Below are 418,499 nucleotides of genomic sequence, written 5' to 3'. Positions count from 1 at the left end.
CCGTCCCACTTTCCTCCTTCCACTAAGAAAATAACAAGGATAGGAGCAGCTGCCTTGAATCTACCCCACCAACTCTGGAGCACTTAAGTTTGAGAAAAAATCATTTATAAGACAGAAAATATATTAAGTAAATTCTGTCTGTGAGATCTGTGTTAAATAGTATAGGTATGCTAGGGAGCCACACAGAGAATATACCTGCCCTAATGGTTTACTAGGCTTAAATATTATTGCCATGGACTCATTTGTCTTTCCTTCTGGCTTTCCTTTCATCCATTGATCTATCCACTGATCCATCCTTTCGTCTGTCCTCCACTCATCTATCTTTCCATCCTTTCCTTCATCTATTCATCCATCTATTTATTTGTTCATCCATCCCACCATTGACATATTCATGAAAACATCTATCCACTGACCCATCTGTCCATTCATCCATCTACCTACGCATCGCCCCAGTTGTCTCCATATCAGTGACACCAAATCACTGGCACATCAGGATGAGGGGGCCCAGGGAAAGGGAGTAGGAAAAGGAGTTGTTACTTTTTTCTGAACGTAGGTTGGGAGTTGAGAGAAGAATCTCTGAAATGCTCCCCATTTGATTCTGATTCAACTAGCTTAGTCCATGTGTATGAATGTTTATTTGGGAGTCGCTGTGCAAGATTAGAACCCCTGAAAATGAGCTGTATTTGTTTAGCTTTCCCTAAAAGAAGACCCTGAGACAAAGTCTCAGGTGCAGTTAATTTGTTTGGGAGACAATCACAGGAAGTACAGTCATCCTATCAGATGACAGGAATCAGGCATTTATTAGTTGGATGTTGAGGAATAACTCCTCAACTCTGAGTTGTGCCCCCAAGGCATCCCAGAAAGCCTTCATAAGAGAGTCAGATGGCACTGATTCAGCACTGTGAGGGTTCTAAGTATCCAAAGCTTCAGGTGAACCAGGTGCATCTAGGGAACATAGGACATTGACAACCGTCTCATTTACTACATCTTCAGAGCCTAAAACAGTCTTTAGCTCCGTGTGTGGCCTATAGTGGGTGATCAACAAATATTTGCTAATTCCATGTCCCTGCCAGCCCTTGAACCTGGTAGTGGGTAGCACTAATCATTCCTTTCACTGTGTTCTCCCCCGGTTGTTCTTCCTTCCCCCGTCAAGACCCTAGATTTCATCCCTTCTACATCCTCAGTCTCTTCATCTGGTGTCCACCCCACCCCCAGAGGACTGCTGGGAACTGCTAGGCTCCCACATCTCTGGGCTCCCAGCACAGCTGATCATCCTTCTGGGTATCCCTGAACACAGACCCTACCCTTGAGTGCCCTCTCTTGGATCCACAGCTGGGAGAGGTGCCCACAGCATCACTATGGAATCACTTTTAGCCAGACTCTTGAAAAGACTCAATCCAAATCTCTAGGGGACAGAGCTCATCTCTGAAGCACTGCTGCATATGCAGAGCTGGGACCACCATGAAGAAAAAAAAAGTATTTTGCCCTGGGAGCAAACTTCAAGAAGGTGCAAAAGAAGATTTGGTAAGCAAGATAAAAAGTATTTTAATGTAATACTTTTTAAAATAAAAATTAATGCAAAAATGAACCATGATGTTACAAATAATATAACAAACAAAATAGCAGAATTTTAAATAAAGACAGGATGAATGTTGCTGAAATTTCCTTTGGTCTGGTTCTAGTATGGTTCAGCTTAGTGCTGTTCCTGAACCTGTGTTATCTGAACATCACAATTACTGATCCAGCATACTTAAGAATTTGGGATGGAACTATACAGATGCCTATAATCTTGGAGTACATTTTTAGAGGTGTACTGTTGAATGGATAGATGTGGGATAGATACAGTATTGTGAAATGATGATCGTTAGTCTAGGTGTGGTAATATGTGTGTCCAGTATAGAACCCTTTCACCTTTCTGTATGTTAGAAATTCTGCATAATATTGAAAAAAATGAGTATGGGAAAGACACCCAATATTGCCTCCCTGATATCAAATCAGCCTCATACTGAGGCTGGAAGTCTGCCCCCTCCTTGATCAAAGCCTGTCTATGACTTTTGTCTCCCTGCCCCCAATAGCAAGGCCTGGATCCTCTTCATATTTTAAATGTCCTTATGGTCCTTTTTGGCTCCCTTCCTTCCTCTCTCCAAGGCCCCTAAGTGGGGAACATACCATTCCCTGGGATAGAACATATCACATAACAAAACATGTTCCATACTGTAGCATCCTTCTGAGTTTAGGGAAACAATAGCCAAAGGTTCACTTTTGAAATGTTATGTTGAAATAAAGCATAGAAATAAGCAATAATTAACCAGGCAGGACATGGTGGGGGGCAGGAAGCATTTAGAGCTCCAGGGTGTGCTAGAATTTACCCAAATTATGAAGGCAGAGACCCTTCTTTAAGGGTCAGTTAGCTTGTGCTACTGGGACCCTGTGGCTGGGTCTTCTAGGTTCCTTTGGCTGGCAAGAGTCTTGGTAGTTCCGGGCCATGGTCCCAGGGTACCAGGTCAGTATGCCAGCACATCTTTGCTGCAGATAAGACCCTAAAAGATTTCTTAGGGTCTGCAGCAAGTGAAGCCAGGATGAAAGAACTGATGGGAACTCTGGATGGGAAGACCGGGGCAGAGCAGAAGTCTCTGCATCTCAGGTGGCCCTGGACTGAAACTTGCCAGGTCTATCTGCTTCCTGGGACTTCGAGTCCTTCAAGAAGCACATTGAAGCTAAGTCAGGACTTCTTCCTTTCCACTTCCACTTGTACTTTAGGAGGGGTGAGTGGGTGCAGAGGTGGGTCCCATCTACTTCTGCTCCCCATTTCTCCAGTGGCCTGGATGTCAATTTGAGGGTTGATGTCCTATTGGCTACAGTGCAGAGTTCCCTTTGGGGCATCTAGGGAACTGGTTCTCCAGCTTTTCCCACCACCAGGATTCACCCTTTCAGGACCTGGGCTCCTAAAAACTGAGCCCAAAGATGGGAGCCAAGACCCAGTGGGACAGGTCCAGAATAAGCCCCAGAGATAGCAGCTGCTGTCTGGAGCATGCATGGTGCTCCATTCATCCTTTAAAGGATGGGAAGCATGGAGCTGGTACAGCGTAATGCTCCCACCTTCTCTTCGCTGTAGAAGTCCTGCCTTTTTCTGAAGGGAACAGAATGAACTCCAACTCAGAGCACAGCTCAGGGTCCATAGACCTGCTGAAAAGCAGAAACACAAGGTAGAGAGGTGAATAGTCAGAACCATCCTCCCTTGGTCTGGGAGATGTTGGTGGTCCTGGGAGATGGGAAACTAAGAACTCTTTGGCTTGTCCCAGAACCTGAATGTGGAACACTAGTGACAAAGGGGAATTAGATAATAAGGGCACTGGACCCCATCCCCTTTTCCCTTCTACTCCCATTCTGTATCAGTAGAACCCAATATGAGGTCACCTCAGTTATAAGAATATGGCAGAGCACAGCCACATGGATTCGCTGCACACATGCAGACACATTTACCAAGACAGATACAGCCTCCCCATGTGACAGATACGCACTCTGCCACCCCATTCTGTCCTCTCCTCTCTTCTCTCTCTCTCCCTCTCCTCCCACCCTTCTCCCTCTCTCTTTTTCCCTCCTTCCCTCCTCCTGATAAAGGGAGAATGGAACACCCTATTTGACATTCTCTCGGTTCTTTCTGACACCAATGGCATCTGAAGAAATCATTCTAAGAGGGCTGTGCCTCTGTGGTGGTCTCTTGTGGTGAGTGAGGACCCACCACCACCAGCAGCAACCTCAGCCATCCTGGGTTTCCAACCCTCATTTAGAAAGTCTACCCCTGACACTCCTCAACAGTCCTGAGACAGGAATAGGAACTCCTGGAGGAAGCAAAGGTACTGCCCTTAAAGTCTGGAATCACACAAAAAAGCATTGCGATTTTTGAGCAATTCAGACAAATTTGGACAGACTGCACAAGGTAAAGGGAAACAGACTCAAATAGTACAGGGCTGTTGATGATAAATGACCGGATCTCTGTAAACCCCCGCTTGGACTTGAGGCAGATCGCACTTGGTTGAGAGATGCCTGCCTGCAAGGTTCATTTGGCACCTGGCCCTGGGGGGTCTGGGAAATATACAACCTGTTCCTTTGTAATTTTCTTCACAATCTACAGTCAGCTTGTGAATGTCTGCCTGACTCCCATCTGCCAGACTGAAAGCTCCATGAGGGCAGGGAGAGTTTGTTTTTTCATAGCTCCAGCCCTAAAGTGCTGTCTATATTTGCTGCAGGGTGTCCTGGTGCCCACCTGTAATCCTAGCACCGGGGAGGCTGAGGCAGGAGGATCTCGAGTTCCACTCCAGCCTGGGCTACACAGTGAGACTCAGCCTCAAAAAAAAAAAGTATCTGTTCAATAAACGTTAGGATTTTTGTCCTATAAAAATGTTATGTCCTACAAGCACACACAACTCCCCTACCGCCTTTTTTTTTTTTTTTTTGATTGGAGGTTGAGAGCATCCACCGAATTGTCAGATGGATCGCCTCTGAGGATTGGGACCAAATCTTGTCTTGATGGCTGAGGCCAGCAGTGGCTACTGAACACTCCTTTTATGGTGTCCTCTCACCCCTACTCCACTCTCCCTCTCTCTCTCTCTCTCTCTCTCTCTCTCTCTCTCTCTCTCTCTCTCTCTCTCTCACACACACACACACACACACACACACACACACCCCTGACAACACACACACCTGACAGAGCTTCCTCTAGTTGACACCCAACCTCTGTGCTTTCCCGGGACCCTTTAATCAGAGCGACACCTCCACTCCCTCCCTGCTTCAGCTTGCTCAGCCACCCATGGGGATCCGGCTCGGCTCAAGCGAACAGGCAGCACTGACACGAGGCGCGCACACCTTTGTTTCTTCTTTATTTGCGGATATAATTATGCACCGCACTCTAAATTAGATAGATTTTTTTCTGATATACATTTCATCTTATTCACCACGAGCACACCACACGCACAGAACAGTTCCACAACCTGATAAATTGCACAAGATGAGTTTGGATTCCTGAAAACCGGCAGGCAAATCGCACCCGCCGCGGCTTCTCCCGGCTTCGCTGAAGGAAATCGCCCACCAGAAATGGACTTCCCGGTCAGCCTTTCTGGCTGCAAGGTTGAAATGTCTCGGGAATGGGAAGCGCTCTTGCTGGAAATGGCTGGACGCTATAGATTCCGAGCACTGGATGACTGTGAAATGTCCCCCCAAGGTCAAATTTCCGCGCCTGCGAGCTGCGCCCCTTCTCCCTCCCTTCCACCCCACTTGGTGACTGGAGTCAAAGTGCCGGGGCGGGAGGGGGCCCTCCTGTAAGGACAAAAAAATCCTGCCCACAAACGCGCCCCACCTCCCCCCAAAACCAGGGTGTTGTGGAAAAGAAAGAACAACAGAAACGCAGACGGGAAGGGTCATGGATCCCTATCCCCTCCCACCCCCATCCCCGAATAATCAGAAACTAGGAACCAGAGATGTTTAAAGCTTGGTTTCCCAAGCGCGGCGGCCGGGCGCACGGGGCTGGTGGTGGGTGGTGGGTTGTGGGGCAGGAGGGAGGCGCGGGTGCGGCCGTGGCTCGCACTTGCGCCCTAGTCCTCCGCGTTGGTTCGGTAGGCCTCAATGAGGCCCTCCAGGGAATGCACGAAGCCGGACACGCTGCAGATGCCGCCAATGACGAAGATGGCGACGTCGAAGAAGACTTGGTGCCACAGCAGCTTGCGCCAGAGCAGGCGCAGGTGAAAGAGGCTCGGCAGGAGGAAGCAGAGGCCGGCGCCGGTGAGGCTACCAGTGAGGCCCATGAGCAGCGCGAAGTGCGGCACGTAGATGGCCATGAGCAGCGTGAAGACCACCAGCGCGCAGCGCAGCGTCAGCCCCCACGACTTGAGGCGCCCGTCGCCACCATAGCAGGCGGGGAAGAAGGCACGGCTGCCTTCCTGGAAGAGCGACTTCTCCAGCACCTCAACAGCAGCGAAGAAGGGCAGCGGGTAGGATAACAGCGCCTTAGCCACCAGAAAGATGTTGACCACAGCGCGGATGGAGCCGGGCAGGTTATCCGTAATGACCTCCTTGGTCTCGTCGGCCCAGGTGAGATAGGCGACCAGAGCGAAGAGGCCCTTGAGCACGCAGGCGGCGATGTGCGTCCAGTTCATCATGCAGTGGAACTCGCTAGGCTGCTGCATGTTGCCCTCCAGGGAAGGCAGGAAGATCTGCGACGTATAGCTGAACACGATGATGCCAATGGAGATGGGGAACTTCTTGACATCGATATAGAACTTGACCTTCTCCCAAGCCCAATCACGCGCCCGTGATAGACAGTAAGCTATGACCAGGATATTGATGACGAAGTGAGCCAACGTGCACAGCAGACTGAACTTGGACACCGCCTTGAGGTTCTTCAGGAAAGCGCAGGGCAGCAGCACCGCTGTGGCGATGATGGACCAGGACTTCTGCGACACGGGCAGCCCCGGAAAGCTGTTGTACATGAGGTTGCCGCTCACCACCACATACAGGATGCAAGTCATCACCAGCTCGATGATCTGCGCCACGTTGACTACGCGGCCGCCCAGCGTGGGAAAGCGTGGCGCGCAGCACGCATTGGCTATGGCCACGTATGAGTCCCGCACCCTCACCACTTCGCCGTCCTCGTTCTCCTCGTACAGGCACGCGATAAGGATCTTGCCAGTGTAGCAGCACACCACCGCGGCGAAGATGATGAGAAACAACCCCAGGTAGCCACCGTGCAGGATGGCGTAGGGTAAGCCCAGCACGAACATGCCCTGTGGAGCAGAGAGGCAACAAGGCAAGGGCGCTCAGTGGACTGAGCCTGGGAAAGAGGGCTCAGGGGCGTGACTTAAAACTATCACGAGGGGGCGCTGAGGAGAGTAAGAATTGTGCCTAAACCACCTGCAGGGAGAGTTTAAGGGTAGGCTGGAATGAGGGTGAAAAAGAACCTAATGGGGAGCCTGGGTGTTCAGTCATAGATGAAGAGGAAGGTGTTCAAAGATGGACCTGAGAAAGAAAGGTGAGCTCATGGCTGGGAAGTAGTGAGGAGGCTGAGGGTAGGGGGCATGTGAAGATAACTGGGGGGGTGGGAGGATGATTCTAGGGTATAGAACCAGAAGTGGGGACCAGAGAGGAGAAGAAGGGGGTTGGAAGGATCGGGATTGGAAAGCGGCGCTTAAAAAGAGAGCTGAGCCTGAGCTACTGGGAAGAGTGGGCACCGGATTTAAGGTGTGCTGGAATGGGACTTAAGGTGGGCTGGAATGGGTGCGTAAGGGCCTCGCGGGAGAAGTACGTGGTAGAGGCGGCACTGGAAGTAATAGGGTAGAGAGGAAAAGGGGCTGAAAGTGGGGCAAAGCCAGAAGGGAGGGAATGTGTTTTGGGGGTGGCAAGGGCTTTGGGGACTGGGGCACAAAGAGGAAGGAGGCAGGGTTGGAAATATGGAGACTAGGAACAAGGCTGGTGTGCGTTGGGGCGAGGGCAAGACCTAAGGAAGGATACTAAGTGGTATCTACCCGGGAAGCTTGAGCTCTGCGGGAAACCCAAATCAAACTGTGGGATTGACAGGGCCAACTGTGAAAGGATGGTTTAGAAACCAAATAGGGAAGCGAAGCTAACGAAATCCAGGGTCCTGGAGGCTTTCGCGCCTCCAGCCTACTGCCTGGCCTTCTTTCCAGGTCTATGGAACGGGACCTTGAAAGATGTGCTAGGAAAAACCGCCTACGAAAACGAAAGTGGGTGCACCTTCCTCCCCACCCCCCAACCCTGCCTCTAGTCTGTAAAGGTTATCTAGCCCAGTCCTGGAGCGGGAAATGTCTCGGGTTGGACAACCTAGGAGTCCCGCTGAGTCAGTGACGCGCAGCAATCCCGAGGCGCCTTCAACTGCCAGGAAACCTATGTTCTGTGCCTCAACGACCTGGCGCTCGTGGGACGCCACAGGACCAAGCCAGAGAGCCCAGGGATTCCCGGAGTTGAGGCCTCCTCTGTCCCTGAAACTGCGAGCTGTCATCCCTTGTCAGCGCTTGGGGTCGTTGTGAGGACTTCAAACACGTTTGCTAGGAGTACGGCGCCGCCTGGTGGGGAACAGGGCTGGGGGTGGGGGGTTGGAAGTAGGGGGAGAGATGGCGGGCCAAGATACCAGGGACTGTTGTAAGCCTATGGAGGGGGCTTCAGCCAGGGTGACAAGGAAGTGCTGCCAGCCACTGCGGTGTAGCCGGGATTTCCGAGGAGAGGGGCTAGTCTGTGCGCAGCTCCATAGCTCGGAGTCCCTTGGACCATAGGTATTCGAGTACGTCCGTATGTCTCAACAAAGCTGCACCTGAGGGTCCTGAGCCCATCGGGTCCTGTCACGCATGAGTGTGTGCCTGCGTGTGCACGTGTTATGTGCGAATGAATACGTGTGTGCTTGCTATGTAAAGATAATGTGCTTTCTGATGTACGGGTGTATGCAGGTGTATTTGGGGGATAATCCTGTGATCTATAAATAGGTGTATGTCGTGTGTGCATTTGCTGAAGGGGAAGGGGGCTGTGGACATGTGGACCTGCCTTTGTACTCTGCACTCTTTATGCATGTGAGTCGGGGCAGGAGTTCCAACTCAGCTGTTTCCCCTTCTCCTTTCCTCCCGAAAATGCAGCTGCGAATCCATTCCGAAGTCCAAGGCAATACTCTGCTTTCCGATCCTGATTTTCATTCTTCCTCATCCCTCCCCTCTCCCCCTCCCCCACCATACCCCTATTTCCCTAGCTTTTTTGCAGGGTCTCTGCACTTGTGTCTCCCACAGAAAGTCAGCCACGCCATCCTGAAGCTGGGGCAGTGGGAGAGGGTGCGAATGGGGCGGTAGACACCACCTGGGGCCGTAGATCCTCGCGCCCCTCTAGGAAGGTTTTGGGGAGGGAGAGATGATGGATTCTCAGGTACTGGAGAGGGCATCAAAGCCGAACTCTCCGAGGGATTTGTGTGGGGGCAGGACCTGTCACTCAGAGCTGGGGTGAGGGTGGGGGTAGGCAGAGCTGGGAATCCCGCGCTCACCTGAATGGCGTTGGTCACGTTCCAGCCTGCCTCCCACGCCGTGATCTTGGGCTTGTCGTGGCCCCCAAACTCGCCACCTGCCCCCACGGCCTGGTCCTTGGAGCCCGAGGGCGGCAGCGGAGCGCCGCCGCCGCGCTGGTAATGGATGTCTCCCTCGACGGGCGGTTCGGCGCCCTCATCCCCACAGGGCTCGCCCTCGGCTTTCAGGATGTCCATCTGCAGGCCTTGACGGTGCTCAAAGTCGAGGTCGTCGCAGTGCGCGAAGCCCACCGCCTCCTCGTCCGTGGCCGCCTGAAAACCCATCCTGGCAAACATGCCGCTCACCTTGGCCTGGGACTTGTTGGACACGGACGTGGCCACATTGGACAGCTTGCTGCGGAGCAGGGTGGCCATGGCAGTAGTGGGGGCCGGAGGAAAGGACAGAAGGAGCTGGGGACGCGGAGGACGGGCGTCAAGACAGCGAGGGCCGAGGGGCGCGAGGCCGCTATCTCCGTTCGCTCTCCGCACGGAGCTCCGGGGCGCTCTGGCTCATGACCCTCTCGGCTGTCGTTGGAGGCTCGTTCCGGGAGTGACCCGGCAGGCTAGCGGCCGTATTGGCGGAGCGGCGGCGGCGGCGGTGGCTAGTGCACTGCGGAGCTGCCGCGGGGCGCGGGCTGGGCTGCGGAGGGAGGTGGTGGCGGCAGCGGCGTCAGAGCAGCTACGCGAGGCTGGCGCGGCGCCCCCACCCGTGCGCAGCCCGGTGCGCTCCCGCCCCTCGGAGTCAGGCGGCGCGGGGGTGGAGGTTGGAGAGGGGAAACACTTGGAGCCAGGGGGCTTGAGGAGGGGCGAGGGCAAGAGAAAGGTGGCACGAAGGGATTTAGAAGTGAGATAGGGGCAAGAGAAGGGCGCCCTTGGGAAGGCGGCGGGAGGGAAGCGCGGAGGGCGGGGCGGGGGCCTGAAGTGCTGCATTTCTGGAGGAGGTGCTTCACTCCATCCTGGCCCTTCCCACCTCGCCGCCGCTGCAGTGAGGGAGGGGTTCGAGGTGGGCTGATTAGCGCGGTCCCCCGCACCTGACCAACCATTCACAGTCCCGGAGCATGGGGCCCCAGATCCTGTTGCTAAGGACTGATCTGGACGCCCAGAAGGCCTTCGGAACACAGTTGCCGGGTTTGGTGGAGCGGGCCGTCTAGGCGTCGGTTGGTCTCCCAGGCACTCATCGCTCGCCCTTAAACCTGGCCGCAAGTTCACCTTGAAGGCAGAAGTGGCGGGCATGGATCACTGTCAAGGATTCTCAGCTCCGGGTTCACTTATCTGGGTTGTCTTCCCCTGTCCTGGGACATCGTGATGGAAGCCATTCAGCGGGTTGCTGGTCATCAACCTCTCTCCAAATGCGCGGAGAAAGGAGGCGAAAGGTTAGCTTTTCGCTCTTTTTTCGTTTGGGGGACCTGGAAGGAAGCAGCACTCTGAGGATACCTCTAGGTGCCTGGTGGCTGTTTGGCGAATGCCCACACCGAGAGAGGCGCAGCCGGTGTCGCGCGCGAAGTAAAGAAGGGCTCACAGCGCTGCAGGCCCAGGACGCATTGCCTCCTCCCACCCAGCCGCCCCTCCCCCCGGACCGCAGCCACTGGGGCACTGAGAGCCTGAATGTTTCTGTTGAGTGAGGTGCGTGTGTGTGCTGGCACGAATAAGGAGACCCAGAGACAAAGACAAAATACTGCATCAGACATTGCCAGGGACTGGATCTGTGTGAACTCTGAGGGTGAGATTCGGTAAGCGTGTATATTCCGTATGTATGTTTTTGAGCGCATTGGGGTCTGGGGTCTGTGATCCTGAGAGGCTGGTGTGCTGGATTGCGTTTGCATAAGTGTTCCGAATGGAGTTGCCTGCGTTTGTGCTCGTGTGAGGCCCTTTGTAGTTGTCTCGAGCGGGAGCGGGTCGCTGCTCTCTGTGGGTCCCTACCTAGGTCCCCACCTGGGCTCTGGCTTGGACTCCTCCTACCCAGTAAATCACAGGGGTAGACCTGGCAGTCCCAGAGTAGATAGATAAGTAGCGCTGTGATAGGGGGCAGGGAGGGAAAGCTGAAGGAAAGGAAAAAAGAGCGGCCCCCAAGTCTCCTCTCTTTCTCCCTGGGAACCCCAGTCTCTTCCTCCCAGGCAGTATTTCTGGATTAGCTCACGTCAGCGCACAAGTAGGGCGGCCTGAGGGCTTTGACCAGCGAGTTGGAGCTGCCAGGACAAGACAGGCTCCTCAGTCACTTCCTCCCCCTCCATCCCAAGCACCTCACAGTCTCCCGAGGAGGCATCTCTCCAGACATGGGTCCTTCACCAGAGGAACAGAGATGTTCCTCATCCGTCCACAGGTGACGCTTTAATTTTCCCTAAGAGCTCTGCAAATCTCCTGCCTCCACCGCACAGAACACCTCCCCCAAGAATCCTCCCCCAATTCTAGTCATCTGATCAAAACACCTCTCCATAGAGCCCTCCCCCAAAGAAGGCTCCAGGCCATGCTGGGATTCAAAGCCAAGACAGGACAGAGATTCATCCTTCTCAGACACAGAGGTCTCCTCCAAAGAGACTTGAAATAGAATGGATCCCCACAGTCAGAGAATTGCCCAATAGAGAGACCCCAGTCCCCAACTGCAGGAGAGCCTTTGCCCTCCAGATTCCTCTAGAGGAAGATCTCCTTCCCTGCCCTCTGTTCCTGGTAGAATTATTTGGCCCACATGACACAATCTGGGCCACCTCTGAGTGTCTTTGTAGGATTCCCTATGCCACCCCCACCCCCAGATCTCAAGATGGCCACCAATGTTTTCTTTGACCACTGAATCTAAAATGAGTACCTCTTCTTCCTCTCCCTTACTATGTTCATTGCTATAGGACCCAGGGGCTGTGACAGTCTTCCCTTAGGGAAATGGGGTTGTTTACTTATTCATTCGATGCACCTTTCACCATCCTTCCTATGCACGTGGCAATTGCCAAACCCATGAAATCATGATCCCTTCCTACATCCCCACCCCAACTCTCCCCAAGAACTGGGTCTCAGAGGAACACACAGATCCATCGTCCTTCCTTCCACACTTAAAACATTTCAACAGAGCCTCATGCTCAGCCTAATTTTATAGATAAGCAAATTCACACCCAAGCAGTGAAGTGTCCTGCTCAAGGTCACAAAGAATACAAGGGAAACCTAGGTTAGAACCAAGCTATCCTGACACTCCCTCCAGTGTGCCTTCCCATTCGTGACCTCATCTTACCTTTCCATCCCCTTTCCCTGGTTGTTTGGTATTTGGCCACTTCACTGTCCAAACAAATGAAATTCAAAATCAGATCTCAGTCCCCTGTTGCCAACAGTTGGAGAAGGAAGTCCTCTGTTTTCCCCCTTTCCTGCTGTTTGCAATAAATATCTTTTCCAAGGCTGAAGATGGCTGTGGCAAACTCACTAGCAGCCTTCCTCCCTATGGAAAATCCTGTTCCTTCATGTTCTGGTTTGGACTTGGGCTACTTGCTTAACTTCTCTTACCCTCATTTTCTTATCCCTGAATGGTGAGAAAAACAACAGCTTTGTAGAGTTATTGAGAGAATAAGATCAGATGTTGCATATGAAATGCTCAGCAGGTGCTGAGTGTCTAACATGGTAACAGTTGTTTTGTGATTGCTGTTGTAACCCATCGAGTGTCATTTCTCATTGTTGGGATGGGGAGTGGATGAGCCTACAAGAAAAAACATGTGATTGGGTCTAGAGTCTGAAGAAGTTAGAATGTAACACTCTTTGTTTTTGTCCCACTTTTCTCTGTCCTTACCCTGAGCTGATGGGGGGGGAAAAAGGAAATGAAGGACAGGAGGAGGGCAGAGGGCAGGGGACCTGGCAGGTGGCCTCAGGAGACAAACCTGATGACTTACCTAGCTGGTAATGTGCTGGACTGTGCTCTAGTGAAGCCATCAGCCTTCAAATTCTCCAATATAGCTCCTCCCAGGGCATCCCCTCCCTGTGGAAGGAATCTGCACAGCTTGCCTTTCTGAGTCGAAAGAGCACACGTGTACAGTCACACACAGACAATGACAAGCCGACTGACAGATGCACAAAGAAATGAGGACCAACACACAGATTCAAGCAATTGGTAGTTTTGTACAGATTGACAGTAATACACACAGGTTCAAGGGCAGGCTGGCACACAGACACATGCAAGATTTGTACTGGCCACCACACAAAGAAACCAGGACAGACACCCATGGATCCCTCCAAGTGGGCAGAGCCACCCAGATAATAGTCTTAGACACACAGCAATATAAGAAGACTTACACACATGGAAAATCATACACTGACAGATTCCCAGACACAAGAACACACACACACACACACACACACACACACACACACACACAGATTCATTCACACTGAGACCAATAGTTAGGAATGACCCTATCTGATCACTGAAGGGAGAGAGAACAAAGGAAGAAAGTGGCAGGGAACAAGCAAGAAGCGGGCAGGAGGGAGCTGGAGCAAATGGTGCCAAGCAGAGGCACCAGCCACTGGGACACAAAAGAGGCAAAGGTACCACTGCCGTCCCTTTACTGACACCAGACTCCAGACCCTGGGAGTAAGAAACTGGGAGGGGAGAGTGTTTAGGGGAGAGCAGGAGCTGCTGCTGCCCAGTCTGGGAGAGGTGTCTCCTCCCAGGACCATGCAGGATCCCACTGTCTTGGAAGGACATAAGTTTCCTTGGAGAAAGTGGGTGAGAGGTTCCCAGGACTCCTTCCAAGCCCATGGAGCAGGGACTTCTGGCTCAGGAATCTGGATCAGTATCCTGGAGCCAGGTTTCAGGTGAAATGCACACCCCCTGTGACACATGAGCTCACCCTCAGCCTTCAATGTTTTCAGTACCCAGGGGGTTAAATGCCTGCTAACAGCGATGGAGGCCACTCTGGGGGGAATGATTAGGGTTAAATAGAACAGGGCTTATCTCCCAGAGCAGGCAGCAACATGAGGGGTGGGGGGGCGGGGCAGGAACGGTTGAATTAATGGCCTGGAAAGCCAACATCACCAGCATCATTTCGGGGCTGAATGATCACAAAGAGACCCCTCTCCCCCTCCCCATCTGTAGCTCAGAGCTCTCCTTTTCCAGAGCAAGGTCTATCTGTGAGCCTTCCTGCTAAGGGAACAGGCACTGGCTCCACAGATCATCCTACTCCCAGGCCTCCTGGGGCTGGAATGTTGGTAAGGTTTCCCTCCAGCTGGAGGGAGCTATGCTCTTCTCATCCACACCAGAGCCCAATTTCTTGATGCTGTGTACAGGGGCACAAGGGAGGAGAAAGGGCAGCTAGGTTGAAGGCTCTAAGTTCTTGCCCACACATGGAACAAAGAGTCTGATTCCTCTGCCTTCAGTGGGACAAACCAGGTGAGACCAGGATGGGGAAGTGCTGTTTGTGCATATATTAAACACATCAATGACTGTAAATATTAGCAGGTTTCCTTGCTGAGGCAGGAGCCTAACCTTTCAGGGTAAGGCTGAATGGCCAATCAGAAACAATACCCAGGGAAGTCCTGCCTCAGCAAGGGAGACTGGATTTCATGATCTCTGGGCTTCTGGTCCATGCCTTCTATGCTGAGAACTCTGAGAAGGGGCCAGGGAGCAGGGGACATGTGGGCCCAGACCTTGCCCTTGGCAGCCCTTAAAACCACAAGAAGCTGCCCAGAACTGAAGGAGGTGTCCTGTACCTGATTGGTGGGTTAGACCAACTGTTCCTATCCTTTTCTGAGTGCATGGCCTCCTATTGGTTGGGAGGCAGGGAGTGGGTCAGCCTTATTCCCACAGGGTCTCCAGCACAGAGTAGACATTCAATAAACACCCAGCTAGGGTTGAATTAAGTTAATATCAGGAAATCATTTTCCACCATGATCTCATAGCATAATTAGTTGAGGAAACAATTGGCCAAAGTCCAGCCCTGAATTCTGAGTCCTATAACTCTTCTAAGTGGATATCCTTTATATTCACATCATCTTCTGTGTAGTTGAAAGCTAGTCATACATACACAGATCAGATGTGATTTTTGTTCAGAAAAGGCTTGGGTATATACCCACCCTGTAGGAATCTGTGGGTCACCAGTTATAACAACTGAGAGAGACAGAGTGGTGGAGGTCCTTGGACTCCAGGAGGACAAGGATTGTGTGTCTGATTATTTGTACCCTGGAGCCTATTGGTATAGAGCTGAACTTCAGAGAGTGCTCTTGGTGTGCCTGACACTATCTTTATTTATTTATTTATTGGCAGCACTGGGGTTTGAACTCAGGACCTCACACTTGCTAGGCAGGCGCTCTATCACTTGAGCCACTCCACTAGTCCTTTTTGTGTTGGTTATTTTCAAGATAGGGTCTCATGAATTATTTGCCCAGGATGACTTCACACAGCAATCCTCCTGATCTCTGCCTCCTGAGTAGCTAGGATTACAGGCATGAACCACCAAACCACCGGCCGCCTGACACTATTAAAAGCTCTCTCTGGGGACTGTTCCCTCACAGTCCTCACTTTAGTCCTGTCATCTCAGGAGACTTCAGGCAGGGCCTACAAGACTGGACATGGGGAGATGGTCTTAAATGATTGGATGGCACGAGAAGGGGAAAGGGGAGGATGGGAGGGACAATGACGGAGGGTGGGGTGGGTTGTGTTGACCACTGGGGCTTCAGTTAGAAGCCTCAAGAGCCAGTCTTTGCTGGTCAAAACCTACCCTCTCCCAGATCTAGAATAACCTACCTCACTGAGTGCTGTGGATCAAATTGTGTCTCTCCAAATTCATATGTTGAAGTCCAATGTGACTCTATTTGGAGAGTCACATTGTGCTTCTAAAGAAGTAACTAAGGTTCTCGAGACCAAAAGGGTAGGGGACTGATCTGATAGGATTAGTGTCCTTATAAGAAGAGACATCAAAGAGCTCCCTCCCCTCCCACCACCTTGTGAGAATGCAGAGGGAGGCAGTTGTTTGCAAGCCAGGAGGAGAGCCCTCATCAGAACCAGACCTGACCTTGGACTTCCAGCCTCCAGAATTTTGAGAAACATCTGCTGTGTGAGCCTCCCTATCTAGGGTCTTTGTTATGACCGAGTGCTCTGCTGGCCCCTGACCAGCATTAGTTCAGGAACCAAAGGTTTGTCCAGGTCACAGCCCCTGTGACATCTAATGAGGAGGCAGAGCCCTTCTTCAGAAACAGATACAAGTGTTTCATGTCCCTTAGAACTCACCCTTGCTGAGTCCATAGCCTCCAGCCTGAGATTCCAATCTAGAAGCTTCTTCCTCTTCTCCTTCTCTTGAGATCTGGAGTCAGGTGAGATATCAATGTTAACATTTAACAAATGCTTATTTTCTACCAGGATCTAGGCTAATTGTTTGACCTGGGTTACATCATTGTGCACAATCCTCCCAACATTCCCTTGGGCATGGCTTGGTTTCATGAAAATTTTACAGATGGGGACCCTAGAGATTAAGCAGCTTGCCCAAGGTCTCACAGCTAAGTAGTGATGGATCCAGGATTCAAACCAGAATCAGAGCTGTTCTTATAACCTTGGCACTCCAGATGAGTCTGCCAAAAAGGGCATGGGTGTGTGGGCTCCAGGAGGGGTAGCAATCCAGATGTGGCTCCCTCTGGCCAAACATGTCAGCTCCTGGGCATTCTCCCTGCATGGACTATTGTATATGTCTACTCTGACCTCCCTGTCTCCTTCCTGACTACATAGACAACTCTTGAGACAGGGAAGAGGGAGTTGATCTAGGGACCCTACACACAGAAGGTGCTCAGAAGAGCTTGGGGATTTCACTAAAGTCTAGGTGAGGTGACTGGGCTTTGTGATCCAGCCTTTGCAGCTACAAGAACACATGGCTGTTCCCCATAGGGGACCTGCATGGCTGATAAACACTCCTGGGACATTTATTGTTTCCTAATCTGGGATGTGTGAATCTTGGGTGTGTGAGCACATTCTCAGAATTGGCTAATTCTATATTACATTATTTTATATCTAGAAAATCTACAGCAGATTCTAGGTTTTTTGGTTGACCAAATACTGCTTTAATTGTCATGGGCTTTATGACAAAAGAACAGTTGGGGGTGGGGGTGAGGCTAAATGCTGAAGCTTACAGACCATATTCACTGGATAAGTGCAATTTAATTTCAGTTACACATCATCCATCACATTAGATTAATCGGGCTATTTTGAAATTTCTGATTTTGTAGCTCTGTACTGCAGTATATTGTCTTTGCTTGTCCAGTCGTATATTGCTAAAAGGATAAGGAATTTGCAACCTGCCTTTATGTTTGTGCATAGTTCAGTAATGTAATAAAGATAATCTGTCAATTGCTGGGAGGGAGCTGTGATCTCCCCACCCCCTAAAAAAAGGGACTTGTGTGCTACTCAAAGTGTAAGAAGCCTGCCTTTAATTTATTCTGACCAAGAAGAAAATAAGCTTCACACATTGGTGCCCTCCACACAGCCCCTGCCACCTGGACGGGTCTCCATCCTCAGTTTGGCTCCCCCACTGCTGCCTTCGAGGGGAAATATGTCAGCGTAATGAACAGTTGTACGATGTGCTATAAAAAGGCAATTAAGGGAACTATTGGACTGGGACAAGCCAGCGTGACCTGGTTAATAGCTCTGAGTGTAGCTGGCCAGGGTGGGGGGGGGGAAGGACATGAAGAAGGAGGGGGAGGGGCTTGATGTTCACAGTGAGGGGCTGAGGTTGTTCCAGCAACTCCCTGCCAGTAGTGAGGGACATCTGGCTGCCCTCATGACCGCTGGGTCCAGGGCCAGCCTGAGGGGCATGTTGGACTCTGCCACTGCTGGTGGAGTGACCCTGGGCGGTGACTCTCAGTATCTTAGCTTCAGCTTACCCATCTGGTAAACGGGGACAGGATGCTCACCCCAAAACCATGCCCCAGCTGTGAGAGGAAGAGTGGGCATTCATTGTCAAATGGGTCTGTGTGTGGAGCTACAGATTTGAAGGAAAATTGGGCTTGGTGTCTCATGCTTATAATCCTAGCTACTCAGGAGGCAGAGACTGGGAGGATCACGATTCAGTTAGAGGCCAGCTTGGGCAAAAAGTTTGCAAGACCCCATCTCAGCCAATAAAAGCTGGGCATGGTCACAGATGCCTGTCAACCCAGCTATATAGGAAACATAATGAAGAGGATCTCAGTCCAGGCTGGCCCTAGCATAAATGTGAGACACTATCCCAGAAGAACTAAATCAAAAAGGGCTGGAGGTGTGGCTCAATGGTAGAGCACCTTCCTAATAATCAAAAAAGAGGAGAGGAGAAAGAGAGAGGAGAGAGACAGAGAGAGAGAGGATCCCAAGGAATGGGGGGGGGCTTTTTTTAAAACTTTGTGTTGGAGTAGGGTCTTTCAGTACAACACCATCCATGACTGTGATGTGTCAGGGGCTCCTCTGCTCACCTGGGCACTTTCTGTAGGATGTGAGTTCTCTGATCAGATCTCCTGTGGTCCTCCATGGGTCCAGCTTGAGACCACTCCTCTCCTGTGGATCCTCTCATCACTTCAGCCCCTCAGCCCCTTCCCCACAAATGCTCTTATTTGTTAACTGACTTTGACATATGGCAGCCTTCAGAATGGAGTCAGAGAGATCCACTTCTGCCCATCCAGTGCCTGCCTTAGTTTGCTTCAAGATGCTGGTGGGGAGGAGGGATGAGCCTTCACTTCAAAGATAGGTAGTGGATGTGAGGGCAATCTGGCTGCGACATCTGTCACCCCATTGATCGCCAGGGTTGATTCGGCTGATCTGGCTGTCTAGGCGGGTGTCCCCTTCCTCCCTCACCGCTCCATGTGCGTCCCTCCTGAAGCTGCGCACTCGGTCAAAGAGGACGACCATCCCCAATAGAGGAGGACCGTTCTTCGGTCAAGGGTATACGAGTAGCTGCGCTCCCCTGCTAGAACCTCCAAACAAGCTCTCAAAGATAGGTAGTGATCACCTGGTGCTTGGTAAATTCTTAGTGAGTGCTAGTTGTAGTTGTCACAATTAGGGTTCCTATTTAACGCCTGTCACATAGTAGGTGTTTGGTAAATGTTTGTTGAACAAATTAGTGAACCCTCTCTTGGTTTTTATCTGTGATCTCTCAGCCCCAGTTATTCCTTAGTCATATAGGAATATGATCCTGTCCCAGTGCGCAAAGAAGTGCATCCTCAACTGTAAAGTCCTGCCCACGGTGGGACTGGTTCTGTTCACCCCACCAAGCTAAGCTGTGTCTGCCTATTGGACTCTGAGAACTCAGGGGGCATTCAGCCCCCACCACAGCTATTCAACCTAAAATAGAAAACCAGTGGTATACTGGGGTCCGCATGGTTCCCTACAGCCCCCTCCTCACTGCCTCAGATGGAAGTGGCTGGGAGAGTCAGCCCACAACAAAGGAGCAATCAGGAGTCATTATGGCTCATTTAAGGACAGCTTGGTGATTGGCTGAGAATCCCAGAGCACTCCCCACTCCAGATGAAGAGGCTCTGAGTCCCTGGGCTCCTCTCCAGAGCCCAGCCTTGAGGGGGGCTGTGTCAGGCAGGGTGGAAGGGGGGCAGGAGGCGGCCTTGACACCAGAGAGGCTGTGGCCCTTCAGGCTTGGGCACTACCCCCCTCACTGCAGGCCGTCTCAGTGGGCATCATGGAGTTCCAAAGCCACATGTGGTCTCCATCACCCAGTTACCCTCGGTTAAAGTACAAACACCCTCTTCCTCCTCCCTGCTTCAGTGCCTTCCCTCCAGTGACTCAACTAGACTTCTTAGTTCTAGCTACTGAGCTACCGGCTTCCATCCTGCCTCCTACTGACATTCATTTACATGGTTCAGAAGACATTTCAACAGCAGGCAGAGCTGAGGCCAAGTTCACTCTCCACCACTCTGTAGCTGCGTGGCCAGGAGACTCCTCCACTCACAGCTCAGTTTCTTCATCTGTTTGATGGGTATAATCAGACCTCCTTTTCAAGGTGGCAGAGAGGATTAAAGGAAGTAAAGCATATAAAATACCTCACATCTAATACATCCTTCACAAATATTCATTAGTATTATTACTCATTCTTAGGACACTGCTTAGATGTCACCTCCTCCAGGAAGCCCTTTTTGTTTGTTTGTTTGGTGGTACTGGGGTTTGAACTCAGGACTTTGCTCTTGCTAAGCAAGAGCTTTGCTCTTTTGTAGGGTTTTGCTCTTGAGTCATGCCCCCAGTCCAGGAAGCCCTCTTTGATTCCTCAAGTTTAGGATATGCCCCCGCTAAGGATTCCTGCCACCCTCTGTGCTTTGCCTATGTGTGTCTCACATATGTGTAGACGTGGCCTTGTATCCTGATGTTCAGCACCGAGCCTGCCACTGAGGAGGCTCTCCACAAACCTGTGGGCAAACCACAGATCGGACAGCCAGAGAAGGGAATGCCAAGCACCACTTGAAGGCATAGCCCCCGAGAGCTTGGGCCAGGGGAAGTGGAAGAGAGTCCCCAAGCCACCCAGCTCTATACTTCAACAAGCCCTCTGCATCATAGTCCCTGCTGGGATGTCCTCTGCCCCCTCTGAGCGTCTCAAGCCTGTCTTATCCGAGCAGTGAGAAGCCCCAGCTTGCAGTGGTCTGTAGAAAACAGAATTTGTCTGCTCTTCTGTCATAGACTGCCTCTCAGGGAAGAATTTGAGCTGAGCCTGTGCTCTTTTATTAATAGTCATCGTAGTAACTAGTGACCACTCGTTCAGGGCTTATTTTTCCATCTAGTGTACTAAGTGTTTCTTTTTTTTTTTTTTTTTTCATTTTTCTTTTATTATTCATGTGTGCATACAAGGCTTGGTTCATTTCTCCCCCCTGCCCCCACCCCCTCCCTTACCACCCACTCCGCCCCCTCCCGCTCCCCCCCTCAATACCCAGCAGAAACTATTTTGCCCTTATCTCTAATTTTGTTGTAGAGAGAGTATAAGCAATAATAGGAAGGAACAAGGGGTTTTGCTGGTTGAGATAAGGATAGCTATACAGGGCATTGACTCACATTGATTTCCTGTGTGTGGGTGTTACCTTCTAGGTTAATTCTTTTTGATCTAACCTTTTCTCTAGTTCCTGGTCCCCTTTTCCTATTGGCCTCAGTTGCTTTAAGGTATCTGCTTTAGTTTCTCTGCGTTAAGGGCAACAAATGCTAGCTAGTTTTTTAGGTGTCTTACCTATCCTCACCCCTCCCTTGTGTGCTCTCGCTTTTAGCATGTGCTCATAGTCCAATCCCCTTGTTGTGTTTGCCCTTGATCTAATGTCCACATATGAGGGAGAACATACGATTTTTGGTCTTTTGAGCCAGGCTAACCTCACTCAGAATGATGTTCTCCAATTCCATCCATTTACCAGCGAATGATAACATTTCGTTCTTCTTCATGGCTGCATAAAATTCCATTGTGTATAGATACCACATTTTCTTAATCCATTCGTCAGTGCTGGGACATCTTGGCTGTTTCCATAACTTGGCTATTGTGAATAGTGCCGCAATAAACATGGATGTGCAGGTGCCTCTGGAGTACTAAGTGTTTCTTGTGTCTTCCTCTTACCCTCCACCACTAGCATAGATCCAAAGGAGCACTCCTGTTAGGATGCTGGGATCTTAGGTAAATATAGGAGTGGCAGCCTCAGAAAAGCTGGGACCAGCACCTACCCCTGTTTCTCACTTCTGCTTCTTTAAACATGATACTAAGTCTCTGAGCCTCCCATCTCTAAGCTGACTGACTCTTTGTCTTAAGGACTTTGGCCAGCTGGAGTCTAGCATGCACCCCTGATCCAATCAATTATAGACAGAAAGTCAATGTCATGTAATACTGACAACTCAACTATCGCCCTGTAAATCGGGGTTGGGGAGAGTCCTTAGAGAAAGAAGAGGCACTGACTGGACACAGGCACAGATGCCCACCACACATTGCTAGATCATTTCGCATACCTGGAGACCAAGAGAAAGAAAGTGTGGACACCTGGCCCAAGGCCACACAGCTACAGCAGCGGAATGAGACTCAATCCCATATCTATTTGTCTGTCATCAAAGCCAAACTATTTCTCAGAGATGATTCAGAGATCCCAAAGCCAAGGACAGTAGCCGTATCTGATGCAGTGAGTTTGGGGGAATGGACAGCTGAGAAGAAAAGCCAACAGACGCTCCACATAGCATTGCTGTTAAGAGAAGCCATGCTGGAGTCAGGCTGCTTGATTGAAGCTCTGCACTATCGCTAGTGGCTGTGTGACCCAGGGGAAATGACTCAACCTCTCTGTGCCCTTTTCCTAATCTCTAAAATGGGTCAATGACTACCAAACAAGAGAATGTGCATAAAGTCCTGTGCCTTTTAGTAAACATCAGTAAGTGGCAGCTGTGATCAACATCGTTATTGTTACGGCTGTTATTACTATTGCCATTTTGTCAATATCAGCCTCAGGAGATAGTGGTACCCACAGGTATCAGAGCCCAGAAGAGAAACCAAAAATGACGGTCTGTTCCAAGGATGAACAAACCCTGTTATAAAAAAAGGGAATTTAAGGCCAGGCATTGGTGGCTTAATCTTAGCTACTCAGGAGGCAGAGATCAGGATTGTGGTTTGAAGCCAACCCGGGCAAATAGTTCTTGAGACTGTATCGAAAAAACCCTTCACAAAAAAGGGCTGGTGGAGTGGCTCGAGGTGTAGACCTTGAGTTCAAGCCCCAGTACGGAAAAAAAAAAACGGGGGGTATTTACTTACGAAGAAGGGTATGCCCCCAACTAGCCTGTGGCCTGAACAGGAGGACAGCCAACTCAGGGCAGTGCTCACGGAACGGGGCTTCGTGCAGCCTTCCAGGGGCTTTCCTGTGCCCTTGTGTGGACCAGGCCTGCAGTTTCTTCTAAAGACCTCCTGGGCTGCCTCACCTGTCAACACAAAGATCAGCAAAGGTTTAGGAGGCCCCGTGCATGCTAAGGTGTGAAGATCAAGCCACTGTGCTCACCATAGCCCCTGGGTAGAGGGGATCCTTTTTGGGCAGGAATACAGGGGCCCCAGGCCAACTCTGCAGGGTCTCAGTCGGTGTCCCAAAGACAGGGAGAGAGGTCCTTGTGTCTGGACAGCACCCATACACTCTTCTAGCCAGACCCAGCCGCTGCAGTCAGACTGCTTGATGTGAGTCCCAGCTGGTGACCATGAGACCCAAGGGGTTCGCGGGCCCCTCCCCAGGCTCTCGCCTCTGGTGTGGTGCTGCAGACCATTCCCTCCACCCCGTTCTCACAGCTCATGGTTCTGGGGCTCAGCCCTGGAGCCCGCAGTGCTCAGTGCCCCTCAGGAACATTTGAGCCACTTCCACACCTGCTGTCACAGGATCATGCTGAGGTCAGAGCAGATCACCCTGCTCCATTCTGATTCCCAAGGCTGCTGGGATTCTCTCCACAAGATGCTGGATGTGTGCAATGAAGGTGGGAACAAAGTATCATCTTTTTGGCCTCCTTGGTCTGTTCAGGCCTTTAAGCTTCTGCTCTTTTACGTTCCTCTCCAGGACAGCCTCTGATCCTCCAAGAAGGCTTTGCTCATGTCCCTGTCCCCAGCAGCCACCACTAGCTCTACCTTTTGGCCATCATGGAGAGCATGGAGACCACAGGCTACCAATGAGAGAGATGTGGAGTTTAGGGAAATGATTGCTTTCCAGTGCAAGATCAATAGGTGAGGAGATCCCCAGGCCCATAATTACACCAAGTCCTTGAGGAGATGAGCTGTAACTAGCATTAACTCACTGTCCCAGGCATCAGAAGCGGGGAGACTTGTGTGTAGCATTTTTTCAGAGCAAAAGTTTTCTATTTTTTTTTCCTTTTCTTGATTTATTTTTTATTTCACTTGATTCCCCCATAACCACTGGTTTTCTTAGGAGCCCCCCATTGGCCTATATAAAAAGACAACTGCATAAACACACAGAGATATATGTTCTTATTATTCTCTTCCTTTCTGGGGATTTGAACCCAGGGCCTTGCACATGCTAGGCAACTGCTCTACCACTTGAGACACATTCCCAGCCTTATTTATTTATTTCAGTTTTTGGTGGTACTGTAGCTTGAACTCAGGGGCCTCACCCTTGCTAAGCAGGTGCTCTACCACCTGAGGCACTTCACCAGCCCTGTTTTTATGTTGAGTTTTTCCAAGATAGGGTCTCACAAACTAGGCCCAGGATTGCTTCAAACTGCAACCATCCTGATCTCTGCCTCCAAGGTAGCTAGGATTACAAATGTGAGCCACTGGCACCCAGCTATATTTTGGTTTTGAGCTAGAGTCTCCCTAACTTTCCCTGGGGTAGCCTTGAGCTCCCAGTCCTCCTGTCTCCACTTCCTGAGTAGCTGGGATTATAGGTGTGTACCACCACATTTGTCTCTTCTTCCTTTTTTTAATACACAAAAGAAAAAAAATTCCATACCCTTTGTGCCCTTTGTTTTTTTAAACTTAACTTTTGAGTTCTGTCACAAAAAATATAGAAATTTTGCATCATTTTTAAGGAGCTGAAAACAGACAGCAGTCTCTATTTCTCCTTCCCTCTTTTCTCTCTAAACTTCATACTTCCTACAGTTTCCCAAGTAGACATGTCATTTATTCAGTCATTTGATCACTCATGCTTTCCTTCAGCATTCTCTGGTCCCTGTGCCTGGTTCTGTGGCTGCAGAAGTGAGTTAGCCCAGGCCCTTCCTCAGGTCCCCAGGGAGGGACAGAGGAAGCACACCTAGTAAGCGTGGATGAGGAAGGGGCGATCCCTGGCTCACTGAAGAGTCTGTACCTTGCCTTTTGTATACCACTGATCTGAACAGAATTTTCTTTCTTTCCCTTCGCTACCCCATGACCCCACTCGCCAATCTGCCCATCTGGATGTCAAGGGGATCGGTTCCCCCCATTTGGAGGCGGTAGTTTTTCAGCTAGGTTAGAAGACTTCTGAGGATATCTAACAGAGCAGTGTGTCTAAGTTTTCTAAAAACAGATTTATCATCAGAATTTAAATGGGCCTTCTGAGAACAAACAAGAAATTTCCATTATGTTCTTAATACACAGAACAGAAAACAATACCCAACTGAGTTTCTTGGCCAGTGAGGGCTGTCAAAGGCAGAGTGGGAGAATTCACAATTTTTTTTTTTTGAGGTACTGGGGTTTGAACTCAGGGCTTTTTGCTAGGCAGGCACTCTACCACTTAAGCCACACTCCGAAAACCATGTCTGAAATTTTGTGAAGGAAAAGTTTCTTAGTTACTTGTGATGTTTATCACGTGTGTAAGAAGATTATGCACCCATTTTGTATGCACCTAAAACATTTACTCTGTTAATCTTACTTTAGAGCAAGGGTATAATACCGTCCACCCTCGATTTTTTTTCTTTTTTTGGGGGTGGCAGAACTGGGTTTTGAATTCAGGGCCTCTGCTTGCTACCACTTGAGTAACTCCACCAGCCCTCCACCCACTCTCTAAAGATACACACTTTTTTTTTTTGTGGTGGGACTGGGATTTGAACTTAGGGCTTTGAGCTTGCAAAGCAGGCACTCTACCACTTGAGCCACACCTCCAGTCCATTTTGCTCTGGTTATTTTTTGGAGATGGGACTTCATGAACTATTTGCCCTAGCTAGCCTTGAATCACCATCCTCCCGATCTCAGCCTCCCAAGTAGCTAGGATTACAGGCCTGAGCCTCTGGTGCCCAGCTCAACTTATTACTGATTGATGCTTCATATCAAACAGTTTTCTAGCAACTCTAAGTAGATAAGGAAACTGAAGCACAAAGAAGTTAAATAACTGGTCGAGGCCAAATGATGCAAATAGTCTGTCTGGGGCTGAAGGCATGGCTCAAGCAGCAGAATCCTGCCTAGCAAGTACAAAGCCCTGAGTTCAAATCCCAGTATTGCCAAAACAGAAAAAGTCTGTGTGATTCCAGAGTCTGTCCTCCAACTCTACAAAGTACCATCCCCTTAGAGCTTATTCCACCTCTCTGGGTTTCAACATTTCTCATCAGTAAAATAGGCTTAAAAATTACATCAAAGGACTGCTTGGAGGATTAAAAGAGACAACGTTTGTAAATCATGTAGGATTCCACTTCATTCACTGCTGTTCCTGTGATTGTTATGAACAACGCTCCTATGCTCAGGCTGTTTAGGAGCAGGGCTCTGAAAAGATGGTGTCCTGCAGCACAAAGGCAGGGAAAGGTGAGGGATGAGGGGGTGGGGGTGCAGGGAAAGCCCCCTGTCTGAATAAACCCACCTCTGTGTCTCCCCCACCCCTTAGAGCTGACCCTCTGCTGGCATGCCAGGTTCCCTTTGGGCAGGGGAGTCTGTTTTGGTCCCATTTCCATTACACACTTGGCTGAGCAGAGAAGAAGGGGAGCCGAGGCCAGCAGGCAGTAATTAATTGCCTATTTTGACTCCTGCTGTCGCCTGAAAGGGAGGATGCTGGACAGCTCCCACCTGGGTCTGGGAGGGGACGGCCCTCCACCCCCTCCCCAACTTGTCCTGCCCCCCCCCGCCCCAACCATTTGTCCTGCCACCACTGTCCTCTTTGAATCCATGATCAGTCTGGAGGAACCCAGGCAGGCGTCCAGGCCACATCTACTGCTTTGATAAGAAGACACAGAAGTTCTCACCAGCATTGCTGAAGCAGGACCTCTGCAGAGGTTCTTCCCTGGGCCTCTCTCAAAGGTGGGGAGGATGGCTCTGCCTTAGCCTCAGAGAAGCAGCTCTCCTGCTGAGAAAAGCATCCTGAGCTCAGAGTTTAGAAACCTGGATTTAAGCCCTGGTTCTCCCACACACTGGCTGTGTGACTTTGGGTCAACATTGGCCCTCTCTGGGCAACCACTCTCCTCTGTGAAGTAGAGGAGGCAATGGCCCCTTAGCTGAGGTTTCACTTTCTGGGGTTTCATTTACCTGTTTCATCTGTGGTCTGAAAATACTATTTGTTTTGACTCTTTCAAAAGATGGAGGCCACATTGCATAATCTTTATTATAGTACATTCTTATCCTTTTTCTATTTTATTAGCTGTTATAATCAGTTTCTTACCCTACCTAATTTATAAGTTAAACCTTATCGTATGTATAGAAAAAATAGCACATGTGTGTATGTGCAGTGTTCAATACTACCCACCATTTTAGACATCCACTAAGGTCTTGGGACACGATAAGGGGAGATGTCTACTTTTGTGGACTTGTGCTGTGTGCACCTCCAGAATCATTTGCCCCCTCCCACTTCATACTAACTCTCTCAGTCCATGTGGTATGAGTGGGATCAGCTCTGTAGATCCCAGAGACAGTTATGTGACCCCAGTTTAAACATCAATGGGAGTCAGATACCAATGACTGAAGCCTGTAATCCTAGCTACTCAATTCTAGCTACTTGGGTGGCAGAGATCAGGAGGATTGTGGTTTGAGACCAGTCAGACAAATATTTTGTAAAACCCTATCTTAAAAATATCCAGCAGAAACAAAGGGCTGGCAGAGTGACTCAAGTGGTAGAGCACCTGCCTAGCAAGTGTGAGGCCCTGAGTTCAACCTAGTACTACCAAAAAAAAGAAAACCCCAAAAACAAATACACAAAAAAATGGGACTTTTTTTCCTTTTTCCTACATGAATGAGAAAAAAAAATACTGTATTCCTTTCAATGATGGAGGTAGGGTAGTGATGGCTGTGGAGAGACATAGCTGCTGACAGAACTTTGCAAGCCTCAAACCACAAGCATATCTACAAATACCACCACCATTATTGCCACCATCACTGTCACCATCATCGTAAGTATCAACACTGTCACCCAGATCCAAAGGCATTTGCTGAAATATGAGTGGATTTCCCAGTCTTTCGGCAGCAGCTTGCAGGAGGCTGGACTCTGAGGGCAAGTGGATCCTCTGTGGGAAGGATGCTCATGATGAATTAGTCGTGTCTGTTCCAGGTGCAGGAAGGGAGGGAGCCATGCACCAGTCATGCCATATTCACCTCTCCTAGATTGGAGATGACTGCTCAAGGCTAAGAGACACTTCTGGTATTACGAGCAAATGTGGGACCTCAAACGAGAGGCCAACAGAGGCTCACTGGATACAGGTGTGAATTTACTCAGCCAAAGCAAGAGTTTATGAGTCCTTTCTGCACCAGAATTTTGTGGGGTTGGGCCTGGACTTATTCAAGGGCTCCAAGAAACTGATAGATTCTTACCTTCTGGAGTGACCCTGGGCAGAGGAGCTGGCTGGATGCTCAGAGGGGATAATCAGAGACATCTGGAGACTGGGGGATCTGGGATTGAGCTATCCCCTGGACCTGGGTGATACCCCATTCATCCTGCCACTGATGGTTGATGGCTGTCTGGACTCGGCCTCCATCCTCACCTTGGAGTTTAGGATTTCAGTTAAGCATCTGATTCAGTACTTGGGCCCCCATGTTGCTATCACCCCATTCATGTTACTAACACCTGCTTTCTCGATGGATTCTTTCATTTTCTTTTTGCCATGCTGGGGATTAATCCTCTTATATGCTAAAAAAAAGCACTCTTCCACTCAGCTGTACCCCCAGCTCTCAGCTGCATTCTTGCCAAAGCCTCCCAGTCTGTGCTCCCTACTTTGGCCCTTGCTCTCCTGCAGTCTCCACCCTGCACGGAAGTTCTCCTCTCGTTCACAGCAGTAGATAGAGATCTTCCAGTGGTTCTCAGGCCCTGTGTGATGTCCCTTTTCTACTCTTATGTCACCTCCTATCTCCCTCTACTCAACTTTTGGCTATTTGTCACTCCAGTTCTCTCCCATTCCAGGAAATTGGCACCTGCTGTTCCCCTGCCTGCAAGGTCTTCTCCTTCAGTGTCCACATGGTTCACCCCCTCAGCTCCTTCAGTCTTTACTCAAATGCCAGCCCCTGGACCTGGACCAGCTCTCAGTGCACTAGAGAAAACCTATGGCTGAAAAGAAGAGTAGCTCAAGATGAGCTCAGAGGTAGCTGAGGGTATGTGAGGTGGGACCTCAAAAGTCTGCTACCATCTCCCCACCCCAGGCTCCAGGACATCACTGAACCACTACACGGTTTACCTTCTGAGTCTAGACATCTTCACCTAGACTCAGATCTAGATGAAGCCTGGGGCAGCCATCCATTCATGGGGGGACTTGGAATGAAGCATATTTGCTGTTCTGTGAAGATCCATGGACTCTCAGAGGAGGCCCAGGACACTGGGAGAAAGCCTGTCATAGAAACAACCCCAGGACAAAGCCTGAATGCTCTACTCACAGGGGCTGACCTCAAGCAGCTGGGTCCCATTGAAGAGGGGTCTTTTTCCACGCAGTCCATTCCTGGAGGAATCTGCCAAAGCAGATGGCAGGGCTGCCCGAGGGAGGTAGGCTGGGTTTGCCAGAGAGCAGCAACATCTGATGTGTCCATGCTGCTTGCAAACAGTCTGAGCAGAGGAATTCTGTCCAGATGGAACCAGGAGGAGGAAGGCCTCGAGGACTGGAGGTTTGGGCAGAGCCTGCCAGGCCTGGTGCTGCCTCCCCAGGCCAGAGGCTATAAGGGTGGCTCTGGGAGGGACCTTTGGGAGGAACTGCTGGCTGCCAGGCAGGGGGTGGGGGAGTTAACAGCCCATGGCCTCAAAAACAATGTTTTGGGAATGGAGGCTTCCAAGGATGCATCAGATTGCTCAGGCACCTCAAAGACCAGCACACTGTGCTGAGAGAACCATCACTATTGTTCAGGAGGTCTGTTGCCCTCCCACAGAGTGGGAAAGTTTCAAATACCCAGTGGGGGAGGAGCCTGGCACTCCTCCCTCCCTTGCCCCACCATTCTTCCTGCTGGGCAGCTTCTTGATTCTTCATACTGGAGATTCTTACCATTTTCATCTCTCACTTGCCTTAGGTTGGGTACCTGAGAAATCAACCCTGAGACCAATGATGTAGATGCCAATATTTTGTTTGGAAGGTGATTCCAAAAATCACCAATAGGAGAGGAAGCAAATGAAGGAGGGAAGAGAAGCGAGCCACAGAACATGTGACAGGCGTGTTATTGGGCAGACTTCTGCTGTGGGCAACTGGGGCTGAGTTCCACTGGGGACTCCAGGGAGACAGTCTGACACACACCTCAGAGTTATACTGCCAGAGGCAAGAGGGGACTGAAGCTGGTTCTCTTCTCTCCTCCATCATTGGCTGAGGGCTGCTCCCACGGAATTAATTCCCAGGTTCTTCTGTCCACCTCATAGGCTGAGAAAGAGTCCTCAGGTGAAGAGCCCTGCAGATTCAGTACATTCTGGAATGGTGAGTGCTCAGGTGATATAGACGGGACTTATTATACCTGCTCTATTGCCCTTCTCATCTTTTCTCCCTTCTCCTTTCTTTTCTCTTTTGCTCTTCTCCTCTCCACATCTAGCTTCTTGTGGTGCTTCCTGTTCCCAGAGTCACTTCCTAAAGGTTCTTGGAGTGGAATGTTTCTTAAAGTATGGTCCTTCAAGTACCTGGGATTCTTGTTAGAAATGACACCAGAGCTTCCCCAGTCCCTACTGAATCTGCAATTAAGCAAACATCCCAAGCCTCCTGCTGCATGTGCAAGTTGCAAGTCTAATCTGCTGCACTGTGGTGGCAGCAGGTGTTTACTGGTCAGTTCTGGAACTTCCAGGCCCTACCATGGGCTTGGCTGCTACTGATGCACACTGTGCTTCCTTCCAGGCTCTTTCTTTCCTCCAGCTACCGGGTCAGCTGCCTGATGGGTGTCACCTTGGCTCTGGATGGATCCTAGGACTTAGGACTGGCTCTTCATCCAGCATTGAGAAGTGGCGCTTTACCCCCACCAATATCCGTTCACATCCCCAGGGTGGCCCTGGTCCTCTGAGAAGGAAAACAAGGATTTAGATCCTTTGTTCACAGGAGCAGTGACAACAGGTGTACTACCAAAACACATAGCATCCCCTGACCTCACTACGTGGATCAATACCTGACTTACAGAGCAACAAGAGTCATATTGGTGTACAGGGACCTTTGTACATGACCAGACAGCACATTGTAGACATGCACAAATTCAGTGACAATTTTACAGTGTGTGTACACACGGACATGCACACACAGAGGAGGTGTCTCACAGTGAACCTCCAAGTCATCCACGGCAATGTACCATCTCGTAATAACACACAGGCACACAAATTGTCACAGCATGGAAAGAAAGATTACTAGAACAACATATGGTCCTAGACAAGTGGTCTCATGGTCACAGTGTCACACACCACACACTGTAGTTGCACAGCAGGACAGTGTTGCAAACACTGTCACACAGCGTTAACTAAGTCCACAGCGGAGTGCCTGGACTTCTCCACACTGGCAAAAAGAAACTCACACAGATCATAACTCCAATGTAGCACAAGGTCATGGTCACAACATAACAACACACCCTCTTAAAATAGCACCCAGCCTTATGGCCTGGAGTACAGAGAGGCAATAACACACAACCCCAATTCTGATTCAGCCACAATCAGATAGAGCAGAGCAGGCATGGGCAGTGTAATGGAGTCTGCTGTGAGGAGAAAGGTTGGCTTTGTTTGAACAGATGTCTCATAAAGAAGCCGGGTATTATTTAGCTGCTTTGCTAAGCTAATGGATTCCTGTAGCTCAGGAGTCTGGGGGATTCATTAGTGGGCCCAAGAGCAATTGCTCCTCTTTCCCACTCTTCCACCCTTGCTGATTTCTTACTTCCTGACTGCAGCAGGCAAGCTCCATCCCCAAAGCTGGTGTCCTGTTTGCACAAGAAGGGCAGAAGCCGAACAAATATTTGTGTCTTTGGGCCTCCCTTGGCACTCACTGGGTTGGGGTTTCCTGCTGGGAGTGAGAACAAGTCTTTGCCAGCAGATTCTGCTCAGCTTAGCTTGTGGGGGAGGGGGCGCAGGGCTCAGGCTGGGATCTGACCTATACTGCATGTACTGCTGGAATGGTCCTTCTCCACATCTCCCTTCCCTCTCCTACTGTCTTCCCTTCACTCACAGTCAGCTTCTCCTTAGAGTGGTCTACACCTATGGCCACACCTCCTGTCCCCCCTCTAGCCCTCTGTGATCTGGCTGCCGCACACTACCCCATACTGCTTCATCTGGGCCTCTAACTTCATCCTTATTCTCCTCAACCACTTTGTGGCCTGTGCTGGGTTCTCTCTCGCTTTCTCTTGGTGGTACTCTCTTGGGGTTTGAACTCAGGGCTTCATCCTTGCTAGGCAGGCGCTCTACCACTTGAACCACTTCGCCAGCCCCTGTGCTGCTCTTTAACCAAGATCCTCTCATGCCTGACTTTCAGCACACACCTATCTCCTGCAGACTTTTCTACCTTGTGCTTTTCCTCTTCCCATTTCCTCCCAAGCTCTTCCTTTGCTGCCACCTGGTATGTTGGTACTCTCTAGCCTTTAGTCACTGACCCTCTTCAAATGCCCCTGTCACTATGTAGGTACTCACATCCCACCTACCTACTATCCCTTCTGCTGACACACACAGATCAGGTGTGGTGATGAAGAGCACATTCTCAGCCAAGCATGTGACACACTGCTGTGCTGTGATCCCAGCACTATTAGACTGAGGCAAGAAGATCATGAGTTTGAGGCTAGCCTGGACTACATAGTGAGAGCCTGTCTCGAAATAAAAGCACATGCTACCTTGTTAAAACTCTTGCTGGCTGGGTGGCCTTGGGGAAGTTATTTTTCTTTTGTTTTCATCTGTAACATGATCATCATGTCTATCCCATATGTTTTTTAAATGGTTAAATCTGTCATCTGTCTGTCTGTCTGTCTGTCTATCTATGGTGTTTATAACATATGTGGCATATTGTAACTGTTTTATCGTTGCCCTCATTTACACATCTGACTTTGTGATAAAAGAGAAATACACATTGCTAGCTGGCCTCATGGAGTTGGGATGCAAAGAGAAACAAACAATTGAAGACTAACAAATGTCCTCCAAAGCACAAGCAGATATGACTGAGAAACTCTCAACTTGTGAACAACTTATGTATAAGTATAGTGGTTTCACTGCTGGGAACATCTCCTATCCTGCCTGCCTCCACGATGGTCCCTAGTGATTCTTGCCTCCTAGTGTCCATGCGTCTGTCTACTCCCTTTTCACATTGCATAGGACTGACCTGTGCACCAATGGGACATTGAGGAGGTGATGACAAAGGACTCCCAAGTCTATGTCATTAAAACCATTGTGGTTTCTACCTCATTCCCTCTGGATCACTTACTCTGGGGAAAGCCAGTTGCTATGCTGTGAGGACACCTGGGCAGCCTTAGGGCAAGATCAATGTGGGGAGGGATTGAATCCTTTTGCTAACAGTCAAACCAATTTGCTATCCAAGTGACTAAGTCATTTTGGAAATGGATCCTCAGTCCCAGTCAAGCTTTCTGATGACAGCTAACATCTTGACCAACACCTCATGAGAGACATAACCAGAACCACTCAATGAACTAATCCTGAACTCTTAACTCACAGAAACAAGGATGATACTATTTATTGTTGTTTTAAGCTGCTGTTCGGGGGGTAATTGTTTTACCTAGTCATGAATAATACACCCACGTTTTCCAATTCAGCATTCTGGAGAAGTGGCTCAGGAAGAAAGATTCTTTTATGCTATTACACACATTCGAGAGAAGGAACAAGACCCTCATTTTCATTCATATCTTTGCACCTTCAATCATGCCCTTGAACTCTGCCCTTTATGTCTTACCCTGCATAAGTAAGGGTTGAAGACTGAATTTGGGGGCTGGGGTGTAGTTTAGTGGTGGAGTACTTGCCTGGCATGAGTGAGGCCCTGAGTTTGATCATCAGTACATACACACAAAAAAATAAGAGTGAATAAATGAGGGAAGCAGACCGACAAAGATGCTACTGTCAGGAAAATGTTTGATGGGATGGATCAGGGGATCTTGACTGGGTATAAATGGAACAGAGCAAGCAGAGGGCAGTAGGTAGGAAATGTACATAATATCATCCATGAGGGTAGCAAAATATTGACAAGATAATCCTTTACATATGTTCTTCATCAGTGAGGATATAGGATATGGCTTATAGGGTATGTGAAAGGAGTTCAGAAATGAAAGGAAAGAAAACAAAGGCTGGGTGCTGGTGGCTCATACCTGTAATCCTTCCTACTTGGGAGGCAGGGGTCAGGAGGATCACAGTTTGAGGCCAGCCCAGGCAAATAGTTCAAGAGACCCTATCTTGAAAGTAGCCAACACAAAAAAAAGAACTGGTGGAGTGGCTCAAGTGGTAGAGTGTTGCCTAGCAAGCATGAGGCCCTGAGTTCAAACCTCAGTACTGAGAAAAAACAAAGAAAGAAAAACAGAAGGGTATGAAATGTGAAGAGCCCAGAGGCCAAACCAATGAGAAATCAAGTCTACAGTCTAAAGAGGAGGGAAATGGAAGAGCGAAATTACTGTCTGGGATGTCAGGCAGCGCCAAGCCTGGGGTGTGGGAGCCAGCTGTACTCCATGTTCTCTTCAGTGGGCCTGGATGGTGGAGGGTAAACTCAGACTCCCTCCCTTCACACATTTAGTTATCTCACTGGAACTTCATACCTAACCTGTCTGGTTTGATGGACATTTGTAGCTCTGATTTAAGCTGAAGAGATTGAGGTAAGATAGTAAAGTGACTTGTTTATGATCCCTAAATCACTCATCCAGCTTGGACCAGAGAAAGCACTAGAATCCAGGCATTCTGAATTCCCACTTTATGACTATTAGGACCACAGAATGGAGAAGAGTGTACAGCCGTGGGGGATGGGGGATGGGGATGGACCAAGCAGAACTGGGAAGCAGCATAACTCAGCCCCAAGCTAGGACCCAAGTGTGGGGTCAACAACCTTGTTTGTGGAGGTGTGATGAGAAGACCCCAGAAAATGCTGGTTGCATCTCCTCCCTTCTCACCCTCCTAATTCCTCAAGAGCCAGATCCTGGAAAGAGATTGTTAAGGCGGAGTTATCCACGGCCTGGATAAGCCATCTGGAGGAAGCTCTGACTACCACACTCCACTTTCAGCAGCCTCTCTGGGGCAGGAGGGTCATCATCCATTAACACCTGTGCCATAGAGATAACAGGATTAATTTCAGAAAACAGAGGTCAGAAAATTAACTGCATAATGGGGACCAGGGGCCCCTGGGTGACAGGTGGAAGCTCTGCAGGCCTCTAGAGGAGGGGGTCCTGGTGAGGTTTAAGGGGTCAGAGACCAGCTTTAGCTCCTGCTTTGGAGGCTCTGTGCAGGTGCTTCCCTGGGTAGAAAGGTTGCTCATTGTTCCCTTATCTCCTGGAGCCAGTGACAGCCTGTCCTCTAAGGCTACTGATCACATGGCATTGTTATCACCTTGTGCCTGTCATCAGCCAGGGCTGTGGGGCTGCTGATTTCTGATGAACAGCACCTGAGCGCCAAAGGGAATCTGTTCTTGGCCTTATCTCCAGCCTGTGTATCCTGCTTGGGTTCCACATTCTGATCCCTGTGGGGCCATCATTGAGCCCACAGCAATCCCTGGGGCACCTAGATAAGGCACTTGCTGTCTGTGCTCTGGGGCTCCAAAGTCAATGGCCGGGGTGTGTGTGTGTGTGTGTGTGTGTGTGTGCAGTGACTATCCAGGTCAGCATCTGTGATCTGTGGGGCTGTGGGATTGCCCTGGTCACATCAAAGTCACAGAGGAATGTCCTTAGATTCAACACCCAACTGTGTGTCATTAGGGATCCTTCATTTGCATACAGTATTTTCTCCTGGATGAACAAGAAAGAAAAATAATTCAGCACTGTGGATAGCGCTGTGAAGCTTCCCCTGTCTCCAAAAGGATTGGAGAGAGAAAGAGGGGAAAAGACAGAAAGGGGAAAATGGAGGTGGAAAGGGTATGATGGGGGAAGGGAATGGAGATGCTCTTTGTATTTCTGAGTCTCTACTTTTCAGCTTGCCCAGTGATTGAAGAAAAGACTAACTACTCAGCTAAGACATTGAGTGAGACCAAAAGTCCTTTTGACCTTAGATAAAGAAGGACTGGGTAGCAATTATACTTTCCACAACAATTGAGGCCAAAGAAAGTGAAACCAAATATAGTGAGTTCACATCTTTGGCTCACAAAGCCAAAAGAAGCACAGCCAAAAAATAAGTGGAAAAAAAAAAAAGGTATTACCTGCAGCAGGTAAGGAAAACCTGGAAGTAATTTCCAAAGCCAGGCTTCTCCTGAAGAGAGGAAGAATGGGATATTTTATTTGAGGAGCCTATACGTATGTCTATTGGAAAGCACTTTAGGAGTGGACACATTTCTGAGCATGCTTTGTTTAAAGCCATAGTTCAAGAAGGACAGATGGCAGACACATTCTAGAACTAAGCATGTATACCTCAAAATAATGTAGCACATGCTTGAATTAAGACACTTTTGGCCATGTTCACCTTGCATTATAAAGTTTTAGCTGAAAAAAGAAGAAAGGACACTTAAGGTACATTAAGATAGGACTATGTCCATAAAGGTGCCTGCCTTGCTTTGCAGCTAACAAAGGGACTTGGAGGAAATGACAAAAACAAAGTGGGCACTTATTGTGCTATGCCCTGTGATAGGTTCTTTATATGCCTCACCTCATTTGGCCCACCCACAAACTTGTGAAGCAGGTGCTGCCTTGTCCCTCCTATTACAAATGAAGAAACAAGTAGAAGGGAGGTTTCATAAGTAGCCTGAAGTCACACTACCAGCCAATGGCAGTGACTATGACCATGGGAGGAAGGAGATCCCTGTTTAGTCTCCCCTCCATCCTGCTGCTTCTCTGCCTTCTCCATCCACTTTGACTGTACAGTATCTTTTTGAACTTTTAATAGAGAGCTGACCTCTTCTTAAACTTACCACCTCATATATCCCTATGTTTCTGAAAAGAGAGTCCTGGTTTTCATCTTTTAACTTAAAATGATCTTTTGAATTTCCCTGGGCTGGAATCAGCTAGGGCATGGTTTGATTCCTTCCCTATTTAGGAAGGTCCCAAGGCTCATAGTCACACTGTGACTGATTCCAAGGAGAGGGCAAGACTTGGTCCATGTAAATAGACCTTTGAAGTTTTCAAATACAGGGTCATCTCAGGAAAGCTTCACATGCATTTGGCTGTTCCAAAGTGAAGAGAATAAGTCAGAAAGTAGTGTACAGTCAAGATCAAGCTCCACCTTTGCTATTTTTCTTAATCACCCTGGTGATGGAGATAGAATTCCCTTTTCCTCTAGGCCAAAGAGTGAAATAATGACAGCTCTACAATCTCAAACAGACAGAGAACTGGCACATGCTATTGTAAAGTTATAAGTTTTCCCCATCTAGTTTTCTTTGAAAATTCAAGAAAGCTTCTACTATTTTGTAGCCCAGCCCCATCTGGATGCCCAAGCCTGGGTTCAAACCTGAGGATGATACTGGAGAAGGAAATGGCAGAGCATCTGCTATTGAGTAGCTTAACATAGGGTAAGAAGAGGGGAGGTGAATGGAAGATTGAGGGAGATTTGGGCAGCCTTGATAAATGAGAGTTGACACACACACTAACTCCTTGGTGGAAATTCAGAAATCCCCCCTAATACCTCTTCTACTAGAATACTCAAGGGTATTAAATCCTGAGTCCACAGAATGGGTAGAGGTAACTCTTTGTGTGTGTGTGTATGTGTTAGTGGGGATTTGACCCAGGGTCTCATGCATGCTAGGCAAGCACTCTACTGCTTGAGCTACACCCCCAGACCTTTTGTTTTGTTTTTGAGATGGGGTTTTGCTAACTTTGCCAGAGCTGACCTCAAACTCAATATCCTCCTGCTTCTGCCTCCAGAGTAGCTGAATTACAGGCATGCACCACCATGCCCAGCTCAGGGTTTTAACTTTTGATGGAAGGAGAAAAGGTGCTCTTACGTCTTTCTCTGATGAGCCTCTGGGGCTTTCCTCTTCCCTATGGATTGCTTCTCTTTTTTTGGCATATTTTGAGAGTGGTGGCCAGGGACTCTTTAGATTGAGAGAGAGAAAACAGTAAGTATAGCTTAGAAAGTATCACATAGTGGTTCAGAAATTTTTTTTGACAGCTCTGGGATTTGAACTCAGGGCCTCACACTTCCTAGGCAGACACTGTGCCTGAGCCACTTCAACAGTTTTTTTTTTGTGTTAGGTATTTTCTTTCTTTCTTTTTTTTTTTTTGGCGGCACTGGGGTTTGAACTCAGGACCTCATGTTTGCAAGTCAGGCACTCTTACCACTTGAGCCACTCCATCAGCCCTTTTTTGTACTATTTTCAAGATAGGGTCTTGCGAACTATTTGCCCAGGCTGGCTTCAAACTACAGTTCTCCTGATCTCTGCCTCCTGAGTAGCTAGGATTACAGATGTGAGTCACTGGCACCTGGCTTGGACAAGAATATTTTGAAGGAAGAACCAATTCGTAAATAGACAGTGTGTGCCTCAGAGTACAGGCTTTGTAGATAGAGAGGCTCAGGTTCAAACTCAGGTTCAGTGACTCCCAAGTTGTTTGGCCTTGGGTAAGTTGCTTCACTGTCTTCATATGTTTGTGAGAGACAAGTTTGAGAAGTCTCTTTAACTCAAACTTAAGTAGGCTATGGGATATACAAGGCTGGACCTCAGAAAAAGAAGACGGGGTTGAGAAATAAATGTAGGAGCCATTTTCTGTAGATGATATTGTAAGCCCTGGGAATGGGTAAGTTTCCTTCCTGGAGAGGTGAGGAGGTTGGGAGAGAGATGTGTTACTTTGGACAAGTTGCTTAACTTTTGTCTCGGTTCCTTCATCCACAAAATGGGGATGATAGTAATGTCTATCTACCTTGTTGTTCTGAGTATTGGGTTGAGATAACTGTGTCTAAGCACTAAGATCTGGAAAATGTTCAATAAAGGAGAGTCCTATTGATTCCCAAAAGGCATTTCAAGGTGAAGTCATCCCCATTTTAAAAACTGTCTGCAACTTTATTTACTTTACTTTTTTTTTTTGCCATGCTGAGAATCAAAGCAAGGGCCTTACAGGTGCCAGGCAAGTGCTTCACAACATGTACTATGTCCACATCTCCGTTTTAGAGACAAGAAGAATGAGGCTCAGAGAGGATAAGGTCTCATGGCTAGTAAGCAGTTCACCACTCTCTAAAAGCTAAGTTCATGCCACCTTGTCCCTGCTCTTGTGAGCAACCTCATGTAGACACAATTTTTTAAATGCAGAGGGTGAGCTGTATGAGTCTGACTACAAAGGACAAAGGCTGATCCTTCCGATGGCAGTGGTCGGAGACTCTGGGCTCAGAAGTCACAGTTGGGGGGAAACTACCATGATCCTTTGAGGTGTGTTTGCAGGACAGAGCCTGTGTTACAAGCACACCTACCTCCCCATCTCACATGCCTGAATGACTTCTGGACAGTCAATGTTTCCAGTGAGTCCAGCTCCTCCCAGTTCCAAAAGCCAATGAAGAAAAGTCTGTGCCAGGCATGACTTAAAGCCAGTACCATTTGCCTCTTCAGATGAACCAGTGAGGCAGAAAATGTAGATAATAAAGAGAGTTAATGACAGGCTTCCCCAGCTGGCCCAGCTGGCCCCTGGGGAGAAGGAATCAATGAGCTCTTGTGCTAGATTCTCGATTTCTTCATCTTCTCACTCCTGCACAGCCCCCTTCCCTGCCTGCTTGCTGCCTGGGACACTGATCACAGAAGCTCTCGCAGTGAAATGAGACCACACAGGCTGTGGGGTATCTTAGGGTCCATGGTGGGAGGTAGAGGGAGGAGAGAAAGGCAACTTGGTTCTCTTGACAAAGATTGCACAAGTTTACCAGCTTTTCCATGAAGACAGCATATATCAAGGAGGACCCCACTGTGAATCCCATGGTTAATAGCACCAGTAATAATAACTAACATTGAAGGAGTGGTTAAGTATTACAGTAACATACAGTACCTCACTCAGCCCCTACAACAGTCTTTCAATGATGGTACTATTAGCATTCCTGTTTTACAGACGAGAAGACTGAACACAGAAGTGATTCTGTTTTCTTAAGGTCATATGACAAGGACTTGGTAGATTTGGGATTCAAAGCCAGGCCAATATTACTCCAAGGTCTAGGCTGGATTGCCTTCTCCTGCCTTTAAGCTTTGTCATGTAAGACAATCAGTCTGTTCTTTATTTAAAAAAAAATTACTTCCATTGTTGGGGGAGCCGTACTTTTACCAATGAAATCTCAGTCTATCATTTTTTCATACTAACTAGTCACATGGGTGATATTTTGTTCTTGTCTTTCTAAAAAATTGTTTCTAAACTTTGAAAACACTTTTTCCTTCTGAGATTTGATAGCTATCCACGTTTCTGTTTTATGGTCTTTTCTTTCTATGTTTAAAAAATATTCTGTGTAGCTGGGTATGATGGCATTCATCTATAATCCAAGCACTCAGAAGGCAGAGGCAAGACGATCACCAGTTTGAGGGCTTAGTGATAATCCCTATCTCAAAACAAAAACAAACAAACAAAAAACAAACCAGCAACATAAACCGTTGTGCATAGGAGATGGCCAGTAACTTTTGTGGAATGGATGAATAAATGACATGGTAGTGTAAAGCCTAGTGGTGTTTGTCATTGGCCTGAAATAAACCCATAGAGAGACCAAACATGATTGGACTGAAGACTGCAAACCAGACATTTACCTCACCTCCAGGCACTGCAGATACAGTCAAGAGAGCCTCTCACCCAGCCGTCAGCACCTTGGACAGCTCAACTGCAATTATATGAATCTCCCAGGAAAATTAACTAAACAGAGAGACATTTTTACATTATCTTTTCTCCACTTCATTATTTAAACAAGCACTCCCTGTTCATACACAAGCTTTCCTCTTTGCACTCTCAAACCTCACAGTCTGCAATTCCCCAGCAAAACGGCTAGCTACAATCCAAGCACCAGAAATGCCAATTTTAATTAAAAGTGCAATTTTCAAATCCACCCAAAGCTCGGATAGGATATGGCAGACTTGATGCCCTGTGATCTTTCTGGCTGCTTTGTTGATTAAAATGGGTGCTGCTCTAAGTGCTTTGTCAAATCTTCACAAAAAAAGGGAAGAGAAATTGACATTTACACCTTTATACCAGCAAGAAGTGATATATTAGATTCACCCCATTGCTACAAAAGCTTGATTGTGGCTTAAGGGAGGCATTAGGCCAAAAGGTCCCCAGTGACATCTCCGTTTCAGTGCTTCAGCCTTTAGGGCTCTTTCTCTGGCTGGTGGTGATGATGGTGATGGTGTGGGAGTCACTGTGTTCTTTTTCTATTGACTTCTCTACCCCCATCTTCCCAAGCAGTGCCCTTGTGCATTTGCGAGTTTCTAGGGTAATAGTTCTCTACTTGAGTGGATATAAAGAACAAATTTAAAAAGCTCTCCTAAAATGCAAATTCCCTTAACCACTTCTAGAGATCTTAACCCAATAGTTTAAGATGTGGCCCCAGCGTTTGAATTTTAATAAGCACCAGATGATTCTGATGAAGCTTTTAGACAGTATTCTGAGAAATTTTGATTTAGTAATTCCCAGAAAATTGACCACAAGGATCCGAGCTATGGAGTGAGCCAGGATGAAACCTGTGCAGGGTATTTAGAGGCGTAACCCTGTCTAGTTCAGACATGTGAATTCTAATGCCCTCAGCCTGTGGGCTACTCACTTCCTCTCTGTGTGACCACTGCTCTATCATTGTAAATGGAAGATCATGCAACAGACAATGGTTAATGCTCTAAATATGCAAAGATCTTCTGCAAACCAATAATAAAAAAGGAAGCCACCAGATACAAACATTTGGGATGATAATCAACTTTACTAATGACCAGATATATGCAAATTAAAATAACAATAAAATTTTGATGTTGTTTTAGTTTTGTTGTCTTTATTTCTGTTTTTTTTTCTTCTTTGATCATTTGCTTATCATACTGGTGCAAGGGGAAGGGAATTTTGTGAATTGATAATACCCAGGGCTGAAAAGGTGTGGATAAACAAGAAATCCCTATATCATTGTTGAAAGTGTGAATGACTGCAACATTTTGAGAGAGTTATCTGTCAGGATGTATTAAGATTAAAAAGTGAATTCTTTCACTCAGAAATTTGGCTTTGGGAATCTTTTCTACAGAAGGAAAGGCATTGGATTATGTGGATAAAAGACACAAGCATTTATTGAACATTGTAATGGCAAAAATTAGAAATTATTTAAGAAGGGACTGATTGAGTCAATTCTGCTATATCCAAACTAAGGAATATACTGCAGCTATTGAAAAATTATTAGGCTTAGAAGAGTTGATCTCAAACAAGTTCCATTCTCATACTATAATGTGAAAATGTCAAATAGCAGCGCAATGAGTATAATGGGATCCCATTTTTGGAAAAGAAAAAGAAGAAAGCTCCAGGCGGTTTGAATGTGTGTGTATGAGCTTGGCATGATGTGTGGAAGAAACATACCAGACTATTAACTTTGGTTCTCTTGCAAGATGAGATTATAACAGGGTGGGAAATGATGCTACCTTCTTTATTTGCTTCCATCATGTATGGCTTGTTCTCAAAGAATATATTGGCCTTGTAGGTAGACAGTTCTAAGGTTGACATGAGCCCTAATCAAGAGTCAAAAGCAATAAGGTCTGGATTCAAAGGATCACTTGGGTCCCTTGCAGCCCCAACCACATTAGGACACTTATCTCCTTCCTTCACCCTGCATCAAGGAGGATTCACGGCAAAGAGTCAGGGCCATCAGAACCAGGCCAGATCTTCATGCAATGTCCATTATAGTGTAGCCACTGCCAATCCCGGGTGTGAGAATCTCAGGCGCTTGACTTGGATTTTGAGACTAGATTGCACCTGCAGGCGCTAACCCATCCTACAGACTTGCAGATGAAGAGACAAGGCAGTGCCCCATCTCTCCTCAGAGTCTCCCTGAGCATCCACTGACTCCTTTCCAACCCTGTGAAACTGGCACTCAGACCCACCTGGGATTATCTGGGGACTAAGCCATGTCATAGCTCATGGAGATGACTTAAGGGAAGTCCTCAAAGACTTCAGGTACCAGACAGACTCTGTCGTTGTGAGATTTGCTTCCCCGCCCCACAACTGCACAGGCTATTGGCTCTAGAAGGTTCTTTCTGTGAGAGTCACTTCCAGCCCTCCCATTGCTGTCATGTACAGAGTAGTGACCCAGGGTCTGAGGGCTACAGTGATGCTTTCTTTTTTACACCTCTCTTTAAAAATAAGTATATCACACATCTAGAAAAGTTTAAAGGACATAGATGTACACAGTTCACCTAATAATCCTAACCACCTGAATATCTTCAACCCAAGTCAATAAATAGGACATTTCCTGGAACTCCCCATGCGACTCTTACCCTAGATGAAATGTCCTCTTCCTTCCCCTAGAAGAAGTCACAACTCTGCCTTCTGTGGCCAACCATTTCTTCACTTTTCTTGATAGCTGTACCATCTTTTTATACATCCCCAAACAGTATTTAATTTTGTTTTTGTAGTGCTGGGGATTGAACCTATGGCCTTGTGTAAGTTATGCAAGTGCTTTGCCACTGAGCTACACAGCCCTACAAACAATATTTCATTTTTTCCTGCCTTGAATTTTCTATAAATGGCCTCATGTTGTATGCATTTGTTAGTGTCAACATAAGGAAGATTTACCATGCTGCTTGTAGAGACTGGCTCATTCATTTTCACTGCTCTATAACACTCTGCACAGCATTCTACCTTTCATAGGTATTTGGGTTGTTTCCAGGTATTGGCTATGACAAATCGTGCTGCTGTGATCAATGTGTATATGACTCCGAATGTTGTATACACACCATGTCTAGAAGGAAATGGCTTGCATATCTCCAACAGTACTAGATAATTGCTTTCCAAAAAGGCTAGAGTGATTTACAGTCCCACTAGCAGTGAAAGAGAGTTCTTAGCACCCCAATGTTCCAGCATAATTTTATGGATGATTTTTCTTTCTTAGAGTCTTTGAAAATGCTAGTCCCTCTTCCCAGGGCATTCCCTTTCCCTGTTCTTTTCTTTATCTTGCTGGTTCTAGACCATCATTAAGGACCCTTCCTCCTGGATGCCTTTTGTGACTCCTTTAATCTGGGTTATTTGCCACCTCCTGGCTTCCTTGGCCCCTCCACAGCAGGTGTCACACTGTAGTGTCACTGCCTGCTCACTTCCAGATCCTGCCCCTCTCCACCAAACAACAGGCTTCCTGAAGGCAGGGGCTGTAAACAGTTTAATATCTGGCACAGAGTAGCTGCTCAATCCATAACTTGAATAAACAGATTAGATCCATTTCTTCCCTCAACCCAGGGCTCTTTTCAACCATTGGGAGGCCAGGTGAGTATTAAGGGTTTTCAGAGAATTGTTGCCAAAACAACAAATAATAACCCTGGGGAAATTAATTGTCAGACCTGGCTCTTTCATTAATAGCTCATCAAAGGACTGTGGGCCCCCAGGGGGACTCTTAAAAACAAGTAACTGATGAGCATGAAAGGAAGGGCATCTTCTTCCCAGCACCCCACCACCAAACACACACAGATGCACCTCCCGCAAATTGCTGGGCCTGGCCATTTAACACAGTTATTACCAACTCCCACTTAGTGAATTATGAGCAAGAGCCTCCAGAGAGCTTTCAAAGATCTTCAAATGATGTTTAAAAGCCTGCAGTTGCTCAGGCAGGCTCAGCTAATGGCATTTATTACTTGGAGGATAGGGTATTTACATAAAGCTGGATTTTTATTATAATGGCCAGATAGTTCCTGAGAGGGAGGGTAGAAGGAGAAGGAAGGGTGAAGGTGCAAGCATTCTACTTCAATTTGATTTCAGCAATGTTGTCAAACCCTTGATTCCTCCCAAAGGGCTGGTTCTCTCAGATGGCAGCATAGAAAACAAGGCTAGGTTAGGGTCTCAGTAGGGCAGTCTTGGGCAGGAGGATCCTGTATAGAGGCCCTGGGTTTCACTACAACCAAACAAGCAGCACCGTGGACAGGTCACAGTGCCCATTGATCTCTTGGTAGGCAGTTTCAAGGATTCTTACCAGGTTCTGCCCATTGAAGATTTAGGGGCAGTCCCTCATTTATCTCAGCTATAGTCTGGAATGGAGATAACAAGGGTATTCACTCTCTTCTGGCTTCACCAATGGTTGGTGGGGGTGGAAGGGGATTCTCCATGTACTCCTCTGTGTGACAGGGCAAGATGAAGATGAATTGAGGCCTGCATAGCAAACAATCTTTGAAACTTAGGGGATCAAACAATAATAGCTTCTTCTTTCTCATGGTTCTGTACATGAACTGGATGGTTTTCCCACTGGTTTTGCCCAAATAACTCATGCATCTGCAACCAGCTGGTGGATCAGTTGGGGCAGAAGGGTCAGGTGGTGAGTGGATTTAATGGAGAAAATGAGGAGAGGTGAGTCTGGAAGATGAATGGGCATTTTCCAGGTGGGAAGTACTGGAAGACGAAGCAGCATGAGAGTGAAGGTATAAAACAACGAGTGATGTTTGGGAGCCAGGGGGATTGGCAAGTGGTTCTGACGACCAAATCATAAGAGAAGGTTTGGGAAGAATGGTTCCAGATGACTCTGGGGGAGGTAAGCAGAGCAGTGATACCAAGTACCACTTGGTAAGTGTTAGAGAGAACTGGAGTGACAAATGTTTAAGTGAACAACTACTTCTACGACAAGCAGGCACAATGCTGAGTGCTGCAGTGCAGTGTTATCTCATTTCATTCTTACCTCATCCCATTTTACACATGAGAAAAAAAAATAACCCTGAGGCTTACATAGAGCATTCAGCTAGCAAGTGACAGATGTGATTCAGAACCCAGTCATCTGGCTTAGAACTAGCTATTTGTTTGTTTTGGTTTTTTAAGACAGAGTTTTACCATGTAGCTCTGGATCTCTAGCCATCCTCCTACCCCAGCCTCCCAAGTGTGTGATTACAGGTGTGTAAGTGAGGGTCACGATGCCTGGCTGTAGTAATTGTATTTGCTTTTATTTTTTGAGGGTGCTGGGGTTTGAACTCAGGTCTTTATGCTTGCTGACAGGTTTTCTATTGCTTGAGCCATGCCCCCAGCATAATAGTGTCTTGCTTTTACCCAGGAAGGCCTGGACCTCAATCCTCCTTTTTTAAGCTTCCTGTTATAGTTGGGATGACAGATAAGCACCACCATACCCAGCTCCTTCCCCATTGAGATGGGGTCTTGCAAACTTTTTTTTTTTTTGCCCAGTCTGGCCTGGAACTATGACCCTGCTGATCTCAGCCTCCCAAGTAGCTGGGATAAGAAGAGTGAGCCACCAGTCCCCAGCTTTGTAGTCATTTTAATTACCACATTCTATAGCCCTTTGTGTGTGCGGTGGGGGGTTACACACACATATCTGTGTGCAGAGACACACACACACAAACATGTACCCAAAGCCTAAACTTCACATTCACAGAGACACATCCATAATAGGACACACAAATACACGCACACACATATTCTCACACCCAGACTGCACATACACACATGCACAGAGCATAAGTGGGCTTGGACACACATACATATGTGTAACCCATACCTGCTAGCCGTTGCTCACCTGGACACTCTAAGCTGAACTCTCTCCCTGGAAAGAAAGGATATGAGGAAGAATACCAACACAGAATGGTTCGACTGGAGGTGGTGACATGCCTTCCTGAGCCATGGCCAGCTGCTTTAGCAGTCTCTCCCTCAGCCCCTGTTGTCCACCACACCATGGGTTGGGAGGTTTCATCAACTCGGCCTCTCAGAGATTCTAGCTCTTAAAACAGTCAGCCTCACAGGTGGAGAAAATTTAAGGCGGTTCTCTTAGAACTAGGAGCACTTGTGCAAACCCATTTAATACCTCCAAAATAAATTGAATTTACAAAACTTGGGAGTCCGAATCATGACATCACTTATTTCCTCGAATCAAACATGATCAATTTCTTTTTTGGTGGTACTGGGGTTTGAACTCAGGGCCTTGCACTCTACCACTTGAACCACTGCACCAGCCCTGTCTGTGGTCAGTTTCAAATCCCATCCATCCAACCGAGGAAATTCACGCAGTCATAATGGAGTTACTTCACCTCCATCTCCACCTCTGCTGTAGAAGGTAGGTCATGAGGATTTACTCAGAGAAGTTCCCATGGGGAGCTCTGATATGTTTGTGTTCAAACTCATGTCATCCCTGAAGTTGGGTGCTTCTGAGTCAAATGCCAAGCATAGTCACAGAGACCCTTGCTAGGGGGCCTTTGCTGGGTCTGCCCTCCCAGGGGCACACTCTTTACCTTGCCCAGGTAGAAGGCAAGTGTTGATGCCTACCCCTTCTCACTCTGCCCATTCTTTTGTCCACCAAATATCTCTTAAGCACCTGGCACACAGTGACTGGTACACTTTCCAGAAAGGGTGCTCACACAGTAACTCTCAGATTGGCATCATCTCCCTCCTCTCTTCTCTGAGATGGACAGCTGGAGGTGTTGAAGCCAGTTTTGTTCTTGTACCCTGTTAGGCATGAGCTGATGGCCTTGAGCCTGACTCAGGTCTTTCAGCACCCTCTGTCTTACTGGGGCACCACTCTCCAGAGGACAGGCAGCCCACCATCTGATGGGGATAGCAGCAGAGTCCCCTTCATCATTCCCTAAGGGAGAGATCCAGATCCTTCCTACAGACAGCCATCTAGGTGGCTTCTTAGTACCCCAGAGGTCTAAAATTGGGCACACAGACTGTCTCACACACACATGAATGAGACTCTTCTGATAGCATCCCAGAGAACAATCAGTTAAAAGGGACCACTGAAATATATCTTCCTTTATCAGCCTGATTCTCCAACACAAACTGATCAACTCCAGAAGGCTTAATTCAAATGAAATGCACGTTCTCCGTGCTATAAAAATGACTTTATCACTGTTGCGAAGAGTAAGATTAGAAGAAATGAATATGTGGGTGATTGAATACAGGAAGTCCAGTGACAGGGGATGGAGGAGGCAGATCGCTGTCTTGGTTCAGCCTCTGCCAGGCTGATGATGCTTGCTGACTTTGCTGCAAGATGGAGTGTTTGACACACATGACCTAGGAATGATGTTCCCACTGCCAAGGCCAGCAAAGGCTGACTTAGTGACAGCATCTCCATTCACTTTGGCCTCTGCTGCCTTTCTGGGCCTGGCTGGGGCTCCAGGGGGCCTCTGTCTGTTTGGGAAGGAATCATCTTAGCTAGGAGGAACCATGGGTGTGAGCTTCACCTTCTCCAATAAGCCATAGCATTCATGCACTGCGCCGTGACTTGTAATAGTACAGCTTGTGGGGCCAATTCTTGGGTTCAGATACTGATCTTGGCACTTAGTTATCTGTTGGATTTGGGCAATTATTCTACCTCTCTGGGCCTCAGTTTCCAATAATCCTTATATTATAGGATTTATTGTGAGGACTAAATGAAATAACCCATTCACAGAACATGGCTCAGCCCTGGGAAGAAGAAAGCACTCAACAAACCCTGGTTACTAGTGATTTATTATCTTGATGGTATCTCTTCTCACATTCAGACTCTAGATTTTATCTACTAGATTTCAAAACAACCATTCATTCAGGTATGAGTTGAATAAGGTGCTGGTGAGTGCTGAGGCCAGGATGCAGTGCTAAACCAGCAAGGCCTAGTCTGCCACTGCCTCATTCATTCATTCATTGGATAGACATCAGGTGCTGAGGATACTGGAGAGAACAGAACGAAGTCCTTGTCCTCAGGAGCTCAAAGTCTAGTGAGGGAGACAGTAGAGAAATCAACAGATGAGTCCAAATTCAGCTACGGGTGGCCAGTGCTGTGAAGAAGGGCAGGGTCAGGAATGGGGGGTGTGATCTTACAAAAGGTGGTCAGCCCAGGCCTCTCGAAGGAGACAAGGGAGCAGGGCATGCAGGAAAGGAGGGCTTACACGTGTAGAACGTGAACCGGGGAGGGGAGACTGCTCCCAGGGAGCATCTGCCCAATCCAGCAAACCCCCACAACCTCACTCCTTCCCTGCCACCATCCACCAGGTAATGGAAGCCACAATCCTGGGTGTGCCCTCAACTCATTTTCCCTTCATCCCTAAACCTAACCAGCCACTGTTCTAAATAGCTGAGTCCCATCCACCTACTTCACTGTCCTCTCCCACCTGGACTACTAACCTCCTCCTGATGTCCAGCCCTCCAGTCTAACCTTCACACACACACACACACACACACACACACACACACACACAGAGGGTATTTCTAAAATGCAAATGTGACCAAGTACCATACTGAGAAGGGGTAGGGGGCGGGGACCAGCGATGCAGAACAAAAGCGCGGAAATGCACGAAATGCAGCAGCTGCAAGCTCGGTGTCCGCCGGGTGCCGCAACCTCTCTCGGCCGCCTCCCGCGCACTGCGCCTGCGCAGCCGGGGTCCGTGGTTCCGGGGCTCGGCGACCCGGCTGTGCGCTGCTGGCCCGCGGGACACGTGGGCGGGCGGCTGCAGACCGGCTGCGGGGGCGCTGCCCGTAGCAGGCGCGCGAAGCCGAAGCCCGCAGCCTTGGTTACCAGCTGCGTGGCGCTCGCTCAGCAGTGATCCGGCCGACGAGGAAAAGCCCTGCGTGGAGCCGAGCAGAAAATTGTTGATTGTCGAGAAGATGAAAGCAGCGTGATTAAACAATGGCGAGACGTTGCTGGACGCTGTTAGCGCCCCCTCGCTGCCCCCACTGGAAGGGGGGAGGTTGGGGAAGGATGTGCTAAGCCTCCCCCCACCCACGCACACACTCCGCCCCGAGAAGGAAAAGCACAGCCGTACCCGGGCTGGAGCTCTAGAACGTGCTGCCCCTCTCGGCCCCCAAAGACTCAAGGCTTCTGCCCAACCAGGCCCAACTTGGAATTTTTCCAGACATAGACAGCGTCCATTAGGGTTCTGGGTTGAGCCCTCCTTTCTGATGACTTCGCCCAGGTTAATAAGACCCTGTGTGAACCCCTCGGCCCACCGAAGCACCATCCCTACCACAGTAACCCTTCAAGTGCCCCACACATTCAATGTCCTCCTTTCTGTTCCCCTCTGTTTGGAAAACGACTGGTTCCTTCAGATCTCAGCCTAAATATCTCCGGGGAGGCCCTGACCAGCCTATCAAAGGGGGTCGCCCACCCTTTTGGGGTTCTCTATGATATCCTGCTGATTTCCTCCTCTCCCAAATATCAGCTCCTCCTGTGGGGCGGGGGGGGGGGCATGCTGTTTCATTTCCTGGCGATGGAACCCAGGGCCTTGTGCATGCTGGGTAAGCTCTATCACCGCCTCACTGATTTCTTCCCCAAATTCCCCGCTGAGTGCCTGGCAAGTCTTAGGTTCTTCTCCCCTCCACTCCCTCTCTCCCTCTGGGGGGAATGTCCTCTTGCAACAGGATTTACGTTTTGGAAGAAAGCCAGCACTAAACTGTACAGGGAATTCAAACTCCTAGCCTGGAAGGGGTGTATCAGGTGACGTCAGGAAGGGCTGATTTTCCAAGCTAAGCGTCAGGAAGGGCTGGTTTTCCAAGCTAAGCAATCGCAGCAGTAAGTCATAAATATGACGATTGTATATTGAGCTGCCCTGTGCACTGGGCTGGTCACTGTAAACCTTACTTCATTTAATCCTCATATCACCCTCAGTTTGCTTGTCCTTTCGCCCATTGCTAGATACTGTGATACTGTGCCTTGCACCGGTAGGGAAGGCTAAGGCTGTTAGCGTCCAATGGAGAGACGCTAGGAACTGGGGCTGTGGGGAGGGGAGGGTGGAGAAGGTGTGGGGCTGGCTGAGGGATGTGGTATGGCACTTAGCCCACCAGCATTGGAAACCTGACTGAATGTAAGGCCAGGGGCTCCTCTTTAACACCGGTGCAAGATTGGGTTAACCTTCCTGAGCCTCAGTTCTCCTATCTGTGAATGGAAACTGCCTGTGGCTCTCCCCTCCTAGCCTCACTCAGACTCAAGCAACAGCAAATGCAAGAAAGCACTTTGTCCCTGGTCCTTGGGACAGTGACTGGTGATGATCATTGCAGAAACTCCTCCTTGTGTTGAGTTGCAGTTTAGAGGCCACGAAAACAAGTAAACAAAGGCGCTTGATAAGTCAGAAGAGCCAGCACCTGCCTAGGGCTTCTTGTATCTGAGCGCTTTTCACATATGTTGCCTGGTGTGCACCTCACAACTACCCTAGAGGAATGAATTGTTATCATCCCCTCCTTTTGTAGAGTGAGAAACTGAAGCACAGAGAGGTCAAGTAACTGGAGTAAGGCCACACTGGGGCATGGCAGAACTGGATTTAAATCCAGACAGCAAGGCTTCGTCTCTCTTCCCCTTAAGCACTGCTCTGCTGTGTCGCAAATGTTAGCATTCACATTTATAAGAGACAAACTAGGTGACCCAGTAGGTGTGGCCCTGTTGGATAAATTCCCTCTCTTAATTAAGGCCTGGTTGTTTTATAGTAAAAATCTAATTATGATGAGAAAGTTGAGTGTCTTCAGGCAAGGTCTTGTTTCCGGTCTGCTCACGTGATTACAAATGATCAAGTGGTTCCCAGCAGGGAAAGGTAAGTATAGAATTGATGTGCAGGAACAAGAAGAGCCCTGAGCTCAGCGTTCACAGGGTTGAGCCTTACCCTGGCCAAGCCACTGGCTTGCATGTCCTTGCCTTCCCAGGGTCTCCAAACAAAACAAGGTCATCCTAAAGTGCTACCATTACTCAACAGTGTGCCAGGAACTGTGCAGGAGGAAGAAGCATTTTGCATGCATCACATAAGCCTCTAAAGCTTACATTATCGCCTTCTCCAAGGGGTTGGAGAAACTGAGGCTCAGAAATGTGCAGTTCCTTATCAGAGGGTGGGCAGGGGTGGTCCAGGGGGAGGAGGGAAGACCAAAGCAGCTGGCTAGGCAGAGAAAAGGAGGGGGGAAGGAGGGGCCAGCCTGGTCTCCTTTACAGCTATGAATAGTTTAAAGGCAATTAGGATGCTAATTTGCAATGCTAATGACTACAGCAGCAGGGCAGAGGGGAACTGATAGGCACTGCCAACCCCAGGCTTGCAGGGACAGTTCCCTCTCCTGGTCCTCTCTCCTGAGTCTTGGCTGAGTCAAAGCAGAGATCCTGGCTCTTTGTGCCCAAAATGAAGAAGCCCCTGGTCTTGCACAAGACTCAGTCTTCCACTCATCCACCCTTCTTTTTTGTTGTTGTTGTTGTGTGTGTGTGTGTGTGTGTGTGTGTGTGTGTGTCTGGAGTTTGAACTCAGGGTTTGGTGCTTGCAAAGCAGGCAGTCTAACCCTTGAACTACACCTTCAGTCCATTTTGCTCTGGTTATTTTGGAGATGGGGTTTTGCAAATTATTTGTCTGGGCTGGTCTTAAACCTTGATCCTCCTGCTCTCAGCCTGTAGGACTACAGGCATGAGCCACCAGCTCCCAGCCCACACCTCTCTTTTGGTGGTACTAGGGATTGGCCCAGGGCCTCATGCGTGCTCTCCCACTTGGACCACACCCCCAGCTTCCAGGACCTTTCCTCATGAGAAGGCTGCAAAACCAGAGGTGAAGAAGATGCTCAGAAGCATGTCTCATTTTTCCTTTCTCCCTAGAAAAACCTAAACAACAGCAAAATGTGCTTCCTTGTTGGAGGCGGGCTGTCCCTGGCTCCCCAGCCATGTGGCTTTGGACATTTTTTTTGCTTCCTGTGCCTCAGTCTCTTCATCTGTAAAATGAAATGAAACAGTACCCACTTCACAGAGCAGTTGTCAGGATTAAATGATTCAGTAATGATAAAGTCCTTGGGATGATGCTTGGCACACAGGAAGCGCTCAGACTGAGTTGGCTACAGGGTGTCACACTAGAATGTGCAAGGTCTCAGCCTTGTGATGGAGGAGGAGACAGGTAAGCAATTAGAAAACAGCCTGAGTTGTGCTATTAGGAGGAAAGTCGAGAGGGGCTGAGGGTCATGGTAACTGAGAAGTGGCTGAGTGGAGAGGGGCTTTAGGGAAGGAGCCCAGGAGTGAGTATGAGTTCTCCAGACAAAGGCTGGGGTCTAAGGGCAGGGGATGTTACAAGGGCATTCATCTTGTAACCTGCATCTCCTGGTCACATCCGTGGGTGCTGGGCAGAGTCCACTCATCAGTCACACATATGCAATTAGCTGTGTGTCTCAGAAAACAGGAGTCAGGGCTGAACCCATAAGAATGGTTATGTGACACTTTTATGCAACATGGACACATAAATGAGAGAATTGGTCTCACTACCAGAGTGTCTGATTCAGTACAGTTCCTGTTTAGGATAGGGTCCAAGAATTTGCATTTCTAAGTCACTGGTTGTGGATGTTACTGGTCTGATGACCACACTTTGAGAACCAGCTTCCCAGCTCCTCTTCTGTTCCTTCTTCACACCATGCCTTTACCCTGGTCTATCCATGCTGATCCCTCTGCCTACAAGTCTCTCCCACATTTGTTACCAATCAGGGGGTGGGCTCCTTTTGTTCTACTCATATGGAAAGTGAGAATAGGCTGGAGTAGCTCTTCTAGTGGGCCAGGCTGGCAGGCTCAGAGGCTTACAGCCCCAAATCCTGAGAACCAGAAGCTTACTGCAGCATGTGTTCAGGGCAGAGGCTTATCGCTTTGGGCGTTAATTGTGGTCCAGCACCCAGAAACTAGTTTAATCCTTGGCTTTTAGCAGCAGCTAGTGGCAGCCACAGTCATCACCAGTTAGTGTTCTAGTTCCCAACACTTGGGTGTCATAGATCTAGAACCTTGTCTGTTGGGGCCCTTGACCCTTCGGGTGTGGCAGCTCCCTGAATTCTTCCAGTTACTGGGGTCTGCAGTATCTCATATTTGGCTCTTCATAGCCTTCTCTATGCTTCCACTGTCTTCTGTCACCTCCAATCAGCTCTGCGTCCCCCTGTCTCTGCCCCTGGCTGCTCTCTGGAATTCTTCATGTGCCCTCTTGCCACTACTATCATTGCTGGTCCACTGTCTTCTCTTTGTGCTACCAGCTCAACTCTCACTACTTATGATAAAAATCAAAAGGCAAAGCAAAAAATCATTCAGGCCTAACATCGCAACACCAGGGGGCAGCATAGGAGGATGCCTCCCAGCTGACTCAAAAAGTGAGTTTGAAGGCCAGGCATGGTGGTTCATAACCTGTAATCCTAGCTACCTGGGAGGCAGAGATCAGGAAGGTTGCAGTTCGAGGACAGCCCAGGCAAAAAGTTCATGAGATCCCATCTCAACCAATGATGGTGCAGTGACATGTACCTGTCATCCCAGCTATGCGGGAAGCACAATAGAAGGATTGCATCCAGGACAGCCATAAAGTGAGAGCCTACCTTAGAAAAAGCCAACATGAAAAGAGCTGGCAAAGTGACTCAAATGGTACAGCACCTGCCTAGCAAGCACAAGGCCCTGAGTTCAGTCCCCAATACTACCAAAAAAAAAAAAAAAGTTAAACAGCCTGGTGGATAGGCAAGAGTGGGGTGTGGCAGGGTGTTGGTACCAATCACTGCACAGTCCATCATGCAAATGAAGGACTGTATTTGCACCAATTACAATCCTTCTTCAGGTCCCGAGGGAAAGGGCTTCTCCTCTGGCTTGGGTGAAAATGGTTGCTAGAGTTCACTAAGACTTGTGATGTGTGACGCTTTGAAACAGTTGAGGCTGGAGCTGTGCAGCAGCAGCAAGCAGCTGTGGTTGTGTGTAGCTTCCTCTAGGTGTCCATGGATGTTCGAAGCAGCCAGGCTGCTGGACTGACAGTATTCTGCTCAAGGCAGCCAGGCACCAGGGAAGAGTCTAAAAATTGTCAATTAGAGAGTCAAATCTCCCCAACCCTTAACATCTTAGCTTATTTAAAGGAAACGTAAACATAAAGGCTTCCGGTGAGCATTAACAGTGCTTTGATAGTATTTAACAGTGCTTACCTCCTCCCTACCCCAGGCCCTTGGGTCCTCTAATCAGTCCCATATCCTTACTTCTTACCTGCCTATAAAACTCTTACTAATTCTTTGTAGCCCAATTCTTTTTTTTTTTCAGAATATTTACTCATATTGTCTGTATTCTGTACTATATTGTCAGCATAAGTTTATTTAAAAATGGAATTGAAAATACACAAGTATGCTCTGAAATGGATAACAAACTAGAAAACCCCAACAGAAGTGATTCCGGCATGTCGACATTTACTATCATAAATCTACATATTAACTAGGTGGTGATTATGACATCCAGCAATGAGCAATACTGGTTTGTTTCTATTTCTTTTAAATTATTCATTTATTCACATGTGCATACATTGTTTGGGTCATTTCTACCCCCTACCACCCTATCCCATCCTCTTCCTCCCTACCCCCCTCAGTTCCAGGCAGGTCCTGTTCTGCCCTTATCACTAATTTTGTTGAAGAGAAGACATAAGCATAATAAGGAAGACAAAGCATTTTTGCTAGTTGAGTTAAGGATAGCTATATAGAGAGATTCCTACCATTGCTTTCATGTACACATGTGTTACAACCCATGTGGATTCACCTCTAACTGATCTTTACACTGGTTCCTGATGCCCTTCTCATGATAACCTCTGTTGCTTTAAGGTTTCTGTATTAGTTCCACTGGAGTGGGGACATCAGACGCTTTCATGTTTTGGGATTCCTACCTATCCCCATACCTCCTGTATGTGCTCTCCTTTTGTCATGTGACCCAAGTCCAACCACATTGCTGTATTTGCCCTAAATCTAAAGTCTGCATATGAGGGAGAACATATGATTTTTGATCTTCTGAGCCTGTCTGACCTCGCTCAGAATGATGTTCTCTAGTTCCATCCATTTACCTGCAAATGATAACATTTCATTCTTCTTCATGGCTGAGTAAAATTCCACTGTGTATAAATACCACATTTTCTTAATCCATTCATCAGTAGTGGGACATTTTGGTTGTTTCCATAACTTGGCTATTGTGAATAGTGCCGCAATAAACATGGGTGTGCAGGTGCCTCTGGAGTAACCTGTGTTGCATTCCTTTGGGTATATCCCCAGGAGTGGGATTGTTGGATCATATGGCAGATCTATGTTTAGATTTTTAAGAAGTCTCCAAATTTTTTTCCAGAGTGGTTGCACCAGCTTGCATTCCCACCAGCAGTGGACTAGCATTCCTTTTTCCCCATATCCTCGCCAACACAAGTTGTTGGTGGCATTTTTTTTCTTTTATTTATATGTGCATACAATGTTTGGGTTGTTTCTCCCCCCTTCCCCCCACTCCCTCCCTCCCCCCACCCCCTCTCTCTACCCCCCTACTCCCTCACTCCCAGGCAGAAACTATTTTGCCCTTATCTCTAGTTTTGTTGTAGAGAGAGTATAAGCAACAATAGGAAGGACCAAGGGTTTTTGCTAGTTGAGATAAGGATAGCTATACAGGGAATTGACTCTCATTGCTTTCCTGTACATGTGTGTTACCTTTTAAATTAATTCTTCTCTAACTAACCTGTTCTCTAGTTCCTGGTCCCCTTCTCCTATTGGCCTCTATCGCTTTAAAGTATCTGCATTAGTTTCTCTGCATTGAGGGCAACAAATGCTATCTAGTTTTTTAGGTGTCTTACCTATCCTCTTACCTCCCAAGTGTGCTCTTGCTTTTATCATGTGCTCAAAGTCCAATCCCCTTGTTGTGTTTGCCCTTGATCTAATGCCCGCATATGAGGGAGAACATACGATTTTTGGTCTTTTGGGCCAGGCTAACCTCACTCAGAATGATGTTCTCCAGTTCCATCCATTAACCTGTGAATGATAAAATTTCACTCTTCTGGAGTAACCTGTGTCACAGTCTTTTGGGTATATCCCCAAGAGTGGTATTGCTGGATCATATGGCAGATATATGTTTAGATTTTTAAGAAGCCTCCAAATTTTTTTCCAGAGTGGTTGTACTAGTTTACATTCCCACCAGCAGTGTAAAATGGTTCCTTTTCCCCCGAATCCTCACCAACACCTGTTGGTGGTGGTGTTGCTAATGATGGCTATTCTAACAGGGGTGAGGTGGAATCTTAGTGTGGTTTTAATTTGCATTTCCTTTAGGGCTAGAGATGGTGAGCATTTTTTCATGTGTTTTTTGGCCATTTGAATTTCTTCTTTTGAGAAAGCTCTGTTTAGTTCAGTTGCCCGTTTCTTAATTGGTTCGTTGATTTTAGGAGCTTTTAGTTTCTTAAGTTCCCTGTATATTCTGGTTATCAGTCCCTTGTCTGATGTGTAGCTGGCAAATATTTTCTCCCACTCTGTGGGTGGTCTCTTCAGTTTAGAGACCATTTCTTTTGTTGAGCAGAAGCTTTTTAATGTTATGAAGTCCCATTTGTCCATCCTTTCTCTTAGTTTCTGGATTGCTGGGGTTTATTGAGGAAATCTTTGCCTATACCTATTAGTTCCAGAGTGTTTCCTGCTCCTTCCTGTAGTAATGTCAGAGTTTCAGGTCTGATATTTAGGTCCTTGATCCATTTTGAGTTGATATTAGTACAGGGTGATAGACTTGGATCTAGTTTCAGTTTTTTGCAGATGGGTAACCATTTTTCCCAGCAACATTTGTTGAGGAGGCTGTCTTTTCTCCATTGTATGTTTTTGGCACCTTTGTCAAAAATGAGGTGAGTATAGTTGTGTGGATTCATATCTGGGTCCTCTATTCTGTTCCACTGGTCTTCATGTCTGTTTTTGTGCCAGTACCATGCTGTTTTTATTGCTATTGCTTTGTAGTATAATTTGAAGTCGGGTATTGTGATATTTCCAGCATTGTTCTTTTTGCTGAGTATTGCCTTGGCTATTCACGGTCTCTCGTGTTTCCAAATGAACTTTAGGGTAGATTTTTCAATCTCTTTGATGAAAGTCATTGGGATGTTGATGGGAATTGCATTAAACATGTAGATTGCTTTTGGTAGTGTAGCCATTTTTACTATGTTTAGTCTACCGATCCGTGAGCACGGGAGATTTTTCCATCTTCTGTAGTCTTCCTCAATCTCTTTCTTCAGGGGTTTGTAATTCTCCTTGTAGAGGTCATTCACATCCTTTGTTAAATTTACTCCTAGGTATTTGATTTTTTTTTTGAGGCTATTGTGAATGGAATTGTTTCCATATATTCCTTCTCAGTTTTTTCGTTGTTGGTGTATAGAAAAGTTAATGATTTTTGTAAGTTGATTTTGTATCCTGCCACCTTGCTATAGCTGTTTATGGTATCTAGGAGTTTTGGGGTAGAGTTTTTTGGGTCTTTAAGGTATAGGATCATGTCATCTGCAAATAAGGATATTTTGACAGCTTCTTTACCTATTTGTATTCCTTTTATTTCTTCTTCTTGCCTAATTGCTCTGGCTAGAAATTCCAGGACTATGTTGAATAGGAGTGAAGATAGTGGGCACCCTTGTCTCGTTCCTGATTTTAGGGGAAATGGTTTCAGTTTTTCACCATTAAGTATGATGTTAGCTGTAGTTTGTCATATATAGCTTTTATAATGTTGAGGTACATTCCTTCTATTCCTAGTTTTCTTAGAGCTTTTATCATGAAGTGGTGTTGGATCTTATTGAAGGCTTTTTCTGCATCTATTGAGATGATCAAGTGGTTTTTGTCTTTGCTTCTATTAATGTGCTGTATTACATTTATAGATTTGCATATGTTGAACAACCGCTGCATCCCTGGGATGAAGCCGACTTGGTCGTGGTAAATGATCTTTCTGATGTGTTGTTGGATTCAGTTTGCCATTATTTTATTGAGGATTTTTGCATTGATATTCATTAAGAAAATTGGCCTGTAGTTCTCCTTTTTGGAGGTGTCTTTGTCTGGTTTTGGGATAAGTGTAATACACAGTTTAAGGAGGGTTGGTATCAGTTCTTCTTTAAAGGTCTGATAGAATTCATCAGAGAATCCATCAGGTCCTGGACTTTTCTTTTTGGGGAGACTCTTGATTGCTGCTTCAATTTCATTTTGTGTTATGGATCTATTCAGGTGATTAATATTCTCTTGGTTCAGTTTTGGGTGGTTGTAAGTTTCTAGAAATCTGTCCATTTCTTCAAGATTTTCAAATTTGTTGGAGTTCAGGCTCTCAAAGTAGTCTCTGATGATTTTCTGGATTTCCATGGTGTTTGTTGTTATCTCCCTTTTGCATTTCTGATTTTAATGATTTGGGTTTTTTCTCTCCTCATTTTAGTTAGGTTTGCCAGGGGTCTGTCAATCTTATTTATTTTTTCAAAGAACCAGCTTTTTGTTTCATTGATTCTTTGTATAGTTTTTGTTTGTTTGTTTGTTTCTATTTCATTGATTTCAGCTCTTATTTTAATTATTTCTTTTTTTCTGCTTGTTTGGGGATTTGCTTGTTCTTGTTTTTCTAGGAGTTTGAGCTGTAGTATTAGGTCATTGATTTGAGATCTTTTTGTCCTTTTACTATATGCACTCATGGCTATAGACTTTCCTCTTAGGACTGCCTTTGCTGTGTCCCATAGGTTCTGGTAGGTCATGTTTTCATTTTCATTAACTTTCAGGAAACTTTTAATTTCCTCTTTTATTTCATCAGTGACCCATTCATCATTGAGCAATGTGTTGTTCAGCTTCCAATTGTTTGCATGTTTTTTACTGCTGTTTTTGTAGCCCAATTCTGATGCCACTCCTCTTTGGAAGTCCTCTCTGACCCTCTAGGCATGGTAATTTCTGTCTCTATTCCCAGAAAAGTTCATGTGAAGCCCTCTTTTTTGGAGCTGTGCTTCTCAGACTTGAATGTGCTGAAGAGTCACTGCAGATGGGGTTAAAGGTCCCGGTGAGCCTGAGATCCTGCATTTCTAACCAAGAGCACTTCTCACCCAGTCTGTCATTAGCTGAGGGTGTGCCTGCGCTGGGTGGGGTGGGGTGCTGGAGCCCCCCTGACTGGTTGGAGAGAGCCAACTGTGCCTCTTGTGACAATACTGCATTCAGTAATAGTAGTTTGGTGACCTGAAACTGGCCACAAGGGAAGTATGGACATCACAGAAATCAGCAAATGCCACAAATCAGACCTCTTTCCCCAGGAAAACAGACCAATGTTTACCAGACTAAGACTCCTCCCGACTCTCTCAGCCACCCAGCCACCCAGCCAACCTAGACTCTTTCCTGAGGACTCAGTGCTGGTTTTCTCAACTGTGCTTCTCCAAGGCTTGGCCAGCTGATCTCTCAGCACCGGGTGCTTTTTAGAATCACCTGGAGAGTTGTAAAATACTGATGCCCAGCTTCATCCTAGACCAATTAGATCAGAAAATAGGGGTGGAGGGCAAGAGCCCAAACATCAGCATTAAAACAAAGTCAGGTAGGAAGTCTCATTCTGGGACACAGTGAGACAATGGAATTCTGAGCTGGTTTGACTTGAAAACGAAAAGAAAAAAGTAAGATAAGACTAAAGGAAAGTAAAAGTTGAACCTGGTTTTGCTGTAATTCCAGGTCACAAAGTAGGAATGCGCCCCTGGGGTCCTCTGTGCCCCAGCCCCATGAAGCCCTCCTGAGAAAACCACCTTCCAGCACTCTCCACATCCAGTAAGGCCCAGGCAGGTGGGTCACAGAGGCCAGGAGACAGTGGGCTGGGGAGGCACATGCACGACAAGGTGCCCCAGTCCCCCCTTGCCTCATCCCTGGCAAACACCATTAATCAATCAATCACCTCTTCACCCAGGAGCTCAAAATCTTCCCCACTATGGTCTAGGCACCCACTTGTAAATATGCAGAGTTGGGACCTGAATTCAAAACCATGTGGTCAGGAGCTGAGGTTGCCTCTTGCTCCTGGATCCCTTTAATAGCAAATTGCTTATATGTAAATGTCTGCCCTGTCTTTCAACCCTTGGCTTCATTCTCTTGACTCTGTGCCATCTTCAGACACTCCCAGCAATGCAGCAGTTTGGACTTCAGCTGTCTGGAGTTGTATTTTGTTTTGGAGCTTAGCACAGGGTCTGGTATACATCAGGCACTTAAACCTGGTTGATGATATTTAAGAGCCCATGATGAAGAGGAAGCTGTCTTGGATTCTTGCTTACCTACTGTTGTCTAACAAGCTGCTCTATACCTTACCACCATAAAGACAGAATAGCCTTGGATTGGAGTATTTAGGGGTCCCAGAGTAGAGTGTTTACCTGGGGGAGGGGTGGGAGAGAACTTTGATTTGCTCATGATTCTGTGAGTGCTCAATAACTGCATCTTAAGGAACAAATAAATCAATTCTATTGTCTGGCTGGCTGAGCTTTCCCAGCTGATGTCCTGCCACCCAGCTCTTAGGGCTGTCCAGCCTTCCCTTGAACATACTCCTCACCCAGTGGCACACTGCACCAGTAGAGTGATGGGTGACTCCTACTCCAGCCTGCCATGAGGGAGGTGAGAAGGATGTGAAAGCTCTAGGAACTGGGACCTCACCGAGGGGTGTGGGTGGGGGCCTCCCACACAAGACTCACACTTGAGGGGCAGGGAGCCTGGGTTGCCCCAGGCCCATTTCCATCTCACTGATGAAGAGTTGGAGAAAATGCTGATTTTTTTTTTTTTTTTGAGCACTGGAGACCGAGAGCAATCTGGGTTGCTATGCAACCAGCGCCTGTGCCCAGCTGATAACACCAGAGGAATTAACTGTCCTTGTCCTGCTCAGGCTCTGGAGGAGGGGCTGATGCCACTTCCCAGAGCCTGGACCACAGACCCCCACCTACCAACTTCTAGTCCAATTATGGAGGGGGAGCCTGGAGCCAGGTCCCAGCCCGCTCCCCTTGCTTCATAAGGAATATCCAAGGGAGACCCCTTGCCTGTTGCCAAAGAGGGCACCTTGTTACAGGGTGAGGAAGGGACTGCCTGAGGTCCCTTGGACTCAGGGTGTCTCTGTCCTATGTGATCTGCAAATGAGCTGTGAATTAAAAACAAACCTGAACAGGAGGGAGGCTGGTGAGGCACTGGCCTGGGCTGGGGACAAGATGGGCAGAATGAGGCCAGCTCCTGGGATGACAGAAAAACACATGTACATCCCTGGCCAGGGCCCCAGCCAGCACTGTCCCTTGCAGCAGGCTCCCAAGGTCCAAGTAGGGCAAGATGTCCTCGTGAGCAAGGAGCCATGGCATCCTGGGAAGGCCAAGGACTGTGAGATCCAGTGTCTAAAAACTGACTAGGACTCAGGGGATGAGTGGGTGACACCCAGGGGGACGTATTTGTTGTGTTCATCCCTCCCACCCAACTGGGACTCCTTAAAAACAGGTATGTCTCAGATATGAGTTTCAGAGTCAGACTGTAATGGGGCCCTAGGCTTTAGGATCCTGCAGGAAATAAAATGCTGTGCATGAAAATGGCCGGTCCCAAGACCCCTGGCTCTGGGCAAAAGGCTCATCTCCCAGTCCCGGGAACTGGGGCCACAGCTACACCCACTTAAATACATTTCCTGGCTTTGTGTCATCTTTCCCATAAGTTGTAACACTGTGATTGGCAAGGCAGAGATTGACAATTTCTCTCTCCCCAGTTTGATCAAAACTAAATAAATTCATTTTTCCATTTGTATATGTCACTTTCTCTTAATCCAGTCCTGAGTTTCCTGCATAGGACTCAGATGTCAAGCCTTAGGCACAGTGTCTGGCATACACAGATTCTACCAGTAAGTAGAAGCAATGATTGCTACCTTCTAAAGTGCTGGCCAGCAATCCCTTACATATGTTCCGTGAACAGATGAATGAAAGAAATAAGGAGCAGGGTCTATGTGACAAGTGGTCCAGAAGATGCTGACAGTCAGTGGGGGAATGGGCGGGGGTCCTCATGTAGGTCAGGAGAGAACTGTCCATGACTGCAGAGGCCAAGTCCACAGCCCCTGCCTGTTTGCTGCGGGTCAGAAGAAGCAGCTCCCATCCTAACGTGCCCTCTGTGTTTATTTTCCTTTCTTGTCCCACTTACTGAGCAAGTCTTGTTTTCGGGTTACCATGGTTACCACTTCCTTGCACACTTACACTGTGCTAGGCTCCCAGCTCAGCACTTAGCATCCATTAACTCATTTACTCCTAACAATGACCCAACTTGGGCCTTACTCTTAACCCTTTAAGGTAGGGTTGTTATTTTGTGGAGTATAATTTCCAAATAAAGTGCACCTGTTTTCAGTGTATACTTCCATGAGGTTTTTTTTTTTTTTTTTTTTTGGCACTGGGGTTTGAACTCAGGACCTGCACCTTGAGCCACTCCACCAGCCCTTTTTTTGTGTGTGTGTGTGAAGGGTGTTTTCAAGATAGGGTCTCGGGAACTTTTTGCCTGGGCTGGCTTCAAACTATGATCCTCCAGATCTCTGCTTCCTGAGTAGCTAGGAATACAGTTGTGAGCAACCGGCAACTGGCTAAGTTCCATGAGTTTTGACAACTGTACACGTACATGTAACCACTGTTACAATCAAGACACATTTTCATCACCTCCACAATGTTCCCTTGCATCCCTTTCTATCAGCCCTCCCACCGAATGTCCCATAGGCTTCCCCTCCCCCAGCCCCAAAGAACCACAGATGCACTTTCTGTCTTGCAGACTCGTTCTGACTTTTCTAGCACTCTTATGAATAGAATTATACAGTATCTACGTTTCTGTCTGGTTTCTCTTGCTCAACACTGGCTTGTTCCCTTTAATTTCTGAGTAGTTTTTATGGACTGAATTGTGTCCTCTACCTTTCCGCAAATTTGTAGGTTGATGCTCTATTCCCCAAGTGACTATATTTGAACACAGAGCCTTCAAAGAAATAATTAAGGTTAAATGAGGTCATAAGGGTGGGGCCCTAGTCTACAGGACTGGAGTCCTTATAAGAAGAGGGAAACATCAGGGATGCTTGGGCACAGAGGTAAATCAATGTCGAGAAGAACACTTGCCTAGAATGCACAAGACCCTGGGTTAAACCCCCAGCACTGTGAGACTCTGTGTGTGTGTGTGTGTGTGTGTGTGTGTGTGTGTGTGTGTTTATGAGAGTGGGGGGGGGAGAGAGAAAAGAAAGGAAGACACGGGAGAAGGTGGATATTTGTAAGCTAGAGAAGCCTCAAGAGAGGGCTGGCAGAGTGGCTCAAGTAGTAAAAATGCCTGCTTAGCAAGTGTGTGGCCCTGAGTTAAAAAAAAAAAAGAAAAGAAAAGAAAAGAAAAAAAGAGGCCTCAGGAAAAATCAAGCCCATTGTCACCTTGACCTTGGACAGACTTCCAGCCTCCAGAATGGTGAAGAAAGAAGTTTCTGTTGCTTAAACCCCAAGCCTATGGTGTTCCATTATCAGTCCTAGCTGATGAATACAGTACAAGTGAGCACAATTTCTTCACTTCTTAGAGATTTTTATCTGTGAGGAAACTAATTAACCAACACCCAACAACTTGCCTAAGACTCTGGATCTGCTAAGAACCATCCCCAGTCTGTGGGCCTGCAGGCCTGAGCCCACAACTGGATGAGCAGGAAAGTAGCACAGACCAGGCACTTGCTTGAGAGCCAGCAAAGCAGGGCTGGTGACCTGGGAGTCCCACTGGCCACAGCCTCCTAGGAGGAAGCAGGGCAAGCTAAGCACATTGGCCAGGATGAGTTAGGAAACTATTTGGCCTAGGCCCCAAAGTCTTTATAGGTTTGAACAGCACTGATGAGGTCTGCAAATTCACACTGGAGACACAGGCACTGAGGACAAGCCAGGCGAAGGATCAGTCTTAGAATTCTTTAGCCCAATGACCTCTGTAGAAACCCATACTTGCCTCCGTACTCTGGCTCAGTCTACCAGGTCCTGAAGGTATCATTCCTTCTGGGGATGGAGTACAGAGGGCCTTATAGCCTAGACTTCTCCTCAAGGTTAAGGTATGAAGCCTACTAAATACATAGCCTTATGATAAGGCTTTTCCCTAACTATCGATTATTTCCTTAGGCTAGAAGTCCAGACCAGCTGGGTGGAAGAATATGAATGTTTTTACTGTTCTTCAAATGTGGAGAGAATCTAATAAAAATGAAGAGTGAGGAAAACTGCCAAATTATCTGGCAAAATAGCAAAGATATTCTTGGCAAAGCCAAGTCTCACTTTGCTGGACTTACTGAGAAATGGCCAGGAGCAGGCTGGAATGAGTGGACCAGTTCCCAAACCCACAGCACTGAAGTCCTTCTCAGGATGGACCAGAGCTATGCTGTCTCAGCAGGGTGGCCACAGCAGTCTTCTTTGCTGGGCGAGTCCCATTGGGAGCTCAGGGAGCCAGTGTCTGGCTGGAGGTTGGACACAGAAGGCGTGGGAGGGACAGCCAGGGTGATTTAAGCGACCACATACTGTGAGGTGCTTTTCCTGTTAACCTTCCTTCCCCCAAAACATTGCTGTTCTGCAGGGCTAGGAAGGGCTCACTGCCTGACACGCAGGCATGCATGGAGACCAATACAAAGAACCTCAGTTTTTGCAAAACCCAGCAAGAATGGCAGGAAGTATCAGATGCGCTCCCTGATCTGGTGGTAGGAGAATTTATGGGGAGAGAGGAGAAGCTGCTTGTTGATTGGGTGGCATGCCTCTTCACAGGTGTGTATTTTGGGAGGTGTTATGTTCTGCACAGGGGATTTTGAGCTTATGACATTGAACAGTCAAACTGGCTTCTGCTGCTCATACCTGTTCTTGAAAGTCTGGTTCCAAAGTCAGGGAATCAGTTCTGGAAGGACTGGAGGCTTTTCCTGGAAGACAACTTAAGAACTTTGTCACTTAAGGAATTACGTGCAGGTGTGTCAGGGCCTTACCCAATGCCAACATCTTTTTGTGCACCAAGTGGAGCTGGGGTGTATGGTGCCCATATCTCTGAGACCAGCCTAAGCTGGCAAAGCAAGCAGATCTCTGTTACAGGGCCAGACTCAGCGAGGATGCAGGTGTTGGCCATCAGCCTTGACTTTCACTTTGAGTTCTCACAAGGGTTAAAGCAAGGTCTGAGTCAGGTGGCCAGGGTATGGAGTGCTCCTTTCAGGAGAAGCCAGAGAAATGAGGTTTTTTGGTTTTCTTTCCAATATAAAAGAAAAAAATCTCACTGAGATGAAAGTGGGTCTCAGCTAGTCATTATTTCTGTGCATTTACCCATCCACCGCCAAGAACCTGGTTTAACATCAACTTCCCCCACCCTCCTCACACTCTGTACCCACTGCCTGCCCCCACTCAGTGGATCACACTCCTCAAATCCATCAGAGCTGATTATTCCTGGGTCTCCTTGGTCCAAAGCTCTTGATGGATTTGGTAATTGGGGTAATTACGGTAATTTTACCTTAAAAGACAGGCAGCTGCAGATTCCCTATTGGGGAGACCCTCCCTGGGCCTCTTGCCAGCCAGGGACAATGGCAAGTGGCTGCCATTCCCCTCCCCCAGAATGCAAAGTAGTTGGGCGGGGGTGGGGAGTTGTTAATAGAAGGCCCCCCTCGGCTGACCGGGGTGGGGGCCAGGATGACAGGGTGGGTTTACCAGGAATCATTTTCCTTTCCACCACCAGTCTTGCTTCTGAGGATTTACAAAGCACAGCAGTGACATTCACCCCTTCCCCATTCAGGCCTGAAACCAAGACAGGGGTCCTCCACTGCCCCAACTCTATAAAGTTCCTTACAGATCACAAAGAGCCCCAACTGCCCATGTCCCGTGTCTCCAGGTGTGAAGGGCAGGCAAGAATAACGAACCACTGAGAGATTCACCTGCCCACAGTCAGGTACCAGGCTGCACCCACCACCCTCACCGAAACCAAAGTCTGGGCTGCCCTGCCCCTAGCGGCAGCCTGAGGAACTTCACCCTTGTCCCAAGGACAAGTGCTGGGAAGGACTGATTTTCAGTTTAGAAGGCCTCTCAGAGAGGAGTGTTGTCCATGAAGACCTCGAAGAATGAACGAGACCCCTTTGGAGTGGCTGGGGCAGTGAAAACCCCACTCAGCACCTCAGAGCAGAGCAGTCTCATGCAGGGACATTGGGGCTGTATTTAGGGGGAGTTGAGGCAAACCTGGGGTGGAGCTCAGAATTCAAGGTTGGTGGACTTCCAGTCTTGCTAGACCGTCTGGGATCCATTTCCTGCCCCTCCCCAGTCGGCCCACTGCCCTCTCCCCCACTTGGGATACACCAGCCCCGCAGCATCCCTGCCATGAGAACGCCCTCCCCTTATCCCCTAATGCACACTGTTCCCTCTGCCTGCAGTGCCCTTCACTTTTGAAGCCTCTGCTTCGACACCCCTGGCTTTAACTGCCACTGCCCCCAAAGCTCCCCCATTGCTTCCACTCCTCCCAGAGGGAAGCCCCAGACCTGCTCCAGTTGACCTGCCCTGTGTATTTGGGGTTCTCATTCCTCCTCCATCTCGTTTACCACAATTATAACCAAAAAGCAAATTGTGGGATGACATTTTAAGTCTCTTCCTCCACTGAGGTGCAAACTGCAAAAGGAAGGTCTTCCTTGATTCAGTGTCAAATTCCTACTACCATGGCTTGGCTCAAAATAGAAAATTTGTTGACTGCATGTTTGAAAGTCACATCACTGAATGACCAAACGAGTCGTCCCTATCTCCTCCAGCGCTAGGGAAGTGAGGGTGGTAATGGCTCTGAAATGTGTCTACTTGTCTTGTGTCTCTTCTCCCTCCAGTGGCCAGGCAGCATCTCTCCCCTTCTCCCGCCTCCTACAGGAGCCAATGAATGGCCCAGGCTTCCTGGGATTGGGCCTCAAAGGCCCCACTCCCATCCTGGCCAGCCAATCACGGACTCCATTGAAGGTGCGTGCAAAGGGAAGATTCTGGCTGGAAGTGGTGTGGAAAGATAGGATAGGAAAGCTCCAGCAGGGGCCTGAGCCATCACTCAGCCTGGGCCCCCCAGACAACCTCTGGGATCTTCGTGTGATCGTGCAACAGCTCGTTCTGGTTTTCTGCACCTTTCATCTCTGCTGCCAGCTTTCCCCATGGCTGGCCCCTTCACATCATTTTGGTGTCAGTTTAGATGCCACTCCCTCAGTGAGGACACATCTGTCCCACCCATGTCCCTTGGGCACACACTGTTCAAGTCCATGACAGTGGACTTTTTATTGCCAGCACCTGGGACATTCTGCCAAAGGTCTTCTCTGTCACAGGAGTGCTCAGCATGCCTGCACAGGAACCAGGCTGGAAGTGCCCAGTAGTTAACACCCCTGGGAGCAGCCCTTAACTGGTACTGAGGGAGGCACTCTATTATCCTTACTCCTCAGTGGGCATGTGTGGGAAGCCGATTATCGCAGCAGGATTGAGCCCCAGGAGCCCACAGCCCTAATCTCATCAGCTTCCCCTTCCCTGGCTCTTCTCCTTTCCATTCTCACTTCTTCACTCCTTGTCTGGGTCTTCTTGGGACCACCTCCCAAATAAGCTACTCGTTTTCTAGTGCTTGGTGCAGTCCTGCTTTGAAAGGCAGCCAATCTAAAATTTCTCTGACCACTCTGAACCTTCTTCCATGTTCCCTGCATCCCTCTCCTCTCTGTCTGCCTTCCTAACAAGGCTACTAAAAGAAACGTCCCACCCCAGGCCAGCTGAGCCTGCAAAAGGCCCAGAAAAGTGGGCACCTGCTGTGAGCTGTGCTAACCCAGTAGTAGGGCGGCTTCCAGATCATCAATCACCAGGATGCCACAGGGTGCAGAAAGATGAGCCTTCCGATTGCTCCGAAGATGGATGGGAAAACTGACATGTGATTAAACTGGGTTTCTCTGAAGATGGCTGGGGGACCACTCTCAGTGCAAAGTTAGCACAGCCAGCCGGGGCTTCCAGAACCCTCCAGGGCACCTGCCCCTCCTCCTGCCAAGATCAGGGGACTTTCCACTCCAAGCACACAGTGTCTTGTCATCCTGGCCCTGGGAAGGAGGGAAACTGACTTATAATGGGAGTGGCACAGATGCTAGAAATGGTACCAGGACAATGTCGTTAGTCACCATTTCAGGCTGGCTGGCTCTGGTTAACAATTAATAATGAAGAGAGCACTACTGAGCACTTGCTGTAGGTACTTCTGATGCGTTTCCCCTTTACCTCTATCAAACAGGGAGGTCAGAGTTAGAACAGGTGCTGAGGGCAACAATCTCTGGAGCAAAAAGACAAAGGACAAGAGGGACTCACACGTTCACTCACTCACTCACCCACTCAACTTGTACTGAGCGTCTACGGTACCGTGATACCCACAAAGGTGTAGCCTTCATGGGGTTACACCCTAATCAGGACCATAAAACTCCTTAAATAAGGAAATTTCATGTAGTGTCAAATGCTAGGAAGAAAATTTAAGAGGACGAGAGAGAGAACTTCAAATGGGTGGTTATAGGTGGCCTTTGGGACAAAGTTTGTGAGCCAGAGATGAAAGGGGTTGGCTGTGGGTGCAGTTTTCTAAGCTTCTGCTACGGCAGGTGCAAAAGCCTCAAAGCAGGGATGAACTTGGGAGTACAGGAAGTGGCATCAGGGACCTTAGATGGCCTCAGAGGCAGGGAGAGGACAGGGATATTATTTTAAGTGTAGTGGGAGTCTTCTGGAAGGTTTTCAGTTGGAGGGCTTTCAGCACGATTTGCTTTATATTTGAAAGGGCCCCTGGTAGCTGCTGTATGGACTGCAGATAGGAGGGCCAGAAGGGAGAACAAAGAAATGGCGTCTGAGCCATGGAATCTTTGCAGCACCACCATCATCACTGCCACCATTGCTAACTGCTAAACTAAATGAACTTAGGCCTATGATACCTTTTCCGATGGGCTTCAGTCCTTAACTTAACTTCATATGCAATTAACTGAGAACCTAACTTAGGCATGTAATTTTGTGACAGAGTCTAAGTCTTAGACTGTCACAGCAGCTGACAGTCCATCAGTCATCAATAGCCAGCTAATTCGAATAAGGCAAAATGCCAAATTGTAGCCATTTAGGCTGTCCATAAATGTTGTCTGACCACATTGCAGCTCCTGAGATCTTTGAACCTGTTCTGGCTTGGAGGACTGCTCCATTCTAGAATCAAGAATAAATGCCAGGTAAGGTCTGTGAGCTAAATTTGTTGAAATTTTGTCTTTTCATAGTTTTGGTGTCCAACCTGGCACTATCATCATCAGTGTTACCATCACTGCCACTACCATCATCACTGTCACCACCAGCAGCAGCACTGACACCATCATCATTGCTGTCACCACCACCACCATCACCATCATTGTCACTACTACCAGCATAATCCTCACCATCATCAAAGACATGGGACAATGGTGACTCGGACTAGGATGATGTATGAGCAAAGCAGTGAAGGCGGGCATAACTGAGGTGTATTTTGGAGGGAGGTCCAACAGGGGCTATATACAGATTGTGGGGGGCAGGGGTAGAAGTGGAGAACAGAAGCAGCAACCCAAGGTGAATCCCATGGGATCTCCTCCCCTTGGATTATCTGTCCAGTTTTTCTCCTTCTGTTCTTGACTGTCTTCTCTCAGCAGTGTCTTCTAGGTTTAGGTTCCTCTTCGGACAATTGTCTGAAGACAATTTCAGTCGAAACTGAAAGGGCACTGAACTTGGAATTGGACTCCCAAGCTTCTCACTCTCTGTTGACTTTGAACCCATGGTTTAACTGCACTGAGCCTCGGTTTCCTCATCTGTAAAGTGGAACCATGGTTACAGCCACCTCATGGGATCGTGGAGCTAGTACTGGGCTAAGCTCATGCTTCATCCAGTCTTGGCTCTTTGGATAGGGCTGATAGGGAAACCAAGGCTCGTACAGACTCTTAAGCTGCTCCAAGCTTCAAATGCCCTACCAAGGAATCCCAGGATGAATGCCAATCCCTCCCTACGAGGGCCGCTCGGTAGAGGAGAAATGTGCTCTTTCTGGTTCTGAGGCTATTGGTATTGTGCGAAGGGAAGGGGGGAGGGAGACAGAGGAAGTGACCATCACAAACTTTAAATCTGGATACTTAAAGCCAAATAGTTCAGATGTCTGATCTAAAATCTTTAGGTGCTCCCATTTGACCCCCTGCTATCCTGTATTGAACTCGGATCCTGTTGCTTATGGCACGTGGACAAGTTCTGCTAATTTTCTTTGCCTTGGCTCTCCTCTTTGTTAAAAGGGAAAGACGATGGTGTTTCATCTGGTTGTGGTGAGGACTAAAGGTGCTAATATACAATGTACGTTAAATGTCTGCGTAGTGAGCTAGCTGCTGTCATCACCCAAACGAAGGCACTGGATGAATGTGAAGATTACATTTATAAGACTCTTGGCAACACCATCACCATCATACCACCACCACCATTAGCAGCAGCCCTGCCCTTACGACGATCACCATTGCCACGTCACAGGGGGAAGCAAGTGCTATCAGTTGACCCATATCTATCCCTCCAGCACTTTCCATGTTGGTGTACAGTGGCCAACTGCTCCTTTCATCTGTATTTCTTTACTCAAGGGCTTTCTCTGGCCACAAGAGCCTACTCTGCTCAGGCAGGCTGGGCATGCAGGGAATGAGTGCACCCCCTCCTCAGGAGCAGTCCTCATCCAGTGACTCACAGGAATTGAGTAAGTCCCCAGGCTCCTGTGCCGTTTGGGTGGGAATAACGCTGATGCATAGCTTCTACGTTGTTTCCCAGAGTTCCCCAGTAGAACTAAGCCTTAGTTGCCCACAATGGTGACTTGTTTGATAACTGCATCCTCTCATGGGGACCTTCCCTTCTTTCTCATACCCCTACTCTTTGGTGGACCCTGGGATCACTATTTGCACTTGAATCTTTACCTTGGGGTCTGCTTCTAGGGAGAAGGAAACCTTGGATTATGGTGAACTTGTAAAGCTCTTAGTTTGTATTCAATGCTCACTCAATACATTCATTATTAAAGGAATAAATGAATGAATGTGATCTCACCTGCCCTGAGGAGACAGAGCGAGGACAGAGCTGGGACTAGAGACAAGAGAGGTGGGGGCAATCCCAGAGTGCTGTCCCTCCCTCCTTCAGCAACTGTTGTGATTATCCTGTCCCTTCCTGCTCTGAACAGACTTCCTGGCTCCACTGGGTGGCAGGTTCAAGGTGTGACTGGGCCCCATACCATAGCCCAGGAGAAGCGCACCTAGGTGAGCTCATCACTGAGCTCCACATTGATTCCCTGGATGGACAACACCCTCTGGTGTCAGACTGGGGAGAAAAACCTTGAAGTAAAAATGACATTTAACTTGTGCTTTTGGTATTTGAGCAATTTAAATATATTATAAAGTGGCAAGATGGTACAAACCAGCATTTAAAACCTGAGAGGTGAGGGAAGTTTTTCATGCGTCCGTTTCTCCTAAGGCTGTTCATGGCCACAGTCTTTGCTCCCATTGTTCAAGTTCTCAGAAAGGTCAAGGGCTTTGCCCAAGGTCTTAGTGCTGTTCCCACTTCACATTGTGGGCCATCTCCACAGCAGTTTTTTTCTGAAAAGCCTCAACTGTTCTTGAGAGAGGTGCTGCAGTTTTTATTCTCCTCAGGTGTGAGCAAATTCCCCATGAAGATCCAGGTGCCCCAAGTGGTGGGGTCACACAGCAAGCTCCGTGCAGGATGGCAGGAGTGAGAAAACCGCCCAGCCCTGAGTCCTTTTTGGAATCTGAGAGACATTTCAGAGGAAGGATGATGTGGACGAAGATGCAGCCCTTCTCCTTAAATAGCTTGGTTCCCATCCAGTGTATAGGGCTCAGAGCTGGTAGGAGAGGGGCTGTGGCACCTAGGTCTGGTTCCTTGTGTCCCAGGGCTCAGGTGGGGCTCTGTTTAATGACCCACTCACCATGGGGGTTGGCGCGATGCAGGTCTAAGAGGTAGGTATCTGAGTCCAGGCAATGCTCACCTGTGGGAAGAAGGGACCAAGTAGGTGGAGGAGGTAACTATGGAAGATGTCACTGTCCTACCCAGAGCCCCAGGAGAGCAGGTAGTGTGCCATCCTCCCCGTTGTGTGAGCCTTGGCTCCTGTGGCTCACATCTACCTCTAGAGAAGTGACTGCCTGCATGGAAAATGCCTAAGACCAGCCTCCTAGGCTCCAAGGGAACAACTCTGATGCAACCTGTAATCCAGAGCCCCCTTGTGGATCATCAAGTCAGGCTTCAGGAAGTGGTCATTCTGGCTCCTCCCATTTTCCTTCCCATCCTCCTCAGCTACTTCCTGTCTAAGAATTTTCTCAAGGAGCACTCCCTCCATGCTTTGCAAACTCCTTCCATGCATGGCAAGGTCATGAGGACTTGGCTTCGCTTCTTGACCAGTGGCTCTCAGAGGGTGGCCTGGCACAAGCAGGAGCAGCTATTGGAAATGTGCGTTCTCTGGGCCCAGCTGTCCCAGCTGTCCTGGTGATTTGGATGGACCACTAAAGTTTGAGGATCACTGCTGTACAGAATATAACTAAAAACAGCTGCTTGGCCTTGGCTCCCACAAAGTCAAGGACCTCTCAGAGCTCCAAAAAGAATTCATGGCTATGGGCCTGGGCAGAGATCTGCTTTCGCTAGGGAGTCAAGAGGCATTGGTTTCACCAGTGACAATGACAACCAGAGGCCAGTGCCAGGAAAACTACACAGTGCATGCTGGATTCCTAAGGCAGCCACAGCTGATCTAGAGCCTCATGGCAGGGCTCCAACTGGTGTCATGGGAGACAGAGACCTGAGGGAAACTCATCCTGAGGTGGACTCTGACCTCCCCCAAAGGGGCTTAGTGAGCCTTCAACATCAAGGAGCATCCAGGGACCTTGGCTCTGGACCCATTTCCCACAGGGGAACTTACTGATATTTCCTCCAACTTCATAGAGGATGAAGTTGGCTGACTCCATGGACCTGTTGCTGCAAAACAGAAAGAAAAAAACTGCTGACCTCTTCTGGAGACAGCAAGACCAGCTGTTACTTACAGACCCCAGGCCTGGACGGGGCTGGCTTCACTGGCTTGTGGTCAAGTGGGGGGCAGGGGTGGGGGAGAAGAGCATAAGGGCCATCCTGAGAGATCTGGGGTCAACAAAGGAGTCCAGCACCCAGGGGCAGCTGGACGGTATGCAGTGAGGCCAGCCACAGCATTCCTGCTACATGGCCCCTTCCTGCTGTGCATCAGGAATGGAGGCTTCAAAGGTTTAGGGACAAGGGAAGACAGGTGGGAACAAGGGTCTGCTGTGAGGGTCAGATTCTGAGTCAAGATGGACTAGGGATATGTACAATTATTATAACTATAATGGCTATGTAAGTATCGTATAATTATTGGATGGTAATCACGGGGATCCTGAGTTCAGTTCCAGGGTCTATCCTTGATCTGTTTTATGGCTCTGGACAAAAACTCTTTCCCCTCCCTGGGCCTTAGTTTTTATATCTGTAAAAGAAGGGACTGGACCCACTTGCTAAAAGCTGGTGGTCTGAAAGTCTGTGCCAACCCCACAAAGAGGGTTCCCGAGGGCCCAGGCTGCTCCTTGAATCTGGGAATGATGGCCCTCCATCAGCCCCGTTGACTTTCTTTCAGCATGTGCCTTGCTACCGCAGGACCTTTGCACTTGCAGTTTTCTGTGCTTGGAAGCCTTACCTCACTCCCCACACTATACCAAGTAACTTAGTGTACATTCACATTGTTTCCTATATTTCTTATAAAATCTAATACAGTTTTTAACTTGATATTTATTGTGGCTATTTGATTTATGTCTATCTTTTCCACATAGCTATGAACGTGTAAGGCCAGAGCCTCTGTGGGTTCTTTCCCTTGCTATTCTAGCATCTGGAATGCATTTATGATGGGAGGAGGAACAAGAAGGATGGACAGGTGAATGGATGGATGGGCAGACCTACAATAGGCATTTGCTTAAATACCTACTACAAATGAAGGGATGGATTCACTGTCATTATTATTTTGATCCAAGAAGCTTCTAAAAAGGCTGGAGAAAACCCACTGTGACCACCACAGGAAGGAAAAGGCTAAGAGGGTAGGCCAAGGACATGTGTCACTCCCTGGCCTTCAGCTATGAGGTACTGACACCTCCATCTGGCTTCCTGCTCCCTGCAGGGATGGCTCCCACCTCAGGAAGGTACCCCTTACTCTGGGAGGAGGCTGTCCTGGTCCTCACAGCCCTCTTCATTCTGTGACCCAGGGCTGATGTCCTCGGAAAACTGCTTCAGGACATGGGCCACTTGGGTGCTGGGGGTCAGAGGCACTTGGAACGGGTTCTTGCTAGGCCAGGCCGCCTGGATCTTTGCTACTTTGGGAGTCTGGAGAGAGGGGGAGGGGGAAGGGGAGGGGGAGAGAGAGAGAGGAAAAAAGGTACACAGGCACTTAGTGCAAGCCTGGAATTCAGTATGTGCGCATAAACACGCACACACGTGCCTCGCACCAGTACTCATGCTAAAAAAGTCACCCAATGTTTATACACACAGCTATCAAACATGCCCAATCCCAGAGGTGTGCACACACAACACAGGCATGAAAACGACTCTATCATACACACACAGGCATACATGCATCGCACCTACAAACGCACATACGCAAGTTTGTGCAAGCGCAACACCGCACACACATGCGCAGTGTACACGCAGACTCCTCCCAGCGTTCTTAGAAGGTCCTTCCCTTCTCCACCTGCCCACACAGCCCCAAAAGCAGCCCCTATTTTCCTAACCCTCTCCCAGGCACACAAGGGACTGCCTAAAAAGGGACAGATGGCTTCCAGGAGCATCCCCGCCTCAGCCCCAAGTCATCTCATTGCTGAGACGCCACCTCCTCGCTCGCTGAGACGGGGCCGGTGCGCCCCCTGGTGGCCACAAGCGGTCATTTACGGCAGCCTGGTGGTGAGAACCTGGAGGGTGGGTTGTGCCTCGCGCGGCCATAGGGTCCCTCCCAGTCTTTATCCGCCGGGAATGAGAGGTACTCACCGCCTCAAGGAGGTCCCTCGTCTTGTCCCTATCCACGTGTGTCCTCCGAAGCCAAGTCTCGAGGCCTCCATCGCAGGGCTGGGGGCGCCGGCTGCTACTGTCATTCAGTTTTCGCACCTGGGCCACCAAGAAAGAGGCCACCTAAGCAGAAAGAATTTTGTCTTAGCTGGGGGTTGGGGCTGTTGAGGGTGAGAGGCAGGGCCCCTTTCAGGGTCACTGTGGCCTTTCCTTGTCCTTGGATCCTCCCATACAGAGCTTGAAAATAGTTAATTTGCTGAACTTGGACTAGTTTGTGGGAAGAAGGGGGTGCATTTAGCCCCCAAAGAGGGCCTTGGAGTAGGAAATTCTGGGAGTGGAGCCCACCCTGAGGCTCCGGAAGTCCTACACTTGCTGTGCAACAGCTTCTGTTTGGCACACCAGGCAGGGGTGTCCCTAAGCACACAGAGTTGCCTCCTGCTCTGAGACCATGGGGAAATGCTGAGACCTGCAGGTCAGTCCATTCTCTGTGCAGTCAGAACCCTGCAGACAGACAGAGACTCCAGACTCCAGGACCCTGGAGACAATCAGCTGTTACCTGGGTCTGACAGAACTATGAGATCATATGTGTGTTTGTAGGTGTCATAAGCAAGATGACACATGTGGGTAGGGAAGGCAATGGGAACATCTCCATCTTACTGTCTGTCTTCAGACATCTCTGCTGTCTGAAGCTTTTATAAAAAAAAATAAAGGTGGAATTTAGGAAATTTTTAATTAAAAATTCCTTACAATAAAAAATTATAAATCCACTGTTTTTTAGTCACAGCATTACTTCAGAGGGCCAAGTGCAAAAAAGTTGTGGGAGTGTAAGGGGAAGAGGGGAGAGGAGTAGGAGGCTTTCAACAGAGAAGCTGATGTCTAAACCAGGTCTGAAAGAATGAGCAGAGGGCACTGGCTCTGATTTTCAAAAAGAGAAAGGGGAATTGCAATCAGAGTGAAGCCCGTGAGTGAGAACTCAGCAGTGTGAAGCACCTGAAGAACCAGCTGGCCTTTGGTTTGTTTAGAACACAGACGAGTGCCTGGTGGGGTGGGAGGAACTGGGAACCACTCAGCCAGGCCTTCATTTGCTGGTGTCTGGAATAAGAGATCTAACCTAATGACCTTATGGTTGCAGAGAGGAAGAAGGAAAGATGGATAGGTAGGTGAGTGGGTGGGTGGGTGAATGGGTGGGTATTTAGATGGATGAGTGAGTGGGTGGATGATGGATGGATGGGTGGATGAGTGAGTGAATGAGTAGGGTAATGGATGGATGATGGATGGATGGTGGATAGGTGTGTGGACAGGTGGAGTGGATGGATGGATGGTGGATGGATGGGTTGGTGGATGAATGGATAGTAGGGGTCTGGGTGGGTGAATGGGCGGGTAAAGATTGGTGGATGAGTGGATGGATAGAAGGGTGCCAGCAGCTGCAGCCAGAGGGGGCAGACCATCCCTCTGCTGGATGAACACCAGCCCTCCTCTCTATGTGGCCCAGCACTCACCGTCCAGAGCAGGTCCTGGTAGTGTACCATTATGCACAGCACCTCAGCTGCACCCTCTGCCAGCTGCTTTTCACCCTTATGGAGCTTGGGGGGATGCCCTTGGTGCAGGAAGAGATTAGGGGCCATCACCATGGAAACGTTCCAAAGAGTCATCTTGTTGTGCTGTTCCTGGGCCACCACCTTCCTGAGGAATTCCAGGAGTGCCTAGGGAAGAAAACAGAACTTGCCTTAAAGCCCAGCACATCCCTGGTGCCCCCCACCTTCCCAGAACATCCTCACGGATCACGTAGGTACTAGAAAGGAACCAGGGGTTGGAGGGCAAGGGGAGAGTCTCAGTTCCAGCTTTGCCACAAGCCCACTAGGTGACCTCTCTGTGTCCCAGTTTCCTGCTCTGCAAAATGTGACCCAAACTCTCTCCCTTCCTGTGTTCTCTGAGATTAAAAGACATCAGGGTCAGGTGGCAACTTCTAGTCAAAAAGAGCCACAGGTCTGGAAAGGGGGCCTTTTCTTGGTGAGCCCCAGGACAGCTCCTTCTTTCTGGAGTCTGGACCAAACCAAAATACAAAGGAAAGAGGAGGGAAGCAGAGATGCTGGGAGGAAGGGTATAGGATGACAGCTACTGTTATGCCTTGTGTTCCTGCCCTGCAGTTACACCATTTGCTATACTTGGTTACCATCTCACTGAGTCCTCACAGCAGCTCTTAAGGCAGATTTGACTACTGTGCCTGTTTTACAGAGAAGGACACTGGCTTGGAGAATGTGCCGAGGACCACATGGCCAGTAAGGATGAACAGAGGGACAGAGAGATGGAAGGATGGGAAGATGGATGGAGGAGGGAGGGAGGAAGAATGGTGGATAGGAAGGAAGGAAGATAAGGAGGGAGGGATGGAGGGATGGAGGGAGGGAGGGAGGGAGGGAGGCCAGGCATATATTGAGCACCCATAAAGAACTTCATCTTATACTCCATAATTTCTCATGTGTTAGCTTTTGCAGCTCCCAAAACAATCATTCAGGAAGCTTCTTTATCCTTAGTTACTGAAAAGGAAGTGTGGAGCTGTGAGTGGTGGCATGAGCCAACTACGCAGGAGGCAGAATTAGGAGGATTGTAGTTTGAGGCTAGCTCAAGCATGTGTTAGCTTTTGCAGCTCCCAAAACAATCATTCAGGAAGCTTCTTTATCCTTAGTTACTGAAAAGGAAGTGTGGAGCTGTGAGTGGTGGCATGAGCCAACTACGCAGGAGGCAGAATTAGGAGGATTGTAGTTTGAGGCTAGCTCAAGCAAAGATAGTGAGACCTTATCTCAGAAACAAACAAAAAAAGAGGTCTGGTGGTGTGGTGAATGGTGCAAGTGGCAGAGCCCTTGACTCGTTCCATCTACAGTACTAGAAAACAAGAACAAAGAAGCAAACAAAACCACCCCCAACACCAACAACCCCCCCTCCCAAAAACTCCACTTGGAACTGGTGCTCTCTGGTGCCCAGGCCTCCTCAAATGCTCACCCTTGCAGGCACATTTTGAGTCTGACCCAAGGACGGCCAGGATCGTGGGCACAGAGAGCTAAGCCAAGGCTGTTCCCAGCCCCTACCCCCAGTCACCCACTCCCAGAAGACACAGTGGGAAGCCCTTAGGGGACTGTTTCCTAATCCAGCTCCCCACAGAATCCCAGGGCCATGCAACGCCTCACACAACAAAAGGGTATGAGCTCAACTGAGTTTGGAAGGTGCCACAGGCCCCCTGGGAGATTCTCCAGGCCTCCATGTATGGACAGCTCCAAGAAGCCCACAGGAAAGAGTTATCCTGGGCCTCATTCCACAGCTTCTGTGTCTCCCTGGCACACAGAGCACTTTCCCTGCAACACCTGTTAGCACCACACAGAGCTGCTATTCTGTGCAGACCACTCCAGAGGCTCTTTCCCTTGCAGGACCTCTTTGCTTTTTTAGGAAAAAAATCTGGAAAGACCTACACTGATGACCACCTCACCACACACACACACGCACAAAAAAACACCTGGCATGGTTGTTGAATGAGTAACTAAACCAGCACATTTGGAGTCATTACTGTGGTTGTGGCTGAGGTGAGAGAATGGAGGCAACCTTACCTTTAAGGTGTTTCGGTTGGGCTCCGGGAGGAGGAGAATGAGCAGGTGAAGAGCCTGCAGGCGCTGTTTCAGGTCAGGGAGGTCTGGAAGAGAGAGGGTCTCAGGTCAATCCCTCCCTCTCAGACAGAGCCCCCACCAGGGCTGGTTTAGGGGCTGTCATCCTTTGTGACTAAAAAGCAAACACACTCACGCATGCGTGCATGCACAGCACCCTCACATCTACACACACCCCGATGTGCAGCGTGAGAACTGAAGCAAGTCGTCCCTGGGAGGGAGAATGCCGAGCTCACCTGTCCTGGTGGAAGGTTTAAGAAAATCCTTTGCGATTGGAGGGTTGGAAAGGAAAACCTGACCCACACCTGGAGTGAGTGGGGGTCTCTGGGGAGGAGAGGGGTTGTAGTTGCAGAACTCAAAGAAAGAACTGCAGGGCCAGACCAGACCCGTCCTGCAGAGGGGACAGAGGGGACTGCATGGCCTTCATTCACTTGCTGCTCAGAAAATACTCATCAGGTTCCTATCAGGTGCCCACCAGGCTCTGGTCCAGGACCTAGGACCCAGTTACAAAAGAAGCAAAGTCATAAGGCAGTGGAGCGCACATCGTGGGGAAAACCAGACAACAAACAAGCAAAGACACATCCGAGTATTTCCAGCCAGGGTTCCTGCTTAGAGAGAGGAAAGCAGGGTAACACAGGCACCGTTGCATCTGTCATTATGTCATTACAGAGGCCGGGTGGGCTTGTGGCAGGGCACGTCAGGGCTGCTTGAGGTGCTGACATTGACATGACGTCAGAATAGCAGGAGGCAGAGGACGGCGGGAAGGGAGTACCTTCCAGGCAGAGAGCGCAGGCGCAGGGGCCTGAAGAGGAACAGCAAAGGGGTGGCCGGGCTGTGGGAGGGAGGGGGCTCAGGAGGAGGGGGTCAGAGACAGGCAGGGCCTGGTAGGCTGGGAAGGAAGAGGGAGTCTCTTTCCAAGTGTGTTGGGTGAGCAGGAAGCAGCATGTGATCTGATGTATGTTTAGGTGAAAAACGAGGTTGTGAGACGCAAAAGCTAGAGAGGACTGTTAGGGTCCCACTATGGAGGGGTGGAGTTCTGGTGGCAGGAGCCCTAAAGCTTTTGATGAGAGAGAGAGAGAGAGAGAGAGAGAGAGAGAGAGAGAGAGAGAGAGAGAGAGAGACACCAGGTTTCCCTCAAGTTTGCAGGTGCATTATTCTTTGGAGAAAAATACAAGTGACTGTTGCATGCTGGGGATTATAAAGAAGTCCAGAGAGGAACATACATCAATGCAGAATAGAGAGAGACGGGTTCTTGTGACACATGCCAACCTGTAGGCGTGCGTACGGACAGATGGACATGCACACTGTGTGCCATAGACACACAGTTAGACACCTGATAAGTTCAACTCCATGATTTGGAGGAGTGTGGGTCCCCATGAAGACTGGTGGGGACTGTGGCTCCTTGCCACACTGCACACCCGTGTGAGTGATGACAAATACAGGAAGACATGCACATTGATACACAACACACACATGCTCACACACGCTCACACATGCATGTGCAAGCGCACACTTCCTGCCCCATCAGTTAGAGATCTGAGGAAACAGAATTCCTAGAAACAGGTGTCCTGCCTTCCCACCACTAAATCTATAACCAAGACCAGGGCATGACCCCCCACCCCGGGCAAAGGGCTGGCACCACGCACTGGGCACAGCAGCAAAGGCTGGGAGATACTCGGCAGTGAGCAGAGGCACCGGCAGCTTCCTCAGGAATCTTTTGAGCAAATCGGAGGCATCATTGGGGTGAACCCCATCCCAGCTGAAAAGGCCAGCATAGAAGTCTCTCTCCAGCTTTTGTTCCAGCCCCTAAAGGAAGAGGGCATTAGGGACAAGTTGGCCCAATGCTCCAGTTTCAGCTGTTCTTCCACCTGTCGTGGGCCTCAATGCCCTCATTTGCACAGTGGGGCAATGACAGCCCTTCCCTGCCATAGTTGCTATGGGGGTTAGAGGCCTACTGTGAAACCGCTGAGCACAGCGTCCACTTAGTAGGTGTTGGCAGTGTGACCCACGGCTGGTGCTCTTAACTCCCGGCTCGATTGGGTTACCTCTTCTCTTTCCAGTCCTCTTAGAATCCCACGGCCCACAGAGACCAAGTCAACCAGGACAGATAACCAGGACCTGGATCTTTTCCCAGTTAACATAGTAACCAAGATGCAGTGGGGGAGCCAGACGTTACCTTGACCCTGGCCTGGGACCCAGGCACCCTGAGAATGCCTTTTGCATCCAGCCCTCTCTTCTCCAAACAGGCCAGCAGCTGTCAAGGAAGAAAGCAACATTTAAACCAGCCACCACTGAGAAGAGAGAGTCTAACGGCTGTGTTTGCCTCCCATGCACACCAGGAAGAAGAGAGGGTGAGAAGGTTTTCCTCCTAATGAGAGCCTTGCTTTTTTTTTTTTTTTAAATTATTTCCTTCTTTTTTTCACCGTGTTGGGGATGAACTCAGAGTCTTGCACATGCCAGGCAAGCCCTCCACCACTGAGCTACATCCTCAACCTAAAGGGCATTTTTGACCCCATCCATGAGCCGGGCACTGTGGTGAAGGCTTTATGTTACTTTCTCTCATCTCATCATCAGTAAAAGGAGGATACAGTTATTGTAACTCTAAAGGATAGGGAGACTCATGGAGATTTCAAACTGGGGGCAACTTACGGCTTGCAGGAGCAGTGGGATCTGGATGCTGGGGAGGACTTTGTGGTCAACTTCCAGCAGGCTGTCAAGGGGCACACCAACAAGGCAAGTGTCTGCGGGAAGTCACAAGAGTGGGAGATGCAGCTTGCGGCCTGCAGTGACCACTGGGCTCCAGCTCACAAGATGGGTGGGTGACTACAATCAGACACCTCCCCCGAGGAAGAACTGAGCTCTCGAGAGAATGGTTGAGCCTGAAGGTCTCCATACCAGGTGGAGCACCTAGCCTTGGCAATGAGGAGCCCTCAGGTGTGTCATAGAGCAGACAATCTCAGCTGGATACCGAGGGCTTGAAAGGAAATGTGCTGTGGCTCCAAGGAGCACTGGGGACAACAAGGGACAGCAGTCTAGGGCAGAGGGTCTAGCTTTGCAGGGATGGGCCCAGGTCCTAAGAAATGCATTCCCCAGGTCTTCTCAACCATCCTGGCTTGAGACCTCCTTCCATGTTTTCTTTACAATTTCCTTCCTTCTGCCTTCACCAGCCTACTCCCCTCTGCCAGACCCCTCTCTGGTCTTCCTCATCCACCTTCCTGTTCTTGAAGAAATCAACAAAAAAGCAACAGTGCATCATGCTGGTAATGATGCAGTGAGGTGAGCATTTCCATACACTATTGAAGAACTATATATTAAGAACTTAATAAAAGCCAGTGTGGATGTGCACGTCTGTAATCCCAGCACTCAGGAGGTAAGGGCAGGAAGATTGTGAGTTCCAGGCCAGCCAGGGCTATGTAACACAAAACCCTGTACCAAAAACACAATGACAACAACAAAAAAATTCCCAAAGAACTTCAGTATTTTCTAAAATAATAGAAGATGCAGACAAAGTTCTAGTTTTAACAATAGTGACTGTTTTATAATAGGGAAAAACTTGGAAATAACAGCGTTTCACTAAAAGGGAAGTGCTAAGTATATTAGGATACATCCTACTATATTCATGATGTATCCAGAGGAAGGAAGACAGTGCAGTGATTAAAAACTATTTCTCAAAGAATATTTAATATTTGTGGCAAACGACACTATTGCTCCAAGTTCATTATCCCTCCTTGTGTTCAGACCCTTTGCCACGTGAGCTGGAAATTCTTCTCATTACAGAAGCAGAGCTGGGCTAGGGGTATAGCTCAGTGGTAGAGCACTTGCCTAGCATTCCTGAGGTCCTAGGTTCAATTCCCAGCACTGGAGGGAGGGAGGATGGGAAGGAAGTAGTTTGGGCTTGGCCGTGGGAACCATTGGGTCCAATGGCACAGGAACCTACATATCCAACAGAGGCTTCAAATGCATTGGGGTCAGCATTTGCCCCCTATGCTTCTGCACTGCCAGGAAAAAATGCTTCAAACAGCCTGTGGCTCCTAGAAGAGCAGAGATCCCTGAGCAGATCTAGGCCCAGCCCAGCTTGGAGAGAAGCCAGCCTTGATCCTCCAAGCAACCCAAGCTCACCACACAAGGGAGTGAGAGTCAGAAGACGCAAGCCTGGGAGCTGGGAGGTTGTTTGTTATATAGCATCACTGTGCCGATAGTTGAGTGATACAACAACCACTAGTAAGTAAAAAAAAAGATATTCATACACAAATGCAAGATGGAACACTAAAGGCTAGCAGCATTCATATCCAAATTGTAGTCCCCCTTTCTGTATTTTACTCTATTTCCCCAATAGGAATAAATAAAGTCTGCAGGATAATTTTTTTGGGGTGGTACTGAGGCTTGAACTCAGGACCTGGTGCTTTCTAGGCAAATGCTCTATCACTTGAGCCACACCCTCAGCCCTTTTTACATTGGTTATTTTTAGGATAGGGTCTCTCTTTACCAGGGCTTGCCTGGACTGTGATCCTCCTATTTGTGCTTCCCATGTAGCTGGGATGACCGGTGTATTCCACAGTGCCCAGCCATTGGGTAAGATGGAGTCCCACTAACTTTTTGCCTGGGTTGGCCTTGAACTGCAGTCCTCCCCATCTACACCTCCTTAGTAGCTAGGATTGAGCCACTGCACCTGCGAATTGGTGTAGTGTGTGGAAAACCTATAGCCGGCAGACCTCCTGTAGAAACTGAGCGTGTGTGGGTGGCAGCGCACCAGCATCCCCAAGGTTCCTGCGCAGGGGCTGACCTGGGGCTTTCCACTTCCCCGCCTTGCTCAGCTTCAAGTCCAGGCCAAGGATGTCACAGAGCGCCGTCAGCTCTATGAGGGCCAAAGGAGGGACCTTCTTCATATCCTGCGAGGACAAGTCTCCTATCCTCGTCACGCCGAGCCTGCCGAGTCTGCCTTTGGCGACTCTGAACTTCTAAGGAAGGGAGCAAGGACAGTTTGTCCGACTGAGTGCCATGTGTGATGTGTGTGCCGAGGCCCCACCACCCATCCCTGCAAGCATTTGGGTTGGAGGGGGGCGGAGGGCGAGCAGTGGGCTGAGAGCCAGGTACAGGAGACTCGAGGCCGAGCTCTGCCTCACACCAGCTGGTGACATTCTGAACCTGATTCTCAGGCTGGAATCACAAGTACTTTCCACCTCAGAAGGCTGTTGTCTGTGTAAAATGAGCTTGAGGTTAGCACAGTGCCAAATGCCAGGTTAGCAAGCCTCCAATAAATGTGAGTTGTTTGCATGGCCTACAATACAACCAGAGGGCCTGGGGGAGCGGGATCACCCCAGGTGCCTCTTATCCCTGTCCAGACCCTAGCCTGCCATGCATGGCTCAGTGCTCCTCTCCTCTCCTCTCCTCTCTGCATGATAAAGTAAATGGTGCTCAACTGTGACCTCTAGAGGCCATCTTGGGGCTCTGCAGGCATCTCTAAGCATTCTGCAGTTCAAGGTCAAACAGCAAGCAAGAGGGGCCAATCTGTTCAGCCTTGCCTGAAGGACTTGGTCAGCCTATCCCCCCAGTGCCCTGCTGGAGCTCTCAAGGGAAAGGAAGTGTTCCATTGTTGTACTTGATATTGTTATGGTTAAAATCCAGCCCAGTGCATGGGCTGAGTTGTACTTCCCGAATTCAAATCCTGACTTAATCTTGCGTTCAGGCAGATATTATTACCCATTTGGTGTCAATTTTCTCATCTGCACAGGGGAACGAATATCAGTGCAATGTCTGGATGTTGAATGGTCCCCAAAGGTCTGTGTGTTAAAGGCTTGGTCTCCAGGGTGGCTCTAGTGAGAGGGAGTGGGACCTAGTGGGAGGTCCTTAGGTCACTGGGCATATCTTTGAAGGAAGTTATGAGATCCTGGTCCCTTCCTGTCTCTCTTGTTTCCTGGCTCATATGGTGAATGGTTTACTGTGCCACAGCAAAGCACAGACTTCCTAATTGGAGTGGATTCTCCAGGACCATGAGTCAAAACAAACCTTTTATAAGTTTACTGCCTTAGGTATTTTGTTATAGTGATGGAAAACAGACAATACAACATCACAGTACTATTGAAGAGCTAGAGTATACACAGCACAGTGCCTGACACACAGTGTATACTTGATAATTATTAGCTGTTACTATTTTTGCTTATGCAAATGATTACCACTAACACTACAGTGAAATGAAATCACAAATGTAAAGTACTTGGGAGAGTGCCTGGTCTGTGGTCAAAAGTCAATATGTAGCTAGATGCTGGTGGCTCATGTCTGTAATCCTAGCTATTTGGGAGGCTGGGATTCAGAGGATCAAGGTCAGCCCAGACAAACAGTTTGCAAGATCCCCATCTCCAAAATAACCAGAGCAAAATGGACTGGAGGTGGGCTCAAGTGGTAGAGTGCCTGCTCTGCCAGCAAGAAGCCCTGAGTTCAAAACCCCAGTTCTACAAAAATGTCAACATGTGACATCCTTAGTACTATTACCATCATTCACTGTTTAGTGGGAAAAATCGTCAAGAAAGAGGTCAAGAGTGTGCAGAGCATTAATTATCTCTGATTTTTTACATAAGTATTTAGGTGAGCAGGCTTAGTGATGCATGCCCGTAATCGCAGCTACGTTGGGGGTAGATTCAGGAGACTTGTGAGTTTGAGGCCAGCCTGTGCAAGTTAGAGAGACCCTAGCTCAAAAATAAAATTAAAAAAAAAAAACAACAGGCTATTAGGTGTGGCTCAAGCAGTAGAGCACCTGACTAGCTGAGTTAAAACTACAGTACTGCCTAAATCAATGAATAGATAAATAAACAAAGGGACCAGGGAATGGCTCAAGTGCAAAGCACTTGCCTAGCATCCCTAGTACTGAAAAACAAGGAAGACAGGAAGGAAGGCGACTGTATCTGCTGAACTATGACTATGGAAGACATTGTCACTGGAAGAAACTAAGTGAAGAGGACACGGGGACTCTGCTATTTTTGCAGCTTCTTGTGAGTCTAAGATTATTGCAAAATGAAAAGCTTGAAGTGAAATTCCATTTGGATGTAGAGAATAGTGGCCAGTGGGAAGGCTCTGGGGTCCAGCAGCTGTGGGCTCCAGTTCTCATTTCCATGTCAGCCAGCTCTGTCACTTCACCTCTCTGAGCCTCACTTATCCTTTTTCTATCATAAAGTGGGGGTGCAATGAAGTGCTCATCTCCCAGGGAAGGGAAAGGCTACAAGCAGGAGCATGGAAAGACTGGGGGCCAGGGCCAGGGCAGCCCTCAGGGAAAATGTACCCAGGACTACCCAACCGGTCCAAAACGTGGTCAGTGAAGGAATTTCCTTTAGTAGCAGCAGAGCCTGGGAAAGACCAAACCCCATGAGAGAAGCCAGGGAAGCCTGCCTGGGGTGGGGGGACTGCCTGGGAAGGGAATGAGGAAGCTTTTTGGGGGGTGTGGGGAGTGGAAGGTTCTAGACCTTGATCTGGATGATAGCTACCTAGGTATGCAGTAGCCAGGGACTAGGGAGCAGGGAGCCCATATCTGGTAGCACTATTGGTATTTTCACTGCTAGTTTTCTTTGCTTTTTTTTTTTTTTTTTCTTTCTTTTTAAAAAATTTATTTTGGCAGCACTGAGGTATGAAGTTTTCTTTGCTTTTGTTCCTAGAAAGTTCTCCCTTGTCCAGCAAACTATCCAACTATAGCTTTGGCAGAGTGGCTTAAATGGGAGAGTACCTGCTTTGCAAGCATGAATCCCTGAGTTCAAACCCCCACAAAAAGAAAAAAAAAAAAAAGTCAGTTGAGTTTACTGGACTGTGGGCATGGCTCAAGTGGTAAAGAGACTGCCTAGCAAGAACAAGGCCTTAAGTTCAAACCCCAGTACTACCACAACCAAAAAAAAAAAAAACAAAAAACCCACCATCAATAGCTTCTCTAGTTATTTCCAAATTAATTTTGGGGCTTGATGTGTGAGAGCCACACGGTGGTTTTTTTGTTTGTGTGCTGTGTGTGTTTTTCAATTGTTCAGTTATTCTAGTGCATTAGGTATCTAACTTATAGTAAAATGCCCAGAGTAAATGATTCAATGACATCTCTGCTGTGTGCCTGGCAGTAATGGAGGTGTGAGGAGGGTGGGCCAGGATGTACTGGTGCCTAAAGACCTTTGGGCAATGTCCTTACCGGTAGGGGACCCTTGCCCCAGGCACAGGTGCCTCCTTGAGATGGCCTGGCCCTCTGAAGGAGGGAAGCAGCTTGTTCTGAGTAGGCAGCGTCCATGTTGAAGACTTCCTCCCTCCCAGCCTGCTCCTGTGGCCTGTCAGGCTCAGCTGTTCCTGGGGAATCAAAACAGAGAGACAGTTAGGACTGGCTACCAGGGAGCAAGTTCCTAGGCTTTGGACTCAGGCCCACTGCCCTAGGAAGTGATTTCCTCACTAGGGGCTTTCTGGACTGATGCCCATGAGCCTGATAAGAATAGTCCATTTAAGGGTCCACCTTGTCTCCGCAGCGCCCCTTCCTCTGCCCTCAAGCAGGGAAGGGAAGAAACCAGCAGGAAAGAGGAAATGCTTAGAGATACGCAAGCTCTCAGTTCACAGAGTGCACTTGTGCAGCCTGGAGACCACTTACCTGGAGGAGACTTAGAAGCCCTGGAACTGAGCTGGGTCCGTTTCATTCCTGAGTCCCCATTCTCTAAAGACACTTCCTATGCAAATTAGAGGTGGTGCTCAATTAGTCCTGTGGGAAGCAAGTGATACTCACATAGTCCTGGAGATAGGAACCATCACAAATGGAGCAGCTGAAGCTCAGAGAGGCTAAGTTACCTGCCTAAGACCCCACAGCAGCTAAGTACATGGGGAGGCACGGTGGGACCCAGGGCTGTCTGGATCCAGTGCCTGTCATTTTAATCACTGAGCTATGCTCCTTCAGATTTTCTCCAAGGAGGAAAATGCCCACAGCCTGTCAGACTTCAGGTGCCAGCAGACACACCAGTGACAACAGAGTGTTGTAACTGTGCTGATACTTAGGCAGAGAACCTAAGCTTTCAGGTCCACCCGAGCACGGGTAGCAGCAGGCACAGGTACACTGGCATGCACAGCAGAGAAAGATCTGCATTCAACATGGTGACACAGTGGCCTGAGGGAGCACGTGTGCAAACACGCACCCACAGGCCTCAGCAGAGACACCGTACCTCTTGGGCTGTGGTGGCATCACGGAGGCCCCCAGGCAGAGAGGGCTTGCAGTGATGTTTTTGCCACTTACTCACCCCTGAACTGAAGACCCCAAAGATGTTCCTGACATCTCTGATGGGTGCCTTGTGTCGTCTTCGGGCTGAACGGGCATAGACGTCCAGCCGGCGGCACACAGCAGTCACCTGGGTCTGTGTCAGTGTAGACAGGAGCCCTTGGTGATCACCATCCAAGCCTGGGCCACCAACGAGGCTTGACAGGCCTGTGTCCTGCAGCCACTGGGCTTCAGCTTCCCCTTTGGCCAACAAAGGGAGAACAGCAGATGAACACACAGCTCCACACTCAGCCACACACACTGTCCTAAGCCCCACAGAGATTGCCCCCACTCCAGTGGACGCAAGGGGTATCCACAGCTCATTGCCAGATCATTGACACCCACCTGGCTCTCCCTCCCTATGAGCAAGAGCTAATGCATCCTCTGAGAATTGGCACTGTGCCACTTGAGCCACACACCAAGTCCTTTTGCTTTGTTTTTCATATAGGGTCTTTTGCTTTTGCCCAGGTCTCAACCTCAGAGGGAGCTCCTCCTATCTCTGCCTCCCAAGTAGCTCAAACCACAGTTGTGCCTCACCACACTTGGCCCATTGTTTAACTTATTGAAAAAAGTCCCTGTGTCTATTCACTTCTCCGAAGGCCTCCCCCTTCAACACTTTCACTCCAGGGTTTGGTTTGAAATTAGATTACTGGCCATACCACAATGCAGACAGACTTCCCTTCCTGAAGCCACTCCAGGCATTTCTTGAAGTCACTACACGTGACTATCAGCCCTCGGGAGGTCTGAGTGCCATACGGTCTGCTTTGTCAACTGTGGGTCAGCACAGCTGAAGCATTTGCCAAACCAAGAAGGTCTCCGTGTGGATGGCCTTGTCTTTCCCTCATCTGCTGGCCAAGGAAGGCTGGGGTCTGGGACGGTGCCAGGCTCTGCTGCAGACACTAAACCCATGGCAGAGGGAAGGACTGCCCATGCCACAGCCTGACCCAAAGGTGCATTCTGTGGGGACACGGGCAGTGCACAAATAATACACTAAGCAACATCAGGGTGCAAGGACTGCTATATTAAGGAGTAAAGTTGGGCAAGGGACAGGAGAGTGTCACAGGTAGGGTGCTGTCTCACAGAGGTGGTTGTGAGGTGCTTTCTGAGGGGTGACGTGTGCCCAGAGATGGACAAGCATAAGCCGTGCAGTTCCTCAATGCAGAGCATTCCAGGCCTAGGGGACAGTAAGGATAAAAGATCTGAGGTCACGGATTGCTTTTATGGTTCGGTAACAGCAAGGACATTCAAGGGCAGATATGAGGGTCAGAAAGACAGGCTGGAAGGGGATGAGGCAGAGAGGGGATACAGGCCAATTGTGGAGAGCCTTGTGGGCAATGAAGTAGTGGACTTACCACTTGTCTCCGAATTCTTTTTATGTATTTTTTTTTTGTACTGGAAATTGAACCCAGGGCCTCACAACTGTGGGGCAAACATTCTACCACTTGAATCACACTCTCAGTCTTTATGTTTGTGTTTTTTTGTCTTTCTGAGGTAGGGTCTTGCTAATTTTGTCCAGGATGGCCTTGAATTCATGATCCTCCTGCCTCCACCTCCTAAATAGCTGGGATTACAGGTGTGTACCACCATGCCTGGATCTCATCCCTAAATTCTTTGATGCTCACTCCATGGAGAGGTAGAGTCTGGTTTCCCTTCCTTGGAATTTGGGGTGCACAGAGGGCAATAAAATGCAGCAGAAGTGATGCTGACTCTCTTCCAAAGCTGGTCAGGAGCAGTGACCCTGGTTCTTTCTCAGGGCTCTTATTCTTGAAACCCAGCTGCCATGTGTGAGGAAGCCCAGTCTACATGCAGAGGCCAGGGAGAGGAACTCCTGACCTTGAGCAAGAGCTGCCTGACTGCCGAACCCAATCAATCCCCAGAACAGTGAGCTGTATTAATAATAATTGCTCGGTGTTGCTTTACACTGCTAAGTTTAAGGTGGTTTGTGATGTGGTTACAGGGACACGTGGCCATCTGTTACTCTGAGAAAGATGGGGAGACATTTGAGAGATGTGTGTAAGGGCTGGGGCGTGGCTCAACTGGTAGAGCACCTGCCTAGCAAGCATGAGGCCCTGAGTTCAAACCCCCAGTACCGTCATTAAAAAAAAAATGTTGAGAGTTGTGTGCAGAACCCTTAGAATCCACTAGAATGTTAGCTCCTCAGAGAGGAGGCTGTTTTGTATCCCCAGTGACTAAATAGTGCCCAGCAAATAAGAGATGCTAAATAAATGTTTCCTAAATGACTTACTCTAAAGGGGAGAACTCTATCTAATTCACATTATCAAAGGGTCGTTTTGACAGTGGTGCGGGGAGCAAATGGCAGAGTAAGGGTGAAGCAGAGCAATCAGTGAAAAGCATACTGCAACCCTTTCAGTCTTGGTTCAGTCTTGGTGACAGGTCTGGACCCTGTCACATCTCTTCCCCTGGAATAAGGCCCTTCCATCCATCCTCACCCTCAGGGAGCTGGGCTTCACCCCTTCCATCCTCCTCTTTCTGCTCATCCCTCTGTTGAATCCGCTGCATTTCCATCCAGAAGCCATTCACAAACAAGCTCTTCTCCCATGCTGAGCACAGCACAGAGCAGCGGGCAGGTGGCCGCTCCTGCAGAGGCAGATTCCCAGGTCCTGCAGAGGGGCCAGAGCTGTGGCAAGAGGGAGGGAGGAGGGAAGTTAGGGCAGGCTCTGCTCTTGCTGGGTCTGCCCTAAGGTTTGGGCCTCTCTAGAAATCAGTCTGTAGCCTCTGGAGGCTAGACATCCCGTTGTTCATCTTGTCTCTCAGCAGTGAAAGACACATGACAATCTCAGCAAATTGATCAGGGACCCATGGCCCGGTCAGAATCTTTGGTAGGAAGCCAAGGTACTGCTGCAGAGGACAAAGGGCCAGTTTGGTGCTTCCTCTGCTCCTACAAGGATGACAGTCTTCACTATGCCTGGGGGTTGGGGGGTGGAGGGGACACTAGAGAGAGGGCATGAAGCATGGGCCAGCGGAGCAAGGAAATCCCAATGGGTTTTACCCAAAAATCTACCTTCTCCGTCCCCACTTTCTCTGTGAAGCTCACAGCTCCAGCCCTGGTTTCCCCATTTATGACTTCAGGGAAAGCACCAGACCACAGAGGTGCAGGACTGAGTGTGAGGGGTGGATGTCAGAGTTGACGTCAAGTATGTGAGGAGACGGTGGGGCTAGAGGGCCAGTCTTCCTAGGGAAGCAGAGGGGACCCTCCCTCTGCAGCCAGAGGTGTGGGGTGGTGATCACAGCTTGATTTTTCGGGTACAAGTCGCAGCCTCTCATGACTTGGACTGTGGTTTATCCTCAGACCTGACTCCTGCATCCTATGCGTCAGTCCCCCTTTTCCTCACAAGCCGCGCTGAATGAATTTCCACTTTGTGATATCAAATAATCCCAGGATAATACAGAGCAAACTCCAGGTCCAGATAAGTAACAGTCCAGGGCTTCAAATGAGCTTGGGGTGATATTTCTATGCTGCCAGTCAGAGCCAGATTCTTTGGGAAATGTCGGAGTTGGTAATAATCCCAAAAGCACCGGAGTGGAATCCACACTGACCACAACATACAGCAGCCACCAGACCACGAACTGCCCCTTCCAGACGAGAAGGAGAGAGAGGAAATGCATCCCCTCGTTCCTCAAGTGGAGAAAAGGTACATGATGCAAAGTCTATAGATGTTTGCGCTCAATATTGATCCAAGCCAAAGTTCTTTATCTCAGGATGGAGATTTAGCTCAAGCTCAAGTGGTAGAATGTCTGCCTAGCAAGCACACGGCACTGAGTTCAAACCCCAGTACTACCAAAAAAAAAAAAAAAGATTTTTCTGTCTCTTTTCCAGATAAACAATAAGCACAGATGGTTTGAACTGCTCTGCTGAAAAGGAACTCAATTTGGTTAAACACAAAAGTCATCCAAATGCTGCTTTTTAAAGTTATATAATACAAAATGGCAGCTGTCAGAAGTAGGAGGGTGACGGTCTGAGGGTGTAGCTCAGCGGTGGAGCACTTGCCTAACAGGCATGAGGCTCAATACCAATCACACAAAAGCACAAAGATGGCAAAATGTTGGCCTGCCTTCCCTCCTCCCTCCCCTGCACAACAGGGACAAAGGCACCAATATTACTTTCAGATTAAGATGCCTTCTTGGGAGCAGGGGACATCCACAAAGAACCCATGGTACTTAGGAATGTTCACACACCTAAGAGCACAGCAAAAAATATGAACAAGAAGTGTTCGAAGCATGAAGTGGGCGGCAATAGGTCCATCTCCTCACCGGTCTTCTCCCCACGGGAGCCCGGCTTCCCAGTTCTCCAACTCATCTCTTTCTCACCTCCCTGTCTTTGTAGAATTTGTCCCCTCTGCTGAGGACAGGTTTCCCTGATCCGGGACACTGTGTCCCTCTTACATGTGCTCTGGCCCATTCTTGCTGCTCTAGAAATCACCTGGACACAAGAACTTAGAGACAGGGGGTCCCCATGTCCAGGACTCTGCAGGAGGCTGTTGGCCCATGAGACGAGGGGTGGGGGTAAGGGGCACAACATCATATGTGAGTGGAGCGCAGAGTGGACACTCTCCGTTGTGTAGCAGCTGTGACCTCATCCCTAAACCCTGCCACATGTTCTGTGAGTGACTATGATGGGTACAGCGTTTCTGACTGGGTGATGAAAATGTCCTTAGGTAGATTATGACGGTAGCTGTGCAACTGAGAACACAGGAAAGCCCGTGGACTTGTACTGTGTCAAGGGTCAACCCTGTTGACTCGCCCCTTTGTGCAGAGGTAGCCATAGAAGAGTTAGGAGTGAGGCAGGCTAGAAGTAGGAAAAGGTTTGGGGATCATGTAGATTGCCCGGGGATGGCCCAGACCCCCGCCTTCCCCACTCATTCCTTATTGAGTGGGAGTCTCCTGGGCCTGACCTCCCATGGGGTCGTGTAGGTTTAAAGGCACCTGAAAAGGATAAGCTTTCTGTCTACCAGTGGACTCCACCTGCACCCTCTGTGCAGGTCCTGCTCCTTCCCTTTTCCCACCTGGCAGAGCGGGTGACTCCTTTCCCTCAATAAAGCTATCCTACCTCACCCCATCCACGTGCTCTGCTTGGATTTTCCATTTGGAGCACGAAAACCAGGATCTTCTGATCACAGACTGCACCAGTGCTGTTAACTGAAGGACAATTGCTGAGTCAAAGGCTCTGGAAATTCGATACTTCTGACCAAATTGCCCTTGAAGAAGGATTGTTCTAGTGGATTTAGTTTGTTGTGTGCTGACTTTGTTCCTGCTGTATACCTGGCCTCCCTCTGTAGTCTCCTGTGTCTCAGTCCCTGAAACTGTATTTTGCCCGCAGGCTGAGACCCCTCTCATTAGAGTCTCCCCAGCGCCACATGTGTGACTTCCTGCTCTGCTGTCACCATCTTAGAATTCTTAATTTTTTTTTTCAGTGTTGCTATTCAAACTCAGGGCCTTATTCATGTTAGGCAAGTGCTCTACCACCAAGCTACATCCCATCCCAGCCCTTTTTTGTTTTGATTTTGAGAAACGGTACTACTCTGTAGCCCAGGCTGGCCTGAACTCACAAGCCTCTTGCCTCAGTTTCCTGAGTGCTGGGATTATAGTCATGCACCACCATGCATGGTAATAATCTTTTGATTCAGGCCCCTGTGCTCTTTTTTGCACATGGCCTGTCTTGCCAGTTCCTTGCCTAGGGTCCCTGGCTATGCCTTCCCCGGTGTCCACCCACCCACTGAGCTCCACAGTGAGGTGTAAATAATTCCATCCTGAAACACACTCCAATGTGGTAAAGTGCAGAAATCTCCGACGTGCCCCAGCCCAAGGAAGAGACAAGGCACGAGGCCTTTCTCCTGGCAACAGCTTGGCCATTTTCCCCAAGCAGAAGCTTAACTGGAGACCAGTCCCCAGTTAATTATAAAATTGGCTGTTCTGCTCTGTTTATGCTTGCGGAGAAAAGTGCGAGCCAGCGCCTCCTGTGCATCTGTGTGCGCCCCATGCTGGCGCTCGGCTCTGTTTCTTCAGCAGCTCTCCCCTGCGCTTGGAAATTACCAGCATCTGTGTGTTTTCGTGACATTTTGAAAACTGTGGCAACTAAACCAAAACAAAAGTCGTCAACGGTGTCACCATTTGATAGCTTAGCAGCGAGGGGGAGAGCAATGATTTCTGGAGAGGTCACAGAGAGGCAGGGAAAATACAGGAAGAAATCAAACACCTGCAGCTCGAAAGCGGTAATTGGTCCAACGTCACATTTTGCACCATGGCCGTGAGACTCCCTGTTAGCAGGACAACAGGACACGTGTTTAGCACATCCACAGAATTCGTTCAGAGCCTCACAGACAGACAATCTTTTGGATCGTTTTGTTGGTAACACTCGGGTGATGTCTAGGACAGGCAGAAAAGCATGTGAATGGCTGACTTCAATTTGGATTTAGATTTTAAACTTACTGAGCACTTACTGATCAAGTACTGATCATTTACTGTGTCTAGCAGCAGACACAACCAAGCTTCAGTTTAATGTATCAGCCCCATGTTGATGGAAACAGGAGGACAAGGGAGCCACCTAGACTTATCCAGTTAGCATGTGGCAGAGCCAAGATTAGAACACAGGTTGTGAGTTCCAGAGTCAATGCTCTTAAAGGCTGCACCCATGGCCTAGGGAGGCCCCAAGGTGACCTGAATGGGTTGACTTCCCTGCTGTACACCTGCTCCCCTATCTGAGTCTCCTGTCTCAGAAGTTACCAACTGAGCACCCCAAGAGCCACTCCTGACAAGCCCGTAACACTCCACATCCCAATAACCATGAACGAATTCTGCTCTTTGTATATCTTGTATACCTAGCAGCCTCTCCCATTCTCATGGCAACTGTCCTGGTCCAAGCCACTATTGCCTCTTGCCTGGACCACCCTCATCACAGTCTTTCTACATGACCTCTAAGTGTCATTGATTCCCAGAGATAATCCAAGCTCACAGAGGTGGCCTATCAGTCCTTTCTTAGAATCCTTGGTGGAGTGACAGGACCCCAAGGGTAAGATCCAAGTGCTTTCTTCTGACCTGCCTACCTTTCCAGCCTCCTCTTCCATCCTCTCATCTCCCCTCTGCCTGGAATGTCCTTTCCTTGTCTGGCCAGCTGCCCATCAGGCCTCAGACTCTTTGCTCCCTAACCTGGATCAGGATTCTGTATTTGCTTTTGCTGAACCCTCATTCATTTCTACTGGAAAAGCATGTCTTGACCCCATCACTCACTGCAGTCTCCCCAGAGCTAGAAACACTGCCTGGCACACAGTAGATTTAGCAGATGTAATAAAAGGCCCTCAAACTCCTTGACACTCCTCCTGGGGAAGGTGTCCCCTCCCTTTGAATCTGGAAGGCTGTGATTGTTTCAACCAAGAGAAGATAGCAAAAGTCAAGCCGTGGGGCTCCTGAGTCCAGGTGGTTTGTGATCGCGTGGCTCTTCTGATCTCAGCTTGCTCTTTCTTGGAACCTGTTGCTATGCCGAGAAGCCCAGGCCATGTGCAAGGCCGCAGGCAGGTACTCTAATCAACAGCCCTATCTGAACCTAACCCTTGCTCGTTTCACACAGGTGTCAGATGGCTCCAGTCCCCAGTGTGACGTCATTCCCCACCCATTTAGTCCATCTAGCTGAGATCCCAGGTGTCACAGAGCAGAAATAAGCCATCCTGCTGACCTGTCCGAATGCCTGACCCACAGAATCCCTGAGCAGAACACAGTAGTGATTATCATACGTCACTCAGCAATGAGACAACCAGATCTGTAAGTTTAGAAGTCGGGAAGTTTGGCTCTGGTGTCACATAGGCCTGGCTTTGAACCCTAGATCTGTGCTTTCTTGGTAAAATTGCCCTGGGGAGTATGTAGATGAGCCTTGGCTTCCTCGTCCTAACATGAAGCTAACAGAGATGACCCAGGGCAGTGGGGTTTAAGAGGCAGGTTGTTCATCCACGGCCAGGGACTAGAGACATGATGAGCACAAGGGGCTCAGGACAGGACATCCTCCACAAGTGCCAGCTTGACAAATGTGCACTGCTCCTGTGCTCTTCCCACCCAAGATTCAGGCACCACAGTGACTTGCCCAAGGCTGCCCACCTGGCACGTGGTTCTCCAATCTCATCCTGCAGAAAGTGGCCCGAGGCTCATAAGCCCAGCCCGTGGAGGTGTCTGTGGCCCTCGTAGCTGAGCATTCGCTTTCCAAATGCAAAACCTTTCTCTCCATACGCATAGATCCAACCTCCCCTATGGGTACTTTTTGTGATGTGGGTTTATATCTTTCTCTCTCTGGGCCTCAGTTTCCACAACCATAAAATGGGAAGACTAGGACAGAGATGTGAGCTTTGGAAGAAGCAGGAAGTCTGTAGCCCTCTTGTAAGGTCCCAGGCTCTCCAGTGTCCTAGCACTGCCCAGCCCCTACACTAATGCCTGTTTGCTTTCTCCTTTAGACTGGGATATCTTTGAGGCCAGAAACATGCTGACGTGTCACTGTATGGGCACAGTTCCCCAAGAAGCGGAAAGATGAATGAATGAATGAGTGAATGCTCTAACTCAGTGGTCCTCAAAGTCTGGTCCCACACCTGCAGTTTTAGCATCACCCAGGAACCTGCCCAAATGCAAATTCTCAGGCCTGGCCCCAGAACTGCAGACTCAGAGCCCCTGGGGGTGGGCTGCAGCAGCTGGGTCTGAACAAGCCCTCAGGAGGTTAGGATGCATTCACCTCACCCACAGGTTTGGGGGTGAAGGCAGGGTTGAAGTTTGAAAAGCATCATGGAAGAGTGGCTGTGGAAGGCAGAACCACCTCCAGCCCCACAACCCACCCAACCCCTCACCCCAAAAGGTGCAAAACTCCTAATCCTGCGAACCTGCGAATATGTTTCATGGCACGAAAACCCATCCTGCCACTTCGATTGTACTGCGTTCGGGATTTCTGATCTCCCAGTCTCTAAGGTAACGAATGAGTGTTGTCTAAGCCACTGGATTTGTGGCATCATGTGTCCTCAGCAGTAGGAAACATTCAATGCAGTGCTGCAGACTGAGACCCTAGGGTCGTGCTGTCTGCTGGTCTACGCTCTTGACGTGTGGCCCACAACATGGAGGAGATGAGGATAAAAGTCTGCACAAGGCCATGAGCTGAAAGCAAGGAATGCCCACAAAACAGATCCCTTAGCAAGTGCTTCAGAAACATGTGCTCCCAGAACCATTCCACACACTGGACAGCCTACAAATCACTTAAACCAGGGCAAACAGCCCCAAGGCACAGAGCAATAAGCAGAGCTGGAGTGGGGCAGAGGAGGGAAGGCTTCCTGGAGGAGACCATGTTGGGTCCCAATTTTAAAGGAACAGCTACTGAACCTCAGGGAAGAGAGGAGATAGGCAAAGCCCACAAGAAGAGGAGCAGGTCATTAAGTGCCAGGTGGATAGACGTCCTCATGAGGATTTAATGAGAACAAAGTTAGGAAGAAGAAAAGGTGGTGGGAAGCATCTCTCCAAGCAAATCAAAACCTGGAACTTAAGGTTTCATTTCATTAAAATTTAAAACTTATAGAAGCTTGGTGCCAGTGGCTTATTCCTACAATCCTAGCTACTCAGGAGGCAGATATCAGAAGGATCAAAGTTTGAGGCTAGCCCAGGGAAATAGTTTGTGGGCCCCTATTTCAAAAATACCCAACCAAAAAAAGGGCTGGTGGAGTGGCTCAAGTGGTAGAGCACCTGCCTACCTTTTGCCAGGTGTGGGTGATACACACCTATAATGCCAGCACTAAGGAGGCTGAGGCAGAAGGATCATGAATTGGAGGCAAACCTGGGCTACACAGCAAGACCCTGTCTCAAAACAAACACACAAACAAAAAAACCAAAGCAAAACAAAAAACCCTAAACTTTTGTGTTAAAAAGGCACCATAAACAAAGTCATAAAACCAGTGATCAGCTGAGAGAAAATGTTTGCAACAAATGCTGTCTAGTCTATATAAAGAGTTCCTAGAAATCAATAAGAAAAAATTCCTTCAAAAAATCCACCAAGAAAGTTGACAGTAGGTACAAATCAATAGGCCCATGGAGGCAGCAGCTCTATGAGAAAGATGTCCAACCTCATAATAAGGAAAATGCAAATTAGAACAGCAATGAAATGTTTCTCACCCATCGGGTTGACAGACAACAAAAGGATTGCTAACACCGCGCACAGGAATGTGTCCAAGAAAAGACATGCTCGAACTCTGAGCATGAGCTGGAGGACCAGTGAGGCCCAGGATACCTGACAGAGGAGAGGTAGGCAGGGGAAGTCCACCTTGCAGACAAGGTGAGCAGCCCAGGGTAGTGAAATCCAGGAGGCAGAGAGGACTACAGACCTAGGACAAGGCTCCAAACCACAGTGGAGATCCCAGAGAGCATGTGCGTGGACAGCGCTCTCAGAATGACATGGATTCCACCCACAAAGGGACATCTCAGAGAGGAAGGGGTCTTTCCCAAGGAGAAGTGAGGATTCAGGGCTCAAAGGCAAATCTGTCTACCTCTCCAGGGAGCTAGGATGCCTGGATCTGCTGGGCCTGTGACAACTCTGGAGCCAGGTTCAAGCACTTACCCTGACCACTGATGGCTGACCCACGTTCTTCACTTCTATCACTGCTCCACTGTGCTGAACTGACTTTCACACAAATTAGTTTCATTTTATCCTTGCAGTCAGCTGATGAGGCAGGAGCTGTTGTCTATAGCCAAGGAAAGTGAAGTCCAGAAAGGTTAAGTCACCTACCAGTGGCCCCCCAGCTGATAAGTGGTGAAGCTGGGCTTTGAAATTTAGGCTGTCCTTGTCATCTGAATTGTGTGTGTATGATTCATTCCGAGGTTGCATTCACACACAGAGGGCTATGCCTGGAGGTTGAAAGGTACGTGATATCTGGAGAGATCAACTGGCATTGACCTCAGTGGCAGAGTGACACATGAACAAAGCATGAGTGAAGGAGGACATTGCAAAGGTGATTTAGCCCCGGATTGCTCAAGTGCAATCAGCCAAATCACTCATGAAGGGAATCTGACAGTCGCTCCAGAGTCAAAATGGGTCTGCCTGCCTCCCCAAGCCGCCTGGATGTGCCAAACATCGAGTGTGTGAAAATTTGCTCAACTCCGCTAATAATGATTAAAAAGACAAATTGAAACAAGATTCAAGTTTCTCCCAATCTGATTAGCAAAGACTGAAGAGAACAATAATGTCCCACTAGCAATGTCAAGAATACAAGGAAATAAGTTCCCACCCACTTAGTGAGTCTGTAAGGGGAAGTAGAAAACCACTTCCCAGGACACGGGCCAACATTGTAAATGTCCACATCTTTGGACTCAATGATTCCTATTCTGGAAACTCATCATAAGGACAAGTACACAAAATATACGTCAAAGAATACGCATGCAGTATACTTTATAATAGCAGCCAAACTAAACCCAAAACCAAAACAAAAAGGAACAACCTAAAATTCCATCAATAAGAGACTAGTTAACACAAGTACCAGCTGGCACACTATAATCCTAGTACTCAGGAGGTTGGGGCAGGAGGATCTCAAGTTCAAGACCAACTTGGGTTGCATAGTGAGACCCAGTCTTAAAAAACCAAAACCAAAGTACCATTCAGTCCCAACAGGAAATAACACGCAGCCATCAGAGAAGATAGTGTGGATCTCTGTGTATTCCCAAGAAAAGATGCTGTGGAATGAGAAAGGTCATTTACAGACTAGGACACATGGTATAAACCAATTGACATATATAAGTATTCATGTACATGAATGAATGTACAATTATAGCATGAATTAGATCATATTTTTACATATTCATACATACACATATGTACTTATGAGGCAAACCATCCTAGAGGATGTGCACTGACTCACGGTGACTATTCTTCTGGGTTGGTGGGGGGAGGGACAGGTGAATTTTAAATTATTAAAAATTTAAAATTATTAAATTATTAAAGCAATCATAAATTAGCAGAAAATACATTTCTCCTGGTGATCAGGGATGAGTAGAATCCTAACAGAGCCATCTTGCTTGGATTGGGTCCTTAAGGCTCCTCCCCAGGCCGAGTTTTTAGATGTAGCCTCTGGTGGGTGCAGTGGTACACAACTGTAATCCCAGTTACTTGGGAGGCAGAGATTGGGAGAATCACCATTTGAGGCCAGTCTGGGCTATAAAGTTGGTGAGACTCCATCTCAACCAATAAGCTGGGCTTGGTGGTGGGCACTTTATCCCAGCTACTTGGGAGGCATAAATAAGAGGATGAAGGTCCAGTCTGGCCTGGGCAAAAATATCGAAAAATAACTAAAGCCAAAAGGGCTAGGGGGCATGGTCCAAGTGGGAGAGCACCTGCCTAGCAAGTGCAAGACCCTGAGTTCAAAACGCTCAGTTCTGTGCACTTCACGGGAAGTTCTGCCGGATGGAACGCTGCATGGGAAGGCCCTGGCTCAGAACTCTTGTCAGCATTTAGTGTGAACCACTGTAGAACACCAGTCCTGCGTCTTCCTCCCAGACTGGCCTGTGGACACCACTGAGAAAGCATCATCTTTGTCCTCCCACCTCTCTGCCCATCTTGGGGCCTCACACAGAGGCAATGAGCATTTCACGCATGGAGCGAGTATTTCATGAGCCCCTATGAAAGACCAGCCCTGGGCTGGTGCTGTGGATACACAGGTGACCACAGCAGGCCAGAGCCTTGCATCCAAGGTCTTCCAGCCTCACTGGAATTTACTGAATAAATAAATGACTCATATGTGAGTGATCGACCCATGAAATGAACATTCAGTGGGTGGGAGACTTGACCTAGTGACTGTGAACGTGAGGTGCTGGCCTGGAGTGGACGCACCAACCTTGTCCCATGGGAGCAGACAACTCTGTTCTCAATAAACAACAACAACAACAAAAACAGAACAGTGATAGCTTTCTAAACTCATTTTGTGGGTTCAGTTTAAAGCATTCTCTGATCATATGGCCAATATCATTTTAATGGACAAAAGTATTTGGGATAGGGCAGGAGATGTGGCTCAAGCCGTAGAGCGCCTGCTTTACAAAGCGTGAAGTCCTGAGTTCAAACCCCAGTCCTCCCCTCATCAAAAAAATACTTGGGATACAACACACTTATGTAAATAAAAACTTGGGATATAACAGCATATATGTGTCTTACATGTGTGTGAAGTGAGTTTTTTAATACATTAAAAATATCATAAAGCCAGTCACGGTGGTGTACCCCTATAACACCAGCACTCAAGAGACTGAGGTACGAAGTTTTTGAGTTCCAGGACAGCCTGAGCTACACAGTAAGACACTCTCAAAATAAATAAATAAATAAAAATTAAATTAAAATACAATATTTACAAAACCCTCAAGTTTGGAAAAGCACAGCTCTGGAAGTAAGCTTGCTGTTTTTGTTCATTTTGTTTTGCTCTAAGAAACAAAGAGATTGCTAGGAAATTTCAGACTCTTCAGTATCACTCACTCGTTCATTCAGCCAGTAAGTACTAAGCACATCAGTGAGGCAGGCACTTTTATAGTGAATTCAGTATTCATGACCTTAGGATCCCAAGGAACTAAGAGATTGAGGGAGGGTGGGGGCAGAGTCAGAGGAACAGCCATAATAGGTGAGAAGACAGACAAGACAGACAGACAGTGGTACCCCAAAGACATTCATATCCAAATCCTCGGGATGTGTGAATGTGCTAGGATATGTGTGCCATGACCCCTTCCTAAGAACCTGAAAACAGTGGCTGCTGTGGCAGGTGGCCTGGGTTTGAAGCCCTGTTGACCACGGTTTGAAGAATACCTCCATGCCCTTGGCAACCAGGTGTCTCTCTACCTGCCGGCATCTCAGCGCTTCTGTGCCTGCATCCATATACCATGGGAAGGAAATTCTTGCCCCACAGAGCTGTTGTGAAGATTCAAGTGACACCAGCCCCTGGCACACAGCAGGTCCAAACCTCCGTCCCCCCTCCATAACACCTGTACCTGATGCCCAGATGGACCCAGCAACCCGGTTGCTTGGTTATGCGGGCCCGTGGGATCCGGGGACAGGGCAAGGCCAGGGGGACCAGGGCCAGTCTCTCCATCCAGGCAGCAGGGAGAAAGGCAGACTGTGTCATGGCTGCCACACTGCTGCTCTGGGGCTGACAGAATCACAATGTGAGCAGGAGGAAGGAGGCGGGGCCCAGAGGCACACCTGTTCTCAGACACCCCCACACCTGGATAAATGCCCAGCTTCCCTGGGGTGGAGCTGGCTCAGACAGGGCTATGTAAGGTAGGTACACACACACACACCCTGGGTCCTGCCCACTTGTACCGGATCTGTGAATAGAAATGGCACCTCTAATGACAGTCATGAGCTGGGCATGGTGGTTCACACCTGTAATCCCAGCATTTGAGCGGGTGAAGCAAGAGGATCATGAGTTCCAGAGCCTGAGTTACATAGCAAGACCTTGTCTTAAAAACTAAACAAAAACAAAATTGAACTGAATGAACAAATTACCCAGTTAATGTGAGAAAAGCACTGTGACCCAGGGCTTTGCCCTGGCTGCACCTCCCTCTGAGCTCCTCTGTGGAATGGGAATAGTGACATTTGCCAGAGCTAGGAAACAAGCAGGCAGGACAGTGCTAAGGGTGAGCAATGGATAGGCTTTGGGGACAGGGTTATGGATCCTAGGGAGCAGCCCCCAAGAGTGGCAGAGTGGGGACCTGCAGAAGGGCCTCCTGGGAACTGGCATTTGGGCTGGTGCTGGCTGGGGAGGGGAAGCTGGGGACCTTAACTACCTGGTCTTTGAAAGGGAAACTCATCCATCATTCAGCAAGAATTTATGAGGCCCTGCTGAGGACAGCTGCGGAAAGGCTTCCTGGTGGAGCTGGCATCTCAGCCAAGATGAGAACTGAAGCCTGAAGGCCAGGGAAGGCAGGAGAGGGGAGGGCCTCCCGCAGAAGTCACAGAAGGGGACTCGGATGTGTAGGGAACATTCATCCCAGCTTCCCTGGCATGCTTCCTATTTCTGCACCTGCTGTGGACCACAGTCCCTCTTCCCAAACCGAGACAGAATGCCATGACTTCTCCAGGTTGTCCTGGCCCTCCTTGCCCTCCTCGAAGGCTCTGGGTGTCAGTGGCCTTCCCAGCAGCCTATGTGCCTGTAAGCAGAGCAGTCCCAGGGTGCTCCTCAAGGAGGGGCCTCTGGTCCATAGGGATGCAAGCACTGAGGGATGCACAGTCCTGGATCAGTCCATGGGAAAGGCCCTACAGGATAAAGGGCCCTCAGGAAACTCAAGTCGGGGTAGCCATCACTGGCTTGGACAGGCTGTACCGATAAGGGCTGTCTTACTTTTCTTGGTCTCCTCCTTAGGAAGAGACAATAGAACCACTCTGCTAGAAGGCCAAAGAGCTGGCGGTCCCTCTGAGGCTGAACTGCCCCCACAAGTGTGTAAGTTGAATCAGCAGCAAAAATGAGTGCAGAATTACAATGGAAAATGCTTGGGACTTTTTGTGTGGAACGTGGTAGGAACTTAATAAAGGATGGATGGATGGGTGGGTGGGTGGGTGGTTGAATGAGTGGATGGGTGTGTGGATGGATGAGGAGGATGGATGGGTGGGGGATGATGGGTGGGTTGGTGGAAGAATGTGAGGCAGGATGGAGAAATGGGTGGGTAAGAGGAGAGATGTGTAGAATGCCAACTGAATGGGAGATGGCTAGTTGATGGACAGGGAGATGGGTTGGTGGAAGAGCGAGTGGCTGTGTACATGAAAATGAGAAAGCACAAGTGAGTGAATGAGTGAATCTGAACCATTAGGCAAGTCAGGTGTGTGAATGAATGATTGAATGAATACTGGAGTGAGCGAACAAGTTAGTGCCTGCGTAAATGAACATCTAGTCTGGAACTGCAAATCTACCTCATTGTCACCTCCCTTTGTTCCAGGGAAGAAGGCAAGAAAGAGAGCAAGCAGCCTGGATCCTGGCAGGCTGCACTGTGGAGCCTGTGACAGGAAGTGCTGCCTCCTGGCTCCTGGAGAGCCATATGCCCTCAGAGTGAAGCCTGGAGGAGTGAGTGTGCCATGCCTCTGCACCCCAGCAGCATTCCTGAGCCCCACTGACCCTGTCATTGCCCTGGAGTATCGGCCAGGCCGGTTAGGTCACAGAGTGACTCAGATCCATTGGCCCTGCACCTGGCAGCCCACCAGCACCTCCCTGGGCAGCCTGCCATTGAGCCAACCCTCTCCCTTTTGCAGAGGCTTGCTTCATGCCCCAGACCCAGAAGGGCCCCTAGGGTGTGCATGTGCTTGCCCAGCACCTACTCTCTGCCTGTGGGTCCCTCCACATGTTCCTACTCCCCATGACAGTGCTGTCCCACTCAAGCCAATGTAATGGACCTCATCAGCCTGGGGTTCATCTTCAGTTTTGCCACTTAGGCTGGGAGACTTCCGGCAAATGCCTTAACCTGAGTCACAGCTTCCTCAACATTGAAATAAAAATCTTGCCTGTCTCAGGGGTGGTTGTGAGGCATCAGGGGAGTCACGACAAGCACTTAGATGGCGCCTGGCACACAGGTATCCAGAGCGCCTCATTGCCACAGGCACAACTTTGTCTTCCACAGCAATGTCAAAGTTTGCTCGCCAAGCATTGTGCTCAAAGCTCCCATGCTTAAACTGTGTCCCCCAAACAGATGTTCAAGTCCTAACTCTAGATCGGAGCTGGATGAGGCTGGCAGAGACCAGGTCCTCCTCCAGGCCTAAGAAGGAGCGCAGCAGCCCACAGTGGTCTTGGACTTCCAGGTTCCACACATCTACACATCCACACTGGGTGTTGCTGCTGTTCAAAACACCAGGCTTGTGCCTTGTGTTACAGCACCATGAGAAATGAATGCACAGGGGAATGTCCCCATTGTGCAGATGGTGACTGAAGGCTCAAACAGATGGCAGTGGAAGGCTGAGGGCATGCACACAGGATTCCAGGCCCTGGGCTCCCAGGGCTGAGGGGGAAGGCAAGGGAATGCCAGGGCTGGATGAAAGATCCAAGACCATCAAATGGACCTTGCTGATGTCCTGCAGTGTCCCCACACTATGCTGGTGGACTGTCCTCACGGCCTCCTGGCTCCTCAGGCTTGGCAGACATCCCTTGTTCTGAGTTTGCATGTATTTCCTGCAGACATCAATGGCACAAACTAAAGCAGCCTCAGAGTCTAGGTTCAGCTGAGGTTCACTGTGTATCCTGGGAAACATTTCAGTCAGACTCCCCCAAAATGGACTACTTCCTGTCTGTGTGACTTTTGTCCAGTTACTTAACTTCTCTGAACCTCAGCTTCCTTAGCTGAAAACTGAACTATGCCCCCAAATGATAGGGTTGTTTTGAGAACACATTGGGGCTTTTCCAAGGCCCAGAACCTTATACCACCCACCATCCATCCTCGACCCCCCAGCCTGGAGTGGGATTGGCACTGTGGACCAGGTCCTGGCTCTGGAGTCTCTGGGCCTGTGTTCAAATTCCCACTCTCCCAGTGTGACTCTGAGCAAGTTACTTTTCTGCTCTGTGCCTCAGTTTCTCCTTCTGTAAAACAGGGATAACCAAAGATCCTACTTCATAGGATTTTTGTCAACCACACTCATGCATGTGAAGCACATAGAAAAATGCCTAGCACACACAGTAAGTGCTCACCAAACACGGCACTTCCTATTACAATGAGGAACATGGTAGGCAAGCTGTAGACATTATTGGATGAGCACTGGCTATTCAAATCCACCTGAAGTCTAATCAGGGAGTTCACAATCAGATAATGGACACTCAGAACAAATCCCACCCTTTGAATAGATGGGGTCAGGGGGAGCCTGACTGAATGGACTTGAGCAGGCCCAACAGGTTTGTCAGGAGTCTCTTGGACACAGGATTCCCCTCATTTTTTTTAATATGGACCCGCAGCCTCTGGTGCAGGCCTGCCCCAGCACTGCTCTGAGTTCAGTGGGCCAGCCACTCCCAGCATGCCTGCTCACGCTGGGCTCCTTCCCGCAGGGCTGGTGGTCACTTGTGATGATGGACAACAGCTGGTTCCACTTGGTGATTTCCCTGAGGAGGAGATGGATTGGGGGCCCAATGGAAGATCCTCAGTCACCAAAGTCCTCTTCCCTCCCTGGAGTGCTTCGCTCATCCACTTCTGCCCTGGTCCTGCTGAGCAAGCCAGAAACAAGTGGGTGGTTAGGTCTAGGGTTGTTGGAGTGAAGGAGTGAGACACAGATCAGTGATGGGGAGGACAGGGCTCTGGATAGACGGGCAAGGGTCTTTTTGTTGTTGTTGTAAAGTACAAAGCAAGTGCTCTACCACTTGAGCTATGCCCCCAGCCCTAGACAGAGTTCTTTTGTAGGGTCTGAACATCACTTTTTCTTGCCCCACTCATTGTACAGACAGGAAAGGCTACATATGGGGACCCATTAAAAAGTGAACATGTGAGGCCTCTTATTCAAAGATTAAGAATTTGGGGCTGAGGGTTTGGCTCAGTGGTAGAGTGCTTGGTTAGCATGTACAAGGCCCTAGCTTTAATTTCTGGCAGTGAAAAGAAAAGAAAAAAGGAAAGGGAAGGGAAGGAATGGAAAGGAAAGAAATCCAAGACAAAAACAGCAGAGCATTAACCAAGCATGGAGCCCTCTGAGCCTGGGATCTTGTGTGACTTTACTGTTATGAAGCCAGCCTTGTGTGCATATGTGTGAATTTTTCAGGGGACAGGTCCTCCACTGTCAAGGTTGTGACCTGTAAAGATTAAGTAAGACTTTTTGTCCTTTTTTTTCCCCAGAAAAATTGAACAGGTTTATTTATAATGGTTATGAAGTTGAACTGTTGAAACTTGTTCACTGAGTTTGTAAGACTTTTTGTCACTGAAATTCAATGAGGGTTCCTGCTTCTTAGCCAACCTCCTCCTCCACTCAGACAGCATAGAGAATGTGGTGCCTGGACAGGGTTCAGAATGGGCAGGCTATGGTGGCAGTGGGGACAGAGAGAAGTGGACGCAGGAAAGGTGACAGTGAGAATCATTAGGACTTGCTCCTGGCTAGACGTGGACCAGGAAGGTCAGGCTGGAGTCTACTCCCAAGGGTGGTGCTTTGAGCAGCTGGATCAGCTGTTGGTAGAGGAAGGAAAGCCAGCAGAAGGACTGGTTGTTGTGTTTTGCTTTATTGGGTGGCAGTGGAAATCAAGAATCCCATTCTAGACATGGGAAGATGTGAAGCAGGCAGGTAACAGAGCCCAGGAGGATCAGAGTGATATATGCATGTCTAGGGGTCACAGGACTAGAGATGGCACCAACTCCATTGGAATGGGTGAGGCTTGGTGGGTGCAAGAGCTCTGTTACTTTGGGAAAATTATTTAATTACCCTGGTACCCCAAGTTCCTATTTGTAAATGGAGAGTTTCATAATAAAAGTGTGAAAAGGAAAACACTCAGCCCAGGCCCTAGTAGCTTTCAGCCCATCATTAATATTAATATTATGTCATTCTTTCTACAAATATGTATTGAGCACCCATGTGTGTCAGGCAGTGCTTGGGGTGCTCAGTCAGATACCTCAATTACCTGGTGTGCTAGAAGGTGACAAGTGACATGACAAAGGAAAAGTAGAGCAGGGTAAGGAATGGGGAGGGTACATTGCAATATCAAATGGGGTGGGGTTGAGGAGCCCTCTGGAAAAAGTGACATTTGAGCAAGACCTTGGAGGTGAGAAAGAGCACCAAGCAGTTGTACAAGGGAGTAGGGTTCCAAGCAGAAAGAAAGCCAGTACGAAGGGCCTGAGGAGAGGGGTGGGGCGAGGTCATGGGGTACATGTAGGGGGCCTTTGAAAGGGAACTGCATGGCAGACAGCAACCTCTCCACAACAGTGGAGAGACTGTCCCCAGAGTGGCAAGGGGGCAGACCTTCAGTTCAGTGAGGCAGCTTGCCCCAACATGGCAGCTGCCCAGGCTTCAGGCAGACCCAGGGACTTCCCCCGTGAAGCCCCCATCCCCTAGAAAGGCCTTACCTGGCAGAACAGCCTCACAAGCAGAGCTATTCCTCCTCTTGGCTGTGGAGTGTCCCCTCCTGGCAAGACTCGGCCAGGCCTTTGCTCCAGGGTTCCCAAGTGAAGCATAAATCCGAGTCATTTTCCTGTGAATCTGTGGAGATCCGAGACATGGCTTCTGGAGTGCTCACGTCCTGTCTCCCACCTCAGCCCACAAGAAGTCTCCTGCTGCAGGCACAACTGTGAGTTATGGGTCAGCCCCAAGACCTCACAAAGACTTCAGGGCCTTGGATGGCAAATGGGGACCTAGAAAGAAAGTCGTCCTGTGGCCCAGAAAGTGGCCAGATCCATCTACTAGAAAAGACCCTAGAGGCGGGCAAATGACCTTTGTATTGAGTGTGGTCCAGGGAGAGACATGAAGCAGGACACACACCCAGTCATTGACCTGTTCATTCATTTACCTACTAGGTTGTTCATGAATGAATATCCGTGCAATGATTTCCACTGCAGCACCCACACGTGAGCAAAAGAATCCCTGAAAGCATGTGCAAGTCCACCATGAGAGATATGGGTGATCTCACCCTGAGGCATGCTTCATTCACCCAATGGCATCACCTTTCAACTTGCAGGATGACCACAGTATGTTACAAGCAAGTTGCAGAGAAGTGTATCTGGTAGAACCTCTCTCGTTTTATGAATATCACTCCCTCCATCCATCTGGTTTTCAAAACCTACATGTTAAGCATGTGCGTGAGTTTGCGAACCTGACTTACCCTGGGAAGGCCAGTTAAAAAGAGAGGGAATGGGAATTTTCTTCCTGTAGTCTTGTTTTACTGGTTGCAGATAAATAAAGGAGGCTGAATAGAACCTTCAGATTATAACCAAGAGCAAGAAATAGGAAAAGCTGAGCCTCGACTTCCTCGTATATATAGTGGGCATAATAATAGCATCTTTTATGGTGAGCATTATCAGAGGTAAAGCATGTAAATAAAACTCAGCACAGGTCTACATCAGTATTTTGCAACATCATCCTGACTTAAAAGTCAGGGGCTGGCAGCATGGCTCAAGTGGTAGAATACTGCTAGCAAACATGAGGCCCTGAGTTCAAACTCCACTACTGCCAAAAAAAACAAAAAAAGGAAAGAAAAAAAACCATGATGGCTTGAGTAGGGACTTCACTAGAGATAGGAACTCGTTTTTGCATCTATGCTACGTGTGGAGTGTGTAAACATGTGTTTTCACAATTAATCCTTTTACCAACTTCTTGAAGGCAGTTACTACAGGCTGAATATCCCTTATCTGAAATGCTGAGGACTAGAAATATTTCAGATTTTGTGGCTTTTTTTTCTTCAGATTTCAGAATATTTGCATAGATTTTACTGGTTATGCATCCTTGATCTGAAAATCTGAAATTCTTCAAAATCCAAATCTTTTTGTGTCATTTTGGATTTTAGTATTAGGAATGCTCGATCTGCAGTATTTTTGTGTTTTACAGTGGGGAAGACTCAGAGAAGTGAGATGACTTGTCCAGGCTCACAAGCAGGACACAATAGGACTGAACTCAAATTCAGCCTCCCGGCTCCACAGCTTCAAGGAGTTCCACAGATGTATTCATCTCAGTCAGGGAATTCAGAGGCAGCTTTGGACACTTTGCGTCAGGAACCACTGCACAGGTGGGCAGGACCCTCCTTAGGCACAGCCTGTTGTTCCCCTTCTGCCATCTCAGCCCAAAGCTGTCTCTGGAGGTTTCCCTTCTTCGCTCTACAAGTTCTTTTCAGACTACAAGGGAGGACCTCCATAGCAAGCTCTTCTCCTCTCCTGAGTCATGGCCAGAGGTGAGCAGTATCTCCCTGGGCAGCTTCCTCAAGAGTTGAGATGCCCATTTTGTTTTTTCTTGTCTTTTCAGACCAGGCAGCTCCATGCCCCCACTCTTCTCTTAGCTTGGGAAAGTGCACCCTCTTGCATACCCATGGCATTTACTGTTATCTTCAGGTTTTGAAACTGCCCTGCTGAGCCAGATAGGACTGGGGGGCAGGAAGTACATGTTGGGGAGATGTCTGCTTTTCATATGGGATTCTAGGCCATGCCGATTCCAGTGAAGAATTCAGAACAAAACAGAAAACTACAGGCTTGGGTATCCTAAGCCTGTGGGCAACCCCCCCAACTCTGGCAGGCCCAGATTCTGTGGGCCAGTCCCCTACATGAGGAGAAAACACACACAATAGTACTGAGAGTTCAAGAGTTCTCAGGGGACCATGGGAGAGGATCACCTACCTTACTTTAAGGTGACTCTTCATGGCAGAATGAGCAAAGGATTTGTTTCAACAGGTCATGTGGTGGTAAACCTATCCCCTCTGTCTGGAAAAGCCATCTCAAGCCATTCCTCCACTCTCTCCCACAGTAACAAAACCAACATTGACTGAACCATAGAAAGCAACCCATTTACTGGATCATTTCCTCAGCCCACAAGCTCCTACTATGTGCCCTAAGTGTACATACACTAAATGCCCTGCGCTGTAAGCTTGTGACATGCCTTTACCCAGTGAAGCCTTCCCACAGCCCCATAGGGCAATTGCCGTTATCTTCTCCATTTTGAAGGTGAGAAAACTGCGGTTCAGACAGGGCTGGCTTTGTACTCTCAAACACCTTACAGGTGTGTTCCCCTGGGCAGGTGGCTTCTCCTCTCTGGGCCACAGTTTCCTCAACAGTGTAAGAATCACAGGGTTATTCTGAAGAGACTATTAGGTGAAATAATGCATGTGAAGTGTTTAGCACAAGGCTAAGCACAGTATTCAAAAAGGTTAGCTGTATTAAGGGAGACTGAAATTAGAGATCAAGACTTCCAGAACTCAGAGATAGCTTTTCTAGCCAGTTCACAAACAAGCCAATGTCCCAACTGTGACCTTCAGAGAGGGCTCTGGTCTATCCTGGGAGTATGAGAATAAACTTTAACATTTTCCAAAAGCAAGAGGACTTCCTAGGCTTTTGGCAGGAAATCTTAATAATTATACAATTACCAGGCCCTGAAGATGAGAACATGGGGCAATGGGGGTGGGTAAACTGTTCACCTCGTCTCAGTAACATGTGGCCAGACTTGGCAGCAGACTCAGCATTCCTGCCTTGCTGACCAAAGGTCATGGAGCTGAGGAGCAGAAGGCTGGGAGGCCTCTGGGTGAAGGGGATGCTCAGAGCAGGAGTATCAGCCCTGCCATAGGCCAGGCCACATCCCAGCCCATCTGCCTTCAGCTTGCCTTGTGGCCATCTCTGCCCTGCCTCTTTCTGCTGTTGGTGGGATGCTGAGGTCAGGACCAATGGCAGTCAGCTTCCATAATTCTGTGTTCCAGAGAAGCCGAGATCTTCTCTAAGGTATGGTCTGAGCAGAAAATTGTGAATGATCTGTGGGCATCTGAAAAGTACCAAAAGTCACTATATCCCATTTGGTGAGTTTTTCACTGCACAAAAGCACCCAGCTGAGGGGTGAATGGGGCTGAGATGCCGTCCATGCTCTACTCTAGAACCTCTGTGCGGGAAGGGACGCCTTTCTCTAATTCATTGACCCAGAGGGGTCACCTCTTTGTAATTTGCACCAAAGCTCTTATGCCCTAGTGCCGGCCCCGAGGTTGACATGTACACAAACATTGCTTCACAAAGTGAGGGCTATACCCCTGGACCCTAGGTTAGGAAACTGAAACTATCAAGCCATCTTCTCTTACAGTTGATTGCTTCTGAGCCACACTTAAAAGTGCCTGAGTAAAACCCCCTTTCTGTGATTGTTTCAGGACACCTTGTCTTATTTGGGCCCCTGCCCAGCTCCAAGATTATAGCCCAGTCTGGGCACTGCAGCTCACCTTGGCTAAGTAAGACGTGTAACCAGACGATCACCAAGAACAACAGCACACTCACGGGCAGGCAAAGCCAGAAAAACAGGAATGAAAATGTGAGGTCGTTTACCAGCGGCACTATAGGGTACTTCATGGCACACATGTGGCTAGGCAGGCAAGGTACCCTGGGGACCTTGCCGGCTGGGCCTTCCTCTGCTCTCAACCTCTCAACCCTTAATTGTGATTGAGCAGTGACTGTGACAGTGACACTGACGTAACAAGGAAGTTACAGTGTCCTCAGGCAGAGCCTACAGAGGAAGGAACTGAGGGAGAGCTGGCACTAGTGTGCACTGCTGCTGGTGTGGCTGGAGCTGGATCTGTGAGGCCATTTGGCTAAGGATGAGAGCCTAGGTTTCTCAGCGACTGGCCTGGAGTCCATTCCCAGTCCACCTGCCACCAGGTCACCTGCCACCTCGCCTTCCTAAAATGAGTAATTCTAAAATAATAATAATCAATATAAAATATATTGATATATATATATTGACAGGCTCCTGCTGGGAGCCTGTCAGGTCCTCATGCTGTCTTCCAGCTGCATGTGCATACATCCTCACATCCCCACTTGTGGGAGTTGGTATGTGGAGGGGACGACTGTGGCCAACCAGGGAGCTAGTTCCTGAAAGGCTAGCAGCAGGGTAGTTCCAGGAATATCCAGGTCAAGTATTGCTAGGGCTACCACCTTCTCTAAGAAAGCCAAATATCTGGGCTTTATGTGAAATCTGCCAAATTAAAAATGTTGCCTCAAACCTTGCTAGAACATTGCTGGTTAGCTGCCAGGCTGCATTAGGTCTCTGGGCTGCCATTTAAAAACTTTCTAACACACAGTGGGCCCTGAATAAATGGTTAATCTAGAAGCTTCTGCACTGTCCTTATTAGGGGATCCAGTGAGTGATTTCTAAAGGATATCCCAAGTGAGCAAGACACTGTCAAATGCCATAATCTTCTCACACCTCCCCTATCATTTATCTATTTATGAAGCATTTAGTAACCTGCCTGTGGCTAGAACCTCCTGCTCTCCCTAAACTGGAGGGACTGTGGCCAGCTTGGAATCTGGGGTAAGGGGTGGTGCACTGTCTTCTCTAAGAAGGTCTTTGGACCTCCTATCTCCGTCACTGCCAGCAGGTGGACGGACTGGGAAGTACTTATCAAACATGCTGATTCCAGGCTCGCCCTCATGCTGAGTTCAAATCTCTGGGAAGTGAGGTGCACACTCCATACACTGAATACCTAGTGAGGCTTAGGCAGACTTGGGTGTGCAGACCACTGCATCTTGCGGTTGAAGAGCACAAGCTGAAGTCAGGCAGAGTCATTCCAGGCCAGAAAAGAGCTGCAAGAAGTAGGTGGTAGGCCTAGGGAACAACACGGGGTAGACATGGGGGAAGACACACCAGTCCTGAGATAGAGCAGACCAGCCACAGGAAAGAGTGGGCTAGGGAAGTGGAGTGCTGGTGCCTGGAGGTTTATAGGGGATTTCCAACCCCATAGTGGGATAGCGAGTCCCCAGGACATCTGGGGAAATGATATTCAAAAGCGCATCCAAGCTTAGTGTGGTGGCTCATACCTTATAATCCTAGCTACTCAGGAAGCAGAGATCAGGGGGGATAGTGGTTTGAGGTCAGTCCAGAAAAAAGGCTGCAATTCCCCCAATCTCAACCAATATAAGCTGGACATAATGGGGTGTGCTTGTCTACTTGTCATTCTAGCTATGTGGGAAGTATAACTAGGAGGACTGTAGCCCAGGCTGGCCTAGGCATAAACCTGAAACCCTATCTCAAAAATATCCAAAATAGAAAGGGCTAGGGGCATGGCTCAAGTGGTACAGCACCTGCGTAGCAAGCTCAAGGTCCTGAGTTCAAACCCTGACACTGTCAAAACCCCCTCCAAAAGCAAAAGCATCAAGAGTCACCCTGGCCCGGAGGCCAACTCTAGGAGCAGGGCAGTTGGGGCTGGTTTGATTTCTAGGTATTGGTTAGAGCTGAGCAGCAGAGATGGGAAAGAATTGAACACATATTGTGTGGTTATAAAACCTTCCCAGCCACCAAAACAGGGATACTGCACAGTCAGCTTCCCTAGCCACCAGACCCAGCTGGAGGTTCTGGCTCTGGTGGGCAGAACAGGTGTGGGTACACATGCAGGGGACAGCTCTGGCTCCAAGCAGTTCCAGGGTAGCTCTTGCAGAGGCATGCACCACTGGGGTTCTTCTCACTATTTTACATGGCCTACCACATGGGATCTAGGCATCGAGGCACTAATCTGGCCCCTTAGAACCCTGTGCAAAGGGGCAGTGGGGCAGAGGATGACCTCCTCTGCATCTCCTGCTTTCAGACTGTGCAGCTCTGCCATAGCTCATGTTCTCTACAGGTAGAAAACCCCAGGCTCAGGGTCACCCACCCTCCAGCACTTGCCAGCCTCTGTCAACAGTGTGTTAACCACACAATCTCCCTCTGCCACAGAAGGCCATGTGCTTTCTTTTTAAAATGAACTTACTGTTGAGTACTTCATGAAGCTACAAGCCAGGGTGAAAATCCACAGATCTAAATCAGGAAGGGTAGTCATGACTGAACAGTAAATCCCCAGTCTATAACCAAAAGCATACACAAGCTTATTAGATAAGAATCTCCTTAAAATTTAATTGACTAAATGTATTACATTCAATATTCCATGGGTTTCTTCTTGACAAAAGATCGGCATAAATACAAACAAACCTCTGAACCTTCTTCCCTAGAAGACAAAGATCAAACACAGGAGGTGAGGGACACAGGTACACCTTCATATTTACATCTTGCCTATACTTTACAGTTCAGTGCCAGAAATATTTACAGAAAATACAATAAGAAAAAGATCATGTCTTGGCAACATACCGAAATTCATACAAACTGTATATATGGTTTTAAGCAAATAATGATACTGCTTAGTTTTTAGCCACAATTGCCAAGCCCTTCAGAGGAGAAAGATGTCTTGGTCACTGCGGGAGACGAGGACTTAGGAAACTTGATTTGCTTCAACAAATAGTTATTGGGCGCCTACTATATGCAAGGCACTGTGGAATCCCAAATTATACCTTTTCCCTCACCACTAAAAAACAGAGGGCCTGGGGGTATAGCTTAGTGGTAGAGCACATGCTTTATAGGCATGAGGCCCTGGGTTCAATCTCCAGCACTGCAAAAAAAAAAAAAAAAAGAAAAAAGTAAAAGCCAGAAAGCATCTGAAGAACAAGGATTGATATTCTGAGAAAACACTACACAGTGCATGGCTGTGTCTGACTCTATACTGTCCAGGTAGATTCCCCACTCCCCTAAACCCCCAATGTCTCCACCACAGGCAGAGAGGCTGTCAGGGAATGCTGAAAACAGATGTGCTGACTCCTAGGATCACTTCATGTAAACATACACCTCTGCTTTCAGGAAGATCCCACTTGCTACTAGGTTTTAAGTACTAATGGAGAACCACCACCATCAGGAGCCCAGTGACCTCCAGGACATGTTTCACCATTTACCACAAAACACACTTTGTGCAAGGTTGCTCTCACTCTGAGTGAGGCTCCACTCTTCAGAGAAATCAGTCCAAAGAGACTGACAAATGCTTCTCCGGCACACATAGGAAGGAACCATTTGTGGAGACCTCATACTCTACCTGTGGGCAACTGACACCGCCAGACAAAGATGTGGGTATTTTGTATTTGTAAATGAGTCCAGAGTACAGGCTGTGCTAAAATAGAGGATCTGAAGAAGGAAAATGCTCACGTGCATGTGTGTGCATACATGTGTATGTGGCTGGGGAGGCCTGTCTCACCATGTAACTATTCCCAAAGGACAGTGGTGGAAGCTCTGGACAAAAGGGTGGTGGCTAACAATGAAAAGGATTTAAAAGGTAAGAGCACTTCCCTCTGTCCTTAGTACTCCCTACAACTTCAGAAGGGAGCAAGAGGGACAACCCGATTGCCTCCTGGGTAATGCCTTCCTCTTCCAAGAAGGCCACACTCACTTTACCTTCTGGCACCCAACACATGTAGCAAATGAACTGTCTAAGCCACAGCCCAGAGTGGTCCTAGCTCCTCCCACGATTTTGAACATGTGCTGGGAAATTTCTCAAGTGGACTACTAAAGACTATTGTTAGGTATTAAATATGCTCCTCTAGCATTCTACTCAAGTGACTTTTAACAAAACAGTTGAGTAAAGTTAGTGACCATGAACTCCAATACGAGTGAAAGGGTTCTTACAACACTTGCTTCCCAGGCAGATGGAATTCTGTGCAAAAGAAACTAGCACCTGGAGAGGCTTGTACATCCCAAGGAACTACCTAGCCTCCCAGATCCCAACAAAGTCAACAGAATTGCCAGAAATTGGAGCCAACTTGTAGGACCAGCAAGTCCATTCCCAATACACACACACTGTACATTTTTCTGATATTTCATTCAAACTATGGCCAAAGTAAAAGACTTATCTTGAAGAGTCATAATGAGGAAGTACATCATGACCAATTATTTTTAACTTCTGGAATGTTAAGTTGCACAGTCATTTATAGCCTTTCTTGTTCAACTCAACTAGAACAAGGGTCCATTTTCCCTCTGAAGTGTTAATCTGGAATTTTCTTGAAAGTTGTTAATCTTTACCTAGTCTTACTGAGCTTCTAAAACATTCTTAGGGTAGAACTCGTTAATCTTGACCACACATACCCCCTTTCCGTACTACCATCTGGAAATACCTCAAAAACAAAACAAAACAAAACCCCAAATTAGTGATTGAATACTACTATTCCCTGACTGGAACTGAACACTAGAGTCACAGGGGGGAGGATGAGGTGGAGGAGGGTATCTGTACCTGAGCTGAAAACAAATATGAAGAAGAGGGGATGTGCAGACTAAGAACTGCTATGCCCACATTTCTTGCTCGGAGATGGCAAAACACATACATCTGGAACAGAGATATCTGCACAGGGAATGAGGTCCAACACTATCCCCAACCCTGTAAGAAAATCACCAAAACGTCAAACTGAAGAGACTAGTGTGGTCTTGACCTACAGACCTGCTGGCACCAGAGTGCCAGTGGGAAACACTCCTGCACAACTCTCATCATTCTTTGGACTTCAAATGTCAGTTGCTTTTTAGACAAAATAACCTTACTAAAGAAGAAAGCACATAAAAATAGGAGAGAGGAGTGGTGTACACAGAGCAGTATAACAGGAATCCTTATAAGGATGGTCTGGGTCTGGCCACCTTCAAAGTTTTGTCCCTGGCAGAAGAGTAGCAGCGAGGTAACAGAAATATTTCCAAAGCCCTGGCAGAGATTTGTCATGCCTTTACATGGCCAAGGCCAGAAAACATGACAACAGCAGCCATCCAAGGAGATGGCTGCAGATATCTGTCAACTGATGCAATCCAGGAGCTCTCTGGGGGAAAGCTGGAGTGAGGCTGCTTCCAGAAACACAAAGTAGAATCCTTCAGCAACTACTGCAGTTTGCTGCTTGGCCCTGAAATAAGAGGTAATGGATGAAACCAGTAATTGTCAGCCCCTACTGTGAATTTACATCTTTTAATATTTAATCAGGGAATCACAAAGTTTTAACCTATCATTACGTCACCAAGCTGGACAATAATGGAAGGAGTGGAGGAATCACTGCCATCTTACAGCTTTTAGTCTCACAAATTGCATTAGTATCTTCCCTAGGGGACAAGGCTGTGCCTCCACCTCAGATCTGTTTCGTCAGAAGCTGAGGCTCTCAGACAGATCTGCGCAGTGATGAGAATGATGACTTTTTAAATATGGAGAGAAAATATGAAATATTTTAATGTCAGACTTCTTATCTGAGCAAAAAACATTTTGTTTTCTTGTCATTTTGACAGTTGGATGACAAATGGACCTACAAGTGAGCAGAAGGCTGAGACTTCTTTCCTTCTCCTCCATACTGTCAAGTGGAGTCTTTAAATGTCCTGGAAGATTCTGAAACAGATTTTAATTTTGAATACAACCTCCTAAAAAGTGAGGTATAAAACTATCTTCAACTTCTAATTTGCAAATTTGTCAATACTATCAATGCATGTGTTTAACTGAGGTGCTATAAAAGCCTTTCTCCTCAAAAGGCTTGTATTTAACTAAAATTGTCACTTTTAAAATAAAGTTTATGGCTAAAATGTTTATCATCATTACCAGCAGGAATATGATTGTGTCTGGGAGCCCATTTCACTAGAAAGCTGAAAGTCTTCTATCCAATGGGTTTACAATGTGTTTCTTCTATTCTGGTGATTAAACAGCAAGCTCTTGGGGGAGTGATTTGTTTTTATTTTTACAGTGATCACCTATCAAACTCTCTTGCTTTGATAGTACAGTCCCACAATGGAGTTCAGATAGTGGTCTAAGAACTGCAGCTCTTGAGTCCAACCTCCTGGAAAAGTGAAGTATAAAACTCTGGCTCCAGCTGCTTGTTCCGGTACTTGTTGACAATGTCGGTAATTTTCTGTTTCCGGCGGACATGTGGTGGACTATAGGAGTCACTCTCAAGTCTCTTTCTTCTACAAATGTTGATTACAGTCTGCCTCACCAGAAAGCCTTGAAAACAAGGGTTAAAATAACTGTCAATAACCAGTTAAGTGAACTCTTGGTGTTCAGGTGAACTAGTCTCTGAAAACTCAAGCTATTTCATTTCAATTGAATAATTTCCCATCCCCAGTGAGACAGACACAACTCTAGGAAAAACTGTCAAAACAAAGACATACTAACATGGAAAATTAGAACAAAATTTGTTCTGACAACCCACGTCGTGTGCTGGATTACAAACAGCTCTCTTCCTTTTCTAATCCTAGAACTCTGTGACCTCCCACTGTATTTGCTAGATTAAACACAGTTTAAAGGCTGAGGGTGGAGCTCAGCAGTAGAGTATTTGCCCAGCATCCCAACATGCACAAGGCCCTGGGTTCCATCCCTAGCACAGCAAAACAAACAAACAAAAAGACAGTTTAAAACAGACCAAAACACACTCCCCTTTCAACAAGGGCCATAACATTTTATACACATGGAACCTATTAAGTAATAGCACTGTTTCCTTATTTTTACTTCTTTTTGGTTTATAAAAGAAGGAAAGAGACCTCCTTGTGTTTACCACAGGCTGTGTCTAGAAAGAGGAGGCAAAGGAAACCTACCCCATATATGCCTCAACTCTGCCCTGTACCTGGTCTGTATTGTGAATGGGGACACATGGGGTGAGAGGAAAAAAAAAAAAGAAGAAAAGAAACCTTAGCGCTTCTGCACATGTAAAAAAGACCTTACCGAGTGCTCGCCGGCTGACTATCATCCCATCCATAAGAGGGATAACCATGTTAAATTTTCCTGTGGCTCCTTGAATTTTTATTCGGAACAATCCAGTGTTTAAAGGGTGGATGAAGATGACTGGAACTTCTTTTTCAAGAGTTGTGGATCTTAAGAAAAGAAAGGTCTTTTTAGTCCAGATACCTGAGAGTCGATGTCCCTCATATGCAGTGTGAGAACACCAAGGGGACCTGTTGCCAGAAGTGGTTGAGAAGAACCAATGTGTCAGTCTGCTCAGAATCTTCTTTCTGGAACCTGTGCTGCTGGTGCCTAACAACACTTGGTCCAGTTACAATACTTACATTACTGGGGCCAGGCTTTTTTAAGTTAACAAAGACAGGCTCAAAAAAATATGCTTAGGAAAAAACCACAGGGGAAATGGAGTAGAAAGGCCATCTGAGAATCTACCAGCCAGCTATGGAACTTTCACTTAGTCTCCCTTTTATAAGGAACAGAAATGTAGCTGTCAGAGGCTGGGGAATCCTAGCACAGTGGAAACTATACTGGGGCAGGAGTAGAAACAGGAAGGAACACAAACAGTGCAAACAGGAATCATGTACGCCCAGTATGGAAATTCCAGGCATAACTTTTTTTCAGAAGTCAGGACTGGAGGTGTGGAAGTTATTAGTCTGGAAGTGTCCCCCTCAATTGAGGTAATGCAGATCTACACCTTGGCAGAACCAAAGCCCTCCAGCTGTGACCAGGCAGTAGGTGCTAAAGTCAGTAGCCACTCTTCTGGAAGAGTGAGGTACACAAGCCAAGCCATCCAAAAGTACTCATATTATTCTGTGATGCTGCAAGCTGGGGGCTATTTAATATCACACGTTTTTTATTTAGCAAAAGCAGCAGAGTTAATCTTTCAAGACATTAAAAATAAACTCCAGAGTAATTCGGTCTCCAAGACAATTCTAAACTGTGCTAATCTACCAAACTTTTATAGCCAGACAGTATTTTACAACTTTTGCGCAAAAAAGATTAAAACCACAACAAAAACATTTTCAGATAGTTAAAAATCTCTTCCAAACGAGTGCTAGAAAAATTTACCTCTTCAACAAGTGTCATAAAGAAAAGAAAAAGGAATGTTCTGGATTAAAAGAGACCAAAGGAGGTAATACCAGATATATGGTCCTAGAGCGAACTCTGCTTTGGGGAAAAAAAACAAAACAAAACAAAAAAATAAAAACTGTGAAGGATTTTAGGGAAAATGCAGAAATCTGAATATGCACTGAGATTACTAACTTTACTACTGTGATACTCCCTTGAGCTATCTGAAAAGTGTTCTTACTTTTCAGAGATGCATACTGATATATTTGGAATGTTATTATATCTGTCTTAAAATACTTCCACATAAGAAGCATAGAAGCTGAGCCAGGCATGGTGGTGCACTACCGTGGTGATACCAGCACTCAGGAGGTGGAGGCAGAAAGATTCAGAATTTGAGGTCAGCCTGGCTACGTAAAGAAATCTGTCTCAAAAAATAAACAACAAGACAGTTTTATAGAATGCTTTAAGGATGACTTGTCCTCTCCTCAAACAAAAAAAAAAAATTAAAATTTCAAGTGGTGAGTACCTGCCTGGCAAGTGTGAAGCACCGAGTTCAAACCCCAGTACCATCAAAACAAACTAATGTTAAAATAAACTATCTCTACTAACTTTGTTTCAACAATAATCTAACGATGTCAGAAGAAATTAATCCTACATGCAATTAGAATCACAACATGTCAACAGAAGGAACTGAAAGGTAAAATATGAAGTTTGAAGGCAGCTCTGTGACAGAAGAAATGAAGTTAGCATTTGTATGCACAGGCCTGCATTCAGATTGCTTTCTCCTGCATTTACTGGATGTGTGAGGCTGAAGAACTACCTGTGTGGGCCTATTTTATTTCACTGGTCAAACAAGGATGATTAATTTAACTCTTGGAATTATAAACCAAACCCAGCAAGGAAAAAGCCTGGAAAATTATAAAGCCTCTACAAATACATCATTACTATTCTTGTAATCAGCTTATTTTCTTTTTATCCTTTTTGTGTACAGCAGGTAAAATAGGAATTTTATTGTAAGAATAAAGTTGGTATCACATTTTACTTAGAAATATTTCCCCATTAAATAGCTCATTAGATTAGGATATTTTAATTACTATTTACTTACAATTTTTTTTCCAATTTAACTCATTATTTCTATTTAATATTGCTATTAGCACAGTCTTCTTTAATACTTAATTTCTTCCATTTCTCTATTTTTTTATATAAAGTAGCAATTAATTATACCATTAAAAATCCTTGCTAAGGTGCTCAATATTGCTAATCATTAGGAAAATGCAAATTAAAAACACAGTGACCTATCCACTTTATACCTGTGAGGATGACCATTTAAAAAAACAAAAAAAACCAAAGGTGAGTGTTGGCAAGAACATAGAGAACAAAGAACCACTGTACACTGTTGGTGGAGATATAATTGGTGCAGCCACTATGGAAATTAGTAAGGCAGTTCTCAAAGAAGTAAAGAGAACAACCACACAACCCAGCAATCCAAAGGAATGAAATCAGGATCTGAAAGAGTTATGTGTACCCCATGTTCACTGAAGCACTATTTACAATAGCCAAGACACAGAAGCAACCCACAGGTTCATCAGTGAATGAGCATATAAAGATATTATGAAACATACATACAACACAGTATTATTCAGCCTCAAAAAAAGAAAATCCTGCTATTTACAACAATATAGATGAACCTGGGGGACATTATGCGAAGCGAAATAAACCAGGCACAAAAAGGCAAATTCCACATGATACTGTTTATATGATGAGCCTAAACAATCAAATTCACAGAGGCAGAGAGTACAATGGGGCTGGAGAGAGAAGGGAAATGGGTAGGTATTAATGAAAGGGTACAAAGTCCTGGAGATCATATGGCCAAAGCTAGTAATACTGTGCTGTATACTTTGCTAAGAGAATAGATCTTATGTTTAGTGTTCTTATCAAAAAACAGTAATAATAGTACATAAAGTAGGTGGGAGAAAACTTTTGGAGGTTACGGATGTTTATGGCTTCAACTGTAGTGAGGATGGTTTCATCAATGAATACCTCCAAACTCATCAAGTTGAATACATTAAATATATACAACTTTTTGTATATCAGTCATATAATAGCAATTCATAAAGTGATTTTTATTTTTGAGACAGGGTCTTGCTGTGTAGATCAGGCTACCTCGAACTCAATCCTCATCCCTTACCAAACGCTGGGGTTACAGTTACGTGACACCGTATCAAGCAGCAAAGTAGTTTTAAAAAAAATCCTAATTTGATAACCTCATACATTTTATACAAAATTTTTTTTTGATTTTTGATTTTTATTTTTTGCCTTCAATCTTTACATTTCATTATCACTTTTATTTATTAAGCTGTAATTTACCTATAAAAATAGACATGCTGATAAACTTCCAGCAAATAAAAAAGAATGTACCTCAGAGACGTGCTGCTATTTGCAGTAGTTTCCACACCAGTACTGATCTCTGTCATCAGATCTGAGAGGGGAAAGTTTTCTGAAAGAAAACAATAGCATTACAGTTAATATCTCCCTAATTTTTCCCAAACAAATAGTAAATTTAGTTTCCTAACCTTTTTATATAGGCAGGCAACAAATCTATAGATAGTGCTATACTAAAATATGCAAACCTAATGATTCCCCAAATAAACAAAGATTCTCCCTGAAGACATATTTCAGCTAAGTTCATCTAAAGCAGAGGTTTTAGAGAGCACAATCTGTGCTGTAAGAGAAAGCACTATCACACTTCCCCAATCTCCAATCTGGACAGGATTCTAGGGTAAGCATCCATTTCTAACACTCTTGTGCTGCAGATACAGAAATCTTAAGAAAGTTATTCCTGCCAGGCACCGGTGGCTCACGCCTGTAATCCTAGATACTTGGAATCAGAGATCAGGAGGATCATGGATCATAGCTAGCCTGGGCACACAGTGGTGAGACCCTATCTCAAAAATACCCAACACAAAACAGTGCTGCTAAAGGGCCTCAAGTGGTAGAGCACCTGCCTAGCAAGCATTAAGTCCTGAGTTCAAGCCCCAGTGCCCTAGTTCCTCCAGGAACTTGAACTCAGGGACAACTCTTTTAAGGACAAATTAACCTTTATACTCAAAGTAGACAGGGCATATGGAAAGGTGGTGAATAAAGGGTTTTCCTCTCCTCCTGAGGTCCTGGGATGACACAAATAGTAACTGTGATGCCAAGATGAGTAACTAAAAGCTTTCTATCTCAAATCCTCATTTGAGATAGTCTCACTACTTCTTCACAACTATGAAACAGGTGCTATGAGTATTTCCAGTTAAGGATGAGCAATAAGGGCTTCATGGCACTGAGAGGGAAGTTGGGGTACAAATCTAGGCTTGCTGAATTTTAGTGCCTGCTCTTGGTTACCACCCCTTGCTTCTACTCCCTCCTTTCAGACATCTGGCAGTTCAATGTCACTCTACCATTATTTTATTTATGGATGACACCCTTATGCAGTACCTATATCATCAAAACGTTCCACCCAGACAACAGACACTCTTGTCTCAGGTCCAAGGGGAGGCACAGGGCGACCCTGAGGCAGCTTCTTCATTCTGGAACTGGGACTGAGCTATATGAAAGAGAGGAGAGTTAAAGGAACTGATGTGGTAACACTACCCAGCCATACATTTACCAAGATGCCCAGTGATGTAAGTAACAGATCATGAAAATGACTTCAGGAAAAAAATGAGAAATATATTTGACAAAAGCTCATTTTTCTGTTTATCAGTTTTAACCTAGAAAGAAGAAATAAAGGCCTAAAATTCTCAAAGCAAAAAAGGTAAGAAATAGTGAATGAATATAATTTTCATTAATAGTGATAAAATTTGTAATGTAATGTTTTAATGAAGGCTTAAAGGGATTGAGTCTGTACATATTATGGCCAGAAAGTGGGCATTTTTTCCCAATCAAAGCAACACTGCTATTTCAAGCAGAGTACCCTAATCTCGAAAATTCCCCACAACAAATCATTCCTAGTTCCCAGACCAAATGTTTCCTATTGCAATCTGTGCCTAATTCCCTGTCCTTGTCAGCAGAAAGAAGAGTTTTGGGGGCCTTTACTAATAAGCACAAGGTGCTTCTGGCTTCCCTGCCACCCTATTGGCTTTAGGTTTCTTTGCAAAGCTAATAGGTCTACGTGGCTCCCTTTAGCAAACTGGTACTCTGAACTGTATCACTTTTAGGGCATGCAGCAGAGTTAAGTTTGTGTTAAAGCCCTGAACTAAGCTCATGTATACAGAAAGGAGAATCCTATACTTAGGTCGAATTTTAAAATTAAAACTGCTCTGTTAGTACAGAAAAACATATGCCTTTATTAAATGACTAGAGTCCACGGCGCCATTCTTGTTTCTTCTCTATAAATGACGAAGAGATTTCTCCCAAATGAATCCAGCCACATTCAGAGACTTAGCAGCATGTTTCTAACCTGGTTTGACTCGCTGACTTCCTCCATCTCTAACCTGTAGCCCTAGATAAAAGGACTCCTAGGTTTACATTAGGTTTGTGTGGATAATCTTTTTTATTAACTCAAAGCAACTTTAATTATACCCACAAAATTCCATTGCCATATAATACAATATAATCATGGGCTATCCCATTATATTCATAGGTTCCACCACATGCCAGGAAGAACATTATACAGGGGCAATAGTCACGGGACGTCATCTTAAACTCTTACCCAACACATTGGCCTTTTTCCCTGCAATCTTGATAAGCTCACTCAACAGTTTTAATGGATTTAAAAAATAGATTGCTCAGGGCTTTCTACATACACAATCATGTCATCTGCAAATACATGTAGTTTTACTTCTTGTTTTCTGATCTGTGCATCTTATTTTTCTTGCCTCTCTATGTATTTCTCTACTATCATACTGAATAGAAGTGGTAAGGGAAGACAGCCTGGCTTTGTCCTCTATCTCAGGAAGGAGCACTCAAGAACAATGCACAGTACATAAGTGTAGTGTTAGCTGTATGTTTTTAGTTGATGCTCTGTATCAGGTTAAGGAGGTTTACTTCCATTCATGTTGGCTCAGAATTTTTCTCATGAATGACTATTACATTTTGTCAACTGCTCTTTCTGCATTGAAATAATCACATGATTTTTAGTTTGTTAGTGGCATGCAATGTATAAGTAATTAAAACATGGTGCTTTAAGAGTCAACATCTCTGGGTATGAAGTTAACTATGCTGGCATTCAGAATGTGAGGACCAGAGCAGCAGCCACAAATGTCTGCTCTGCCTGACATCCTGAATCCACTTATTCCTTTCCAAACTGTGTTCTGTGAGACCTCATAACGCCTCATGTTCAAAATCAGCCTTCAGATGCTTTTTCCTAAATCAATTTTAGAGGTAGAAACTTCTCCCATGTTCTTTATTAAGCACATACATATGTTAAAAATTATTTTCTCTGTAGAAGGAACCAATCTAAAACCCCGGACAACAGAGGAATAACTTTAATCGAGTTCATGCTTCTTTTGTCTTTTTTTATCATTTGTTCTAAACCAATCTTCTTTTCTTTTTTTCGGTACTGGAGTTTAAACAAAGGACCTACACCCTGAACCACTCCACCAGCCCTTTTATTTGTGAAGAGTTTTTTCGAGATAGGGTCTCTCAGACTGTTTGCCTGGGCTGGCTTCAAACAGCGACCCTCCTGATCTCTGCCTCCAGAGTAGCTAGGATTACAGGCGTGAGCTAAACCAATCTTTTTATACTCTTTGTGGCCTGATCCTGTTCCTGCTACTACTTACTTGGTCACTTTTCAGTAAAGATTAGGAGATAACATGAGGGGAAAACACAGATAAAGAAATAACATCTGCTGATAAGAAAAAAGTGTAAGAGCAAGAGGCTCTCTTCTTATATATAGTAGGGACTGTGTACCATACTCAGTATATTTAGTTGGACACAGTAGTCTCCCCTTATCCATGAGGTGTATGTTCAAAGATTTCCTAGTGGATGCCTACTGGATAACTGTTTGGTACAGTTAGTACCAAATCCTACATATACTGTGATTTTTTATTATACATACCTATGATAAAGTTTAATTTATAAATTAGGAAAGATATTGACAATAACTAATAATAAAACAATTATTACAACATACTGTAATAAAAGCTACATGAATGTGGTATTTCTCTCAAGGTATCTTATTAGATTATATTCATCCTTCTTCCTGTGATGCTGTGAGATGATATAAGGTCTACACAATGATAAGTGAAGCATGTGACCTACTAATAGGCTCCTCATAAGAGTTTCCTGAACACAAAGATTGTAATACCACAATACAACAGTGCCACACTGAGACAATGAATTGACTAAGAGGTGGGTTGCATATATAGTGTACATATGCTGGACAAAAGGATAAGTTACATACAGAGTGGGATGAAGCAAGACTGTATGAGAGTTCATCAAGTTATACAGAATAGTATATAATTTAAAACTTATGAACTGCTTATTTCTGGAACTTACCATTTATATTTTTGGATCATGATTGAACAAGGGTAACAAAATGGCAGAAAGTGAAAGTGCAGATAAGGACAACTACTGCATTGAACTACTCACCAAAACACTGCCATACAGTCACACTTGTTTAACTTGAATCTTGCATTATAAGATATAGAATGTATAGCTACTACTGTACCTTTACTGGATATTATAGGGAACAAATAAAAACCATGGCTTAAAAGGATAGGTGAGAGAACCAAACATAATCAAAGAATGGCAAAATCAAGGACAATAACTAAAGTTATTTTAGAATGAATTATCTATCAGTTACAGATTGGAAAAAAGAAAATCATGAGAATCTGATTTAAAAGATTTGTTACTAATCAATCAGTCCTCTGCTACAATTTCTCTTTGGATTTAAGCTAACAGCTTTTCAGACATGATTCTATAATTATCCCCACTTCATTACAAATTTCTGAAGTATATCAAGAAAGCAACTTACCCTCTGTGAGGAATTAAGATTGTCTGTGTGATTGGGGAAAAGCTCAAGTTTCAGAGATGGCTGTTTCAGAATTCCTGGCATGAGATCCATGTTTGAGTCACTATCTTGGTCAGAGATATTACTTTCCAATGAATCAGCTATGGGGTAAAGAAAAAAATCAATTACAATTATTGCTACTTCTTTGGAATAAAAAATTATGCTAACTAGTATAACCAAAGTCACTTAAATAAAGCACTGTTTCTAGCACCAAGGGCTGACGGAAGTTTTCTGTAAAGGATCAGATAATATTTTAGGCTTTGCTGGCCAGACAGGCCTCTGTTGCATATTCTTCTTTGTATTTTATTTATAAGCCTTTAAAAATGTAAAACCAAACACATAAATAAATATTAGAATCCATTCCTGGCTGAATTTGGCAGGTTCCATACAGTTTGCCAGCTCTTACTCTACAAGATAACTGAGGTAAGAATAGAGAACATTTAATAAAAGCCATCTGTGATTCTCTGAATTATTCTTATTATCAATTCAATCATGGAGTACCATGCCAAGGAGACAGTGGTGCATTCAAAAACTACAGAAGACCTTGTCTCAAAGATTAAGAAACAATCTTGTGGGAGACAAATACATAGATAGTTAAAAGCAAAACAGAAAAAAAATCTACACTCTTCCTCCCCTACCCACTGGGACACAAATATCAAGAAACAGGAGGAGCTGAATTGGAGTGGACATATGGCATGTTTCATGACAGGAGGCCAAGACCCAACTGCAGGAGCTGTAGTGTGAGGACAACGTTCTGGTAGGACTTGCTGGTGCAAGTAAGCTCAGTCAGAGAAACAGGCAGGAGTTCAGCCCGTAACAGACAGACAGGCCCAGCCTCTGGAATTAGAAGGCAGACTATAGCCTTGACAGGAAGGCAAAGAGCTGCTATGATACTGACCTACACCATGGAAAGCCCATCCTGCCAGAGACACAAATGACCACAGGGTATGAGATAGGGAAGGCCCTACAGTGGCAAATCAAGGATCCAAGTACAAAGCTTAGGAATCTGCCAAGCTAGGAGACAAAAATTATTAGCGTGGGAATGAGACTGTGAAAGTGTGAGACACAGTATCTCATCCTACAGATGGTCTCAACGAAGAAGGAGGTGACATTTTCCATCTATTGCCTGGTCAGGCATTAAAAACTGGGCTTAATGTGCAAAAAACCAAGGTTCTAGGCAAAATAAGACTGTGAGATTAATTACTCCCAATCCTTAAGAATAGCCTCAAGTACCATCTTTTCTAGGTTGCTCAGGGACAGCCTGATATCACCCAAAGATCCTTCCAGTAGTAGGATTCTATGGGGTTTCATGTGAAGGCTCTCACATGGGAATAGGGAAACAGGTGGGGCCTCACTCAAAATTTGCCAAAGAAAAGAACAACCAGAAACTAAAGTTTCTACATATTGTTTAAATTAGATGAAAGAAATACAAAAATAGAGTTGAAGTGAGACTCTACTATTTAAAGATTATTAGAGGATCTGTCTGCTTGTTTTTAACTATTTTCCATCAGAAAGTTAAAAGAAGATAGTATCTTATACCTTTGCATAATCTAATAGCTTTGGAAGCTGAAGAATGCCTTACATGACTTAAAAATCTCTTGCAATGCAGTAATACAGCACAAACCAGTGAATTTAAAAACAGATCCTACAATAGCACTATGCAAAAAATGCTCTTACTTAAGGACTCCACAGGAGAAGGAACCACAAATGCTATTTCAGTCAGGGCATCGGCATAATACAGCACCTTCTTCTGTCCATTGAAAATGCTAGCTCCAACATCTTCAGAGGAAATTACTTCATCTAGGAACAAGAAACATTGCATTACTGCTTCTGAAAATGGGAAAAACCAATCTTCGCACTTCACAAAATGTTAACCAACTGGTTAAATGTTTCAAACAAAAACCAACCGCTATACAAGAAAAAACTACAAATGCTCATTAAATGTCTTTATACTAACATTAAATCATGAAATCTTAACTTCATAGTTTCTGATAATACTCTGTAGCAGGCCGCTTCTGATTAGCAGGGAGGGGCTCTGACTGACCTGTATAAGGTAAAAAAATATGGAGGCAGTCCTTTTGGTCGAGAGATAGAGAGAGAGAGAGAGAGAGAGAGAGAGAGAGAGAGAGAGAGAGAGTGTGTGTGTGTGTGTGTGTGTGTGTGTGTGTGTGTGTGTGTGTGTGTACATGCTTTCAAGGCATTTCTGTCCTTTCTCTACTGCTCCTCTGTTCTACCTTTCCTGATGCCCAATGATATAATATAAAAATGTATAGACATGTTAGTAATAATATCTGCTTTAAACCAACAAGAATGAATTTAAAGAAATACTCCTGAGAGCCAGTACAGTTCTCAATCAAAATGAACACAATGCCTACCAACACTACATAAAACATGAACAACTTGACAAAAAGTTGAGGGAGGAAATGAACAAGTTCTCAGGAAAGAAAGAAAAATATGAAAAGACTGGGCTGGAGAAATAGTTCAAGTGATAGAGTACCTGCCTAGCAAGTGTGAAACCCTAAGTTCAAACCCTAGTACCACCAAAAACAAAACAAAACCAAAAAATATGAAAAGATGTTTAGTCTCAACTATCATTAATAATAAAACTCTCTCTCCTAACAGATGCTAGTGGAGATGTGGCAAACAAGAAATTTAGATTAGAAGTTAGTAAATGTCTCATAAGGGACCAGACAGTAAATATTTTATGCTTTACAGGGAATATGGTCTCTGCTACAACTACTTAATTCTGCCATTGTAGTATGAAAGCAACCACAGACAATACAAAAAGAGAGTGGCTGAGTTCCAATAATATTCTAACTTAAAAACCAGGCAGGGGCTATAATGTACTCTGAAAGCACTCTGAATCTACTGCAGTGGACACTGTGGTTATTGATCCAACATCCACTCCACCTGACCCTACTCTGTAGCAGGCCTAAAGTGTGGGTGGGACTGACCCCAAATACCAGCTCTGCCTTGTCTCTATCTCTACCAGGGTCATTCCATCTTTCTTCTCATTGGATCAGGATCCAGATAGTCTAATCACTATGTAGTTTAGGACGTGGGCAACAGAGGAACTTTGAGACCCAGCTTACCTTTCCTCTTTTGGCTAGTGTGGCATGTGCATGCAAAGCCAGAACCTGTCTTTCTTTACTATGAGGAAAGCTATGGAGAACAGAGCTAAAGGAAAATTACAAAGAAATAAAACAGGAGTACTGACAAGATAATACCAAAACTTAACCAATCTCTGGAATTTTCAGTTACGTGAGCTAACAAATAACTTGAAAAACTAAGCCAGATGGGAACAGTTTTCTATTACCTTCAACCATAAGCACCCAAATGATCTATCTATAAAATAAAAAATGTGCATATCCTTTGATATAAATCAATTCTACTTATGGAAATCTGATGTACAGATATACACAAGCATATATCGTAAGGGTATAGAGAAATTAAAATTACAGTTCATCTCCAAATACTTTGCTTCAACTTTGGTGAAAATTAGAAGAAACTAGAGGTCAAGTCACAACAGTTGGTATTTGATGAAAATCTTGATAGAGTTTAATCTTGCTGACACCAGAACTCTGAGGATTCAAAGCACTGGACACAGGCATTACTCACTCCAGTGACCTCAGGAGCTCAGGAACAAAATGCATTAGCCAGGTGGGGCAGGGGTCTTAAGTTTAAATTTATACTGTGCTGGTCCGTGTTATCCCGATTATAGTTCCTCAGAAGGATTTGTAGAGATGGGCAAGAATCTCTGACAGTTGTTTACTACAAAGGTTTTGATATAATGCCTTAAGAATGTAACCTTTAATTGACTTTTTTGACAGCCACAAAATCTATAAAACATATGTTAATCGAAAACTGTATTTATTAGACAAAACTTATTTGTTAAGAAACTATTGATTATACATAACCTAGACTTATTACAGCATTTTTATAAAAAATTAATTTGTGTGTTCACATTGTAAAAAAAGGAACCTTCTTGCATTGTAATAATTCACTAATTTTGTATTAATTCATCCTACTGTTAGGATGAATGTCTAGAAGAATATACAAACTATTGAGTGACCGCTGTGAGGACTGGGACTGAGGGAAGACTTTTCCTTTATTATGACTTTATTTTTTTAAACAAGACTACAAATTTATACTAAAGGGAGAGAAGTCAAGGGTAACAAAACAAGAAACAACAAATGCATTTTGAGTTTTACCTTGTTCAGACCCTTCACTGTCATCACAACTGTTAATTGACCAACTGGTAGAAACATGTCCTGTCCAACCAGGGTGTCTGCCCACATCAACTGACCAGCCAAGGGACAGCAAAAATTCTAGGAAATGTGGCTGAACATTTCTGGAGGACTCCACATTCTTTAAAATCTGAAATATATACCAATAATCAGCTATCAGGAAGGAAACACAAGAACATATTAAATTCATAAATACTGGTAAGCTGAAGCTTCTGATAAATCAAGCCCCAGTTCAGAATAAATTGGAGAATACAGCACTGTAGTGAAAAAAGCATACTCTGGAGCTAGACAAACTTGAATTCGCTGGGCAAGATTCTTAATCTGTCTCACTTTTTTGATCTGTGAAGTGGGGATAACAACAATGGTCATGAAGGTTAAATGAGATAATATAAGTACTGGCCTGAGCTCACTTCCTGGTGAAACGATTACTGAGCAGACACATTTACCAAAAACAAACAAAAGACACAATGTCCTTGCCTTCACAGAGTTAACAGACTGGTCAATGAGAAACACAATAATCACACAGGTGTAGGAAAAAGGGAGCAAACAGAAGGTTCTCTTCTCTTTTCTTCACTAAGTACCAAGTGTAATGCTTGGGCTTTCTACCAGTCTCACAAAGGTGAGTTCCTTGTTCCAAAACAGTAGTTCTCATTGGGGGATGATTTTGACCTCCAGTTGACATTTGGCAGTTTAGAGACATTTTTGGTTGTCACAACTGGTGGAACAAAGCTGATATCTAGTGGTAGAAGCCAAAGATGCTGTTAAATGTTCTAAAATACACAGGACCATCCCTACAACAAAAAATTATCTGGCTCAAGACTATAAAAGTGCTACTGCTGAATAAATTCTAAGGTAGGAAAATAAGAAACCCCTCTCCAAATTAAAAATGAAAAGGGGAACAGGACGAAGAGGATATCAAAATCATCTGGGAAATGTCCTAAAACTAAGGTTCCCTTAGCTTCTTCCAGACCTACATCAAAATTAACAAAAGCAAGATCCTGGAATCACTACATTTTTAAAAGATCCCCCCAAATGACTGTAATGCAGTCGAATCATTGACGTCATTCATACAATGCTAATCTATGTCAAGACCACACAGAGGCCCGTGCAAGTAAAAATATGAGAAGTTACACAGAATCTTCTGCACAGAATCAGTCTCTACAAATTTACTTGTTTAGTTTATCCACATCCATTCATATTCTTAGCAAGTGTCAGGAAACTGATTTGATAGCCAGTTTCAATTTGTAAATTTGTTTGTTTTTGAGATAGGGTTTCATTATGTGGCCCAGGCTGGTCTCGAACTCAAGATCCTCCTGCCTTGCTGGCAGAGTAACTCAAGTGATAGAGCACCTGCCTAGCAAGCCTGAGGCCCTGAGTTCAAACCCGAGTGCCACCAAAAAAAAAAGAAAAAAAACCAGTAGATGTTTAACAATAGTCAACTTCCCTCTGGTTTTAAGAGCTGGCAGAATGGCTCAAGCAGTAGAGCATTTGCCTAGCAAACATGAAGCTCTGAATTCAAACCCCAGAATCACAAAGATTAAAAAACAAAAAAAAGCCTTCCAAGCTCCTGCCTCAGCCTCCTGAGATCCTGCTGGGATTACAGATGTGCACCATTATACATGCCTGGCTAGAAGAGAATTTTTTAAAATAAACAGTTGGCTGGTGGAGTGGCTCAAGTGGTAGAGCACCTGCCTAGCAAGTGTGAGGACCTGAATTTAAAGCCTAGTACCTAAAAAAAAAAAAAAAAAAAGCTAAATAAACAGTCAAGAAGCAGTGAGTGAGTCAAATTCAATTGGCAGACAATTTGCTGACAGTCAAAAATTAATCTCCTGTGACTTAGACATTTCCAAGGAAGTCTCTGGGAATCTTCCTGGTCACCTTCAGCCCCTGGAAACCTAAGGAAACTGAACTGGTTTTGGAGTTGCCTCAAGGGCTTGTGTCTTCTTTTACAGGCAGGAGAAAAATGGCCCCATTATTTTCAAGTGAGTAATGTGCTAGTCTTCCTTCAAAACAGAGTCCCAGCCCCTGTAAATAATCCAATTTGACTCAGCTCACCAGTCTCATCCCTGGCTGCTGCTAGCCTACCATCTTTGAAACTCCAAGCACTTTGTCCCCCATGAATTTCAAGAATATGCAATGCTTTCTTACCTCTTGAGAATTCATACATGTCATTACTTTGTCAGAAACAATCTACTTCTGCTTTTTAATCTATTGTCAATGTACACCTCAGATACTGCTGAAATGTCTTCTCTTTTAGGACCTGTTATAACTCCTAAGACAAGCTTTAATGCCCTTATTAACATACTTTACTGTGGGACCATATGTAATGTTGGTTGTCTCCTCTAGACAATAGTCCTAGGGGACCAGGACCTTACAGATCTTGTGTGCCAGTGTAACCCTGGGACTTAACAGAAAGCAGATACTTTTAGATATTTACTGAATCAATAACAAGAAATGAGAATTCTCTTGTGAACTTCTTTTCTAATAGTTCACCAATATATAATATGAAAAGTGCTTCTTATGGAAACATTTTGTAATTTTGGTAAATTTCCAAAGGTTTGTTAATTTGACTTGCCAATGGTCTTAAGATAATTATAGGAAAATTCCAAGATCATATAGTCGTGGTGTTGGGGTACTTTAACTTGCAGCCCACCTAGCCTAGAAATCAGCTGTAACTGGCATGACCCTTGGGTAACCTTGTGAAGAGGAAGATAGCCTTGAAACAGGGTTGTAAACCATGGTAAACTGTCAATTAAAAGCTGTAACCTCAGACAGAGCTGTGAGGAATTGCTCATTAGAGCCATGCAAAAGTTTGGGACCAAGATGAAAGGCACCATGCAGAGATAAGCACCCATTCCTGCCTTTCTTTGTCTCCACTTGTAAATAAACTTTCCAAAGCAGGATTCCTCTGCTGTTCTTATCTAAACCTTAGGTTTCTATTCCACTACTAGCCCCTAATTTATGGGAGAACACATTCCTTGTAACCTGATAAGTAAGCCTCTGGTGTTTCCCCAGTTCCCAATAAATAATATTACCCCACCACCAGGATGTGGGCAAGATCAGGATGTGGGCAAGATCAGGAAAATGTGACCTCAGGGGCGTGAGGAATTCCTATGTGACGATGATTGATGCTTTAAAGAGTATAAGACCTGCTTAAACTTTCCTCTCAGGGTCCTTGTTGAAACCTGCTGCGTCAGGCGGATGCTCGGACCCTAGCCGGCTAGAAATAAACCTCGCCTTGTGTGTCCTTTGTCCTCTCAGAAGGTGGTCAGCCTCGTACCCTAACAGCGGTACCCTAACACATCTGAATACTTTATTTCACACATCTTCGTTTGGCCCTTTCCTAGTCACCAGTAGTAACTGTCTGTGTATTCCATGTTTCAACTCTTTATTTTCAACAGAAATGTCAAGTCTCCTGCCACTTGCTTTCAGTTTTCCATTCTTACCTATCTTAGACTTTTCCTCATCTTTCTGGCTCTTCTGTTCCATATACACAATTGTGTCTTGTTTTTGTTCCTTACTCTTATCTCAGTTGTCATTTTCCTCTGAGTGCACTATGCATGCCTCAAATGAAATGATGTGCTTATGTGGTTAGGAAGGAGAGCTCGGTCCTCATGGGGAAAGCCTATGGCTCACTTCTGTACCATGGCCTCAGGGAAGCCTCAGGGAAGAAGGTCAGTAAATATTCACTACTGTTGTTCTATTCTTCTTGAGCAACCAAGCCTAGCTTTAGCTTTTGTGACTAACCTTCCATAAGTTAGCTTATTTAACTTATGAATAGGAATTCCTTAAAGCAGAAGAAAGATATGCTACAGCTCTACTTACTCTAAACCACACTTCTTGAAAGACTCAGGACAGTAAGCATCAGTTTTAATTCATTCAGTTTGGACTGGGACACAAGTCTTTAAGCATCAATTATAAAATTCTCATTTCAAGGGCAAGTATAAACGTTTTATGTAAAATCTCATATAATTATAGAACAAAAAGTTACCCCTTTCTCCTTCCCTCCAAAAATTCAGAAGTCTTACCTCTTGGTTTGTTTTCTGACCTGGCTTCATATAGAAAATAAAAACTGTATCAAAAGGACGACATGGCAAGAGATCCAGATATCCAATATCATCAAAAAACCCAGGTATCGTAGAATCAAGTGCAATAAGATGAGGAGGTAGACGACTATTTGCAGGTTCCTATCACCAAAGGGAAAAAGGAGCTATTATTATCTCTTATCATTATTCTAAAGCCGTACTTGTTTTGTAATCTATCTATCTATCTATCTATCTATCTATCTATCTATCTATCTATCTATCCATCTATGACAGGGTCCAAATGGGACTAGAACTCTTATGTAGCCCAGGCTGGTCTTGAACTCATGATTCTCCTGCCTTACCCTCCCAAGTGCTGGGATTACAGGTGGGCACTACCATACCGAGCTTTGCTCACAGTTTAATAAAAATTAAAAATTAGATAGTGGAAGGAATGAACACAAACATAATCTAAAGAAATTAGTTAACATTTTTCATATTTCCTTTCAGTTCTTTTACTTGCCTTTTTTTTTTTTGTTACAACTGACATCACAATATGTATACAATTTTGGATCTGGTTTTCTTTGGAATATTATGCTTTCTAGAACTAATTTGGAAGTTTGGCAATTTCTTTCTCTCTCTCTTTCTCTCTCTCTCTCTCTCTCTCTCTCTGGCAGTACTGGAGATTGAATTCACAGCTTCGCACTTGATAGGCAGGCACTCTACCACTTGAGTCACAACCCCAGCCCTTTTTCTTTTTGCTTTAATTATTTTTCAGACAGTCTCATACTTTTTGCCCAGGGTCAGCCTTGGACTGTTATAACCCTACCTCTGCCTCTCACATAGGTACAATTACAGATGTGTGTCACCATACCTAGCTTGTTTGGTGACGTGGGGTTTTCACTAACTTTTTGCCTGGGCTGGCCTCAAATTGTGATCCTCCTGATCTCTGCCTTCCCAGTACCTGGGATTACAGGTGTGTACTACCATTCTCAGTCCTCAGTTTGGTAATTTCTTTCTTCTCTCTTTTAAAAATTTCTTGGCAGTACTGGAGTTTGAAACCAGGGCTTTGCTCTTGTTAAGCAGGTGCTCTATTCCTTGAGCCGTGCCCCCAGCCCTCAGTTTGGCAGTTTCTTCCCAAGACAACCATAGACTTAAATACAATGCAGCAATTGTATGCCTTGCTATTTCCTCAAATGACTCAAAAACATATATCTACACAAAATCCTACACATGAATGTTTATAGCAGCTGTATTCATAATTTCCAACCCTTGGAAGCAACCAAGATGTCCTTCAATAGGTGAATAAACTGTAATGTGTTTGTACAATTAAATATCTTCAGCAATAAAAATAAATTAGCTATCAAGTTACAAAAAGACATGGAGGAACCTTGAATGCATATTGCTAACTGAACTATATAGTGTGAGAGATTACATACTATATGATTCCAACTCTATGACATTATGGAAAAGACACAACTATAGAAAAATAGTACAAAGATCAGTGTTTGCCAGGGATCTATGTGAGTCTAGGGGTGGTGGTGAAATAGGTGGACCACAGTAGATTTTTAAAGCAGTGAAACTATCCATAGAATACTGTAGTGGTAGATACATGGCATTCTACATTTCTCAAAACTCACAGACCTATATAACTGTGAACTCTGCTATGATTTATAGACTTTGGTTAATAATGCATCAATATAATTCATCAACTGTAACAAATTTAATACACCAGCGCAGAATGGTAATAGGGGAAGCTATGGGATTATCTTCAACTGTTCTATAAACCTAAAACTTCTCTAACAAATAAAAATCTATTAAATTTTAAAATGCATTTTTCCTTTTGCTCTCCTCTTAATCCCTTACCTTCTTTGAGCTCTTGATCTTGCCAAACAAGGATTTGCCAACACAGTGTTTTTCAGGAAAGCATCCCTCATGGGTGGCAAGGATTACTCTTTTTCGCACTGGCAAAGACTGTGAGCCTGGTCTGCTAATCTTGCATAACACTCCTAACAAGGGCTGGGGCAACACTCTATAATCACAGACATTCATTTTTCGGTAGTAAAAAAAAAAAGAAAAAAAGAGTAATTCACACTAAGTGAAGTAAGTGAAGACTACAAACAGCTCCATGTCAATTCAGGGCAGACTTTACCACTCAATGAATTTGCTACAAGCGTACAGAAAACTCCTGACTTTCCACTTTGAATTTGGAATCAGGGATAAGGAACTGTGGCCTTGGCACGCTGCAATATACCTGTGGGCAGCGTTCTTATACTTTTTTTTTCTCACTTCTTCAGGATGACATTTTAATCCAGAAACATTAACATAGATGTATCTTATACCTCTTAACTCACTGAAGTTTCTTCCTCTAAGTCTTATACTCACTTTGTTAAGGTAACTTCTGTCAGCATCAAATGGGGTGTTTTTACATTGTTTTTCTAACTGGACATTATAGGAAGTCACTGACTTCCACACCTTTTTATGTGATAATCATAACTCATTTAAAGATATTTTCTTGACTCCCTTAGGTTAGCTTTTTTTTTTTGGTAGTAGTGAGGTTTGAACTTAAGTCCTCGCACTTGCTAGGCAGGTGCTCTACCCTTTAAGCCATGCCCTAGCCTTTTTTGGGTTTTAGTTATTTTTTTGGATAGGGTCCTTTGCTTTTGTCTGTGGCTAGCCATGGACCATGATCCTCCTACCTGTGCCTCTGTGTAGCTTGGGTCACAACCAGCATGCCCAGCTTATCTGTTGATATGTGGTCTTGCTAACTTTTTGTTCAGGCTGGCCTGGAACCACAGGCCTCCCAATCTCTGCCTCCCAGATAGTTGGGATTACAGACATGTATCACCATGCCCAGCTTTCTTTTACGGTTGTCTAATTAAGAATCATATTACCTGCAAACTGTCTTCTTGTTACCAATGATTTTTACTTTTTTTTTTTACAGCAGGGGTATGAGCTCAGGGCTTCATACTTGCTAGGCAGGCGCTCTACCACTTGAGCCACTTTGTCAATCCTTTTTCTTGATGGGGTTTTGTAAGATAAGATCTCAGGAACTATTTGCCTGGGGCTGGCTTCAAAGTGTGATCCTCCTGATCTCTGCCTCCTAAGTATCTAGGATTACACATGAGCCACCAGTGCCCTTTTATTTAGTTTCTTTTAATATTTTATTGACTTTATCTTCATATTGTACTATAGCTATGTAAGATGTCATCATAGGAAGAAATCTCCCTGGACTTTTAATGTACAACTTCTATTAATTTATAATTATTTACGACCAAAAAGTTAAAAAAAATTCATTGTGTAAGAAATTCTCATTGCTAAATAGTGGTCAAGTTTGATACTATCTTTGCTTTTCACAAAAAGGTGCCTCTAGTTTGCTCATGGGCTGCATTTAGAGAGATCTTTAAGGATTATACTGTAAGTCCTAAATTTTGCTTTTTTCAAAGTCAGAGTTAATATTGGTCTATTATATTAATTTATCATTTTATTAATATTTTAATACAATCAAAAATTATCTTCTTAGTAGTTTTATTAATATTTCCCAACAATTAATTCTCCCTGAATTCCTGGGATAAATTTTACTTGGGTGTGTAAGATAATTCATTGAAAATGCTATTAATTTAGAATTCAATTAGCATTTCTTTAATACTTTCACACATAATTCATGAGTAAGATCAGTTTGTAGTTGTTTTGTATACATGTGCTGTCATGTTTAAGTTATTAGAGATATGCTAAAATTCATAAAATGAAACATGTAGGCCTGGTGGAGTGGCTCAAGCTGTAAGAGCACCTGCCTAGAAAGCATGAGGCCCTGAGTTCAAACTGCAGTGCCACATACACACACACAAATCCCATAACTTTCTGATTTTTTTCTGTATTCTAATACAAACAAAAACACAAGAATATTGTTCTTTTTCTTGATGGCTTAAAATTTTCAACTAAAATTAAATCTATTAGGGTTCCTCTTGTTTCCCTGCAGTCCACAGGATGTGATCCTTTTGATATATATATTGTGGTCCTGGGGATGGAACCCAGGGCCTTGCATGTCCTAGGCAAATGCTCCACCGCTGAGATATATTACCTCTTTTATTTTTATTTGTTCCTTCTCCTCGGTCCATTTTTCTCTATTAGGAGTAAGTATCATTAATCATCTGTAGGCTGGACCTCTGTCCTCTGCTTTCATATTTACCACTGTATGTCTTGTTATTTTCTCCTTCGCTCTTTTACTCTGCACTTAAGAGTTTTTATGCTCATACTCCCATCACACACTCAGCTTTCCACAGTGTAAAACATTTTCTCTACCTATGCCAAAATTAAAATTTGAACAACAATGTCTTCCTCCTTGCCTAAAAAGGTAAATGACCTACAGCCAGGTAGGAAGAGTAAGGGCAGGGGACAACTTGGCCAATAAGCAACTCCTCACTGGACCCCCAATACTGGAGACTGAACTCAGAGCCTTCACTCTATCACTTAAATCATGGCCCATGGCCCCCTTTCCTTTTGTTTGTTTGTGGTTTTGTTTTGTTTTGTTTTGTTTTTTTTGGTGTTGGGTTTTCAGACAGGCTCTCCTGCTAACTTGGCCCAGGCTGGTTTCAAATAAACCATGATCCTTGTGTCTCTATCTCCCAAGTAGTTGGGATTACAGGTGTTCACCACTACACACGGCTAATAAGCAACTTCTTGTCCCAGTCTTCAGTTGTACTTTTAAAAACAAACAGGCTTTAGAAGAAACCCTGAATTCCTTTTGGGCAAGTTATTTCATATTTTTTAGCTTGCTTCTGTATCCGTAAAACAAGGAAAACATCATTTGACTTGTAAAATTCTTTTAAAAATAATGGAATTAAAAATAATGGCAATATTTACCTTATAGGCTGGCTTCCTTTTGTGTTTTGTACCGCATGAAGAATCTTAATGTGTTAACTCAATCTTCACACAACTAATGAGATGAATACTTTTACCATCTCTACCTTACAGGTAAGGAACTAAGATTCAGAAAAGCTGGGTACTTGTCCACAACACAGCAGGGAAGCAGTGATGCCAGCACATAAATCTAGACAGTTTGATCTTACCAACTGCACAACATAGAAGGGCTTGGCTTACAAATACTATGGAATTAAAGCTGGGGATATATCTAACTAGGAGACTGCTTGCCTTGCATGCATAATGCCCCAGGTTCAATACCCAATACCACAAGACAAACACAAAAAACCTAAGAATTAACTTCAGTCTTTTTAAAAGTAACATCAAAGAGCTGAGTCAACTGTAGCACATACTTTCAGTAGGAAAGTTTACTAGGAGAAGATTTTAATACTCCTTTTCTAATTATCTGTAGATTTCATTATATGAGTAATACAGGTCCTACATCACCATGACAATTCAGAGTTTGGGGGCTGGTGGAATGGCTTAAGTGGTAGAGCGTTTCCTGGCAAGTGTAAGGCCCTGAGTTCAAACCTCAGTACTGCAAATAAATAAATTAATCAAATAAAAAAAAAAATCAGAGTTTGGTGCATTCTCAAAGCAGTCTCCTCAGATAGAACTCTGAATGATTCATGGCGTCAACTGTACTTGAGCTCATACCTAACCTGTATCAGCACAGAACTTCATCTACTATGTGCAAGATACATGAAATCTGGAAGTAGTTTTTGTTTTTTTTTTTTTAAATCTTTCTTCTGGGCTGGCAGAGTGGCTCAAGTGCTAAGAGTGCCTGCCTAGCAAGCATGAGGCCCTGTGTTCAAACCTCAGTGCTGCCAAAAAAAAAAAAAAAATCTTTCTTCTGTCCCTATAAAAATTATAGCCATCATCAGCTGAATATTAATTCATGAATACATTATGATTATGTATTTATTTACCCATAAAAGTTCACAAAAATTACCTTCAATGCCTCTAAGGACAAAAATCCAAAGTGAGAGAGGAAAAGGCGGGCTGTTTGGAATTCCTGGGCAGGAGGTGGTGGCTTGCAATCCGTAATGGGGTCAGGGAAGCTTCTCTTCTGCAACTCCCCCTCACTCTGCTGTTCAAGGTGTATTTCATAAGCAATCTGCTGGGCCATGCCACTTCTCAATTTTTCATGTCTCTCTTCTAACTGAAATAAATTAGATACTTCATTTGGGGGAACTATTTTAAAAATAATAGTTATTCTTAATTTAAAAACAAAAATAAACCAAAAAGTGACAAAGAAAATGAAAATTTTCAGTGATCCACACTATATTTCAGTTCAGTACATAATTTATTCATAAAATTAAGCAAACATGTTTCAAGGTTAAAACCATACCCAAAAAAAAAAAAAAATCCTGATAGCCTAACCTTGCTCTTCCCTCTCCTGGCTGGAAAGGACACCACTCCATCTCTGTTCCCTTCAGCTAGGCAGGAAAGGAGGCAGAGCTGTTCTTCCACCCTCACCTCCAGAGCACTGTCTATCTTCACTCTGCAGTACTCACTCATGTTTTAAAGTCTTTACCTAGATGGATTCTTGACTGCATTCTTCCTTCCCTTCTGATCAATCCTACTTAATTCTGCAACCTCTTCCATCTTCATGACTCTGACCACCCATGAGCACATCTTGAACCGAAGATGTGACCTACTTTTGAGGCCATAATTCCCTCTCCAAGACTAAGCCCTCTTCCTGTACTACCCAGATATCCTTTACTTACAGAGTTGGACCATGTCACCACACTACTGAAATCTACAGTGGACCAGCCCAGTCAGTTGGTGACTCTCTAAGAGATGTCCAGTTCCTGTCAATCAGACTGGACACCTGGCCTGCTACATGGTAACCTCCAGAATGACAAAGACTTAGGTCATCTTATGAATCCCCTCCCATAACACTAAAAGCAATGCCTTCACCACAGAAATCATTTAAGAATTTTATATTCATCCCCTTTTTAACAAGTAAAAATAATTTATCTTACTTCTTCAGTGACAATTTCGTGCAAATCTGGAATGCTCAGATCTGCTTTCACAAAAGGAATCTTGTCCACCTCTTCTGGAAATGGCCGATGTTTCACAGAGTATTTAAATCCAACATCATTTTTAGGAACTGGACGAGGTTCAGGCACAAAAAGCTGTTAAAATAATACAAATAACATTATGTCTACTATCTATGGTTCAATACTCATCTGTAATGACATGCATTTTTCTGATCTGCTTTGATACCTGTATTTCCCTAGCCTTTCAAGTCAAAAAAACTCACTAAGAATCTGCAAATGATAACAGTAAAGGCAGGAAACCTATACTCCCATGTACTCAATTTTGTTTTATTTTCTAAAAATGTACATGAACTTATTATCTGTTTTATGACTGATAAATGGTTTGTGGACCTGTACTGACTCAGGTCTGAAAAACCTCCTCCCACAGTCAGTGCTACCCAATGGGTGAGGTATTTCAGAGCTTTAAAACTCAAACTTCCTTGCCTATCATGTGCAAGGACTCTGGGTTTGATCATTAGTGCAGCAATTAAAAAACAAAAGGAACAAAAAAAGAACCTACCATGCCTTCAATAAATTTCAGTTCCTGTCCTGCTCACCTTCCCTTCAGTTTCAACACTAATTTAGAGGCTTCAAGAGCTGCTTACTGAATGTCATGTGCATCCTGATATCAAGAGAAAATAGGGGTGTGTGCCCCACAGCTAACAAACAGCTCATCTAACTATTTAAATGATTTTAGGCCCATACTCCAATTTTTGGGATATCTCAAATGAAGGTAAAACTTATTGCCATATTTTATAACAATTTTTAGTAACATAAGTAAACTGTTAAAATGTAGTAAGTTAAAAAAACAGTATACCAAATGATTCAAATTTTATGTGTTACTGTGTACAGAAAAAGACTGGACGGAAACCCACTGAAGGATTCACTCTGCAGACTAAGCATAGGTCATTTAAAGTCTCTTCTTTATTATCTGAATTTCCAACTTTCTCCCATTGTAATTATGGGAAAGTCTTTTATCACAAGATAAAAGACTGTGTTAAATCATATTGCATGTTAAAACTATCTAGCATATTAGCAATTGTACAGGAATGAAACATACAAGACAATTTCAAAGTGTGGCCTATTGCTAGACATATTAAAGGTTTGGCCAAAATTTCCCCATGTATGTGTGTATCTGACTTGTTTGGTGATGGTTTTTCTTGAGGCAGGACCTTATTTATAGCCCAGGCTGGCCTCATACTTGCTATATAGTCCAGGCTAGCTCCAAACTTGTGATCCTCCTGACTCTGCCTCCCAAGTGCTAGGATTGTAAGTGTGACCACCATGCCCAGAGTATATCTGACTTTCATTATAGTTAAAATTGCAAAGAAAAATTCTGAGACCACTGTTCAGAATAGCAGTCCTCATTCCTAAAAGGATGTTGGAATCACCTGGAAAGCTTTTAGAAAATGTCCCTGCCTTAAAGATGCCTTTAAAGAGTAATTCAGCATGACGACAATACAAGTCTACAGAATAATCATAAAATAAATAAATAAAGCAAAATAAAGAGCAATTGAGTAGACCTGCAATTCCAGGTTCCTAAGATGATTCTGACTAACCCCACTGAGGACCTGGCTAAGGATCAGAAATATTCTGTGATTTTTGTTGGAATGTTACTTAACCTTTAAGTCAGCACATGTGCCCGTACTGCCCATACAGTTCCCTGACACTTCTTGATAGATACCTTCTGATTTGCTTTTGCTCCTCTGGGTAAAAGGCAAAGCTGTTGTGCCCAAGCAAGTCTCCCAGACATTCCCCGAACCAGCACAGTGACAGAGGGGAAAAAATCATCTGGAATAAAATGTTTGTGCAAAAGTTTTTATTTCAAACAACAACCATCAACTGCAGAGCATCTCATAATTAAAACTCTAGCACTGTGCTTCCTAAATTTCAATTTCTGTGTACGTTCTTTATGGTTTCTGCCATATCCAAGTACTGAGTACTATTATCTCACTCTGAGCCATTCTATTTTTAACTAAAATTCATTTAAAAAGGAAATTGTGAATTACTTTAAACAAAAAACCATGAATTTTAGTGTGAATTATTTACTTTAAAAAATGTTTAAAAACACATAAAATCATGCTCAGTAATGTTTCCACTCTCATCATCTCACACACCTCCAGTGGTACCCATGTTTTCTGGAAAATGCTGTCTTGGCAAGCATTCTTAATCCTCAGTGTTGGGACTCCTTATTGCAGGAAGATGGACTGGCTGTCCGTAGTGTCATGGCTTTATGCACCACTGCCCACTCCAAGCAGGCACTGCTTTCTCCCAGCACAAGTTCAGGAGCACGGAGTATAAGAACTCAGGACAGACTTCCTTAGGGACCCAGATCCTTTTTATTCTCTTCTTTTGTCTTAGGTGTGGGAGTCAGACTTGTCTCCTTAGTTCTCTCATTTATTCTGTTACTAGCTATTATAATGAATTATTAAAATATCCTTGTTATCCTTGTATGGAATTCAAATTATTTATATTTTGGTAGTGTTCTCATGCAATGAAATTACTTAGAGTAAGAGTAGGAAAATCCTAAAAAACCTGGAAAAGAGTCAGGAAGCAGGAAGGGGACACTGGGACTTTGCAGATTCCTCAGCAGATGACTTGGGAATAGAAGACTAGAGGAATCATGAATAATGGGCCAAGAGAGAGAAGGCCAGGCAAGCCCTAGGTCTAGAGTAGAAAAGGAAGAGGTAGCTACAGAAGACAGAGGACCTGTACTTGTTGAAGTGGGCAATGATAAGTAGCTCCATTCTATTTCATATTAAAATCACTAAGTCTCACTAAAACCTAATAGAAATCTTTGATTGTATTCTTTTATCCCAAACTACAGGGCAATGTTTCACTTTCATTTTATGCATTTATGAGATCCTACTCACACGTCAACAAAATTTGCATGGGACTTTGTTCACCTTTGCAAAGGCAAGAAGGTACCTTTCCTCACTGAGAAAATCCTATTATGGTAAGACAAAAACAACAGAAAAGGGACAGTATTGTGCTTAGAAAATCTGACTTCTAGCCATATCATATACTTCTCAAGTTATCCTTGGCAAGTCACATACCTTCTCTAAGTCTCTCTGAATTTCTTCACCTGTAAATGAGGGAACTATACACCAGGTGATTTCCTGGGACCTTTTATGCCCTCAGATTCTATAACCCTTATTTTCCTTCAACTTTCCAGCTATGTACTTCTCTTTGAGAAAATGCTGTCTTAGCATACTGGTTGATGCCAGCTGCCATTAGGAAAAAATGTTCTTGGAGTAGTTTGAGTTGCACTGGTAATTGTACTTTGAAATGGTTTATTACTGGGAGGAGGGAAGAGAGGAAAACAATGCATGTTTTGTCAGTGGTAAATCACTGAAAAGTTTTCAAGTAGGCCAGGTCTGTATTTGAGGATGAACACTAAGGTACAACAAATAGGGCAGAGGTAAGTATAAACAAGTTTTGGAATTGGCAAGGAGAAAATCAGACCAGATGGTAAGCATCTGCAATAATCTAGGTAAGAAAAGATAAGGCCCTGCATTTGGATATATTGTGAGGCATACAGAGGAAAGGAAAGAGCAGTGGGGAGGTAGAAACTTGGAACCTAATTATATAAGGAAGTAACACAAGAAAGTAAAGATGACTCCTCAAATTTCTAGCCTCTGTGGTGGCAATAACTAAAATAGGACAATGAGGGGCAAGGGCCAAGAGAGTAGAGGGGCAGGATCCAAACCTCACAAGGAAGAAAGAAAGACCAATTTTTATACACAACAAACATAAACTAGCCCATTAAGATAAACTTTTTACAAAACAAAGCACCTTTCTGATATTTCAGAGACACATAAAGAGCCATTAAATAATTCTATTTAATATGTATATTCTGTTTTCTAAGCCTCTATTTCTTAGGTGCTATTATCTCACAGCTCAAAGTCTTTCTGACAAATGCATAAATACTTAGAATTCAGTCTTTCCTTCCCTGATAGCACTGATGAACACACTGATTTAGCAGTACAGAGGCTTGACGTGCTGCAACTTACTCTGCTCATTTCCAAGGGGTTGCTCCAGCATTGCCAGGATGACACTGTTATCCAAGACAAAGTACCGGAAACTATGCTTGTTTATGGTTGGCAGCCTGGAGTATTTGATCAAAGTGGTCTCATTCACCAGACTACAGGGAGAGGCAGGACCACTGGGTGAAGGAAACGCACCAAGCAACTGCATAATACTATGGAGAACAGAATAAAGAGCAGTTAATTCCCAAAGCAAAATCTTAAGTTTACCCATGCATTCATGTTCCCCTAAATTTTAATTACCTACTGCCATGCCTCCTTCTTTACCAGTCATATTCACTTCCTGTAGTGGACACCATAGCATACTATGCAGACTCAGTCCTTCAAGAGGCCCATTCCCCAAGATGTAAGCAGATGGTGGCCATGGCTTTCAACTGAGTGTCTCTCAAGGACCTCCCTCAGCCAAGGAGAAATAACTTACTTAGGGGCACAGCTTCTTTCTGGGGTTTGTTTTGACAAGTCTGGATAGCCCTACATTGTACATTGGTTAGATAGCCCCGTCTATCTCCCTCCCAGACCCCTCTTCCCCATCCCACTTAAAGTAATAACAAGAGGTTTCATCACTCTCTTTTCCTTTATGTGTATGAAGACCATCAACCCTATTCCTTGATCATCATCTTCTCCATTCACCACCCCCTTGCCACAAGTATCCCCTCCACACACTGTACCTATTTACAGTCTTCCCTTTCATTATTAATTCCAAAGTCAACATTCAAAGGGGTTTCTCAATGTATCCAGGCTGTGAATATGCTTTACTCTGGTCAGTTTAACCCCCTCTGTTCTCTCCCTTACTCCTTCCCTTCCACACCCCAATTATTCGGCAGCTTTCAGTATATATCGTTATGGCCTCTACCTGAGCAAATGAGAAGTATTTTGTATTGTTAACTATCATTCTCTTTTCCTTCACCTCCTCCCCCAAGTTCCACTATTGCCCACATATTCTACCTGTAGATGTGTATATGATGTTTCAAATCACATTCTCACATTCTCTCTCTCTGCAATACTGAGGTTTGAACTTGAGTACGCTACCGCTTTATAGCCATACTCATCTCTCACATTTTCTATTCTCGATAGTGACCAGCCTGGAAAGGCAGGCATCTCTGACCTCAAGACAAGCATCTGACAGTAGATAAACTCATAGATAAGATTCAAAAGTCCCCTGTGAACCTGAAGGAAATTCTCTGATGATTAGCTTTGTGAGTTTACCTATGTTTAGTATTATTAATCAATGTATTTGATTATGGCACACAGGACAGGCTCACTAAATCTGCAGTTGATCAGAAGTTGAGCCTCAGAAATAATAAGAGTAAGAGCTAAGATTTTAAAGACTAAATAATGAGGTAAATCTTACATAAAGAAATATCAGGTTTAGGGCTGCTGGAATGGCTCAGGTAAGTGGTTAGAGTACCTGCTTAGCAAGTGTGAAGCCCTGAGTTCAAACCCCAGTACTGCCAAAAAAAAAAAAAAAAAGAAGAAATATTAGGCTTAAATGCAAAGTTCTGTGCATTATATTCAAACTAACACGTAAGTACAGGATGAGACCAACAGGTGAAAAGTAAACATATGAAAAAGGCTCAAGATTTTAATTGACTTGGTGCAAATCACCAAGTTCTCAAAAACCTAATGCAGTCTCTGAGTACATTTTAATGAAAATATATTATTCAACAGAGTTTAAAGGTCATCAGCTCCCATCTAGATAGAGTACTGTACTCAATAATCTACTTGTAAGAAGTGCACAGTCAACCTATACCAGTTGAGAATGACCAGGATAATAAAGGTACTCGAATCCTTGTAATATGCAAAAAATCTGGAGGAACGATCAGAAATGAATTAGAAACACCATAAATTGGACTGGTAGAGCACCTAACTAGTAAATACAAGGCCCAGACTTCAAATTCCAGTAGGGCCAAAAGAAAAAAGAAAAAGAAAAATGATGACTAGAAGCATTATCTTTGGATAGTACCTGGAAAAAAGAATTTCACTACTAAAAGTCTGAATGAAAACCAATGGGTAGAGATTAAAGTGTGAGAGTTTTAGCTCAATGTTTTTAGCCTTTAATTATTAAAATGAAATAGGTAATCTTAGGGGTGACTGTAATGTCCAGTTAGAGACTAAATAACTTGGTAAATATGTCTTAAAGGTGACACAAGCAGAGGGGACACTGAAATGATTTCTAACAGTCTTAATTCTGAATTTGTATTAGTATACCAAGGGGAAAAACCCAACCAGCTAATCTGTACTCTGAAACTGTCTATTAGGTGCTCAGCACTGTGAGGGTTATTAAAGATGAAAATGAGGTCTCTCTTCAGTCTAGGGAGGACAATACTAGCATGTACCAGATAACCAGGGATGATCACAACAATATAGAAATACATGCTGTGTGGCAGGGTCAGACACAATGAGTGCAGAGGTGCAAAAAGGAGTCATCTTCAAAGCAGAATAACCAAAAGGGTTCACTGGAGGTAGTGAGATTTGATATCAGCACTGAACACTAGAAGATGTGGCCAAGGGAAGAGAGAGGCCCTGAAATGCAGGCAGTAGCATAAGCTGGTATGAACATGCCCAGTTCGGTGCCACAAATGACCTGACTATAGCATGGGGTACTAGGGAGACTGATTTTCTTCTAGCCAAAGCTGCATGGGGAGTGGAAGCCTTGATAGGCTGCCATAGTGGATCTTTGGTTAGAGAATTGATTGAGGGTCGCTAGGCTGAGAAAGAAGCAATCTGTTATGCAGGAGGTAGAGACAGGAATTTTGGATGCCTTCTGAATCATGTCCTATGCTTTGTGCAAGTGGACAGCAGATCCTGTGAGTTCAGTGTACAGGTTCTTCAAGTATATGGTTGTGCCTAAATGCAAACAAAGTCTCTTAGTGAACTGGACTAGTGGAGAAATGATGTTCTAAATTCAGGGGATGACACAGGATTCTACACTGGCCAGAAAGGCCTACTAAATCTCAGGCAGCAGGTCTGCTTATCCCCTTGGCTAAAAACAAATGTGTTGGAACTTGCCACACTTTGTTATAAAATTAATGGCTGCAGGTATAGTTCAGTGGTAGAGCACTTGCTACCATGTGCAAGGTCCTGGGTTTGGTCCCAAGCACCAAAACAAGGAGAGGGCACCCCAGCTCACATGTGATCTGTCTCTCATTTTAGCACTCATCATTTGCATAGCACAGTAGCTACACCCACATCTTTCTGGCTTTCCAGCCTTTAGCTAAAGCTCCACAAAGTCACTGAAAGACTAGCATTAAACATAATGAACAGGACTAAACTAAAGCAAGCATCTTACTAAAAATTTACCAAATGACCAATCTAAGCCAGTGAAGAACAGAAACACGTGAGCCTTCATACCTCAAGTAAGCAACAGGCACTGTATTTGCAAAAGATGCTGGGATCTTACAAAGGGTTGAGTTACATAATCTTCAAATGGTCTGGCCTGCTAATTTACTAAGACTAACATGAGCCAAACCAGACTAACTTGACATTCCTCCTTTCTGCTGTTATTTTCCTGGGTCTTCACTCACACTTCTTCTTTCATGAGCCTCATCTTTCTATCATTCCTTTGAATCCATGTAATCTCCACTGAATTGTTCCTTTTGGTCTATGGATGTGCTTAAACTGTCTTCCAGTCCTCTTTCCAGTATACTTACCTACAAGCCAGAAACAAACTTCTCAACTCTCTCTGCCTATCTTTCAAGGAACCAACCTCCCTGTTTCCATCCCTTTACTACCAAAAGGCTTGATACAGGAAGTCCTGGTGCCTTCTTAACTGCCCTGTAATCTGGCTTATAGCTCAGACTTAACCCATCCTCTCAGAGTCAAGTCCAATGTAATTGTACAAAGAGATGTTACTTTGATTTCCTTTTATCTAAAAGTATTCAGGGGAGATTCCAAGATGACGGCTAGAGGGAGGAAGCAGAAAGCATGCTTCCTAAAGTAAAATCTTGGAGAGATGGTAGAGATACACCTTACAGGAAAAACCACCGAGAAAAGGCAAAACTTTGACTTCTCCACACCTCCAGCCTGCGCATAGCATCCCCACGTTAAACGGAGAAACCAGGCGGGCTCCCATGCTGCCAGACACCAGCTCCCAGACGGCTTGGGAAGACGCAGACCACAAGGTGAGCTAAGCGGCATGCGGTACTCCCACAGACAACCTTGGGCCAGATCAGCATAGCCCCCTGGACAGACCGACCCCCCACCCAGGGAAAAAAGAAAAAAAAAAACTGAATAGCAAGCAATAACAACAAAAAAAGACACACATAGCAAAGAGGGCGGGGTGCCCTGAGTGCTGAGGGTGGGTGGGGAAACCCCTCACAACAAGCCAGCTGGAGAAGGCAGGAGTGGTGGCACACGCCCAGCAAACAGGAGCAGGAAAGCTTGTAAAAGTGGCGGTGGGAGGAAAACTCCACAGGAGACGGGGGAAGGCCCACTTCCCACGTGAGCTGTAAATAAACAAGCCGGCTGAAGAAGGCAGGAGTGGCGGCACATGCCCAGCAACGAGGAGCGGGAAAGCTTGTAAAAGTGGTAGGAGAACTCCACAGGAGAGGGGGTACTCCAAGTGTGCTTGGAAAGAGGAAAGCTTGGAGCAGTGGCCAGGAGAACTCTAAGTAAACGAAGCCTGATGGGCCAGTGAGTATTAAGCTCACTCCTGAGATCTGCATGAATAAAGCCTCCAGCAACAGCAGGCTGACAGCAGCAGGCAGGTGAGCCACAGCCGCAGATAGCCATTCACAGAACTGTCTCCAGACTCCTCTCTTCCTTTGATGAGACAACAACCGAAATACACCTGCATGCTGAAAAACTTACTGAAACTGTATTGCATTTGAACTTGGGACACTTTGTGGTATTTTGCTTTGTTTTGTTTGGTTTGGTTGAGACGACAGAACTACTTCTGAGACACCATCTCCAGGATTGGAGGCTGAGGGACTAACACCAAAATTATTAAGACTGAAACTTTATTTCATTTGAACTTGGAGATTTTTTTTCATTTATTTATTTATTTATCAATCCTCTGTCTCTCTAATGCCTGTTCAGCTTACTGTTGATTAGTACACTATCTCTCCCTGTTTGTATCTTTGAAACTTTTGTTTCTTTGTTTTGATTGTTTTCTACTTGCTTATTTGTTTTTCCCTTTTCCTTTAACTTCTTTGCTTTCCATCTCCTCTCACCCTTCCATTCTAAATATCACCATTGTTATTTTTACAAGCTAGAAAATACTTAATTGCACACAGTACAGGGACAATAACAACACCAACGGCAATGACGGGAAGAAAGAAAAAACAGGGAAACCAGTTCCCCTACAGCAAAAAATTAGTACAGGAACCAGAGGAAATGAAGAAAACAGATACTCAGATCCAGACTCCAACAAAATGAAGATAAACTATGCCAAAGAACCCAATGAAGTCCACTAGAATAATCTAAAAGAAGAAATGCTACAGGTAATCATTGAGAATTTTATAGAGATGATACTGGACATGGTCAACAAAATGTACAGGAGACACTCAAGAAATTCCAAGACAACAAAAATAGAGAATTTGAAAAAGCACAGGAAGAAATAAAAGAAACCATAGAAGCACTGTATAAACACCAAAGTGAAACAAAGAACACAATTAATAAAGAGATAAATGAACTCAGGATGAAAATAGACAACATTAAAGAGGAAACAACTCAGGATAAGGAAAACCTCAGAAAAAAGAATGAAACAGAACTGCAAAACAAAATGAAAGGCCAATCCAGCAGAATAGAACAAACAGAAGAAAGAATCTCGGAATTTGAAGAGGAAATGGTAATTAAAGGAAAAACTAAAGAACTATTAGTTAAACAACTCAAGACCTGTGAAAAGAAAATGCAAGAACTCACTGACTCCATCAAAAGACCAAACTTGAGAATCATGAGCATTGAAAAAGGAGAAGAGGTGCAAGCAAAGGGAATGCGTAATATATTCAACAAAATAATAACAGAAAATTTCCCAAATCTAGAGAAATCTATTCCCATACAGATGCAAAAGGCCTCCAGAACACCAAACAGACCAGACCAAAATAGATCTACCCCACGGCATATTATCATTAAAACAACAAATACAGAGACCTCAGAAAGAATACTGAAGGCTGTAAGAGAGAAAAAACCAATAACATACAAAGGTAAACCCATCAAAATCAAAGAATACTTCTCAACAGAAACATTAAAAGCAAGAAGAGCTTGGGGTGAGATCTTCCAGGCACTGAATGAAAATAACTTCAACCCCAGGATACTCTACCCAGCAAAACTATCATTCAAAATAGATGGAGCAATAAAAGTCTTCCATGATAAGCAGAAACTAAAACAATATGTGACCACAAAGACACCACTACAAAAGATTCTTCAAGGGATTCTGCATACAGAAAGTGAAACCCAACATAAGCATGAAAGGGCAGGCAGCACCAAACTACAGGAAAAGAAAAAGCAAGAAAGTAGAGAGTAACCTCAACTTAGGTACACACAATCAAACCTTCATACAACTAAGACAACTAAATGACAGGAATCACCACATACCTATCAGTACTAACTAACACTTAATGTTAATGGACTTAATTCCCCCATCAAAAAGCACCATTTGACGAAATGGATTAAAAGGAAGAGCCAACAATTTGAAGCTTACAGGAGACCCATCTCACTGATAGAAATAAGCATAAGCTTAGGATGAAAGGCTAGAAGATTTACCAAGCCAATGGCCACCAAAAACAGGCAGGAGTAGCAATATTTATCTTTGACAAAGTAGACTTTAAACCTACATTGATCAAACGAGATAAAGAAGGACATTCCATACTAATAAAAGGGGAAATAGACCAAAAGGAAATAACAATTATCAACCTGTATGCACCCAATGTCAATGCACCCAATTTCATCAAACATACCCTGAAGGACCTAAAAGCATATATTAACTCCAACACAGTGGTCGTGGGAGACTTTAACACCCCATTATCACCAATAGATAGGTCATCCAAACAAAAAAATCAATAAAGAAATCCTAGATCTAAAATATACAATAGATCAAATGGACCTACTTGATGTCTACAGAACAGTTCATCCAACTTCTACACAATATACATTCTTCTCAGCAGCCCATGGAACCTTCTCCAAAATAGATCCTATCTTAGGGCACAAAGCAAGCCTCAGCAAATATAAGAAAACAGAAATTATACCATGCATTCTATCTGATTACAATGCAGTAAAACTAGAACTCAACAACAAAAGTAAAGACAAAAAACATGCAAACAGCTGGAAACTGAATAACTCGTTGCTTAATGAACAATGGGTCATTGATGAAATAAAAGAGAAAATTAAAAAGTTTCTGGAAGTCAATGAAAATGAAAACACAACCTACTGGAACCTATGGGACACAGCAAAGGCAGTCCTGAGAGGAAAGTTTGTAGCCATGAGTGTATATATTAAAAAGACTGAAAGATCCCAAATCAATGACCTAATGATACATCTCAAACTCCTAGAAAAACAAGAACAAGCAAATCCCAAAACAAATAGAAGGAGAGAAATAATAAAAATAAGAGCTGAAATCAACGAAATAGAAACCAAAAAACCATACAAAGAATTAATGAAACAAAAAGTTGGTTCTTTGAAAAAATAAACAAGATCGCAGACTCCAGGCAAACCTGACTAAAATGAGGAGAGAAAAAACCCAAATTAGTAGAATCAGGAATGCAAAAGGGGAGATAACAACAAACACCATCGAAGTCCAGGAAATTATCAGAGACTACTTCGAGAAACTATATTCAAATAAATTCGAAATGGACAGATTTCTAGATACATATGATCATCTAAAACCGAACCAAGAGGATATTAATCATCACCTGAATAGATCTATAACACAAAATGAAATAGAAGCAGCAATCAAGAGTCTCCCCAAAAAGAAAAGTCCAGGACCTGACGGATTCTCCGCTGAATCCTACCAGACCTTTAAAGAAGAACTGATACCAACCCTCCTTAAACTGTTCCACAAAACAGAAAGGGAAGGAAAACTGCCTAACACATTTTATGAAGCCAGTATTACACTTTTCCCAAAACCAGGCAAAGACACCTCCAGAAAGGAGAACTATAGCCCAATCTCTTACTGAACATTGACACAAAAATCCTCAATAAAATAATGGCAAACCGAATTCAACAACACATCAAAAAGATCATTCACCATGACCAAGTTGGCTTCATCCCAGGAATGCAGGGGTGGCTCAACATACGAAAATCAATAAACATAATAAACCACATTAACAGAAGCAAAGACAAAAACCACTTGATCATCTCAATAGATGCAGAAAAAGCCTTTGATAAGATCCAACACCATTTCATGATAAAAGGTCTAAGAACACTAGGAATAGAAGGAAAGTACCTCAACATTATAAAGCTATATATGCCAAACCTACAGCCAGCATTATACTTAAACGGAGAAAAACTGAAACCATTCCCTCTAAAATGAGGAACGAGACAAGGATGCCCACTATCTCCACTCCTATTCAACATAGTACTGGAATTCCTAGCCAGAGCAATTAGACAAGAAGAAGGAATAAAAGGAATACAAATAGGTAAAGAAACTGTCAAAATATCCCTATTTGCAGATGATATGATCCTATACCTTAAAGACCAAAAAAACTCTACTCAAAAGCTACTACACACCATCAATAGCTATAGCAAGGTATCAGGATATAAAATCAACATAGAAAAATCATTAGCATTTCTATACACTAATAATGAACAAACTGAGAAAGAATATATGAAAACAATTCCATTTACAATAGCCTCAAAAAAAATCAAATACCTAGGTGTAAACCTAACAAAGGATGTGAACAACCTCTACAAGGAAAACTATAAACTTCTGAAAAAGGAGACTGAGGAAGACTGTAGAAAGTGGAGAGATCACCCATGCTCATGGATTGGTAGAATCAACATAGTAAAAATGTCTATACTCCCAAACGTAATCTGTATGTTTAATGCAATTCCCCTCATAATTCCAATGACATTCATTAAAGAGATTGAAAAATCCACCGTTTAATTTATATGGAAACACAAGAGGCCACGAATAGCCAAGGCAATACTCAGTCAAAAGAACAATGCTGGAGGTATCATGATACCTGACTTTAAACTATATTACAAAGCAGTAACAATAAAAACAGCATGGTACTGGCATAAAAACAGACCTGAAGACCAGTGGAACAGAAGAGAGGACCCAGATATGAAGCTACACAACTATAACCAACTTGTCTTTGACAAAGGCGCTAAAAATATATGATGGAGAAAAGACAGGCTCTTCAACAAAAACTGCTGGGAAAACTGGTTAGCAGTCTGCAAAAAACTGAAACTAGATCTATGTATATCACCCTATACCAAGATTAACTCAAAATGGATCAAGGATCTTAATATCAGACCCCAAACTCTGAAGTAGGTACAGGAAAGCGTAGGAAATACTCTAGAATTAATAGATATAGGCAAGAACCTTCTCAATGGAACCCCAGCAGCACAGCAACTAAGAGATAGCATAGATAAATGGGACTTCATAAAACTAAAAAGCTGTTCAACAAAAGAAATGGTCTCTAAACTGAAGAGAACACCCACAGAGTGGGAGAAAATATTTGTCAGCTACACATCAGACAAAGGACTGATAACCAGAATATGTACAGAACTTAAAAAACTAAATTCTCCCAAAATTAATGAACCAATAAAGAAATGGACACGTGAACTAAATAGAACTTTCTCAAAAGAAGAAATTCAAATGGCCAAAAATCACATAAAAAAATGCTCACCATCTCTAGCCCTAAAGGAAATGCAAATTAAAACCATACTAAGATTCCACCTCACCACTGTTAGAATAGCCATCAATAGCAATACCACTAACAACAGGTGTTGGCCAGGATTCGGGGGAAAAAGGAACCCTCTTACACTGCTGGTGGGAGTGTAAACTAGTACAACCACTCTGGAAAACAATTTGGAGGCTACTTAAAAAGCTAAACATTGATCTACCATATGATCCAGCAAATACCACTCTTGGGGATATACCCAAAAGAATGTGACACAGGTTACTCCAGAGGCACCTACACACCCATGTTTATTGCAGCACTATTCACAATAGCCAAGTTATGGAAACAGCCAAGATGCCTCACTACTGACGAATGGATTAAGAAAATGTGGTATTTATACACAATGGAATTTCATGCAGCCATGAAGAAGAACGAAATGTTATCATTCGCTGGTAAATGGATGGAATTGGAGAACATCATTCTGAGTGAGGTTAGCCTGGCCCAAAAGACCAAAAATCGTATGTTCTCCCTTATATGCAGACATTAGATCAAGGGCAAACACAACAAGGGGATTGGATTTTGAGCACATGATAAAAGCGAGAGCACACAAGGGAGGTATGAGGATAGGTAAGACACCTAAAAAACTAGATAGCATGTGTTGCCCTCAACGCAGAGAAACTAAAGCAGATACCTTAAAAGCAACTGAGGCCAATAGGAGAAGGCGACCAGGAACTAGAGAAAAGGTTAGTTCAAGAAGAATTAAGTTAGAAGGTAACATAAATTCTAAGTTAAAAGAATTAAGTTAGAAGGTAACAGGAAATTAATGGGAGGCAACTCCCTGTATAGCTATCCTTATCTCAACCAGCAAAAACCCTTGTTCCTTCCTATTATTGCTTATACTCTCTCTTCAACAAAATTAGAGATAAGGGCAAAATAGTTTCTGCTGGGTAGCGAGCGGGTAGGGGGGTAGAGGGAGGGGGCGAGTGGAAAGGGAGGGGATGGGGGAAGTGGAAAGAAATGACCCAAACATTGTATGCGCATATGAATAAAATAAAAATTTAAAAAAAAATAGAAGTATTCATTTCCACCTCCAGTTCTCCAGCATTTTATTTGCATCTCTTTGCTTGGAATGGTTATTATCCACCTATTATTATAGAAGTTTGTACTTATATTTTATCTTCATACTGAACAAGATGGTGGTGTTTGTAGTGACTGAATCTGATTTGTCTTTACGATCCTATTACCAGTTCTAAAGAGGGAGTTCATAAATCTTAGCTGAATGAACCTGTAACATGTAATATAAAAGGTGTAGCAGAGATCACAACTACCAAGCTAGGAAGCAAGAGATTCAATGACGTGACACAGACACATCTTGCCCCTGGACTCAGCCATTAAAGTAAGTGGGGGTGGAGTAAGTCTTTCTAAGATCCTTTACAGCTTGAACATAATCTGGCTTGAATCAGTATGGAAACACAAGGACCCAAACTCTCAGCCCCAAGTTCCTGGTTTCTTTTGGTCTAAAAAACAGGTACAAAGAAGGGAGTATTTCCTTTTCATTTTACTTCCGGAGACAAAATATCCTCAAGGGGTTCAGTCACTTAATACTGAACAATCAGGGAAGAGACAAAACAGCACAGATCACTGCTAACCCATCTTATTCCTAGGCGCAATCCTTTACAGTCACATTCATACCATGTTAGGGTGGCTTCAGCAGCATCCTTCACCCTCATTGATGCAGGGTTTGGCTCTTTATCTCCTTTGTACTTAACCTCTTGCTCACTGTTTTTGGATTTACTTCCTGAGATACCCAGTTCCACAATCTCTAGTACTTCCTTAAGGCAGTCCTAGAAGCAGGAAAGGTAGATCAATTTTTGTAATACATCTTTTTTTATGAGAACACAAGGAATCCATCAATGTTATGATGGTAAGGCTTCAGTTTCTAATTTTCTTTAATAAATGTATGCTAATATCATAGCAATATAACAAAACTTAAACACCCCTTCTCTTTAATAAACTAAATTTGCATGTTCAGAGATAAAGTTTAATTTTATCAGTCACAATTCTTATAAAATTAACACAGACCATAAATCATGAAAGGCCAAGTGAAAGAGCAATAACACTAATATAGTTAAAATGGCTTAAGACATATTAGATTGGAGTAGGGGTATGGCTCAGTGGTAGAGCCTACCTAACAAGTGTGAGGCCAAGTTCAATCCCTAGTACACCTCTACCCTTTCCCACCCCCCAAAAAAGGCCTGGCACCAATGGTGCTACTTGGTAGGAGGTTGAGATTGTAAGGATTAAGGTTTGAAGACAGTCATGGCAGTTTGAGAAATCTCATCTCCAAAATAACCAGAGCAAAATGAACTGGAGGTGTGGTATAAGCAGAAGAGCGTCTGCTTTATGAGCATGAAGCCTTGAGTTCAAGCCTCGATTCCATTCAAAAATTTTTAAAAGGACATATTAGATTGTCTAATATACAAAAGAGAAGCTCTTCAGTTACTGACATTTTTAAGCAATTTCTGGTATCAAAACTTTAGAAGGTACAATGACTGTGACTAAGATAAACACTATTTTGTAAATTGCATAGAGTTCTTTATAAGCAGCCAATGACCCTGCTATCCCTTCTTTTCCTTTCACGGTGAACTCTATACAATGCCTGCTTCCCATGAATAATGGTAGAGAAAGCAGGCTAGATATGTGCATCCACTTTAAAGAGGACAAATGTGTGTAAAATAAAATTTTTAGATAGAAGTAACTTTTACAGACAAGCTGTGCTCTAGCTTTGTAGGCTAGCAATCAACTGCCCTTCTTGTTTATGTTACAGACTATGTAACACTATAGGGAGCTATAGTGCTCAGTAGCTATCTCCAGGCTACTGTTTCAAAAGAACAGTCTCAATAGTTCAGACAAATCAGGCAAGGTCTAAAACTTCTCTGTAGGTTAATTTGCAAACAAATGTAAGTATGAAAACAGTTTTCAAACTGTGTTCAAAAGAATAAGTGTTATTGAAATCTAACAAGTATATTAAAAAAATGTGATACTGTATTTAAATTTAGATATTCTATTTTAAGAGTATTTTCCCCATCTACATTTTTGTTTCTATTTAACATATTACAGCTGAATAAACTCACCTTTTCATCGAGCATATCAGGGTGCTCTGTCAGCCAGACACAAAGACACTGAAAAGCAGCTACTATCATGGAGTGTAAATCTCGGGAGTGCAGAGGAGCTGGCCGACTGCACTGGTACACGATATAGCTGCACACAGAACTGATGGCTCGTTTACGGTCTCCTGAGTCCACCATCACCTTCACCTGAGCAGGTTCATTTGGAAAAGGAAAAACAATTAGCCAGGAACCACTGCACCAACTTCAAAGCATTAGCACTGAGGCTGACCCTATTTGAGAATCTGATATGCCACTGAAGGCCTTGCTTTTTAAGTATTATTTATATAGGGGAGCAGAATGTTTCAGGTGTACTATCATACACTAGAAAAACTTAGTGGCATTTTTCAAATCCTAAAATAGTATTTTACTTTGGCTTGGTTCTTCTTGCCCTGAAATCCAACCCCTTAGGTGCACTACTCACCACTGCAGAGACTAAAGGAAAGCTGGCAATGAAACATGCACATTTATAAACCCCCTACTCCATCTCACAAGCTCTATGTTCTACACAAAGTTCTGTATAGCTGAACAGAGGTATAATTACCACAGTAAACTGCACATACTTAAACTATGCAATCTGATCAATTTTGACCTAAATACACACCTGTGAACTGTTAACAGATACTGAACCTTTTCATCATCTCCAAAATCTCATGTACCTTTGTAACCCACCCCCACTCCTCTTTGCCCCTCTCGCAAAGCAACTGATGATGTGCTATATCATTATAGGAAGGCTTATATTTCCTAGAGTTTATAAAATCATACAGTATTACTTTTTAAAGTCTTCTTTCACTCAGTATAATTTTTTCAAATTTATCTACATCTTTGTGTGTATCAATTGTTTGTTCTTTTTTATTGCTGAAAGTATTCCATCACATGGATATACCACAATTTGTCTATTCAGACACCTGTTAACAGACATTTGGGTTGACACCAGCTTCTGGATATCACAAATAAAACTGTTGTGAACACTCCTATACAAATCTTTTTATTTTTGAGACAGGGTCTTGTTATTAGCCCAGGCTGGCCTCAGTCTCTTGAGTATTATAATTAAGACATGTGCCACTACCCCTAACATGTACAAGTCTTTGAACGGATATATATGCTCTTATATCCCGGAAGCAGAATGACTATGACATATGACAGGTGCATGTTTAACTTTTTAAGAAATTGTCAAAGGTGTTTTCCAACCTGTTAATTCCATTTTGCATTCCCAATAGTTCTCCCACATCCTTACTAACAGCTGGTAGGATCAGTCTTTTTTTAATTTTAGCCATTCTAATAGATATGGAAGCCAGGAGCCAGTGGCTCACATCTGTTATCCTAGCTTCAGGAGGTCATCCCATTCCAGGCCAGCCTGGGCAAAAAAAGTATACAAGACCCCCCATCACAATGGAAAAAAGTTGGGCATGGTGGTGTGCCTATAATCCCACTGATGGCCAGAGGCATAAAATAGGAGGATCAAGGTTCAGGCTGGTCTCAAAAAAAAAAAGTGAGACCCTATATCCAAAATAATCAGAGCAAAAAGGGCTAGAGGTATGGTTCGAGAAGTGGAGCACCTGCTTTGCAAGCATTCAAACCCCAATACCATTAAAAAAATAAATAAGTGAAAAATAAGAGCTGGGAACTTATATCAAGTGGCAGAGTGCCTGCCTAGCAAGCACAAGGCCTGAGTTCAAACCCCAGTGCCACCAAAAACAAACAACCACTAACAACAACAACAACAACAATAGGTATACAATGATACCACTCTGTGGCATTAATTACATGTCCCTAATGATACTGAGCATCTATTCATGTGCTTATTTGCCACCATGTATATCTTTTTTCTTTTTTTATTGTTGTGCTGATTATCTAATTATCAATTTGTTCTTCTATAATGCAATATCTGAGAAATCTTTGTATAACCCAAGGTTACAAAGATTTTTCTCTTATTTTCTTCTAGAAGTTAGTGTTTAGGTTTGACATTTAGATCTATAATGTGTTTTTAGTTAATTTTTGTACATGGTATAAAGTTTTTGGCTTTTCTGTTGATAAATATCCAATTATTCCAATACCACTGATTGAAAAAGACTATTTTTTCTCCTTTGAATTCCACTGTACCTTTGTCAAAAACCAAATGACCACATGTCTGTGGATCTACTTCCTAACTCTCAATTCTATTTCATTGATCTATTTGTCCAGCCATGTTCCAAACCAGACTGCTTTGATTATTGTAGCTGCATAGTAAGTCACAAAATCACTATTAGCCCTTATAATTCATTACAAAGATACAAATCAGATCTAAGGCTAATTCCTTACTATGAAAGAGTGTGCTAAAGGTCACAGGAAACAGTACCTGCTGCCAGACTGTACAGCCCTACATGTTCTAACTTTTTTGTATCACAAATGCCTCCTCGTAATACTATTATGTTCATTTCCTAGAGCTCTCTGAAGTAAGATCTAAGTGGTGGTGAGAACATACTAGGTTTTCTTGCCTATTTTGTCTCTCGTGGGTTGTAAGTCACAGCCTCTGATCAGCTGTTCCCACCCACATCTATAAAACAAAGATTTGAACTACCTTGTCCCAGACAGTACCACCTTGTGTGTATATGTCACCTTCTGCTTACAATGTAACATATATTTCATCTCATTTGATACTCAGACACTAGGGTTAGAGGAAAGATAATCCTGCCCACTTTAATGACTAAACAACACTTAGCAACTAGTGAGCATGTGAAGAAATTAGAACCCTTGTACACTGCTGGTGGGAATGTAAAATGACTCAGTAGCTGTGGAAAACAATTTGGCAATTATTCAAAAAGTTAAATATCAAATTACCATGGCTGGTGGGGTGGCTCAAGTCTTAGAATTACCATATACCCAGCAATTCCATTCCTTAGTAGATACCCCAAAGAATCAAAAACTGGTATTCAAACAAATACATGTTCACAGAAGCACTACTGACAATGGTCTAAAGAAGGAAACAACCCAAATATCCATCAAATAAATTGTGATTTATACATTCGATGAAGTATTATTCAACCATAAAAGGGAATTTCAACAAACTGTGCAAGAGGAATGGAAGTCAACAAATTATCTTAAGTGAAAAATCAGGCACAAAAGGCACATATTAGATGATTCCATTTATATGAAATATCCATAATATGTATACCCATGGGGAAATGAAGATGAGCGGCTGCCCAGGTTGAAGGGATGGGGAACAAGGAAGCAACTATTTAATGGGTACAGGGTTTCTTTCCAGGGTGATAAAAACATTTTGGAACTATAAGCAGTGGTTGCAAAACACTGTGAGTGTAATAATAAGCACTAAATTGCTTACTTTAAGATTGTCAGTTTTACATTATTTGAATTTCACCTTATAAAAACACTTAAGAGAAGTTCGAATAGCTATCCAGCTATAACAACTGAATTAACAGCTGTGAAAGAAATGTAAATGTACAGTGAGTTTTCACTCATCTATAGATAATACAATTGGCATACTTCAGCATAACTACTTTTTATAAAACCAGTAGGTATCCTATTGTTAAATGCAAATAAATAAATAACAAGAATTCAAACGTCTGTAATTTAACAGCCAAAACATTCATACTCTTTGAATCTATATTTAACACAGTCTATTTTAAAATTTCACTCAATGGCTCAATTTTGGATATAAATTATGTTTGAGTATGGCCGACATTTCAATACCCTCACCAAAGGGTCAAGAGATACAGAAGGAGCCATAGCTCAGGGCTGCTGTGTTAAAATAAAGGACTATCCTCCTCACCTTGGCCAGACCAGAGAGGAGCTCTAGAGCTGCCAGTGATATGCTCATGTCTTGCCGCCACTGAGAGTTGAGTCTTTGAGTGACGAGATGAATGCTGCGAATCAGGAGCCCAGCAGCTGAATCTGTATTAAGAGCTAGGATATAACCCAATGCCACATCCCACAGGGAGGGAAAACAACTAAGCATTAGTAACAAGAAGCACAGCATTCCACTAGGCACAGACCACAGCAGCCACAGTGAGCACACGAGCACCCACACCGCGCTATGTTCCCCGCCCCACTGGCCTGAGCACCAGGCCTGACTGACAGTGCATGGGCACACATGGCTGGCCAGGGTGGCTGCTAGCTCCCAGCCCACATACTTTCCACATAGACCACCATGGGACTTGGCAGTTTCAGTACCATTCTTACGATGATTAAGTCTGAAAATTTCTAAATTAATAACTCAGTTACATTTTCAAAAAAGACGAAGAAGAGGCTATCAAGTATTTCTGTGGAACTTTACAGAGGAATGAATTTAACTTTTACAACCTCCTCAGATGCTGGGAATTACCCTAAAGCATCTGTTCAAATTACTTGCAGAGTTTAACCCATTAAAAATCACATGCAATGCCTTTTCAATCCCAATATTTTAACTTTACAAGACTAATACTTCTAAGCCACTATGTCTTTACTTGGCCTCCAATTTTATCTTTAAAAGTAACTATTATTAGCTAATAGTGAATTAGGAAAAGTTAAATTAGGACAAATAAAAATGAATTTACAAAGGAAGCTTTAGGGACATTATACCTGTCGATCCTATCAGAAAGAGGGCAGTGACAACAGAAAAAGGAATGATCATTAAAGAGAGACATTCACATGACACTAACACAAGTCTGGATTTCTTAGTAAAAATATTTTACAACATTACAAGCAGAGCTCACTAACACCAGTTCAAAATGTTGAAACAAACAATGATCACTCCACACACTTATATTAGAACACATGCAACAATGCAAAATTTTCTTTAGTTTAAAAATGTTTTTTAGAAAGCATGAAAAATAAAATTTTCATCCTAGAGTACACCCACATTTACATATATAATATTAACTTAACAGTTATTAAATAACTTCATTTTAAGTGTGATATTTAAATGCACTGAGTATCCACACATAATGACTTTATGTATCTGACATGCTAAGGATACTTACTGCAAACTTAAACCACAAAAACATGCCTCATGAACATGGCTCATAGATTCTCCAGACAACTAAAAACTTAAAACTCACATCTAAAGAACTAGGTGACATTCCAACGTAGTTGGATAAACATCTATAGATTCAATACAACACTGTTAGCATTTGTATATAAAAAAAAACTACCAAGATCTCACTGAATCCATGAAATAACTGCCCAATGTAAAGGACATCAGTGAATAGGATGCTTTGCTGGCGAATGTTTTATTTGTCAAGGCAGAAAATAAAAATGTTTCCTTATTCTTGCTGAAAATTTGTGATTGAAGAATCTAACAAGGTATAGTAGGGTACGTAGTTTTAACACAGAGACAGATACACCCCTGGGTTCCCATGTAATACATACTCCATCATTCCCCTCAGTACAATGCAACAGATTCACTGGACATCTCTGCCACTAGACAAAGAGCTCTGAGACAGAGCCCACATCTAATTTGACTTTGTATTACCAGCTCCTGGTACAGAATCCAGAAAAGTCTCCTGACTATTCACTATAATCATCTACAAAATCAAATAAACTACCAAAATCAAAAAATACTTGATGTTTTCTTAGTTTTTTAAACTAATATCCTACTATGCCTTAGTACATAATTTTTTAGCTTTGTTTTAAAATTTTATTATTCAGTCATACTTGTATTTAAAAAACAAACAAACAAAAAAATCATAGCTTACCATAGTCCCTTAGAAGAGCTTGAGCAGGCCTCTCGCTGTCAGGTGTTGTGGGCTCTGTGCTCCCACCACTTGCTGAACTAATACCACTATTAGTGCGACTGTGACTCTTCAGGTTATTTTCTCCACCACCCTAGTCAAGTGAAAATGAATCAAGTATTTGGATGATAGATTATAAGTATAAATAGAGATTAATCAGTAAAAACTAGATAAAATGGAATGTGCCAACTAAACAGCACAAAGTGATTCACAGATGAAAAACTGACAAGGGATTAAAACTGCTGTGGTACTTATGCTAAGACACCATCTTCTGAAGGGTATGAAAGGTTTGATGACTATAAGTGTCTACACTGGAATGTTCTTTGCTGCTGTCTACAAAGGGCTGGGCCAAGATCTTTTTTACCCTCTATCGAATGACATTATATCCTCAGGAGAAAAAACACCCTAGGTGCTTCCCAAGGAAAACTTCATAAGGAGAATACAATCTTAAAAAAAAAAAAAAAGAAGAAGAAGAAATGGCAGCAACTTTCAAATCTACTTATTTCATAAAACACATATAATACAATTCTATGACTAGTATAAATTCCTGTAAGGGTTAATAAATCTATCTGTTAAAAAATTCTCTGGCTTTTCCCATATAAATGTAACTTATTATATCCATATCAGTGAATTATCAGCCATCTCCTGGGATATGGTAAATGCTAAGCTGATTTCCCATCCTACATCCACCTGGCACATCCAGTATAACCTATTAATCCCCCCATTTCCCAGCCTCTACTCCATATATAAGGAACATCCTGAAGACAGAAGCAAGGAACACTGCCAAGTCTCTAGGAAGTTCTGACTTAGAAGCATGAGTGCTTTGCAAACTTTGTTCTACAGGGTCTAGAAAGAGATCATAGATCTCACAGGGATGACAGAAATTATGGAATAGGAGATTTAGATTATTCAAGGCAATTCAACAGCACAGCAAAACAAGTAAGAGCTTTAGGCAAACACTGCCCTGTTGGAGTTTCTGACATGAAGAATCTCTCAGTCACCTGAGGCATAGCTGATGATGTACTAAAAGGTCAGAAACCCCAAAATACAGACTAATGCCTGTAATCCTAGCTATTCGAGAGGTGGAGATCAAGAGTATTGTGTTTTGAGGATAGCTGGGGCAAAAAGTTCAAGAGACCCCCATCCCAGCCAATAAAAACTGGCTGTAGTAGCTTGCTCTTACCTGTCATCCCAACTATGCAAGAAGCATAAATAGGAGGATCGTAGTCTAGGCCAGCCAGAGCATAAATACAAGACCCTATATGAAAAATACCTAATGAAAAAAGGTTTGGGAATATGGCTCAAGCAGCAGAGCGCCTGCATAGCAAGCACAAGGTTCTGAGCTTAAAACCCCAGTACAGCAGAAAAAAAAAGGTAATATTTTTAAATAGGATCCTTCAGTCAATGAAGTGGATTTACAAACAAATTGCCTTTTAAAACCACTAGACAGACTTTTGAAACTTGATTTTCTATGACAGATTGCATGTCGTATGCTTCTTACCATCTCCATTTGGCAACCGATGGCTTCTAAAAGTGCAGAATCTTGAACAATATTTAACATTGCCCCTGCAACAGCAAAACAAACAAAGTATTTAATATAAAATACATAAGAACACTAAAATATCTCACACTAAAATAATTAAGAGCAGAGATAAGAATATGATTTTGACTAAGCTTATCTGAAATTCTCTAAAAATTCCTAATAAATCCATTGATTGGTCAGAAAAGATACTTTTTAGAAATTCCCAAATTCCAATCTGCTTCCAAAGTTTTAAAATCATATTTATCTAAAGTAAGTTTGAAAGTCAAACATGCCCATTATCAGATACTTTTTAATTGGGTGAAAGGCCACATGTAATCTGAGCACAGTGGCACACACCAATTATCCTAGCAACTGGGAAGCTGAGGCAGGAGGATATCTAGTTCAAGGACAATCTGTGCTACATAGTGAAACCCTTTGCAAAAAAATGAAGCAAAACAAAAAAAGGCTAGGTGTAACCATTTGATTTCAAAGGTAATACAAACTAAGAAAAATATTACAGAATGCTTTTAAACCACATTCCGATCTTTCAGAAATAAAGCAAATTAAAACAAAACCCACAGTTATACATTTCTGACCATACAAGGTGATATGGGTGAGATGTTTGAATATAGGGTCTCCATAGGTCAGGGTAAGGAATATGGATTTTATTCAAAGTGTTAACAGTCAGGCAATAGCTGACCATTGGAAACTGTCATTATCAACCTCATCCTTTAGAACAATGATTCCAGCTTACATGGGGAGGTTAAATCTTAGGAGCCAAGAAAGGAAGCAGGGAGACCAGGTCTCTCACTCTCAATCCTATTTTTGTGGCACTGGGTATTAAATTCTAAGCTTTCTATCACAAAGCTATAATCCTATCTCAGTAAAGTTTTCCTGTACTTAGTTTACACTTTGTATTAGTCTATGTCACAACTGTCACTTTGTGTTAGTCTCTGTTCAATTCTCCTAATGTAGCACAAAAGCAGCAGACTGAAAGCCTTGCTCATTAGCAGCAGACAATACACAAATAGTCATGACTGTGTTCCAATAAAACTCTATTGCAAAAATAGCAGGCCACATTTGGCTCCTAAGCTATAGTTTGCTTATTCCTAGATTAGAAAATTGCTGGAGAAAGAGTAAATTCAAAGAAATGACAGGGTGGATGGTAATGGGAAATAGAACAGCTGAAATCAAGATAGTAGACACTTCAGTTTTCAGTGATGTTAAGATTTAGAACAGGATCATGTGAAGGCTATGGCTGGAGTGGGGAACAAGAGGATCACTAAGGACAAGGAACTGAGATGGGTGCTGGTAGAAAGTGACCAAGGTGTGTTTTTAGTCAGAAAGGAATGATGGTATCAGAATAAGATGAGACTGTGTGCTAGGCAGCCTATTCAGTGTACTCCTAACAGATCTAAGACATCCTGTGCTTCCTAAGCCCAAGGGACCACAGCTCAATGAGCCACAAAAATAGCTGTTTTCACACTAGAGTCGGCATTTTACAAATTCTTTTATTTCTGACAACTCCCTGCATGGTGAGCACTGTATTTCCCACTTCCTGGCTTAAAATGTTTTTCTATCAGGGGAAATTTATGAGTAATTCCAAAATGCATAATTTAACTAGCTGGATCCTCTTGCTTCCGATTTTTCTCTTTTTATCTTTTTTTAAAGTATGTTTCTAAAACCTTGTCAAACAATAAAATGAAGAGGTTATGTATAACCTCTGTTCCTTCAAATTTTTTCTAAATGGAGGGATTTACTCTTCCTTCCTCATTCTGCTTTCTCACTGCCCAACACAGCAGACCAAGCACTCACTCCAACCACTACTGCCATCACTAACTTTTGGCCATGTCACATCCTCTCCTGGAATGAAATTCTAACCCCATTTCTGCCTATGCAAGAAAAGTTCCTATTGGATCTTCAAGATATAATTTAACTCCTACTTTCCCCTACCGTTCTGGTTTCTTCACTCCCAACCTGTGCCCTTATGAGATTGTTCTGTGAGGACATATCAGTCTTTGCAATTAGACTGCACCTAGGACCATGCCCTTCCTTGGCTTTGATGAAGAGCTGAGGGATAATAAGAAATGGGTACAGCAATCAAGTAAAGAAGTGATAAGGACCTAGAATATGTCAGTGGCCATGCTGCAGAGACATTTAAGACAGAATCATTATGATTAGGAGACAGTAAGATACAGTAAGGATCGAGGAAGAAGCACAGTAGCTACTCTACAATTTCTTCTTGGCGGGGTGCTGACTTGGCTTCCAGAATTACCCAGCCACCCCAAGTTTTTCACATTAAGTAATGGGCAGGAAGAGGAAAATGAGAAAGAGAAAGAGGCAGAAGGGAAGGAAGTGAGGAGAAAAGAAGAGAAAGGAGAAGTGAAGGGAGAAAAAGAACAGCAGAAGGGAGAAAGGAAGAGAGGGAGGCAGAGAGAAAGATAAACAAAAAGCACAAATAAAATGATGAACCAAGACACTGAAATGCTTTCCTTCTCTTATACCATCCCTTTATATATTTTTTTTTCATTAAAAAGCAAATAAATTCTGCCTCTGATTCAGAATAATAAGAGCAAATGCACTAGGATTAGGTTCTTCTCACTGACCTGAGTCTCCATACACAGGGTCAACAGTACTTGGGTTTTAACTTATATAAAAAGTGAACACAAACCTAGTATCATTTGAGTGTTGTTGGGGTCCGTTTCCGTTTGCAAGGCACCTATTAGTATATTCACAAGTCTCAACTTCAGGGACAGAAAAGTTATTGGTTTATCATAAGAAGCACTGTCGTCATTACTAAACTTTCCTTCCAGGACTACCTGTGGAAAAAAAGAAATAAAATTTCACCTCTGCTGTCATGGTGCATAATGTCTACGCAGGAACAGCTAGAAGGAACAAAGAAAAGATCAGACGAAAAGCTTCCAGTCTAATACTTGCCACTGTGCTGTCTGTCACTAATTCATTCAACATCTGTTGTAAGATGTCACTAAAACTAGATGTCACAACAACCACATGAAAAGGAGACAAAGGAATGCTGGCAGTCCAAGAGAAGAAATATCAGCACAGAACAACTTCATTAATTCACTTGAAAAAACTTAGGTTTTTTTTTTTTTTTAAAGCCACTGGTCCATTTATTTAAATACAGTTTGACTTAAATTAGCATACAGAATTGGAACATAGAATATAAAAAACATTAATAATGGCTAGGTACAATGGTGCACAATTGCAAACTCAGAGCTTGGGAGGCTGAAGCAGGAGGAATATGAATTTGAGGCCACCTGGGCTACCTACTGAGACCCTATCTCCAAAACAAAATAAAACCACCACAACAACAAAAGACAAAAACAAATGTTTAATGAAACATTACCTCAGATTTGACTGTGCCAAAATGATGAGGGAGGGGTAATAAAGAAAGCAGGATATTAATGGAAGATCTTCTCAATTCTGTTGGATTTACATAGCTTTTGAATTTTGAGAGTTCTCTGCCAAGAAATAAAAAGCTATTAGTATTTTTGAGCTAAAGTACATTTTTAGCTATTGCCAAATATTTACCACATCAATTTTTCACAATCTAAGCACTGTGTGTGTGAACTTCAATGTTAAACTGTTACGGAACCAAACTAGAATTTGGATGATTTATTTCTTCATTTAAAATGTCAACTCTACTAAAGAAGAACCCTGGGCTGGGTTTGCTCTGACCTCTCTAGACCAAGCCAAAAAGGATTCAAGAAGCCCACAGACAATCAGAACTGAAAGCATCCAGGGATGAGATGGGTTTGGATGGCCCGTACTCAATTTAATGTCCCCTTGGACTATAAAGACAATTGAACAGGATAACTTAGAAAACAGGAGGAAACGCCAAACCAGACAACTGATATAGTAGTAGAGAATGACAGCTTACCTGTCAGGCAAAATGGTTTCAAGAGCTGAAATAAAGTAAGGAACCACAACATCAACCCCTTTCAAGTCACAGCAGAACAAAGGAGGGGAGTTTAGAATAACGCTGGCCAAGACAGGATGGCACACATAATCATTTATCTGCAAACCTTGAATTAAAAGCATGTAAAATCTAGGAAAGCAAAAAAAAAAATTTAAACAAACTTCTAATCAAAAGTTTCCACAATCATTAATATTTTCTACATAGTCATCTGAAAGTCTTTTCCACTCTTCACTCTTTCTTTTAAAGGATATTACTAGAATTTGAACAATTCAGAATCATATATACCAAGACCAAATTATTTTTTTCCTTTGGAAACAACTTCCTCACCTACTGGTGACAGCTCAACCGATGTCAATCTATCTTTTCTCCCTAGAATTCAAATGACCAACAGCTTCTCAAGTGCCAGTCCAGAAGACACGTGTAAGTCTTCAGTTACTGTGCCTTTTTGAAAGCATCCCTTTGATCCCTTTGATCACTCCACATCTCTCCTTATTCTCTTCTGACCTCTAAGGCTACTTCCTTTATTAGATTCTCTAGTTCTATTGCCCTTAAGAGTGGCATTTCTCAGGACATCAACCTCAGTTCTCTAAGTTCCCTTCTACCAGCCTGATTTTAAACACTTCTTAAGCCACTGAATATAATCAAATCAGTTCTAGTCCACACCTCCAACTGAGCTCCAGATTTCTTAGCCAAACCTTCCTGGTTATCGGAGGGCAGGATATGTCTATTGATTCCTATAGTACTACTCATGAGTACAGTATCTGGTACAAAGTAGGCACATAAGATATTATTTGGTGTTGTTTTGTTTTGGCTTTTGGTAACACTAGGGTTTCAACTCAGGGCCTTATGCTTGCCAGGCTGGTGCTCTACCACTTGAGCCACACCTGCAGTGTTGATAAATATCCCACAAGCACTTCAAATTCAATATATTTAAAACTAAACTCATAATTTCTCCTCTCACAAATATGTTTTTTAAGTTTGTCATACTACCACCCATCTAGTCTTATGTACCAGACAGAAAGCTCAAGGTCATAGCCTTCTCCCTTACTGCTGTTGAACCACTGGGATCTCTTTCCAGCTCATGATCTCCCTCCTGAGAAATGGACCCCCACAGTAGGTTGTAAACTCTAACACCCTATGTGACTCACTCTCACAGATAACACTGATTAAATCAGATACAGACACCTAATTGATCAGATCCTCTTTCCTAAGAATCTGAAATTAGGATTCAGAGATGCTAATTGATCCTGCTGGTCATCTAGACTAAGACTATGAAACTGGGAGCTTAGAAGCATACTGTGATGTAAGAAAAATGATCTGCTGAGAGAAGAAGAATGAAGTAGGTCTGGAAGACTATGAAGATAGAGAAACAGAAAGGAAGAAAGTTGTTTGAATCCTTGAACACATTCCAGTCCCTGGTTCCTGTTCTTTCTAAGGCCCTCTGTGTTTCCTAACCTTAGAGTTTATTAAATACCACTAGCTTCTCAAAATTCATTCTCCTTTGCCTAAATTAAATTGAGAGGGCTTCTATTACTTGAAAGCCAAGAGTCCATGGTTAAGATACCCCTGACTAGTTCCCTGTATATACCATGTTTTTTCATAGACTCTTGTACTTAGTTTCCTCTGACAGTCAGTTTATTCCTCTCTTCTGAGAACCTAGCAAATGCACAAATATCTAAATGCTCTGGTTGATATTAACCTTATTTCAGCAGTTATACAAATAGTTGAGGAGAACAAAGCAGAATTAAGGATATAGGAGGCCAATATAAATTCACTTACAAGAAAAGTGACAAGCCAGGTTCTGGTAGCTCACTCTTATAATCCTAGCTACTCAGGAGGCAGAGACTAGTAGGATCAAATTCAAAGCTAGCCCAGGCAAATAGTATGAGAGACTCTATCTTGAAAAATCACATCACAAAAAAGGGCTGGTGGAGTGGCTCAAAGTGTAGGCCCTGAGTTCAAACCCCAATAAGGCAAAAAGAAAAAGTAAAGTGACAGAGTCCAAAGTATCATGGTGGGAACAGAATGGAGACAGCAATCAGAAAGAGGATTAAGTAGCAGACAGGCAAGAGTTAGTTGATCAACTAAAGCTACAGAGAGAAAAAGTCTAACATGACTCCTGGGTTCTGGCTAGGTTCTGAACTAAGCAGCTGAATGAATGGCAGAGCCATTCACAGAGATGGCTAAAGCCAGAGATTTGGATAAGATGATCCTACCCAACCTCCTAACACAGTCTAAACCCTGTCCACCCTTCCCCAATCCAGCACAATCATCCCATCTACCGTAACTCTTTCCTGAGCCAGTCTAGAAGGTAAATGCATGCTGCTTCTTCTTCCAATTCCCATAGCCCTGTACCTGGGCCTCTCTCCTGTCACCTTCTTATTACTATTGGATCATGGTTACTTCTTTACATGGCTTTGCTCACTCCAGAAAACAAGCCCTTTGGAAGCAGGATTTACAGGTTATTTCTTGACAGTCTACAGAATCTAATATTATGCTAAAAATTTATTACCAAATTATTGTGGTCCTTCCAAGCTCTCCAGAATTAATAGGATTCAATTAAGATGGAATAAATAACACTTCTGAAATTAAAAGAATCTTAGAAATCTTTACCAAATCTGATGAGGCAGGTGAAATCGAAGAATTCATGCAAATACAGATATTTGGCAGATATTTCAGATCAACATTTACTTATCAATTCACATTTACTGATTAATTCAGTCTTCCAAGCCATGCTGCAATAGTATTTCACTATGAAAACTATATAAATGGAAAAACAAACAAACAAAAAATTCTAAGACCTGGATAAATAAGCTGGCAGAATCTCTTCTCCAGTCTTCTTGCTACAAAAAATCCTACACAGTGTCCCACAAGCCTCAGCTCTTCCTGCTTCATAGTTATCAGGAAATTCACTTGCATCAAACATAGGATTGGAAACCATGGTGTCTGTGGACATTTGTGACCCTTTCCGTCGAAACTCCATGCTAGCTTGTGTTGTAATGGCTGGGGAGAGAAAAGGAGGATTTTATTATACTTGTCATTATGCCATATCGGCTCATGGGACCCTGGACACAAAGATCAAATATTGGTGTCATTAAATAGATACTTGAGTAGAATTGCAACTATGTCTTAATTTTTTTTTAAGGGCTCTCTGAAGTCTTCTTTGAAAATGGATAACAATTAATTTACAGTGGCATTATTAGTTTAACAGATTCTACAAGAAACATTTTTTCAACTGAATTTTTTTATCAGAAGAGTTCATTTGTATATATCTGTACTTATATATACAGATATATAACACAGAATTTGGCTTTTCTATTCTTTATTTTCTGCTTTTTCCTCCCCCTGTACAATGCTTAAACATTAAGAAAAACAGCTACTACAATGTGCACCTTAACCCATATGGACATCGTATTTAAATGGGCAACCCCATGCCAGTTTGTATACTTTAGGGAGAGGGTAAGGTAAGGATGTAAAATGGGTAAGGAGGAAGAGAGAGCATTCCCACTCCACCACCACCCACCCAACTCCAAAACACACACCAAAGAATTGCCCAACCAAGCAAAATGAGAATGAATTTTAACAACCACAGACAGCAGCTAACTTGAGGTTGATAAATCAGGAAATTAGATTGGTTAAGGAAGACTATCGTGGTCATTCATTGTCACCAAAACAGAAGCCCTTCGAAAGTTGCTTTTAACAAAAGATTTCATAGTGTATTGAAAATCACTCTGAAATCTTTTATTACTCTACATAAGTGCTTAAATTGTTTTATAATAATAGGCTTAATAGAGCGCAGTCACGCGTAAATCTTTATGCAACTTCCCATGAGCCATTTTTAGTCCTGAATAAGCTATCCAGCAATAATACATTTGAGAAACACTACATGCAGAATGCATACAAATCAAACACTAAATCTGTATAAAAATAAGCTGAAAGCTTAAAAAAAAAAAAAAAGCCAAAACACAGTTAGTGCAAAGTCCTGGAATTCATGACATGGCCAGACTAGTATACAGAAACAATGGGACTGACTCAGGCAGATTAATTTGCTTTGCCAACAATCTTCCCCATTCAAAACACAGAAATATATTTTTCTTCCCAAGTGCAAAAACTACAAGAGACAATGACAATCAAATTTTTTAATGGAATTATGAAAAAATAAAAACATGACTGCAATTAAGGAGAAGCTTCTGGTTCCTACTTACAAGATTTATAAGAAAGAAGAATTTGGATAAAAGATGCTGCAAGATAATAGAAATAAATGGAAACAAATCAAAGGACAGCAGTAATTATAAAATACTTTAAAGATGGTGAAATTTTACATTAAGTTAAGAAGCTCTGTAGCTTTTCAAGAGTTAAGATTTAAAGTTTTACGATATCACAAGCTAGTTCAAAAACATAGAAAATTGTGCATTTGGGTTCAAAATTATGATTTTTGTATCATGCAAAACAATGAACGAAGAAAATTACACAACTACAAAGATTTGAGGTTTTGAACTGCCCATAACGTGCATTAAAATTTTTAGATCATTAACCCTTCCCAGCTCAATGTTACTTTTACGTATTACAGTATACTGTCAGGTAAATCGATAGCTAACCAGTTCAAAGAAGTAAACACTTTAAACTACAGGTGAACTACATGGTAGAATTCCTTGATGGCAGCCAGTAATCAGAGAAGTTAATACACCCAAACCTCCCATCATCCCCTGCCACCCAACCTGGAGACTGGCACCCAAGAGCATGCTATAACCCCTTCAACTATTTGGATACCTCCTATCTCCTGGGTGATGTAACAGCCTTTAGCATCTCTGAACACACTGAGAAGAGAAGCTTCTACCTTTCCCCATGAGGGAGAATGTTAAGAGTGAAAAGATGTTGCGTGCATATGATTTGAATTCTGGTTCCTAACTTCTGGTGCAAGAGGGCAAGCAAAGCTGTTACAAACTCCCTAGAGATGGAAAGCTCTACATTCCCGTTGAGCAAACCCACCAATAAAACAGCAGGCTGAGCCCTGCCAGATTCAGGGATTTCAGGGTCAACAGCTCCATCCCAAGTTACATTATAAGAATTACATCTTGACAAAAATCGAAAATACAAAGTATGACTAACTCACTCTAAAGCATAACATACAAATTAATAAACATGGTTCAGAAAATTCAAAATATAACATACATGAATATAAAGAAAAAATAACTCAAAAGTGTTTTTTTTTCACTCAGTTATCACAAGTAAGCATACTGACTTATTCATAAGTAAGCACTTGTAAGCCCATGAATAAACTTATAATATGGAAATGGTAAATATAAAGTGTCTGAATTTGGGCAAATAAAGCAAAGGAATCCCTAATCTCACCCAATCTCAAATTATATTCCTGAAAGTCTTTATATTTGTAACTTTTCTGCAGTATTGAAGAGATCTGTAAGAAGATCCAAAATAATTATAAGGACGTAATATTCTTAAACATCAACCCTCATCCTGAGATGATACACAATAGCTATGACTGCACTTCTAAGGGATGCAGAGACCCTTATCATCATTATTTTAGTTTTATCCTGGAGTTAACATTCTCTCTAGAGATGCAAAATCTAATGTAATCAGACAGCTGATTTCCAAGCCCAGTGGAAAAGTGTTTTCTTACCAAATGACCTATATACTCATTAATGTGTAATCATAGTACCTGGCACATAGTATCAGCAGCTCAATAAATGCCAGCCACTACTATTATTCTACTGTACAAGACCTATCATAAATATTCAAAACATTCTGTACTATCCCACTCATCCATCCTGAACCCTCTGCCTCCTTCTCATAGAATAATGGTAAGACGACAAAGTAAATCCAATTTTATTTAGACAGTTCTATTTCTATGATAAATCTAGATATCGAGGTTGAGTTAATTCTCTACCAGTCTTATTAAGTTACAGAGCAAATGATATTTTTTAAAGTATGCCCTTGAAAGAAAGTTCTCTAGACTAAAACCTAGAGGTTAGAATATATTGAGAAGCAGAAAGTTTCTGGTATTCATATAAACTAATGATTGAGTGAATATCAAAAATCTAAGAAAACACTTCTTTGGATAAATTTCCAGACAAAATCTTTAATTCTTCATGCAAATATTATTATCCTGGCTGACATGAAGGGAACTTCCAGCTCACCTACTGAAAGGAATTTGATACAATAAGAAGTGTCTAATCTGAAGTGTGTCTAATAAAATCAGACAAAAAGGCCAAACCTCATAGAACATACATTAAAAAGTACAGGTGGGAAAACTTCAAAAGTTTCTGTCACTTCAGCTGGAAGGGGTTAAGCACAAGACAGTGCTTGATCAGAAACAAGAGAGCTTTTCAAGATACATATTAATCTTGCAGGTAGGAAAGATTAAAAAAAAAAAAGAAAAGGAAAAAAATGACAACATATTTCTTGAGCAATATTTACCAGTCATGCTGCTGTCTCTGTTTATCCCATTATGAAGTTTACAGTGAACAAATGCTGCATCAAATAACCATGATCCAAAGAGATTCAAGATGCTGTTAACCTTTGGTCTTCGAGGGGCAGGCAGTGGCCGGGGTTCTGAACTAGTCTGATTTGGGCTTGACAAAGGAGAGGTGGAGGAAGTCTGGTGCTGGACTTTTGAGGCATGAGCAGTACTAACCTATCAGAAGAACACAACAACAGATCCATACCAATGAAAAGTTTGAGAAAATGGCAGATTAAGAAGTGAACTTTATAAAGCCTAATAAGAATGATGAAAAAGTTCTTACTGTGCTTGTCTTCATGGTGGCCTTATTTACAGTAACAGCCCGGTGCCTTCGGTTATGGGGTGGAGTGGTATTGACCGAAGTGCTTTGAGGCATACTTAATCTATTCACAGGTGTAGGGGGAGCGCTGTCTGATCGGGGTCTAGAAATGCCTTAAAAAAATAAAAAGACAAATGGAATTATTCTTCACAGTTCAAAATATATGCTCAGAAAATCTTCTGCAAACAAAACTTGTGAAGGCTTGGGACACATAGGCTATAGCAGAGACCACTTGCTTCCAAATATCCATTCACCCTTTCTTCCTGAGTAATAAATTTTAATTGGATGGGACTGTCCAGAATAAATGACTAATTAATTTTCAAGCTTCCCTTGCAGGTAGATATGGCCATGTTCTAACATTGAGAAGCAGGCAACTGCTGGACAAGTCTTCCAAAAGAACTCCTTAAGAGGACAATGAGGTATAGACAATCCTTCCTAAGTCCTGAACAGGATAGTTAGAACTCACTCAACCATCATGGCTCACCAGGCAGTGCACAAAGGATGGAGAGACAACAGACGGAAGGGCCTCTCCAATTCCCAACAGTGAAGGTACTACTATAGCAGCCCTTGATTTCATGTATGTGAAAAGAAACTATATTGTGTAAGCCATGGGGATTTTTGGTTACTATGTGATAGCCAAACTTAATTAGAACTAATATATTAACAATATTAACTGTGCAATATATTGACAAGAACACATAATAAATATCTTATAAAATGGTAACTATAGCCAGGCGCCAATGGCTCATACCTATAATCCTAGCTACTTAGGAGGCTAAGAACAGGAGGATGGCAGTTTGAGGCCAGTCAAGAAAATAGTTCTGGAGACCCCCATCTCCAAAATAACCAGAGCAAAAACGTACCAGAGGTGTGACGCAAGTGGTAGAGTGCTTGCTTTCCAAGCATAAAGCCCTGAGTTCAAAACCCAGTCTCACCAAAAAAAAGAAAATGGTAACTATTAAATATCACTGCTTTTCTACAGGCTAAAAATTCTGACTTATCACATATATCTAAATTATGAAAAACAGTTTAAAACAGTAGTTCATAAAAGGTATAAATTTGGCTGGCAAAGTGGCTCAAGTGATAGAGCACCCACCTAACAAGTATGAGGCCCTGAGTTCAAACCCCAGGACCAGAAAATTAATTAATTAATTAATTAATTAAAAGGTACAATTTGCTTTCTAATGCTGTACATAAGAATGGTCCCTAGTGCATTTTAGACTGGATAGCTATTAAGAATGAACACTCTGTTTTGCTAACCATTTATTTGCACTCTTTGCCCATTTATCTACTAAGTTATTATTCTTTTTCTTAGTATTTTTGTTTGATCTATTTATATAAAGTTAATAATAAAAACCCTCCAGCTACTATATTTACTGCAAATGATTTTTCTCAGTTTATTATTTGTCATTGAATTTGTTCATCTTTTCCTTCGGGCTATCCATGACAGCTTCTAGCATTTGACTCTAGAGTTACCTAAACATTATCTTCAAACATCTAGCAACATACACAAAATTCACCTAAGAATGCATCCACCAGGCAGCTGATTCCACGCATGGCACGAAAAAATATTTGAGGCAGATGTTTAAGGCAGGGATACTGATTCAATTCTTGCGGCATTCCACTCACATTCAAGAACTGTTCCTGAAATTTGGGAGTAGAGCTTATAATGGCTGGGTTACTCAAATCCACAGGATTACTACCAAAAAAGAGAGAAGAATCAATTACACATTTAGAAATTTCTATAGCAATAAAATGCAGGCAATACAATTTAAGACAGGCTATCTGTGCCTAGTTGATTCAGATAGGGACTGATCTGTATTTCTTGGGCTAGGGATTCAACATGTATGCTTCTCTACAGAAGATGTGCAATTTTTACAAGAGCTTATTCTAGTCACAGAATGAGGTTTTAATATTTTAAGAATACATATGACTGGGTGCCAATGGCTCATGCTTGTAATCCTAGCTGCTCAGGCAGCAGAGATCAGGAGGATGGCAGTTTGAAGTAAGCCTGGGCAAATAATTCTCGAGACCTTATCTCGAAATAACCCTTCCCAAAAATGGCTGGTGGAGTGGCTCAAGGTATAGGCTCCTAGTTCAAACCCCAGAACTGCCAAAAAAAAAAAAAAAGAATGCTAAGGAGGAAATTTATTAACATATCTGATTTTTTAAAACTATATGAATATCAAGATCAGTTTTTCAATGTTTTATTGTTCATGTATATAAAGTAAAGCCACACATTTCAAAACAATGTGATTTGATTTATTTTTTAGGTACAAATAATTTTAAGTATTTCCATTTTAAAAGTGTGAGATTTCCATTCAAAATGGTCTGCTTAGCTGTTGATTAAACAGCCTCTCTACTCAAACTGGTATCAATAACCTATAGCTGGTAGACCACTAGCTAACAAAGCAAACAAACTAGGCTAAAAATAAAAAACCAGTGATTTAGACATTCTCTATTCTTTGAAACCTTTGTCCACCCATCAAAAAAATCTCAATTTTAAGTAACTGAGGGTGGGAAAGGGAAGCATGTGTGCGTATATAGCAAGTGGGCTTCTAGTGGCAGCACATGAACAGAACTGGAGACCACTATAGAGAACAGAGGAGGTAAGGAATCGCTAGCAGCACTGCCTGCTAGGGGCTGCAGTTTGTCTGTTCAGAAATTAGAAAATACGCAGTCAGGTTGGAATGATTATACCCCAGTCCAGCAGAGGAAATGCAGACCTAACAGATACTGAAAACTGGGAAGAGAAAGGCTTATACCCCCTCCTCCATACGTAAACCAAAAAAGGATTTTATTGACCACCAAATATTCAAAGAACAGATTCAAGAAAATAAAAATTATAAATGAGAATAGGTAGCAAAGGCTATGGGGCATTCTTATAGTTCCTGATCCCCTGGCTACATTTAAGGAGCCTGTTTAAAAAAAAAAAAAAAAAATGCCGGATGCCCATGGCTCACACCTGTAATCCTCTACTCAGGCAGTAGAGACCAGGAGGGTCTCAGTTTGAAGCCAGCCTGGGAAAACAGTTTGGGAGACCCTATCTTGAAAAAGCCCATCACAAAACAGGGCTGGTAGAGTGGCTCAAGTGGTACACAACACCTACCTAGCAAACATGAGGTCCTGAGTTCAAACCCCAGTACTGCCAACAAACAACAATAACAACAAAACCAGATATTACCTAAATTTACTGAAATAGAATCTTTAGGTGGAGTCTGAAGGCCAGGTGGTACACAAAAACAAATCCAAGGACAAGCATTCAAAAACAGTACTAGTAAAATCAATGAGAAACACTTTTTTTGTTTGTTTTTCCTGGAAAAAGATAAAATACTAACACAGTTGGCAAAATTCCAGTGCCTATCTCCCCATTAAAATCAGCCCTCTTCCCAGGAAATTTGCCAAATGACATAGCAGACCCATCTGATCCTGCTTCCCACTCATCCATAGCTCACTTAAGCAAAGGGGTAAAACTTATCCAAAAGGAGTCCTTTCAGGTGTCTATGAGAGACCTACAACCAGTGTAGCCTAATTAACAAAAATAATTTGACCCCATTTATCTCTTTCGAGAATTGAGCAAAGGGAAAAAGCCCCAGTAAGCTGCAAGGGTCAGAGATGAAGTCACATAAAATCACAGCTCTTTATACCAGTGGGCTGTTAACATGGGGCTGGATATACCTCTAAAGGAAGAGGGAAATAGGGACTGAAGGGGAAGCCTGTCAGAGAAAGAGAATATGTGCATGCATAAGAGAAGCAAAAAAGCTATGAGAGAAAGATGACTCAGTGGCTTGTTCCAAGGCTGCATTGATCCTTGCCCAATGTGAGGACTGGTCAATTAGCTCTTCTTAGAGCCTAATGTGAACTTTCTATGAACAGATAATAACCTGGATTTTTTTAAACCGGCATTTCCTTAAGCAGGTTCCTACTCTTTATAACCAAAAAGAACCCTGACTAAATATCAAAGTCAGCTCAAGAAGAAAGAAAAAGGCTGAGAGATCAATTAAGAATGAAGAAATGAGAAAATATTATAGAAGAACTACATCTAAAAAGATTCCAGGACTAAAGTTGTACTGGTCATTTGTTTAAAACTCTTATGGGACATTTAACTTTAATACAATAGAGCATAAAAGAGAATAGGAAGTTTTCCTATTCTTTTTTTTTTAAGTTACCAAAAAGCAGATTAGTTAAAAATAGAACTAGAAACAATTCAGAATACATTTACACAATAGCATTCCAGCCAAGTTCAGTGGTGCACTTGGCAGGCCAAGGCAGGAAAATCGTGAGTTCATGCCTGGGTTACACAGCAAAACCCTCTCTCAAAAAGAAACAAAATTAAAAAAAGAGCATTCTATAACCAAGGAGACCTATTCTCTCGTAAGTGAGAATAGGAACTGTGAGGCCCTGAGTTCAAACCCCAGTACTGCAAAAAAAAAAAAAAAAAAAAAAAAAAAAAGTGAATGATAGGAGATGGGATATAGCTCCATCACAGAAGCCTTGCCTAGCATGCACAAGGCTCTGGAATCAATCCCTGGTACCTAAAAAGAGTGGATGATAACTGAACATTGAGAAATTAATTAATATGATATAGCATTTCAATAGGTCAAAAGAGAAAACCATTTAATTGCTTAAATGGATCCCACAGGATGATTTCTTTTTAAATTCAGTATTATACTTGAATATACTTGTATTTTGAAAACATTTTAATTACTTGGGAAACTAGAGCCATAAAGAAGAGTATCTAAGTTGGATGTAGGGGAATACATCTGTATTCTCAACATTCAGAAAGCTAAGGCAGAAGGATAGAGACTTGAAGCCAACCTAGGCTACCTAGCAAGACTTTGTCTCAAAAAAAACCCACAAAATCTATTATCAACAACCAAATCCTATTCAGAATTCCACACATTAGAGGCATTCCAATGAAAATCAGAACAAAAGAAGTACCAAAACAGAATTATTTTACCTCAACAATTTTCTAGAAGTTCTAACAAGCATAGTAAAATATACAGAAATAATTATATCAACATTTCAAGCACCTACCATGTACTAGGCACTGAACGATTGAACTACATGCTCTTCCTTCTTCAGTTCCTATTACAATATGGATATAAACATTACCCCCACTTTACTGATTAAAAAGGCCCAGAGAGATTAAAATGTTCAATCAAATTCACAGAAAAGCAGTAGAGCTTGAATTCAAATCAGGTCTTACTGCATCCAAAGCACTTTTCACCAATCAGCATAAGTATGATTTTCTACAAAAGGACACTTATTTGCAGATACACATCTGCTAATACCTAGAAATCTCAGAAGAACCACTGAAACACCCAGCACACTTTTAAATGCCCATAAATACAAAAATAAAGTAAAAAAAAAAAACAACAAAAAAACTCCTTTACAGTAGCAATGGCCATCTAGAAGATATAACAGCATTAAAAAGGCAAGCTTTTTATAACATTAGCAACAAATAGCTAAGAATAATTATAAAGGAAATACAAGAATCTTTGTGAAAAAAACTGCAAAACACTTCTGTAAGATAAAATTCTTAAAAAGGAGCTGAGATGTATCTCAGTGGTAGAGTTCAATCTTCAGTACATAGAATAAAGGAATCTTAAAAAAAAAAAAAGCAAGCATGCTCTTAGAACGGCAAACTAAATATAGTAAGACATTGATTTTTTTAAAGTATATATAAAGGCTTAATACAATATAGCAAGAATTGACTTTTTAAAAGTATATATAAAGGCTTAATACAATTCTCATCTTTAGCAGTCAGCTAGCTCTTCATTACTTTCCCCTTTTCTCCTATGTTCTCTTGCAAGTAAGTGTGGCATGTGTCTGAGTTCTGGCCAATGAAATATTGTGAATTAGTAGCAGTGATTTACATTATTTCAAGCCTAGCCCATAAAACCCTCCCACACAATCTTTCTTGCTCTCTCTTTCCTATGTGCTAGCCAGATACAAAAGTTCATACTTAAAATGCTGAGGCCCTAGGTAGCCACATGTTGAAGATGGTAGAGCCTCTGCCAGCCCTGGTCCCTGAACAAGTATGTGAGCAAAGTCACATACTGCAGGGTAAAGCCCAGACTCTGTGAAACATTTTTAAGGTTTGTTTGTTTGTTTTTTGCTAAAACAGAATGATTTCCTTAACCTAATTAATACACAGTCCAAATTCCAAAACGCTGTCATCTGTTTGTACAGTCATCCCTTGGTATCATGGGGGAACTCTTTCCAGGACCCCTGAGGATACTAAAATTTGTGGATGCTCAAGTCTCATATAAAATGGCATAGTAATTGCATATAATCTATGTGTATCTTTTTATATACTACAAATTATTCTAGATTACTTATAATACCTAACACAATGTAAATGCTATGTGTTACACAGTATTGTTAGGGAATAATGCAAGAAAAAAGTCTTAAAGATGATCAGTACAAGTGCATTTTTTTTTTGTCCAAATAATTTTGATGCCTGGATAGTTAAATCCATAGCTAAAGTACTCATGGGTAGAGAAGGCCAACTGTATTTTGTAATTTGATAAACTGATTCCAAAATTCATCAGAAATGTTCAATAGGCCAGATACAAAAAAATAATTATAATAATCTAAGAGAAAGAAAAAGAAAGAGATTAATGGAACAAATGCAATCAAATGATGGATTCTGATGATATAAAAGAACTTACTATCACAAAGAGAACAAGATAAGAAAAACCACAGTTGATTATCTGTCTGATCAAAGAACACAGAAAGACTTTCTAATTTTTTTTTAAGGTACTGGGATTTGAACTCAGGGCCTCATGCTTGCTAGGCAGGCATTGTACCACTTGAGCCATTATGCCAGCCCCAAGACTTTCTAATTTTAACGGAGATTAAAAAAATGATCAAAGGAAAGACATTCAAAACCAAAAATTACTTGGGGAAAGGGATGTAGCTCCTTGCTTAAGTGCAAGGCCCTGGGTTAGATCCGCAGCACCTCAAGGAAACAAAACAAAAACATCTTCTTTAAGGCAAGAGATGGCACATCCCTATAATCCCAGCTACTTGAGGCAGAGGCAAGAGGATTTTGAGTTTGAGGCCAGTCCACCCAGTCACAGAAACAAAATAAAAAGAAAAGGGCTGTGGCATAGCTCAAGTAGTAGAGAAATTGTATAGAAATACCAAGGCCCTGGGTTCAATCCCCAATACCACAAAAACAAAATGAAACAACACAAAACAAAAAACCTGAAAGCTAAAAACACAAGCTAAACTGCAAACTAGAAAGAACTAAAGAAAATGATTCATTTGTAATTTACTTAAAAAAAAAAAAAGTTCCTAGTCAAACTAGAAAGATATATGAGGAAAGTTTAAAAGCAAGACAGTTTATAAGAGAATAAAAGTTCCAGAGCACAAAGATAAGGCTAAGAGGGATAGACAGGGAGAGATGGAATTATTCCAACAAAATTGGATAGGAGAAAGGAGAGGTATACACCTCTGGAAAATTTTGAGGTACATTTCTCAATGAAAATTTAAGCAAAACCCTAAAAACTACACTGACTAGTCAATGCTGGACAGAGGAGCAAAGCAGTCTCCAGACCCCACAGAATGTGACAAAGTCTTGAGAGATTCATCATCAGAGAGGCTGCAGCACCAGACAAGTGTACAGTGCTGCACACCCACCCTAGGGAAGAAGTTCCTAGAGAGAGTAACCGAGAGCAGCAATGGCAGCCCAACCCAGCTGGCATGGGGAAAGCAGGAGAGAAGGCATATGGTGTGGATGTGCCTGCTGTCTGGCTCAACTCCATCTGATGCACTGTGCTCAACATCCATTCGGAATCCAACAAGAAAAGTACAGGGAACACACAAAATAACAATACCTTAACATATGTAAAAATCGAAACCATGTCTGTGCAACGCACTCGTTATCCATTTCTGGAGGGATGAGACTGGCATCTTCATCCGGAACTTTAAATGGAGGAAACGAAGGACCATAAGTAAAGCGTAGCAGTCTGGGAATAAAAAAGCACACATCACTAAGTCCATTTCTTCACAAAACAAAAAATACAACAAAAGAAATAGATGAAACATACGTACCTTACTTATGTGAACAAAATGTATGAAAACCCTCACTTAGAAAACTGACAGCTGGTGGAGTGGCTCAAGTGGTAAGAGCGTCCCCAAAAAAAAAAAAACAAGGTTTGGCTGTTATATTCCTTGCCAGGTGCCGGTGGCTCATGCCTATAATCCTAGTTACTCAGGAGGCATCCATCAGGACGATCGTGGTTCGAAGCTAGCACAGACAGGCAAATGGTTCCATGAGACCCAATCTTGAAAAATCCTTCACAAAAATAGAGCTGGTAGAGTGGTTCAAGATGAAGGCCATGAGTTCAAGCCCCAGTACCACACACAAAAGAAAGAAAAAGAAAACTGACAAAATGGAAGGGATTTCTAGGTTTTATATGTCTGTTTGTTTTTTGGGCAGGACTAGCATTTGAACTCAAGGCTTTGTACTTGCAAAGCAGTCTACCACTTGAGCCACACTTCCAGACCATTTTACTCTGGTTATTTTTGAGATGGGGGTCTCAAGAACTATTTCCCTGGGCTGGCCTTGAACCTTGATCCTCCAATCTCAGCCTTCCAAGTAACTGCTCAATTATAGGCATGAGCTACCATGCCCTGCAGGGATTTCCAATTTTTTAAAAGATTTTTGAGTTTTAGTTGAAATATTCAAATTATTTATTTAGTTTATTATCTCTATAGTACAGGAAATAAATTATGCATTTTTTGATATATATAATCATACACTCACAATTATAAAATTAATCGCATAATTAAATTATAAATTATTTGTATTACTTTTAAAAGTCACCCTACTGCAAGTCCTTTTACACAACTAAGTTATATAAATTTATATCAATTTATATAAAGTTCAAAATTTTTTATTTAAAGGTTTAAAATGTGGTATACTTTTATAATGGCATCACAAAAGCAACTGAATTCAACAATTCAATTGCTTTATTTATTTGTTTTCTTGTTTGTTTATTTGTGTGTGCATGTTGCTGGTGATTGAACACAGCATGTTAGATAAGCATTCTGCCACTGAGCCACACACTCCAAGCACCTCAAGTACTTAATGGTAATATTCTAACTATGTTAAAACTGTCCAAAGCCCTCTGACTCAATTTTCCTATATCTAGAAATGATATCTTAATAATCAGAATATATACAAAAACTTTTAGTTTTTTTATTTTTATCGACAATATTTCTAAAGTAAAACACAGGGAACAAATGTACAAGAAATCCATAAATTAATTATAATTCCAATATAATGGAAACTACAAAGTCATTAAAATCACAATCTCAAGAATTATTTAAAAATTTAGCCGGGCACCGGTGGCTCATGCACATAATTCTAGCTATTCAGGAGGCAGAGATCAGGAAGATTGTGGTTCAAAGCCAGCCCGGGCAAATAGTTCATGTAGACCCTATCCTGCAAAACCCATCACAAAAGGGCTGGTGGAGTGCCTCAAAGTGTAGACCCTGAGTTCAAGCCCCAGAACAGAAAAAGAGAAGAGGAGAGAAGTACCAAACCTGGCTGTGATCCTTGCTCTGCTAAGGAGTTGGTGACATGGCTCAAGTGGCAGAGCATCTGCCTTACAACTGAGTTCAAACCCCAGTTCCACCAAAAAAAAAAAAAAAAAAAAAAAAAGCACATGAAAAGTAACAAGAATGAGGCATCAAAGGAGAAAAAACGGCCAGGTACTGGTGGCTCACATCACTCAGGAAGATCACAGTTTGAAGCAAGTATGGGCAAACAGTTTGTGAGATCCCAGTAGAGTAGCTCAAGGTATGGGCCCTGAGTTTAAGCCCCAGTACCAAAAAAAAAAAAAAAAAAGTATCTCAAATTTTGTTAAAAAGAGAATTAAATGGAAAACATACACTAAAATATTAATATTATCTTTAAACGACAGATATTTCCTCCTGTATTTTCCAAACTTTCTATTATAAGTATACATTGTTTTTGGTGGTGGGGGGGGGTTTGGTTTGTTTGGTTTGGTTGAGTCTCTGTTCAGTTCTCACAATCCTCCTACCTTGGCCTCCCAGGTGTAGGCTACCACACCTGGCTCACACTTGCTTATCTCAACCAGCAAAAACCCTTGTTCCTTCCTATTATGGCTTATACTCTCTCTACAACAAAATTAGAAATAAGGGCAAAATAGTTTCTGCTGGGTATTGGAGGGGGGGGAGAGGGAGGGGGCGGAGTGGGTGGTAAGGGAGGGGGTGGGGGCAGGGGGGAGAAATGAACCAAGCCTTGTATGCACATATGAATAATAAAAGAAAAATTAAAAAATAAATAAATAAATAAAATAAAATAAAAATAGAATTGCCAGAAAATCCACCTCTGGTTATATATCCAAAAAAAAAAAAACAATCAAGACCAAACTATTATTTAAAAGCACATTCACAATACTGACATTGGCCATGATAAAGCAGAATATTCCACTGATTCTGGTCAACAGACTAGGGGGAAACATCTACCTTTTAAAGGTAATCAATATTTAAATATCCATCATTTTAAAATAACCATTTTATTAACTCAGATAAAGACCAATCTATCTTCTGATACATACTACCACCTACAAAGTATTTGCTCCTGACTCCCTTGCCCCCAATCAAACCTAAATCAGGTCAAGTCTCTAGAGCTATGAGATTAAAAAAACAAAAATACAGGAAACATACAAATATGACAACATCATTGGAAAAAATCCACAATGTGAAACACTCAATAAGACAAGTGACCCAGTTTCTTCAATAATAAAACTGCTAAGGGATGAAAATGACAGTAAGAACCTGTACTTTAAAACTGTTTTATGATTCAATAGATCAACTATGTAAAAAGAAAAAAATGAGGTGTACAAGTATGGGAAAATTTAAACACTGGCTAGCTGATATTAAAAACTGTTAACTTTTAAGGTAAGATAATAGTATTATACTTATCTTTTGCAGTTACATGTTAAAAAGTAGGCCAGACACTGTGGCTCATTCTTTTAATCCCAGCTACTCTGGAGGAAGTGATCAGGAGGATCGTGGGTTGAGGCCAACCATGGGCAAAAACATGAGACTACCTAAAAAATAACTAAAGCAAAAAAAGGGCAGGCATCGGTGACTCATGCCTGTAATCCTACTCAGCTACTCAGGACACAGAGATCAGGAGGATGGCAGTTTGAAGGCAGCCTGGGCAAATAGTCCATGAGAACCTATTTCGAAAAAACCCATCACAAAACACAGGGCTGGTGAAGTGGCTCAAAGTGTAGGCCCTGAGCTCAAGCCCCAATACCACAAGACAAAAAAAAGGGTTGGGAATGTGGCTCAAGTGGTAGAGTATCTGCCTAGTAAGCATGAGGCCCTGAGTTCGAACCTCAATACCACCAAAACATATATGTATATACACAAATATATGTGTATGTATGGCTGAAATGAAAAAATAAGTTTAAAAAAAGTAAAACCTAACAGCTTACTCATAGAATCACAAAAAGTATTATATGTAAATGGTAAAAAGATAAAATTGTTATTACAAAAACTGTCTACTTTGGTTATAAAGTTGTATGTTTAGACTAGACTCATTTTTGTAAAATCACACATAAATGGACATAGTAGAATTTCTGGTAACCCCTTCTCTTATCCCTTTCTATGGCTCTTTTCTTTACAATAATGCATATCCTAATAATCAGAATTAAGAATGAATTTGAGGCAGAAGATGGGGTGAAGAATTTATCTGGACCTCAAAATACTTCATTAACCCAAAAGGTTACAAAACATGCCTATAAACCACTTCTCTGTCTCTCTCTCCCTCCCTCCCTCCCTAAGTGGCTCAATTCTTTATCTAAGTACACCACTAACAGATCCAGGCGTTTTACAACATATTCCATGAATCCCAGAAAGGTACGGAACCAGGGAAGAGCTGCCGAAGGTCAAACAGATGAAGAAAGACAATGACATACCTGGATGTGAGCGCACATATGACCTTGCTCCACTGCTCCACCACTGCTGGGTGGTGCCTCCAGTTAGCCACCATCTCCTTGGCTGTCTTCCAGTAAGGAGGTGTTGGGAAGCACCGAGTACAAGCTAGTAACCAAACCTCAAAAAGAACACCAATCAACTTCTCTGCTAGATTCTCAGCAATGCCACCTGACCAACGAAAAGAAAATATATCTTTGGCACACTTTTTAATTTTTAAAGCAGAATCTTTAATTCACTCATTTAGGAAAACTGATCAAAAGAAGTAATTGCAATATTACATACTGACTTTCAAATAAGTTTAATGTGAAGCAATTTTTAAGAGCTATGAGGGAAATCATGGATAACATGAAGAAATTACTTTGGGAGTTTTCAAGCTGCCCTGCTAGTTCTTAAGACGTTACTCTTTCAGCCAGGGGGACAGAAGCCTCTAGGGGAGAAAAGAAAGGATGAGTGGCTACAATAAGTGAATTACTAGAAGTCATTTTCTGTGCCAAGTAGTTCATACATATTCCTCGCATAATCCTCACACTATTTCTGCAGAATTGGTATTTATAATACCTATTACCAATAGGTATGGAAAGTTAAGTTCAGGAAGTCTGTGCAGCCAATGTGGAAAGGAATTAGAACAGGACTTCCTAACTTCAGAGTTTGTCATAAATATTCCAAGTGTCTGAAAGCTACACTTCAAGGGAAAAAAAGAGACAAACAAAGAGCAAAAAAGGACTGGCTGGGTAGGACAGAAACTTAACCATGAAAACAACTGTTCCTCTGTTCTGAGCTCTGGAACCAGAAAGACTAACTACAGTGGACTTTGCGAAGCATAGCTCAAGAAAGCAAACTTAGGACTAGAAGGAAAAGTAATCAGGATGCAAACTTCAAATGAGCAAACCAAAGTTCTAACAACCAAGAACCCAAGAAGCAGATGAACTGTCTTCCTCGTGAGCTCTCTGGCATGGAGAGTGAGTAGCAGAGAACCGATGAATCAGTGAATGGCAAGCAATCGCCAGTACTAGACAGTATTCCTATCCTGGGGTCCCTTCTAACACTAAACTTCCATAATTCCTTCTAGACATTTCCCTGGACACTGCATTGGTGAGTCAACACAGGCACATTTATGTGTGTTAGTAAAAAGAGTACACAGATGAGTAAGCAACAAAGGAACCTGGAACCTGAATACCAACTTACAATTTGTGTATGTTGTGTTTTAACATACAAAGCAGGGCTTCTGATATACACTGTAAAGTTTTATAAAGCTGGCAGCTTTTTTAATAGCTAACTAATGAATGCATACTCTCATAATTCCAAATAGGACAGGTTAAAGACTGGAGATTTCATTGAGTGAACAAAGTGCCTTCTGTGGCCATTAAGTTTTCAGAATGTATTTTTGGTAACTACTTTGCCATCACATATATTATCTATAGGCTCGGATTTAGTGTGCTGTTTCCTATACATATGCTCTATTCTAAACACTAAACAAGCTACTGTTCCTTTTCTAATCAAACATACAGAATTCACTGACTCCTTCCCTTCATTCACAAAATTATCACTGAAAGTAAAATAACTTCATTAGCCTTTGAGAGTCTACATTCTATGAACTGTTAACCTTGGCTTGTTAACTGTCTTGACAAAATTTAAATCCCCAATGAGTATCACTCATTGAATTTAAATGTGAACTGTATTTAGAGCTCATAAATATATAAGAAAAAAATAAATACACAAACCTTGAATGGTTGGCGGGGCCAGAAGTATGTCATTAATCTGTAGAAGAAACAATAGTAAGACTTCCCATGTCTCTCGGGCCATGATAGATGACTCTCGGGCCAGTTTCTGAATGGCTCTCAGGACCTGTAGGCATAGTCGGATCTGACTGGAGCCCTGTTCCTGTCTGAAGAAGACAGACAGACATCACTGACCAGCCTGGAAGAGAGATAGCAACAGCCGAAAAAAGGCAACTTATGGATGCAACACAGTGGGGTGATAACACTTCCTAAGGGAATCAGCAGACAGGGTGGGGCGCTACTTCCTCCTTGTAACACACTTTAGCACCCTGGGATCTCCACTACCACTTCTGTAAGAACTTAGCTTCTGGGAGGAACGGGGACTACTAGAATGTAAACTTCACCTCTTGATTTTCTGTCTGAAATGTGGCTGTCACATAACACGCATTCAGTAGGTTTCTGAGTGAATAACCAATAGAAGCCCCTGCTACTCACAATGAAACATAAAAGTCCTCATATTCTTTTTTATTTATTTTTATTTTTTTAAAGGTACTAGGGTTTCAACTCAGGGCCTTGCTTTTGCTAGGCAAGTGCTCTACCACTGGAGTCATGCCACCAGCCCTCTAAAAGTTTTTAACATACAGTCACAAGAATTTTGCATGTGATTTCACAGTGCTCACAGTCCTTCCAAAAGCTAATATCTGCTGAAGAAAACCCCAAAGGAATATACAAAATTGATAAAACACTGTCTTGGAAATGAGCACCTGCTATTGTTGCACTGAAAAAAACGATGCAAGCTCCAAAGGTTCCCAAGGTAACTTAAAACAATAGTTTTTAATTTTTTTTTTTTTTTTGTGGTTCTGAGGTTTGAACTAAGGGCCTTGCACTTGCTAGCTCCTACCACTTGGGCCACTCTGCCAGCCCCAACAGTTTTTAAATTCTGCAGGACATTTCTTCTTTAAGGAAGGAAGTCCAATCTATGAAATAGGGATGAAGAGAAAGTAAGAGTCTAAGCCCCAGCCTTTATTCCACTTCCCAAGGTGGACCACCTGAGAGTTTTGAGGACTGAACCTACTACATTAGCAAATGGTAAACTGGCCTCCAAATCTCCCATGTGAAACCCAAGACAGTATCTCTACTATTACTAAAGCAAACCTTGAAGCAAGGTTACTTGCCACAAAGAACTGGTAGCATCCTTGAGAAATACCAGAAAATGAAGCATGTGGCACCAGAAGTTCCACTCCAGCCTTTAGAACACAGATTCCCAGATTGTAGGCCAAGACCAAGAAGACTGGCCACTTAACCATGAGTTACAACCAAAGGACACCACTAGCCAGGCACCAATGGCTCACATCTGTAATCCTAGCTACTTGGGAGGCTGGGATTGGGAGGACTGCATTTCAAGGCCAGCTAGAGTTCACGAGACCCCTTCTCTAAAATAACCACAGCAAAAAGGACTTGATACAAGGCTCAAGCAGTACAGCGTCTGCTTCACAAATGTGAAGCCTGAATTCAGAACCTAGTTCCACCAAAAAAAAAAAAAAAAAAAGATACCACTATGTTTTCCCTAAAGAAGTCTGACCTACACCTGGGGATGCAGTTCCATGGTAGAATGTATGACTAGCATGCCCAAGGCCCTGGGTTCAATCCTTACCAACGACTTCACATACACACCAAAAACGACAAATCTCAAGCAAAATGAGACAATTGTTTAGGAAAAGCCAAGCATTCCCAAGAGCAGAGATGTTCCACATTCATGTGGACATAATCCAGTCTACCAACGCCAGGAGGCTCAAGCACGTTTGTTACTCTGGCTTACTTGAAGAATAAAAATGGCAACAAATCTTCCCTAGCCATAGAAAAGGAAGCCCAGATATGCAACAAAAACACTACTAGTCGTCTTGGAGCCGACACTCTATCAAGCTAGAAATAACATCACATGTCCCCAATAGTAAGCAAAGTTTATCCACTATTTTCAGGCACCTACCAGGCAAAGGAAACAAATGTTCCCCTGCTACTTTTCCTTTACTCAAAAGGCCTACAGTCTGGAACAGAATCCAAGTTTCTAAAGCTAGGAGAAACAGAGTAACCTTTAATAAAAATGAAAAGAAGGTCTCAACACCAGAGATTTTTCTTTCCCTCCTCAATTCTTAAACACAATGTATACTCTTCAGAAAAACATTTTTAAGAAGAGAAGCCAGTGAACTATGGCCAGTAGGTCAACTCTGGCCTCTTTTGTAGGTAAAGTTCTACTGGAAGATAGCCATGCCCCTGCACTTATGTAGTTTGTGGCTGCTTTGCTGCTACATCAGGAGAGTTGAGTGGCTGCAATACCACATGGCCTGAATGCTGAAAACATTTACTATCTGGCTCTTTATAAAATGCTATCCAATACTTTAAAAGAACATTATGATTCTTCTTCTTCTTCTTTTTTTCTTTTCTTTTTTTTTTGTGGTAGTGGTACCAGGGTTTGAACTCAGGGCCTCATGCTTGCTAGGAAGTTACTCTGCCACTTGAGCCACACCTCCAGCCCAACATAGCATTTCTTAAAGTACAGTATATTTCAGCAATTAAAACTAACCAATTTTTAAAGATGGTTCATTCTTCCTCAGCTATACAAAAAAAGAAAAAAGAAAAAAACTGTCAACCTGATGAGCAAAAGAGAAAGACTGCATCCTCTCTAACAAGATAGAAGGCCATTTTCTCTATTGTGAGTCAGTTTATATAAAAACAACTAATTAAGAAAATTTGTAAAATTTTGTAAACTACTGAATCAAAAAAACTGAAACTTCTAATAATGGTCAGATTAGATGATGACTCGCAATATTTAGCAATGAAAATATTTAGTTAATCCATATAACATCATTAATCTGGAGAACCCCAACACTCAGTTTAGTGCGCTTCAGAATTCACTAACCCTCCTGCACACACACTTTTAAGAAAACAAGCTGACTGGGCTGGAGGTGTGGCTCAAGTGTTAGAGAACCTGCCCAGCAAGTGCAAAGCCCAGAGTTCAAAGCATAGTACCACCAAAAAATAAGTAAGAAAAAAAGAAAACAAGCTAATTAATAACAATAAAACAATTCATAAGGTAGTTGCTTCTCAAGAGGAAAGTAAAAACAAAAGCCTAAATAACTCAAATGCCATTACAGTTTTTCAGCAATACAAACTCACTAAGCAATGGGGGATGACAGAGGTACAAAGAAGAAAAATATACAGTGACAACACTACTCATGAGACCATCCCATGCACAACGAAAAGTCCCATAAATTAGTCTCCTAAATGGGATGACAAAAAAGATTAAAGCTGTACCATTTTAGAAGAACCTGTTTACCTGCAAACAATTTGCCAATTACTTCCAAACATTTCCTGTTATTATTTCCATTTGAAGTCAGTAAGTACAAGTAACAAGCATTTAACTTATACCTAAAATAATACCAGTACTGCACCAAGAATGTGGAAGTCGTAAAATATAAACAGCCCAGTTCCTGCTCTCAAGTTAGTTAGATGGTAAAAGGAAACATATATTTTAAATGATAAGCAACAACAGAGAAAGTACAAGAGTGATACAGAAAGTAATACAGGTTCAGAGAGGGTATGACCACTGTGGGCCTAACTGATCAGTAAGACAAATTCTGTCTTGTAAGACAGAATTTAAGATACACCAATAAGAGTGAGGTGTACATAATGGGCAATGGAGAGGAAAAGGAAGAAAAGAAAAAAGCAGATGATGATGTGAAAGATCTTTAAGAAGTCTTATGGGGATGATGAGTCTGATATCCAACTAAAGAGCGGGGTTCACACAGCATTAGCAGCAACTAGCCTAGTTAGAGGCCACATTACAGTTGATACTTGGTGCGAGATAGGGAATTTACACCTTATTCTACAGACCAGAGTTCTAAATGAAGAGTTCTCTTTTACAATTCAGATTTTCCAAACAAGCTTCCTTCTAAATTCAGAAAATTAAGATTTAGAGAGATGGTTTTTGAGTGAGTCAAAGTCTTTCACCAAAAGCTCTAACCAGAACTTTTTCAAAAGGAGACAAGCCCCCTGCCATTCTCATAAACATAAAACATCTAAAACCAGATCGTTATGAATAGGCAGGGAACTAATGCTTTCTGTATTTCTCAAAATCAATTATAAGTTTTTTGCTTGTTTTTGTGCTGGGGATGCAACCCCACAACCTCATGTATCAGAGGAAGATTAGAAAAAGAAATATTAAGCAGATAGCCTACATTATATTTAAGGCATTTATCTCAGAACATAGAAAAAAATAGCATCAAACTTTCAAGAGTACTTTGGCCTACCATAAATTTACCCATAATAATTTCAAGCTTGCTTATATCTATGCCTTCACTTTCTTATAGGAAAGATTCATTTTAAGGTAGAAGGATTAGTTGCCTTTAGCTTAAGTCAAGACAAAGATTATGGTAGTCAAAAAGTATGTTTCTCTAAGCAGAAGGAAAAGATGCCACCATATTTTAACATCTAAAAGCTATCAGATCTTAGTACAGACAAAAACCTTTAAAATGGACATGTAAACATTATATAAGCTCACCTCTCTTATTCATATTACTATACTGTTTAATTAAATGAGTAAAGTCACTCTCCAAAAGACTTAGCAATAAAATCCTATATATAAGAAAGTAGCACGTATGAGTATTTTATTTTCCTGATAATAGGCCAAATAGACAGTTATAACTTACCTTGGTACAAAGAGATTTTGCAGATGTTTTAGTATACTTTGAATATATAGATTAGGCTCTTTAATAACTGGCAATGGAATAGAATCTTTCGGCAACACTAAAGCCATAATCCATTCTGTATACACATCAACACAATATTTTACAGTCTCTCCATCCAATGGAAGGGTCAATCCATAGCAAATTACTTCCATGGTCCATTTGACCTAAACAAAAAAAAAAATCCATATGGAATTATTATATATCCCTATCTATATATCACTAGAGTAATTTAAAATGTAATATATGTAACATTTTTCTATTGCCAAAAACCTCTAAATTGACAGTATATTCATCTCAACATATACATTTATTCTAGAGAATGTACTTTTCATTTATCATATTCATATAACATGTTCCCCCAAAAGCAGGTTTCAGAAGAAAGTAACATTTTTAAATATGAAGCCTATGCTTGCTTTTATCCTTTAGATATCATCACTGTTCACACTCTGAAATAAAATTATTTCAAATTTCCATAGATATTACAGGTACAAAAACCAAATATTTTAGATTTTTTTTAATCTACTTAATTTGTTTATGGGAATACATGTCACTTAGGAAATCAAGTACATAAATTCAATCACATTCCATCTCCAGTTTATGCAACAGGAACAAATGACAGGAAGGAAGATGAATTGTTCTGTTTTACAACTGTTTTCTCTGCCAAAAAAAAAAACAATACTTGAAATGCATAAGACGAACACACGGATGAGAAGAGATAGAGATTAGGAAAGAATTTAACAAGGCATTTGGCTGCACCGAACCAGTTCTTGTCTCTTGACTCGCCTGAATCCCATACTAAGGTATGTCAGAAATTGCCCAGGAGATTGTTAAATCTCTGCCTATAGTCATAAAGAATGGATAAGGTGCTATAAGAAAGGAGAAATACCCCAATTTGGGGGGTGGGGGGGTAGATGAAATTATAATCAAGACACTGGAGCCTAGAAAGTTTAAGTGATTCCACACAAAACTTTAGGACAAATTACTAAACAGATGATCAGTGGACACTTATAAAAGGGAAATGTGGCTGCAGAGAACTAGCCTGCTCAAAAAGATCAAGTCATGCCAGACAAGTTTAATTCCTTTACTAATGGGGTACTATGCCAAAGGCTGGCAAACATATAGTGTTTGCAGTTCACAAAACACCTTCATAAATATCACCTAACCAACACAATAACCCTGTGTGAGAGGGTCAACTATCCTCACTTTACTCAAAACAAAGCAGAAGTTTAAAACCTAAGCAATTTGGCCTATCACTGGTTTGTAAATAGTGGAGCTAAAAACTTGAACCCTGATCTTCCAACTAGGAGTTTGAAGCTATTCTCAACCACGTCATTAACAGTATTCTCTGGCAGAAGACTACCTTAGCTTTAGCAAGAAATTTGGTCAGATGCTGGATATCCTCTGGATGGAGACATAAGTGAAAACATACAGTCCACAGCTTGGTAGACTGGCTGGATTGATCACTAGTCAAATCACCACATAAGAGTAACAGTGGAGCACAGCACCGAGATCGTTTCAAAAAGAGGTGCCTCATAACATGCCAAAGACCCTGCCAAGATCTTTCTTTTTTTTCAGTGCTAGGGATTTTTGTGGCATGCACAGGACCTTGTGCATGCTAACTAAGGTACTCTACCACTGGATCTATACCCCCAAACCCCCCTGCCAGAAGTTTAATTTAGGAACAATTTATATGCTGATTATTTATAGATATATCACAAAGATAAAAGGGATGGCAAGCTTGTCAGGATTCAAAGACTTCAAAAGCTTTAAACTAACTTGAATTGAACAAGATAAATATATGTATTGAATTTTTATGCTCAAACACAACTACAAAGACTAAGAGTAGGAAATGCATGGTTTAAAAGCAAAAAAAAAATAATTAAAATCTGTAACAAATAGTGAAGCTGTGAAAAATTACGAGCGGGAGCTGTCAAGTTTTTGCTGCAGAAGAAAAGGGATTTTTAAAAAGGTTGCAGGTTCCTAATTATCAGATAAAAGAAAAAGGAGAAGATATCTTTGGGGATATCTTCACATGGTAGGTGAAGTAGAGGACACTGAATTCTAGGACTGCTCTTTCAACCCCTTTTCAGGATGGAAAGGAGAACAAACATGGGCTACACTAGAGTTCCTCTATCTGTTCACATGCCATCTTATCCCTGAAGAAGGTAGAAAGGATCACAACCACACCCAGAGGGGAGTGTCAGGGTTCTTGCTGGTCCTGTGGTATAAATTAGGGTCCTCTAATGAGAGAAAACTGCTTCTCAGACTAAGGGACTTCTTTATCTTTGATGACCCATGACCAAGAGAGGATAACAAATTGCCTCTAGAGCTGCAAGCTTTAGTCTTGTATCTAAGTCTAATCTCTCCTTCATCAAAGATCAAAGATCTGAGAAATAGGTATAAATTTTGGTACACCTGGAGCCTAAAAGCTGCATGAGCTTCTTCCTTAAAGGAGAGGGGTCAAAATTCTAATCTTGCATCTTAGCCAAATCTCATACTAGTAAGCTCCCATAGAATCACTCCATTCTCAGGGTCTCTTCATGACTTCACACTAAAGTTAACTTCAGCTCAGTCCCCTAAACCCAAGAACAGAAGACCAGCTCCAAGGCAAGCTACTCCAAGAGCCTCTGATTTTTAGAACAGCAAACACAACCATAATTCTGACTACCTGTGGTGGCAACCAGAACAGCTTATTTATTCTGTAGTACTCTTAAACCTGGAAGACAGGCAGACGTGGAAAGAGATGAGGACCTAGGAGAGCTTGAGCTCAGCAGATATGCATAGCCTGAAAACCTGACATAAAATGAACTCTTAGTCAGGAGCTACACAGACATAGGAATGAGGCCCTCTGAAGAAACCTCTAAATGGAAGATTGAGCCTAGAGCTTAGGGGTTAGGGTCTGACACTCAAGCTCTGTCTTGGACACGTAGCTCAAGTGGAGAACTGGGACATGGCTATTAAGAAGTCCAAGCAGCAAAAAAACATACAACCCATTCATTATAACTCCAACCCTTAACCCAAATGAGATCAAAACTGACAATTCACACCAAAATGGGCAAAAAAACATTAAAAAGCCAACATTAAATAAATTCTTCTGTAAACAACTATTTTCACATAACAGAATAAAATAAAGAAACACTTACTTCTTTGTCAGTTTTTAACAAACTCTCACTACCAGACACTGAAGGGGTACCTAATGCCTGCCCAAGAGGACGGACTACTGCATTCGCCACCTCTCGCCCAACACTCTCTGGATAGCTGTGCAGCACACTGGTATGACCCTGATCATTCTGAATCACCAAATGCAGTGACCTCCACTCCGAGTACATTGTGCCACTAAAGTACTATCCAAATGGCACCTGAAAAGACAAAACAGAAATTCATGTCAAATTATACCACTGCAAATTAATAAAAATAAGTACAGATTATCCTAGGCAGCATGATCTAAAAAAAAAAAAAAAGGCTGTGAACATGTGAATTCTAAAAAATGAGGAGGAAAAAACATATCTAAACTTTTCTGGGAATGTTTTATCATGGTGAGATTAGGTTAAAAAGGCAGGCCCTGAGAATCAGCTGAGACCCTCCCCACAAGTGCTGGAGAAATGCTGGGGAAGATGGCACTGTGCAGGAAATAAACATATCAGATTTGGGAGCCTCATGGCATAAGGAACCCTCTTTCTTCCAAGACAGATAACAAATGGGAGCATGGAGTGCCCTAAGGAGGAAAGGGAGACCAAGAATGACAAAGAATTTACTCTAAGACCTAGATTTATTAGTCAATAGTTTCTGTGTAAGGCAACCCCAACCCCCCCCTTAATCTGCAGTTTCACTTTCCATAGTTTTAATTCCTTATTGTGAACTGTGGTCTGAAAATATTAAATGGAAAATTCCAGAAATAAACAACTCCTAAGTTTTAAATTATGCATCATCCTGATAAAATATTGAAACACTACCACCCAAACTATTCTGCCTGCACCATGAATCATTTTTTTGGCGTATCCATGCTGTGTACACTATGCATCCACTGGTCAATGAGAAGCCATCTTAACTATCAGACTGACTGTCATGGCACTGCAGTGCTTATGCTCAAATTATTTATCCTTTATTTTACTTAATAATGGTTCCAAAGTGCAAGAGTAGCAGTTTAGATACACCGAAGAGAAGTCATAAAATGCTTTTGATGAAAGTTTTTAAGTAAATAAATAACATATACTGAGCTTACTAAGCTCCACAGGAAGAACAAATCTCCTATTTTCATGCTAGTTTTACTGTCATACCTCAAACTGCAAAAGATATGGCCAAAGTGAGTGACAAGTGCTTAGTTAAGGGCTGGTGGAGTGGCCTAGCAAGTGTGAAGCCTTGAGTTCAAACCCCAGTGCCGCCAGAATAAAAAATTTTTTAAAAAAAGAGAAAGAAGTGCTTAGCTAAGATGGAAAAGGCAAGTGGGGCACTGTGACACAGGCCTATCATTCTACCAGTCAGCAGAGGAGGCTGAGGCAGGACAATCAGAAGTTTGAAGCCAGCCTGGTCTACACAATGAGACACTATCTCGAAGAAAAAAACAAGGCGGAAAAGGGATTAAATTTGTGAGTGGAAGACATGAACAGGAAATGTGTTCAGACTGACAGCAACATGTTGAGCTAGAAAATATGAAGCCCAGGCTAGCCTGTAGGGTTTGGTACCACTGAGTACTCAGGCAAACATTGGGGAAGGGGGGTGGGTGTCTAGGAACATACCTTCATGGATAAGGGGAGAATACTGAACTTACTATGTGCTAGAAACATCTCCCTGAGATTTCCCACTAATGTCCTCAAATTAGACTCACAAAATTCTAAGAATATTTTGAACAGTGGAGCTCAAATTTCCAGTAATGGAATACAGTGTTCTTTAGAAAACATGTAATTTATATTGGAATCTATTCTGTTCAACTATGTCAATGACAAGATTTAATTTCAGTGTCTTTACAGAATGTTTTAATAACTATTCTTTTTTAAAAACTTTGTTGGATATTTTAGGCATTTGTTTTTCTGCATAAAATTTATGATTTTTATGTAATCTAAAAAAAAATCAATAAATAAAACCTTGCTAGAAATCTAACTGAAATTGTTTTCTCTCTCTCTCTCTCTCTCCTTTTTTTACAGTGCTGGCAATCAAACCCAGGGCAAGCACTCTACCACTGAGCCATACCTCCAGCCCTTGAAATTGCCAGCCTAATCTTCTACTACCACTTTCCTCAAACACTCCAGCTATGACCACGAAGAACTACTGACTACTCAAACCCAAAAATATTCTTTCATACTCCACACTGCCATTCCCCACCTTGATCCACCTTATGAAGTACTTATCCTTTAAGGCTCAGCCCACATACTTTCCCTTTCCTAATCTTTTCTTCAACCCTTAAACCAGCTCCTCCCAGTTCTGAGTGCCTATTATAGGCTGTTATATAAGCTTTACATTAGATTATTCAATAGCTGTGTATAGTGGCTTCACAATAAGAACATCAACCTTTCTTGAGTGAGAACTCCACTGAAGTATGTTCAAAATTTTGTATCATATACAAATAAAAATTGAAAACATTTATTTGTTTTAAGCTAATGACCAGTTTCCAAACACTAAAGGATTATTTTCCTAATATTAAATGTCTACTCTAACAATGTATTATTGAAGAAAACAAAAGTTTTAAGAAGGCAAAAAAAATTTTAATTAAAAAAGACAAACTAGCTCTCAAACTCCACTGTATACATAAGAATCATCTAAAGGGACTCTGTTTGAAAATACAAGTTCCCATGCCCCAACTTTAGAACCTCATTCTGCAGGTTGGGACTGTAGCATGAGAACATGCATTTTTAAGAGACAGCTAATACCCCTCTCAATTCTGAAGACAGTCATAGTGGCACACACCTATAATCCCAGTACTCAAGACATGGAGGCAAAATGATAGGGAGTTTAAGGCTGACCTGGGCTTCAAACAGAGTTCCAGGCCAAGATTCTGTCTTAGAAACAAAATAAACCCAGGGATGATGATACACACCTGTAATCCCATCCCTCGGAAGCCAAGGCAGGAAGATCACAATTCAAGGCCACCCTGGGCTGCTTAGTGAGATCCTGTATCAAAAAACAAAAAATAAAAACAAAGAAAGAAAGAAACACTGTGAAAGACCAATCAGGATAGATACAATAGCTCCCAAATTCTTCCACAAAAATTCATAAGTTTTTAAATCTAAGAAATTTTCATTTTCTAAGCATATTGTTTAAATGATTAAATGTTAATAAAATAAAATAAACGCTTTCAAAAAACACATAAAGTGGAAAAGTATACAAAGAATACAATGAGGGACTAGCAGAGTGGCTCAAGTGGTAGCACATCTGCCTAACAAGCATGAGGCCTTGAGTTCAAACCCCAGTATCACAAAAAAAGAGGATACAGTGAAAAAGTTGGACTAAAATATCAAAATGATCAGAGATGGTGGTGCACATCTATAATCCCATCACTCAGGAGACAGAGGCAGAAGGATGCATCGAGTTTCAGATCAACCTGGGCTATACAGGTTTTCTGAGACTGTCTCAAAAAAAAGTTAAAAGATGAACTATATCAGAAAAAATTCCTGCTAAATTTTAACAAAATAGATAGACAAAAAAATTAAGATAAAGAAGTATATTATAATCATAGGCCTACTAAGCAAAACAATTAAGAGAAAATAATCATTAGAAACAAAAATTAATTAGCTAAAGTAAAGCAACTATAAGTATTATCTTGGAGTTATTAAACACAAGCAAAACAAGTGATAAAACTCAATTGTAAGGAGCAAGCACAAAATTATAAGCACAAAAGCTTAGGAAAGTGGTCTACAGTAGGAAAAAAAAAAAAAACCCTGCCCTCCAGGGGGTACTGAAGAAATACTATGTATGCTTTGGTTAACACATGATTTGGGCGGGGTGTTGGTATTTATGGGCAGTCAGGAAATCTAGATATCCTGCAATGCATGAAACAGTCCTGCACAATGAACGATCATGCTACATCTCACAGGACTTGAACATCTACCAGAAAACCATTTTGTTCTGAATGGTCTAAACCTAAAAATGTAAGTTTATTTGACATACCAGTACAAAATATATTTTGATACGTTAAATTTTCTAGTAATGCAATCTTATTAGTCATGTAAATTGAAGCAAGGCTAAACTCTACAATGTTTAGAGCCTTATTATCTTACCAAGATTGTTCACCAGCTCTACAAAAATCATAGCACCAATGGCCTGACAACCTCATACACACTGTTGTCAGGAGCACAATCACAAGAACTGCATATATACTTACTTAGCCCATACTTCAAAATGTCAAGTCTAAGTGTGACAGTATTGTTCTTCTTCTAACTTATCCTCACTAGCATCTGACTGCTTCATTATGCCTTTGTAAAGTTGTGCCTAAGTATTTTTACTGAAATACTAATTTTATTGGAAGGGCAGTAATTTATGTTTTAGTGTGTTAGAGATTCACTGATTTCTTTTTGTAAATTCTTGTGCTAGTAGAGTATAATTATGTATTAATTTCAGGATAAAAAAGTAGTCATGACCAAATATTAGCTCTTAGAAGACTGAAAACCAGCAGGGTAAGAATCAAATGTAAGCAGTGACATGGGAGGAGTGGGCACTATGGCACACTACAGACTGCACAGGCTCTGTTTAAAGAGCACAGCTACTACTCAGCCCTTGCTGACTATCACCTTCAAGGAACACAGAGCCAACATTACCAGATAATCTAAGACTTGTCCAGAATTTGGACATTTTTGTGAAGTCTTCTACTCTTCAATATTAGCAACTAAATTCAAGTTTTAAAAAAATTCACACTAGCTGAGTGCCAGTGGCTCACGCCTGTAATCCTAGCTACTCAGGAAGTAGATCAGGAGGATCATGGTTCGAAGCCAGCCTGAGCAAACAGTTCTCGAGACCCTATCTTGAAAAAAAAAGAAAAAAAATCACACACACAAAAAAAGACTAGTGGAGTGGCTCGAGGTGTAAGCCCCGAGTTCAAACCCCAGTGCCTCAAAAAAAAAAAAAATTCACACTGTGGACTTAAAAGGAACTCATCTATGCCTATGTTTAGTTTTGCCTCTGATCAGAGAAAAAGGCATACAGTTTTTGGTAACTGAATTAACATGATCCTTACAGAGCGTGGGGCAGGGTACCTGAAATATGGATGAACTACTACTACACTAAAAAAAAAATTCACCTTAAAAATTAACAAAAACTTAGGCACAACTACACTAGAGGGTATAATGGGGGCTCTGGAAGTTATCCCAAACCACCTTTGTTATAGAGGCTGGGTTTATAACCTAACTGTGGAGGTCCTGAAACTCTATTATGCTTTGGTTTTAGGAGGGAAAAGAATGTGGGTAGCATGTGGCATGACATATTTAGGAGGGCAAGTTCTATTGAGAACATTTTTGCTGGTGGCCAGCCTATTCTTCAGTACACAAATGACAACTTCCTCTGCTGTTGCAGCTCAGGTTGTGTGAAGACATAAATCTGTTTTAAAGTAGCAGCTAGAATGCTACACAACCCAGCCCCTTCCTGGGCGAGGACATATGTATCTGCATCAACCTCTCAGGATCATGGCAGAACTCTATATGCCTTGATCCATTTACCACAGGGTGTTGGCAGCTCCATCCTATCAATAAATGTGCTTACTATTTGTAAGGCAGCTAAGAAGAATATGCTATTTTTCTAACTAGATAAACACATGTGACTCAAGATTAGAAAAATCACAGAGAAATGGAAGTAGTTTTAACAGAGTGGTAGAACTGTTGGTACAATTTGATGTGGTAAGTTATTACTAATACAATGTAGCCCAGCTGTCATAGAATCTTCAAGTCACAAAATTAATAAGTATATGTCAGAGAGGTGGCTCAAGCAGTAGAGGGCCTACCTGTGAGTGCCTGTTACACAAGCCAGAAGCCCTGAGTTCAAACCCCAGTCCCACATAAAAAGGTCAAAAGAAAAGAAAAATGGAAAGAATTCAAAAGAAAATAAGAGAGAAACTGGAGACAAATCATGAAAAGAATAAAGTATATGTCAACATCCTGACTATACATGAACATTCACTCACTGGCAAAAACCACCAAGTTGACTCATTCAATTAACAGTTATTAACCATACGCTTAAGCATAAACTTTTGCTATCATCAGGCAACTTGAACCAGTAATACCACCTGCATTTATCGTTATGAAACAACTTGACAGAAAAATACACAAGATGTTCACTGTAGAATTATATATAAGATGGGTAAGTGGGTCTATTTTAACTATCAATAATGAGATAACTTCATAATTACTGCATATTAACACTATATAATATAGCCATTAAACATTAAGATTACATAGAAGAATGAACACATACACTAGAGTAGTTAAGATCCAGGACTTTGAAACTAGTCTTCTTAGAGTCAAATCCCAGTTCCACCACCTGCAAGCTGAGTAAAATAAAAAAAAAAAGTTATAGCCAAGCACGGTGGTACACATCTGTAATCCCAGCATTTGGGAGGCAGAGAAGGAGGATCATGGATTGGAGGCCAGCCTGGGCTACATAGTCAGTTTCAGGTCAGCTAGGGCTATAAGACCCTGTCTCAAAAACAAAACAAAATTAAAAAATTAAATTAATAAGTTACTGTACTACTGTGTTTGAGGATCCTCATCTATCAAAAGGTATAATGGTAAGCCAATAGCCTACTGGTGTGGTAAGGATTAAAGAATCACATATGAGGGCTGGCAGAGTGGCTCAAGTTGTAGAGCATCTACCCAGCAAGTATGAGACCTTGAATTCAAATCCCAGTGCTGCCAAACTGAAAAAAAAAAATCACATATGTAAGATAGTTGGAACATACCTAGATCATAGTAAACTATCAGTGAATGATAGCTATTAAATGGATTACAACTAGATAAACATATCTGATTCAAGAGTAGAAGGAGCACAGAGAAATGCTGAGTGGTAGAATGTTGATATAATTTGATGCATCTTCATGTCACAGAATTGGTAAGTATTTGTCAGCATCCTGACTACATGTGAGCATTCAATTAATGGAAGGAAGCTCCAAGTTGACTCATTCAATAAATACTTACTAACCATCTACTATGTACAATGAACAGTGTTAAGACCATGAGGGAGATGACTAAGGGATGTGGTTCCTTTTTTTCAGTTTATAGTTTAATTGAGGAGCTTAAGACTTATACATAAATAACTGTAACATAAGTTAGAATGTTAAGTACAATTTAAAAAGAAACTGTAGGCAACTGTAGAAAATCAGAGGAAAAAGACTACTTTTGAAAAGAATACTTTTTGAAAGACTGTACAAACTGGTGAAGAGTATGATGGGTTCAGGGAAGACCAAAGATTACAAGGCATATGTATTAGACACTGGCTACAATTACAACAAAGGTAAGAAAAACTGAGTAGATAAGAGTCAAAATATGAAGGGGAAGATAGAAAAAAAAAATACATAAAATGCAGTGTAATCCCAGCACTCAGGATTACTTGAGACAGGAGGATCTCAAGTTAAGTTCCAGGCCAGCCTGGGTTTAGCAAGACCCTGTCTAAAAAAATAAAAACAAAAAACAAAAAAAACCCACCAGAGAGCAGATACTCAGAATGGCAGAAAAGAAGACTATACGTAAAAAGCTATATAAAGTAAGCAATGACCAATTGTGAAGAACTTCAAATACTAGGACTGAAGCTTTGTAATTATTTGGTAAAAACTCTCTCTCAGGTGAACCAGGACTCTGCAATGAGGGAAAGCAAGAGGAGGTACATCAACTTGCAGACATGGAATGCAATAAATCAAAACAAGCTGCTCACTAAGTAAACAAGACACCCTAGAGACCTACCTTACCTGCCTCTTCTGCCACCACAAGTCTTGTAATGTTAAAATGGACCATGCCCACAGCACCCGTCATTTCTAATACAATATGCCTAGGGGAATTCTGGATACCCATCATGTATCTATCAGAACCACTGGACGTGGACAGCAATTGGATAGTTGTCTGCAAGGTGACCAATGAGCAGCAATACAGACAACTTTCCCCAGTGGCAGTCTTACCTGCTGTGGACTACCTGCTGCACAGCAATCCAGAGATATTCCAGAGATCCAGGTATGGGTTCAGGGCTATCACAGCCCTCTGTGCTATGGAGTGGGTGTGAGTGTGTATGGCTATAAATGTGGCTGTGTGGGTGTAATGGTAGACATGGGGTAGAGTTGAGGGTTGCTGGACCTGAAGAACCTGAACTAGCCTCATTTGTCTCCAAAAGCCTCAGGCTTGCTCTCTTTTCCAGCTCCCCACTCCCTGCCCCCAGTTGTGAGGCCCTGGCTCCTGACACTCTAGACCAAGGAAGCCCAGTAGAAGTTGGAGTGGTGCCTCCTCATTTTCCTCACTGGCACCTTGCCCATTTGACCTGCACTTCCTGCTCTCCTTCCCTTTCTTCCAATGCCCATGGCTTAAGATTCAAAGCCACTCTTGCCTTGGTTCCTTGGCTGGGCCCTGGCATGGAACTGGCTCTCCCATGACAACTGGGAAGCCCTGTTTCACATTCATTTGCTTTTGCAGAGGAGGCAGGGACTGGGTCAGGAACAGCTGTCAATCACAAGCACGAAATAAAGCAGTCAATGCATAAAGGAAAAAAAAAAACTGGAGGCAGAGAACAAAAGTTTGACTTTATCATAGGAGTAATACAACAGGCTCTGAATTTCCATTAAAGTAATTTGATGGAAGTATCCAAGATAGATTAAAAGGCAAGCAGAAAGCAAACTCCAAAATTGCTAATATATTGGGGGAAAGGACATGGTTGGTCACTGTAAAGAGCTATGAAGACATAATTGAAGTCAGATGATAAATTCCCGTCTCTGCTATCAACCTGAACTGCTAGCAAAGACATCTCCACCTTGAATGCTCCAGAAGTAAATGATGGGAAGAAAAAAACAGTGCACCTCTGCCGATCCCTAATTTCCTTCCCAAGTCCACATGTACCCATTTTCTAGGTATTATCTCTGCAGGTTTCTGTCATCAGGTGACCGTGTGCTGGGTAATGGCTTATATCTTATAAGTACCACCGCAGAGTAGCATACAAGTTTCGTCTAAATAACAAATCACCAAAATAATCAATACAGTGGTGGACACACTAAAACCACAGCTTGACATTAATCACATCAATTGATTCAACCAATATTTATTACCTGCCTTCTATGCACCAAGCACAGAGAATGTAATAGTAAATAAACATCCTGTTTCCAAGGAGCTACAAGATACAGAGAACTATTTTTTTTAAGTCTGTGAAGTAAATCCAGATATGCTAGATCATTAAACACTTATTAAAGACCGGCTACGTTTTAGGTTTGTCCTAGGATTTAAGCATGTAGACATAAACAGGATACAATGGCTGCTCAAGAGAGGCCTTCATAGAAAGGAAGAGAGAGAAATCAGTAAGACTTCATCATAAAATAATACTTAATATGATAACTGATGTGATAAGCTATAAGGCTGCATAATATAAGAGAACAACTACTAGAGATTCTAACTTGGTAATAACATACCTTTGTATTATGGACCATTTCAAAGAACTTTCACATGTTACTTCATTTTATTCTAATAACTAGTCTGAAAGGCTAAATAAGACAGACATCACTAGCTATAAGGTAAGAATACAAAGTAAGGCTATGATTTGCTCAGGGTCACATCAAACAGTACAGTTGGGACAAGAAACTCCACCTCTTGCCTTGAAGTCCCATGCTTCTTCCTTTTGTCTGACTCCATACCTCACCATATGACCTTGGACAAGTCACTGAGCATTTCTTTCTCATTGTTTCCTCATCTGTAAAACAGAGAGAACACCTAACTTGGGATGGGCTGGCGGAGTGACTCAAGTGGTAGAGTGCCTGCCTACCAAGCATAAGACCCTGAATTCAAACACCAGTCCCACAAAAAAATTAATTAAGTAAATTAAAATAACTTAGGAGAAGGATCAAATAAAGCAACCTAAGTCAACACACTTCAGGATATACAAGTGCATGGGAAAAAGAGGATATGGAATGCCAATACGTCAAGCAAATAAATGAACTGTACTGGATTTTAAGGCCCAGGTGCACTCAAGTTCATTTATATAACAAGTTCACTTATATAATACAGGCAAAAGAATTACAGTTCGTATTTCTGCTATATCCCACTGACCCCCACAAGGCAAGCATCAATCATGTTGGCATTCTAAAAAAGGAATGTATTCACCCATGCACCAGATTCTAATTGTTACAGACCCTATCAAACAGGAGAAAAGGATAGATTCTGTCTGCATTTCTCCTTAAAGATGGAAACAAATGGCTTTGCTAGTCTACTCAAAGAATATTTGAATATCCTACTTGTCCTCTACCAGCACCACCACAATTGTCATCCTTTATGCCTCAGACTTGCTGTATCCAATGTAGTGTCAATTGGCACAGAAAGCTATGTAAATTTAAGGTATATTTAAACTTGGTTCCCTAGTTGCACTAGTCACATTTCATGTGCTCCATAGTCACACGTGGCTAGTGACTACGGTACTCAACAGGCCAAATATATAGTTCCACAACTACAGAAAATTCTATTTCACAGAACTGCTTTAGATATTATACTTTCATTTTCATTACAACTCTGACTAGAGTATAGATTTCTTATGGACAAAAAGGAGCCATGTCTTACTTATCTTTATATGCCCAGTTTATATAGCAAAGTGCATGTTACACAGGAAGCATTCACTATCCATCTAATTGCATATCTCAAATATAGCAGACTACTCTGTCCACTTTCCCCATCTCCAACACACACACACACACACACACACACACAAGCTCTCTCTCATAACCAACAAGACATCCTCTTACACTGGAGGCAGGGGCAATGGTATGGAAGGGGGTGCTGAATGCAGAGGAAGAAGCCTGCCTTCTAGTCCTAGATGTACTAAAAGCTAACCATGTAGCCTTGGTCAAAACACTTAATTTCTCCACCTATAAAAAGTTAGAATTAAACTCCATAGGGCTAATTCTAAAACTTCAATTATCTTGCAACAAAGGAAATCATGTGTTCTGATAGGCACCTCAAATTAAACAAGCATTCATCCCAAGGTCACAGGCTATCATGTTTCAAGTCACTTTTGGTCATTAACTAAACACGTGAAAACGTTCACCCTTATGTTGAGATCAGCTAGAGACTTAAACCTCAGGCTTAAAGATTGAGTTTCTTCCATGTGCGTAGGCTTGAATTGGATACTCTGTCCATATCTGATCAGAGAAACAAGAGCAATATTCTTGAGTATCTAAATTTAACATGAATTATCCCATCAGTCTACATTACCCTTAGACAAAAAAATTGAGCCGAGTATATAAGTGAACCAAGAAAACCTTCCCATTACAATCTTCATGCTGTAAAACATTATATTGTGTATATTTTTATTCAGCCTACATACTTCACTGTATTTAACTGGTATAGTAAATATTTCCTATCTAAAAACCTCTTCATAATGACCTTCTTACAGTATTTACCTACTTCCTTTTATAAATCTCATGTGGCTTTAAGACTAACCAAGAACAAATGCCATTTGAATGACTGGCTTGTAAATAAAAATTGTAAGTACGTGCAGTGATGTCAGTTCGGACACTCTGCAATGAAGTTATACTGAGTTTTTCAACTCCTCTGACATCAGGGCTTTACTCTTCATGAAGTACTTTGTATTACCTCTCCTAGAGACCGAGGACCTACAACCAAAAGCAACCCTGTCCACTTGTATTTACCAACACCAACAAGGCAGTAGCATTTAATAGATGCCAACTAAACATTTCTTTTGGACAGTGACAGAGAACACATGTAAAGGCCTAAGGGCAACAGAAAGGCTTCCACGACAGAATTGATCACCCGAGGTAATAAGATCAGACATTAAAAATCAACATTGTTGACTGCACATGGTTAGTCTACATTGTACCTTGACATTGGTAAGAACTCAGTGTTTGCTCAGCTGCTGGATAAATAAATGAACCTTACCATAGAGTATTCCCAAGGAAAATAAAGAACAAAACTCCATATGCTAAGAACTATCAGAAATCTTTTGCAAAAACGAGAATAGAGAAGAATCTCCTTGCAGCATGAGGTCTATTTATGACATAAAAGGGACTCAAACACTGCATTTAGTAAAAGCATTCAGAGTCTCTATGTCAAAGCACTGGGAGGAATAAAGATCAAGAAAACATGGTCTCCACCCTCAATTTGCTTCTAATCTCAAAGAAGAAAGGGAACAACAACACAGAAAAACAACTGGTAAGTTACATTATGAAGGTGCTAAAGAGCAGACAGGAAAAAAAAATGAAGGTGGGTGGGGGTCAGAAACAAAGACATCTTGAAGGGAATGTTAAGAGTTATACAGCCAGAGACAAGAAGGATGCACATGTTATGTGCATAAGAGAAAGAAGAAGTATGTGCATTTTGGTAGAGTGATAAGAGTGTGGAAGACTGTCTTAGCTGGAAGAACAGCATATGCAAAGGCCCAGAGGCTGGAGACACCATAACCAGGAAAATTGCAAATCCACAGTTTTGCATGAGATGTATGCATCTTAAAAGGTCCAGGTGACTCAGAATTCTTACAGAGAAAGTTACTTCCCACTCCCAACAACCTATCAAAAGAGGGAATAGTAACCTGGAGGTGGTGGCTGGCTCACTCCTGTAATCCTAGCTACTCAGGAGGCAGAAATCAGGAGGATCGTGGTTCGAAGCCAGCCCAGGCAAACAGTTCCGTGAGACCCTATCTCGAAAAACCCCTCACAAAAATAGGGCTGGTGGAGTGGCTCAAGGTGAAGGCCATGAGTTCAAGCCCCAGTGCCGCAAAAAAAAAAAAAAAAAAAAAAAAAGAGGTAATAGTAGTCAGTAGGCCTAATGTAAAGATCTCTCCGGATGAAACCTGAATTTTAACAAGCACTCAGACATTTCTCCTGCACACTTAAGGCAGAGGCCTTTGAGTTGCAGAATTACCTACTGCCACAGTTTCCAAACTTTGCTGCGTCCTGAAATCACTGGGGGAATCTCCAGAAAATAATGGTGTCTGGTTCCTATCCTCTAGACATTCTGATTTAATTGACTTGGGGTGCTATGTGGGCATGAGCAATCTTTAGAAGCTCCCCAGGTGACTTCTACAGTGCAGCAGAGTGGGAGAGCGACTGACCTAATTGTTAAGAACTTGGACTAGGCTGTCAGACTGCTTGGGTGCAAATTCCCGGCTGGGTGACCTTGGGCACGTAAGTCACCTAAACCGCTCTGGGCCTCAGTTGCCTCGTCAGTAAAATGGGGGTGGTGATCGTACCTCCTCCCAGTGCTGCTGTGAAGTTAGATGAGTTGGACGTGTGGCCGGGCACCACGTCTGGCGGGTGGCAAGCGCTAAATGAGGGTTGGCTGTTTACTCTCACCGCCAACTCTCCCCTTCCGAGCGTCACCCGGCCATGGCAGCATCATCCGCACTGGGCTGCAGCCACCCGCCAACCCCGCCGCTAGTCCCAGTTCCTCGCGGGGACCTCAGTTCCAGACCCGCCCCCTCCGCCAGGCTGCCGGCCAGGACCGCGCAGCCCAGCCCGCGCGGCGTCCCGGGGCCGGAATGGGTTTGTACCGACCGGGCAGCAGCCGCCCACCCTGGAGCCGGGCTCCCCTCGCCCCTGTGGGTCCCCTCCCGACCCCGAGATGCCAAGCCTCCGGAGCACTCGCGCCGAGAAACCAGCCGCGACCGCCCGAGGGGAGCAGAGCGCGAGAGGGGAGGGTCCGGCCGCGGCGGGGCCGGCCGCCCGGTTACCTGAGGCGACGGGCGGGGCCCGCATCGCTGGGGCGGGCGCCACCGCCGGCCGCACTCGGCCTTTCGCCTCACGCGACCCGCGCCATAGGGCCTGCGCCTTCACTGCCCTGGCCAGCCGTCCTCAGGCGGTCAGTCTGTCCACCCGTCGGCGACTTTCCCAGGGCGCCCGGGGAGGACGAAGGCCAGTCAGGCCGGCCGGCTAGGCTCTGCACAGGCAACTTCCGACTGCCAGGGGCGGCGGCGTCAAATAACTCCCCAGTCGAGTGGGCCACTGCGCGTGCGCGGTGCGCCTGATCAACGACTTCTGCGAGGCCGAACTGGTGGCGTCAAATAATTCCCGAGACAGGGACCCGGAAGCTGCGCGTGCGCAGCCATCCCAGAGGGCCGCGCGAGATGCGTTCTCTCCTCCCTTTCCGGCTCCAGGGAGGAGGGAGGAGTGAAGTGACAGATGCTATAATGCCGGAGAGGCGCTCCACTTGTGTCTTAAGAGTCTTGGGACGATCCAGACTCTGTCATCAGGGCGGGAGAGTGAGGGGCTTCTCTGCAAGAGTCAGGGTGCCACTCAGGCTGTAGGAATTTCTCACATACAGCACCGTTCCGTTGAAATGATGATGCTTTGCCCGGCCTCTTATTAAATGGGAGGGCATTAATAATTATGAGCAATGCCCTAGCCGGGCCTGATGTGGGCTAAAGACATGAATCAGACATCGGATTCAAACCTCTCATTGAAGATCTGAGTCTGATATAGGGGATAAGGCATCAATAACAAGAAATACAAGTTTGAGCGCCTGCAACCACCAGACGTTTTGCAAACTACCACTCCCAGTCATTTAGCTTCAACGAAGAAAATAGCACCATGAGAAGGGGGTACTGCTCCAGAGTCTTGGGAGTGTAAAGAGGAAACTTGGACTGAGAGGGGACAAGGGGAAGGAATAGAATTCTTCAGGGCCTAGCCTTGAAACTGACCTTGGCTATTCAGAGGGGGAGGGATCAGGATTTGAGAAGAGCTGAAGGCACGGTTGTGTGAAAAGAGCAAAGGGAGCAAAGAAAACGAGACTCCTCACACTCGGAAAGAACCCTGGCAGGAGTGGCAAAAGAACCTGGTACCCTCATGGAAGAGCTAAAACAGGAGATTCCTCAAGACCACTCCTGACCTCCAGGAAATTAACACAGGAAGGAAGGGGAAAAAAGTGCCAGGACACTTTGTCTGTTCACTTAAACACAGTGTGTCAAATATTTTAGTAAGCTCACTCAATAGCTATTCTAACAACCTCTCCTTTCTCTTTCTACACTACAGAAACTAAAAAGCAAAGCACACCATTCCCAAGGCCCCTTGCAAAGGTGGCAATTAGACAAAGTCCTGGCCAATAAGACATAGACCAAAGTCCCAAGGGAGACATAAAAATGAAGTCATTGGCAAAGTTTGCATCCTTCACGTTCCCTACTTCACAGCTGGAACTAAGATGCAACATTTGGAGATGTAGCTGCCATCTTGAGACCATGAGGAGGATTGTACTAAGAAAGGTAGAGCAGAAAAGACAAAAGGAGCCTGCTTCTTTAGGGCATATTAAGCAACTGCACAAACCCTGTACTACTGTCCTATTTTATGGGGAGACAGCATGAATCTTACTCATACCACAGTTTGTTGAGTTTTCTGTTACTTTCAACCAGTCACATTCCTAACACAATGAATTTTGAACAGCCATAATATATCAGATGATGATGACAAATTGGAAGAGTAACAGGTGATGGGAATTGGAAAAGTGCAGGCACAGAGGACCGGGAAGCTGTTGAAAAGCATTTGATTACTTTTTTTTTCTTTTGTCAGGACTGAGGTTTGAACTCAGGGCTTCCCGCTTACAAGGAAGGTGCTCTACCATTTGAGCCATGCCTCTAGCCCTAAAAAGCATTTGAGATGGAGAAAATACTTCTATCCCCCACTTTGTTGCTTTTACTCAGTCCTGAAATTGTGCCTTGAAGAGGAGTTATCAATGAAAAAAATGTGCATTTCCATTCATTTAAATGGCTAAAGTTGTGTTCGAGTCCAACCTAAGGCACCCAGATTTTCTGGTTGAATTATCATTTTTATTTCACAAATAGTAACATAAAAGAGAGTGGAAATAAATAGAAACAAAAGTTCCACACATTATCACCTTGCTTACACATAACCTAGTCTTTTCCCCCACAGTTGTTTTATAACTATACCTGTCACAATAGATACAATTTTGAATTTTTTTCACTTAATAGCACTTGATATATTTTTCTTTTTAATTTTTACAGTACTTGTATATAGTTATGGGGTACAGTGTGAAATTTTGATACTGTTGTATACCATATGTGATGATCACATCAGGGTAACTAGCAAATTTATCACCTCAGGAATTTATCACTTCTTTGTGTTAGGAACATTCAAAATCCTCTCTACTAGATACTTGGACATATTCAGTTGATTATTGTCAGCCATAATTATTGTGCTGTGCTATAGAGTGTTCGAAGTTATTCCTCTAATTCCACTGCACCTGCGCACCAATGGCCTTCCTCTCCCCATCTCCATCCCTCTCTTCCCCAGACCTTTCTCTACTCTAAGAACAACTTAGCTTGCACATCGATGTGAATATATGCTGTATTTGTCTCTGTGTGTCTGCCTTATTTCAGTTAACATGTAACCTCCAATACCACCCAAGTTGCCGTAATGACAGAATTTCATTCTTTTCACAACTGAATAATATTTCACTGGATTTGCATACCATGATTTCATAATTCGTTCATCCATCTGTGGACACCCAGGCCGATTCCATCCCTTGGCCACTGTGAATAGTGCTGCAATAAACATGTGAGGTCAGATGTCTCTTCAACTACAGATTGCAATTCCTTTGTATATTTACCCAGAAATGGAATTTCTGGATCCTAGGGTAGCTCTACTTCTAGTTTCTGGAGAAACTGAGATACTGTTTTCATAATAGCTGTATTATTTTACATTCCCACAAACAGAGTGTACAAGCTCCCCTCTCTCCAGGTCTCACCAGCACTTGCTGTCTTTGGTCTTTTTGACAATGGCCCTTCTGATTGCAGAGAGGCAATACCTCACTATGGTTTGATATGTCCTCCCCTCATGATTAGTGACATGAAGCATTTCTCATATACTTCTTGGCTATTTGTATAACCTCTTTTGAGAAATGTCATGCCCATTTTAAAATCAGATTAATTGGCTTTTTAAATTTTTTTTAATTTTTATTTTATTCATATGTGCATACAATGTTTGGATCATTTCTCCCCCCTTCCCCCTGCCTCCTCCTTTACCCCCCCTTACCCCCCCCTTACCCCTCGCTACCTGGCAGAAACTATTTTGCCCTTATCTCTAATTTTGTTGAAGAGAGAGTATAAGCAATAATAGGAAGGACCAAGGGTTTTTGCTAGTTGAGATAAGGATAGCTATACAGGGAGTTGACTTGCATTGATTTCCTGTGCATGTTTGTTAACTTCTAGGTTAATTCTTCTTGATCTAACCTTTTCTCTAGTTCCTGGTCCCCTTCTCCCATTGGCCTCAGTTGCTTTAAAGTATCTGCTTTAGTTTCTCTGCTTTGCGGGCAACAAATGCTATCTAGTTTTTTAGGTGTCTTACCTATCCTCATACCTCCCTTAGGCTTTTTTTTAAACTATTGAGTTATTTTAGAAATCAATCCCTTATTGGATGAGAGGTTTGCACATATTTTCTCCCTTCCCAGAGGCTGTCTCTTCAGTGTTTGATTGTCCCCATGCTGTGCAGAATCTTTTCAGTTTGACGCAATCCCATTTATTGTTGCCTGAGCTGCTGCGGTCATATCCAAAACTCCTTGCCCAAACCCATGTCTTGAATCATTTGCCCTGGATTTTCTTCGAGTAATCTCATGTTTCCGGTACTACATTTAGCCTTTGGCCCATTTTGACTTCTTTTTGTGTATGTGAGAGATATGGGTCTAGTTTCTTTCTTTTGCATTTGAATATCCAGTTTTCCTGCACCATTTTTTTTGGGGGGGCAGTCCCTGGGTTTGAACTCAGGACCTTATGCTTGCTAGGCAGGTGCTCTACCATATAAGCCACTCTGCCAGCTCTTTTGTGTGTGTGTGTGTGTGTGTGTGTGTGTGTGTGTGTGTGTGTGTGTGTAGGGTTTTTTCAAGACAGGGTCGCTAGAACTATTTGCCTGGGCTGGCTTCAAACCACAATCCTCCTGATCTCTGCCTCCTGAGTAGCTGGGATTACAGGCGTGAGCCACCAGCAGCCAGCTACTGCTTTCTTTTTCTTTTCTTTATTTTTTTTTTGAATTCCTGAAGGCTTTACTGAACCAACTTAAAAATAAAACAATAAAACACACACACACACCTAGAGAGAAAATTAAACACTAAATGTCTGAACACTGAAACATAGAAAAGCAAACACATCTAATAAACTAAGAGAAATATGAGATGCTGAACAGAGTAAAACTTTTTATTTTCTCCAAGCACTGTGCAGTGTTAACTTGTTCTCTATAAGATCACTGACTAGAACTGCAGAATAAATTGGGGAGTCTGTGTGGGGAACTATGGTGTCAAAACACCACTTTGTGTAGTGGGTTTAGAACACTGCATGGGTGAGGGGAAACAGGGAGGTAAGCTTTTTTTTTTATGGCATATAAGCTTGCTTTTATTGGTTCTTTGTAAATCCATAGTTTTATGTTTCCATCCTACCATTGTTTTTAGCAATGTGGACAGAAGAATTCTCTATTGTAGAAGTGAAAGTTAATAATATAAAGGAAAATTATGGCTGGTGGTGTGGCTCAAGTGGTAGAGTGCCTGCCTAGCAAGCCTGACGCCCTGAGTTCAAACCCCAATTCACCAGGATTTGGTCCCACTCAGCATGAGGTTGCCTTTGTTTTCTGCTTCAGCTAGACCTAGATTCCTAGAACTGTCCTGGAACATCCCCTCTCACCTGCTCCATCTCAAGCCCTTTTTCTTTTCTTTTCCCCCAATGGCACTGGTGTTTGAACTCTTATTGCTTAAGCCACTCTACCAGCCCTCAAGCCCTTTTTTTGATTTTACAAAAAAAGGGGTCTCATTATGACATTTTCACACATGTATACAATGTACTTCTATCACTTTACCCCCATCACCCTCTCTTGTCCCCCTCCCCACTCCTGCTTGTTCCCCTGCTTCCCCCAAGAGTCGCCTTTACAACTTCCTGTCTTTCTGTTTGTTTGTTTGTTTGTTTAGGTCTAGAATATACATATGAGAGAAAACACGAGTGGTATAAGCTTTTGTGACCGACTGTTTTCCAAAGATGGCCACATGGATCCATACAACCCAAACCACAGGTCTTCTTACAGTGTAAATGACAGTCCTCTGCTGAGAGGTGGGAGCCATGTTTCCTTCCCTTGAGTCTGGTTGAATCTGTGACCGTTCTGATCAATAGGACAGGAGAGGTGCTATGTGACCACTGGAACTGGGTCGTAAATGTGATACAGGAGTAGTACAGGTGAAACAGTTGGGCAAACCCACTGCTGTTTCTCCTGAGCCTCATACAAAACTGGCACAGTATGGGTGCTCTATGAATATCTGTTGGGTAGATGGATGGATGGATGGATGCATGGACGCATGGATGGATGGAAGTTTCATTGGTTCAGGATTAAACTCACCTTCTAACTGCTACTGTTAAGTCTTAGTGAGTAATATCCAGTGGGTAGTAGCAGTGGCACCATTAGACCCAGGCAGGTGGGGTCCCTTGCCCTGCACCTTAGGAGGGGTCTGCGTTTTGGACTGCAGTCCTCAAAAACATGGTGAGATTTTTTTTTCCCATTGCTCGGGTTGGAACCCAGGGCCTTGTGCATGCTAAGCAAGCACTGTACCACTGAGCTACATGCCCATCCCCCACACAAATAAATAAATAAATAAAAAGCACCTTTCTGGGATCAGCAAAATCATCTAGGAAGGAAGCCCTAAGTCTAGACTAGGTGCCATGTGGGTCTTTTGGGCCATAATTTATATCTTGAAAATTTTAGAATCTCACTGCAATAGTTAGGGCCAGCAGGGCCCGTCCAGCCAGGGAAACCCAATCCCAGACTATTTCCATCCCCCATGGGTCCTAGCGGCCATTTCTCCTCCTCAGAGCACTGGTATGCCAAGTGAATTAATTGGTCTTGACTGATGGTGAGTGACTTTCACTCATGTTGGAAGCAGGGTAAGTTCAAGGATCTAAGCCACCAAATGGTCACTGCATTTCTTAGTCTGACACTGTATGGGGTCCCAACTGTGGCTTTCAGCCCTTTGTTCAGGGTGCATTTCCCATCTAGCCCACGGCAGCCAGGGTGGTGCTGGGGCAGGCATCTTTTGCTGGTGCACCCTTCCCTAGCTGGTCCCAGAAGGGTCACCTCAGTCCCTTTGGCTAACCCCAAACCACGTGTCACCCTGTCTTCAGAGCAGCATTACCTGTCTCCTCTATCCTAATCACCTCTGAGTGGTATGACAAAATGCCACTGGCTGTGGAGCTTAAACCACAGACATTCATTTCCCACAGTTCTGGAGACTAGAAGTCCAACTTCAAGGTGTCAACCAAATCAGTTCCTGGTGAGGGCCCAGCTTCTGTCTTGCCTCCTCGCTGTGTCCTCACATGGAAGAGCAAGGAAGCTCTGGGGTCTCTTTTTCTTCTTCTTTTGATTGTACTGGGGTCTGAACTCAGGGCCTACACTTGCTGGGAAGGTTTTTTGCCATTTGAGCCATGCCCCCACCCTTTTTAGTTAGTTTTAGTTTTAGTTAGTTTAGTTAGTTTAGTTCAGGTAGAGACTTGCTTTTATTTGGGGCTAGCTTTGGCTGTGATCCTCCTACCTATGTCTCCTGTGTAACTGGGATGGCAGGCATATACCGCCATGCCCAGCTTGTTTATTGAGTTAGAGTCTCTCAAACTTTTGACTCAGGCTGGCCTTGAACTGCAGTCCTCTAGATCTCTGCATCCTAAGTCGCTGGGATTACAGGTACGAGTCACCACACCTGGCTCTCTTTTTCTTCTTAAAAAGTCACTAAATCCATCACTGGGGGCCCCACCTTTATGATTTCATCCAAATCTAATCACTTCCCAAAGCCCCAACCTCCTCATACCATCTCATTGGGGTGTAGGACTTCATATGAATTTGGGGAGAGACACACATTCAGTCCATAATACCCTTGGAAGCCTTTGGTGATGTCATGAAATTCCCACGGCAGTATTAACACATGTCTGACTGATGTGATGATGTCATCTCCCATTGTTCTTGAGCCATGGAGAACAAGGGACAGGGGTACCTTGCATGAATCAGCTTGTCTTCCCATGAGGCTGCCAGGCCCCTTGCTGGGCTCTCTGCTGAGGTGGCAGATGGAAAGCAGAGGTGAGCCAACAGAGGAGAAAGCAATCATGGTGTAGGAACGCAGCCGTTTTGGCCTGAGGAGTTCACGACATGGCTGGAAAGCGGTTGTTCTACGTCTGTGAGACAAATTTCCAAACGGTAAATCTAGCATGAGCATAAAATAAGTTGTTCACAGTTTTCCACGTACTCTGGGCAAGACAGATGTGTGTAGGTCTCACCAGTGAGGCATGGCGACAATCTGAGAACAAGGCTTCCACCCTGGGTGACCAAGCATCAGGAGTGTTGCTATATCAGGCATTGAAGAAATGTCAGGGAGCTACAAAAGAAGAACAGCTGTGCAGCTTCTGTGACGAGTTCCAAATAACGTACTTTGTATGGTGAGATATATGAAAGTAAGTGGGAACGGAATATTTTGCAAGAAAAAAACCAAAGGTATGGCTACTGGGCTTTATGCGAAAAACACTGGCTCTGGGCTTGCACATCTCGGACTGCCTTGGCTGGTGTCCTCCCTGTGCCCACAGCTGGGCTGAGCTCCCCAAGGCCACGTCTTCTACTCGCCAGGGCACCATTTCCCACGAAGTCCTAATTGCTGACATGAGCCCTCACTCATGCCCCAGAGCAACTGGAGCATTGCCCTTCTGGGTAAAAAAGGGCATCTGGCCAAATGCTCATTTTATTGTAACAGTAGGGCTTGCACTTGGGAATGGGTGAGGAGTGTGAGCGCTGCAGCAAAGGCTGCCGTGTATGCAGTGTGAGACCCAGCACACTGCTTGGGCTTTGCTGGGATCTCTGTCAAGATAGGCAGGGCACAGGTGGGAGATGGACCTGGGCAACTAAAGTGGCACAGTGTGTCATGCCACCCCTCAGGGGAATTCCTCAATGGCTATCCTTTCTGGGAAATTTTAGGGAAATTCTCAGGGTTTTAGCCAGGAGTCAGGAGAGAGAGATTGGAAAGTTTGCTACCAAATGAATGGGAGGGCAAAGGTTGAGATGGACCTGTGACTTAATATCACAAACGAATTCTATCCTGTGTTACTGCCTCTCCTCTCCCCATGTGTGAACTTCTGAGTTCACACTCAATCTGTTTGTTTGTTTGTTTGTTTTTGTGGTACTAGGGTTTGAACTCAGGGCCTCATGCTTGCTAGGCTGGCGCTCTACCACTTGTGCCACTCCACCAGTCCTGTTTTGTGTTGAGTTTTTTTGAGATAGAGTCTCATGAACTATTTGCCTGGGCTGGCTTCCAATCACCAGCTCCTCCTGATCTCTGCCTCCCAAGTAGCTAGGATTACAGGTGTGAACTACCAGCACCCAGCTCACTCTGGTTTCTTGCATATGTGAGAGATGTGTATTGGGGTTTCCCCAGGGTACATCTCCACCCTTCTTCCACTGAGGATTGGAAAGACTGCCCCATGTGGTTGTACAGGTTGTGCACTGCACAACTCATGGGAGCACCATTCACACTATAGTCTCTGATTGAGTTATAGAGATGCTGGAAATGTTTGGCTGAGCCAATGCCATAGAAAATGCTTCACTTAAAACAAAGAAAGGAATGGGTTTCTCCTAGCATATGCTTCGTGGGTGGAGGATTGTGGCCCTTTGTGAGCAGGTTCCCTGAGAGTTCAAGGAATTCTGCCCTATCCCTTAATGACTGGCTTCCCTAACGCATCTTCAGGGAAGCTCAAAGGCATTTTTATCCTCATAGGCTTCATATCAAACAGAAGACAGCTAAACCTGAGACGGCAGAACCGCACAGGGCCTTCCGGAAATGGAGAATTACCAGGAGTGTAGGGCCTTCTGGAAAAGCCAGCGCTAATGGCAACATCTAGGACCCTGGAGCAGACAAACTTCACAGTCACCCACATGTATGGGGGAGGTGTGACAGGTGTCATTAGAGACAAGCTGTCTGTTTTGGACTTAGAAAGGACAGGATTTTTATTCATTTTTAATTTTTTGACAGCGCTGCGAATCAAACCCAGGTCCTCACACCTGCTAGATAAGCGCTCTACCACTCAGCTATATCCAGATCCTAGCGTTTTTTAAAAAATGCAAAACTCTTACCCAAAGCAAAACAGTATCTGGCAGGAGTGGTTTTTTTGTGGGGGCTGGGGGCAGCGGGGGTGGCAGTACTGGTTTTGAACTCAGGGTCTGGAACTTGCTAGGCAGATGCTGTACTGCTTGAGCCACACCTCAGCCCTGTCTCCAGCAGACCTGAAGAATTGGTTGCTCTCAGCACCACCAATGGGAACACCACATCTCTCACAGAGCTGGCTAAGGAGAACAGCTCAGTCCTCTTCTCTGCACAATCAAAATCTCTTCTGGGTCCCTATTTTTCTGAATTGCTGGGCTATTCGGGTTCCATGGTTACCAGGCTCTGATTCCCTCACTGTGTTGCAGAAGTCCTGGAGACATGCCAAAGACCTCACTCTGGGGAGACCCTCTGGGCTCCCATCTCCCCTGCATGAAGAACCACGTGGCCTCTCACCAGTGCAGGACTCTTTCCTGATGAAAGCACTGGAGGCCAGGCATTCCTCCTGTGAACGATTCAGCTACGGCCCACCAGTTTTCAAGTGAAGTGCAGTGTTTCCATTGTCACTGAAGTCCCAGTACCCTGTCCTTCTCCCCTCACCCTGCTGATTCTACCCCCAGACTGTTCTCATTCTACACTTGTGTCCTATGTTGTCATCATTTTAGGTCTAGGTTCTGCACACGAGCAAAAGCATGTATTTGGCTTTTTGAGCTTGGCATATCTCAGCATGGTGGTCACCAGTTCTACCCATTTTCCTGCAAATGACATAATTTTGTTGTTCTTTGCTTCTTTATTTAATAGTTGCAAAGGAGAATTAAGTATATTTATACAAGGAGATATGATATTGTATCAAGAATAAGTCTGAATGTTGAACTAAAGAAGCTAACTGCAAAGTTTAAAAGAAAACTATAGCTGTAGAAGTTAGGAAGGAGCTAATTTGAGAAAACGGTAAGGAGAAAGGGGTTTTAAAAAGGCTTCATTTGCTTTTGCACTTCCGGCTCTCATAATTCATTGAGCTTCTTTTTTTTTTTTTTAAGTTTGCTTTATTATTTGGAACTTACAGTATAGTCACATGACATAGTCTATAGGAAATGGTATCTTAGTATTTTTGACTTTGTAAATAAAAATACACAAATAGCATTAGCAAATGCTCCAAGTGTGCTTAAGGAAAACATGCATTCTTTCACAGTTAAGATTTCTAAACATTTTAAAAAATGCACAAAAGTCAAGCCTATATTCCAAAGATCTGCATATGAATGGGGGAAATAGTAACTTTTCTGTGAGGTTTGGCAGTCAGTCAGTACCTTAACCAAGAGATCAAGGTTAATGTCACTGGTGGAGTCCCACTGATACCATGTACCCACTGTGTGATAATATTGGGGTACTTCGCCTCTGGGGCATTCTTCTACCAAATCCAAAACTCTTTAAAACTGTCAAGGCAAGGTTAAGTCAGGCATGGTGGTACACACCTGTAATCCCAGTACTCAGAAGGCTGAGGCAGAAAGATCTCAAGTTTGAGTCCAGCCTCAAACTTTCTTTCTTTCTTTTTCTATTCTTTCTTTCTTTCTTTCTTTTTTTTTGTTTTTGCAGAACTGGGGTTTGATCTCAGGAACTCATGGTTGCTAGGCAGGCACTCTTACTGCTTGAGTCAGTCCACCAGCCATTTCTTTGTGATGGGTGTTTTTGAGATAGGGTCTCATGAACTATTTGCCCAGGTTGGCTTTGAACCTTGATCCTCCTGATCCCTGCTTACTGAGTAGCTAGGTTTACAAGTGTGAGCCACCGGTGACTGGCTAGTTCACATCTTCTAATAAAAATAAAATAAGTGGGGGGAGGTAGCACAAACAATTTATACACATTGTAAATGTAAAAATGATAAAATAAAAGAAGAAAAGAAAAAAATTAAAACAAAATAAGGGGTCAGTTAGAGATGAATCAATTTGGGTTGTAACACATTTGTGCATGGAAGCAATGCTAGGAATCTCTCTGTGTAGCTATCCTTATCTCAACTAGCAAAAATGCTTTGTCTTTCTTATTATGCTTATGTCTTCTCTTCAACAAAATTAGAGATAAGGGCAGAACAGGTTCTGCCTGGAAGTGAGGGAGGGTGGGGGGAAGAGGGTAGGGGCAGGGGGCAGTGGGGAGAAATGACCCAAACAATGTACGCACATGTGAATAAATGAATAATAAATATATAAATAATGAATTATCCAGACTTTTAAAAAAATAAAAAATAGATGACAAACATTAAGAAAAAATAAGGGGAGATGAAGGAGGTAGCCTGTCTCTGCTTCTTCAGAAACTTCTGCCTTGGGGCCTTTAGCCCTAAGTCCTCAAGACACAGAAACAAGCACAAAACTTGGCTGTCTTCTTGGTAAGGAGCAGAACAGTCAATAAATAATAGAGCAGGTCAATAATTTAGCAGTGGATCGGGCTGTCTGCCACACCAAGAGCTTTCACACAGCAGTCTGTGTGAAAGGCGGTAACTGAGAGGCAGAGAGGATGACACTGCACCCAGGTCACTCTGCTAGGGAGGGCACACCTGTGTGTGTGTGTGTGTGTGTGTGTGTGTGTGTGTGTGTGGCTCATGCCCCACATACAGGTCTTTGAGCTCCTCCCTGCATCCTCGTCCTCCAGGGCCCTTCTTTTGTTTAGTGAACCCCCCCCATCCCTGATCCCAGAGGCCAGGTGTCCCTTCTCCATTGGACTTCTCATGTTTTTCAGCGACTTCTTCTTTGGTAGGTAACTTTACCTTAGCGACACTGCAGGTGGCCATTCCTAGCCATGGGCTCTGCATCTGCAGATTCAACCAATTTCAGATGGAAAATATTTGGAAAACAGATTCCAGGGGAGGGATAGGTATCATAAGTAATAGAGTGGTGACAAAAAGCACATGGAAAACTGCCCATGGGTGATACATAAATATTACATTTACTATAAGGGATGTGAGTGTCCATGGGCCTCAGTATCCCGAGGGGGGCCTGGAGCCAATCCCCTGTGGGTATTGAGGGTGACAATGAGCTAGCACACACCTGTTGACAGGCATGTGCTCCCCTCCCTGTGCTCAGCACACAGATGGGCACACAGTCCCCATTGATGGGCTCAATGGGGAGTGACTGGCTGCACAGACAAACTCAGCTCACTAAGGTTAGCTATGGTAGGGGGGCTGGTGCTAGAGAAGCCCACTTATGACTGGGCATTTTGCCTCCAGAAGGTTCTGGAACATGATGCTGGATTCCATCAGGCACACCTGAAAACAGCCCTGGCCCTGCTCTGGCAAGACAGGAGAGAAGGATGCAGAAAGTTGGGGACCCAGTTTGGAGCTGCCTCTTTAAGCACCTAAGCAGCCCTCCTGTCTAGGAGGCATCCTTAAAACACTCTTAAATGTCCTTGAACTACTTATCATCTAAATCTGTGATGTCTGATACAGTGACTAAAGTGGCAACTGAACATTCTAAATGTGGCTAGTCTAAATTGAGATGTTCTGTGAATAGAAAATAGGTACCAGATTTCAAAGACTTGGTTTGGGGGAACATCTTATTAATAATGCCAGGCATGGTGGTATAGGACTATAATCCCAGAACTCTGGAGGTGGAGGCAGGAGAATCTCGAGCTCAAGGTCAGCCTGGGCTACATAGCAGAGACTCTGCCTCAAAAAAAAAAAAAAAAACCACGAAGTTGTTAATATTAATTTCATGTTGGAACGACAATATTTATATAGTAGGCTAATAAAAATACATTACTAAAATTTATTTTCCTTGCTTCTTTATCTTTCTTTAATGTGGCTACTAGGGAAAAAAATCATTACACCCTGCCCTGATATCCACGCTGCTGGCTCAATTCTGCCAGGAGGTTCTGCTGCTTCACAAGGGTCTCTTGCCAATAATTTCCTGGTAGGAGCGTGGCTCTTCTTGACACTAATCCAGGTCCTTAGCCACCTCAGTAATGCGCCAGGCTCTGATGACTCCTGCTGTAGACAATAGCATCGGAGGGACACAAGATATTTGGGGACTGCCTGAAACATACACCCCCTATATGTCAGGGTTATAGTTCACTCTGTAAGCCTGTTGATTTAGATGGGGACTATTTTAGGAAGACTGGATATCATGGCAGTAATTTGAAACAGATGGAGGGACTGGTAAAGGATCCTGAGTTCCAGGATCCCGGTGCACACAGAGTCTGACAGCCTGTGCACTCCCACTGTCTATGAAATCAGCCTGTAACAGTGCTCATACCTCATGCACCAGGAAGCAGAGCCCTGTTGGAGCCTCTCACTTGGTGCGAACCCAGTCCCTTCATTTCTCTTAATTATTCCCTTATTTGTAAACTAGGGAATAATTAAATCTACCCTATTGGGTTGTTGTGAAGATTCAAGGTGGTAGTTATATATGTGCTTAATACAGTGTGGCATTTAATCAAAGTTCAATCAAGGACAGTGATGATAAACACCAGCCCTCATTGGAAGACCTGCAAATTAGCAAACAAGAAAATAGTGTTGTTGTCTTAACAGATGACTCTGTCATAGTGACATTTCGTCTTTGTTCTTCATTGTAACTGTCAATCTATATATGCTCATCAGATAAAAATATCTGACTACTGAGCATGAGGCACAAAGCAGGTGCTGTGTCGTGCACTTAATGTGCATCATCTTATTTAATCTTTGCTATTTGGGGTGAATGCTATTCTGTGGTCAGATTATAGAGCTAAAAATTGTTCATGTCCAGCGAGGTCCAGGGAGGCAGAAGAGCATGGTCCAGGCCCCATGGCAAATAAGTGGCCAGATCAGAATTTGACAGGTTCTTATGTCTTCTTTAGGTGACTTCCAGATGCAGGCTGGGAAGGGTGTGTGGTGCTAGGGCAGCTGTAGCCATGGAGGCAGATGGGCTATTCCCAGTATGCACCATCAAAGCCACCCCCAGCCTTGTTCCTCATCCCTAAATGATATGGGCACCTTCCAGGTGTCAGGCACCATGCTGGTGTGTCTTTTGGTTATAACAAGCAGAAACCCACTGTTCTCCCCCTAGTAATGGGCACGCTGGTTGGTCATTTAAAAAAAAAGACAGTTATCTTAGTCTTGACCATGCTTTATAAAAATCTGGAGAAGTCTAAACCCCTAGCCCTGTGGTGAGTGTGAGTTCTGCCCACGGCCAGGCCTGTGGAGCATGCATGTGGTCTAGACACAGGAAAATCCACCTTTAAGACTTTTGGAAATGGTTCTCCTGAGCGCAACAGAGCTCATCGTCCTGCACGCCTGGGTATAGCTCTTAAGACTCAGATACTGTGTCTCCCGTTTCTGTTCCTTCAGTAGTTACTCAGGTTCTCAACATGTGCAGAGCTCCCCACAAAGGAATCTGCTTGACTTGCTCATCACTGAGTTGTCACTTGGGTGAGGGGGCAGCAGAGCTGACAGGTATGGAGCCTGGCCTGCCTACATGCATAGCCTGGTGCTGACTTAATCATGGCCTGATCTGATTGGCCCCTCCCATAACCTGTCAGACATTCATAATCAGAGCAGCACAACATTGGCCTCAGGCAACTGTTGTGTCCATGGTTCACTGGATGTGGTATCCAGGACTTCCCTTTACCCTTTCCTTCCATCCTTAGTGCTGGTGGCTTGCAAAGGCTGCTGTGAATGTCCAGAGGAGAGAGAGCCCACAAACTCAAAGCACACCTTGCAGGTGAGATCTTCCTGTCCACCCGTGCAAAATGCCATGCCCCTGCCCCCCTCCCCAGACTTCCTTGTTTCCCTCCTTTATGATTTTTGTCCTTGGCTCTTCTTCAGCATATCACATATTTTAGTAAGTACTTTGTTCTGCTTATGGGATGTCTCTGTCCTCTACATTAGGGAAGCAGGATTTGCTTTTTGCTTGTTTCACCTACCAGTTCCTGGGACAGGGCCTGTGTAATCGGTACATGATATGAATGAGGTGGGGCAGAGGCTGCAGTCTGGGTGGAGAGGTAGCCAAAGATGGCTTCCTGAAGGAAGTGGCAGAACTGAGTCAGCTGTAGTGGAGGATGTGTCCTGGCACAAAGCAGAAAAGAGAATGTGCTCAGGACCTTTAAGTAGTAGAGTGGCTGGGGCCTGGGCATTGTGAGGGGAGGGTGCACAGGTAGGTGATGGGCAGAGCGGGGAGGACTTTGCTTGGGTTTTTCTGAAGCTGAGGGGCAGGGGGTGGGGGTGAGATTTGCTGAGGGCAGAAAGAGGAAGAGCTAAGAGGCTGGGCCAGTGAGGAGGACCACTGTGAGTCTGAAAGTGAGCAAGTTAACGATGGAGAGGTGTCCTTTATCAAGTGCTTACTGTTCACCAAGTGCTGGACTAAGTATTCTCACACATTCCTTCACTGCCCTTCACATCTGTCCCTTATACTAGAATGTAGGATGCACAGAAACAGAACAAGGAACACGGGGACCCTCCACAAATCAACTAGTCTGGTTTGTTAGGAAGGAGTTTTGGAGGACTGTGGGGCAAGCTACCTTAGTAATCACACCTCCACAGGCTTGAGGCTCCCTCCCCCCACTCAGCAACCCCCCTCTTCCTGTCCCTTCTGGTGTGCCTGCCACCATCCCTTCCTACAGAGCATGGGCTAACGGGGACATAGGGAGGATTGAGACTGTGGACCGGTGAGAAGGAGAGATGCTAAAGGGGAGGGAAACAGACACTGCTGTCCATAGCTGATGGGAAACTACCTGGTCATGAGAGGGGACAGTCATCTGTTCGGGAAAGAGAGGGTGACCAATGTCAGAGCACCAATCCACAGTAAAACTTCACTATATGTGGGGCTGGGTGTGGTGGCAGTACCACACACCTATAATCCTGGCACTTGATCCCACATTTAAAGCCAGCCTGGGCTACAAAATAAGACCCTGTCCCCCCCAAAAATGGGGGAACTGGTCACACCGGGGGAACCATGTTCATTCCACACTGAAGTACAAGGGGTGTGGTACTTTGAAATTGCTAGAGAGGGCTGGGGGATCTTCTAGAAAGCAAATGGCAGATGTCAGAAATAAAGGCTGGCAGAGTGGACTCTTCAGCCCCCAAGAATGCCCCCCCCCATGCTTGCCTTCAGGGGTCTGACAGCCTGACTCCATACTTTGGAGCTGCAGGTGGACGCAGGTCAGGTGGAGAGCCACACATATGCTGAGCACACCACTGCGATCACTGCTTCAGGACATAATCCCCAAAGGCCAAACATACTTCCCGGTAACCAAAACCCCATGCCTGCCATCTGCCTACCACACATGGGATTGTTCCACCTCTAGTCCAAAATCCACATCCCACACCCTATTCCCTAGGTCAAGCCTTAGGAGTGTGCCTGGTGGGGATTCTGAGCTGAGCAAGAACCAGATCTGCCCAGACCCACCTTCTGTATACTCAGCCTCGCTGATGCAGAAGCATCAGTAAACAAGCAAACCAATGAAAACCAAAGAACAAGCAGCAGGACACATTTCCAAATTTACTGACGTGGGTAATAATATAACAGTGTGTGGCATAACAAACTACACAACACCAGGTGTGCTGACACACACCTGTAAGCCTAGCACTTGGGAGGCTGAGGCGGGAGGACCACTTGAGATCAGGAGTTCGAGTCCAGCCTGGGAAACATACGGAGATTCTCTTTCAAAAAACAAAACAACAAACAAAAAAACACCACCACCAACTACAAAACAGCTGGGTGTGGTGGTACAGACCTGTAATCCCAGCACTTGGGAGGCAGACACAGGAAGATAATGAGTTCAAAGCCAGCCTGGACTACCCAGTGAGTTCAGGGTCATCTCGGGCTGCATAGTGAGACCCTGACTCAAAAACAACAACAAACAAACAAACAAAAAACCCATGAAAACATCACCAGGATGTCTTGGATCTACAGTTACCCCAGGAGTAGGCAAGATGACTCGGAGTCTGGCCATGTATGACCTGGCAGAAATGAAGAAAAACGAGTCTTCATGTTCATGGTATCCTGGGGCACTGCTGGGGCAGGGCAGAACAGCTGGAGTGTGTCCACCACTGAACCCAAATCCCTCTGTCCCGCCTGACCACAGTGCAAAGGTGCTGTGCTAGGCTGGAGCAGCTGTGGACAGTCTGCTTCCTTCTGTGCTATGCCAGTTTCCATGACCGTCACCATAGCCTCAGGAAGGAAGGGAGACAAGGGCTAGTGGCTTGGAATTCCCCTCCCACAGTAACTCACCATGAGGAGACCCCTGCAGGGAGCAGGGACCCAGATGGTCATACCGAGCGTGTTAGGGCCTCCATCCCTGGGGCTTCGTTCCTTTGGGTCTCCATTAATTATCTCATGCTTCCCACTGACATCACGAGAATGCTTCAGTTAACGAGGTACAAGTTGCAGGGTTTTTCTGCAGCATGCTCATCTCAAAAAGGAATCTCAATACTCCTAGAGAATAGTGAAATGAAAACTGTCTTAAAAGTCAAAAGCAGCTCCTGGAGGGGAACTGGCAGAGGGACAGCTCTAGGGCTTGCTCTCAGGGATTCTCCCACTGAGGTCCCACCACACCTTGTTGGGAGAGAAGGATCCCCAGTAGCCCTCCTCCATGTTGCCATTACTGACTGGCACACCTACCTCCACAGCGGAACTGGGAGCTCTCGCTCACCTCAACCTCAGAGATCATCATACTCCTTCAAAGCCCTGCTCAGGCCCACCTCCTCCAAAAGGTGAAAATCCTGTGGCAGTGACCAAGTAGCACCTGTCTCTGCACTTGTTCATTATACACAATTCATCCTGGCCCCTTCCACCACCAACATTCTCTAGTCTTTCTAACAGGAGGCCAAACTGAGGAAGGCTAAACCAAAATGTCTCTCATCACTGTCTCTCCCACAGCAGCTCCAATGCCTGAGAATGTGTCGGCAGGAGAGGAAGTGTGTGAAAGCGCCAGCATTTGAAAGGGACAGGTATGGACCCTCCAAACACGGGAAATGGCTTTCAGCGATTCCTCTCCCTGCATTACAGATGATCAGAGCACAGGCAGCCCATGATCATTTTTGAATGCAGGTACACACACAGGTGTGGGGGGCTCCAGGGAGAGGAGCAGATGTCAGTGGCATAGCCTAAGTCCAGGAAAACAGCCCAGCCAACATAAGACCCCAATAATAACCCTTCTTTCCTGCAAAAGTCTCATAGTACCTTCTGCCAAGGGAGCCAAAAAGAAACGGTGGACAAATATTAAGATTGGTAACAGTAAGAACCAGATGTGATCAACGTTGGCAGGATGGGCAGTGGATCTGGGAACCCAAGGTGCCACCTCTATCTCACCTGCCTCATCATCGAAGCCCCTGGGAACATGCAAGGACTCTGTGCCTTTCAGATGCAAGGGACCAACACTCCAGAGAATGGACCAGAGCTCTTACCTCAGGGTACATGGGTCTAGAATTTTTCTGACTCGACAGCTCCCATGGCACCTCTGCTCACAATGGACTTGCCTGCAAGAGACAGGAAGGCCTGGTGGTGACCACACGGCTTGTCACTGCTCACGGCACCAGGAAAGGGCTCTGCACAGTAGTTAGCAGACAGGAAGCATTCCCAAACTGCTAGCTCTTGTTTCCTGAGCAAACTCACAACTTCCTCAGGAAAAAGAGTTAACTCTAAAGAGGGCGATGATGGACGGTCTAGGGCATGGTGCCAAGGCTGATCAGTATGCAATCAGCACTACAGTTATAGAGCCAATGCCAAGATCAGTGTGTGGGATGCCATGTCTCACTGGCAGTGACAGCTGGCCATCAAGGGGAACTTAAACAACATGCATAACCTGGTTCCCAAAAGCAGAGGACAGGAAGTGAAAGCTCCAATAATGAAGGTACTGCACACATGGCAGCCCCAATATCCTGGGTGTCCAAGGCGTGTGCAGAGTTGAGGGGCACGAGAATGGAAAAGCTCCCCAAACTGGCGAGGATGTGGACCTTCCAAACGCAAGATGATTCTTTCTACATTTTCTCTGCCTGCACTACCAATGACCAGGATATGGGCACCCCCTGGTCACTTATGAGTACAGAGGCAGAAAGGACAGAACAGAGGGCATTCCTTCATCGCTAATAAGCGGGACAAAGGAAAGACAGCACTAGAAAAAAGTGTTGGATTTCTGAGGTCATGGAAGACAGGGACTCATTGTCTTCTCATTCCTGCTTTCTGGAGGAAGGTCCCAGCGCTGTGAGGAGGTGACTGAGACCTGGGTGCCGGAGGATACAATGCCAAAATTCTTGCTGGTTTTGATTTGGGTGTTCTGCTGCCAACACCAAAGTAAGGGTGGTAATTCCTGAAGACTCAGGACTGAAGCAGGCACACCAAGAGGAGTCAGGTGCATCTCAAAGCCCCCTGGGAGGGCAAAAGTGGGATCAGAAAGAACCCACCTTCACCTCACCTCCAGACTACATCACTCCCAAGGAACCTGTGTGCATCCTTATGGGATGCAAAGCCCCTAACTCTACAGTTCAGACCTCACCTTGGGAGCACCATGGTTGAGCTGCTTCCTGGAAGGGTGAAGACACCTCTCATGAACTCCTTTGCACCAAGTGGACACCTCTGCAATAAACAAGAAATCCAGAGAAGCCACCTAAATGTCACCTGGTCAAGCCCATCTTGATAAGCACATGGAGAGTTTCTCTCACAGTAGCTCGCTGCTTCACAAATGTGGGCTGTTATTCCTAACCCGTGAGCCCTGTCCTTTCCTCGTGTACAAAAAGAAGAGTTGACAGCACCACAGGAGACAACAAATCGTCTATGGCAAGTGAACTTTTCAGGCCTTTTGTGCAAACTCTGATGAAACAGTAGAGGTTCCAGAAAGTTCCCTTGTTGACGGAGATCCATTTCCTGCCAAAGAACCTCCAATGGAAAATACTTGTTGACTGTCCACGCGTCAAGCGCAAAGGATTCTGGGCCCTATATGATCATGACTTCAGATAAAGACTTTATCTGCTACCATCAAGAGTCCACAAGAAGACCAGCTTCTGTTCAAATACTCACATATAATGAGTACCTACTTGCAGCCAGACACTAGGGCTCAAAAACAAAACAAAATGGGCTAGAGGGGTGGCTCAAGCCGAAGAATACCTGTTTTGCAAACACAAAGCAATGAGTTCGAATCCCAGTCCTATTAAAAAAAAAAGGATCCAAGGTCTCTGCCCTCACAGAAACTTTGCAGTTTCCGTACCTTACAGGAAAAAAATGAAGAAACTCAGCCATGATTTGACTTCCAGATTTGGGGGTCTTTCTGGCTTTCAGACCCAGGCCCTCATGTGCTCCCACCAGGCTTCACTCTACACAGGGGATTTTCCACATTCTCTGTATCCCGCTGAGCTTACCATCCCTTCTGCAGGTGCCCTGGGAAGGTGATCCCAGATCACCAAGCTTCAAGGTTTTCATAAGCAGCAGCCCTTACCCCAGGGAAATTCTCTCTGGGGACAGTGGAGCCACTCCAGCAGGAGTGCGGAGAGGAGAGGCACTGGCTGCTGCAGAGCCAACATCTCCATCGCAAGGACAGTTTCCATCAGTCTTCAGGACAGCAGCAGGCCCAGGCAGGGAGAAGCAGGGGACCCAGCTTCAGTGTAGAGCAGGCGCGTAGGAGTCGGGTCGCTGTCCCCTGGGGCCCTGGAGCGTCAACTTAAATCGTAGCCAAGTCGTCTGCAAAATGGAGGCTTTAGTGCTCGCCTTGGAAGGGAGCAGTAGTCAATGGCCTAGGACCTGCACAACGACTGACCTTGCGTAGGAACTCACAACGGGCTGAGGATGCACGAGGACTCGGGTCCCCGACCGTGGGTGCTCCGCGCCCTGAGCCCGCTGGGGCCACTCAGCCCGGGTCGCCGCCCACCCCGTGTCTCTTCGTGAGGACACGCGAGTCCTGGGAGGCCACGGCCCGTGGGAGGCGGGGCTCGCCTGGTGCTGACCCTGGCCCCTCGGCCTCAGTTTCCCCTGGTTGAGGGTGACGCAGCACCAGCTTTGGAGGCCTTCCGTGTACCCGTGCAGAGGACGCCCGAGCACAGACCCGCAGTGACTCACCCAGGGAGCGAGGAGGGAAGGCGGCGGTGGCGGGCGTGGGGCGTTGCAGCCGTGCAGGAGCGCGCGGGAGACCGCAGCGCAGGAGCGCTCCGCGCGGGGCTGAGCCCTGTGGCTCGCTGGCCGCGCGTCCCCCTCGCCCGCGCCGCCTGCGGGAGGGGCGCCGCAGCGCCCCCTGGCGGAGCTGAGCTGAAAATCGAACACGCAACTGAGACGCTGTTTTTTTGTTTTTGGTTTTTTTTGAGGTGCTGGGGTTTGAACTCAGGGCCTACACCTCGAGCCACTCCACCAGCTCTATTTTTGTGATGGGTTTTCCGAGAGAGAGTCTCGTGAACTTTTGCCCGGACTGGCTTTGGACCAAGATCCTTCTGATCTCTACCTCTTGAGTAGCTAGGATTACAGGCGTGAGCCACCTGCGCCCGGCAGGGGCGCTATTTTCAAACTTCCATCCAACCAAGCATCTCTTCTTCAGCCCATCACTCCAACCACCCATCCATGGATCCACTTACCAAGAAGATATTTCTCAAGTGTGGGCTCCTCCATCCATCCAGTTATTCATCATTGGGCCATTTGTCCTCCTATTTATTAAAATATATGTCCATCCATCATTCCACCCATCCATCCAGGTACCTTTATATCGATCTATTCATCTTTTCATCAATCGACTTATCTAGATTTCCATTCATCCAAAAAATCTTCTAAGCAACTACTTCATGTCAAGGATTGAACTAAGCATTGGAAATATAATGAAGAAAACAGACATGATTGCTGACTTTATGTTGGTTACACTTGAGTAGGAATAATAGGCAAGTAAGCCAAAAATGTAATAATTAAAAATAGCTGGCCATCGGGTGGCTCACACCTGTAATCCTAGCTACTCAGGAGGCAGAGATCAGGAGGATCACGGTTTGAAGCCAGTCTGGGCAAATAGTTTGTGAGACTCTATCTCAAAAAACCCATCACAAAAATAAAAACAAAACAAAACAAAACAAAAAACCACCACCACCACCAACAACAAAACCATCACAGAAAAGGGCTGGTGGAGTGGCTCAAGGTGTAGACCCTCAATTCAAACCCCAGGACTGCAAAAAAAAAAGTAATAATAAGTGCTACAAAGGAAATAGGCAGGATGATTTGCAGACAGTAACAGTGGTGGCCTGTTTAGTTAGCAGGGACTCCTCTGAAGAAAAGGCATTTAACCTAAAGCCTGATGGAAGCCAGCAGGTATGGGGGCACAAGCCTGTAATCCCGGGGCTCAGGAGGTGGAGGCAGGAGGATCATAGCTTGGGGCCAGTCTAGGAAGACCCTGTCTCCAAACAAAAAAGCAACAATAACAAAAAATTAAAATAAAACCTAATGGAAAAGAAGGAGCTAACTAGGAAGCAGTTAGTACATTCTATTCAGGAGTATATGCAAAAGGGGAACTAATGTGGAGATAGAAAGTTCGTGAAGTGTGTGAGCAATGCATCATACTTTGAGATATGTTGCTGCCTTTTGTCAACACCACAGACAGCATAACTACAATGTCAACTAATGACTAACATTTTTGAGTCTGCAAACTACTATTTTGATCTATTAAGTCACCATATGAATTGTTATGGAGTGAATGCTGTATCCATCCCAAATTCATATGTTGAAACCCTACCCCTAATATGGCGGGATTAGGATCTGATCAAATCCTGAGGGTAGAAGCCTTGAGGACAAGGAGAAGACAGCCATAATCTATAAACCCAGAAGTGGGCCCTCATTAGGAACAGAATCTCCTGGTTCCTGGTCTCTGGTACCCACTACGTTAATCAGTTTTCTCTTGCTGTGACAAAATACCTGAGAAAATCGAAAGAGAAAAGGTTTATTTTAGCTCCTGGTCTCAGACATTTCAGTCCATGGTCACTTGGCTCTGTAGTGGTGAGGCAGACACATTCATCCGCAGACCTATACCTGCTGAAGGACACTGTGAACCTTCCACTCAGGAGAGGGAGGGGCCCCAGGCATCTGTGCTCCCAAGCTGTAGGTGACAACGACCAAGCTCCAAGTGACCCACCGAAGCTCTCCTTACTGAGCTGGGGTGAGATGTAGAGGTTTCCGCCCCCCTCCTTCCCCCTCAGAGGGTGAGACAAATAGCCTGCTGCATCCTAAGAAATAGAATTCCTAATCCCCCGCCCCCTTAATCTCTCCAAGAGGAGGAGGGGGTTCACAGGCAATCACTTTTTAGTCATTTCTGCCCTTATGTGGTCCAACTCTGCATTTGGAAGGCAGCTGCCCTTATCAGGTGCTATACTCAAAAATGCCAACGTGCAAAATTTTTTTTGGTGGTTCTGGAGTTTGAACTCATGTCTCGCATTTGTTAGGTAAGCACTCTACCACTTGAGCCACACCCCCAGTCCTTACTTTGCTTTTTTTAAGGTTATTTTTCAGGTAGTGTCTCACATTTTGGCCCGGGGTTGGCCTGGGACTGCTATCTTCCTACTTATGGCTGTCTCCATAGCTGGATCACAGGCATGATCCACTATGTCTTATTCATTGAGATGGGGGGGGGTCTCACTAACTTTTTCCCCAGGCTGGCCTTGAACCCTAGTCCTCTCAATTCCACCTCCTGAGTAGCTGGGATTATAGCTGTGTATCACCATGCTTGGCTCCAACCATTTTTAACCTACCAAATAATAATTACATATGGTTCATCAGCTGAAACATCCATTCTAACTGATGTACCAATGATTAAAAGCATCAACTACTCTTCTTAGATAGCCCACCTCCTCTATGTACTGGGAATCAGAAATGGACCAGCCAAGATGCCCTCCCTGATGTTATAAGATGCAAAAGAAAATAAAGATTGTAACAGTGGCTCTGACCCTTCCCAGCCTTCTGAACACACCTGTACCTTAATCTCCAGCTGAGTCTAAGGCCCACCTCCTCTGATGGTGTTCCAGGCTCACAGGTAGAGGCTATGGGAGGCACACACTCTCAGCCTCCTGCTGCTGCTTTTCTCCCTAATTCCAAAGGCTGATCAAAGACAGATTGCTGCAGACTTGCCCTGATGAGCACTTCTGCCACCAGCCAAGTGTGGCTCCTTAGCCCTAGAAATGTGGCCACTCTGAATTGTAATGTACTGTAAATGTAAAACACAAATCAGATTCCAAGGACTTTGTACAAGAAAAAGAATAGTAAAGTCCCCGTTAGTGATTTTAAAATACTGGTTAAATGCTGACACAATATTTTGTTTACAGTACTGGGTTGAATAAAATACGTTATTAAAAACAATTGCTCTTTTTAATGTGACTCTTAGGCGATATGGAATTGCAGGCATGGCTTGCATTGCATTTTGGCTGGACAGTGCTACCTTAGACATCAATACGGCCACTTCCTCTGTCCTGGAGAGAACCCCACAGGGACATCACAGTGACAGAGGCCTTGGCTTTCTCAGAAACAATACAGCAACTAACAGGTCTCAAATATATACTTTGAGTTACACTCACTCTTGGTATAAGTCAATGCACTTAAATCTTATAGCAGAGTTATGAAGGGAAAACGTAACTGTCTGGAAACTAAATCTGGGTAAAGTTAGGTCACTTAGCCAGGGTCACATGGAATGACAGCAAGGGCAGAAGGCAGGCAAGGACTATATGGACACTATGGTGCACATCTGAGTCTCCTGCCAACATCTACTCAACCACAGCATCCCATGATTCCTCCCTATCACCAAGACTCCCCACATTCTCACAGTCTCAATCCCATGGGCTTCTCCCAGGGATGGATAGAAGAAAGGAAGAAAGGACAGACAAAGTTTTTTTTCTTTTAAAATTTTTTATAGGGTTGAATTCAGGGTCACTGGCTTGCAGGGCCAGTGCTCTACCACTTGAACCACTCCACCAGCCCTAGAAGTACAAACCAAATACATTCCATAGAGCTCATCCTAGTACCAGTCCCTACCACAGAAAACTTATTCTTACAGTTTAAAGACAAATCAATGGCCAAGAGACACCTTTCGAACAAACAAAATGCAAAGCAAGTGCAGGAAGGTTTCTTCCCAAATTACAGAGAATTGTCTTTAAGTCCTCCTTGGCAGATGTTGGCCTCCTCACCGCCAGGGGCGCTGCAGGCGACTAGCACAGGTTCCGCTCGGCGGATGCGCCGCTCTAGGCCGCAGCCCGTGCTCTCAGCGGCATTTCCGCCCGCGCTGAGCGATCAGAGGAAGTTCCTCACCTTGTGGCCTCAGTTCCTGTCTATCCATGCGGTCTGCCTCTTGCTCCTGAAATCTCTAGACATCTCGCATCTTACCGAGCTGTTTTCTCTGTCTTAGCCACCGCCCAGCGCCAGGGCGCCAGGGTGAGTCCATTGCGGGGCGCGTGGTCTGCTCTCCTCTCCCTCTATTAGGGGAAAGAGGCCAGAGGGGACAGAGGGGCTCGGTTCCGCCGTGGGCCTCCTGGGGTTCTTTTGTTCCGGAGAACGGCATTGACTCCTGGGTCCACCACTCTCGAGTCAAGCCTTTGCACCAGGAGGACGCGGAACCGGAATCTGAGCCAATTCCTTATTCCTCCTCCCGTGAACCTCTGAAAGATCTCGAACTGCTCTGCCAAAGGGCCTCGACTCCTCTGGGCTTTCGTTGTTTTTTGGAACTGCTGTAATTATTTTTGGAATAGGACTATATTCTGTAACGCCCCCACCCCACCCCACTGGACTGTCCCAGAGAGACTCAGTCACTGCTGGCAGTAAGCTTCTTGTAGACCCTCATCAGGCTAAGATGAACTACTTCACAATTCTCGTGCTCTTCCTGTTAACTCAGGATGCTGTTTTTTCTCCTTATCCCCATCCCTGGCGCCTGCTCTATCAAAACTCTCCCAAGTAACAAATAAGCAGATTGCTGGGTGTGTCCCAGATTGGGGAGGGAAGCTGAGAACATACCATTGGTGACTTTGCTCGCCTCCATTGAAACCCACCTGACTCTCCAGGCTAAATACCATGGATTTAACATCTTACCCTATACCACCGGGGGAACATCTCAGTACCCTTATGCCGTTTGCACGAGCATGGAGGCTAGAGGGCTTACCTTGTTTATGTTTTTCTAATCAAGGGAGAATTTTTTGGAAGGACTCTGTGTTTCCTCAACATGTCTTTCTGCAACTATACTTTGGTTTAAAAAACAACAACAACAACAAAATGGACCCTCAAAAATACCAGCCCAAAAGAAAATGTCTTTTACTCCAAGATAGACCTTTTCTGGGGAGGGAATACATGAAATACCTCTAAAACCTAACCCAATGAGACCTTTTTCCCCATCAGCTTTTCTCCGGGAGGGAGATTTGTTGAAATTGGCCAATCCACTGGATCACTTTTCAACCTCACACATCAAAATCAGTAACCCCAGGCACCTAAAAATAACGTTATTCAACTAATTTTTAGAAACATGTTATGCCACAGTCAGCATTTGGATCACCACGCGTAAGAATTTCTCCCCCTTTTGTATAGACGATTATTATGGGTTGGGGAAAAAAAGTATCGCCTGACTGGGAGCATATAGAAGATACTGAAGATTTATTCATTAACCCAGGTTAACACAAGCTTGGGTAATTGGAGCAACCACTGAGGTGGATCTGAGAGGAACGGGATTCTGTTTTCTCTGTAGGAAACACATGTATTTCATCCTTCTTAAATTCTGGAGAGACACCTGTGCAGTAGTAGCCACTCTCCCAGACATTGTCTGTTATGGGGTTCGCGAAATGGCAGTCTCAGGGTCAATTCCTAATTCTGGCTCCTTCTTAGAACAATTACTTACTCTGCATAGAATTAATTAAGTCCAGAAAGCACAGAGGCCTTCTGGAAACTAACCTTAATGTTAAGGACCGAGGAGGCCATGGCCATAAATAATCCTATCCTGGAAAACCCCAGTAGAGGACATGCTCTTTATGGGGGCATCTTCTGGTTCATTGGAATCCCCATGTTAGAGAAATCTGTGTTAAACTTGAGTATAATGGTCTGTGAAACCTGGAAGGTAACCGCACTTGAGGCTCAATAACAGGGTCTAAGTTTTCTGGCTGAAACAATACTAGGACTAGATAACCTCATTATAGCTGCAGGAGGTCTATGTACTGCACTAGATGAAACATGTTGCCTGTATATCAACACATCCAGAGTAGTAGAGGAGAACTTGGAACAAATCAGGGCTAACATATGCATATTAGATAAACTTAAGGAACAAGCTGGAAACGTCCAAGGCAGCTGGCTCCATCCATAGTCAGTATTTTTGCCTGTAAGCAAAGAAGCAGATAATACTTCTTGGGTCTCATTATAGTTATTTTGCTCCTTATTTTTGGTCCTTGTTTACTAAATCTAATTGTAGAATTTGGCTCTTTACCTAGAATCAATGAAACTCCGAATGGTGGTGGAATCAGCCATGACTCCTTCCACCACGTTTCTGTGGAGGTCTCTTAGACCAACCCTTGGAGGAGGAACCCTAGACTAGAAGCATAGTGTTCTAGCATAGAAGCAGCTAGAATGGTCATGGCCCCTTTTCCATAACAGCAGTCAGGGGTTAATCTGAATTCAGACAGGGGGATGATAGCTAGCTTGGTTTTTAGGCAATCAGGCCAGTGACCCAAAAATGGCAGTAATGTGCCTTAGGCAGTCATGCAGTCAGCAAGAAAACCTAAAGATCGCACAAACGCCTCTGGATGTGGGCCCAACATGGGGAAGGAGGAAGGAGTCAAAGGAGGAACCTTTAGCCCAACCTATCAGAAAGCCTTGGGCCTTTGTGCCAAAGCTGTATAGGGGACCTTTTTAAATCCACCTATCAGAAAGCTTCCCAGGAACCTACATGCCCCACTTCCTCAAAGCCTGCCCAAAGCTGCATAAATATCCCTGGACAACAGCTGTGGCTCGGACTGCTTTCCTCTAGCCCTTGCTACTCGGGAGTATCTGCATTCCTTTCCTAATAAAAACTACGTTGTTTTGCACATCACCATAGAGTCCGAGCTGGTCATTCTTGGCTGACTTTCAGACATGACCCCGGCTCACTCACCCACTTCCACATCACTTGGGCAGCAATTGGCAGCACTGTGCCCGTGGGGCTGTATTTGGGTAGAGGGTGCTGAGCCCATGTGGTTTTCTTACCCTGGACACCAGCCTCCCACTGTTGCATCCCAAGCCCCAAACTTTAAGGTCACCTACAGAGAATCAGTTATGCACATCTAGGACCACTGACTCCCTTCCATCAGCTCCCCTCCAAGGCAAGCACTAAAACTCCATTTTTCAGACTGCGTGGCTGAGGTCCGGGGCCCAGGGGCAGTGTCATGATTCCTGCACACATGCTATGGACTGAAGTTGAGTCTCCTCTTCCTGCCTAGGCCTGCAACTGGCCTGAAGACTGATGGAACTGTCCTTGTGATGGAGTTGCTGGTTCTGCAGCAGCTACTGCCCTTCTTCTCTTGCAAGCCCAGGTCCAGGACCCTCACTCCCTCGTGGGCTTCTGTTCAGGGAGAGGATGTCCCTGGTAAGTGTTGCCTGGTCATGAGCACCTTGAGGCTGAGATTCCTCCTGGATTGTCAACAGAGGGGCTGGTGGTGGAGCTCAGCCTGGTTATGAGAAACTTTGTGTCCTAGACGGAAAGACCCGAGGTCAAGTACCCTTCATTTTCCTGAGCTTTACTTTCTATGAAGTAGGGAAGCCACAAAAGCTCCAGAAGGGCAGAACTTAATTGATTCTCTTGGTTTGTACTCAGTGTTTGTGGGGTGAGTGAACAATTCAGATTTTTTTTTTACTGTACTGGGGTTGAACTCAGCCTACACTTTGACCCACTCTTCTAGCCCTTTTTTTGTGATGGATTTTTTTGAGATAGGGTCTCTTGAATTATTTGCCCAGGCTGTCTTCGAACTGTGATCCTCCTGATCTCTTTCCTGATAGCTAGGATTACACCAGTGCTGGCCAATTTATAGACATTTTTGCCAGAGTGATGGTTTTCTATATTCTCTTGATGGAGACTGATGGAATCTTTTGAAGCTATCAGGATGCTGGGTTTGGTGGGGCAGCTTTCCCTTCCCTGGACTATGAACGGTGGGCTAAGGTGGCCTTCTTGGCTAACCTGCTTTTTCTACCCCTGCATTCGAAAGTGATCATGGGCTCTCTGTGCCCTGGTCATCGATAGTGCAGGGAGAGGAATGCGAAAGCCTTTCCCCGTGTTTGGAAGGTCTGCTTCTATCCTTACCAAACCCTGCAGCTTTCCCACATCTCCTACTTCCAACCTGTGAGATGTCTCCAACTGCCAGGCATCTTCCAGTTTAGTGAACCTCACCTCCTGGAATAGGTGGGCTGGGGTGTAGCCCCAACAGTGGCCACCTTCTTCCTCCTGGAAGCTTACTTTACCTCCCACCTTTAGCCACTCCCACCTCAGCACTAATTGGACTTGTGGAAGTTGTTGTTGCTTTGCTGTCTGCCAGAGGTCTGAGTTCTGGGTGGGACAAATGAAAAAAAAGAAAGGAGAGTGCTTTTGTGAGGTGGTAGAGTTTCTTCCCTTGTGGGAAATACTGAGTAAACAGCCTGTGCAGGAAGTTGAAGGCAAGAGCAGCTCTGCTGTTTTCTCCCCTTGAAGAACTTTGCAACAAGTGGCCCACTTCTATCAGGCATATCTTTGTATGGCCTCTGGTGGTGGTGGGGGTGTGGAGGTGACATGGACTAGGACTGGGCATAGTAGAGTATGATTGAGGGATTTGTAGAACAGCCCTTACAGAGCCTCCTTATGCCCCATTACCTTCCCTAGGCCTGTGTTTGACACTGCTAAAGAAACAGCACACTCAAGACTGTCACGGCCTCAGCATCCTATTGAATGAAGCACTTCGTAACGGTTGGCATAGCCGGTAGAACAAACATGTCACCCCTGCCTTGGAAGACCTCCAGTCCCTCTCCTAGAGGTAAGCTGCTTTTTTTTGTTCTTAAAAAATATCATGGCTGGGCAGGCACTGGTGGGTCACACCTGTAATTCTAGCTACTCAGAAGGTAGAGATCAGGAAGATCATGGTTTGAAGCCAGCCCGGGCAAATAGTTCATGAGTCCTATCTTGAAAAAGCCCTCCCAGTAAAAGGACTGGTGGAGTGACTCAAGGTGTAGGCCCTGAGTGCAAACTCCAGTACCACCTTCCCCCGCAAATATACGTAATGGCTGTTTAAATGATAATAATATGCAAGTCAACATTTATGCACCACTGTGTACATATAAGTGCTGTCAAACCACTGGCCTTGAGGTAAGGTCTCTAGTCCAGTCTTTGGAGTTAAGGACTTTTGCACTCATAAGGTAACGTTCCTTTTTCTTGGTGCTTTGGGTAGTGATCTAGGGAAAGGTGAGGGTGGAAAGAGGGATGATTTGACGTGTGGATACTCTTGCCTGGGACATGGCCTCTGGGATCTGTAGGGAGGCTGTATATCTAGCAACCTGCTGGAGAACTCTGGGGCTGGGGCTGTGTCACAGCAGCAATGCAGTGAGTGGGATGGATTCAGGCTTCAGATCATACCTGACTCTTACTGCTCCTCTGCCACCATCCAGCTTTGCAACCATTTTCTTTCTAGTTGTATTTGGTGGGCAAGATTTACCATAGCAACATAATTAATAAAAGACACACAGCCAATAAGGAAAACACAAAGGTTTAGTTGGGAGGATCTGTCTGTAGGCTTCCTAAGGCCCTGTCCTTTCAGCATCAAATGGAACCCATTCCTCCCCTAGCATTGAAAGTGCAGCCACATTTGTGCCCTGCTTCTGCCCAGGGAAGCCCGTTAAAGACTGTGCCCAGGGCTTTTAGTGAGTTGTGGTCATGTGTACTGAAAGTCCAGACTCCCAGGAGAAAACCAGGCATTTAGCCTAAACCACATTGTTTGCAGAGTCTAAGCCATATGAGCCCCTCAGTGAGTTAACTCCTGCTTGTAACCTGCTGAGAGCTAAATTCTCAGGCACCAGCCAAGGGCCAGTCTGACCTGCTTTGAACCTTTGTTTCTTTAGAAAACAAAGCTGGGCCAGATGATTTTTATAGCCATGACCAGATGATACTGATCTCCAGCCCCCAGGCTTTTCCGGTGTTTTTTCCAGAAGCATGTCTGCTTTGATTCCCCTTGGCAGTTTTATGGGCTTTGCATGATAGACTTCAGCAGCAAGATCCTTGAGCTCTCTCTTACTTGGGCTAGGTCCCTGGCACCAGCCTCTTTACCTTCCAGGCTCTCCCTCTGTCCTTTTCTGCTCCTGCATTCGAAAGTGATTGTGGGCTGCTGTGCCCCAGTCATTGGTAGTGCAGGGAGACGAATGGCTGAAAGAAATTTTCCCCGTGTTTGGAGGGTCCACTCTGTCCCTTCCAAACCCTGTAGTTTTCACACACTCCTGTTTTCCTTCTGCCAGCCCTCGTAGCAATGTGGTACTTTCTGGGCTCCCACCTGAGAGTCAGTGCCAAGGGACATCATGCTTTGGTCTTTCTCAGCTTGGCATCCTGTTACCAGCATACCTATATGTTGAGGGGTTGTTGCCCAGTAAGAACTCAATCCTGTGAGAGGTGGCTCAGGATTACAGGGCATTGACTGCAGTGAACAGCACAGTGATGAGGGTGCAGCATTGGCATATGCAGTGATTTCCAAAGAGTGGCTTCCCTGGGCAGGTGTTTAAAACACTCATATAAGAGTGACAGTGGGGACAAGAGGAGGGAGACCTTGAGGCTGGAGTTAGCAGGGGAAGGGTGTAAGGTTGGTTAAGGTGGCATCTTTACATGTCATTGTAAATCTAGAGTCTTTTAAGTGTGTATTGATGAGAGAAGAAGGGGAGAATGGGTATGGTTGTATGCTCAGTTCTGACAGAAAGCACCTCATTTCCCAGCCTGCAGGCCTCTGCAGAGTTTACCAGCTCTCATGGCCCTTGGAGTTGTACATTGCCATCACTCACTGGCCACTGTTCCTAGCCATTCACTCCTCTGCCATTGGTCCTGGCCTTTGAGACACCCTTAGAATGCCTGGTTGTTAGGCTGTCCTGGGAGGAACAGGTAAAGTTGGAGGGTCAAGTGGTGGGGAGGTAGCTCAGTGGTAAAGCACTTGCCTGACCTGTGGGCTAGAGGCATCCGGAAGAATGGAAGGAAACCAGAGAGTGGATCAAAGGGAAGCCTTTGTTGCAGCCACCTTCCAGCCTCCCACCCTCAGTCGAGAGGTTGGTTTTTAATTCCTGTTGAACGTCTTGGGTGGTTGAATATGTTTGTTTAAGAGATGATGTATGTAGCTTATTGTCTCTGCAGGATTGTCAGCTGGTGGGTCCAGTGGCCCTATGTCTTCAAGAAGAAGCTGGGCCAGGACACATGTAAGGTACGAACCCTGGAACTTCTCTAGAGAGCAGCGATGTTTAGGCTCAGGGCTAAGGTCTCAAGGTCATGAGAGGAAGGGCATAGTCTGCTTCTCTTGCCCACTCCCCCCTTGAGCCAGCAAGGTCCCCTTTCTTTCCTCTGCAACCTCCTGTGGGGCTTCCAGAGTCCCCTTGGGTTCCAGGTGCCCTGGGGACCCCAAACATCTCTCATCCTCCTTTGGATCTGCAGAGTTAGTTGAAATGGGAAGAAGGCCACATTTGGAGTCTGGTAAATGAGCAGTTTTCTCTGTAATCCCAGGCTTCCTGACCTTCTGAATCCTCAACATCTCCCCTCATTTACCCTTCCCTTCTTTCTCTTATCAGGAAGCGTTAAAGCAAAAGCTCTCAAATTGTGGTTTCTGAGCCACCCATTGTCAGTGTCACCTGGATACTTGTAAGAAGTGCAGGTTCTCAGGCCCTGCCCTGGGTGTGCCGAATGAGAGACTTTGTGACTTAAGCCAGCAGTGTGCTTTCACGTGCTTTTGGATGATTCTTAATCCATGCTGAAGTTTGCAAAGCCCCATGTGAGAGGAACTTTGGGGACCAGGCAGCTGCTGCAGCTATAAGCTACCAATCTGTTCCCTGTGTGTCCTAGTCTCTGATCTGACCATGGCCCTTTACTAAGCTGCTGGCAGTGGCCTCCCTTCTCAGCTCAGTCATCACTCTTTTGCCCCTGCATTCGAAAGTGATTGTGGGCTGCCTGTGCCCTGGTCATCGATAGTGCAGGGAGAGGAAATGCTGAAAGCGTTTCCCCGTGTTTGGAGGGTTCTCTCTTGTCCTTTCCAAACTCTGGAGCTTTCACACATGTCTTTCTTTTCTCTGGCCTCATTGCTTCCTGGTACCTGGCTCTCTTAGGCTTTTGAAGGGAGGTAGAAGCAGTGTTCTTGGCACCCGCCCCTGGAAGCTTCTCTGCCTCCCTGTCAATCCCCCTTGTCTCCCAGCCTATGTGCTGTGAGCTTCTCAGGGGCAGTGCTTGTGTTGTATTTCACTTGGCTTGGTGTGGTTCCAGATGACTGTTGTCATAGGTGATTGCTTGTCCCATCGAGCACTGTCAGTGAGTGCCCATGAGTAGGGCAGCCTGGGCATTTTCTTCTCCGCTGAAAGTATTACTCTGATGATAAAGCTTATTACAGTCTACTGTAGTCCTGGCCATGGGAGGGCTGTAGTGCACAGGGATGATTTTGTTCACTGGCTTCCATTAAGGTGACAGAGACTGCGGCAGTACAACTTATTCCTGTTACCCCATCTGTTCTGTGCTGGTCACTGGTCACTGACGGCCATGGCACATTCCCCTCAAACCTGACTCAGTACCTTTTTTTTTTTTTTTTTGCTTTTTTGATGGAAGGTTTGAACTTAGGGCTTGGCTTTTGCAAAGCAGGCACTCTGCTGCATGGGCCACACCTCCAGTTCATTTTACTCTGTTTAATTTGGAGATGTGGTTAGGAGAACTGTTTGCCCATGGCTGACCATGAATCACAATCCTCTTGATCTCAGGTCCCAATTATCTAGTGCATATTTTAAGTTTACAGTGTGGGGTTGAGGGTATATAGGTGTGAAATGGTTACTACTGCAAAGCAGATATACATCTCTATCATACATGTATGTGGCAGGAAGAACTATATATGATATTTTATTAACTGTAGTCCTCGTGCTGTACATTACATGAGGGCTCTGGGCTTACTCATCCTACATCGCTGCTGTTTTATGCCCTTTGACCTTCCCCTTTTCTCTGTATTCCATATACAAATGAGACCATGTGATATTTCTTCTATTTCTCTTTCTATGTCTGGCTTAATGTCCTTCAGGTCCATCCATTTGGCAAATAGGACACATGCAACTCCCTGCCTCCCAACACTTTTTGGCAGTAATGGGGTTTGAACTTGGGGCCTTGTACTTGCTAGGCAGGCTCTAATCTTTGAGCCATACCTCCAGCTCCTTTTTAGCTTTGGTTATTTTATTTATTTATTTGGTGGCACTGGAGTTTTAACTCAGGGCCTCACACTTGCTGGGCAGGTATTCTTACCTCTTGAGGTACTCTGCCAGCCTTTTTTTAGTGATGGGTTTTTCTGAGATAGGGTCTTGCAGACTGTTGCCCAGGGTTGGCTTTGAACCGTGATCCTCCTGATTTCTGCCTCTTGAGCTGTGAGCCATAGGCACTCAGCTTAGCTTTGGTTATTTTTGAGACAGGGTCTTGTGTTTATGCCTGGGACAGCCTGGACTCCATTCCTCCTATTTACGCTTCCCTGAGTAGCTGGGATAACATTTTTACCCAGGGTGATCTTAAACTGAGGTCCATTCTCTATCTCCTGAGTAGCCAGGGTTATAAACATGGGTCACCACACTGAGCCCATCTTGTTTTTTGAGATAGGGTCTCAATAACTTTTGCCCATGTTGGTCTCAAACTGTGATCTGATCTCTTCCTCCTACCTAGCTGGCATGATGCTACATACCTGGCCCAGTATCTTTTTTTTTTTTTTAAGGCTGAATATTTGTGTGAGTGTGTGTTGTAATATTTTCTTTCTTCCTCTTTTGGTGGCCACTTAGACTGCTCTCATGTTTTGGATATGGTAAACAATGCTATAGTGAGCATAGGACTGTTTATGAGCGGTGATTCATCTCTTTTTTTTTTCGTCACTAGTAAGGTTTCAACTCAGGGCCTTGTGCTTGCTAGGCAGACACTCTACCACTTGAGCCATGCGTCACCTCATAATTTGCTTTAGTTATTTTTGTTTGGTTGGTTGGTTATTTTTCATATAGAGTCTTGTTTATGTCTTGAGCTGGCATTGAACCACTATCCTACTTAGGCCTCCCGCCTAGCTGGAATCATAGGCATAAACCACCTTGCCCAGCTTATGACTAAGATGGGGTCTCATTAACTTTTTGCCTTAGCTAACCTCAAACCAAGATCCTCCTGATTTCAGCCTTCCAACTAGCTGGGATTATAGGTGTGAGCCACCATGCCAGCATCACATAAACTTAACAAGTTCCAATTGGCACTTGATATCGTGGATGTTACTTGTGTCTCAGATGGTCTGCAGATCCCTTCCTTGGTTCTGATTTTCTTGCTTCTAAGGGAATAGTGTGGCTGTGAAGTGCTGGTGGTGACAGCCAGCATTTGTAGGATATAATATGCTAGACCCTGTGCCAAGTCTCTCTGTCTGTTGCAGGTGGGGCTGCTGTGTGCAGAGGCTCCACAGGACTTAGTATCTTTATAGCAACAGGACAGTGAGTCATGGGGCCTGGAGGTAAGCTCTTTGGGCTGTTCTGTGGAATATTGTGTGTGTGTGTGTGTGTGTATGTATGTATGTATGTGTGTGTATTCTGTAATGGCATGTGTGTGTTCCATGGAGCTTGGATGGTGGAGTAAGGGGAGTGAAGTGAAGTGACAAATCTTACTCATGTCTTGCCTGCAGTGGCTGCTAGGGGAGAGGAGTCTTTAGAACAGACCCCTTTGGAGTCAGAAGAACTCCCAGGCCCTCATCCTCCCTCCCAGGCACTGGCTGGGTAGCAGTGTGCTGTGGACTGTTCTGTGATCTGCTTCTGCCCTCCATTTGGTCTGACAAGCTAAGCTGGGCAGCTGCAAGTGGCTGGACTCCCGTGGGGTCTTTGTGGAGTTCAGTGGCAGCTGCTGGTGCTCTGCACAGCTAGGCTACCCTCATATGTGGGGCCATTCCTGGCTCTCCTCTGTCCCTGCATCTGAAAGTGATTGTGGCTGTCTGTACCATGGTCATTGAGCAACTAAGAGCCAGCATAGATAAATGGGACTTCATAAAACTAAAAAGCTTCTGCCCAACAAAAGAAGTGGTCTCTAAACTGAAGAGAACACCCACAGAGTGGGAGAAAACATTTGCCAGCTACACATCAGACAAAGGACTGATAAACAGAATATACAGGGAACTTAAAAAACTAAATGCACCCAAAATTAATGAACCAATAAGTAAATGGGTAAGTGAACTAAACAGAACTTTCTCAAAAGAAGAAATTCAAATGGCAAAAAACACATGAAAAAATGCTCACCATCTCTAGCAATAAAGGAAATGCAAATTAAACCACACTAAATGCAAATTAAACCTCACCCCTGTTAGAATAGCCATCATTAGCAACACCACTAACTAAAGGTGTTGGCAAGGATTCGGGGGGAAAAAGGAACCCTCTTACACTGCTGGTGGGAATGTAAACTAGTACAACCACTCTGGAAAAAAATTTGGAGGCTATTTAAAAATCTAAACATTGATCTACCATATGATCCAGCAATACCACTCTTGGGGATATACCCAAAAGACTGTGACACAGGTTACTCCAGAGGCACCTGCACACCCATGTTTATTGCAGCACTGTTCACCATAACCAAGTTATGGAAATAGACAAGATGCCCCACCACTAACGAATGGATTAAGAAAATGTGGTATATTCTTCGGGGTATACCCAAAAGACTGTGACACAGGTTACTCCAGAGGCACCTGCACACCCATGTTTATTGTGGCACTATTCACAATAGCCAAGTTATGGAAACAGCCAAGATGCCCCACCACTGACGAATGGATTAAGAAAATGTGGTATCTATACACAATGGAATTTTATGCAGCCATGAAGAAGGACGAAATGTTATCATTCGCTGGTAAATGGATGGAATTGGAGAACATCATTCTGAGTGAGGTTAGCCTGACCCAAAAGACCAAAAATCGTATGTTCTTCCTCATATGCGGACATTAGATCAAGGGCAAACACAACAAGGGGATTAAACTTTGATCACATGATAAAAGCGAGAGCACACAAGGGAGGGGTGAGGATAGGTAAGACATCTAAAAAATTAGCTAGCATTTGTTGCCCTTAACACAGAGAAACTAAAGCAGATACCTTAAATGCAACTGAGGCCAATAGGAAAAGGGGAACAGGTACTAGAGAAAAGGTTAGATCAAAAAGAATTAACCTAGAAGGTAACACCCATGCACAGGAAATCAATGTGAGTCAATACCCTGTATAGCTATCCTTATCTCAACCAGCAAAAACCCTTGTCCCTTCCTGTTATTGCTTATACTCTCTCTACAACAAAATTAGAAATAAGGGCAAAATAGTTTCTGCTGGGTATTGAGAGGGAGGGAGGGGGTGGGGCAGGGGGGAGAAATGCCTCAAGCCTTGTATGCACATATGAATAATAAAAGAAAAAAATGTATTTATGCACAATGGAATTTTATGCAGCCATGAAGAAGAACGAAATGTTATCATTCGCTGGTAAATGGATAGAATTGGAGAACATCATTCTGAGTGAGGTTAGCCTGGCCCAAAAGACCAAAAATCGTATGTTCCTCATATGCGGACATTAGATCAAGAGCAAACACAACAAGGGGATTGGACTTTGATCACGTGTTAAAGTGAGAACACACAAGGAAGGTATGAGGATAGGTAAGACACCTAAAAAACTAGATAGCATTTGTTGCCCTCAATGCAGAGAAACTAAAGCAGATACTTAAAAGCAACTGAGGCCAATTGGAGAAGGTGACCAGAAACTAGAGAAAAGGTTAGTTCAAGAAGAATTAATTTAGAAGGTAACACACATGTACAGGAAATCATTGTGAGTCAACTCCCTGTATAGCTATCCTTATCTCAACCAGCAAAAACCCTTGGTCCTTCCTATTATTGCTTATACTCTCTTCAACAAAATTAGAGATAAGGGCAAAATAGTTTCTGCCGGGTAGGGAGGGGTAAGGGGGGGATAAGGGAGCGAGTGGGGGGTGGGGAGAGGGGGGAGAAATGACCCAAACATTGTATGCACATAGGAATTAAATAAAAATTTTTTTATAAGTGTCCACTTTTGGTCTGAGGACTCCTGTGTACTTCCTTGAGTCCTTGTACTTACAGGTCTCTCATTTGGAGGATGGGATCCTATCTATTTCCATGTCATAATGATAAGGAAACATGAATAGTAGATGTGAAGCACTTAGTGCTAAGTAGTGCTAGTAGCCATCTAGTAAGCCAGAACTTACATGCTGACTTTCAAGCCTATCCTCAGGTCCCTTCTGCATCAGAGATTTTGTGCTCCTGGGGCTGATCAGTTCAGTCAGTTGGATGATTAGAGGACAATAGTGGCTGTTTCTTGGAAAAACAGCTTATTTTCTCCTTTGCTCAGACATGGTCATTGAGAGCTCTGAATATAGAGTCCTGTGGACCATGTGTCTTTACTTGCTGTGCAGGGACCTGAAGCACTGACCATGTTTTCATGGTTTGCCTTCAAATGGATTCTGTAGTCTTGGTCTGCAGAGACGTAGGTACCCATCAATCTTTTGGGAAGTTTGGCTTCCACATGCTTGTCTTTCTTGGTGGGTCAGATTGCTTCTTGGCAAAAGAGCCTTGTGATAGGCTAGGTGGACAAATAATTACTGCGTGGTAGGAGAGCTGCTGGGAATGGTGGTCTGTTTCTTTGATCAAGGTGCAGTGGAGCCTGTCACCACCCCTTACAGTGAACCACTGGAAAGAAAAACGACTGGTGCTAAAAACTGAGTTTTTAGATGTTTTTCCTTTTTACCTTTTCTGTTCTTGGATTTTTAATTTACTTTGCCTAAACTAGGAGTCAGACCTGCTTATTGGGACCCTCTCATGTCAGGCTGGGCAGGAGATGATGGTGTTAACAGCCCAATACTTGTCTGCTTCCTCACCTTCCCAGGTCTCTCATGATCCAGAGGCTGTCAAAGGAGCCAAGCCTGCGGAGTCCAAGACCTTCAGGAAGGCTTGGAAACCAAGTGTGCTGACATTTCTTAGTTGGTGAGTTAATGCCAAGGGCCTGGGGTCCACAGCCAGAAGCTAAGCGGCTTTGCATTTATGCAGATGGAACCCAAAGTCAGTCTCACTGTCCTTTCTTTCAGATTCTCAGCATTGATCATGGATGCTGCGGGGGACAGAGAATGGAGAGTGGGGTCACCCCTCCCACCTGCTCAGAGCACCATGGAACTGCTCTTCATCTCAGAAGAAGTGAGATTCAGCAGTGGAAACCTCCAAGCCTGAGTCTTGATTGAAGTGCCCCGGAGGACTATGGACAGGGAAGGCCACTCTGTGCCCACTACCTGTGCCTGGAATGACTTTTTTAATAACGGATATTTCCTTTGAATTTGTAACTGCCATTCACTTTCTGCGTGCAGATGTGCACTCCCTCCACCCCAATAAACCTTATAGACTTGCTCTATCTGCTTTTGAGATCAGGAAAATTAGTAACAGGGCCAAGGGCCAGAGCTTCTTATCACTCTTTGAACCTTTCCTGTTCTTGCACACTCGGGAGGTTTGGCATGCAAGGAATTGCCAGGTGTACATTAGGACTAGGAGTTGTCCTAGTACAAATGCTGGTAGTTGACTAACAGTTTGGACCCGTTAAGAGTTGAGGTATTGTGGAATAATCAGGCCATGGTTTTACAGAATGGAGTTTTACCAATGGAGTGAGATGGGTCTGATGTCATTAAGGAAGACTGGAGTGCCTGGAGCTCTTCCCCAGGAAGTGACATTTCATTGCTAAAACCTGGAAGTCGGGCAAGCTGGGACTAACTGGCCAGCCTACTTGGGATGTAGAGCAGTGTCAACTTGAGAGAGAGGACATGGTATCTGGTACAGGAGGAGTAAGTGGACCTGGAGCTGAACGGTATCTTTGGGTTCAGGCTTAAAGATCTGCTTGGGGATCCAGGCAGTTTCACCGGGCACCCCAATCATCACGCCTGCTGCATGTCTTCATGGAGACTCCATGGCAGCAGACAGGTTCATTCACTCAAATACTGTGTTTACCAAGCATGAATAATACAGCTCGTGTCCTAAAGGTGACCCTAGATACGCACATAGGTAAAAAGCACTGTGCATCCACCACAGGTTGGTGATGCATTCAGGATGTTAGTGTGAGGGCTGGGGACCATTTATATCTGCTGGCTGGCTGTCATAAGAAGGCACCAGCTACATCTGGCTGTTTAACTTGATGTGAGTAAAACCTAAAAATTCGAGTCCTGAGCCAGCCATACATGTTCAAAGTACCTGTGCTCAGTGTTGAACAGTGCAGATAGAGAACTTTTGCACCACTGCAGGAAGCTCAGGCTGCTCTGTCTTGGAAGACCAGGAGTCAGGGTAACCCCAGCAGGAGGCTTGGGGTGGCAGTGTGCCTGGTATGGCATGCTCCCACGTACATGGGATGAAGCGAGGGAGCAACCCAGAGGGGCTAAGCGCATGGGCATTGGGGTCCCATGCAGCCAGGTGACAAGGCAAGGGTCTTCCATTCTGGACCCATTTCTTGGGTGTAGTGGTGCACACCAGTAGTCCCAGCTACTCAGAATGCTGAGGCAGCAGGATTGCTTGAGTCCAGAAGTTAAGTCTGGACAGCATAGCAAGACCATCTCAAAAAAAAAGTGAAACCAGTTCTAAAGGCTTAAATACCACATGGACAGATCAGATTTAGTCACAGCAACAACCCCGCTCTTGGTACCAGTTTTTTGTGTTTTATCATCACTGTGACCAAATACCTGATAGAATTTAACGTAAGGGAGGAAAGACTTATTTTAGCTCCTGGTCTCGTGTTAGTCCATCATGGCAGTCCTAAATACAGGAGACTGATGGAGGTGTTCCCCTGGGATGAACCTGAGGAAAGAGGAGCAGGTCTGAGAGAAGGAAGTACATGCAAACAGGCAGGCGGATTTGTAAAGCAGTAGTAGCATTAATCCCTGCTCTTAGTGTCTTGGAGGCACTGCTCTTCCCGTTTCTTGACCAGTTTGCGAACATGAGCTTTCTGATGGTGCCTATTTTTTAAAACATTTTTTACATTTATTAGTTCTTTTTTAGGTTTAACATTTTTAATAGGGCTGGCAGAGTGGCTCAGGTGGTAGAGTGCCTGCCTAGCAAGCATGAGGCCCTGAGTTCAAACCCCAGCACTGCCAAAAAAAAAAAAAAAACCATCTAACATTTTTAATATTTATTAGGTGGCTGTCACCTACAACCTAAAGCATCATGGGTAAAAGGCTGAGTCTTTGTAAGCTTGCCAACCACAACCACTTACTAGCATGTGTTGGGTTTTTTCTTATTTTTTGGCTGCACCGGAGCTTAAACTCAGGTCCTCACGCTTGCTAGGCAGATACTCTTACCGCTTGAGCCACTCCGCCAGCCCTATTAGTGTGTCTTATTATGGACCCAGGTTTTCATGAGGCTCAGCAGATGCTAAGTTGCCCTTATTTATTTATTTTTTGAGACAGGGTCTTCCAGTCCTTCTGCCTTGGCCTCCTAAATGCTGGGATTGCAAGCATGCACCATGATACCCATCTTGGTGTTGAGCATCTTTAGGAAGACTTGCTCATCAGTGACAGGCCCAGCTAAGCAGGATTCAGTGCTGAGGGCGACATGTTGAGCTCTCTAATGAATGTGTTGGCTGTGGGTGCTGCTCAGTGATAGAGCACTTGCCAAGCATGTGTAAAGGCCCTGGGTTTGATTTCCAGAATCTCAAAACAAAAAAATAAGGAGAAAGTAACAGTTTCACACAGCTTACAGACCATGGGCTGTTCTCAGCTCTTAGCTGCAAGTCTGTATACATGCACACAAACACACATGTACATAAACATGGGCACATGCACACACAAAGATGTGCACAAACCTACACATAAACATGTACACATGTACTGCCCATGTATTCATACATGCACACTCCTTCAGACCTACACGCACACACATAACACGTGCACACAGGCTCATGCATGCACACACGTACAAACAATACAGATGCGTGCACACACACACGTGCACCCATACCCATGTGGGCACAACATTCTTACTTGCACATGCACACACACACATTGGCAGAGAAGAAGACAGGCAGTTTTTATTCTAAATTATTTTCTCAGATAGTCCACAGCCAGGGCACTAGCATGGCTGTAATAATCTTCAGGGAAGAATTGGCATGTTCCTCACGAGCGTTCCAGGCATTCTTTCACCCTCTCACTTCCTCACAAGGAACACTTTGGATTTCCTGGCCAAAGGCATTTTACCTTGAGATAAAAGCTAAAGAATACTTCAGTGGTTTCACCATTAAGTGAGATACAGCTTGGTGGTTTAGGGAAGATTTCTTTTAGGACTGGATGTGTGGCTCAAGTGGTAAGAGTACTTGCCTACAAGTGCAAGGCCCCGACTTCAATCTCTAGTATCCTCTCCCCTATGTATATATGTATACATACACATGCACACATATGTGTATGTATCATTCTACTTTTAGTATATTGATAAATTGCTAATAATTGGGAATGGGTGATTATAATTTATTCATTTAGCTTAGCAGGAGGCAAGAATTATTATTCTGAGCATTTTACATATTTTATTTCCATCTATAGTTTTCCTGTGTCATGATACAAAGTGACATGTACAACAAAGGCATTTGACATGTTTAATGTTGAGCACAGTGTTCTGGGTGGTGTGCTGACTAGTGACCACTCATGCTTTTTTACAACAGGAGTCGGCGGAAATCAGAATAGTGAGAGTGAAAAGGTGGCAGAGCCACAGTTCTAAGGCAAACCAGGCTCAGCTCAAGTCAGTACAGTATTAATCCATGACCTGGCATGTTATGTTTTTTAATGAATTTCCTAAGAATAAACCAGGCTTGTATTCTCTTGTAAACTCTGTTCTTTCTTGGTGAATTGTTCTTTTAGATGAGGGCTGGGACAACTATGGTCCACAGGTCAAATCTGGTCTACCACTTGTTTTTGTAAATAAAGTTTTATTGGAACATAGCCACACTCACTCCTGTTTGTGGCTATTTTCTGTTGCAATGACAGCATAACTTGCAACAAAGGTGATGTGGGCTTAAAATATTATTACCTGGCTCTTAGAGGACAGTGTTCTGGGCTCCTGCTTCTGACTGTAAGCTTGAGGGCACACACCATGTGCTTTTCTCATTCACTCTTTGACCCTCCACAACTTCTCCAGAACGAAGCACAGAGGCAGAGGCCAATGTAGGAAAAGCATCAGAATATTGAAATCAGGGTGGAACAAATGTGCGTCCCATGGATGGTCCTGTGGTGGTCAGTATTATTGACCGAATATTACCAGCCCAGGAAGTGGCTTTGAGCCCATCTGTCTCTACTCTTGTGTCCTTAGCCATGACGTTGAATGACTTGTGCAGCTAAGTGGATCTCCATGTTTACTGTTGAGGAGGCTTCTCTGGGCTCCCTAGTTCCTGGGCACTGTTCACACTTCTCCTTTACAGAAATTATTGGAATTATACTGCAGACTAGTATAGAGTTGGGTTGCATTCCCTGGGTAAGGCCAAGGACTGTGTGAAGAGAACATGTAAGAACACAGGAAGGGTAGAAAGGAGGAGAAAAGTTGGGAAGGTCAGGTGTGTCTTCAGATGTCATAGGTTCCTTGCTGTCTAGTGTCCATGGGGCAGAGGGAGATGGGAGAGAAGGCAGAATGGCTGCAGCTTTTGAGCCTCTGCAAGGTCAAGAGCAGGTCCAGCTGTGATATTGTCCACTCGTCCACTCACAGATGCTCCCCCTCCTTCAGTCTAATTGATGTCAGCCCCTAAAAGCAAGAAGTTCTAGACAGAAGACAGAAATGACAGTCAAGAAAGGTCATTTGCTGAGCCATGGGGGCACTTCCTGCAAGGGAAGACTGCTGGCAGAGGCCAAGTTCTTCCTTGAGCCCAGAGCCAGGCCAGTGCAGAAAACAAGCCTTTAGGCCTTAGGGGCCTTGATAATACACTGTCCCTCTCAGCTGCCTGCCCCCCAGGAACTTATCGGCATTTCCTATGCTACTAATGTCTAGAAGACATTCACAAATGTCACCTTCCTCCTCCAAAATTTTGTTCCTCCAACAAACAAGGTGCACCTGGGTGCTGCCTGAGTTATTCAACTTATGAGACCTCTGTTTGGGATTTCCATGGAGTAAGACCACATTACAGTGAGGATGTTGGCAAACTGGTGTCTCTGGTTGGGCATCATGCAGAGTACACCCACATACAGTTGTTTTTGGCTCGGCCCCATCTAGAAGGCATGATTCATTTTTTATTCAAGGTCATCTTTTACTGCTGAGGGTGGGAGGGCCGGTGACCCAAGGGGACCCTAACACCACCAGTGAACCTCCAGGCTTGTTCAGGTGGCTTCTCATCCACCCAGAACTGGGGCATCTGGTCTGACCTTTGCCCACTCTCCTCGTGCAGCCCTTGAATGTGGCAGGTGCTCAGTATATGTGTTTCTACTGGATTGCTGAGAGCTGAGTTATTCTACATAAAGCCAAGATCCTATATCATAACCACTTGCCTTTTATATTCCAAAACTTAAAACAAAGATTTGTTTGTTTTTAGAAATTAGGTCCAGGATGTGTATGGGAATCAGGGCTCCCTCCTCCCCAGGCTCCTCTGAGGTCTTAGCACTGCCCCCATACCCAGACCCAGACCCAGAACCCAGCTCTCACTGACCTTGTGGATTTGGAGTTCCACGTTGTTGAGGAAGGTCTCCCTCGGGAGAGGGAGTGGGAAGCCCTCCTCAAGCTTTGCTGAAAGGTGAATAACAGAGAGGTGAGCTGGACAGAGAAGACCAGGACTGGTTTAGGGTGGGGACAAGGAGGCAAAGACCTGGGAAATTCAGCATCTTCAGAACTGGACTGACTTGGATAGCCCCCTGGACCTCTGTCAGCATATTGGAGAGCCTACACCACCACCACCTGAAGTGGCCAGGGCTAGCACATGAAAGGTCTATAGGCAGGGACTCATCCCTGAGGACTCCCACATGCCCCACTGTCTCTTTCCCAGGCTAGTCTTTCTCTCTTATCTCTTTGTTGTAAAAGGCAGTGGTGAAGAGGCTGCTGATTCTCCTACAGCCACTGCCCAAGTACTACTTCTAGCAAGGCTACCCAACGAGGTCACCTGAACTGACCCAGCACCTGGGAATTCTAACTCCAAGGGCTCCAGCACCCTTTGGCATGGTCCTCTTCCCTTGCCCTACATCCTTATCTTTTGAGACTCAGCTTGGTGCTCATGTCTTGGAAGCCTTCCCTGAACTAAGTTCATGTTCAGTGTCTCCTCCCAGCTTCTTTAACTTCTCATGCTTCCTTCTATCCTGTCAATGAATTACACTGCATTGCCTTTGCCTGTTACACCTCTGCCTTCCCAACAAGGTGGTAGCTCCATCAGGGCAAGGACCATAGATTACCAGTGCCCTTGGTTGCACAGAGGAGAGCCTCAACTTGTTGAATGAATGGGGGAACCATGAACTCGATGAAAGGGTGGAACTCAGGTTTTGCAACTATTCTTACCATTCAGAGATGGGTATATGGTGTTGAATGCATAGTAGTTGAAGATGGTGTCCATCAACTCTACCTGGAGCACAGGAGGGGCCAGAGCAAAGAGATCAAACAGACATGAATGAAGACAATGGAGGAACAGCTGACCCCACCTCTGGAAACGCCCATATATCATGACCACCACCATTACAGATACAGCAGTGCCTTACTCCCAATGCCAGATCCCCACATCCCTGAGCTCATTCTCCATTAGTGCAGGCAAGTTCATTTGGTGGTGTGCTATGATCTGAACTGCCATGAGGTTGTTTACTATTCCTTGATTCCACTTTATGGGAATATTTTAAAGTTTTATTGCAGAAATATTGTGTTTGATTATAGAGTACTTTCCCAGGTCCTGTTGAAAGTATTATTTAATATATAGTGGATGCATTGTATTATCTCTCAAAAATTTAATTCCTAAACCCATTAGTCTTCCAGAAGTTTGGATAAAGGATTGTGACCCTGGGCCACTTTTATTCCAATAGTGAACAAAACTGAGAGCTTATTATGTGTGAGACATTTTGTCATGGTGTCTTACTTAACTTCTGCCTCACCCTCACTTCACATTACAGCCTCCATTTGAGGTAGATGCTATTTTTAATTATTATTATTCTCTTTTTTTTTTGTTGGTTTTCGGGTTTGAACTCAGGGCTTTCTGCTTGCTAGGCAGGTGTTCTACCACTTGAGCCATACCTCCAGCCCTGTTTTCCCTATTTTGTAGTAAAAGAGGTGATGCTTAGAAAGGTTAAGTGACTCGTTCATGGTCACAGTGCCAGCAGGTGGCAGGGCTGGTATCTTACTACAAAGCTTATGCTCTTGAAATATGATCACCTCAAACAGAACTTGTCATGCATAGTTAGCTTTCAAATATGGTGTCCTATTTTCTGGGAGCCTGCAGGGCATCTGTGTCTAGGACCTTGTTGTGTCTCCTGAAGTCCCGTGAATCCTGCTTGGTGAAGTAATTCAAGAGATGCTGAGAGGCAGGAGCTGTTGGTCACATCTGTAATCCTAGCTACTTGGGAGGCTGAGATTGGGAGGATCACAGTTTGAAGTCAGCCCAGGCAAATAATTCTTAAGATCCCATCTCCAAAATAACCAGAGAAAAATGGACTGGAGGTGTGGCTTAACAACAGAGCACTTGCTTTGCAAGCTCAGAGTCCTGAGGTCAAACCACAATCCCACCAATAAATAATAAATAAATAAAGAGATGCTGAGAGAAAATAACTCACATTGACGAAACTGAAGTTGGAGTGTTTCAGTTTGAGATTCAGCTTACTGTGTGGAGAAAGACAGAAGCATAGGTCACTTTCTCGCTGTTACCCCAGTGGTTTTCAGTGTGCTTGGTGACAAAGGCATTTTGTTTGGGGCTTGGGCATCCAGCGATGTGCTGCTTGTGGGTTTGAAGCTTTAAGTTTAGATCATACTTTGAGAGGAAGTGCCATTGTCAAAATTAAAGGTTGCCAAGCATTTTAATATCTCAGAGAAATTATGGGGGTACAAACAAATAGTGGAATACAGAAATGTATACACTATGTTTCCAATGACATAAAAAAATATTTTTTAAGGACTGGAAGGGCCAGGTGCCAGTGCCTCACCTAGCTACTCAGGAGGCAGAGATCAGGAGGATCACAGTTTGAAGCCAGCTCAAGCAAATAGTTTGCGAGACCATATCTTGAAAAAAACCCTTCACAAAAAAGGGCTGGTGAAGTGGCTCAAGATGTAGGCTCTGAGTTCAAACCCCAGTACCACAAGAAAACAAAAAACAACTGCAAGAAAACAAACTATTAGCAGAGTTAGTCTCTATGTGGCAAGGTTATGGGTGGTGGTGTTTGTTTTTATTTACTTTTTTAATTTTCAATTTTTTTCTTGCAATAAGTATGCGTTACTTTTATAATGAACCCGCATTATTTCTGTAATGTACAAATATGTAATAAACATGCATTATTTTTATAATGTGGAAATAGACGGTGAGCAATATAGAAATAGACAATATATGTGGAGAAGGAGGCAGCATAAGTGATGCCAGCCTGCAGATGGCACCTACTGGAGTGAAGGAAGGCAGAATGACACAGGGTACCTGGATGGAACCCCAGGTTCCTCCATGGATCCCCTTCCTGTAGACTTTTCTCTGGGCTGCTGACCTGGTTCCCTTGTTCAGGAACTGTGATTGCCCTGGGCAGATCTCTTTGCTCTCTTCTCCCGGGCAGAGTAGTCTGAACAAGCCCTCGGTGCAGCCCTCATCACTTTGCTGTGTCCTCACAGTCTACGTCTTTGGCTGACCTGACACTGCAGAGACTCCCCAAGCCAGGAGGTCAATGTATGGATGCAAACTCTAGGCACCTTCAAAAGACCATCTGCCCCACCAGCCTGCCACACCAGCCAAATCCTCAACACTAGTTTCTCTTTCTAATGCCCTGTAAAGGAGCCACACATTTTAATAGGGTCAGAGCATTTTATCAGCCATGAGCATTGTACCCTGAGGTCAGGAAATGGTACATCTGATGAACCAATCCCATCCTCAGCAGGAAGAAGCACCTGGAGTGGGTGGATGGGGGGATCGGTATAGAGGACAGTATGGACAGAGGACAAGTGCCAGTCCCCAGGAAGCAGGATAGTCCTGCTGCCCAAAGCCCAAACTTTCCCCACTGAGTGGCCAGTTAGACACACATTTCCTTACTGGATGGGTATCTGGGCAGTGGAGCCATGGGCAGTGGCTTGGGCACATTGACCTCCACCCCAAATCTTCCCCACTCTGTGATGTGTGCCCTCAACAGTTTTTATCTGTTAGGTGTAAAGTACTTGCAAACACAGCTACACGCCAATGTTCTCCCCCATCCTGAACTAGACTGCCCTGCCTAGGCTCCTGCCTTTGCCAAAATTCTAGCTCTCCTACTGAAGCCTCAGAAAGAGAAGGGAGGAGCCCAGAATGACAGAGGACCCAAAGGCAACCTCTGCTGCCTGGCAACTTTTCTCAGCTTCTGCCTTTTTCCTAGAGGCATTCTCACCATGCCTTTTCCAGAGGGACATTTAGCGAATCAGACTAGATGCTCTGGCCACTTTCACAATCTCTTTATCCTCCCCTCCTTCCTCCCTCGCTCATGGTCTCCTACCTTCCTAAAGTCACTGAGCCAACGATCCTGCTGGAGTTCACACCGATGGTGACAGAGATGTTGGTTTTCTGGAAAAGCAAAGCCCACTTAGATGTCTATTTGGCTCCTGATCCTGGAGCCAAATCTCCAGACATAGAACTCCCAGGCCATATGGTCATATGAGACACATGAGCCAAAAGCAAGTGCAGGGAGAGAGGGGCTCACAGTCTACGTCGAGTAGACTCGAGAGGGGTGAGTTAGGCTCGGGGGATGGCTCAAGTGATAGTAAGCTCAAGACCTTGAGTTCAAATCACAGTACAGAAAAAAAAAAGTAAGCTGAGGTTTTCCAGTTCTCTGTTTTAATGGAAGAATTAAGGATACCCCACACTAAGAACAGAGTATTTGAACAGGAACACTTTCAGTTTGTGAGCATGACTAAGACTTTGGAGATGCTATCAAGTGACATTCAGGGAACCCTGACAGTCCTGGAAAAATTAAAAGACTCCAACAACTGACACCTTTCTTTGAGGGAGAGGACTGCCCTGCCAAAAGGTAGCTTTAAGCCAAGCCCCCAGTCCCAGCTGACTTTCTTTTTAACCAGCTGATTGGCTGATCCTAAAATTCATATGGAGATTTGAGGGATCCAGAATAGCAAACACAAGCTTGAAAAAGAAAAATAAAGCTGGAGGACTCACAGTTCCCTGTTTTAAAACTTACTAAAAAACTTACTTAGGGCAAAGACCCTGAGTTCAAACTCCAGTATTGCCCCACCCCCCAAAAAAAGTCAGGTGGGATTTTGATAAGGATTGTGTTGAATTTGTAAGTCACTTTAGAGAGGATTGTCAAATCCGTATCTCTTAAATGATAATTTGATTATTTTTATTTATAATAATTTAAATAGTATGATGTTTTAAATTTTCAAAAATGTATAGTAAACAACTGTGAGAAAATTTAAACTCAGCTGCAGTGAATGGCTAAGGGTTTCTTGCAATTCAGACAGTGCATGACTTGATGAACTCTGCCTGGCTATGCAGATCAGGGAGATAGAATCCACTGAAGCAGAAACAGCCTTCTGCACCTGTCAGCTGTGACCTCACCTCTCAGTCAAGGGAGGGCCTTCCACCCATGGCACCCATGCCCCTTTGCTCCCTGGTCAGGACCAGACTTACCACCCTGATCTGGAAGAGTGGCTTGCGGTCCGAGGAGTTAGGCAGGAGGGCAAAGGCCTGGATATCTATCACTGGCAGGAGGGTCACATTCCCAGGGGTGAACATCAGGAGTGGCTCTGATTCTGGAGATGCCTCAAGCTCCATCTCCATGTTGGGGTATGACCTGGACAGCTGGGGAGAGGGGCAGACACTTAGGATAGTCTGGGAGACAAACGTATTGGAGAAGGCCAGAAGGGCAGAGCCCTACCCAGGGTGCAGGGAATTTTCTTTTCCAGAGCTACTTTTCAAGGTTGGAAGAGGCACCTTGATAAACTGTCTGGGTGGACAAGACACCCCAGTGGATATGTTTGGGTGGCCACCATACTGCCTCCCATTGCCTGCTCACCTTGTCTGGAGGGCAAATTTGGGACTGGAGCTGGACTCACACACTGGCTGTGTGAGGATTAAATGAGACGATACACGAAGCTGCTCTTCGCCCCTCTGCCCCCACCACTTTCCAGCTAGGCCTCTAAATAAACTTCAAACAAGTATTAGTGATGATTGGTTTAGCTCCAAATTACTAGCCTGGCCAAAGCACCCATGCATGTACCTGGAAGGGCCTCTGTGCATTTGTGTTGGTTAGTGCTTTTATCTCTCATCTGAGTAACCCAGTGAGGTTTTTACCACCATTTTTTATTTTTGGTGGTATTGGCATTTGAACTCAGGGCCTCATGCTTTCTAGGCAGGCGCTCTACCACTTGAGCCACTCTGCCAGCTCTTCATCTGCACTTGACAGATGAGGAAACTGAGGCTCAGCAAGGTTAAGTTCCAAATCTGGAAAACAGCAGACATGAGCAATCTAAATCCAGATGCTGCATCTTAGTGCCACAAGGAGTCAGAGGATGATTGTTTATTCTTCCCCATGGTTCTAATATATAAGCTGTCTGTCTACACACAGTTCATCCAAGTCAGAATACAATCTTGGGATCTGGCCCAGGTGAGGGGCCTGCCTTGTCCGCTGGGGTGAGTGAACCAGGGTCTCACCTGAGGAACCAGGGCCCGGAATGCGTTGGTGTGCAGTTGGATCGGAGACTTTAGGGGCATCTGCAGCGGGATGAGCAGGAGGTTGCTGGAGAAGCAGGACATCATTGTCGTAAGAGGGGTGGACCTGGAGATAAGACAGCTTGGCTTCCAGTTCTGCTTCCGCCATTTCTTAGCTGACTCATTGGCAGCAAGATTTATTAGGTTCTTCAACTGTAAAAGAGGGACAGTAATTGCACTTATCTTACTGGCTGTGTGAGGATTAAATGAGACGATACACGAGTTAAGTGCAGGCATGCTATGTGCTCAATAAACGCCTCTTGGGGCTGGCAGAATGGCTCAAGTGGTAGAGTGCCTGTCTAGTAAGCATGAGGCCCTGAGTTTAAACCCCAGTGCCACCAAAAAAATAAAGTCTATGAGAGGATGTGCTCAGGTTCTATGTAAATACTTAAAAAAAAGTCTCTTAGTGTCACTATGATTTCTCAGGATGGTGACCAGAGCTGATCACCCTCACCACCTGGCATTTAATGTACTTCTCAGTCCTCTTGCTTCTTTGCAGGTGGCTCAAGGCTCAGGGCTCGCCCACCTGGACCTTCCGCTTCTCTCCTGTATCCCAGGCATTTCCCTGATGAGTCTCTTACAAGCCTAATGCTATCTTGTCATCTGCTTCTTGGAGGACCTGGTATTATACACCACAGCCTAATTTTTAGCAGCGATGCCGATGTGTATCAGACACCAAGCCTCCCTCCTTGTTATCTTACTTATTTATCTTCTGTATTGGAGATTGAACCCAGCCACTCAGACATGCTAGGCCAGATCTGTACCACTTTTGGGGGTGGGTGGGACTGGAGTTTGAACTCAGGGCTTTGTGCTTGCAAAGCAGACACTCTACCACTGAGCCACATCTCCAGTACAGAGGACTGTACCACTTGAGCTATGCAACCCCCTCATCACTTCTGTTTGTGTTTTGTTTTTGAGACAGGGTTTCATTAACTGCCTGGGCTGACCTTGAACTCTTGATCTTTCTGTCTCCACCTCCTGAATATCCACATCAAACTTTGATAGACAATAGCTCATAAGATCCCCAGGGGAATAAGCACTGTTAGGATCCAGCTGCACAGATAGTGAAACTGAGGCACGGTTTAAATTTGAGTCCATGTTTGGCAGGCTGCAAATTATACCTTCTTCCCTGGGACTCCTTTCAGTACCCACAGAGGGTACAGTCCCATCTAAGCTCTCCCCAGGGAACTACAACCTCCTTCCCCCCAACTCACGTGCTCATTTTGGATGACAATGTTCATGTGCCCAGCCTGGTGATACACCCGGCTTGCCGTATTGAAGACATAGTCGGACGCTGCCAAGTAAACCATGTGTTCATGTTGCCAGGTCAGTGGCAGGGCCGGGGCACTGAAGGGGACTGGGGAGCGCTGGCTTTGGCTGAAGAATTCACCCTGGAGAAAGGGTTTCTCAATCATCCACAGTTCCTACCAGTGAGGGTGACAGGTAGAAGCAACCAGAGCCTGCCTGTGGGAGGCCTACTGTGGCCAACCTCCTCTCTGCCCCTGTTATATGACCGGTCTCATCCTTTGGACTGCTGCTTCTGAACACACCTACAATTTTACATTTATTTGCTCAAGTATTTGATTGTCAGTTTCTTTTCTGGACTCTGTGAGGACGGAGACTTTGACTGTCTTACTCACAGCTGTTTCTTCAGTTTGTATTGTGCCTGGCATATAGCAGGTACTAAATAAAATATTAAATTAATTAACTGATTAATTCTCTCTCTGAAAGTACTACGGATCAGCCCCAGCCCCATTTCCATCCTCCAGAGACTATGGGTCATGTGAATGGAACTCCCTGGAGTTGTATAGTACACAATTTACACACGTGTGTTTGGCTGCTTTGTCATAAGGCTGCCTCTTTCCTGTCTTACAGTCACCATGATGATTGATGAGGTTGCTGGCATTGACTACAGTTTGGTAGGAGCTCCCCAGGTGACCTCAAAAGGCCTGGACGTGTTCTTCAGGGTAAGAGGCTAGGAGAAAGGGGTCTTGGAACTGAAGACTGGTAGGAAATCAGAATCAGCTCCTCCCCTCCCTTTCCAGGCATCTACTTGTTAGTCTCCATCCCTGCCCAGACCTGTAAGGGAACAAGTTCTTATTGATTTAAGCCACTGAGACTGTGGTCAGTCTTAGAGCAGCAATAGGAAATGAACACACCCTCTCTAGCTCCTGTTCATTCTGCAGCTTCCTGTGGGTTGAGCCAGGCTTTGGTGTGCTAACAGTTTGACCAAAATGGGTTTATTCTATTTAACTGACATACACTTTCACCATGTGTCAGTCCTTAGAGGCTGTGCAAATAAATTAATGAAATTCCATACCCTCATCACCATTTTACAGGTGAGAGGTTGAGACACAAGGAATTTTGTGCCTTGCTCAAGGTCCCAGAGGTGGTGACATGCAGGATGCAAACTGAGCAGTAGACCTCCACCGTCCGCGCTTCTCTTTGTCCTGGACTGTGAGGTCACAAGACAGAGATTTCAGGCAGCTGTCAGGACCTCAATGTTGCAGGGCCAAAGGGGATCTTTGCACACCCTTGACCCCACATTCTGAGGGGATCCACCACCTAGTTGGATCTGAGGAGGTGTGGGGGAGCTGGGATCTGAAAGGGGTTGACGCTAATGGACTGGGGGTGGGAGATGAGGAAGGGCAGGACCAAAGACTATGCAGCAGTGTGGGGCCTGGTATCCCAGGGGAACTAATGGGGCCCTGTGTGGTGGGACAAGAGTTGAGGAGGGAGCAAGAGGAAGCTGGAGACCAGGTGTGTAAAGCTTTGTCACCTGAGGTTGGGCTTGGTATTCCGAGAGTCAGAGGAGTCTACCATGGATCTCAGGAGGAGGAGGTGACTTGTGTGGTCATTGAAGGCCCCTGTGGCTTGAAGACCCTGATCTGCTAAAGCAGCAGGCCCATAGCCAACGCCTGATTGTCCCATGTATTTGTAATCCTCTGCCCACCACATGCTCCCAGCAGCTTTTGGAGTCCTTCCTCAACATACCCATCTCCAAACAACAGACCCCAGGAGAGATGGCAACCCCATCTCTAACTCTGTAGCATGAAGATACTTGATGGGAAAAACTCCAGGTTTGCTCCAGGGGGTAATGGTTCCAGGGTACCCGGTGCCATGGAATCTAGTGGCACCCAGAGAAGTGGCGGGGGGGTGTGCTCCAAACCTGGCAGAGTCTGGAGGTATGGCTTCAGATGTGAGGCTGTTGTCTTCCTGACCATTTTGCAGATCTGCCAAAATGGATGAGAAAGCCAGGTGAATCCTTCTTCCTCCCTGTCTACAGCAATGCCTACCTTCCCAGTACACCTGCTCTGTAGGTGCCTTTGTGTGTGTGCTGGGTGGTGATGCCACCACCATGCTCTTCCCTGGCCCCTTTGATTCCTTTTTCTACTCAAGTCCTGGTTCTCTGGGAGTAAGAGGGAGCCAGAGAGGAGCATGGCACTTGTTGTGCACACACTGCTGGCTGGGTCACCAGAGGCCCAAAGCAAAGGCAGAGAGGGTTCAGCCCCTGAGTTCCATTCCTCATTGGCCACCAGCTCACAGCTGAGCAAGTCATGGAACTCCAGAAGTCCCTAGGCTTGTCATTTCCAGCTTCAGCAATTCCTATACTTCCTCCAGGATTTTGCCTTTCTCACCTTTCAACTGTCATTTACTTAGTATTTTCTTTTTACCAAGTGACTTTTAAAAATGAAATACTTTTTTGTTTGTTTGTTTTATTTTGAGGCAGGGTCTCACTAGGTAGCCCAAGGAGGCCTGGAATTCATTCTGTAGCCCAGGTGTCTTCCTGCCTCTGCTTCCTGAGCACTGGGATTACAGACGTGTGCCACCACATGCCTCCACCCATAAAGCTCCCCAGAAACTTCACAGCACTCTTGTCAATGCAAAGCTGGCATCCCTTGGTACGAACAGGAGTAACTGGGAAGATGAATATGAGAAATTAAAGAGAGCCTTCCTGGAAGTCTGGCTAGATACTGCTTCCCAGCTTGATAATGCCTCTTTTCTATTTAAAAAACAAAGCAGAACAAAACAGCTCAGGATACATTAGCCCCCGGTTGAGACTGGAAAGAGAAAAAGGACTGTGAAGGGAATTATTCATTCTGTCATTTTGCATGGTTTAATGACAAGGCTTTCCATCACTTAAGACCAACTCTTGGTTTTTTTGTGTTTTTAAACACTGAGAAGCATTGTTCTATTGCAAATGCCACGTCTGTCAGGTGGACCTGACCTGCCCCTCCTGGGGCATCAAGCCAGGGCAGCCCTACCCAAGAAGCCAGGCCTCCCAGGACTTGGAATATGTATCCATCCCCTGTCCCGGTCCTTTGGCAGAGATCCTCTTTCTGCAGAGCACCTGGAACTCTGCACTCACAGACCCATGGGGACTGAAGTCAGTGACCTCATCCGAAATGTCCATTCCTTGGGCTTGGCTTCTCTGGCACTCGCCCCATTCCCCTGGGACATGTGATACCCAGATTTTTCTAGCTATGTATTCTGTGTTGTGTGGCAGAGACAACAACCCACACAGGACTTCTGGGGAGGTTAAATGCCTATGGAAATAACCTCACTCCGTTTACCCAGCTCTTTCCTGGATCAGGCGCTAACTTGTAAGTATACCACATCGTGGTCCTCACAACAGCCTGGCAAGGTAGCTGTTATGGTTATTCCTATTTCATAGACAAGGATTTTAAGGCTCAGAGAGGTTAGGACAGTTATCTCAGACCTCACAGCCAGAAAAGTGGCAGAGATGGGATTTAAACCCGGATATCCAATTGCAGAGCTCATGGGCTCCACAGTGAGGAGTGATTCCAGTTGAGCTTTGACTCTGAAATGGTAATAATGGTGAGTGCTGTGAACACAATGTGTGTGCCATATACTCTGTGGGGTGAATCCTTACCAACCCTCTTCAAGTAGGGGGCCATTGTCCCCACTTTACAAGTGAGGAGAATGAGGTGCCAGTGGGTTTATTGAGGTCCCCCAAGATATTCAGAGGATAAATCAAAGATGCACCTGTCTGCCTCCCTGGACCAACACTTTCTCCAGAGGTGAGAGGTGCTGAGAGCTATCCCATTGCTATTCTCCATATGGTGTGTTTTTTGAGGGGGTCTTATTTAGGAAATGTTTCTAAGGTGAGAAAGAAACTCAGTTTTCTCCTCTAAAAAGTTTTAAAATTTATTTCCTGGACTTGACTTTTTTTTTGGTGTGGTGTGCGGAAGGGACCCAAAATCATTTCTAACCAATATTTCCCTAATATTACCTGCAATTAGATAATCAAATAACACACTGGCAGTTTCAAATACTAATTAAGCATACATGGTCACACAAATTTAGGAAAGTCTTGACACTTGTCTTTGTACCATGAATGAGGAAGTTTTGATAAACAAATTCAAGTAACGACATACTTAAGAGAAAAGGCTGTTTCCAAATATCTGACTGGGGGTGTGGCTCAAGTGGTAGAGCACCTGCCTAGTAAATGTGAGGCCCCGAGTTCAAACCCCAGCACTGCCAAATATCAAATACGCAGATGCCAGTGATTCACGTGCTACTAATCTGCTTATCCTTCTGTTTACCTTTTCTTCCAAGATATTTTTGATGTTATTTTCAATTCTTTCAAGGAAGAGGTTCAGGATCCAACTGGAGAAAAGAGGAAAGAGGGTGAGATGTATTATTATTATTATTATTATTATTATTATTATTACTATTATTGCAGTACTAGGGTTTCAACTCAGAGCCTACACCTTGAGCCACTCCACCAGCCCATTTTTTGTGATGGTATTTTTTCAAGATAGGGTCCTTTGAACTATTTGCTTGGGGCTGGCTTTCAACCGTGATCCTTCTGATCTCTGCCTCCTAAGTAGCCAGGATTACAGGCGCCCAGCAAAGAGCTAAATCTTTGATAGCAGGCCATGTTGGTGGTAGTGTGGGCTATCAGTCTTCCACACATTTACTAGTGGGAATGGAGACTAGCAACTTCCACAGAGGGCAATTTGTTAGTAGATATTAAAGTGACCAAAAGTACATATAAGAATTTACCTTTAATTTATTGGACCAGGTGCAACATGGTCACAAGGTCATCCTTTGTATCATTGTTTGTAATAGCAAAATATTATTAGAAAATCCCCCAAACTAAGTCTATCAATACAGGACCAATAATACACTGACGTGTCATCATCCAAGGGAGTATTCAGAAAGGAAGCTCTTGTGTTCTGATGTGGAGTGACTTCCAAATATACGTCAAGTAATAAAAGCAAAGGACCTAGCACTGCATACAGCATGCTCCTATCTGTGTACAAAACACAAAAGACTAAATATCCAGAAAGGCAGGCACAGAATCTCTCGGGAACAATACACAGGACACTCGTGGCTGCTATTGCAAGAACTGGTTGGCAGGGGAACCAAAGTGAGAGATTCTGTTCGCTCTGCACCTTTTCGTACATCTTGAATTTTGAAGTATGTGGAAAAATTACCCACTCAAAAACATCTGAAAAATTTTAAGGTATAAGGAGCAAGGTAAGACCTAGTCTTTATATGCCCCTCTCCCACCCTGCCTCTCTTCACCCACCCAAATAGGCCCAGCAATGCAGCAGATTAGCACCTCACTAATCTCAGGGAATTCTAGATCACTTCAGATAGAGCTGCCTGTAGAGTTCCTTCCAACTACACACCCACTCTGTGAGAACCGAGGCCTGGAACAGGGCTTCTCACCCTATGTGCTTGTGAAGACTTGATGGGAAGGGTGAGAAGTTGTGCAAAATAAGTAGACAAAGAAGAATTACTTCTGGCATTTTTTTCCCCTCCCATAAAGTTTTCTTTACCATTTCGATGTTTGCTAACTGAATGACTGTGATGGGTATGCAGATGTATGAATATTATCTATGTATATGTATAATAGACTTGTGGGGTAAAATCAGATACATTTGGTTTTTAGGGCTCCTCAAGAAAGCATCCTGAACTTTCCAGGACTCTGTCCTCTGAGCAAGCCTGGGACCCACAGCCTGGCTGGACCTCAGTCCCTGGATGGGCCTGAACTCTCTGGCTGCTGCCTTAGAGACCACAATGGGGACCCTGATAGCCATGGTTGCAGTGTTGCTTCCAGAAAGATCTGCCCCCTTCTACACTCATGGGTATCCTTACAACTTGAGTCAAAGTTCAAAATACTGAAGTGGTAAGAGATTTTCCATGGATCACAGAGCACATAAGTTATCCTGGATTCCTTCTTCTTGTTTCCCATATGCAAATCAACTTCCTTCCCACCCCCACTACCATCCCCTGCCTGGCACCATTGTTTCTTATCTGGACACTGCCTCTGCCTCCTCTCTAGTCCTCTCCATCCATCCTGCTCTAATGTCTTCTAAAGATGCAATCTTTAAAAACAAACAAACAAAAAAGATGATTACATCATTCCCTTTTTTTGTTGTTATTGATACTGAGGATAGAACTCAGGACATTGTGCAATCGCTCTACCACTTGATCCACACCACCAGCCCTTTTGTTTATATTTTTGTTTTTGAGATAGTGTCTCACTAACTTTGCCTAGGCTGGCTTCAAAGTTGCAATCTTCCTACCTTCACCTCCCGAGTAGCTGGGATTTCCGGCATGTACCAAGGTACAGGCATCACCCAACCTCTTAAAATCCTCCAAGGGCTCGCACCACCGTCTGTGATAAAAACTAAGGTCTGGCTCCTGCCTGCTCCCTAAAATTATTCTGATTAGTCACTCCCACTCCTTCCAGATATACTGATCTCTTTTTACTTCCTGGAAAGCTTTTGCGTGCATACACTTCTACCTCTGCCAGTAAAGCTCTCCCCTCCTCCTCTTTTGGCAGAGTTCAAGGCTCATTTCAGATGTCCTTTCCTTGAGGAAACAGTCCCTTCTGCAAAGGCTAGATGAGTCCTATGCTCAGAGCACCTGGATCCCCTCCTTCTGTGTACATGGTCAGAATTGCATGTGAGCAGTTCATCACACATCAACACAGTTAACACTCTTGCCACCACTAAAAAATGGCTAAGACCATTTTTCTATGTCTGTATCTATAAAGCATCCACCACCATCTGAAAACATTTTGCTGTCCCCACTGTGTCTGTGTGCATGTGTATGAACGGTATAGACTCTCCTGGCTTTGCTCCTGAGACGTGGGCATATCTCCACCTAGTTAAAACAGTAAGTTTGTAGGCTCAACTGATAATCTCCTCTTCCCGTCGGCAGTCTTCAGTTCAAGGCTCCTGCAGTTTGTGCAGAAAACATTTGTCAGCAGCTGAGTGAGTGAACAACTAACGGTCTCTGGGCTTCCCCAAATATAAATTCCCTAGCAACTGCAGGATTAGGCTCTGTGTTTCTGTGGACACTGTGTCCCTTTTCACTCTCACCCCACATACTAACTAGAGCAAAGCGATCTGGAGGGCTGGTAGAGCCCTTGCTTAGGGGTAGACTGCTTGCCTAGTAAATGGGAAGCTCTAAATTCAATCTTAAGTATCACAAACAAAACAGAAAAAAACTTTGCTGAGGTGTGATGGTGCCCATCTGTAATCCCAGCTACTCAGGAGGTGGAGGTAGGAGGATCTTGGTCCAAGACTGGCCTAGGCATAAACACAAGACCCTCACAGAAATACAAACTAAAAAATTCAAAAGGCTGGGTGGAGCATGGCTCAAGTAGTAGAGCACCTGCCTAGCAAGCTCAAGGTCCTGAGTTCAATTCCCAATGCCACACACACACAAAAAAAGCCTTTGACTGTTGGTTCTGTGTGGCCTGCCACTGGCAGCTCCATCTGCTGCCCTCCTTGTGTCTATAGACTCATATGTCCATCGCTCTTGTTCTCTGCCTTTGGGTTGTTTGGGTAAAGAGAGGCACAGGCTGGCAGGAAGGAGGAGTGGGACATTCATGTTGAGGCCACTCCCTCCCTCACCATTGTTCTGGCGGTGGCTGTGTTCCTCTATGGCAATAGACTTGTCTGTTCCTTGCCCAACGTTCCAGCTCTTTCCAGGCTTCTCATTCTCAACCTTAAAGGTGGTAATAGCTCCCTGCTGTTGCTAGTCTCTGGATACAACACTCCATGTGTTTTCCTTAAGTCTGTTCACACCTCCATTAATATTCCCCCCACCATTAGATTTTTGCCAGTGAAACCTGTTCAGTGCCCAGTGAGGGGCTTGAGGGATGCAATGAAAACAAAAGCAGAGTAAAGGCAGCCCCTCGAAGATTGCAGTCACCCTTCCAAACTCCCTGAGCAGCTACCACAGGCAAATCACTGCTGTATGCTGAGCCTTAAAGAATCCTGCCCAGGACTCCACATTCCTGTTCTTTTCTTTCTTTTTCTTTTTCTTTTGGTGGGACTGGGGTTTGGACTCAGGGTTTGAACTGCAAAGCAGGCACTCTACCACTTGAGCTGCACGTCCAGTCCTATACACTTTCCCTTATAGAGCCATGTAGTACATATTTGGGGCACTGCATGCTTTGTAGCAACTACTCAACTCTGCCATTACAGTGCTAAAGCAGCCATAGTCAAAAGGAATGAATGGGGCTATGTTTCAATAAAACTTTATTCACAAAAATGGATGGTAGCTGGATTTAGTTTATAGGCTATAGTTTGCTGAGCCTTGATTTTTAAAAAAAAATGTTTTGAAATATAATTTCCCTATGTAGCTCAGGCCTGGAATTCACAATCTCCCTGCCTCCGCCTCTTAACTGCTGGGATTATAGTTGTGCATCACTATGCTTGACTTTGCATCCTGATCTTGCTAAGTCTTAACATCTTGCTCTTGTGCCCCGTTAGATGAGCTGGATTAGAAGCAAGCTGGATGCCCAAGCAGTGGTAACTGTCCCCAGTGAGTATATGGGGTCACTTACCTCAAGGTTCCAGAAATCTTAATGCTGACATAGCCAATAGAATTGCTGCAGTGGGCCACAGAGGCTGTGGGTCTCCCAGACTGGTCCTTGCCCAAGTTCAGAGAAACCAAGATGGAAATGCCATTTATCTTCAGATCAAAGGTGCCCTGGAGGGTGCTGGTTGTGAGAAAAGAAAAGTGAAATTGCTGTGTAATCAGGCTAATCTCCAAGAACAGGAATCAGAAAATCAGAGAGCCAGACCTGTCTCCCAGGCTCCCACAGACTCACTGGGTCTCTGTCTGGGCCTCTCCATATCATTAAGTGAAGTAGCCGTGCTTACTGAGTGTTTGCTACAGGCCAGGCACACTGTTCAATGCCTGATCTCTGTTGTGTATTTAATCCATGACTGCACCTGTTGTTAATCCCACATCATAGATAATGGGACGGAAGCTCAGGAATTTGAATCCTTTGGAAAGTGGTCGTTCATGAACCCAGAACTGGAATCCAGGGTGGGAGGGCGACCCTTGCTCAAAGCCAAGCCTCATTCTCACCAGAGTCCTACTCACATGAAAGCCTTTTTCACCTTCCAGTTTCCTCCCATGAACATGTAGTTATTGGACAGAGAAGCTCTTATTCCCCTCGGTGGAAGCAGACTCAGAGCTGAGTTCTGGAGCACAAAGTCATGGATTTGTAGGCTGCGAGAGGAACACAGACCATGGAACCCATCCATCTCTGAATGAGCCCCGAATGAGTCCTGAGAGCCCCCTCCCCCTGTTCTCTCTTTTAAATGTGTTGGTGTAAACTGCAAAGGACCAGCAGTCAGTTCAGGAGAGACTTTCAGTCTGCTCAGACCTTCCTTCCTCCGGGATCTTCCCCCAGTTCTCCAAGACCAAAGCCTTTCTCTCTCCTTTGACAGCCATCTGCACCGTGGCCCCTGTCCTTGCTGCTGACTTGACCCTTGCTACCTCAAGGACCCTATGAGCTGGGGTGTCCAGGAAGCATCTCTCTCCCATATTCTCCACTCATGACTTCAAATAGAAGCAGGGGCTCAGGGATAGGGGTGTAGCGCAGTGGCAGATGTCATTCTTAGCAAGTGTGAGGCCCTGGGTTCCATCCCCAATACCACAGAAAGAAAAAAAAGCAAGGGATCACAATTCAGATTGGAGCTCTTGTAACCTGCAGGCCATGTGGGGCCTACGGATATACCTTTCTTTTAACATATAGCATTTATGTTTATAAATATTGCCAACATTTTAAAATTGGGAAATTTCACACTAAAAATGTGAAAAAAAAAAAAAAACCAAACTGGATTTCTGGCTTCTCTTGAAAACAAAAATCATTAGAGCATCACTCAACTCCAGGCAAGGACCACATTCTCCATTCACCTATTTGCCCTTAGATCAATTCTCTTGGATGGGATGGACCTTTGCCAACTACATTTCCCAGGCTTCTTTGCAACTGGCCTCTGGTTCAGATTGCCCAATGGGAAGGAAGCACTTGAGAGGAATGTAGCAGATGGGAAGAGGGAGAAGCCAGGATATGTTTCCTCTTTCTGCCTGTCTTTGGCAGGGATTACATGTGCACAGACAATGCCTCGAAGGCCTTGAGTCTCTCTGGACTGACGTAGGGCTGGGGAATGATCCCTAAGTGTCTCCCTTTCATCCTGATGATTCACAGCCCCTTCTAAAAGCCTCACAAAAGCTGGCATCACCCCTCTGCCTTTAGTCCACTGACAGCTCCATGAGTCTCAGCTTCCATCCTTCCTCCCTTGCTGCCCCTGTGGTGGAGAAAGGAGACCTCACCTGTGAAAATCATGGTTCACCCATCCAACCCAACTCACCGTGTAGCTTCCTGAGAAGTCAGGCAAGGGGATGGCGGCCAGCTCCTTCTTCAGGGTGGCAATTGCATACTGGCGGGCTGGGGAAGTGGAAGAGTCTTTGATTAGTCAGTCCCTTCTGTGTGGGAGGCAGCTTGGATGGCTGGGCCTTGGAATCATATACACTGGGCCTGAATGCAAGATGTGCCGTTTACTTGATGCAATCCCAAGTAAGTCTCTTACACTCCTGGAGCCTCAGTTTCCCCACCAGCAAAATGGTAATAATGCTACTGACCTGAGCCTGAGAATTACATTATCTCAGGCACTCGAATTGTCAGGAAAGGCAATGATTCTTTTTTATTTTTTTATTTATTGAACAGGGTCTTGAGGAGGATGGGATGCAGGGGGCTCTTGGGGACTCATTTTCTGCAGGGTGGTCCAACTTTCAGCTTTTGCACTGTTGCCTGGGCCGTTGTTAGCAATGTAGACTCCCAGGCTCAATCTTGGTCAATCTTGGGTGGACCCCCAGAATCTGCACTTGAACATTTGTCCCAGCAATTTTAATTGTGGGAAAATGCTGGTCTGTTCCATCCTTACCCTCCAATATTCAAGATGGGGAAACAAGCTGAGAAGGTAACATATCCAAGGTGTCTAAACCAGGTAGTTACAGAGTCCCAGCCTGTGATTCACTGTCTTTGTTATCATGCCACAATAGTAGGCAATAGTGGGCATCAGAGGAAACAACCCAACCCTCTTACCATATTCCAGGCCTTTTCTGGTGATCCGGACCATGAACCCAGGATTAGAATCCCCTTCTCCAAACCTGGAGCTCCCCACCAGCAGCAGTAGGACCACTACCACACAGTACAGTCTGGCCATTATCCTTGTCCTCGGTCTTTCCTGGGCAGAAGTTGATTAGAGCCTCTTTGTAGGAGCCTCCCTCACTGAAGGTGACACAGATGCTGAGGTGCTTATAAAGCTAGGGGCTGGTTGAGGAACTGAGCCAGCTAAGGGGAGGGGTGGAGGGAGTTCAGGACTTTGGGGCAGCCCATTTCCAGCAACTTAAGATAAGGAGAAGGTTCCTTATGAAATCATTTGAGATTTATTTTTTGGCCTGAAGTAGCGGAAGGGGTGCCACACCTCCAAATTCTTCCTCTTCCAAGCTTTCCTGCTCAATGCTATTTCTCCAATGAGCCTCCCACAATGCCTCTCTCCAAATGAATACCATCCATTCATCCCCCTATTATCTATGGCTTGAAGTCTAAATACCCAGTTTGGCAGTGAAGGTCACCACGGTGTAGCTGTGTGCCACTGGCCCAGCCTGCGGGAGCCAGGCACTCTCCCTCTACTGGAATCTGCTGTAATCTTCTGTTCCCTACTTCATCATGTAAGGCCATCTCAAGTCACTCACAAATACGACAGGTGCTCCACAACTCTGAGCTTCAAACGCTTCTGGATTTGCTTTTGCCTGTGTTATTTTCTGATAGGTTTTATTGTAATTTACCTGTAATAAAATGCACATGTTTGAAGAGTCTTGACACATATATGCACCTGTGTGGCTTCTCCATAATTCAGACACAGAACATTCCGTCACCCCAAGAAATTCTCTGGTGCCTGTTCTCAATCTCCCTCCTTACCTCAGATCCCAGAAATCACAGATTAATCTTGCAGGTTCTAGAATTTCACGTAAATAGAATCATGGAATGTATGTCCTTTTCTGACTGGCTTCTTCCATGCAACATTAGGCTATAAAGATTAGTCCATATTTTTCTGTGTATCAGTAATTTCTTTTTAATATCTAAGAAGTACTCCATACAATAGCTAGGAGTGATCTTCTTATTGCGTTGTATTTTTACTTTTCTTCAAATAGGAAACACATTCACCTGGTTCAAAAACCAGTCAATATAAACAAGATGCTTAGTTAAAAAAAAACCTCACACTTACATCTCTTTTTAAAAAAAGATTATTTATTAGCTTGTTTATTTCTTTTTATGAGACAGGAATCTTACTATGTAGCCCAGGCTGGTCTCAAACTTGAGATATTCCTGCTTCTGCCTCCTGAGTAGCTGAATTACAGGCACACAAAACTACCATGCCTGGCTTTAAAATAGGTTTTTTTATTTTTTAATTGTAAGTGCTGGAGATTGAACCCAGGGCTTCACACATGCTAGGCAAGCACTCTACCATTTGAGCCAAGTCCGCAGGCATTTTGTTTGTATTCTGCTCTGTTTTGTTAGTATTGGGGTTTGAACTCAGTGCCTCCCCCGCTTGCTAGATGAGTACGCTACTACTTGGGCTGTGCTCCCAGCTTATCTCTCTTTTGTATCTTCCTGGTTCCTATCTACTTTCCACCCAAACCAAGATACAAATTCTAATAAGTACCAAGAGACATAGAAAGTGCTTTGAGCGTACACATTAAAACCCATGTGAACACAGAAAGTAATCAAGACAGTAGAGGTAATTGCACTTGGTTTTGAAGTATGAGTTAGGAGTTTGACAAGCAGACAGAGAGAGGTATCTTAGGCATAGAGAACAGCACAAGCTGACCCAGGGAGGTGCAATATGGCCACCTTTGGAAGAAGTGAGGAAACATGGGAAGGTGAGAGTGAGGGTGGGAGAGGAGCACAAGCAGGGGCAGGGATCTCATTGAAGGGCCTCCATTAGCCTGTCCTTGCTGAAGAAAGAACATGAGTTGGCTCCAGTTTCTCAGGAGTTGACAGCCCAATGTTCTGTGAAGTCTCCTTTGCCCTGGGCAGCAAGGATCCTTCACGACCTCTCAGCTCAGATTCCATCACTTTTGGTCACAAATTGGTTTAATTTAAGACTTGGTCCTGTTCATATTAAAATTGCAGTTTTATATTCTAAAGTCCCCATCTTCCATTCAGGCTTCCCGTGGCTCTTGTAGTGCAAAGCATGCAAGCAAGTGTGTGTGTGGGTGGGTGTGTGTGCACATGCATATGTGGATGTATGTGTGGTACACTTTGTGGGACTGGTCTTTCTGTCTGAATTTCTCTTCATCCCCTCCTCTTCTGTGCTCTTTCCTATAAGGAAGAGGGAGGGGAGGCCGCCTGGGGTGAGTTGGGTGTGGAGGTCCCCGGTGGTCTTTGTGGTAGCAATCTTGCTGTAAACCTGCTGAGGGCCCTGGCTACTGGCCAAGCTTGATGTCTCTCAGCTCAGGCTGTGTAAGCAATCCATGAGGACCTCCACCAAGCAGAAGCAAGTATCAGTCCCTGGGAGAACCATCCTCTACCTCCCTCCCTACCCCAACCCCAGGCCTGTGGCCAGAAGTGACTTGAGTTTTATTGTTGGGAAACAGGATCTCAGGGAGGCCCTTGATTCTTTTCTGCCCAAGCTGTTGCTTGAGTCCTAGGAAGTCAGGGGGCCTGATTTGGGGAGCCCTGACATATCAGGTCTGGCCACCTGCCCCAAAAGTAACATGTGAAAAGTAGTGGTGAATGGCAGGAAAGGAATTTAGTGTTCAGTACAGCCATACTGAGATGACAAGGGGACCTGTGACCTCAGCCTATCTTTAGGGGCACTGACATGAGCTATAGGTTTGACAATGAGAAAAACCAAAGCAGGGGACAGGGACAGTGCACAATTAAGTAGTCCTGGTCACTCTGTGGTCTGGCTGATTGTTAGCTCGGGTCTGGCTCTGAGAGGCCCTGAGAAGTCATACCTCTGGAGGGGACAATTCTGGGCAGTTTGGTGAGGGTTCCTGTTATGGGGTGATTGCTCCCAGTTAGGGGTGCAGTCTCATCATGGGGCCATCTGTTGGGAAGGCTCCCTGTGACTGCAGGAGAGAATGACTTAGTGGAGGAGACAGGCAGGAAGGCTGGATGGAGTCCATTGCTTCAGGTTGGGGGCAATGGCTGCTCTGGGGGTCTGGAACAGGATGCTGGTGCTGACAATCCATTGATGTTGGAGTCTCTGCAATCTTGACAGTGCCTACTACTTACTCTTGGTACCATTAGCCTTTGAGAGGGTTGACCAGCTTTAGATGAACACCCCTCAGGTGATCAACATGTCTGGGTGCAGAGCTGAGCGGAAAGCTGACCCAGGGTTAAAGGTAGTAAAGGAGATAGATGCAAAGTGAAGGCAGAAATGCCAGCTTTTTCCTGCTTTTTCCTGAGTTCCTTACCCGTCAAGTACCTGCAGACCTACGATGTCAGTGCATTTAGCCAAGGTGGCCCCTAAGTCCCGGTTACACTGCCATTCTGCCCCTTGCCGGTGTTCTTTTCCTCAACTCTGGACTGGGGACAGCTCAGTGGGTCTTCTCCCCTGGCCTTGTTTAGGGAACTGGTGGGGCATACCTTCCCCTCTCTCATAGCCTGGCATGGAGGAAGGGAGAGCTGAGGGTCTTTCTTTACAACCCTTTGGGGATGGTTTTCATGGGAAGGTGGCTTTGGGGTCCACCCAGATGAAAGATGGAGGATGGAGAAGAAGCAGCCATGGGATTGAACTGCAGAGTCGTTTAGGGGAAGCACACAGGACCCCACTAGTTTGCTGGGGCTGCTGTGATAAGACACAAGCTCGGTGACATAAACAACAGAAAGTTGTTTTCTCACTGCTCTGGAGGCCTGGAATCTGAGAGCAAAGGGTTGGCAGGGCTGGTCCCTCTGGAGGGTCGTGAGGAAGACTCTATTCCACACCTCTACCACCCTCTGGTGACCTGTGGGCAGTGTTTGGTGCTCCTGGGGCATAAGAGCGTCACTTTGCTCTCTGCCTGTGCCCTAGACAGGGAGAATACATGAACATTGAGCAGAGAGCAGGGAGATGCGTTTACACAAGTCCTATTGGATTTGACACCCAAATCACCCCATCTTCACCTAAGTAATTACATCTGCAATGACCCCATTTCCACATAAAGTGACACTGAGACACTGAGGGGTTAGGACTTACCATATCTACGAATGGAGGATATAATTCAGCCCCTAACATTTTCCCGTCTGCTGTAGTGAGTGAGGGTGCAGCCATGTTGATGCTGAAATTCGGGCCTGGATCCTGCCCTACTGCTCCTCTCTGAGTCTGTGTCCAGTCACCAATATGGGCACAGTGGACTTGCTTAGCAGGGTTCTTGTGGGGATTAAGGAAGGTGAGATTGGGGAATGCCCTGAGCTCCTGCCCGCACTGACCTGAACAGTGACTTTACTTGAGCTGGGGACAATCTCCTGAGCTGGCCTTCTGGGAAGCCAACGATCCCCGAAAATGCAGACCCAGCAGTTGAAACTCCTCACCTCTCTCACTTCTGCTTTAGCTGGACCGTGAGGTCAAGGGCAGGAACTTGGACGCTCTGGCCTTTCTGCAAGCGTTGCTCAAAAGCTTGGGGCTGAGCACTTGCTTCTCTGAGGGGTCTGACAACACTGCTTCTTCCTTGGACTTTCTAGGGTGTCTGACACAAGTCCCTTTCCACCTCACTCTCATCCTGGGATTCTCACCAGTCTCCACCCAGACCCCTCTGCTCCCAAGGAAAAGGGAGGCTATGCAACCTACTACAAACACCATGGCTGACGCATCCGTGGCAGATTTTCTTCTCCCCCTAAGTAAGACCACTTGGCCTTCAAGTTGGGTTCACTCCAGTGGTGCACACCACCTTGACCTGCCACCTGGGCTTTGTAATTTTCCATAGGTCCTTTGTTCTATTGACCCAGGATGGGCTAAGGCCATATCGTACCTGATTAAAAGCATATCTTAATAGATAACCTCTGACCATGAAAAATGGTGTTGGTACAAATGCTACAACAGGGTGAAAATAACTTCCTTCCACCCCTGGTCCCTATCCTGCAGCTCCCTTCCCAGAGGCAGTGACTGCCTTACTCTCCCAGAAGGACTTTGTGACCACAGATGCACACGTAGCAACCCGTCCGCTGCATCTCGCCATCTGCACATCTCCATGACGTTTGGCATGTCTTCCCATGTGGACACGCAGGCCCGGCTCCTCGATTTCAGTGACCAGAGTATTCCATGTGCGGGTATTCACAACCTACTCAGTTAGTCTCCTTTTTGGTGGCCATTAGGATCCGTTCCATTTTTTGTTATGACAAAGTATACTTCAGATGTTATCCCAGTGCAAGTGTACTTGTGTGCATGTGACCACAGGAGTAACAAGCAAACACTTGGGGTGACAGGATATTTGCATTTACTGGTTTTGCTAGAGTTTTGATAGATTGCCTTTAAACAAATTGAACACATATACCTCTGTCAGTTTCATCTGGTGAAGGGGGAGCACTTTGCAGGACTTTGGCCAGTTGCTGAAACACACTTTGAATCTAGCCTGCAAAGTAAATCCTGTTTACTTCTTGCCCACGTAGACCACCTTTTCTATAACTTATGTTTTTCCCTTTTGAATTGTTTTGTGTTCTAATGTCAAAAATATGTGCTAACGTCTGTCTATAACATGAGAAATCTTTATCTTATTTATAACTGTATCTCTCCCTCGCACACAGTAGGCGCTCAATAACTACTTGATCAATGAAGAGTGAGCTAGTGAAGGAAAACTGATAAATTTAAGAACTTGATTTTTTCCTTTGAGAAATAGTGTTTTTCCTTTTTTTTTGAGGTACTGGGATTTGAACTCAGAGCCTCACACTTGCACTTGAGCCACACCCCCAGTTCTTTTTGCTTTAGTTATTTTTCAGATGGGATTTCATACTTTTTGCCTCAGCTGGCCTTGGACTGCCACCTACACCTCAGGGTAATGTGATTACAGAAGTACACCACCATGCCCATGCTTGGGGTCTCATTAACTTTTTGCACAGGCTGGCCTTCAACCGTGATCCTCCCAATCTCTCCCTCCCAAGTAGATAGGATTACAGGTGTGAGCACAGCCCAGGATTTCGTTCTTTTTTATGGCTGAAAATGATTCCGTTGTAGCCAGGTGTGGTGTTCATGCCTATAATTCCTGTACTTGGGAGGCTGAGGCAGAAGGATCACAAGTTTGAGGCCAGCCTGGACTACTTGATGAGATGCAGTCTCAAAAAGAAAAAGCCATTGTGTATCTAGACCACATTTTTTTTTATCCATTCACCCCCTGAAGGGCCCCTGGGATGAGTCCACATCTTAGCTTCTGTGATTAGGGCTACAATTTAACAGGGGGAGTGAGCATTTTTTGGTGTAATGGTTTCATTTTCTTCAGATATGCACTCTGGAATGGCGTTACTGGATCGCACACTATTCTATTTTTGGTTTTTTGAGAAATCTCCACACTGTTTTCCATTGTGGCTGCACTAATTTATATCCTCACCAACAATGTGGAAGAATTTCCTTGCCTCTATGTCCAGGCCAGCAGCTCTTATTCGTGTCTTTTAAAAATTATTGTTATAAATTTTTTATTAGGATATATTCATGATACGGAGGGATTTGTAGTGGTAATTCTGTACATTATCTACATTGCCCCATGGTCTCATCCCCTCAGCCCCCTCCCCACCCCACTTCAAGCAATTGCAAGAGGTTTTTTACTTCTGTTTCATATAGGTATATGAAGTCCATCTATCATATACCGGCACCTTAATCTCCTTCATTCCCCTCCCCCTCCCACTGGTTCCCTCCCTCACCCCCTCCCCACACTGTGCCTATTTTACAGTCCTGATTTTCATTATTAATATTTGAGTTGGTGTTCGAAGGGGCGTCTCAGTTCACGCCCACTGCGGGTACGCTTTACTTTATCCAATCCCTTCCCTTGCTCCCTTACCCCTTCGCCTCCCTGTTCCGTGTCTTTTTGATGAGTGCCTTTAACTGCCGTGAGATGAAGTCTGGTGTGGTGTGATGTGTTTCCCGGGTGAGGGGTGGAATTGAACGCTTTCCATGTACTTGTTGGCCTTTCATATTTCTTCTTTTGAGAAATGTCTGTTTAGTTCTTTAACCCATTTCAACTGGATTTAATTGGTCAATAAGAATAATTAATTAATTTTGTTCAGCTTAATTTTGTTTTCAGTACTGGACTTGAATTCAGGGCTTTGCACTTGCTAGGCAGGTGCTCTAACACTTGAGCCACTCCCCCAGCCCTTTCTGCTCTGGTTATTTTGGGGATGGGGTCTCAGTTTTTGCCCAGGGCAGCCTGGACTGCAACTTCATATTTTATGCTTCCTGCCCTCAGGAGGATGCCAGGCGTGACAGCTTTTCTCCGTTGAGACGGAGGCTCACAATCTTTTTCCCCCGGGCTGGTCTGGAACCTTGATCCTCCCAATCTCAGCCTCCCACATAGCAGAGAAAGGAACTTAGAGAATTAAGAGACAGCGTACAGAATGGGGAAAATACCTATAAATTACTCACCTGGCAAGGGATTGATATTCAGAATATAAATGCACTCAAAAAGCTGAATGTGGGGGCTAGAGGCGTGGCTCAAGTGGTAGAGCACCTGCCTCGCAAACGCAAAGCCCTGGGTTCAAACCACAGCACCAGCCAGGCACTGGTGGCTCCTGCCTATAATCCTAGCTACTTGGGAGACTGAGAGCAGGAAGATGGTGGTCCGAGGCCAGCCTGGGCAGGGATTTTGCTAGACCCCATCTCAATAGTTGGGTGTGGTGGTGCCATGCCTGTCGTCCCAAGCAAATCAGTTGGCTGGATGAACATGGATATGGTTCTGGTTTCTCTATTCTCTTCCATTGGTCAGTGTGTCTGCTTTTATGCCAGTACCATGCTGTTTTGGTTACTGTAGCTTTGTAATATGTTTTGAAGTCAGGTATTAGGATGCTTTCAGCATTGGTATGTGGGCTCCCCCCCACCACACCCCCTCACCACTGAGAATCATTTTGGATATTCTGGCTCTTTTGGCCCATGAATGTAGGATGTCTTTCCATTTTTTGTGTCTTCATATTTTCTTTCATCAGTGTTTTATAATTTCCTTTACAGAAATTTGTCTATTAGTTAAACTTAATTAAACTTATTTCTAAATATTTTACTTTTTTGGAGTTGTGAATACAATTGCTTTCGTAATTTCTTTTTCAGCATGTTCATTATTGGTGTACAAAAATTGCCCCTAAATTTTTTTCTGTTGATTTTATATCTCCAAGTTTATTGGATTCATTAATAAGTTCTAAGAACTTTTTGGTGGAGGTTTTTCTATGTATAAAATCATGTTGTCAGTATGCATGACTAATTTAACTTCTTCCTTTCTACTTGAAGTCCCTTTTAAAAAAATTCAGCAAAAAATTCTTTTTTAAAAAAAAGTTTTATCATTTTTACATTCACTTACATGTGTGCACATTATTTGGGCCACCCCACCCCCACCCCAATGCCTTTTATTTCCTTCTTTTACCTCATTGCTGTGATCAGACCCATACTATTTTAAGCAAGGGTGGTGGAGGTGGATATTCTTGTTTTGTTCCTGATCTTAAAGGACACACTTCAGCTTTCCCCATTCCATGTGATATCAGCTTTTGGTTTTTCATAGATAACCTTTAACATTTTGAGGTAACATTCATTCTATACTTAATTTATTGAGAGGTTTTATCAAGAAAGAATGTTGAATCTTTTTGTTCCTATTATTTTGTTTATTTATTTTTGGTGATACTGGGATATGAACTCAGGGGCTTGCACTTGCCAGGCAGAAGCTCTACCACTTGAGCCACTCCACCGGCCCAGGGATGTTGAATCCTATTGAAGACTTCTTCTGCATTTACTGAACTGATCATATGACTTTTGCCCTTAATTCTGGTGATGTGTTGTATTGTGTTTAATTGTTTGTGGATGTTGAACCATCCTTGCATTCCTGGGATGAATCCCACTTCATTACAGAGGAATGATCTTTTTGGTGTGCTATGGAATTCAGCTTGCTAGTATCTTATTGAGAATCTGTGTTCTACAAGGGGATTGGACTTTGAGCACATGATAAAAGCAAGAGCACACAAGGGAGGGGTGAGGATAGGTAAGACACCTAAAAAATTAGCTAGCATTTGTTGCCCTCAACACAGAGAAACTAAAGCAGATACCTTAAAAGCAACTGAGGCCAATAGGAAAAGGGGACCAGGAACTAGAGAAAAGGTTAGATAAAAAAGAATTAACCTAGAAGGTAACACACATGCACAGGAAATTAATGTGAGTCAACTCCCTGTATAGCTATCCTTATCTCAACCAGGAACACTTGTTCCTTCCTATTATTGCTTATACTCTCTCTTCAACAAAATTAGAGATTAGGGCAAAATAGTTTCTGCTGGGTATTGAGAGGGTGGGGAGGAAAGGGAGGGGGTGGAGTGGGTGGTAAGGGAGGGGGTGGTGGCAGGGGGGAGAAATGACCCAAGCATTGTATGCACATATGAATAATAAAACAATAAAAATTTTTTAAAAATCTGTGTTCTTCAGGCATATGCAACTGTAATTTTCTTTTTTTGTTGCATCTTTGTCACGTTTTGGTAACAGGGTAATTATACCATCACAAAGAGTTTGGCAAGATTTCTTTCATTTTAATTTTTTGGAGTAGTTTAATTGGAATTAGTTCTTTAAATGTTTTATAGAATTCAGGAGTAAAGCTGCAGACCCTGGACTTTTTTGGATGGGAGATATTTAATTACTAATTTTTCTAAAAAAAAACCACTGACTCCTCATTTGGGCCCACAAAATAACCAAAGGCGGGCGTCCCTGCCTTTGTTTTGTATCCCTTTCCTTTGTCTTAAAATTTTGGGTCAGACTTCTTAATTCTGCATATAGTTATGTTAGTCATTCAAGTAATATGTCTAAATATCAGTGATAACATAACTCAAAGATAAGAAGGAACAAAGATAAGAATAACTGCCAGCTTTTGCTCTAGATCCCCAAAAAGGCACCACCTGGGGGTTTCCAGGCCTTGTCCTAAATCCACAGTCACCTTGGGATCCAAGAAGAGAAGAGGTTCACAGACAGATCACCCCACTACCAGATGAAGGAGTTGCATTCATCTCATGGAAACTGAGTTGTCCCTCAAGCAGGATCACCTTGCAGGACCAGAACTGATAATGATCAACCAGACCACAGTGTGACCAAGACTGATTAATTATACCTATAGTTACCTAGGAAATCCTTGGCTTTTCATCTGTTATACTGTGAGGCTCCCTCTCAATTAGGATTTTATAAAATTGTCTTTTTCAGCCTCAGCAACTTATAGCAACTATCAGGCTGAGGCTAAGAAGCCCCACCAAAACCTTGGCCTGTAGTGGCAGGACAAGGACTCATTTCCTGGCTCCAGGAACTGGGGCCACAGTTAAATCCACATATGCGTATCCCCTGCCTTCTGTCCTGTCCTTTCTACAAATTCTCATCCTGCTATGGAAAGGCTGAGAGCAGGTTGAGAATGGTTCTTTCCCCAGTTTTGGCCAAAAATGTCAATGAATCCATTTTTCCATTTTTTGTGTCATTTTCTCTTGATGTGGGCAAGCAGCCAGACCCTTGATGTGGACAAAGCCAGGCCTTTACAGTCAGGGTCTCCAATAACAATACTCAAGCAGTAAAAAGGAAAAAAACTTGTGTGGTAGAGTTGACTGGGCCTACACCAAAGTCAGTTTCTCTCCCTGCAAGCAAAGCCTGGACTCTGTTCTAGCGTCCACTTCTCATACAAATGATTGCAGAAAATTCTGACTTATATCAGTCATGGTCATGTCCTCTTCTCTAGCTCAGAAAAGCCATGTGATCCAGTTCTATCTATGACAGGTGAGTCCTCTGAGACAGTGTCTTAAGTGACAATAAAAAGCTGCAGTGGAGACACAGCCTTGGTTCATGTCAGTATGTGACACCTAGAACAGTGGCAGCCGTCTTGGGACAGTGAGGGAAGCTGGCCAAGCACAGGCTGGCATGTTGAGGATGGCTGAACAGAAGGGCAGATAGCAGCTGCATCTGGGAATCATGAATGAAGCCAACCTGGAGCTGCTGGCCAGTAGTACCATTTCCTCTCACCGTCTAAAGCATCCTAAATGAAACCCACTGCTTGAACATTACAAAGTTCACATTCCCAAAATGCATTTACAGTGTAAAAAAGGGGGCTAGTGGAGTGGCTCAAGTGGTAAGAGTGCCTACCTGGCAAGTATGAGGTCCTGAGTTCAAACCCCAGTGCCACCAAAAAAAAAAAAAATCACACACATGATGTAGACAAGGGACAATGGGAGGGGCCAGAGCCTTGTGTATCTTAATTATTTTTGTTGCCTAGAGCACTAGATTTGTGGAAAACATGACGATTATAGACACGCGTGAGAGGAATAGGAAGTCCTGTGTCCTCATTGTCAGAGGTCTGCACTTTTGGTATTTTGAAATATATCCTGGTATTTTCCCTCGTTTTGTCTCCTTTTAAGTTAAAAATAAAAAAACCACCAAAGAAGAGTTAAATAGGACAGCAAGTTTTCAAAAACAAACAAACAAACAAACAAACCTTTCTCTCTGGCATCAGGGAGCTGGCTTTGATGGCTGCTGGCATTTAGGGAAGTGCCTGTGGGTTTCCTCCTGCAGCCCCTCAGGCACTTCACCTGTCTCTTCCTCTTGTTGTCAGTAGTCTGAATGACGGTGCCCAGACATGGTGGGGAGACTGTGTCTCTCAGAGTGTGGTCCTCTAGTCACTTCAACCAAAGTCACCTGAAGGATACCTCTGAATGCAGACCCCAGGGCCGCTTCAGCCACCATGGAGCAGGCCCTACAGTGGGGCTCAGATGTGCGCACTGAAGGGTGAGAGCTATCTCTGTAGCTTTGGTCACTTTCCAGATGATACCAGGCAACTTGTGATGGGAGCTGGTGCCTCCTTCCTGTCCACCTGGAGTGGGTTGGCTTTTATGTCAGCTGCACTGCATATTGTCAGTCCCTATCACAATGGCTCCTTAGGCCGAGAACCATCCCACTCCTTTCTACTGTCAGAATGCTAATTGATATCTCTTGCCAGGTGTGGTGGTTCATGCCTGTAAGCCCAGCATTGGGGAGGTCAAAGCAAGATCTCACGTTTGAAGTCAGCCTGGACTGCGTAGTAAGACCCTGTCTCAAGGGAAAAAAAAGATCACCCTTTCCTGATTCTCTGTATCTTCCACATTCAGCCCTGGTTTTGGCCTCTAGAATGATCAAGAAAATCCAAACCCTTTTCACACACAGCTTCTCCTTCTCTCACTCTTTCCCTTATTCATTCAAGCCAAATGCATTGTGCACCCACTGTGCATCAGACTCTGTGCTAGAATTGAGACCTGATGACTTTCCTAGGGCAGACCCCTACTCACCTCTCAAGGTCCACCTTACATGACTCCTCATTGAACCTTCCTGGATGACTCTACTAAATAGGCCTCACTCCCTGCCCCCCAACATTATTCACTCCCTCTGCACTGTTCTTATTCCTTTATCTTTTCACTTTCATACTTGAAGGATATTTTTGTTGGGTACCGAATCCAATTTTCTCTTTCAACAAAACTTTTACAATGGTACATTTTTTTCTGGCCTCCATTATTTCTGAAGTCATGAATCATCCAAACCAGTGTTCCCCATATGTAACATGATATTTTGTATAATGATTGGGGAAGATCAGTGAAAGGTATATAGGTATAAATATGTGTGTGCGCTTGAGTGAGAAAGATACTAGGATTTGAACTCAGGGCCTTGTGCTTGCTAGGCAAGTACTCTATCAGTTAAGCACAGCCTCCAGCCTTTTTTGCTTTAGTTTGTTTTTCAGACAGAATCTCTCACTTTTGCCCAGACTGGCCTCAGACCACAGTCCTACCTCTGCCTTCTGAGTAGCTGGAATTACAGATTGTGCCACCGTGCCTGGCCCCTATACATATGTTTTTTGTCCTGTTCTTTTGTGTGTATGTGTGGGACTGGGGTTTGAACTCAGAGCTTCTCTCTTGCAAAGCGTGTGATTTACTACTTGAGCCACACCTCCAGTTCATTTTGCTCAAATTATTTTGGAGATAGGGTTTCAAGAACCATTTGTCTGGGTTGGCCTCAAACTGCAATCTTCCTGATCTCAGCCTCCCAAGTAGCTAGGATTACAGGTGTGAGCCACAGGCACCCATCTTTGTTTTATTCTTGAATCTTTTCTGCAAACCTTTAATGATTTCAAAATAAAAGCTACCAAAACATAAAACTATATTCTGGCACAAATTGCAGTTTATAAACTTCCACCCTCATTTCTCAAATGATACCTTCTTATATGTATGTTGGCATACATAAGAGAGAATACTCTTTTTTAATTAAAAAATTTTAATTATAAATTTTCAACTAATGCATAAAATCATATTTGTGGGTAGCCTGTGATGTTTTAATATATGTATGTATTGTGTAATATTCAAATCAGGGTAACAGTTCTCATTTCTTTATGGTGAAAACAGTCAAACTTCTTTCTTCTAGCACTATTGTTTTCGGTAGTCAGAAACACCAGGACTTATTTTTCCTGTGTGAACATAGCTTAGCACCCACTCACCAATCTTTCTCCACTTCCCCCACCCTCCCCGGTTTCTGGTAATCACTATTCTACCCCAAACTTCTATGAGATCGACTTTCGTAGACTCACAGGTGAGTAAGATGGGGCGTTTGTCTTTCTGTGCCTTGCTTATTATTTCACTTAACATGTTGACCTCCAATTGCATCTACATTGTCCCAAGTGACAGGACTTCATCCTGTCTGAGTGGTACACATCGCCTATTCTCTATCTGTTCTTCTTGACGGATGCTTAGAGTTCTTGACTGTCGTGAGTCGTGCTGCAATACGTAAGTGTGTGTGCTGTCTCTGACATGCTGACTTCATCCTAGGAGTGGGATGGCTGGATCCTATGGTATTTCTAGTTTTCATTTTTTTAAGGAACTTTCATACTGTTTTTCATAATGGCTGTACTAATTTACATTCCCACCAACGGTGTATGAGATTCCCTTTTCTCCATCTTCTTCAGAGCTTGTGTCTTCGTCTTTTTGACAATAGCCATTCTAACTAGAGCAAGGTGATTTCTCATTGTGCTTTTAACTCAAATTTCCCTGACAATTAGTGATGGTGAAATTTCCACATGCCTGTGGCCCTTCTTTTGAGAAACGTCTGTTTAATCAGATTAGCATGATTCTGTTCACTGTTGCTATTGAGTTGTTTGAGTTCCTTGTACAGTGTGGCTATAAACCCCTTGCCAGATAGACAGTTTGAAAATGTTTTTGTCCATTGTGGAGGTTGTCTCTTCACCCTATTGATTGTTTCCCTTGCTGAAGCTTGTAGTCCAGGCTGCCCCTCAACTCAGGATCCTCCAGCTCCAGCCACTTGAGTGCTGGGATTACAGGTATGTACCACGAGGCCTGTCTTATTTTTGCTTTGGGGGGCTTATCCAAAAACTCCTTGCCTATTCCAATGTCCTGAGCTGTCTCCATGTTTTCTTCTGCTAGTTTAATAGAGAATACTTTTTATTGTAATTTCCTGGCAGTGGAATGAATAGGCCGAAGTATCTTAAAGTGAAATAAAGATTACTGAACTGCTGCCTGCATTAGTCTCATACAGCTGTGGTGACAAATCACCACAAACTTGGTGGCTTAAGACAACAGAAGTGTATTCTTCCACAGTTCTGGTTGCCAGAGTCTAAAATCAAAAGGCTACAACCCTTCTGAAGGCCCCAAGGGATGGTTTTTCCTGGCCTCTTTCAGCTTTTGGGGCTCTCGGTATTCTTGGCTTAGCTCCACCCTCTGCCTTAATCTTCTGTGGCCTCCTTCCCAATGTGTTTCACCTTATGTCTTACCTCCTTCTCTTCCTGTCCTCCTCCTCCTCCTCCTTCTGTGGTACTGGGGCTTGGACTCAGGACTTTGCATTGCAAGGCCACACCCCCAGCTCTTTCTGGTTTAGTTATTTTTCAGATGGAGCCTGTATTTATGCCCAGGCTGGCCTGAACCTTGATCCTTCCAGTTATTCCTCCCATGAAGCTGGATGACAGGGACTACGCCCAGGTTTTATCTGTTGAGACTGGGTCTCTGGAACTTTTTGCCTGGGCTGGCCTCAAACCCCAATCCTTCTTAGCTCTGCCTCCTGAGTAGGTAAGATTACAGATGTGAGCCACCATGCCCAGCTCCACTCTGCTTCTTATGAGGACACTGTCACTGGATTTAGGGTCCACTGTAGTCCAGGCTGATTTTATCCTTATCCTGATTACATCTTCAAAGAACTTATTTGAATACAAGGTCAAAATCTGAGATTCCTGGCAGATATGAAGGGTTAGTCTTCAACCCAATGCACCCTTCTCAGCCATCCATTACTAACTCTGAGTCCAACCACACCGCTCAGCTTTTGAAACCTTTCTATTGTCCAAGCCCAGCCGAACCCCAATGCAGGATCTATTCCTGAGAAGTTCTTTGGAAAAACAGGTGCCCAGCCACAGCTGTGAGTTCTGGCTCTGGTTCTGCCTTGTTCTGCAGCTGCCCAGGCCCAGTGCTGCTTGGGTGCCTGCTGGCTGACTTCCAACACTATGGGAAGAAGAGGAAGTGCTTCCTCTAAAGACCCCTCCCTGGTCTCCAAGGGAGGAAGAGCACAAAGCAGCTCCATCCAACCCAAGATGCTCTGCAGATAGGCACAGCCCAGAAACTACATCCTGGCAACCGAAGGGATGGAGGGAAGACCCTTTAGAGCAGGAACGATTGGCAGCTTTTGGTTCCCAGGGCGAGCTGGCTGAGCACTGACCAGGAAGGCGCTGCTCGCGTCACTTTCACTGGCTCACAGGCCCGCGCATGCGCTGTCCTCTCCACTTGGGACCCTTCCCTCCACTCCTTCCCCTACTCCTGCCCATGCCCCGTTTTTTAAAACTTAGTTACAGAAATTTAAAAATGGATTTCATTAAGTATACGCACCGTATTTTAATCAGGAGGAATTTTTTCTCATATAGTTTATGGGTTGAATTGTGTGCTTCCCTCTCCTGCCCTCCATCCCCCAAAAAAGATGTTCCAGTCTTGATTTCCTCATTCCACATACAAATAGGACTTTATTTAGAAAGAGGGTTTTTGCAGATGATCAAGTTCAGATGAGGCCAGTAGGGTGGACCCTATTTCCAATATGACTGGATCCTTATAAAAATGGAAGTTGGGATACAAAGACAGACACACATAGAAGGAAAGTGATGTAAAGATATGGGGAGAAGACATCTGTATCCCAGGGGTCACTTGGTCTATCAAGAGCTGGGAGAGAGACCAGCAAGGGACAGGAGAGTGGCATGTGGCAGGCTCTCCCCCAGGCCCTCAGAAGGAAACAAGCCTTGCTCACACCTTGGCTTAAGACTTCTTGCTCCAAATGTCTGTAACAATAACTTTCTCACTGCTGTTGAGGCTACTCTGTTTGTGGCACTTTGTCATGCCTACATTCCAAGCCATGCATGTTGGTACTGATAGTGGAGGTACCGCAGTTGGCTTGGCCCAACTAACCTTCCTGGCTGAGGATGACAGAGTCTGCAGACGACCTCCCTTTCTTTTGCCGGGAGACAGTGAACAATCTGAGAACCGGTCAACAAGAAAGGGACCGATGCCTTTTGGTGGGGGTGGGGGGGTGGGGGTTGGGGGAATGAGGGGTTGAGGTGGGGAGGGTGGAGGGGTGAGGTGGGGTGTCATTGGCAGTGTCTGCCAGTCTTCCTGCAGCCAAGCTCCCGTGACTCTCTGCTCCCTCCCAGTTTGTCTCTGCTTCCTACTTTTTGGCCATTCAGCATCAGGGCAAGTCCTTCTTCCCACAATTCCACAGGCCCTGTCTTTCCCATTCTCCTTACTCTGCCACCCACCTGTCTAGATGGTGACATAGCTAAGACTCTCTTTGTTGTAGAAAGGGAGAAAGAGGGTGGAGGAAGGAAGGGGTAGAGAGAGATAGATAGAGAGAGAGAGAGAGAGAGAGAGATGGAAAACAAGGGTAGAATTCTGTCTAGTAGATGAGGAAACGTCTAGAAATTTGTGTGCACTCATAAGTGGCTGAATTTTCTCAAGTCGCAAAACTTTCCCTCCAACTGGAACATGGGCTGAATCTAATCTGGGTGGCTGTGATGTTCTGCTCTAAGGTGGGGACAATCTACTTCACATGTGTCAAAGGGGGAGGGGAAGCTTGACAAGAAGCATTGCACATGCAAAAGATGGAGGAGGTTCAGGCAGAGGCAAAGGCAGTTGAGTCAGGGCATGGCAGGTACAGGTTGCCATCCTGGAGCCCAGCGGTGAAGTTCAGGAGGGCTGGGCTATGCCTACCTGGGCTGTGTTCAGGCCTCTTTGGGACGATCCTGTGTGGTCCTAGGCACTCCCAGGCTTGACCAGAGTTATGCTGCCCATCTGGGCTCTGACCAGTGGTGAGAGCCTTCCAAATGGCAGCTACAGGAAAAGGGCATGACCCCCTCTGGCTGGTTGGGGGGTGGCCCTGGTTTTAGGGATAGTGGTAAAAAGTCAGGCAAGGTCCAGGTGGTGGGTACAGATGTGTGCTGCTCAGCTCTCTGCCAAGGGAGAACCTACAGCCAGAAGCAAAGTCAATCGAGAGCCTCCACTGCCATCCCTGCATTCCCTTTTGTGCTTACGTGGAGGCCATCCTACCTGATGACTTAGCTTGGTGGCTAAGTTAGTTCTCTTGCTGTGACTGGGACCAAAATACCTGAGAGAACGACTTAAAGGGAGGAAGGATTTGTTTTGGCTCACAGTTTGAGAAGTTTCAGCCCACAGTCCTTGGCTCTCTTAATTCTGGGTCCATGGTAAGGCAGAACATCATGGCGGCAGGAGTAGAAAGCAGGCAGCAGGAGTAGATGGCAGGTGCCAGTCACCTCATGGTGGACAAGAAGCAAAGAGCCAGGAGGGGACAGGGGACCAGGTATAACCTTCAAAGGCACATCCCTTGGACCAACTTCCTCCTAAAGTTTCTACCATCTTCTTAAATAGTGCTCCCAGCTGGGGACCAAGCATTCACCATATGAGCCTGTGGGGGACATTTCATGTTCAAACCCTAACAGCAGGGGTCCTGTAGCCAGACAATTCCTGCCAAGTGTGGCAATCCTTACCCCACTCATCAGTCCAACTCTCAGAGCTGTTATAGCCCAAGGCATCTCCTTTTGTCTCTCTCTCCCTTCATGTGTGTCTGGCACTCTATCTATGCCTGCCTCCTTCCCCTCATCCTTCACAGGCATTCCCTCCTACAAATATCTTGTACTTCATAATCCATGTTGGTGTCTGCTTCCTGGAAGGCCTGAGTCTGTATCCTCAAAGAATTTACATTCTTGTTAGGGAGATAAATAAATAAATAAAGGAGATAATTTGGACAAACGTACACTGGGTTAAAAGCATTTATTCAGGGCTGGGCATAGTGGGTCACATCTGCAATCCTAGCTACTCAGGAGGCAGAGTTCAGGAGGACCATGGCTCGAAGCCAGCCCAGGGAAATAGTTTGCAAGACCTTATCTTGCAAAAACCCATTAGACACACAAAAAAAGGGCTAGTGGAGTGGCTTAAGGTGTAGGCCCTGAGTTCATAACCCCAGCACCCACAAAAAGGTTAGCGTTTGTTCATAGCTATAACCAACGACTTCAATAAAGTAATCAATCAAACTATGAGCTGGTGGAGTAGCTCAAGCAGTAGAGTGCCTGCCTAACAAGTGTGAGGCCCTGAGTTCAAACCCCAATACCACCAAAAAAAAAAAAAGTAATCAAACTATAATAAGCTAAAAATGAAGAGTGGTGTAGAAGAGTGAGGTGAAGTTGGAGGAAAAGCTGATGAGTAGGAGGTAACATGACACTGCACGGCCTCATTTCTATGTAGCATCTGAAACCAACGCTATAGAAGGAGGGAGTAGAACGGGGGTTACCCAGGGCTGGGGGCCTAGGGACGTGGATCAGGGGATGATGGGTGAAGGATACACTTTCAGTCAGAAAGGGGGAATTGATTCAAGATTTCTGTTGTATGACGTGGTGACTGTAGTTAATAACTAAGTGTGGTAAACATGAAAATCTGAAAGTAGATTTTGGTCATGATAAAAAAATGGTAAGTATGTGAAATAATGCATATGTTAATTAGCTTGATTTAATCATTCCACAATGCCTATCTAGTTGAAAAGATGTTGTATGCTATGAATATATACTTCCCTCAATTAAAAATAAATAAATGAAAACAAACAACACACTTTTACCGAGCATGAAAAAAAATACCAGATGCTTGTAAGATGCAAAGCATTTCCTGGCTGCAAGTCTGAGAGATGTTTTTCCTTTTGCACACAAAAGGGACACACATGACACAGGGGTAGTGCGTTTCACTACCTTGCTACGTAGACGTAGACTGCAGGGCTTCCCATGACCCTCGCAGACAGGTGTGGGCACAGCAGGAAAGGGAGGTGCAGGAAAACCGTGGAAAACAACCTCTCATGATCCCTCAAGGCTGCTTGGAGGAAAGTGTAGCCATCTTTCCCCTGGGAGAAAAGAGGAACTGGAGCAGAAGTGGGTGTGGAGCATCTGAGCACACACAGCCCTCTCCTACCGCTGATTTCAAGAGACCACCAGACAGAATTCTGGACAGTGCTTTTCCAACCTGCCCTCAGGGGCTGTTTCCCCAGACTTGCAAACTTGGATGTGGTTCCACTGTCTCCACCCAGCTTTCCTTTACGGCACAGCTGGAGTTCAAGCAGAAGGATCTGGAAAGAGAATGAAGAAAAACAGTAAATGAAGAGCTTGTTGTGAATGGCTTTGGACCAGCTGTATGCTAGATGCTGGGAACTGAACTCTGCCATTGTGGTTTCCTGGGAAAGGCAAGAAAGCAGCGACAGGAAGGGGACAGCAGGGACAACCTGTGGTGGGTAGGGAGAAAGTGTTTTACAGGGCAAGAGTGGAAGCTGGGCAGTTTGGGTGACTTGAACTTGGGAGGTAGAGATAGAAGAGCAAGGTGAATCTCTACATGCTTAAGTGGAAGGATGAAGATATAATCTTAAGTGAATTTTAAAGCTAGGGGAAGAGAAGTATGTAAAATGAGACCATTTTCTGGTTAAAATGGCCATATACTGACCTATACAAAATGGGGTAATTTATATTTTATTTTTGTATCCCTTTCTCTTTGGCCTCTCCCAGAACATAGTCTTCTCTCACACATCCCCTAGGTATCCTGTTGGCCAGGGGAAAGATTTAAGTGCTAAGGATGACCAAAGCTTTTCTCATTCAGAAATAGGATCATGCAACAGGACATGGCCTTGCAAGGCAGGCTGTTTCAAATCCATTTATTGCTCCCTTGTACCAATGAATGGACTTGGAGGATCTGTCCCATAGAACTTTTCAGGGATGTGGAATAGACACTTCCATCCACCACTAAGGCTCAACGAGTGAGGAAGAAAGACAGACATAATTAGGAGTCACAAAAGAAAAGTCTGTTGCTTTTTAGACCTTGAGGAATTGAGGAAGAAGGAGGTCATCAAAGGCTAAGGTGGTTCCCTCCGTTGGAGAACGAGGAAGTAAAAGGATTAGGAGAGGGTCCCAATTTCCCTTCCCTGGACTTTGGCTCAGAAGGGGCAGGTTACATTAGTGAGAACACTGAGGCCAGGAAGGGGAATCCTCGACTCCGCTTCTCATTTAACACTTGCAAGAGGCCGCCTCTTGGGAAGACTTGTTGTATAGCCAGAACAACTGGACAGCTTGGATGGCAGAGACAGGTGTATTAGTCTGCTGGCACTGCCATAACAAAACACCACAGGCTGCATGGCTTACACAACAGAAGTTCATTTCCTCACGGTTCCAGAGGCTGCAAAGTCCAAGATCAAAGTGCTGGCAGATTTAGTTTCTTCCAAGGGCTCTCTACCTGGTGTGCAAATGGCCTCCTTCTTACTCCATCCTCACATGGTGGAGAGAGAACAGCCCCCTGGTGTCTTTTTTAATTTGGGCACTAATCCTATCAGATCAGGGCTCTCCCCTACAATCTCATTTAACTTTCATTACCTCCTTAAAACCCTTACTCTAAAATATAGTCACATTGGGTGTTAGGCTTCAACATATCAGTTTGTAGGGAAAGGGATGATGGAATTCAGTCCAAAGCAAGAGCCCTTGGAATCCTGAGTGGCTCAAGCAGGCCCAGAAGCAGGATCTGAGTATCTGGCTGAAGAACTTTCTAGAATAGGTCATAGTGCCAGAGTGAGATACCAGATCTGCCCCTGCTTAGAAACTAGCATCAGTTCCTAAAGGTCAAAGTGAATTGCTGGCACTTGACAAATATTTATTCAAGAAATCAGTTGGGCTATATATTTTTTTGTGTGTAACATGACTGTCCCTAGTTCTCCAGCCTTCAGAAGTCACCCTTTCTTTCAACAGACATGGAATATCAGCTCAGAACTGTAGGAACTCCATTTGGGTCCACAGTGAATGCTGACATGTTCCAGCCACCCATCCTGCTGGGTGATATGTTTTTCTCTGAATAGCTCCATTGCCACAGGTCTATTTGTGGCCACCTAGGGCAATTTAATAATTTCTTCTCCAACTGTTGTTCTTTTCCCAAGCTATTTTGCTCCAGACATCCTTATGATCCTGGTGCCAGAGCAGCACAGGCTCCCAGCACTGACCTGTTCTTGCCTCTGCCTCAGAAGTATGTAGATAGGGCACTTGCCTAGCAAGTGTGAATCCCTGAGTTCAAATCCCAGTACCACCAAAAACAAAAAACTAAAACAACAAAACAAAACAAAAGCCCAGAAAGAAACATGTAGTGTCAAGATATCTTCTCGCTCATGCAGTTAGGGCTGCTATCAAGCCTTCGGCTGGGAGAATGCTACAATGTGTGGACCTTAATGAACTTCTACCCTCTTGGGTGACACATCGAAAGGCCTCACAACCCAGCTAGTGTACTTATATTGTCTGACAGGGCCCTCTGAGGTGCATTAGATGCTTTTCTCATCATTGATGAAATACCTGACAGAAAAAACTTAAGGCAAGGAAAATTGACTGTAGCTCCTGGTTTGGAAGACCTCAGGCTTCAGTCCTTGGCTCTGTTAATTCTAGGCCCACAGTGAGGCAGAACATCATGGCGTCAGGAGTGTATGGAGAAGGAAGGAGCTTACCCAAGGCAGACAGGAAGCAGAGAGAGGGACTACAGAAAGGGGACAGGTAAGATATGGCCTTCAAGAACATGCTCCCAGTGACTCCAAGTAGGCCTCACCTCCTGAAGTTTCTAGAACATCCCAAAATAGTGTCACCAGCTGGGGATCAAGCATACAACGCATGAGCCTGTTGGAACTATTTCAGATTCAAACCATAACATTCTGCTCTCTGGCCTCAGAGGCTCATGGCCCTCTCATAATGTAAAAATGCATTTAGTCCCTTTCCTAGAGTCCACAAAGTCTTAACAGTTCCAACACTGAAGCTGTGTGCTGAGGCTGAGATCAGGAGGATTGTGGTTCAAGACCAGCACAGGCAAATATTTCTTGAGACCCCATCTCCAAAATAATCAGAGTGAAAAGGCCTGAAAGTGTGGCTCAAGTCGCAGAGTGTCTGCCTTGCAAGCGTGAAGTCTTCAGTTCATACCCTAGTCTGATCAAAAAGAAAATAGGCCAGGTGCCAATGGCTCCCCCTGTAATCCTAGTTGCTTAGGAGGCAGAGATCAGGAGGATCGTGGTTTGAAGCCAGCCTGGGCAAACAGTTTGTGAGACCCTATCTCGAAAAAAACCCATCACAAAAAAAAGGTTGGTGGAATGGTTCAAGGTGTAGGCCCTGAGTTCAAGCCCTAGTACTGCAAGAAAAAAGTAATAAAACAATTTCAAAAATGGTATAATAAACTTTCAATATATAAGGAAAAAAAAAAAAACGGTTCCAACATTGATCAAAAGTTTAAGTCCTGAGTCTATGCTGAGACTCAAGGCAAACTCTTATCTGTGAGCCCTGTAAAATAAAAAAAACAAGTTTCATACTTCCAACGTACAGAGTAAACGTTCCCATTCCAAAAGGGTGGAATAGGAAAATAGCAAGGAAGGATCAGACCAAAGCAAGATCAGAACCCTGCAGAGCAGAGCGAACATCCACCATCTGGGACATGTGGTGTCATGATTTGAGCTCCAATGGGCTTGGGCAGCCCTGTCCTGTGGCCTTGCTGTTTGCAGCCCACATGGCCGATCTCCTGGGCTGATTCCACTCATTTCCCGTGGCTTTCCTTCTCAGATGCTCCATGTTCATGGCATCTCAAACACTGGAGTTTTCATTGCAGCTTAGGCTTCACCCACACAGCTTCACACATCTCCCTCTCAAGGGCGATTGGCAGGGACCTCAACTCTGTTGCACATTGCCTGGCCTTCCAGGCCTTCTTTTGGAATCTGGGTGGAAGCCTCTGTGACCCCTGTAGCTCTTGCATGCTGCATGTCTGCAAAACCAACATCACAAGGATGATGCCAAGGTCAGCTGCAAACCTGAGCAGTAACCAGGCCCTCTTGGACCATGGCTGTAGTGGCCTCTGAGTGACTGGGTGACTGAGCACAATGAAATGGGTCCTGGGGAAACTACTGCCTAGGTGGTCCTGTGTGAGCAGGGCACTCCAAAGGCACTCTTCTCAAGGGAAAGTCTTTCAAATGATTTTACTCTCCCAACCCCTTGTGCCTGTGATGGGTAGGGTCTGATCAACTTCCAGGTGGCCCTCAAAGCATCTTTCCTATTGTCCCCTTGCAAAATACTTGGCTTGATTTTTCTTTTCTTTCTTTTTTTTTGTGTGGTACTGTAGCTTCAACTCAGGGCCTTATACTTGCAAAGCAGTACTCTACCACTTGAGCCATGCCCCCAGCCCATTTTGACTTTTAGTATTTTTCAGATATGGTCTTGGGTTTTTCCCCAGGCTGGCCACAATTCTCCTACCTTTGCTTCCTGAGTATCTGGGATTATGGGTGTGCACGACTATGCTCATCCTGCTTAGCTTCTTTTAATGGTGCTAATCTCTTCAGAAACCATGCCTTCCTTAGACCCAACTTTATGCTGGCTTTTCTGACAAAGTTTTTCAATCTTTCTGTTCTGATTTTTGTTCCCAATTCTCTCTATAAGCCTGGCTAAAATCATACAGCAATAACCATGTCACAGATTGAATGCTATGCTGTCCTACAATTTCCTTCACCAAATTAATTAGTCCATTGTGGGGGGTGTATGAAACAGAGGTTTGAATTCAGGGCTTTGCACTTTCAAAGGAGGAGTTCTACCACTTGAGCCATACCTCCAGTCCAAGTCCATAACTTTTAAATTCAGCCTCACTCAAAGTCTCAGGACACAGACAAAATGTAGACAAATTCATGTCCTGTACACCAATTCCCAGTAGCGTCCTCATTTCCACATGAAAACATGAGCCCAGCCTTCACTGTCTGGATGCCTATCAAATTCTGATCTTCTGAGCACCACCAGAATCACCCACTAAGCGCTGCTTACAGCACTCCAGGTTTCTCTAGACTGATTCTCCACACTCTACCAAATTCCTCCCATAAACCAGTTCCAAAGGCTTAAGAACCATACTGTCAGGTAGTCACAGCAAGTGCTCTGCTCCTCTGGTAACAGCTTTCTGCCTCAGTTACTTTTCTCATTTCTAAGACCAAATACCTGCAGAAACAACTTAATGGAGGGAAGACTTATTTTAGCTCATGGTTTCTGAGATTTTAGTCCATGGTCATTGGCTATGCTGACTCTAGGCCTACAGTAAGGCAGAATATCATGGCAGTGGGAGTGTGTAGAAAAGGAGGGAATTCACTTCATGGCAGGCAGGAAACAGAGGGAGGGAATACAGGAAGAGGACAGGGAAAGATATGGCTGTTAAAGATATGCCCTCAGTAACCTACTTCCTCCAGCGAGGCCCTATCTCCCAAAAAAGTGCCACCAGCTGGGGACCAAGCACTCAATTCATGACCCTGTAGGGGATAGTTCATATTCAACCCATCACAGAAGGTGTCTGGTTTGTGGGGAGGAAGGATGGGAGAGGATAGCAGGGCAGAGAAGTGAAAGAAGAAGGAAAAAGGGCAAGATATCGCAATCTATTCCAACTGAACGTGCACTTGAGTTTGAAACCAACCCTAGAAGGCACATTAAAGCAAGTCTGCAGGGCTTCACCCCGAGTTTCTAATTCCACAGATGTTGGGTGGGGACCAGGCATCCGCATTTCTGTAAGTTGGCAGCTAGCATTGCTTCTGCTACTCAGGGGACCATGCTCTGAGAACAACTGACACCGCCCCAAACCAGCAGGACAGGGTATTTTGTTCTTCACAATGGGCAGGAGGTTCTCCTCCTTCCAAAATATCCAGCAGCCCATCTGTTTGTTCACAGTGGCAAGATAGCCAACAAATCCTTGAGAAGCTAATGAGCCACTCACATCTAATCCTTCATGTCTGTCAGAGGGAAGGCATCCAAGCTTGATAATGAGTCTTTGGTCCCTCTACCAGGTTCTGTGGCTTGTCATCACACAGGAAAGGACCTTACTTTACTTATTTTGTGATATTGGGCAGAAAGCCCAACCAAGATACATTCTCCCAAATAGCACATATCATACCTCACTAAATTGGGGGAGCAATGGGCAATCTTTCTCTCTCGGAAACCCATTTCTTTCCACTGTGGTGGTGTGGGCGACAGGAGGGGGCGTGTATCCTACAGTGTTCAAAGTCCTGGGACACAATGGCTGCTACTCCCACTCACTTATTTCGTCAGTATTTCAAAACCGCCTGTGCATCCTTGCCCCATCCTGAGCTTTCTGTGTGGGTATGGGGGTGTCTGGACTTGCTTCAAGACTGGGCCTGTCTCACCACTACAGGCTGAGATGTCAGTCATGATAATTTCAAGGATGATTAAGAATAAAGGGTCCCCATGCCTGCCTGGGCTAGAATTCTCTTTCCTGATGCAATCCACAGCCTCCTTATGGGAGGACATTAGCATTCCTGACAAGTGCCTCAGCAATTTTCTGATAAACTTGTAACAAAATTAAAACCTCTTTAGGGAAATCAGCTACCCAAGCACTCGGCTGATTATCAGACATTCTTTGTCTTGTATTCAGTTTAATAAGGATTACCCAACCATTCTCTGTTCCTGAGAATTGTCCTAAACAAAAGGAAATTGTTGATTTGACCTTGTTGTGAGCTTGAAACAAAACTTGGACACATGTGTATAGTTAATTTATCTGAAAAAATTAAGGGCTGGGAGTGGATGGCACATGCCTATATTCCCAGTTACTTGGGAGGTGGAGACAGAAGGGTCATGGTTTGACGTCTGCCTGGCCCAAAGTTAGTGAAACCCTATCTCAAAAGTAAGCTGGATGTAGTGATGCATGCCTGAAATCCCAGCTACCAGGTAGCTGGAGTTTGAGATCAGCTTGGGGAAAAAAAAAACAAGCTGGGGGCTGAGGGTGTAGGTCAAGTGGGAGAGCATTTGCTAAATAAATGTAAGGCCCTGAATTGAAACCCCAATTCCACCAGAAAAACAAAAACAAAAAACCAATCAGGTGTAGTGGTACACATCTGTAATCCCAGCTACTTAGGAGGCAGAGGAAGGAGGATCTGGTTGGAAGCCACCCAGGCAAAAGGGCAGGATCCTATCAGAAAAACACACTAAATGCAAAAGAACCGTGGGTGTGGCTCAAGAGGTAGTGCTCTGTCTAGCAAGCTCAAGGCTCTGAATTCAATCTCAAGTACCTCAAAAAAATTTAAAAAATAAAAATTAACATAGGCACCAGTGACTCACACCTGTATCCCAGCTACTCAGGAGGCAGAGATTAGGAGATTAGAAGTCACCCCAGGCAAATAGTTCACAAGACCCCATCTCGAAAAAACCCTTCACACACACAAAAAAGTGGAGTGGCTCAAGCAGTAAGAGTGCCTGCTTAGCAAATGTGAGGCCCTGAGTTCAAACCCCAGTGCTGTTAAAAAATAAAGTTAAGACAGTCATTCTGCAGATAAGACATAGAATAGTAGCTAACACTCATTAAGTTATTTTCTGTTTGCAGACACGAACTGCTTGCCAGCTCTTCGTAATGAACCGGGTTACGATAGTTCTGTTTTGCTTCTAAGGTAGAGGGGAAGCGACGTGCTCAAGATTACACTGCCAGGAAATAAATAGCACAGTCGGGTTTTGAGTCCAAGCCTTCCTGAGTTCAGAGCTTATGCCTGCTACAGGGACACTTTTTGCCTTTGCCAAAAGAATGACAGCAGGAGACAGAGGTGGATAGTCCCTGAGAGGTGCAGGTGTAAGGCCATGGGGCTGCAGAGGAGGGAGAGGGACCTCCCAGGCAGAGGTTTGAGCAGGGGCTGTGGCGACAAAATGGCCTCCCAGAAAAGGAGGAAGGGGAAGAACATGTGGAGACAGTGAGCAGGGCGGGCCAGGAGGGCCACAGCGAGGGCCCAGCAGAGCTGAGGCCTGGCCATGTTTGGAGACGGACACTGCAGGAGTGAAGCCCAGTTCGTTCCATGGTGCGCACCCTGTCACCTGGTGTGGACCCTATGCACTGCTGCTAGTTGGACTTTTTATTACTCAGGATTCAAAGAGCCCATCCCCATCCATCACTGATGAGCTGTGGGACCTTGGCCAAGTCACTTCACCTCTCTCACCCCAAATTAGGGGTAATAAAAGCATCTGCTCCCCAGGATGGCTGTGAGGATTCAGTGAGAAAAAACTTGAAAAGCAATTATCCTGGTACCTACTAAGTGCTCCCCAAAAGACAATGTGTTATGTTTCAATGTGTATCAGTCTATGTTGGCATTAGATCATCTTTCATTTTTCAGGAGGTCTGAGAAAAAATGTCATTTTGTCACTTTGTTTGATTTCAGACTTTTAGAAATGTTTCAAAAATAGTGCAATGCATTTCTATATAGGAACAGTGCAAGGAACCAAGATTACGTATCTACACATATACAAACGTGCAGAAACACACAGCTGTACGTACCTCCCCTGAACTGTTAGCAAGTCAGTCATAGACCTGTTGGTTTTTTATCCTCAAATTCTTCAGTGTATGGTCCCTAAAAGCAAGGGTCCCAGTACAATGATCAAAATAATGACATTATCTGGGTCCCAGTAGCTCACTTCTTTGATTCTGTAATGTTACCTACCTGGGAGGCTGAGACCAGGAGAATTGCGGTTCAAGGCCAGCCTGGGCAAATAGTTCTGGAGACTCCATCTCCCAAATAACCAGAACAAAATGGACTGGATATGTGGCTCAAGGTGTAGAGTGCCTGCTTTGCAACCAAAGCCCTGAGTTCAAATCCCAGTCCCACAAAAAAAGCCCATGACATTGATACAATACTATTATTTTTTTGTTTGTTTTGAGTTAGAGTCTCAAGATATAGCCCAGGCTGGTCTAAAAGTCGAGCCTCCAGCCCCAGCTTCCCTAGTGCTGGAATTACAGACATGTACCACCACACCTGATGTGATGCAATACTATTGTCTAGCCAGCATACCATATTCAGATTTTTTTCCAACTGTCTCATAACGTCCTATTTACAAAAGAAAAATCTCTGACTGCTTATTACATTCATTTGCCTCATCTCTGCCTCTGCAGTCTCTGTGAGTCATTAACAGTCTCAGCCTTTCTTTGTCTCTCATGACCTTGACATTTTTGAGGTGTACAGGTCAGTCCCACTGTAGAGCATCTACCTCTCTGGGTTTGACTTACCTGCCTCACGTTTAGATTCAGTTAGGTGTTGGTAGGAGCCCCACATGCGTACTCAGTGCATCACATTCTTGTGAACATTTTGTTGACAACCTTAAACCAGGGTCCCAAGATGGCAGGCGGCGAGGAAACTCTGCACCACTTGCAGGAGAAGACCCTGAGGGACCCTACCAAGTTCCTTTCCGCAGCGCTATTCCAAGGTCCTGACAGCAGATGGCGCTGCAGCCTGCGCTTTCAGTGAGGCTTCTGTGAGTCTGGATTGAGCCCTGAGAGCTGGCCTTGCAAGGAATTCAAGGTAACGTCTTCCAGGACTCCTGGGCCTCTTTTTTACCTGCCTCTTCTCCCTGGAAAGAGAGTTTCACACGTCCTTCTCCTGTCCCTTCAGACTGACTTCTCTGGGGAGGCCTCACTGGGGTGAGAACTCACTTGGGGCTCCTAAACCAGAGTTGATAGCCAGAAAGCCAAAAAAAGAAAGGGAAGGCTGAGAGTCCACAGTTCCCTTTAAGCCACACCCGCATTGAGCTAGGCTCCACTCTTAAAGGTTCCAATAGCACCACGTGAGGAGCAAGCCTTTAGCACAGGCCTTTGGGGGGTATTTCAGACCCAACTTCAGCATCCTGTTCTATAAAATACTTCTCTTGCCCTGCCAATCCTCACTTATCCAGGCTCCTCCCACCTCTTTCCTTGAAAACCTCTTCCATGTAATCTGGCCACTCCTCAAGGTGAGAGACCCCTCCCCGGTATTGGAAGAGCAAGCCGACAGCTTGCCAGCGCAATCATTGTCCTCATATCCCAACTAGCATTGATGGGGCACTTGCTGTGAGCCAGACACCGTGACAAGCAGTTCCTCTCCACTTTCTCACTTAGGGCTTACAGCAACTCCCGAGAAAGGGATCGTCATTGAAGAAGTAACCTGCCCAGGGTCACCCAGTGAGTTACTGTCATCACCTCCTGCTTCCCTCTTGACTGGAACTTGCTTGAGTTGGAGCAGGGGCCAGGGCAGTAGTGTTTGTCCTGCTGGCTTGTGATCTGAAAGCTCTAAGGTGTCCTGAGAAAGGAACAGTGCTCTTCCCTGTTTTAGTGCTGGGTCAGGAGTGGCAAGGGACAGACACTAGGCCAGCCTCTCTGTAAAGGGTAAGCTCAAACGGTGGAGGAGGTAGAGACGGCATGGTCACAGCACCGGAGGACAGATTGGACTGGTGGCTAGCACACTAAGAGTCTGGAGGGACTGGGGGGCTTTGAAAGTCTGGGGGCAGGGGACTGACGTGAGACATTCAGTCTTTGAGATGGATGTCACAGAGCAAATCATAATTATTGAGTTTACGTGCCAATTAATCCTTTTCTAGCAGATTACACGGAAGAGGTTTTTAAGGACAGAAATTCAGAGTGTCTAGGTGATGGTATAAGATGAGCCTAGAGAAGTGGGGAGTCTCATTGATGGGGGGTGGGGCAAGAAAGTGTCCTTGAGAACAGGATGCTGTAGTTGGCTCTAGAATGTCCCCCAAAGGCAGTGTGTTCCCCAGAATGGCATTATTGGAAGGTGGTAGAAACTTTAAAAGGTCTAGTGGGAAGTCTTAGGTCATTGGGGTGTGCCTTGAAGAAGACCAGCCTCTTTCTCTCTCTTTTTCACTTTCAGCCATAAGGTGAAAGCTTTGCTCCTCACCTGCTCCCACCATGATGTGCTGCCTCAAAAAGTCCGCAAAGCAATGGAGCCAATTGATCATGGATTGAAATCTAAAAAACGGTGAACAAAAGTTAACCTTTCCTCTTCATAAGCCGATTGTCTCAGGTTGTTTCAGTAAGGAAAGGTGACTCACACAGGAAGCTCACTGGAGTCCTAGAAGGAGCCCTTACCTGTATCTATTGCTTTTCAGGCAGGCTCTGTACATTGCCTCTGCAGGACCTGGATGCGGCCCCAAGTTCATTTCCCAGAATTGGCCAGCAGTGTGAGTGAGACATGAACCAGCAGGGCTGGGTGGTGTTCTAGGCTGGGTCCCCTCAGAAGAGAGAATCCACACAGCAATTTGAACAGGGAAAAGTTTAATATAAGGAGTTCTTCAGCCAGGCATGTTGACAAACACCTATACTCCCAAGTACTCAGGAGGTAAAGGCAAGAGGGTTACCAGTATTAGGTCTGCTTGGGCTATATGAGAGATTTTATCCCAAGAAATCCTACATGCCACTCCATACCACTCCACACCACACCACACACTCAGAATTCTTTGTGTGTGTGTGTGGGGGGGGGGTGGGTGTGTGGTGGGGGGTAAAGTGGGAAAGTTTCTTGAGGTAGAGAAGCAGCAAAGAGTAGAGCTCCCCAGAGCTGGGAGAGGTCCCAACAGAGTGTGCCCACATAGAATTCTTAGCTGTAACCTAACTCCCAGGGGTACTGGAGTAATGGTTAATATAGGCAAACAGATAAGATGTGAGCAGGAATGGGGAAGTGCCCCTGCTTACAAGATGGTTCACACCCTGAACCAGCAATTAACATTGTGTCCTCACGCCCTGGATCAAAGATTAAGACAATGGTTCTACATGCCCTTATGGAGCCTGCCCACTCCCCATGACAAAGTTAAACCAGGAAGGGGAAAGAGGAGCAGCTGGGAAGGGGAGGGAAGACCAAATAGATGGACGAGGAGGATCAAACATGCAGTCCTATGCCTTCCCACACCTGGGCAGCTTCTGCATGGTGGCAAGTCATTTGGAGAGGGCTATAAAGGGAAGGTAGTCAACCTCACACCACTTAGCAACCTCACCCTATTGGATAAAACCCCAAGCCCTGACACTTCTGTGCAATCAGTCCTTACCTGGACTGCCCACCTCACTCCTTGAGCTGTCCTGTCCCTGTCGAGGCAGCTGGTCCTTATCTGAACTGCTCACTTCTCCCTGGGAGGTATAATTCCACTTTCCTAACAATCACTTCACTCTGCTATGTTCTTTTTCATCGTGATTCTTTCATAGAACCCGGGCAGCACTCTAATCTTAGGCACTGTGCCCAAGAATATCTTGAATATTCCAACCACCAGTGAGTGACATTTTGGTGTCATGACTTGGATCGGCTAACGGGGTAAGTCCTGCTGTCACCTGCTCTGTTGGCCAGTGGACACCTTCTGATCCTCTGCCTTTCCACTTTCTTTCAAACCTATGTCATGTCCTCCTGTCTGCCTACCTTCTGTAGTGGTCAAGCACCTTTAATTTCCTAGCTTCTGGAATGATGGCTGTTGGGAGGCAGTTAGCCATGAATCATGGGGACACAAAGGGAACCTGAAATGGAGGATTCTTCAAGATCTCTGAGGTCCATCCTCACGGTTCCTGCTCCCTGCCTCTGTCAGGGTTGATGACATGCCTATTCTGTCTGCTGTATAAGTACTTTTCTTTTCTGTTATTTGGATTCTGGCTGCTTTCTGTTCCTTACCCAATGTTATCTTTTGGTGGCTTAGAGGTATTTTGAAGTGCTGCCTCTGACATTGCCACCAGGTTACTCAGGCCAACTGCTTCCTTTTCCTACTGGTGCCCACTTGGGTCTCAAGTCTGCTTTTTCTAACCTTCAGGCTTTATTTTTTCAATATGGACACCTTCCTCTCTCTGCCCCTATTACCCAATCTTCTGGATGGAACTGGCATGGGGCCTTCTGTCCAATCTTTCCAAGTGCTCCTCTTTGTGCTATCTTGGACTAGAGTAGATGAAATTCCCTATGCCATAAGAGACACTTACAGGTCAAGCAAGACTTGTTCCTTAGGATGGATCACAGGGAAACACAGATGCTGGAAGAAAAAGAGACGCCAAGGGGAGGGAATTCAAAAGCGTGTGCACTGCACTAATTTTCTGGCCACTACAAGGATGCATCAAAAGTGACCCCACAAATTTACTTACCTTGTAGGCCAAGAGCATGCTTCTTCTTCCACCCAGGCTCAAGGTTTCCACCTAGGTTCAAGGCTTCAAATGGTCCCTCTGAGAGGGACCACACTGCCTAAACAATGACAATTGGTTCTCTTCTTTCCTTCCAGATGAGGGAAACATGTCTTATATTTCTGCAGACTCACTCTTGGGTTGCATTCTTTGTAATGTGGCATGGCCAACTTACAAACTGCCAGATCAAGAAGTCTGGCCTCAACATGACACTCTTACCTGATCTTTTTTTGCCATAATTCTTCTAAATGGTCTGAGGTCCCAATGTCCAGGGCTTCTGGTTCCTTTTACAGGATATGGATATGTAGGAGGGATGCCTGATGGGTCTGACATTTCCAGGACATTCTAGGTGATTCTTAGCTCTCTTCTGGTTCACTCTGCTGCCCTGTACAGACCCCTGGTCTTTCTTCTTCATTGTAGTACGTCCAACTAGTTTTTCCCATCCACCTTGTAAGACTAGTTTTTCTGTCACTAGTCAGGGAATGGTTCATGATTTGTTTCTGTGGAGACCTTTTCCAGGTCTAAAATTCCACAAAGATCTAAAGACCTTTCCTGACTCTGATATAGTTTCTTGTCTTCTTTCCTCTGGACCTCCCACTCTGTCCCTGTCCTGGACAGACTGCCATTCTGCCCTTTATTCTGAGGAAAAGTCTTTTGGTCTACTCAGACTTTTTGTATGACTGCACTCAAGTCTCCCTTTTGTCTTGTCTCACTCCCCAGGTTATCCTCTAGCTTGGAAGAGCCCTTAAATTGGTTCCACCCCCTTCAGCTCTGGGGGACCCAAACAAAAGAAAAAAGGAAATTTCCCATTTGTTCTGTGTTTGCTGTTCTGTGCTTGTATTTTGTATGTAACATAGCTTTGGAAAAACCTTGCAGTCAGGCAGGCAAGGAAATGCTGCCATTTTGATAAGGTCATGGTGCCACCTCCAGTGGCCCAACTCACCAGTGGCTCTCTCCACCGAAAGATGATGTTATGATCACAAGGTCTGCACCATTTTGTTACCCCCTAGGGAGAATTGCAATTAGCCTATGACTAAGAGGTCCCAGAGTACTCTAAATTAACATAATTGTGTATATGTGCTATTTTTGTACATTTGTAAGAGGTGCTTAAACTGCTTTTGCTGAAAAGTATGCCTACAAATTAAAAGCAGGAGAAAAGCATGGCATCTGTCCTTCGTTTTGCATCTGTTTTTGCTATAAACCATTCTCTCTGAAGTCATTTTGCAATCACCTTGGATTACAGGAAAGACAGAACTGGTAACAGCCACATGACAAGGGACAGAAACTCCCCCCAACAGTAAAGCTCCTCAGGATGTACCACCTGCCAGGCGACAGGCAACAGTATGACTCTGGATCACACCTCCGGAACCTCTCCTAGAACAAGGATTGAGACAATGACCAACCAGGCCATACCTGTGATGGAACTGTTTAACTACAGATACCTTAGCCCTCTTTCCCTGTCCCTAGTTCTTTGTCTAATTAAACCTATAGCTCCTGTGTGTTCTCTGAAGATGGCTGAAGATGCACTGAGCACTTACTTTGCCTCTTATTTCTTTTCTCTGGCTTTCATCGTTCTTCTTTATTTGGTGGATAGGGGCAAGTGGATGAACCTGGCATAGGAAATCCCAGGAATTTGGGCCTTGGGGCAAAACTTTCTTTTGCCCCTAGAATGCCAGAAAACAACTGGCTAATTACTGTGGCCAATTTTTAGGCTTTTCATTTTCATCCATGCTTCAGTCTTGGTATGCCTAATTTAAAACCTTTCATGTGTATGTGTATAAGCATCTGTAGGATAGGTCTTAAATTGCTATTATAAAGCTAACATGCAATAACCTGTTGTCACTGAAAATTGGTTATCTTATCTCAATCAGATCTAGGCACTTAAGAACTAACTCTCAGATACAGACTAAACACAAAAGTGGCCATTTTAAAACAAGCAAAAGGGATTGTGAAATTTGGTTGTTTGGATAAATGATCTGTTTCTTATATATGGATCTATTAACAAATACATTTTTGTAAATTGTTATTGTATAAAAACAGTCAAAGATTTCTTTCTTCCTGTTTCTAAACTAAAGTAACTATAAACTATAAGGCTACTAAAAGTTTTACTTTATTTGGAAAATGAGACAATTTTGTCTAATTTCAAGATGCAAATAAAAAAGAAGAGACAGAAAAGAATCACAACATAAGAAAGATATAGGAAGGTATGAGAATATATTTTGAAAAAGAAAGTTAAAGGGAAAGAAAAATGATTTTGGATAGAAAGGGTTTTGTAAACGTAGCTTTGTTCTACAGGATTGTTCCAAAATGGAAAGGCAGGATAGGACAAAAGCCAGAAGGCTCAGAAAAAGTTGCAGTGGGTATGAGTGAGTCTTAGGTATAGAAAAGATGGAACTTATGAAAAGTTTGTGTGTGTGTAATTATGTTGGCTGTAATTTAAGAGTTAGCTAAGGATTTTCTGAAAGATCTAACATTGATATAGAGCTAACACCCAGTTCTTTATGTCTATAACAATGAAGCTATCTTAAAGAAAATTGTTCTGCTCTTAGTAACATTTGTAAGAAAATGGCTTAAAGGAAAGATTTTTATTTTATACCCCAAAGGAAAAAGCTAAATTGATATATGTATCTGACATCTGTGTAGCTGTGATCTAATTGTTGCTAGCTCCCTTGTATGTTGAATGAATTTCTGCTCCCCAAGTATATATGCATGCCTTCTAAAACATGAAGTTTACTTTACCAAACTGGTACCCTTTAAATTAAAATTGTTACTAACGTTAGCACCTTTGCATGCTTGTGTCCGGGTGTCCCTAATTATAAGCAAAACCTAATGAGCTTAAGGTAAGCTCAGTTTAGGAGCTACTCCTCCTAAATCTCTTTGTTGCTTAAGTTTGGCCAAAGAGGAATTACTGGCATTGACTCCCACCTAATCTGTTTGTCATTCCCCTCCAACATGAGATGAAACAGAGCCAAACAGGACATCTCACCCCAGTGACAAGGGACCATTCAGAGACAAACAGCTTAAAAGAAAACTATTGAGACAAGAGGGGAAATTGTCAATGCAAATGGAGTAACTTGTGCCTACCCATCCAAATGCAATTAAAGCCAGGAGGTTATGAAGACACTCATAGACATGATTACCTGAGCCCATGCTCGACTACTTCTGGACAAAACTAATGCCTTTGTCTTTCTACCACCTCTATTTGTATAGCTCCAGTACAAACCTAGATGCTCTTTATTACACCTTATTAATGTTTTAACCAAATTTGTTTCCTCTTGTCTCCAGGATGTAAAGCTACAAATGACACAGCTCAAGGGTTAAGTCTACTAATCTGTGCATAGTTCTTCCTCCTTGAACACTGGAACTACCCCTCGTAATGATCTCCAAAGGATCTCAGATGTCCCCTTCAACAGGGAGCAAGGACAAGAGACTCCTGATCTAGGCCTATGCCCCATAACCAGCAGGAAGTAGCCAAAAACTGACTTCGGACTATCCATTTCTTAAAAGATTTTAGGATCTCTAGTCCTTGAGTGGGGATGTTAGGTAGTAGATAGGCAGCCATGAATGATGGGGATGGGCAAAGGGAACCTAAAATGGAGGATTCATCAAGATTTGATAGAAAAAAATTGTAATTAAACTTTCCAACTTTTAACAGTCTCTGTTAAGATCAGAATAGCTCACCAAGGTCATGGAATGTCAGATGTTTTTGAGTCTCCCACCCACCCTAAGGTGGGTCTAAAACAGTTCCTGTAAAATAGTTCTTTACTTAACTAAGACTCAGGCCTATAAACCATACCCTAGAGGCCAGAGAGACTCAATAATCACTTGTCTATCCTAGCTTCATGGGTCTGCTAACTCATCACCTCAGTCCTATAGGCTAAAACTAGAGATAGGAATTTCTCATGGGAAAATCTCAATAAGTACTCAAACCCAAAGGCTAACATTGTCTTCTCACACTAGAAATGACCCACTTTCGGTCTATTGAAAATGTACTCCTTTTCCATAAAACTTCACTATCACTTTCACTACATTTCTGTGTCTTTTCTGAATTCTTCTCCTGCTAGGTGCAAGAATCAGGATAGCTGCAATGACTTCCAGTAACAGCGGTGGGTTCCCAACACTTGTGGAGACCTCTCACAATTCCTGTACTTGTGCTGATGCTTTGCATGTTTCATAGGATGTAACCCCATTGGCCCCTTGACTTGGGACCCCCACAATCAGATTTCTTGCTATTTGTTTGTTTTGTCATCTCCTCCAAGGACACCAGGCAGAAACTGAGGGAATCCATGGGGAAACTCTGTGTTTCATTCTACTTGACCTGAATGCAAACGAGCATGCATCTCCCAGTTCTCTTCAGAAAGACAGGTACCCAAATCAGGTTCCCTGGACCTTCAAGATTGGAAGTCCCCAATCAAATACTGGGGGTCATTTACTTAAAGGAACAATGAGATTTAAGGATACCTGACTATGGACATGCATCCAGGGATGACTAGAATCATTGTGGGCTTCAGAATGTACACTCAATGGTCAACCTGGAGGTAGAGGAAGATCAAAGGCCAGGGCCCCTGACAGGCAGCCTGGGCTCAGGGGATATATTCAGGAGGACCGCCTTACTGTCTCAGGTCACTATGGAAGGGGACGACAGTTTCACTGTGGGTATGTTCACATGGAGGAAGCCTCTGATGAGATGTCCTCAAGTCCTCTATGGTAGGTTCTGTGCCTGCCTTCTTCCTTTCTCTTCCAGAAGTGGGAAACTAGCCTCCTTTATCTTGGGAATAATCCCTTGTTGTATTTTACCCCTTGGAAGAGAAGGGATTTCCTGTCTTACCAATGGGACCCTTGAAAGGACATCATCCTACAATTAGAATTACTCTGCAGTAGGTAGTAGAAATTTTCAGAGGTCCCAGTTATCTAAACATTCACGATTTCATGTAAGAATCCATGCATTATCACAAAACCCAAAAGAAAGTTTCAATTCTGGTCCTCCTCTCAGATCTGACTCCTTTACCACCTAATATGGAAAGCCCCCACTTCTGATGCAGCCAAATGGTTCTCTCATCTGAGCGGGAGTAACATAGTCTACTTCAACTCCTTCTCTAATTAACTTAAAACTTATGTATGTCTATTGAAGATGGTTCAGAATGGTTACTCTCCCTCATCTGTGGGAGCAGATTATGATGACTTTCTTCCTGAGTCTGAACCTAATTTGGTATGTATATAGCAACAAGGCTTTCTTAAGAATATTGTCAACCCCAGTATTGCTTCCAAAAATATTGTTCTGGCTGGGCATTGGTGGCTCATGCCTATAATCCTAGATACTCAGGAGGCGGCAATCAGGAGGATCATGGTTTGAGGTCAGCCTGGGTAAATAGTTCCTGAGACCCTATCTCAAAAATACTCAACATAAAAAAGGGCTGGCAGAGTGTTTTAAGTGGTAGAGTGCCGGCATAGCAAGTGTGAGGCCTTGAGTTCAAACCTCAGTACCACCAAATATACATATGTGTGTGTGTGTGTGTGTGTGTGTGTGTGTGTGTGTGTGTGTATTTAGAGAGAGTTCTGCTCTTAGCAAAATTTGCAAAACACTGGCTTAGAAGTCTGGTGATTTTGTGTTCTATCAAGATAATTGCTTGTGTTTTCTCTAATTTTGTCAGTCTTTCAGCTAAACTGAATCTTAACAAACTTAAGGTTCACTTAAGTATATGTTTTGACAATTACTAATGTTTTTCAAAATTCTAACCATGGTATTCTAAGCCTTTTGTCATCTATGGTTTGGTTCTTCTCAGGAACATTTACAGTTGGGTGCAAAGAGAACTATTCTTACAAATATTTATTTGTCAAATGAATTCCTTTTCTTTAAATGCTTGTTTTGTGGGTTTTTACATTTTCCTTATAAAATTTTGTGACTGTTGCCTGCTAGTATTCTGTAGAAATACAAAAAAATGTAACCTGAGCAGTGTTTTTGAGATACCACCTATAAGAAAGACAGAATTAAATTTAGGAATAGACTTCAGGTAATTCCAGCCTAAAAGCAAATTCTTCTAAACTTCCTTGTTACTTGAATTTAGCCAAAGAGGCAATTGGTATTGGTTCCCACCTGTCTGTCACTTCTCTCCCAAGAGTGAATTAAATCAGAGCAACTGGGACATCTCATCCTGCCAGCAAGGCACAATTAAGCTAAACTCTTCAGAGACAAATAATTTAGATAATTGCCCACAGACAAGGGGATGTTGTCAGAATAAAAATGGAGTCAACCGGGCATGGTGGTTCTAGCCTGTAATCCCAGTACTTTTAAAACAGGAGGGCTATGAGTTTGAGGTCAGCCTGGACTACATAGTGAGACCCTGTCTCAAAACAGCGGGGGAGAAAAATGGAGTCACTTTACCAATCCTTCCAAAGGTAACTAAAGCCAAGAAGCTATGAGGAAAGGGCGTTTTTGCATGGTCACCTAACACTGAAAGTCTTCCAGGCACCTCTGACAAAGGGCATCTTCTGACTTTGACTTTCTCTTGTGTTTGCTTTATAATGGTGCTTCTAGCTTTAGGCTAAAACAGTGGGCTCTTTTTACTCAGATATTTCAGCCTTTGTAACGTTTTCTCTTCTAATATATTAGTTTATCCGTGTCCTGGTAACCTACAAAACTAGATTGACTGACACATTAATTCCCTCTAGATTGAGAAATGTTTAAACACAAGGGGGTCTAACAGGTACTTAAAGCTGCTTTTGTTGAAAACAGTGATTCTTCACTTGGACCTGCAGATGCTCTCTCTGCCTCCAGTTCATATGTCTCATTTGTTCTGGGCCATTGCCATCACAGGTCACTTCATATTCTCAGAAGAGGGGACTGATAGTTAAACTTCCAGTGAGAAGAGACAAATCCAGGCCCTTTTCACTAAGCACTGATGATTTTCTTATCTGGAGGAGACCTTGCCTGACCAGTCTTGAGATAATGATCACCCAGAATACTTGTTACCTTTGACCACACCTCTTGTCCCCTGCTACTAATCTTGCTGTCGGTCTCATTTAGACCTGTAAATTTTGTTTTTGGTGGTAGGGTTTGAACACAGGCCTTATGCTTGCTAGGCAAGCATTCTACCACTTGAGCCATGCTGCCAGCCCTGTTTTGTGTTGAGTATTTTTAAGATAGGGTCTTGCGAACTATTTTCCTGGGCTGGCTTCAAACCTCAATCCTCCTGATTTCTTCCTCCCAAGTATCTAGTATTACAGGTGTGAGCCTGTCTGGGTCTCTAATTTTTTAACACCTTTATTAAATTTCTCTTTTCCACGTTATAGGGCAATACCAGCAACTTCCTCCAGTACTTTTTCACCTTTGCATATGATGGTCACTTCATTTCATGACAACTATAGTCCTGCTTAGACCAACAACAGAAAGGTCATATTCTCAACTATCATCTCTGCCCGAGCCTAATCAGCCATACCGTGTTCTGAAATAGCAAGTTTCTGGACCCCGAGTAGCCCCATTTCCCTCTGACAGCCAGAAGTTGCCCAATCCATCTCGTCATCCATCCCCTGAAAGAATTCAGGGTCCTGAGTTCTTGAGCAGGGATATTAGTTTAGGCAGAGAGATACGACAAGAACAGGGACAGGGAAGTGCCCCGGGATTCAAGTCTCCATTCTAAACCCCACAAATGACCCACACCCTGAATTAATGATTTACACAATTGGCCGCATATCTTCCTTATGGAGCCCTCCAACTTCCATGTCAAGGTTGATTCAGGAAGGAGAAAGAGGATCAAATGGATGCTTTTCTACATACCCAGGCAGCAGAGGCTGTGGTCCCTGGCCAGGACCACTGGGGTAGGCACAGGGGGAGGGCTCTCAGTTTCATGCCACTGAGGAACTCTACTTTACTAGATAAAACTTCAAGCCTAACAGCTTCCAGGTAGTCAAGTTTTATCTGAAATGCCCGCCTCACTCCTTGTACTGTCTGTTTAAGAAGCTGGTCATTTCCTGAACTGCTTACCTCACTGCTCATAGTGTAATTATGCTTTTCTAATAAATCATCCTTTACTATGTTCCTAGTCTTCATGGTTCTTTCACTGAACATAGGGGAGGAGCTTAACCTCAGGTGTCCTACCCAAGAACTGATGAACATCTGGATCACACCAACCACTGTTTAACATGAGGGACTTTTAGAAAGAAATAAAGCAAGCTCTGAAGAATACATGAATACAGACCCTCTAAGAGCTGAGAGAGCCCAGTGATCTCTCACCCAAGGCTGAGACAAAGACTTTGCTGGTGAAAGCATGGCGACGGCTCACTGGATGGCAGAGTCACGGTGTTCTGTGCTGGCGGAACTGGCTGCGAATCTGTCTCTGTGGCATTCAGGTTGTAGCTAAATGCAATGGGTTCACATCTTGGTGAGTGCAAAGCCAAAACAAGCATGGCCAAGAAATAAAACTGGAGATGTATTACCTGCGCAGGCTTAGAGCACAGAAATTGTTTCCAAAGCAATGCCATCTGGGGAGCCTGTACACATTCATATAGGACAGCACTTTAGAGATGGGCACGGTTCTGAGTGTGCTTGGTTTGAGGTCATAGTTCAAGAAGGAAAGATGGTAGACACATTTTTTGGGTTGAAAGGCATAGGAGGTCTCAGCGGGCCCCAACCCCCTTGTTGGAGAAACCAGTACCAAACATCCCATGTAGATAAGATAAGCAATGCGGCAGGGCTCAGTTAGGGCATATAGAATGTGGGGAATGTGAGCGGGGGGTACATGCAAGATGTGAAGTACGTGCAAGATGTGAGGTACGCGCAAGATGTGCTCTGCCTAATGTTGATAACGAAAATATGCATGTCACCGTGGTCTATATAAGATTTCCCCTAAAGAGGCTCAGGGTCGTGTTTTCCTAACCGGTCTTGCGTGTCCGTGTGGGAGCTCGACCCTGGCTAGCCAGCCCAATAAACTCTGCTTTGTTGATTGCATTCACGCCTGGCTCTCTGTCTCTCGGGGGAATAGGATTCCGGGTCCTAACATTTGGAGGTCCCACCGAGATTTCATTTTCTCGAGAGACAGAACCTGCCTGCGAGAAAGCAGGGGCGATCCCAAGTCCTAGGCGTTGGGAGGGGATCCCAGACCCTCATTTGGAGGAACTTGAGTGTTCCATTTGGGCCGCGGCGGGGATTCGGCCAATCCCCAGGGAGATTCATTCTGGGAATCTCGCAAGGAGGACCATAGGGTCCTATTGGGAGAGGCTTTCCTCTCATTTGGGCTCGAGCATTTTAGGAACCCTGGCGCCAGGTGAAGAACTAATTGAGCTAGTCGACCGACCACCCGTCAAGTGGACGTCTTTCGGCCTGATATCCCAGTTGGACGGTGAGGAGGTTGAATGGGGTGCGCACCAGTGTGAGAGAAGGACCGGTCCGAGCGAGTGCTGGAGAGTGTTGTGTGTGTGTGGAATTATTGTTGCCTTTACCCTTTTTGTTCTATCTCTCTTGGTGTTTGAGTCTCCTTCCACAATGGGACAGGGACAAACAACCCCAAAGTCTCTGATCCTTTCTCACTTTCCAGAAGTTAAAGAAAGGGCCTTAAATGAGGGTCTGGTCATCAAGAAAGGTAAGTTCGACACCTTTTGTTCTGCAGAGTGGCCCACCTTTGGAGTCGGGTGGCCCATTCAAGGTTCCCTCTCCCTAGACCTGATCACTAAGGTTAAAGCAGTCATTTTTCAGCCAGACAATCGAGGCCATCCAGACCAAGTTCCTTACATTTTGGTTTGGGAGGATCTGGTGAGGAACCCTCCCCCTTGGTTAACAGTTTTTCTGACCCACCCCTCCAGTTCGGCCCCCGGGGCTAAAACCCCAGTCACGCCCGCCTTGGTCATAAAGGAGGAGGAAAAACTTCCTCTTCCCACCTTGACCAGTCCTCAAATTAGGGCATCTCCTTCACCATCTCCGGTCTTACCAGAGAGTTCCCCCCTTTACCCATCCCTCGCAGGGGCAGAGGAAGATCGGCCGCCTCCATACGTGACTCCCCCTGGCCAAGCCAGTGCCCCGGAGGAGGAAATTTCCTCATCCTCCTCAACAGGACTGGCAGCAGGAGGAGGAATGGGTCGAAGACTTCGCCCCCGAGGGATCCGGGAAAGGGAGGGGGAAGACGGGCCCCCCTCATCAACACAGGGGGAGGAAACTGTCCCTACACTTCCAGTCCGGATGGTGGGCCAAGGGGGACCGGGAGGAGGGCAACAGTTTCAGTACTGGCCCTTCTCCTCCAGTGATCTATATAACTGGAGGACGCAGAACCCGCCCTTTTCTGAAGACCCCAAGTGTCTCATAGATCTCCTGGAGTCCATCATGCATACACACCGTCCCACTTGGGATGACTGTCATCAGCTGCTCAATACTCTTTTTACGACGGAGGAAGGAGAGCGCATCATCAACGAAGCGAGGAAGAACGTCTTGGGGGATAATGGGAGACCCACAACTCTCCAACCGGCCATAGACGAGGCTTTTCCCCTACGCCGCCCTAATTGGGATTTCGGGACCGCAGAAGGTAGGGAGCGTCTTCGGATCTACCGCCAGACTCTTATGGCCGGTCTCCGAGCGGCCGCCAGAAGGCCCACCAATTTTGCAAAAGTGAAAGCAGTCGTTCAAAGGGAAAACGAAAGCCCAGCCAGTTTCTTAGAGCGCCTCTATGAGGCATACCGTCAGTACACCCCTATTGACCCTGAGGCGGACCTCCACCGGTCTGCTGTGGTAAATCATACCCAGATATGGGGTGCCCGAGGCAATTGGGTCAGATAACGGTCCGGCTTTTGTTAGTAAAGTCCTGCAGGGACTAGCCCAGACTATGGGGGCCAATTGGAAGCTACATTGTGAATATAACCCCCAGAGCTCAGGGCAAGTAGAAAGGATGAATAGGACACTAAAGGAGACTTTAGCCAAATTGGCCCTGGAGACTGGCGGTGATTGGGTGACGCTCCTTCCCTTGGCCATCTTCCGAGTCCGGAACTCCCCCTATGTCCATGGGCTAACTCCCTTTGAGATCCTGTATGGGGCTCCACCCCCCATCATTCAGAGGACCTTAAGCCCAGAACTAGGTGATCTGGCCCCAAATTACCTGACCATGTTGCAGGCTTTAGCTAAAGTGCAACAACGGATTTGGCCCTTAATTCAAGCATACCACGCTGTTAAGAGGGACCCAGCTCCGGAACATGGCATAGTCCCGGGTGACATGGTATGGGTTAAAAGGCATCAGTCCAAAACCCTAGAGCCTAGATGGAAAGGACCTTATGTTGTACTGTTTACTACCCCTACCGCCCTCAAGGTCGACGGGATTGCAGCATGGGTACACCATTCCCATGTAAGACGGGCTCACCCTCCGGAGAAAAAACAGGAAAATTGGTCCGCACGGAAGCATCCAACAAACCCACTCAAGCTCCGGCTGATATGGGATGCTCCGAAAAACGAGAACACTCCAGATGCTCCACAGCCCTCCTAGAATGGGATTATCACCTGGGTCCACTACACCCACATCAGACCGGCAGATCCGGTAGCTATGAAGAAAGGCTTCCTGCCAACAAGAAGGGTGTCCCACCACAAGGAAAATTTTTTCAAACTCAAACTTCATACTGGACCTCGGTAACTTTATTCCTTTTTCTAACCCTGTCCACCACTTGCTGGGGGCATACAAATCCACATCAACCTTTTAACCTGACCTGGATGATTGTAGATGTGTCCACAGGAGACATTCTTAACCAGACCTCCAAGGTGACCCCTCCCAGCACCTGGTTCCCAGAATTATACTTTGACTTAAGGGCCTTATTCACTGGCAGGGGACAATGGGATTTGCGCCAAAGTTACTTCTATGTCTGCCCCGCTCCCCAACCCAACCACAGAAAAAAATGTGGAGGAATCGCAGACTATTATTGTAAGTCATGGGGTTGTGAGAGCTCAGGGGATATATGGTGGCCACCCCCCGAACAGGGGGACCTTATTCAATTAAGTAGAGTCTCTCAATCTGGCATTACATACCACCAACCTAGACCTATAAATAAGGGATGCCCAACTCCCCCCAATTGTAATCCCATTATGATAAATTTCACTGATTTAGGAAAAAAGGCAACGAATTGGGAATTGGGTAAATCCTGGGGAGTCAGACTCTACAAAACAAATCATCCAGGAGCCCTTTTTACTTTGCGGCGTGTGCAACAACCAGTCTCTACTCTAACAATAGGCCCTAATAAGGTACTTAGGCCACCCTATGTAAAGCCACCTCCCCGACCTCCCACAGCTCATCACCTTCCCTCAACCATAGCCCGGGCTAATGTTACAACTCCAAGACCATCAGAAACCAGCCCTCCCCTGGTGAGGCCCAGTCTCATGACCGCATCTAAAGACCCCCTCTGGGAGCTAGTGGGTGCTGCCTTCCTGACGTTAAACCACACCAACCCTAACATGACTAACTCCTGTTGGTTATGTTATGATGTGAGGCCCCCATTCTATGAGGCAATAGGGCTAAACACCACTCACGATACCTCATCTGAGGAAAACCCTACTCAATGTTCCTGGGGAGACCGTAAGAGAGGTCTGACCATACAGCAGGTAAGCGGCCAAGGAACCTGCTTAGGAAAAGTGCCAAAGAACAGACGGGACTTATGTGCTGTTATTAACGCCAGTTCTACCTGGGAAAATGCTATTAAATGGGTAATTCCAAAGGACAATGGGTGGTGGCTATGCTCGCGGTCTGGACTCACCCCGTGCCTATCAACTAAGGTGTTTAACAGCTCTAAAGAATTCTGTGTTATAGTGACTGTGCTGCCCCGCATCCTCTATCATTCGGAAGAGAGTCTATATTCATACTGGAATACAAAAATGGTTGAAAAAAGGAAAAAGAGAGAACCTATTTCCACAGTAACTATTGCTACCCTACTCAGCCTAGGGTTAGCGGGAGCAGGAACCGGCATAGCTTCTTTGGCCACCCAGCAGAAAGGGATGTCTTTGCTGCGTGCAGCCATAGACGAAGATATAGAGAGAATAGAAACCTCCATTAGCCACCTAGAAAAATCCCTCACTTCCCTGTCTGAGGTAGTACTTCAAAACCGACGAGGTCTGGACTTGTTGTTCCTCCAAAAGGGGGGACTATGTGTTGCTCTAGGGGAAGAATGTTGTTTTTACGCTGACCATACCGGAGTTGTTCGTGACTCCATGTCTAAACTTCGAAAGAGCCTGGAACAAAGAAAACGAGAAAGAGAGGCCGGGGAAAGCTGGTTCGAGTCTTGGTTTAACCAGTCCCCATGGTTGGCTACCCTTTTATCTGCATTGGCAGGGCCAATAATAATCATCCTATTACTTGTTACCATAGGACCCTGGATTCTAAACCGACTTATGACTTTTGTCAAAAGTCGAATTAATACTATCCAACTTCTGGTCCTCCGCCAACAATATCAGGCTCTTCATCCCCTTGAGAATGATTCCTCAATTTAGGCCGTAAGAAAAGGGGGGAATGAAAGGAATAGGAGGTCTCAGCGGGCCCCAACCCCCTTGTTGGAGAAACCAGTACCAAACATCCCATGTAGATAAGATAAGCAATGCGGCAGGGCTCAGTTAGGGCATATAGAATGTGGGGAATGTGAGCGGGGGGTACATGCAAGATGTGAAGTACGTGCAAGATGTGAGGTACGCGCAAGATGTGCTCTGCCTGCTTGCCCAATGTTGATAACGAAAATATGCATGTCACCATGGTCTATATAAGATTTCCCCTAAAGAGGCTCAGGGTCGTGTTTTCCTAACCGGTCCTGCGTGTCCGTGTGGGAGCTCGACCCTGGCTAGCCAGCCCAATAAACTCTGCTTTGTTGATTGCATTCACGCCTGGCTCTCTGTCTCTCGGGGGAATAGGATTCCGGGTCCTAACAGGGTATGCTTAACTCAAGATCAGGGAGCACATGTTTCAAGGAATAAGATGGAGAACAGATACACTTTTGGGCATGCTAGCTTGCGTCATAAAGGAGGTAGACAGGAACACCTCTGGGCATGCTCAGAGGTTTCAGCTGTAAAGAAGGAAAGGACACCTTGAAGGTGTTAATAGAGGAGTTTATCCCTAATTGTGCTCGCCTCACATAGCGGCTATCCAGGGTTCCACTGGAGGATCTGTGCTACAGACTCATCACACGGGGATGCTGGGGTAAGCTGCTGGCTTCCTGATGCTGCCCACTGCTATGGACAGCAGAAACTGGGTCCTGGAACTGCCCATGCTATTGAAGGCTGCTGAGTGACCACATCTGAACCAGGAAGGGTTGGAATTCTGGGGAAAAAAATTTATTTGATTAGATTTACCCTTTTGCACTGGACTTCTCTTTCTTCCTATCTGGAACATGGTTGTGAGGCTGCAGGCACAGCATTCCTCTTGTGAGCATGAGGAAGATTTTCAGAGTGGTGGTGAGAAAATCTAGAAGAAGGCTTGAGTACCTGACATCCTACTGATGCTGATCTTTCATCTTTGGACTGTTTTCCTCATGCTCCTCATCATGACAGAGAAAAACAAACTCATATCTTGACTCCAATACTTTTGTTTGGGTTTTTCTTTTGGTTCTCTGTAGTTAAATTTAATTTCTAACTGTTGTGATTATCAATTGGGGCATGATTGTCATAAGATCACTTTAGCCAATGAATAATGATTCTAGAAAACATATGAAATCATTTTTTACAATGTACACTCATTGGCTTTCTTATATGACAGGTAACTAGTGGTTATAAAAATAGTTACTTACTTAATATTTTAAAAAGTCTTGGGCTGGCAGAGTGGCTCAAGCAGTAGAGTGCCTGCCTAGCAAGCATGAGGCCTTAAGTTCAAATCCCAATACCACCAAAACAAAAGTCTTGATTGAAGTTTAACACACATACAAAAATGTACATGTTGCAAAACCCTGAGTTCAAACCCCAGTCTCACCAAAAAAAAAAAAAAAAAAAAAGAGAGAGAGAGAGAGAACTAAAAATGCACATGTGCTATTGTGTAGTTTGGAGTCAATAAATAACAATAATGCACTGTATTTCTCAAAATGCTAGAGGAAAGATTTTGAATGCTTTCCCCATAAAGAAATGATAAACATTAGAGAAAATAGATATGCCTACCCTGACATAAATGTATACAAATGCCAAAATATCTCGTGGTACCCCACAAATATGTGCTTTTTAAGTATCAGTTTAAAAAACAAATTTTAAGGAATAAAATTGAGATAAGGATATGAGGAAGGCCTTGGCCACATGCAGGAGAATTTAGAAAATACACAGAGGAGTGGTGTGGGAGCAGCCTGAACACATCGGCTGGGCCCATAAAACGAAATGTACAAATCATATGTTGTACAGTGCAAAGAATTTCCACAAAGCAGACACCAGTATATAACCACCTGGATGGAGAAACGTAGCTTCACTTGCATCCTGAAAGCCCCCCACCTTCAGTCTGTACTCCCATAGGGGACCACTTCCTGACTTTTAGTCATATAGATCACCTTTGTCTATTTTTTAACATTACATAAACGGCACCATGTACATGATCTTTTGTGCCTTACGTCTTTCTTTCAACATTGTGTTTGTGAATTCATCTGTGTGTCGCCCTGGGAAGACTTAGTTCAACCTCAGATTTTAAGGAGTGGTTGGAGAGAAGCGGTGTATGAGATGGGCAGGCATTGCTTGTCACTGGTGCATGCCAGGAGAAAGCCTAGCAGGAAGATGCTCTGGGTACAGTGGTCCATGGCCAGAATGAGTAGCTGTTGGCCTATCATATTCATTGGGAAGTTTGTATTCAACTCCAAGACACAGAGCCAAGGGACAGATGGACAGCTTAGGATTACCTAAACAATGGCCATCATTTGGATTTCCAAATCTCTTGAGCCATTGCAATAGCCCGTCCCTGGTACACCTGCCCCTCCCACACATCTTTAAGCCTTTAAATGATCATAAACAGGAAGGCATCTCTTCCTTCAAAGGTCTCCAAGACTCAACGGTCTACAACTTAACCTACACTGCTGAGAACATTTGAACGAAGTTTTCCCTCAATGCCTCTCACTGTGACATATTTATTTTGCAGCTCTCTCAACTCAAGTTGTCATCCACTCCTTTGGAATCTGTCTCCCAAATGAAAGACTGTGAGGCTGGACCCACTGCCACCAATTTGTCATCACAATGGAAGGGCCTGGCTGAGATTGAAGCCATCCCAGGGGAAGCAGGAACAAAGGAAAAACAGGAATCAAGCTGCGAAGACTTCTTCTGAGCTCTGAATCCAAACCAGGCCTGAAGTGTCAGCTACTCTTGGCCCTTTCTGTTGCATGGGCTGTAAGTTCTCTTTTGCTGCATCTGATTTAGCTGGCCTGCTGTTGCTTACCCTTAGGCCACCAGGCCTGTCCAGTGTATTGGGCAAAGAGATAAAGAAGAGCAGAAGAAACAGCAAAGCTTCTATTTCCAGGAGGCCTAGATCTGTTTCTAACATTGTTTGGCTTTTTTTAGTTCATCATTTCTAGGTCTTATGTGCAAAATGCAGAGGTCAGTCAGAACACCTATTTCATGGCTAAAATTCTATGAATTTTATCATTAACGTCCAATTTTTTAGGAGTTTCCTTGAGCAAAACCAGTTTGTGAATGTCTTTGGACATTATACAGTGTGAGATCTGTGCCTGCTCACCAATCTTTCGGCCTTTTTTTTTTATTCATATGTGCATACAATGTTTGGGTCATTTCTCCCCCCTCCCCTCACCCCCTCCCTATCACCCACCCCACCTCCTCCCTCTCCCCCCCATCCCCTCGCTACCAGGCAGAAACTATTTTGCCCTTATCTCTAATTTTGTTGAAGAGAGAGTATAAGCAATAATAGGAAGGAACAAGGGTTTTTGCTGATTGAGAGGGAGTTGACTCGCATTGATTTCCTGTGCGTGGGTGTTACCTTCTAGGTTAATTCTTCTCGAACTAACCTTTTCTCTAGTTTCTGGTCCCCTTCTCCTATTGGCCTCAGTTGCTTTTAAGGTATCTGATTTAGTTTCTCTGCATTGAGGGCAACAAATGCTATCTAGTTTTTTAGGTGTCTTACCTATCCTCACCCCTCCCTTGTGTGCTCTCGCTTTTATCATGTGATCAAAGTCCAATCCCCTTGTTGTGTTTGCCCTTGATCTAATGTCCACATATGAGGGAGAACATACGATTTTTAGTCTTTTGGGTCAGGCTAACCTCACTCAGAATGATGTTCTCCAATTCCATCCATTTACCAGCAAATGACAACATTTCATTCTTCTTCATGGCTGCATAAAATTCCATTGTGTATAAATACCACATTTTCTTGATCCATTCATCAGTAGTGGGGCATCTTGGCTGTTTCCATGACTTGACTATTGTGAATAGTGCTGCAATAAACATGGGTGTGCAGGTGCCTCTGGAGTAACTTGTGTCACAGTCTTTTGGGTATATCCCCAAGAGTGGTATTGCTGGATCAAATGGTAGATCAATGTTTAGCTTTTTAAGTAGCCTCCAAATTTTTCTCCAGAGTGGTTGTACTAGTTTACATTCCCACCAACAGTGTAAGAGGGTTCCTTTTTCCCCGAATCCTCGCCAACACCTGTTGTTAGTGGTGTTGCTGATGATGGCTATTCTAACAGGGGTGAGGTGGAATCTTAGTGTGGTTTTATTTTGCATTTCCTTTGTTGCTAGAGATGATGAGCATTTTTTCATGTGCTTTTTGGCCATTTGAATTTCTTCTTTTGAGAAAGTTCTGTTTAGTTCACTTGCCCATTTCTTCATTGGTTCATTAGTTTTGGGAGAGTTTAGTTTTTTAAGTTCCGTATATATTCTGGTTATCAGTCCTTTGTCTGATATATAGCTGGCAAATACTTTCTCCCACTCTGTGGGTGGTCTCTTCAGTTTAGAGACCATTTCTTTTGATGAACAGCTTTTTAGTTTTATGAAGTCCCATTTATCTATGCTATCTCTTAATTGCTGTGCTGCTGGGGTTCCATTGAGAAAGTTCTTGCCTATACCTATTAATTCCAGAGTATTTCCTACGCTTTCCTGTACCAACTCTAGAGTTTGGGGTCTGATATTAAGATCCTTGATCCATTTTGAGTTAATCTTGGTATGGGGTGATAAACATGGATCTAGTTTCAGTTTTTTGCAGACTGCTAAACAGTTTTCCCAGCAGTTTTTGTTGAAGAGGATGTCTTTTCTCCATCATATATTTTTAGCTCCTTTGTCAAAGACAAGTTGGTTATAGTTGTGTGGCTTCATATCTGGGTCCTCTACTCTATTCCACTGGTCTTCATGTCTGTTTTTGAGCCAGTACCATGCTGTTTTTATTGTTATTGCTTTGTAATATAGTTTGAAGTCGGGTATCGTGATACCTCCAGCATTGTTCTTTTGACTGAGTATTGCCTTGGCTATTCGTGGCCTCTTGTGTTTCCATATAAATTTAACAGTAGATTTTTCAATCTCTTTAATGAATGTCATTGGAATTTTGATGGGAATTGCATTAAACATGTAGATTACTTTTGGGAGTATAGACATTTTTACTATGTTGATTCTACCAATCCATGAGCATGGGAAATCTCTCCACTTTCTATAGTCTTCCTCAATCTCTTTCTTCAGAAGTGTATAGTTTTCCTTGTAGAGATTATTCACATCCTTTGTTAGGTTTACAACTAGGTATTTGATTTTTTTTGAGGCTATTTAAATGGAATTGTTTCCATATATTCTTTTTCAGTTTGTTCATTATTAGTGTATAGAATTGCTAATGATTTTTCTATGTTGATTTTATATCCTGCTACCTTGCTATAGCTATTGATGGTGTTTAGGAGCTTCTGAGTAGAGTTTTTTGGGTCTTTAAGGTATAGGATCATGTTGTCTGCAAATAGGGATATTTTGACAGTTTCTTTACCTATTTGTATTCCTTTTATTCCTTCTTCTTGCCTAATTGCTCTGGCTAGGAATTCCAGTACTATGTTGAATAGGAGTGGAGTTAGTGGGCATCCTTGTCTGGTTCCTGATTTTAGAGGGAATGGTTTCAGTTTTTCTCTGTTAAGTATAATGCTGGCTGTAGGTTTGTCATATATAGCTTTTATAATGTTGAGGAACTTTCCTTCTATTCCTAGTTTTCTTAGAGCTTTTATGATGAAATGGTGTTGGATCTTATCGAAGGCTTTTTCTGCATCTATTGAGATGATCAAGTGGTTTTTGTCTTTGCTTCTATTAATGTGGTTTATTACGTTTATTGATTTTCGTATGTTGAACCACCCCTGCATTCCTGGGATGAAGCCAACTTGGTCGTGGTGAATGATCTTTTTGATGTGTTGTTGAATTCTGTTTGCCATTATTTTGTTGAGGATTTTTACATCAATATTCATTAAGGAGATTGGACTATAGTTCTCCTTTTTGGAGGTGTCTTTGCTTGGTTTTGGGAAAAGTGTAATACTGGCTTCATAAAATGTGTTAGGCAGTTTTCCTTCCCTTTCTATTTCATGGAACAGTTTAAGGAGGGTTGGTATCAGTTCTTCTTTAAAGGTTTGATAGAATTCAGCAGAGAATCCATCAGGTCCTGGACTTTTCTTTTTTGGGAGACTCTTGATTGCTGCTTCAATTTCATTTTGTGTTATAGATCCATTCAGGTGATTAATTTCCTCTTGGTTCAGTTTTGGATGATCATATGTATCTAGAAATCTGTCGATTTCTTTAAGATTTTCAAATTTATTTGAATATAGGTTCTCAAAGTAGTCTCTGATGATTTCCTGGACATCGATGGTATTTGTTGTTGTCTCCCCTTTTGCATTCCTGAATCTACTAATTTGAGTTTTTTCTCTCCTCATTTTAGTCAGGTTTGCCAGGAGTCTGTTGATATTGTTTATTTTTTCAAAGAACCAACTTTTTGTTTCATTAATTCTTTGTATGGTTTTTTTGGTTTCTATTTCGTTGATTTCAGTTCTTATATTTATTATTTCTCTCCTTCTATTTGTTTTGGGATTTGCTTGTTCTTGTTTTTCTAGGAGTTTGAGATGTATCATTAGGTAATTGATTTGGGATCTTTCAGTCTTTTTAATATATGCACTCATGGCTACAAACTTTCCTCTCAGGACTGCTTTTGCTGTGTCCCATAGGTTCCAGTAGGTTGTGTTTTCATTTTCATTGACTTCCAGGAACTTTTTAATTTCCTCTTTTATTTCATCAATGACCCATTGTTCATTAAGCAACGAGTTATTCAGTTTCCAGCTGTTTGCATGTTTTTTGTCTTTACTTTTGTTGTTGAGTTCTAGTTTTATTGCATTGTGATCAGATAGTATACATGGTATAATTCCTATTTTCTTATATTTGCTGAGGCTTGCTTTGTGCCCTAGGATATGATCTATTTTGGAGAAGGTTCCATGGGCTGCTGAGAAGAATGTATATTGTGTAGAAGTTGGATGAAATGTTCTATAGACATCAACTAGGTCCGTTTGATCTATGGTATATTTTAGATCTAGGATTTCTTTATTGATTTTTTGTTTGGATGACCTATCTATTGATGATAATGGGGTGTTAAAGTCTCCCATGACCACTGTGTTGGAGTTAATATATGCTTATGCTTTTAGGTCCTTCAGGGTATGTTTGATGAAATTGGGTGCATTGACATTGGGTGCATACAGGTTGATAATTGTTATTTCCTTTTGGTCTATTTCCCCTTTTGTTAGTATGGAATGTCCTTCTTTATCTTGTTTGATCAATGTAGGTTTGAAGTCTACTTTGTCACAGATAAGTATTGCTACTCCTGCCTGTTTTCGGTGGCCATTGGCTTGGTAAATCTTCTTCCAGCCTTTCATCTTAAGCCTATGCTTATTTCTGTCAATGAGATGGGTCTCCTGTAAGCAACAAATTGTTGGATCTTCCTTTTTAATCCATTTCGTCAAACAGTGCCTTTTGATGGGGGAATTAAGTCCATTAACATTAAGTGTTAGTTAGTACTGATAGGTATGTGGTGATTCCTGTCATTTAGTTGTCTTAGTTGTTTGAAGGTTTGATTGTGTATACCTAAGTTGAGGTTACTCTCTACTTTCTTGCTTTTTCTTTTCTTGTGGTTTGGTGCTGCCTGCCCTTTCATGCTTATGTTGGGTTTCACTTTCTGTATGCAGAATCCCTTGAAGAATCTTTTGTAATGGTGGCTTTGTGGTCACATATTGTTTTAGTTTCTGCTTATCATGGAAGACTTTTATTGCTCCATCTATTTTGAATGATAGTTTTGCTGGGTAGAGTATCCTGGGGTTGAAGTTATTTTCATTCAGTGCCTGGAAGATCTCTCCCCAAGCTCTTCTTGCTTTTAATGTTTCTGTTGAGAAGTCTGCTGTGATTTTGATGGGTTTACCTTTGTATGTTATTTGTTTTTTCTCTCTTACATCCTTCAATATTCTTTCCCTAGTTTCTGAACTTGTTGTTTTAATGATGATATGCCGTGGGGTAGTTCTATTTTGATCTGGTCTGTGTGGTGTTCTGGAGGCCTCTTGCATTTGTATGGAAATAGCTTTCTCTAGATTTGGGAAATTTTCTGTTATTATTTTGTTGAATATATTACACATTCCCTTTGCTTGCACCTGTTCTCCTTCTTCAATGCCCATGATTCTCAGGTTTGGTCTTTTGATGGAGTCGGTGAGTTCTTGAATTTTCTTTTCACAGGTTTTCAGTTGTTTAACTAATAGTTCTTTGGTTTTTCCTTTAATTACCATTTCATCTTTGAGTTCTGAGATTCTGTCTTCTGTTTGTTCTATTCTGCTGGATTGGCCTTTAATTTTGTTTTGCACTTCTGTTTCATTCTTTTTTCTGAGGTTTTTCCATATCCTGGGTTGTTTCCTCTTTAATGTTGGCTATTTTTGTCCTGAGTTCATTTATCTCTTTATTAATCATGTTCTTTGTTTCACTTTGGTGTTTATACAGTGCTTCTATGGTTTCCTTTATTTCTTCTTTTGCTTTTTCAATTTCTTTATTTTTGTTGTCTTGGAATTTCTTGAGTGTCTCCTGTACGTTTTGGTTGACCATATCCACTATTAACTCTATAAAATTCTCATTGAGCGCCTGTAGTATTTCTTCTTTTAAATTATTCTTGTGGGCTTCATTGGGTTCTTTGGCATAGTTTATCTTCATTTTGTTGGAGTCTGGATCTGAGTATCTGTTTTCTTCATTTCCCTCTGGTTCCTGTACTAATTTTTTTGCTGTGGGGAAACTGGTTTCCCTGTTTTTTCTGTCTTCCCATCATTGCCCTTGGTGTTGTTATTGTCCCTATACTATGTGCAATTAAGTATTTTCTAGCTTGTAATAATAGCACTGGTGATATTTAGAATGGAAGGGTGAGAGGAGATGGCAAGCAAAGAAGTTAAAGGAAAAGGGAAAAACAAATAAACAAGTAGAAAAAAGCAAAACAAAGAAACAAACAAAAAAGGTTTCAAAGACATGAACAGGGAGAGATAGTGTACTAATCAACCATAAGCTGAACAGGCATTAGAGAGACAGAGAGAAGATTGAAAATAAAAAATAAAAAATAAAAATAAAAATAATAAATATATATATATATATACCTCCAAGTTCAAATGCAATAAATTTTCAGTCTTAATAATTTTGGTGTTGATCCCTCAGCCTCCAATCCTGGAGATGGTGCCTCAGAAGTAGTTCTGTGGTTGTCTCATCAAACAGGAAAAAGACTGGAAAAACCAAAATAAAACAAAACTGCACAAAACAAAACAAAAAAAAACCCCACAAAGTGTCCCAAGTTCAAATGCAATATAGTTTCAGTAGGTTTTTCAGCATGCAGGTGTATTTCAGTTGTTTTCTCATCAAAGGTAGGGAGAGAGAAAAAAAAAAAGAGTCTGGAGACAGTTCTATGAATGGCTATCTGAGGCTGTGGTTCACCTGCCTGCTGCTGTCAGCCTGCTGTTGCTGGAGGCTTTATTTATGCAGATCTCAGGAGTGAGCTTAACACTCACCTGGCCCCTCAGGCTTTGTTTGCTCAGAGTTCTCCTGTGCACAAGCGGCTGCTACAAGCTTTCCCATTTCCAAGCACACTGAGGGAGGTGACACTGTACCCGCTTTCTCAGGCCGTCGTGTTTATTTACAGCTCACATGGGAAGTGGTCTTTCCCCCTCTCCTGTGGAGTTTTTCTCCCACCACTGCTTTTACAAGCTTTCCCGCTCCTGATTACTGGGCGTGTGCTGCTGCTCCTGCCTTCTCTGGCCCAGCTTGTTTATTTACAGTTCCATGAGGGATTTCCCTCCCCCCCTCTTTGGCGCTCGCCCCACCCTCTTTGCTATGTGTCTTTTATGTTGTTATTGCTTATTATTCAGTTTCTCTTTTTTTCCCTGGGTGGGGGTCAGTCTGTCCAGGGGGCTATGCTGATCTGGCTCAGGGTTGTTTGTGGGAGTACTGCGTGCTGTTTAGATCACCTTGTGGTCTGCATCTTCCCAAGCCGTCTGGGCACTGGTGTCAATCTTTCATTTTAAAGATAATCCTGGTACATGGGAATGGCTGCAAAAGGTAGAAGGGATTGAGAGACTGAAGAAAGAGAGACCCAAATCCAGGATGGCACAGGGTATAATTTATTAGAGATTTATGGGCAGAAGCAGGTCTTGGCAAGACAAGAGGTTCCCCCAACCTGAGGCAGCAGAAGGGAGTTGATAGCTAAGCTGGATAAAGTCAACCACAGCCAACCAGAATGTACCTTAGCTGTCTCAAAAACTATCACCATGTCAAAACAGCAGTTAACAAACAGTCCCAGCCACTGGTTCATTATAATCTTAATGACTCTTTTTTTCCTGTAGGGTTTGGAATGATGGCAGTTAGGAAAAAGATGGCTGTAGATGTCAAGCTGGATGCCTACAGAAATTCTTTTTTACTTTGGGGACCTGTCTTCCTTCGTTCCATGTGCTTCCAGGGGGATAGCCAGCCCAAGGCCTCCTTCTTGGGCCCTACTCAAAGGTGAATTGTCCTATGACCTAAGGGGAGACCATCAGTCTGCTTGTCTCATGAACTGAAGTCTTGGTTGAAGACTTAACATAGAAAATAGAGCCAAGATGTCTCCAATAGTGATCCCCTTTTGATAAATTCCAGCTCTGAAGGGGATTCCATGGTCCTTATTTTCCCAGAGCTGCTCGTGCAGCTCTTCCTTCCATGAGTTCAAGATAATGTTAGCACAGGCAGCTAGGTGGGCATGAGCAAGAACAAGGAAATGCTGTGGGGTACAGGGTTCCATTCTAAAACTCCAGCTGGCCCACTCCCTGGATCAAAGAGTAGGATAACTGGCCTTACATCCTCCTTACATAGCACACGCCCCATGTAAAGGTTGTGCATGCAACTTGTGGGTGGAATGACTGATATATGACCTTCCGTATATTGGTCTTAAATAGGAAGGGCAAAAGGATCAGACGTGCAGGCATATGCCTTCCCACACCAGAGCAGCTTCTTCACAACAGTCAGAACATTTAGGGACGACCACAGGGGAAAATCTCAGTAACCTAGTAACCCCACCCTAGTGGATAAAACTTCAAGCCCTGACTCACTTTAGGGTGGGGGCTCAAAAACATCTTGTGACCCCAGGCGTTGGTGGCTCACACCTGTAATCCCAGCTACTCAGCAGGAAAAGATCAGGAGGATCGTGGTTCAAAGCCATCCTGGGCAAATAGTTCAAGACACCCTTTCTTGAAAAAAAAATCCATCACAAAAAAAGGGCTGGTGGAATGGCCTGAGTAGGCCCTGAGTTCAAATCCCAGTACCACACACACACACACACACACACAAAACCCTTCAAGCCCTGACAGTTTACATGAAGTCAATCTTTACCTGAATTGCCTACCTCCCCACTGAAGGAGTAATTCCATTTTGCTAATAAATCATTCTTTACCATCTTCCTGCTCTTTGTGGTTCTTTTACTGAACCTGGAGCAGCATCCTAATCTTAGAACCAAGGAACACTTAGACCACCCCAACAACCATTAACAACAAACCAGCCCCAGATTTTGTGGTTCTTGGCCTTCAAACCCTATGATACATTCCAAGGTGTCTAGAATGGCATACTCACTTTCCATGAGTAATATGTGGCACAAAATTAAAAGCGTTTAAGAGGACATTAGGCTATCCTGACAAAAGATGGTCAGCAATCCATTCGCCAGCTGAAATGGTGCCACCATGAACATGTGTCTGCTCATCAGCTTGACCTATTTGTGATCCCTGAAGACCTTTGATTTGAGGAAAATTTGCTCTCTTACTTTTTGTTTTTGTTTTCTTGTGTGGTGGTACTACAGTTTGAACCTAGGGCCTTGCGCTTGCTAGGCAGGCGTACTGCCACTTGAGCCACATGTCCAGCTTTCAGTGAACTTTGGAGTCAACTAGAAAAACCTGATAGGGTGCTCTCTGGCTAGTCCCCGTATGGAAAATAGATATTCTGAAAGGTCTAGTATCAGATAAATTTAAGCCCTCTAGCCCCTTCTAGATGACTGAATAGTTCGTAAAAATAGATGTTTTGTAAAAGTCTATGAAGAGATAAGAATTATAAAGAAAGGGCTAATAGGTCTTAGCTGGAGGAAAGAGGAATCCTAAAATTACATCCTGTCCTTTAGACACTGGTGCTTACATATTTGTTACAGCATCAGGAGGAGGAGTACCAGAATGAAACGGGAGGAGAAAGAGGAAGGTAAAAACTAAAGGCAAAGCAAAGAAAATTTGAGATACCATATACATCTCAGTGACTCTCTAATCTGGTCCAGGAAAATAAAGGCCCATTACCACAGCATACAGCCTGATTCTGTGGAGCTGCCTGTATGAGACACAGTTGGGAGCATCTTTCTCTCCTTGAGATTTGGGACTTGAAGCCACCATAATCACTGTCAATCCCATCTTGACACATGCCATGCCTGTTCCCTTCAGTGGCATCCCAGCCTCCTGCTGAACTCCAGTTTCAGAATGACTTTGAGGAGAACTAGGGATCCACAAAGGAAAGGTAAGAGCTTTTATTTTGACTCAGACAATTCAACACCATTCTTAATTTGGTGAGGATCCAGCTCTCAGCTTCTGCAGCAGGCAGCAACTTCCATCGCATTGGTGTGAATGGATGTGTAGAGGAAAAGATGGCAGCAGGAAGTCACTGTGGTCCTCCCAGCACCTCTCAGGTGAGCAAACAGAGTGACAGGGTAAACAACAGAAGAACATGGCATCTGTAATGAGTCTGGCAGATCAGAGCAGGTTGGCCAAGGTGTCTTCCAGACGCAGAGATATTTGCAACTGATTCATAGACATCCTCAACACCCCTAACCCTGGCACCAGATCTCAAGTGGGAGCAGGATGCTAAAAAAGTCAGTGACAGGTCTTGGAGGGTCCAATCAACATATTTCTTTACTTGGAAATATGGAGATTTAGGGCAGGGGTGGACTTGGGTGAGTTAAAGAAGGTCACTCCTGGGCCAGACATAAGCCTCAGGGTGGTGGGAACCTGGGCTGTTGGAGCCCTCAGTGACTTTCCCACCTTAATCTTCTCCGAGCTAGTTCCTAATCCAAACTAACAACCAAGGGCAAGGTGGGAAGAGGAGAGATGGGAATGATACATTACCTTTGTACAAGGCCAGCTGAGGAGAGAAAAATAAACTGAGTACACTGGGTAAAGGGTGGCCCAATTTGCTGAGGGACGCATGCAGAAGATCTGAATCAAATAGACAGTAGTAGGTCAGCGTAAGGGATGATGCTGCATTGTGTATCCTGAAAGCAGAGGCATGCCTTCTATGGAGACGCCTAAGGAAGCATTTTCAAAAGTCAACCATTACTAATAAAGAAAATTTCAATGGTTTCCCCATCATAGATTTGTTATGGGGACCCCTTTAACTATCAAGTGATCAACCAGAAAGTAAGACAAAAGAAGAAATGAGACAAAAACCCAACCACATAGAACATTTGACACCCCTTTCTCAACTCTATTTGAGAACAAAAGGAATTTAAAATTGCAAATTCAAACCCCATTGAGAAAAAAAACCAAAAAAATACTATGTGTCAAAAGTAAGGAGATATAGCTAAGAGCACACTGAAAAAGAAAAACGAAGACAAATGAATCAAGCATCCAACTTGAGGTATGAAAAGAACAACAAAAGAAGAAGAAAAGGACAGACTGAAGACAAGCAGACACGAATGAATCATTCAACAAAGATGAAAATAATTCATTATGGGGAATAATCCCACAATAGCACAGAAAAGCCACTAGCTAGCAGAACCAAAGGGCAGCACATGCACACAGTGCATAATTAGGGGGGAGAACAGAAAGACAAGCATGATAAGAGGACATTTTAATATGCATTTTTAATTACATAAATAATACATGGATTCATGTGTATTAGAAACAAGTCAAATAAGAAGAGACGATAGAGCCGAAAATTACACTCCTCTGCAATTAGCATGCTAGGGTTGTCGTCACAAAATGCCACAGGCTGGTGCCTTACGCAGGAGGAATTTATTTTCTGAGTTCAGGAGACCGGAAGTTGAGATCAAGGTCTCTTCTAAGGCCTCTCTCCTTGGCTCCTGGATGGTTGTCTCTCTTGCTGCCTCTCCACATGGTTGTTTCTTTGTGTGCATCACCTTGATATCGCTGTATGTGTTCAAATTCTCTTTTCTTATAAGGACATCATTTGGACTGGACTGGGCTTATCCTAATGGCTTTCCTTTAACTCACTCATTTCTTCAAATACATTCTGAAGACCTGGGACTTAGAGCCTAGGCATATGGATTTGGAAGATACACAGATCAGCCCATAACACCCTCTTTTACCTGTTTCTCCTCAAATCTGAGCCTGCTTGCCAGAAGTCATGTGACTAACCAGGCCTGCCCTGACACTGGTGGGCCAGGACAAGAGTCAAACCAAGGCTGGTTAGACTCAACATCAGTCCCTCACATATCTACTATTTGCAAATCCAGCCAGTCAATGATTGAATAAAAATGTCCTGTTCTCCTAGCTGGACACATTTCCATAAAGACCTGAAAAATCGGGTTTGGCTCTAGAATTCCTGGGTTCCCCAGAGTGTCTGGCCAGCATGTGGCAGAGAGGCCACCCTCTTGTCCTCCCCCAGCTCTGTGTGCATCACCAGGGCCTTGTGTACACCTGCAGGAGACGCCACCCTGGACGTCTCAGTTACTCTACACCTGCCTCCAGCAGCTGTCCCTTGGCTACAGGTGGGGCCTGGCAGAGGTCACAACAGTGGTTTCTCCCCACTCCTGACAACATGCCGGGGTGGGGCCCTCACAGGCCCTGGGGAATACCTTGGCTCCAGGTGCACAAGGCTTGGTCTCGAAAGAGGGCTTAGGCTCTAGAGGGAGGGTCCTTTGACACATCTTCTGTAGGGTGAGGGCACGTGGGGAGCTGGAGCAAGTCTGTCCAGAGCGCAAGGCCAAGGCAGCCATCCTTCTGTCTCGGGTCTAAGAACTCAAGTGCTGCCCAGTGCATTCGAGGGGGGATCTTTTTGGGCGCTTCTACATCCATTCCCTATAAAAAACCATGAGGTTCCAATCCCAAAATAAAATTTTATTTAAAAAATGAGTTGTTTACTTTTCTGCAAGTTGCTTTTTTTTTCATTATGTCTTACAGGTTTTTCCATTTTAAGCAATGTATAGGTCAACTTCATTCTCTCTCTCTCTCTTTTGTTAATCAAGATAGGGTCTCACAAACTATTTGCTTGGGCTGGCTTTGAACTGAAATCCTCCTGATCTCTGCCTCCTGAGTAGCTAGGACTATAGGCGTGAGCCACCAGCACCCGGCTAACTTTATTCTCTTTAAGTATTGCATACTATTCTACCAGGCACCATTACACTTGGCTCTGGTCAGGTTTTGATTTAGCATCTTCAATAGTGGGCACACCTGTGATCCCAGCATTCAGAAGGTAAAGGCAGTGAGACCCTGTTAGAGAGATTGAGTGTGAGTGAGAGAAATGGAGAGACAGAGACACAGAGAGAGGTATAGACAGACACTGAGAGACAGAGAGGGAGGGAGAGGGAGAGAGAAGAAGGAGGAGGAGGAGGAGAAGGAAGGAAGGGAGGAAGGAAGGAAGGAAGGAAGGAAGGAAAGAAGGAAGGAAGGAAGGAAGGAAGGAAAGTTAAAACCTTGACAAGGCACCAAAAAGACACGCACAGGTTGATTTTACCTATAGATTTTGAAGCAAAATTTCTCTATAAAAGATTAACAAATGAAATTCATTAATACAAAGTATAGCAAACTAGCCAAATTATAGGAAGTCAACACATGAAAATCATTTATATTTCCATAAACTAGCAAAGAACAATCAGAAACTTAAATTAGTAATGCAGCACCATTTACAATAATTCCAGAAATGACAACACCTAGGTGTAAATCTAACAAAAATGTACAAACTAAAAACTACGAAGTGCTATGACATCCAAGACCTAAATAAATGGAGAAGAATGTGTTCAAGAATGAGATGATCCAAGATAGCAAAGTGACAGTTCTTCCCAGGTTTAGTTGTAGATTTAACATAGCTACTGCCAAAACTCCAGCAAGATTTTCTGTAAATAAAGACAAGCTGATTCCAAACTGTATAAAGAAATCAAAGGAGCAAGAGTGGTTAGGACAATTCCGAAAAGGAAGAATAAGGTTGAAGGAAGAACACTATGGATCGTGAGTCTCACTGGGCCAAGACACGTGCTAGCATAGAGGCAGATGCGTGAACACAGGGAGTCCAGAAACACAAAGATATGAAAGTGACTCAGGGGAGAAAGGATAGTTCTTTCAACAAATGGTGTTGGTACCATTGGACATATTAGACCAAAAGGTGAACTTTGACCACCTGTATGCAAAAATTAATTCGGAGTAAATTAGAGATCTAAGTATAAGAAATGACAAAACTTTTAGAAGAAATCGTAGGAGAAGCTGGGTATGGTAGCAAATGCCTGAAATCCTAGTTCTCAGGAGGGCTAGGGCAAGGAAGGAGGATCATGAGTTCAAGGCCAGCCTGGTGTGCACTGTGAGTCTAAGATGAAGAGTGAGCCACTGTCTCAAGCAGACAACAAGCATAGGAGAAAATCTTTATGACTTAGGACTCAGTGAAGATTTCTTAGACATTACACTAAAAACATAAGCCATAAAAGAAAGAAAGTGAGTAAGAGGGACATCATCAAAATCAAAAGCTTTTGTCAGGCCTGGTTGTTCACTCCTATAATCAGCACTTGGAAGGCTGAGGCAGAAGGACCATGACTTTAAGGCCAGACTGGGCAACACAGCAACATAGCAAGAACCTGTCTCAAAAAAAAAAAAAAAATTAAAAGTTTGGGTTTTTTTTTTTTTTTTTTTGGTGGTGCTGGGGTTTGAACTCAGGGCCTCACACTTGCTAGGCAGGTACTCTACCACTTGAGCCACTCCGCCAGCCAAAAAGCTTTCGATCTGTGAGATTCTGTTAAGAGAATGAAAAAGACAAGTCACGAAATGGAGAAAATACTTTCAGAATTAACATGTAAGTAATCCAGTTAGAAAATGGGTACAAGACTTGATCTGCTATTTCAACCAAAGAAGATATAAAGATGGGAAACAAGCATATGAAGTCTGACAGAAAATGGTAATTAAAGACACACAAGATACTATGACACGCCTGTTAGGAGGGTTAAAATTCAAAACACAGGTGTAATGAGTACATTTTATGGCACAGCCCTGACTCTTAGAGCTGCGGTAATGTTTCACACACCCAAAAAATAAATACTCAAGACCAACCAGGATATATGGCATGTCAGTGGAAGCAAATGAACCTAAGTTACAAACGTACAAGCAGACACCACTGAAAGTTGTGGGGAACAAAAGAACTCACCCAAGCAACTTCGGAAAACAGTATTTTGACCGGAGAGTATAAGGCTGCAGACAAAAAAAATTGTACACCAGTACTTACTGTTTAGCAACTAAGTATATACCAGGATCAAAAAAGTAAATATGTCTTTCTGTCAGAAAAAAAAGAAAAAGTTAGAAAGAGGGCTGAGGCTGTAACTCAGTAGTAGAGTGCTTACCTAGCATGTGTGAGGCCCTGGGTTCCATTCCCAGCACTGAAAAAAAACAAATGAAAAAGAAAAGAAAGAGCTAGAATGAACCCTGTGTGGTGTTGGATTTGAATAAAAAATGTTCGTATAAACCCATATTCTGTTTTTGCTTTTTTTTCTGGAGGCCCTGGGGTTTTAACTTAGGTCTTTGCGCTTGCTAGGCAGGTGCTTTTACTGCTTGAGCCACTCCCCCAGCCAACCCATGGTTTTTAGTATGTATACAGATGGCTGAATATCTGATGTGTGTATCTTGCTAGTCTATCCACGTGCTTGTCTTACTTCTGTCCTCTCAGAAGGCCCAGAGGCAATGACACCCCAACACCAATGGGCACATATAGGCATCAGTGCCACATCTTGGTTTCTAAGTCCGATTTTCCAATAAAAGGAACAATGATTCCTTGGCAAAGTGGGTGACCAGGGTGGGGAAAGAGAGAGATGAGCCAGGCTTGCATTGTGGTGCTGGAGAATGAGGAAGCACTCAGAAAGAGATGGGCATGGCCAAAGGGCACTGAAGCCATTCCTGATGGCTAGGCTGAGACTATTTCAGTCACAAAATAAAGATTGGGTTGTAACCTGTTCTCCCATAAATACTGGCACCTCTTCTCTGTCTCATTAACTTCCTTTTGTGTTGGTTGCCTATCTCTCCTCCATGAAAACGTAAGTTTTACAGAGGTGGGGGATTTGGAGTAGTGTGTTTTACTAATCTACCCCAAGCTTATGGAGTTGTATCAGCATCCACAACAGCAGCTGGCACCTAGTGTTCACTTGGTAAAACTTGGTGGATTGAGTCAGTTTTCTTTTCTCTTCCCATTGGTACATAGATTGGGAAAACTGAATGTTCTAAGGGGAAAAAAAGTTCATCCAGACCACTGAACACCAGGCATCAGCAGCCTTCACACGTCTGAGACTCACATGGGTGGGCAGGAATAATCCCAAGGGATCTGAACTGTCTGGAACAGTCCCCCCAGAAAAGTGCTTGGCAACCAGGAACCAAATGCCCCAGGAACACTTCTGACCATTTTCCTTGCCAAAGGATCGCAGAGCAGCTGCAGTTAGTTTGGGAACTCTGAGAGAAGCTGACTTTTGCGTTGTGAACTGAAACCCATTGGCTTTTGTTTTTCCATCTCAACTAAAATTTCCTACTCTTGTGAGGTCGCCTTCTGGTGCCCACTTGTGCATATGGGAAAGAGAAAGGAAGTGTGTTCATGCTTTAGGCTAGTGTACGAAAGTGTCACACACCAAGTGGCTTAAAATAGCAGAAATTTATTGTGTCAGAGTTCTGGAGGCAAGAAGTTGGAATCAAGGTGTCCACAGATCATATGACCTCTGAGATGCTGGGTAGGACCTCTCCTTGCCTCTTCTTAGTTTCTGGTGGCCTCACACATCCCTTGACTTGCAGTCATATCAGTTCTGTCTACTTCCACTGTCACATAGTTGTCTCCACACCACCACCTCTGTGCATGTCTGTGTAAATTTCCTCTTAGATAATGACAGCAGTCATTTGGATTTGGATCACCCTCACAGCTCCATTTTAACTTGATTGCTTCAATCAAGACCCTATTTCCAAATACGGTCACAGTCTGAGATCCTGGGGGTTAGGAGTTCAGCCTGTCTTTGGGGGGACACAATCGAACTCATAATGGTGACAACAATTCATGGAATATTGAGACTCAAAGGCATCTTTTCCATTCTGCCCTCCTTCTCCTGCATGACTTCAGCCATGCCTGGACTCTCCTGAAATGGGAAGTTGCCAGAGAAATTCACTAAAATATTAACTGTAATAAAGGTCACCTCCACCTGCCAGGCATTCCATCCCTTTGGCCCTCGAATGCCCTCTAAAATTTCGGCCCCTCAAGTCCTGTCTCCTTTCCAGATGCCCTGGGCTCCCACCTGCCTGACTTAACATTTTACTGTCCATCTAACTTCTGGTACCTATGGAAGCCCCAGTAGACAGCTCAGACCGATCAGAAAGGTGATTTATCCTTTGTGGGGCTCTGTGATCCAGAGTGATACAGAAGAGATAGCAGGGGCAACTGAGCATGTGCAGCACAAGGAGAGGCAGGGGAGTGAGAGAAGTAACAGCTGGCTATAAATTGGAGGAGCTCTGTGAAAGGGCCTAGGGCAGCCCATTACTGGGGAACAGATTGGAACATTAGGCTACGTGACAAGAGACTTCAAATCAAATCACCAGATACACATTAGGTGGCCTGCCTCAGTCATGCACTGAGCTGCAGGTGATACGGAGACATATAATATCTGTTTCCTGCCCTCTAGGCTAGTCTGATCTACTCAGGAAGGTTAGACATAAAACTCAGGAGAAGTTAGATAAGAAAATATTTAAGTAGCAATTCACCATACCACATGATCGCTTGTCAAATGAACTGTAGCGCTAATAACAAGATGTCGTGGAGTTGTTCAGGAGAGGTTATTTGGTTATTTATGGTGGAGATGGTGCCTATTTTCTTGCTGGGGGAAAGGAAGAGTTAATGGAATATAGCAGATTGGGAGGGCTCTGGGTGAGGAAGCAGAGGACAGCCTAGTGTGTTCATTGTCACAATAATTCCCATTTATTGACTCTTTGCTCCAGCATGCAGCAAGTTATATACCTTAGTGCACTTCATGTAAGTCTGTCTGCAGTCTCATGCTTTGCTATTACTGTTTCTGTATCAGCTAAAATCAGTAGTTCCTACAGAGAGGAATCCCAAATCTCAGCGGTAAAATATGAAGTGGTTTATTTCTGCTCTTATAAAGTCCAAATGATGACTGGGGGCGAGAGGAGCTCTGCTCTACAGTCGTCCAGGGGCCCAGGCTGCTGAAGGCTCTGCTGTCTCCCACACTTCTGTCCCATGTTGGGATATCAACATCCCGCTGGCAGACAGATCAAGGGGAGAAGATGCGAGGCCAGGGCAGAGGTCAGAGAGGAGGGACGATGCCATGCTGCTGGCTTTCAAGTTGGGGGAAGTGGTCACAAACCCAGGAATGTAGGACTCTCTAGAAGTTGAAAAGACCTGGGAACGAATTTTCCCCTAGAGCTTGGGCTGGGGGAGGAATGCATAACCTTCCCCATCTACAGAACTCTAAGATAACAAGTTCATGTTGCTTTAGTTACTGAGTTTGGGTAATTTGTTACAGCAAAGATAGGAAACTAGTACATCTTTAAATTTTATTTTTAAAAGTGATATCTAAATATAAAATATTTAAATATAATGTACTTATAGAATTTATACTAGTTAAACATAAACATAAATATTTTTTAAAAAGAAAAATCCAAAAATTAATATTTGCTTTTCTAAAAACAATATCAAAATAGTACACAATGGTACCAGAAAATAAAAATTTTTCATTTTACCAACCCTTTGCTTCCATTTTCCAGTGGTAACGTGACTGACTCCAATATCTTGGGCAACCACCTAGAAACTTCCTTTGCACACATAAGCATAGATGTCTCTATATCCTTTTTGGCAGTACTGAGGTTTGAACTCATGGCCTTGTACTTGCTAGGCAGGTGCTCTACCGTTTGAGCCTCTCTACCAGCCCTATATCTTTTTAAGTGAAAGTTAATACTGTTCCTACATTCTGCAGCCTGTTTCCACCTACTGTTAGTTGGACATCCTTCAGGTCTGCACACACAGGTATGCGCCAATCTTTCTCATGGCTGGACAATATTCCTTTTTGTGACTGGGCCATCACTGATCTACCAGCACCCTATCAAGGGCTGTACAGTATCAATATTTTAACATATGGAAATAGTTTTGTACTGTTTTGTTATTTTTTATTACCACAAGCAATCCCATAGTAAGCAGCCTACACAAAGTACAATGCCTTGATATATTCAGATGAATAAATCTTAACATTGGGATTTTGTTTATTGTGAGCCTAAGTATCCAAAGGGACTATGAAGAGTCTCATAAATACAGGAGCACTTTTCTGGTGTATACTTTTGTGTGTGTGTAGCAGGGCGGGGCTGGGGTTTGAGATCTCTGTGGCTTGAGACACACCTCCAGTCCACTTTGCTCTGGTTATTTTAGAGCTGGGGTCTCAAGAACTATTTGCCTAAGCTGGCCTCAAATCTCAATCCTTCTGGCCTCAGACTCCCAAGTAACTAGGATTATAGGCTGAGCCACTGGCGTCCGGCTTTGTGTATACTTTTTTGAAGTGTAACATGAGCACATAAAATACCCAGATAGGCAGATGTTCCCAGAGTGAGTACCCCTGGATCAAGACACAGAGCACAGACACAACCCCCAGACCCTGCGTCCTCTTCCTTTTACTGTTCCGCTCAGCCCCAGCTTGACCGTCCTCCTGACTCCTGCTTCCATGCATGAGTTCTGTCTGTTCTTGAATCCTATCCTGATGGAATTGCATGGCAATGTGCCCTTCCATGCTGGGCTTCTTTTGCTCGGCATCATTTGCGAGCTTCCTCTGTGTTGTTTTATAGTTCATTTATATGCATTGCTGTTTAAGATCTCGTTGTGTGACCATTACACAGTTTATTCAACCACTGGCAATGGATGTTTCGACTCCATCCAGCATGGAAAAGTGTTTTATGAACATACGGAATGTGCCTTTCATTGAACACACATAGACGTGTCTGTTGAGTATACACTGAGAAGTAGAATTGCTTGTCGGGGAACTTGTATACTTTCAACGTCAGCAGATACCTCTGATCTTCCAACGATTGTCCCAATTTGTACTTTGCTATGGACTAAATGTCTGGGCTCCTTCAAATTCATATGTTGAAGCCCTAACCCCCAAAGATGTGGTGTTTGGAGATGGGGGCTTTGGGAGGTAATTGGGTCATGAGGGTGGAGCAGCCCTCATTATGGGATTAGTGAGAGTAAAAGAAAAGACAAGAGAGTTTCCTTTCCCTCTCTGCTCTCAGCCTTGAGAGGATACAAGAAGACGGCCATCTGCAAACCAGGAAGAGAGCCCTCACCAGACACTGGCTGTGCCAGTGCCTTGATCTTGGACTCTTCAGCCTCCAGAACTGTGAGAGGCATGTTTGTTGTGTAAGCCACTCAGTCTATGGAAAAATGTTACAGTAGCCTGAACCGACAGCCAGCAGTGGGCAGGTGAGCAAGTTTTCTAGTCCTGCCAAATTCCTGGCAACACTTTTTTTGGAGAGGGGTACTGGGGTTTGAACTCAGGGCCTACACATTGAGCCACCCCACCAGCCCTTTTATTGTGATGGGTTTTTTTCAAGATAGGGTCTCAGGAACTATTTGTTTGGGCTGGCTTTGAACCACTGTCTTCCTGATCTCTGCCTCCTGAGTAGCTAGGATTACAGGCATGAGCCTCCAGCACCCAGCTGCCAACATTTTTTGTCTGAAGTTTTTAATTCAGTCATTAATAGTCTCCTAAAATGACACTGGGCAGAGGAAGTTCTTAGAAAAGTACTTCGATGGAAAGGCATGTCCTAGAAAGCTAGCTGAGGGTGGAGGGATGGGACTGAAAGAAAGCCGGCCTTGATTGGGCCTGGGGGATGTAGGGGATGTCTCTATCTGGGGTCAGGAGAATTCTTTTAAAACAGCCCACCTGTCCCTTGATTTTCTGCCACCACGTCTATGCTATTGGTCCCATGAGATCACTTGAGATGGACGAAAACTTTCTCTAAGGGAAAGCAGAGAATTGAGCCTTGGATTCTTTAGCGGCCCCAGGTGGGAAATCATTTTTTTCTGGTCCATAAAGCAGCCATCTGTTCTGCTGTGTTTTACTACATGCATTGCTGTGCGGGCTAGAGAAGCTAGCCTAGCTGGATATGCTGCGGGGGGATTTATGCTCCAGGCTCCAGAGAAATCCTCAGGTGTCCCTCGGCACACAAGCAGCCTGCAACCTCCCAAACCCAGTTAACACAAAGGGCATGCCAAAGCCCACTGTGAGGGGCAGCTCAGACTTCAGGATCTCTTCTCTGGGGCTGGACCAAAGATGTACGGCACCAGGCATGGTATTCAAAGCCTTGGGAAGATGGGTTGGAGACTGAGGGATGCAGGCATCTGAGACTGGGGAGGAGCCTTCCCAGCCCTGCACTCAGAAGTAGGGAGCAGCTCAGGAAGAGCCAGGAAGGTGTGGATAGGAATGGGTTAAGAGTCTGGGTGGGCTGGCAGAGTGGCTCAAGTGGTAGAGTGCCTGCCTAGAAAGTGTGAGGCCCTAAGTTTAAACCCCAGTACCACCAAAAAGAAAAAAAAGAGCCTGGGTTCCAGTTCTGCTGTTCCTTTTGTTGTGGGAGGAGTCTGTGTTGGAGGTGTTCTGTGATGGAGTTTTAATTCTCCAGTCACAGTATTGTGATGCTTCTCCTCAACTACTGAAAGCCCAAGCTGCCCATGAATGTGCTAGATACGTGAGGATGGAAGCCTGGACCTTGTCCTGCATCTTCCATACAAGATTGGTTCTGGAGCCGGGCGCCAGTGGCTCACGCCTATAATCCTAGCTTGCCAGGAGACAGAGATTAGGAGGATCAAGGTTTGAGGTCAGCCTGGACAAATAGTGTGTGAGACCCTACCTTGAAAATATTCAACACAAAATGGCTGGCAGAGTGGCTCAACTGATAAGAGCATCTGCCTAGCAAGTATGAAGCCTTGAGTTACAACCCCAGTTCTGCCAGTCAGCCCAGGCAAATAGTTCCCGGGACCCTACCTCGAAAAAACCCATCACAAAAAGGACTAGTGGAGTGGCTCAAGGTGTAGGCCCTGAGTGCAAACCCCAGTACTGCAAAGAAAAAGATTCGCATTTGCTGCTGGAGCCACCCGGTCTACGGTAACTTGTGATAGCAGTGTGCATTAAAACACACAGACAATATCACTGAAGACGTTAACCTTTTACTTGACTGATGTAGTGTTGGTCAGGTTTCTCTATTGTGAAGTTACTCTACTATGTGGAAGCAAGTCACTCAGCATAGCCCACACCAAAGGGGTGGGGAAAAGGACTCTTTTTGGGATCTTTTCATAAATTGCTTAGAATTCTGTTTTCATTGAGACCTGGACCCAGCAATGCTACAAAAACTGACTACTTAATCTCAACAATGTTGCTGGGTCACTTTCTGAGTCTACCTGGCTTTGGGGGAATTGTCAATCAGTTTCTCTTCCAGGATCCAGACCACTGGGAACTCCGGTGACCCGTGACTCACACAGTGCCAGAAGAAGCCAAAGAGCTTGACCAAGTCTGATCTATGGTCCAAATCCATTTATGTGGCAAATATTTTCTGTGCATCTCCTAGGTGCCAGGCCCTGTTCTAGAGGGTGACAGCACTGAGGAAAGTCTCACTCCAGTGCATTTACCTGATCTCCATACTCAAAAGTGTGGTTCAAGGACCAGCAGCATTGGCCTCACCCAGGAGGTTCTCAGCCCACCCCAGACCCACTCCATCAGAATCTCCATTTTATTAAGATTCTCATGGAGTCAAAGGCACATGAAGTTTGAGAAGCAGTGGGCTTGGAGGCATTCCACAAACAGATGACTGAACATGAAATAACAATTGCAATCTTAAATGGTTAAGACAAAAAAGCTTATAAACACACTTTGGTCCTGGTAGATGACAGAACACTGTCATCCCTCGTGTCTGAAGAGGATGGGTTCCAGCACTCCTGCAGATACCAAAATCTGAGGATGCTCAAGTCCCTTATATAAAATGGGGTAGTATTTGCATGTAACCTATGCAATCCTCCTGTGTACTTTAAATCATCCCTAGATTACTTATCATACATAAAATGTGATACAAATGCAAATATTTTAGGGAACGATGATAAGAAAATAAAGCCTGCATGTGGTCAGTACAGGCTTTCGTGTTAGGAAAACAGGAGCTGTGCTCATGAACGGTGAGCTTTGGTGTCTTGGTGTGGCCTGTACCTGGTTAGTTTGTGACCAGCTGAGAAGCTCAGCCTCAGGTCTATTCCAGCCAACTAACCAGTGTGGATTCTGCAGTCTGCAGGCAGGACTCCTGACCAATGTCGGCTTTGGAGCCCCGACAAGAAAGAGCTGGAGTGAGGTGAGGCATCTGGGCACAGGACCTATGTGACCCAGCAGGCCACAGAAAACAGAACTCGAGTGTCCCTGACCTCACACTCAACATCCAAGGCCAGCAGTGTGTTTGGTGATTAAAGAAATTGGGGAACAGGACACCCCTTGTGAAGTGAGAGGTGTCACTGTCTAAGAGAGCAGCCTCACCTCTGACACCAATTGCACGTTTGGTGGGGGGGGCGCATTGCTGAGACTGTAAGTCCAGTAATTCACTAGAAGGACTCACAGAACTCACTGAAAGCTGTTATACTCACAGTCACGGTTATGACAGTGAAAGGGGACAAACTAAAAATGAGTCAAGGGAAGAGCACATAGAGCAGAGCCCAGGATATTTTCAAATGCAGAGCTTCCAGTTGCCCTGTCCCCGTGGAGCGGGGACAGGTTACTTTCCTAGCATTGAAGTGTGACAGTATGCATGGAGTTCTGCCAACCAGGGAAGCTTGGCAAGGCCTCGGAACTTGATTTTGTCAACCTGGTTGTCTGCCCATGTGGCTGCCCTCAGTCTTCAGTGTCTTCAGAGGTTAAGCTGATAGCATATGACAAAAGTCCCCACCACGGGTCACTCTCTCACACTGCCCGCATGGCCCAATGCCTCCAGGTAAACAGACACTGCTATCAAGCAAGGCATTTCGAGGACTTAGAGATGACCTCATAGGGAAGTATGACAAAGGCCAGACCTCTCTCTGACCACTGTCAAATTCTTTACCACCCCCTCCCCGTTCTACTGCCATGATGCCTTTTGAACCCTTTCCCTAAATACAGTCAGCTCTCCTCTGTATCCAGGGGCCCCACATCCATGGATTTAACCAATTTATGGATCAAAATATTTGAAAGAAAATCACATTTGCACTGAACATTTCTTCATGACATTTTCCCAGGTAACTATTTACCTGGAGTTTGCATGGTATCAGGCATTAGAAGCAATCTAGAGACAGTTGAAAATATAAGGGGGGGTGTGCACACGTTATTTATTTGCTTTTGCACAAATAGTGAGGCATATTTTTGGTCTTGGTAACACATTTTATCTCTTCTGTTTGTTGTTTTTTCACACGCTATTTCTTGAAATCTACAGAATACAAATTCAAAAAGGTCTTGCGGGGAGACACTCCTTATGTGCGCTGTAGGATTTGAGAGAAAGATGCCACCATTTTCCACCACCAGCAACCTAACGAAGGCTACGCTGTCTTTTTTTTTTTTTTGGTGGTAGTGGGGATTGAATGTGGGCCTCTAGACAGCATGCTAGGAAAGTGCTCTACCACTTGAGCCATGCTCCCAGCCCTTTTGTTTTTTCTGTTCTTACAACAAGGTCTTATTAACCTTGCCTGTGCTGGCCTCAAACTCTTGATCCTTCTGCCTCAGTCTCCTGACTAGCTGCGATTATAGGCGTGTACCATCACACTGAGCAAGATTACACTGTCTTAAACTAGTAAGTTTCACAATTACACTTGAGTAGGTCCTCCTTTTAGGCTAAACCACATATAAGATTCAGAGCATATAAATGTAGCAATTCTATGCCACCTGCACTTGCAGATTTTTGTATCCATTGGGTAGAGGGTTCCTGGAACCAATTCCCCAGGGATACCAGACAATAACTATACATCGGGACCACCTCAGAAGGGGGTGGAAGAGGACAGATTGGGAGCAAGCACTCAGGTACTAAATTAACCATGTACTCTTTAAGTTATTGGAACAATTTCTGAAATTTATTCTCTAATGTGTCTGCACATAGCCAAAATGGTGGAGGACTAAGGCTGTGCATTGAAACGTTATTTATGAAAGCAAAGTGTGGGAGCAACAGAGGGCCCACAGTGGGGGTAGTTAAAGAAATGGTGCTCCATGCGCCATCCTCACCTATGCACCATTACATCTGTATGGGGAAGGGTTCCTCCACTTGTGCAAATGTAGAATACCAGGAGACTCTTTTAACTTAAAAAAATCAGAGCAGAAGATCTTAGTGTGCTAACATGATGGTATTGTTTGGACTTTCCTAGTGAAAAAAGCAAAGGGCCCTGGCTGTGGGAGACCATCTGCATCTCTAATCCCTAGTGCATGCAGACATCTGGTTTTGTGTTTGCCTGCTATTTTCTTTTCCTGCCCTTCCCCCACTCTTGACTCCTGATTCCACTGCTTGTCTCACCCGTTGATTCTATACCAGCCAGTTTTCATCTTTCCACCACCTCGGATCTGTGGCTGACCCTGACTTTGCTACCTACATCGCCTGGACTTCTCCAAGATCCCAGCAGTTACAGCACAGTTACTACCCAGCATGCTAGCGTCTTTTCCTGGGCTACAGCTCAAGCTTCTCAGAAGAAAGTGCAGGTCTTGGGACTGAGCCCTGAGTCTCAGCAACACCGTGGATTCTGTTTTCTTGGCTGTTCCTGCTGCCCGGGCCATTGGGCAGAGCCATGGTGGTGATGGAAGAAGACCTTCCCCAGCTACCGCCCACCTCCCACTTCACCTCCAGCATTTCCCAAGTCCCCTCCAAGGCTGGACCTGGGAAAAGGAGTGTGGTCAGGAGATGAAAGGATTCCATCAAGGATGATGGCCTGCACTTGGATGTGGAGACAGTGAAATCAGAATACTGGCCTGAAACATGCTGGATGGGCTGGAGGTCCTATCAAGTTGTCAAGGGGTGGTGGGGAGGTCAGGGAAGGCAGAGGGAGGAACAGGCCCTGGTCGAGAAGACAGTCACCAACATGGCATTTTAGTTCTATTTGAGGATGGGATCTACTGAGTCATGATGCCATGCTCCTTTCATGTTTCTTTGACAGCCCAGTGTTCTGGTCAACTGCATGTCCCAAGACATGTCCTCCTATACAGGTTGGAACTGTCCAAAAGTACTGACTTGGATTTTAGGGTGGGGACCTGCAATGAGGCCCTAGGGTCAGCTCCATTGTCCTGGCCTTGCCCCAGTGGATGTCATGACACAAAACTTGATACTGTTACAAAACAGATATGTTTGGTCTCACTACATGGGAGTCACTTTCCCTGATTTTTGAATAGCAAACATTTTGTCCTTGTCACAAATAAGTATTTTTCCTTCCTGTTTCAAAGCATGGGTATGGGGGTGACCCATACCTATTCAAAGCTTCCCTGGGCTTCTCTGAGTCTTTTCTTTTCTTTTTGGCAGTACTGGGATTTGAACTCAGGGCCTCACTCTTGCTAGGCAGGTACTCTACCATTTTAGCCACTCTACCAGCTCTTTTTTTGTGTTGGGCATTTTCAAGATAAGGTCTCACAAATTGTTTGGCCAGGCTGGCTTTGAACCATGATCCTCCTGATCTCTGCCTCCTGAGTACTTAGGATTACAGGTGTGAGCCACTGGCACCTGGCTTGAAATGCAATCTTGCTTGCAAACTAGCCTGAGTTTTATTTAAAAAAACAACAAACAAAACATGCAGGGCTAGGGGATGTGTGGCTCAAACTTCAGTGCCTGAATTCAAAACCCAGTTTGGCACAAACAAAACCATGCAAAGAACAACTCGCCACTTTTTTATTGCACATCTAGGATGCTGAGCTGCTGGGCTCCTGCCCTATGGTAGGACCCTGGTCAGTGTCTCGCCCACACTCCAGCCATAACAGGTAGCAATCACATCTGCCATTTACAGGACTTGTTTATGCCCCAGGCACTCACAGAAGTTAGACAAGAACCACTTAGTCTCTCATCACCCTGCCAGGGAATGAGCTATTCCAGTCTCTCTTGATGGGTGAGGACCCTGAGGCTCAGAGCACCTTTGTCCAGGGGCCCAGAGCGGGTGAGCTGCAACCAAGGCCAGCTGCTCCCACCCTGTCCAAGACAATGTTCTCAGAAGCAGGGACTCCACAGAGCTGAGTCTGTGCTGTCTGTTTCTCCCAATGCCTGGCAGACTGGTGCTCATTGAGCACCCCTTGCCGTGCACACTGAGCCCCATAATGGCCCAGTGTTGTCTTTACAACAGCCCTAGGAAGTGGTCACCATTACTATCCTCTTTATCTTACAGGTAAGGACCTGAGGGAGGAAGTGACACAAATGAAGCCTGAATCCTTTGCCAGTCTTCCACAGGGATGGAGGATTGTGGCAAACAAATAAAGAGGAGAAAGGAGGTAAAGCTGAGACTTACTCTGTCGCAGCTGGATAATAGCACGCGGTTCCCATCTTGGACCCCATCTCTGTTTCACACATGGTAAGTGGGTCTGTTCCCTATGAACTCTCTGTTAGCTATCAACTCCATCCATCTGCTCGTTAGGGCAATAAAAAACAATCAAATGAGCCTTCTGACTTCCAGCACTGGGGCCTAACCACATAACTTGGAAATGACTCTTAATTATTAAGTCTGATCAAAGACTTGTTGTTCAGTAATTAGAAATCATGGCCTCCCCCTCCAGGCTTGGAGCTCATAAACAACAGTTGGATGTGCTTTTTATTTGGGTCAGATCAGACCCTGGTTGGATCCATTCCCCCTCACTACGCCAGCCTCACTGGGGAGGCAGCAGGAGGCTGAAGTTCTGCTATTCGCTCCTGGGCCTGCAGCCAGCAAGGAGCAAGAGATGGCAGATGTGGAACTGACCCTTAATGGAGACAGATGAAGGCCTTAGTGACAGACGTCAGCACCAAGGCACAGCACTCAGGCCCTGGCTCTCTCTTTGAGGCCTCTCTAGCAGAGGACAGTGAGAAGGGAAGTGTCATCAGGGTCTTACCTTGGAGGTCACAGTTGGGGACAACCAGCCAGAGACTCTTGAGTCCAGAAGGGAGTGAACAGTTCACAGCTAGAACCCAGTGATTCCACCATCAAGTCATTCCATAAATATTTATTGATGACCTACTAAGTGCCAGACCTGGGTATCAGATGGTGAATAAAAACTACAGTGCCTGATCTTAAAAGACATCACAGGTCAGTGGGGAAATGGTCCATCTTGGAGGGAAAATGAACTCCAGGGTCAGGTGTGGAAGGGCGTGGATGCGCCTGGCAGATCCCTTGGAGCTGAGAACAGAAATGTCCTTATCCTCTGAGACTCTCCAGAGATGTACCACATCCCAGTGATGCACGTGGGAGATTCACCATGGCCTCCAAGACCCATTGTTCTCTGGTTCTCAGACTCTCATGTACTGGACATTGGCACCCAAGAACAGGAAGTCCTAGGAAAAGCAAGACAGGATGAAATGATAAGGAACAAGAGGGGCTTGGTGATACCTGCCTTTAATCCCAGCATTTGGGAGGCCAAGGTCAGCCTGGGAAGGAAGGAAGGAAGGGAAAGAAAGAAAAAGAAAAGAAAAAAGAGCATCTTCTACTCCAAAAAGATGCCTTTGCCAAGTGAAGGCAGGCCCTGTCTTGGGAAACACAAGGTCTGCCAGAATCTAGGTCAGTGTATAAATTGCAAGTGTGCCTGTCCCCAAGGTCGCTATGAAGCACAGCTTTCACCAGCTACCTTCTCCCAGGCAGCCATCTATCTGTCATTTCCCAAGCTACAGCTTCCTGGCAGACCTCATAAATGTCCTTTGTGTCACCTAAATTTTCTCTTCTTGGCAAAGAAGGTGAAATTGTGAGCTGCTGGGGTTTGCGCTCCTGTTCTTAAATTTCCGTTACCAGAAGGGTGGGCACTTGGACTCAAGGCAAAGTCTAATTCTTTCCACAGCGATTCATCCCTGGCCTGTGATGGTCAGACGAGTGAACAGCGTTGACCTCAAAATTCTGACGAACACGATGATGTAATAAGCCTTCTAATCACTTCCCAGGTGCCAGACATGGAGCTTGCATAGCTGGCCCCGAGAGGTTTGGGCTACACCCCACTTTACAGAGAAGAGAACTGAGGCTGGTGGTGTGAACTCTCACTCCATCTTTGCTCTACACAAGGCTTGGTCTGGCTCTGCCTGTGAGCACTCAGCAGCAGTTGAGTGATAAGTATCTTAAGATCCCAAAGGACTTTGGACATTTTTTCCCAAATATAACAGCTGGTCAGTGTTTCCACGTTCCCAGCCACTTCCCTGCCCTTCATTCCCCTCCACTGCTATCATCTCCTGGATGTTGATCATGGACCAGGCACAGCACAGCATCTCCCGTGATGCTCTCGTGTCTGCCAGCCTGGTCGTCTCATCCTAGAGATGCTGTTCTAGAAAGGGAACCTGAAACTTGGGGCCTGGAAGGATCCCCAAAGGGCTTGGTTAGAATAGTAGTTATGACAAGCAAAACTCAGGCTCATTTCTTGGTATTAAACTAGTTAAGTCAATTACAGTCCGTCTGTGGGCTGGGACCATGCCCAGCTATTTATTGCTGGGAGGTAGAGACTAGGTTACAACCAGGGATCAAACCTAAGTGGTACCACTAAGTTTAAAAAAAAAAAAAGGAAAGAAAGAAAGAAAACAGATATGAGCATCAGCAATGCAAATGCCTAAAGCTAACACAAATTTGAAGACCAGCTTGGTGGGAGGGGGAGGACTGGAAAGAAGCACACCAAAATCCAAACCGTGCTGGTAAGGGAGCAAGGAGCTTATGCAATATGCAAGGATGCATACAGGGAACAGGACTCTTGAAAACGTGGAAGCACACCAAATGTAGATTTACAATACAGCTCCTCTGCTTAAGAATTAAGAAGGAATTATTAAAGTTACCAGCGGTTTTCAGAATCTGACCTGTGGTCAAATGTGGGGCTTCCACTATTTTCAAAATGAGCTGTTTTTGAGGTTCCCTCAGGTTCCCTGTGTGAGGTCTAGGGCTGCATCAAATACCTTCTGCTCCGATAGGGATGGTACTTACAGAGGACATGTGGATGGCTTCACAGCACATTGCAATTCCCCCCAACCCCCCACCATTCTGCTCTGCCCAGCTTTCCCAGCTGCAGGGCCAGGCTAGGCCCCACTCACTGAGTTATGGCCTCCAAGCCTGGCAGGCTGATCCCTTCCCCTCAAGTCCCTAGAGCCCCCATGACCTCAGTTACCTTGTGGATCTGTAGAACAAGGTCATAGAGCTGAATATGCTTTAGCAGAGGGAGGGGGAATCCTTTGGCCAACTTATCTGCAAGTTGATGACACCATTGAGAGCTGTGTTAATGACTTTTACAGACAAGATTTTCCCAAAGAGTCTTGTTTTCTACAAACTCTATACAAGCATATCCCCATTTAGTGATCACCAAAGTCTAGGAGGTAGATATGATTATCACTGCCAATTTACAGATAAGGAAATTGAGGCAAAAAGTGGCTAGAAAGTGGAGGAACTGAGATTTGAACTTAGGAAGGCCATCAGTATGGGGGCAGATGGAGTACGGTAGCCTGTGTTGTGATGAGGAGCTGGGCGCCTACTCGCTGTCCTCCCCCACCTGTTTTAGGTTACAGCCAAATGAAGCAAGGCTCAGAAAAATAGCATTTTTCCTCCGTCCCTTCTTCCCTCTCTTCCTTCCTTTCTTTCCAGACTGGGTCTCACTGTGTAGCCCAGGCTGCCCTTGAGCTCTCCATCCTTCCGCCTGTGCCTCTTGAGTGCTGCAATTGCAGACACACACATGGCCCTGGGCTAAGGAGCTGGGCAGTGAACTGGGAAGCATGAATTCAAGGTGGTTGCCTTGTGCCCTCTATTTTAACTTGGTCCTCCGTCTTTCACCCGTCACTTCAGGATGTGGACACTTGCTCGAGTCTCGCCTATTTGCAAGGAGGTTTACTGTGCACCAAAGAGCTCCCCAGCCCCTAAGTCCCACTAGAGCCCTGGAGGGACCTGAGGCTAACCTCAGCATCCCATCTCACACATAAGCCACTGAAGCTCCCAGAAGTGACTTGCCCAGGGTCACTCAGCCCTCAGGAAAGCCCTGGTTCCCAGCTCCAAATTCAACTCTCTTTGCTCTGAAGAGCAGTGTCACTCCTAACTTGACTTGAATCGCCTTTTTTTTTTTTGCAGTACTGGGACTTGATCTCAGGGCCTGGCGCTTGCTAGACAGCCGCTCTACCACTTGAGCCACTCCACCAGCGTCATGGGAAAAGGCCATAGAGATTCTTACCGTTGACCTCAGGGTAGAGCGTGTTGACAATGTAGTAGTTGAGGAGCGCCTCCAACAGCTCCACCTGGTGGAGAACAGGAGAGGTGCACCATGACCGTGCGGCTACCTTATCCCTCAACAGTCACACAGCCACGGGGGAACACGTTTGAAGCTGCTGATTCCTACATCATGCTGCTATTTTATCAGTTAAAACCATTTGAGATGCACATTTGCACGTATGCAAACAAGTAGAAACATTTTGAAAGGCCACACACCCAACGGTACTTACGCTAGGAAGAACAGCAAGATTTGACTCATCCCTCAGTCGGCATTCAACTTGGGGTTTTCTTTAACCTGTACTGGGGTTTGAACTCAGAGCCTCACACTTGCTAAGCAGGTGCTCTACCACTGGAGCCACATCCCCAGTCCAAGTATCTAATTGTTTTTAACAGTGAAAATGTCTTCTTGAATTACTTGTGTAATTTTTTTTTAATTAGGTAAACACAAAACGGGCAGCCCTACAAAAATTATGAAGCCCAGCTGTGAACACCTGCTCTATGCCAGGCACAGGGCTCAGAGCTTTACGTGACTCAGGCTTCACAACAGTCCTATGAAGTGTGTGCCAATGTCCCCATTTCACAGAGAAGGACACTGATGCCCATAGCATGAAACTGGGCAGCGGGGTCAGGATTTGAATCTGAGTTTATCTGAGTCAACAGCTAGTGCTTTTTTTTTTTAATCACTTCTCAGCCTTTCGGCTGAGATCAGGTGTAGCAACAGTTGTTGGTTTTTACATTTTATGCAAATGCTTCACTTCATAGGACCTTTTTCCATGCCAGCAGGAATACAGTTTTGGGCTATCACCATCCATCTCACTCTTTGTTCTCTTGGGGCCCTGTGAGCAGCATCCCTCCCTCCATTTGCTCCTTTCTGCTTCATGAGTACTCAGAGAGGTCTAGGAAGGAGGCAGGTGGATGTGGTCAGAGGAAGCAGCTTTGTGGGATGGTGCACGGGAGACAGCTACAGCAAGTCTCCTATGAGTGGCAGTTCCACCCACCTTCCTCTTTCCAGAAAGCTCCTTAGCACTTCAGTCCACATGGACTTCTTCCCATTTTTTCTCCTCCTTTCATATGGGGCCATTTTCTCCTTGTGGAAATCACTTCATCACACCATAGTTTGCTTCTCTAGTATTAACTGTTGTTTAAGTGGCACTGGGGTTTGAACTCACAGCCTCACGCTTGCTAGGCAAGCACTTTAGTCACTTGAGCCACTCCAACAGCCCTTTTTGGTGAAGGGTTTTTCAAGATAGGGTCTCTCAAACTATTTGATGGGCTGGCTTTGAACTTTGGTCCTCCTGATCTCTGCCTCCTGAGTAGCTAGGATTGTAGGTGTGAGCCATGGGCAACAGGCCATTTTCTCCTGTTTTGATAACAGAATAGCCCCAGCCCCCCAGGAGCCTTCCTTAGTCCAGGTGGTCTGGGTGGAGTTCATTGTAAACCCGGGTTCCTGGAGTGTAGATGACATTCACATTTGGCTTATTGGTCTTGTCCTAAATTTTGCCCACAATTTGTGGCTCAAGAATGGGCACTTAACTAACATTAGTTTAACGAGAGCTAACTAGCTCAGAGATTGTTTTCATTTTGTAGATTGTTTTTCAAAGAATGAAACTAGAGGAACATCCGGGGTTTGCTACCAATGGAAAGAGCCTGCCTGAGAATGAAGCCAACACAGATGAAATTAGAACTGAGAGAGATTCTTGATGCATTAACCTGAGCATCTGGATCCAGCTATGTCTGAATCTTCCAGCCTTAATTTTGTTGTTGTTGCCTTTTGTTGCTTTTTTAGGACATGACTCTATGGATTCCTCCTCTTTACGTAAAATGATTTGAGTTGCCTTTCTTTTCCTTGCAGTTAAAAGACTTCTGTCCAATAGATAACTTAACTATAAATCATCTTATATGGGATATACCTATCCCTTGGTCCTGTCTTGTGTTCTTGAGAGGTTCTCCATGGCCCTAGGGCAGAGATCTTCTCCTTTTTGTTTCTAAAGGTGCCATGGCAATTCTTAGGACACATCCTCAGTTAACGGGCAAATGGTCATGTCATAAATAAAAACAATGGTAACTTACATTGAATTGTCCCACTTTGGATTCTTTCAGCTCCACTTGTACCCTACAATGAATCAGAGATTTGCAGAGGTGGACATCATACCTGTGTGAAGTCTAAGTGATCTGGGGTCCCTAGAAAGGAGGACGCAGTGGCATGACAAGGGTGGGGTAAGAGTGGGAGGTGAAAACGATGATTGAGTAAGGTGAAACAGCAACATTGGGATGACTCAGGGGGAGGTGTGTTGTGTAAAAGAGCTCCATCTTTATCATCTCAGGACCTGAACACAGCTGGTGTATCAAATTCATAGATTAAGGAAACTATTAGTAAAATAATATTGAAAAATAATTCACAAATTATTTAGAATTTGGAAATTTGTGGGACAGGACCAGTGGGGCAAAAGAAATGGACCAATTGGGATGACATTTGCTTCCTTCCCAAATGGTGGGACAGGAGGATTGCATCATATCCCCACCCCAGTCACGATCCAGATGGAGCCCAGCTGAGCGCCCATGCATACAGGAGGCTGACTTACTTTCTTGGATTCAGGAACCCAGTGATCTTGCTGGTGTTGAAGGTCAAGGTGATGGATACATTAGTGCTCTGGAAAAGCCAGTAGGAAGAAACAAGTTTAAATGTTGGTGGTGTCATGACAGGGAAGACGATGAGAGCCAGCTGTCTGCTGTCAACCAACAGCTCGGTGAGTTAGTGCAGGAAACTTTCCTGCTGGCCTGCAGACTCACAGGGTGCTCCTTGTAGGTGCTGAATAAGTGTTTGAACTTGGACTTGAACGTTTATACTTGAAATTGCTATGACAGCAGTTAAAGTTTGAACAGACCATCAAGAGAAGGCACAGCGCATTCATCCCTGGAGAGTTCTAAAAAAGGATCTCTGCTAAATAAATTATGTTTTATTTTAAAATATATGAACAATAAGAATAGTGTTTTTATCAACATTGTCCCTCCAGAGATTCGACTGTTGAATTTCAAGCCTGAACTAACACAGCAAAGTTCTCCATCCAATGAGCAGAAACCCAAAGGACTCAGAAACCCTTCTTTGTTGGACAGGGTTTATCAAGAAAGAAAAAATACTCTCAACATTTAATGCAGAGGGAATTTAACGCAGGGAATTGGTTATACAAGTGATGGACTTGTGAGAAAGAAGAAAAAAAAAACTGGTGAGGCTGCTCAGGGGTTACAGAACCAGGAGGCTGCTTCTACCCCAGGAGCAGAGGAACAGAGAGGAGGTGGGATTATGGCAACCACTGTGGAGGAGACATGCTTCCTGCCAGACCCTCTGCCCAAAGCAGAGAGGAAAAAGTCCATGGGCTTCTTCCTTTCTCCTGACAGTACCTCTCATTGGCTGAAAGCTGGAGGTCAGAGTGCAAAGGAGCCTGGGAAATGTAGTCCTAGGGGTCAGCTATAGACAGAGCAGAACCCACAGGACAAAGACTCAGATATCTTCTTCCCCACTATGGTCCTGACTCTGGGAGCTACAAACATCAAACAAATAAATCTGCAAATATCTACATAAATAACTCAGTAATAGACACTGTGAAGAGAAATCATGGGGTATCACAGAGTCTAGATGGAGCCCAGCTCAGTGCCTATGTGGGCAGTTACTTTCCTGGGTTCAGGGACTCAGTGGTCTTATTTGAAAATCAATAGCAAGAGGTAAGATAGGTTGGGGGTAAGAGAAATCATGAAAGGCCTCTCTAAGGAAGCCATGTTTCAGTTGAGACGTGAGGAATCAGCAAGGTGGTGAGGGGGAGAACAGCATGCAAGAAAAGGGAACAGCATTTGCTAAGGCTCTGAACCTTACCACACCAAGTCGGAAGACAGGCTCTCGGGCAGAGTTGGGCAGCAGCACAAAGCCCTCAGTCTCCATCTGGAGCACCAAGGACAGGTTCCCAGGGCTGAAGTTCAGGAGTGGGGCGGAGACCACAGCTCCCTGGAGCTCCAAGTTCATGTTGGGGTACAACCTGGCTATCTGGGGGCAGGATTAGGAGATAGTGTCAGGAAAAGAAAGTGGGTAAGTCTGCAGATCCAGAGGGACTCAGATACGCAGAACTGAGAATAATTTTTGGTTGTTTTTATTTCCCACAAAATACCCTGTGCCTTTTCTCTCAACAGCATCACAAGACATCTGTCCATGGAGACAGTCGTATCATATACTTCATGGCTGCATTGTATCCCACTGTGCACGAGTGCGGATTCAGCCCTACCAGGCATAAAATCGTCTGTCGAGGTTTTGCTGTAGGATGACCACCCCAGATGGCTACTATTTTCAGAAAAGCACTCCTACTGATAGGTAGCAGCTAGACATAAGGAAAAAAGGAAGAAATCATTGTAACTCAACTAATCTCTATTTAAGATTAAGTAGCCAGAGCCCAGGGGCTGTCACAGAACGCTTTGAAGTTGGTCACAACCCTAAAGCTTAATCCACTCTTCACTCAAGAGTAAGCCATGTCCTAAATATCAACTGTGTCTGGCACAGGGAAGTTTTCATAAGTAAATTTAATGAAACAAAAATCCCAAATCAAAGAGCTAGATAGAACAAAGTTTAGAAATTTCAAACAAATTTTCTATCAATTAGAGCAGGAACTAGTAGATTACTCAATGTCTCTCTTAACAAGACAATGACCCCAATGCAGAAGCCAAAAGGACCCAAAGCTAAGAGTTTCTCAATAAATATTCCAACGTTAACATCTGACCTGTTGTTCTCACTCTAGAGACAACCCGCTTTCATTCTGTTGAAGGGGTATTCCTTTCCTGACACAAGAATGGAGGTCATTTCCAAGGTAACACTAGGAGTGGGTCAAAGGGCAGGGACTTTAGAAGCTGTTGGCAGGTGTTGCCAAACTTCTCCAGACAGTGGCTGGGCAGTTATTTCTCCACGTGCCTGCTCATGCCAGGCGTGTCTGGAAATAGGACCCCACCATCTCAACAGTGCTTGCAATCTTCTGTGAAAGTAAAGGCAGGCGTAGAATTTAACTGGGACAGGACTGTTCCCTGGGGTGGAAGAACGCACTCCCATGAGCCCTTTGGTTATGCAAATGCAAAATCCACCTGCTCTTCCAGACTGAAGAGTTTGGAGTGTAAATTGCTGCACTGAGACTGTGGCGGAGTGGCAGCTTCGCCGGGTGAGCACCGTGCAGGGACAGGGAGGGGAGTTTCTTATCCTTCTGGGGTAAAAGGGATGCTGGAGCCAGGGAGTGGCCAAGGTTCCTCCCAAACTGGCTGGGACAAGGCGCTGTGAGTGGGGCTGTAGTGAGAGAAGGGGCCTGTGGGGCGCCCGGTGGAAGGACGTGACCAGCAGTGCTGGCCTGGACTGTCAATGTCGTCCCACCATCCCAACTCCCCTTGGCCTTCTGGCACGCTAAGCGCTCCCGCCTGCCGGAGCCGTGTCTTGCGGGACTCGGTGGGAAGATCACGAGTGTTTGTGTGTGCGGGCGTGGGCGGGGGGGGGGGTCCCTGCAGGATTAAATGAAGGGATGCATAGAAAGCCTTCAGCCCAGAAATGACAGTCACCGGGCTGTTCACTGAAACACCGACGTCTCAAATGGTTGGAACCAACCTACAACCTACGCGTCCTTCCATGCCCTTGCCATCCAATGGCGGATTGGACCCCAGGAGGAAAGGGTGAGGGCACTCTTTATCTAGCTACTCTCGCCCCTCCAGAAAGGAGGAAAGGGAGAGAAGGGAGCAGAGTAAACATGGGGGAGAGACGCATGACTTTTGCTGCATAGAGTGCGCAGGTAGCAGCACACATGCTCCACCCGGGACAGACTCCACCCGGGACAGACTCTAGATGGGAACTGGGTATTCGGCAGAGAACCCTCTCTGACCTTCTGCATCTTTCAGTGTTGAGCCATGATGATTTATTTCCATTCAGAAACTCATTTGCTAGCACTCTGGAAGCCTCGGGTGTTTTGATTAGGGTACCTTTTATGGAATATGGCAGAATTTCTTGAGATTTTTAGGTAGCACCCAAAACAGACTGGACAGTCTGTGGGGCCCCATGAGAGGTGGGGCACAGACCTCTGCTGCTAGGGCCTAGAAGGGTGCCTGGACTCCCCTGGGGTCTCCCTGCCACCTTTTTCATTCCCTGACTCTGGTCAGGCGGGCTCAGTGTGCACCCATGGAGGGAGAAGGAGCCCTTACCCGGGGTGCGAAGGCTCGGAAAGACTTGGTAGTCAGTCGGATGTTGGAGTCTGCTGGAACCTACAGCAAAGAGACACAAAGATGTTTTAGGGGGCTCCCACTGGAGGTCTGAAGAGCGCTGGGGAGATGGGGTGACCAAGACCACAGCTTCTCCTTGCACGCGTTTACCTCAGCAGTGAGACACCTGTCCGTATTCACCCTGAGTGGAGCACATCAGTCCCCAGGAAACGGGCTGTGGTCCTTAGGGTGTAGGTGACACATAGGTCCCACTCAGACCTAGCTGAGGCTCCTGGCCACGTCACTCTGTGACTTCAGTCAGTCATTTCATCTCCCGAGCCTCAGCTTTCTCTTCTGCAAAATGGGGTTGTAACAGTACCCACCCTAGGCTGCTGTGCTCCAGGAAACAGGTGGGGGGTGGGGAATCAAACACGCTAACAGAGTCCCAAGGCCTGTGGGGGAGGGGGAATCACCTTCAGGACAAGGTCACCCCTTCTACTAACCAGATGGTCCCTAATTATACCAGGGTAAAGTGGACCACCCAAGTTGGATTTGCACTGTGTCCCACACCATCCTGACATTGTTTATGGGACCTCACCTTTAAAGATGTGCTGTAAGAAACAACCTTTCAAACCCCAGAAATAGTAAAGAAATTGGGGACATAGGACAGATCTGACCACCGTAAAATTCAGCGTCCCTTATACAAAGCCTCACTGGAGATGGGTGATTAGAGGTAAGTGTTAGCAAGAAGACTTTGTCTCTTCTTTTTACTATGAATCACTAAATCATGTACCCTTTTCACTTTGGCTACTGGGAAGCCCCCAGACAGATTTGTGATCTTAAAAAAAGTTGATTTATAGGACTAGTGTTGTCTTTGCACTTTACTTTTTCCTTGGTCTTTATCTCCCTTTCTATGTAACTTTATGCATTTATCAAGGTATCTATTATCTTGCCTTGTTCACTAAAAAATGGTTTTGTTTTGGCAGTACTGGGGCTTGAACTCAGGGCTTGCTAGGCAGGCACTCTACCACTTGAGCCATTGTGTTAGCCCTTAAAATTGTTTTAATAAACCTCCAAGACAAGAGAAATATGCATCAGAACATTAGATCTAGGACAAGTGAAAAGTGAACCGCAGATATGTAAACTGCAAAGTCTTTGATAGTTGTCATAAGGGAGAGGGAACTTTGGCTTGGAGCTCCTGGCAGCCAAAGTAATAAAGGAAAATTGTGCTGACTTACATTTTTCCTGTCTTAGACATAACTTACTATTTCAATGACGTGAAGAGGTGGAAAGGAAAGGAGCAAGAGCTCTCTCTGCGCTCATCCTCACCATGTCGTCTGTGATGGAGAAGTTCAGTTGCCCTTCCTGGTGGTAAACCAAGCTGGCCATGTTGAAGACGTAGCCCGAGATGGCAAAGTAGACCATTTGCTCATGGTCCTCAGGGAGGCTCATGGCGGGAGCAAGAAAGTCCTCCGGGGAGCGGTGATTAGGATTGAAAATTTCACCCTGGAGAGAGAGAGATGGGGTCAGGCTGGACATTGAACTCGGAGTCACCTGAGCCACCTGTGAAAGGCACTGGCTGGAGACGTCCCCTAAGACCCACTGCTAAGAACATTTTCCTTTGAGCCCCCAAGAAGCTGTGGTAGGAGTGTTCAGGACGCTGACCAGCCCTTCTGTCCCACCTGGCCCAGTGGACGGGGCTCCCCTGCAGGGTGGGCAAGGGTGCGGGAGAGGAAGAAGGAGGAGGGCAGGTGTTAAGTCCTCATGACAGTGAGACATGGCTCTCGGGCTCTGGGAACACTCCCCACCACTCCATATCGCCCTGTCTCTGACATGGGGAGAATGGCACGGAGATGAGGACAGTTATGAAGCTGGGGGACAGGGGACCCTGGGATGGGCTGACCTTGACGGAACACTGCCCCGCAGCCGCCTCACCCCTGCTCCAGGGCTCTCACCTTAAACATCACCTCCAGCATCTGGGCTGTGACCCGAGGGGCCTCCACTAGGCTGTAATCGATGTCCAAGACATTGTCTATCTTGGCTGTGACTGCGAAGCAACAAGGGGAAGAGTTAGGGATGAGCGCAGTCTTCCGCAGATGGGCAGGGATGGCTCTGCTGGCTCACACTCCCTGGGGCCCACCTTCTGCCCAGCTCAGCCCCTAGGCAGAAGGAGAGACGGGGTCCCCTGTCCCACTGGCTGATAACCAACGGTGGGGGTGTGGGCTCAGCAAAGGACTGATGTGACTCCTGGGGACAGACACAGACACAAAAAAAAGGAGGACCTCACACCTTCAGGCCCACCTGGAGCTTCACCCAGAGCCAAAAAACCAGGAAGGTCGGCCATCCCAGACCCTGCCCCCACGCCCTGGGGAAGTGAATGTCCTGGGTGTGGTGCACTGGCCTGCACCAGCCCGGGCCTCAGGCCAACAGCATCTGTCCCACATTGGAAAATCTCTCAGACAGTTGTCAGGCACTGTCCTTCCCCAGGTCACATGGGCGCCTTGGGGACCCCACTTTTAGCTGTTATCCTGCAGATACTCACAAGGCAAGTACAGCGAAGGAGGGTAAACCCTAAATGTTCATTAGCTGGGACTGTCAAATGATTGAAAACACAGCCCCAGAATGGAAAACTATACAGCTGTTAAAACGCCCAGGTCTGTCTGCCTCAGTGCTCCGGGAAACTCTGTGACAGGATCTCCTAACGCTGAACACCACGTGAGCCTGGCACTTCACGCCCAGGTGAAATGACAGGTGAAAGACATTTGGCCCTGTGTACTCTATATTGCTGTCCATTTATGCTTTGTTGGGTGCACATGCTCTTGTAAAAATTAACAGTGATACAGAACCCTACCTGGCAGGGTCTGGAGGTAAGGCTGGAGGTCAGAGGTCACTGAGTCTTGGATCATTTCACAGGTCTGGGAAAAACAGGAGAGACGAGGGTGATGAGCTTCCCAGGTCTGCACACCTGTGCTTGTCACTTGTCACTTCACTGCCTGGTGACCGCTCATCTCCAGATTGTCACAAGTGTGTGTCAGGTGCCAGAGACCAAGGGAACAGAAATGCTTAAAACCACATGGGGCCCCTCGGAGACACCAAGAGAGGCCAACTGGACCAGTCAATGTCCCTCCCAAAGCTGGACATCTGAATGAATTGAAGGGCACTGACCAGACCCTGCCAGCAACTCCACCATTAAAGCCCTGACCGCAGAACTGGATGTGGCTGCATGAAGTCACCCACAGATGCAGAGGGAATGGGGCTCCTTTCTGCTGGGCTGCCTGAGCCCATGGCTGGACTGCAGCACTCCTGCTCCCGCCTTCTGGTGCCCATGGAGTGGTTTCGTCTGTGTGCCTCTGACCTCAATTTATTGTCACCAGTGGATCTGCACCTTCTCAGGAGAAGGGGTTACCTGTTGCCACACCTGTCTGTTCTTGCAGTCAAATTATGTATTATGTACCCAAAGAAGCATGGCTGAGAAAAGAGTTTCTTGTAAGAAAATCTAAGATAAATACTCTGGAAAGACAAGTTACTAAAAGGAAATGTGTTTATACTGGGACCAGACACAGAAGAGCTTAGAAGAAAAAAACTTAAAGACCTGCAAGGTGCTGCATTGGGGTGGCTTTGCCTGTGTCTTCAGATGCTCATTGTAGTTAAGGAGACAGAGTTTGTGACAGGTCAATGTTACATGCGAGAAAGACCAAATCCAAGATCAACGAAAGGCCATTTTCAAAGAATGGCCCTGCATCCTATTGTCAAAGACAACAAATGAGGGCCAGGCATGATTGCTCACTCCTGTAATCTCAGCTACTCAGGAGGTGGAGATTGGGAGGGTCATGGTTAGAGGTCAGCCGGGGCAAAAAGGTCACTGAGACTGCTGAGTGTGGTGGTACATATGTGTAATCCCGGCTGTACTGGAGACATAGGTAAGAGGATTGGGATCCGAGGCTCACCCTGGGCAAAAATGTGAGACTCCATTGCAAAATAACTAAAGTAATGAAAAAATAAAAAAACAAACAAACAAACAAAAATAACTAAAGCACAAAAGGGCTGCAGGATGTGGTTCAAGTGGTAGAGAGCCTGCTTGGCAAGCATAAGCTCAAACCCTAGTATCACTGCAAAAAAGAAACAAAAAAAGACAAATGAATTTTTATTTACTTCATCTGAAAACATTTGGGATCAGAGATTTTTTCTCAGTACTCCCTATGTAGCACAGGTGAGTGCTACCTATAGGTGAGTACCTCTGCCTCCCAGTGCTGGGATTACAGAGGTGCCCTACCATACCTAGTTTAAAGAGCTTTTTTTGATGAATCAGTTACCACCAGTTGCAACAGACCCATATGTACAAGGGAGAAGAAGGACAGGGTTTTAGCCCAGTGTAGGGTCACAGATGGCTCCTTGGAAGAGGCAACTTTTAACAGCAAGCTAACAGGTGAGTGGACACCAGCTAGGCAGAGGTGGTGGGGAGGGACATACCAGGCCCAGTTTATAGGAGAGGAGGTCAGTGGTGAGAAACTGTGGAAGCAAAGAAAGGGGTGGCGAGGAGCAGGGCTGGGGGCAGGAAGAGCCTGTGGATTGGCGCCCTCCCCGATCCTAGGGCTTGAACCTGGAGCCTCACAGTCGCTGGTGTAGACATGGTTCCCTATGTGCAGAACATCATACATGGGTCTCTGGGGTGAAAGTGTCTGGAGGAGCTGAAAGCTAACATGATTGTGTATTTTTGTATTTTAACACACAAAATCTGACACAGTGTCACTGCCTCCACATGGGGCAGGTACTCCTGTCCCCACCTGGCTCCTGCACCTTCCTGGTCTCCACTGGCCTCGGAGTGGTGACTTCCTTTTGGACTTTGGGACACAGGGCAGCGTGGCGACAGGGAGTAAGGCCAGGCGGGGGAGGGTGGATCACTTGTGCCCCCTCTCCCTTTTTACCCTTGGCAAGCAGCTGACCATTCTCTGCCTAACTGGATAGACATGGATCCAGAGGCCAGAGTGCCAACCCCTGCTCTGCCACACATCAGCTCTATGACCTGGGCAAGCGGCTTGCCTTCTCTGCACTGTGGGCCCAACCATGTCCAAAGCAGCCTCCAAAGTCTGCCTAGGGCCAGAGGCCCAGTAGGGTGAGGATGGCTAACACCCTTGACCTGCTTACCTTGCTCTCCAGCTCTCTTCGGAACTTGGACTCGATCTGGTTGTGGAAGAGATTGAGCAGCCACCTGGGCAGGAGCACAGCGCACTGTTGACTGTCACTCGGACACAGGGACAGCAGTGCCCATGCCATCCTGGGCCTTGCTGAGCCTAGAGTCCCAACACAGCACTCTAGTGGGGCTTGCTCCCAGCCCTCTGCCACCGCACACAACATTAAGTTCGGTGGACTTGGGTGAGAGCTCAAGTATCCACAGTTTTTTGGTGGAGGAGGTGCTGGGGTCCAAACTCAGTTCTCAGGCTTGCTAGGCAGGCACTGGCTCACTGGAGCCACAGCCCCACCCCATTTTTACTTTAGTTATTTTTCAAATAGAGTCTGAAGGGCTGCTTTGGGCCATCCTTGGACCACAGTCCTCCTACCGGTGGCCTCCCAGTAGCTGGAATGACAAGTATATGACACCACACCAGGCTTATTTGTTGAGATAGGGTCTTGCTTTAATTTTTTGCTCGGGCTTACATTGAGCTGTGATCCTCCCGATCTCTGCCTCCTGAGTTGCTGGGATTGCAGGTGTAAGCCATCTCACCTAGCTAGAACCATTTTTCCCTTTCTTCCTTCCTGCCTTCCTTTCTTCCTTCTTTCCTTCTTCTCTCCCTTGATCTCTTTTCTTTTTTGTAGTGAAACTTATAGTAAGTTTACTAGGAAAGGATACACTCTCAACAGGCTGAAAGCAGGTCGTGTCTAGAGTGATACTGAGAACGACCTTTGAAACAGAGATTCAAAGAGGCAAAACGACTTGACCACAGATTTGTATATTTTTTACAAACTTTTTCAGTCAGAAGCATTTGTTTTCTTCCAAACAGCTAAATTTCATTAACCTGACAGAGGTCCCCTGAAGTTTATTTTGTAGAGGTGACATATTGACACTCCTATGTTGAATCTGCATCTTTTCATCCCAATAAGTCTCCCCCAAAGGATTCCTCCAAGTGCATGGGATGCCACGGATTCACCTGGATCTATACACTCATCACAGCTGGGCCAAGGGCTGCTCCTGGGGGTCAAGCTAGCGGGGTTCCAGGGATGACTTACCCCACATGTCCAGAAATATCCACCTCTACATCACGAATGTGGCTGCTGCAGCTGGAGGCAGTGGCCGTGGGCCTCCCCGAGGGCTCGTTGCCCAACAGGAGGTCAACAGAAATGGTGATGCCCTTGACACGCAGGTCAAAGGAGCCCTGAAGCTTCCTGGAGGAAGTTAGACAAGCAGTGGTTGATTCCTCACCAGGGTTAGCCACAGTTTGGGAAGAAAATGAAACACTCAATTCTTCCCACAAAATATGTGGAGCATATTTAAATCGAAGATTTAAAAACAAATAAAAGAAGATTTAATAAGAAATAAAGATCTAGGAGAAAGCCTGCAGCCAGTGTTTAGAGTCAGGGATAGGCAGAGCCATTCTGGCAAGATTCATGTCTCATAAGCAGAAAGGAAATGGCCAATGAAGTTGAAAGTATAGAAAATCCAAATGTTAACAAACAAAAGTACAATATGCAAAGTAAAAAGATTACATCATGAGACAGCTAGGCAGCTAATTTCTTTACTTTTGTCTTTTTTGTTTTGGCTGTATTGGGATTTGAACTCAGTGTCTTGTGCTTACAAGGCAAGTGCTCTGCCACTTGAGCCACACCCCTGGCCTAAACCACTAATTTCTTTCATACATGAATGGACAAAAACTTGAGACCCTATCTGAAAAACAACTAAAGCAAAAAAAAAAAAAAGGGAGGGGCCTTTAGTAGTGTGCACAATGCCCTGAGTTCAAACTCCAGTACCTCCAAAGGAAAAAAAACTCAAATAAATAAAATGGTCAGAATTTCATCTCAATAAGAAATATGTTAAAAAGTAAAATAAGAAAGAATGATATTTTCCTTCATATGCTCCTATAAAGAAGTCATTAAGAAAATTTGGTGACAAAAGACAGGACAGGAGTGTGAGCCAATTCTTTTTGTGGCAATGGAACAAGTGTGGGTGACACACATACTAAGCATCCTTCTAAAGCAGCTGGCAGAGCGACAGTCACCCATGCCACTTAAAATTTCCTAGTAGCCACATAAAAGGACAAAAAGAAAGAGGTGAGATTGGTTGTAATAACGCATGGAATTAGTATGAAAATTTTTTATGGTCCTGGGGTTTCAACTCAGGGCTTCGTGCTTACTGGACAGGTGCTCTCAATAGGAAGAGTATTAATGAGGCTTGTGTTCCCTTTGTTTTGTACCAAATCTTTCTTTTTTTCCTTTTTTGGCAATGCTGGGGCTTGAATTCAGGGCTTCATGCTTACTAAGCAGGTGCTCTATGGCTCGAATCACACCCCCAGTCCTTGTACCAAATCCTTAGATGTGACATTTCACAGTTTCAGCAGATCTCAGTTTCTTCCAGGTACTTTTCAAGACCTCATACAGACTCAGGACTAGAGGCGACTAGCAGGGCAGGGCAGGGCAGGTCTAAGGGATAGACATGGCCTGGTCACCCACTGGGATTGGCCAGCCCTTCTGTTAGGGACTGAATTGTGTCCTCCCCAAATTCCTATGTTGAATCCTTGAACTCCAGCTCTAGAATGAGTCTGTGTGTGGAGAAAGGCCCTTTAAAGAGGTGATTCAGTTAAGAGAAGCCATTAGGCTAGGCCCTAACCCAACCTGGCTGGTGTCCTTAGGACCTACGGAGAGACATATGCTTTTAAGAGTGTAGAAGAAAAGCCAGAGGAGGACACAGAAAGTAGACGCCACCTACAAGCCAAGGAGAGAGGTCCCAGGAGAAATCAGTCCTGTCTACGCCTAGACCTTGGACTTGCAGCCTCCAGAACCGTGAGCAAACACATCTGTGAGCTCCCAGTGTGTGTTTGCTGTGGAATCCCAGCGAACTCCTTCCATTCAAGGAACTCAGAGGTCAAAGTGCTGGTTAGTGTCCCAAGGCAGCAAAGGAAGATGGGGAGATGCAACTGAGCTGGGTGATTCAGAGGGGTGCCCCACAGACTCTCCACATTATCTAGTCATGCTGAGCCCCAGCTGTCCCTCCCATGATGACTCCTTCCCTCTGTGCCTCCTTCCTCTCCTGGACGACATGTCCATAGACCACTTCCCACATGAAGCACCTGCACTGGAATTCTTGCCTTGGGGTCTGTGGCTGTCGGAGGCAAATCAGGAAGACAAATACAATCTTATTCAAATACAAGCTCATGGTGGTCCCCAGGTAAGCAGGCCTGTCCCCTTTAGGAGAGGAGCAGGTGAAGAGAGACTCCTTTGAGAGTCAGGACTCGAGCCCTAGGCCACTTCTGGACATGGGTGCCCTCTGTCCATCACGTGGCCTTTCTGATGAGCTAGGAACACTTTGCAGCCAAGAAGGATGGGATCAAGGCCAAGGTCAAGGACCCGAGGGTCTGGAGCAGAGCCAACTTACAGGAAAGATTTGCGCACCTTCCACCTGCCCTGGACCTGGATGAAGGAGTCAGCGATGGTGAAACTCAGGCCCTGGCTGGGGAGGGGCTTCAGAGCCGAGCTGAGCAGCTCACAGCTGTGGATCTCCAAGCTGTAGGGAGAGACGGAGGGAGGCATCAGACCTGGACCAGCACCTGGCCTCACCAGGGACCTCGCTCCCACCTTTGCACCCCCACCTGCCACAAGGGGGACCTGCTTCAGGCAAGCACCTGACTCCCAGGCCTGGATCAGGGGACACTCCTGTGGAGGGGGTATCTCTGCTTTTGTTCCTTTTTACAGAGGGGAACTAGACCCAAGGAAGGAATGTAACTGCTCACAGCACCATGAATCTCAGGGGCCTGGGTGGATCCTGTAGACACTGGGGGAGCATCTCCTCGCCCAACCTTGCCCTACCCCACACCCAGCTAGGGGAATTAGATTCAGGGCAGCCTGAGGCCGCCTCAGAGAAGACACAGCCTGAGGGCTGACAAGACCTGTCTGTGGGGAAGAATGGCCAGATTCCAGTTTCTTTGCCTGGCACATCATAAGTGCTCAATAAATGTTTGCTGACAAACTGAATAATGGAAGAAATAAATGAAGCAGTCAGTGGTAGTGAGCAGGGAGGGGGAGCAGTGTAGGACTGATCGCCCTCCCCCCACTGTCCATCCTTCCAAAAGCACATCATGCCTTTTAAAAAGCCTGAGCTTCTTATGTCTAGTGATCTATCCCTTAAAGGTGGCAAAGTTGTCACCTCCTCTGGGAAGCCTTGCCAGTCTCTCCCATCTACAAAATGCATCAACAATTGGGCGAGTGCGTTTCAGGTTTCAGGTCTATCTTCCCCTCCAGGCTGTGTGTAGTGACCGATTGGACCCTGGAGTATCATTCTGTAGGAGGAAGCACTGTCAATCCTGTTCTACAGATGAGGAAACTGAGGTTCAGATCACACAGCTGGTAGGTCCTTGTTAACATTTGCTGCATGATGAATGCAAGAGCTCAGTTCCCTCCCAGAATTCCCTTCTGAACTCCTGCTCTCTGCCCTAAATAGGTCACTCAGCCCAGTCCCGGGACTCCATCTCCTTCCCTTTCCAGCCCTCCTTCCCAGCCACCTGTTGAAGTCATAGTGTCCTCGGCCGACATGTTTGATCTTGAAGTCCCCGGTTAAGTCCGGTAGTGTGATCTTGTACAGTTCCCTCTGAAGAGCCAGCAGCCCCTCCTTGGCCGCTGTAGACAGGGAGAAAGCCGGGAGTCAGCTTGGTCTGCCTGCTCCCTCCCCTGCTCTAGACTCTTCAATGGCTCCCAACTGCCTGGGGTAATGAGGCCAACTTCCTGATTAGCTTCGATTACAGTAGGTGGCTATGGAGCCCCTGTGCACCAGGCAGCAGGGGAACCTCTCAGGCGCAGTCCTGTGTGACAGTGCTGAGTGGCAATGGTCACGCCCACGTTACAGATGAGGAGACAGACCACCTCTATCAATAACCCCACCACGGATCTGTTCTCCCTGGAACCTGGCTGTGGAGAAGAAACAGGAGGATTTTAGGACTGGAACTCTGGCTGTAGCATCTTTCTAGCTGAGTGACTTTGAACAAGTCCCCAAACTTCACGTTTTCCATCTGTCGAAAACCAGAGATGATACCTTCCTCGCTGGGGCGGTAGGGAGGATGAAGGCAATTACAAAGCCAGGTGGCAGCTCTGAGCATAGCCAGCGCTCATGGTGGGGCCTGGCATGCAGCAGGCGCAGAGTAAATGCTCACCACAGCAAAGCAGGGCTTATATTAACAGAGACATGGGAAAGATGAAGCCAACTAACTTCAGAGTCGCTTCAAGCTTACTTAAACATGGCACGTGCATAGAGGGAAGGAACAGAAGAGGAACGCTCTGATTTTAGGGTTTCCATGCAAACAGCAGTTAGCAAGCCCACTGTTTGTTTGAGACATGAGGGACCCGGGAGTCTGCCCCCAGCAGAGCCTGGATGCACAGCTGACTAGAGGCCTCTCCTTTACCTTTTCAACTTTCCCTCTTCTTTCTAGCAAATGAGTGTGACAGGGTCCCTCTGCCTGGAATGCCAAGGGACCCTTGTCCCTGGCTAATTCCCACTGCCATGTCCTACTGGAAGCCCTCCCTGATTTCCCTCTCATCCCTATCCCATCTGGGATCCTGACAGCCCTACCCGCCTGAGGGACTGTTATCACCTGCATCTGACAGATAAGGCAATTGAAGATCACAAATGGGGCATTTTGGGTGGGTACATGCCCTAGCTCCCTTGCACCTTAGACAGAAAAACTTGCAGCTTTGTGTCAGCAATTTACAAAATGTACTATTACTTTTATCTCCTTCCTGTCCTTTCTTTTGATGGTACTGGGATTTGAACTCAGGGCCTCATACTTGCTAGGCAAATGCACTACCACTTGAGCCACGCCCCCAGCCCTGTTACTTTTAGTTTGTTTTTCTTGTTTTTGCCCGGGGAACCCTTTTACCGGTTCTTTAAAGTTGAGGAATGACATACACAGAGCATCTAATGGGCGCTCACCTTAAAGGTATTGCTAAGTAATTTTAGAATTTTGGTAAGCCCACGTGACCACCCTGATACAGCAGACCGGCCCTGATACAGCAGGTCCCAGCACCTCACAGGCACCCTTTTCTCCTCTGGGGTCTCCACCTTCTTGCAGAGATAACTGCCATTCTGACTTCTGGCTTTAAAGTGTGTTTCCAAATTCCACCAAGGATTTTCTAGCAGGTGTGCCCCAGGCCACTGGGGTGGCACTGGCTTAGTGTCCTCTCCTGGCTGCGTTCTCTCCCCATCTCACCTGCCCCTGCTACTTCCTGGAGTTATCTCACTCTCAACTTTTTTTTTTTTGTACCAGAACTTGAACTCAGGGCCTTCACCTCAAGCCACTCCACCAACTCTTTTTGTGTTAGGTATTTTCAAGATAGTATCTTGCGAACTGTTTGCCCAGGCTGGCTTTGAACCATGATCCTCCTGATCTCTGCCTCCTGAGTAACTAGGATTATAGGCGCCCAGCCTCACAACTTCTTAAGCTCAAATCTTTGTTCCTTTCTGCTAGCGGAGAACTCAGCTAACACAGGGAATGTGTCCAAGTCACACAGCTGGTGGGTGACCAGCCGGAATTTCAGCAGGCCCCCCAAGGGAGGCAGAAGCCTGTCTATGACCCCGCTGTGCCCAGAGCAGTCTGGTGCCACCAGCACGGCTTCTTACCATACTCCAGGCCCTTGTTAGTGATCCTGGCGACCAGGCCGGGGTTGGCACCCAGAGCCCCCAGGGTGGACATGAGCAAAAACCCCAGCAGAATGGGTGGCAGGGTGCTGGTTAAGATTCCCATCCTGGATCCTGAGTGGAGTGGACAGGGATTGTCACACTGTGGCCTGGGCCTGGCTTAAGTAACCAAGACCCAGGATGACTGGGGCGGTTTCTGAGAGAGGGAGGGAGGGCTCCTGTGAACGGGAAAGGGAGGCCCAGAGACTGGAACCTGCTTGCAACACCTTTGGGGTCAAAGGTTGAGGCCAGCCTGGGCTAAAAAGCAAAACTCTGTCTCAAAAAAGAAGTTCAAGTGCCAGGCAAAGGAAGGGGAAGCAGAAGTAACTGTTGCCAACAGCCTGTGGCTATTACCGGCAGCAATAACTCTGTGGCCAATTGCCTGTTTTCCTGCTCAGGTTACAAGAGGACAGGTGGGTGCCAAGTTATGATGCCTGCCCGCCCTCCCCACAAAGACCCCACACTTATCACAGACCTGCCTCCTCTCAGTCAGTCTCTCAACAGCTCAGCTAGGAAGGCCTTGTGTCACAGATGAGAAAACTGAGGCTCAGAGCAGCCACTGGCTCACTCAAGATCATATAGCCGGGTATGGCAGAGCAGGGAGGAAAATCAGGTATGGCACCAGCAGGACACAGTCCCTTTATAGTCAACTCTGTTTAAAAAAGAAACCTGTTTTCCTCCCATGGGAAAAGAGGCTCTCGCAAACCTTGCTGGTGGTCTCATTTTCTAGAAGGCAGCATGATAAATCTTTAAACATTAATCCCCAGCACCAAAACAAAGTAAACAACCCAACAACAGCAAAAAGCTCTTTGAACAGCTTGTGCCCTGTGACCTGCAATTCTACTTCTGGAAGTTGCTTCACTGTTCGGAATCAAGTCAGTGTGCAAATATGTCACCGCAATTGCCTGATTCTGTGCTGTGTGACACAAGCTGGGGCATAAGACCCAGTCTGAAGTATCCAAGGCTGGGGCCTCTGTTACCTGAATAGTGACAGGGCCTTTAAAGCAAGGCTGTGACAGGAGCCACTCCTTTCCAAAGTTGCCCTGGGCAGTTATTTTTACTTCCTCTTCCTTTCCCCTTCCCTTTGCCTGGCATTCTACACTGTGGTATTTGTTGTTGTTGTTCATTTGTTTTGCTTTTGATACAGGACCTCTGGCCTCAGACTCCTGATCCTCCTGCCTCAGTCTCCAGAGTGTTGTATTCCAAGCTCTAAAGAAAAGCTGCAATCAGATGATGAAGATGTTAGCCAGTAAATCTTTCCTTAGGTGTGCAGAGCAGAGGCGACCTGGTGACCTTCAGACAGCATAAATACGTGAGTCCCCTTCATCCTTACTCCTGTGCAGTGACTGGCACACCCTGGGAAAAGTTGCAGTGAAGTAGTATGTCTGTCTAAAGGGAGTACAGGAGGGAGTGTGGCTCGGTAGTTGAGCACTCGCTTGAGGCTGTGGGTTCAATCCCCAGCACAGGAAGAGAGAGAGAGACACAGAGAGAAAACAAATACAGCAAATAGACCCATTGAGGTAGGCTAAAATTAGGGAAAGTTCATAGAAAAATATTACATCTTAGATTAACCATGCTTTGGCTCAGGAAGCACCCTCACCTGGCTGGGAACCATCCATGCCCCGCCCCTTGATTATTGGATGGGAATCACCTGGTTCTCCCCTTCCCATAGGCTATCATAGGTTTTATAAGCGCCTGAAGACTCCACCCGGTTCCTGAAATGCTCCCATTTGTGTTTTCCTTTCCTGACTTTTAATAAACTCCATTTATACCCACGTGTCCTGTCTGGACTCTGCCCAGTGGGATACAAAGAATCTGGAAGTGTTCTGATCACAGACTGCCCCAGTGCTACTAACACCACGAGATCAAGGCCCATTGTGATGTTCCAGCCCGAGAATAAAAGAAACACATGCTAGTTGGTCGTGGTGGTGCACAACTGTAATCCCAACACTCAGGAGTGAGTCAGGAAGATCAAGAACTCAAGAACTGCCAGGCACTGGTGACTCATGCCTGTAATCCTAGCTACTCAGGAGGCAGAGATCAGGAGGATCATGGTTCAAGGCCAGCCTGGGCAAATAGTTTGTGAGACCCTATCTTGAAAATACATAACACAAAAAGGGCTGGTGGAGTGGTTCAAGGTGTAGGCCCTGAGTTCAGTCCCAGAACCGCAAAACAAAAAAATAGAATTCAAGGCTAGCTTGGGCTACCTAGTATGACCCTGAGACAGAGCAGAGAGAGAGAGAGAGAGAAAGAGAGACAGAGAGAGAAGCACTGGATGATGAAACCCCACCCAGCATGTGGTCTTACCGCCCACTGTCTCTCTGCACTCCTTTCCTTCCCTCTGTCAGCCCTTTGTACCCCTGAGTTCTGAACAATGAAGCTTTGTGGATGATAGCTGATATCCTCCAGGTGCCAGGTGGTGAATAAACCTGATTTTCTTCCCACGGACTCTTTCTGTTTTTGAGAGGCGAGCAGCCGCCACCTGGGGCTGCTGACCTGGCTGTGGAGGTAAAGGTATCTTGATAGGGATGGATATTCGCAAGCTGCCAGGGTCCAGTGACACCAAGATGGCGGGTTCTATTTCTTTTATCAAAATAAGTCTGGAAATACATAGCAAGGAGTTATGAAAGGCTGTTCTGAATGGATATTCGAAAATCTTTCGGGGCTGGGATGTGTAGCTCAGTGGTAGACTGCTTGCCTAGTTGTGTGAGTTCATGGGTTTGATCCCCCCACTCCACATACAAAAACATTGTTTTCTTTATTGGTATTTAAATTTTGTTCATTTTCTTGGGGTGTAGTCCTATTTATAGCAAGTAAAGATAATATAATTTCACTTTTGAAAACAAAATTTATGGTAGGGATTGTGCTTGATTTTAGTTTTGCCCCAGCATTTCCCATGTGACCTTTGTTCCATCCTCATCTCCAGGAAGCCTTCCTTGATCACTCAGGGTTAGAGAAAGGGCTGCCCCAAGGTCCCAGAATCCCTTTCACTCTCTCTTTCTTGGTAATGGTCTTTTAGAAACGTGGCCACAAATTCTCTTATTCTACTCCCATGGAAATGTACAGATTCTGCCCCCTTCCCGTGGCACTGGGTAAGGTCTTTGTGATCAGCTCAGACTGAATATGGTGGGAGTAACAGAGGGACTTCACCATGGCCCACAGAAATGCCCAGAAGGTACCAGGGTTAAGACCAAAACTTCCCATGTTCAACACAGGGAGCCCTACGTCCCAGGCCGCCTTGCTTCTCTGTGCTATGCTATTCTTGTCACCAAGGCTGAGGTCTGCGGGGGTCTTAACTGCCCCTGACTCCCACCTGGCCAACCTGGTTTCTCCTGAGTGGCAGTACTGAGCCTTCTGCTTCCCGTGGTGGGGCTTCCACAGGAACTAGAAGGAAACTGATTTGTTGTTCTTGTTGTTTTTGCAGCACTGAGGTTTGAACTCAGGCCTTTGCACCTGCTGGGTAGGTTCTCTAATGCTTGAGCCATGCCTCCAACCCTTTTTGGTTTGGATATTTTGGAAATAGGGTCTTGCTTTTTGCCCAGGCAGGCCTGGATTGCCAGCCTCCTATTTTATACTTCCCGTCATTGCTGGGATGACAGACACACACAGATATCACCACACTCAGCTATTGGTGGAGATGGGGTCTCACAAAGTTTTTGCCTAGAACCTCAATCCTCTTGACCTCAGTTCCCTACTATGTGCCAGGCGCACTCACCTTTCGTTCCCACCGCCGCCCTGAGGTAGAATCTATTCTTATCTTCTGATGAAGCTCTGAGTGGGAAGTGATACAGATCACATTCACCTGGCAGGGTGAAAGCTACAGTCGGGAAAGGCCTCTCTGTGTAGGTGATATGCTGAGCTGGAGCCCTAAGATAAGGAGCTGCTGACCTTGGAAGCACTGGTCCAGGTGGAGCGAGCAGCAAGGACAGAGTTCACCGGTGTGTTTCTAAGGTCCCTAGGGCCTCTGATTCCTGGACCTCTGCCTGCCCAGTGAGAAAGTTTCCACCCAGCCCTGCACCTGCCTCGTGATCCATGACAGCCTCTTTTCCTCCCTGGGCCTTGCTTCTTCCTCTTGTTCATAAAGCAGGTGACTCCCATGGCCCTTCGAGCCTGGAGGGCAGGAGAGGACAGAGTGCAAAGGGGACCTTGTGGAGACATGAACGGCACTCTTTCTGTGGCAGCCAGGGTGTCTCTGGCTGGGGGCTGTTCATAGGGCTGGGAAATTCCCACAGTAGTGACCTTTAAACCTTAGAGCTGCCCAGCCAGCATGCCACGTGGCCCAGCAGCTGGCTTCTACCCTTGCAGGTGCCTTCTCCTGGCTCAGGTCCCTGCTGATGTCCTGGGACCCACCCAGTGCCAGTCAGACCTCAGGTCTTTCTTCTACCAGGCTGACAATAACAGGTCCATAAAGTGACAGCCATATGTATGCTCGGTCCTCTTGCTGGGAAAAGGACTGTTACCAAGGATGGTGACATGTTCTGCATGCAAAACTGTTTTCTGAAACCCAAAAGTGGAGTCCTCAGTGCCCAAATCCTGAGTGCCACACAGTAGATAATAGTTGATGGGATGAGTGAACTTCAAGTGTAATTTTATGGACTCAGGCCGATGGCTGGGTTTGAATTCCAACTCCCCACTGGGCGACCTTGGGCGCTCTGTGACTTAATTACCTCATCTGTTTTTGGGCTCTGCCAGACGGCAGCATGATGTGAGGTTAGAGGTCAGGGCACTTTCCCTGCTCCCTTCGGTTGGATCAGTTCTGGCAGTGGCCATGTCCGGCCTGATCACCCCTCACCCACAGTTCTTGCCCTCATGGGGTGGGGACACCTGGTTCCTTTTTGTACTGCTTCCAGCTGAAGGAGCTTGTCCTGCTTGGTTTCCTTTAGCCTGTACCCCGGACCTATAAACAGCCCTCTCATTCAAGTCTCAGAACCTACCAGAACTGGATTCTGGCTTCTGATCCAGACTCTGGTTAACACGATTTGGACCACTGAGCCCCTCTTCTGGACTTGGGTCTGTGATAGCAGCATCTTCCTCTCAGAGAACTTCAAGTTATTTTCCAAAGCCTGCACAGGTCTTATGGGGGTGAGGAGAAGGACTGTGGAAGATAGAACTAAAATGCACAGCAACCATGCTCTGCCAGGCTTGGGGCTACTGAGCAGGATTTTACAAAGGAGGTGACATCCTGCTGGGTCTGGAAGGTCACATGGAAGCTTTGCTAAGGCGGGCGGAAGGGCAGACCAGGGACGGGAACAGCAGGTACTGACACAGAGTGGGTAACTGTGGAGATGCAAAGGGGCCTGCTCTAGCTCTGCTGCTCTCTGCTCCCCACTCCCCTCCCCCCAAATGCACAGAAGGGTAGCAGCTTGGAACCTGTGTCAACAAATCACCCAGAGATCTCATTCAAATGCAAATTCTCACCCGTCAGGCTCCTTTGGGGGCTGAGACTCTAGTTTCTAGTGTGCCTGAGGCTGGGTAGAGAGCAGGGCTCCCTCAACCCCACCATCCTACCATGCTCATATTTAATGCGGCTCTCCAGGATGGCACCACTTCTGAGAACATGGCTCTGGATGGAAGACAATGCTGTTATGAAGAGCTGCAGTTCTGGATCTCTGTGGGGTGCTGTGGCCCCATCCCCTGAAGGTCCATGGGCATGCATGCAAGATCTTGACACGTGTAGATTTACAAAGGAACAGTAATAACGCCAGTGAGGGACTGGAGTGGATTGAAGACTGTGCGTCATCTACTTGGGCTGTCAGGACACCCCTAGAGCAGGGCTGGCCCCATAGGACACGGACCTCACATTAGGGGGAGTCTAAGGGACCCCAAGCCCCAGCTCTCCTCCATCCCCTTTGCCCCAGCCATCAGCCTTCTGAAGTCCCCGCTGGGGACTCAGCTTCTGAAGGCCTGATAGCTTTGGGACTGCAAGGAGTTTCTGTTAAAATGGAAATTTTTCAGTAAAAAATTCTTTGATATTTCCCAGAGCTGAGGTTACTGAATTCTTTTTCTGAATTCCAGAAAGCCTTGGCTTATAGAGGAAACTGAGTCCACAAAGGGAGAGAGACTGGCCTATCACACTGTGAGCCCATACTGACCTGGTGAGGTTGAGCCCAATTGGAGTCAGCAAGGGCTCTTGTTTGAGGCCAGGCCCACTCAGACACAGTCCTGGATCACATCTGAGACTACCCCAAAGTCACTTTGGGTCACGTAGATATAGGACCAACTTCTGGGTCATTTTTTTTCCCTTTATTTCTGTTGCAGTATTGGGTTTTGAACTCAGGGCTATGTGTTTGCAAGGCAGGCACTCTACCACTTGAGCCACACCTCCAGCCCTCTGGGTCATTTTTTCAACAAGTCTTTATTAGGCACCAACTATGTGGTGGGCTTTGGGAATGCAGCTGTGACAAGCCAGACACAGTCCTTACAGTTTGGTGAGAACAACAGAGCTTATTCAGAGCTAATGTGTCCTATTTGTGACAACTCCTCTACCTCAGATTTTGTGTGCATTTAATTCTCAGAACAGTCTTGTGAAGTAGGTACTAGCAGGACGCTGAGAAAATTGAAGACCAGAGAATCAAATGAACTGCCTGAGGTCACACAGCTGGTAAACAGGCAGAGCTGGGATCTGAACCTTAAGCAGCTGAGACCACAGCTCAGGCTCCCAACCCCTGTTCCATGAACTAATCAGCTGTACCACTGCTTCTCTCAGAGGACCTCACGCCAAGGAGGAAGGCAAACTCTCCTTTTCAGAGGACAAAAGAGTCTAGCTGACATTTGCCAGTCACACAGTCCACGGTGGGGCTGGGTTGGTGTTTGAAACCAGGGCTAGGTGACACTGTAGCAGGGCGCTGAACACTGCTGAGTCCTCTTAGGCAAGTCACATGACCTTTCTATGATTCTTCTGAAACATGAGGGCCACCTGTCAACTTTTGGAGGTTGTCATGAGAATTAAATGGGACCATTAGCTGGAAAAAATTGCGTAGATAGGGCCTCTCCTGGCCACCAATGGGATGTGGCAAAATGTGTTCCCTGGGATCTGCCCACCCCCAGCACTCCTCCCTTCTGCTTAATAAGTCAGTATCTCCCCAAAGAACACTGGGCAATGCTTAATCCTGGAATGGTGACCGATAGGGAGTCTGGAGCAAAGAATCCTGTATTCTTTTGAAATTTATTTTCTATTTTGTCGACTTGAATTTTGCATGCCATACATTCACTCATTTAACGTGTGCGGCTCAGGGATTCTGAGACATCCAGAGTTGTGCAACCACCGGTACAGGGTAACTTCAGGGCATTTTCAACATCCCGGAAGCAAGCGTGTGCACATTCACAGTCACTGGGAGAAGGCAAGCCTCAGCCCAAAGGAGAAACTGCCTCAACAGTGGGTTTGTAGGCAGCTTGGCTGGTCACTTGGGCAGTGTTGGGGAACGAGCAATAACCCAGACCCCAAGCAGCTGTCTTTTCCCAGTCATCAGAGGGAGGCTCCCAGGGGATGGATACCTGCATTTATTCTATTGAGCTGTTTTGATATTTGAGGATGTAGCAGGAAAGGGTAGGAGGGTTCCAGCTATCTCCCAAGACAATAATGGAGAGGGAGCAAGGGTGAGGAGGGCAGGCTGTGTTTCCATACTTAGCAGTTATTCTCCCCGGCGCTCTTTCAAACATGTGAATTGGATTGTGTCGTTCTAGTGCTCAAAGCTCTCCAAGGGCCTCCCTGATCTCTTGGAACAAAACCCAGGGTCTTCACAGCCTCTCAGCCTCACCCTGAGCTATGCTTCCCTTAGCTCTCTTCCTTCCAGCCTCTCTGGCTGCTCTTCTGGTCCTACACAGGGCTTCCACTAGCCTTTAGCAAACAGAAACAGGTACACTCCCTGGTGGACAAATTAGAAGATTTTTGTTTCTTGAGTCAGGTGCCTTTTCATAGTGCACAAAGTAGGCAACCGAATATAGGAGTCCTGCCTCAATTATACCAAGTCCCCAAACACACAGGATTTTGACATCTGGGCGGGGCAGAAAGAATACAGACTCTGGTAACAGAAGGGTAGGAATCCCAACTTTGCCATGTTGCCAGCTGTGTGATCTGGCACATGGCCCAAAATAAAAGAACTGAACAGGTCCCTCGGAGGGGAATGTGGGCCCAAGTGAGAGTCCCCTGGGCTGTGAGGGTTTGATCAGTGGCCCTCCCTCCCCTGTGGCCCTAGAACCCCAACCTCCATGTAAGAGAATAGTGATGTTAGCAGGGTGTGCGTTTTCCTTAAAAACCACTTTTACCTGCTTTTCCTCACTACAAACACTTCTCTCCATCTTTACCATCATCAGCCTGGCTGAAGTGTGAATAACAGGTTCCTCCTTTGTGCCACCCCTTTCTACTCTCACCCTTCCAAAATGTCACCAAAATACCTTAAAAAAAATTATTATCATTGTCAGTACCTAGGTTTGAACTTAAGGCTGCCTCGATGCTTTCTACGCAGGTGCTCTACCACTTGAGCTATGCCCCCATAACCTTTTTTTGGCTTTAGATGTGTTTTTTTTTTTTTTTTTTTAATATAGGGCCTTACACTTTTGCCTAAGGCCAGCCACAGATCAAGATCCTCCTAACTCTGCCTCCTGCATAGTTGAGACCACAGGCATGTGCTGCTAGACTGGGATTATTCTCTGAGATAGGGTTGCATTAACTTTTTGCTCAGGCTGGACTCAAACCACGATCTTGCTATCTCTGCTTCCCAAGGAGCTGGGATTACAAGCATGAGCCACTGCACCTAAGCACAAATTACCACTTTCATGTCTCCCACTCCTAGCCCACCCCACTGCAGGCTTCAGCCATTCAGGTGTGTGCTTGCTCAGACTGAAGTCCACAGCTCATAGAGGCCTCTTGGGCTAAGGAACAATGTGAATTGCCTCTAAAGGCCTGAAACAGTCCTACCAGTTATCCCAGGAAAGGAAATGGTTCAGAGCCCTCAAGGGAATCCACTATGAGTCCCAGAGAGTCTGAGTGGTCATCTGGCTTCCTCTCCAGGGCCCAGTGCTAATTGCATCAAGGATGACTTCTGTCCTGCTGTGGGCATCTTGGCTGGGCAGGGATGACAGGCTGCACAGAAGAGCTGCTCAATAGCGACACCCCATGGCAGTGTACGGATACCCTCTGCCCACATGAAAGAGCAGGGCTTATTCCCTGTGGACTAAGGAAACCCCAAGTATACCTGGAACAATGAGACTTTCTGCTAATGTTGGCATGGGGGAACTCAAGAAACTACTGCAGAAAAAAGAGGCTATGGTAGCTACTGAAGATTGGTACTGCCAACCATGCTGGATACAGCCAGTGAATAAATAAATGAATGGTCACAGAACAAGAAACAATACCAGCCCAATGAATCCACAGAAAAAAACAGGCTTTTTGTGAAGAACAAAGAGAAATGCTATGGTTACAATGGAAACTTTGCTCTGAAAGAGGCTCAGAAACCCTGAAATACAAACCACACACTTTTCCAATGAACACGCTCCCCTGGATCTGACTTCAGAGAAGTGAGGCCCTCGGTCAAGGTCTAGTGAGGGTTTCCTGGAGCAGGGTGGCCCATGACAGGGCCCCTCGGGTACAAGTGTCCAGTGCTTCCACGCCGGTGTCCATTGGGACCTCAGAAACTGTGAACATCTGCTCCGAGTAGCAGAAAATTCTAGGAAGACACGAATGCATCAGCAGCCAGAAGTGCACCCTTGTTCCTGAGAGTGGGCCTGGCTGGGTTTTTAAGAAGGAAATTTGGTTGCAGAGATGGGGAACGAGGGAGCAGAGAGGGGCCTGTGTGCTCCAGAAAGGCCAGGGCAAGGGGGGTGCTGGGGACCCCGCCAGTGTGCTAATACGCCAGTCAGCATCAGCAGTGCCATTCTGGGGATCTGTCAGCAGCTTCCCTGGCAGCTGTTCCTTCACTGTGGCAGCCCCCTCGCCTTTGGAGGCCTTCATTTATCATCCTGCCTTGGGGCAGCTCCAGGGGCCCTGGTTCCAATCGAGGCTGCAAAATTGCTTCTTTCTGCGCCTGTGCACCCTTCACTCAGTTTCACAAGTGAAGGAATGAAATCATGCTATGGTGACGTCTTGTTTTTTAAGGATGAACTTGGTAAATGCAGGGAAGGTGGAGGATGTCCCTCTGTTCTCTCACCTATTTTTCTACTGTCTCTGAGTATCATCAGAGTCCCTGGTCAAACTGGGGACTAACTGACTGGTTACCGGGAGTGATGGAAAGAGAGGAACCAGGCTGACACACGGCTTTCCTGTGAGGGCCACATGTGTCAGGAAAGCTGTGGACCACAGTGGGGAATGCAGTGCTGAGTGGTGGCTTTTGGTGCAAAGCCTGGCTCTGACTGAGTGGACAGGACCTCAGGGCACAGACAAAAAGGATGGAGGCCAATGCATGTGTAAGAACTTAGGACGAATCTGAAGGCTGGGCTCCTGGCTGGACGCCAGGTGGCCCCAGAGGTGACAGCTGAGCCTGAGGAGTTGGTGAGAGTGACCAGGGAAAGCTGCAAGTGGGGAAGAGAAGAGGCCTTGGGTTCTTGGCATGGAAGGCAGGGATGGGAGAACAAGCCAAGGAAAGTATGAAGGCCCAGGGAAGAAGCAAGCAGCCAGAAGCAGAGGGAGCCTGGGGACCCGAGAGAGGAAGGCAGTCTGAGGGACAGGGACGGTGATGTCAGACGCTGCAAGGGGCATGCTGTTTATTGCCGGCATGCCTATCTCAGGCCTGGCACTGAGGAAGTGTTGTAGGAACGCTTGATGACAAGAGACCTGGGAAACTCACCTGTTGAGTCAGAAGCCTCAGGTTGCTGAGTTGGATCTGGGCGGGCATGGGGAGGGAGAAACCTCTCTGCAGCTTCTCTGTGATGCAGACCGATGGTGAGGCAGGGAGGAGGAAGGAAAGCAGATGCAGGGGTGGGTGGAGGGTGAGAGACCAGCCCTGGCTCAGTAGGGATTGGCATGGGTGCGCATCCTAAAAGGAAGGCTACCCCGGGATCTGCGCCCCACACCCCATGTTGTCCTCCGTTGGCTCTAGGCCCTTCCAGGAGCCATGTGGTCCTCTACCCCACAACTGCCCTCCAAAGGGTGCAGGGTGCTGGTCTACACCACGCCTGAGTGTCAGCCAGGGGCCGCTACTTGTGATGGTGTAGACAGAGCACGAACCTGGAATGAGGGGTGTCCACGCATGTGTACATGAAGCCCCTCATTGCTGAAGACAAAGCCAGAGATGGGCGGCACCCAGGGCCATCTCCCTCCTCCACCCCACATCCCGAGAATTCCAAATTCCAATGCAGAGTCACTGTGACACTATCTACATAGGGAAGGAAAGTTCATATTCTATGTAACAGTTTGCTGGCTTAATTTCTAATTTCTAACTATCTAATCATACATTATGCGGGCCTGTCTTGGTTCTCTTCCCCTGGCTCTCAAAGGTTAGGACAGGCCCACCTGACTCTCTTACCAGCTTGGGAACTACAAGCCCTCGACCAAGGCTCACAGGTGACCCAGAACTGGAGAAAGACCTTGGGCTTCGATTCAGAGCTGGGATCAGACCCAAGCTCCACCTGTCGCCTGCCCTGTAAATCACTTAACCATTTTGATCTTTCATTTCCCCATGAAACCTGGAGACGCTCATAACCCCCATCCCACAGGCCATGGTAAGAACTGGCTGACATAATGGATGAAACCCGGCCTGTAGGTGCTCCCTTTTTGTCCCATCCCCTTTCTGGGTCAGTTGCCTTTGCAATTTGTTTGAGCTGACCTCAGCTTCACCACGGTGCCAGCTGCCCTCCTGCCCAGGATTAAAGCCCTTGTGTGCTTACCATTGACCTTGGGCAGCACCACAATGGGCACAATATAGTTCATGATGTCCTGCAGAAGCTTTACCTGGAGGCAGGAGAAGAGATGCACACAGTCAGCAGTGATCCTTTGATGCCCTCCCCGCTGGCCTCCCAGCCAAGAGGAGAACTGAGAGATGGACACAAGACCAAGTGGAAACTTGAAAGCCCCGCCAAGGTCATGGAGGCAATCTCTTCTGCTCTCCAGGTTCCAGAAGTCACCAGGTACAAGGCCATATACTCTGTGTTGAGGATAAGGAAGATCTTTCTTTTTCTTTCTTTCTTTCTTTTGTTTTTTTTTTTTTGTGGCACTGGGGTTTGAACTCAGGGCCTCATGTTTGCTAGGCAGCCGCCCTACCCCTTGAGCCACAGCACCAGCAAGAAAATCTTTGTGTGCAAAAAAAAAAAATGCGCTCTCTAAATGCTGTATACTAAAGGGCAAACTGATCAGACTTTTGTTCCAGTTTGATTTGCATGTATTGGTTGCACAAAGGCATTTCACTGTGATATTTCCATATATGCATATAGTGTAACCTGATCAAATCCAGCCCCTCTCATTCCTCTCCGCCTTTTCTTAAAACAATTTCAATAGGTTCCATTGTTCTGTCTTCATATATGTATACAAAATACTTGCACCATATTCACCCCCACACACACACCCCTTCTCCCTTCACCCCCCCTTCACTGGTACCCACCCCAAACGGAACCTGTTTTACATTCCTGTCATTCATTTTCAAGGGCTAGATTCCACATGAGAGAGAACATGTGATACTTGTCTTTTTGGCCATTCTTCCACTGTCATCAAAATGAGCCATGCTGGTGGCTCATGCCTGTAATCTTAGCTACTCAGGAGGCAATGATCAAAGGGATTAGAGTTCGAAGACAGCCTGGGCAAATAGTGCTCGAGACCCTATCTTGAAAATACCCCACACAAAAACAGGCTCAAGTGGTAGAGCACCTGCCTAGCAAGCCTGAGGTCGTGAGTTCAAACCCCAGTACTGCCAAAAAAACCCAAAAAACAACAACAAAAAAAACAGCCTCACAAATGCATGTGCCCTTGGGGCCAACAAACTTATCACCAACTGGTGGGGGTTAGGACAAAATTCAGAGGCAAGGATGCTTGCCAAAGTATTAAATTTAACACAAACAAGCTGCGAGCAACCTACATGTCTAACAACAGGTGAGTCACTTGACGGAAATGGTGGCACTTTGATACTTTCGTATGTGGCCGTTAAGAATGACATTGTAGAAATATCATTCACAATGCAGAGTATGTTGACTATATGCTTGAGAGAGGAAAAGGAGGCTATAGAACTCATATAGTTCCATAATTTAATTAAATAGGCATAGGAAAGGTCAAGAAAGGAACATTCCAAATTATGAACTAGAAAAATGAATGATGCTTGTTTTCACTGTTTGGCAAATGTGCAGGCTTTGAATGCTCTGTGGAGCCCGTGTTTTACTTTGGCAGTAATAAACAATTTCAAAAATCACATGGGACCATCAAGAAGATTGCCCATAGTGGTGACATTTACAACTTGTAACTATGTATGGTTTTGTTTCTGGAAGGATTGCATTTCCTACCCTAAGCTATAATTCCTGGGCTCACCAGCAAGGTGACCTCCTTCCTCTGAATGCGGGAATGTTCACATTTTTATTTTCAGTGGAAGCAGAAGTTAGTTGCCAATGTAGTGAAGTCCTGGAGACAGCCCTGACACCCGGGAAAACACAGGGAGGTGGCATTCAGCCTTCTGTTTTTTATCATCTCACTAGATGGAAACAGCTAGCTGGGTTTTTATTGGGTTTGGAGGGAAGGCTGGGGCAGTCTGACTTTGGGGTTGGGGGCTTCAAGGCACTCACTTGGTGGGAAACTTGGGGGTGTAAGGGATAAGGAGATGCTCTCCCAGAACAGGGGAAACCAGGGTTCAACCAGACACCCCTGGATTGGTGGCTCTGCCATTCACCTAGCTGCTCAGCCTAAACTGCAGGCACCATGAAGTCTCTTTCCCTCTTCACACGCCTCAGATCTCACCCCAATGCTGTCTAAATCTGCTTCCAAAATACAGCTTCTTCATCTTGCTAAGGCCAGCCCCATCCTCTCACTGGACAAGGAACCAGCCTGCCATGGTCCCCGTGGTCTGAGTCTTGTGCCCTGTTATCCATCCCTTACCCCAGCCAGTGGGGCTCTGAACTAAAAAATGTCACTCCCTGAGGGAGACAGCTCTCTGCTTCTCCAATACAAAGGACTGATCTGGTCCAGTAACACAGAATTCTCCTCACTTTCTGCTCTACCCCCATTCTCTCTGTCATTGCTTTGGGCATGAGTGGAAATGACCTTTTTTCCCGTCCATTCTTCCTTGTCACTATCTTGTAAGGCTCAGCACAGCCCATCCCTGGCCTGTAATAGGTGCTCAGTAGAGTAATTAATTTGTTCACTCAGCAAATATTTGTGGAGCAGAATTTTTGTGCCCCACTGAGCACATTTTGCCCCACTGAGACCCCACCATGCTAACTTAGGTGTGTGTGTTGGGGGCGTGGGGGAGCCTGCAGTTCCAAGAAGGCAAGGGATGTGCCCTAGGCATCAGTTAGTCAGTGGAGCAGGATTCCAACTCTGGTCTCTGCCCATAAACTCCTCCCCTTGTTAACTCACAAGCAAATTAAATGCAAATGAACGAGTAGCCTCTTAAGTAATGCAGCAGACTCACCGGGAAGAAGCCAATGTTTGAGTGCTTCAGTTCCAGGGCCAGCCTGAAATGTGAGGAGGGGAAGGGAGACCAATGATCCAACTGCATGAGGACCCAGGGGCTGGGGATCCTGGTGGACACTGTCTGGCCTTCCCAGTGCCCATTCTCCCTTCCTCTTGGCACAGCCCCAGGTTCTCTTGGGAGAGTCGTATGTCCACAGCATAGTTAGTGCTGGGCTCCGGTGCATGCTGGCATGCAGCCTGCTGGTGAATAAGGGGACACCCAAGACACAGAGGCCACCACATTTCGCATTTTACAGATGAGCAAACTGACACTCAGAGACAGCAAGCAACCTACCCAAGGCCACACAGTAAAGCAGGATTGCACACAGGTCTCCCAGAAGTCAAAGCCCTGTTGCCTCCAACACTCTTTGAAGTTGGAAAACTTGCACTCTGTTCTCTAGCTCCAGGGTGCCTGCTTTGTGGAGTCCCACACCGCCCTGCCCCCTGCACACCACAGTGTCTGTGCTCAGCCAACACCTGCTGTACTGCCTGTTTCAAGGCAGGTTAAATCCACATGTTTCAGAAGCAGTAACACTTGTCAAAATGATGCCAGGAGAAATGAGCTCCTTGTAAACCTCAGGGGCTGACCTCAAGGTTAAGAAGGACAGCTGTGCACCAGAGAGAGGCGGGAATGTGGGTCAGACCCCGCATCCCATTCCAACAGCAGGGCTGGGTGAAGAAGTAGATGCCAGTCTAAACGTTAGGGTCATCATACCACCCACCTCTTTCCCTTACATCTCTCCCTGTCTCCCACTTACCACGTCTCTCTCTTTCTTGCTCTCTGACTCTGAGTCCATCCACTTCCTCTCTCCCTCTCTTTCTATCCATGCCTCTCTCTGAGTGCTCCCCTTTCTGTGTCTCTGTCCGTCTTGCTCTCTGCTTCACATCTTCCTTTTCTGTGTTTACTGAGCACTTATTGTATCCCGAGTGTTCCAAATGCTTCAACACATATGAATGCTTCATCTATCATCATAGCTAAGCCATTCGCAAAGGAGCCCTGAGGTTGGAGACGTTTGCCCTTCAAACAAGGGCAGCCTCCTGCAGAGGCCCCACCCACCATGACCTTCAGTGCCAGGATTCAAACCCAGTCACATGGGTCCCACAGTCACTAGGCGAGGGGTGGAGAAGCTGAAGTGGGATTTCCAGGGCTAGGGGGCCTGATCGCTGTTGTGGCTCAGCATTTCCCAGTTGTGAGTTGGCCTGGGACAGACAGGTGTCCCAGGATAGGTGTCTCAGGACTAAAGCTGGGACACTTCTGAGCAAACTGAGATGGTTGGTCACCCTATGACATGTGACTCTGGACAAATCACTTAGTTTCTGAGCATCAGTTTCACTATCAGCGAATGGGCAGCTTGTGCCACTGCACGCCGTTTGAGGTTTAAATGTCAGGATGAACAAAGACAATGTCATGGTCCTTGGTATGTCATGGTCCATGGTCCATTGCTATCCCCTGGGCTCCAGCTAGGGATGGGTGGCTTTCTCTTCGTGTCCTCCCCAAGCCCCACTTACTTGCCCACGTTGAGCTCTCCAATGAGCCTACTGTCCTGGACACCAACCTTCAAAGAAGCATTCGTACTCTGCAAAACAACGACCCAGATCATGCCTGACTGACCTGGGACCTGGGGCCTGGGGCTCCAGGACAGGACTCCAAGATAGGGAGGTCAGCTTTGCAAAGGCTTGGTGAGAAGGCTGCACTGCTGGATCAGGCCCAGAGATCCCTAGGAGCAAGACACTGGCTTTTGCCTGTGACTCTGAGTAGTCCCATCTCCTCCCCTTCCTCCAGGAGCAGGCCTGAGTCCTGAGCCACTCCAGGAGGAGGAAGAGATGGAGCTGAGGACTGGAGCTGGGCCAGCCCTATTCCCTGGCATTGGTTCATTCAACATATCTGTATTAAGAAAGAAAACCAAGACTTCACCGCAGTGTCCTGCAGCCTGTGACCTTGAATGACCCCTTCAGAGCCCATTTTATCTGCAAAGGCGGGGGGGAGGGTGATGGGTCTCAACTTGACACTGGACGGAACTGCCTGTGCCCTCTAAGCAACTCCTGCTGGGGGGCACAGTTCAGACCTATGGAGGTGTCACCCAATGTTTGTGTAGTGACATGATCAAATGAATGCTCAAATCAACAGTGGAATGAAAACTTGAATAAATTAAAGGACTAAACAAATCCAAAAGTGAAGGAATAAGCAAAGATATTCATAGATGAATAAATGATGAATGAATGAAAAATGAGCAAATATGCAAATGAATGACCAATCGAAAGAAGGTATGAGTAAATGAATCCATGAATAATTGAATAAATGCTGCCTGCAGAAACCAGAAAAGGTATAGCAGATTTCAAGACAGCAATTAAATGAATAATTGAGCGAATTAATAATTGGATGAATAAATGAACAAATGAATGAAAAATACACAAATGCACATTGAATGGCCACAGACAGTAGTGAATGAATTGGAAACAGTACATATATTTCAAGCTCACGAAGGAATGAATAATTGAGTGAATGGAATATTGAGAGAATGAATCATTGATTGTGCAGCTGGTGAATAGGTACCATGGGAGCCAGAAGCAGGTGAGCATGCGGCTCTGCTCCCGGCTGTGCAGTCACACTAGCCAGGCTTGAGTCTGGGCAGGATTCATGCCTGGTCCCCTCCAACTGGAGGACAGTATCCCCCCATCTGTCCACACTACACCCAGCTTACCATGCCAAGCAGGAAGAGGGAGGCTAGGGAGGAGTTGGGAAGGACAGCAAAGGCCTGAGCCTCCAGGGCAGGGCTGAAGGCAAAGCCTGAGGGCCTCGTGGTCAGGTATGGTGGGGCAGAGACGGAGACCAGGAACTGCACCTTCATGTTGGGGAACCTCCTGGCCACCTGCAACCCCAGCAGGGACAACAAACAAAGGAGATCATTTTTATTGACATGTTTTAAGTGCTATCTTGCCCATTCCATGCATGCACACCTTCTCTGTCTCACCATTTTCTTAGAATTAAGAAAATGCTGGTCTGGCACCTGGCACTCTGACAACCTCTGGGCACATGGAACTCTTTCTGTTCCTCAAATGCCACACACTCTCTTGCCATCTAAGACCCTTTGCATGCTCTCTGTTCCCTCTCCTTGAATGAATGTCCATCCATTCTTTCTCATGCTGGCTCTTTCCCCTCCCTCAGTTCTCAACTCAAATGTCACTTTTCAGAGACCCATGTGGCTTCAAGGGGAATGAAGTGGAGCCTTGGTGACCTCCCTCTTCTCTGCTAGCCTCCCATCCTCCGCAAGGAAAACCCAATTTGAGTAAAAATTGTGTGACTGTAATGCAAATGCCACTTTCCAACATTGCCCAGGGCACCTGGTCTACCAGCCACACCTCCCCCAACCAATACTTCTCTCCAGAAATTTCTAGAGATGCCACCACCAGAAAGAATGATAATATGAAATGTTCACATCCCCTCCCTCTAAATTCACACATTAAAGCCTTACATATCAGTGTGGCTGCATTTGGAGCTGAGGCCTCAATAGAAGTGAATGAGGCTAAATGAGGTCATATGTGTTGGGCCCTGAGCTGACAGAATTAGCGGTTCTCATAAGAAAACACTCATAAGAAAGACTCCCAACTCCACCCCGTGTGGGGGCCTGTGAGAAGGAGGCTATCTACAAGTCAGGAAGCCAGTCCTCACCAGAAGCCAAATCTTGGTCTTCCAGTCTCCAGAACCATGAGTGTGTCTGAGATTAAAATCAGTCTGTGATGTTCTGGTACTCCAGCCTGAGTGGATGATGACAGAGCCTTCCCTTGCCCACCCTGTCTAAAGCAGCTTCATCTACTTTTTAGTGACACTTCACAGTCTGCACTGTTTTTATTATTGTCTGTGTACTTGACTGACATTTTCTTTCCCAAGGAGGTCAGGGATATGGTCTGTTCTGTTGGGTTCCCAGCTCAGGGCCCCAGCATATAATAAATATTTGTTGATGGATGGGCCCCCAAACCCAGCTGCACCCTCTGTGGGTGGGGAGCTTGGGCCTGTCTTTTGGGGGCTGATGGGATGCATGAAGCTACTTCTGCTATCTCTCACTGGGTTGCCTCTGGGCCTAAAGAGAGGGGTTCCTCACCCTCCACTCACTCAGCCGGGCCCAGACCTCCCCAGAAGCCTCAGGTCACCTCATAAACTGACTGAAGGACAGCAAACCCTTTCCTACCTCGGGTAGGAAGGTTCCAAGAAATTTGGTTGTCAGCTCGAATTTGGATTTTCTTGATATCTGTTACAAGAAGAGAAAAATAACTTGGGTGATTATGCTATAGATCTAGAGGAGGGGGTAACAGACTGAATACACAAAGGAACCATGGCCAGACCATATGTAACAATAGGACATTGACCCACAACCTCTACAGCAATGGGCTGGTCAGTGACTGCCGTGAGAAAGCCTAATTTGCCACCAAACCAATCAGAGAGGATGCTTTGCTTCAGCCAGCCAATACTGCCCAATCAGGACGTACCACTCCAGTTAGTTAGGCCACCTCCATACCAACTCTCTAATCAGGGTGCCCTGCCTCAATTAGCCCACCTCCAAGCTAATGCCCTCCAATCACAGCAGCCCTTTCCTTGCCATGCAACTCCCTGCCTCCTGTTGCCTTTGAATCCTGCCAAACACAAGCCATGGCTCTGATTCACTGCTCTGAAGAAGCAGCCTCTGAGCCCCCTGCATTTGTTTCCACAGTGGGCAGCGGAAGATACTTCTACAGAGATGAGAATCTGCCATCTTTTAGGAGCAGTGTAAAATCAACCCCCCCAAGGCTGGTGGCCAGGTTGAGATGGGGTTGTACGTACACTCGGGAGAGGAGGATCACTTTCTCATGTACCAGTGAATAAATTGAGGCCTGGGTGAGACTCAGCCACTGTCATGTGATGGAAATAATGAGGAGGAGGATGTCCAGATGTGATGCCAAGGCTGGGTGACAAAATGTGATTTAGGCTAGAACTCAGTGGGCACAATGTTCATCCGTTATTCATGCTTCTCACACGCTAAGCACTAATGCCTCTCATTCATCCTCTCTCAGTTAATCTTCTGACACCCTTTTCAGGAGGGCACTGGTATTGGGGGTTTACAGATGAGGAAACTGAGATTCTGAGAGCTTGAGTAACTGACTGAGGGCCACCCAGATGGAAGGAGTGGGCCGACATCGATCTGCCTGAGTCAGGTTCTGCCTGACTCCTGACCCTAAGGTCAGCATCTTGAAACTCTCCCAATATGAACAAAGCTTCAAATCCAGAAAGTCCGCTGGACCCAGAGTTGAGTGCTCTTTCCACATCTGGCCTCTGCCTGGGCCTTACCATGTGGTTGTTGATGGTCATTTTCAAGACTCCAGCCTCGTAGTACACAAGCCCAGCAGTGTTGAAGAAGTAGTCGGAGATGCCCATGTACACCATGCGGTCGTGGTCAGGGGGAAATGCCATTTCTGGTGGGGAAAACGGAGGTGGACTGCGATGTGCCAGCCTGAAAAACTCCCCCTGGGGATGAAGAAAACAGAGTGAGCTTCAGGAATTATAGTTCAGCATTTCCATCCCCCAAAAAAAGATGGGCCAAGGACACCAGTCAGACACTCAGGAAAAACCAATGAGAGAAAACTGACAACTGGCTTCCCAGTGCTTTTCTCTGCCAACACTGGGTGAAGGGTGTGATTCTACTCATTACACAGGGGAACATCCTGGGACATAGAGAGGTAAAGTGACTTGCCCAAGGTCACACAGCTGGTAGGTGGCAGAGCCCAGGAATTAAACCCCAGGCATTCAGAGTCCAGGGAACACACTCCTTACCACTATGTTGGCTCTGCCTCTGCCTTGCCAATCAGCACAGAAACCCATCAAAAGATCAGTGAGAGACTGCATGTTTGTCTCATCTGCTGTGTTAGCAGAAGCAAACTGTTTTGAGTATTGTGATTCTTTTAACCTGATATGCTCCCATTTGGAGTAAAAGCATTGTGTTTCTGAAAAGCAGTTGGCAACACACTGCAAAAGCAGATTATTTATTTAGCTAAAAATAATGTTGCACTCAGAAAAGTAAATTATAGATACTATAATACTATTTATGTAAAATTTACAGACCATAGAAATATTAAAACATGGACACAACACATCCCATTGTCAGCATGGGCACCTGAGTGAGGTGCGGGGAAGTGGGTGTGGGAGGCGTTCTGGGGGCCTCTGGGAGTTATTCCAACTACGTTTTATTTTTTAAGAAAAACAGAAGCAAATATGATAAAATGGTAACATTTCTTCAACCTGGGTGGTGGGTATCTTGGATTGCTTAACATTCTCTGTACCTTAGAATCATGTCATCATTTAAAACTGATGACCTTGACATGCTATAGAATATCATTCTACTCTTCATCTTGGAGGATTCAGGTAATTCTACCTCACAACTCCTCCCTCCCTCCCTCCCTCCCTCCCTCCCTTCCATCAATACTTCTCTCTGTTCATCATCCTTTCTGTCCGTCTAGCTGCCTGCCCATCCATCCACACAGCAAATATTTCCTGAGCAACTGCTGTGTGACATGGCTCACATACAGCAGTGAACAAAGCAATCACAGCCCCTTCTCAGTCAGTGTAGTGTGTGTGTGTGTGTGTGTGTGTGTGTGTGTGTGGAGAGAGAGTGAGAGAAAGGTGCAGCTGAGTGCGGAGGGAGCTCTTTCAGTGAGAATGATCCAGGACTACTTGGGCAAAGACTGGAAGGAAGCAGTGGGGAGCCATGGGCATATCTTGGGGTGGGGGAGAGCACTCCAACAAGCAGCGGCAACAGCAAGTGCAAAGACCCTGAGCAGGTGGCAGGCATAGTGAGTTTCTGGAATGAGAGGGAGCCAGCATAGCTGGAGTAGGGGGAAGGAGGAAGGCAGATAGAAAGTGAGGCAAATGAGTCATTGTGAGATTGGTTGAGAAGGATTCTGGGGAACTCCGGGATGGTTGAGGCAGAGCCGTGAATGTGGATTCTCCATGCACACCTCACCTTTAGCTGCCCATCCAGGTTGTCAGCTGTGGCTGTCAGAGGTGCCACCAGATGATAGTCAATCCCAGCCACAGCATCGACTTTGGCTGTCACTAGAGACAAGGTAGATGCACGATGAGCTGGCTCCCATGCCAAGCCCCTTAAGTTAGATGGAGAGCTGTAGTGCCAGCTCCATTCCACCTCCTCCAAGAAGGCCTCCCTGAGCTCCCCTTAAAGAAAATGACCCATACCCCACACTCACAGGCCACTTTATGCCCTTTTTCCAACAGCCCCAAGATGAGTGGCCAAAACACAAGGTCAAGGGGACAAAGAGACAGCTGGGCTGGAATCAAACTCTACATGACCTTGGACCAGTCCTCATCTTCTCGAGCCACTGTTTGTTGTGTGTGAAGTAGGGGTGGTGCCAGGAGCCTCACAGATGCTGGAGGACAGGTGAGCAGGTCCATCTCCCTTTACACGCCCAGGCTCAGAAGCCAGGAGGTGGTTATCAGTGGGACACCAGCCCCAGCCGGACCATGCTACCTCTGGCTGCAGGGTCTCTGTTTCTCACAGAGGTCAAGGCCAATGAGAAGAGGATAAACATTAGCCACTCCCACCCCTCCCTGAGTCAGAGGGAAGAAGCTGGGGTTCCCCAGTCTGGCTGGTCCAGGACACCCAGCTAGCAAGGGATGAAGCCTGGGCGCAAATCAAAACCTTTTCCTGCCTCTGAGGCCAAGCCCTGGACCTGCACTGCCTATGCCCCGTGGACCCCTGTCCCAAAGCAGGAAATGCATCTTAATGAGCGTGGGCCATGGGCTGGCCATGCCCTGCTCTGTGCGGAGGCATTCCTGCTAGCAGTTTGCCAGCTGTTTAGAAAGCAAACTTCAAATTGGGACTCTGCTTCTGCCTCTTAGTGGCTCTGGGATCCTGACCAAGTCATGGCTTCCTTGAGCCTCAGTTTCCACATGTGTGAAGTGGGGCAAATAGAGCCCTTTGTGGGCACTCAACTGGAAGGAGCCCCTTGCCTGTGGCTGCTTTTTGCAGTTCACCCAGTGCTTGAGGACAGGGTGACAGCCCCATTTGAAGAATGTGAGAACTTAGGTCCAGAGAGAATGACCAAATGGCCTTGTGTCTGTCCTCAGAGAGCTGGGGTTTTGGGTTGTATGGCCCCCGTCAGGCTGGAGGACTGAGTGGCCATGGGGTGCTACCTTACTGTACTTCTGGACTTCCCACAAGACCTGGTCCAAGGCCAGCTGTACTTGAAAATAGCCTGCCCTCTCCCTTCCCACACTGGCCTGTCACTCCACCCTGCCTCCCTCCCCTCCCCTCAGTCCCCACCAGCCTCACCTGGAAGAGTCTGGATATAAGGCTGCAGCTTAGAGGACACAGACTTGGTTACTATCTTGCAGATCTAGGGAGAAGCAAAGAGGTGGTGAGCGAGGGTTTCCCACAGTGGGAACTGGCCTTTGGACCTAATGGTTGCAACAAGCTGCTAGGTCTGTTTCCTGTGGCTATAGCGAAGTACCTGAGATCAGGTAATTGATAAAAGCCAGAGGTTTATTCTGCTCACAGTTCTGGAGGCCAGGAAGTCCAAGGGAAGGGTGCCTCCATCTGCCATCTTGCTGCATCATAACATTGGGGTGGGCATCACATGGCGAGGCAGAGCAAGCGTGTGTTTAGCTCAGGTCTCGACCTCTTCTTACAAAGCCACCAATGTCCTCAGGGGAGCCTCAACCTCACGCTCAAATTTAAACCTAATTACCTCACAAAAGCCCTACTTTCTGACGTTTCCAGAACCTCCCAAACTAGCGCTGCCATCTGGGGACCAAGTGTTCAACGCATGAGTGTGTGAGGACCATTTCATAAGCCAGCCCTAACTGTGAGAGCACCCACTGGGACCTGAGCAGAGAGACTGACCCCGCTCCCAAAAGCACAGGTCAGCAAAAGCTGACCACCGCCTGGCTCGCGCCCACCCACCACCCCGTCCCAGGAAGGATCTGAGTCAGCAACAACAGATAAAGAAGAGAAAAACAGCACAACCCCTGACGAAAAACCCACATTACAACAGAAAACATAAATAGCCACCAAGGATATTCCATGGCAGGGAAAGGACTAGAGCACAGGCGATCAGGAAAAGGAACAGAGCATGACATGCAGGTGACACAGTCACGTAGCGTTCCAAGCTGCATGTGGAGCAGGAGGAAGTAAGTCACTGGGGGCATGTCCTTGTCCTGGCTCCTCTGTGTCCCCTTCCCTCTGCTTCCTGTCCACCTTGAGGGGAACAGTCCCCTCTTCCACATGCTCTCACCCCAGGCGTGGTGTCAGGGGAGCCAATGACCATGGACTGAGGAAATCTTTCTTCCCTTAAGCTGTTCTCTCAGGTAATTTGGTCATGGCTACCAGAAGCAAGCAGCAACTCACCTGCTTCCCATAGACCCAGGCTCCCTCCCCAAGGTGCCCACCGCCTGGCATCCTCCTTGGACCCCCAGTTCCCTTCTCCCAGTGTCCAGCCCCTCCTGGCCTCCCTCATCCATTCACTCAGGGACCCCGTACCCTGCAGGGCTTTGCCTCTGTGGAGGTGGAAGCGGGAATTCAATCCCAGAGCATCTCTGTCACTCTGGGTCTCAGCTTGCTCAGCTGTAAAATGGGGGCCTAGGATAACCTCCCTCACGCAGAGTTCTCAGCACGGGGGGAGGGCAGTCCCTTCCTCCTCGCCCTCACCTTCTTCACCATTTCCAGCCGCTGCCTTACCTGTAAGCTTGGCTGTTCTCAGCAGTACCAAGAAATAATCAACTGCCCGAGGTGTTAGTGCGGCTCCCCCCGCCCCTCAGCATTAGTTGTACAGAAAGCTCAGCTGCTGGGGACCAGGCTAGTGGCGAACATGTGATCTGCGTTATCTCATGGCCTCACAACACCTTTGTGAAAGAAGTGTGCTTGTCCTCATTTTCTGGTTGGCAAAACCGAAGTTCAGAAAGATCAAGTCATTTGTTCAGAGTCACACAGCGGTTACCCCAGGGATTCTGGCCCTGACCCCATTCTATCATTCGTTGCTATGTATCTTTTTTTTTTCTGGTGGTACTGGGCTTTGAACCCAGGGCCTCCCGCTTGGTAAGCATATGCTCTACCACTTGAACCACTCCACCAGTCTTTTTTGTGATGGGTTTTGTTTGAGATAGGGTCTTGCGAACTATTTGACCCAGCTGGCTTTGAACCATGATTCTCTTGATCTCTGCCTCCTGCGTAGCTAGGATTACAGGGGTGAGCCACTGGCATCGGGCCACTGCTATGTATCTTGACAGTCACACATTGGTTGCCCTTTTTTAAAAAAATCGTAATAATAATAATAATGGCACAGTATTTTCAGATAGATGGACGTTTCCTGTGACCAGGAAACTCCGTCTCCCACCCAGCAGGCTGCACACACCTCCCCAAAGGTCTTTCTGTTCCCCACTCTACCCCTCCAGTCATCCTCACAGGGACTTCTTCCAAAGCATAGATCTAGCCAGGTCACCACTGTCTAAAACTTTCAATGGCTCCCCACTACCCTGTGGAGAAAGCTGAAACTTATTTGCCCTTTGAGACCAAAGGGGTCTGTCTGAGCAGCCCGGCTCAGGGTTGTCTCGGGAGCTGGTGGTTTGTTAACGGAAAACCAGTCCAGCTTCTTAGTGGAAGAAGCTGGCAGGGGGTTCAGATGTGGGTGAGATTGGGAAACCTCAAGGAATGGGCTGTACTCATGCATCTTGGGTGTGGCCAAGGCCGAAAATCTCATCAGTGGTGTGTGTACCCAGGCAGGGGCTGGGTGGGGTGGAGGAAGAAGCCAGCAGGCTTTGGGAGGAAAGGAGAAGGGGAGAAAGACGGGGGAGGCTGGGGCAGGGTGGGGGGGCTTGCTGTGGGTGGGGAGCGCCCTTTCCTGGTCTCTCAGTTCAATGCACACAGGCGGTTTCTGGAGCTGGATTTGGGGTTTCAAAGGGCTCGAGAGACACCAAAGGGCTGGTTTGAGCAGCAGGGTCCAGCGGGGCTGGAGGATATGGCTGAGGGTCTCCCGCTCTGGCTACCACTGGGACTCTGCGCTCCTCCTACCTGGCTGTTTATTTTCTCCCGGAGGATGGAATTGATTTTCTTGCGGAATAGTTGGATCAGCCACCTGGAGGTTGACAGGTTGGGGGACATACCTTAGGCCCCCAGATGTCCCTGAGTTGGATTCAGGAGGCCACCTCATCTGGAAAGCCTTCCTCCCTCCTCTAATCACGCCTTGACACCCTTGTCCCTCGGTTCCAACTGTGCATACCCCATATTTGCAGCAGCCTGTTTTGGGGGTTATTTCCTTAATAGCTGCACGGTTGGCCCCTACCCCCACCCCAGTCCTCACCACTGCCCTCCTCTCTGCACACCAGCTGCATTAGCCTGCCTTGTCTTCTGGGACCTGTGTGTCCTCCCACCACAGTGCCTTTGCATGTGCTGTTCCCACCACTTAAAACACCCCACCCCCAACATCTACCTAATTATCTGCTATTTGCTCTTTTCATCAAAGTTCAAATGTCATTTCATCAAGGAAGAATGGCCAGCCCCAACACTGGGTCAGATCCTCCTGCTTTGTGTGTCCTCAACACTTTGTACCTCTTTTCCTTCTTATCTCTTTGTGTAATTACAGGTGAGCCACTCATTAGTGATGTGTGATCGATGCTTATCTTCCCCACTGGGCTTGGGGACTTTAAGAGAACAGGGCTGTGTGGCTGAGAGTCTGGGGACAGACAGACCTGACCTTACACACTCACTAGCTAGGAGATTATTTTCTATTCTCTCTGTGCCTTGGTTCAAGCCCTTCTCAGTCATGTGGACAGCATGGGGTCACGTGCATGCTGAAACAGTGCTGGCATACAGGAAGCCTTTGGTCAGCACTACTTATCACCACATTTTTACGAGTGCCTGATGGATCAGTAGATATTTGTGGGATGGATGGATGGACACATGCCTGTAGGTTTGAGATAAGCATTGCATAATCTAGCACAGCTATAAGGTGGGCTATAAGCTGGGTGTGGTGGTGCTTGCCTGTAATCCCAGCTACTCAGGAAGTAGAGGCAGGAGGATCCAGTCCAAGGCCATCTGGGAAAAAGCATGACACCCTATCTGAAAAATAAACTAAAGGTCAAGTGGTAGAGCCCCTGCCTAGCAAGGGCTAGGCCCTGAGTTCAAACCTCAGTACTGCCAAAAATGTAAATAAATAAAATGCTTAGCACAAGCCTGGAGCAAAGTAAGTGCTCAGTGCTGGCCTTGTCTGCTTCACCTGTGGCCCGACCCTGCCCCCACTCAAGGTTCTGGACAAGGCCCTGGTGGAGGCTGCTCTGCTGTGTGTTCAGAGTGCAGGCTGCGCGATGTCTCCTTCAGGGCCCTCAGCCTGGGAGAGGAGACCTACCCCACTATGCTTTTCTTGAAGCGCAGATGGACACTGTTGATATGGCTGCTGCAGCTGGAGCAGGCGATGGTGATGTGACCCGAGGTGGGGTCACTGCCCAGCTTCAGATCAGCCGAAATGGAGATGCCGTCTAAACTCAGGTCAAACTTGCCACTTGCTTTGCTGAAAGAGGACAAGGAGAAGTGACCCGAGAGGAGCATTTGTGTCCCCATGGTCACTCCAACTTTATACCAGGGCTGGAAGGCAGGTCCCCTGTTGTTCCCAACTCTGGGGGAATAGACAGTGCAGGGAGAAGAGGCAGAGCTCTTAACACCGTTGCTGTGTGACTTTGAGCATGTTTCTTAACCTCTCTGAGCTTGCATTTCCTCACCAAGGCCCTGGATCAGCAATCAGAAAACAGAGTTATATTTCAGTTTTGCCACTAAAAATCTGAGGGTTTGGGGCCAGGGACCTTAAACAATTACTGCCCCATTAATTCGTTAATGAGGTTAATAAGTGTTCCCTTGGGGACAAAATGCATTTTGTGTAAGGCAGTGAACATGACTGCTTTGTTAACTTTTCTGGAGTGTGGTGAAGTGGGGTTGCTCTTTTTTTTTTTTTTTTTTTTTTTTTTGCATCAGTAAATGAAAGAATAGATGACAAAGAGCCCAGGTAGCGATTCTGACTGTGAGGGTGAGCAGACTCACGCTCCTCTCTTCACCTTGCATGGCTTCTGCAGAGGACATTCTCAAAATGACTCTTGCTTTGCACCCCAGTTATTAGTAGCAGGGTCACTGGGGGAGACCCCAACATCAAGACTCAGAGTTGCCCCATTCTTCCCTGGCCCCCTGCATCCAGACTTTTCCCGTGCCTGCCTGGGAGTGGGGGCTGCATTTCCTTGCTCTTGACTTTGGGGTTGGCCAGTGACAACGGTGTGTGAGTAGAAGGGAGCATGGGCCATTTCTGAACCTGTCTTAAGATGACCGGCATGTTTCTGCTTTGCCTTTCTGCACCTTTTCTGTCACATGAATGTGTTCTGCGCAGCCACAGGAGCTCAGAGGAGCCAAGCCTGTCAGCTAGGCCCACCCCAGCTGCCACACGGTACATAAGATGACAGCATGACGGTTGTTTTAAGCCCCTGAGCTTGGGATGTTTGTTACACAGCAATAGCTGGCTGAGAAAGGGAATTCATTCTGATCCACATGCACCAACTTGGCCTTGTAGTGTCTTGCACTGGGACACCAAGGTTTATGTTGGAGCTTTTCCGGTAGAAAATTCACCAAGAAGCCCTGTGACAAGAAGTGGTAGTGGGCAAGGCAGAACTGAGGCATTCCCAACAAATACCACCAGAAGTTTGCCCAGCAACCCCCTGGCACAGCACACAGACTCACATAAAACGCTTTCTCGCCTTGCACCTGCCCTTGACCTGGACGCTGGCACTGTTGATGGAGAGTTTAAGGCCCACACCAGGCTGCAGCCTTATCTGGGGACTGGGAAGCTGGAATCTGACGATAGTTATGCTGTATGAGAGAAACGGGTGGTCAGATTCCTGGGTGCCTGGTGAGAACTTGGTTAAGGGCCTCCCCACCAACCATTCCAGGGGTCATCCAGAAGCTCCAGGAGCAGCCTCAGCAAATGTGGGGCTGGAGAATCTTCCAAGGCAGACAGAGCTGCCCTTGAACTGCCTCCTCCTCAACATACTGTTCTGCTACCCTGCGCATATCATCCAGTTATCCCCAGCCTCAGTCTCTTGGTTTGTAAAATGGGCACAGTCATCTCTATCTTGCAGGGTGTGTGACTATCAACGAAGGCAGCAAATGTTAAACTATTGACTCTGGAAAGGTGTGGACTGTGTCTGTCTGTCTGTCTGTCTTCACTATTGTAGCCCAGAGCCTACTAGGTCAGACACATAGAGTAGGAGCTCAAAATATTTGTGGAAGGCTGGCAGAGAGATAGAGCATCTGCTTAGCAAGTGTGAGGCCCTGAGTTCAAACCCCAGGGCTGCCAAAATGCATGCATGCGTGTGTGTGTGTGTGTGTGTGTGTGTGTGTGTGTGCGCGCGTGCGTGCATGAGAGTGAATGGGGGCTTAAAATTCTGTAGGGGACACTTGTGGATCTCCTACCCAGCACCCACACCCCCTTCTTGTGATAGCAGAATTTGGTGGGGGCCCCTCCCACCCCTGTTACACAACACACCAAAGAAAGCTGACTCTTCTGCTGTCTTAGGGGGCGGGGAGAGCTTTAGGGTGTGGCTTGGGCTTGGCCAATCAATGTGTCCCATTCCCTGCCTCAGCTGTGGGTTCAGGGGTGCGCCCATGACCTAAGACGGGTCAATGAGAGCGAATCTCCAGGCTTTTGTCTGAGTTGCAAGAAGATGGTCCTCTCCTTCCAGAACGGAATGCTGAGGCGGAGTTTCAGGTGGCTTGCTTGTCTCTGGATGGGGACACTGTGCCCGGGAATTAGGCCTCTCCAAGGAAGTGATGCTGAGTGGTGGCATAAGAAAGGAGCAGGGTCCAATGACATTTGCGTCTGACTCCCGCTGAACCTGGACTGCTCCGGGGACTTTTCAGTCATGTGAGCCAATAAAGTTTTTGGCCATTTGAGATTAGCTTTCTGTCCCTGACACTCCACCCAAATCCTAACTAATGCATGGGCCTGGCACAGAATTTTAGGGTTCATGACATCTCCCCAGAGAGTCATGGGGAGTGTCAGAAAGAGTGTTCATGGCTTGCTCCAGGCTCAGCATGGTGGCTTGTGTCCCCTTGGGATGGGGTCAGCACGGGCTTTGGGATCCTAAGTTGAGGAGTTTGTGGCTGTGTGAGTCCGGGTCTTGGTGGCCCTGCTATACGGCAAGTCCTGTGTCCTAAGGACCAGGTTGTGACAAGCCTTACCTGTAGACGCTGTAATGTACTTTCCCAATGTGCTTCACCTTGAACCTTCCTGACAAGTCGGGAACTCGGATCTTCTGCAGCTGCTTCTGCAGAACGGTCACTCCCTGCTGGCAGGCTGAGGGACAAAGGCGGGTGGAGAGGGAGATGGGACATCCGCTAGCAGGGCCATCAGAAAGGGCCTGAGCAAAAGCAGCCACAGACAATATGTAAAAAAAAAAAAAAGCAAATGTGGCTATGTTCTAAAACTTTATTTATTCACACTGGAATTTGCATTTCCTGTAATTTTCACATCTTGTGAGGTGTTCTTTTGATTATTCAGCCTTTTTTTTTTGGTGGTACTGGGGCTTAAGCCACTCCACCAGCCCTTTTTTGTGACTGGTATTTTTGAGATAGGGTCTCATGAACTGTTTGCCCAGCCAGGCTGGCTTCAAACAGCCATCGTCCTGATCTCTGCCTCCTGAGTAGCTAGGATTACAGACTTGAGCCACCAGTGCCTGGCAGATTTTTCAGCCATTTAAAAATATAAAAACCATCCCAGGACTTGGGAAGCTAAGACAGGAAGATCTAGAGTTCAAAGCCAACCTGGGCTACATAGAAAGACCTTCTCTCCAAAAAATAAAAATTAAAACGAAAAAGATTCTTAGCTCATAAACCACAGAAAAACATGTAGAAGGCCACATTCAGCCCTGGCTATAATTCGCTAACAGCCAGTCACGCACACCCTCTCCATTCTCATTCTTTGCTATACCCCTACACACACCCTACCTCTCTCCTTTTGACTCTCCCCACAGGACCTTTGCATGTGCTATTCCTGCTGCCTGGGAAACACTTTCCTCTCATATTCACCTGGCCATCTTCCATTCAGCTTGATTATCACTTCCGTTGGGAAGCTTCCCTGATCCAGTAGCCCAGAGAACCCCCTTGTTACCGTGTTCGCAATGCTACAGACGTCTCCTTCAGAGCCTCCGTGACCACGTGCAATTATGCGTCTGTGATTAATGGCTCTCTCCCTCGCGGATGGAAGCCCCCGAGGTTGGCAGCAGTGCGGGTTTTATTTGTGAGCGTGTCTCTGACACGCTCCACAGTGCCTGGCACTTCTTAGTCATTGGATAAATAAATGAGTGCCCCGAAGGCAGGAATTCTGCATGAGTTATTATGTGGCTAACAGCGTCGAAGAGCCAATTAACAGACAAACACATTACCCCAGCTGGAGGAAGTATCAAGGTGAAGGACACTTACATCAGGCTTTGTGTTTTCTAGGAGCTAGCTTGTGAACAGTAAAAATAACAATTATAAGTCTATTAGGCTCTTACTCTTGCCAGGCAATGTTCTAGGCTGCACTCTGAACCGTCCTAGGAAAAAGGTCCTGTCATCATGCCCATTTCACAGATGGGGAAACTGAGGTTCAGAAAGCTTAAGTGCTTTATTCAAAACCACAAAGCTGCCAGAGTCTGAATTCAGGCCTCCTGGTTCCAGAGCCCGTGTCATGGGTTAGGCCTTCTAGGGGCTCAAAAATAAGCTGTCACACATGTTCACTGCCTGGAGGAGAAAGAAAACCGGATCTGTAAGTCCTCAGGAGACCTGAAGGGTCTCAAATGCCAACCAGAAAGTAGCCTCTGAAGACCCTGGGGAGCCACTGAATACTGTCAGGGGGGAGGGGCACACGAGCAGATTGGCTGCATTTCAGAGACCTCACTCTCTGGTTGCCACAGGGGACCCAAGTAGAAAAGGAAACTGAGGCAGCTATGACAGCATGAGGACTTCTGGGTTCAAAGTCCTCAGCTAAGCCTCTGCTCCCAGGAAGCCTGCAGGACCACCCCAGCTCTGAGTTTGGAGTAGGGCTGTCCTCTTCCTCCTAAGTCGTGTGGGGACCCTGTCTACATCCCCAGTATTCAGAGATGTCCTGCGTGGACAGGGGTAGGGATTAGAGGTGGGATAGCAAGTCCCCTGAGTCCTGTCCTGTCCAGGCCCGGTGGTACCCCACCTGGCCCAGACCTGCCTCCTTCCCCTTGCTCTGCTGGGTATCACCATGGTTCTGCAGTTCACATACCAGCCACTAAGAGGCAGCATCGAGCAGCCCAAGCTGGGTCTGGGACAAGACAGGAGCCGAAACGCAGGCAGGTGCTCACCTCTCACCATCCTGCTGACTTTAAGGTGTGCTCACCTGTAGACACTGACAGTAGCAGTGTCTGTCATACCCCTGTGCCCTGCCCACCCCACCCAGGGCTAGAGTGAGAAGAAAAGGGAGCGCATGTGTGTGGCTGGGTAGAGGGAGGGGACAGTGAGGACCCTTGGGGGCCTGGGCACTGGTCTTGGAACCGTGTAGGCCAGCTCCAATCCCAGCTCTGCCACTTCCCAGCCCTGTGACCTCAGGCAACTCTGCATCTTCATATGTAAAACAGGGATCAGGGGGCCTACCTTGCAGAGCTGTGAGGGTGCCAGGGACCAGATTTAAAGGGCTGCACATAGTAGGTGCTCAATAACTGCTTCTCAAAGATGGGGGAGGAGGGAAGGAAGGCATCCAATTACCGAAGTCCAGGCCCTTCTGGGAGATCCTGGCCACGATGCCAGGTTTGGTGGCCAATGTCACAGCTGTGCCCATGGAGGCTAGCACCACCAGGGTTGCCCATATTGGCGCGTTGTCAGGGCCCCTGGCCATGTCCTCCCTTGTCCTTCAGAGCTGCCAAAACCACAATGCCTTGGAGGGAAACCAGAGACTTATAAAGGAGGAGGCTGGGGAAGTGCAAGTCAGGAAAATGTGGAAAGGAGGAAGGGACCCGCTGGGGGCGGGCGGGAGAGGGAGAAGGGGGCAGGGGGAAGGAGGGGACTTCCAGTGAAGTTGGGGCCACAGCCCCTGAGACAGCCCCAGGTGCAACCTGTACCCGTGCATGTGGCTGCATAGCTTGGGACCTTTGGCTCTGAGCCTGATCCTCTTCTTACCCACTCCATCCTCTCTGAGCCCCACCCAAGTCCCCCTCATTTAAGGAGTTCCTTGAAGCTGGGAGGTGGGTCCATCAGGGTTCATTATATTTTTCTCCATATTTTCCATGTCTTTGGTATTTTCCATAGTAAGACATGTAAGAAACCAGAACCTTCTGTGTCCTTGTCCCGAGAGGCGATAGTGGGAATGCTTAAATGCCCTGGCTTTGGAGTCCAGTGCCTTGGCTGTGGTTTTAAATCCTAGCTCTGCTACTGACTCCCTAGAGGTCGGACCTTGGGTACCTGAGCTTGTCTTCTGCCCCCAGGTCCCCGTGAAGAGAGAAGGCGCTCTGAGCCAGGGAACCTACATAATGTGCGCCCAATGGACACTGACTGAAAACCCATCCAAGTTCCCCGCCAAAGTTTAAGAAAGGAGCAAGAGAATCAAAATTACATGAATCCCTTCTTCCAGAACCAAGCAGAGGCATAGTTTGGAGTCTTGCTTCTCTCCCCTCGCCTCCCTAAGCATACGTAGATACCCCTGGTTGTCTTTCTAACAAAAATGGGATCAAACTGGTCAGTTTTATAAAGTTCCTTCTGTCAACAAACGACGTGGCCAATGTTCTTCCCAGGCCACCAAGCTTCTGTGCTCACTCTCCTCCCCACCCCTCTCCCACCCTCTGACAGATGCGGAATCTAAGGTGAGCCTGGTTGAGGGGGAGTGTTTTTCCACGGATGGGAGAGCTGGGCTGCATCCCGCACCACTCCAAGCCCCTCAGCCCTGGGGGAGGTAGACACCACACATCCACACACACATCACCCCCCAAACACACATCCCCCCCCACACATCCCACACACATCCCACACACACACATCCCCCCAAACACACATCTCCCCCACACATCCCCCACACACACATCCCCTCCACACATCCCCCCCAAACACACATCCCACACACACACATCCCCCCAAACACACATCTCCCCCACCCATCCCACACACACACATCCCCTCCACACATCACCCCCCCAAACACACATCCCCCCACACATCCCCCCACATCCCCCCACACACATCCCCCCCCACACATCCCCCAACACACACATCCCCCCACATCCCCCCCACACACATCCCCCCCAAACACACATCCCACACACACACATCCCCCCAAACACACATCTCCCCCACCCATCCCACACACACACATCCCCTCCACACATCCCCCCCAAACACACATCCCACACACACACATCCCCTCAAACACACATCTCCCCCACCCATCCCACACACACACATCCCCCCCACACATCACCCCCCCAAACACACATCCCCCCACACATCCCCCCACATCCCCCCACACACATCCCCCCCCACACATCCCCCAACACACACATCCCCCCCACACACATCCCACACACACACATCCTCCCAAACACACATCTCCCCCACCCATCCCACACACACACATCCCCTCCACACATCCCCCCCAAACACACATCCCCCCACACATCCCCCCACATCCCCCCACACACATCCCCCCACACACATATCCTTCCCACACACATCCCACACACACACATCCCACACACACACATCCCCCCCACATCCCACAAGCACACACACATCCCAGCCCAACTTTTCTGACCCCAAGGCCTGGCTCTGCAAAGTTCACCCCTCCCACTGCCGCAGCCTAGCGGGGAGGGTGAGCTCCCCCCCCCAGGCAGCCTCCCATCTCCATGGTGATGAGAGGAGACCCAGCCTGAGCTGGGGCTCTCTTGCTGGGCGGCCATAATCCCCAAGCACCCTGTCACTCCCTTTCTGATTTTGTAAAAGTCTAATGAAGCTTACTGAGCCCTTCTGAGGTTTTTGTGGTGGTGGAGGGGGTGGTTTTTCTTTTTCTCTTTGCATGGTTCTAAAAGGTCTGTTCTGTGTAAGCCTCACAGACTCCATAGAAAGGCAAACAGTGCCATGTACAAAGCATGTAACAGATGTTTTGCACACATCATCTCCCAGGCTAACAACAACCCATTAGGGAGGGCTGTTTATTCCCCCTTTTGGAAATGAGGAAACTGAGTCACAGAGCAGTGAAGTCACTGTTATGTTTACTCAATCTTTAAGGGAAAGAAGATACTCTATCTGGGGACTGTTGCCAGGAGAACTTGTCCTGGGTCCTCGCCCCAGCTCTGCCTTCCTTCTGCATCTGTACAAGAAAGAGAGCTCCGAGTGGCAGCAAGGACCGACGGCTTGTCATAACCCAGACTTTCAAAAATAACCTTGCACAGTTTGAACACCTCCAGCTCTTATCTGCCCGAGCTCCCCCAGTCTCCCCAGGCCCAGGCAGCTGTTGCATCTGTGAGGACGTCTGCCAGGAAAGGGACGTTGAGATGAAGTCACAGGAGGACAGCCTAGATGGCTGGAACATTAGAAACCTAAAGAAAAGAGGGGTCCTCACCTCGGCCCCCACGTTCTTGTCTTCCAATGCAGAATAAGAATTTCACACAAGAGACTAACAGACTTACTCAGCAAGTAGAGTGGAAAGGACAGTTGTACCTCACAGAAAAGACGCAGGTGGGCTGCTTTGGCAGGGTGTAAATGCTAGGAAAAGCGAAGCAAGGGGCCTGTTACAGGGTCCCGAGCATCAGTGGTCCCCTGTGTACTAGGCACCTGACTCATCCCAACCACTCCTGTTGCTGTTGTATTCTGCAGAATCAGAGTTCATTGTGCATCCTTACAATAGAGACTTAGGCTTGTCGTGACTTTGAACTCAGGGCCTACACCTTGAGCTACTCCACCAGCCCTTTTTTGTGATGGGTTTTTGTGAGATAGGGTCTTGTGAACTATTTGCCTGGGCTGGCTTTGAACTGCAATCCTCCTGATCTCTGCTTCTTGAGTAGCTAGGATTACAGGGGTGAGTTGCTGGCACTCGGCTCTGTCGTGACTTTTAATGGCCACCCTTCAACTCAAAGGAGGGAGAGCAGGAGGCTGTTTTCTTGCAGGCATGTGTGCTTGAACCCTAGGGCAAGATAATCAGCAGGAATGAGGAGGGGAGGTCATCTCTCTACTGCTTGTTACTGCCCAGTGAAGGAGCAGGACGCTTAAAGAACAGCAAATGATATCTGGGCACATCTGACCAGGTTATGTGCTGGTGCAATGTTTATTTCTGAATTCCTGGATCCTGTTCCTCTTGTCCTGTGTTCTTAGTTATCCTGCCTCAAAACCATCCCCAGTAGTCTCCCCCTGCTGGGAAATGCCCAGCCAAACCTAGAAGACTCCATCCGTGAGCCTCCTTTCCAGTCCTTCTAGCCATGGAGGTCAGATCTGACCTGTATCCTATGTTAGAGACAGTGTCCCAAGAAATAGAAGCCACCAACTTGACTTGGGTCTGCAAATTTGAGATGCTGGTTGATTCAGCACCTAACTGCATTGCGTCACCATCTCTCTATCTGCTCTACCATCCCACAGCTCAGTTTTGCCCTCACGTTGGTTTCTTTCACAGTTGCGAGATGGCTGCACCAATTCCAGCCATCACATCTAAACAGGCTTTTCCTCACTTCTCCTCCTCCCCCTTTTTATTTTTTCTACAATTACTATAAGATATTTCAAACATATACATAAGAATAAACTAGCTAGGTTTATAAAATCTTAACGCTGTGCCATATCTGCTTCATATAGTTCTCTTAGTCGTACAGATGTTAATGTCTGTGTGGATATGGAACCAGGACCACAATCAGGATAAAATGGTCCCACCATTGCCCTCACTCTCTCTTGCTATCCAACTCAACATGGCTTGCATCACGACCCAAAGTGCATGGTCTCCATAGGAATTCACGATGGGCTGGGTCAAGGGTTGGTTAACGGAATAGCTGGTTCTGTCCCTTTTTTCCCTGCTCTCTTTCCTATTCTGTTGACCTTTTCTAGAAGAAAGTGAATTGGGTTCCCAGTTGCACCCATGTTATCTGCTCCCAGGGTGAGTGGTCTGGTCCCTCTATCCTTCCGAAGTTGGGGATCCTCTTGAAGGATGGGGAAACAATGCCCGTCATGGGAGGTGCTCCGACAGTAAAATGTGTTAACAGACAGGGGCTCAGTCCAGAGCCCTGCCTTGACCTTGGTCCTAGTTGACTAGAGAGGCCTGGGCCTCAGGAAGTCACTCTGGGGCTTCACAGCAGAGCTCTGGGGTGTCTGAGTAAGTGCAGAGATAGAAGGATCCATGGCTCCTGTTGCCTCTGGGAGTCTTCTGCTCAGCTCTCCCTGTGGACGGAGGCCCCTGGCAGCCCAGCAAGGCAGCCAAGGGCATGGATTTGGATCCTGTCCTATCCTGGGCCCAAATTCTAGTCCTACCACTTACTTGCTGTGTGACTTTGAACTTGTGGCTTAACCTTGACGAACCTCAGTTTTCTCCTTTGTCCCCACACTCCATCTGCAGACACAGTCCTTCTTGTCAGGTCCAGAGCTTGCCTTTCCCATGAAGCCATTCCTGTGGCCAGCTGAGGCCTCGCTCTGTCTCTCCTCTAGATTCCCAGCCCTTCCCTTCCCTCCCCTCCTGGGACTCTCATCCTCTGGCTCTTGCCTTTAGCTGCTCCTAAGTTGGGAATGCAGGTGTGGGAGGGGTTTGTGGCAGATCCTGAAGTCAAAGGGAGAAGAGGAATAGAGTCCAGAGACCTGGACTCACGGTCAGACATTTCGTATTCCAGTGATAAACTCAAGAGGGCCTCCCCTACCTTGCTGTGCTGAAAACAGTCCCCCTCCCAGATTCCCATCTCCTAAAAGGCCCCTTTGGATCATTTGGTCCTGAAGTACACCAGCCTCCCAGAAAGGAAGGTGGGCATGTAGATAGATTGTCATCATCATCACCACCATCTTTGTCAGCGTCATGGGCACAGCGCTGGAGCAGGGAGAAACACCCATGCACAGCAGCCAGGTGACAAAGGCGTCAGAATGCAAAGCATAAACACAAGACCCCAGTGACTTGGAGACAGGCCCAGCCTTCCCCCCGGACCTCCAGAAGGAGCCCAGACAGCCAGTGCCCAGGGTGGTCACCACCTTAGTGCCCAGGCAGGTAGCAGGAGGGGGCTTCGAATACCACCAGGCCCAGGCTTTGCACAGTGGGTAAGTCTGAGGAGATCTGAAGGCTGGGGGAAGGAAAACAGAACCAAACCACTCTCCCAGGGGACATGGGGTGAGAAGGCACCCCCACTTCCTGTCAGGAAACTGAAGTCCCTCTCTGTGTCACCATGCTGCCTTCCTGGTGGGCCTGGCCTCCTCCAGGCCAGGAGGAGCTCAGGGAGAAAGCACAGGGACAGTGAGTTGCCACACATCCAAGAGCTCCCATCCCCCACAATTGTCACACTCAGTCGCATTAGGAAATAGAAGTGGGGTTAGCAAAGCCCCAGGAAGCTGGGGATTCGTCCCAAGGTAAGCTGTTGTTGGGAAAGTGGCTTCCAGCCTGGCTCTGCCTTAATGGCAAGAGCATGGAGCAAAGTGAGTGAGGGCAGTGAGGACAGTGAGGACCAGGGCCTGGGCTGAGTTCTGGCTGTGCCTCTACTAACTGTGTGCCCTGGACCAGTTTCTGCTCTTCTCTGGGCTCCAGGGTCTCATCCACAAGAACAACTACCAACTTTGAAGGCCTTAAGTCACATCAGAAACCAAGCCAAGCCCCTTGGCTGATGTTCTTTTAATCCTAGATATTGTGGGCTCTGTTTCACAGATAAGAATATTCAGGCTCAGAGAAGTGAAGTAACTTGCCAAGGTCACACAGCTGAAAAGTGGCAAAGGGATGCTGAGGGGGGAGAACACTTCCTGGCGCCCCTGACAGCTCTGGCATCCTCCAGCCCCAGAAGGAAGACAGGAAGAAAGCCACAGGCCGTTAGTTACTAAATGCTCAAGGGCCTCTCACCCCCACAGTTATCACACTCGGCCACATTAGGAAATTTAAGAGTAGAGTGATGCTTGCCTGTAATCCCAGCTACTCAGGAGGCAGAGGCAAGAGAATCAAGAGTTTGAGGCCAGCCTGGACAAAGTTAGTAAGACCCTATCTCAAAACCAAAATCCAAACAAAAGGATTGGGGCTGTAGCTCAGTGATAGAGCCCTTGCCTAGCAAGCCTTAGGTTCTATCCCCAGTACCTAAAAAAAAGTATAGAAAATGGCAGGACTCTTGGAAGGAACTGAGGGGCATTTTGCAGACAATGACAAACAGCCACCATTTCTATCTATGGGTTAGTAAGGCCCAGGAAAACTCTAGGGACTCAGCCTTTCCAATTTCTGAGACCTGGACTTCTTCCATTTGTAGAACTTTCCAGAAGTGGAGAACTCCTATACATGCTTCAATGCCCAGTTCAAATGTCATTTCTATGTGAAGCCTCCCAGGTATTTCCAGCCCCCTTCAGAGCCTGTTTCCACTGTTGTTACCCTGGGTGATTGTCATCTGTCTTTCTGTCTCAATGGGTAGAGAGCAGAGACTCTTAAACCAGCTTGGCCTGGGTTCAAATACCACCTGTGTTGTTCACAAGCTGTGTAACCTCAGGAAAGTCACCACCTCCTCTAGGACTGTTTGTCTTTTCGTGAAACAAGATGATAATATGATAATATCTACCTTGTGTGGTTAGCGTTAGATTAAGGAAGCTCACGCATGCTACCCACGGTAGATTCAGTCACAGTAACCATTTCTATGACATTTTTGGTTGTTAATACTCTTCCACTCCATTCATTTTTTTTCAGTGCTGGTGTGTGAACTCAGGGCCTTGCTCTTGCTAGGGGCAAGCACTCTGGAACCCTGCTCCCAGCTAATGCTGTAGGGGTGTCTGTTTATTTGTTTTTGGTGGTACTTGGGTTTGAACTCAGGGCTTCATGCTTGCTAGGCAGGCACTCTACTGCATGAGCCACGCCACCAGCCCCTGCTTTAGTTTTTTTTTAAATTTTGAAATAATACCAAACTTACAGAACAATTCTAAAAATAAAATGAAAATTTCCTATAGAGACTTCACTCAGACTACTCAATCTGTATATTTAATTACCTTTGTCTTATCGTCACATGGATACATGTTTGAATACTTGTGTATCTATTTAAATTCTTTCCAGAATTATTTGAGCGTAAGTGCAGTCACTGTATCTCTGAAGAACAAGGGTACTCGCCACTTAATCACGGCAATGACACCAGTACAGAGCCACCTGCTAATCCACAGAGCCCCTCAGAACCTCACCCATGGTACCAATAGCATCCTACAGAGGCCCAGAATCCCGGGATCCGCTGTCACTGTCACTTGTCACATCCCTTGTGCCTCCTCTGAACTGGAACAGTTCCTCAGTGTTTCCCCGTCTTTCATGACCTTGACATGTTTTGACTTTGGCATTTCTGAAGAACAAGCCAGCTACTCTATAGAATGTCTAGTAGTTTGAGTTTGTCTTAAGTTCTGTCAGGATTGGATTCGGGTCATGCGTTTTTGCAGGGGGACCCCATGAGTGACACTGTGTTCTCAGTATTCAGAGCACTTGGCATCAAATCCTCACAAAACTGGGGATATTAATGTCCATGTATGGTTACAGTGGAAGTAAAATACATGAGGAATCACCTGCCAGGATGGACTTCCCATGGAACTCACCTGGTTCACCCAGGCTGGGGTGGCCCGGGCAGTGGGAAGACACCCAGGAGTTCAGGCTGTGGCTAGGTGCCCACTGGCAGCCAGGGTGGTTGCACCCAAGGCTGTCTGCTAGGTACGCAGAGCCCTGGGCAAATGTCCTAGAGTCACCCAAACCAGCAGGTCAGGACCATGGCACCCTGATTTCACATGACCTGACGAAAGTAACCCCATGCTGGCCAGTGGGTATGCCCTCCTTCCACCCCTTCCCTTAGGGGAGACCTCAGAGTTCTCGGGACATCTGACAGGTCAGGTGGGGGGGGGTTGAAAGTGCCCCACAGGATGAATAGTGACCGGGCCAGTGTGCAGAGCAATAGTGACAGTGCTGTCATCCTGGTGGGTTCTAGGTGACAGACAGGACATACAGCATTTTGAGGAAGGCATGAAAAGTTTCGGGTGGCTGAGGCCCAGGGCCCAGGTGGAACCCAGGTTGCTTGGGCCTGAGGGCAGCACAAATACTTCTCAAACCTCAAAATAGCCTTGTACCCACCAATTCTCAAACCAGCCCAAATGTCACCTCCTCCATAAAGTCAGAACCTGGCATTCCCCCTCTAGTCCTTCTTTCTCTCTCTCTCTCTCTGTCCTTTGAACCCTGTTAACTGAAAATCCTAACCTTCATGCCTGCTCCCCTGGCCTCCTAATGGGGGCTCTGGCCTTGTCATGGTGCCCAGGCTCTTCATTTCCATCTGCCAGAGAGATGTCTCTGAAGCCCACTCCAGCACCGTCCCTCCAGGGACAAGGCTGTTCAGTGGACTGGCTCCTCAGCCCTCCAGGTCCCAGCACACCCTCTTAGGCTGTAGGTTCAGAGCAATCGCCCAGAGGCTGGTTAATATTCAGATTTCCAGGTCGGGCACTGTGACACTCACCCACAGTGAGTCCCAGACCCAGCAACTCAGAGGCTGAGTTGAACGCCCCTCCAGGAGAAGCACTAATTTAGAAGAATAACCTTGAATAAGGGAAACTTTATCATACCCCCGTGATTTTGAACAAGCAGGTGCCACAGCCTGGAATGCAGCACCTTGTCCTCCAGGAAGGAGCTGTGGCCTCCCCACTCCTCAGCCCCCAGTCTCTCTCCAGCCCTCGGTGTTTGAGCAACGTTTGCTTCATGTCTTGCTTGTGCACTGTGGATTCAGGCCTCCCATGGTCTTGTATCTACTGAGCACGTGCAGACTGCTTTTTGTCGCTCCCTAGGCAACACTAACAACCGTGTGCGACACTTACACTGAATTAGGCATCGTTGATCATCTAGAGATGGTTCAAGGGCAGTGTGTGGAGGTTACACACAAATCCTGCTCCACTTTGATCAAGGGGCTTGAGCATCCAGAGTGCAGGGTCTAAGGGGACCTGGGAGCCAGTGCTCCCAGGAAGATACTCAAGGACAACCTGCACTCATACCAGGAAACTTGACGGGGGTCTTCAGGCCAGGAAGCTGCTCCCTCAAGTCCTCCTGGCTGCCCCTTTGAAGCAGAGGAAGGAAGCAGGCTCAGGGAGGCTCCCCCCAGCTTGCGCAGGTTATTACCTCACCCAGAAACCTGTGCCTGGAAGGTCTGTCACCATCCAACGGTTGCCCACGTCCTGGAGGAGGGGTTGACTACCGTGAATGGATGCTGAACAGAAACCCCCAGGGACTGGCAGCAGGGCAGGGCCCAGAGCAAGAGTGTGACCAGATGAGCCTTTTGGGAACATTCCTTCTGACAGTTCCATCTATTCAGTCACCAAGGGTTGTTGACAGTGAGGATGCTGATGACATTGCCCAGGTGGGAGCTGTGCAGCCTTCAGGGACTCCTCTGAGTTGGCACCTGTCCTGTGTAGTCAGAGACCAGTGTAGGGGATGGGCAGACAGGTGGAGGGAACCTTTAAGCAGTCACCGGGAGGGTGTGTGTGTGTGTGTGTGTGAAGTTCTAGGGAGCTGCAGTGCAGAATGGCAAGGGGTTGAAGGTGAGGTCAGGGTCATAGGATCATGGTTTGGTTTTATTCTTGGAAGCTGGGAACCCCCCGAGTTTTTGACATATGAAGGTCCTCCCGGGTACAAAGCAATGACTGAGAAAAAGCCCTGCAGCTTTTATGAATTTGCATCGTTTTAGCCCCAGGTTATAGACATTTGAAATGAGGAGCCCAGGAGCACGGGTGATGACATTGAATAGTTTGGCTCACAAGGACCTTGGAAGGGAACATCCCAAGCCCTCCACTTGTCACTCTACCTGGGAGCAGAACCACCGAAAAACAAAGCACTGATTCATTGGCAGCTGGATCAGTGGCCACAGCTGTGGCTGGGATGGAGCAGAGAAGGCCAAGAAGGAATCCCAGCAAGCTACAGTAGCCTGGGCTTAGTTTACTGGTCATATGGCACCGAGTTGAATAGCAAGAGAGGGTACCTGGACCTGTGGCCTTTTAAACACAGAGACTCCGGCCTACCAGAAAACAAGACTCCACCTAGGATGCAGCCACGCAGAGCAGCAGTCCCAAATTCCTAGGGGAGGGGAGAGAAGCAGGAGAGCAGAGCAGCAGGCAGGACAGGGGGTGTGCGTTGGCCTTGGGCAATGCTTGTGAGTATGCGTGCATTCCTTCAAAAGAATTCAGAGCCTCTGCCCCACTCCCAGCGATGTGTTCAGAGCCCAGACGCTGGGATCAGCTTGGTGGACAGTTGGAATTGTGAAAGGATTGTGAGCAGAGAAGTCACACTGAGGCAGGGTACATTAGGGAAAATGAGGCATGGGAATCAAAAGCCAAAAATGGAGAAAAACACTGTATAGTGGCAAACTTGACTAGGAGCACACAACTTTCTCTGAAATGCAACATACATTTAAAACCCAGTTCTCTCCCTCTGGTCCTGCCCAGGTGATAGCTAAGTTCTGGGAACTTAGCAGAAATATCATAAAGAAACACACTTCTCTTGGGGGAAAATTTTTGGTAAAAAAAACCTCCTAACTCCTTTGATCTGAAATACTTACCAAAGAAAACTATTTATCTTAAGAAAGGTCAACTGTTTTAAAGGAACATCAGGTGAGACCCATTCTTTGTTCAAAGGGATCCCTAAGGAGAACAGACAGCTGTGTCTTCATGACCCAAATTTAGTAAACTGGCCAGACTTAATATCTCTGGGCCCAACAGATAATGTCAAAACAGTGTAAGAGCAAAAATGATTGAAATGTACCAGGTGCTCAAAACAAAGGCAACATCTAGCTCAAGAGATGGCAAAGAAAGAAGACACCATATATCTATGTTTATATCCCCTGCCTTACCTTTCTACATAAACCCTCCTAAACTTGGAGCACTCAGCACACCTCTTTGCATGTGCCTGTATCCATAGCTGAGTGAGTGTTGTCCTTTTCTTTGCTTTGCTTTACCAATAAACTTTCTTGGTCTCTACCTCAATGTGTTCCTAAAATTCTTTTTTACAGTACTGGGGTTTGAACT

General features: G+C 45.3%; 7 protein-coding genes, 6 long non-coding RNA genes, 6 other non-coding genes and 1 pseudogene across 39 annotated transcripts; 8 read left to right on the top strand and 12 right to left on the bottom strand.

Annotated features, from left to right (window-relative positions):
- Positions 1–5,422: 5,422 nt before the first annotated feature.
- Positions 5,423–9,979, bottom strand: Slc32a1 (solute carrier family 32 member 1). The gene is made up of 2 exons (XM_020184726.2): positions 9,032–9,979; positions 5,423–6,779 (listed from the first exon to the last, which is right to left on the bottom strand). Exons 1-2 carry the CDS (start codon positions 9,422–9,424, stop codon positions 5,592–5,594), a joined length of 1,581 nt encoding a protein of 526 aa, XP_020040315.2. The 5' UTR covers positions 9,425–9,979; the 3' UTR covers positions 5,423–5,591.
- Positions 9,980–10,294: 315 nt separating this feature from the next.
- On the top strand, positions 10,295–101,721 carry LOC141423402 (uncharacterized). Of its 3 annotated transcripts, XR_012448242.1 has the most exons (5): positions 69,762–69,832; positions 71,237–71,346; positions 81,583–81,687; positions 96,172–96,362; positions 97,043–101,721. It is a non-coding gene; the product is annotated as an uncharacterized lncRNA (long non-coding RNA). The 3 variants fall into 3 exon arrangements; XR_012448244.1 differs by lacking the exons at positions 69,762–69,832; positions 71,237–71,346 and adding an exon at positions 10,295–10,422; XR_012448243.1 differs by lacking the exons at positions 96,172–96,362; positions 97,043–101,721 and adding an exon at positions 82,504–82,777.
- Arhgap40 (Rho GTPase activating protein 40) lies at positions 71,770–102,707 on the bottom strand. Its single transcript, XM_074074750.1, has 15 exons — positions 102,573–102,707; positions 91,040–91,227; positions 88,573–88,790; positions 87,936–88,011; positions 87,492–87,643; positions 84,120–84,294; positions 81,986–82,077; positions 81,513–81,590; positions 80,983–81,142; positions 79,283–79,365; positions 77,186–77,389; positions 75,669–75,809; positions 74,842–75,011; positions 73,558–73,613; positions 71,770–72,636 (listed from the first exon to the last, which is right to left on the bottom strand). Exons 1-15 carry the CDS (start codon positions 102,704–102,706, stop codon positions 72,545–72,547), a joined length of 2,019 nt encoding a protein of 672 aa, XP_073930851.1. The 5' UTR covers position 102,707; the 3' UTR covers positions 71,770–72,544.
- A 3,771-nt stretch (positions 102,708–106,478) lies between these two features.
- Positions 106,479–114,915, bottom strand: Adig (adipogenin). The gene is made up of 3 exons (XM_020153029.2): positions 112,418–114,915; positions 108,591–108,723; positions 106,479–106,753 (listed from the first exon to the last, which is right to left on the bottom strand). The coding sequence occupies exons 1-2, from the start codon at positions 112,551–112,553 to the stop codon at positions 108,617–108,619; spliced, it is 243 nt and encodes an 80-aa protein (XP_020008618.2). The 5' UTR covers positions 112,554–114,915; the 3' UTR covers positions 106,479–106,753; positions 108,591–108,616.
- Positions 114,916–115,049: 134 nt separating this feature from the next.
- On the bottom strand, positions 115,050–213,518 carry Ralgapb (Ral GTPase activating protein non-catalytic subunit beta). Of its 8 annotated transcripts, XR_012448241.1 has the most exons (34): positions 213,277–213,518; positions 205,834–205,906; positions 202,472–202,545; positions 199,584–199,799; positions 196,402–196,604; positions 191,699–191,862; positions 189,959–190,145; positions 185,834–185,965; positions 179,507–179,685; positions 177,951–178,099; positions 177,625–177,841; positions 175,395–175,430; positions 173,991–174,192; positions 171,151–171,318; positions 170,617–170,731; positions 169,921–170,068; positions 167,229–167,293; positions 165,692–165,821; positions 163,789–163,922; positions 159,987–160,169; positions 158,545–158,696; positions 147,038–147,225; positions 144,709–144,815; positions 142,968–143,120; positions 141,932–142,141; positions 136,066–136,224; positions 132,002–132,167; positions 129,468–129,590; positions 127,755–127,891; positions 124,274–124,382; positions 123,212–123,290; positions 119,711–119,859; positions 118,595–118,993; positions 115,050–117,917 (listed from the first exon to the last, which is right to left on the bottom strand). XR_012448241.1 is itself a non-coding variant. In XM_074074743.1 (33 exons), exons 4-33 carry the CDS (start codon positions 199,767–199,769, stop codon positions 118,800–118,802), a joined length of 4,524 nt encoding a protein of 1,507 aa, XP_073930844.1. In that variant the 5' UTR covers positions 199,770–199,799; positions 202,472–202,545; positions 205,834–205,906; positions 213,277–213,518; the 3' UTR covers positions 117,966–118,799. The 8 variants fall into 8 exon arrangements, 7 of the variants coding, with proteins under 7 accessions (XP_073930844.1, XP_073930847.1, XP_073930848.1 ...); XM_074074743.1 differs by lacking the exon at positions 115,050–117,917 and having other exon boundaries at positions 117,966–118,993; XM_074074746.1 differs by lacking the exon at positions 115,050–117,917 and having other exon boundaries at positions 117,966–118,993; positions 163,789–163,910.
- Positions 119,527–119,642, top strand: LOC141423756 (small nucleolar RNA SNORA51; annotated as a pseudogene).
- A 3,872-nt stretch (positions 213,519–217,390) lies between the features above and the next one.
- Positions 217,391–234,777, bottom strand: LOC109701053 (uncharacterized). Of its 7 annotated transcripts, none has more exons than XR_012448240.1 (4): positions 233,100–234,777; positions 232,012–232,083; positions 230,837–231,040; positions 217,391–220,940 (listed from the first exon to the last, which is right to left on the bottom strand). It is a non-coding gene; the product is annotated as an uncharacterized lncRNA (long non-coding RNA). The 7 variants fall into 7 exon arrangements; XR_012448237.1 differs by lacking the exon at positions 217,391–220,940 and adding an exon at positions 228,706–230,243 and having other exon boundaries at positions 230,340–231,040; XR_012448235.1 differs by lacking the exon at positions 217,391–220,940 and adding an exon at positions 228,706–230,565.
- LOC141423674 (small nucleolar RNA SNORA71) lies at positions 231,524–231,657 on the bottom strand. Its single transcript, XR_012448501.1, has one exon. It is a non-coding gene; the product is annotated as a small nucleolar RNA SNORA71 (small nucleolar RNA).
- On the bottom strand, positions 232,525–232,654 carry LOC141423677 (small nucleolar RNA SNORA71). The gene has a single exon (XR_012448504.1). It is a non-coding gene; the product is annotated as a small nucleolar RNA SNORA71 (small nucleolar RNA).
- Positions 234,778–238,808: 4,031 nt separating the features above from the next.
- LOC109701052 (uncharacterized) lies at positions 238,809–253,172 on the top strand. 5 transcript variants are annotated; one of them, XR_012448231.1, is made up of 8 exons: positions 238,809–238,972; positions 241,987–242,132; positions 243,396–243,546; positions 245,483–245,645; positions 245,892–245,958; positions 249,163–249,240; positions 252,657–252,754; positions 252,856–253,172. It is a non-coding gene; the product is annotated as an uncharacterized lncRNA (long non-coding RNA). The 5 variants fall into 5 exon arrangements; XR_012448232.1 differs by lacking the exon at positions 249,163–249,240; XR_002213784.2 differs by lacking the exon at positions 245,483–245,645 and having other exon boundaries at positions 238,811–238,972.
- LOC141423675 (small nucleolar RNA SNORA71) lies at positions 242,734–242,865 on the top strand. Its single transcript, XR_012448502.1, has one exon. It is a non-coding gene; the product is annotated as a small nucleolar RNA SNORA71 (small nucleolar RNA).
- On the top strand, positions 244,860–244,993 carry LOC141423676 (small nucleolar RNA SNORA71). The gene has a single exon (XR_012448503.1). It is a non-coding gene; the product is annotated as a small nucleolar RNA SNORA71 (small nucleolar RNA).
- Positions 246,667–246,800, top strand: LOC141423673 (small nucleolar RNA SNORA71). Its single transcript, XR_012448500.1, has one exon. It is a non-coding gene; the product is annotated as a small nucleolar RNA SNORA71 (small nucleolar RNA).
- A 1,647-nt stretch (positions 253,173–254,819) lies between the features above and the next one.
- Positions 254,820–254,892, top strand: Trnaa-agc (transfer RNA alanine (anticodon AGC)). The gene has a single exon. It is a non-coding gene; the product is annotated as a tRNA-Ala (tRNA).
- Positions 254,893–256,251: 1,359 nt separating this feature from the next.
- LOC141423401 (uncharacterized) lies at positions 256,252–259,318 on the bottom strand. Its single transcript, XR_012448234.1, has 3 exons — positions 259,250–259,318; positions 258,414–258,490; positions 256,252–257,534 (listed from the first exon to the last, which is right to left on the bottom strand). It is a non-coding gene; the product is annotated as an uncharacterized lncRNA (long non-coding RNA).
- Positions 259,319–260,153: 835 nt separating this feature from the next.
- On the bottom strand, positions 260,154–267,061 carry LOC141423479 (lipopolysaccharide-binding protein-like). The gene is made up of 7 exons (XM_074075258.1): positions 266,935–267,061; positions 265,829–266,005; positions 264,558–264,767; positions 263,535–263,705; positions 262,387–262,454; positions 260,506–260,551; positions 260,154–260,222 (listed from the first exon to the last, which is right to left on the bottom strand). Exons 1-7 carry the CDS (start codon positions 266,944–266,946, stop codon positions 260,154–260,156), a joined length of 753 nt encoding a protein of 250 aa, XP_073931359.1. The 5' UTR covers positions 266,947–267,061.
- A 727-nt stretch (positions 267,062–267,788) lies between these two features.
- On the bottom strand, positions 267,789–272,263 carry LOC141423135 (uncharacterized). Its single transcript, XR_012447786.1, has 3 exons — positions 272,177–272,263; positions 270,182–270,245; positions 267,789–267,847 (listed from the first exon to the last, which is right to left on the bottom strand). It is a non-coding gene; the product is annotated as an uncharacterized lncRNA (long non-coding RNA).
- Positions 272,264–353,396: 81,133 nt separating this feature from the next.
- Positions 353,397–374,831, bottom strand: Lbp (lipopolysaccharide binding protein). Of its 2 annotated transcripts, XM_020172498.2 has the most exons (15): positions 374,643–374,828; positions 372,535–372,649; positions 371,412–371,540; positions 369,053–369,208; positions 367,973–368,036; positions 365,679–365,742; positions 364,783–364,874; positions 364,157–364,333; positions 362,831–362,890; positions 360,489–360,656; positions 359,203–359,270; positions 358,691–358,733; positions 356,583–356,646; positions 355,536–355,612; positions 353,397–353,739 (listed from the first exon to the last, which is right to left on the bottom strand). In XM_020172498.2, the coding sequence occupies exons 1-15, from the start codon at positions 374,764–374,766 to the stop codon at positions 353,695–353,697; spliced, it is 1,446 nt and encodes a 481-aa protein (XP_020028087.2). In that variant the 5' UTR covers positions 374,767–374,828; the 3' UTR covers positions 353,397–353,694. The 2 variants fall into 2 exon arrangements, with proteins under 2 accessions (XP_020028087.2, XP_073930842.1); XM_074074741.1 differs by lacking the exons at positions 353,397–353,739; positions 355,536–355,612; positions 356,583–356,646; ... (1 more) ...; positions 359,203–359,270; positions 360,489–360,656 and adding an exon at positions 360,664–360,984 and having other exon boundaries at positions 374,643–374,831.
- Positions 374,832–375,616: 785 nt separating this feature from the next.
- Positions 375,617–405,652, top strand: LOC141423400 (uncharacterized). Its single transcript, XR_012448230.1, has 4 exons — positions 375,617–376,011; positions 396,539–396,701; positions 398,043–398,452; positions 405,323–405,652. It is a non-coding gene; the product is annotated as an uncharacterized lncRNA (long non-coding RNA).
- Positions 384,066–407,209, bottom strand: Bpi (bactericidal permeability increasing protein). Its single transcript, XM_020172497.2, has 15 exons — positions 407,061–407,209; positions 404,532–404,646; positions 403,032–403,160; positions 401,662–401,823; positions 400,329–400,392; positions 397,596–397,659; positions 396,270–396,361; positions 394,601–394,777; positions 393,468–393,527; positions 391,983–392,150; positions 390,790–390,857; positions 389,240–389,282; positions 386,520–386,583; positions 385,481–385,557; positions 384,066–384,364 (listed from the first exon to the last, which is right to left on the bottom strand). The coding sequence occupies exons 1-15, from the start codon at positions 407,188–407,190 to the stop codon at positions 384,326–384,328; spliced, it is 1,452 nt and encodes a 483-aa protein (XP_020028086.1). The 5' UTR covers positions 407,191–407,209; the 3' UTR covers positions 384,066–384,325.
- Positions 407,210–418,499: the final 11,290 nt, after the last annotated feature.

Source organism: Castor canadensis, chromosome 5 (assembly GCF_047511655.1).
Source record: "Castor canadensis chromosome 5, mCasCan1.hap1v2, whole genome shotgun sequence".
Taxonomy (NCBI): domain Eukaryota; kingdom Metazoa; phylum Chordata; class Mammalia; order Rodentia; family Castoridae; genus Castor; species Castor canadensis.
This window is presented reverse-complemented; position numbering and strand designations above follow the sequence as displayed.

Bases quoted from the DNA above. Each gene is read 5' to 3' on its own strand.
- Slc32a1 (XM_020184726.2), bottom strand. From the start codon at position 9,424: ATGGCCACCCTGCTCCGCAGCAAGCTGTCCAATGTGGCCACGTCCGTG. The intron at 6,780-9,031 runs GTGAGCGCGGGA...TCTGCTCCACAG, and splicing joins ACGTGACCAACGCCATTCAG to GGCATGTTCGTGCTGGGCTT.
- Bpi (XM_020172497.2), bottom strand. From the start codon at position 407,190: ATGGCCAGGGGCCCTGACAACGCGCCAATATGGGCAACCCTGGTGGTG. The intron at 394,778-396,269 runs GTGAGGTGTGCA...CTTCATCCCCAG, and splicing joins ACCTGGATGGGCAGCTAAAG to GGGGAGTTTTTCAGGCTGGC. The intron at 386,584-389,239 runs GTGAGTCTGCTG...TCCTGCCTCCAG, and splicing joins CAAACATTGGCTTCTTCCCG to GTAAAGCTTCTGCAGGACAT.
- Arhgap40 (XM_074074750.1), bottom strand. From the start codon at position 102,706: ATGACACAGTCTGCCTTTCTCCCTGCTGCCTGGATGGAGAGACTGGCC. The intron at 81,143-81,512 runs GTAACGTCTGGC...CTCTTCCTTTAG, and splicing joins GGTCCCAGGCCAGGGTCAAG to GGGCTGGAACAAAAGCTGGA. The intron at 75,810-77,185 runs GTGAGTGCTGGG...CTTTCTGCTTAG, and splicing joins ACCAGGACCTGCTCTGGACG to GTGGCCTCTTTCTTGGTGGC.
- LOC141423479 (XM_074075258.1), bottom strand. The intron at 260,552-262,386 runs GTAGGAGACCAT...TTCTCCACACAG, and splicing joins GGCTCAGTGACTTTAGGAAG to TAAGCTGAATCTCAAACTGA. The intron at 260,223-260,505 runs GTGAGTTATTTT...TTCACCAAGCAG, and splicing joins CCAACTTCAGTTTCGTCAAT to GATTCACGGGACTTCAGGAG.
- Ralgapb (XM_074074743.1), bottom strand. From the start codon at position 199,769: ATGTACTCGGAGTGGAGGTCACTGCATTTGGTGATTCAGAATGATCAG. The intron at 177,842-177,950 runs GTAAGAACTTTT...TTCTTCTGATAG, and splicing joins CCACCATGAAGACAAGCACA to GTTAGTACTGCTCATGCCTC. The intron at 129,591-132,001 runs GTAAAACTCAAA...TCTTGTTCCTAG, and splicing joins CAGTGAAGGGTCTGAACAAG to ATGAAGTAATTTCCTCTGAA.
- Adig (XM_020153029.2), bottom strand. From the start codon at position 112,553: ATGTGTGCCATGAAGTACCCTATAGTGCCGCTGGTAAACGACCTCACA. The intron at 108,724-112,417 runs GTGAGCTGCAGT...GGATCTCCACAG, and splicing joins ACACGTCTTACTTAGCCAAG to ATTCACAGGAAAATGACTCG.
- Lbp (XM_020172498.2), bottom strand. From the start codon at position 374,766: ATGGGAATCTTAACCAGCACCCTGCCACCCATTCTGCTGGGGTTTTTG. The intron at 372,650-374,642 runs GTAAGAAGCCGT...CCCTGTCTACAG, and splicing joins TAACAAGGGCCTGGAGTATG to CGGCCAAGGAGGGGCTGCTG. The intron at 364,875-365,678 runs GTAGGGTTCTGT...GTTGCTTCGCAG, and splicing joins TTACCTCCAGACCCTGCCAG to TCACAGCCAAGATAGACAAT.